Source organism: Argentina anserina, chromosome 6 (genome assembly GCF_933775445.1).
Source record: "Argentina anserina chromosome 6, drPotAnse1.1, whole genome shotgun sequence".
Classification (NCBI taxonomy): domain Eukaryota; kingdom Viridiplantae; phylum Streptophyta; class Magnoliopsida; order Rosales; family Rosaceae; genus Argentina; species Argentina anserina.
This window is the reverse complement of record NC_065877.1, coordinates 36927003-37345693: the sequence shown is the minus strand read 5'-3', so window position 1 is coordinate 37345693 and position 418691 is coordinate 36927003. Positions and strand designations below refer to the sequence as shown.

General features: G+C 38.2%; 71 protein-coding genes, 1 long non-coding RNA gene, 2 other non-coding genes and 1 pseudogene across 104 annotated transcripts in view; 31 read left to right on the top strand and 44 right to left on the bottom strand.

The window, feature by feature from the left end:
* LOC126797840 (transportin MOS14) overlaps nucleotides 1–11684 on the bottom strand; it is an 11830-nt gene extending 146 nt beyond the window's left edge. Inside the window, exons 1-25 of one of the 4 annotated variants that reach the window (XM_050524570.1) lie at nucleotides 11347–11684; nucleotides 10831–10929; nucleotides 10388–10612; nucleotides 10149–10268; nucleotides 9887–9970; nucleotides 9744–9803; nucleotides 9238–9366; nucleotides 9012–9073; nucleotides 8455–8511; nucleotides 7227–7350; nucleotides 6578–6712; nucleotides 6239–6319; nucleotides 5700–5813; nucleotides 5492–5571; nucleotides 5252–5387; nucleotides 4733–4882; nucleotides 3414–3499; nucleotides 3071–3258; nucleotides 2890–2982; nucleotides 1962–2149; nucleotides 1730–1841; nucleotides 1165–1322; nucleotides 753–869; nucleotides 158–399; nucleotides 1–83 (exon numbers count right to left, since the gene is read on the bottom strand). The exon at nucleotides 1–83 is cut by the window's left edge and continues 146 nt beyond it. In XM_050524570.1, coding sequence (XP_050380527.1) covers nucleotides 175–399; nucleotides 753–869; nucleotides 1165–1322; nucleotides 1730–1841; nucleotides 1962–2149; nucleotides 2890–2982; nucleotides 3071–3258; nucleotides 3414–3499; nucleotides 4733–4882; nucleotides 5252–5387; nucleotides 5492–5571; nucleotides 5700–5813; nucleotides 6239–6319; nucleotides 6578–6712; nucleotides 7227–7350; nucleotides 8455–8511; nucleotides 9012–9073; nucleotides 9238–9366; nucleotides 9744–9803; nucleotides 9887–9970; nucleotides 10149–10268; nucleotides 10388–10612; nucleotides 10831–10929; nucleotides 11347–11562 — 3039 coding nt within the window. In that variant the 5' untranslated portion in view covers nucleotides 11563–11684 and the 3' untranslated portion in view covers nucleotides 1–83; nucleotides 158–174. Of the gene's footprint in view, nucleotides 400–752; nucleotides 870–1164; nucleotides 1323–1729; nucleotides 1842–1961; nucleotides 2150–2889; nucleotides 2983–3070; nucleotides 3259–3413; nucleotides 3500–4732; nucleotides 4883–5251; nucleotides 5388–5491; nucleotides 5572–5699; nucleotides 5814–6238; nucleotides 6320–6577; nucleotides 6713–7226; nucleotides 7351–8454; nucleotides 8512–9011; nucleotides 9074–9237; nucleotides 9367–9743; nucleotides 9804–9886; nucleotides 9971–10148; nucleotides 10269–10387; nucleotides 10613–10830; nucleotides 10930–11346 lie in introns of those variants that run through there. The other 3 variants (XM_050524569.1, XM_050524568.1, XR_007672474.1) reach the window with 3 other exon arrangements.
* A 16173-nt stretch (nucleotides 11685–27857) lies between these two features.
* Nucleotides 27858–38963, bottom strand: LOC126797494 (acetyl-coenzyme A synthetase, chloroplastic/glyoxysomal; the record flags this gene model as incomplete). The annotated part of the gene is made up of 19 exons (XM_050524114.1): nucleotides 27858–28085; nucleotides 31903–32096; nucleotides 32966–33064; nucleotides 33462–33552; nucleotides 33881–33937; nucleotides 34045–34220; nucleotides 34319–34387; nucleotides 34593–34671; nucleotides 34750–34826; nucleotides 35429–35542; nucleotides 36287–36377; nucleotides 36495–36583; nucleotides 36673–36774; nucleotides 36916–36998; nucleotides 37589–37757; nucleotides 37841–37963; nucleotides 38089–38244; nucleotides 38321–38464; nucleotides 38544–38963. Coding segments are annotated over 18 exons (2325 nt in total), but the record flags the coding sequence as incomplete, so codon positions are not given.
* Nucleotides 38964–41834: 2871 nt separating this feature from the next.
* LOC126801242 (glyceraldehyde-3-phosphate dehydrogenase A, chloroplastic) lies at nucleotides 41835–46748 on the top strand. 2 transcript variants are annotated; one of them, XM_050528732.1, is made up of 4 exons: nucleotides 41835–43005; nucleotides 44783–44902; nucleotides 45351–45655; nucleotides 45783–46727. In XM_050528732.1, exons 1-4 carry the CDS (start codon nucleotides 41965–41967, stop codon nucleotides 46528–46530), a joined length of 2214 nt encoding a protein of 737 aa, XP_050384689.1. In that variant the 5' UTR covers nucleotides 41835–41964; the 3' UTR covers nucleotides 46531–46727. The 2 variants fall into 2 exon arrangements, with proteins under 2 accessions (XP_050384689.1, XP_050384690.1); XM_050528733.1 differs by lacking the exon at nucleotides 41835–43005 and adding an exon at nucleotides 44255–44497 and having other exon boundaries at nucleotides 45783–46748.
* Nucleotides 46749–47181: 433 nt separating this feature from the next.
* Nucleotides 47182–52216, bottom strand: LOC126801243 (OVARIAN TUMOR DOMAIN-containing deubiquitinating enzyme 12). Of its 3 annotated transcripts, none has more exons than XM_050528735.1 (11): nucleotides 52044–52216; nucleotides 51674–51869; nucleotides 51364–51437; nucleotides 51138–51192; nucleotides 50964–51038; nucleotides 50446–50519; nucleotides 50252–50300; nucleotides 48884–48968; nucleotides 48013–48069; nucleotides 47829–47906; nucleotides 47182–47299 (listed from the first exon to the last, which is right to left on the bottom strand). In XM_050528735.1, the coding sequence occupies exons 2-10, from the start codon at nucleotides 51836–51838 to the stop codon at nucleotides 47860–47862; spliced, it is 681 nt and encodes a 226-aa protein (XP_050384692.1). In that variant the 5' UTR covers nucleotides 51839–51869; nucleotides 52044–52216; the 3' UTR covers nucleotides 47182–47299; nucleotides 47829–47859. The 3 variants fall into 3 exon arrangements, with proteins under 3 accessions (XP_050384692.1, XP_050384693.1, XP_050384691.1); XM_050528736.1 differs by having other exon boundaries at nucleotides 47253–47334; XM_050528734.1 differs by lacking the exon at nucleotides 47182–47299 and having other exon boundaries at nucleotides 47587–47906.
* Nucleotides 52217–53040: 824 nt separating this feature from the next.
* On the bottom strand, nucleotides 53041–57397 carry LOC126797672 (probable magnesium transporter NIPA8). Of its 2 annotated transcripts, none has more exons than XM_050524353.1 (14): nucleotides 57155–57397; nucleotides 56772–56885; nucleotides 56017–56104; nucleotides 55851–55912; nucleotides 55517–55602; nucleotides 55316–55389; nucleotides 54845–54947; nucleotides 54644–54772; nucleotides 54438–54537; nucleotides 54147–54266; nucleotides 53966–54056; nucleotides 53827–53887; nucleotides 53644–53740; nucleotides 53041–53555 (listed from the first exon to the last, which is right to left on the bottom strand). In XM_050524353.1, exons 2-14 carry the CDS (start codon nucleotides 56862–56864, stop codon nucleotides 53334–53336), a joined length of 1326 nt encoding a protein of 441 aa, XP_050380310.1. In that variant the 5' UTR covers nucleotides 56865–56885; nucleotides 57155–57397; the 3' UTR covers nucleotides 53041–53333. The 2 variants fall into 2 exon arrangements, with proteins under 2 accessions (XP_050380310.1, XP_050380309.1); XM_050524352.1 differs by having other exon boundaries at nucleotides 56772–56905; nucleotides 57155–57396.
* A 5687-nt stretch (nucleotides 57398–63084) lies between these two features.
* LOC126798867 (syntaxin-22-like) lies at nucleotides 63085–65623 on the bottom strand. The gene is made up of 7 exons (XM_050525943.1): nucleotides 65315–65623; nucleotides 65127–65220; nucleotides 64927–65045; nucleotides 64771–64857; nucleotides 64351–64508; nucleotides 64134–64234; nucleotides 63085–63419 (listed from the first exon to the last, which is right to left on the bottom strand). The coding sequence occupies exons 1-7, from the start codon at nucleotides 65488–65490 to the stop codon at nucleotides 63354–63356; spliced, it is 801 nt and encodes a 266-aa protein (XP_050381900.1). The 5' UTR covers nucleotides 65491–65623; the 3' UTR covers nucleotides 63085–63353.
* Nucleotides 65624–74696: 9073 nt separating this feature from the next.
* LOC126797842 (potassium transporter 4) lies at nucleotides 74697–79413 on the top strand. The gene is made up of 9 exons (XM_050524573.1): nucleotides 74697–74993; nucleotides 75731–75971; nucleotides 76070–76312; nucleotides 76573–76623; nucleotides 76727–76987; nucleotides 77093–77145; nucleotides 77519–77633; nucleotides 77740–77994; nucleotides 78087–79413. Exons 1-9 carry the CDS (start codon nucleotides 74940–74942, stop codon nucleotides 79172–79174), a joined length of 2361 nt encoding a protein of 786 aa, XP_050380530.1. The 5' UTR covers nucleotides 74697–74939; the 3' UTR covers nucleotides 79175–79413.
* Nucleotides 79414–81685: 2272 nt separating this feature from the next.
* LOC126799932 (non-specific lipid transfer protein GPI-anchored 30) lies at nucleotides 81686–82515 on the top strand. The gene is made up of 2 exons (XM_050527196.1): nucleotides 81686–82184; nucleotides 82294–82515. The coding sequence occupies exons 1-2, from the start codon at nucleotides 81830–81832 to the stop codon at nucleotides 82425–82427; spliced, it is 489 nt and encodes a 162-aa protein (XP_050383153.1). The 5' UTR covers nucleotides 81686–81829; the 3' UTR covers nucleotides 82428–82515.
* Nucleotides 82516–82853: 338 nt separating this feature from the next.
* LOC126798756 (ATP-dependent DNA helicase At3g02060, chloroplastic) lies at nucleotides 82854–88791 on the top strand. The gene is made up of 14 exons (XM_050525804.1): nucleotides 82854–83486; nucleotides 83574–83799; nucleotides 83874–84119; nucleotides 84354–84488; nucleotides 84572–84696; nucleotides 85355–85494; nucleotides 85839–85909; nucleotides 86189–86350; nucleotides 86558–86644; nucleotides 86914–87087; nucleotides 87366–87410; nucleotides 87570–87926; nucleotides 88129–88507; nucleotides 88574–88791. The coding sequence occupies exons 1-13, from the start codon at nucleotides 82963–82965 to the stop codon at nucleotides 88228–88230; spliced, it is 2394 nt and encodes a 797-aa protein (XP_050381761.1). The 5' UTR covers nucleotides 82854–82962; the 3' UTR covers nucleotides 88231–88507; nucleotides 88574–88791.
* A 1078-nt stretch (nucleotides 88792–89869) lies between these two features.
* LOC126799765 (nudix hydrolase 13, mitochondrial) lies at nucleotides 89870–92107 on the bottom strand. Of its 2 annotated transcripts, none has more exons than XM_050527029.1 (6): nucleotides 91912–92107; nucleotides 91511–91627; nucleotides 91041–91167; nucleotides 90785–90868; nucleotides 90295–90444; nucleotides 89870–90215 (listed from the first exon to the last, which is right to left on the bottom strand). In XM_050527029.1, exons 2-6 carry the CDS (start codon nucleotides 91579–91581, stop codon nucleotides 89949–89951), a joined length of 699 nt encoding a protein of 232 aa, XP_050382986.1. In that variant the 5' UTR covers nucleotides 91582–91627; nucleotides 91912–92107; the 3' UTR covers nucleotides 89870–89948. The 2 variants fall into 2 exon arrangements, with proteins under 2 accessions (XP_050382986.1, XP_050382988.1); XM_050527031.1 differs by having other exon boundaries at nucleotides 91511–91835; nucleotides 91912–91975.
* Nucleotides 92108–92910: 803 nt separating this feature from the next.
* LOC126799562 (calcium-dependent mitochondrial ATP-magnesium/phosphate carrier protein 2-like) lies at nucleotides 92911–95305 on the bottom strand. 2 transcript variants are annotated; one of them, XM_050526789.1, is made up of 4 exons: nucleotides 94764–95305; nucleotides 93632–94420; nucleotides 93419–93509; nucleotides 92911–93317 (listed from the first exon to the last, which is right to left on the bottom strand). In XM_050526789.1, the coding sequence occupies exons 1-4, from the start codon at nucleotides 95137–95139 to the stop codon at nucleotides 93125–93127; spliced, it is 1449 nt and encodes a 482-aa protein (XP_050382746.1). In that variant the 5' UTR covers nucleotides 95140–95305; the 3' UTR covers nucleotides 92911–93124. The 2 variants fall into 2 exon arrangements, with proteins under 2 accessions (XP_050382746.1, XP_050382747.1); XM_050526790.1 differs by having other exon boundaries at nucleotides 93149–93317; nucleotides 93433–93509.
* Nucleotides 95306–98019: 2714 nt separating this feature from the next.
* On the top strand, nucleotides 98020–102275 carry LOC126797541 (proline-rich receptor-like protein kinase PERK1). The gene is made up of 8 exons (XM_050524181.1): nucleotides 98020–98723; nucleotides 99089–99347; nucleotides 99431–99639; nucleotides 100261–100387; nucleotides 100614–100688; nucleotides 100904–101087; nucleotides 101229–101361; nucleotides 101766–102275. The coding sequence occupies exons 2-8, from the start codon at nucleotides 99200–99202 to the stop codon at nucleotides 102027–102029; spliced, it is 1140 nt and encodes a 379-aa protein (XP_050380138.1). The 5' UTR covers nucleotides 98020–98723; nucleotides 99089–99199; the 3' UTR covers nucleotides 102030–102275.
* Nucleotides 102276–102347: 72 nt separating this feature from the next.
* On the top strand, nucleotides 102348–103331 carry LOC126797492 (UPF0496 protein At3g19330-like). Its single transcript, XM_050524112.1, has one exon. It carries the CDS (start codon nucleotides 102348–102350, stop codon nucleotides 103329–103331), a length of 984 nt encoding a protein of 327 aa, XP_050380069.1.
* A 154-nt stretch (nucleotides 103332–103485) lies between these two features.
* Nucleotides 103486–107769, bottom strand: LOC126797491 (uncharacterized; annotated as a pseudogene).
* Nucleotides 107770–108147: 378 nt separating this feature from the next.
* Nucleotides 108148–112921, bottom strand: LOC126797539 (uncharacterized). Of its 2 annotated transcripts, XM_050524179.1 has the most exons (15): nucleotides 112558–112921; nucleotides 112365–112465; nucleotides 112166–112285; nucleotides 111868–111972; nucleotides 111627–111698; nucleotides 111390–111502; nucleotides 111078–111188; nucleotides 110401–110469; nucleotides 110019–110106; nucleotides 109850–109921; nucleotides 109659–109759; nucleotides 109218–109335; nucleotides 109067–109126; nucleotides 108836–108946; nucleotides 108149–108605 (listed from the first exon to the last, which is right to left on the bottom strand). In XM_050524179.1, exons 1-15 carry the CDS (start codon nucleotides 112646–112648, stop codon nucleotides 108423–108425), a joined length of 1515 nt encoding a protein of 504 aa, XP_050380136.1. In that variant the 5' UTR covers nucleotides 112649–112921; the 3' UTR covers nucleotides 108149–108422. The 2 variants fall into 2 exon arrangements, with proteins under 2 accessions (XP_050380137.1, XP_050380136.1); XM_050524180.1 differs by lacking the exon at nucleotides 112166–112285 and having other exon boundaries at nucleotides 108148–108605.
* A 1185-nt stretch (nucleotides 112922–114106) lies between these two features.
* LOC126797884 (uncharacterized) lies at nucleotides 114107–119709 on the bottom strand. Of its 4 annotated transcripts, none has more exons than XM_050524635.1 (10): nucleotides 119405–119709; nucleotides 118698–118953; nucleotides 118465–118610; nucleotides 117918–118031; nucleotides 117708–117791; nucleotides 117130–117306; nucleotides 116840–116999; nucleotides 116406–116560; nucleotides 116166–116292; nucleotides 114107–116029 (listed from the first exon to the last, which is right to left on the bottom strand). In XM_050524635.1, exons 1-10 carry the CDS (start codon nucleotides 119584–119586, stop codon nucleotides 114704–114706), a joined length of 2727 nt encoding a protein of 908 aa, XP_050380592.1. In that variant the 5' UTR covers nucleotides 119587–119709; the 3' UTR covers nucleotides 114107–114703. The 4 variants fall into 4 exon arrangements, with proteins under 4 accessions (XP_050380592.1, XP_050380593.1, XP_050380594.1 ...); XM_050524636.1 differs by having other exon boundaries at nucleotides 114107–116026; XM_050524637.1 differs by having other exon boundaries at nucleotides 118698–119079; nucleotides 119405–119548.
* A 3858-nt stretch (nucleotides 119710–123567) lies between these two features.
* LOC126797535 (N-alpha-acetyltransferase MAK3) lies at nucleotides 123568–124446 on the bottom strand. Its single transcript, XM_050524175.1, has 2 exons — nucleotides 123987–124446; nucleotides 123568–123903 (listed from the first exon to the last, which is right to left on the bottom strand). Exons 1-2 carry the CDS (start codon nucleotides 124317–124319, stop codon nucleotides 123742–123744), a joined length of 495 nt encoding a protein of 164 aa, XP_050380132.1. The 5' UTR covers nucleotides 124320–124446; the 3' UTR covers nucleotides 123568–123741.
* A 45-nt stretch (nucleotides 124447–124491) lies between these two features.
* LOC126797534 (cytochrome b-c1 complex subunit Rieske-4, mitochondrial-like) lies at nucleotides 124492–126000 on the top strand. Its single transcript, XM_050524174.1, has 2 exons — nucleotides 124492–124735; nucleotides 125161–126000. Exons 1-2 carry the CDS (start codon nucleotides 124561–124563, stop codon nucleotides 125802–125804), a joined length of 819 nt encoding a protein of 272 aa, XP_050380131.1. The 5' UTR covers nucleotides 124492–124560; the 3' UTR covers nucleotides 125805–126000.
* Nucleotides 126001–126211: 211 nt separating this feature from the next.
* Nucleotides 126212–127518, bottom strand: LOC126799893 (protein COFACTOR ASSEMBLY OF COMPLEX C SUBUNIT B CCB1, chloroplastic). Its single transcript, XM_050527155.1, has 4 exons — nucleotides 127181–127518; nucleotides 126982–127100; nucleotides 126604–126756; nucleotides 126212–126527 (listed from the first exon to the last, which is right to left on the bottom strand). The coding sequence occupies exons 1-4, from the start codon at nucleotides 127502–127504 to the stop codon at nucleotides 126335–126337; spliced, it is 789 nt and encodes a 262-aa protein (XP_050383112.1). The 5' UTR covers nucleotides 127505–127518; the 3' UTR covers nucleotides 126212–126334.
* A 4072-nt stretch (nucleotides 127519–131590) lies between these two features.
* On the top strand, nucleotides 131591–136386 carry LOC126797983 (histone-lysine N-methyltransferase, H3 lysine-9 specific SUVH4). Its single transcript, XM_050524783.1, has 15 exons — nucleotides 131591–132024; nucleotides 132101–132169; nucleotides 132241–132294; nucleotides 132563–132617; nucleotides 132764–132873; nucleotides 133110–133286; nucleotides 133835–133933; nucleotides 134086–134184; nucleotides 134549–134598; nucleotides 134678–134766; nucleotides 134937–135096; nucleotides 135211–135316; nucleotides 135441–135623; nucleotides 135733–135969; nucleotides 136069–136386. Exons 1-15 carry the CDS (start codon nucleotides 131731–131733, stop codon nucleotides 136180–136182), a joined length of 1896 nt encoding a protein of 631 aa, XP_050380740.1. The 5' UTR covers nucleotides 131591–131730; the 3' UTR covers nucleotides 136183–136386.
* A 399-nt stretch (nucleotides 136387–136785) lies between these two features.
* On the bottom strand, nucleotides 136786–138214 carry LOC126800626 (uncharacterized). Its single transcript, XM_050528016.1, has 2 exons — nucleotides 137814–138214; nucleotides 136786–137683 (listed from the first exon to the last, which is right to left on the bottom strand). Exons 1-2 carry the CDS (start codon nucleotides 138012–138014, stop codon nucleotides 136871–136873), a joined length of 1014 nt encoding a protein of 337 aa, XP_050383973.1. The 5' UTR covers nucleotides 138015–138214; the 3' UTR covers nucleotides 136786–136870.
* Nucleotides 138215–138353: 139 nt separating this feature from the next.
* Nucleotides 138354–145138, top strand: LOC126800625 (alpha-mannosidase At3g26720-like). Its single transcript, XM_050528015.1, has 25 exons — nucleotides 138354–138833; nucleotides 138923–139097; nucleotides 139188–139307; nucleotides 139396–139479; nucleotides 139569–139640; nucleotides 139804–139917; nucleotides 140005–140105; nucleotides 140202–140295; nucleotides 140385–140552; nucleotides 140651–140740; nucleotides 141288–141353; nucleotides 141486–141542; nucleotides 141913–142132; nucleotides 142238–142383; nucleotides 142555–142623; nucleotides 142732–142791; nucleotides 142921–143160; nucleotides 143360–143425; nucleotides 143594–143706; nucleotides 143795–143879; nucleotides 144138–144248; nucleotides 144331–144426; nucleotides 144513–144560; nucleotides 144672–144740; nucleotides 144826–145138. Exons 1-25 carry the CDS (start codon nucleotides 138466–138468, stop codon nucleotides 145048–145050), a joined length of 3057 nt encoding a protein of 1018 aa, XP_050383972.1. The 5' UTR covers nucleotides 138354–138465; the 3' UTR covers nucleotides 145051–145138.
* Nucleotides 145139–147322: 2184 nt separating this feature from the next.
* On the top strand, nucleotides 147323–153104 carry LOC126797490 (probable alpha-mannosidase At5g13980). Its single transcript, XM_050524111.1, is given in 22 exon segments — nucleotides 147323–147618; nucleotides 147699–147782; nucleotides 147870–147958; nucleotides 148069–148243; nucleotides 148369–148488; nucleotides 148654–148731; nucleotides 148975–148981; nucleotides 149175–149411; nucleotides 149527–149666; nucleotides 149773–149853; nucleotides 150006–150059; nucleotides 150154–150225; nucleotides 150576–150623; nucleotides 150729–150848; nucleotides 151061–151126; nucleotides 151419–151531; nucleotides 151675–151759; nucleotides 151850–151960; nucleotides 152059–152154; nucleotides 152335–152382; nucleotides 152560–152628; nucleotides 152726–153104. Coding segments are annotated over 22 exon segments (2337 nt in total). The 5' UTR covers nucleotides 147323–147414; the 3' UTR covers nucleotides 152966–153104.
* Nucleotides 153105–153380: 276 nt separating this feature from the next.
* Nucleotides 153381–157374, top strand: LOC126800991 (uncharacterized). Of its 2 annotated transcripts, none has more exons than XM_050528423.1 (9): nucleotides 153381–153634; nucleotides 153830–153867; nucleotides 153957–155195; nucleotides 155547–155635; nucleotides 155856–155958; nucleotides 156054–156158; nucleotides 156255–156372; nucleotides 156659–156832; nucleotides 156989–157374. In XM_050528423.1, the coding sequence occupies exons 1-9, from the start codon at nucleotides 153445–153447 to the stop codon at nucleotides 157141–157143; spliced, it is 2211 nt and encodes a 736-aa protein (XP_050384380.1). In that variant the 5' UTR covers nucleotides 153381–153444; the 3' UTR covers nucleotides 157144–157374. The 2 variants fall into 2 exon arrangements, with proteins under 2 accessions (XP_050384380.1, XP_050384379.1); XM_050528422.1 differs by having other exon boundaries at nucleotides 156983–157374.
* Nucleotides 157375–157588: 214 nt separating this feature from the next.
* Nucleotides 157589–160836, top strand: LOC126800993 (sialyltransferase-like protein 1). The gene is made up of 11 exons (XM_050528427.1): nucleotides 157589–157760; nucleotides 157862–157935; nucleotides 158017–158103; nucleotides 158188–158265; nucleotides 158350–158441; nucleotides 158532–158733; nucleotides 158834–158924; nucleotides 159327–159385; nucleotides 159505–159653; nucleotides 159884–159965; nucleotides 160071–160836. Exons 1-11 carry the CDS (start codon nucleotides 157640–157642, stop codon nucleotides 160452–160454), a joined length of 1419 nt encoding a protein of 472 aa, XP_050384384.1. The 5' UTR covers nucleotides 157589–157639; the 3' UTR covers nucleotides 160455–160836.
* Nucleotides 160837–161094: 258 nt separating this feature from the next.
* On the bottom strand, nucleotides 161095–165247 carry LOC126800992 (aspartokinase 2, chloroplastic-like). Of its 2 annotated transcripts, none has more exons than XM_050528425.1 (14): nucleotides 165103–165247; nucleotides 164502–164963; nucleotides 164333–164415; nucleotides 164203–164243; nucleotides 163931–164085; nucleotides 163400–163549; nucleotides 163217–163312; nucleotides 163024–163140; nucleotides 162624–162743; nucleotides 162442–162534; nucleotides 162239–162361; nucleotides 161934–162050; nucleotides 161705–161767; nucleotides 161095–161509 (listed from the first exon to the last, which is right to left on the bottom strand). In XM_050528425.1, the coding sequence occupies exons 2-14, from the start codon at nucleotides 164919–164921 to the stop codon at nucleotides 161387–161389; spliced, it is 1701 nt and encodes a 566-aa protein (XP_050384382.1). In that variant the 5' UTR covers nucleotides 164922–164963; nucleotides 165103–165247; the 3' UTR covers nucleotides 161095–161386. The 2 variants fall into 2 exon arrangements, with proteins under 2 accessions (XP_050384382.1, XP_050384383.1); XM_050528426.1 differs by having other exon boundaries at nucleotides 162245–162361.
* A 7564-nt stretch (nucleotides 165248–172811) lies between these two features.
* On the top strand, nucleotides 172812–175481 carry LOC126798842 (uncharacterized). Its single transcript, XM_050525905.1, has 2 exons — nucleotides 172812–173620; nucleotides 174457–175481. Exons 1-2 carry the CDS (start codon nucleotides 173060–173062, stop codon nucleotides 175165–175167), a joined length of 1272 nt encoding a protein of 423 aa, XP_050381862.1. The 5' UTR covers nucleotides 172812–173059; the 3' UTR covers nucleotides 175168–175481.
* An 862-nt stretch (nucleotides 175482–176343) lies between these two features.
* LOC126800060 (pentatricopeptide repeat-containing protein At3g26782, mitochondrial) lies at nucleotides 176344–178990 on the top strand. Its single transcript, XM_050527343.1, has 2 exons — nucleotides 176344–177376; nucleotides 177586–178990. The coding sequence occupies exons 1-2, from the start codon at nucleotides 176438–176440 to the stop codon at nucleotides 178627–178629; spliced, it is 1983 nt and encodes a 660-aa protein (XP_050383300.1). The 5' UTR covers nucleotides 176344–176437; the 3' UTR covers nucleotides 178630–178990.
* A 1548-nt stretch (nucleotides 178991–180538) lies between these two features.
* Nucleotides 180539–183192, top strand: LOC126800062 (protein AUXIN SIGNALING F-BOX 2-like). The gene is made up of 3 exons (XM_050527345.1): nucleotides 180539–181356; nucleotides 181657–182152; nucleotides 182235–183192. The coding sequence occupies exons 1-3, from the start codon at nucleotides 180905–180907 to the stop codon at nucleotides 183003–183005; spliced, it is 1719 nt and encodes a 572-aa protein (XP_050383302.1). The 5' UTR covers nucleotides 180539–180904; the 3' UTR covers nucleotides 183006–183192.
* Nucleotides 183193–184817: 1625 nt separating this feature from the next.
* Nucleotides 184818–187508, top strand: LOC126800066 (mitochondrial phosphate carrier protein 3, mitochondrial). The gene is made up of 6 exons (XM_050527348.1): nucleotides 184818–185207; nucleotides 185437–185798; nucleotides 185897–185940; nucleotides 186543–186757; nucleotides 186848–186972; nucleotides 187065–187508. Exons 1-6 carry the CDS (start codon nucleotides 184920–184922, stop codon nucleotides 187135–187137), a joined length of 1107 nt encoding a protein of 368 aa, XP_050383305.1. The 5' UTR covers nucleotides 184818–184919; the 3' UTR covers nucleotides 187138–187508.
* A 432-nt stretch (nucleotides 187509–187940) lies between these two features.
* LOC126800064 (V-type proton ATPase subunit C) lies at nucleotides 187941–191270 on the bottom strand. Its single transcript, XM_050527347.1, has 11 exons — nucleotides 191129–191270; nucleotides 190975–191043; nucleotides 190772–190899; nucleotides 190590–190689; nucleotides 190148–190215; nucleotides 189908–190049; nucleotides 189639–189755; nucleotides 189335–189460; nucleotides 188811–188894; nucleotides 188626–188705; nucleotides 187941–188372 (listed from the first exon to the last, which is right to left on the bottom strand). Exons 1-11 carry the CDS (start codon nucleotides 191240–191242, stop codon nucleotides 188273–188275), a joined length of 1128 nt encoding a protein of 375 aa, XP_050383304.1. The 5' UTR covers nucleotides 191243–191270; the 3' UTR covers nucleotides 187941–188272.
* An 82-nt stretch (nucleotides 191271–191352) lies between these two features.
* TRNAK-CUU (transfer RNA lysine (anticodon CUU)) lies at nucleotides 191353–191425 on the bottom strand. The gene has a single exon. It is a non-coding gene; the product is annotated as a tRNA-Lys (tRNA).
* Nucleotides 191426–191740: 315 nt separating this feature from the next.
* LOC126800067 (B3 domain-containing transcription factor FUS3) lies at nucleotides 191741–194665 on the bottom strand. The gene is made up of 6 exons (XM_050527349.1): nucleotides 194333–194665; nucleotides 193022–193111; nucleotides 192677–192777; nucleotides 192425–192471; nucleotides 192235–192311; nucleotides 191741–192094 (listed from the first exon to the last, which is right to left on the bottom strand). Exons 1-6 carry the CDS (start codon nucleotides 194663–194665, stop codon nucleotides 191741–191743), a joined length of 1002 nt encoding a protein of 333 aa, XP_050383306.1.
* Nucleotides 194666–196608: 1943 nt separating this feature from the next.
* LOC126800063 (long chain base biosynthesis protein 2a) lies at nucleotides 196609–200129 on the bottom strand. Its single transcript, XM_050527346.1, has 12 exons — nucleotides 199855–200129; nucleotides 199711–199776; nucleotides 199549–199637; nucleotides 199303–199448; nucleotides 199096–199220; nucleotides 198918–199011; nucleotides 198484–198647; nucleotides 198100–198261; nucleotides 197611–197737; nucleotides 197268–197434; nucleotides 197086–197193; nucleotides 196609–196954 (listed from the first exon to the last, which is right to left on the bottom strand). Exons 1-12 carry the CDS (start codon nucleotides 199978–199980, stop codon nucleotides 196859–196861), a joined length of 1470 nt encoding a protein of 489 aa, XP_050383303.1. The 5' UTR covers nucleotides 199981–200129; the 3' UTR covers nucleotides 196609–196858.
* Nucleotides 200130–201130: 1001 nt separating this feature from the next.
* Nucleotides 201131–201901, top strand: LOC126800068 (uncharacterized). The gene has a single exon (XM_050527350.1). The coding sequence runs from the start codon at nucleotides 201216–201218 to the stop codon at nucleotides 201774–201776; it is 561 nt and encodes a 186-aa protein (XP_050383307.1). The 5' UTR covers nucleotides 201131–201215; the 3' UTR covers nucleotides 201777–201901.
* A 3451-nt stretch (nucleotides 201902–205352) lies between these two features.
* Nucleotides 205353–208630, top strand: LOC126800061 (protein AUXIN SIGNALING F-BOX 2-like). The gene is made up of 3 exons (XM_050527344.1): nucleotides 205353–206309; nucleotides 207058–207553; nucleotides 207640–208630. The coding sequence occupies exons 1-3, from the start codon at nucleotides 205840–205842 to the stop codon at nucleotides 208408–208410; spliced, it is 1737 nt and encodes a 578-aa protein (XP_050383301.1). The 5' UTR covers nucleotides 205353–205839; the 3' UTR covers nucleotides 208411–208630.
* A 246-nt stretch (nucleotides 208631–208876) lies between these two features.
* On the bottom strand, nucleotides 208877–210179 carry LOC126799708 (cysteine-rich and transmembrane domain-containing protein WIH2). Of its 2 annotated transcripts, XM_050526959.1 has the most exons (4): nucleotides 210027–210179; nucleotides 209680–209932; nucleotides 209115–209163; nucleotides 208877–209084 (listed from the first exon to the last, which is right to left on the bottom strand). In XM_050526959.1, the coding sequence occupies exons 1-4, from the start codon at nucleotides 210061–210063 to the stop codon at nucleotides 209082–209084; spliced, it is 342 nt and encodes a 113-aa protein (XP_050382916.1). In that variant the 5' UTR covers nucleotides 210064–210179; the 3' UTR covers nucleotides 208877–209081. The 2 variants fall into 2 exon arrangements, with proteins under 2 accessions (XP_050382916.1, XP_050382915.1); XM_050526958.1 differs by having other exon boundaries at nucleotides 208877–209163.
* Nucleotides 210180–211590: 1411 nt separating this feature from the next.
* On the top strand, nucleotides 211591–213197 carry LOC126799132 (GEM-like protein 5). The gene is made up of 2 exons (XM_050526254.1): nucleotides 211591–212333; nucleotides 212438–213197. The coding sequence occupies exons 1-2, from the start codon at nucleotides 211733–211735 to the stop codon at nucleotides 213004–213006; spliced, it is 1170 nt and encodes a 389-aa protein (XP_050382211.1). The 5' UTR covers nucleotides 211591–211732; the 3' UTR covers nucleotides 213007–213197.
* A 211-nt stretch (nucleotides 213198–213408) lies between these two features.
* On the bottom strand, nucleotides 213409–215909 carry LOC126799133 (uncharacterized). 2 transcript variants are annotated; one of them, XR_007672597.1, is made up of 5 exons: nucleotides 215649–215906; nucleotides 214404–214502; nucleotides 214206–214314; nucleotides 213892–214117; nucleotides 213409–213791 (listed from the first exon to the last, which is right to left on the bottom strand). XR_007672597.1 is itself a non-coding variant. In XM_050526256.1 (5 exons), exons 1-5 carry the CDS (start codon nucleotides 215816–215818, stop codon nucleotides 213672–213674), a joined length of 582 nt encoding a protein of 193 aa, XP_050382213.1. In that variant the 5' UTR covers nucleotides 215819–215909; the 3' UTR covers nucleotides 213409–213671. The 2 variants fall into 2 exon arrangements, 1 of the variants encoding a protein (XP_050382213.1); XM_050526256.1 differs by having other exon boundaries at nucleotides 214034–214117; nucleotides 215649–215909.
* Nucleotides 215910–217222: 1313 nt separating this feature from the next.
* On the top strand, nucleotides 217223–220370 carry LOC126799715 (uncharacterized). 2 transcript variants are annotated; one of them, XM_050526966.1, is made up of 11 exons: nucleotides 217223–217806; nucleotides 217908–217982; nucleotides 218077–218135; nucleotides 218238–218382; nucleotides 218537–218633; nucleotides 218731–218797; nucleotides 219072–219170; nucleotides 219339–219431; nucleotides 219568–219722; nucleotides 219822–219923; nucleotides 220043–220370. In XM_050526966.1, exons 1-11 carry the CDS (start codon nucleotides 217605–217607, stop codon nucleotides 220221–220223), a joined length of 1275 nt encoding a protein of 424 aa, XP_050382923.1. In that variant the 5' UTR covers nucleotides 217223–217604; the 3' UTR covers nucleotides 220224–220370. The 2 variants fall into 2 exon arrangements, with proteins under 2 accessions (XP_050382923.1, XP_050382922.1); XM_050526965.1 differs by having other exon boundaries at nucleotides 218235–218382.
* A 782-nt stretch (nucleotides 220371–221152) lies between these two features.
* Nucleotides 221153–222462, bottom strand: LOC126799846 (CASP-like protein 1F2). Its single transcript, XM_050527108.1, has 3 exons — nucleotides 221926–222462; nucleotides 221691–221820; nucleotides 221153–221552 (listed from the first exon to the last, which is right to left on the bottom strand). The coding sequence occupies exons 1-3, from the start codon at nucleotides 222156–222158 to the stop codon at nucleotides 221322–221324; spliced, it is 594 nt and encodes a 197-aa protein (XP_050383065.1). The 5' UTR covers nucleotides 222159–222462; the 3' UTR covers nucleotides 221153–221321.
* Nucleotides 222463–224580: 2118 nt separating this feature from the next.
* Nucleotides 224581–229771, top strand: LOC126801082 (phytyl ester synthase 1, chloroplastic-like). Its single transcript, XM_050528534.1, has 14 exons — nucleotides 224581–225141; nucleotides 225250–225301; nucleotides 225480–225535; nucleotides 225658–225816; nucleotides 226118–226222; nucleotides 226637–226743; nucleotides 226921–227042; nucleotides 227208–227316; nucleotides 227520–227650; nucleotides 227761–228127; nucleotides 228243–228356; nucleotides 228778–228863; nucleotides 228982–229091; nucleotides 229213–229771. The coding sequence occupies exons 1-14, from the start codon at nucleotides 224727–224729 to the stop codon at nucleotides 229404–229406; spliced, it is 2127 nt and encodes a 708-aa protein (XP_050384491.1). The 5' UTR covers nucleotides 224581–224726; the 3' UTR covers nucleotides 229407–229771.
* Nucleotides 229772–234149: 4378 nt separating this feature from the next.
* LOC126797589 (uncharacterized) lies at nucleotides 234150–238575 on the bottom strand. 2 transcript variants are annotated; one of them, XM_050524242.1, is made up of 6 exons: nucleotides 238456–238575; nucleotides 236517–238056; nucleotides 236171–236422; nucleotides 235455–235535; nucleotides 234542–235075; nucleotides 234150–234400 (listed from the first exon to the last, which is right to left on the bottom strand). In XM_050524242.1, the coding sequence occupies exons 2-6, from the start codon at nucleotides 237723–237725 to the stop codon at nucleotides 234347–234349; spliced, it is 2130 nt and encodes a 709-aa protein (XP_050380199.1). In that variant the 5' UTR covers nucleotides 237726–238056; nucleotides 238456–238575; the 3' UTR covers nucleotides 234150–234346. The 2 variants fall into 2 exon arrangements, with proteins under 2 accessions (XP_050380199.1, XP_050380200.1); XM_050524243.1 differs by having other exon boundaries at nucleotides 236517–238050; nucleotides 238456–238573.
* Nucleotides 238576–239245: 670 nt separating this feature from the next.
* LOC126799428 (probable inactive shikimate kinase like 1, chloroplastic) lies at nucleotides 239246–242011 on the bottom strand. The gene is made up of 10 exons (XM_050526630.1): nucleotides 241638–242011; nucleotides 241502–241542; nucleotides 241262–241316; nucleotides 241101–241173; nucleotides 240931–241018; nucleotides 240688–240770; nucleotides 240459–240585; nucleotides 240211–240289; nucleotides 240056–240120; nucleotides 239246–239948 (listed from the first exon to the last, which is right to left on the bottom strand). The coding sequence occupies exons 1-10, from the start codon at nucleotides 241831–241833 to the stop codon at nucleotides 239880–239882; spliced, it is 876 nt and encodes a 291-aa protein (XP_050382587.1). The 5' UTR covers nucleotides 241834–242011; the 3' UTR covers nucleotides 239246–239879.
* Nucleotides 242012–242228: 217 nt separating this feature from the next.
* LOC126798456 (uncharacterized protein At2g33490-like) lies at nucleotides 242229–247103 on the bottom strand. 2 transcript variants are annotated; one of them, XM_050525431.1, is made up of 11 exons: nucleotides 246793–247103; nucleotides 246368–246440; nucleotides 245809–245883; nucleotides 245646–245707; nucleotides 245480–245548; nucleotides 244553–244581; nucleotides 244265–244472; nucleotides 243926–244162; nucleotides 243712–243765; nucleotides 242653–243602; nucleotides 242229–242483 (listed from the first exon to the last, which is right to left on the bottom strand). In XM_050525431.1, the coding sequence occupies exons 1-10, from the start codon at nucleotides 246904–246906 to the stop codon at nucleotides 242703–242705; spliced, it is 1821 nt and encodes a 606-aa protein (XP_050381388.1). In that variant the 5' UTR covers nucleotides 246907–247103; the 3' UTR covers nucleotides 242229–242483; nucleotides 242653–242702. The 2 variants fall into 2 exon arrangements, with proteins under 2 accessions (XP_050381388.1, XP_050381389.1); XM_050525432.1 differs by having other exon boundaries at nucleotides 245809–245842.
* A 1796-nt stretch (nucleotides 247104–248899) lies between these two features.
* On the bottom strand, nucleotides 248900–250533 carry LOC126799840 (uncharacterized). Of its 2 annotated transcripts, none has more exons than XM_050527102.1 (3): nucleotides 249825–250533; nucleotides 249561–249637; nucleotides 248900–249454 (listed from the first exon to the last, which is right to left on the bottom strand). In XM_050527102.1, the coding sequence occupies exons 1-3, from the start codon at nucleotides 250189–250191 to the stop codon at nucleotides 249230–249232; spliced, it is 669 nt and encodes a 222-aa protein (XP_050383059.1). In that variant the 5' UTR covers nucleotides 250192–250533; the 3' UTR covers nucleotides 248900–249229. The 2 variants fall into 2 exon arrangements, with proteins under 2 accessions (XP_050383059.1, XP_050383060.1); XM_050527103.1 differs by having other exon boundaries at nucleotides 248900–249451; nucleotides 249825–250528.
* A 6895-nt stretch (nucleotides 250534–257428) lies between these two features.
* Nucleotides 257429–260289, bottom strand: LOC126797620 (glycerophosphodiester phosphodiesterase GDPD1, chloroplastic-like). The gene is made up of 7 exons (XM_050524287.1): nucleotides 259940–260289; nucleotides 259678–259859; nucleotides 259137–259196; nucleotides 258753–259034; nucleotides 258569–258664; nucleotides 258282–258478; nucleotides 257429–258184 (listed from the first exon to the last, which is right to left on the bottom strand). The coding sequence occupies exons 1-7, from the start codon at nucleotides 260034–260036 to the stop codon at nucleotides 257944–257946; spliced, it is 1155 nt and encodes a 384-aa protein (XP_050380244.1). The 5' UTR covers nucleotides 260037–260289; the 3' UTR covers nucleotides 257429–257943.
* Nucleotides 260290–266579: 6290 nt separating this feature from the next.
* LOC126797489 (double-stranded RNA-binding protein 5) lies at nucleotides 266580–268285 on the bottom strand. The gene is made up of 3 exons (XM_050524110.1): nucleotides 268040–268285; nucleotides 267738–267957; nucleotides 266580–267631 (listed from the first exon to the last, which is right to left on the bottom strand). The coding sequence occupies exons 1-3, from the start codon at nucleotides 268283–268285 to the stop codon at nucleotides 266580–266582; spliced, it is 1518 nt and encodes a 505-aa protein (XP_050380067.1).
* A 1237-nt stretch (nucleotides 268286–269522) lies between these two features.
* On the bottom strand, nucleotides 269523–272974 carry LOC126800588 (probable protein S-acyltransferase 7). Its single transcript, XM_050527973.1, has 5 exons — nucleotides 272516–272974; nucleotides 271908–272090; nucleotides 271172–271468; nucleotides 270480–270713; nucleotides 269523–270366 (listed from the first exon to the last, which is right to left on the bottom strand). Exons 1-5 carry the CDS (start codon nucleotides 272606–272608, stop codon nucleotides 269842–269844), a joined length of 1332 nt encoding a protein of 443 aa, XP_050383930.1. The 5' UTR covers nucleotides 272609–272974; the 3' UTR covers nucleotides 269523–269841.
* Nucleotides 272975–274605: 1631 nt separating this feature from the next.
* Nucleotides 274606–274677, top strand: TRNAQ-UUG (transfer RNA glutamine (anticodon UUG)). The gene has a single exon. It is a non-coding gene; the product is annotated as a tRNA-Gln (tRNA).
* Nucleotides 274678–275490: 813 nt separating this feature from the next.
* Nucleotides 275491–277385, bottom strand: LOC126800602 (serine/threonine-protein kinase PBS1). Of its 2 annotated transcripts, none has more exons than XM_050527992.1 (3): nucleotides 277199–277385; nucleotides 276193–276581; nucleotides 275491–276083 (listed from the first exon to the last, which is right to left on the bottom strand). In XM_050527992.1, the coding sequence occupies exons 1-3, from the start codon at nucleotides 277317–277319 to the stop codon at nucleotides 275670–275672; spliced, it is 924 nt and encodes a 307-aa protein (XP_050383949.1). In that variant the 5' UTR covers nucleotides 277320–277385; the 3' UTR covers nucleotides 275491–275669. The 2 variants fall into 2 exon arrangements, with proteins under 2 accessions (XP_050383949.1, XP_050383948.1); XM_050527991.1 differs by having other exon boundaries at nucleotides 276193–276614; nucleotides 277199–277214.
* Nucleotides 277386–280050: 2665 nt separating this feature from the next.
* LOC126800593 (GDSL esterase/lipase At1g71250-like) lies at nucleotides 280051–281460 on the bottom strand. The gene is made up of 3 exons (XM_050527979.1): nucleotides 281175–281460; nucleotides 280435–281091; nucleotides 280051–280352 (listed from the first exon to the last, which is right to left on the bottom strand). Exons 1-3 carry the CDS (start codon nucleotides 281455–281457, stop codon nucleotides 280123–280125), a joined length of 1170 nt encoding a protein of 389 aa, XP_050383936.1. The 5' UTR covers nucleotides 281458–281460; the 3' UTR covers nucleotides 280051–280122.
* A 485-nt stretch (nucleotides 281461–281945) lies between these two features.
* LOC126800585 (uncharacterized) lies at nucleotides 281946–284533 on the bottom strand. The gene is made up of 7 exons (XM_050527970.1): nucleotides 284131–284533; nucleotides 283883–284045; nucleotides 283406–283606; nucleotides 283083–283325; nucleotides 282846–282993; nucleotides 282441–282672; nucleotides 281946–282340 (listed from the first exon to the last, which is right to left on the bottom strand). The coding sequence occupies exons 1-7, from the start codon at nucleotides 284489–284491 to the stop codon at nucleotides 282003–282005; spliced, it is 1686 nt and encodes a 561-aa protein (XP_050383927.1). The 5' UTR covers nucleotides 284492–284533; the 3' UTR covers nucleotides 281946–282002.
* A 456-nt stretch (nucleotides 284534–284989) lies between these two features.
* Nucleotides 284990–287359, top strand: LOC126797488 (exocyst complex component EXO70B1-like). The gene has a single exon (XM_050524109.1). It carries the CDS (start codon nucleotides 284990–284992, stop codon nucleotides 287357–287359), a length of 2370 nt encoding a protein of 789 aa, XP_050380066.1.
* An 828-nt stretch (nucleotides 287360–288187) lies between these two features.
* On the bottom strand, nucleotides 288188–289170 carry LOC126800605 (uncharacterized). Its single transcript, XM_050527996.1, has 2 exons — nucleotides 288872–289170; nucleotides 288188–288790 (listed from the first exon to the last, which is right to left on the bottom strand). Exons 1-2 carry the CDS (start codon nucleotides 289047–289049, stop codon nucleotides 288444–288446), a joined length of 525 nt encoding a protein of 174 aa, XP_050383953.1. The 5' UTR covers nucleotides 289050–289170; the 3' UTR covers nucleotides 288188–288443.
* A 2680-nt stretch (nucleotides 289171–291850) lies between these two features.
* LOC126800580 (GRAS family protein RAM1-like) lies at nucleotides 291851–294296 on the top strand. The gene is made up of 2 exons (XM_050527963.1): nucleotides 291851–292846; nucleotides 292963–294296. Exons 1-2 carry the CDS (start codon nucleotides 291851–291853, stop codon nucleotides 294082–294084), a joined length of 2118 nt encoding a protein of 705 aa, XP_050383920.1. The 3' UTR covers nucleotides 294085–294296.
* A 600-nt stretch (nucleotides 294297–294896) lies between these two features.
* On the bottom strand, nucleotides 294897–297725 carry LOC126800611 (membrane-anchored ubiquitin-fold protein 4). The gene is made up of 4 exons (XM_050528005.1): nucleotides 297559–297725; nucleotides 297135–297388; nucleotides 295691–295861; nucleotides 294897–295224 (listed from the first exon to the last, which is right to left on the bottom strand). Exons 2-4 carry the CDS (start codon nucleotides 297262–297264, stop codon nucleotides 295169–295171), a joined length of 357 nt encoding a protein of 118 aa, XP_050383962.1. The 5' UTR covers nucleotides 297265–297388; nucleotides 297559–297725; the 3' UTR covers nucleotides 294897–295168.
* A 1462-nt stretch (nucleotides 297726–299187) lies between these two features.
* On the bottom strand, nucleotides 299188–299565 carry LOC126800610 (glutaredoxin-C5-like). Its single transcript, XM_050528004.1, has one exon. The coding sequence runs from the start codon at nucleotides 299563–299565 to the stop codon at nucleotides 299188–299190; it is 378 nt and encodes a 125-aa protein (XP_050383961.1).
* A 9854-nt stretch (nucleotides 299566–309419) lies between these two features.
* On the bottom strand, nucleotides 309420–314014 carry LOC126800586 (UPF0400 protein C337.03). Its single transcript, XM_050527971.1, has 8 exons — nucleotides 313877–314014; nucleotides 312970–313102; nucleotides 312354–312601; nucleotides 312078–312194; nucleotides 311849–311996; nucleotides 310845–310984; nucleotides 310731–310766; nucleotides 309420–310561 (listed from the first exon to the last, which is right to left on the bottom strand). The coding sequence occupies exons 2-8, from the start codon at nucleotides 313043–313045 to the stop codon at nucleotides 309779–309781; spliced, it is 1548 nt and encodes a 515-aa protein (XP_050383928.1). The 5' UTR covers nucleotides 313046–313102; nucleotides 313877–314014; the 3' UTR covers nucleotides 309420–309778.
* Nucleotides 314015–316083: 2069 nt separating this feature from the next.
* LOC126800589 (omega-hydroxypalmitate O-feruloyl transferase-like) lies at nucleotides 316084–318917 on the bottom strand. Of its 2 annotated transcripts, none has more exons than XM_050527975.1 (3): nucleotides 318822–318917; nucleotides 317040–317504; nucleotides 316084–316951 (listed from the first exon to the last, which is right to left on the bottom strand). In XM_050527975.1, exons 2-3 carry the CDS (start codon nucleotides 317475–317477, stop codon nucleotides 316097–316099), a joined length of 1293 nt encoding a protein of 430 aa, XP_050383932.1. In that variant the 5' UTR covers nucleotides 317478–317504; nucleotides 318822–318917; the 3' UTR covers nucleotides 316084–316096. The 2 variants fall into 2 exon arrangements, with proteins under 2 accessions (XP_050383932.1, XP_050383931.1); XM_050527974.1 differs by lacking the exon at nucleotides 318822–318917 and adding an exon at nucleotides 317648–317819.
* LOC126797486 (actin-related protein 2) lies at nucleotides 318575–322984 on the bottom strand. Its single transcript, XM_050524108.1, has 16 exons — nucleotides 322977–322984; nucleotides 322339–322447; nucleotides 322135–322245; nucleotides 321899–322033; nucleotides 321723–321794; nucleotides 321531–321609; nucleotides 321248–321297; nucleotides 320982–321085; nucleotides 320819–320887; nucleotides 320677–320740; nucleotides 320382–320450; nucleotides 320104–320187; nucleotides 319868–319926; nucleotides 319379–319445; nucleotides 319003–319086; nucleotides 318575–318911 (listed from the first exon to the last, which is right to left on the bottom strand). The coding sequence occupies exons 1-16, from the start codon at nucleotides 322982–322984 to the stop codon at nucleotides 318831–318833; spliced, it is 1245 nt and encodes a 414-aa protein (XP_050380065.1). The 3' UTR covers nucleotides 318575–318830.
* A 663-nt stretch (nucleotides 322985–323647) lies between these two features.
* On the top strand, nucleotides 323648–325537 carry LOC126800601 (60S ribosomal protein L7a-2). Its single transcript, XM_050527990.1, has 7 exons — nucleotides 323648–323717; nucleotides 323804–323854; nucleotides 323931–324132; nucleotides 324523–324692; nucleotides 324776–324904; nucleotides 324984–325076; nucleotides 325191–325537. The coding sequence occupies exons 1-7, from the start codon at nucleotides 323715–323717 to the stop codon at nucleotides 325320–325322; spliced, it is 780 nt and encodes a 259-aa protein (XP_050383947.1). The 5' UTR covers nucleotides 323648–323714; the 3' UTR covers nucleotides 325323–325537.
* A 386-nt stretch (nucleotides 325538–325923) lies between these two features.
* On the top strand, nucleotides 325924–333321 carry LOC126800579 (protein ESSENTIAL FOR POTEXVIRUS ACCUMULATION 1-like). 2 transcript variants are annotated; one of them, XM_050527962.1, is made up of 10 exons: nucleotides 325924–326261; nucleotides 326883–326945; nucleotides 327069–327163; nucleotides 327669–328550; nucleotides 328749–328833; nucleotides 328923–329084; nucleotides 329223–329987; nucleotides 330073–332256; nucleotides 332341–332413; nucleotides 332647–333321. In XM_050527962.1, the coding sequence occupies exons 1-10, from the start codon at nucleotides 326183–326185 to the stop codon at nucleotides 333089–333091; spliced, it is 4833 nt and encodes a 1610-aa protein (XP_050383919.1). In that variant the 5' UTR covers nucleotides 325924–326182; the 3' UTR covers nucleotides 333092–333321. The 2 variants fall into 2 exon arrangements, with proteins under 2 accessions (XP_050383919.1, XP_050383918.1); XM_050527961.1 differs by having other exon boundaries at nucleotides 328749–328839.
* A 197-nt stretch (nucleotides 333322–333518) lies between these two features.
* LOC126800583 (pentatricopeptide repeat-containing protein At5g14080) lies at nucleotides 333519–335740 on the bottom strand. 2 transcript variants are annotated; one of them, XM_050527967.1, is made up of 3 exons: nucleotides 334698–335740; nucleotides 334054–334595; nucleotides 333519–333946 (listed from the first exon to the last, which is right to left on the bottom strand). In XM_050527967.1, the coding sequence occupies exons 1-3, from the start codon at nucleotides 335705–335707 to the stop codon at nucleotides 333705–333707; spliced, it is 1794 nt and encodes a 597-aa protein (XP_050383924.1). In that variant the 5' UTR covers nucleotides 335708–335740; the 3' UTR covers nucleotides 333519–333704. The 2 variants fall into 2 exon arrangements, with proteins under 2 accessions (XP_050383924.1, XP_050383923.1); XM_050527966.1 differs by having other exon boundaries at nucleotides 334054–335740.
* Nucleotides 335741–336084: 344 nt separating this feature from the next.
* On the bottom strand, nucleotides 336085–339171 carry LOC126800587 (ACT domain-containing protein ACR6). Its single transcript, XM_050527972.1, has 7 exons — nucleotides 338943–339171; nucleotides 338505–338550; nucleotides 338243–338357; nucleotides 338064–338131; nucleotides 337107–337715; nucleotides 336785–336889; nucleotides 336085–336676 (listed from the first exon to the last, which is right to left on the bottom strand). Exons 1-7 carry the CDS (start codon nucleotides 338987–338989, stop codon nucleotides 336332–336334), a joined length of 1335 nt encoding a protein of 444 aa, XP_050383929.1. The 5' UTR covers nucleotides 338990–339171; the 3' UTR covers nucleotides 336085–336331.
* Nucleotides 339172–344290: 5119 nt separating this feature from the next.
* LOC126800595 (transcription factor TCP20) lies at nucleotides 344291–346710 on the bottom strand. The gene is made up of 2 exons (XM_050527982.1): nucleotides 344739–346710; nucleotides 344291–344642 (listed from the first exon to the last, which is right to left on the bottom strand). Exon 1 carries the CDS (start codon nucleotides 345937–345939, stop codon nucleotides 344941–344943), a length of 999 nt encoding a protein of 332 aa, XP_050383939.1. The 5' UTR covers nucleotides 345940–346710; the 3' UTR covers nucleotides 344291–344642; nucleotides 344739–344940.
* A 7322-nt stretch (nucleotides 346711–354032) lies between these two features.
* Nucleotides 354033–357677, bottom strand: LOC126800582 (probable metal-nicotianamine transporter YSL6). Of its 2 annotated transcripts, none has more exons than XM_050527964.1 (7): nucleotides 357198–357677; nucleotides 356839–357011; nucleotides 356469–356566; nucleotides 356183–356320; nucleotides 355836–356025; nucleotides 355598–355730; nucleotides 354033–355122 (listed from the first exon to the last, which is right to left on the bottom strand). In XM_050527964.1, the coding sequence occupies exons 1-7, from the start codon at nucleotides 357568–357570 to the stop codon at nucleotides 354185–354187; spliced, it is 2043 nt and encodes a 680-aa protein (XP_050383921.1). In that variant the 5' UTR covers nucleotides 357571–357677; the 3' UTR covers nucleotides 354033–354184. The 2 variants fall into 2 exon arrangements, with proteins under 2 accessions (XP_050383921.1, XP_050383922.1); XM_050527965.1 differs by having other exon boundaries at nucleotides 354033–355119.
* Nucleotides 357678–358801: 1124 nt separating this feature from the next.
* LOC126800598 (ABC transporter I family member 11, chloroplastic) lies at nucleotides 358802–366152 on the bottom strand. Of its 3 annotated transcripts, XR_007672724.1 has the most exons (12): nucleotides 366064–366152; nucleotides 365915–365972; nucleotides 365667–365746; nucleotides 365441–365492; nucleotides 365198–365331; nucleotides 364973–365087; nucleotides 364763–364849; nucleotides 364606–364654; nucleotides 364159–364243; nucleotides 363629–363745; nucleotides 359160–359501; nucleotides 358802–358989 (listed from the first exon to the last, which is right to left on the bottom strand). XR_007672724.1 is itself a non-coding variant. In XM_050527985.1 (11 exons), the coding sequence occupies exons 1-10, from the start codon at nucleotides 366150–366152 to the stop codon at nucleotides 363667–363669; spliced, it is 828 nt and encodes a 275-aa protein (XP_050383942.1). In that variant the 3' UTR covers nucleotides 358802–359501; nucleotides 363629–363666. The 3 variants fall into 3 exon arrangements, 2 of the variants coding, with proteins under 2 accessions (XP_050383942.1, XP_050383943.1); XM_050527985.1 differs by having other exon boundaries at nucleotides 358802–359501; XM_050527986.1 differs by having other exon boundaries at nucleotides 358802–359412.
* Nucleotides 360167–363143, top strand: LOC126800594 (protein LAZY 1). Of its 2 annotated transcripts, XM_050527981.1 has the most exons (5): nucleotides 360167–360378; nucleotides 360458–360524; nucleotides 360912–361690; nucleotides 362208–362490; nucleotides 362849–363143. In XM_050527981.1, the coding sequence occupies exons 1-5, from the start codon at nucleotides 360373–360375 to the stop codon at nucleotides 362866–362868; spliced, it is 1155 nt and encodes a 384-aa protein (XP_050383938.1). In that variant the 5' UTR covers nucleotides 360167–360372; the 3' UTR covers nucleotides 362869–363143. The 2 variants fall into 2 exon arrangements, with proteins under 2 accessions (XP_050383938.1, XP_050383937.1); XM_050527980.1 differs by having other exon boundaries at nucleotides 360167–360524.
* A 3430-nt stretch (nucleotides 366153–369582) lies between the features above and the next one.
* Nucleotides 369583–371659, bottom strand: LOC126800615 (uncharacterized). The gene is made up of 4 exons (XR_007672725.1): nucleotides 370870–371659; nucleotides 370623–370739; nucleotides 370062–370510; nucleotides 369583–369957 (listed from the first exon to the last, which is right to left on the bottom strand). It is a non-coding gene; the product is annotated as an uncharacterized LOC126800615 (long non-coding RNA).
* A 2584-nt stretch (nucleotides 371660–374243) lies between these two features.
* LOC126797485 (uncharacterized) lies at nucleotides 374244–379473 on the bottom strand. Its single transcript, XM_050524107.1, has 11 exons — nucleotides 379158–379473; nucleotides 378065–378564; nucleotides 377732–377775; nucleotides 377103–377192; nucleotides 376723–376869; nucleotides 376541–376618; nucleotides 376296–376382; nucleotides 375979–376107; nucleotides 375623–375685; nucleotides 374395–375539; nucleotides 374244–374303 (listed from the first exon to the last, which is right to left on the bottom strand). The coding sequence occupies exons 4-11, from the start codon at nucleotides 377116–377118 to the stop codon at nucleotides 374244–374246; spliced, it is 1725 nt and encodes a 574-aa protein (XP_050380064.1). The 5' UTR covers nucleotides 377119–377192; nucleotides 377732–377775; nucleotides 378065–378564; nucleotides 379158–379473.
* A 746-nt stretch (nucleotides 379474–380219) lies between these two features.
* On the top strand, nucleotides 380220–383181 carry LOC126800600 (uncharacterized). Of its 2 annotated transcripts, none has more exons than XM_050527988.1 (5): nucleotides 380220–380235; nucleotides 380702–380866; nucleotides 381013–381212; nucleotides 381783–382012; nucleotides 382672–383181. In XM_050527988.1, exons 2-5 carry the CDS (start codon nucleotides 380772–380774, stop codon nucleotides 382948–382950), a joined length of 804 nt encoding a protein of 267 aa, XP_050383945.1. In that variant the 5' UTR covers nucleotides 380220–380235; nucleotides 380702–380771; the 3' UTR covers nucleotides 382951–383181. The 2 variants fall into 2 exon arrangements, with proteins under 2 accessions (XP_050383945.1, XP_050383944.1); XM_050527987.1 differs by lacking the exon at nucleotides 380220–380235 and adding an exon at nucleotides 380374–380465.
* Nucleotides 383182–385142: 1961 nt separating this feature from the next.
* LOC126800614 (probable WRKY transcription factor 24) lies at nucleotides 385143–386948 on the top strand. Its single transcript, XM_050528008.1, has 2 exons — nucleotides 385143–385659; nucleotides 386508–386948. The coding sequence occupies exons 1-2, from the start codon at nucleotides 385223–385225 to the stop codon at nucleotides 386692–386694; spliced, it is 624 nt and encodes a 207-aa protein (XP_050383965.1). The 5' UTR covers nucleotides 385143–385222; the 3' UTR covers nucleotides 386695–386948.
* Nucleotides 386949–394192: 7244 nt separating this feature from the next.
* Nucleotides 394193–396589, top strand: LOC126800592 (squamosa promoter-binding-like protein 13A). The gene is made up of 3 exons (XM_050527978.1): nucleotides 394193–394782; nucleotides 395232–395368; nucleotides 395860–396589. The coding sequence occupies exons 1-3, from the start codon at nucleotides 394349–394351 to the stop codon at nucleotides 396459–396461; spliced, it is 1173 nt and encodes a 390-aa protein (XP_050383935.1). The 5' UTR covers nucleotides 394193–394348; the 3' UTR covers nucleotides 396462–396589.
* A 5930-nt stretch (nucleotides 396590–402519) lies between these two features.
* On the top strand, nucleotides 402520–403319 carry LOC126800606 (uncharacterized). The gene has a single exon (XM_050527997.1). The coding sequence runs from the start codon at nucleotides 402587–402589 to the stop codon at nucleotides 402992–402994; it is 408 nt and encodes a 135-aa protein (XP_050383954.1). The 5' UTR covers nucleotides 402520–402586; the 3' UTR covers nucleotides 402995–403319.
* The last annotated feature ends 15372 nt before the right edge of the window (nucleotides 403320–418691 follow it).

The following is a 418691-nucleotide window of genomic DNA, read 5'->3' as shown; positions in this document are numbered from 1 at the left end:
TCAAAATTGGGCAAGGGATCGCTGTACAGAAGATTCGTGACGCATGGGAAGCCTCAATACACGTCAGCACTTTACAACTGCAACTTTTGGTAACAGCTATCAACAACGAATCATAAGGCCCCAACAGCAAATAACCTGCGGCTAAAAATTCATGTACCTAAAGTAGTGCAGTCATCAAGTCAAGTTCGGAATATTCCGGTGGCTATCAGCAAATTCACGGACTAAACGCTTCAAAACTCTTCCACCTTTCCCTTGCATGTGCCCATAATTGTTATTCCCTCCATCGCCACTTCTGCTCTGGATATAATCTGAGGCTGCACCGGCAAGGGCCTTTGACCAAACTGGCACTAAAGTTTCAAGTTCCCCTTGCTTCAGGTAATCAGCAGGAAGAGCCTGGACCTGGTATAGCTAAAAGATTAGACAATCTATCTGCATCTGAACAATTATATTAAAATAAACAGGCATGGATGCAAAACTATCTGCAATAAAATTGCTGGGCAGGGATTAATGATGTGCCATCATTGTCATTAGTTTAGAGACTTTAGACTGCCAGATATAAAGATGGATAAAATTCTGATACATATAGATGAGTTTTATGCTAGAGATGTTTGTGAAATTCGTTTGTATGCGTGCGCACACTGTAAGTTGTATTAGAAACAGATCTAGTCATCCAACTAATGATCAAATAAACACACAGTTGAAGGGGCCCTAAGATGCAGAAAGTTTAACCATCCATGGAGAGAGAGAGAGACCGCTGACTGTAACCATCCATGCAAAGATTCCCAACAAAGAATAGCCTTGCCTGTTGTGCGCTCACTTAAACTGCATATTGCTGCCAATTGTTGCAAAATAGTGGCACATTTGTGAACCTACCAAGACATAATGTAAAATAATATCTTTAGGATGTAAAGTTTGATAATGGATGTAAAGCCATGGCATAGTAGTAGCTAAAAGAAGAAATTAAAAATCAAAATGTGACCATATATTTTTTTAGGATCATTGATTGAAATCACCGATTTAGTTTCTACACATATTTGAGGCATATCTAAGTGGAAGGGCACATTTATATATATAAACAAATGTGTGTGTATATAATATATATAATTATATATAGATACACACTCTAAACTTCTACATATTGGATTGAAGATGTTGTTTATTTACCCTTGACATTGCTGAAACACCAAGTAAAGCATAAACCAGATTGGATACGAGTCCCTCGCCACTATGGGATATCACTTGAATGACCATTGCACTGAATGACCGTTCAGGAATACAAGACATGGAATCCAACAAAGACACCAGGCTCACCTCCAAGAAACCTGAAAAAAAAATTAAAGAACAAGAAACCCATACAAGATCTTCAACAAACCTTATCCTACTTCAAACTTGCATGCGCACAGATTTTTGAGGAGCAACAAGAGAAATGGAACGAGTAGCACATTATTACTTGTGTCAAAACTAATATGCATATCCGACTTTAATAAGAATCACATGCATATGTAAAGCAATCAGAAGCTTAAAATATACAAATGCACCCGTACATAAAACCAGTATAACCACAGCCATTAGGGTCCGACATTTTGATGAGACAAAGTTCTTTGGCTTAGAACATAATTTGATACAAATTTATATTTATGATTTATGCCCACAAAGCATCTCTGTGAACACAAATCACAAAATAATTTCTGTTGCATGTCAGTACAGGTAAAACAAAGTAGCAACTTACAAGATAAGTATGACATGGACGCGAGTGCTGCTCCACGGTGCATAGCTGTGCAGCATATAGCTGCCTTCTGAAAAGAAATTTCAAGAAGGGTACCAGATGCAGCCACAACTTCCTGATATGTCACAAAATGAAAATCATTATTTAGAATTCTTGAATTGAATAGATAAATATCTGTTATGATCACTTACATTACAGATGACAAGAAATATAACAAAAGGAAAGGCTATAAAACCTTACGAGTTCCGCGAACATATGTGGATGCAAAGTTTGTATACGCCTCTACTAGATCAGGCTCTTGGTCACATATATATGAAGAATTAAGAGCCATTACCGATGCGGCATGTGTAAATCTCTCCAAAGTAGTAACAAATAAAGATCCATACTCTTCTTTGTGACCAAATTCTTCAATCACAACAGATGCTGAAAGGCAATATTCCAATATATAGATGAAACAGTATTCGAATGCTTGCTGCAAGGCAGCAAAAAGTAAAATAAAAGAAGATAAGACCAATTACCATATACTAAGTCACCAACCCAGTCCCTCAAACATACAAAGTAAAACGATGTTACAAATCAATCAGGAGCAATCTGGTGACACCCCACATTTTTGCTTCTATGACGAGCAATGTAAATCATTCAGAATGGTTGTCTACCAGACAAGTCACAGTATCTAAGATCAAACAACAGAGAATCCCTGCATGGCTTTTGATCATAGCCTATGTAGCTTGGCAGGCAATGCATGCCATATTTAAGAAAATGAGGGATCCCAGGAGTCCATGTCAGTGGATAACAGCTGGAATGACGAACTTTGGTAACAAGGTTCTAGTGATGCAACTGAAGCCAAACATTCTTATGCAAATGAAATCCAAGTTGAAATGTGACATAGTGAATAATGTGGCTTAGGCTTCTGTATAGATTTTTACTTTTTGGGATTGAACGGTGTAATCTTCAAGGTGTGAAGAGATTTCTTTTTTAAGCACCAAACAAAAATAAGCTTCACTAAAAAATATGTAATGATTAAGCCAACATCGGGCCTACAAATAAGAAGTCATCATGCTGAATCCTCCACTATTTGATTCGTCTTTTAGTAAAGTTATTCTATATCAGACGGAAGTATGGAAAACTAATAACATGTAATCCTGCATTATATGAGAACCTACCAGTTCTTATGTAGCATTCATGACTTTGAAAGGACACGTAATTTGTTGATAGGTAATCTAGTACTTTAGGCAGTAGTCTTGAGAAGTGTTCGCCTGTGGAGTAGAGCACATTAAGTTATTCAGAAAAATAAAATCCACAGGCTTGTACATGACACACCTCAGAGATATTGTACACCAATACCTGATGACTGAATTGCTTGGGTAAGTGCTCGGCAAGCTGCGGTTGACAGAGTACCATTCTCCATGTGCTCAGACCTAAAAAGTTTCTCTAGCAGTGGCCAAAACGCTTGCAATAGCGCAAGCATACAACCATCTCCAGAAGATACACTCTGCACCGATGTTGCAAGATGGCTGAATACAGTTCCCATCCTTGTATTAAATAGAACATAAAAATGAGTTAAAAGCTGATGTAGAACGTAATATGTAGATCTGGAAAAAGATATCACTAAGTCCCCAGCCAACATCACAAATTTCAGCAACTGAAATGAAAATTGAAAATAACCATAGATTTGTTCTGGAAATACCTGTAAAGCCCTCTTGCACCAGAGTTCAAAATTTGTGTATAGGTAGCAGGATTTTGTCTTAGGCAATGGCTACTTTCTTTATCAGCCTAGAGTAACAAATACCCAATATTGTGCATCAGAAACTTAATTTTAGTTCCTTTAATTCTAATATTCATTTATGTTTCTTTTAGGAGAAACAAGAGTTTATTATAATAAAACAAAAAGTACAAATAGTATATAAACAATCCACAAGCGTAGCAATAAGAGACGACTCATATAACATAGGCAAACATTATTAGCAGCGAGCACGTCCAATATACCAGAAAACAGAGTCACTCAACTAACAGGGAAAAAACGCACTCAACCTGATAGTCCAACCTTATAATCCTCATATGATCCATCCATATATTCTTTAGACCCCCTGTCAACAACCAGCAACCACAAAACAATCTTATCTTTCTTCCCTTCCCCCAAAGGTTTAAAGTGAATAAGTGGAAGCTCAAAACACCTTTGGAACAACACAACAAAGGAAACTCTTGAAGTAATCAAGCGAGCCCCATCCAACTTCTCTAACGTAACAACCGGCTCAGCAATATAAATAAAAATCCCAGTTATGGACCAAAAAGCATCCCTAAAGCATCAGACAACAAGTACAGTCAAGGATACATCACATTAAATGGATGGGTTCTCTAACAAGCAGGATCTTAAGCTCTTCCCATTGCCCACTACAACATCACAGGGCTAAAGTAAAGATTAAGAACTAATAGCCATTATTCCATGGAGTACGGCTTCAATATCTCAAAGAAAAATTTGCATCCCATCAATTTGCAACTTAGCTACATTTGCTACTAACCACAGCATGTCACACATGACTGGTTTCGTCAGAAATGTTGTTGATCAGCCAATATGTGATGTCCAAAACCCAAATGAGCACAGCACACCAAGAGAAGAAACCAGTGAGATACGAACGCAAGAAGAAAAAACAACTTTAAGCTACTTCAGCAAAACATTTGGTTACGTCCACCGGGAAGAAACAAAAAATCTTCCACTATACTTATAACATGGGTACACAATCATTTCTAGCCTCTAATAGGGTTGTTGACCAACCAGAAATAACTTTTGAAAAAAAAATATTAATAGAAAAAAAAAACAAGACTCTTCTCTTCCTATCTCTCTCTTCTTTTCCCTAGCACTCTAACTCTGAGAATAGAATAGACTTAATTCTCGGTCTCTTTGATGCAAAACCAAGAAGATATCCTATCCACATCAAAACTTCAAGGTCATGCGCAGATGACAGACAAAAAGACTAGCAAAAAAAATTACTTATGAAAAGTACTTACAAGTTTCCCAATAGCTTCGAAGCTAGAAGAAAGCAATCTAGCCAATAAGTTGCTCTTTAATTCTTTGTTATTAATAGAACCAAGGATCAGACAAACTGCACTAACAACTTCTTCCTCATCTTCCAAAGGTAAATGACTCTTCTCCAGACCCTACAAGATTTAAAAAAAAAAAACACTACTTATAAGGCAACGGCCATGAAAATTAATTCAAATAAACAGGTATACATGGGCGTACAGAACTTGTCAAAACTTGCAAGCCTAAAACAGGAATTGTAAAACATTTTGATAACACATGGAAATTGAGCAATGAAATGGTTAACCATCATTGTTTGTTAGAAGTAGGAGGAAAATCAATTACTGGGTGGTTTTCATATTGTGACTTTAATAGTAATACAACTGTTGGCATAACTAAAATGAGTATCCATATCATTTATGTTAATCAAAGAATTACTGTCAGTCACCATGTAAGGTAAGTAATCCACGCAAATGATAAAGTGAACTATAGTCAGAAAAGTTCACCTCTCCTATCCACATCAAAATCTCCAGATTTGAAGGTTCATACATCACTGCAGAAGCATCTTCACAAACTTTACGCAATGCAGATGCACAAGCACTCGAGGACAGTGGTTCTGATATTCCAGCAGCAAGAAATAACCTAAGAAATAAATGTTCCAATGATTATCAAGAAAAGAATAGAAAAAAATTTGTCCTAGAGTCGGTGCATTAATATAAAAGCTCGGATGTACAAGAAGACAGTACAGTAATGATCTAGCATTTGTTTGAAAAGCAGAGATACACTTAGAATAGGAGCCAACAACGTCTGCAAGAGATCTATGCACCTGAGACAAAGAAAAGGTACCTTGGATATATGATCAAAATAAGCAAACAATCTTCTGTGAGCTAAACTACAGAAAGTAGAAAACCAAATGTACTCTGCAATTGAGGTGACAGGAAATGTTTAACATACAATGCACATGATGCCCCTCAGTTCATCCAAAGGCCTGGTAGACAAAACTGTCACCAACTGCATGATGACCGAGAAATCAAAGATTTGGCCTTCTTGTAGGACTACCTCAGCGACCTGGAATGTGATACTTGTACATTAGAAAGATCACATTTATCATAATAAAGTGATTCCTTTCTATGTGCCTGCCAAAGTCTACTACGCCTAAACAGTCCACAAAAAAAAACTAAAATTCTCTACCTAAGCAATGTAAAAGAACTTAAAGAATGAATTGCAAGCAAGAAGACTACCACTTAATAATCATTCACAATTCCTAGCTGTTAAATTAGTCCAGTAGTTACGAGTACGATGCAAGTTTTAAAACTTGCAATAATCATTTGACAGATATTCTTACACACAAAATAAATTTATGAATGAACACGGAGGACAATGACTGAAATCTAAATTAATCATCCTTTTAAACATTACAACAAAATTTAAAGGCAACATGAGATTCCACACATGACAAACAGTGAAGTGCAGGAACAGTAGGTTGTACTTACCACATTAAGAGCAAACAACTTGGTTTCCACAACCGTCCACGCTATAGGTGCATTTGCAGGGGACCAACCACCAAAGAAAAGCTAGAGTAGACAAGTTCAAAAGTTAGAATAAATAAACATTAAAGCAAACAAACCCCAAAGAGTGAGACACCAAGAACGAAATGCATTAAAATGAGAGAAATTGCCGCGTCTTGTTGATGTCCACATTTTATCTGATGTCAATAACAACAATAGTTTGCACCAATGACCAAAGCACAAGAAGTGCATGCATTGCGAGAGAATACAGCTATTTAGAAACCCGAGTTTTTTTTTTTAGAGATTTCAAATTCAAGCAAGCACCTTCTGTACAAATATGGTAGATCTTAAAAGCTGGCATATATCCACCAACAGTTCAACAAGATTCATTCTAAAATAGGCAAGGCCATCAGGCAGCTCCGGTGTTCCTTGGTCATCATTGAACATAGAATCATCTATCTGCCAAAGACAAAATTTCTCTTTGTACATCAAGTCATCAACTATCATTATAAATTGACGAAAAAGGATCACATTGGTTAACAGATAAACACATGGCGATAAAACACAAGTACCACTTGTCTGTTTCAATTGCCCTTTTTAGTGTGTCACAAAGTTGGGAACTACTATATGTGTTGATTACTTTAAGCTACAACTTGATTAAGCACATAAAGCTGTGGTAGAAATTGTGATTTCTATATAAAAAGCAGCCTCAAAAGATAGAATTATATAAACTAGATATCAAAGGCCCACTATTACAGTACCTGTGTAACCCTTTTTATTTTGTCACAGACTGACAACTACGATCCGTGTTAAGTACTTTGAGACAGAACTTGATTAGGCAAATAAAGGGGTGGAAAACATATTGCATTATACACAGAAAGTTGCCTCAAAAAATATAAATACTGCAATCAGCTACATGAGAATCTTCATGTCAATTAAAGTGAATAGCAATACAGACAAGCAGAGAAGAAACCTGGGCACGTAACAAAAGTGCATCAAGTAGTGCTGAAAACACAGGGAAAAACATTTCTTCCACTTGCTTTCTCTGATTTGCATTGTTCTCATCAAAGCCAAGAATATAGCTTGCCAACCCACACCTGGATATATGAAAACCCTTCCGTTTATCATCATTGGAAATTGATAAACTTATAAACCAACAAGATTTTTCATCTAACAAGAAGGTCAATGCAAGCCCAGAAAAGTATTTTGGCCATTCTCACATAGGCACATGGGGAATCAAAATCAATTAGGGTAAAGACTAAAGAGCAAATGAAAAAAAATGCAGCAACATTGTCCACTGGATAAAATTGCACCAAATATGACTTTCTGGACATCAAAGTATACATGCATAATTGGGGATTTTAGCCTAAAGATGGAATGTTAACAAAATCAAGAAAGTCAGCAATTCCCTGATATTGTGGGTCATTTTCCAGTCATTCTAACCACTTACACGCTGAAATGCTGAATCATGTATATATGAGATAGGTAATGTTTTTTCTCAGTAGATATAACACTTAATGGAAAATTTGCAGGAAGATACTATCGTTAAAAAACAGTAATTAAATCAAAAGTTCTTTTTTAAGAAACAAACTCGAACAATTTACAAAAATACAAAAACAAAGTGGACAAAAATTCCACAAAGGGGAGAGCTACCACACAAGAACCCAATCAACCAACACCAACAACAGAAGAAGGCAAAACACGGGGACCCCAAGAGTTTGCAACTGATTTACTGGAAGTGAATAATGCTGGTCACGAAGATTTCCAAAGCTATTCAATTATCTTCGAGCACAGATGCATCAAAATCAATCACTATTTACACCGTCAACTTTCTTTTAACCATCTCTTTTTTTTTTCTTTTTTCTTTTCTTGGTATTATGCGAACACACGGCCCAAACTAACCATTCAAGCTCTGCCTATAAAAGAGTACATGCAAACTTGAAACTAGATGGAATCTACTTTCAAGTTGGGAGTTTCAGGAAAGGCACATAAATATTTACTGACCATACTAATAAATGCTCCTAAAATACCAGAATGCAGTAGTGTCAGGATCACTTCACTGAAGTCCACATTCACTTTTGAACAAAAAAAGAGTCAGAAGTATGCTTGTTAGTGGAAATAACTGCTATTAGTTCTGCGGTACCAAATTGAATTTAGACAAACAACAATATATATCTTGATCAATAAAGTTAATTAAGTACCAAAATTGCAAAGTTGAGTCTGCTATCTCCCAGTCCTCACTTGGAAATGTCACACAGCTGCAAGTATATAAAGAGGTTAAAATAAATCTGTCACATAATTTACCCAAACATCAAACAGAAAAATCTCAGGCCAAATACGTGAATCTCCAAGTATGGCTAAGATGAACATTGTATATTAAAGATGACCTATGACAACCAGACTCATAAATTTCCAGAATCTGAAGTACTCAGTGTTTACTTTAAGTTCAGAGTTTAGTCCCAGCAGATTCAAATTTGGCAATTTAAACCCTGTAATTTCATTATATTAAAGATCAGAAATACGATAAAAGTGCAGATTGGGGCAGCGGTCATAAGAAAAGCATGGTTACTAGCGACTAGTCGACTACAGATCACACATTTTGTATCCTTGGCCTAAACAACAAGACAAATACACTAATGAAGGAAGAAGAGAAATGAAAAAAGGAGGGGATTGGACAAAGTAAGCTTCTCAACTAAATCTCTAGCGAAACATGACAAACAGTTCCTCATGTCAGGAATTTAAAAAGTTTAGACATAACCTTAAAAGTGCATCCGTCAGTGCAAGGGCTTCAACACTTGCTTCTACTATCAAAGATGGGGCCTAGAGTACATTAAACAGATGAAAATTATTTTATGAGCACAAAATGGTTAAAGATCATCAGCATCTGGTGAAACACATAAGAATGTATCGCATTGGCAATATCCTATCATCCAAAATTTGTTTGAGTGCATGAGCTAACTTGCACTGTCAAAATTAACACTTACAGCCTGCCCAATCTCTGACAATAAGCATGCAAGACCACCTACTATTTTCTCGTCCCCATTATTGAGAGCCGGTAGAAGAAGAATTTCTTTGATGAAATGCACCCTACATAACAAAACCTGGGGTAGCCCCTAAAAGAGAAAGCATAACTGTTGATACAATCTTCAGTAAGCCATTAATAATACAAAAAATTCAATATACAGTATATTTGAATATTGACAGAGTACTTGGTCTTGGTTTTAGTGCCACCAAGATAAGTCTGCTTCGCAACCTTATTTTTTATTTTTATCAAAAAGTTGATGGCTCAGCTTAATGTTAAAAGAGGTACTGTATTCGTTACATTTTTTTTTACAGTATTAGGGTACTCAAAGGCTTCCTAGGCCCAGAAGTTAATCCCTTGCCGCTTGTGAAATGCTCCAACTAGGCATTGCAGCACAGTGCCACACCACTTTGCTGTATCTGCTAGATATAGATCTCAAGGATATGAAGAGATGTAGAAATGGCATACCTCATGTCGACTGACGAGCTCAACAAGAACTTCAATTGCTAGATCAAATGAAGATGCCACCTATCACCACCAACACATTAATAGATTAGTCCACAACTCGAAAATATTAGTTTGTAAAAGTTATTAAAGTTAATGGATATTACCTGCAAAGAACTAAACACAAAGTTAAGAAGTGGATGTGCTGGTAGTGATCCCTGGGGAATCTCCGAGAAGCACCCAGCTCGGACCTATACAGAAGTTCTACATTGTAATAATAACCAGAAAAGTTTAACTTTACCATAATGTGGAACTACAAGAGACCAATTTGGTGAGAATTGAGTGACATTTTTGTTATGTGATAATAGTATCAAACATACATAAATTATCTACAAAACTATTCATGAAATTAATCAGATATTGACATACCCAACTCAGTAAGCAACGCAGAATTTTTCTGTTGCTTTCATGTTGTTGTATACTACTATCAAACCTTTTCTCAGATTGTTGCAATAGGAACTCAAGAACCGTACTGGTATGCGAGAGAAGCTGTATACGAGAGAAGTGAGACAATATAAACAGACATACAATGAGAGGGAGAGTAAAGGTGAGAAGGTGTAAGTTATGAAAAATGGAGTTGCATTTAAGAAGCAAGAAAGTTTCTAGACCTCTTGACCATAGTGGCTTCTGTCAGCTGAACTTATTTTAGAGTCAGTATTTTGCGAATCTAAGACTTCTTCCGGTAGAACAGTAAGCATCTCCATAACAGCAACATTTCCATCAACCTGGGTCTGCAGATTTTGGAGGCTATAAAAGAGTTGCTCGACAGGTTTTCCATGCTCCACAGTGCGCAGTAAGAGTGCAGAGAGTGCGAGGCAGATTTGGGTTAAAAGCTATCACAGGAACAGAATAATAATCAGAAGAAAGTATGTTACATGTCTGTGTACAATATTAATTGTACTTCTGTTCCAGTTATCAAAAACAAAGCCTGCTAAAGGGACAATTTAAGGTCATAAGTTTGTCAATGGTACCAGACATACTCAATTGGCCGTAATATATCTTTATATAGTAATATACAGATGGTATCAAATAATTGATTAAGTTGAAGTACCTGGTGAGGGCCTGTACTAAATCTTTTGGCAGCTAGAAGAAGGGCGTTCAGCAAAGCATCTTTAGCTCCTGACGGCAGGAAAGTGCCCTCATTTTGGATCTGTAAACATGACACATTTCATGAATCATGAGCAATATGGTCTTGTGTGGCAGAACATATTGGAAAAGTAACAACACTTATCCAAAGAATACAAAATTCTCAAACAAGGCACATAGCACAAGTTTCAGGTACACTACATTGATTTGACCCTGATTTCCTAAGCTGGATGAGAAAGAGGCTGATAGAGCCTAAATTTTGACAAGTTTAGTAGCAGACAGTGATTATTAATTTTTCATTTGGTACTGCTCACTCTATTTAAACATGAAAAACCATAGTATCTGACTTCCAGCAAACTGATGCTAAATTATCTTTCACTGGACCAATAAGTAAGCTTAATTGTAACTTAAATCAATTTTGACAAGTAAAATTACACAGTAAAAAGAAGAACCCCAATAATTAACAAGGAAGTAAGAATACCTTTCGTTTAAGAATCTGGGCAGCGAAGAACTCGACCTCGTAATTGGAGCAGAAAGAATGGTGAAAATCGGAGGTGAGGATGGAGGTGGCGACGGCCCAAGCGGCGTCAGTGTGCTGAAACTGAACTAGCCACTGATTAGCTGCCACGCGGTTGCACGACTCTGTATCGTGATTCAGGACCTGAACTGCCTGCGCCACCTTCATTTGCAAATCCATTTTCCCTCCTCTTTTAATCTTAACCTAAATTACTTACTAATAATTCTACGCAACCGACGCATGTAACAGAATCATCAAAAAGCTGCGAATCACCAGAGACCGACGCCTGTAACTCATTCTGGGAAGCATTCTCTGCTTTTTTTTTTATCTGACGGCTGTTAGCATTCGCCCCAACCTTAAGAGCCCATCCTCCCGCCCCGAACCATTGGCCCAGGTGGCCAAGTCCAGAACATTTTTTATTTTCTTAAGAAAATTATATTTTCACACATATCTCTTTGTTGTTGTGGCTTAAACCTAGAAATTCTTAATTTGCGACTATTGTTATTCCACTATCTATTTTATTCACCTCATTTACTCATTTCACCTCATATTTTAAATTCAATATTAAATCTACTTATTTCACCCACATTTGTTTTCTAAAACTGTCCTTAGATAATATATGAAATTGAAAAAGATTATTTTTAGAGACAATTTTTCAATTAATTTACACCAATAAATAATGAATGATACAATTTTTTAAAAGATGTTCATTAATAAAAGTTCAAGATGACCAATACATACACATCTGCTATCACTTATTTCATAATAGACAAGCATTCAGAATGCCCATATAGAGCAAACGACGGTACATAAGAGAAACCATCTACTTGTGATTTTCCCCCATTCACAAACAGGCATGAGCCTGCATCATTAAGATGCTGAAATCCTATTACAGGATATAAGAACGAAAAAGTAAAAAAAAACATATAGGGTTAGACGGCCCTGACATTCAATCATGACAAGCCCCATGACAAGCCAAGAAAAACGACAAGGCCCAATGCAAGAGAGAGCCCACAATTAAAACCGGCCAAACCAAACCAGTAGCCCCAAGGAGTAGCAACACGCCGCCCTGCAAAAACACCACCAACCGCCATCCCATCACCCCCACGCCCGCCTCAAAGAGGAGTCCTTTACCAAAATAGGGGACCAAAGGTTGACCCACGTACTCGCCAAGGAACACCAAGATCTTATTCATATGTTTCTTCCTTAATTATATATATTTTATTTTTTTATATAAAAAATTAAGTGTTTATCTAATATAAATGCCAAAAAATTCGTAGATTAACAACTTTGAGCAATGAAGAAAATATTAATTTTGGTGTTAAAATTTTTATTTGTGATATTCACCAAGTATTATAAAAGATGTTATTAAGTGAACATTAATGATTTCTTATTTGAATAACAAATTACATATGAATATCGAATATAAAAAAATAAAAACTTTCAATCAATAAGAGATAATTTTTTTAGATCAGGTGGAAAATATTACTATTTCATGATGAATTAAGTATTTTTTGTATACATATAATTAATTGATTATGTATTTTAAAAAATTGGTGCTTACTAGTCATTTTACACTTGGGTAATATAGTCTTTCAATAATTGAAATCTTATAGGGTGAACAAAAGAGTTGGTGGGGTGGCAATAGTCACACACAATTCTTATATGCACGGCGACTTATCGGGACTCTTAAAGCTTCCTTTGTTTTGCAAGTAAAGTATAAGGGAAAAAAAAAGTTATTTTCTTCTCAGAAAAAAATATTCTTTCTTGCATTTAGGGATAAATTTTATATAAACTCTTTCAATCTCTAAATACACACCCCTTATATTTTTTGGTCAACAAGGTTTCATCTATACCCCACTTCACACTAAATAATTAATTAATTAATTCACAAATATATTATTATAAAATGTTTATAAATCAAAACTTTAAAATATTTTCTTATAGGTTAAATTATATTCTTGTCGTCTTCGTGCAATCGATGATTCTTCAAAATCAACTTGGTTCGTATGAAAAACTAGCAAACAACTAAATACCAAGACACACATGGAAAGAGACTATAAAATAATTTTACCTTGTACACATGACTATCATCAAGATATTGGCATTTTGTTAAAATATTAGATTCAGGAACTTATTCCAATTAACAAAGGTAAGAAAACTTTGTTATTCAATGTGTTAGTGATATGTCACACCTCATTGATGTGAAAAGGAAGGAAAATATTAGTACCTACCTTAGTACATGTCTCTAAATTGATTAGAAGTTAATTGTACAATCAAATTTTAATTGACAATAAAGGTATGTATTGATTAGAAATTTAAAGGGTTTTAAAAAAAAAATTCTTTCATTTACTTATTTATTGATAAAGGGTAAAAATGGAAGTTTGATGAAAAAATCAAACAAAAAATGAAAAGGGTGTGTATCAAGTAATTGAAGAAGTGTATTTAAAATTTATCGCATTTGGGCGCAGTCAATATGAAATAATTTTGTAATAATAAGAAGCAATATGAAATAGTTTTAGGGAAAATGTCCAAATCATACTAATTTGAGGCATTTTTTGCCCAAATCAAGTACCTCTAGAGATTATTTCCCTAGTCAACACACGGTTGTTATAGTATTTCCCGTTTCAACAACTATTCCCCTTTTTTAGCTGTTTTATTCTGTTTTTACCCTTCGCTACTTTTTAATTGTATTTTGAATTAGTTGCGAGGAGAGAGAAATATAAAGCAACGACACTTTTTAAATCGCAGAGAGAGAGCTTTGTCGTGATCTACATCAGAGTTCAAATCAGAAGTTTCAAATGCAGCTTCGCCGTGATTTGAAATAAGTTTTCTACAATTCTTTGCTTTGATTAGAGATTTATGATCGTCTTCAGGTTTGATTTTCCGATATCTTTGCTTTGATCGCCGTGATTTCTGTTCGTTTTCAGATTTTCAGTTTTCATAGTTCATCTTTGTGTTTTTGAAATTCGATTCATTTTGAAGTAGTTAACATTTTATCATAATTTGTTTCTTAATCTTTTAGTTTTGGTTGTATATGTGTATTTTGTATATAAATCATGAAGATGTTTTGCTTTAAATCACTTAAATCAACTGTTTTATGTTTTACTAGTGTTAGTAATGTTTTTATGTTTGACTATGTTGTATGTTGGATCATAATTCTCATATATTTTAATGCCCTAAAACATGAAATTTACTTATTCTATGTGCTTAATTTAATTCAGACTAATTAATTACCATGTTTTGTAGAATATCTTGACAATAAGAGAAAAATGTGAAATTTCGGCAATTTTCCAGCACCATCACTTTTAGCGGCACTATTATGGTGGAGCACCACCACTTTGGTGGTGCCATGCACTGCCTTCAGTTGTTATTGGACATTTGTTTGTAGGATTTGTACAACCTTCTTGTTATAATTTGTATATTACTTATGTTTCTTTGATGTTTCAGTAGTTGTGTTGTGTTTTACATGGTGTCAGAAATTATAATTTTGTGTTTTTTAGATGTGTTACTAAGTGTTAGTAATTATGATTTTTGTGTTGTTTTTGTGTGCAAGATCATGGTTGATTCCCTACTTGCTCAGTTTATCTTTTATGGACAAGGTTTTAATACTCCACTAGATGATTACACAACTTATTTTTATTTGTGTGGAGTTATTCGTTGTCGATTCAAGATGTCTTCTCATGATGTTTTCAAGCTCCAGCCCAGTACTCATTTTCTTCTTGTCCTGTGGTCTATTTGGACAGTGAGGAGGATTTGAAGATGTTGTTGTATTGTGCTAAAGTTATATAAGATAGATCATGTTGACATAGTTGTGGTAAGTGATGTTGGATGTGGTAGCCGAACAATTAGTGATTGTTAATGTTTTTGGAATTAGTGATGTTTTTGATGAGAATGATTATTTGGGTGATGCCTTTAGAGACAGGCCTCACAAGTCATACCTTTTGGATGAGTGGAGTTCATTCATCAAAGGTGTTGGGTAAAAGGTTCCTAGTATTGCTGATTTTTGCGACAAGTTAAGGAAATATACTGTTCAAACCGATTTTTGCTATTTTTGGCGAGGAATGATTCGCTCTATGTGCATGCGGTTCGTGAAAATTACCAGATTAAGGGGTGTGAGTGATTTGTGAAAGGTTCAGTGGCTGCTCTTAATTAGTGCTTTTATGTGACTGAATTACATGATGTACACAAATGTAAAAGAGTTCTTAGAACTCAGAAACACAAGAAGTTGGGGTTTAAAATCGTTAGCACTTGTATTGGGAACCGACATTAGCTACAACCTTGGTATGAAGCTGTCTGAAATAATGAACAAGTTCAAGTTAGCATATGGTTTTGACATCACGTACAAGGTTGCATTAACTGTGAAGATGAAGGCTATAGAGAAGCTTTATGGTTCATATGCCGATTCTTTCAGCAAGTTGAGTTGGTACAAAGATGTTATTTTGGGGACTAATCCAGAGTCTTCTTTCCTTCTAGAAGTTGATGAGTCCACTAATAAGTTCTAGAGGGTTTTTGTAGCTTATGCGAGATAGATTAAGAGATTTAAGTCATGCCTCACTATTTTGTATGTTGATGGTGCATTTGTAAAAAGCACATACAAGGGCCATATTCTATCAACCACCGGAAGAAATGGGAATAAAGGTACGACTATTGTTATCATTTACTGCCTACCAGTAAATTCCTTAATAAGTCCCAGCAATTGCCTTATTGACTTAAAGTAAATGATATGTTTGTTCTTTTCATTTTAGGTTTCTTCCCGCTGACCTTATGTATCTGTGACTCAGAGACATAATCCAACTGCTTGTTCTTCCTCAATCAACTGAAGAGTTTGCTTGATGCTTAGGTAAGAGTTATCACTTTCATTAGTGATCAAGCTAATGGTCAATTGAGTGCTTTTGATATTGTTTTTCCTAGAAACCCTCATCTCTATTGTTATCATCATCTAACTCATAGTCTGAAGAAGCGATATACTGGCAAAGGTCACACTGTTATTCTTGATGAAGTTTTGAGAAAGTTCAAGAAAGTAGCTTACTCATCTACTAAAAGGCAATACTTTCACAATTTGCCGGAGTTGCATGAAGAGGGTGGTGCAAACATTATTGATGATTTTATCAAAGAAATCCCTTTAGAACATTGGTGTCGAGTTTTTTTTTGAAGGACTGTTGTTATAGAATAATGGCTAATGAGATTGCTAGATCCTTCAGCAATTTGATTAATGTTGAGTGCGCAATGCCACCTTATTCTATGTTGGATCAGACTTGTTTGAGAGAGACTACCAACAAAACACCCTCAGTCCCTCGCAGCTTCCTAATTGCTAGTAAACATCTTAATGTAACGGTGGTGCCTATATTCTCCACCTCAATACTTATTTCCCAACTCTTTCTCTTTTTATCTCATGTAAAACTCCAACAATTGTAATAACTAGTCACTACTTGTCTGCAGTAGCATATATAGGCACCAAATTATAGTTCATATTCTCCACGTATTATTTTATATACAGTTATCTTTCAACTGGCCCATCTTTTTGCTTTTTACTATTTACTGCCGCGGTTTGATTATGCCACCTAGACAACCACCCAAGCTCGGTTTTGTCCCTCCGATATTTTCCATTTTGGTCAAAACGACGAGCTGGATGGTTAGCTGAGCATGCAGTAAACAATAATGGTGTACGGTCGCATATATAGTTATATATATAAGATTTTTTTTTTGTCTGTATATATATACGGACAGAGACAGACGCAAACATTAAAGGCGAGAGTTTCCTCTTTCTCTTTTACCATGGATTTACGATCATCTTCTTCAAAACTAGTTGATAATCACTTTGATTCATCAAATTTTCGATCTCATATTTAGATCTCTATCATTTAGTTTGTAGATATATATATGAGTATATTATCTCTGCAAAATTTCATTAAAATTAATAATTATTAAGATATTCATAAAAATAATTTACTTATTATGAACTTAAACGGTTTATGTCTGACAGTTTTAGTTCGTTAATTAATTTAACATACTTTGATACCTTAATAATCACTAAATTTGCTGAAAATTTAAACATCTAATCTATTTGATCGAAAAATAGGTCTAATTAATAATTAATTACAAAATTTTCAACTAACCCTAAAAAAGATGGTTATAATTGGAAAATCTCCCTGATTTATATTACCTGGCAACAACATCAACAAAAATGGAAAGATATTAGTGGTTAACAGTAAGGCAAAGTATATGTGTGCTTAATAGTACTCCGCATTGTCTAAGCAGATTACTTTGATTCAATTCGTGGATGGCAACATCCCATATATGGAAGCATATAATACGTATTATATATTTATATACCTGATTGGGATATGACTGATCGGAGTTAATTGGTTGCTTTCAGACGCCGAGAGTGAGGGCAGCTCTAACGTCGAGCCGCCATGCAAATCCACCGGCGTCCATCCTCCACAAATCACAAGGCACCAACTGCGAGTAGTAGTTTTTGTCCTTCTTCTGACTCTCCACCACCGTGTATTTCAGCTTCACTTGGCAAGTGAACGCCGAGTTCGTCGTGAGCGGCAGCTCCTCAGTCATTAATAACCACACCGTTACCTCTGGCAGCGGTTGCTGCTGCCTCGTCATCATCACCATCCTTTTAAAAGCTCCGTTCAGCCACTGCACTCTGTTCCAGCCGTCTGATATAAAGCCCGGACAGGGGTCGCTCTCCAATCTCCTCATTTTCTCCTCATCGGCACTTACCCTGGACAAACCAAACTCAAACCCTTGTGACGAAGTCGGAGTCGTCATGCATGATCCTTTCACGCACTCCACTGTCACCCACGACTCCACTCCTCCCATCAGATCCATTACAGTCGACAGATCTGACACGCTCTCAACCTGTTTCCTCCCCATCGCTGCCATCAAATCTCCTGCTCCGCTCAGGCTCAACCAGTGGTTGTTATCTTCAACAACCCTAGCATCAACCTCAAAGCTAGATCCGCCGCCGCGCATGGAGCATTCGTTACCGCTGCTACCACTCTCCATCAGTTGCAGCGTCTCCACGCGCTGTTCACTCATCACTTCGTATTTCCTGCTATGCTCTTCCCTATTCTTCCTGACGTACTTCCTCTTGGTTCTCTCGGGAAGCTTATTCGTAAGTGAGCCTCCGGTGAAGGGTTTCGGCGCAATCGGGCGGTACTTGGACATTATCCGATTCAAAACAGAAGAACCCTCGGCACTACTACTGCCACCACTGTTGCTCTCTCCTCCTTCCATCTCTCCCCTACTCTGTTTCACTCGTGGAATCTCACCACATCTGCAAAAAGCAAGAACAAGACAACAACAACATGTTGGTTTAAACTCTAAACTCTGTGTTCCTTTCCTTCTTCTCTCTTCCCTTCTTCTTTCTAAGTAGAGCCGAGTGCGATTGTGAGCCCTTGTAATTGAGTTCATGGTCCCACCATGCATCCAATGAATTTTCGCTAGCTACGTGTCAGTGGCTCTGGCGAATCAAAAGCTTAACGTGGTACTGCTTGGGCTTTGTTGGTTTGATACGACGTCGTCCGGAAATCGCTATACCCTCTCCAACGTACACGTTACGGTGATCGCGTGGTGGACACTGCCTTCAGGAAATAGGTCGACGGAGGCGCGTTCTTGAGGTGTGCGAGTGGGAGGTGTTGTTGTTGTGGCCTTGTGGGTCGTTGGTCCAAAAGAAGATGCAAAGATATTTGACGCCATTCGAGGAGATTTTTACTATTTTTAGGTCTTAATAAATTTCTTGTTTTGGCTATAAATGTTGATATATTTTTCCCATAATGGTAAATTTTCCAATATAGGGGATCTGACTTTATTGGTTGCCTCGCCTGCCGCCATATGTTACTTCTTATAGCCACAAGTCACGAATATAATCCCTTGTCTCTGTGTCACTTGGCCCACTCTTACAATGACCAGCCTGTACACGTTTATCTTGTACTGGTTTATCAATTTAAAATAAATTTAAGGTAGTAGTTTATTATCTCTATATAATTTTATTTTATTTATTATATTTTTATCATATTAATTATTTTTAATTTATCATTAACTAAATTAGAAATTTATTTTCTATGGACTTTATTAGAATTTTAATTTATTAATGAAATTGTTGACACTACATGAGAACCTCTAGTTATAAGTTATAATAGTGGAGATTATGATTTTAATTATCACCTAATTGTGCATTGTTTTTGTCTAATACATTATTAGTCAACTTACATTAATACCCCGATGTCTATACTTTATTATCGTATACCGGTATGGCCGTATGTAGGGTTAGTAGGGAGCTGATATATTGTTGATTGATATGTATTATGATACACCTCTGCTTTCTCTTTACTTCTATCCCTCCAGCCTCTTGATGGGAATGATGGGGCTCAAACATGTATTAAACATTGATGTGTAAGAGGTTTCTTCAACATAATAATGATTTAAAGAGATATGCTCTTATAGATTGATTTGAAAGTAGATGAAAGTAGTAAATTACTAAAATTAGGGAACATTCTATTTTAACTAGGTTTCTTCAACATAATAACGATTTGAGGAAATATGCTCTTAGATCATACAACTGTGAACTGTCATTGCACCTGAGTGTGACTAGAGAATTAAATCAATATATCAACATCTGCACTTCAAGTTGCATAACATGCAATTAATGGTGCACCATTAACAAACCCGAAAACTAGAGTTTACGGTCAGTTACTCAAAACTTGTAAGTTGTATGGCATATCTGTACGAACAATACTTACACACAAATCCATTACGGTAGTATATGTGACACGTTTTTGCTCATGATCAGGCTAACCTACTTCGACGCAAGTGGAGTAAGATAAGAGTTTTATTTTTCTCGATGGCGGAATAGTAAGGCTTTCATGGAACATTTTCAATTACTTTTCAGGACTTGTTGATTGGTTTTTCTCTCGAATGTAGTTTTGTATGTTTTGGATGAGGTAAGGCGTCAACAAATAATCCGAACCACAGATCCCCATTGAGTAAAACAGGACAAAGAGAATTTGGGAATTTCTAAATTGCATTCAACTTCTCCAAGAATGGAGTATATATATATACAGTACATTCTATCTAACTTAGAAACTAATTATAAAATAATATTCCTAATAAAACACAATATATACAATATAAAATATTATACAAATAGACACAAACATTCTCTCTTAAGTTGAAGCATCCATATCACAAATGCTCAATTTATCAAGTGAGTCACAAAAAACCTTATTAGAAATTGTTTTCGTAAGAATGTTTGCCAATTGCTTTTCAGTTGGTACAAACGGGAACACAATAATTCGCCAATCCAACTTCTCCTTGAAATGTCTATCAACTTCCAAATGTTTTGTTATGTCATGTTGAACCGGATTATGAGCAATCAACATCAACTTTATTATCACAAAAAAAGGCATTGCCTTCTTATGTTTGAACCCCAAATCTCTCAATAAGTTTCTTAACCATAACATCTCACAAACTCCATGAGTCATTCCACGATACTCGGCTTAAGCACTAGAGCGGGCTACCACATTTTGCTTCTTACTTTTCCAAGTAACCAAATTACCACCCACAAATGCAAAATAGCCTGAAGTAGACCTACAGTCTGTAACATTACATGCCCAGTCTGCATCTGTATATCTAGAAACATCCAAATGGCAGTTTTTTGAAAAAATCAATCCATTCCCCGGAGCAGACTTTAAATACTTCAAGATACAATATACAACATTCATATGAGCATAACTACGATTATGCATGAACTAACTCATCACACTAACTGCATAGACTAAATCAGGTCTAGTATGAGATAAGTAAATCAATCGGCCAACTAACGTGTGATATCTTCCTTTGTTTGTGGGTACTCGATCTTAATACTTTGCTAACCAATGATTCTGCTCAATAAGAGTATTAATAGGTTTACAGTCAAACATACATGTTTTCTGCCAATAAGTCTAAACCTACTTCCTTTGGCTCAACACAATACAATCTTTCGCACGAGCGACTTCAATTCCCAAGAAGTACTTCAAACTACCTAAGCCCTTTATCTCAAATTCTGAAGACAGTTGTCCTTGTACGCGTAAACTCTCAAATTTTGAAGATACTAGTCACCACCATATCATCAACATAAATAATCAAGGCTGTCACTTTACCACACCGATGTTTGAGAAACAAGGTGTGGTTCGAATTGCTCTGCCGATACCCTATCTTCTTCATGAACTTGGTGAACTGGTCAAACCAAGCTTTGGGAGATTGTTTCAAACCATAGAGTGACTTCTTCAACTTGCACGCCACTTGCTCTCCGGTGGAAGTACCATATTCAGGAGAAAAATCCATATAAACTTCTTCATACAGATCACCATGTATGAATGTATTTTTAACATCAAACTGCTGCAAAGGCCAATCAAGATTAGCAGCTAATGAAAGTAGTACCCGAATCGTGTTAATTTTGGCCACTGGTGCAAATATCTCATCATAATCCACCCCATACTTTTGAGTGTAGCCTTTAGCCACTAACATTGCCTTGTATCTGTCCACCGACCCATCTGAGTTATGTTTTATAGTATACACCCATCTACAACCAACTGTCTTATTTCATTGTGGTAATAATACTAACTCCCACATACAATTTTTCTCAAGAGCATCCATTTCGGCTTTCATTGCTTGCATCCTGCACTTTACTAGGAAGAGGCACAATAGATAATTGATTCACAAATATAATGTATGGTTTTAGATAGCCTATGGGTTGACACATAATTCGCAACATGGTACGTAGCTTTAGCACTTAGAGTAGGTTCATAGTGGTTTGGAGGTTGACCACGAGTTGCACAATTAGGTAACTGTTTGGAAGACACATTACTAGACACAGAAGGACTAGAACATACCTTAGGTGATGCATGAGCCAGAGAGACATGTCAAAAAAAGGGAGAACCATGAGTACTGTTCACATTTGGATTTTCATCAAAAACTCTCTTTTCTGAGCCAAATAACTTGTTGTTCAAAACATTACTGGTGTTGCCCAAAATTTCTTCAACATTCGACGTCGATGCTTCACCCTAAAACTTTCCTCCAGTTGTTTGAATTTTCTCTCCAACCAACCTATCTAGAATAAAATCAAATGAGCGATTGAGAGTCGCATTACCTCAAATCGATGCTCCACTCGACTGACCACGCTGTTGGAAATCAATCTCTGAATCGGACCTGCGTCCATTCGACTAACCGCGCTGCCGGAAATCAATCCGAATCGGACTTGCGCTCTACTCTGTCTTTTGCGTCACCGGTTTGTGTGTGACCGGCTGGTGGGAGAATGGGTTCAGGTGCGGCAGTGTAACTAGAGTTAAGGCCAGCAATGTGGCCAACATCATAGATTATTGACCCCTAGTAACATCTAATAGTATAATGATGTTCAATAAACATGTTAATAGTCCAACTATAATGTATAATTGAGAGGGAAAATTAGAAAATAGTATAATCTCACATCATAAATTAGAAAAATGTCACCCTTTATTTCCGTATTAGAAAAATGTAATCTTATTTTAATTGAAATTAGAAAATAGTCAACAAGGTTTAAACAAAATTAGAAAATAATCATTTCTTTTATATTTTCCGGATTGTTTTGCCCTCTCTTACACTTTTTTCTTTTTCATTTTCCTTTTTCTTTTAATTATGGCCATAACTTTGTCGTCCAACAATTAATTTGAGCGTAGTCGGTACCGTTGGAAAGATGTATTTCCTCTCTTTTATTTGATACCATACTCATTTCGAATCGACCACCGTATAAGGCGCAATAACCCTCGTATGGGGATGTTACCGTCTAAGGTGGTGCTCCAAGCTATTCCGGTGAAATCATAGCTCAAGACTTTCTAATTCTAGTTATTCTCTTCATTCGGAGCATACTCATATCAATCTCCTTTCAATTTTAACATCATTTCACATATTTAAACATTTCCTCTCGATTTGTCACACCCGTTGTCACACCTTATATCACACTACATGTCACACTATCTATCACACTAACTGTCACCCTAACTGTTACACCCTCTGTCACATCTCATGTCACAATCCCTGTCACACTACATATCACACTCGTTGTCACACGTCCTGTCACACTACTTGTCATACATGTTGTCACACTCTATGTCACACTACCTATCACACTGTTTTTATGTGACTGTTGTGACAAGAAGAAGAAGAAGAAGAATAAGTAGAGTGACTAGAAATAATAAACCTTTATTTATTGTGATGTGATTTTGAACTTCTCAAATCAACTAATATGATCCACATATCGATATTTATGTTGTCGTACAGAACACCACCAGTCACACTACATGTCACACTGTCTGTCATATCGCTTAGTATGGTTGGTAGAGTGATGGGTAGGTGATAAGTAATGTGACAAATAGTGTGACAGGTAAACTGTTTGTCACACTACCAACCACACTACCCGTCACACTCTAAACCACACTAACATTGTTCTGTGACGGGTATTGTGACCGGTGGTGTGATTCTTGACGACTAAAAGATAGGAATTCTAAGCAGTCTCGAAAAGCTTCGGTGGCGGGGAGAGATTTTAGACCGGCGGCTAATTTGGATTTGGATTTAGAGATGGAACTCTACTCTTGCTACATTGAATCCAGCTTACAAAGAAAAACAACACATTAAAAAAAGTGACATGGGCACCCATAAAATTGCTCTGGGCACCCATGTCAACATCTTTTCGGGCAAGTTGCATCAGCAGGAGCAATTGCGTCGTCTTCTCCTCTCCACAGTGTCGTCACTGCCTCCATATCGTAGTCGTCGTCCACCAGCCGTTGTTACCGCCACCTCCAGATCGTTATCGCCTTGATATCGTGGTCGTCATCCACCAATCTTCGTCGCCACTTCGCAACTACATCACCTTCCACTACTCTAAGCACAAATCCAAATCTTCAACGATGACCTCCAAACTCTAAAGTAGCTCCCATTGGATAAAGCTATCAAACGGTGGATCCGAGTGTTCATTCGAACAATGAAGAAATAACATAGATTTTGAGATCGAGCCCATATGATGTCGAAGTAGCAATCTAAACCTGAGTCAGGCTCCAATTCTCATTTCGGAGCTCTAGGCCTAGTGCAGCGACGCCGTTTGCGGTCCTCCTTCCAAGCTTTGTGCGACGCATGGATGTAGCTTAGCTCTGCCGAAAAAGAATGGGACAACTGCGTGAAATCAATTTTGGGAACGAAGGTGAGTGGGTGACAACTTGTGTAATTTTTATGAAAAATAAGGGCAACAGTTTAAGAAATTTTATTAGGTGACTAAATTCTAATTTTCATATTTTAGATGACTTTGTTATAAATACATATATCAAAAGTCACTTTTTTTTAAAGAAGTCCTAATTGAAAATTCATAAACTCTAAATAATGAAATATTGATTCACAGTAGGGTCCAACAATAAATTACTAATTCCCAGTATACATCTTAATGATTTCAAAATATCATATATAGTAGAGCCTCTTTAAATTAATACCCGATTAAATCATAATCTCGCTAAAATAATACTCGGTGATCGGACATTTTAATACGTCTCACAATTAACTCTGTAAAATGTCATCGTTAGTATAAAATAAAACATGAATCGTCCAGTCTGGGGAATTGAAGGAAACTCTAAACTTTTAGTGTTAACAAATAATGGGGGGTTTGAGATTGATTATTAATTACTAAAATAAAACCTAAATTACTATTTACATGATTGACTTTTCTTTACCAAATTCACCAATGCACCACATAATTATAAGTTTGGTTTTATCATGCATTCTAATTCATCTGAATACATACTTTTAGACACCAATACAATTAGAGCATTAGGGGAACATCTAATTATGCAAGATTTCTATTGACATTTAGGTTGACTTAGGGCCTCACCTAAATTGCATGCAATCAAGTTTAACAACACTTAGGGTAGAAATCAAACAAGATTACATTTAAGCACCAAATCTTTGTTGGAGACATGCTTCACGGTGGTGTCACTCACTATGGGGTACATGTAAATTTCCAGAATTTCTCACATTAATTAACACAAACCGAACTTAGGACATGATTCGATTTGTGTCAATATGGATGATGAAGATAACACTCAAATACATTCTTAGGCACTGCATTTAAGCACTAAATTCGTATGCACATATCTGAAAATTATCTAAGAGCAAGTAAAAGAAGAGTAGAACACAACAATAGAAATACAAACTTCAATAATTATAAGAACATAGATTCGACATAGTCTCAAAAACATATCAAATCCGATCTGAAAATTCTGAAACAATTACAAAACCAATACTTCCACATAAACAACAACTTACAATCTTCATAGACAAAAAATTCTAGATTAGCAAAAATAAACGAAGCCATAAAGATGAGTTGCGAGAATCACACGTTGTAGGAACCTTAGAGGTACGGCTGTAATAGGTGAAACTCGGTGGAGATGATGATGGTTTTGGGATTGACGCCTTTGCTGATTTGTGAGGGAAGTTTATGGTGGTGTTTTGGTAGAGTTTCAACTCTTGAATGCCAATTATAAGTGATGATTTTTTTGTGTGAATGATGTGCTATTTATAGAAGAGTTTTGGCTCCTTTAATACTATAGCTTTGACTTTTTCTCCTCAATTTCTTTCATTTACTTTTGTCATTGGTGGGTGCAATCTCATTTGATATTCTTTCTTTTTCTCCTTTTTATGTGTCTTATTATTTCTCTCTTGCATTATCTCTTTTTATTCTCTTCATTTTTTTTTCTCATTTTCTTTCACTTATTTTTGTCATTGGTGATGCAATCTCTTTTGATAAATTCATTCTTTTTCTCATTTTTAGGTATCTCTTTCTTTTTCTCTTGCATTATCTCTTTTTATTCTCTTCATTTTTCTTTCTCATTTTTTTTCACTTATTTTTGTCATTGGTGGCGCAATCTCTTTTGATAAATTCATTCTTTTTCTCATTTTTAGGTATCTCTTTCTTTTTCTCTTGCATTATCTTTTTTTTCTTTCACTTATTTTTATCATTGGTGGGTGCAATCTACTTTGATCAATTCATTCTTCTCCCCTTTTTAGGTGTCTCATTCTTTCTTTATTTTCCTCATTTGCTTCTTTTCCTCTATTTTTTCTTCATTCTAGCTACACATTCTCATCTTTAAAATCTGGAAATAATAAAAGACAAGAATAAAGACAAGTAAGTTACGGAGTAGGAAAGTACGATTACGAAAGTTATGGAATAAGAGTTTCAGTTCAAGTATGATTTTCCTAAATAGTACGTTTTCTAGTCCAAAAATGATTCCTAATGCAAGTAAGATTCTCAATATATCATGAATGTGATAGAAATGCCAATTAATAAAGACTTCTAATTTAACTAGGTTTCCTAGTTACACAAGGAATCTTATTGTAAATAGGACTCTCAACAATTTCTATGTTTTCAACATGTTTTAACACCAAAATACAACGAACGCCACCATAGACTCCTAACTCGACTAAATGACTCAATACTACAACAATAAGAGCTAAGCAAAGTACAACGAGAGGTAAAAACATGTTAAGAACGTCGCACAAAGTGCTCATATCACTCGGGACTACCGTGTTAAATTAATATTTCACTAAATTTATAAGATCATATAAATTTTAGAATACATATAGACCTCATCAAATATAAAAATTAATAATGATATAATTTATATACCTTTATAAGGATGTCATTGAAGAATTTTGTTGATTCAATTATCATCAAATAAAATTATACAATAAATCGAACAACAAAAATATTTTAAACAACGGTATCCGTGATAAATTTAACAATATGTTGCATGCACAAAAAATAAAACTCTTTTTTCTTCGAAAAAGAGAAAGAAAATATTTGTTATACCTTAATTAATTAATTGATAAATTAATTAATAATTTATTAATATATTAATATCTCGCCAAAATAATAAATTTCCTCAGTCCCGAATCTATTAATTTATAGAGATTTTACTGTAATCAAAATCAAAATTATCCTCAACTTCTACCAAAAGAAAAAATGTATTTTATAAAAGAATAGTGAAACATCAACTTTGTTGTAGGAAAAATAAAATTGGTTACTCATTTCATTGATACTCCCTTTTATATAAGAATTATAATTACAATAGAAATAAATAATAATTACAATGATAATTAAGACTACATAATGATGATTGATATGTTACGTCCGTTAATCATAAACGTTATTAACTTATTCAGTTATTTACTTCAATGAATGCACACTAATGATATTTTTCCTTAAAAAATTTTCAATTTTTTATATTCTCTCTTTCGTAGTAACTCTCATATTTTTATAATTATTTTTTAAAAGTTACCGAATAGGCCAGTGACTAAAATCAAGTTCTGAATCTGAAAGTACAGGTACAGTTCTAGAATGAGTTACTTCCTCTCTCCGGTTTTGACTGTTGTCTTAGGGAATCCACAGCAACCAAGCACCCACCTTACGAAACCATTTATTAGAAAAATATATATTTGATCAATGACTAGGACGACAACCACAAACAGAATATAAACAGTATATAACATCATCAAGAAATTTACAGTCATATGTTCGACCATAGTGGAGCTTCTAAAGAACTCAATCTATATCACAAAATAATTGCAATTATTGCTGCCTCAAGCCCCCAATCAACCAAATTTATTGCTCATATAGTCCGCAGTACTCTCACCTACAAGAATGAGAATCCATTAGTATAAATTAAAGAAATAAAACTAGAATCAGTGAGTCTCTCAAACTACCGTAATTATCCTCAACTAGAAATGAATAAATCTAGATATATATAAGTAATTAAGAGACTTAAAGTCAATGTTTAATGAAAAGGAAAAAATGTCTCTGAAACTCTCTCCGCCCCCGCCCCCTAGGGTTTTGTGGTGGCGAGCATATCTTTTCTACCAACTTCATAGGGGTTTTCACTCCTTTCTCTTGGCCAAATCATGGCGTCAACGACTTGGCTCACATGTGCTTACATCTGGGAGGCTTTGGTCTTATGTGTTGGTTTGATTCGACAATTGCTCGCCATTTGGAAGCAATTTTGCTCGATATGAGTCGGCTTTGCGGGCAGAGGCTCCAAGGATTGGTGGTGGCATTGCTTCTTTTGACAGGAAGGGCAGCGTCAATACAACGGCGGTGGTAGGGGGCTGATCTTGGGATTTGACAGTTGGTAGTGTTGGTTGTTGGTTTGGCGGAGGCACTTGTTAGGGAATTCACATTATTGCCTAACAATGCTAGGGGAGTTGGCTGTTGAGTGATCACGTGATCTGTGCGCGACTTCTATTAGTTTATATCGGTTTAATTAGCCGGTAATTATCGTTAGGATATGATAAATCTTCTACATGTGTCTTTACGACACATGTCTAAGGCTGTGTGCCTTTATGTAGATCCAAACAGCTCATTCGAGCCATCTATGAAATTATCTAGTCTTTTGTTTTCTTTGTTCTTTTTTTCCTTTCAATCCTGGGTTTTACCCTATTGTCGCATTTGAAGATCTTAAAATGGCACTAATGACGACTCCAGTCTTAGCCTTGCTGGATTTTTCTAAACAATTTGTGGTTGAATGTGAGGCATCAGGAATTGGAAATGGAGCAATATTGTCGCAAGAGGGCCACCCCATAGCTTTTCTTAGCAAAGCCCTTTCTCCTAGGCACTTAGCCTTGTCTGTGTATGACAAGGAAATGTTAGCTGTGGTATATGCCGTGCAACAATGGAGACCCTATCTAGTTGGCAATCATTTTAAAATCTTCATTGATCACAAAACTATTCAATACTTCCTAGATCAAAAGATAACTACTCCTACCCAACAAAAGTGGTTGTTGAAATTGGCTGATTATGATTATTCTATTCATTTCAAGACTGGGAAGAACAATGCAGGACCTGATGCCTTATCACGAAAAGAAGAGTTGGGTGACATTTCAGAAAGTCAGGAGATGGCCATGCCTCAGTTGTGCACCATCTCTAGTCCAACTTACAATTTTTTGCAGGAGGTGCAGGCAGCTTGTAGAGTGGATACTGAGGCTAAATTAATTATTACAGAGCTTGAGGTTGATCCGAACAGCCACCCTCACTACAAGCTGGCTGGTCAGCAACTTATGTTCAGAGATCGAATTTTTGTGCCAAAAGTGGATAAGTGGAGACAGAAAATCATTGCTGAGTTTCATGATGGGTATAGTCAGTGTCGACCCAGCAGAGTGCTTTCGCCGTTGGTGTTCTTTCCGATCTCTGGGGGCCATGCTGGCAGACATAGAACCTACAAGCGGCTAGCTAAATCTTTCAAGTGGGTGGGAATGCACAATGATGTGAAAGTGTTTGTATATGAATGTCATGTTTGTCAACAGAATCACTATGAAGCTACACTGCCTCCAGGTTTGCTTCAGCCGAATACTATCCCAGTGCAGGCTTGGAAACATATTTCCATGGATTTTATAGAGGGTTTACCAGTTTTTGCAGGGAAAAATGTGATCATGGTAGTTGTAGACAGATTCACTAAGTATGCTCATTTTCTCACTCTTGCCCATCCTTATACAGCTTCACAAGTGGCTCAGCAATTTGTCAATGGAGTGTTTAGGTTGCATGGCATGCCAAAAGAAATCATCTCAGACATGGATCCTATATTTCTGAGTGCTTTTTGGAATGTTTTCCTTGAAATGCAAGATACTGTATTACATAAGAGCTCGGCTTACCACCCTCAGTCAGATGGCCAAACTGAAAATCTTAATAGAACCCTAGAGCATTACCTGAGATGTGCAGTGGGTGAAAAAACCAAGCTCTTGGAGTGAGGCCTTGTCGTGGGCAGAATAATGGTACAACACATCCCACCACTCAGCAATTGGTATGACCCCTTTTCAGGCTCTTTATGGCTATGAACCGCCCACCATTAAAGCTTACGTGCCAGGTTCAACCAGTGTAGAAGCAGTGGTTGAGCAGTTATCTACCAGAGATGCATTAATTGCAGTACTTAAGAGAAATTTGGAGGTTGCTCAAGCTAGGATGAAACAACAATATGATAAAAGGCATGTGGAACGTCATTTTCAGGTTGGGGATTGGGTTTATCTGAAGCTTCAACCTTACAAACAACACAGTGTGGTGAAAAGGAAAGTCCACGAGCTATCTCCAAGATTCTATGGACCTTTCCAAGTACTTGAGAAGATTGGCACTGTGGCATACAAGTTGTAGCTACCAGCAAGTGCAAAAATTCATCATGTGTTTCACGTTTCTTTGCTGAAGAAGAAAGTGGGAGATGATGTAGTCACTGCAGCTCACTTACCTCCTTATGTTGATCCACACAATCCGAGATGGTATCCAGGAAAGGTACTGGACAGAAAAATGTTCAAGGAAGGCAACAAGGCAGTGGTCAAATGGCTCATTCAATGGCTTGGATCTGCAGAAGAAGAGGCCACTTGGGAACCAGCTAGAGATCATTGAACGCTTCCCAGATTTTAAAGCTTGAGGTCAGGCTTGATTGCTGGGGGCAGCATTGTTAGGGAATTCACATTATTGCCTAACAATGCTAGGGGAGTTGGCTGTTGAGTGATCACGTGATCTGTGCGTGACTTCTATTAGTTTATATCTGTTTAATTAGCCGGTAATTATCGTTAGGATCTGATAAAGCTTATACCTGTGTCTTTACGACACATGTCTCAGGCTGTGTGCCTTTATGTAGATCCAAACAGCTCATTCGAGCCATCTATGAAATTATCCAATCTTTTGTTTTCTTTATTCTTTTTTTTCCTTTCAATTCTGGGTTTTACCCTATTAGCACTCGGTGAGTAGTCGATGAGGGTGCTGCTGTTTGCCTATTGTCTTAGGCCTTTTTGGATCTGGGTATGGGATTCTGATGGGAAAGTGTTGAAGAGGCAACAAGTGGAGATTCAACCTGTAGAATCAACATCGGAGATGGGGAAACCTATCTCTGCTGAGTTTGATTAGTTTTTTTTAATCTGAGGGCAAGTCTAAGTTAGTGTGATTGATACCTTTAACTTTTTCTTCTACATTGGTTTAGACTTGTTATTTACAGTGCTATAAACGATTGTAGGCGAGTCGTGGCCAGATTGGCTAGTTTTGTCTAGTCTTTAGGGTCAAAAGATTGTTCTTTCTGTTGGCCCTTAGGGGTGTGTAATCTTAATTTTGCTTACTCAATAGTATTTCCTGACCTTTCGATTAAAAAAAAAAGAAGTCAATGTAGCTGCCACAGTGCCACTAAACTATGCACTAGACTGACTAGAGGTGTCAAATGCTGCGTCGTAGATTAAGCCAACAGAACTAAGTCACGATTACTCCAATAGCATTACCTACCACAGTATTGTATAAGTTTTCATTCAATGAAGCATAATTTTTCTTTTTTGAGAAAGTAATTTTGTTTCTTAACCCAACCAGTGTTGGAAAAGGAAAAATTAATTGGTTCATATGACGAAATATTTAGTGGTTTTTTTGCTTATACTGGTGTTGATTACGTTGAAGAACACATCCAAATGAAGAGTTTAAGGACACACCTTCCGCATCACATATCTGCGAGAGCAATTAGTTGCTCGACCACATTTGGATCTGCAAGCGTGCTAGTGTCACCAAGCTCGTCTAGCTGTTTAGAAGCAATTTTTCTCAGAATTCTCCTCATTATCTTCCCACTCCTTGTCTTCGGAAGGCCAGGTGCCCAGTGAATTTTGTCCGGTGCTGCAAATGCCCCTATCTGAAACATGGTCATAGTGTATGCACACACGTATAAAAGTTATTTACATATTTACGGGTATCAACGAAACCTTAAGAAAATTGCATTTAGACAAGAAGACTAGTTGTTCTCTTCATTTTAAGGGGCTGCAACCTGAACTACAACACCCTATTTAGACAGTCACAGAAATTAGCATACTGTAGTTTAATTCGATATTACATTTATAAACATAAAAGACTCCCTCCACAAATAACTTGTATACCATCAGTCTTGCCTTTTTTTTTCATGTCTATATTCAATCTTGCTCTTACTGTCTCCTTTGTGTATCATAGAAAAATTACTTTCTTTAAATAAACCTATGGACCTCTCTAATTAACAACAGTTTGTCTTTGGTTTTATTTCTCATCAAGGGGGAAGGGAGGGAGGGATACAGGAGAGAGGGAACCAATTTCCTTTTTTAAGATTTTCTATTTCGTGTGCCATCCCATAAACATTCCCTTCCTCCGTCTCCCACATATGTACCTTCCAGAAACAAGATGATAACTGAAAATATAAAGACCAAAAACCGCACGGTGTCTAGTGAACAAGGAACAGTCCGATTGTCCGAAGCAACACCAAATTTGGCCAAGAAAAGTACAAACAATCTGCTATGTGCGGTTGGGGAAAAAGAAACTAGTGTGGTGCGAAATACTGTGTTGGTTCATATTGCATATAATCAAGATAAGAAATGACCTAAATATATTTACAAATATTCCAGGGATCCCCAACACCATTCAGAATTTCTAGAGAAATTTAAATGCCCTAACACAACCCTGAGGGCCATTGCACACTGCACACCAATGATGAATTTGAAGAGTTAGATGTGCAGTGGGACTGAATTAATTACGTACCTGCTTTCTAACAATCAGAATAAGGCTTTTCCGGAGATCTTCACTGTAAGGTATACCATCGACAAGAGTAACAAAGGCATATATACCTTGTCCTTTAACCTACAAAGATAGAATCATTTGTTCAGACACGCTAGCCATGAGAATCTGTTCCCACCTTCTCTTTCCTGTTTATTATTTTTGAAAATCCCTCCTTCTCTCTTACAACATAGATGTATGCAACTATGCAAGTGTACAAGTAATTAGACAATACATATTATATCAAAACACTTTATATAGAAGTTTGTGATGCACATTATATGAAGACATAACGACTAAATTGTCTAAATTTGGGATTTGATAAAACTTTATTTTCATGTTGGGTCTCTATTTATTTTTTATCACAATTGTGGTCTCTTGAACTGACAGACAATAAATTTTCTAGCACTCTGTCCTAGTTTAAGCGTATTTAATTTAGTTTTTTTTTTCATCTTCTATTCCTAAATTCTACATCACATACCTCATGTTCTACACCAACCACAGCAGCTTCTGCACACTGAGGATGTGATACAAGAGCAGATTCAACTTCTGCAGTACCGATACGATGTCCACTGCATAAACATTATAATGAGCTAGTCATTAAACACAAAAATCAAAAGTGTAGATTCTCATGTAGAAGGTTCTATTCTTTAGTTCACTCAGATTTTTTATTTTTTAACTTTTTCAGAAGAAAACATGAACTTAATTAAAAAGGAAAGCTGTACACAACAGTAGACAAGCTATCAAACGAATAGATATAATACAAGAACCTACTAGCCAACATCAGAACAAGATAGGGAGATTGGACATTAATCAAGATACTGCAGCTTCGGAGTCCAATATGTCATTCTCAATCTTTGATAGACATCAATTATTATGGAAAAGCTTATGTAAAGTTACCTAACATTGATGACATCATCAACTCTTCCTGTGAGCCAGTGGTATCCATCTTTGTCCCTGAACATTAATGTTGAGAGAGAGAGAGGTCCTAATGATATATTGTAAACACCAAAACCAAAAAATAATTCACACTGATGAAATTTAAGTGTGATGTTATCAATTACCTGCTGCATCCATCACCACTAAAATAATACCCAGGGAAAGGTTTAAAGTAAGTTGTTTCGTATCTTTCATGATCACCATAAAGAGTTCGGAATGCTCCGGGCCATGAGCTTTTTATGCACAGATAACCATTGCACTCCCCTTCAATTTCAACACCCTTCTCATCCACAATGACAGCCTGCAGTTACAGAAATAGAGTTCATATGCTATACAGAAGTTACAGATTTAAAACTGTAAAATTAAGATAGTTTGTTGATGATGAGATCTTTAATATACCTGAACTCCAAAAAAAGGGAAAGTGGCAGAACCAGGCTTCTGTGGCCAAGCACCGGGTAATGGAGTCATCTGCCAGTAAAAGATGGTGAGACATTAAGAGATATGACAGATGAAATTTATCCGAAAATTACACACATATTGACATTAGTGAGATAGCTGAAGTATTTAACCTAGTGAAATCTCCAAAAAGTGTCTCATGTCAACTAAAATTTCTGCTCGAGCACCAGTCGGTGCCCAAGAGATAGGAACTATTAAAATATAAAATCAGGAATACCATAAAGCCACCAGTTTCAGTTTGCCACCAAGTGTCAGAAATGGGACATCTGGAGTCTCCAACCACATTGAAAAACCACCTGCGCCAAACAGATCCATGTCAATATGTATTCGAGCTATGAAATGAATGTTTGGATAAAACAACTGGAGATGAGAACCTCCATGCACTTGGATTAATAGGCTCGCCTACGCTTCCAAGGACCCGTAATGATTTTCGCGAGTATCGCTTGACATACTGCACTAAAGTAAATTCCAATAACACATAATAAGGCCCATAATTAATGAATAGAGTTCTAGAATCTTAACATAGAAATATAAATTACTAATTAAAGTAAACTAAAAGTATGTCAATAGGTCATACATGTAAGGCAGATAGGAAATCATGAAGGGCTTGACAAGAGAACTATTTATTTGATAATTGGTTCACTGAAATATATGAAGGCCTGGCCATCAACTAACATACAGGACCAGAAACATAAAAATAGAGATATGTGGAGCTTATAGACAACAAAAGATTGACAGACATTATACTTCAGAAAAATAGATGGGCAAAGCAATAAACTGCTCCAATTATGACCAAGTTCAATTTCATTCGTCTTCAATGACAAGCTAATAGGCACAAAACAATGGGAATGCAAAAAAAAACGTTTGAGATATAAGTAGCCTAAAACACACAAGAGGAATGAGCTTTCAGACCCAATAAAAGGAACGAGTTCCATTTGTATTCTATGTGCTGGGAATATGCATCACAAGGAAATTGAAGTGACCAATAAGAAAACACTAAAATAATCCACATCCACATATATGTTAAAAAAGGCTGGGATATATGTTTCTTGCCTCATCACCATCACGCATTAGAGACCGCACCAATGTGGGGGCAGTATAAAAGATGGACACTTTGTATTTATCAACAATATCCCAACAGCGTCCAGCATCAGGATAATTTGGTGCCTGCAAGGTAGACATGGATGTTTTGCAACTAAATTAAAAGGATGGTTGGAATCAAATTCAGTACAGTTCAGAGTGAAAATGGGTGTATTATGCACACTCAAGGGCACTGCTTATTATTGACAGCAATTATCTTTATACTTGTATGTTAATAGACTTTCACTTTAAATATCTACAAACTCTGAAGAAGATAGTGGAAACAGATCATAAAACTCTACTCTTTCTCTGGATTAGTTATTAAACAGTTGGATGCCAAATTGCCAATAAGCCCAATATGACTTCATCCTTACCCTGTCCTTAAAAGGTTTGTGAAGAAACATATAGCGTAAAGGCATTCATATTTTAGGCCAAGCATAGTGCGTAATCAGACTGCACTCTTTACTCATGAGGTCTCAAGGCATTATCTAAATCTAGGCCTTTTTATCTTCACTTATAGTTTATCATTTTAAAACAAGAGTAGAATGCAAATAAACATTAACAACGTACATGAATCAGGAGAAGGATGTTCACACAAATTCAAAATGTGATAATCAGACATATTAACTGCTTGTTATACTCTTGAGCCACAACTACTGTTCTTATTTTGTTTGAGGGAAAAAAAGGCCTAGCTTTAAGGCTTATTTTAGTATCCTTTTTCTCCATTGGCTAGTGGCTACCCATGTAAACATGCAACGTTTCTCTTTTGACATCTTAATGACGTTTCAGTATTAAATGTAAATGATAATATATACTCTGTCAATTGGTTACCCCTTCATAGATGACAACAGTTGCTCCGTTTAATAGAGGTCCATAAGTGACATAGCTGTGCCCAGTGATCCAACCACAGTCAGCTGTACACCTAAAGTATAGATAAAAAGTTATGTCAAGTAACAAAATTATTTGCAGAAGATAGAGGTTCTTTCACATGAAAAGGTCGGAAAGAAATTAATAATAAGCCTCCGATTGTGAAGGGTACCAGTAGATATCAGATGGTTTGTAATCAAATGCATATTTAAATGTTGTAGCAGTGTGCACCATATATCCTCCGGTTGTGTGCAAAACTCCCTAATAAGATTAACATTAGAAAATCCAAAAAGACGAAGAAAATGAAAAAAAAAAATTGAAAATGAAGTAGGGAACATATATATATATACCTTAGGCTTCCCAGTGCTCCCACTGGTATAGAGCAGAAAAAGTGGATCCTCTGCATCGACCCACTCCACTGCACAAGTAGTTGGATATTTAGGTATGACGTCCTGGAATATAATCAAGAGTCATCAACCAACACCAATCAGTAAAACAAACGTTCAAGTCACTTTTAAGCATTTGATAATACACTAATAAAGAAAGAATACATAATGCAGTATGAATGTGAAAGAGGTGTTTGTATTACTAACCTGCCACCATTTATCTCTTCCTTCTTCCCATTTAGTACTTTCCCTCTTCAAAGCAGATTCATTTTCATAAGTCAAGCACACATCTGCTCAAACAGGAAATCATATCAATCAGATTCCTATCATAAAATATATCTTTTGTTAGCCATGATCAGAAAGTTATCTAATTAATCCTTGGTTTTAGGGGATAAAGTATAGAAGAGAAGTCTGGTATTCTATTATGGTTGCTTGCCTCTAGCCACACAACTTTGGCAAATAAGGTAGGATTGAAGCAGTCTGGAATTAAAACCTAGAGGGTCGTCCTGCCTAGAGATGATGAAGTAGTAGCCCAAACTTCATTAGTGCATGATTTGGTGATGCTCTCATTATTCTGCATTCCTAGCAGGAGACCATCTGTTTGGTTTGATTGAGGGTTGGGTCCACATGTAGTCATATAATTTCTTAAGAAAATTAGATGGCCCTATTCAATAATCATTCTTGCAAAAGAAAAACCAAAACAGAAAATCAATGAAATTTAAAGCCCTTTAGTTGTCTAACAATGATCACAGTATTTGAGAAACAACCATGTTTCAAACATGCATCATCAACATGATAACTAAACTATTCCTACCAGTGTTTTTGCAGAATTGATTCTTCAACATAAAAGCTAAATAAAATGCAAAGAATTCAGTCCCACCTACACAAACCCCACATTTGGACGATTCCATGAGGGCAGCATCAACTATATCTTTGAGGTGGATGACCTTAGAACCCCTTTTAACAGCATTGCAAGTAATCACAACTTTGGGCTTGCAATCTACAATTCTCTGAGCAACAGATTCGGCAGAAAATCCAGCAAATACAACCTGAAAGATTGAAAAAGAAAAAGAAAACTAGAGTTATAAAAGGCAATGGATGTTGGAGAGCAAAACGTAGGACCATGTAATACCGAGTGAACAGCACCAATGCGAGCACAAGCAAGCATTGTGATGGGGAGTTCCATTAACATGGGTAAGTAAACCACAACAGCATCACCCTTTTTCACTCCAAGCTCTTTCAAATAGTTTGCAAGCTGCGAAGAGTAGAGGCAAGAGAGTGTGAATATGGGTAAGCCACTCCAAGAATGAAATCCCAATGGGTTGTTGTCATTATTTATGATTAGATATCCATATGTGGGGTATGTAATTTATAATAGACCTGGCAAACGTTTTGCAGAAGCTGAAAGTAAGTTAAAGAGCCATCAAGAGAGGGCTCATTGCCTTCCCAGAATAAGGCAATTCGATCACCAAGTCCGGCTTCAACATTTCTATCAAGGCAATTGTAGCAGATGTTGGTGAGACCGCCCTTGAACCACTGATCCAAACAGAAGATGAAATTGAAGATGAGAGGGTGATAAATAAAGAAAAAAGAGCAAGAGTAAAGGCAGTACCTCAATCCTGATGTCGCCTTTGCTAACATCGAGATTCTCCGAGTAGACTTGTTGGCCCCATTTCTGTTTCCAAAAGAAGTCGGAAGCGAAATCCGACCAAAATCCGGCGGGGTCCTCGATGGATCTTTTATACATCTCGAGATACTGACAAATATTGGACGAGAATTAATGAGTTGAACTGGGGTCAGAATTCAAAAATGGTAGAGCAGGGGAGGAGGTCTACCTTCTGGGGAGAGGGAACATGAGCCTGGCGGGAGAAGTCGTCGCTGGGAAAGACGAGATCATTCTCTTCAGAAGCAAGTGCTTCCCCAAGAATGATGGCGTAGTGTGGAATTTTTCCGGCGCCAGAAGGCAGTGTGGCCATCGACTCCACATGCCGCAGGTGATTAGTTGTGATCAGATTATTCGCCATTGATTCCCTATTCCAGATCACCTTCTTATCACGACTCTGCCCGGCTATACAGGACTCGAATCTAATTGACTTTTTTGAGTGAAGCAAAATTTTTGGACTACAGCAATTGCCATTAGTGTTGACTGTTAAAACCGGGGTGACTGAGCTTGGTTGCAATATCAATGGAAAAAATTCAGCATTGAGGTAGTGGTAAGGACTCTTCTCAAAAATATATGTAGTGGTAATGACAAGTTAATAGCCATACTTTCAAAACTACTTACGTGACCTAAACTTCTATTTCTCTACCGGCTTCATATCTACGTTTGATTTTCATCAACTTTGCTGAGGTAGCTGTCGAGGTTTAAATGATCATTTTAACCTTGTTTAGGTAAGAGGCAAACTAATGCTTAGTATCTCAACTTTAGGCAATACTAAATTAATTCTCATATTTACAAAACTACCAATATAATACCCAAACTTCAATTGCCATAGTGGTGTGATTCAGATGTGGGCTTCTCATATTTAGTTTTGTTGACATAGAAGTAACGTGAAGGAGGAAATGTTGTGGATAGGAGTTGGGATTGTAAGCAAGGTCAAATTGGAGGTGGGAGAGAAAGGAATTTACCCCCATATGATCGGCTGAGGCTAGTGGCAGATCTAAGATTTAAAAATTACCCGAGTGAAAAAAAAAATTCGTAATGTAAACTCTTAATAAGGTAAAAAATAATTTTACAAACTACTCATCAATAAGAACGTATATCACTAAAACTCAAATAAGATTAATTTGAAGAACAACTGAAAGTCTTCTTAATATACGTTCAGTTTTATTTTATCTCAATCAATTTTTTTAATTCATTTTTCTTGTTAGAACTTCAGCCGTGCAAAGAAATAAACATACATTTTTGGAAGAGGAGCCATGTAAATTGAGAAGAAGAAACAATAGAAAGTCCAAACACGTGTGTAGTCCAAATCAATGTTTTCAAATGCGAAAGTGAAGACGAAGGCGTAGTGATCAAGCCTCGAGAGGTGAAAGCATCGGGGCACTAAAGCAATCGCCTTTCTAACAATGATGATTTCAATAAAAATATATAAATGTGTTTAATCCATATAGTAATTGATGGATTCGTAAAAATATAAAATAAAAAACAACATTATACAAAATAAAGAAAGATAAAAATAGCCCAAACAAGAGCCCATAATGGATATCCATGTGAATAAGCCCAAGAATGTGATAAAAAAAAGTGGGGCACGTGGTTGGTAACCAGGTTCAATGTATAATTGTTCAAACGACATTGTTCAAAAGGAAGATTCATGAAAACCCATAACTGGGACAGTGTAATATGCTTGACATTTGTTACAATTTGTCAAGCAGATATAGCATATTAAGCCCATCCTCTAAAATTTTCTCACAACAACCATGGGGAGCGCCATAGCATAAATCTGCCTCTGGTTGAGTTAAGTGGAAGGACACCATCAATATGGATGGGTATAGCCTTATTTGATTTTGATGGCGGATTAGCGAGCCAACCCCGATTAATGGTGACATCCTTTGTTTAACCCCATCACATTTCGGTGGTCTACTGCTAGCCACCTAAACCTCGTACGCATGTCATGAACTCGCAGCCAAGATCTCAACTGGTGACTCTCTAACCGTTCTGACCTAATCACCGTCTCCTTCATCTTTATGACCTCACAGCATGCCAACCGTCAATTTTCCAATGGCTCAACAACAACAACAACAACAACGTCAGCTAATCGATGACAACAACAGAGTGGGACGTGTAGAAGAGCAAAAAGATACAAATATGCACATAATATTTTTTTCTAAACTACCTATTGAGGTACGTATAGAAATTTTTGAGATGCAAGTAGAGGCAGCAATTGGAATCTGGTTAATTATTATCAAGGACGAGATGAGACATGATGAAGCTTATCTTACGTTTCGTCCCACTCATTAAGTTCGGGATGAGATTTTTGTTTTTAAATGTTCGTCCCACTCGGAATTAATCCCGTCGGGATCGGGACGAGATTGGGATGGAACCGGGTTTATCCCACATTCTCGGACTTTAAATAATAAATACTTAATTTACTATTATTAAAATTTTAGTACCAATTATTGTAATAGAAAAAACATATAGATTGTTCCTAATAGGGGTGGGCACAGGATGAGATGGGACAAAATGAGGCTAATCCCACGTCCCGTCTCACTCATTAAGTTCGGGACGAGATCATGACGAGATTTGTGTTTTTAAAAGTTTGTCCCACCCGGGATTAATCCCGTCGGGATCGGGATGGAACCGGGCATATCTCACATTCTCAGACTTTAAATAATAAATACTTAATTTACTATTATTAATATTTTAGTACAAATTATTGTAATAGAAAAAACATATAGATTGTTCCTAATATCCTTCATCATCTACTTTGATACCATGAGTTTAGTTATTAAAAAAATTAAATTAATCATTCAAATTATAACGTTATAGATATTGTACATAAAAATTCTAGTGTTATCATATAAGAGAAACATATATAATTATATATTGTATATAAGATTATATAGGTCAATTGGTAAGTTCATAGAAATTTGCAATATACAAATCGTCTTTATTTATATCATATAACTCAAACCATATATTAATGAGAAAATTAACCGGGATTTATTTATCTTTAGGAAATGAACCAAGGTCCAAGATTCATTCTTTGAAGTTAATAATTTCCTTATCAAATGCATCTAAGATGTTCTCATAAATTATAAATGTATGATGATGATGAAATATTTGATGGTTAAAATTCAAATGAAATTTAAAACGGGACGGGACATGACGTAGCGGGATAAAAATTATTCGTCTCACGTCCCGTCCCACTATTATAAAACAGATCGGGATGTGACATACATTTTTAGACTTCCGTCTCGTTCCATCCCTATGAATTTCGGGACGGAATCAAGATAAGATTGAGATTTTGACTTTTTATGCCCACCCCTAGATCTTCCATTTATCTGCACGGAAAAGTGTCGCGACATGTGAGACGATGCCGTTCATAGGGACAAGTACATCGTTGGGGACTTGGGGCTACTTAGTACTTATCTTTTTTTTCTTTTTTTGGAGAAGAAGGACTTATTTATCTTCAAGTCGTCTTTTACCCAGAGCAGAAATTCATCCTGGAAATGATAAATTCGGCTGGAGAAGAAAGTGTGGATTTGGTGTAGAGTGGAGAGATACTAGATAGAGTCGCAGAAAAGGGTGGGGGGATGGGGGCCAGTAGAAGTAGTGATCCAAATCAGGACGGGTCGGACGAGCAGCAGAAAAGATCGGAGATCTACACATACGAGGCGCCGTGGCACATCTACGCCATGAACTGGAGCGTCCGTCGGGACAAGAAGTACCGGCTGGCCATCGCGAGCCTGCTGGAGCAGTACCCGAACCGAGTGGAGATTGTGCAGCTGGACGACTCCAACGGAGAGATCCGGTCCGACCCTAATCTGTCGTTCGAGCACCCTTACCCGCCGACCAAGACCATATTCATCCCCGACAAGGAGTGCCAGAAGCCAGACCTGCTGGCCACATCGAGCGATTTCCTCCGCGTGTGGAGCATCTCCGAAGACTCCTCCGTCGTGGAGCTCAAGTCGGTCCTCAACGGCAACAAGAACTCCGAGTTCTGCGGGCCCCTCACCTCCTTCGATTGGAACGAGGCGGAGCCCAAACGCATCGGCACCTCCTCCATCGACACCACCTGCACCATCTGGGACATCGAGCGTGAGGCCGTTGACACCCAGCTCATCGCCCACGATAGGGAGGTCTACGACATCGCCTGGGGCGGTGTCGGTGTCTTCGCCTCCGTCTCCGCCGACGGCTCCGTCAGAGTGTTCGACCTCCGTGACAAGGAGCACTCCACCATCATCTACGAGAGCTCCGAGCCCGACACCCCCTTGGTCCGTCTGGGATGGAACAAGCAGGACCCCAGGTACATGGCCACCATCATCATGGATACCGCCAAGGTCGTCGTCCTCGACATCCGCTTCCCTACGCTTCCCGTCGTCGAGTTGCAGAGGCACCAGGCCAGCGTCAACGCCGTTGCTTGGGCCCCACACAGCTCTTGCCACATCTGCACTGCCGGCGATGACTCCCAGGCCCTCATCTGGGACCTCTCCTCCATGGGCCAGCCCGTCGAGGGTGGCCTCGATCCCATTCTGGCCTACACTGCTGGGGCCGAGATTGAGCAGCTGCAGTGGTCTTCTTCTCAGCCCGATTGGGTTGCCATTGCTTTCTCCACCAAGCTTCAGATACTCAGGGTATGAACTGAGAGTCTTAATTGATCATTGGCACAAGCTGCGATTCTGCATTCTCTTTGCCTTCTAATGATAATGCTACCATAACTGACCATTTGATTCCTTACTCCTGGTATTATGCTTCTTAGCTTTTATAAACTATATTGGTAGCAACCTTGAGTTTGAACAAGCACTGCCTTGCAACTACTTAAGCCTTTTTCTGATTCGACCAACGATATGGTTTACACAAGCTTGACAAACTCTAAATGTGTAAGTTACTTGCTCCGGTCCCATTTCTGACATTATCTCGTCTGAGGGAAACAAACCAAGTATGATTTGGGTTTGGGAACAAGAGAGGTTTTTGCAGTGACCGATCTATTTTCTCTGCATTGGATTAGAGGGGCCTGTGCCCTGGCAGCTCATCGTCTGACCACTCTATCTGCCATTAAATTTTAGTTCTTTGCTTCTTTGCATCAGTCAGCTGTAGGCTTGTTTCATTTATGCATCTTCATATCCTTTGGTTAATGGGAGCTGTTTTGGTTGTGGATTGCCGATTTTGATTGCTACTAAGGCAACTAAGCTATCTGTCGAAGTGTCAATGGAACTCTGCATGTCATACTCTACAAACTTCTGCATATCACCTTCAATGGGAACCAACATATCTCCTGGGGCTTTAATCAAACCAAACGATTTAGCAGATACTGAGAAGAGAATGCAGGGTGCTTCACCTTCTTTGCTAGCGCATCTCTCTGTGTTGGCCTCTCTGGATATGGGGGTGCCACCTCTTCCACGCTTAGCCACCAACACTGCCTCGTTCTTTCATTCACCGGCCATAAATCAGACGTGTACCCTCAAATGGTACCATGACAAGGTTGTTCTTATCGGTGGGTTGCGTAAATCGCGTGAATGCTTTTGTTGATGCTAATAGGGCGTTGAGGCAGGCTGCTGCCTCCTCCATCACTCCATCAGTATGCTTGTTACTACCTTACCTTCACCATTGGTAAATAGAGAAGCATAACAGAAGTTACTTTTGGTAGAAACAAATTGCCAATTTCTCTCAAGTCGATAAATCTTTAAAAAAGATCCGATACTTCGATAGAGCTAAATGAGAATGGAACGTATCTAGAAATGATAAATTAAAGTTTCTAACATGACCCACTAAGATAATCGGGCTGATAAAAGCCCAAATGTCGAACCATATAATTGAAGTGAAAATGAGTAATGAAGGGAGAGGGCGATATGATGCAAAATGAAAGACGAGCATAAGAGTGGAAGGGAGAGGGGGACACAAAAACCTCAGCCATTCGTTGAATGATAGGCTATCCATAATCTGATCCTCTCTACGTTTTATTTCAGTCACTCCCACTCTTTGCTCTGCTGTACTAGCTGCTTATTAAAACCAATATATAACGACCTTGATAATTTTCTGATTGTCTTGCTACAATTGCTTCCATTCCTCAAGCTAGCTCCGAGCATGGCTTCGGCTATTCTTTCTGTGGCCAAACCATCTTCTCAGGTTCATGTAGTTCTAATCACTTATATGTATATATCTCCTAATGCCTCTTTATTATACTTAATTTTTTGGGAGATTATATGCTAGCTAGTTCTTTCACTCTTCAATTCCTATATAGTTTCATATTTCGATAACACACGTGTATAGGACACGACACGAACACAATTGCAGGAGATCGATGCAATATTGGTTACTACATCCGTGCAATGCAGTATCGCATTATTCAATAAAATCTATAACTAGATGATGACTCAGAATATGTTGACGATAAAAGTGTTTGATTCCCAGGCAAATGGAAAGGGCTTTGCAGAATTCTCAGGTCTCCGCAACTCATCTGCAGCTTCGCTTTCTTTTGGGAGGAGGACCTCAGACGACTTCTTTTCAGTCATTGCGTTCCAAACCTCTCCTGTGAGTGATAATTCTAAGTTCCAACTACGTTTTTTTTTTTTGGAAATGATGTTCCAACTACATTAGTACTGATGACGTGTCCATGTGGTCATCATAAATACCTGAGAAAACACTGCTTAATTAGTTTTTTTTTATCAAATGCTTAATTAGTTAATGATGCGTTCGTAATTTGATCTTAAAAATGACGAGCGAGACTGTTTAGAGAGCTAAGTATGCCCTTTTGAATGACTTTGACATTCCTTCTTAATATGTATGTTAAGTGATTGTTGGAGGCCATTGTTTGATACCCGGTTCCTATCAATTTAATAACATAGCTATAGAAATTTAGTTGGACTTACAACTTTATTTCAAAAGGCATACGTCCTGCATTTTTGTTGGATAATTAAGTATATAGATCGACATGCAATTAGTTAATTGTAACTTGAAAATATTTAATTTATCAAATTAGGCCGGAGCTAATGGCGGATACAAAAGAGGAATAACGGAGGCGAAGCTGAAGGTGGCTATAAATGGGTTTGGAAGAATTGGAAGGAACTTCTTGAGGTGCTGGCATGGGCGCAAGGACTCACCTCTTGATGTGATTGCCATCAACGACACTGGAGGCGTGAAGCAGGCGTCTCACCTCCTCAAGTACGACTCTACACTTGGAATCTTCGACGCTGAGGTGAAGCCAGTTGGTGATGATGGCATCTCTGTTGACGGCAAGGTCATCAAGGTTGTGTCCAGCCGCAATCCCCTCAACCTACCATGGAAGTAAGTTACCACCTGCATTCAGAGAATGCACAATTACTGCGTGCTTTAAGTTTGATAGACCTTTCAAATTTAAAATAAAATACATGAATGATTGATTCATAACTTAAGCGAATGCTAACGCGCACAGGGACTTGGGAATCGACCTGGTGATTGAAGGCACCGGTGTGTTTGTTGATAGGGAGGGTGCCGGGAAACATATAGAGGCGGGGGCCAAGAAGGTGCTCATCACTGCCCCCGGAAAGGGTGACATCCCTACCTATGTGGTCGGGGTGAATGCTGAACTCTACAGTCATGATGATACCATCATCAGCAATGCTTCTTGCACCACCAACTGCCTTGCCCCCTTCGTCAAGGTTCTTGACCAGAAGTTTGGCATCATCAAGGGCACCATGACTACCACACACTCCTATACTGGTGACCAGAGGCTGCTTGATGCCAGCCACCGTGACCTCAGGCGTGCACGAGCTGCTGCTCTCAACATAGTTCCCACTTCGACCGGTGCAGCAAAGGCCGTTGCTCTCGTCCTTCCATCTCTCAAAGGAAAGCTAAATGGCATTGCCTTGCGTGTGCCCACCCCCAATGTCTCCGTCGTCGACCTTGTTGTGCAAGTCAGTAAGAAGACCTTTGCAGAGGAGGTCAATGCTGCATTCAGAGAGAGTGCTGATAAGGAGCTGGCAGGTATCCTTTCTGTTTGTGATGAGCCCCTCGTCTCTGTGGACTTCAGGTGCTCAGATGTATCGTCAACAGTGGACTCCTCATTGACTATGGTTATGGGAGATGACATGGTTAAGGTCATTGCTTGGTACGATAACGAATGGGGTTACTCACAGAGGGTTGTTGACTTGGCTGATATTGTCGCCAACAACTGGAAGTGATCATCTTCCCCTATCTATGAAGTAGCTAGCGCCTCGCAATCAAGTTGTCATCTCTTGTTCCTAAGTGATCCATCCATGCATGTTTTTAGTTTTCCCCTAATTCTACGTTTCTTCCTGCCCTGCGCCCCTTTTCATTATTAATTCCTCTCTTCTTTTTGTTTATTTTCAAATTCATAATGAGAAATAATGTTGCAACAATTTTGTCTTGCCTGTCATTGATTGAGCAAGAACAGAGTCTTGAATACATGAAGGTGCTAATTAAGCAGTATTTGAATTTTGTATCCGTTGATATTTGTCTATCTTCAGCTAAAATCAAGGTTTGCAGTGCCTTCAACCCAAAGGAAAGTGACTTCCAAGTCTAAGACACTAAATATTGAAAACAGTTACACTTCTTTCTCCTTGCAACAACTTCACCATCCAAACTCCCAAGTCCAAACCCCTCCAACAACCCACCCACCAAAGATCAATCTGACTTCAGAACGCTATGACTCTCCTTTCCAAATGGCCAAGTACCCGGACAAAGCCAATCTGAACAACACAGACAACGGATCAGGCAACACAACCTCCAAACCATTTTAAAAACACCCATCTCAGTCTGGAGTCTGGACCGCCCCTTCCGACTGTAGATGAGTATGCAACTCCTGCCCTCCTTCCTAAACCAACAGTAACCCACGAAAGCAAACAGGCAGTAGAAGCAAAAAAGGCATGCACTCCACTAAACTAACCTCTCTCGGAGCTGTGGTGAGGTTTATGTGTTCGTTGCACAAAACTGTACCATGTGGAACAAAAAATCAAAATCCACGGCTGAATAAACAACACAAACTTGTCAGATACGCGGAACAAATCTCAAATTTCTGTTCTGCCCACAGTGACGTAAAACATGGATATATCCACAAACCAACCTGGATATATCCACAAACCGCAACCTGGATATATCTTACAGTTACATTTCTCCCAAATCGTTTGGAGTTTTGCTTAACTCAACTAGGATAGGAAAGTTTGTCAATGAGAAATTTAATCATGAAAGTTCACGATGATTAAAAAAACGTGTTTAAATTCTTGCAAAAATCAAGAATTATTATTTTTTATATAAAAATATATATCAAGAACTATTAAAATACATCTAACAACACCACTATCCATTTACAGCAGTAGGGGCCAAGTAAGAGTGTATATATAATTTATGTTTTTTTTTCTTAGGTACATTGTGAACTCCGAATGTCGTATCAGTATCAAACATCTAGGGAGCCATATGTACAGCACTAAAACCATCGAATATTCCTGAATGAGTGGCATACCAACTTCAGGGAGTCAGATCTCACTACCAGTCTAGAACAACCAGTGTTTCCTCCTCGGCTTTTGTTGCGTTGGAGCGCCTGCAAAGAAGACAAACAACTGAGAAATAGGCAAATTGCATTTTCCTACTCAAACCTGCTCAATGAGAGTTCTGATGTACGATTTAAAAAAGAGAAGAAAAAAAACCTTGGATTTCATATAATGAATTGTAATGAACCTCAGACCAGAAACTCAACCACAACTCTGCATAATTGAAAGAAAAGGTGAGAAATTGGATATTGAAAAAGAATGTGTTGTATCCCGAACAAACATTTCTATAGCTTTATTCCTCTGAACTTGTGTGCTGAAACTTACCTAATCACCCATGATTAATGTGTTAAGGGAATTTGAAAATCAACTCGAGTTACTTGAGAGGCAAATATCCTAATTCTATAAGTGCATGGCTCTTTCTTGTGTGGTATATGCCTTTTCCTCCATATTAGATTAATATTGAACCCTAGTGCAATTAATCTTTGTTAAGTTTGGTGCCCATCTCTCCATGGTGGAGATAATTTGCACGAGATGAATGCATGATATCAATAATTTGTGCATTAATGGTAAAAAAAATGCATTAGGCATAAATGCATGGACATGTTGGATGCTCTGGGAATAAAATGTATGTTAAATTCATCATGAACCTTTTAGTCTCCCTATGGAATTAATGTGGGAGATGAAAGGTTGGTTCTAGAGACTTCTATCAATAGTATAAATAGAGCTTCTGTAGAGTCAAGCAGGAGATAGTTCAAGGGCAACTCAAGGGTCTTTAAGATGTAGAACAATTCAGCCAGGTTCCGAAAATCTCATATATTAATCTCAAGCCACCCAAGGGTAGTTCTTAAGATGCATATTCAACTTTTTCACTGTCTGGGATTAAAATGCAAATATACAACAAACATGAAGAAGAAACAAAATTAAATTTCAATAACCCACTCTTTCACCACACTTATTGGGCGTGTCACTGATTCTAGTTAGAAAATTATAGAGTTGAACAGAAAGAAGAAAGATGCTTTAAACTTACCACGTTTTGGTGGCTGGATTTGAGGCCTAATTTCGATGAAGCAAGTATCTCTGAATGATGTCAAAAGACAAATCTTTGCTTCAAACTGCATTGGAAGTTTGGAATAACCAGCATCACTAATATGTTAAAGTAGAAGACCATGACAAGAAGTTTAAAAGACGTTTATAAGCATATTGTTTATGTTAAACCCTCTAAAACAAGCCAATAGGACATTTGGTGTAGAGGCCCAAAATATCACATATATTTCATGCAAGGCATACAATTCCCAATGTGGGATATAATATTCTCAACATGCCATATTCACTTGTAAAGCACAAAGACATCAGCATAATCTGCAGCCATTCATGCCACACAGGGTCACAGGGTCTCAGCTCTTTGTTCCCTCGTTGGATCTTTCACACGATATCAAAATTTAGTTCTGGTGATGTAGGCTATAAAACAAAAAGGAGTATGAAACAATAGCTAGCAGCATCTATCTCGCTTCTATGCTGTACGTTCAAACTTAATCTTCTCATATTGCAGTACTGGATTTGATTTAGAAAGTCCCACTGGGTGAAGAAATCCAGAGCTTGCTGTTGGTCATCCCTATGACTAGTATAAAACTCAAGGATCCTTATTCATCTCTAATGGCCGCCCAAGAGCTTACTCTGCATCATGAAGATGACAATTGCAAGACTTAAGGGCTCTAATCACCATGGATCTCTGGTATCAGTAGTACTGGGTGTGGTTTACAAAGCCCTGACAAGTACGGAATTTAAAGCTTTTAGAAACAATGGCTGTCTAACTTCAAATCCAAGTTTTTGTTCTGAAAATTCTTGGGTCACATTCCCTCATTCTTCTGTTGTTTGTTTAAGTCCTTGTAATTCTTAATGGGTCTGTACATGGGTGGTGTCTATCCAATAAAGTTTGTTTGCAATTATTTTAGCAGTCTATACACTTGGGAGACAAAATTGAAAGTTTGAAACAGCCAACATAGTAGACCACAGACAGGAGGAACAAACTGAATCTGGAAATATAATGAGGCCAATGAATCTAATGATTCTAATCAATGCTATTTTTCTACTTGTACCTTGGCATATTTTTTTTGAAGTCTCTATTTGCATTCATAGGATTTCACAAGAACCTTCGATCAGCTATTAGAAACATAACTATTCAGACTCTACTTGACACACACACAAAAATGAAATATATATATATATATATATATATATGAAAAAAAAAAAAAATATATATATATATATATATACTGTGATGGATTAATCCATCACAATTCAAAATAGAATTATAATAACAGTACATCAACTTCATTGCGGCAAATAATAATCTATGTGATGATGCATATAATTGGCAGCTACGTGTATAGCAGACCTTATCAGCTGCTGCTTGTAAGGTAACATGATCACCCCATTCTCCGGATCTGCATTATGAGGTAAATTTACGGTAAACACATATGTACTTTACTACAAACTTGGATGAAACTAAACCACGGATAATATTAACCATATGTGCAAAATCTTACAAATCAAGTAACACAACTCATGAACCAAAACAAGTTAACATACTTCGCCATTTTCTTGTAATAATGTTTGTACTTCATAGGGACATAGCCTTCGTATTGAGAACGGTAGTCTTTGAGCTGAACAGAGGAAAAAGTAGTGCAGCATAAGTAAAATCTGACTATTATTTATTTATTCTCCAGCAATGAGTCAGTCAAACAATGTTAAAGTTGTCACTGCAAGGTCACAAAGAGTCGGTCAAAAAATGTTAAAGTTAGTGCCGCAAAGTCGCTTAGACCAGATTCTGGCCATGACAAGTATTTTTGTAGATAGACAGGAGAATGGAGTGGTGAATTGACAGTAACGTTGGCATTATTCCAGGGATTTACAGAAGCATAAACTACAGAGACAGAACGATGGTGGATTAAGCTTACAGTGTATATCTGACAATATTTTTAAATTTCCAAACTGTTCCTCAATTTCTTCCAATTATTCTGATAAATTGATCTCTTCTCATAAATCATCTACAAATAGGTCTGTAACCCAATTTTTAGGTTGACATTGCCCTTTTAAGTACACACTACCTGTTTAACAATCTCTTTCCGGACATGCTTGTGATAATCTGGAGACTTGTACATCTGGTCTGAAAGTGCACGAAACTGAAAAACAAAGAAAGAAAAAGATAAAACAGAAAAGAAATTAATATAACACCAGAGATAACATTATTAAATTAACTACTAGTAAATAATTACAGATACCTGACAATTGCCATCACCAGAAACCTTAACTTCATATAAACGATAGACATGCAACCTGTGTACGGAAATCAAAAGTAGATACTTAAAACCATGTCTGCTAGTGTGAATTTCCTGAATATTTTCCTCTTCTTAACCAAAATGAGAAAGGAATCAATTTTGGTTCCTTTAAAAAAAAGTTTAACAATGAGATAGCTAGCGCATAGTATAATATCAAAGCACAATATACCTCTGGAGAAGCCGTTGATGATCCAAACTAGCATCACTTATGTTGGGGATGTAGGAATTTATACGTGGGATATGCTGAAATTTGATAACGATAATACTTATCAGATAGTAAGAAGAGCACCTAGAAGATAGAAAAATGAAAAGGACACAGAAAAAGTTGCTCCAGAGGTGTCATTCCATTCTGATGCAAAAGTATTATTTTTTGTGATAAAAGACACAGTGGTAATTGAATGGTTATTCCATGAGTTAGATGCATTAGAAAATAAGATTCTTATGCGCATAAGAATGAGGAAAGAGAAGAGCTTGAATACCGGAATAGGTGCGAGGTTGGAAAGGCGTCTAGCAACTGCACCATCCAACTGAGCATACTCTTCCGAAAGTACAACGGCGATCATGCAGTCATCCTCAACATCCTGCTGACTGCTCAGGGAAGTTGAGCTAGAACACTCGCCCATGCTATGACTCCCGTTCATCATCACAATCTAGTCTTGTTCAGAGTTGCCAAAGCTGAAATGAAACATAACACCAAAACTAATCAAAAGAATTGTTCGTGTTTGATTTGTTTGATTTTTCCCGTCTTCTTTTTCATGAAACTCAGAAGATCCAAGAGAAATGGAAGGGCAATGGTTTGTGATTCAAACTGAAACTAACGGAAATATCAAAACGAGTAAAGATACATACCAAGAAAACAAGTGGACTGATCCCCGATTTCTGATTGCGAGATCCGAGCAATGTTGAATGCAGGATCGTCAATCTTGAAATCGGAGACCGCCGACGGCCGCTTCTTTCTTTCTTATTTCTTGTATTTGACTCCCAACCAGAATTGCTCTTTTTCGTGAGGGGTGGTTGGGTAGCTGATTAGCTGATTCATGGGTAGCCAAAGTTTCACTATTTACTGATTAATTATTCTTGTTGTCATCAATCTCAAATAAATAAAAAATTTGTTCTTATTGCCAAAGGGCCATTAAATTAGTAAGTATTGCCAACAATGACCGGTGACTCAAAACTTGTCATTGATGCGGTCAATAGAGTTCAGTGTTTCATGAAGACTTCTCTTGCATAGTGGAAGATATTCGCTCACTCACTTAAAGTTTTTACTTAGATTTTTTCAAGCTCTTATTAAGGAAGCAAACTTTATAGCTAATGTTGCAGGTAATCTTGCCTATAAGTTTAGGCAAGGGACTAATTGGTTTGATTATGTGCCGAGTTCATCCACTCAAAGGTGGATAAAACCTCTCTAGGCTACTTAGAAGTCTTTTTTTTTTCACAATTTTTTTGATACATATGCGACAATGGGAAAGGAGATAACACATCAATGTAAGGTAGCTTAACCAAAAGAAGAAAGGTTGGTCCAAAAAAATAAAACAAAGAAGAACTCAAGAAATGAAGGACAAACTATGTGGTTACGGATCTACCTATTTTCCAAATGATCTATCCTATTTGAGACAGGTTTCGAACTTATAACAAGGAGGAAAACTAAATGAGCAAGTAGCCACTGGACCAAAACTGCTCAACTAAATGGTGGATACATGTATAACCCACCAAACTAGGAGCCTCATCTCCGCGCCCGGAAAATGGAGCATTTATAACCCTCAGTAGGTTATCAACTCTACATCCACCCATCGTTTGAAGCCCACCACCAGGGGGCACCTTGGGAATAAATTATAGCCAATAGAACTTAACATTGCAAAGCAATCACGACTGTCTCAGTGTCTCCCAGTACGTAATTCATTAGTCACTACGTACATCAGTTAATGTTTGATAAAATTTCCAGTCAAACGATGGATATAATGTCATTTCTATCAGCTACATGAGCAAGAATATACAATGGCGTGGCATATTACACCTTGCTAAGGATACAGTGATGTTGAATAAATAGACAAAAAAAATTAATGAATGCTAATGACTCGTATCTCTACAAAGACAACATGGATATACCTCCTCCCTAAGGCAATGTTAACACTCCTCCTATCAAGGGCTTTCAGGGAGCATAGGGCTTGTCTCTAGCATTTTTGTAGCATCTTCATCCATTGAGATCTTAGTCCAACCAGAATTTCTCATTGAAAAAATCTTGGTACGGTCAAATCCATTTCCTCTAAAGCCTGTTATCTTCGATGACACCATAGGCATCACAAGCACTGCAGATGCATTGATTGAATCCTCTCCGAATCCTAAAGATAATGCACAAGCAGTCTGCAAAGAGATACAATTTGTATAAAATTAATCTTCATATCATATTTGTTATCTCTGATCAGAATGTTTAATGAGCAGTTTAGAGCACCTTTGCCTTCACTAGTGCCTCCGAAATCTTCATCAGGATTCCATGCACAAATGATCTTGTGTCTCTGATTTGTATATCCTCAGATGACACAAGTATCCTGTAACCAACAGACATGACAAACAGCGTTGAGAAAAAAAAAACTCCTACAGCGAAAATTTTATACAGTCATAAAATGTGTTGTACCTGTCCACTTCTTTTGGAATGCTTACAGAAACTAATGATGAATTATCTTTGACATCGCCACCTGAGAATTTAGAAAGTATATAACCATTCAAAATTCTGCATACTTTAAAGATCTAAAAAAAAAAAACCATTAAAGTACCTTTGGATTCATCAGGTGCCAGCAAAGATATGCCTGTGAACACAGACATCATTCCAAGTATGAACATTGTCGTCCTTAGTGCATTTAATACCTGCTTTGAGAATATACATACTTATGATCAAATACCATATGCCAAATGTGCAGAAATGCAGGGGTAATACGGAGAGAGAGAGAGAGAGACCTGGTATTCTTGAAAATATACAAATCCTGTACAAATGGAAAAAAATGTCCAAGCAATCTGGAACATAGGAACAATAAGAATTGCATCGAACAGTGACAATCCTTCATTCAACCTAGCCATCTGCAGAAGTAGAACTTGAAAGTCTAAATGTATTGAAAGCTGATAAAGCACCATCTCATGCAAATGCAAATTTCTAACTTGCAACCTTTTGCAATCCTCTAATAAAATAAAGTAAAATAGCTCCTTTTTTTTTTGAGAATTGAAGTAACATAATTCTGCAATAACTGATACCCAAAATCCAGCTGTACTTAGAAATAGAAGGAGCATGGAATATGTGAACCAGCTATGTAACTGATAACTGCTAGACATCACCAAACGTAGCAGATTAGAGCTGCAAAAGAGAAAAATGGAAAAAAGAATGAGAATATGAATAATAATGCATGATTTCACCACTTGTGTGACACAAAGAGGACTATATCACGAACAAGCTAACTTACAGAGATTTTGCAAACAACACAGAGAATGACCCTACAGCACCTGAAACTATGGCATAGGAAAAAGGAAGCAGCATGTGCCAATAGGACCTAAGATCGTGTCCGCAAACTGCATGGAGAAGCACTCCTCTCCTGTATATCCAACAATTGATTGAGAACGATGTGATGGAAGCTTACTAGTGAAAATATAGTCTCAGTTCTTACCTGTAAATGGAGTGATGTACGGCAACAATCAACATCAATATCAGACAGTAAAGAAGGAACGTAATATTGCTAAATTTCTCGGCTAGCTGCTCTGGTGTGAACACTGTAAGGAAAACAAGTGAACCATACATCAAGTTCTTTACTTGTGGCGTCAGTAAAACAAATGTGTATATGTTGTCTATTATGCTGCTTCCTCACATGAGTTATCCCTTTCTCTATACATTTTGTTCTTATGTTTTGAAAAAGTTCTTTGGTGAAACTGTTATATTCATGACCTTTCTCATTTAATTTGATTTCTGAAATCAGGCCCTCTGTGACAGCTATTGTCAATGACACTAATGCTTGTTGGAATATCTCTTTGGTCGTGTGACTCGTGTCTTTTTTTTCTTTACAAAGCAATTGAGGACTTGGGGAATAGCAATATAGTAATGAAAGTGCCAAATATTTATAAGTAGAAAGCAGATCATTTACCAGGAGACTGGTGGTTGCCGAAAGCAACAAGAAATATGTTTCCAAGAACAATAAAGGCAGTGGCAACCATTACCCTGCAAAGAGAGGTGTCTTGATTCATTGCCATATCTTAGATAGTAAAGTGATAAAAAGAGGCAAACTGCGTATATAAATGGTATTGCAGTTGTGGTATATTTTTTCTCACTATAGATTTTATCGTACTTGACAGTCACCATTTTGTTCAACACAAAGTAAGCAAATGCAATGTTGGATATAAACTGAATAGATCCCAGTGCCGCTAGAAGTGACTGCACGCAAGTATATGATAAAAGATAAGGAAATTAGAATTAACAGAAATAACAGTCATCCAAAAAACATAGTAATTTTTATTTGTTGACATTCTATTCAAAAGTAATTGCAATTCTAACTATTACAAGCAATTTGGATACTAACATTTGATGTAGATGAACTCCAGAACCAGAACTGGTTCCAAACGACAATTCTAGTCTAATTTTGATCCAAAGACATGGTTTAACAAAATCTAGTCTGTACTGACCTGAGCAGCATATCCGAAGGATATAAAATTTAGACAATTTCCAAGAACAAAAAATAAAAAACCTGCATATTAGACGAATAGCCATTAAGGTGATCCGATTATCACCAGATGAGATAAAACATAGAAAACATTTAGGAAAATGAATCATTGAGAGACTGGACTATACCAACTCTCCATGTGTGGAAGTATATAATAGGTTTCAACGGAAGCTTTCCATTTGTTTCATCACCTTCTAGCACTGAATGCCTCTCTCTCTGCCAAGATAGATGATAAACCACTCAGATACTTGCATCATAGTAAGTATATAAAGCTGTTGATACATATAATTGATTCTCTCAGAGCTCTGTCTGAGCAATAATTTTTCATGTCAACTCTATACCTCAGTTGAAAGAACAACTCATATAAACTATTTTAAATGTTATGATTAAGACAGCAGTTATAAAACAAAAGGAGGTTGGTAGGAATTGTCCGGCCCATGGTTTGCAGGATAGACATCTAACGCGGTGCATAAGGCAGAGTATGTACAAAGAGTTAGTACGAGCATTGGTCAAATTAGACATGCATACATGCATTTAAAGCGAAATGCTTGGAATTTGTCATGTCATGAGAACCGTTATGATGGCATAATTCAAAAATTCACAGGTCATTACTCATTAAAGTTGCAGTAGATGATGTTGGTAGTGGGAGGGAAATGCAAAGATCACAGACATTGTGTGTTTCCTCAAGACCTCAAGTTATGAAGGTCTATTCCTCAAGTTGTGCTACATGATGTTAAATCTATAAACTTTGGTTGCTCAATGACGTTGCGGAATGGCATAAACATGTTTAATAAAGGTTAAGAACTCGCACAATTTATTCAGTGTATGAGTGTATGGTATGGTTCAACAATAAAGACGACAGGAAAAAGAGTATTGAGTGTACCTCATTATGCCCCAATTTGAGAAGGTTAGTCCCAAAGTTGATGGCAATGCTGCCAAAAAGGTTGATGAAAGCCCCAACGACCCACTCCCCCATGGATTAGAGAGAGATGTGAAGCTGTGGCATGCAAATGGAATCTGAAGGTGTTAAACATTAGCTAACTGAACCAGAGTGGTTGAATAGATGAATTCCAGAATCTCAAGCATGAATGGAATCTGATCCTATAATCTGTTTTTTACGATTCTCAATTGATAATATGATTCGTAAAGGCAGTTACTGGATCGAAGATGAAGGATCAAGAATCGATCGAGACAAATACAAATGGTAATTAAGCATCAATCGCAATAGATCGGGTGAAGAAAACCAGAAAAAGAAAGGGGGCTTACCCGTGTCGCACAACCCGAGCGGGATCCAAGGAAGAAATGCAGAGAAAGATAATATGGTTGTTGCTGTTGTTGTTGTTTGCAAGAGAGGAGAGGAGAGGAGAAGAGAAGAGAAGAGAAGAGACGGAGAAGAAAGAAAGAGTTGCCCGGTCAATCGCCAAAGGGAATGAGATACTTGAACGCACGCTAATACGACCGAACTTGTCAACTGTCGGCCGAAGCCCCATATGACTTCAAACTTTGGAATAAAGGAAAGCCGCTGTCGGATGCACCGCTCTTGCTATTTTACATTTTACATTTTTTGCGCGCTCTACACTCCATTTATTTTATATAATTTTTCACCTTTTTACATTCTTTATCTCAATTTCTATTAGATACAAAAGCTTGGGTCGGGTATAAATTTGAGCCCTTGTATTTCCCTTATAGTGAATGTGAAACTCACCAAGGACGTAGGCAAAGAGGTTCATTAAATCTGATTGTCTTCTTGGTTTGTTTATTTCTTATTTGCATATCCGCTTCTAGTATTTGCTTGAGTGGTATCAAAAGCTTCGTTCGTGGGTTGTTTGTTATGGAAAGTTCTAGCGTTTCACATTTCAGGTGAAGCAGTAATCCAGTATGATCAGAAGTGAAATTTCACACTATGGCTAAGGAGGGTCAAGGACATCCTAGTTCAACACGGCCTCACAAAAGCGTTGGGAAAAGGATACTACATGCATATTGGGACGAGTTGCGGACTAGCACTATTAGCCTCCATATTGCTAGCAATTTTATAAATAATGTTATCGACGTAGATTCGGCACCTGAGCTTTGGGAAAATTTGGAGAAACTTTATCTTGGGAAAGTTGAATTTCCCATGCCCATCTCGCTTTAAATTCAACTTTTGATATCACGGGAATTTTAGCTGGAACTTCTTATTGATTATTGGCTTTAATTGAATTGGTCATATTGTTGCAGCCCAATTTGATCACGTGGACTGCATGCTTAGGTTAATTAGGTTGATATATATATATGTATGTAACCTAAGGGTTCTAGGGGTGATATACACACATGCTGCCGCAAGACATAAGAGAAAAGTGAGTTGAATATTTGTAATTAACCTACAGCTGAGTCTTCTTCATTCAGAGAGAAGAGCAGCTATTTGGGGTTTTGGGATTAGAGAGTTTTAGTACAAAGCTCTATTGTATTCTCTCCAATTGATCATAGTGGAATTTCTCGCCGGCTCCAAAAGTGGACGTAGCTCAATCACATTGATTGAGTGAACCACTATAAATCTTGTGTCCTTGTGTTTTCTTTTCTTTATTGTTCCATATCAATATTGCTGTTTGTTTATGCTTCCGCACAACAAAGTGGTACCATAGCTGGTTCCGAATTGGGATTGATATTGATATTGTTTGGAAGTCATGGTTGACGATAATGTTGACGGTGAGAAGAAAAAGAAAGGGACTTCAGGTTCTTCGCGGGCTAGACCATCAATTGGCAATGCCAAATTTGAAGTTGAAAAGTTCGATGGAACAAATAATTTTGGCATGTGGCAGTGTGAGATGATGGATGTCTTGTGTCAACAAGAATTAGATATTGCTCTTGAAGACAAACCAGATGACATGACTGATTCGGAGTGGAAACATATTAATAAGTGGGCTTGTGGTTCTATTCGATTGTGTCTTGCAAAGGATCAAAAGTTCTCTATTATGAGGGAAACTTCGGCAAAGGAGTTATGGAAGAAACTAGAAGATCAATACATGGTCAAGAGTGCAAAAACTCAGTTTCACCTGAAGAGGAGGCTTTTCCGGTTCAACTACAAACAAGGTATTTCTATGACTGAACACATCAGTGATTTCAATAAGATACTTGCAGATTTGGTTAATTTAGAAGTTCAAATTGATGATGAGGATAAAGCTTTGTGTTTGCTGAATTCTCTTCCTGACGAGTATGAGCATTTGATTACAACATTGTTGCATGGAAAAAATGAGGTGAAATTTGATGATGTGTGCAATTCATTGATTAATAATGAGTGTAGAAAGAAGGAGAAGCAATTAGATAAAGTGTCGGGTGAAGCACTTGTAGCAAGAGGTAGATCAGATGATAGAAAGTTTAGTGGAAAGAGAGGTAAATCTCGTTCCAAGTCAAGAAGTAAATTTCCTGCAAAAGATGAGTGTGCCTTCTGTCGTCAAAAGGGGCATTGGAAGAAAGATTGTCCAAAATTGAAGACTAGAGACAAGAAAGGCCCATAAGTGAATGTGGCGAAAAGCGAAGATGATGATAACTTCGATTTTGCTTTGAGTGCAGATTACTTCGAAGACATTGAGATTGATTTGGCTTTGGCAAGCTTATTGACACTTGATTATTCTGACAGATGGATAATGGATTCGGGTTGTACCCACCACATGTGTCCTAACAAGGAATGGTTCTCTACTTTGAGAGAATTGGATGGTGGATTAGTTCTTATGGGTAATGATAGTCCTTGCATAACTAGAAGGCTTGGTACAGTTCGTCTCAAGATGCATGATGGGAGTGTTAGAGAATTGACAAACGTTCGGTATGTTCCGAGCTTGAAGAAAAATCTGATTTCTTTGGGAACTTTGGAGTCAAAGGGGCACACAATTATATTGAGGAATGGTGTTGCTAAAGTTGTTTCTGGTTCACTTGTGATAATGAAGGGTACTAGAGAAAGAAACTTATATTTTCTACAGGGTAGTACAGTGACAAGTGAAACAGTAGTTTCTGAGATTACAGATGATACTGACACTACCAGATTATGGCATATGCGTCTTGGACATGCTGGTCAGAAAGCTATGCAGGGATTGGTGAAGCAAGGCTTGTTGAAAGGTGCAAAGACTTGCAAATTGGAATTATGTGAACATTGTGTTTTGGGAAAGCAGACTAGAGTGAAATTTGGTACAGCAATTCATCAGACTAAAGGAGCTTTGGACTATGTTCACACAGATGTATGGGGACCTACAAAGACTACATCTTTGGGAGGTAAGCAGTATTATGTTACTTTTGTTGATGACTTCTCTAGAAGAGTATGGGTGTACACCATGAAGCATAAAGATGAAGTCTTAGATATATTTGTGAAGTGGAAGAGGCACTTCACAGTTAGAGGAACACTGCAGCAAAATGAAGTAGCAGAACGCATGAATCGGACTTTGTTAGAAAAAGTTCGGTGTATGTTGTCTAATGCTGGATTAGGCAAAGAGTTTTGGGCAGATGCAGTTACATATGCAGGCCACCTTATTAACAGGTTGCCTACAGCTGCAAATGAGGGCAAAACTCCTATGGAGGTATGGTCTGGAAAACCTGCTACTGATTATCATTACTTACATATTTTTGGATGTCCTGCTTATTATCATGTCAGGGAAAGCAAGCTTGATCCTAGAGCAAAGAAAGCTATTTTCTTTGGCTTTAGTGATGGTGTGAAAGGATTCAGGCTATGGTGTCCAGATACGAGAAAGATTATTGTGAGCAGAGATGTTACATTTGATGAGACTGCTATGATTAATCAGAGTGAGCTAAATAATTTTGAAAATCAGAAGATGATCATAGAGAACTTGAAGCAGGTGGAGCTTGAGAAAAATATTAATGAAGCTCTAGGTGATTCGGAAAAACATACAGTTGATTATTCAACTAATAGAGATACAGGTACTGAAGTAGAGGCTCAAACCCAACAGTCTATGCAGCAAGATTAACCTATTGCATTGAGAAAAGGAAAGAGAAATGCTCCAAAGCCAGCTTGGCTTAATGATATGGTGACTTATGCACTTCCGATGACCGAAGAAGAAATTCTTACTAACTATGAAGAAGCTGTAATACATGCAGATAAGGTGGAGTGGGAAAAAGGCTATGGATGAGGAGATGAAGTCTCTTCATAAGAACAAGACTTGGGAGTTGGCTCAGTTACCACATGGGAAGAGAGCAGTTGGTTGCAAGTGGGTTTTTTCTAAAAAGGAAGAATCTCGATACAAGGCTAGATTGGTAGCTAAGGGCTATGCACAAAAGGAAGGAATAGACTACAATGAGGTATTTTCTCCAGTTGTGAAACATTCTTCTATTCGTATTCTTTTAGCCTTAGTTGCACAGTTTGATCTTGAGTTAGTACAACTTGATGTTAAAACTGCATTTTTACATGGTGAATTGAATGAGGAGATCTATATGAGTCAGCCAGATGGTTTCAAAGTTGCTGGTAAGGAAAATGGGTTTGTAAACTGCAGAAATCATTGTACGGCCTAAAACAGTCTCCTAGGCAGTGGTACAAGAGATTTGATAAGTTTATGTTTGGTCAGAAGTACACTAGGAGTCTTTATGATCCATGTGTTTATTTTCGCAAGCTACATGATTGGACTTTTATTTATTTGCTCTTATATGTTGATGATATGTTGAGTGCATCTAAGAGCAAGGTGGAGATAGATAAATTGAAATCACAGTTGAGTGGTGAATTTGAGATGAAGGATTTAGGAGAAGCAAAGAAGATTTTGGGCATGGAAATTGAACGAGACAGATCAAAAGGCAAGGTATGTTTGTCACAGAAACAGTATTTGAAGAAGGTACTACATCGGTTTAGCATGGTTGATAAAACTAAACCTGTAAGTACACCTCTTGCTTCTCATTTCAAGCTTAATTCTTCTATGTCTCCTAGCACTGATGATGATAAGAAATATATGGCTAAAGTTCCGTATGCTAGTGTTGTTGGTAGCTTGATGTATTCTATGGTGTGTACTAGACCAGATATTTCACAGGCCTTAAGTGTGGTGTGTAGATATATGCATAATCCAGATAAAGGCCATTGGGAAGCAGTAAAATGGATTCTACGGTATATTCTTGGTACTGTAGATGTTGGAATAGTGTTTCAGCATGATATGATGAATCAGTGTGTTGTTGGATATGTAGACTCTGATTACGCAGGTGATTTGGATAAGTGCAGATCAACTACAGTTTATGTATTTACTCTTGCTAGTGGAGCAGTGAGTTGGAAGTCGAATTTGCAACATACTATTGCTTGGTCGACTACAGAAGCTGAGTATATGGCTGTAACAGAGGGTGCAAAAGAAGCTCTTTGGCTTCGTGGTTTTCTTGAGGACTTGGGTGTAGTTCAAGACTATGTGGATGTTTATTGTGATAGTCAGAGTGTTATTCATTTAGCAGAGAATCAGGTTACACATAATCGTACTAAGCATATTCATGTCAGATTTCACAAGATTCGTCAATTGGTGGAGGATGGTGACATAGAACTCCAAAAAGTTGGAACTGAAGACAACCCTGCTGATATGTTGACAAAGTCGGTTCCATTGAGCAAGCACAATGCTTGAACTTGATTGGTGTTTGTAGCATTTGATCCCTACGGGGATGTCGGAGCGGCGATTGTATTGAAGTTCTATTATGAAGAATTAGCATCAAGTAAAGCCAAGGTGGAGATTATTGATTATTGGCTTTAATTGAATTGGTCTTTGACCCATATTGTTGCAGCCCAATTTGATCACGTGGACTGCATGCTTAGGTTAATTAGGTTGATATATATATATATATATATATATGTATGTAACCTAAGGGTTCTAGGGGTGATATACACACATGTTGCCGCAAGACATAAGAGAAAAGTGAGTTGAATATTTATAATTAACCTACAGCTTAGTCTTCTTCATTCAGAGAGAAGAGCAGCTATTTGGGGTTTTGGGATTAGAGAGTTTTAGTACAAAGCTCTATTGTATTCTCTCCAATTGATCATAGTGGAATTTCTCGCCGGCTCCGAAAGTGGACGTAGCTCAATCACATTGATTGAGTGAACCACTATAAATCTTGTGTCCTTGTGTTTTCTTTTCTTTATTGTTCCATATCAATATTGTTGTTTGTTTACGCTTCCGCACAACACTTCTTTCCATCAACTCCATACAAGATTAAAGGAGCTCTAATAATCAGAAACTGAAACATAATATTCAGAAGCAAAGGCTAGTGATCCACATTCAAGACCAACAAATTACAAATGAGAAGCCGAAGAAACAACAAACATTATAGAGGTTACACGATTGCTAATTTACCAATAAAAACAACCAAAACCTGCCCAAAGTAAAAGACACATGAACGAAAAGGGATTTCTAACTCTTGTACCAAAAATATATCAACCAGAAAGTCTTTTAGAACAAATAATCTACCACACCCGTTGTCATTTTGTCACGCAGAGGCACAATGAGACTGTATATGTACTTGCAAATTATATGATAAGGATAATGAGAACGACTACAACCACCACTACGACAAGTGCCAGCACCCACCAACACTGCAACACACAATGAACCTTCGATGAAGATGAGGTATAATTTTTTAACATAACATATAAAAGATTATCAGCATCCAATTTCTAAAAGGATAAGTAAGACACTAAACTTTCTTTTTTTCATCGGCTTGGGTCAAATCCTTACCTATCAAGGCTATCATGATCTTAACCTCCAGGGCTTGATAAGCACTGACATAGAAACCATATTCACTGACTTAACTGTAACATGTTGCCTGAGAATCTCTGTAACACCAGAAACTGATTCAAGAAAATTTTGTTTCTGGTTTTGCCCAAGGTTTCACTCCAAATGCATTGTTGTTGTATCTTTTAATTTTTAACTACTAGACTTACCCACATATTCGAGGATCTTATCATAGGTAATCCCACTAATCCATTAGTCTAGAACTTTATACATTCTACAGTCAAGACGGTATGATGACAGTATAGAAAAGGAAAATTTTTCTTTTTGGACACATGATCTCTAAGTCATCCTATTTTTTTTATGTTAAATTTTTTTTTAAGGGCTAGATCATCTGTAGTCATGAGTAAATGCATGTGGATTTGAGTTTGTACCCAAAATAGACTATCTGACTATCCTAGAACAAACTGCTAGACGCTGATATCCGAAATTCGCCAGTGATGTAATAACCATAATTCAGAAGCCTACTTCAACTTAGGCTCAACTGAACTTGATAGGACGTGGAAGTGTTTACTTACCCACGAAGATCTTGTTTTAACACCTTTGGAAGCCTTTGCTAGCTGAACTCTAGCTTGGATTGTTGCAGCAGAAGAGTTGTCAATGTTTGAATGAATGTCATCTATAATAATAGGCAAATATGTCAGAAAAATCAAATAAAAAACAAAAGCTCCATGAACGCAAAGTTGCATAGTGAAACTGAATAAATAATCATCAGCCTGGAAATGTGGATCTTACCAATGACAACACCTTGCTCATGAACAAGAACTGCGAGGTCCCGGAATATTTCACTAGCTTCTCCAATTTGTTCTTCAATATCTTTAATACCCTGTTCCCTTTCCTCAATTATTGCCTCATTGAAGCCAATCTCATTATCCAGCAGCACTACTTCCTGTCTGCAGGGTGTTGGTTTAATTAACTGAGAGTGAAGGTTCTGAAGTGCATAGTGACACCAAGATATATCCAATCAATCCATCTGTATGCAAGGATGCTTAAAGTATACTAGTGTTGATTACCCGAGAGTCTGGACTCTCAATCTACAAAGGTCATAAAACTGATAGAAGCAACTTTCGAAAGCGAATCCGATTGGGAATGACAATTGACAAAGAAAACAGGAGCAGACATGGATAAATACAATCATGACAGATAATAGACTACCTCTTTTGCTCCTGAAGGAAAGGCTGACGGTAATCATCCCTGGTTGGTTCCAAATACTCGCCAGAGGCAGAGGCAGATGCAGCAGAGCTGTAAAAAAAGCAAGTCATGAGACAGCGATTACAGAGTGATGAGTTCATTCTAGAGAGAAAATCATACGTTGCGGTTGTCATGTAAGTAGACTCGCGCTCAGAGGCAAGCTGTTGAACTTTCTGGAATTCTTGGAGTGTGGTTTGAAAATCTTTTGCAAGCTTGGCATCTTCAATCTGCTTACGGGGCTGAAATGATGGATCGTTTGATTTAAGATTAATCAAGAATAAAACAAACAAAGAAAGAGAATGTTGGATGGAGAGAGGTACATTGACATTGGTGTGGCGATCCGATTCGCTCAGGGATTTGAGTTTAGCAGAAGTGTCTTTGACAAGCTGGAGTATCCGTTGCCTCGTACTGTGGCTGTCAAAATAACAAGAGTGAATTGAGTACAAGTTTGAGAGAGAGAGAGAGAGAGAGGTAGAGAAGAGTGAGTGAGCTTCAGAGAGTTACGGACAGCTTTTGGCGGTGATCGGGCGTATCCTTGACAGTTCCGATGGCATCAACGAGTCGACGGAAAGTGGCAACGGCAGTGTTGATCTGGAATATGCCGGCAGCCACCGCCTGAGACGGAGATGCGGATGCCTTCTTTCCCTTTCCTCCTCCGCCATTCTGCACATCCTGAAAGCTCATCTCTCTTCCAATTACAAAGCTGCTGCTGCTCTGTAAAGTCTCACTTATTGGACCTCAGCAGCTCAGCTTCATGGTGGGCCCGGTACAGTTATTGGATCTGTACTTTTTCCTTCTCTGCAATTCTGTGTTTGCTGGCTTAATCACCTGTATTGACTTTTTAGAAAAATAAAAAATCTTATAAAGTATATGCGTATTTGAACGAAAAAAAAAAAAGGTTCTCGTTGTAGATACTCGTAGAATCAAGTTACCCTTTCCATTGAGTACCTCTCTTTGTCGAGGACTTTTAATTTGCACCATTAGATTCAAAGAATAGTTGTTATTGTAAAGACCAAAATAGAGTTGTGCACACTGAATCATCTCACACTCCTCATCTCCATCTCTCCCGTTCGAACCTCCATGGGAAACACCTTCGCCACCATCACCACCACTCTGGTTATTTTCTTCAATCTCCTTCACCAATTCCCATAATCTCCCCTTTCTGTACCAATTACCCATCTCATCAACCCTCTTATCTTTATCCAATTTTTCTCTCTTTTCCTTTTTCTCAAAAAAAAATTGTGAATTTTAATCTCAGTTCTTTCGTCAGTTTTGGGTTTTTTTTATCAGTTTACAGATAAATTTGCCATCGTTTATTGGTGTTGCTATTTCAGATCTTACATACTTACATGAAAAAAAAATTGATTCAATTTGAAGGAGTAGATGAAACCAATCATCATTATAAACTAAAATTGCATCAGATTATAAATTCCTCTGCCGTTTTGATACCGCTGGGATTCTTGCCATTATGGTTGCTTTTGTTATGTTGAGTCAATTGATTGGTTGGTTAGTTAACTTATTTGTGAATTTGAGATGCAACCGCAAGCGAGCGACTGGTAGGAAGAGGAGAGAGATGGAGATGAGGAGGAGTGTGAGATGATTTAAGGTGTTGTATTCAATCTAGATTTTAATTGATTCTAATTGATTTCTTATATTAGGTAGATTTTTGTAGTTTTAGTAAATTTCACGGATTATTATAATTTTATATAGATTTTAACAGATTCTTTCGCATTATATTGATTATATTTGTTTGGATTTCAACTGATTTTCTCATGTACATTTGAAATGTAAGTGTCCTCAAAATTCTTGGGAACCATATTCTCGACCTGGCCTATAGTGGTGAAACTAGAGAGCAACTATGTATGCAGATTAAAGAAGATGGTGAATTTCTCCGTCTCTCTTATTTTGAGATACCGTAACATAATTTAAGACATTTTCTTATTTGAAACAGAATATGGGGCGTTATCCAACTTCTCTTATTTAACTGGAAGCTAATATGAGTATATGACTATGGCATATATCAATTGGCAAAATAGAAAACGCTCAATACTAAATCATCATAGTTATAAACCAATAGCTAAATTATAATATATAACAAATTCAAAATTGATCTTTCCATAAGACCTAGAAAGTAAAATCAATTCCAATTGAATCAATTTCACAAACTAAACAAGACCCAATTGGTAAATCAATAGTAAATAACCCTATAGAAAGATAGTTAAAAGAAAATTGATATGTGTATCATAAGTTGAACTAATAACCAAGACAAATAAATAGCAAGTTTTTGACCATAAATTTTGTCTTTGAGAGGATAGTGGTCGAAGGAAGCAAATTTGGGTACCTATGATTGATGAAGCTTGAAGATGATAGAGTTATTATGGTGAAACAAAGTGACCCAAAAGGAGAGAGAAAAAGAATACATCAAAATCTCACCTATGGAGGTTAGATTTCAGAAGAGGTTTGGTATGTATTCAAATCACCCTAGAATCCTACAAAATCAATCATATCTTAAAATCCTTCAAATTCATTGTCCATTTCAATATCATCAGATTTGTAAGGAGTTTTTCAAAATCGTGATTGAATACCATTAGATTTGTAAAGATTTTTTAAAATCTTGATTGAATACCATCATATTTCAAAAAAAATTTGAAATACAATAAAATCCAACATAATCCTGAATGAATACACCCCTCTTAGTGTGCTTAACTCTATTTTGGTTTTTACAATAACAACCATTATTTTAATCTGATGGTGCAAATTAAAAGTCCTCATTAGGTCCTCAACAGAGAGGTCATCAATGGTAGGGGCTCCATTGTGGAAAGGGCTTCATTGATCATAAAGGGTATACTATAGTCATTATGGGACGGCAAGAAGCCGGTAACCATTACATTAGCCAAAAATAAAATTTGATTGCATTAATGTAGGGGGCATCATTTTGACACATGAGCCCTAGCCCACCCTACAGCATGCCCCACCTGATAGGGCGGAGGTCCGGTCCATCCCTCTTTTAAGGTGGTCATGTCCGACTTGTGAGCCTTTAAAAAATTTATTTATCTTTCTGTCATAGTTGTTACGTTAATCAACACTTTTGAAATGTCAAAATATAGTTTAGTATTTTTGTGTTTAACTACACATCGTCACGAGCGCGGGAATACTTACGAAATATTTTTCCGATGCTCTTATTTTTCTATGCATTTACGAAGTTAACGGATTTTAAATTATATTTTCAGAAATTACATTTCTTACATTTTTAAATCTTGACCCTGAATCTCCTTCGTGCAATCTAGGTCGTTGATTTCCTTAAAGGGAGAGATTCCACCTTAGGTTCTCCCACACGCAATTCTCTCTCTCCCTCTTTTTTTTTTCGTTTTCCTCTCGGGAACTTCTATTCATACCTCTTAAAATAACACTTAGACCTCTATCTTTTTTCTATATAGTTTTGACTTAGTCAGTACGTATGAAATTACCAAAAAAACATATAACAATTAAAATACAAGAAGGAAAATAATTCTTTACTTATCTATTATAAAATACAAATTTAGATAATTATCATTTATATTTATTGCTAGACAATTCAAAATGAGATATCAAATTTCATTAAATGATTTAATTGATTATCTTCTTTTTTGATAAACCTCATTTCTCAAAAATTAATGTAGATGATAAACATCAAATTGAATTTGAACGATTTAATGTATAAACTATATAACTATCTAGAATTTCTCATAAACTTCGATTTGAGCAAAACAAAAAACTCGTTCATTAGAGGTTAGAATATTTTCATATACGTTGATGAACAAAACTCGTTAATTAGAGGTTAAAATATTTCATATACGTTGATGTTACTATCAATTAATGAAAAATATAGTTTACCAATTTATTATGAATTTAGAAAACGAGTGGAAGAGTGATCGAATTAATTCGAGAAGATAGTTTGTGTGATTATTATGCATTTTTCGACTTGTATATAATAAATGAATTTGAAATATAGTAGGAAATAAATTCATAGATAGTAATATGATTTCATATATCAAATTAGATAATGGACATTTTAGGAAAATTTTGGAGTTCTAAATAATATTTTAGGTATCTAAAAAAGCAAAATGAAAGTCTATTTAATAAGGATGTCTAAATACCGTTTTTAGAGATATAAATAGAAACTTCATTTCCTCTCTTCTCTCCATTCTTTCTTCTTCCTCCCCGCACCCTCTCTTTGTTCATCTCTCTCCAAAACCCAGAAAAAGGCCTTGCCTTTGACCAGTCACATCGCCGTCGTCCGGCCAAACTGGGTCGGCGGACCACCACCAAAATGTCCCCCACATTATCCTCTTCATGTCCATACCCGTAGACCTCGCTCGCATGCAAACAAGTTTCCAGTGAGGTCTATTTTGAAGCCAATCGAGATATCGAGGCACACCGGCGCAACTATCAAACTCCGGCAAGTTTCCTACCCACTATTTGGTAAGCTCAGTCCTTCAATTAATATGTTTTGTTCCATTTCATTGTCGAACCGTCACACCCAAGCTTCTAAACTCCATCATTTTCTTTTATTTTTGCCGCCGTGGAGCTTCAAGTTCCGGTGACCGTTTTTCATCGAGCTAGCGGCCTAGGTGAGTCTAGAAGCATCAAAGCAACCATAAAAGTTAGGTGGAAAGCCACAGAGGAGCAGTTGCAGCTTGGATCGGGAGCGGATGAGTGCAACATCGACCGGTTTCGTTCTGGTGCTTCGTAGAGGTATCAAACAAGCTCCAATCTCCTTCATTTTAGTATTGTTGCGATCGTAATGTTATTTTGATTCGTCTGGTATGTTTGCATGCCCGAAGGCGAACCTTAGAGCCGGTTGGGTTGGATATACCCCATATACGCTTTTGATATTTCAAGCCGAATCGCATATTTTTACATCTGCATGATTTTACGTCACTTGTCCTAACCTTATGAGACTTTTTATAGTCTCGGTTAGACTTTCGTTACGTATTTTTATGCTAACTTATATATATATATATGTATATATAAATGGTTTTCAAACCTAACTACGGTTTGGTCGTCTCACCCGCATTGGGTTAGCGAGGACGAGTGCTCGCCCCTACTTTTTAGGTACCTGGCAGCCGGTTCACAAGGACTTGGATTAGGTGCTAGTGGTGTTGCATCGCTTGTGGTTCACTTTCAATACCGAGGAGCCAGTTTCTGGTATGACTTTGTCAAACCTGAGTCGTTCATGTTTATAAGTTTAAATATTATTTTTGAATGCCTTAAAAACTTTCAATTTTCTGAAAATTTATAGAGGTGATTTACACATTATACTCTAAAAATTGAACAGTTGAGATATTGAAATGTAATCGAGAAGTTGGTATATAACATATTCCTTTTTAAACAAAAAAAAGGGGATCTCTCACTAGAAGGGCCTTGTATATATATGTACATATATACATGCCTTCTTAGTTACGGAGGTTCGCATCAATGGTTTTGGTGCGGATTTCTATTTTTACACTAATTTTTAATCGAATTTCCTCATCTCCACCGTCTAGTATCTAGATAATATTGTGTAGATCATCTCTACAAATTTTCAGCCAATTTGATGATCGTTAAGACCCTACAAATTGTGTTTCTATTAAAAACATGAATGGTTCATGTTTGATAGAATTCAGTCCGTCAATTTATTTTTCGATTTTGAGGGTCTTAACAATTACTAAATTAGTTGAAATTTTATATATATGATTTACACAATATTAGACAGTGGAGAATAAAAAATTAGATGTAAAAGTAATGCAAAAATGAAGATTCGCACTAATGGTGCGGGCCTCCACACCTGAAAATATATATATATATATATATATATATATATATATATATATATATATTTGACAGTACTATCTAGGTACTATGGATGCAATCAGATGGTAGAACAACATCAGACCATTTGATGGTATGTGCATGTGGTACTCGGATATTAGCATTTTCTTGACTACTTTGAATTAATAATGTTTGATCTTTTGGACTTTTTGAAATTGTTTGGAAATTCAAATTTGTTCCAGTGATTTTGTAAAGAACCCTAGAAATTAAGGCCGAAGGTTGAGTTCCTTCCAGAATCCTCGTCCGGCAATGATCTCCGCCATTGTTGTTTAACGCCGTTGTCGTCGTCGCCCAGCAACGTCAGATCGTGATCGATCATGTCGATGTCGTGGCTGAATGTCAAATAGTACGTACTCATGGAAGAGTGTAATTGAATTACCCCAATGTAAGCAATGAACGAGTTTATCTTGGCTCTTCGAAAAACATTGTTGCTTTCCTTCGCCAATAATTCTCTCGTCTTGTACGAGACTTCATTCAAGTACTAATTGGATGTGAGTGATGGTTCTTACATTTAGGCCAAGGTTCCAGTCTACACGTAAGAGAGCAACTCCAATCATATTGTATATTTTAAGCCAAGTTTTGAAAAAAAAAATATTAAGGCAGTTGAGCTTGCTTGGGTTTGTAATTGGAAACAAATTTAGCTTGAACCTGACACGTCTTTAATCCTCAATTTCTCCACTCTCCCCAAATGGTGTACGTCTTGGCAATTCCGAGTTATATGGAAAAATTGTGTGCATCGAATTTCAATGGTGCTGCTCTCATATTTTCGAGAAGGAACTAGATGGTTGATGAATTGACCAAATTTAGTTTCGAGTATATGTTTTACATGGTTGATCCATCTCCATACTTCATTACAAGTATTTGGGGCTTATCACATCTTACTAATTTTCATTTTAAATGATTTATTTTGGTTTGAATGAAAGAATGGTGTCGAAGGTGTTTAATCCTCATTTTGTTCATTTATATGTAAGTCAATATTGTTGTAAATTTGTAATTTACCTACTTAAATTCAGTCTGCTTTGGCCAGTATGTTATATAATTTGAATAGATGCGATAAGGTGCGTTGCCACATCTTCGGTAGAAAAAAGAAGTATCAGGCTCGGTAATAGTGTGATTGGAATCCACGTCTGTTTCCGGTACCGGCTGCTGCCTCCGCGTCCAAAACGTGTGTCACGTCACGAACAACTAACTTATAGCTACCAACGTCGTCATCCGGCTGGAAAAGAATCCATCCTTCATCGTTAGTCACCGGAGGTCCGGATCCTAGTCACCGGTGCTGTGGGCATCTTATAGTTACAAATAAGAAATTGAAGTTCGAAAACAACAACATCATGCTTCAATGATCAAATCAATAATCAATATGCGGCGTTTTCAGTATAAGATGCGTGATTGTTTAGTTTGAATAAATCAACACATGCCTCATTATTTACGGATCCGAAAAACATGCGGAGGCCCGCAAGCCCGACGGGTTTTTACTCGGCTCGGCCCGTGACCGTCAAAAGATGACAATGCATGGCCCGTAAAAGTCAGCCAAATAATAAAATAATATATATATATATATATATTTTATTATATTTAAAATAAAACTATTGCATTATAAAGTAACTATATGAAGGAAACTTCTTGGGATCGATCGATATGATTAATATATATATTTAGTGACCATGTAAAAATTTCATCTAATTCGGACCTCGTTTGACCATCGGAATTTCCGGTAAACTGAAAACAACACTAATATGTCATAAAGGAAGACACATTACCAAAATACGAACACCGAAATTCGTTTGCATATCTGAAATCACATAATTTTTGTCACTGATTGTGTGCAGTTGCACCAAGGAAACCCATTTGGGAAAGCCCCGGTCAATTAAGATTTTAATATGTCAAAACGCATTTTTTTGTTGACCGTAGGTACGGATGGTCAAACAATATCCAAAACAGACGAAAATTTTACGGGTTCCCTAAATATATACACTTTAGCAGATGGAGTGGAGTTATTGATCGACCATATTTCGAAATGGAGTTATTGATTGCCAAAGTGTCCATTAATGTATTATAACATTTATATTAGATTTATAATAAAACTATCGCATTATGAAGCAACTATATGAAGGAAATTTCTCGGGATCGATCGACACCAGCCAATGTGATCGGTATATATATTTAGTGACCCTGTAACTATTTCATCAAATTCAGACTTCGTTTATCCGTCGGAATTTTCGGTAAATCGAAAACCACTAATATGCCCTAAAGGAGGACCTATTACAAATATGTGAATACCGAAAGCCGTTTGCATATCTGAAATCACTTAATTTTTGTTACCTATCATGCGCGGTCGAACTGAATAAATCTATTTGGCAAAGCCCCGGTCAATGGGGTTTCAACATGTCAAAATGCCTCTTTTTTAGTTGACCGTTGGTACGAACGGTCAAACCATGTCCAAAACAGACGAAATTTTTACGAGTTCCCTAAATATATATACCGATCACATCTACTGGTGTCGATCGACCATATTTCGAACTGGAGTTGTCGATCGTCGAAGTGTCCACTAATGTATTATAACCTTTTATATTAGGTTTTTATAATAAAACGATCACATTATGAAGCGACTATATGAATGAAAATTCTCGGAATCGATCAACACCATCCGATGTGATCAGTATATATATTTAGTGATAATTTTAAAATTTCATCAAATTCGAATCTCGTTTGACCGTCAGAATTTTCGGTAAATCGAAAACATCACTAATATGCCATAAGGGAGGACCTATTACAAATATGCGAACGCCGAAAGCTGTTTGCATATCTGAAATCATCTAATTTTTGTTACCTATCGTGCGCAGTTGCACTGAATAAATCTATTTGGCAAAGTCCCGGTCAACGGGGTTTCAATATGTCAAAATGCCTCTTTTTTAGTTGACCGTTGGTACGAACGGTCAAACCATGTCCAAAACAGACGAAATTTTTATGGGTTCCCTAAATATATATACCGATCACATCTACTGGTGTCGATCGACCATATTTCGAACTGGAGTTGTCGATCGTCTAAGTGTCCACTAATGTATTATAACCTTTTATATTAGGTTTTATAATAAAACTATCACATTATGAAGCGACTATATGAATAAAAATTCTCGGAATCGATCAACACCATCCGATGTGATCAGTATATATATTTAGTGATAATTTTAAAATTTCATCAAATTCGAACCTCGTTTGACCGTCAGAATTTTCAGTAAATCGAAAACATCACTAATATGCCATAAGGGAGGACCTATTACAAATATGCGAACGCCGAAAACCGTTTGCATATCTAAAATCACCTAATTTTTGTTACCTATTGTGCGCAGTTGCACTGAATAAATCTATTTGGCAAAGTTCCGGTCAACGGGGTTTCAATATGTCAAAATGTCTATTTTTTAGTTGACCGTTGGTACAAACAGTCAAACCATGTTCAAAACGGATGGAATTTTTACAGAGTCCCAAATATATATATCTATCACATCTATTGGTGTTGATCGACAATATTTCGAAATTAGAATTTATTTGTGACTTTTTTTGGGATGTTTTCTAATAATTATTTTATTGTTTCAAACCCTTAAATTAGAGTATTATATATATTTTTCCTAATACAAACCCACAAGTCCCGGCTCGTAAAAGTCTATAAGACCCGTCCCGCAAAAACCCACAAGGTCCGCCTTAAGTAGACAGTCTTAAATCTTTAAATTTGTGAAAATATCCGACCCGGCCCGAGCCCTAAATCAACCGGCCCCAGCTCGTGGTGACAAATTTGACTAATAAATCCATCCGATGATAATCGCTTCATTTGGTTGGGTTGGATGCGCCAATACACAAGAATAACAAACAGGTGGCGCAGAGCGGTTGGGTGGGGGAGGGAAATGTCAAATGACATTTAGGCACCCAATCCTCATCCTCCTCCTCACGAGTCAGGAGGAAAGAAAGCTTCATAGTTCATAGTATTAAAAAAATTCACAGCCATCGCAGATTCACAGGATTTGGGACTCGACGACTATATATATATATATATATATATATATATATATTTCCTTCTCTTTTAATATTTTGCTAGAATACAAAAATTGCCAATAAACGCTAGGAGGCCATGGGGGGTGTGGTGCCTATGTATATATAGTAAGAGCAGCTAATGCTTCGACATAGGTAAATGAACCAAGTGCGCTGTAAGTTTCACTCGCAGACTCACTCTCAGACTCGCTCACAGGCCTGCATAAATAGATATCAGATTTCGAAGAAGAAGATAGCCAATGGAGCCAGAAGCCGCAACTCCGACGCCTTCCCGTCCCAGAAGCCCTCCCCAGGTTCATTCTTCTATCTCTGAGATCCATTCCTTTCTTCTCTTACCAATTTTACTCTTTTTCATTTAATGCCCTTTCATCTTGTTTTTCTTCCGCTGCTCCATCCATCCCTATCATTTTCCCGACATCTTATCGATTTCAGATTTCCAATTTATCCTAACTTTTCACCATCATCAAGTTTCATTTCATGACTTCTGTCCTTTTCGTTACAGTTTCTTTTGATTTTGTGGCCTCATGTTGATTTTATGATGTCAACTTCTTAGAATTATACTAAATCTAATCTTATCTCGATTGTCCCGGCGTGCTTCACTTTGAGTTTAGTAGTCTTTTCAATTAGTGAATAGTGAAGGTTGATGATCATACTCTATCCCTTCCATCGTTTACTTTGGTTCTCTGTGTTTGGAATATATACTTGTCATCCTTAGTCTTATTTTTTGTTGCAAGTTTCTAGTTCCTACTTGCACCTAAGCGGTTGCTTTACGACATGGACTGGCTTTTAACCTTGCATAGTATAAGTAACATGTAGGCTGAGTCATAAACCAGCAATAGCCTTGGTCATATGTATGCGTTTCACCAGTTAGAGAAATGATGAAATGATATCTCAGTCACCAGTTTGATATCAAGGATTAGTCGCATGAGTGCGTTTTTATTTTTATTTGGATTTTTTCTCCTGGACCGGGATGGGATGTAATTCATGTAATACCAACAGTGTAACTCTTTTATATCTTGTTGCTTTCCAGGTTTCATGGGTTAATCTCTCCAGAAATTTATTACTTGCATATCAGAGCCTTGGTGTGGTTTATGGGGATCTCAGTACTTCTCCTCTCTATGTTTATAGTAGCACATTTTTAGGCAAGTTGCAGAACCATAACAATGAGGAGGTGATATTTGGTGCATTTTCCTTGATTTTCTGGACCCTTACACTCATACCCTTGCTCAAGTATGTCTTTATCCTGTTGAGTGCAGACGATAATGGTGAAGGTGTGGTGAGACTTGAAGTTTAAAAATACCTATGTCTGGACTCTTGGGCTTTTTTTATTGAGTCTCATTTTGGTCATGTGTTTTTTAATTGCTGTCAGGAGGAACATTTGCTCTATACTCATTGCTTTGCCGCCATGCAAAGTTTAGTTTACTTCCCAACCAACAAGCAGCTGATGAGGAACTCTCATCTTACAAATATGGTCCGTCACAGGTTGTGGCTTCTTCCCCTTTGAAGAGATTTTTGGAAAAGCATAAAAGGTTACGAACAGCCCTACTGGTTGTGGTATTGTTAGGTGCTTCCATGGTCATAGGAGATGGCGTGCTCACTCCAGCAATTTCAGGTACAGTACTTGTTTGCTGCTGTTAGTATCATTTCCACTACTTTTTGTTTTTGTTTTTTTGTTTGTTTAGTAATCTGGATTAATTTGATAGCATAAAAATTACCTCCTTGTTGCTAACTTGTTCTAAATCCAAGTAATGTTAATCCTTGGAACCTCGGGATGATAAATTACTAGCATCAGAGAATTTGTTTTCATCATTTCATAATCATATATTGAAGGAGTTAAATCAGTGGACTCTTCTTTTTCTTTGCCACTTGCAGTTTTGTCATCCGTATCAGGGTTACAAGTTACAGAGGAGAAATTAACAGATGGTAAGCATTTCCTTATATTAGCTGTTTGCTGTTATGTCGGTTTTTTTCCTTCTTTTTTTATTTTTTCAATATGAAGTGTCTAACATATTGTTACTGTTTGCAGCTGAACTCCTCTTGCTTGCCTGTGTGATTTTGGTTGGACTGTTTGCTCTGCAGCATTGCGGTACCCACAGGGTTGCATTTCTGTTTGCACCAATTGTAATAATCTGGTTGATATCGATATTTTCCATTGGGTTGTACAACACAATATATTGGAACCCAGCTATTGTTCGTGCATTATCGCCCTATTACATAATCAAGTTTTTCAACGAGACTGGTAAAGATGGTTGGATGTCTCTTGGTGGGATTCTTCTCTCCATAACGGGTATGATATTAATTGCACCTTAACTAATTTGAAAACTATAAGTGGTCGAAACCGTAGATTCACACACTTTCATGTTCCTATTTTAAGAATCTCATCTTTTTATAGGTACTGAAGCTATGTTTGCAGATCTTGGTCATTTCACTGCCTTATCGATAAGAGTATGTTAAAATCTTGACTTGGTTACAAAGCTAAATGAACACTTAAGTTCTGCATGGGGTGTTCAATAGAATTCAGTGTTGGACCAATTGTGACAAAGATCTAAAATTGTAGTTATAAACTTAAAATGAACCTATATTTGGAGTAGCAGGTGTGATAGAACTTGAGATCTGTATTGGATATTGCATTTCCAAAATTAGAAAACCATCTATAGGATAAATTTCTATAACAGCAAAGAACTTTGTTCTCATTCTTTAGTTTGTTAACGATTTTACCGTAAACCACTCTTTCTTTTGTTAAGTTGTTCAGGATCAGGTATACATGATGTATCTAATTTCAGAAGTGAATATACTATTGTTTTCCTTGCCAATGCAGATGGCATTTGCAGTCTTTGTCTATCCCTGTTTGGTAGTACAATACATGGGTCAAGCTGCTTTTCTGTCTAAACATCCCAACTCCGTTCGTTACAGTTTCTACAATTCAATACCTGGTTAGTGCATTTTCACATATATCAAAATTACCTCTGAAAAAATCTGTTTTCAAATTCAAGTTAAAGCAATTACTGAATATCTTTGGTGTCCTTCCTTATCGCATAGATCCAGTATTTTGGCCCATCTTTGTTGTTGCCACACTTGCATCCATTGTTGGGAGCCAGGCTGTTATAACTGCAACTTTCTCCATCATCAAGCAATGTCATGCCCTTGGTTGCTTCCCTCGTGTCAAAGTTGTCCACACCTCAAAACACATATGTGGGCAGATCTATATACCAGAAATCAATTGGATACTCATGATTCTTACGCTAGCCATAACTATTGGATTTCAAGACACTACTTTAATCGGAAATGCTTATGGTATGCTATTTCTTCAGGAGCACCCCTATCTGTCTTTTTCTATCTCTTCTCTTTCCAACAACTAAGCAAGGAGTTTCTTTTTTGTTTCTTAGGGCTGGCTTGCATGATGGTTATGTTTGTCACGACATTTCTTATGGCACTAGTAATAATGTTCGTTTGGCAGAAAAGTGTGGTTGTGGCTGCAGTTTTCCTGGTCTTCTTCTGGTTCATTGAGGGGGTCTACTTATCAGCAGCACTCATTAAAGTTCCTCAGGGAGGATGGGTTCCTTTTGTTTTGTCATTCATCTTCATGATTGTCATGTATATCTGGCATTATGGTACGCGGAAGAAGTATAGCTATGATCTGCACAACAAAGTTTCATTAAAATGGTTAATTGGTCTTGGCCCCAGCCTGGGTATAGTCCGCGTGCCTGGCATAGGCCTCATATACTCAGAGTTGGCAACGGGAGTCCCGGCAATATTTTCTCACTTTGTTACAAATCTTCCCGCCTTCCACAATGTGTTGGTTTTTGTTTGTGTAAAGTCAGTTCCAGTTCCGAGTGTTTCACCTGAAGAGCGGTTCCTCATTGGCCGGATTTGTCCAAGACCATATCGTATGTATAGGTGCATTGTGAGGTATGGGTACAAGGACATTCAGCGGGATGATGGGGACTTTGAGAACCAGCTCATACAAAGTATAGCAGAGTTCATTCAGATGGAAGCCGTGGAACCACAATTTTCAAGCTCTGAGAGCTCATCATTGGATGGAAGGATGGCTGTTATAAGCACCAGAACTGTGCACTCAAGTTCGAGTTTGATAGCTACTGAGCAAGAGGATTTTGGTGTGAGCGACTCCATCCAAAGCAGTAAATCTTTAACCCTCCGGAGTCTGGGGTCAGTGTATGACGATGAAAACCCACAAATTAGGAGACGCCGAGTCAGATTTCAGCTACCCGCAAACCCTGGTATGGATCATGCAGTAAGGGAAGAGCTAATGGATTTAATCCAGGCCAAGGAAGCAGGGGTTGCTTATATAATGGGGCATTCATATGTGAAGGCGAGGAAATCATCATCGTTTTTGAAGAAGCTTGTGATCGATATGGGGTATTCTTTTCTTAGGAAGAACTGCAGAGGTCCTTCTGTGGCACTGAACATTCCCCATATCAGTCTAATTGAAGTTGGCATGATATACTATGTCTAATGGAATGTATTTCTTAGTTATGGACTTATAGTTTTATAGATAGTTCCTCTTTCCTAGGGAGCTGTCTCGTAGAGTAAGCTCTTGGTGAAGGCAGAGGGGTAGGAGTATGGTTGCACCTGATTTCATTTGGAAGGTTCTTTGCCCTTGCTTTTTGTTCGTACTTGTATAGATAAATAAGATCAAAACCTACAGTATTACGATTATTAGTCCTTAAACCATTTGGGCCTACATCACTCACAAGTCACTAGTTCTATTTGGATTGCGTTTGGTGGAGCTTTTTAGCTCTGCGCTTCTAAGCAAAGCACCATATTAGTGTTTGGTAAAATAAAACCACGGAGCTTTTCTAAAAAGCCATGGCCTTTTCAAGCCAAAAGCAAAAGGAGCTCCTACCCTCCTTCTGGAAGTCTATTTCTGCTTCTCGCTACACTGTAGCTCTGAATAAATGAATGTTTTAAAATACCATTGGGTACCCTTGCGAATATCCAATAATTACAACACAATACCAACTGTGAAAAAGCCTTCCATTCGTGTTTCTCTCTCAGCAATGCTGTTGTCCTCCATAGCTGCCGACCAAAAATCAGGGCTGAAAAAGAAGGACCGTGCGGTGGACGGACTTCGTCGTGATTTTTTGGTGAGTTTTCTTCTTCTTCTTCGTTCAGTGCCGGAGCCATTGATGATAATTTGGGTTCAATTGCTAAATTTTAGCAATATCACCAATATGAATTTGTCTTGAAATTGACGGTATAGTTATTGCAATTGATCTCACTTGTGTCCTAAATCCTAAATCCTTTGTTTCGGTTAGGTGGTGAGGAAGATTTGTGGAGTTTCAATCATGAATTAGTTAAGAGTTTAGCCTATTGTTTGTTTGGAATGAGATGAACTCACCCCATTTCAAAAAGATAAGAGAGACGAAATATACCAAAAAAATATAGTCTCAGAATCTAGATACGCTTTTGGAAATTGCATCGGGGAGGCTACAAACATTCAATTACGTTCAATCTATATTTGATTACCATTACATGTTAAAGCTGTGTTCTCATTGATTGTCTAATAATTGATGCAAGTTCAAAAAATTTAGATCAACTGGTTGTTTTTCTGATGTCTTGTAGAGGTCTTTTTTGTTGGGTTGCTAGTTATTAATGATTGGAGCAGATGTTGTTTGATTTGTGGCATAGGATGCCAACAAAGGTTTGTTGTCTTGATTAATGGAAGGTTTTCTTTTGCTCTATATTTGAGTTTGTGATCAGTGAAATGTGGGTTCATTACTAAATTTAGTACAACATTAGCTTATGTAATGTCATTATCCAGAACATCCTTCCAATAAAGTTTGTTAATCAGCATATATAGGACCTCAGTTTGGTGCTGGAGCACTCTTTCCTATCTCTGACCTTGTTTAATTTAATGAAAGGGTATGTCCGTGTTTATTAATTATGTTATGGATTTGTGGTATATGCAATCTCAGAGGCAGGTTTGAGCCATGCCTTGTGTTTAGCATTACTGATGGCTGAAGACAAACGTATGAAGGAGGAGTTGTTCAACATGAGTATTCAACTACAAATATATATTTGAAGCGGCGAAAAGGATAATGAAGTGGAGAGGGTGCAGACTGTTACTGAAACATGAGACGGCATGTGGTTAGAGAGATAGCTGATCGAAGTTAAACTGGTAAAAATTCTTATGCAGCAAAAAAGGATTTGTTGCAATAAGTGGAAGTTGCAGATTGCTGGTACTAATAGCAAATAGACAGATAGACAGATTACTAGATGTAAAGGTACATTTGATTCCCAGAGTCCCAGTGACTCAATTTAGCTCAAGCATTAATAATATGGAGCCATATTAGTTAGAATGATGAACATCATTTATTCCATCAATTGTATTAGCATGTATTAATGCATCAGTTGTCTTTAATAGAAGTTTCGAATATATGTGGTCATGGAAAATAGTTCTTTCTTTTATGGAAAAGTGTGAGATGAGTCCTCTTAATTTGGTTGCTTGAAATAGCATACAACTTCATGTTAGAAATGGTTATGTCTTCCATTTTCACATACATACATGTTTGAATATAAATTGTTACATGTTTCAATTTGCACCCAGAAGTTCAAATCAATAGTTATAAAAATATAGACATAACAATGATTCAATTAAAGCATAATCCATTTCATGTCCAAGCGTTTGTACAAATTAAAAGCATAAGTTGGTTTTGGTTTACCAAACACTACGCCCCAGCTTTTGTTACTGGCAGCACTTAAAAAAAGTCAGTTTACCAAACACTAGGCTATTTTACTTTTCAGCCACTTATTTTCAAAAATAAGCAAAAGCCAACTTTTCTTAAAAGCCCAGCTGCACCAAACACACCCTTAATAGCTTTCTGTGCAGTCGTCTGCGCATAACGGGATGGAAATGAAGGTAACGGGATGGAAATGAAGGTGTTGTTTGCTTATTGATATTTCTTTGGACTGGGAAAAGTAGCTTCACCTACATATGTAATGGCCGGTTACCAATTCCACCAGCTTCCGTTTGCCTAGATCCAAACCCTATCAATGCATTGACTAAAATCACTCAGCTAGTCAGTTACAACTGTACTAGTTGGATTACCCACTTCCCTTGCACACATTCATACCATTGTTATATAGCTAAGCTAAATGAGAATCAACAATGGCAATTCGTACAGCACGAAAGAAACAAATGGAAATGAAGTCTTGGGCATGCTTTGGTGTTTCTCTAGTAGTGCTACTGTTTGTCGATAATATTAGTAATGTGGTAGCGCAGGACACATCATGCCTAGCTGAGCTTGCTCCTTGCCTAAACTACCTTAATGGAACCCGAAATCCACCAGACAATTGTTGCGATCCTCTGAAGTCGGTGATCAAGTCGAACCCAAGGTGCCTGTGTAGTATGATAACCAACCGGGGCACCACTAAAGCTGAGCAAGCCGGCATCAATATCTTGGAGGCTCAGCAATTGCCCGGAAGATGCGGCCAACATGTCAACCCTATCTCATGCCTTTCAAGTAAGACACCCTTTCCCTCCAGTCCTCCATCCGTTTAATCCATTTGATCAATTGTTAATGTATTCTTGAATCAAGACAGCATGTTCTTAACTACTTGCCCTTCCTTCAGGTAATTCTCCTAAGAATTCCGGCAACTCCGTCCCGAATTCTGCAAATACCTATTCGTTGCCTTCCCTTGCAAGTATGGTGGCCGCAGCTTTGTCAACCATGTTTCTTCAGATTGGATTGATTAGCACCAAGTAGAACACAAGAACGTGCAATACTACAGTTCATGGATGCCGTTAGCCTTCTTGTTATGAATTATGATATCAACATAAATTAATATCACAGAGTTTTCTTTTTAGAACTCATTTTACACGTATAAATATTGTATGCGTAATTAACTAGATGTGATTGATGATGCTGATGAAACAATAAATAAAAATAAAAATCAATTCGAAATCTGTCTCTTCACACAAGGTGTTGTTCATTGGAAATTAGTATTTAAGTTCAATAGAGAAGCCAAGGAAAAGAGGAGGTCTAAAAATTGTTGTCCAACTCCAACACTAAACATGGTGTGAAAAGTAAATACAAATGAATACTACACAGGCCTGTGACATAGTGCATTTGAAAAAATCTAATAAGCCCAACAGGTATAGGCCAGCCCAAACCCGAAGATCAAATATGGGTGGGTAGATATCTTCCACATGGCAGTGGGGTGAGCCAGAGCTTGGGAGTGAAAATATGAAGAAAGTAAAACCCCTCTAAAACCCCCCAAGTTATCCACTCGGGCCGGACCATGGCTCTGCTCCTCCCAAACCCCCAAGTTATCCCTTCTTCTTCTTCTTCTTCTTCTTCTTCTTGTTATTATAGGAGGCCCTCAAATCGGCCGTGCAGACGGTTGAGCGTCCAGAACAGCCTGGGCCTTTCGAATTCAGTTTCCACGAAAACGAAATCGAGCAAAAAGCGTGTCCAAATCGAGGCAGACTCGGACGCCATATCCATTCTCAATGAGAGAATCCGGCGGGAGCAGAGAAAGGAATCGGCTGCGCCGATGGAGGCGGAGGAGGCAGACAAGTACTTGGAGTTGGTGAAGCAGCAGCAGCAGAGGGGCCTCCAGAAGCTCAAGGGCGATCTCAGTTACAAGGTCGATCCCTATACTCTTCGTTCCGGTGACTATGTCGTCCATAAGAAGGTCGGCATTGGTCGGTTCGTTGGAATCAAATTCGACAATGCAATTGAATACGTGTTCATCGAGTATGCTGATGGCATGGCCAAGCTTCCTGTCAAGCAGGCCTCTCGCTTGCTCTATCGTTACAATCTGTACGTCTTTTCTCCTGGACTAACCATACATATATAACTAACTGCGGTGTGCATTATCATTAAGCGTGCGTTTGTCATGTTTTCCAGCCCCAACGAAAACAAGAAACCTCACACATTGAGCAAACTGAACGACACCAGCGTGTGGGAGAGACGAAAGACCAAAGGAAAGATTGCCATTCAGAAAATGGTTGTTGATTTGATGGAGCTCTATTTACATAGGCTCAAACAAAGACGCCCTCCCTACCCTTTTACCCCTGCCATGGCTCATTTTGTTTCTCAGTTCCCGTACGAGCCCACTCCTGATCAAAAGCAGGTCTCCTTTTCTCTCTCACTTTCCATACTATCCCTTAAATCTCTCTTACATATTACTCACCCCTTATTCAACAGGCTTTCGTTGATGTTGACAAAGATTTAACAGGCAGAGAAACTCCAATGGACCGCCTAATTTGCGGTGATGTTGGCTTTGGCAAAACTGAAGTTGCACTCCGTGCCATCTTTTGTGTTGTTTCTGCTGGCAAGCAAGCTATGGTTCTTGCACCCACAATTGTTTTAGCCAAGCAACATTTTGAAGTTATCTCTCAGCGATTTTCTATCTACCCCAATATCAAGGTTGGCCTTCTTAGCAGGTTTCAGGTACTACCTCAACTTCCACATATACTCGGCATACGGTCTATACATTTATTTGGGAATTTGCAAATTTGCAAATTGCAAAGTAAATAAAGGCGAATCATACTCGGTTGAACTTCAATATTGTTTTCTATTAGTTTGACTTGAAGTCATATGATTGTCTCTTATTGCTCCGATTCTGAAAAACTTAAGTGTTGCAACCTTTAATTTGAAACTGATCACAATTGTTACTTCTTGTAGACAAAATCAGAGAAAGATGAGCATCTAGACATGATAAAGAACGGTCATTTGGACATAATTGTCGGGACACACTCACTTCTTGGAAGTCGTGTTGTGTATAATAATCTAGGCCTGCTTGTTGTTGATGAAGAACAGGTTTGTGTGCAAAGTTATCTACTAATGACCGACATAATTCGCTTTCTTGCTCTCATTGCATGCAATTTTCTTCTGCTCCATAGAGGTTCGGCGTCAAACAGAAAGAGAAGATTGCTTCATTCAAAACATCAGTTGATGTTCTTACTCTATCTGCAACACCCATACCGAGAACTCTTTATTTAGCATTGACTGGTTTTCGTGATGCGAGGTAACATACCTGTCATTGAACTGATATCTATTTCTAATTCCTTTCTATTTGTTTCTCTTTAAATTTCAGGATGAGGTTATTTGCAGAGTTTATGGAACTATATTCTTGACCTTTGATGTCTTTAAATATACCGAAACTAAAAGAAGTCGGTGGTTACTTGCTTTTTTTTTTTTGTTAGTCTGCATACACGTCATTTGCTGTGTGTCTATCAGTATTATTCTCTTAAATCTCTTCATGCGGCATTTTACAAGAACAAGTGTAAGAATATGATATAACATATTTCTGCATTATGTTATGAGTTGTTCCTTGATGTTATGACTTCTGATCGCCCTATTGGACATGACTGCATGTTACTGACGGGAAGAATTCCACTGAAATGGCTAGGATAAGCCCCTTTATATTTAATAGATGAGTTGTATGTATAAGAAATGGTCGGTCATCTATAAGATCTTAAAAGTATTGTATCCAACTCAACTATAGAGTTCTTACAGCAAAAGTAAAAAACGTAGCTGTTAATTCGCTATGGTTTGTCTTAAACAATACTCTGACCTAAACCTTTCTACTTATGTTTGTAATTGGCTGATGAGACCTATGATGTACTGGTGAGCTGGTTCCTTAATTTGGTACATTCTTGACAGTGTCCTCCTTTTCTTTTCAGCTTGATTTCAACTCCACCTCCAGAAAGAGTCCCTATAAGAACCCATCTCTCTGCATACAGTAAAGAAAAAGTACTATCAGCAATTAAGTATGAGCTAGACCGAGGTGGCCAAGTATTTTATGTTTTGCCTCGTATCAAAGGTAAATTTGTTGAGTACTGCTGGATAAATACTATTTATGTCGTTTATACAAAAGTTAAGCACATAATCCTTTTGTCATGTTGTTTCCTTGGCAGCATAACGTTTGTACTTAGATACATGTTGAGTCTAATCAAATGTATGTGACACATTTGTGAGGCTTAAAGACAGATGGAGATTGTCTCCATGGTTTAGATTTACCTTTCATATTGTATGTCAAAGGGACAACAAAATGTCCATTACTGTATCATAGCTTGCTGGAGGAAGTGGTTTCTTTTAGCAAATTTGTGTTATTTCTTAGTGTTCTATTTGTTTGATTTTTCCCAACATATCTTTTCTATGTTGCAGGACTTGAAGAAGTCATGGAATTTCTTGAACAATCGTTTCCTGATATTGAAATAGCTATTGCCCATGGGAAGGTACTTACTTTCTTTTCTTTAGCAATTTGGTAGCTCTTAAAAGGGCTACTACGAGATCAGAGCACACACCCCTGACGAGAAACTTTTATCATTAGGTAGCCTGGTGCCATGATTACAAAGTACTTTGTAAAATTTTTATGAATTTGTGGGGACATTGAGATTTGTTTAGGAAAGCTATATGTAATTTGGTATTCATCATAAACTAGAGCTTAGGGAGGATCCATCAGTTGGCCTTTCTTTCTCTCCACATCTGTATTGATGGAACTGCCCTTTTTTCAGCAATATTCAAAGCAGCTAGAGGAAACCATGGAGAAATTTTCACAAGGCACAATCAAGATTCTTACATGCACTAATATAGTAGAGAGTGGGCTTGACATTCAGAATGCAAACACCATTATAATTCAGGACGTTCAACAATTTGGCCTTGCACAGTTGTATCAGGTTCTGTTCTTTTTTTCTTTCTTTACTTAGTTCTCAGAGGTTGCAGGATATGTGAAAAATTATCATTCAAATTTGATACCTTGGTTGTTTCATGTTCTTTCATAAATTAAAGAAAGTGAATTCTGTGGTTCCAGAGATTATCAAATTCATCATCCATGTTACTTATTATGTTAGTTTTGCTCATTGTTTTTCTTTAAATGGTAGTAGCTTCGGGGAAGGGTGGGGAGGGCAGATAAGGAAGCTCATGCACACTTATTTTACCCAGAGAAGTCACTTTTAACTGATCAAGCGTTGGTATGTTTTTTTTTTCCTTCTATTCTTTTTCATCTTCCTATCTTTCACTGATTATGGCAGCAGTCCTGTTAGATGCACCTGAGAACTTTCCTCTCTCTTTTTGCCCTTTATCTACTTGTGTTGCCATCCATGATATATATACTTGCTTTCATATTGTGTATCATTCTATATTATATACTACTTGCTTGTTCTATAATTCTATATAAAGTTATCACCACATATTCTGGACTACTCAAGTGTATTCAAATATCATTGTGGTCATGCTGTAGGAGAGACTTGCAGCACTTGAGGAATGCTGTCAACTTGGGCAAGGTTTCCAACTTGCAGAGAAGGACATGGGAATAAGAGGCTTTGGTACCATCTTTGGGGAGCAGCAGACTGGGGATGTCGGAAATGTTGGCATTGATCTCTTCTTTGAAATGCTGTTTGAGAGCTTGTCTAAGGTATCATCTTTGTTCATGTCATTTCCGCACTATTTGTAGTTTCTTTTAACCATCAAAATATTGATATATTGTATCAGTATGATACAGTATGTAACAATTTACAATCTTAACGATCCGGTGGGGGCCAAGCTAGTATAGTTTGTACACCTTGATTTTTAATGGAAACACACACGTATAGACAGTTTTGTTGGCTGCGTCTTCTGGATGTCCAGTATGTCTGTGTTTGTTTGTTCCGAGATCTTATTTTGAATTTCCTCTCATTCTCCTTTCTATGCCAGGTTGATGAGCATAGAGTGGTTTCAGTTCCTTACTGCTCTGTTGAGGTATTTCTTTCCTCATATATAATTTTATGTCAAGATACATATTTGTTGAATTCCTTTATAATATAATTCCTAGGATGGAAATGAGAACATTGTTCAAGGCCTATTGAACTAAAATTGGCAAATAAACTGATATGATGGATCCCTTGGTTCACTGTTCAGATTGACATGAATATAAATCCGCATCTCCCTTCTGAGTACATAAATAACCTCGAGAATCCCATGGAGATAATTCATGAAGCTGAGAAAGCTGCCGAGAAGGACATCTGGAGTTTGATGCAATATACTGAGAATTTACGCCGCCAATATGGAAAGGAGCCACACTCTATGGAAATTCTATTGAAAAAGCTTTATGTGAGGAGAATGGCAGCAGATATTGGAATTACAAAGATTTATGCTTCCGGAAAGATGGTGTTTATGAAAACAGTTATGAATAAACAGGTTTTCAACCTGATTACAGATTCAGTGGTTTCTGATGTTCATCGAAATTCTTTGGTTTTTGAGGGTGACCAGATCAAGGTAATCTCATATGCATATTATCACCTTCTGTTCTGTTTTTTTATTCCTGCCTTACTTTCTTTTTGACATCACTCCGTTTTGGAAAAGGCTGGTTTGTTTTTCTTTTCAATTCCTTTCTACTTCCTTTCTAATATATTTGTTTTGCCACACTTTTTCCATGTCATCAGAATTTCTTCTGTTTCTTGACTTTCTTCTCTTGCAGGCAGAACTTCTTCTAGAACTGCCGAGAGAACAACTCCTAAACTGGATATTTCAATGTTTGGCTGAGCTACATGCTTCCTTACCTTCCCTCATAAAGTATTAGTAACTTATGGAGATTGCATTGTTTATGACGCGGTACACAATAACTCGCACAATTGCTATACTTCAACATGGCATATGGGGTAGTAGAATGAGAAAAATCTGTCCCAGTTTTGACTGATTCTAGGTTTCAACTGATAATCCATCTGATGTTGCTAACCTGAGATGGCCTTGCATGAATCAGCAGATGTTCAAATTCATCACACATTGATTGCTACACCAATGTTTCCAAACAAGCGCTTCATCCTTTGCTGGGTTCTCATGGTAGCAAATAATTTGAGGTACTTGATTCCTACACCACAATTATTCTAAAGTGTTGGTGCATCCGACTGAGTTTTCCTCTGCAGGTAACTAATGGAAAATAGGCTATGGATTCCGCAGTGACATCGGTATCATCGTGCATATGCTATCTGCCTATCTGTATAAAGTATGTCGTCGTCCGCTGTTAGATTTCGCGTAGCCTAGTTGAACAGGCCCACACTTGTAATCAAATGTCTTGAGGAGGTGATCTAGTTTCAAATATTCATTATAGCACAGAATGATAATTCGAATTTTCGGAGCGACATTTTTGTTTTGTTTTGGGGACGGGAGGGGTTGGTCACTTTGCGGGTTGGTGCTGCATGAGTGAGAGACCATGAGGCCTGCCACTATATCACATTAATCAGGGGTCATCATGGCCTGGGCCGAGGCTGGCCTAACCCTAATTTTAGGTCTTAAAGTAGGGTCCGGCCGGGCTTGATTTTAAACAATATATTTGAAGGACGTGTAGGGTAGGACTGAGGTTTTAATATGCAAACACTTAGTCCGTCCTAAAAACCCATTCTTTTATGGCTAAAAGTGTGGATTATGCCGACATTACAAATATGGCTAAATAGGACCGAGAATGGCCAAATGTAATATTTTTTATTAAAAAAATAATAATATATTTATTGAAGTTTTTTTCATCAAAATGTTGTTAATCAGTGCATACATGTTATACAAGATCTCTTTTTTAATTATACAATTATATTTTATGATATATGTACATTAATCTCAACTTTGTACATTTATAAATATAATTTAAGTGGTTATATCACTTATATGTATATATAATCTATCTAAATCATCTAAAATCAATTATTGTTTCTCACAACAAATAGAAATAAAACTTACAAATTTGATTACAAAGGATGGTAAGTTATATTGTATATAAAATATGAAAAATTATTTAAAAAATTAATTATTAAGAGGGCCTAGACGGGCCGTATAGGGTGGGCTTTTAGAGACGGGGCGGGCTTGGCCCTAAAAGGCTCAATAGGCTGGGCTGGCGGGTAGGGCCAAGTTTTATTTTCTAAACTATATCCCTACCATGTTTGGGAAAGAGTCGTGTCACACTCCGGGACCATTTCCGGTCCTGAAATGCACTAGTAATCGTCGTAGTCCTAAGTTAGTACAAATCGATACGGGATCATACACATCGACAACGTTAACTTACGACTAAAAGGCTATGAGAATAAGTAAATAATAGTAAATTTAGGATAAAAATAAATGAAGCTCAATTTACTGAATAAATACGAATAAGCAAAATGTAGCAAATAAAATGAAAGTTCAAGTATGACGAGAGAAAAACATATCATCACAATAAATACGGGTCAAATGGAACAACCACACGACTGAAATGCAAAATAATAGAGTACGCGTCACGCGAGTGTTGAAGTAGAAACGAAGATCGGGTAAATAAGACTACAAGCCAGGATCGGGCTCAATCGAGTCTCCTAATTTGCATGTACTTTCATGGGACGACGACGGCGGCGACTCTCCTAATAATTCTGTCATCAAATTCTTGATCTGATCATCAGCCACTACTACATCAACTGGTACTACAGCTGCTTTTCCCACAGTACCAATAACATCATCCTTCTTATCTGAGGCCATTACTCTCAGCAACTGCTCCAGTGCCCTACGCATCCATTCATACCGGCAGACTTTAAATGCCTCCTTTACGTTGAACTACAAAACATACAAATACATGTAACTAAATCCAAGATCAATGATTAAAAGTTGTAAGTGATGCTATTTATATACGAACCCATTGTCTATCACGGTGTTGCTGCTCTGGCCAGGTGTCGAGCTCTTCGGTTACCTCTAATGCAAACATGTAGCCTCTGCAGCCTCCTTCCAGGCTGCACATGTTCTGCCTACTTTTGCTTCTAAACTCCCAAACTCCCAGAGGCGTTTCCTGCGCGCTATATATATCATTTATCTATGTATTATTTCATAAGCTAGCTAGCGTAATCAATTATGTATGACAGTACATATGCATGCATAAAAGAATTTCAGATATACGTACGATACAATGATATATAGCACATTTGTACACAAGTGCTGGGTACAGCTTAACAAAATAAATCTAATGCACCTACTTAGGTAACAACTAATCCTGTATGCATATATAGAGAGATTCAAGAGAAAAAAAAATAACCCCATTTAATAAATAACAACCAGATATTGAGCAAAGAAAAAGATTCAGCAGCAGATATTGATGAAGACAATAAGGAATAGGGAATGCGAGAACATACTCTCAGTGTTCCTTTCACCCCTGCTTCCTCGAAGGCTTCACGACAAGCAGCTTCTAAAACAGTTTCATCATCCTCCCATCCACCCTACACGTGAATATATTGAGTATGTACATTTTATTAAACTGAAAGCAAAACAAACAAAACAAAAAATTAAATAAAACAACCAACCGGCATGACCGGCTGAAATCGATTTAACTGATTCATGCTAAAAAGATTTGAGTTAATTTACTGGAAACAAATTCACTCAGATATGTACTTTTGGAAACACTTGGTCGTCGCGGTCAGGTGAAGAAACCATGAGAACCTGTATCTTGTTTTCAATATGGGTATTGCTTCTCATGCTATGATCTTCATCATCTTCAGTAACCCGGTAAGGGATACATCTGTTGTAGAGCCATTACATATATTATATATATCACACTCATGATCAACAAGTAATTAATGATCTAACAGTTAATAGCATATAGAATGAGTATGTACAACACCTTATATAATACACATATTAGCTAGCTAGCACTCCCAATTAATTAAGCACTTTGATGCATGTTATTATTTCCACGATCCGTCTTATGCATCAGTACGTAGGTTTAACCCAAAAGAAAGAAATTAGCGATTAAGAGAGAAAGCTCGAAAGAAATTAGCAGGAGTACGTATCAGGGCGATCGCGAACATGTAAAACATTGTAATTAATTGACAAAATTTACAAGTGCATATAAGTATACGTACCCAGAAACAAGGCGAAAGTTGTTTTCATAACGTTGGCGATGTCTTCCTGTTCGTGCTAGCGCAGATGACATGATCAGATTGATGATCGTCCTTCTTTCTAGACTAGAAAATAGCAGTCTTTCACGAAACAAGAAAGAATAATATTTAGATACCAATATTGTTATTATTTTTCGATCAAATAAATTTATAATTTACTAAATCAGCAACTTTCAGAAATTGAAGAATGGATATGAAACTGGAGACCAAATAAGAAGTCGATCTTATAGCTAGCTCTCTCAAGTCTCAAGTAGTACGCCCACCAATAAGGAGGCCGGCCGGAAGCAACCTAGGGGTATATTGAGAAGAAATGAATTGTCACTCTAAATCACTAACTGAAAAGCTGGGGTTAGAGCAATTCGTACCTCAGGTTAATTTTGCATATATGGAGAACAGAGCATCTAATGCTATTTTGATACAAATTATTCTCGATCGATCTCTCTCTTTTCTATACCATCCCGCCCTAGCTAGTTGCCAACCGAACCAACTGACGTAAATAAGATTAGATTCATATATAATTCTATATACACACTATAGTGACACAAATGGCATGTGGGACAGGCTGACAAGCAGTGCTTGGCACAATCGCGATTAAGTTGAACATATCGATACTATGTTGTCAAGTATATATAGTAGTTACTCACTTACTCGAGTTCATCTTTTTCTTCTTGACCAAGACTTTGTATGTTAATCTTTTGTGGAAAAATTGAAAAGTAAAGGCACTGATCAGTAGGATTGATCATGCCTCATGACAACGCATGCATGCACGTTCTATTTAAAAGTTCAAACTTAATTTGTAATGGTGCCTGATATCTGCAACTTTACCATAAACCGTTGGAATCAGACAGCAGAAAAAGAAGAAAGACGAACCTTCACTCGCAGTAGCTATTGATGATTCTAACTGTGAGTTAGTCAAAAGCGTCGATTATATATCTAAAGATCCCCTCACCAGTTAGATATATATTTTAATCCTATATTCCTCCTTTTTTAGTGTCCGCAATTTCCTTGCAGGGTGTGAAAAGATGCACAGACGCCAAACCACCAATCAACTTAATCACCAAGCTAAGGTTAATTTAACAAAGGAATGCTTGTTGATCTCATATACCTGAGATTCAATGAGTGAAAACCCTGAAATTTCCAGGCTACTGCTACTCAAATTAAGCCTGAAATATATTCAACTTCTTGAGTTTTACAGCTAGTGTATGGTGAACACGAATTTAAATTTAAGAATTGGGTTCAAGTACTCGCTCAAAATATTCACATATCATTTATGACCCTTTTTCTTGGGTTGAAATCATTTCTGAACAAATGGTTCGCCAAGTTACAGACAGTGGGGAGTTGCAGTACAATGGTATCCCATTGAATATAAACCTAATACAGGTTTTTGGGACAACCCAAATAAATATAGGACGTACAAGCTAGCTAATAACGCCCTTTCAAGCTATCTAAGGCACGCTATGCCTGCCACTGTGATTTTTATCAGGTATTAAAATTTGTTAGATCAGTGGGAATTACCTTCATTCCTCTCATCAACATCTTCATCAGATAAGTGAGATAACATTGCAAAGTGTGTTAATTCTATCCTAGGTCCAAACTCTTCTTCATAGACTCATAAACCATGTAAGTTATACTCGCAGATGGAACTACTTTAAGGAGATTGGGAAATATTCCCTTGTATAATCCCCTAAACCCTTCATGTTGAAAGGTTCTCCTGAATACATCAGCCATTCCTTCATAAGCAGAATCTTTGTTTATGCGCTGCGCTTGCATCCTAAAATCATGTAGCAGAACCAGTCAGTTGAAAGAAATTATCATGCATGAACAGAAGACGAGATATATGCTGCACGCAAGATACTGTATTTCACAATGCACCTTGTCCTGACAACCTGCAATGGGTAAACACATGAAGCACCGAGAGCACCTGATACCGTCCCACATCCCAATTGCACAAGAGGACCAGGTTCTACAAAAATGACATTATAGCATGCACATATTAATTATTATTGCAGAATTGATCCAAATTAAAGCATCACAAACGAAGCACAGATAAAACCATTGATTCAAATATACAAACAGAATCCTCACCGATGTCATGCAGTATATATGTCTTGGACATGTCTTTCAAGGTATCATAAGCAGCAAGATCAATGCCAGCATAAGGGACAATCCCAAGTAGAGATGGGACAAGGCCTCTATAAAATGCACGGGGTCCCTCTTGTTTCCATATTTCTTTAGATAGAGAACAAAGACTAGGGGTTCGTCCACCTTCACCAGCATACGTTTGTATTCTTGTTTTAACAAGATCCATGGGATATATAGCAGCTTGTGCCACAGCTCCTGCTAAACCACCGGAAACAAGGCGAGTTGCCGTCCCAATATTAGCCTCATCTTCTTCACCATTGACATGGTGAATATAACTTTTCAGTATTTCATAAGTATAGAACCTGATGGCACTTTCAGGAGCCACCTTGACGACATTTAAGCCATTGCCACGAAAAAACCCCAGCATGCCCCCTTGACCCCATATATCCCTTACGGCAGGCATAATACGAGCTTGTTGTGTCTGTACTTGCAGAACAACCTTCAAGCGATCAAGAGGAGCAGTAGCTGTACGCGATGTTGCTCCTGCTACTGCACCGGCAATCAAATATCTACTTGCATGGATATGTTTATTCATGACTTCTGGAGTAACAGTCTGCTCCCCAATATCAACAAGGCATACCCTTTCCAAATAATGATAAATATTCTCGATGGTTGCCTCCTGAGGGTAAAGCAGAAGAAAATCTCTCCATTCTTCAAATGTTATAACACCGTTATTATCCTTATCAACACGCTCAACAAAGAGAGCGAGTTCTTCATCATCAATTTCAATCCCTGCAAAAGAGGGACTGGTGTGGCTTATAGAACGAAGTAGCAATTAAAGGGGAAAAATGAAAATCCTTTTTGCTGTAATTCAGACGTACGACAGAACACATAAATAAGAATAACAAACAAAGTATCTTCTTTGACTATCCAAACACGAACGATATAGAGTATAAACCTTGTACTAAAGAAATACAATACATGAGAAAGAATGAAAGAAAAGAATGAAGAAGAAGTATATACGTAGCTAGAAAATGATAACCCTTAATTAACCTTGTACTAAAGAAATACATGAGAAAGAATGAAAGAAAAGAAATTGTACGCTAGGAGGGAGAGCAGAGTAGAGAATATATACCTGCTCTTACAAGTGCGTCCCACAGCTCCTCAGGCAGGATGCAACCATGGTGTTTGACGTCTATGGCCTGAAAGATGGCATAGAGCTCGAGTTCTTTATCGTCCATGTAATGCTTAAAATCATTGAAATCCACGCGACCATCTCGATTGGCATCGCAGACATTCAAGAGATCATTGGCGAACTTGTACTGCGGGGGTATCTGGAGGGCAGAGAGGCCTGCCTCAATCAGGGCATAGTCCAAATACCCAGCATTCGCAGTGTCAAACATGTTGAACAGATTACGAATTCTGAGCTCCCTCTGTTCCTTGGTCTCTCCCAGCGCCAAAAGCACATGATCCAGCGTCACCGCCTTTGCATTGCTTGCCCTTGCCTCCATTACCCTAGCTCCTTCCTTTTTCAAACAATCTATCTATCTCACTATCGCCCTGTATGGAGACCCAATTACTTACCGGGAATGTATATGCTTCCCAGAAGCTGTGGATGCAATATTCGCTAAAATGAACAGGCAGTCTAGGAAGGCGACTGAGAATAATAAACAAGCAAGCAAGACCATACATACCTCATTGAGGATTATCACACTCTGTCTTGAGATTTTTGGCCAGTGAGCTCTGAAACTCTAATTAAAAATATGTGAAGGAAGCTGCAGAGATGAAAAGATTCTTAAATTTGGTTGGTGTCCATTGTAGCGTGAGTTTGCGTTCATTATTAAAGATTCCAGGAATCGAGCTGACTTGGTATCTCCAATTCTCACACTGGACTGTACCACAGAAGGCCCACGATTAACAATCGGTGCAGGCCCAAGTTCACCCTTTGACCAATTTAGGACTCGTCAACGAGCCGATCTTAATACATTTAGATTAGTGACGGGTCATGTATTTTCACAAATATGAATATTCAATTCCGTGGGAATAGCCTTCAAAGAGATACAATGTATTGGCACACATTCCCACATCGAGGGAATGGCCAAACACATTCCCAAGTGTACCTATAAATAGGCTGTCGAAACCACCTAAAAGAGATAACAAATTTATAAGTCCTTAATTCTCGAACTTATTCCGCACCGGATATTAACTTAAGCTTCGGAGGGTCGAAGGCCGGCGCACCACTAGCAGTTTGACTTTGACTTGTTGTGTGCAGGTCTCACTGAGCTGACACACCTGAATACAAGGCTACGAGAAGCTCGAACCTCGGATTTAGCTCCCGTAACATATAGTCGCTTCATAATGTGATAGTTTATTATAAACATAATATAAACGTTATGATACATTAGTAGACACTTCGGCGATCGATAACTCTAGTTTGAAATATGGTCGATCGACACCAACAGATGTGATCGGTATATGTATTTAGGGATCCAGTAAAAAAATTGTCTGTTTTGGACATGGTTTGACCGTCTGTACAAACAATCAACAAAAAAATAGGCATTTTGACATATTAAAACCCCCATTAACCAGGGCTTTTCCAAATAGGTTTCATCGGTGCGACGACGCACGATTGGTGACAAAAATTAGGTGATTTCAGATATGCAAACAGCTTTCGGTGTTCGCATCTTGGTAATAAGTTCTCCCTTTAGACATATTAGTTATGTTTTTGGTTTACCGGAAATTCCGACGGTCAAACGAGCTCCGAATTCGATGAAATTTTTATAGGGTCACTAAATATATATACCGACCACATTAGCTGGTGTTTATCGATCCCGAGAAGTTTTCTTCATATGGTTGCTTCATAATGCGACGGTTTTATTCTAAACCTAAGATAAAAGGTTATGATACATTAGTGGACACATCGGCGATCGACAACTCCAGTTTGAAATATGGTCGATCAACACCAGCAGATGTGATCGGTATATATAATTAGAGATCCCGTAAAAAATTTCGTCCGTCTTGGACATTGTTTGCCCGTTCGTATTTACGGTCAACAAAAAAAGAGTCTTTTTGATATATTAAAACCTCGTTGACCGTTTGCCAAATGAGTTTCCTTGGTATGACCGCGCACGATTGGTGACAAAAATTAGGTGGTTTTAGATATGAAAACGGTTTTCGGCGTTCGCATCTTGGTAATGGGTCATCCCTTAAAGCATATTAATGGTGTTTTCGGTTTACTATAAATTTTTACAGGGTCACTATATATATATATATTGATCATATCGAATGGTGTCGATTGATCCCGAGAAGTTTCATTCATATAGTCGTTTCATAATGCGATAATTTTATTATAAACCTAATAGAATATGTATGTATAATATTTGATTACTTGACGATTTTTTACGGGCCGGTCCTTGTGGGCTTTTAGCGGGTCGGGCCGGGTTTCACCCCTCTAAATTAACCCACGGCCCTCTATCCACGGAAGTTGACTTTCTCGCGGGCCGGATCGGGTAAAAACTTATCAGGCTTGCAGTCATTTGTGGGCTTATCGGATCCGCATACTAATTAATGAGACCTAGAACAATTATTTTGTGCATTCCGTTTAGTTTTAATTGATAATAAACTAGACATTGGAATGAGAATGAGGTTACTTTTCTTTTGGGTTGGAAATAAAATAGTGAATCAGGTGTACAATATTATTATTCATTAACTAGCCTGTAACCGTGTAAATTTTTACGGATTACACAATCACTTTAATTTTGTTTTGGTTTATCTATTTCTACTGTCCATAATCTTCTCTTGATTTTAAATCATCTCTTACTTTCTTTACGTTTCCACTTTTTTTTCTTAAATTTATTTTACTTTAATTTTTATAATTTATCATATTATCTCTCCCACATAGTATTTTTTTTTATCTCTAAAATGATTATTTTAGAGACTTTAAAACTTTAATAAAACTGTTGACACAAAAACTACGCTTTCAATTATAGCCGTGGAAATAATAAAACGGTAAATGTCAACATAGCTCATAGCTGGATTAACCCCACAGGCCCAACCCACCCCCTCTCTCTGTTCTGTTCACTGCTCTGCTTTCCATAAAAGGAAACCGTACACCCTGCATTCCTTGTATATTTTCGTATATCATATACATACTGTATGTGCCCTTTGCTTTTTCCTTTTTCTTTTTCTCCCCGTCACATATCTCATCACAGGAATGTAAAAAATGAAGAAGAAGAAAAAGAATAAGTAAAATTCTTTTAACAAAACAAAAGGAAAGAATGTAGATAGAATCCCATGTAGATATCATTTGCAGGATGATGAAAAAGCACAGGTTGCTGTCCAGTTCGGCTGGGTTTTTTTCCCCTGGTATTTAGGAAATTTGCAAGAGCAGACTAGTCAAGTAATACTGTAATACTGTATGTGCAGCAACTGTGTTAGAGCCAAGATGCCTCACTGTCACTGTACTGCTTGGTGTACACAACACACACAAGCCTCCATCTCAAATTCTCAACTTGCAGTACCAGACAGACAGACAGGCAACTATTTTTCTGCTTTACAGCCCACACATATATAATTCCTAAATTAATCTTCTTCTTTTCTTTAACAAACACTCTTCCTCTCCTTGTGTTCATATAAATATACTCTTTTCTTTTCATTACATGAGATTGTTTTCTAGTTTGATTTTTATTTGGTTATGGGTCTACTATCATATATGCTTACATTGATGCAGTTGAATTGGGTGGTTTGGTAGAGGGAGTGTTGTCGACGCAAGGTCACCTTCTGTCGGCACTGTCTGTATCCAACCATGATATATACTCTGCATTCCCCTTAATCTAATCACAGATTGATGCTTCTACGCCTGTATTTTGCTTATAATTATAGCTACTGCAACTCTCGACTCTGATCATACCTGGGTTTCTCTGCAACTTTTACCTCTTAAGTTTGCTTGGCCGTCTTTTTACCAGAAGCAAGTATTCAATACACCTTTCAAATTTGGTAATGCGGGTGACTTTTTCAGAAGCTCATTCTTGTTGTTATTGGGAAATGAAGGTCCAGTTCAAGGACATCTTCCTGGGTTTCTTCTCTGGCAGTACAGGTTTGCTATTCTGCTCCTCTACTATGCTTAATTAGACAATAATCACAACCGTATTGGCAATGTTGTGCATTCTATCTCATACATGCTGCCTCAGTTTCCATAGTGTATTCCAATTCTATTAACGATCGGGGTTACCCTTTATCTGCGGATTCAATATCACTGCATGCCTTACTGAACTCCACTCGCTGTTCAGCTAGTTTTCAAGCCTTATTAGTTAATTACCATTCTGAAACATTGAATTTTCCTGGTCTCATTCCACTGCTGGAAATATTTTCAAAGGCATTTGGCTGATAGTACACACACTAAAGAAAAGACTAGAAGATGTCTGATAGATAAAAAAAGATTGTGACTTGTTTTCTGTGCAGACCTTCCCCTAGCTAAATTATGATCTTCCACTTTTGGCGTTCCGGTTCAATGTCTGATAATTCCTTTAACAAAAATACTACCCCCCATAGTTGAAGCCATTCCCATACCAAATGTCAGCGTCTCTTGCAGCCATACTTGGAGGTGCTGCAGGAGCCGTGGCATTGGTGGGGATAATTATTATACTTATCGGGTTATGTCTTCACAATTTGAGTGTTTCGAGAACGTCTGAGACAGGTTCTTCTGATCCATCTGTTCAAGGTAATGCTTGCTCATATATGTTTCTCATTTAAACAATTTGTGTGAAAACCAATAGCTTATTTATCTGTTGTAATTACTTGCAGTTGGAACACATGGTGCGGTTGAGTTGTCAATACGAGAAACAAGGCGTTTTCAGATGGAAGAATTGTCTCTGGCAACAAAAAATTTTAGTGATAAAAATTTGATTGGGGAAGGAAAATTTGGGGAGGTGTATATGGGTTTTCTTCATGATGGGATGCTTGTAGCCATCAAAAAGCGACCTGGATTCCCTAGTCAGGATTTTAACAATGAGGTAATTGGCACTTTTCCTTAGAGTTTTCATTCTTAAAGAAAACAAGTAAATAATCAACTCAAAAGAAAGTTGTTAGGGAAGCGTTTGAGGATTTGTGTGGTGTTCTTGTGAGCAATAGTATTCTTTAGAGCTCGTTAATTCTCTGCAGCATTATGAATATATTTTGAAGTCTGATAGGGAGTGTGTTATTGGCTTTTACATCTTTGAAGATTGACTGTGTATACTGTATACTTCTCATAATCAATTCTTGCAATTGGTGTGGAATTTGCTTCCTATGTACTATGGTACTTGGATGCCTGGGATGCTGACTAACCATTTCCTGAAGAGAACCTAGGTCCTGTACGTTTTTTTCCTTGTTATGAATTAGAAGCCATTGACAACAGTATTAGCTATGCTTCAAAAAAATAATAAAAAATAATAATCTTTCTCCAACTATCCCAGAAACTTTCGGGTTGACCAACATAAAATAAATCAAGAATCTTTTGAAACAAGTTTATTTGGGAGCTTGTTTCCTCACAAAAATTTCCTAACTCACGGGTTTGATGGATTGGTTAATAAATCTTTCTTTCACCTTTCTCCCTTGAGTTCGTGTTTGTGCTTTTGAACTAATTGTCATATCAGGTAAACTATCTCTCAGCTATTCAGCATCGGAATATTGTTACTCTCTTGGGCTATTGTCAGGAAAATAATCTGCAGTTTCTTGTGTATGAGTATATTCATAGTGGAAGTGTTTCCAGTCACTTATATGGTAACTCTCTATCCTTCCATCACTTTTTATTTTAGGAACTCAAGAATATGCTGTTGATCTTTTTGTACTTTAACTAAGATGGCCTAGGCAGTCTTTGCTGATACTGTATGCATGCAGTGCTGCAGAGCCTGTAATTGGTTAAAATATTGCTTCATAATTTATGCAATTGCTCCATCAATAATACTTCAATTGGAGTATATAATAATTTGCTATATTTTCTATGCAGGCACTGGTGATCAGCATGTTCGTGAAAAGCTAGAATTCAAGAATCGTCTATCAATAGCTCTAGGGGCAGCTAAAGGTGATCCTCTGCAAAATCAGTGAGCATTTGTGGCTTTCCTGGTATCAGGTTTTCTTCTCTTTAGATATATTAAGAACATCAGTATTGATCCCCCAAAGTTCTTTTGTAATACACCTAAGTCTTTCCATTGTTCTAAACTTCCTTCTTATTATCACTGTAAGTCTTGAAGCAAAGTTCTAGTTTTATGGGGACTCATTCATCTTTTTTGTTTGCAGGCTTGGCTTACCTTCACTCTATAAGTCCTCGTCTGGTGCATAAGGACTTTAAAACGTCCAATGTTCTTGTAGATGAAAATTTCATTGCTAAGGTTGCAGATGCAGGAATTCGCAATTTCTTGGGAAAAGATATGGCAAGCCCATCTTCTCAAGTGATTGCTGATGAGATATTCCTTTCTCCAGAGTAGTACTCTCCCTCTTCTCCTTCTGCTTTTTGAGGGGCAGGGGTACTAGTGTCTCTTGCTATTTGATATGTTCTATGTAATTATTCAAATGATTGCCATGGATAGTTAGATTTAAGCCAGATTATGATTCACTTTTGCAGGGTAAGAGAATTTAGAAGATTTTCCGAAAAAAGTGACGTATATAGCTTTGGAATATTCCTTTTGGAGTTGGTAAGTGGCAGAGAAGCCGCAAAATTGATATCTTCTGACACAAATCCGAACATTGTTGAATGGGTACGTTTGCGCTTGTCTAATGATATGGAAGTATAGATATGCCTGTATGCCTCTCTTCTTTATATGGTTGGTGTCTTGGGTCTAAATTAGTAGCTGCTATTTATCTTTTGTGTCTACTTAAAGTTTATATGCTGCAACTTTAGAAGATGAGACGCATGCTATTTTTTGTAACTGCTATATATGCTGGGTTAGTAGCTGCTATATATGGTTGCTGTTAATGTTTCTATTTCATTGTGTCTGCTTCGAATTTATATGCAGCAACTTCAGAACATGACAGTTACTGTGATGTTTTGAAATGGAGATAGTATCTTGCTTACAATTTCATAGAACAGATTTGGGTTCATGACATGTAAAGCGGGTAAAAAAATTTGAACTATGTTTCTCTTGTGCTTCCTTTGATGCAGGTGGAAAATATCCAAGATAATGGCAATATATCCAGCATCATCGATGAGAAATTGGGGAATAGCTTCACAGCTGAAGCAATGGAAAAGTTGATACAGTTGATAATAAGATGCATAGAAGGTTCAAGTGAGAGGCGACCAGCGATGAGCTATGTGGTAACGGAACTGGAGGGGATACTTGAGAAAGAGATGAGCTTGACAACAATCATGGGGGAAGGAACCTCGACTGTGATCACAGGAAGTCAGTTATTCAGAGTAGCAAAATAAAGGGCATCCTGTGCATCCGTCAAAACCAGTCAAGAGTGATATTTGTGCCATACTATTTTCTTTCCTTTTGTTTCAGACAATTTTTTTTTATAGTTGAATATTTTCATTTTTCTGTAACACGTGGGAAGATTTGATTCAGCTGCTTGATAAGTGTATAAAGAAGAGCTGCAATATACTTTAGTTTCTGCTACACAAAGGAGAGGACCTTGATTGTAAAACTTGTTTTGATATGAAATTCAAGGCAGATATATATATGGTTTGAGTTACGTTGGCTTATTGCCTGATGCCAATAGGAGCAGGAAATGCTATAATAAAGGCATGCATTCCTATATATTTGTATTGTTTGAGCTGCTGCAGTGCAAATGTGCAATGGCCGATTCCGAATCCCGAACGAGCCCGTCGGCGACACTGAGCCACGAGTACAGCCTCGCCGTCCAAACCCCTTCGTACAATGAGATTTGGTCTAAGATTCACCAGCGAGATGGGGATGGAAATGAGGAGCTGGTGCTTGAGCACGTCCTCCACCCCAGCCGAGAGTGTGTCCAAGAGGCCCTCCGCCACGCCGAGGAGTCCAACAACAACGCCCTCACTCGCCTCGTCTCCGACTACTTCCGCCACACCGAGGACGCCACCCGCCTCTGCCTTCTCCTCCACCGCAGCGTCTATCGAGCGCGTGCCCTCTACGCCCCTCTCCACCAACTCCTCCAAGTGTTGGAGGACCTGAGCGTCAACCAATCCCAGTGCTCTCACGCCTTTCAAATCTTCCTCCGATTCGACCGCCACGACAACCCCTTCCTTCCCCCCGACTCCCACAGTTTGGACGACACCTGCCGCCTCTTCACCGACCTCAAGCGCCAGCTCGATCGCCGCATTCGCCGTGGGAGTGGTGGCTGCTGCGGCGGCAAGGATATGAAGCAGTTGGATGCTTCGGCCAAGGGGACATGCGTGCTGAACGTATATCTGGCCAACATTGACAGGCTGGGACGGCGGCTGCACACGGCGGTGGAGGGAGACAAGGATTGCATTCGGGTGGGATTGGAGAGAGGAGCTCAAGACAGGCATCCGATTCAGGAGGTGTTTAAACAGCTGCGCAAGGGCCACCCCAATTTCCTTCAACTTGTCAACAAACTTGATCAACAGATATGTCTCTGCTTTATTAACACTGTTAACCGTGACAGGTCGCTGCTTCTCCAACACCTCTATACCCTCTACAATCTCCAAACACCCCACATAATTCTCTGCATTTTCTTTTTGTTTAATACATGTACGTGTGATAGTGTTCATTGTTTCCAGTTCATCTGATTCATGTGTGATCTCTGATTCGCCCATCAAAGATGAAAGCCTGGCCTTTCGCCAGACGATTGAAATATCTATTTCATTATTAACAAGCAAGCATCAAAGATGATGCTGATCATGGCATGTATAGCCTCTATGGTTGGGTTTAGGAGTACCAAATTTATCTATAGTCAGCGCCTGCAGGTGCATTAGCAGCATCTTGTTTTGCCTTGAGGACAACCTCCTCCGTCGTCATGCCAATGATCTCGTTAGCTCGTTTCAGCCCAACAGTGCTATATCGTCCAAGGGTGTCCTATATTCATTCATACATATAATTATCACGTTTACAGATTAGTTAATTTGGGATCTGATGCAATACATTATGCAATTGAACGTCATTATGAACCATCCTGCAAGTGTTCCTTATCTATGCACATCATTGTAATGTTTAGCACAAAAAAAGAAAATCAAAGAACCCAATTAAGCTACAATCGAAGCCGAATGTGTACGTACGTATGATTCACTCTTCTCTTATTGAAAACTCAGATTGTTCATATTGACTAACACGTAGGGGATCCTTACCCGTGTGACAATTCCCAATTTTCCCAACTCATTAACTGCATCATCCACATCAAAATTGACATTGTCGTTAAATTGTTCTTTGATCAGGTCCTCACACCACCTGTCCAGATCCTGTAGTAAAATAATAGATGGCCCGTATATATAATGCACATACATCTCTTGCTATATCTGATTTTTAGGAAACTGATAATGGGCAATAAGAAAGAGCTAGACATATATAACTGATACATACTGGTAAAGTAGCTTTCCCTTGTTCCATTAACATGTAGAAGGAAACTATTACTTCCTTGACCTACACATTCCAAGATTTGCAGTGACAGTGAGTACATATACAACTAAGTCTATCAAACTCTTAAATATCATACAGTCAAGCTCGCAGCTTACTTCCTGTTGAATCACGTCATCACACAAGTGAAGAAGAGTTCCCCTTCCGCTATCTAACTTATTTCGTACATGGACCGTGTTATCAAGTTCTGGTATTGAGCTAGAATCTGCTGAAAACTACAGAAAAATCATTATCGATCACAATCGCTGGTAATTCAGACCAAATAAGTAACTATGAAAATGGAATGGATATGGCCAGTAGACATTCTTATAAGGTAAAAATAAATGCTAATCACGTCTATCCATGGACGTGAAGTTTTACATCGGATATGTGCGACTGGAATATGAACTATGAAACAGAGTAACCTGAAATATGTCTTAGCACAGTAACCAATCACCGTTGAAACAATTGCAAAAACAACCCAAAGATCGACTTTAGACGTTTCAATAGAAGTAAAAAAACAGCAACCTGTAGACAGGGGAATAGTAAAATTAAAGCTACATATTTTTAGAAATACATTTATATATCAAACTGAACAAGCAAAATGAATCGAGACAAAAATTATTTGCATTTCATAAACTGACAAGACCAACTACAGCAGAGCCTATGAACGAGAGCCAGTCCGTTGGTGTTAAACCTGGGTTCTTCTTTTCAGGCTGCCAATTACGGCAAAAAATTAGCTAGGGTCGTCATGATCATTGTTTCATCCCTACTTCAAGGAAAAAGTAAATAAGTAACTGCCGCATAAGAATCAGTGACTCACACGAACTATCTCCAAATCAGCCATTGGGATATTCTCAAATTTTTAATATGTATTCCCCGTTCCGGACGATCCTCGTTGGTAGTAGCTTGCCTAAATAATCAGTACATATATGGTCTTGTTATCAATACAATTGTTTTTAGCAAATGGTTTCGTACAGCACCAATATCAATTATCAAACCTTTTTCCCCATGCGGCCATGCATGCATGATATTGAGCTTTCTACAATGTAAGATTTTGCATCAATAGTAATATCGTATTGCTCTTTCAAGAAAACTCAATAGCAAAAGATTTCAGAAAGGATGTATTTGAATGCAACAAGCAAATGATCTTCAGGCTAACATTATAAATTACTTTTTCATTGAATAGCTAGAGTACCTGTATACAACGATAATCCTATCAAAAGTTGGCTCCTGGATTGTGTTCATAAGAAGCAAATTTTGAAGGCTGACAGGCATGACATAATAATAACCATAAATGTGACACCCAAATTCAGCATAAAAGAAGAAAAAAATCAGGAGTGAGATTAGATCGATCCAACTGCGGCCATTAGAATGCAGCTAGGCAGTAAACTACTATAGTAGTAGATGTGAAACACATACGTTAGTTCCATGTTTTCAAGATGGATTCGTTCGACAAAGAAATCATCCTCATCTGTATCAGATCTGGAATCCCTCTTCTTAGAGGTTGGTTTCATGAAAAATCTGTCTATCCTGCGAGAAAATAACATGATCGAGCAAATTAATTTACACACAGCTAGACTACAAGGAATGCAAAGGGGGATGTTCCAAATTTAGAATTAAGTTTAGATGACTTAATAGTTAACCACGTTAATAATTAGAAAACAAATTATCATAATTGCTAAAACAATGTGAAATCTAGTAAAGTATTACCAAAAATGTGGAAACTTACTCACATAGTTATTCGTAAAAGATATTTCCAAAAACGTGAAATGATGATGTTCACCTTCTCCATGAAAAACCAGTTGGTAGTCTTATCAAGTCCAATGCCACGATCGAAGATAACATACTGGAGTGAGAATTGAAAAATGAGAGAGGGAGAGAGAGAGAGTTACTCTGTGAACATGGTCGGCAAATCGAAAATTTTAGAAGGCTTCCTGTTAGGAAACCATGGATTATTGAATCTAGAGCAGAAAATGTAAAGAAAACGCAGAATCGGCTGAAGACTACATCGTATATTACTTTCTTGAATTGTGTACAATACATTAGGTCATATATATGGGATAGGAATAGGTATCAAATGACATAACTGACCTTACATTCTTAACACCCTCCCTCAACCATATGTTTGGCTACAAGCATAATGGTTGGACCTAAGTACAGAACAATAGAAATTACATGATGTAGACAATTAGCAAGCTAAAACTTCTAATGTTTGCAGCCTCTATTTCCTTGTTTAAATTACCTTATCATAAAAATCTGAAATTTTTTCGGTAGGATGATCTTTAAAATATTTCTTCAAAAGTTTCTTGTCAAGCTACATTTAACAGAATATATATCAGAATCAGCAAAAGTGAAAAGCAAGTAAAAATGCATAAAATAGGTTTACAATCTAAAATTACATAAATCTAGATATATTTAGCTATATCAAGTGCAAACCTTAGACTTATCAACCACGATGGGAAGATGTAAAAGATATTGCCCTGAATTCGCAACATCAATTTCTTAATTATTTGCAATTTTAAAATTACCTCTTTTCCATCACTTGTACCGTAATTATAACTTTTAAAAAATCCATATTATCTGTGAATAGAAAAATTTATTTGTATCGTATGGAAATACTTGCAGTCATTATACGTTCAAAATTATAATATTACACAAAGATATAATCATTTCAGGCTTTTGACAGTGAGTAACTAAGTATTAATCTGTTAAAGAAAAGTACTAATAGAATCCAGATCAAATTGAATAAATAGAAGGTTAAAGTTCTTCAACTCATACATGCGTACTAAGATGTAGGATGTAATGATGTGATGACTCTTGCCATTAACATTCTTACGTTATATCTGGTTCAGAAAGGCTTAAGAAGTCATTCTCAAAAAAAGAAAGGCTTATTATCAATTACTAAACCTGCCTGATGGTAAGTTGATCGTGGTAATGAAGTGTGTGTGTGTGTGTGTGTGTGTGTGTAGACTAGCACTCACTATCTAGCTAGCATTGAATAGAACTAAATCACTTATGGGTCTAAAATAATAAAACTGAATCTTAGAACTTCCTACAAAGTTGGGTCATATATTGAACCTGAAACAAGTAGGTGAGGAAATTTTGCTCAAGCACATCAATTTCTTTATCATCAAGTTTCTGTTGCTCCAACTTCTGGGCTCCATGTACAGGATCAAATAGGGAGTACAGTTGCTGCATGCATTGTGTCAGTTAAAACATTGAGTACTGGCAAAGGTAACATAAACATGCCTGATCCTAAAAATTAAAGAAAGGGTATATATACCATCAAATCTTCAAATTGTAGAAGATACCAAGCCCGAATGGTGTACTCAACCCTCTTGCAAAGTTTCAAAAACTCAGTCCGATCAGAACTTTGCTCTGCATTAATTAATTGATGCATCAGCTTCATTTACTGTTGTAGATCGATCGATAAACTAACTGAAATAAGTAAACTGGCCGCATTTTGTTTGTTCATCGTAATCTTCAAGTGAAGGAAGTAATAATAAGAGCTAGGAGCAAACCGATGAGATTGACCTAGGTCATGATGAGTCTGGGCTTGATAACTCCAATGACGGACTCACGTTCTAATCGAATAATCTCTTTCTTGTGTCCCATTACGTCTCCCTTCCTTGGCCAGCTTCAAGCTCTGCCATATAGTTACCTTAAATCAGATCGAGGTATTTTTTAACTCGTAACTGCTACCTCCTCTTTTCTCTCTCTCGCTCCGGCTGACTCTGCAACAGTTGCCTACATTAATGGCGCTTTCATCGTCTTCATTTCTGATTCTAGCTAGTAACTTTAGTTTCGACTCATGAGGGATTATTATGTGGATTAACTTTATATGATCGAGTCGATTGTGTCATTAGTACGTACGTTGTTAATACATGTTGCGCTAGCTTGGTGTCACTTTGCAGTCTCATGGTCAGAATGTATAGGTGATGCTGTGGGATGTGGCTACAACCGATACATGATATACCTCCCTTCTAAATTTTACGCTGCACTCCATTTTTATTATTATTTGGGGCAATCACAGTGCTGATTCATGTACATTAGGAGGCGATCGGGAGAAAGAAACAAGACTAAAAAAGGGAAAATGTCCCCCAATATTTCATATCTTGTTTCGAATAGTACTACTAAACACGGGCAATATTTAGGAGAACAAAGTTTATGAGAGCGGATGCGTGACATCGTCAGCAGCATTGTTGCAGCGGCCACCGCCGTGAGCCACCAGGAATAGGACCAGGATCATGACCCGCAGCAATGGTTGCCTATTTGGCTGCCTCCTGTTCAGGGGGTTTCCATTTACCTATATCTGCAAACATTTGTTCCCGCTCTGCAGGAGTCGTAACAAATTCCTTTGCCTCGAGTTTGACGACAGCCTCCTCAGTGGTGGGGCCAATGATCTCGTTAGCACCTTTAATCCCAACACTGCTGTACAGTCCCTCGCTATCCTATATTCATTCATGAATCAAAATCACGTTTACAGACAGTAATTATTGTGAAATATCACAGATATTCCTTAGTATGCAGATCATTATTCAGTTAGAAAGAACAAGGAAGCAAAGCTAGCCAATATAGCAGATCAGCATATCATCCACTGCATGTTATGTCGTTGAAATTAATAGAACACGGTTATCCACAATTCCACATAAACTACTGAACATGTAGGAGGGAGCCTTACCTTTGTAACAATTCCCAATTTCTCTAGCTTCTGAATTGCATCGTCCACATCAAAATTGATTTCTTCATTAAACATTTCTTTTATCAGCTTCTCACACTGGTCGTCCAGATCCTACAAGTAAATAATAGGGGGGATGGCCCAATTATATAATGCAGATAAATGTTCACAAATTGTTCCGGATACTGATACATGGACTGGAGCGAGGTAGAGCTAGATATAACAAATGCATACCGGTAACGTAGATTTCCCTATTTTAGTTAGCACAAAGAACGCAATTATTACTTCCTTGACCTGCACATTCAAGAGATACAATGATCAAATATGAGTACACAACTAAACCTTCAAGTTCATAAACTTTGACATGGTCAAACTCGCAGCTTACTTCCTGTTGAATCACGTCATCACACAAGTGAAGAAGAGTTCCCCTTCCGCTATCTAGTTGTTGTTCGTACATGGACTGAGTTATCAAATTTTGATATTCAGCTAAGTTCTGCTGAAAACTACAGACAATAATTATATTCGTGAGAGTTCATAATATAAGACCATATAAGTACCTAAATAACCAAACCGCTAGATACTCAAAGTATTCATCCAGGGATGTGAAGTTTTACATCAGACATGTTCCTCTAATCTGGTGTTACTCTAGCCTCAATGGAGATACGGACAACCATTTAATCATGGGCACATACATATGTATCCACACCCAAAACAATATTTTGAAAAGGTCAGCCTGAAACTCCTCTAGTATCTAATAGTGGAAGAATATCCCAGAAACCAAGCTACTAATGTGAAGATAAACATGAATTGTAAGAAGAAGAGTAACCTGAAATATGTCTTAGCACAGTAACCGATCAAAGTGGAAAGAATTGCAAAAACAACCCATAAATCGACTTTAGATGTTTCAATAGAAGTAAAAACAGCAACCTGTAGACAAGGGAATAGTAAAATGAAAGCTGCCTATTTTCACAAAATTATATACCAAACTAAACAAGCAGAATGCATCTAACAACTGACCAGACCAACTACAGCAGAGCCTATGAACGAGAGCCAGTCCATTGGTGTTAAACCTGGCATCTTCTTTTCAGGCTGTAAATTAAGGCAAAAGGTTAGGGTCATCAATTATACATACATGCTCCAAGGGAAAAGTACATAAATGCCAGATTAGAGTACGTCAGTGACTCACAAGAACTATCTCCAAATCAGCCATTGGGATATTTTTGAAATGTTTAATGTGTATTCCCCATTCTGGACTATCCCCGGTAGTAGCTTGCCTAAAGAGTCCATATATGTTCTTCTTATCAATAAATAAATCACTTTCCAACAAACACTGTCCTTGAACACCAATATCTAACAGGGCAATCAAACCCTTCCGCACATGCATGCAATTAGAGCTTTCCCCAATGCAAGATATTCTCTGTGTATCAATTGTATTGCTCTTGGAAGGAAACTTATGAGCAAAAGGTTTCAGACAAGATGAATATACATGCATATTTGAATGCAACAAGCAAATGGTGCTCAGGCTCACATTATGCAAAACATTATTAATTATCTATTACATAAAGTACCTGTAAAGAACGATAATCCTCTCAAAAGTTGGTTCCTGGATTGTGTTCTTAAGGAACAAATTTTGAAAGCTGAAAGGCAAGGCATATAGATTGTTAATTAGTGGCAATGATATCCTCCATAAGAAGGACACCTAAATTCAACTCATATCAAAAGTCATATATGGTTCCAAACTTCCAATTATTAATGTCTTCCTTGTCAAATACATATGAATTCAACGCTAAATTCAACTCATAATCAATTGATCAGCGTTTGGATATATATATATATATATATATATATATTCACTATCCAGAGTGAATGTTCGCTTTGAAGTTACAGAGTGAAGTTCCTTATTAAATAATTTTGTAGCCTTTCCATATCTCCACCATATACATTTTAGAACTTAATGTATAGATCATTCCTATAATCCTAAAAAATTTCATCTAATTTGATGATCGCTAAGGTGTTGAAACATTACTAGGTTACTTAATTAACCGAATCTGTTCAACATGAACGATTCGTGTAAATCATGACTACGAAAGGTCAAACAATCATCAGGACTTGAGCATTATATAGATAGAGAATTTCAGGACCTATCCAAGTAATCAAGAGTGAGGTAAGGTGATCCGACTGCAAATAATGGAAAGCATGCAACTTATAAACAGAAAAGTACAATTAAAGTTATGTAAAAAAACACCTTAGTTCCATGTTTTCTAAACGAATTCGTTCAACAAAGAAGTCATCTTCATCTGTATCAGACTCTGAATCCCTCTTCTGATGTGGTGGTTTAAAGAAAAATATGTCTAACCTGCAAGAAACTAACATGAGCCAAGAATGCAATTTTACAGTAGTATTGCCATAACATGGCTTGTACTACCAGTAACTACAAATACAGACAGCAGTTTCAGATTCAGAATTTGAGTTTAGATGACTTAAATTTATCACCACTAGCTAAAACTATGTGAATTCTAGTAAAGTAATACCATACAACTTTTCAAGAAGTACTCACTTAGTCATTTGTAATAGATATTTCCAAAAACGTGCGATGATCATATCCACCTTCTCCATAAAAAACCAATCAGTTTTCTTATCAAGTCCAATTCCACGTCGGAAGATGACATACTGAAGTAAGAAACAATGAAGATATGAGAGAGAGAGAGAGAGAGAGAGAGAATTTCTAACATCAAGCAAATATGTGAAGATAGTTGGCAACTTGAAGATATAGAATGGTTCCAACTTAATGTACCTTATCAGAGAACTCTGGAATGTTTTCAGTAGGATGATCTTCAAAATATTTCTTCAAAAGTTTATTGTCAAGCTACATTCAGCAGCATATATATCAGTATCAGCAAATGTGGTAAGCAAGCATAAAGGTAAACTAACATTAATAAATGTAGATATAAAATTGCATAAACAAATTGATCGAAAATAGTTTGCAATTAAAAATTGCATAGTTCTATATATATTTAGCAATAAAAAGTAGAAACCTTAGACTCATCGACCACGATGGGAAGACGTAGAAGATACTGCCCTGAATTCGCAAGCTCAATTTCTTCATTATCTGCAATCCTAAAATTACTCTTTTCCATCACCTGTACCATAACTAGAAGTTTAAAAATCCCATACTATCTATCAGTGGATAGTTTCCTTATATAGCTAGTAATCAAAAATTTCTTTTGATAGTACGTGCAGATACTCTAGGATTAATTTACATTGAAATTGATATAAAAAAATTGTGTGGTGTCGGTATGAGGAAAATAAGTTGACGCGAAGTGGTCGCAGAACCTGAAATAAGTACTTGAGGAACCTTTGTTCAAACACATAAACGGCACTTCCGATCTCTTTTATTGAATCTTGATGCGACTTTTGGGTTAGTTTGACAGGATCAAAATAGGAGTACAGAAACTGCGCGCATTCATAAAAATGATGATAAGAATGCATGCAGGATCTCTCCTGAAAATTAAGCGTGCATACATGGGCATACCATCATCATATCAAATCTTAAATGATGCCAAGCCCGAACAGTGTACTCAATCCTGTCGCAAAGCAAATCGAAGGCCTCCCTGCGCTCCTTTGATTTCATTGCTGTAAGTCAACTGGAAGTGATCAGGGCATGCAGTTGTTCCGTAGCAAACAGGAAACTAGGCGGAGAGGAAAGAGGAACAAATCCAACTTACTCATTCCGAGTTCGCTGACGAGTCTCTTCCTGGGAATTGCAATCACAGATTCTTTCTCTAAACGAATGATATCTTTCTTGGGCTTCCCCATCTTGTTCTTGTTCTTGTTCTTGCCTTCCTTAATTGCATTGAATCGTCTGCCATCGTTCCGCGCTACTTAAGAAAATCACAGCAGAAACATAACTGCCGCTCCTCTTTTCTCTCCCACGCTCCGTCTGACTCTGTAATAGTTGCCTACAATGCCGCTCCGGTCACTCTCGCCTCCGCCCTTGCCGCTCTCGATCTGTCACCCCTTTTTCTTTTTCTTTTTCTTTTTTTCTCAGAATTGCTCTCTGTCCTACGTATTTTTCATTTCTGTTTCTTACTTCTTCTTTTTTGGATCAAACTCTGTTTCTTACTCAAGACACGAGTTATGGTGTGTGTCGTTATAAATAGGGCCATGGCGTCACTTGTCCGCATTTTCGTTCATATACTCAATTTTACTACAATCCATTTTATCATTCAACTAGTAATTTAACCACTCCAAAAAACCTAAAAGGCTCTCTCCCAGACGAAAGAGCCCCACAGCACAATTGCTAAAGTCTTCCCGTCCGTTTCGTTGCTTCTTCGAGTTGTACATCGTGGGTTCGGTTCCAGACGTGGCACGAGAGGATGCTAGGTTTCTTGACGGTGACAGAGGCGTTGTTTCTTCATCAGGGTGGTGGTGATACTATTGGGGCGCAAGACTTCTCTCTTTGGAGTCTCTTCTTCTCTTTCGGGTGGGGAGGCATGCGACTTGGTATCCTGAATGGGCGGCTTCTTCTCGACGGTGGAGGTCATGGACCGGTGCGGCAGTGGGATTGTGCTCGGAGAAGTGGAATTGGAACATGGCTGGGTCAATTGTTGGGCTTAGGGTTTTGCTTTTCTTTAAGCCTTGTGAACTTCAGACATTATGCTAGTCCCGAGTTTTTATTTTTATTTTTGATAATGCTCCTCACTTCGAGTGGGTGTAGACGTGTAGTGTAACGGGTCTCGACCCTGTATTTCGTTTTTTTTTTTCGATTTATGCCTAGATAGTTAGTACCTACGTGGGGTGGCTTGTCACCCTTATGTATGACCCTTGTGATCGAAAATGAGCCTTGAGTTTACATTGACTGAAGCCGCCAAATGAATTCATTTCATTGTTTTCAGAAAAATAAAAAAACTACAATCCATTTATCTTAATCTCTTGTTCCAACTGCAAAGACAAGGATCAATCGATTTTGTGACCAAAAAACAAAGAAATCTATAGACAAGCTGTGTCATGTTACACACAAAAAGGGGGATTATCGCCAAACATTACAGATCTTGTTACTAGTTTTCTAAACACCATCATCTTAATTTTCAAGCTCTAGCGCCAAATTCCAAAGATTTACCAAACATGAGATCCGACATTCCGACCAAACGTTGCTGTGTAATCAGTGTGATCGCACAAATATCTCATTTATGGTCTAACCAGGAGGAAAACAAGAACCCCACCCAAATCCACGACAAGAAGCCCAGTGCACTTTGCAACAGACAAATAGCTTGAAGCGAATCATTCAACATCATACCATCGAATTTAAGGCGAATTTAGTGTAATATAGTATTTTGGAAGTGCTTCCAGCTTAAGAACAAATCATGATGAAAACACTTGCACTTTGGCAATACCAACAAACATAAAAATGATACTAAACTTAAAAGACCTTCATTATGTAACCAGCATTTGCCTCCACAAAAATTTAAGCCTCCAAAATTTATTGAAAAAAAATCTCAACAGAGAAAAGAAAATATAAAAAAAATCCCAGGAAAATTAAACTCTAGAATGTAACTCAGCTAATGAATTAGAGTACCTGGATTTGTCCAAAAAATCCCACAACCCCCCAGCTGCTACCTGCCTGCTCATCTAACATATGTACATGGTTGCTATAGCCCTTGTATAGGTATGTACAGAACCTATCTCCAGCTTTACTTTTTCATCTTCTGTGACCTCCAGTAACCTCAAATGCGTCATCACCATTCCCCTCCTCTGCATCACCTATATCAAGTCAAAAAAATTGTTTTACAAGCCTCTTGTATTTGCATTTGTTGTCCTGTCCGGCCTCTGAACCAACCGTATACGCAGTCCCAATATGGAAAAAAATAGATGTCATCGGTTCCACGACCTCAAGAATGATTTTCCCATTGGATCACATAAACCAGAGTTCTGATGGGGTAAGTTCATCCATTGCATATCATCATGCATCACGGAAGTAGCTGCTTCGCGGCCACCCAAATAATCAAGTGCATGAGCTGCTTGTGGTAGAACATTGCCTATCCGTGGGGTAACCCCACTCATCATTCCATGGCTCCTAGGAGAAATGAACTGGTCAGTGGAGCCAGCTAAATGATAAGGGTTACCTGAACGTAATTGGTTACAATGAGATAGGACACTAAATAAGCTCTCATTCGCAGCACTTCCACTCCCAATGTTGTGACTTGTGATGTTAGCAGCGTCTAACCCGGACCATCCACCATGAACTGGATGCTCACTAGACAACCAATACTGACTCAACGTGTCTCCACAACTTGAGTGAGATTGGAGAGGTCCTGGCATCCGAACACTCCTGACATTCCAATCCTGCAAATTGACTGGAGTAAGATGCTGCTGCCTCGGAGTTAGGTATTTACCTCCATCAGAATACATGCTCTCAGTTAAGTTTTGAGGCATGTAGACACCATTGTCTCTCTTCTGCCCCAGCTCCAGAGGCAGTGACTGGTGCTGCTGCTCCTCAAAATGCATGGGATACTGACCGTTACTCATAAACACACTGTTTGGTGGCCGGAAATCAAACCCAGCCTGTTTCTGCAAAGGGTAGGATAACATGCCCTGGCCCTTAAAGAGCGACTGAAGCAATTCATTTCGATCTTGGTTTAGGTAAGAATTGAAGGAGCCATTATCTGATTGTTTGTGCGATAGATCCTTCCCCATGTTTCCCGCAGGCAAATCAGATTCCAGATCTAGTATGCATGTCTGATGCAGGTCATTAACTTGTGGAAGCATAGCCGAAAATTCACAGACAGATGCATATTCATGGTTTGCAGAAGAATCATGGTAAGAAAGTGGCATGCTGACTGCCTTCCAGGCATCTCCACCAGAACACAAACGAGCTTCCTGACTTACAGTGGCATGTGCAATGTTCAGATTCCCCGAGTACTCTGACAAGTTTGGAGGAGAATGATCAGATACTGTAATGACGTTTTTCTCAGAATCCTTATCTGATTGTATGCACATATGTTTTTCAGAATCTATATCTGTGAGGTTGCACTCAAACCCATCAGTAAACTGCTGAGACTTCTCATCTCCTTCCATGCGGAAGTCCTCCCCTTGTGGCATATCAGGTACAGGCTTTTCTTCATCATGCACGGTAGATTCATGATTCCCCACTTCAAGCTCATCCTGAAGCATACTATGGTTATCATTGCCTTCATCCTGCTGACCCGATCACAAAACAACAAATTGAATGTCATACAACAACTAGAAAAACAGGTTTAATAAGAATCCGCTGGATGTCCCTTAATAACAGACAAAAAAATGAGTATGAAATTGGACAGAGGCAATAATCACAAACCTCCATTACAGACTCTAGCCTTTCCTTCATGTTTGTCTCCAAAGAAACTGCCATTTTCCGTCTCTGCAAACGCATCTCCATCCAAATTTCATAAGCTACTGGGAGATCTTTTCTTGCCAATTGCAGCCTAAATAAACAAGACTTTTAGAAGATAAAGAAATTTAAAAAAAAATTATCTTTGTCAAAAACCTCGAAATTCTTAATATATATATATATATATATATATATATCCACACTAACCAGTGCTTCCGCAAATTCTTCTGCTCTTCTTCCACAAAGACTTGATAAGGTAGTATGTTACAGTCATTACCTAAAATCCTGTTAAGAGACCTGAAATGAATGCTTCTGCCAGACTGCTTCATGCTCTTAACAATTTCATACTGCTTCTTGCTAACCTGAAGTAATTAAAAATGCACAATCAGCAAGGGGATAAAAAAAATCAGAGTGTTCACTAAAAATATTGGTGAGTTAGAATTTTAAAGAAAGAGCAGTTTGAGTGAAAAAGAGTAGCATCCATTCCCAGAGAATAATCTCCAGAAATTCTACAGTTTCCCCATATATTTTAAAAATACAAAATGACTAAAAGGAGGACGGACCACACTAGCCATAGAGGAGACCTCTCAATTACCCCAGAATGATACAATTAATTACAAAAATAATGAAGGAACACCAACCTTAACATACGACATGTATTTAGCACCATCATTATTGTAAATATTATTACGCTTGAGTAGCTTGTCTCCTTTCTTTGGGGTTGCTCTTACATTAAGTGCATCATCTTCTGTAAGCAATATTTGTCTATTTTGGTCCATTGGGAAGCCTTTGTCACAGAACCTGACACCAAAAATGATCAGCGGATACCAAACATATCTGCAACTACAAGCTAAATATTTAAGAAAGTAGCCAGACTGACATAATTTGAGAGAAGTGAAAGAAAGTGAAGCACATGAGAAAGATGAAGTACCTGTTCTGAAGTTTCCTGCCCTTGATCAAAGACGAAATCTGGTTATCACTACAGCATGCTTTCTCTTCTGCAACCCAAGAACCAGACTCAGACGTAGGTGTGGCATTTTCATCAAGATCACAGAATCTGGATTCAATTGCATGAGAAGAACTGTATTTCTCCATATCTTTTCTTGACCTACATAAAAGATACACCAGATTGAAATTATATAATCAATTGGTAAAGTAAGATCATGAACCAAGAACCAAAAAGAAAAGAGACATGGAGAACACACATAATTACTGGCAGTAGCATCTAATAAAGCCAAAGCACACAAGTTTCTAGTTACAGAAAAGCATTAAATATGGAATGACAAAAACAGCAAGTCAAGGAATGACAACCAAAACAACATAATACTAATCTAACCCCATACATTTATATCAAATTGTTAAATAAAATAAAAATATAAAACATGACCTGAGCAGGTTTTAACACTCAAACCCTTTATTTTTCAAAGAATTTAGCATTACACATGCAACTTTGGTTTATATGTGCAGATAATGTATGACAGAAGCTAGCCAAGCTACAGTCCTACTGACCTCCATATTTTCTGCAAAAAATCCTTTTCAGGATCCTCACATCTGGTGTATGTCTCCTTCAAGTTCAGTAAATATGCAATCAAACTGCACAAAAAGCACAAAACAATGTGACCACATATACTAGAGAAAATCAACCTTTTATTTTGGTTCCAAGCAACGTCATGTTTAAGCAATAGTATTATTGTACAGACATAGCAAATCTTCACGTACCCATTATGATACTTCTGCAACTCCTTATAGTACACCTTCTTCTCAGCCATAAGACACTGTTCCCGACGAAGAATGACATCAGGATGGAAATGACCTGAGCAAAGTGAGGTACCCCTGAAAGAACGCATTTCAAGCGCATCATCATCAAACATTCGAATAATAATAATAATAATAATAATAATAATAATAAAATAATAATAAAATAATAATAATAATAAAAGGAGCTCTACTTTTCAATAACTTGATAACCACATAAAATTTTTTTCCCTGGTTTTATGATAAACAACTCGGAAGAATCACATAGATAACGAGCAATATTGATTAATGCATTGTCAATCACTAGCGAGAGATTCTCTAACAAAGCTAAAGCATTTAACAACTGATGAAACGTATCAACAAAAATTGTATGTTTAGCATTTGAGCATTTCCTTACCTTGAGAAGAATAAGAAGTTAAACAAATCACAGCATATATGGGTTGAAAATGTAAATGGATCCAGAAAGTAGTCAACTTATCCACACAAGAAAGTAAGTACTACAAATACTTGCCATTTAAGAAAAGGGTTTCCAAAGTTAAAGTAATCCCCAGCAAGCAATGCTTTCACAATTTGCTGTGCATCTGATGAGTCTGATCCCCTAGGAAGAAACTGCATAAGATCACTTCTCTCATTCTCTGAAAGATCTGTCTGCCAAACCTGCACCATTTTTCAAAGAAAAACAATTATCCTCCATGAACATAAATTAGATCCGATAACTGCGGACAACCATAAATCAAAAGCTACCTCGTAGGTAAGCACATCTTCCAGATTATTCAGTTCATAAATGCCATGCGGAACAACAAAAACATCTGCCGGAATATTGTAGCTGGTGAAAGTAGAATCAATATATGGCCGCACATCATTCCAACTAATGCCAATTTGATCCCTTATAGCAACCACCATTCTCTGAGTTCCATCCCACTCAAGAGAAATATGAGGGTTAATGTTTGACTCCTCTGCTTTTACTCCCCTATTCTTCTTTTTTGATATATGTTGCTCCCTAGAATTGGAACCAACAATGGTAGCACCATTTAATCTTTTTCTCCGTTGATCGGCCGCCATTTTGTACCAGATGTCAAAAAATCTCCCTAATTAAACACGCAGTGTCGTCCCTTTTAACGCAAATCTAAGAGCAAACATCCAAAGACGACAGTGCGGAAATAAATCAATTAACTTGTACTTAAATAGTGTTGTTTTAAGAAGAGTCATATAGTAAGTAGATGATGATTTCAAATTACAAAGAGGATTTCAAATTGACAAGTGCATTATAATCCAAACGACAAGGCCACTATATCAATGCAGAATTCGTCTATGACATGTAACTATAGAACAACAATATAAAGTGTTGACCAAAAATCAAGAATCCCGTAGGAACTCAAAGACCCACACACACAATGAAAGAATAGCCACAGGAAAGGAATGAATTCAAATAGCGAAACCCTAAGCAATACCTGAAATAGAGGACGGCGGACGACGACGACGACGATAAGGTGAAGGTAGAGAGAGAGAGAGAGAGAGAGAGAGAGAGAATTAGGGATTGAATTGAACGAGGGAAGGGAGAGAGACAGAAACCATAGAAAGAGAGAGGGTGTAGAGATATGTCGAGTGTGGGTGGTATCGCGGAACCGTTCATTTGTTCTTCACATTGAATGGTTCATTCGCGCGTTCGAGCGCGGCTTGGCTCGAGCCATGGCTCCTTTCCTGATCCTGATTGTAGGCGTCGCGCGCAGCACGAGTGGATTGATTCCTCTCTCTGACCGCAATGCTTTTCGTTTTTATTTTTATTTTTTGTTACAATTTTCATAACTTTTCATTTTGAATTTTGTTTTATTTCTACAATTATAATCAAAGCTCTTGTAATACCACCAAATTATATTGCCAAAACTACCTTTTATTTTATTGTAAAAATAAATTACTTAAAAATTGAATAACTTATATGAACTATCTTATTTACTCACATTAGAGCATTTTTATCAAACTCTTTATTATAACTTTTTAGGTAATTTAAATAGCATGTTTAGCTTTTTAAGAAAAAAATGATTGTACTAGACTTTATTATAACTTTATTTTAACTTTAAAATATTTAACTCGATAAATTTATCAAGCGAGATAGTTCAAAATTAAAACATTTGAATTTAAAATATTTCTTACAAAGAACTATATATAATTTATAAATACATTTTAAATAAATTTTAGACATATAATGAATACTTTGAATTCAAATAAAACTATGATAAAGAGAACTGATGTAGACATATTTCTAAATTGACTAGCCAAAAATGACTTTTAAGCTAATTTTACTAAAATTTAATCAAAATATGACAACATTGGTGAAGATGCTCTTACAGTAGCAGTCGTTTACTTTTTCTCTCTTTTCCATCCTTTTTTTCACCATTAATTGTCCATTCTAAACTCTAAGGGGGTGTATTCAATTAAGAATTTGTTCATTTTTTTGTATTTGAAAAGTCTATGGGTATTCAATTCATATTTTAAAAAATTCTTGAAAATTTTGTTGGTATTCCATTAGAACTTTAAATAATCTGTTCCATTCTGATGGTATTCAAAACATAATCAACTCTTAAGCATTCTATTATCTAATAAATTTTGTAGGATTCTTTAGTGTTTGATATAAATACCTAAGCCCTAGAGAAATATGGCCACAACGCAATAGATTTTCACGAATTCTCTGACTCTCTCATTTTAAAGATGAAACGTCAACATCGGAAGGAATGAGAAGACGAATTGACGTTCATCAACCTCAATGTTTCTTCGTTCTCCTATAACAAAGGTACTTTTCTCTTCTGATTTTGATGTCCTCTTTGTTATTGTACTAGGCTTGTTTTGAATTTATTTGATTAGTTTCTTTCTTATGTGGGAATATATAATTTTTCTTTGTAATAGGTTGAAATCTAGTCATTTGATTGAGTGTTTTGTTAGATCGATGATTTAAAATACATGTTAGGTTTTCTATTTTAGATTTAGGTTTCTCTATCTCTAGTCTTGTTTACCTATGTTTTTTGTTCCGTCTGATACTGGTTTTTATACGACCATAATCTTTCACAATTCGTCGCGATTATAGTTTTATCTTTTTCTCTGAACGAGAGTCGTACAAAGTGTAATGACTCTAAAAGTTGATTTTTCGATGCGTAAGTTTTTTCGAGGAAACTTTCTTCACGAAAGTTGTAGGGCTCGTCGATACGAATTCGTGGACACGCAATACGCATAAATCGAAGTTTGTATGAAAAAGTAACGAATTAAAATAGCATTTCGGCATTTTTGAAATTTAGTATAAATAGGGGGTTAAATTGAAGAAAATCAGAAAATTGGAAAAATTCAAATTCGAGCGGGCACTGTTCACCCAACCTCGTTTTTGTCTCCGGCACCGATCCCCGTCGTCCAGCCATCGATCGACGCGCCACCGGTCCCATTCAAACCGTCTCGTCGTTTCCAATCGATCCATACCAGTCTCACACTGCGCCGACCGCCTTACACAGCGCAATCACCGCCGCATTTTCTGGCGACTCCGGAGCTCGGGTTTGATGATAATCGACGTAATCTTTCATTATGGGCATGATTTGATTGGAGTTGGGCGACGAATCGAGCTAGATCGTGATCTTGCAATCGGTGCATTGTTCTTATCTTCCTATGCGTTTTCCGGCCACTTCCCAGCCGATATGGGCTTCGACGCCGTCGTGAAAAAAGTTTATTTTCTGGTGATCTATAATTTTCATGTTGGGGTCGAATTGATTTGGATAGGGGTGGCGCGTGGGGCCCACGCGCAACCACTGCGGCGGCACGTGTTGCCATTCTTTGGTGCAGTAAGTCACTCCATCATGTAATATATGTTGAGATGAACTTATCAATGTCTTAAACTGTTGAATTTGGTTATCATATGAAGTCGTTAATCTAGATTATCGCTAGTAGGGATAATGTGTTATTGACGTACGCTTTGTGTTCATTTGATGTTTGCGGCTATGTGATTGTGTTGATTGATAATAATTATGGTGTTGTGTGTTTGATGGATGATAGTTATGATGATGATTATGTATGTCGGATGTGATGATGTGTGTGATATACGAATCGAATTGGTTATGAGGTTTGCGTGTTGTGGTGAATAGTTGAACTATGAGTGACTTGATCCCTTTTAAAAGGTACGTAGGCAACCCGAACAAGGTTTGGGTGCAGCCACAAATATTCTAGATTAGATTCTCATTGATGCTTTAAGAATTGGGGTTATTTAATGATGGTTGCTACATGACCATATTGTTAGATGAGGGTATGATGTTAATTACTTATATCAAAATTAGTGTTAGAATCGTGAGATTTATTGTAGGTAAAGGTATGTGGATAAACGTCGAGTGTTGGGTATTCGTTCGGGTTGTGGTTTCAGTTATTCCAATTAGTTGGATTGATTGGCTTCAACGTTACGAGTGAGATTTGGGGTACAATGACATTGTTATGCGTTTGCGAGTGAGACTCGGGGGTAGTGACATATGATATTGACTAGTTGGGCTAGTCCGTTTATGAGCGACCAAGAAGAGAGAGGATGAACCGGTAGAACCGAGGAGAGGGGATGAACCGAAAGTGGTGCTGATGTTACCGAGTCGCTAGAAGAGAGATGATGTACTAGTAGACTCCTGATAGAGAGTTTGAAATGAGATGACTGACGACTAGCTGAGTGTCGTGTGGTCCTGTGTTTGTTTCCCGAGGGAGCGTTGTGTTAAATATAAATTTACATGGTTCAGTGTTTATAGAACGTTATAGATTGTTGTTGACCCCGTTGTCTTAGTGGTTGGGTGGTTGCAGTATAAGACGTGTTTCGAGCTCTAGGGGTCTAATGAGATTAGATAGCGAACATTGCATACTCAGTCAAGCATTTTGAATTATAATTATGAATTGTGTTTGTGGAGGTTTTGAAATTGTAAGGAGCACGAATGCTCCAGGTGTTGAGGTTGCATCGAAGATATTGGGAGTGTCTTTTGTGCATGTTGGGTTTGCTACTTTTAGAGGAGACTATGCCGAAATTTTGTTATATCTCATTTGACAGTGGTCCCCGCACGATCTGTCTCGATAATAAAGTATATAATCTAGGGCGGGTCGTGTCATGTTTAATGTCAATGCCAATGGTAAAGAGCTAAAAAGGGTTCAATACTAGCTATTCTTGTATATGAGCTTGGAGATGAGGGCTTAGAAGGTTCTCATGATTTGTTTGGAACTTCGGATCATAATTGAAGGCTTGGTATGTCCAGATTAATTTTCTACTGTAGAATGATGTTTTGCTATTCCTCGTACTACGTTAATGAAAAAATTAACCCCACTGTGGAAGGGTCATGTATAGAGTTTTGCAATCCAAAAACATGTCTACTTATAGATGAGGTTTTTACAACTTTCTTTGTTATTTCGCCATGTAACATGAAACGCATGACGAATGAATGAGGCAAATGTGTACCGGAAGTACCAAAGAAGTCGGTGAACTTGGAAAAAGAGTCGCATTCCGGTCGTGCAAGCTCATCTCATCGGAATGTTTACTTTAACAAGGAGCATGCGGCAATAAGTGTGATACAAAACTCTTATCAAATAAAGCGCGGGTGATTCCTTCCATAAGGCCAACAGGCTAGCTATGAATGAAAGCAACGTTTATAATGGCAACATCCTGCACTCACGAGTGTACATGTTCATGATGATCTGTTTTCATTGGCCCTCAGGCTTCAACAGAAAAAGATAGACAGTGTGCAAGTATTGACGATATGCTGATCAGTAATAAAAGATGGAAATGTGAGAGCATGAATCAATCGATACAATGCAAATCTGGGCGGGGAAACAGGAGCTTGAGACGGAAAGCATCAACCCCGTTGAGGTAGTAACGGAAGAGCCTTTTGGCCCTAATGAACCCAAGACGCCCGTACAGTGCCAGTGCTCCTTTATTAGTCACTTCTGCTTCAAGAGTGACCTTGAATCCATCCAAAACAAAGTAATTTAATTACAGCCGCCGATTAACAACAGAAAGAAAGAAGAAGCAGAAATTAGAACTACCTCTTGACAGCCGGATTCCATCATGACTTGAATAGATCTAGTAACGAGTTGGGTAGCGATCCCTTTCCCTCTGTAGGAATCGACGACGACGAGCATGGCGATGTAGCCTCTGTAGGTGCTGCGGTGCTCCCCCATCTTACAGACGACGGTCCCAACACACTTGCCTTTGTGGAATGCCAGAAAACACAGTTGAGGCCACAGATACACGAAGTACCTGTACGTGAAGATCGAGTACGGCTCGCTCAGCTCTTTGTCCACCAGCCCCATTATCAGCGGCAGATGATCCTCCCCCTCGTAGCTCACGTACTCTATCTCACTTGTTTCCGATTCCATTCTTCTCCGATATCTGTGGCGGCTCAATTCGAAGACTACAGAGATGACTAGAGAGACGCTTGAGAGATATGACTTATCACGGGCCCAACTTATGGCCCAGATGGGGACGGTGACGTGTCCGAATCAGAGTCCCTTGCATTTTTTCTGTTTTGCCACTTCTATCCCTCTCTCTCTCTCTCTCAACTCAATTGTGTCTCTCTCCTCTCCTTGGTTCCATTTCGACAAAAAGCCGAATCACAACATGTTGAGGGTTGCGGCGAGGAGGCTCTCTTCTCTCACTGCTTCGCCGTGGCGGCCCAGCCAGGCCACTTCCGCGTCCTCCGTCCTGTCTCGGAATCTCATCGATGGTCGTGACTCCTCCTCCGATGACCTCAGATCCGCCTACTTCAGGCCCGACTTGTATCTTCCTTCTAGAGGTTAGGCTTTCCCACCTTCTTCCCTTATTCCACCGCTTCTTAGGGTTTCCCCCAAATTTCAATTAGAGCTTTTTTTTTGTTCATATTCTCACAGCTCTTAATCGTTTTATCTGAATTGAGCTTGTTGGTGTGTTTCTATTACCATTATGTGTGTTTTAATCATTCGAAGCTGAATAAGGAACGGATGTTGACTAATTTTATGCCCCTTGCCATGTTTTTTTGGTTAGATTAGAGTTTAGAAGAGAATGGCATTAGTTTTATTTCGAGTTTCTGGTTAAGAAGAGTATGGTTATTGAATTAATTGAGGGTATGTTTTGCACGATTCAGAGGATTCAGGAATGGCCAAGTGTATAATAAGAACTGGCCTTTTATTGGCTTGATATAGGCCTTCCTATACTCTTTTTGTGATTAGCCATTTGCTTCAGGTTTCGCTTCCAATTCAGTGACCCCGTCAGGGGAAAACAGCTTAGTATCAGATGTTCCTCCAACTGTAGCAGCTGTCAAAAATCCTTCTTCGAAGATAGTTTATGATGATTACAACCACGAGCGTTACCCTCCTGGCGATCCCAGCAAGCGGGCATTTGCCTACTTTGTCCTCACAGGCGGTAGGTTTGTCTATGCTTCTCTGATTCGTTTACTGATCCTCAAGTTTGTACTGAGCATGTCAGCCAGCAAGGATGTTCTAGCAATGGCCTCTCTCGAGGTTGATCTTTCTAGCATTGAACCAGGCTCAACTGTGACTGTTAAGTGGCGTGGAAAACCAGTGTTTATCAGGCGCCGAACTGATGATGATATCAAGCTGGCAAATAGTGTAGATGTTAATTCTCTTCGTGATCCACAACAAGATGCTGAAAGGGTTAAAGACCCAGAATGGCTTATTGTTGTTGGGGTCTGCACACATCTGGGATGCATTCCCTTGCCAAATGCTGGTGATTTTGGGGGATGGTTTTGCCCTTGCCATGGATCCCACTATGACATTTCAGGCAGGATCCGCAAGGGACCGGCACCATACAATTTGGAGGTACCCACATATTCATTCTTGGAGGCGAACAAATTATTGATTGGTTGATAACATCAGGTTCTCCAGGGACTCGATTGCGACCCAATGCTTATTTAATCTGATAATGTCGAAGATATGTTACAGACAATTTTGTGCCGTCTTCCCTCCGGGTTGTTTAAAAATATTATGTAACTTGGATACTTGATCCCCTCTGGGTGTGTTAGCTTTGGATTCTCAATAAGTTCACCTCGGCTTTTGCTGTGCATGGTATTTAAACTTTGCTAGGTAGATAAGTTTATTTGGTATTCATTTCTGGAAGAAACTATCATCCATCTGAAGGTTATATTTGTTACAAAATTGCATGTTTGTGTTTTCCCAATTTTTTGTCGTTGTGGGTTGAGGCTAATTTTCAGCAATATTCTAGAAGCTATAGCTAAATGCATTCGAAAAGTGCTAGAGAGAGAAAGACTGTTAAATTCAACTGAATCAATTTGGTGCTATAGCTATATAGATGGCCAGTGCGCATATCAAAATCTTTCAGATGAGCCTCATTTCCTAGTCTCCTCTTTAAGCAACACATTGATACAGAGATCGATGTTTTATTCATCTCTCTCGAACAGACCCTTAACATACACCATTCCTTTCTCACTCAGTTTAAGCTCCTTCCTCATTTGCTCTACTTGCTGGTCATCTCCTTGAACGACAACCTCAGACTGTGTACCTTCATCTAAGACTATCATTTTCACCTTGATCTGTTCCTTCCTTGAAGCTCGTTTCCAGTAATATGCTCCCCTGTGTTACATTAGTGAATCAGTTAGTCATTGCAATTTAGCATTTAATTTGGAACTGAAGCATGAACCTGACTTACGCCAATGGACTTAAGGCGGTGATCCAAAACCAATTGTTGCCGAAATCTGGAACAGTAATTGTAAGAACAAGCGCTACACTTGCGAGGCTGATGCAGGTGCAGAAGGTAAGCAGCGCTGCTTGGCCTCGACTTGGAACCATCATGCCTTCAAACCTTCATTCCGGAATTAGGACTCAGCACAGAAATTAAGGGAAAATTTAATTGACAAGCAGTTGTGAACCATTATTCGGGTGGATGTAATATTATGGACGAGTGGGGAAATAGTTCACACTTCACAGGACTTGTGTGTTTTGTGTGCTTAATTGTTCGAAGTCTAACTCGATAGCATAGAAAACACGAAGTAAATAGATAAGAGAGGGATGAGGTGGGATGGATTACGTGATCGTCTCTCCTCTATCAGTGACCACAAAATTGTTGCGGGTGAAGAAGGAGAGAATTTCACCAGCGACTTGATTTGGTGGCTTCTTCTCTTCACCAATGAAGGTCTTCTGCACAATCTGATATCGGGTAGAACAATGCATAAGAATAAGAAGAAAAATGATTGATCTAAGTGAGTTTTGTTAGGTAGGTATGTTACCTTGGATTTAACAGAACGTTTGATGAGGGACCAAAGGCCTGGAACAGAGATGACGAAGAGACCCAACGAAGTGTAGTAACTGGCCAAGGAGTAACCGGCGGTGTCTGCAGCCAGCAGAAACAGCGAGGTTGATGGTGTCTGATGGTGGAGTTGTTCCAGAAGCACAAGAGGAGACTCGGCAAGAGAGGCACGAACCACCAGTGGTGCCCATCTCTTCTTCTTGGCGCGTAAGCGCCGACTCATCCATTGCTGCGGCTGAGATAAGTCTTTGGAACGATTGAGTGATGGGGTAGTCGGAGTCCATGATAACACTTTGGCTGCCATTGGTAAGCGAATGGTGCTAACAGAGATGGCCTAACGAATCGGATAACGTACGTCATATATGGTTAGAGCGCGCAGAACTTAGTTCATGGCACTCCTGACTCCATATAGGCATGTATTATGTTTTTTTTTATCTGAATATAGGCACGTATTGTGTAATGGACCAAATTAATCAGCCAAATTCATACCAGTAAGGCAGCAGTAGTAAACTATACGTGGCAGCACGTTGATATTGACTTTAACGGTCTAACTTAGGTCACCTCCGACCATCTAGTTAAAAGCCATGGGGAGGGGGCAGAGGGCTCAACAGCTATTTTTGACTAGTTTTGTGAAGTCCAACCATTATGTCAACTCCAATGTGTCAACAACTTTTTTCTACACATCGTAGAAGAGAAATGTCATTTAAATCTTTATATTTTTCTCTCTCTTCTATCTTTCTCTACTCTCTCCTTTCTTCCGTCTCTTCTTTAAGGAAAAATATATTACAATAATATTTGAATTAGATATTTTTGTTAAAGCAGTGGTTGTCAAACTTGATAATTCCAAGTCAGATGTCAAATTCAAAATTTGACAAATTTTTTTAACTCATTCATTTGAGTTGCTCTTAGAGCATCTTCAACGGTGGTGTCAAAATCTACTTGGAAGAAAAACATAACAATTGACTCATAAAACCACTCTAACTAAATTGTCAAATCATACGGGGATTTGACTACTCCCTAAACATTGTCAAATTTGACACCATCAGAGCCAATTGTCTTTTATTTATTTATCATTGTTCTCTTTTTCCTCGTGTTTTATCTATTTCATTCGTTCTAGATTTCAAAACATCTGCATCTGAAATCTAATTTCTATCTCTACACAAACTCTATAGCGCCATCATTACCTCATATCAAGTCTATGATGAACTCAAGTAGAAAGAAGAGTGGATCTTTCTAACTTCAAGTCTTCTACGGTTCTTGATTCACTAGTACCTCCATTCAGGAAGAACACGACCACAATGGGGAGGAAGAATTACGACCTCGGCGAAAGCACAAAACACATAATCACTAGAACATGTGACTAGGCATCTTCAGTACGTGGTGGTGCCTAAAACACGACTAAAACCACTATATAAAATTTCCGGCATGATCTACCATGCACCTTTTGCTTAAACCCAAACAAAATACAATCAGATCCATTATATAGAACAACCATATCAGAAACCCAAATTCATCTATCTCATCCTAGGATTCCTAGAAACAATCAATCTCAATGAGATAAAAGGTTATATCATAATTGCAAAAAATCAAGAGACGAAGAACATATTGATATGAACACTTTGTGCGACGTTCTTAACATTATTTTACCTCAACTTGTACTTTGTTTATCCTTTATTGTTGTACTATTGAGTCATTGAGTCGTAAAAGAGTCTTGAGCGGTATGGATGCATTTTTGTGCTTACATGAGTTAAAAACGCATAATTGGTCTAGAGTCCTAGTTTGACTAGGAATCCTTGTTAAGTTTTGAAACTAATTATCTCTTACTTATGATTTTATTTTCTTATTTTCAAATTAGATTGAAAAGATAATTAAACAAAAATAGATGTAGCCAAGTCATGCAACAATTAAATAGAAGATGATCATTAAAGGCATAAAACATGACATGATTTAGGGAATAAAACATGATATGATTTATGGAATAAAACATGGCATGATTTTTAATGGATTAAAGCATGACATTATAATATGAGGAAAGATGCAACTACCCTCATTCTTTTCTCTATATATACATGGCTTCACCTCTCAAATAACATCACTTCTCCTTTGCATTCAAGAGCCATAACTCTACCAAAATACTACCTCAAACATCCTTCACCAAAATAGCAAGCCGTTCTCCCCCATATACCAATTCCATCTCCACCGAAATCACCATTGAAGACACACCTCCAAGGTTCCTACAACGTGTGATTCTCACAACTCTTCTTCATGGGTTTGTTCGTTTTTGATTTTCTACAATATTTTGTCTATGAAGATTGTAGTATGATGTTTGTGTGAGATTATTGTTTTTATTAAGAATCAAAATTTTCAGATTGTTTGATTGGATTTTTGGTTCTTTGCCGAATTGATGGTTTCATATAATTAATGAGTGTGTATTTCTATTGTTGTGTTCTAATCATCTTTCTCATACTTTTAGATAATTTTCAGATATGTGCATATGAATTTAGTGCTTGGATGCAGTCCCTAAGATTGTGTTTGAGTGTTAGATTCATCAACCATATTGACACAAATCGAATCATGCCCTAAATAGGTTTGGTTTGTGTCGATTAAAAGTGGTAAAAATTATGGAAATTTGCATGTGAAACCATGGTGGGTGACGCCATACATGAAACATGTCTCAAACAAAGATTTGGTGCTTAACTGTAATCTTGTTTGATTTCTACTCTAAGTGTTATTGAATTCGATTGCATGCAAAATTAGATTAGGCCCTAAGTCAATCTAAATGTTAATTGAAATATTGCATTGTTAGATGATCCCCTAAGACTCTAATTGTATTGGTGTCTAAAAAGTATGTAATTGGTCGAATTAAAATGCATGATAGGTTCGAACTTGTAATTATGTGATGTAATGATAAATTTGGTTTAAGTTTGTTAAAGAGAAGTCGATCATGTAAATAGTAATTTAGGTTTTATTTAGTAGTTAAATCAATCTCAAATCCCCCATTATTTGTTAACAATAAAAGTTTAGAGTTCCATTTAATTCTCTGAAAAGAACGATCTCTGCTTATTCTATACTAACGATGACATTTTATAGGGTTTATTATAGACGTTTTAATTAACGTTCTATCACATATCAATGAGAATTGAAGGAGGGAAGAGGAAGGGATAAATTAGAGTTGAAATAGTAGAGGATATGGCCAATATGGGGATGAGGATAAAGAAAGAGAAAATGAGAATGCCTTGTCAAATTTGACGTTTTGGTTGGAGAGGAGTTTTGTCAAAAATGAGAATGCTTGTGAACTGTCAAATTTCAAATTTGACAATTTTTTTTGACCATCTTACTAGACTAGAGATGCTCTTGATTGGTTCTCCCTGTTGGTCAATTTGTCAATGCCAAGGTTTATGTGTTTATCTTTGAAAAAAGAAACACATCGCTTCATATAGCAGATATATGGTGCGTTTGGTATCTAGTAAAAGATAATTTCGTTGCGTTTAAAAATTACACACCAATCATGTGATATGTTTGACCCATCTAACAATAGTCACACATGAAGAGTATTAGATTCAAAAAGGACCGTTGAAATACGAAAGAGAGAAAATTAGTAAGGAGTGACACTATTGATCATAAGATACTTATTGGAAAGGATGCTCTCATCAATCATATATATATATATATATACATAATCAGTCTCTATCCAGAGTGAAGTTCCAATTTTGACACATTTTTCGGTCAAATTTTTTCACCATAAGTGATTCAATATTTAGGTATGCTATTCAAGATCATCTCTACAAAATTTCATCTAATTCGGACATCGTTAAAGTATGAAAATTAGATTAAATCAATGAATGAATTAAAACTGTTCAACGTAAACCGTTCGTGTAAATATCAATTTTGAAAGTTCAAACCATTGTCAAATTGGATGAAACTTTGTAAAGATGATCTTGAATAACATACCTAAATATTGAATCGCTTATGGTGAAAAAAATTGACCGAAAAGTGTGCCAAAATTGGAACTTCACTCTGAAATTTCAGAGTGAAGCTTCACTCTAGATAGAGATTGTATATATAATAGAACAATATTGTCCGTGAAGCATTTCTTTAATCTTACTAATTACACATTTACACCCCGATAAAAAGGAAAAGGTTTCTTACAAAATTATTTGAATTTAATGCGTTTGATATATTCCGTCTTTAGTCCGCAGTTAGAAAATTTGAATGAAGACCGAATAAGAAAGCATAAGAGTTTCTTAAAAAATATGGTTTAAGCAAATCTGAGGGAGGGGAGGTTCAAAGTGGAGAGGGAAGGAGGGAGATGAAGAGGCGAGGAGGCGGGAATAGCACAAAAGTAAGGGCCCCCTTCACTTCCATGAGGCCTAGTGTGAACGCACAATTGCCTCTCTCTCTCTCTCTCTCTCCCTCCCTCCCCACTATTCATTTTGTTTACTATAAAACCTCTCTGCTGCTCCTTCTCTTTTGCTCCTCGTAAACTGTAAACCCTAAAATCCCAGTCTCTCTCGCTTCTGGCGGTGGCAAATGGTTGTCCAATCGCCGGAGGAGATGGTTTCCGTTGACGTCGCGTCTGCAAACCCACATTCCGATGAGAAGAAAAGAAGAGTCAGCTCTCGCCTCCAGGTGAAGCAGAAACCCCAAAAGGAACTTCTCGTCCGCCAGAGAGTGGAACTACTCGACGAAATCGAGCAAGGCCCCCGGAAGAAACCAAATGTCGCCGACTCTGGGTCTGAGGACCTCCCCAAGGACAAGAGTGACCGTGTTAAGGTCAAAGAGACCCTCAGATTGTTCAACAAGCACTATCTCCATTTCGTCCAGGTTTGTTCCTATTTTTATTTTCTTTAGCCCAATTTTGGTCATTTTCAAATGTATAATCAGCTGTGTTTCATTTCAGGAAGAAGAGAAGAGGGCCCTGAAATTTGAAGCTCTGAAGAAAGCAAAGAGAGGTGCTAAAAAGTCTAAGGTAAGACGCATTCTCTCTCTCTCTCTCTCTCTCTCTCTCTCTCTCTCTAATGCACTCATTTTCCGCACTAGGGGCCTCCGGAGACAAAGGTGGCAAAACGACCTGATTTGAAGGCATTAACCAAGGCAAGTACCCATTTTACCACCGTCTCCTCTATAGGCAATTTTCAGCAACAAGTGTCAATGGTTGCGATAGACCTCTTGTTTGATGTTTTGCTATCTTCTGTATTTCTCATTGTTCATTGTATGGAGAGCTAATCATACTGCTCAGTTGGTAAGGAATACGGACTAGTTGCAGACTTGCAGTTGCTCTGGGATAAATCTAGTTTATATATGATTTTTAGTATTCATGTTTACAATCGTCTGATGTACTCTGCTCTAATGATTTTGGCAGATGCAAGATGGAAAAGAAATTTTATTTCCTTCTAAAAGATTTGGAAGCATTCCGGGTCTGTGGCTCTCACTTTGTTACATTCCCATAGTCTGGTGCCATTTTGAAATGTTTATGAGATTGTAGAATTTCAAATTTATGCACACTTTGTATTCTTTTCTGAAGCTTTTTATCTATGGGTGCTGAAGTTTCTTTGGATTACAGGTATTGATGTTGGGCATCAGTTCTATTCTCGTGCTGAAATGGTTGCTGTTGGTTTCCACAGCCACTGGCTGAGCGGGATTGATTATATGGGCCAGTCCTATAGTAAAGGGGTAATTCAAATATCCTCCTCTTTCAACCAGAATGCTCAAGCACAAACAGTTATCTTATTCTTAATTAATATCCATTTGTTTTAAAGAGTATGTATCTATTATATTGTTTGATGTTTATCTAGTTTGGTAATCACAAACAGGTGTTATTTCTTATTTTCTGGACCCTTTGATGGTCTTGATTAATTTCAATTATTACACAACGCAACTTCAGATTTCCTTCTGTGTTGAACTTGCAGAAGTACAGCAGCTATACAATGCCACTTGCAGTTGCTATTGTTATATCAGGCATGTATGAAGATGATTTGGACAACGCTGAGGAAGTTGTGTATACTGGTCAAGGCGGACATAATTTGACAGGTGATAAGCGTCAATGCCGAGATCAAAAACTAGAACGTGGTAATCTGGCACTCAAGGTGTGTAACTCTTCTAGTTTGTGTTCTATGCTTTTGTCCTCTCATCTCAGTGCATTGGTCGTTTTTGATTCATTGACTTGTTTTAGTTCATTTTGCTGTGCCCACAACAAAGTTTGCCACATCAGACACTGATAGTTATAACTCTCTAAAGATATATCCTCTATTTTTTGGTGAGCAGTAGTCTGGTTGGTTAAGTAGCTTCACTAACAACATTGAGGTCATGAGTTCAAACCTCTTTGACATATGAAAGTGTGCGTGAGTTAGAATAAAATAAAAGTTTTTTCTTTTAAATGTATGTATGAGGACCTTAAATAAATTGTTTTAAATTATCATCATCTTTTTATTGAACCTTATCACTTTATGCTGGTTTTACCTTAAGTATTGTTTCTCTTATCTCTTCTATCAATGATTTAATATCATAAACCTATTGGCGAACTGTGGATTTGGAACATTTTGACCGCGGGTCATAATGAGATGCGTTATACATGTGTATAGGTGTGTTTGGAAGGGTTATCTAAGAAGTTTACATGTTCTTCACCTTATTGCAGAATTCTGTGGAACAAAATGTACCTGTTAGAGTAGTTCGTGGCCATGACTGTAAAAGTAGTTACTGTGGAAAAATTTACACTTATGATGGTCTCTACGAGGTATATAGCTAGCATTTCTCTGCGATTTCTTTTGTCTATCACATACACAGTTTATATTTCAAAACTGATTGTTTCTTTTTCTCTGTTGAATTTGCAGGATATCAAAGATTTCTTTTTCCTTTTTCTGATACAGTTTAAGTTTTGTTTTACAGGTTGTAAAGTATTGGGCAGAGAAGGGTATTTCTGGATTTACTGTTTTCAAGTATCGTCTTAAGCGGCTTGAGGGGCAGCCGCTGCTGACCACCACTCAGGTACTTAAACTTTTTATAGTACTTTACGTGTGCTCTTCATCTAAAGCTTGTTTTAGATCCATGATGCTATATGTCATTCTATGGTAGTCATTTTAATTTTTGTATATATATTTCACCAAAATGTTTTAATTCCACTTGTCTTTTTTTTTTAAATGTCCACTTGTCTATATTTCCTTGGTTAGTTTTTAATTCGTTTTGCTATTGATCCAAAATTATATGCTATCTATATGGGTGTTCTAATTTATAAATTCATGATGTCGCTTCTCATTTTCATATTGTTCAGTCTGGTATGGTGAACCAGTGAGCATTTCGTTTTGGTGAGATTTTCTTCTCTCTCTGATATGAGACTTAACTCCTTTGACAGGTTCAATTTATTAATGGACGTGTACCACAATCTATCTCAGAAATACGCGGGTAATTAGAGAATAATTTGTTTTTAAAAAATATGACTTGCAGTTTAACTTTTACTCACCATCTTGTTTTATTGTCCAAGGTTGGTGTGCGAGGACATAACTGGTGGTCTAGAGGATATTCCCATTCCAGCTACCAATTTGGTCGATGATCCACCCGTTGCTCCTACAGGCAAGTTGAACATGTTTATGGAGTAATGCTGTTTATTTAGATTAGGGGTATTTAAAAGCAAGTTGGAATATCAAAATTCAACTAGTCCTCTTCCTTATAAAATTATTTTACTCTCTTCAGTTGTAATTGTGGAACTTTTTCACATATCTATTTATTTCCCTCAATTTCAGGTTACACATATTGCAAGTCTGTTCAAGTTGCAAAAGATGTGAAGCTTCCCACAGGTGTGACTGGATGTACTTGCAAGGGAAGCTGTGTAGATTCCAATACTTGTGAATGTGCTAAATTTAATGGCTCTGACTTTCCATATGTGCACCGTGATGGTGGCAGGTAAAAATTGCATCAAACATGCTATCATAGAAATGCCACATTGACGTCTGATATTTAGTGCTTCATAGTATTTCATTTTCTGATACTGTACTTGTTTCTGTTTTACTATAACAGATTAATCGAAGCCAAGGATGTAGTGTTTGAATGTGGGCCAAAGTGTGGTTGTGGACCTTCTTGTGTCAACCGTACTTCTCAGAGGGGTCTCAAGTACCGGTTTGAGGTTGTGTTTCATTTCAATTATTTTTCAGTCACATGGAGCCACACACAAATGCCTGAACTCTCACACTTGTGTTAGAGTGGCATATGCACAGAATATGAATGTTGTTACTGTTTGGTCTTAGCAGGTTTTTCGAACTCCTATGAAGGGGTGGGCAGTTAGATCTTGGGATTTTATACCTGCTGGGGCACCAGTTTGTGAGTACGTAGGCATTCTTCACAGGACAGAAGATGTGGATAGCGCCTCGGAGAATTATTACATCTTTGACATTGATTGCTTGCAAACAATGAAGGGGCTTGATGGGAGGGAGGTATTGTTGCTGCAACTGTAGTATATTATGCATACATGTGTTGTCATTTCCATTTTGAAGTCTGTCTGTAGTTGCTTGCTTTAAAATACATTACCATTATTTTTGACAGAGGCGTTCACAGGCTGTTTGCATACCGACAGTTGATTCCCTAGAGAGGCCCGATGATCAGAGATCTGATAACGTGCCAGAGTACTGCATTGATGCAGGTTCTAATGGAAACATTGCCAGATTCATAAACCATAGCTGTGAGCCTAATTTGTTCGTTCAGTGTGTCCTGAGTTCTCACCATGACATCAAACTAGCTCGAGTAATGCTGTTTGCAGCAGACAACATACCTCCTCTGCAGGTATCTCAATTCAGTTTTAGTGCAAGCAACATATTAGCATCTTGATTTCAGAGCTAAAGTTCAAAGTAATTGACTCTTTCTTTTTCTCATCTCTGATAGGAACTGACATATGACTATGGTTATGCCCTTGATAGCGTTTTGGGGCCTGATGGGAAGGTAAAGAAGATGTATTGCCATTGTGGTGCAGTAGGTTGCAAGAAACGCTTGCTCTAGGAGATGAACAAATTCCGCAAAACTAGACTTTTGTTTTTGGAACTACATGCTATGTGTTTATTGCGTTTCTAGTTGTAGTTCCATCAAACTCGATGTAATTTGATATCCTTCCGAGGGAGGCTTTTGTAACTGAATTCTGCTGTAAATCAATGTGAGGAGGAAATCAAACAATCTCAATGAAAAGAGAAGTAAATCTTACTATCTGTGGTGGATGGATTGATCAATTTGCTACATGCTTTTGCTTTCATGCCCCCAAAGTGTGGGTCGGTTAGTAGAGCCGCAGAAGTCTGCAATACCAGTCGTGATTGACTCGGAATCCCTACCACATTTACAAAGGGATTAGGGATCTTAAGATCTTCAATATTTAATGCTTTCAGGGCCAATTGCAGTGCTATATGGTCACATTAAGCTTTGTTCTTAATTCCATCATATAATAGTTGTAACCTAATACAGAAATGCGTGGCAATTTTGGGGTAACATAGTTTATTTCAAGGCACGTAAAACTCAAGGAACGAAAGAAGGTCGCATACTAACATATACCCAAAACTAAAAGGTAAACAACGTCTATTCAATCATTGAAACCTGTGAAATCAAGAAGTTAGCTAGAGGCAAATACATCAATACAACACTAAGGAAGGCATCATCATATCCCTTTGAAATTTCACATGCCAATCATTAATGTAACAAATTACTCATCCAACTCTAAACTGGTTCTTGTACGAAACTGGCGGCCAATCCTCTGGAAACTTGTTCTTCCTCTGCTTTCTGTCTCCGGTTCATCTTCGTCCATTGCACACACATCACCGGCTCCGTGATCCTCGGCTGCAATAGCAATTGGCATGACTTTGTAAGGCGAAGATTTTTTACTGGCACCTACTGGTCTCTCCAACTCCACGTCACTTTCTAGCATTGTGGCATCAGTTGATTTCTTTTTTGGTGTGAATACGACTGGTTTTGAAAAATCCCAGGGTGCTTCTGCTTCCATAGTATGTGACTTGCGCAAAAGATTGTGGAAATCCATATAGGCTTGGATATTAGCTTCCTCGTCCATGGCAGTTGAAGAATCAAATGTATAATGTGTATATCTTGATGGATTGCGTACGTAATCTGGAACTGCAGAGACATGATCAGGCTCTTGATCGCAATCATCTTTACAGTCAGGGTCGAACCGAACTCTCTTTTGTGACTTAGAATCGCCTAGCTGGTCATCGTCCTTTCTTTTCAAAATTGATTTTAGGTTGATAGCATCTTCAGACGTGATGTGTTCGTCATCCATAGTACCAGAAACATGGCTGAGAGCAGCTGCTTGTGCATCCTGTTTGATTCTAAGCTCAGCTGCTTGGTGATTGGCGCGTGGGTCTCTGGTGAAATCCTTCAAGGAACTGGGAACCTCGTATTGAGAATCAATGTCTATGGGATAGTCATTGACATCCTTCATATAAAAGCGATCTCCATCATTTCCGTTCTCAATAGCCAGTTGGTCGAATTCATCTTGCTCTTCCTGCACCCAGATACACATAAAGGTTACAACTCCTCACAAAAACCCGAGAAAGTGGCCATAAAGTAAGCATAACTTTGATCAGTTTACATCTAGAAAATGCAAAAGAGTTAGAGAGAGCAGAGTTAGTTACCTCGTGGTCGAGAGTAGAGTCCAAGCCAATGCAAATTTTAATTTCCCACTGCTCCTCGTTATAACCTTGGGGCATAGGCTTCAGCTTAGCAGGTTCCACGTCGTCGTCGTCGTCAAGGTCCAGAAGGTCCTTCTCCAGCTCGCTACCGTAAAAATCATTGTTCGATTTCCGGGTTCGGAGCTTCCCTTGTCCCTGTTCCATTCTCTCTTTTCGATTTCCTCACCTGTTAGGGACCACAGCGAGCCCAGAGAAGACGAACAAGGAACCCTCGCCGCCGATGATGCTCCGCCCAGAATATCGAAGGTTTTGCCTACTCGAACGCTGAAACTTTCTTCCATGCCGGAATACTTTTCTTTTTTAGGGTTTTCGATTTTGACTCCAAATGCTTCCGCTATGGGGTCCAAAAAAGATATTGGGCTAATATCGGGCCGGGTTGACACATGGAATGGAGCTTCGTATTTGCCCATCTGGATAAGCTGCTGGTAATGTAGTCATCTGTTTAATAATAATTAGATTAATCAAAGACCATCGTTTTTCAATAATGGCAAAAAGTACACGCCTCTGAAACGAGGCTTTGCGCTGAAGCGATGATCACACTGACATTAAGAGGCCTCTAGTTCACTGATTCTGTAATGCTCTCTCAGTTCCGGTGATGGCGCTGCTGTTTCTGTTGCTGTTGCTGGCGGTGTTGCTGCTGGGCGCACAATCGGAGTACATAGCTTACAATACGACGGCGGGTATCGTCCCGGGGAAGCTCAACGTCCATTTGGTTCCTCACTCTCACGACGACGTCGGGTGGCTTAAGACGGTGGACCAGTACTACGTCGGCGCCAACAATTCGATTCGCGGTGCTTGCGTACAGAACGTCATCGACTCCGTCATCTCCTCCTTATTCGAGGATAAGAACCGCAAGTTCATCTATGTTGAGATCGCCTTCTTCCAGAGATGGTGGCGCCAGCAGAGCCCTTCTATGAAGATCAAAGTCAAGCACCTGGTCACCTCTGGTCAACTCGAGTTCATGTAATCCGATCCTTCCATTTTCATGAATTTTCCATCTACATTTTCTGACAATTAAGTGATTATTTCAAGTTCAAATTTGGCATGTCAAGCAATGGGGGCATGTGTATGCACGACGAGGCCACCGCGCACTACATTGATTTGATTGATCAGACGACCCTGGGCCATCAGTTTATACTGAAAGAGTTTGGTCAGACTCCTCGTGTTGGCTGGCAGATTGATCCTTTTGGCCATTCTGCTGTTCAAGCTTACTTGCTTGGTGCTGAGGTACTTCCCCATTTTCCCCTCTTAACCACTTCCTTTCATCAGTTCAATTGTCCATGTATTGTTACAATTGCCACTTTCTATTCGCTGCAGTTAGGTTTCGATTCCCTCTTTTTTGCTCGAATTGATTACCAAGATAGAGCAGTTCGACTCAGGGATAAGACTCTTGAGGTTATATGGCAGGCTTCTAAGTCCCTTGCTTCGTCTTCACAGGTCAGCGCCTTTGCATTTCATTCTTCTTCACATCTGTGTTTTTTATTTATCTCATATTCAGCTGTCTTCCAATTTATTCCCCTTGCAGATTTTCACTGGCGTATTCCCAAGGCACTATGATCCTCCTGATGGTTTCGTTTATGAAATAAATGATGTGTCACCCCCTATTCAGGTAACTCTGGCCAATCGAATTCACAGTTATGCAATGGTTTCATTATGATACTCTTGAACACCATTTTCACATGGGAAATTTGGTTCAAGGATGACATTCTGCTGTTTGACTACAACGTCCAAGAGCGAGTCAATGACTTTGTTTCAGCTGCTTTAGCCCAGGTAGCATCCAAACTATATTCTTACTTACAACTTTGATTTTTCCTTTTAGTTTACATCTCCTTTCCTCGTTGGTTTATATATTAGAATGAAATTGCATGTTTATTTCTTTCTGGATTTCTATAGCTGATTGTTAGTTGCATTCTGTAACAATCTTTTCTCTTAGGCTAAAGTGACAAGAACAAATCATATTATGTGGCTCATGGGGACAGACTTTCGCTACCAATATGCAAATTCATGGTTCAGGCAAATGGACAAATTCATTCATTATGTCAACCAGGTAATTGCCGTTGGATTTTGTAGACGATGGCTTTACCACACATTACACTTTGGGTGTGTAATTAATTGGTTACATTTGGAAAAATAGGATGGGCGTGTCAATGCATTTTATTCAACTCCATCAATCTACACTGACGCAAAATATGCGGCAGATGAACAATGGCCTCTCAAAACTGATGATTTCTTTCCGTGAGTTTGAAAAAATTATATTCTTATTGTTTTTTCACCTTGCATGTTACCTAAGTTTCTAAATCTAGATTTCTAAAAGAATTGCACCAATTTCAGATATGCCGACCATCCAAATGCATATTGGACTGGTTATTTTACAAGTCGTCCAGCTTTTAAAGGTTATGTCCGATTTTTGAGTGGTTACTATCTGGTAAGATGTTGCTCAGTTTCTGTGATATGAATTTGTATATTCCAATAAGTATATTTTGTCACCCATTGCTTTCTTTGTTTTGTTGATAGGCAGCAAGGCAGTTGGAATTCTTCAAAGGCAGGAGTGGTTCTGGAGCAAATACTGATGCATTAGCTAATGCCTTGGCTATTGTTCAACATCATGATGCAGTTAGTGGTACACAAAGACAGCATGTGGCTGCTGATTATGCATTGCGGTTGTCAGTAGGTTATTTGGAGGTGCAAATCATTCTACCATGCAATAGTACTGTCTGTATTGTTGTCGGTATTTAAATTTTATCTGAAAGTCTTCTCTCTCTTTTCTCATTTTTCTGCAGGCTGAAAAGTTGGTTTCCTCTTCTCTTGCTTACCTTTCAGAGTCAGAACCAAGTTCTGGGCAGAAGTGCACATCCACAAAATTTGAACAAGTAATATATCATTAGTCACATACTTTCTTTTTCTTTATGTCTTTGTTTTCCTTCGTTGATGGGTACTTGGGTAGGTTCCATATATGCATGGTAAGTTGGTAACAGATAATAAGTTAATCCTTTTAAAGTTAAGTAACACCAGACACAATGCAGTTATACTTTGTTACCAACACACTGGTTAGTATTTGTTTTACAAGGGAGAGAATCATGGTATTCAGCATAGCATTTAACTGATTCATGTGATACTAGTCAGACATCAATGAAGATAACATAATGATGGAAAGTATTTTGTGCAAGAGTTAGCAAACTATACCTAAGTTGGATTAGCCCAGTTGATTGGGGGAGAGGGAAAACTTGGCACCTCCTCATCCAATAAGAGGTCAAAGTCATAACTATTCAAACAATAAAGATTGCCAAATATTAGCTGACAAAGTTTTATTTTTTGCCATTCTTTCATTGACTGTTATTAATTTTACCGTAAAGATAATTAGTTTGAAGAGTTTCAGTTGAGCATCTCTTGATTTCTATTTTGTGGAATTTTTGTCAGTGCCCTCTTCTAAACGTCAGTTATTGTCCACCATCAGAAGCTGTCTTATCTGATGGGAAAAGCTTGGTAAGCATATTGTTCACTTTTTATTGGAAGATTTTGGGAAGCATACACACATCAATTTGATATTTCAGAAAAGGAGTTTTCTTACTGTTTATTGTAATGTATGATAAGAGAGGTGCACACACCATTTTGTAGGTTGTTGTAATCTACAATCCTCTTGGTTGGAAGAGAGAGGAAGTAATACGGATCCCTGTGAGTACTAAGTAACCTTATTCATTTTCATTTTGAGCATGATGATATTTTTTTTTTTTGAAAATTTATTTTCTTTCTTCGTGTCCCTAATCGATACAAATTCAGAATCTTTCATTGTCACATCATCCATAATTTTCTTCTAATCTTGTCGTTCTATGACAGTCATGATTTGCATTCTTCGGTTTCATATAAAAACGTTAGTCATCATTTAGCATTATGTTCAACAGACCATGAAGACTACATGTCGTACCATATAAAAAATCTTGTTCTTTTATGTATTTATTTACAATATACTTTATAGAAGTACTTGGAAACCTGTAATTTGGTGTTTACTGATATATGTTTAACTGGGAGACAAACTTTATTGCAGGTTTCCAATGAAAGGGTCACTGTTCAAGATTCTAGCCGAAGAATAATTGAGGCTCAGCTTCTACCACTCTCAAATGCCAGGTTGAAATTAAGAAGTTACTATGTCAGAGCACATTTGGGAAATACCCCTAGGGAACTACCCAAGTATTGGCTAGCTTTTTCAGTAACGGTACCACCACTTGGTTTCAGCTCTTACACTGTCTTGAGTGCAAAACAGACAGGTTAGGGGATATTGCTAATTGAAACCTAAAGTATTATACACATGAATTGATATTTCTAGGTGAGTGGTTAAACAATTTTTGAAATTATATTATTCTACAAATCAGATATAGATCGAAGGTCAACTGTCTCCACAGTATACACATCAAAAGGAAATACAAATAAGACCATAGAAGTTGGACAAGGGAATCTAAAGCTACTTTATTCTGCAAATGAAGGAAAACTTGCTCGTTATTTGAACAGCAGAAACATGGTACCTATTCTTCCAGTATCCAGTTTCATTGTATATTTTTTATTTAATTATGTGGGTTCCATTTATTTATTACTGTGGTTACTATGATACACTGATCTAATGCCTGTTTTCCCTTTTATTTTATATTTCATTTTTTTCTTTTTTTGACTTCTCGCTTATTTTCAATTGAAGGTTACGGCTGTTGCAGAACAATCATATAGTTATTATACAGGAAATGATGGAACTGACAAAGATCCTCAGGTAGTCAAGACAATATAAATTTTGTAAACTTCCGTCGATTGAAATTCAAACATTTTTTTGGTTGATTATGATGTTGTGATGTTGATATTTTCAATCGTTTATCTAAAGGCCTCTGGGGCGTATGTATTTCGACCGAATGACACAGTTGTTATCAAATCTGAAGAAAAGGTAATCAGATTTTGGACTCCAGCAGATTGTTCTTTTCTGTGAAGAAAGTTGTTTTCATACTAATTAATCACATGCAAGTTTTGGATTTCTGAGATATGAGAATAAGCAAAAGCTTATCTATCTTATCAGGTCTCTCTCACTGTGATGCGAGGCCCGATATTAGATGAAGTGCATCAGCAGATCAATCAATGGGTGTCTCAGGTTACGAGGTTATACAAAGGAAAGGAGCATGCTGAAGTAGAGTTCACTATTGGGCCTATACCCGTGGATGATGGTACTGGAAAAGAAATCACAACTCAACTTACAACAGCCATGAAGACCAATAAGACATTCTACACGGATTCTAATGGTCGAGACTTCATTAAGCGGGTATGCTGATGTTATTATGTGTTATTGTGTGAAATGTTGTGGTCTTGTGACTTTTTATTGAGTCTTACCGTTGAGGCAATGAAATATATGAATTTCCTAATCCGTCTGCCTGACTAAATATAGTGGATGGAATTGCAACAGAGAAGTGTGGATAAGATAACAAGGTTAATTGAATTTGTTACTATTGAATGATTGACAGGTTCGAGATTTCAGGACAGATTGGCACCTACAAGTGAACCAACCAATAGCCGGAAATTATTACCCAGTATGTCAAGTAACAAGATTTTATTTCTGGCTTTGGGTTGGGTTATAGTGTTCACTTGCAAGCAATCTCTTCCATCCTCAGCCTTATTCTGAAATGTGTCAAGCTCCTCTAGCTCATTCAGTTTTTTTTTTCACCTTAAATATTTCCCCTTATTTGGTCATCTTTCAGATTAATCTTGGAATCTATGTGCAAGATAGCAGTACAGAACTTTCAGTCTTGGTTGATCGTGCAGTGGGGGGAACTAGCTTAGTAGATGGTCAAGTAGAGCTGATGCTTCACAGGTTTTTGTCCCTGATTGCTTCATGTTTGAGTTAAACTTAGGATTCCTTTTGTTGGCATTAGCTCTTAAATGATTCTGTCATTTTATAGGAGGCTAATTCATGACGATATTAGAGGTGTTGGTGAGACGCTAAATGAAACAGTTTGTGTTTCAGACATGTGTGAAGGTTTAACTGTAAGCATACTTTCATGTCACAAAAAAAAAACTGCTAAGCATACTTCATTAAGCTAATATATCCCTCAAGTCTATTGATCGTGGTGATCAATACATGATGAATGATGTTACTGCCCAGGAATTGTTATTCTTTTAAGTTGAATTTGGATTAAAGAAAGACCTCTCTCTCCATTCCCCATTCCCCTTTGAGCGATTTTATTCTCCCAGCCAACTGTGATGTTTTATATATCAAATTATGGGTTAAATACCGTTTTGCAGGTCCAAGGGAAGTTTTATCTCAGAATTGATCCTCTTGGGGAAGGTTCTAAGTGGCGTCGCACAGCTGGTCAAGAGATAAGTGCTCCACTTATATTGGCCTTTGCTGAAGAGGTGAGACACAGAGACAATGATTGAAATTGATTAGATGATTTATCTGCATAAGTGCAGAAGTAGTGATACTATATTTTTGCAGGAAGGAAATGATTGGATGAATTCTCATGTACCCACATTTTCGGGAATTGACCCTTCCTATGCCTTACCAGACAATGTTGCCGTGATAACCCTCCAGGTTAGTGGGGGCTGCCTCATAAGTTCATGACCAAATTTTAGCTATACGTATGCTATGTTATAGATTGGTATGTTTCTATATTGCAGGAACTTGAAAATGGGAAAGTACTCCTTCGGTTGGCTCACCTATACGAGGTATTTACTCTCTCCTACTTCTCTCAGTTATACTTGTTCATGCCCTGTTATCCATAGGATGCTCTAGATGTTTCAAAATCATGATCTTGTGGCTGTATGATATGTTTGAAGAGCGGTGAGGACAAGGACCATTCTGTACTGTCAAATGTGGAACTAAGAAAGTTGTTTCCAAGGAAAAAGGTGAGTAAATGAAGGATTCTGAATGCTGAAGGTTGTTGTTTTTGGTGTAAGACATAATTAACTCTGTTCCTCTTGTTTGTTATAGATCATCAAAGTGACAGAGACGAGTTTATCTGCCAATCAAGAAAGAGGTGAAATGGAGAAGAGGAAATTAGATTGGAAAGTGGAAGGATTTGGCGGAGCCGGCATAGAGTCTAAGGTGGTGAGGGGAGGCGCTGTTGACCCTGCAAAACTGGTGGTGGAACTTGCACCGATGGAAATACGCACTTTCCTTATTGACTTGGATTACCTTCACATGTATGGTTCCTGAATCCTGAAGAAACAAGATTTGGGCGTCGACCACGTACTTGTTGCTGTAGATTGTATCTTGTAAACTAATCGAGACCGAAATTGGAAAAAGTTGTAATAAATTTGTTTTGCATTAACAAATTACTAATAAGTGTCCGACAACGTTTTAGTTCACAAAAAACTCACTTTTTAATTTGGTAGGGTAAATTAAGACAAAAATTTACAAATAAAGATCACATAATAACAAATTACCACATATTATATGATATTTTATTTTGTGTCCATTTTTATATCACATTTAATAGAATTCAAAATTCATTCTCATTACCGCATGTTACATCTACACGTGAACCTGCTACTATTGACTAAGAAGCTACATGCTACTGTCGACTAAGAAATTGGCTGCTATCGCCAATTAGAAATGTGTCGACTGAGAAACTAGCTGCTATTGCTGACTAGAAATGTGTTGCTGTTGATTGGGGGGATATCTACTACTGTCGACTATGAAAGTAGATGCTACTATCGAATTGGAAGCTACATGCTATTGTTGAGTATGAAACTAGATGTCACTACCAACTTAAAATGTGTTATTGTTGGCTGGGAATGTACATGCTACTGTCGATTATGAATTTAGCTTCTACTGTCGATTGAGAGACTAACTGCTATTGTGGTTTTTCGCGACTAAAATTCAAATTTTAAAGTTTCTAAAAAAGTATATGCAATATGGTACTTAAATGAATGTCCATGACGTTGTGAACAACTTTATATCTTGACTCACCTCCAAATTGCCAGAAAAAAAAAACTAAAAAATGAGTAGATAAAAACTTGTTAGATATGAGAATGACATGTTGGTAAATTTCACGAAAATAATGGTAGTTTTGACATTTCAACATTAATTAATTAATCAGGTTTGAATCCACTCATTTTTAGGTTCGGGCTTATGTCCTAATTTGTATAACAAATATGGAAAATGAGTTTTTTATTGATTCAAATATTGTCTAGTACTACTAAATAATTTTCTATTTTTGTATAGCGATTTTAAATAAAAGAATGATAATAAGAAGGAAAATACTGATATTGACAAAATGTCACACTTGAAAGTATGGTTGAGACCGGGTATGGTTCGGTTCGGGATTTGGCCGATACTGATACTGATACCAATAATGTATTTGGTTTTGGTTTTAGTTCAGAATCATAAATTTGAAACTTGATACCGAACCGTACATATCAATTCGAGATGGGCTCGGTTCAGTAAAATGTGCACTTTTGCATGTATTTCTATCCATTTATAACTATTAGTTAATGTAAATTAATATTCTAAGTCTTTAAAAATATAATGTAGACCTAAAAACTAAAGCAACATAAAAAATGCATAGATTTAATGTTTGGTACGAATTATACATATATCAAACCGATTATAAAATTTCGATATTAAATTGGTACGGGATAAAGAAATTTTATTGATTCGTCCCTGACCTGTCGCTATTCGGTACGGGACGGTCGGCTTGAAATCAACAAACTTTTGCTCTTTTTCGACCTCATCCTAATAAAAGAAAAGGCATGGCGCCAAGACTAGAGGATTATTGTGGGTTTTGTAGAAGAAGAAGAATCACTTGCCTAAGAGTTGAAAATTAGTAAGGTACAAGAAATGGGAACATCCAGGGATCGCAATAAGTGAAGGATAAGTACTGAAAATTTATCGGTAGGTGGATACTGATAGAGAAAGCATACGAAGAAGAATGATAACATAATACCAAAAAAAAAAACTTCTCATACAAAAATCACTTTCTAGTGTCTTAATTATAAAAAAATCACAAACTGTTTGAAAATTATAAAAATATCATTTTTAAAAAACTCTTATAGTTACCCTTAAATATCATGAAATTTACGAAATGAGCATATTTCTTTCTATCATCTTTTTTTTTTAAAACTAGATCACCAACGCAGCTTTTTGTTTCCACCAAAAAGCATTTTGTGTTGCCGCCGTCGGAGGCGCGTGACGGGCCATGGTCGAAGATGCGGGGACATGCCAAGGTCGGAGGCGCAGGGTCAGGCCAAGGTCAAAGGCGTGGGGACAGCGTCGGCGGGAGATGCTAAGGTCGGAGGCGCGGGATGAACCATAGTCTGAGGTGCGGGGACGGACCAAGGTCGGAGGCACGGGGACATGCCAAAATCAGAGGGTTTTTAATATAATTTAAGATTAAATTTAGTACTAAATAATAATTGGCTGAAAACAAAATGATAACAAGTCGACAGCAATTGAGTGCCTGGTTGTAACTTGTTAACTAAGTGAGTGAGCGAGTGAGTGAGTGAGAGACTGAGAGTATATCAGAGGCAATAAGGTAGCAACTAGCAAGGTGTATGAGTTGAACTTGAACTTGCTCGAATGGCGACCAAGACTTTACTCTTCTTCTGTCTACTTATCTTGGTCGGAATCCAAGTCGCCGACTCCAAATTTATGGTATATGACACCTCCCAAGGGATAGTCCCCGGCAAACTGAACGTGCACTTGGTGCCTCACACCCACGACGACGTCGGATGGTTGAAGACCGTTGATCAGTATTATGTTGGCTCCAACAACTCCATCCAGGTCTTCTTCTGCCTATTCTATTCTGATCGCTGTTAGTTTAGTTTGATTTGATTGCTTCATTCATTTTCAATTGGTTTCAGGGCGCTTGTGTTCAGAATGTGCTGGACTCTATGGTTCCTGCTCTTTTGGCTGACAAGAATCGCAAGTTTATCTATGTCGAAATTGTAATTCCCACCTCCACTACTCAGTCTTCTTATTTTTCAATTTCGGCAGATAGAGATGACTCTCAGTTGCTGAATCCATGTATGCAGGCCTTTTTCCAGCGCTGGTGGAGAGATCAGAGTGGCGCCGTCCAGCGTATAGTCAAAGACCTTGTCAGCACCGGTCAACTTGAGTTCATGTAATCTATTATCCTCAACAGCTAACCAGCTCTGTTCCTTTTTATTATTATTATTATTATTATTTTTTATGGGTCTTAATCATGCTTCCTTTTGTTTTCTGATGCTGCAGAAATGGGGGCATGTGTATGCATGATGAAGCAGCTACACATTATGTGGACATGATTGATCAGACCACTCTCGGGCATCAGTTTCTTAGAAAGGAATTCAATGTCACTCCAAGAATTGGATGGCAAATTGATCCTTTTGGGCATTCTTCTGTCCAGGCCTACTTGTTGGGCGCTGAAGTAAGCATATCTTACTTCGGCCGTATTACCTCAAAACACTAGACGCGCTTGATGAACTCCATGGTGGAGGTCTTTTCATAAACACTTATTCATATACTCTTGATGACATTTGGGTGTCGCTGCAGGTTGGATTCGACTCACTTTTCTTTGGTCGAATAGATTACCAGGACAGGGAAAAACGCAAGAATGAGAAGAGTCTTGAGTTCCTTTGGCGGGGTTCTAAGAGTCTTGGTTCATCTGCTGAGGTGAATTTTATGATGTATTTCTATGTCTTTGGACTATGTTTATATCATGACCGGATTCAATTTCATTTAGTAATGGTTCATAGTAGCACTTTTGTTTTCCGTTGTTGGCACCAGAGGAAGATTTGTTTGTTAGAGTAATTATGCTTTTCTTCTTTATTACTGCAGATATTTTCTGGTGCTTTCCCTATGAATTATGAACCTCCTCCTGGATTCTATTTTGAAGTTAATGCTGAGTCTCCAATAGTCCAGGTAACATCATGAACTAGTTGTTAAATTCCTTCTATTTCTTAAATATTTATTTGAATTCCTGTGAGTACTTCCTTTCTGATTCAAGCGTTAAATGATGTATATAAAGTGGTAGTGCTTGTATCCATTCATAAATAGAAAGTCATGTCTTGGAATTAGTTTCCGTGTTAACAAGGGTGGGGTAAGATAAAACACAAATTTGACAATGATGCATCTCGTGTACTCCTTTTTTATATTCAGATCACTGGTTGGCAATATAAATACACAACTGTATTATGTATTATATGTTCTATTTTCACTCTGAGGGTGGGGGGTGGAATGAGTTTTCTTTATGTACTGGAGTAAATCAAGTGACGTATATGACAATGTAAGATGAATTACCTTTCATATTGATAAATTAAGTTTTTCTATATATCCTGTTGGATGTTGTTTGAATTTAGATCCAAATTGGCTATAGGTTATCAGTGAAGCTATCATTGTTCATGATTCTGAGGGACAAGAAATCAAGTCACAGCTACTTCCTCTAGATGATGTCCATCTGGGCTTAAGGCAAAACTATGTTAAGGCATACTTGGGCGAATTTCCAACAAAGACACCAAAGTATCTGCTTGTGTTTACTGTATCTGTGCCTCCACTTGGATTTAGCACATACACTATCTCTGGTGCTGAAGGGGCAGGTCCAGTCTTATAATTGCTTGTGATTGAACTTTGTTAAGGAGGCGCATAACTGGCTTCTAATTTTGAGGCTAGCATTATGAGCTTGGTGTGTTGATTGTTCTCTTTTGGTTACAGGTGCTAGCTCGACCAGATCATCTGTATACACCTTTCAAAGTAGGGAAAAGTCAACTATTGTAGTTGGTCAAGGAAATGTTAAACTCTCTTTTTCCACAGATCAAGGAAAAATGATTAATTATGTCAATAGCAGAAGCTTGGTATGAAGTACACCTCAAAGCTTCTTGGTTATGATCTTATCTGATGCTTAAATTGTGCTCTCCACCACTAAGATCTTCTGATTTTTCTGTTTCATTACTTTTAAAGGTGGAAGAATTGGTTCAGCAGTCTTACAGCTTTTATAACGGGTATAATGGCAGTTATGATGAAGCTCCTCTGATTCCTCAGGTATATGAATACAGGATAAAAATTTGTATTCTATTGCCTTTTCTTATCTTCTCTCTGCTTTCTATTTTTGATTCGACTACTTAAGAAACTGGTGATTAAAGTTGCTATACTGCTTACTTATCTTCATTGACGGATTTTTTTTTCTTTGGTAGAATTCTGGGGCATATATCTTCCGTCCTAATGGTACATTTTCCATAGCACCTGAAGTAAGGCACCTACTAATACCTTCACCTTCTGAAGTATAGTTTGGTATAGAAGTGAGTGTCACCATTTTTAATCATCTGTTGCTTTAAATTTCAGGGTTCTTTCACTGTTATACGTGGACCCGTTATAGATGAAGTACATCAGCAGATTAATTCGTGGATACATCAGGTGCCTTGCTTGTCAAGTATTTGCTATTGATTTGTTTTCTCTATCTTCTGTTACAGTATGTTCCAGTGACAATCTGTGAGAATTTGAAAATAAATAAATTGTTACACTTAATTAAAAGGATGCAATTGCTGCATGCTTGAACATTGTGTTATACTTAATCATTGCTGATTTACTGATTAGATCGCTTTTGCAGTAATTTGGACAGAACAATAAACCTTATTCATTTTGGATCGGATCATCCATTTAATCTGTCTTATATTCTTGTTCAAAAGAAAATTACCAAACCTGAAGCTCTTCTGTACTTAATTCGGACTTCTGACTACATTACGGGTGTCTCATTGGATATGCAGATCACCAGACTTCACAAGGAGAAGGAGCATGTTGAAATTGAATATATTGTAAGCATTACTGGATAGATATATAGAAAATAGAGACGATTTCAAACTTCAAATCAATATCAAATTACATTCTTGGCTGTTGATTAATGATATCCTCAATATCAGGTTGGACCAATACCTATTAACGACGGAACCGGAAAAGAAGTTGTTACTCAACTAAACACAACCATGGCTACAAGCAAAACATTCTACACTGATTCTAATGGGCGTGATTTCATCAAAAGGGTACAATAATAATCTGATCTTGCAATATATTAATTGCAGTTGATTTCAAATTTTAAGGTGCATTTCTTTTCTAGACTTCCTACTAAAGTACTAAGTGATATATCTTCCTGCTCTTAGGTATATGTTTCAGAGTAAATGGAAATTGTTAGTCATTTGCAGTAACTGTTGAATTATTTTTGCCATGAAATGATCCACTCATCCATCTCTTGCAGATTCGTGACTATAGAACAGATTGGGACTTCAAAGTGAACCAACCTGTTGCTGGAAATTATTACCCTGTATGTTTTCTTTTCGTCTTCCTCATATTATTGAAGTAGATTTATTTATTTATTCACTGTTGTTTCTGTTCTGTTTTAGTTGTAATATCTCTGTGTACTCTTGTCTATGAGTTCCTACTAAGTATGTGTACTTTCCTGGTTGATATTTGAGCTGTCATTGTTAACTATTGGTCTATTGGTTTTGCAAGCAAACATAGGTTTCTACATTTTCCTGTTCGCAATCTTTGTATCTCCCCCTTATGAATATTTTCTTTCCATTTAGCTTCTCATTTTGACTATGCTCTTCTTTCAGATTAATCTTGGTATTTACATGCAAGATGATAAGAAAGAATTTTCAGTTTTGGTGGATCGATCACTGGGAGGATCCAGTACAGTGGATGGTCAGATAGAGCTGATGCTTCACAGGTATGTTCTTATCTTTCTAAAATTCTAAATTTATCTGACATATCGTATGTCTGTAAGTCTGTGTTTTATTTTCCCTTTGGTAGAAGATGTTTACTGTTATATAAGTGATTAGAAGGATTTCTAAGGTGTCTTATGCAATATAGGAGACTACTACTTGATGACTCGAGAGGTGTTGCCGAGGCTCTAAATGAAACAGTTTGTGTTTCTGATGAATGCACAGGACTAAGAGTAAGTTCATGCAGCATACTTTATAAATAGTTTGAACTGTTGGCATAGTTGAGATTTAGCACCCACCTATTGCTTCTGAAAACTTTTCAGGTCTTAGGGAAACTATACTTCAGAATTGACCGCTTGGGAGATGGAGCTAAGTGGCGTCGTTCTTTTGGCCAGGAGATATATTCACCTCTTCTACTAGCCTTTGCTGAACAGGTGAAATTGGAAAATACATCAAAAGAATGAGAGATACATAAGTGCATCTGTTTTAGTCTTGTGAACTACTTATTTAGCAGGTGATTCCCTCTGTGCAGGAGGGAGATGACTGGAAGAATTCTCATGCAACCACATTTTCTGGAATTGATTCCTCGTATAGTTTACCTGATAATGTTGCTCTTATAACTCTTCAGGTGTTTAGTTTATTCGCAGTTTTGATGTAATGATCTCTTCTGTTAATGCAGTGTAGGTGTACTGGTTTTAGAATAAGAATGTACCTATTCTTTCTAAATATTGGAATCATCACCTCAATTGTAATGGTGGTGCTGGTAGCTAATACAGACTTCTGATATCTTTTTCTTTCATTTGCATAGGAGCTTGATGATGGAAAAGTTCTCATTCGCTTAGCACATTTGTACGAGGTTATAATTTCTCACTTGTTCTCCTAAGTCACCTCATTTACATAAGAAATACTGCCAAACCTGGATTAGAGTTGGCATCTTTGCTTTCACGAGTTTGTAACTCTGATTTCCTCAGATCTCCACTTAAATTTGTTTACTTCTGATATACACTTCTTTCTCTCAATAAATGTTGTTTAGGTTGGAGAGGACAAGGATTTGTCTGTAATGGCAAATGTAGAGCTGAAGAAGCTCTTCCCCAGGAAGGAGGTAGAATGAGCTCATCTCATATAAACACAGACCAGAGTTCTCCATTGTTGATCCCCACACACTATTTTCTCACTGTACTTGTACATTTTGGATTCAGATTGGCAGTGTGACAGAAATGAACTTATCGGCTAACCAAGAGAGGAGAGATATGGAGAGAAAGAGACTGGTATGGAAAGCAGAAGAGGGGTCTTCAGGAACAGCAAAGGGTGTGAGGGGTGGGCCTGTTGATCCTGCAAAACTAGGTGTGGAACTTGCCCCAATGGAAATCCGCACCTTTCTGATCGACTTGGAGCAAAAGTTGCAGCGCCACCGTTATCAGGATGTAGTTGATGCATAATAGCATGAAAATGGTGTAGCAGTAGTTGAGACTGGAGAGGGGATTGTGGTATCGAGCTTCCAATCTGGTGTTGCCATACATTGTAGTACATATTTCTTGGCTCGCCACCTAAATAATATGGAGCCATGTTGTTGTGATTTGTGAATGTCTTTCTAATGTGCTAATGGAAGCAGATGAAAGTCTCTGTGAGAGTGTGAGTTGCCTCTAATTTTTATGCAGCAGTAATATGAATGTTTCAACTTTCAACTCAAAAAAAGAAAGAAAAAAAAAACAAAGTGGGTAGAATGTGATGGATTAAAACAAATAAAAGAAAAGTGGAGGGGCTAAATTGAAAAGAGTAGACCGGACCGACAAGTCGATATTCGTTGAAGATGCGGATGCGGAGGTGTTGGTTGGGAGTGAAAAATAAACAAGCAGGGGAGTGGACGGACGAGAGAGAGAGCGCTGAGAGAAAAAGTCGGGTTTCTTTGAACAATTTCATGTCCATCTTGCCCAACCAAAGCCAAGGATCCAATTCTTCTTCTCAGTTTCCCTCTCCGAACCCTAATTCCCAACAGCATGGACTCTTCCAATCTCAATCTCAATCCCTCTCCCGCCAAATTCTTACATTTGGATCACCCGACATCTCCGACTCCCAGTCTCCCCTCTCCGGCTCTCCCACTCCTCCAGGTATCTCATCGATTCTTTACTCCTCTCTTTTTCGCACTTTGTATTTGTCTTATCTTTTTCAATTAAGAAATGAAGAAACCCTAGAGTTTATCATTCGTTGTGCTTGTTATTGTTGATAGCAATTTCATTGAGAAATCAAACTGAGCTGCTTTTTTTTATGTTTACTGTTGCCAATTGTTTTACCTCATTTTACAGGCCCATCAGCACAAGATTCCCGTGGATCTTCCCAACAGGTACATATTATTGTTTCAATGTCTGTGTTTCTTGCTTACTTGATCTCAACATAATTGATATTGTTGTTCTTCCTGTATTTACTTATTAGGTGACAGGGCCAGGACTTCCTGCTAACAATGCCATGCCTAGCCAGGAGACACATTCTCAGTCTGGCTCTGCTGGAGCTTACCGGTCTAGAGGGAAAAGGTCTGGGAGCCAACCTAATAATATGTGTAATGTTGCTTCTCATGCGCAACCAGCTGGAAGAAAATCACAGATGATGAATGCCAACCACTTGTTGAACTTTCATTATGACCCCATTTCGCGTCCTCAGACTAGAGGTCCTCCTCCGCCTCCTGCAAGAAGGCAGCATAAGAGAAAGCCCTACAACAAAGATTTGTTTCTTCAGGCAAACTACAAATTTGTTGTCTTGGATTCTGGAAACTACTCTGCTGATTCAATGGATCCTGATAAGATGTTACGGTGGGAGGACATCATATGTGTCAGGTATTCCACCCCTACTTTGGTTCAGTGTCCAATTTGTCTCGAGTATCCTCTTTGTCCTCAGATAACTTCATGCGGGCATGTATTTTGTTTCCCATGCATTCTGCAATACCTGCTGATGGGGAAGGAGGATCATAAAGGCGACTGCTGGAAAAGATGCCCTTTGTGTTTTGTGATGATATCACCAAAGGATTTATATACCCTCTTTGTGGAGAATGTTAAGCATTATAGCGTTGGTGATACTGTGGAGTTTATGCTTCTTAGTCGACAAAAGGATTCGTTCACTATTTCCCATAAAAGTAAACAAGAGAAAGATGTCATTTCAGGTTGTGTTGATGACGGCTATGATCCCTTTTCAAAATTCACATTTACATCAGACGTAGATCTATCAGTCAGAAAGGCGATATCAGAGCTAGATGCTTGGTTAGTTAGGGCAGATTCGGGGCTTGTCGATGACCTAGAGAAGCTGCCCTACGTATGTGCTGCAATGGAACAATTAGAACAGAGGAAGAAGTATTGGAATGAGCACCGGGCTATTGACAACAATAAAACTGTTTCCTCTGTTGTCTTTTCTACTGCAAATCCTACTAATGGTAACAGTGAAGCATCAATAATCGGGGACGGAACTTTGTCTAACAGTTTCAATGACTTCAACAAGTGTTCAGAGAATTTCTTAGTGGACAAGTCAGATGATGTGACTTCTTCTGACCTATCTGTGGATACGGCTGAATCTTTGGAAGGTCATGAAAATCTTTTGTCTTCATATGATGAAAACAAGACTGTCCAAGGGAACTCACGTGTCTCTGAAAGTGTAAAAGACAGGGACGCGTACAATTTCTACCAGGTGACTGATATTGAGACTTTGTTACATTATCTTTTTTCTCACCATGATATTATATATTGTGTTTGAAAATGTGAAGTTTCATACCGAGCCATATAATTGGACAGAGATGGGTTGTGTATATGATAACCATCAAATTTTGCAAACATTCTTTTTGTATCCTTGATAGTGGCTCTTATATTTGTCTTGCAAGCTGCTTGATGTTCTTTTCCTTATTTCTGAAACTGGCCTCCATATGAGTTCCAACTAATTTATATTTTGGGCGTGTTATGTGGTTGTTGGTCATTTAAATTTTCCATTTGTGGTGGAAACTGCAGGGTTTGTTTCTTATATTTTGTCATCTCTCTATATCAGGCTGCTGACGGTCAGCACATGATTCTTCATCCGTTAAACATGAAATGTCTTCTCCACCATTATGGGAGCCATGATATGCTGCCACAGAGGTTGGGTGAAACTTATTACAATTTTTTGCTGTATACAATGTCCCCATCACCACCTCCCTCAAAGCAAATTTGAAGAGTGCATGTTTATAGCATTATTTGAAGTGCGGTAGTTTTAGCCCTGCAGTTTTAAAGAACCCCAAGGGCAGGGTTAGTGTCCTTTTATGATTATCTAGAAAGGATCATATAATTAATCGTAGTGGAGATTATAAATTGGTTGCAGAATAAGCGGAAGGGTTTTGCAATTGGAGACAATAACTCAGTCAGAAGCCATGAGAAGGCGCTATCGGTATTTAAGTCATTTCTCGTTAACAACAGTACTGCAGGTATCTTGATTTCGCATGATCCAAGTACTTTAAATAGATCATAACTGCAGTTTGAGTACGTAATATCTAATAAGTTACTCTTCATTCAAATATAGTTCTGTGAGATTGATCTGAGTGAGCTATTGTCTCCTTACGCTCTGTCTCCCTTTATGGAAGAGATAAAGAAGCGTGAAAGGCAGAGGAAGCAACTTGCTAGGAAGGTATCACTGCTTAGCTTTTTCATCATATGGGTATAGACTGTGGACGATAACACTATCTTGCCCAGGTTTTAACCGTATATGTTGGTGCTGTTACAGGAGCGGAAGGAGCAGATAAAGGCTGAATCTGCCATGGCATATCCCATCCCCATAGTAGCAGGCTTTGCACAGTCCTTTCATGATGAATCCCCAACATTCTCCATGGATGACTTTGAAGGTAAGATTATGTTCCTTAAATGGTTCCTTCTTGATGTTGTATATCTAAAGAAATGAACTGTTATAGATGAAAATATTGTTTATCTAAAGGAGTAATGGTGGTGTGATGGATTTTTGATGGCTAAGGCATCAAATGCAATTGTGAATTTGGATAAAAGTTGGAACTTTGTTTTATATGAACTTAATATTATTCTTCTTCTTCTTTTTTTACGTTTGAAAGTGCATTAATGGTCTACCATGCTGTATTCAATTTAAATCATATGCTACTCAATGGATTTATTCCTCAGCTTTGGGAAGTCCTTCAGTGACTTCATCTAGCCCTCCAATTGTTGGAGAAAGGAGACTGTTCTCAAGTGTTACGAGGCTTGGTTTTGCTGCTGGACATGATTCGCCAACCTTGAAACTAGATGGAAATAATTCCCGGAATGGCAATGATGCAGGATCCTCTCTTGAGAGCACTGGTATTTTTCAAAATCTTATTCAAGCATAATAAGCCTGTAGGCGGGTAACAGATGGATAATTTGATGGTGTAGTGAATGAAGCATACATCAAATCATCCATCTTGATGTTACCCTGTTTTTTCAGGTCACTAAACCTGTGATTTTCTGCAGCTGCAGGCAGTCAAAATGCAGGTGTAACGTCATTTGCTAATATAATATCCAGAGCTAAACCTGAGGAAAATTTGGATGCACCAAAGATTAATGGTTCAGGGAAAAAGGGGAAGAAGCCAGGTCGAGTCCTCTTGTCAACAACTGGTGGTCGGCGCTATTGATATCATATAGGAACTTATTGTGCTTGTTGACAAGAGGGATTGCCATGTTATTGTGTATATTGTGGTAGATGGAAAAACAAAATCATTTATCTACCCTTGAAGAAATTCATGCCTTGATAAAAACAGAGGCATTGTGTGCCAAGCCCCCAAGCTGTGAATGACAAGAATGTATTATGCACAACTCTTTGATATCTAGCTGATAGTTCATGTGCTCTTTATCAGATAAGCAAACATGTTGCAAGTTTGAACGTACAAACTTGCAATTGCAAGCATTCACCTACAAACGTCACTGGCAAACGAAACAGGAAATAAAATTTTACAGTGACAAACTTGGAGGTGCAACTAAAATCACCACGGACAGAAAAGTGTAAAATTTGTTGGGGAAGGCTGTACAATTTACAATTTATAATAAAAATAATGTTGCTTGGCTGGTAAATATTAATTCAAGTGAGCAGAGCGGAGTTGAGACGGAGACGGAGAGCGAGAGTGAGAGGAAATGAGAAGCAACCGGCAACCCACCACGGTTCTGTACCTGGTCTGCGCTGCCGCTTTCTTCTGCCTCGTCGTCTTCGCCATCCAATCCTCTTTCTTCTCTCAATCTCTATCCCCTTCTTCTCGTATGTCTCTCTCTTTCTCCTCCCTCCCTTCCTTCATTCGATCAATCAATCAATCAAAGTGAATTTTGGATCATATCGCTCTCTCTTTTTTGTGGTTGCAGTTAAATTGGATCTCAACACTGCCTACGATATTCGCACTTTATCCCAATTCCAGTCCACTGTCCAGCAATGCGTGGTTTGTTTCCCCTATTATTTCCAGATCTCTTACATCTCCCTCTCTCTCTCTCTCTCTCTCTCTCATCCATAATTACTGCAGGCCAACAGAGGGCTCGGTCTCACTGCACATATTGTTGACCATTGCAATCTGATTCTCAAGTACCCGCCAGGAACTAACAGCACCTGGGTCCGTCTCTCTTACTCTCTCACCCTTATTTTACTCCTCTTCTTTTTTATCTTACACATTGCTAACTGGTGACCTCCATTGCAGTACAATGCGCAGTTTAAAGTTTTCGAACCATTACAGTACCCGTTTAATGTCTGTGAGGCTCTCTTACTGTGGGAACAGGTCTGTGTTTTCTCTCTCTCTCTCTCTCTATACTCTTGTAGTTGGCCAACTAGTTGTGCTTATGGTTTCGGTTGATGTATGCAGTACCGTAACATGACTACAGTATTGACACGGGAGTATCTGGATGTTCGCCCTAAGGGATGGGAAGAGTATGCACCCCTTAGGATTGCACAATTGTATGTCCTCACCTCTATTCATTCTCTGTTCTTTCTGTCTTTACATTATCGAACCACACAATCATTCTCAATTCCATTTTTTGGTTGTAGGGGAACCAAAAACTGCTACAATAAGACAATTTGTGAGGAACACCTTAATTTGTTACTGCCTGCCAAGCCACCTTTTCATCCTCGCCAATTCCGTACGTGTGCAGTTGTTGGAAATTCAGGAGATCTTTTGAAGACAGAGTTCGGACAGGAGATTGATGCCCATGATGCTGTGATAAGAGACAATGAGGCTCCTGTTAATGAGGTATCCTACCACTGATAGTCGCATGGCCCTTCTCATGTATAGATGAATTTGAGAAAGGCGTGTAGCTGATTAAATCACTCACTTAGTCTTTCATTTGTAGAAATATGCCAAGTATGTTGGTCTCAAGAGGGATTTTCGCCTTGTTGTGAGGGGTGCTGCTCGTAACATGGTTTCCATTTTAAATGGGTCCGGTATGTTTCTATTATGCGTTTGCATATCTTCTGAATAATAATTTTTCATCTAACCTTTATTTCTCAATGGTTTTCACAACATGAGGGTGCATCTGTCATTCAATTTTCTATGAGCAGTCACAAGGCCCTAGACTTAAAAGTTGACTATCCAGTTTGGCAAGGGAAAACAAAAACCTTTTACATGGAAAAACTCGGCTATGATAGCCTGCAGTTCACTGATTTTGGGTTGAAATTGTTTTCAAACACTAAGATTTTGATGATTTACTGAGAAGATGTATGCTGAAAGTCAGGTTGACTGTAGACAAAATTGCAGAGTTGTATAAGATAAACCATAAAATGATTTCACTCTTCTAAAGGTTATTTCAGTTTGTTGCTCACATTTGCGAGGTTCTTCTCCTGCAGATAACGAGGTACTTATAATCAAGAGTGTTACGCATAAAGACTTTAATGCAATGATCAAGGTGAAGATCATATCTAAGAGGCCGAATATTTTATCCTCTCCATGGATAGTTCAGTTAATAGTTTAATACAGTCCTACTTGGAAGCTCTTAACTAACTATTTCTATCCTTTTTACTGTAGAGTATTCCAAATCCAGTGTATCTCTTTCAAGGTATTGTGCTCCGCAGAGGTGCCAAAGGAACTGGAATGAAATCCATAGAACTAGCACTATCTATGTGTGATATTGTTGACATGTATGGTTTCACTGTTGATCCTGGATATACTGAATGGTATGTTGATTCGTATCTGATATAAAGTTATCTTCTGATTTATCACTAGCAGTGAGCCTCTTGATAAGATGTTTTTGTCTTCTTTAGTCATAATAAAAGAAGTTCTAATTGTTGTGCTTTTGATTGCCATCCAGGCATCCATTCAGGCTAAACTAATATCCTTTTTTTTAGATATAATCAGCACCAGCTCAGGTTTTGTAAGCTAACAAAGCTATATAAGTTGTTTGCAGGACACGTTACTTCTCTACACCTAGGAAGGGGCATAATCCACTTCAAGGAAGGGCGTACTACCAGCTCCTAGAGTGCCTTGGTGTAAGTGTACATGAAATTCTCTTTTGGAGATATGGAAAAACAGAGGTACTTACCTGAGATTTAATCCAGCCATGATTCAAACTTTAGCTGTTGTATATATGTCAGGTCATCAGAATTCATTCTCCGATGAGATCTAAGAGGAAGCAAGGCTGGTCAGATATACCTACTCGAGATATGATAGGCAGAGCTCATGCAGCAGCCTTGCGTTTAAAGAGGGGTCAAGATGGTGATTTGGGACAGTTTGGTAGTTGTAAGGTGTCAGGTAATGTGGACCCTGACAAAATTGGGCCTGTCTCAGGATCTGCAGATATGAGTGATGTAAGAAAGTCTTCAAATTACAGTAAATGGGAAGTAATGCCCTTTGAAAGTCTGAGGAAGGAAGCACAGGACCATTATAATCAAATGGAAGGCGTCTCTCTATACAAAATGGATGGCAATAAGTTAGATGATCTAGTATGTGTGAGGCATTCTTCAAAATCAGACACCTAGCGAGCACTGTATTTGTTAATTCTTTTTGGTCTCATCAGACTTATTTGTCGATAGCTAGCCAACTTGACCTTATATCCCCGGTTTCCCAGTTTTGGACTTCTCGGCAAGGTGGTGTCCCTTTGCAGATTCTCATTTATCATTCTACTGAATGTGGTCACTGTGCTATAATCAGGGCTGCGGCACTGGAGGATACTTGATTACTATACTCAAGACTAATTGCACTGGTTGGGTTACACAGGAGTTTTTTTTTTTTGATATATACAGTTATGCTTGTACTGTTTGTTGGAAAATGAATGTTTGTAGTGGATATTCTTTCAGCACATACCTGGAACATAATTGTAGATGAAACTCTGCAGTTAGATTTCGCAGTTGATGCTGGTGGTATTAGTTTGTTGACAACGAGTGGCCTCATTTTACCACACAATGGTCCCTTGGAGGCTTGTGATAACGAAAATTTATCCGCAACTTTTCACTAACAAAATATTGCTGGTAAAACCAGGGAGGAGCGAGTTGAACGGTGAGAACCACATTTTACCACTGAATGTTGACCTTATGTATGTATCGTACGGAACTGGGTATCATCAGGTGTTGGTCGAACATTTGGTGGTTTTTTGCAAGAGAACTCACCATACAGTATACACATTTATATGTAGACGAAATGGATTCAATTAGATACCTTTATAATCTGACATCCTGGAGGAACAGAAATGTCCCCAAAAATGGTACAACGGATCAAATTGAAATCTTTATGTTATGTAAGCTATAAATAAGCCACTACAAACAATCAATATGTAATTGAATCTCCATAGGTGTTTGAGACGGCCGCTCTTGGATTCACATTCTACCTTAGTGAAATTACCCTCAAGAATTCCTGGTAAAGGTCAACCAATAACTGGCTCGCAATGACTGTCCGTCTGTCCCTCTGATAATGTTTACAGAGAGCCAATTTCGGATCCACATTCTACCTCCGTGAAACTACCCTCAAAGAATGCCTGGTGGAGAGCTCTAACACACTGTTCTGCTTCATTGTCGTTTACAACCAAAGAGATATTTACCTGCTCAGTTTTAAAACAGATGCAAATGAGCACAAAATGATCAAATTTATAAATATGCTATAAGTAAGCACCCTAAGCATTCATGAATCGTGCCTGAGGAAAACGAATTGCTAGCAGGATTATAAGAAATTTGGAAGGCAATAAATTTACTGCAAATGAAAAGACAATGAATATAGTAGTGTAGTTGGGGGAGACCTTGGATGCACCCTGAGAGATCATCTGAACGTTGACTCCAATAGTTCGAAGAACACGAAATGCCTGCCGCATAACATGCACCAGAACATGAATTCCAAAATGGATATAGAGATATAACTGATCAAGTTACCGAAATTTTGACCACTTGACCAACATTTGAAATCAACCACAGAACAAGAGAAAAAATAGGGAACAAATTCCAAGTATTTGGCAAAACACAGTACAGCACCTTCTCTAATATTAGTGATGATTTCTGCACATTTCCGATCAGAGATATTATTGAACGGCGTTGAAGAAGATTGACAACAGCAATTTTCTCCAGTTCTTCCACAACATGGTCAAGTTCCTGTCAAGGAAGGTGAAATATTTCATTTCAGAATTTCAATAACCAGCATATACAAGATTGACTACGTTTCCCTTGCATGTACTGAACAAGTACCGATAATTATTTAATTAGAATATATTAAATGCACATAGGCAAAGGGAACTTCAAGAAAGCATAACAAGCAGAAAACATAGAGCATGGTATCATACGCTTGCCTGCTGAATAAGCTCCCTGCTCCAAAGTTTTGATGGGTCCAATGTCAAGGAAATACTGACTTCACTGGTAGCAACGACATCCACCGATATCCCCAATTCTTCAAAAGTTGTAAATACCTGCATGGGAACAGCATAGATATAAGCTGCTAAACTACTGAGAGGAAAAATGAACAGACACAGATACTTTGCTTGCTCACCTTAGCAAGAAAGCCATATTGACCAAGCATGCGAGTGCTAACAATATCCAACATGGTCACATTCCTTTTCAATACAATGCTGGTTAGTACAGCCTGCAGTTAAGATAAAAGGATAAATTCAGTCTGGACCCTGGAGCAAATATTTAACAATGGTTTTCAGTTTACCATGCACAGTTACAAACCTTGCTCATATCTCTTGCATGGGTGATGACGGTGCCTGGAGCTTTAGGGTTGTAGGAATTTTTAACCCTCACAGGAATATCACCTTCTCTAGCTGGTCGCATAGACTGTGGATGCAACACCTGCAAGAAGAATAGAACATTATTCAAATCATGTTTTTGTTTCATGAGGAATATATTTCTTGAATGAACCACAAATAATAGGAGCTTGTTGACTACTATGAAGTGTCTTCAGTCACCAGAACTGAAAATTACAAAAATTAAGAGTTCAATGGCATGGAACATATAATTTATATTGCTTACAGTTTATGGACTAACCATGAACCCTCAAGCAGGCTGCAGATGATAAAAATATTAAACGAAACACGAAAAAGGAAGTATCAGAAGTCATTGGTATTGATACCTGGGCACCAAAATAAGCAAGTTCAGCAGCCTCGTCAAATGTCAAATAAGGTACAGGTTCTGCACGTGGGTATATGTTAGGATCACATGTCAAAACACCATCAACATCCTTCCACACCTGCAAGGAATTGACAAATATATTACATTTGGTTACTTGAAACAAAATGAATTTAGGTATCAGAACTTCCAGAAACCTGAATTTCTCGCAACCCAAGTGCTTTACCAATGGTTGTAGCTGTCAAATCACTACCACCTCTACCCAGCGTGGTCACTGCGCATGACCTCCACCCCTGCAGCCAAAAAAAAATGAAGAATCACGGTAACATCTAGACCCTTTATAGGAAGGAAATGCATGTAAAGTTAGACCGAAGAAATACCTTCCCCAAGAAGCCAGTGACAATCGGAATAGCAGGATCACATGTCCAATCACCGTGTAACCTCTTAGCAACAGCCGGATAAGTAGCCTCCAAAATGTCAGCATTTGTGAAGTCATCTGTTGTTATGATACCCATTTCAAAGGCATCATACTGCCAAACAATAAAGAAAACAGAACATGAGTCAAAACTGTCGTGCTATCATTGAGAATGGTCAAACAAGCAAAATTAGGAGTTCCTCTAAAGTTACATTAGGAGCAAACCACCACTAGGCAAATTGTGTTCATTAAATAGCTAAGTATATGGTTTTGGCACCATTATGAGACGTTGGAGTATGTACAACAAGCTAAAGATATAGAAGAATAGTAAGAACACCGAAAATAATTAGTCCATCTATCAAAGAACACCATATGTTTATGCATATAGTAGGATTGCAATTCAATATGGGGACTTATCCAAGCTCATTATTAGATACAAGGGAATGTAAGATGGCAATCACATTGATACATACACAGTAAACAAGCAGTAATGTACCTGGCGGGCTTTCACACCAATCTTATTCAAATAAGAAGCAAAAAGCCTAGTGGACATGCACTCCCCAAATGAAACCAAATAATCTTTTGTCCGTAGAGTCATCTCTTTCATCATAGCAATTCCCTTAAGAAGTTGTTCCAGCTCATCCAGGTGTGCTGCAAAACATGTTTCAAACAAGGTAGCCATAGAAATCAGAACGATTAACAATTCATTACTGATACCAACTTTCATCCTTCAAAAAAATGAACACCAAATAGGGTGAAGAGACTCACGTGAGATGATGGAGCCATCCACTCCAAGCTCTTCCACAGTCCTGTATAGAGTAGGAAATCGCAGTGTTAGAACATTAAAAAAAAACTCTATTTTTTACAATAAAGTGTAAAACTTTCACGGGTATATGACCTGAAATGCAATTCTTTGATGAAGCTCAACTCGTCGATGGCAGACACATTGGTGACACCGCAGCTGACAGCCTTTTCTCCTGCCTACTCGAAAGAGAAACTGAATTGATTGAGCAACATATAAGTTGGTTGTTACTGGTATTTAAATAAGAAGCTGTAAATATGCCGACCAGTAAGAGCTTGTTGGTAGTCTTTCCCATTGCAGATAGAACAATGACAGGCCTCTCTTGCGGGAAGCTGAGTATAAGATCAGCAACCTCCCTCATTCTCTCGGCAGAGGCCACTGAAGATCCACCAAACTTCATGACACACGTCAATTGCTTGTCATTATAGGCGACACCTTGTTTGGCTTTCTGTTTCTTATCAAGAACATCTACGACCCCTCCGTCGCAACTCACTCTCAACTCTCTACTCCTAAAACAACAAGCGTTTCTCCCAGCTGCACAATAAAACCCACAGCTGGAAGCCACGGAATTAGCAAAACTGAGCCGCTGAGGCTGAGACCACAATGGCAAAGCTCTCTCTAATGATGACGATGATGATGATGATGCAGTTTTAAGCCCACAAAAATGCAAAGCGGCGGCGGCCATCTAAGACTATTGGAGTATTCGACGAATGGATGGTAATGGGATCTGCAAATGGATCCACAGCAGCTAGATTGAATCATCCCATTTCATAAATAAACAAACTAAAAGAAAGCAAGAAACTGTTATTTCAAGGCAGGTTAGTTGCAGCATTCAAAAGAAGAGGAACGAGAAACAAACAGGGCACCTAAGAGATTGATGGAATCAGCAAATGCCTTGAGCTTTTTGGTAGTCCACTTCGATCTCCTCTGCGTGCGTGTGTGAAAGAGAGAGAAACTCTGAATGAAGAGGCAGGTGTTATGTACTCGACCAAACAGCTACTTTTAAAATTTTCAATTATAGAGGAAGAAAACACGAAGTTTCTGAAAAAAAATACCTTAATTCTAACGGTTCTTCTATTAAATTAAATATAAATATATATAATTTGATGAAAATCAAATTAAATAATATTATAATTTATATCAAAATAAATCAGAAAATGAATAATAAATCATTTTTTGTTATTTTTTAGGATAGATAGTGAAATTTTTTTGTAAAAAATAAAGTTAAGTGACTGTTTTAAAAATTATAAAAATTATAAAAATTATACAGATCAGAAATTTTGTTTCTCTATATGCCTATTTTTTTTATTATAGAAAATAGTTTAAAACAACTGTTGAAGTTAAAAATTCATATTTTTTCTCTATATTAAAAATTATTTGAATTAAAAAAAAACTGTGGGAGATGGTCCGACATTAAGCCAAACTCTGAATGAAGAAGGTGAGGGAGAAATTTTGTGGGTTGGCAGCGCGTCTCTACGGTACGTGATCTTTGTATTAGAGACCAGGGAATCTCTTTGAAATGCTCAACGTGTTCCTTATTTTTCTTCTAGTTTTTTTATTATTATTCTTTTAGTCTCCTTGGTCGTGTTCCCTTTGTACTTTTATCAGAAAAGGCAAAACCGACAGCTGAATCAAACGGTAAATGAGAAAAGACAGCTGAATCAAAAGGCTCAGGATTTCCGCGCCCAGAAAATCCAGTGATAAGGTGGGTATTTGGTCAAAAACCGAAAATTCTAAAACAAGTGGCGTTGAATCAAACTCGGACCGCCGTGTCACTTCTATTTTAATTATTCTAGTTTTTTTTAATTATAAAAATAACTTACTGTCATTGCACGTAGAAGACAAATAACAACACGTGATTAACCTAAATAATTAGGAGTGAGCAAAATTGACAATACACTCACTTTGATGATGTGAAATTGTGAATACAAGGGGGAGAAATACATATATTGGATTTTAGATTTTCAGATGAAGTGCTCCAAGCACAAAACACCAACTTATTGCCAATGTGTACAATTGCAAATTCAATCTAGAATATCACTTCTCTTTTAGTTTTTGGGCCTTTTACACTGAATAAGAATCAATAAGATACTCTTCACTTGCCATGAACACATATGATCCCAGATTATCGAGTAGAAAGTAAAAGAATAAAGCATCGCAAATGGTGTCCAGTCTGATTTCACATCACTTAAGCAACAAGCTGATAGCAACTGGAAAAAAAGAAAAAAATATATTCAAGGTCAAGTTGTTGGGTGCAACTTAATATTTTGCCTATTCATGGTAAAATATCCATTTCAACTACACTGAGAAAGAAAGAGCCACCGGTAGTGCCTCCATGCATGGCTCCAATTAAAAATGCCAAGTAGATGAAAAGTTTGAGGCCAACAGTCCTTTACGTAGCTACTTAAAAATTGTAACTTTCAATTAAACTAAGGTTTCTATGGATGAGATGAGCTAGGTAGCATTCCTAAACAACCTCATCTAGATATTATGTACATGTAGGTTTGAGGATAGCTAGGGGTGGACAAACTGACCCGAAAACCGTAAAAAACCGGACCCGAACTCAAACCGAATCCAAAAAAACCGAAATCCGAATCAAACCGAACTGAAAATAAAAAAACCGAACCGAACCGATTTTATTTGGGTTGGGTTTTGGGTTCAGTCCCTTAGAAACCGAACCGATCCGAACAACCCGAAGTCAATGGTCAACGTTACAAAACGACATCATTTTGTCATATTTATAATTTTACATTATTATTATTATTATTTTAATAAAAAAATAGTGTAGTCGGCCTCACAGCCGCACCTAATTTCTAACCTAATTAACCAACTGTATAAGAGGCGCATTATTTAGCCGTCTTGCTTCCTTCATAATGCGATAGTTTTATTTTAAACCTAATATAAAGGTTATGATACATTAGTTGACACTTAGGCAATCACCAACTCTAATTCGAAATATAGTCGATCGACACCAGCAGAGGTGATCGGTATATATATTGAGGGACTCCGTAAAAATTTTGTCCGTTTTGGACATGGTTTGACCGGTCGTACCTACGGTTAACTAAAAAATAGGCGTTTTGACATATTGAAACCTCATTGACCGGGGCTTTGCCAAATAGATTTCTTTAGTGTGACCGCGCATGATAGGTAACAAAAATTAGGTGATTTCAGATATGCAAACGGCTTTCGGCGTTCGCATATTTGTAATGGATCCTCCGTTATAGCATAATAGTGGTGTTTTCGATGTACCAAAAATTCCGACGGTCAAATGAGGTCTGAATTGGATGAAATTTTTATAAGGTTACTAAATATATATACCGATCACATCGGCTGGTGTCGATCAATCCCTAGAAGTTTCCTTCGTATAGTCGCTTCATAATGCGATAGTTTTATTTTAAACCTAATATAAAGGTTATGATACATTAGTTGACACTTAGGTGATCGTCAACTCTAATGCGAAATATGGTCGATCGACACCAGCAGATGTGATTGGTATATATATTTAGGGACCCCGTAACAATTTCGTCCATTTTGGACATGGTTTGACCGTTCGTACCTACGGTCAACCAAAAAAGAGGCGTTTTCACATAATAAAACCTCATTGACCGGGGTTTTACCAAATAGATTTCGTTAGTGCGACCGCACACGATAGGTAACAAAAATTAGTTGACTTCAAATATGCAAACGTCTTTCGGCGTTCGCATTTTTGTAATGGATCCTCCCTTAGGGCATAATAGTGGTGTTTTCAATTTACCGAAAACTCTGACGGTTGAATGAGGTCTGAATTGGATGAAATTTGTATAGGGTCACTAAATATATATATCGATCACATCGGCTGGTATCGATCGATCCCTAGAAGTTTTCTTCATATAGTCGCTTCATAATGCGATAGTTTTATTTTAAACCTAATATGAAAGTTATGATACATTAGTTGACACTTAGGTGATCGTCAACTCTAATTCGAAATATGGTCGATCGACACCAGCATATGTGATCGGTATATATATTTAGGGACCCCGTAAAAATTTCTTCCGTTTTGGACATGGTTTGTCCGTTCGTACCTACGGTTAACCAAAAAAGAGGCGTTTTCACATAATAAAACATCATTGACCGGGGTTTTTCCAAATAGATTTCTTCAGTGCGACCACGCACGATATGTAACAAAATTTAGTTGACTTCAAATATGCAAACGGCTTTTGGCGTTCGCATCTTTGTAATAGATCCTCCCTTAGGGCATAATAGTGGTGTTTTCAATTTACCGAAAATTCCGACGATCAAATGAGATCTGAATTGGATGAAATTTTTATAGGGTCACTAAATATATATACCGATGACATCGGCTGGTGTCGATCGATCCCTAGAACTTTTCTTCATTCAGTCGCTTCATAATGCGATAGTTTTATTTTAAACCTAATATAAAAGGTTATGATACATTAGTTGACACTTAAGTGATCGTCAACTCTAATTCGAAATATGGTCGATCGACACCAGCAGATGTGATTGATATATATATTTAGGGACCCCGTAAAAATTTCTTCCGTTTTGGACATGGTTTGTCCGTTCGTACCTACGGTTAACCAAAAAAGAGGCGTTTTCACATAATAAAACATCATTGACCGGGGTTTTTCCAAATAGATTTCTTCAGTGCGACCACGCACGATATGTAACAAAATTTAGTTGACTTCAAATATGCAAACGGCTTTTGGCGTTCGCATCTTTGTAATAGATCCTCCCTTAGGGCATAATAGTGGTGTTTTCAATTTACCGAAAATTCCGACGATCAAATGAGATCTGAATTGGATGAAATTTTTATAGGGTCACTAAATATATATACCGATGACATCGGCTGGTGTCGATCGATCCCTAGAACTTTTCTTCATTCAGTCGCTTCATAATGCGATAGTTTTATTTTAAACCTAATATAAAAGGTTATGATACATTAGTTGACACTTAAGTGATCGTCAACTCTAATTCGAAATATGGTCGATCGACACCAGCAGATGTGATTGATATATATATTTAGGGACCCCGTAAAAATTTCGTTCGTTTTGGACATTGTTTGACCGTTTGTACATACGGTCAACCAAAAAAGAGGCGTTTTGACATATAAAATCTCATTGACTGGGGTTTTTCCAAATAGATTTTTTCAGTGCGACCACGCATGATAGGTAACAAAAATTAGGTGGCTTCAGATATGCAAACGGATTTCGGCGTTCGCATCTTTGTAATAGGTCCTCCCTTAGGGCATAATAGTGGTGTTTTCGATTTACCGAAAATTTCAACGGTTAAATGAGCTCTGAATTGGATGAAATTTTTATAGGGTCACTAAATATATATACCGATGATATCAGATAATATCGATTGATTCCGAGAAGTTTCAATCATATAGTCGCTTCATAATGCGATAGTTTTATTATAAATCTAATATAAATGTATGATACATTAGTGGACACTTCGGCGTTCGATAACTACAGTTCGAAATATGGTCGATTGACACCAGCAGATGTGATTAGTATATATATTTAGGGAACCCGTAAAAATTTCGTCTGTTTTGGATATTGATGACAGTCCGTACCTTTGGTCAATAAAAAAAAGACGTTTTGATATATTAAAATCCTCATTGACCGGGACTTTCCCAAATGGTTTTTTTTTGTGCGACTGCTCACAATCGGTGACAAAAATTATGTGATTTCATATATGCAAACGGCTTTTAGTGTTCGCATTTTGGTAATGTTGTTTTTGGATAAAAGCCCATCGGGCTTGCGGGACTCGGCGAGCTTTTCGGATCCACGGGCTAAATGATGAGACATAAGTCAATTAGGTATGGAATAATCATTAGACCATTAGTTTTTCATCTTTATGTTAAATTTTGTACTTTTAAAATTAATATATAATATTACGTATTTTACTTACGGATAAAACCGAAAAAAAACCGAACCGAACCGAATCGTACGGGTTGGGTTGGGTTGTGGGTCACAGTCTCTAAAATAGAAAAACCGAACCGAAGCGAACCGAATTTAAAATTTGGGTTGAGTTATAGGTTTTGTCTAAAACCAAACCGAATGGACCCGTGTTCACACCTAAGGATAGCCACACCAAAAAAAATGTACATGAAGAAGACCGTAATCCTCATTCTAAAAACGAAAAAAACACAATGATCTACACCAAGGATAAGATTATGATCGGAATGTTATATTATATATACGATTAATTGAGTATGCATGGCACTCGATGTATAATGGCAAAGATCCCAAGTCCGATCAATCTTATTGTACGTTCGGTTTGCACTCGTCATTGTCATCTGTACGTCCTTTTACCAACATTGACCTATTGCTTGACTGGAACATTCGATCACTTCGAATTCCTTTCCGTCCAGTGATACTATTCTCACGATGACGAAAAACACAGTCCACGCATATGCACTAAACACCGGTCGACCCACGAACGCCTTTGGCTCTTCTTCTTGGAACTCCTGGACGATGACATACTCTCGCCTTCACTGTTGGTCCGCAGGAAAATATCTCTTAACTTCCAGTTGCAGGCAGATGATGACCTCCTAGTCTTAGAGGTCGATGGTGGGATAGAAAAACTGCTCCCATCCACTTCTTGAAATAACTCGTTTAGCGTCAACCTCGCAGAGGGAGCCATTCCAGTAGTGGACTTAATCCTCTCCTCCATAGCCTCGAGATCTCGCTGACAACTGTCATGAGTGTCATCTAACAGAAGGTCGCGGTTGAAGACGGGAAAAACCGGACCGAAGTGGAACTTGTGAGCCCACTTTGGAAGCGAGACAAATGTGAAGTCATCGTCTTCAGCATTATCCTCGGTCTTTTTCTCCAATGACGTGAGGTTGTCGAATTCTCCGAAGACTTTGACGGCAATGTCTGCTAGTTTGTCTGAGCAGCAGTAGCTGTTGAAACTAGGGCAAGGTATTACTCCTGGTTCAGATCCTTCTTTCTGCATTTCTGAGGCATGATGATCATTCATTTCTTGCGCAGCCGTCGACCTTGATTCCACCAGTTCCTCGAGGTTATCAAATTCGCGGAAGACTTTTGCTGCCAAGTCTCCTAGTTGGTCTGAGCATCTGTTATAGCTAGGGCATTCTGAAGGGTTTATATCTAGAGTATAGATCAACACTTTTTATATCTAGAGTGTATAGATCAACACTTCCTTGATCACTCAATTAACTATCAGAGAGAATGATTATTGTTATTCTCTCAAAGCGTGTACGTTGCTTATATATATGAACATATGAATCAATGAAAATTTATTAATTTTGGAAATAAATTTTACGATACAGGCAATCTTGTATACGTACGTGTAATCATAATTTATTGATTTAGATTTTTAAAGATGGTTCCGGTTCACGCCAACCTGTTCTTGTAACTAAGTCGGTCCGTCCCTTCTATATTGAGAACGTAAATTGGCAATTAGTAATTACAATCTTTAATTTGTTCACAGAAAAAAATGCAATCTCTTTAATTACGAAATTTGAAGAATGGAAGTGAGGAAGATTGACTCGATTGATTGATTATATTCACTGTATAATTGATAGATCGATAATAAGATCTGTTCATTCATTATAGATTCTAATCATACTATACATATATTGGCTCCAAATTATTCTGGGTTCATACTATATATATAATCTATAATTACTATAGATTGATCATATATATGTATATTAGATCTAATACATCAGATCTCGCGTTGTCTACGCAATAAATCACTGGTTAATTAAACAATCACAATTTAATCCTTTAACTGACTAACTAATTAGTACTGAATCGAGAATAAATTGATCGCCAGAATGAATCAGATCTACTCGCGTAAAAATTGATCATGATGGATGATATGGTTCAATTAGGAAATACATTAAATTGGAAGTAAACGTTACAACTATACTATAATTAACGATAAAACTCAGGCTTTTTCATGCAAACTACGTAAAGAGGTGTATCAGGTGTAGATATGAGGACTGGAGCTAGGAATTGAATGAGCTAGCCAATGCAAGTGATTAAGTGAACATGGTTTATAGTTTATGGTTTTGTTTTTAGCTTTTCTGATGTAAGTGGAATGATGACGAACTCACTTTGATGACGAACTCAACATTATGTAAGTGGAATGATGAAGCTCTCACTTTGAGTCTCGATGATTAAAGACATTTAAAATTATACATTATAATAGTAAAATGTTATTCTTGAGTTATAAGTAATGATACAGTAAAACTGAGATCAAAGCCTATAACTGATGCGGGTGGTTGAAGTGAAGAGAGTATCGGCGTTATTAGACTCGTGTGTGAAATTATTGGCCGTTTCCGCGCACACCCGAAAAAAGTTGGGCCGTTCAAATGAAAGGACCCTTTTTAAGTGAGCCCAAATCCATCAGTAAACAGGCCGACCGCCGATGGGGATCCATTACGGAAATTAAGGAGGAGAGACAGACGACGTCGTAGCTAGGTTTGTCTGATGATTTATAAGTGGGGTGGGGACCTTTCCATGAAGGCGATGGGTTTGATCAGATTAGGATAGCTTGCCTTTCCAATCGAATTATCTTAGGATTGGATTTACAACTAGTCAAACGTACCGTACAAACAAAAATTACAACAACAACAAAGAAGCAGCAGACGCAGATCTACTCTACTGCTCCTGTCGATTTAATCTCAGACTTGGTGTTTGCCTCACCTATCCATTCATCCAGTTCCAGTTGCTACTTTGCTCGCCAACTTCAATCATCTCATTTGCAACACGACAGATCTCTGAGATTCTTATGTGCGTCTTTGCTGTGATTTGAGGAGGCTTTTAATTATAGGGGATATCTCCAATGGGTTCGACACAGTCCATGCAAGTGGTGGAAGAGAGTGAAGAAGAAGAAGACGAAGACGAAGAAGAAGAGGAAGGAGTAGGCAACGGCATTGGGGCGCCCATCCCAAGTGTACTGGTGGACAAGGATGATGGTGATTTGCTCAACAAGGTTCTGGAACAAGAACCCGAGATGCTCTGCCACGCATCCGCATCGCCGCTCTCTCCTCAGCTCTCCTCCCTCGGCACTCCACGACTGGGACCCTCCATCAAGGTGTGGGACCCTTACAACGTCCTGGCTCCCCCCACTCATCACTCCTCCGTCTTCTCCCGCAGCTTCTCCATCGACGACGACCGCTTCCTCACCACCACCGAGGTCTTTCTGGTTTGTCACGGCGAGTGTGAATTGAATTTGAGGCCCGATTTGGTGGGTGGGAGGTGCCCCCAGGCTGCCTTGACTCCCAATGGCAAGAGGCAAGCCAGGGCCTTGGCCGTCTTCTTGAATTCCCAGAGGGTCACCTTCAATGCCGTCTACACCTCCCCTCTCGATCGTGCGCGCTCTATGGCGGTTTCTGTCTGTCAGGTATTCTCGATACACTCTGTTGCTCTCGTTGATCCTGCCTCACCATGAATGCATTCTATTGTTAAATGTTTGATTCAAATGACTAATAGCATGTTTTCTACTTTTGATCTATCATTTCAATGTGTTAATTAAGCTATAAAACAAATTACTTGAGGAACAGTTCTCGTTATGATTGATGAACACCCATTCAATCAATCCTTTATAAAACAAATTATATGAACATGTACGAAGCTGTAAGAGAGTAATGCTGTCGTATAATTTGGCAGATCCTGTGTTCTAAATGGTCAATGTAAGATTTTGTGTAGCTAACAACATATGGTTAGGAATAAAGAGGAAGAAAGCTTCATCTAGTCAACTCGATTGCCTTCACTGGAGGCTGTAATTGCTATACATATCAGTACTCTCGCTATCATTTCATGTACTGTACTGAAGTTGTCACTGATGTTGCTCCCAGGACATGTTTCAATACTTAGCTGCTACTTTGCTTTCACCACTTCAATATAATATCTAGGATCTTATGTCTTTGAGATCCAAGCAGGAGGAGGATGTTGATTAGATAATTGTAACCAAAATTGGTTTGGCTGAATTTTTGTTGTCTTGTAGTGTTTAGCACACTCGAAAATTTAGGAAGTCGAGTCTGAATTTTATAGTGTTGGATCCCAATCACTTTGGTCCTCCTTCAAAGGATTTATATTAAACGTATGGCATCTAAATGTTGGTGTTTACTGATATCAGCAGCTTACACAATGGGATGTAATTTTACGTTTCGGGGGTATGATATAATTTGATGCAACTTGGATAGCTTTGTCTGACTGTAAATGGATGCGGCAATGCAGGAAATGAATTTTCCAGTAGCACAGATTCAAACCTCCGATGCACTTGCAGAGATGAGCCATGGGCAGTGGGAGGGCTGCTCGTGGTCTGAAATATACACAGCTGAAGTTTTGAGCTTAATTGATAGACTTCAGCCTGATTTCTCTGCACCATCTGGAGAGTCACTTAGGCAAGTAGAGTTTCAAATGGTCCATTTTTTAAATGGGACAGTGCTGGGGTTTCCTGAGAAATTGAGAGCATACTTCCCGTCGCACAATCAGAATGAGAGCCAAGGGTTCTCACACCCTAGTTCTCATGCTTCAACCAACTCAATACATGACCGAGATGGACCTTCCCTCCCACCACCTCAATGGGATCTGCTTAATAGGCAACGGCAGGGGATCTTGAGGAAAAAGTCTGGAAAGAGTAGGCTGCAAGTTGTGACTACTACTGGAGATCATGAGGTTGAGGATGAGGTTTCCCCAAGTGAAATCAGCCACCAAAGTTCGCCACATGATTTAGTTGGCCGTATGTCCTCATCTGTTCCTTGTATTGGTATTTTCAGTCACGCAGTACCAATCAAGTGTCTCCTCACAGGCATCCTTGGTTGTAGCCCAGTAATGTCGCACAAGATTTGCATAGAAGACTCTTCAGTGACAGTTTTGCAGCATTCGTGGAGAACAGGTTGGCAGATTAAAAGGTTGAATGATACCGCACACCTCAGGCTAATGTAGATGGAAATTCTATCACGCATTATGTTGACTTATGGGGAAGTGATGTTTAAGTTCTTGGCCATTATTACAAGGAAGAATGCAGCGTATGAAACAACACAACAGAACAGAACACACGATTTTGCTTAGATTTGCAATACCCTGCCATTAATTTGTTGTACCCTTTGATATATTTATTTTGAGATTGACAACTCCAAAGAAGAATACATTGTTGTTGGAGTTGCATCTTGTATTGGATGATTCATTCGATTTATAATTTTACGGAAGGATATGTGAAATTCATGTATTTTCTATAATTAAAAAAAATTACGGAGATTCCATAATCAGAAGGTTTGATGAGCTTATATGTTACATCCTCTACACAAGCTACGATTCAGTCTTGGATTTCAAATGTGCACAAGTGCAGGTCCTGCAACTAGAGTGTGAGGGAATGCTGCAACTCCCTCATACAGTGATACCTGATATGCCCCTGCAACTAGTAAGTTGGTTCTTCCATCATTTTATATCAGTGATTTAATGGTAGGTAGAATTGAAATGCTGGCCGGTACTTAGCAAGTTAGATGATCAAGTGCTGCTGAATGTTCAGTGCAGTGGTTGTAGTTACTTGCTCTCTTTTATGTTTTTACCTTTGAAATTTAACCAGTTTTGTAGTCCATGTTTTTTCTCTACTGTTCTTCTTTGGAAATATGTAGGATGCATGAAGGCATAGTGCCAATTGCCAAAGCCATGCCAGGGAGGAGACACAACATCACATGGGAAGGGACATCGCGTCCCTTTCTACATCATCGACATGTTATGGTGAATACGTATATAACTCCTCTTGTTATTCTCATGTGATAGTGATTAAATAAGCTGGTGTTTTATAATGAACTATGTATGAGAATGATGAGATGAACTTGCATTTGAATAACAACAAAGTTTGGTTCTTTGCGACTAGTGTCATATCAAATGCAATCCTGCTAAATGTATTTGATTCTGGCATCAGTTAAAAAAAAGCTTCATGTTAATATAACCACATTGTTAATTTTTGGCCCGGGTATGACCTGTTCATATAGCTTGAATCGGAACTATGATTGGTTACGTTATTGGAAGAAACTTTGTTACACTCGGTTTGCACTTGCTCACGTTTTGTTCTTCTTCTCTGTCGCTCCCTGCTATTTGTGTAGTATATAACTGTCGTAATCGTCAAACCACTTAGTATTAGCGGGAATGAAAGCTCAAAATCTCCAGAGGCAGAGCAAACGGAAGGATTTATAAATGAATGAAGGCGTGAATGAGGATCTCTAAGTTGAGGTTGTTTCTGATCATCAAACGCCAGCATTCAAGTTGGAGCAAACCCAACCCGAACCCGAACCCGAACTCCAACCTCACAGCGTGGTTCAACAAATACGTGGACAAATCCGATGTCTCTTCCTGGAACTCAGTTATTGCAGACCTGGCTCGGAGCGGTAACTCCGTCGAAGCCCTCCGAGCCTTCTGCTCAATGCGGAAGCTCTCTCTCAGACCCAACCGCTCCTCCTTTCCCTGCGCCATCAAATCCTGCTCGGCATTGTTGGATGTTCACTCCGGCAGGCAAGCTCACCAGCAGGCATTGGTCTTCGGCTTCGAGTCCGATCTTTTCGTCTCCTCTGCTCTCATTGACATGTACTGCAGGTGTGGTGTATTCAGTGATGCATGGAAAGTGTTCGACGAAATTCCTCACAGAAATGTGGTCTCTTGGACGTCCATGATCACTGGCTGCTTGCTGAACGGTCACAACCGCCAAGCCTTGTTACTTTTTAAAGACTTGTTGGTTGATGAATTTGACAATGACGATGTTGAAATCGACCCGGTTTTGCTTGTTTCAGTTTTATCGGCTTGTTCGCGTGCATCCAGCAAGGGGCTCACCCAATGCGTTCATGGTTTGGTGATGAAGAGGGGGTTTGACGAGGATTTAGGTGTTGGGAATACCTTGATGGATGCATATGCCAAGTGCGGAGAGCTCGGTCTGTCCAGGAAGGTGTTTAGTGGGATGGCCCAAAGGGATTTGGTTTCTTGGAATTCCATGATTGCAATATGTGCACAAAGTGGATTGTCCAACGAGGCATTGCAAATGTTTTATAGAATGGTCAAGGAAGGTGACTTCCTCTACAATGCAGTGACATTGTCAGCTGTGTTGTTAGCTTGTGCACACGCTGGAGCTCTGCTGGTGGGGCAATGCATACATGATCAGGTACTCCAACTCTTCTTTCAGTATCACTAATTTGCTTTCTGTAAAATATGTCTCAAGTGGCATGTATGTGCTTGGTGTGCTAGTCCATCATTTCTGGGTTATGATTAGCAATCCACAGATTACTACAAGCATTGATCTTCTTAACGTGTACTGTATTGCCAATCAGTAGATAAATAAATAAAACATATATCTCCCATCTTTTTCTACAGGTTGTAAAAAAGGGCTTGGAAGAGAATGTGATTGTATCCACCTCTGTTATTGACATGTATTGCAAGTGTGGGAGAGTTGACATGGCAATGAAGGCATTTGATTGCATGAAGGAGAAGAATGTCAAGACTTGGACTGCCATGGTTGCAGGTTATGGAATGCATGGTCGTGCCAAGGAGGCTTTGGAAGTCTTCTACAAGATGATAAGTCATGGCATTAAGCCAAATTACATAACGTTTGTGTCGCTTCTAAATGCTTGCAGTCATGCCGGTCTATTAGAAGAAGGATGGTATTGGTTTAATACCATGAACCATGAGTTTGGTGTGAAACCTGGGATTGAGCATTTTGGGTGCATGGTGGACCTTCTTGGGCGTGCTGGTGATCTCTCTAAGGCTTATGATTTAATAAAAGGAATGGCAATGAAGCCAGATTCTGTGGTCTGGGGTTCCTTTCTTGGGGCTTGTAGGATACACAAAAACGTGAAGCTTGCAGAGATTTCTGCTAGAAAACTTTTTGAGTTGGATCCAGATAATTGTGGGTACTATATTTTGCTTTCAAATATATATGCTGATGCTGGGAGATGGGAAGATGTTGAGAAGATGAGAGTACTAATGAAGAATCGTGGATTGGCTAAACCTCCTGGATTCAGTGTGGTTGAACTGAAAGGTACGGTTCATTTATTTTTAGTTGGAGACAGAGAGCATCCTCAGCATAAAAAGATTTATGAGTATCTGGAAAAACTAACAATCAAGCTGCAAGAAGTTGGATATGCACCTGATATGGCTTCAGTTCTCCACGATGTTGATGAGGAAGAGAAAGAAATGACCCTGAGAGTTCATAGTGAGAAGCTAGCTGTTGCCTTCGGAATAATGAATTCTGTACCTGGTACAACAATTCAAATCATCAAAAATCTTCGAGTATGTGCAGACTGTCACACTGTGATCAAGTTGATCTCCAAGGTTGTAAATCGGGAGATTGTAGTAAGAGATTCAAAACGGTTTCATCACTTCAGGGATGGGTTGTGCTCTTGTGGAGATTTTTGGTAATTGCTTAGTAGGAACTAGGATTGGATCGGTAGGCAAATTTGCCTTGGAAAACGAGGTTACTGATATAGAGATGATATGGTTCATTGTATGATTTGTATCTAATGGACTATAGAGATATATACACTAATGACACCAGGCATTGTCGAAATTTACCTCCATCTCCCTCTCAAAATTTAGCGCTTCTAGTCTCTAATTTTGCATCTTCAGAAGTGCTCATGGTTTAGATTCGCGAGCTGAGAACTTAAAACTCAGCAAGAAAGTAGAGACAGACGAAACAGAAAAACCGCCATTTCTTCTTCTGTTGCTATTATCTTTTTCCCAGGCCTGCGGGTCCTAGGCTGCCCCTCTGCTATCTGTTCTCTTAAAATTCATCCAAATGGGAAGGAGCTGCAGTATTCATCAGAAGCAGCAAAGCCAAGGTAGTTATAGGATCCCAAGTTAAGGCATCGACTCGTGTTTGAGGTGAAGTCTGCATTACGATCGAGCAGATTATGACACCAGATAACTAATAGAACATTACAAAAATGCTTACGTATTGAATGTGTAATCATAAAATTATACTCGAGTGTCTTGTTGTAGTCATTGGAGTAACGTTCAACCACATCAAACCAAGCATTAGGAGCACTTGCAATTGGCCTATTAAAACAGTCCTGGTACTCTGGTAGTCTTTCAAACATTATCAATCAATCTGTAGAATCGCACGAGAGAGAAAAGACGTGACTAGCAAGGACCACGCGATCCATGCGCGCATCCATCTCAATTCTCCTAGTCCCGATCAAGGCCGCCCTCCACTCTCAACATGCATACACATAATTAAGGGAGTATAAAGACCGGGATTAATCCTTTTTATACGTACGGATGGTACATCTCCAACTAGAAAATAATTTAAACAAGCTAGTGATCTCCCAACTTGGGATAAGCTGGTGATGAGGCTGCAATTCTTGGTGAATGATCCAAGTTAGCGATTTGCTAGACATCATCACGTTTGGTCAGGAAAATTTGAATGTTGCAATCCTTGAAATAACTGGAAGTGCTTTTTAGTTAGCTGATCTCGTTGTCTTTTACTTTAACTGATTATAAGGAAAAAAAAAGTGAGGACTTTTTTTACCAAAAAAAAAGTGAGGACTTTTGTAGCTAACTAGTGTGTAATTCTAAAACGAAGAAGTAAAAGTACGTATCCATATAGTTATCATATCGCGTATCTGTGTAGCCATCTTTACATTTTGGCCTAACCCACCACTCTTTATTTGAGTGATGATTTGGATTAACCTACGTCACAATTAATCAAACACGTTATGTATATCGTATATGAGAACATTTTCAATGAGGACCATTTTGTTGATGACCAACTAATGACAAAAAAAATTCACATACTTTTCGATCTTATATTTAGATTTCAACTGTTTAATTTGTAAATATATATAAGTAGATCATATTTGTAAATTTTTATTTAAATTGAAAATTATTAAGACATTAATATATGTGATTTACTCATACCTATTCATCATTATGAACTTAAACAGTTCATGTTTGATAATTTTTTAGTCCATTTACTACATTGATCTATTTTGATATCTTAACCATTACTAAATTGGCTAAAAATTTGTACATATAATCTACTTATATAGATCTAACATTTAAACGGCTATGATGAAAAAATATAATCGAAAAATATGTCTAATTAATATTTAAGTCTTTAGTCCTCAATTAATCATGAACAAGATATTCGTATACGTAGGTATTGTTTTCATCTTGTATTTGGTATACGATCTCGAAACCAGCATGTCAATCACAGAGAGAAAAGAAACCCCACCATCACATGGCAAGAGCCCATAGTCCAATCATATCGCTTTTTTTTTTTTGCAAACACAGTTACTTGTTCTGTTAGCTGCTCTTGTAGATAGGATTTGCAAGATAAGCATTAAAACCACCACATCATTTCTGATTTTATTTCTCTCATCATCTTTCACTGCAGATCTGAGCTCAACTGATTATAATCATGTCAAACAACTAAAGTGATATCATTTCACTTGAGGTTTGTTAGCTAGTTTATTAGCTTTTCAATCTTCTTAGATCTGCTCCGTTTCATTCATGTAGATTTCTCAGATTCTCCCAAAAGGTCCTGCCCTTCTGGGTCCGAGTCTTGTTACTTGTTAGATTGAAATCCAGGGCTTAGATCTTCCCTTTTCGTTTGTTAATACTGGCAAGTGGGCAAGTCCATATCTTTGTTTCGATTTTCTGAAGAATATGGTGATTGAATGGTAAAGAGGGAAAGATGAATTACTTCCCAGACGAGGTGATAGAGCACATCTTCGGCTTCGTGACGAAGCAGAGGGACCGGAACGCGGTGTCGTTGATGTGCAAATCATGGTATAAGATAGAGAGATTCAGCAGGGAGAGAGTGGTCATTGGCAATTGCTATGCCATCAGCCCTGAGAGAGTCATTTCACGCTTTCCGAGACTCAAGTCCCTTACTTTGAAGGGAAAGCCTCACTTTGCTGACTTCAATTTGGTCCCTCATGACTGGGGAGGCTCCGTTGACCCTTGGATTGAAGCTCTAGCTGATAACCGTGTGGGCTTGGAGGAGCTCAAGCTCAAGAGAATGGTGGTCTCTGATGAAAGCCTTGATTTGCTTTCCAGGTCCTTTCCCAATTTCAAGTCTTTGGTTCTTGTTAACTGCGAGGGCTTTACCACTGATGGCCTGGCTGCTGTAGCTGCCAATTGCAGGTTAGTTCACTGTTTCGTTCCAATGCTTTGTTGCTAATTTCGATAGTTTGTGGAATGTGATTTGTAGTTGTTATGCTTTTCGTAATCTCTGCCCACTTGAGTTAATACTATTCATTCAGAGTTTAGGGGGTTTGGGTTTCACTTTTAAGCTATCTTAACCTGTATATCATGCCAATTGATGAGCTTTAACCCATCAACTTCTTTAGATTTTATATTCTATCCAAACTTTTAATCGAATAGAATTGAGTTTTACTGGACATTGTTGTATGCTTAACTTCATCCAATGTGTGTTCTATATAGGTTTATTAAGGAGCTGGATCTGCAGGAAAATGACATTGATGATCATAGAGGCCATTGGCTTAGCTGTTTTCCCGAAAGCTGTACCTCTCTAGTATCCCTGAATTTTGCATGCCTGAAAGGAGAAATCAATTTAGCTGCTCTTGAGAGACTTGTGGCTAGATCTCCAAACCTCAAAGTCCTGAGGGTTAATTGTGCTGTCCCTCCCGACGCTCTCCTAAAGTTATTGATGCAGTCACCTCAACTCGTTGATTTGGGCATTGGCTCTTATGTTCTAGATCCTGATTCTGAGTCCTACAGCAAACTGAAGGCTGCCATACTTAAATGTAAATCAATTAAGAGCTTGTCAGGGTTTTTAGAGGTTACTTCTCGTTCTCTCCCAGCTTTCTATCCTATATGCTTGACTTTGACATCATTGAACCTTAGCTACGCTCCTGGAGTTCATGGTAGTGATCTCATTAAATTAATTCGCAAGTGTGGGAGGCTTCAAAATTTATGGGTATGGTCTTTCATATATTTTTACTGCTTTTTATTGTTCCTTGCTTGAAAAATCGTTGACAATGTTTTCTGTATGCATACAGATACTTGATTGTATCGGAGATAAAGGACTAGCCGTTGTAGCTTCAACCTGTAAAGAATTGCAAGAATTGAGAGTGTTTCCCTCTGATCCATTTGGAGTTGGGCATGCTGCTGTGACAGAAGAAGGCCTTGTTGCCATATCTGCTGGCTGCCCAAAGCTTCATTCTTTGCTTTACTTCTGCCAGCAGATGACCAATGCTGCTCTGATTACTGTTGCCAAGAACTGCCCTAATTTCATACGGTTCAGGTTGGCACTCCTTGATCCCATGAAACCTGACCCTGTCACTCTGCAGCCACTAGATGAAGGTTTTGGGGCAATTGTTCAGGGATGCAAAAAGCTTAGGCGGTTGTCACTCTCTGGCCTTTTGACCGACCAAGTTTTCCTTTACATTGGGATGTATGCGGAGCAGCTTGAGATGCTTTCTATTGGATTTGCTGGAAATAGCGACAAAGGTATGCTTTATGTATTGAATGGATGCAAGAAGCTAAGGAAGCTCGAGATTAGGGACAGCCCTTTCGGTGATGGGGCACTTCTGAAGGACGTGGGGAAGTATGAAACAATGCGATCCCTTTGGATGTCCTCATGTGAAGTAACTCTTGGGGGCTGCAAGACTCTTGCAATGAACATGCCGGGCCTTAATGTGGAGATCATACATGAAAATGATCAGATGGAATTTGTTCTTGATGATGAGCAAAAGGTAGAGAAGATGTATGTCTACCGCACATTAGTAGGGCCAAGGGAAGATAAGCCAGCGTTTGTCTGGACTTTGTAGCTGCTTCTCTTGTTTATTTAGACTGTTGATTTCTTCTTGTTATAAAGCACTTTGGTTACTGAGTTACTGATTAGCAGATCATAATCCAACATTTGAATTAGTGATAAAATGTTTGAATTTGGATATTGTAACCTTTGGTGTTAAGAATAGATTCAAATCAGCATTCCAATAGATGGTTGGTTGATGATGGATGAGTTTGTAGCACATTATTCAGAAAGGGAATTCAAGGAAACTACCTTTTACCAATGACACCTTAAAGGCCCTGAAGGTAAATCCCATCATATGTTACCCCTATTCACGATTGTGTTCTTAACCAGGTTTTGGAGAAATCTATTTTTTTGAACGGGGATGTAAAATCATAATATCATAATTACAAGTTCTCGGATATAAGTTTGTTCTTCTGGATCCTATAACATTATGTCCAACGAGGCATTGCAAGTGTTTTATAGAATGGTGAAGGAAGGATAATGCAGTGACATTGTCTGCTGTGCTGTTAGCTTGTGCACACGCTGGGGCTCTGCTGGTAGGGCAATGCATACATGATCAGGCATTCCAACTCGTCTTGCAGTATCAGGAATTTGCTTTCTGTAAAATATGTCGGGAGTGGCATGCATGTCCATCATTTCTGGGTTATGATTAGCAATCCCACAGATTACTACAAGAATTGATCTTCTCAATCAGTAGATAAATAAATAAGACATATATCTTCGATCTTTTTCTACAGGTTGTAAAAAAGGGGCTTGGAAGAGAATGTTAAACAGCAAAATCGCCATTTCTTCTTCTGTTGCTATTTTCTTTCGAGATAGAATTTTTGCTCACAGTTTCAAGCATAGACAAACAGTTTTGTGAGCTTATCATATCATGCAGGGCCGGACCTGAGATTTTGAGACATGAAGTGAGTTTTCGAAATAGTGCATTCTAAAACCAACTTTATTTTATACTGAATAACATATATATATATATATATTGAATATCATATGTAGATAACATATTCCAAATATTTAATCTTTTCTTATAAAAGATATCTTTTGTATTTAGATATACAATACAATACACGCAAATTGTACACGCTAGTACGTACCTAAGACTTGTAGCGTTCTTATAATACACAATTGAATCAGCTTTATTAGAGTTTATTAAAAATTAGAATGGTATAATCACATACTTCAAACCATGACACGAAGGTTAAAACAAAAGTAGTCATGCTTGTGATAATTAAGTCACACTACCCAGTAATATTGTGTTGTCATGGTGCCCCTAAGGTGCTTGAGGCGGTTGTCTCTTAGGCCTCTCCTAAGGACCGGACCTTATATGGATGTAAATTATGCATATAATGTTGAGTTGATTATACAGAAAGGTAAGCAAGAATTGTGTTGTCATGGTGCCCCTAAGGTGTTGGCTAATTCCGAGTCCACGATGAAGCAATTGGACGATCACGTTTATTTTCCCGAGATATGATGCATGTCCTGCGAATATGCGAATCCAGCTTGTGGTCAATGGTTGAGTTCAACGCATGCTATTTTCCTTACTAAAATAACACATAATTTTCTTTGCTTGAACCCTACAAAGAAACAAACAAACGTTATAGGTCTAATCTCCCTCCTTCCCTCCCTCATGTTTATTAATGACCATAGAAAAGTCAAAGTTAGAAGAATCAAAAGGGCAGACGAAGAAACCCTAAGAGGGACGGATGGGCCGCCGGGCCCAATAAGGTGAGTGGCAAAGTAGTAATAAGATGGGATCGTTAGGGTGGAAGGACGCGAGGGGGAGAGTGGCGATTGGCTTATAGCAAAACCCGGAATAGCGTACAATATTCCCAACAACAAAGGCAGAGGCAGAAGCGAGAGTCTGGGAGAGCACTCGCTTCTTCCATTCCATTTTCAAATCTCAGATTTCTCTCTCGACCAGAAAACAATGGATCTCTCTGAAAAATCGTCCCGTCAGTCTCTGATTCCTAGCTTCCTCTACGGCTCCTCCTCCGCCAAAACTTTTGGCCTCGAGAGGATGCTTCACGCCGCCCCTCTCCCCGCCGCCAAGGTCCAGCCCAAGGCCTTCGTCATTCCCGCTCCCGCCGAGCCTGCCGGGAAGATCGAGATGTACTCGCCGGCCTTCTATGCTGCCTGTACTGCCGGTGGTATTCTCAGCTGTGGTCTCACTCACATGGCCGTCACTCCACTCGACCTCGTCAAGTGCAATATGCAGGTCCCGATCTCTCTCTCTCTCTCTCTCTCTCTAGATCTGCTTCTCATCTTCTGAATTTGGACCTTGACCTGAATCGGATCTAGCCTTTTGAATTATTGTCATTTGCTTGTTTTTTGATTTCTTTGATGGATTTCAGTTTCTCTTTTGTTTGCTTGCTGTGCATATATTAGTTAGGTGGTGATTTTAGATATGGTAATATTAACATTGGGCTAGGCTACGTTGATTGCAGATTGACCCTGCAAAGTACAAGAGCATATCTTCTGGTTTTGGAATTCTGTTAAAGGAGCAGGGTGTTAGAGGATTCTTCAAGGGGTGGGTGCCTACCCTCCTTGGTTACAGTGGTCAAGGTGCCTGCAAGTTCGGCTTCTACGAGTTCTTCAAGAAGTACTACTCTGACCTCGCCGGTCCTGAGTTTACTGCCAAGTACAAGACTCTGATCTACCTTGCTGGTTCTGCTTCTGCTGAGGTCATTGCTGATATTGCACTCTGCCCCTTTGAGGCTGTCAAGGTCAGGGTACAAACTCAGCCTGGATTTGCCAGGGGTTTGTCTGATGGGCTTCCCAAGTTTGTCAAATCTGAAGGCGCTCTTGGGTACTTTATTTCTTTCCCTGTCTATACACTGCAGTTCCCACGAGCATACAAAGAGCTCCTTTGTGTTTGATTAACTTATGAATGATTTTTCCTTGCAGGCTGTACAAGGGAATTGTTCCACTATGGGGTCGCCAAATTCCATGTAAGTTGGCAATATCTAACTCCCGTTTTGTAAACACAATTTGCATTTTATTTTCTGATTTGCTTTCCGACAAAGACGAATCCTGGTAACAGATTTGCATGGTGATAAAGTTGTAATTTCCATTGGTCATTTGAGTGAAAAAAATTGCGTCTACTTTTTCCTGTTCACTGGTCTGAAGTTTGTATCCTGTGCTTTCATTTTTTTTGGGGTGGGTTGCTTATTTCTTCTCAATGTCAGCTTACTAGCAAGATCCATGGATCTGTGAGGTTATTAATTCAAATTGGACGGTTGGTGATAACTTGAGCTGCCATTCTGATTACAGTAATCAGAGTTATCATCTGGTTCAATTCAGTTTGTCCTATCAATTTATTCTCAACCTATTGCCAGTTTACTACATTCTTTTACTTTTTTTGAAAGTACATTCTTTTACCTTGTAAAAGCCCATTTAATTGTTGGACTTTCTTGTACTGCAGCTAGCTTGGTAAATGAAAAAAAATTAAAATAGCCTGTTACAACATAGTACTGTTGTTCTTGCTTCACTTTGCTTGTACTTGAACAAAAGTTTTGCTGTTATAAAATTGAATTACTCGGTGTTACTGCAGACACAATGATGAAATTTGCATCCTTTGAGGCCATTGTGGAGAATATCTATAAATATGCCATCCCCAGACCCAAGGATGAGTGCTCCAAAGGTTTGCAGCTGGGTGTGAGCTTTGCTGGTGGATATGTGGCTGGTGTTTTCTGTGCTATTGTGTCTCACCCTGCTGACAATCTTGTCTCTTTTCTGAACAATGCCAAAGGGGCAACTGTTGGTGATGTGAGTGCTTATGATTTTAAAATCATTGTTGTTGCAGTACATAACCTTGCTTTACTTTGTTTTGACTTCTTTGTGTCTTCCGGTGTGCAGGCTGTGAAGAAGATTGGGGTGGTTGGTCTGTTTACCCGTGGTCTTCCCCTCCGGATTGTCATGATTGGAACTCTTACTGGAGCTCAGTGGGGTATCTATGATGCCTTCAAGGTCTTTGTTGGACTGTAAGTCATCACTTCTGAATCTGTAACTACAACTTTCTGTATCAGTTGTTTAATGAGCTTTTAACTCATACACAAGTCTGGTATAATTTCAGGCCAACCACTGGTGGTGTCACTCCTCCTCCAGCTGCGGCTGCTGGTGCCGCCTCAGAGCTTGCTAAGGTCTGAACTGCTGGATGAACTGCCATATCAGCTCTTTTGTCAAAACTAAAAAGATTGTCATAGGAATTAAATAAGCATAGGTTTGCTTGAATTGCCTCCAAGCAAGTGGGGAGTATTGTTTATTTTGCATCCGGATCCTGTATCCAATTTTTCCATGTTGACTAGACTGGCTCTATGAGGATGGTTTTGCTCTCATCCTCAAAACGATGTCTTTGTAGTTAGATCAGGTAAATTTGAAAATTCATACTAGGTTTGAGGGTTCTCCCTTTTTGAGAATAGGCAACGAAAATAATGTTAGATTCGGCCTTTTGTTTACCATCTGAATCATGGGAACTATGCCTTAATGCAATTTTTTTTGTCGTTTGATATTGTTTCAACTTGCATGTGAATTCCTTCAATTAGATAACACTCGTCTCTATTTCTCTAGTGTTCTAGTCCCCACGCATAGGCCTTTGGGATTGCCGTGCTATATAACACGGTTTTTGCAGCTTATTCATAAACTAAAAAGATTTTATTTGTTCGTTTTTTTAGTTATGCAATAGAACAGGATAAACATCGTTCTCGTTTTGAAAATACTGAATTTAACAATCCGATAGCAAGTAAACTCGTACATTATTCTCCTTTGTGTGACAGATTTTCTAGTCTGTACATACAGAGAACCTTTAACATTATAAAAACATTCGTTAACAAAGATATGAACAGCTTGTTGTTACATTGAACAGCTTAAGTGAACCTCAAAGGAGACATCATACCTTTTTCTTTTTTTTTGGGAAATGCCTGCATATATATTGTATCATTGGGTTTACTCATCAACTAAACGGATCCGCCAAGTAATATTTGGTTCGTGTCACGCATATAAAAACGGTACAATAAATGTATTTCAAGATTTGTAAATACTGGCAAATAGAAACCAGAAATCGTACTAAAACTACAAATTTCGAGATAGTTTAACCTCCCATAAATTGTACTCTCATAAAAATAGATAAAACTCCCAAAGCGGCACTTAGAAATAGTTAACAACGGATACCGTTATTGATCCAATGTACAATGTATTCTCGAACCCGTCTCAACAATTATTGCTGTCCAAAGAAATCCTCAGATTCAGAATTTGAAACTGAGACACTTTATTGTGCTGCACGGGTCAAACAAGATTGATAGTAAATGAAACATACGGATGCGCATCCGCTTCACCTGCTAGACCAGCCATTGCTCCCCCAACTTCATCTTCAGTTTTCCAAAAACTGCATTTAAACATCAGATTGTAAGCATACTGAACAAGTTTAATGGGAAGAGCATATCACGTATAAAAGTGTCCCCTTAAGTTATTGACAGGGTGCCTGATGTCATCTACACAAACACCAAGTACATGACTCCAAGATCACAATTCATTCGTGCAGATATACTAGTGTTCTTTAAAAAGAATTGAAGTTCCTCTTTCGTAAGATCCCATGTATTCATTCCTTTGGCACAGACAAACATAGCTTGCACACTTGCCTGTTAGAACTGTCGCACAGCCCTTCAAGGATTGATCGTACTTTCTTCTCACTCTTTGTAACTGGAGCTAGAACACATGCCTGAAATATCGGTTTAGTATTAATTGATTAATAGAAAACGAGTGCTTGGTTGTAGAACAATTATACGGAAATGAACTATGAACTAAGACTACAAAAGTTCATTACCAAGAAAGATGGAGGTAAACCATATCTCAGAATACTCTCAGCAAACACTCGCACAGCACAAAAATGCATCCAGGAGCTAAACACCTGCAGGCATATGAAATCATGAAATTTCCAATCTGTCATACTAGAAGAGGATGTAACTAAAACCTTTCTGAAAAAAAAAGAAGAAGAAGAAGAAGAAGAAGATGTAACTAAAACAAATAAGAGTTCCTGAAAACTGAGATACACAAACTCAGTAGCTACTGATATCAGGCAACATTTTAGTTTAAGCTTAATCACGAGATATCTTTATTAAATAAAAAATTTCAATTCATTATAATCCCTACTGACATGTTCTTGCTACTTTTTCAGTAACAGATCACATTAAGTGACCATTACCATTGCAGAAACCAACAAGATGACAAACACCTTTAACATTGTATCCCACAACTATGTCAACACACCAAGATAGTTTTTCCAGTGAGAAATTCTAATTACAGGGTTCACAAGTTTTAAATATCAAAGTTTAATAACTTAACACTTACCTCCCCATAACTGGTATAGCACCAATGCAAAAGCGAGCTTCTTAAATTTTCTTGGTCTTGTACCAACTTTTCCAACTCCTGCTTTCGACTTTCTTGTGCTTCAGAACTATATTCAAAATCACGAATCTGAAATTACAAGATAAAGTTCCTCCAGTCAATCATAAGATTTCATGCAACTAAATTCTGGACGGATGTTTTCTGGCAACGATAGGCTGCCAGAAAATAAATCACACGCGCAGCAGAAGACAATATCAACTTTCTATCTTTCATATAAAAAGCAGACAAGGCTGCACAAATCACTCACTTGGAAACCCTTTTCACGAGCACTTGTTCTAAAATTATCAGCAACTCGACCAAACAGTGTTACACTGTAAAGAGCATATTCATTATCTTCAAATAACTTCTTAGAGGACCTTGGGACCTGAAGATTGATGATAAAGATCAATGACTGAACCACGCAGCTCACAACAACAAAGTGACATTCTTTCAAACTTTGAAAGGTGCTGGATTATCCAATCAACCAATTTCAACCTTGAGTAGGTGATGAAGTACATGATATGATGAGAAGATTACCACATAACTAGTCAAGGTCTCATAGCTTGACAGCCAATCCTTCTGAGAGTACTTGGGGACAATTGCAAGGAGGGTCACCAGATGTTCTGAGACAACGATGTCCTCTGATTTCACTAAATTGGAAAGATCACGGACTGCTAAGCTAAAACATGAGCGAAATTGGTCAACAAAAAATCATAAAATATAACCCAAATGATTGCAGTATAGTACGATTTGAACAATGAAGTTGAACATTAATACCTTCCACTCTGCTTTCGGTTGATAGCATTAAGTTGACTGCGGACATTGTTATACTCGGCTACCCGAACCTAACATAAAAGTCATAGGATAATATAGTGATTATTTTCTCTGGGCAAGATTCAAAGACTAAATAAATAAAGATATCAATCAGAATTAAGCAGACTTAATTTGACAACAAAATAAGAAAAAGAGAGGCTTTCGGAAACGATGCTGTGGGCGGCAGCAGGGCCATGGACAGTGGGTGTAAACTTTCTCACAAACATAAGTAACGGCTTCGCAATCAATTTTAAGGTAGAAAATGACTACTAGATAAATTTTCTGCTTTCATCTGGCAAATGGCACCCTCTTTGTTACCTCCAATTGAAACAGATATAAACCAGTCGACTACATTTCATTTCATTTCATTGACAAGTTAGGGAACATGAGGAAGTAGACGGAATACCTTGAGATCATCCTCAATCTTTGCGACTTGAGCATGAATGCTGTCAATGACCTCCTTCAAAGGAGACATGGTTGGGTACTTGGCCTCATCCCAAACGAATCTAGTAATGAAAAACTCAAAATTCAGTAGCCAGCCAGAGACACGATTCGAAAGCTGATAAAAAATAATGATGTGAATGAAACCTGGTGAGGTACGAATCAACAGGGACTCCATCGACGGTGAGAGAGCTGCTCTCGACACCTGAAATCCTCTCAAGCTCCTCGATCTGGCGCCTGATCTTGTGAGAAACACCCTCCACGAAGTTGTTGGACTGCCAAATTTTCCAAATTGGCATGTAAAACACATGGAGATTCATGAGTAAGGAACCACAAGATGATGATTCTACCTTTAATAGATCGTCGCTGAGGGAGAGGAGAGAATCGAGGGTTCCAACGCGGAGATTGGGAATATTGAACTGTCCCAGAAATAAACAGAAGAGCAGATTAGAGAGATGAATGAAACGGAGTCAGATCTTGGAGAAACAGAAGCAAAGACTCTACTCTGTAGAGCGGAGTGTCGAAGGAATGCTTGGAGATTTGATCTTGGAGGCGGTTCCATAAAGACGATGCCGAGTTTTGGACAGGCAGAGACACCACCCAGTACCTGCTCGCCATTCCTCTCTTCTCTTTTCAGATTTCAGCCTGACATTCCTATTAATATCATCAACCAATCACCCTCGTGCCACCTCATTTTAGTCCCAAAAAAAACTGCAAAAAGATAAACTCGCCCACCGTGGGGCTCGAACCCACGACCACAAGGTTAAGAGCCTTGCGCTCTACCAACTGAGCTAGACGGGCAACTTGTTACCATTCTACGCTCCTTCCTACTATGTCTCGTTCTAATTTTGTGCAAACATGTAAGAAATGAACTGTAGATATGGGATTGCCAATTGATTTGCCACAGCTAGCGTTTATTGCTGCTTATATGTTTCCCGGTCTCAGATGGATTCCAGTTTATGCTAAAATACAAAGCATGGCAGCATATCTCAAAACAAAAGGTTATTGTCCCAACATTGTGGTGTTAGCTAGCCATTTAGGCACCCTAACATTACATGTTTATATTAAACCGGCCAGATAGACTGTTGATCCACTGCCCCTATCTGTCCAACTACTTTAATAGAACTCATCAAGAGACAGGTTCTCAACAGACCCAAAATTCTCCTGCAGACGCCCATTTGATCTTGATAAGTTGGTCATGGATCCTCCCAGAAAATCAAGGAGAGAGTCGTTTGAGAAGGCAGTGGTGTCATACACAAAAGACATGCCTGCATTAACATCTGGCTTATCATCATGTTCCATTGTTGGCATGTAAAACGAGCTACACTTGTTAGCCTGCTCAGGGAGTGATTCATAAAGCATGAGCTCATTCACAGCATTGTTCATAGTTTCTTCCACTCCATATACAGTATCATCGTAGTTGTCGTCATCATCTTCTTGGTCGGAGTTTGCCTTTTTAGCTTGAATAACCTGCCAAAGACACATGAATTAACCAATGTCTCTTTATTTAGTTCCGTCAGTACTCCATTAAATTAAGCTGTGCACTCTATAAAACCTACACTCGTAAAACAATATAGCGTTAATACAGCAACTATATCAAGTCACCGTACATATTTCTGGTTTGCACTATCCTCATAGACCATGATGAAATCTCCAAGACGTAAGCCATGAGTGCTGACAAATTCTCCTGTAAAAATCCAGCATATACTTTACGTACAAGATTTATAGTGGAACATTTTGAAGTCAGCATATAATAACTGACAAAAGCAGAAAAGTTATAGGCAAGTAAAGGATGTGTACCAGTGTTCTCCAGCACATACATGCGGCTGTTATTGTTAGGCCAAAATCTGCTAGAAAATTAACATAACAGATATTGGTTGACCATATATAATTGTCTAAACTCTAAAGAAAATGAACTTATGATTCAACTTATATGTTTGATCCTCAAAGCTTGGAAGATAGTCGTACTAGTTCAAATTTGGAATGGAATATGTTTACTCGGAAACAAAATGAAGTTATATTCATATAGATATGTTTAGGAAGTAGTAGAACCTGTACTTAAAGCTCCAAACATGCACACCATCCATGTCATCCATGCTGATAGGAATCCCTTCCTTAAACTCCAGGGCTGGGAGATGAGCCTCAGCGGCTTTCTGGAACACAATACCAACATCGATATTAAATAAATCAGTGTCATTCAATCCATAAGTAGATGAACTCTATACGTAATTTTTTGCAGTTGTCTTCAAAATAGTGCTACCATCTAGCCATCATCATATACGCTACAGTATTCATATTGACACCATTCTTAAGCATGATGCCTTATCTGGAAAGATCAGAGAATATTCGAGTAATTAACAATAATAAAAGTTGGCAATCCAGTAAAAATTATCAAACCTTAGGGAGTACCACCCTTCTGAGACTGCTCACATCACTGTTCCTAAGTTCCTTTTGGAAAAGAAATCTCAACCTTGCAGGATCAGTTACCTGGTAAAGCATCAAGAATCATTTTTAAAAATAATACACATGCAATGAAGAACACTTTCTTGATCAAGCATAGATAATTATAATAAAGGAAAATTGTGTAACAGTCATTTTGAAAAGTACCAAATGTGTTTGAACTATTGATAACAACAACATATTTATATAGTTATATTCACACGCCTAATACAATAAGAAATTTTAGGAATATTCTTCAAAAATCAACAGAAACACCTAATCATTTCTTTCGATAATCGACAAGGCTCCTAATCATTATCTTCAATTATCGACAAAACACATAATAACTTTAATTGATGATCGACAACAGAGACTAGTCATTTTGTCAATAATCCACAACCCACCTTGACTATCTTGTCCTATCGTTCAAAACGTGCCATATATGTTCTAGGGAAGATGAAAGGATAAATGGAGAACATCACCAATGTCATGTTAGTCTTCGAAGAAAAAAGAAAAACAATATATTACGTACATCATTGGACAACATGAGGGAACCAAATCGTGATTTGCAATAGGGTGCTTAACTAAAATCTGCATGATTATTGTTCAGTAAATGAATTCCTATTTATCTTAGAGCTTACAACATATATCTTCTACCACTCAGTAGTATGTCATATATAACAGGACAAACCAATCCATGAATACTCCTTGAAGAGAAAGAATGAGCTCATCCATCCCAAGGATAGCTAAAAAAATATGTGACCATACTTTATATTAGAGACTGAATCTATCATCACTATTTACATAGCGGCACAAAACGTTTACGTGGAATTTAGTATAAAGCTATAAACATTAAAACCAAACAGAGTAATAAAATGTCGATCTAGAGTTTTGAATGAGGTTTAATTAAAGCTCGGTCAAATTCTAAGATCTGAAAAAGATAAAGAGCTCTTTTTCCATTAAAACTAAAATTATGTCGTAGCTAGCTAGAGTGCCTCAAACTCGTTCTTGTAAAATTGACACATATTGAAATCGATCGAATTCATCACACGGGTTAATCGATCAAATCCTGCCCCTGAAGACAAGATATCGGGCCGGATCTACAACATCCGAGTCCAAAGTCACTGGTTGCTTGTTAAACAGTCACAGATCCAACAAAAGCTAAAGAAAACAAACAATAATTCAGGACAATTAACAGAGAGCAAGTCAAAACTTGAAGGTTAATTAGGAAGGGAAGAGGGAAAGGGGGAAGGGGAAGATAAATCTCACACGTGCAGGTAGGGAAGCGGAAGGGAGCACGTGGGAGCTGGGGATGGCAAAAGAGAGCTGAAAGTTGAAGGTGGTGGCTCGCCTCTGCCTCACCATCCGTTTCTTCCTCTGCACACCAAAAGTTGAGACGGCATGAACAAGGTCACGCATCGACCCGGGATGACCCGACCCGTGAAAGGAGGAGTTGACATTGTTGAGGGTGTTGCGGTTGCTGTCAACCTCCTGATCACGAGTAGTAGTGGTAGTGAGAAAGCCGAGCTCGTTAACACCTGCCCTTAAGGTAAAGGCCTCGGTTTTGCTGTGGAGTGCGGCGTGGGTTTGGTCCATCATCATTAGCTGGCTGCAGCTATATGATCGAGGGCTTTTCTTTTTCTCGGTTAGAGCTAGCTGCTTCCTCTCTTCTTCTGCTGGTCTGGGTTTGTGTGAAAATGTAAGTAACGACTACTGTAGCTCAGTGCAGATCCAAATTGAGCTACCTTTGGACGCTCGGCAATCACGAACTGGGTGCTCTTTGTACTAGTAGAGGTGACTCCTCCCCTCCTTCTCTCTCTCTCTCTCTCTCTCTCTCTCTCTCTCTTTGGTGCTATTTTTGGCAAGATAGAGGAGGCCGGGTTTTAGTGCCTGGTTTTGGATCTTCAGTCATGACATTTGTGCAAGCTGCATTCCCCTCTATCTCCTTTTTTACACCTCTTTTGTTTTCATTGTGTGGTTACTATTGTTTATGTAAATGCGGGATAGTGGGTATTCATCCACAGGCAAATTAGGGTTTGAGGTGATTACCGTGGCGCAGAGCAACCTGGGTTGCATGACAAATGTACAATATGCATTCATGGGCGCTCTGAGATTAAGTGGAAGCGTTTTGGTAAAATCAGTGACTGTGGTAAAGTATAACTGTGGTTAGGGAGGAAGAGGATCGGATAGGGGTTAGCGTTGAGAAGTGTGGAGTAGTGCAGTGGAGGTAGTTGAGGAATGGCCAAGAGAGAGGGGACGGATGGACGGTGAAGGAAGCAATGTCACCGTACAGGTGTTGCAAAAGTTCTGAGGTTTTTCATGCACCAGAAAACAATGGCGGGTTTGGGCTTAATGAGCTTGAGCTGGTGTATTGAGCTTGGCCTTATCTCTCCCTTTCTTTCTCTCCTTCATGTGATCGAAACGGAAAACCAAACACAAACACAAAACCATGTGATGTACACTACTCTCTCTCTCTCTCTCTCTCTGCAATTTGCAGTTCCATATATTCATTCCAGGAAAAAGAGAGGGAGAAGAAGGAACCGCTCTACGTAATGATAAATATTAGCAGGGGAATCTTTGCGTATGCTACACTCGTACCATATATAAGCTTATCTGCTTATGTCCTTATTGTTTCCTGTATATTTTCTATATAGATCGAACGAATCATGAGACATTATTGAGACCTAGCTCCGAGCTTTCCTTCTTCCAGATAGGGAGGGTACCGGTACTGCTATTTAGCAAATTGATCATGGAAGATTGATATAATTTATCTAGTCTCTACGGAAGAGATAAATTAATTAATCGACTGGAATATTGTCAGCTAATTAATTCATGAATTCAGCTAATTATTATTGGAGAGAAGTAATAATTGTGTACTGAAAGTTGTTCTCATCTGTCCAAAGCAAAACTCCCATATTTTCCTCTTTACCGTCAACAAGTCGATCAGTGTCGCTGCCACTTGGACGGCATGCACAGGAAATTAAACCAAGTCACTAGCTACCTATTTACCTCCCAACTCACCACTTGCTTCGTTTTGAATGTCACCGATCGAGTCATTCCCATTGCATTAACCATGTTAACTTTGTTGTCTAATTATTGAAAACCAAGCTAGCTTGCTTTCATAATCCAATTTCAAATTTTCAGTTCTTTCTAGGTTATAGCATCCATCAACAAACACAATTTTTTCTATACTAATTTGTTCGGAGATAGAGAAGCCAGTGCAGGATTAGAGTCAGTGGAGCATACACATTCATTACTGGCCAAAGTCGCCAAACATTGGATTCTTCTTGTCACTTATTAGAAGCAGTAGCAGTTGTAGATAGTTTTTGATCAGTACATCATGATGAGAAACCAAATTCTTAACACTCATCTGGGCACAAAACTAAGATACCCAGCAAAAGTTATCTAACAATGAGACGGGAGACATCTAAACTGAAGTAAAAAGATGGATCCCAAAGCAACACCACGGACGCCTACAGCGAAGCCGTTGCATAAAACGGAAAACCCCAACAAAATGCAAATTCCCGACCAACAAGATGAGGGTGTATGAACAACTGAACAGGGACGCCTTATAATATTGAAACAAGCATGGTGGTACAGACGTTGATGTCGAAAATTATGACACATTACAAGCAGACAGCATATACCACATGTTAAATCACAGGGCTAGTACAAGTGAGATCACTTATCGTAGCTAGACTACTAATCCAGATACTCCAGCTTCTTCCCTCCCCCCTCTCCTGACCTCATTTAGTAGTCCACAATGAGAATGGCAGGATAAACAGCGCCTCTTAATCAGTCTAGCTTCAGCACCCTCTCTTCTTCTTCCAGCTTCTTTGGCTCAGCAGGGAAGTATTTTATACCTACCAGATCACCTACTCTGCCAATAACCTGAAAGAACCAGACCCAACTGTCAAGGCACAAAATCACATGCAAAGGCCTATTCCCAAATTTTAATATAAACTGCATAAACTTGGAACACAGACAGAAGGTGGAAGGCCTAAAGTTATGTATCAACTTACGTCTAAGGCTTTCTGCAGGTCTTCCCTTGTATGAGAGGCAGATATACAGATGCGTGCCCTTGCCAACAGTAGTGGGGTTGCAGGAAATGCTACTGTCACGACAGCCACCTGTAACGACACCATGCAATTTAGTTCAAATGTCATCAAAGGAGAGCCTATGGAGCATTGCACAATGGACTCACATTCTGTTTCAGGCACTCCCGTGAGAATGCTGGAATTTTGGCCGGGTTGTAAAGCATAATTGGCATTACTGGGGAGTCATTATCCCCCAAAACTTCAAAACCCATTTTCTGCAGTTCTGACCTGAAAAAGTTGCTATTCTCTCTTATTCGTGCAAGTTTCTGGGCACCTGCGGAAAAAGAAACTCTCATTCAGTTATTCAAAGCATACGAGTACATGCACAAAGGAATGCACGCGCGCGCACACACACACACACACACACATATATATGCGGCTATGCGTGCTAAATGAGATGAGATATTACAAACAGAAGCACGTAAAAAGGAGAGGAAAGTCGATCAAGACCTCTGTTGGAACCATCTTCACCGAGTAAGACCTTTATGGATGAAATAATTTGTTCTGCAGCAGGTGGTGATATGGAAGTTGCATAAAGATGAGCAGGGCAAGTGTACTTCAGGTACTGGATGAGGTCCTAGCATGACAACATCAGTAGACCCACATTAAAATCAACATAGAGCTCATTATTATTTTTCCAAATGACAAATTCCAAATGAAAACAAAGTGGCAGAACAAAGACACAACTTGATTCTCATCAAGACAATCATCTAAATGCATCCAGAAAGCCAATATCAACAATGCAAACAGTAACATTAATATGCAAGGTATTTCAACTGACAAATTTTTAACTGAGTTCAACACACTGATGGCATAGCATAAGAGAATTCATTCTTTCTAATTATACAAATGGCAATTTGCAATTTAGCCAAATGTGGCTAGATTACACAGTTTTCTACATATAGAAAGGACAAGGGCAGTATGCCGAACAGGGCAAACCTTTGATCCTGCAATATAGCCGCCACATGATCCGAAGGATTTGGTAAATGTTCCCATCATGATATCTACATCAGCTGTATCTACTCCCAAGAGCTCACAAACACCTCGTCCTGATTTCCCTACAGCTCCAATACTGTGAGCCTCATCCAAATATGTATAGACCTGAGACAAAAAGGAAGATAATAAGAACAAGAAGATAATAATGTATCAACTACTAAGAATACAATAATTTAGCAACGTATTTCCCAAATCAAATGAGATAAATAAGATCCTTAAAACCATTCCTCATTCTCAGAAATAACCAACAATATACTGGAAACTGGACTGCACAGGACTAATAAGAGAAGATAACATAGTTTGAAAAACAAGATCTACCAAACGAACCTTATATTTCTTGCAGATTGCAATAATCTCAGGAAGTTTGCAAAGCTCCCCCTCCATGCTATATATGCCCTCCACAATGACAATAATCTTTTTCCAAGGCCTGCGGGTCCTAGGCTGCCCCTCTGCTATCTGTTCTCTCAAAACTTCATCCAAATGGGAGGGAGCTGCAAATAAAGCAAGAAGTAGGGATATAAGTAGACAGCCACCAGCCTGAGACTATTAAGTTTGACAAGTAAAACTCCATTCACGATATCAGCAGCATCTCAGAGAAATAAATGCTCCCGGTAACCAAATTTCTCCATAAAAGTCAATTCAGTAACCAGTAATCTAGGCAATCAAATGCTATCTGATAATTAGCAGCACCAACTTAGCATAAATAATACACACCATCATCTAAACCCTAGCATACAAGATTAGAGAACTTGTGGACTTACTATTGTGTTGGAAGACACAAATGGATGCCCCGGATCCTCGCGCGCCGTTAACAATGGAGTTATGATTCAAAGAATCACTAACAATCAAACCTCCCTGTAAATTAAAATGGTAGGAAGTCAGACAAATAAAAAAAATCAAAGACATTAATCTCTTGAAAAGAAGAAAGAAAGCACAGACCTTTCCCATGAGAACAGGAAGGATTGCGGAGTTGGTGACATAACCCATGCCGAAAACTATAGCAGCAGGTTTGCCAACAAAACTTGCAACACATTCCTCCAGTTGATTGTGCAAAAGCGTAGTGCCTGTTGGAAGAAGCAGGGGATCATGCAAATGAAAAATCAAAATTAGTATAAGCAGAGGAAAGGTGCAAAGTAGAATGCCCACCGCCATCAACTCGGCTACTACAGGTACTGGGAGAATACTTTCTCAAAGTCTGGATGGCGCGGGGAGTGCAGTATTCATCCGAAGCAGCAAAGCCAAGGTAGTTATAGGATCCCAAGTTGAGGCATCGACTGGTGTTTGAGGTGAGTCTGCAAAATGATCGAGCAGATAATGGCACCAGGGAACTAATGGAACATTACAACCGAAAACATGGTAAACTATTGACTGTGTGTAATCATGAAATTATACTTGAGTGTCTTGTTATAGTCATTGGAGTAACGTTCGACAACATCAAACCAAGCATCAGGAGCACTTGCAATCGGCCTATTAAAACAGTCCTGGCAGCCCAAACTCTGAAACGTTATCAATCTGTAGGTAGAATCGCAAGAGAAGACGCGAAGAAATATGTACCTGAATTCGAAGATAGAGTCGGCGGATGTAGAAATCTTCAAGTCCTAAGCAGATTGGAGCATAGCCCTGAAGCAATAACAACCAAGGAATGAAAACAACAATGAAAAGAGCGTAAAGAGGAATCGGGGTAGGATGAATAAGAACCTGGACGTTAGTGGAGCTCCACCAGTCGATGAATTTTCTGAAGAAATCACGGATTTGGCCAAAGGCGAAGAGGAGGCCATAGCTGAAGTAGGTCGTTAACGCGGTCAAATACGGAATTGCAATCATTTCGAGAGGCTAGACTGGATCTGGGAAATTCGGGGATCTCTCGAAGAGATTAGAAGAGGAGGAGGAGGAGCCAATCTGGTCTTGTTATTTTTGGCTGGCGCTGGCGGATTCTTCCGGGACATATTGATATCAAATTGCGACTATTATTATTTTACACAGACACCGCCACCACTTTTCTTTGTTTCACTCATTTTTTATTTGAATTTTCCTCTCCACATTTTTCCTACGACTATTTTCTTGACATGTCATAATATATATCTACGGTTTAAAGTTTCAAACAAAAAAAAGAAAAAGAAAAAGAGAAAGAGACTCCCTCTATGTAAGGTCTCTCTATTGCATCCCAGTAAGGTTACAAGTTCTGTTTTGCCTTGCACATTATGGTTTCAACATAGAAATTATTTGATTTTTCTAGGTAATTTTTCATGATCGATGACTAACAGAGCGTTTCACGTTCGTTGTTGTTTCTTACCTTTGATCTTAATATGAAACTCATTATAGCTTGAGATGAATGAAATTGGTTATTTTTATTATAATAGAGAATTGTGTCAATTCAACCAGTTTCATTTCGTTATACATCAAATTGAGTCACACAAAAACATACGTACACATTATTTGACATTACATACGCTCATATCAAAATGAAGTTGCTCATCATGACTAAATCCAGTATAGAAGCATGAAGTTTACACTTAAAACTTATAACCATAAAAATATGTTTTCCTTCAATACCTTGAAACTCACACACTCTACTACCCTTATTGATATTAGCTCATACTAACATGTTAGACGAACAAAACCTTGTCGCATATTTTGTCACAAAAGCTGGTATGCTCAGCTCATGTTGTTTTGAGAATTGGTTTGAGGCTTTTGTTTCTAACATTTTATATTTTTATTGATGATTGAAATAGAGATGTGATCATTAATCCATTTACGGATTTATGGTGGTGTTTGACAACACAAAGAGAATGAATTTTACCTTGTGGAAAATAATTAATAAAAAAAAAAAAAGCAAAACAAAGATCTTGTATAGTGTCCAAAAGACCAAAAGCACGTTCGTGTTATGGGCCTGTGGCCCGAGTTGTATAGCAGGGAAAAACGTAGGGCTACTTAAACGTGGCTTAGCTTGAATTGGAGATCTTGTCAACCCGTCTCTCCTCTTGTGGAGTTGATGCTGCCTCTTCACAGAAACCCCCAAAACCCTAATTCATCCCTCCCAAGCACTAGAGAGCAGCTTCATGGCCGAAACTAAGGACCACGAAGAAACCACATTGCCCGCCAAGCGAAAACCCGATCCCTCCTCCGAAGACCAAGCCGACTACCCCACCAAATCCCAGAAGCTTCATCTCTCCGGCAGCAGCTCTGAAGCAACAACCCAACAATCCTCACTCACTGAAGTTGAACTACAAGCCAATGCAGATCCCCAAGTTGAAGACGAGGAGGACGAAGAGGATTACAAAGAAGAAGAAGAAGAGGAAGATGGTGAAGACTCAAATGGGAATTCCGAGGTGGATCCTAAGGGGAAGGGGACTATGAGAGCTGATAAGGGCAAAGGTATACTCATTGAAGAAGACGAAGATGAAGACGGCGAGGACAGCAGCGACTCCTCCTCCTCCAGCAGCAGCGACGGTGGAAGCGAATTCGAAGATGGGGACAGCGATTTATCGGACGATCCTCTCGCTGAAGTCGATTTGGACAACATTCTTCCTTCAAGGACTCGAAGACGGCAGGTTCAGCCTGGGGTTTACATTCGAAGTGATAACAACCAAGACGATGACAGTGATGATAGCGATGATTAGACAAGTTTGAGCAGAGAGGTCAGTGCGCTACCAAAATTAGCCACATTATGTTTTCGGAAATAGTCTGTTAGTATTAGTGCTTTGTTCATGAGGTTATGCTACTTAACTGCCCCTTTCCCAGTACAATCGGCTCTGGATACCCTGATGTAAACTGGAGCGTCTAACTATATTTTCTTTCCTGTTGGATTTATATATGGTATTTTCTTCTTTTATGCGTGCATTCATATGGCTTTGTCTTAGCATTTTGCTAGATATATGTGAATAATTGCTTAAGTACAAATGCACCATACCATAATCACACTCCAAACTAGGTGAAGTTTATATAAAATCGATGCCCCGTGCATTTGAGAGCTTTAGGTAGGAAGCTAAAAGCTCAAGAGCTTCTTGATTTGACTAGGCTAAGACTAAATCTGGTCCCTCTATGTAGACCTGTTCAGGGTTCTTAAGAGGGGAAACCAGCCAGGTTTCTATGAGGAGAAAAAGGAGAACATTGATCTACCAAGACGTATTGGGAAAGGACATGATTTGCTGTGGCCATTTGGCACCATGGTAGTTGCTTATATGAAGATTTCCTTATTGAAGCATCGCACGCTAGTTCTGTTGACATTGGTTTGATTGAGCAACTTTTTGATTGCTCTGTTTGAAAGGATAATTTTTTTTACTATGTCACAATCCCTCAAATGTGCAGTGGATGATAATGGATCATTGAATACTTTGCATACTCTGTATTGTTTGTCTTTTCATTTTTTTTGCATGCCTCAATTGGTGGGTGGTTAACTATTATGCAATGTATCATTTCATTACATGGTTAGATAACAAGATGGTTCCTTAAAGGCTAAAGCTGTCTGTTCATAATTTTTTCATGTCACTCTGCCTTGATGGTGGTAGTGACCAACACTTAACTTGTATGAGGGCTTGAAAACTGTCTGTGTTTGATTAGCCTATACTTTGATAACAATGAGAGCTCTATTTCCTCTGATATAGCGCAGTAGTTGCTACTTCCTGGTAATATATCTCTCCATTCTTATGTTGGCTGATCAGAGCAGCTTTTTGAATCTCTTAATCCTTTGGCAATTGGCATATATCGTATCAGGGTAGCTTGAGATTATCTTATGTAAGATGGGAGTCTAGACTAGTACGCTGCAAATTTCTGAAATGCAAATTGCAGCTTTTTCCTTCCTCATTGCTTACTGGAGCCACAAGACCCTCCCTACAATATGTGTCATGAATTCCTCCGGCCCTAGGATGCTAGAATATCGAACATGAGGTTGTTTGGATTGAGTAACTTATCTTGCAAGAGATATGAAGCTAATTAGTCCTGGTGTAGACTAGCTTGTGGTTAAGAAGTCGAGTGTGGGTTGAGATGTTTTCAGATGATACCTGAAAGAAGAGTGTAGAGAAAAGCCTGGCGGATGGTTGATGCCCTTTTGTTTAGTTCATGCCTCATCAATCAAGCTAACAACTTAAGCTACTGGTACTGTTTGCTGATGCTACAGCCAGTTTTGGCTGGCTGTTGTTTCACATACTGTAGTCTAGATCCAGATTCAGCTGCCCTTCTGACTTGGATAATTAGAGATGCAATATTGTATGTCAGCAAGACTGCAAGAGATCGCTAATTCGATTTGGTTAGGACTTTGGGACTTTGTGATTTTAATGTAAATGTAGTGACTGTAAATGGTTCCAGAGAGGCCTAATCGCCATGTCCATATGTAGGTAGTGGCCGATTGCATAACTTAAAAACACACGCACGCATGCACACCAATACAAATGAGAGGATCGATCATCTGATCGAGGACAGACCAGATCTGTAATATGATAAAGGCGACGATCCATCTTAAGTAGTACGTTTTCTTGCACACGCAGTCGCAGGTTGGTTCGATCTGTAGTCATTGTAGGCAGGCTAGTTGTGTTGTTGCTTTAAAAGAGAGAAGGAGATGGACCACGTAGGTACGACGATCCATTAATTGTCAGTCTGTCGATCTTGTCTTGTGCTTGAGATTACTAGTGATCGATCAAGTAAGCACCAATACGATCGACGGCGACAAGGGAGGTATTGGCAGGCCGGCCTAGCCAAGCCAGGAAACTAATTAGTATACCAGTGTGGACCAGTTTCAAGAGGCAAGCTAAGGTGCGAGCAGGTAGCAAGGACCACGCGATGCATGCGCACATCCGTCTCAGTTCTCTAGTCTCGATCAAGGCCGCCCTCCACTCTCAACATATAGCGCACACATAAATAATCAAGGGAGTATTAAGGAATGTGATTGTGATTTCGCCTCTTCTTCCCTCGATATATCCACATATATATATTTACATAATGCATTGCATATAATTTCCCTGATAACCACAATTATATGGCACGCAATATAAAGCCACCGCCCAACAATACATATCCATCCGTCTTCTACTGTATATATAATGTAGCATTAGCGCGCTAGGCATCGCAGCTACGGAATTCTCCACCGGCCACCTCCATCATGGTCACTAATTGAGGCCTCTTTTCAAAGTGATTGATAGATAAATATCTGTATGGATCATGTGGTAATTAAGCCAGCCGGTTAATTGATCCATGAAAAGTTAATGCCAGAGAGAGGACTCAGAGTATGTACGCAATGCAATTATTAAACATCTAGATATGACAGTAGTGGCATATATAATAGAGTCTGGTCTTCTCACTCTTCTAAATTCTAATCTGCCGCATACGCACACTACAGGTAGCTCCAAAAAACTTATTAGGAAAGTTGTACGTAGGTTAAGCAACCAATGACGTCCACGTACGGTACGGTATACAGTACACCTAGACCCTAGTTACAGCACTCTTACGAATCTATTGATCCTCATCATCACGAATTCATTCAACATCCGTATTTACCTTTTTTACTGTTTACTATTCCTTCTACTACGTAACTACTGCTGCCGAGTTTTCAAGGTCAATCACTCAAGCTACAGTCATTATCCGATGAAGATCATTGAAGCAAAGTTTAATAAAGTGAAAGAAAAATCCCCCACCCCGTCATCATTACTCACTCACTTTTTATCCACACAGTAACTGTATCGCACTCGTCCAGTAAAAACAACAGCAGCAGCACTGGCCACTAGGCAGTACTGTAGTAGCAAACCAAAGTCCACGTAGAAAATGAACGATACCAAACAAAGAGGAAAAAAAAAAGAAGAGTTATTTTCTGACGCATAAAGAAAAAGACGGATTCTTTCTCCCCGAAGAAGTTGCAGCGCGAGAGAGTATAGAAATGGCACCACTCGCTGCGAGGTGTGGACACGCGTCGAAGGCTCGGCCAACCTTATCTCAAAGGGGATTGCTGGGGGGGGTGTTTTGGTAATTGGGGAGCAAGCGAATATGATTTGATATGGGATATGGGATGTCAGTCCATCGCTGATATCTTTAGTAATGACTTTGGCAGAGACAGAGGCCCTTCCTTGTTCGGAAGCAGTGATAAAGACACATGCATGCCCACTCATTCCACGGTCTAGATTCGCTTCCTGTTTTCCCTTCTCTACCGTCCGATGCCCAACCCTAAACCAACAACCCTGCTTAATTTAATTGGCCACTAGAGCGCTGAGCTTGCTTGAGCTTCCACAGCTCTCTCTCTCTCTCTCTCGCAGGATAATATATATTCTGAGAGATCTATGCTAAACATTTCCTCTCTGTTTTGTTTCTACATGTAATCATCACTTATTCATTTCTAGATCATCACTACACTGATCAAATCCAATTCAACACTGTTTTCTTCCCTCAATTTCAGCTACTCTTTTTCTTTCTTTCTTGCTCTCATCATCTTTCACTGCAGATCTGAGCTCATGTCAAACAAATAAAGTGATATCATTTCAGTTGTGAGGATTGCTAGCTAGTTTATTAGCTTTTCAATCTTCTTCGATCTGCTCGGTTTCTTTCATTCATTCATGTAGACATCTCGGATTCTTCCAAAAGTTGTTGCCTTTGTGGTTCGAAGTGTTGTTCGATTGAGTCTTTTGTGCTTTTTTGTCTGTTAATACTGGCAAGCGGGCAAGTTCATTTCTTTGTTTCGATTATTTGGTGAACGGTGATTGAATGGTAAAAGAGGCAAGGATGAATTACTTCCCAGACCAAGTGATAGAGTACATCTTCGGCTTCGTCACGAATCAGAGGGACCGAAACGCCGTGTCGTTGGTGTGCAAATCGTGGTATAAGATAGAGAGATTCAGCCGGGAGAGAGTGGCCATTGGGAATTGCTACGCCATCAGCCCTGAGAGAGTCATTTCACGCTTTCCGGGACTCAAGTCTCTTACTTTGAAGGGGAAGCCTCACTTTGCCGACTTCGACTTGGTCCCTCATGACTGGGGAGGCTCCGTTGACCCTTGGATTGAAGCCCTCGCTGATAACCGTGTGGGCTTGGAGGAGCTCAAGCTCAAGAGAATGGTGGTCTCTGATGAAACCCTTGATTTGCTTTCCAGGTCTTTTCTCAATTTCAAGTCTTTGGTTCTTGTTAGCTGCGAGGGCTTTACCACTGATGGCCTGGCTGCTGTAGCTGCCAATTGTAGGTTAGTTCACTATTTCCTTCCATGTTTGTTGCTAATTTTGATAGTTTTTGGAATGTGATTTGCAGTTGTTATACTTATCTTAATCTCAGCCTACTTGAGTTAATGCTATTTAGAGTTTAGGGGGCTTGTTGCGCTTTTTTTAACACAGGGGATGCTTCACTTACTTTTGACTCCTGGCCATTTATGTACAGTCCTACTTTGTTAGATTCATTGTTTATGGAGTTTGGAAGTCAAACTCTGGTGTGGTGAGCAACAGTTTGTACAATGAGGAAGCTCTTTACTTGGATTTACATTAATGACCTCTTTGTGTTGCGAACTTGTAGCTTTCTTGTTGTCTTTAATGTACAGTTCTGTTGCTACTGGTTTCTGGTGGTAAACATGTTTGCAGCTTACTAATCCTTGTGTCTCCATACCTTTTTTCGTGTTGACCGTTTGAGTTTATATCAGTTATACTTCCAACTGTATCGATTTCAAAAGTTCACATGTTATTTATTTCGATTTCTATCCTTTTTTGCTGAATTTGTACGGTAAAATTGTGGACGGAGTAGTTTGGGTTTCACTTTTAAGCTATCTTAACCTGTATATCATGCCAATTGATGATCTTTAACCCATCGACTTGTTTAGATTTGATATTTCTCTCCAAACTTTTAATCGAATAGGAAGGGTATAAAGTTATATTACACAACTGAGTTGAGTTTTACCGGACATTGTTGTATGCCTAACTTCGTCCAATCTTTATTCTATATAGGTTTATTAAGGAGCTGGATCTGCAGGAAAATGACATTGATGATCATAGAGGCCATTGGCTTAGCTGCTTTCCCGAAAGCTGTACCTCTCTAGTATCCCTGAATTTTGCATGCTTGAAAGGAGAAATCAATTTAGCTGCTCTCGAGAGACTTGTGGCTAGATCTCCAAACCTCAAAGTCCTGAGGGTTAATCGTGCTGTCCCTCCCGACACTCTCCTAAAGTTATTGATGCAGTCACCTCAACTCGTTGATTTGGGCATTGGCTCTTATGTTCTAGATCCTGATTCTGAGTCCTACAGCAAACTGAAGGCTGCCATACTTAAATGTAAATCAGTTAAGAGCTTGTCAGGGTTGTTAGAGGTTACTTCTTCTTCTCTCCCAGCTTTCTATCCTATATGCTTGAGTTTGACATCTTTGAACCTTAGCTATGCTCCTGGAGTTCACGGTAGCGATCTCATAAAATTAATTCGCAACTGTGGGAGACTTCAACGTTTATGGGTATGGTCTTTCGTTTATTTTCACTGTTTTTGTTTGTTTGTTCCATACAAGAAAAATCGTTGACAATGTTTTCTTTATGCATACAGATACTTGATTGTATCGGAGATAAAGGACTAGCTGTAGTAGCTTCAACTTGTAAAGAATTGCAAGAATTGAGAGTGTTTCCCTCTGATCCATTTGGAGTTGGGCATGCCGCTGTAACAGAAGAAGGCCTTGTTGCCATATCTGCTGGCTGTCCAAAGCTTCATTCTTTGCTTTACTTCTGCCAGCAGATGACCAATGCTGCTCTCTTAACTGTTGCTAAGAACTGCCCTAATTTCATACGGTTCAGGTTGGCACTCCTTGATCCCATGAAACCTGACCCTGTCACTCTGCAGCCACTAGATGAAGGTTTTGGGGCAATTGTTCAGGCATGCAAAAAGCTTAGGCGGTTGTCACTCTCTGGCCTTTTGACTGACCATGTTTTCCTTTACATTGGGATGTATGCGGAGCAGCTTGAGATGCTTTCTATTGGATTTGCTGGAAATAGCGACAAAGGTATGCTTTATGTATTGAATGGATGCAAGAAGCTAAGGAAGCTTGAGATTAGGGACAGCCCGTTCGGTGATGGGGCACTTCTGAAGGACGTGAGGAAGTATGAAACAATGCGATCCCTTTGGATGTCGTCCTGTGAAGTAACTCTTGGGGGCTGCAAGACTCTTGCAATGAACATGCCGGGCCTTAATGTGGAGATCATAAATGAAAATGATCAGAAGGAATTGGTTCTCGATGATGAGCAAAAAGTTGAGAAGATGTATGTCTACCGCACATTAGAAGGGCCGAGGGAGGATAAGCCATGGTTTGTCTGGACTTTGTAGCTGCCTGCTTCTCTTGTTTATTTAGACTGTCAATTTTTTTTTCTTGTTATAAAGCACTTTGGTTACTTATTAGCAGATCATAATCCAACATTTGTATTAGTGATAAAAAGTTTGAATTCGGATATTGTAACTTTTGGTGATAAGAATAGATTCAAATCAGTTGGTTGATGATGGATGAGCGTTCAGTGTCATTATCTTATTTTTTAGGAAGATTGAACAATGCGCAAGGGAATTCAAGGAAACTACCGCTCTCAATTGATGATTTGGTATAAGCTCGACTTGTGTGAAATAACGGCAGAACGCTCTGAAGGTAATATCAAATATATTACCCTATTGGCTGGCCTATTCCCGATTGTGTTCATATTTCCTAACCAGGTCTTGGAGATCTCTATATTTCGAACTGGATGTAACAACATAATGTCATATTTTATTAAGATTTACAAGCTATCGGATATATAAGGTCATAAACCACTTGTTCTTCTTGATCTTATAACATTATACACATCAACAATGTGCCATAAACGTTTCACTTAATAATCACATAGGAGGCAAAACAATCATTACCAGAGCCATATACTCTGATGCAAATTCTATGAATGTAAAGATGCAGCAGATTGTTCATCGGTTCGTCCAGGATATAACATCAAACATAGACAAACTTGAGAAATAAATCATGTCTTCGGCCTTCCATCACTTCATGATCAAAAGAAGCAGCACTGCTCCAGCAAACAACAGCAGAATAGCGCACCAAAGCTGGACAGGTAAAAGAAAGAAGTCATTAGTTCCGTTGTATAACCGAAACATTATAGTCGATACGAAACCGAAGCCTCAAAACAGGTATTATAAGTTGGATCTAGCAACCCAAAAGTTAGAAAGCTACCGGAAAGTTACAAACCCCTCCCTCCAATTTATCGTACTGGAAGAACAGATATAGTAAAGGTAATCAACAGAGGAGCCAAAGATCAAATTCTAGAAGAATACGCTATGAATGCCAAATCATTAGAACAGCATGTTATTATTCATTTTGTATTCTCTGCCGTGCTAGACAAATGAGGGCTAAGATCACAGCCAGTTTGAAGGATCTATTCTACTTTCCCTAGTTCCGATAAAAATGTCGCAGTTACATCGTAGATTTAGCAGAAAAATCAAATGAGTATTTCACAGAGCAAACCAAGCTATTTGAATATGACATTGAAAGATAAAACCCATTTGATTAATGACTTCATGTAAAACAAGAACAAAGCAGAAAAGAAAGTAAACGAAACAAACCAGCCTCTGAAGAAAGAGATGCAGCCATCATCCTGACCCTGGTAATGGTGATGATCGTGGTGGCAGTGCTGCTGGTATTGCGGCGGAGGCGGAGGAGGGTAGCCCCCGTTGAAATACCCTTGGTACCCCTCGTACGGCGGCGGCGGCGGCGGTGGAGGGCCGTATCCGTGAGGAGAATACCCCGGAGGAGGTGGCGGCGGGTAGCCTTCGTACGGCGGCGCTGATGGGTAACCCGGTGGGGGATACGGGTAGCCTTCATTACATAGACACAAGAAGGTATTAAATGATTGGTTAAAACTAAATAGATGAGATCGGAATACAAAGAGAAAGACGAAGAAGATTGATGCCTGGTGGCGGCGGAGGAGGTGCTTGGTGGTAGCTCATCTCTTCTTCCTAAATGCTTCTCGGGTCGCCTGAATTTGGTACCCAATGAAAACGCACTTACATACCCTGTTTGTGGGTCCCTATATTCTTGGTGGTGTCCAGGCTGTTGTGGACCACATCATAAAGCCCAGTGGGCTTCCTACAAACCCAACATTGTTCTCGGATTCGAGATCGAGGAGAATTCAGTTTTGCAACGAGGGGCTGTGAGGGACAGTTTAAGTTGCTAACCGTGGTCAAGTTTGTGCTAATTGCTAAATATATGGTTGTCGTGAGTCGTAACACTAAAGTTTGTAGCTTAAGTAGACTCTGAAAGCAGACTTTGTAAGACTATTGCCCAACATCCGGGAAAACTTAATACCTAAGTGGTGCTTGTGGTGTGTTGATGCCAGCTTTGCATACCTTTGGTGAAACAGCTAGCAGGCAAGAATAGGTATTGGCGTATTGCTTTCGCAGATCGTATACCTGTGTGTCATTATTTAGATTATGCTCTCTATGCGAACAACACTATTCCAAATTGATATAGAATAATGAGTCATACACAAATGTGACAAAGCACTAATTTTGTCTTATTCCATACAAGTTGTGTGTTTTGATAGAACTTCTCTTATTATCAATAGAAAACTGGCTCGGATAATTCCAGTCGCACTCAATCTTTTTGTCTATCTTAGAAGATAATCCCTTTGAAAATCGAGACTGATTGGTGGTACAGTATTAGAGCATTTCAACTGGCAGTTGAATTCCTAGCTCTTTCTGAATTCCAATAATGGATCAAGTACATCGACAATGCTCATCAGAGTCCCCATCACGTTTAACTTGAAATTGGAGGTTGCAGCCAAATGCGAGTGGAACCTAGGAAACACGGAAACGCGCCGGAAATGTCCGGAAACGTGCCGGAAATGCCCGGAAACGTTCGAAAACGTGTTTCCAGAAAAATGAGTTTTGGAAACGCAGTGGAAACGCGAGTTTCTGAATTGGAAACGCGGTGGAAACGCGAGTTTCCAAAAAATAAAGGTTTTTTTTATGTTTTTTTATTTGAGATTTTGAGTTATTTAAATTAAAAATTTGTTATTATATTTATTTTTTGTATAATTTATATATATATATTTTTTTTTTATTTTGACGTTTCCAAAACGTACCCGCTTCCTAAATTTTTTGAAAAACACGCTTTCGCGTTTCCAAACGTTTCGCTTCCACGTACCCGTATCCGATTCCGTGCAACCTAGAGTGGAACAAATACGTGGTTCCTTAATTGAAATAATCGAATGACAATAGGTTATCTAGAAGCTGAAGGTAGCTTAGTCATGTTGTTTGATCTGTTGCAAGGAAGAAGAAGAAGAAGCTACAAAAATATATAACACGGCTAAGCAAAGCCGGATGTTCATTATTAAACCGTGTTTTTGGATTCACAAGTCAACCTTTTCGGTTTCACATGACCCGATTACATCGATGTAGCCCTTTCCATCCTTATATATGATCCAAACAAATCAACAATATTTATAAAACTGATTTGTTTCTAGAAAGTCATCAAAGGAGCACCGGTCTCTTTTTTATATATATGGTCGCTCATAATTCACAACACCATTCAAACCAACCTCATCCAACTGTTTACTCTTCTTTGTTGTTTTCCGATTTCCTCCTTAATCTCTGAAGATTTTCAGGCGAGAATAAGATGAACAACAGCAACCAGGAACCTCAACCACCTATGTACCCTTCCATTCCTCCACCTCTCACACAACAAGAAGCAAACCCTTTTCATCAATCTCATCCCACTCCCGCGCCTGAAGATATCAATCCATTTTATCAAACCCCTTCTCCACCAGAAGCCCCTAAACCTCAAACTCCCGCCATCACTGCTGACCACTTGGAAAAATGGCAACCTGCTCCTCCTCATGATCATCACCATCAGAAAGATATTCCATCCTCATCTTCATCTGAGCAAGTACCCGCAGCAGCACCACCCACCTTTGACGGCCAAGATCTCAAAGCCAAGGCCGCGGCGGAGGACGAGCCAGAGAAATGGGGGACTCACGTCATGGGACACCCTGCTGTCCCAACTTGTCACCCCGACAACAAGAAGGCAGCTCTCTGGGGAGTTGCTGCCGATGGTACGGAAAAAGCACAGAGCTTCCATTATCCCTACCTCCAGTACCAACCCGTCGATCACAACAACAAGGCCAGCAGCTCCAGCAATCCCACCCAATCAATGCTCAATGTCTTCAATTCATGGAGCCACAAGGCCGAGTCCATGGCCAACAACATCTGGCACAACCGTACGTACTCCCACCTTGCTTAGATCACCTTAATTATTATCTATATTTCAACCATGGATGACTAATTAGCTCAGTTGATTAATTTGGTGTTTGGTATTGTTCAGTGAAAACAGGGACATCTGTGTCGGGAGCAGCGTGGGCGAAGATGAACCTGCAAGCCAAAGCATTGACAGGAGGTGGATTTGAGGCTCTGTACAAGCAGACATTTGCGACATACCCCAATGAGAAGCTCCACAAATCATTCGCCTGTTATCTCTCCACATCCACCGGACCAGTCGCCGGAACTCTTTACCTGTCCAATATCCACACCGCTTTTTGCAGCGACCGGCCCTTGTCATTCACGGCGCCTTCCGGTCAGGTGACATGGAGCTACTACAAGGTCATGGTGCCATTGGCAAATGTTGCGACTATCAATCCAGTGATGATGAGGGAGAATGCGACGGAGAGGTACCTCCAGATTGTGACCATTGACGGCCATGATTTCTGGTTCATGGGGTTTGTCAATTATGAAAAAGCATCCAAGCATCTTACGGAGAGTATATCTACTTTCGTAGCGTCTGGATTTGCAGTCCAACCTCCCCAATATGAGAAGCCTGCTGCTACTTCTGAACATAACCAGGATCATAAGAAGGGGGGTGACCATGACCATGATCAAAAGAAGGGAGGTGACTAGACTAGTCTAGCTAGTCCCTTGGCTGTGTTTTATTGACTGCTTGATTTTGAGTTCCCTTCTTTCCGCGAAATTACATAATAGAATAAGAGCATGCATATGGATTCTTTCATTGTACTATTACTATTTCATGTTTTATTTTTGTGCTATTCTATTTCTTTTCAGCTAATAGATGTTGCAACTTCCCTACGCTACTGCAGCTGTTCTGATTTCTAAATAGGCAAACGAGAAGAGTAACACACAAAAACTGATTAGTTTACTGTAACGCAGACTGCTTTCTGCAGTCGCCATTTGCCAGAAATTACTATTTCCAGTACAACAAAAATTCATGATGAAGAAACCCAGACTGAATCCATTAGTATTCATGGCCAACCATACATTTTAACAAAAACGAAACACTAAATATAACCTTGAATCCAAAACTGATGGAGCAATTACTGATTATAAGACATGGCAAAGATCCGCTTTTGGGTTCAAGCCCACTGTATGACTCAGCTAGTTCATCTTACACTAACTTGTTAATAAACTATTCGTTTGCAAGTTTCAGACAACTAACATGTGCCACTAACTCTGAGAGGAAATCAACTCGGCAATGCAGAAACCTGTGTTAGCATGAAGCTATAACAAGTTGCTCATATGCTATCCCACTGAAGTTGCATCTCCACTGCCTAGCGCTTCTTCTTGCTTCCCTTTGCACCACCAGACTTACCTGGAGTAGCTACCAGGTATACAAACAGAACCACAATGGATAACACAGAGATCAGAGACCCATACTTTGCCAGCAGCCTCTGAAATACACATGGACAATATGAGAAAGGGACATTAGCTATTGAGAATCGCTTAAGACCCAATAAAGTATACCAAATGCATAGAAAAGACATATCATACCTTAGTCTGATAATATTCGCCCCCACAGCCGAGATTATTATATGAAAATACAAAGCAAAACCTCAGTTAGCACCAGAAAAGTTACCTACAACCAGAATACCAAATATAACTGCTATCTGCAATACCACTTAAACGCAGCAGCCTTTCTACTTACCCACTCCAATTTCTTCTCAGGAGCCCTGTCAGCAAGAACATCTAAAGGCAGGATGGGGGTTGAATATGCCTCCTAAAGAAACAAGAAAAGCCCACGTGATAAGTAGTTAAAAAAACAAAAGAGAATCAGATATACAAGGGCCATGGACATTCTATTCAACCTGAAGAGCAGCCGTTGTGGGAATGCGAAATGTAACAACAGCTGGTGCACCACTAAACATTCCCTTCACCTTGGCCTCCAATTCAAAAGAGTGGGATATAATGCCACCTCTGCGAAAATTATGAAATGATAAACAAAAGAAGTCGAAAGTCGAAAGCATACACAGAAGCAAGATTCATATTGGACAGCTGGCACTTACGCATCAAGCCTTTCCCATGACTTGGAAGCATTACCACTGACAATATCAAAGAGATCCCGAGGCCAGCTCTCATCACTCAAACTCACATCATATGCAGTTCTGCAAATGAAACATTGCAGGTTATCACCAATTTAGTTACAAAAAATGTATATTTATGAAGAATCAACATAAAATTAATCAATGTAATAAGATATAAACTTGCACAGTGGAATTGTGGGAGATTACAAAAATGAAAGATTGGTTCACATGACAAAATGAAACTTTTCAAAATGTGTTATCACATTTGTGCCTCTCCTGTGATGGATTTAACCACCAATTCGAATGCATGTGAAGGCGTTATATAATACCAATATACTTGAACACATAAAGACATCCGTGTATATTATACAGAAATAACATGAAACGTACACAAAAATGACTTCCAAAAATTAGAGAAACGTGTAAAGCAACTAACATGATGCAAACAAACCCTGTTAACCATTGAGTTGTTCTGTAGATGCACATGGTAATGACCTTAATCCCATAACCAACCCCTGTAATATAACAAAGTTTGCGGAGGTTGGCTGATCAAAGCTCAGTTCAGAGGAGATCTCAGGAAGGGACAGCAACGTAGCTCAGTTATTTTACCACTTGATGCACTTATATACCTAAGAACACACTATCTATGAAATTCCCATCCTCCCTACACAAGGTCAAATGGCTCGCTGGTTCTTATTCTCATCACTCCCCTACAATTCCTACCGTGCGTCGACTGGTTCCAAATTCAATCATTTCACATTCAATGTATAAATAAACACACAACTTAGAATACAAATTATGACACGAATGAACTCCCTGACCTTTTGCAACCAGACAAATTCAAAAAGATAATGCGAAAAACAAGACTGAAATTGTTAGGCCTATAGCTGTAACTATCTCGAAAGAAGATGATTGAAATCAATCTTGCTTACTGAGACAAGCACAGCATCAGGTTTACTGACTCTACAGGACTACTCATAAAAAAAACACTACTCGAATCACTAAGTTACGATTAAAACCAGTAATCAATAAAGATGTGAATAATTCATTACGATCAAAAGCTCAGCAAGCAAAAAACCTAATTGTGAATACATAACAAAGCATGCAAGCAAGCAAAAGGTCGAATGGATCTAACAGCAAAAGGATAACAAATATTCAACGCTAAGCTGGATCTGTAAATCAGAGAGCAAATGCAACAATAATTGAGATCGGAAGTCGCCAACTTACGAAGATCCTTGGTTGTAGATATCAATAGAGACGGCAACGCGCTCGGCGCCCGACTTGAGCCTGTTGAGGGTGGCCTTCTTGTGCGCGACGATGAACGGCGAGTCTGAGCTGGCAAGCGCCGTCGTGAGGAGGAGGAGAGAGAGCAGAGTCAAGAACAGTGGCCTGGCCATTTCCGATTTGATTTGTGAGAGTCGTGGCGGAGTCGCTGAGGGTTTTGGTTTGGGGAGTTGGATGCTCTTTCGCGATTCCAGAAAATGTTTTATTCACACTTGCCTACCCTCCCACAGTGGGCATTTCCGTAACTTACACAGCCTACTCTAGTCATAGTAGACATTTTGGACCAATAGCATTTCAGTCTGTTTATTCTGTTACGTCGAAATTCAGAATTTCTGAAAAAATTGCGTAAAATTAATCGCCAATAAAAGTTAAGAGTATGGTCTGGAAAAATAATATGGTTCAAGTACACATATGAGGCTTTGTCAGTTTTTTTAAAGAAGAAAATAAAAGACGAACAACACGAAATACGATCACCGGGAAAAGACTTGTCCAACTTGCAACAGGAATTCGATGACCAACGTGTATATATACAATTTTGAGGTCTGTTGATCCCTTCACATTTCATTTTAGGGATTTGGGTCAAGAGACACACAATGGTACCTTTTTCTTTTTCTTTTTTCTTATGAGAAGTACAACTGTACAATACACAATTACATGTACACATAAATTTTATACGTACTCTTTGTAATCTCTTATTTTCTGGAGACACTCAATTAACTATGAGAATGAGATGGCATTAAGTACAGTAATTGGGTTGTAGATCTACTTTATATGAATTAAGAATGCACCTGGGTGATTTAGATGGATATACTTTACTAAGACAATGCACGTAATCGGGATGTCATACTCTGCAAACCAGGCAATGAGCAGGCTGTGTTGTATCCATGCTTGGTAACATGCATGATTAATCTGGGGTGCTGCAACTTGTTGATAATTATATTTCTCTTAAAATAAGGGGAATCCGGCATTTGATTTATTGGTAACGTACGCGTTAACCCAACTGTACCTAAATCCCATGGGAAGATCGATGTATGTGGGAGATCTATCATGTGATGCGTGGGGTTTATAATTGATTCAATTTGATCGATCATTGAATGGAGAAGAGAATAATTAGTAGGTATAAGGACTCCTTAATCACCGGTAATTAGTACAATGAATGATGGATCGATCCTTTAATTAACCTGAAGTGTGAAATCGGAACGCGGAGATCAGCTGCTAGCTAGAGGGTTTAAGATCGATTACGAGTGTGTTTGTAAAAACTAAAGGGAAGATGGCTGGTATGTCGGCCCAGATCAGAAGAGAGAGCGATCGATGGAGCCAGTTGTAAATTCATTAAATCATCAAGATGAAGATGAAGATGAAGACGAAGACGAAGACGAATCGAAGAAGAAGGTGCATATATATGGACCCCACAATCTCTTCTTCCTTGGTTGGGAAGCCACATGCTCGCTCACGTTCTTCTTCTTCCTCCATCTGCGGAGGGTTTATGTATTTCAACGCCTCCTTTATCAAATTAAGGCGCAGAAATGAGATTTCTACGTCTACGCCATGTGAGACGTGTCTTGATCACTGAGCTTCCATACCTAACTCTCATCTATATTTTATTCCACCATGCCTGCTGGTTTTTTCAATCTGCCTCACTGGTTACTCATTCACGCCTCCGCTATAATTGAGTGCTTTTCACCTTCACTAATACACACCACTGGGACTGAGGCCTCTATTCCTTAATCTCCTCGCTAGCTAGCTCCTACACCTATCTCATCGTGCATGTTTAGTTGGCAAATCATAAAGCTGCATGCATTTGCCATTGTATATATGACTCTGGTTTATATTCTGTAGGATGTTGTTATTCTTAGCTTGAAACCACTATCATTGATAGACACCAACTTATAAACCGAAATGGGGTGTGCTACTTCTGTATATGCTGCTGTTGGAACTAAGAAGAAGTTGACTGTTCCTGAAGTTGTCGTCTTTGTCCCGTCCACTCGCATTCCGGCACAATCTGATCTTCAAAAGCGGCTCAGAGGCCTAGTTCCAAAAGATGTTGTAGACAGATTGTCTTCACTTCGGAATCAGATTGTCTTTGTGGCAGAGGACACCGGTTAGTTTTGCATCATAACTACTTACCTGTTAATTATTTTCTCTTCTTTTTGTTTGGATCTTGAATTTGATCATTTACTGGAGTTGTTGTTTGAATTTCAGATGGATCTGCTATACCTGAACTTTACCGAGGGCTGGAGGAATACTTATCTCTTTTAATTGGCCTCACGAAGAAAGGTCCTTGCTTTCAATTTGAAATGGTGTTTCTCGTTTTATTTCCCTCTCACATTGACATACTACTAAAATGCTGAGTGCTTTTCTGATGCATTAGAATATGGTCTTGAGGGATTGGTTGAATTCAAGTGGAGAAGTTTAGAGGACGGGAAACAAGTATGAATGACTACTTATACATAACAAAAGAACTTACTTTTTAAAGTTAATTTCATTAGAAGATTCAACTTAACTGTAGTGTAACATACTATGATAAAGCAGCAGGAAGCCTCCTCATGCGTAGCAAACTCTTGGTTTGAGGTACTCTGTGTTGTTCATATGATGGCTATGCTTGCGTTGTCGGAGGCCGACACATTGATGATTCCAAAGGACCATTCTGGCTCTAGTATAAGGACTGTATCTTCAGGTCAATACTCAGATTGTAACTTTGTATGAACTTTTTCCTTACAAATGATATTTAGAATAGGCTTTGTGTATAGGCAGTATTACCAGTATAGCTCAATTGCTCAATGCCTTTGAGAATACTAATTAACGATTATCTCTATAATCTCTTTGTCCAGATTGCAAGAGAGAAGCTGTGGACTTATTGCTCAAGGCAACAGGGTATTTGGAATTCTGTGTCCGGGATGTACTGGTTCACATACCACCTGATATCAAGTGAGTTAGTTCACATAGACGCATACATAGCAGAAATTTGGGAGTGATATATAGATTGGACTATAAGTCTATAACATTATATCTGTTGTGAACCCAGGAAAAGTTTTCCGAAAGACTTGCAGGATGGTGTGTTGGAGGCCATTTCGTTTCAGACTCTTGGCCAGGTATGACATATTTCATATTTACTTCTCATTTAACTTCATTTTACTCAGTTTGCTGCTGTTAATGATTTCAGTGTACAAACATCCCTATAGTAAAAAAAAAAAAAAGGCCAAATAACTTGCAGTCTTGCAATACTTCTGAAAGGAAAGATAGGAATCTGGAGTTCTGGACTGCATTTCTTTGTTACAGAATATATCGATCATACTTAAGTGAGTTGGAGAATGGTGATACTTGTATTCATTCTTAAAGATACTGATACTGATGAATTTATCTCAGGGAACTGAAATTCAGCTTGGTTTAGCTGTCGACTGCCAGAAGGCCACATTATCAGTTAAAAGGAGACTAGCCTGTGAACAACTTAGCTATTTTAGCCAGGTGTGTGGTTATTATATATTAAGAACAAGCAGTTATATGAGTCTAGCTCGCCATTTTACAGCTAATCTTAATTAGAACCGTGTAGAATTTGTTTCAAGGTATATGACTATATGTCCTGCAGGATGCCATATTTATAAGCTGAGTGTTTCTTCATTGCTTTGCAATCAGGCTTATCACTGCTTGTCAGGATGCGATCACATCAATGGCGGGTATGGAAAGAAGCATATGTGGTTCATCAAGTGGAAATTTCTTGAATCCAAGGTCTGAATGCAACCTATCACGTATTCAAACTCAACTCTATAAATTATTTGGCAAACCAGCAAAACTTTCTGTTGGATCTCCTTAGTTCCGGTTTGTACGATTCTAATTAACTATTACCTATCATATAATTTACCAGGCTGCAGCTTACTACTTTCATGGTCTGATGGTTGACAAGGGTACTGAGCCATCATGCCATGTCAGCGCTGTATGTTGTTTTCTTGCCGCAGAAGAAATTTTATCAGAGAGTAAGAAAGCTTGCTTTACCTTTTGCCTTGCAGCTCCAGTTACCAGGTATACATGTGTATATATGCATAAATAGCTAGAGCATGAAACTCTTCTATATACACTTGTCTTGATGTCAACTTTCTATTCTTCTTAATCAATTTAAAGGGCTGCACCACTGTGGGGAGCTATGAAGCATTTGCATCAGAAAATCCCTGAAGTTGCAGCAAGGAAATCCCAGATGTATGGCTACCTCTTAGAACAAGAGAAGTAAGGAACAAAGTTCATATGATAAATCCATGTCATCACCTGAAAAGTACATAACAGATGTATACAAGCGCGATAAGCTAAACTAATATGTCACTACACACTACTAATTAATGATGCAGGGTTCTTCAAGCCTTGCCTGACCTACCAGAATTTCAACTGTCATTAAGGCCTGATGACTATCAACTACCTGACATCGACTCAGCTTGGGAGTCAGAAAAATGGGAAACTCATAGCCAGAGCTTGAAAGAGCACCTAAATGATAGCAGCAACGATGACGATGAGACTGAAAGTGAGTTGTGATGCATATACATATAGATAATTTTGGTGAACAAGACTTGTTTGTTGTATTTTTCCCCCTTACACATGAGCTGATGTATGAATCACTACTACAGCTAGCTGAACCATATCCGCGTCTGTATATGTATATCTTTAACAACTTGTATTGTCTTGTCTGGTTTTAAATGATTCATCGATCACTTTTATATAAGACGATATAGCTATATAGTAGCACTGGTGTATATATCCATACAATTAGAAGCTGACTTGTTCAAACAGCTCGAAGTCAAGCTGCTTGAGATTTGAATGCTGACCTGCAACAAGAGTCAGAATGTGCTCCAAGTTTTTGGTTGTGTAATTAAAAGACATCCTGTATATTGTGTTTCATTTGGGTCTTGGATGCTGATGGCTATGAATGGTCTTAGTTATAATCCAATAAATAAACGATGCAGGGTTAGATATGCTCATTTATATCGTTTCAGCTACGCAACTGCATTTTGCAGTGATACAATAGATGATCTATGATGGTACACCCGAACAGTGCAGTCGTTAAGATAAGCAATTCATGATATAATTCGTGCGTTGAATTTAATCAAACACGCATTGCATCAGCCTCTTCCTCTTCCCTGATCCGGCTGCATAAGTAATTCATGACTTGCAACTGTTGGCTATATACAAATGTACGTATATGACATTACGTACCATAACTAACCAGGCTAGCAAGGCCACATTGTTCTCCTCTTAGTTGCGTGCGTGTTAGGAAAACCTAGCTACATGTCCTGGCATGGATTAAATATCTGCAAGGGTCTCACTATAGGCCTAGAGCTAGAAAGCCCCCAATTAAGACAATAGTTAAGAACTAATGCAACAAACATTTCCTCCAAAGAAGCCAATTTCAGCAGCATATACATATACAAGCCTAAGTCGAATTGATGGATATTACACACAAATGATGACACAATAAATTATATAATCATAAGCAAAATACAACTGATTATAGCAACAATATAATATGTTTCTTAATTTCTACATAAGAATTGAGATAGATGAAAATATCTAGCTAGAATCTAAATGATGATCGAGCTAGTACAAAGTATAGAGTTGACGAAGATGATGATTATATTAGGTGTTGAAAATAGGGCGATAGATGAGAGCATGAGCAGACATGAAATTGAGAAGCAAGAAAGCGGTGAAGGCCAAGTATGAAAATGCAAGAGAAATGGACATTCTGTTGCAGAACTTAGACACATAACCACAAGTCGCTTGCCAGGTCATGTGTTCTTCCCCATACTTCCCCACGTACCCTATTGCAGTCGCCGCTGCACATCCAGCTATTATCAACACCATCATCACCTGCACCCATTATTCAGGCCGGGAGTACGTCTCTTAATCATATATTAAAAGAACCATAACCTTTATCTTAAATTTCTTACGAATGAGTATGCAGATCGATCTAATTGAAGTAATTAATTAAGGTGATTAATTGATTACCATATCAAGCATGAAGAGGAAGAAGTACTTCTTGAGAGGTGGAGTTGTCCCAGAACGGCATAAAGAGTAGAGAAAGACCAACGACAGAGCTGAGAAGGAACACAACACGGCATTCGCAGCAACCAAGAACCTGTAACAAAAAGTAATCAACCAAAAAATATTCACTTAGCAGATAGATAAATATACACAATATGAATGTGAATTTGATGGTGTGTGATCGAGGAGTGGAACTTACTTGAAGGCAGACGAGTAGGTGTAGTGAGCTTGGAACGTAAATCCAAAGACCTTGACGGACTGGCGATTGGTGACCATTACAGAGATTGCGACCAATGTGAAGGCAATAACTGAGATTCTGATGCCAACTTGGGCCATCAGGAAACTCGTTTTCCGCCGTTGACTAGCCGAAGCAAGAGAAGAGGAAAAGTTCATGTCGCCTTTAGCCACCGTCGTCGATGACTCTGAAGCCATTTCTTCTTCTTCTTCTTGTTCTAGCTGTTTTCGAATGGGGAAAGTAAAGTTAAGCTGGAGGGGATCCTAAATAGTAAATATACAGAGAGAAGCTAGCAAAGACCGAGGAGAAGAAGTAAATGAAAATCTGAGAAAGCAAAGTGAAATGGGCACTTGTCGAGAAAAGAAGGATTGGAGAACAAAATCCAGACTAGATAGGATGGCCTGGAATTTTAAGGGAGGGAGGGTTTCGGTGTTAATGTTGATGATGGGGTAATAAGTAAGCGAAACCTAACTTGAGGACGTGAAAGGAAATGCGTTCATAATTGAAAGGGTTACCCAACTCGATCAGATTCCAATCCTCACTAATGAATATTGGACACTGTACGTACGTTCCAACCAGCCCAACAAATCACAAAGGCTTGTCTTCAACCTTTTTTTTTTTTTGGTGAGGCTTGTCTTCAACTAAGTTCAAGGGGTTCGGGACCTGACCCGATGAACTAATTGGATTCTGGTTACTATTGTAACCTCTTAGGTTGGTACTTGCTAGCTCGGCTGGTTTACAATGAATAATTACTGTTAAACAATGACAAATGTGTTTCGTGGCTCGCGATTTTTTTTTTTACTTTCAATAATGTCTCAACAATTACAAGTATAAGGTTACCATGGATAAACTGCATTGCTTGTTCAATTCGTATGGCATCTCCATCGTTGTAGTGTCAGGATGGTAAGAATAGCATGATTACATAAAGCCTCCATAAATATCCAAGCAGCTGATTAGCCCCCTAATTAATCCTTATTTAGTATTACTATTTCATGGTGTCCTTTGCTTTGGGGTGAAGCAGACAAGCAGTATTCCTTGACTACTGGCACAGCCGCACAGATGATGAACGAGTGAGATGGACCCAAACAATCACTCTCTTCAATAGGCCATATTACTATCTTCAATGACCCGCTAAGAACGCAAGCTGCCCAGATATATATATATATATAGCTTAGAACCAATGAACCATGCTTAAGAAAGTTATAATATACCGTATTAATATCTTATAATTGAGGCATTGCGACAAGATGCATTATGTATTTATTGTATATATGTATGATTTTTAAAGTCATTCTTATGAACAATGATGTGTGCGTCTGATCTAGTCAACCCAATGGTGGAAGACTCCAACCTCTATTTCTAAAACAATGACTAGCTAGTCTCTACAAAATGTAGTGTGTATGCTCTGTTGTTATAAGTGAAAATGAATATAATCATATTATTCATATACATATATATACTGTAAACAGAAAATTGTCATAAAGAATTGCTGATAGAAACAATAGAAGGAGACAGAGATACAGTGATTCCAAACTCAAAAAATACAAGGACGAATGTGTCATCGAGATGGATTTTATATGAACGTGAAACACAAACGTGTTTAAACTCCAATGAATGCTAATTAAATAATTAAGCTAGGATTGTTTACTAAGCAGGCATCATAAAAAAATATGTGTGGGATTACTATATAATCAGCCCAAAAGTGCGAGCTCATCATAGCTTGTATGTATTGGAGTGGAGAACATACATTCCTTACTTGCTAACTTGACACCCGGCGTTGATCAATTCATAATTCAATCATGTTTTGCACACACACATAATTCACTTGTATGATTTCCAAGTCTTACAGCATCATTTGCCGCCCTAAGCTCTACTTTGCATATAAAACTTGGGGAAGACTCTCTAAGTTCTTGTGTTTTGTTTCTAGCTTCCGCAAGTCCCCCTCCCATAACAATAACCGTTACTTCGATCCCAGCCACTGAAAACAAATAAGAATGATCTCAAGACATTCAAATAATAGAGGTATCTAACAATGTAGAAATCTTCTGCATCTAAAAGCAGCCTGTAGAGTCGAGTAGTCCACGTCCAATTACCCCACCCCCATGACTTGTTCTCTGGCTTTGCATTTCTAAAACCAAACGAGGCCAAACCTCCTTTCTCACTTTCTTCTTTCGTTGATCATTTGGGGCAAGCATTCAACCAACAAACCAACCCGACATCACTCTCCTCCATGATTTCATCATCATCATCAGTTCATCACCCATCTTCTACATATCCCTTCTCTTTTTCACTCGGCTGCCTAATTATTGTACAAAATGATTTAGAAAGATTAATCTTTTACGTCTTAAAGTTATTTCAACTTAAAAATTGTTCATATTAATGTAAAACACAGAGGAAATCGCGGGGATGAAATTTAACCAGAAGAAAACATGCAGTGATCCTTGATAATGTAATTTATTTCGCTTTGGATCGGAGGAATATGTGTTGAATCTTCTACTAAATGAATCTGTGAGCTAGCAACATATGAATTGAAACGAGAGGAATCACCGTCTAGAGTGGTCAAGTGTCGTTGTCGAAGTCGTCTAATAGATTTTCCCGACTTGGGAGTTGAAATCATTTAGCCTTGTCTAGTTTACTCCCATAACCAAAAACAGCCAAAACAGCCGAACACAAATGATGAACACTCCTCTTTTTTAAACACCCCTCTCCCTCTATTTATTTCATTTCCAATCCCATCCTCTTTCCATATCAGATTCTGGCCGGCCATGGCCTCCAACGCCCTGTCTCTCTTTTCCTCCGGCTGTGGCTGGCTGTGGCATGAACCCACGTCTCCACCACCATCATTATTCACAAGCTCCAAGCTACCTTCTTTGGCCACCACCAGGAGATTAGCTCCAGTCTTCACCACGTCCACGGCGACTAGTGTTCTCTCAGACAACGCCTACACCAAAGCCAAGAAGGAAGAAGTGGAAGCAAAGGAGCAACCGATTAACGGGGCTTTGGAGGACGGTGATGATCAAGTGAGCTTCAACCAGTTCTTCCAGCAATCCAAGGATCTTCTCAGATCGGACGACCAGTTTAGTTCCGGAACTGCAAGTGGACCACCTCGGTGGTTCTCCCCTGTAGACTGCGGGGCCCCCACCACCAGCCATGATTCCCCTCTCCTTTTCTTTCTGCCTGGTCAGTCAATCACTCTACCTGCTTGCTTTCATCACCAGAATCACTCTATAACTAAAAGCAACGCCTTTATCGATCGATTTGGATTCCATTCAACTCTGGTTTGTGCAGGAATTGACGGCACCGGACTTGGGCTTGTACGACATCACCAGAAACTTGCAAAGTACGTTTACACTCGACCCTGCCTTCACTGCTTCCAAACTCCTATATTTACTTCTCTCACCTACATATTTGGAGTCAAGTTTACTTCTTCGTTCTAGTACGAGTACTAGGTGCTGATCCATATTTTACTTCCTTTTTAATTTTTCTTTTCTTTTCTTTTTAACTTATTCTGTATAAAGGCATTTCCAAGTCTCGTGCTTGCATATCCCTCCTAAGGATCGAACACCCTTTACAGGTTCTTCCTACTTGGCCTTTTTTATATGTAAAATTTTGCACATTGGTGCTGTATTTCTCTGTCAAAGATTGCCTCAAGGGTGAAACAGATGAATTCTTATGTCATTTGTTTGTGTGTGTCAGACTTGGTGAAGCTGGTTGAGAGAACAATTCGATCAGAGCATCATGCCTCACCGGGTCGTCCCATATATCTTGTTGGAGAGTCTCTTGGAGCATGCCTCGCACTATCTGTGGCCGCCCTTAACCCGGATATCGACCTTGTTCTTATACTGGCAAATCCAGGTAGCATTTTCCTTCATCGTAGGCCCTTTTAATGTAAGAACTAAGATATTCAGATGTTTCGTTGTTCTGGTGATTGCTTTACAGTTCCTAAGAACCAAGAATTTATTTTCAACCACTTAATGTGGAAGTGATTAGGCTTTTTTGTTATCATTTGGTTGTGTACTAAAATAAATGAGAATGAAAACTAAACTTCTGAAGGACTGAGCATGCTTATTATTGCCTTAGAACCCAAATTTGCTTTATTACAGAAAATGAGGCAATTTCTTTCTCTATTTAACACCTGCCTGATGTTTATTTGCAGCAACGTCCTTCAGCAGGTCACCACTTCAAGCTGTATTACCTCTGCTGCGGTTCCTGCCAGACACTCCCATTCTTAGCCTTCCTCATATTCTAAGTGCAGTTACAGGTATGCTTTTGTGTTGCATTTACTAGTAGCTTGATCTACCTATTTGTTTCCAGATAGATTATGATAAACATTTCAGCATAACCACTCAAGCTCATGTTACCGTGAGACTCGGAGCAAGCTGGTATTGCTTTGTGATTATCATTTTGGGTTGAGAACCCTTTAAGGTGACGACTGACGAGCAGCTTTACATTATCTTTTATTCTATAAGTATAAATTCTTTCTTTTCTGTTTGGAGACTATTATCTCCTGATTTGAGTCAGCTTTAGAAATGTCCTCTGCAATGATTCGAAGTTTAATTATTGGATTTTCTATGTGATATGAGTAATACAATCAAGTGAATTATTGGATCGAAGTTCCTATGCATATAACAAAAGTATGTTATTCGATGATCTGCAACTCTTTCCATCCGTTCAGGTGCAATGGTGGCTGGTCTGGAGAAGGGAGTTGGAGCACTTCAACTGCCACAGACAGTTGAAAAGCTATCAAGGGAAACTGTTGCACAATCAATATCTAACCTCTCTGTAAGACACAACTTTGAAATATTACTTTCATCGATCAAGAAGACGTTTAATATCTGCATCAAACTGTACATTTTTTTTTCATCAACTGGACTTTTTCCTTCTCAAATGATTCTTTTATGATGTATTTTTACTTTGAGAGGTAAGTTTGAATCTTGGGATTGATAGCTTAAGTTCCAGGTTCTTGCTGATATCTTACCCAGAGAAACACTTCTCTGGAAGCTACAAATGATTAGTTCAGCTTCTTCATATGTCAATTCACGTCTCCATGCTGTAAAAGCTCAAACCGTGATACTTGCCAGGTATTCTTCAAAATTCCAGAGCCAATTCTAGAATTATTTTCATGTAAAGACTTGTGCAGTCATGCAGCATTTCACAATTATTATGTTGGCAAGACCACTTTGCTGCATTACTCCCCTATCATATTTAGAACGATGGTGCTAATTTCACTATCATCTGTCTATTAGTGGAAGAGATCCATTGCTACCTAGTCGAGAAGAAGGTCACAGACTCTGTGGCCTGCTTGCGACTTGTCAAATCCGTACTTTTGATGACTGCGGCCATTTCCTCTTCTTGGTAGGATTATGCTAGTAGAATTACTTTTTACATATATGAATTTTCTGAAATATACATTAGGTACTCCTCTATAATGGTTAAAGTGTCAATATTAAGCTTTGAAATTTACAACGAGATGTATATAATCTGTAAAATACAAGTGTTAACTTAAATAGTTTGTTATTCACTTTGATACATTAATTTGTTCATCAAAATTTTGGCAGGAAGATGCTTTTGATTTGTTAACTGCCATCAAGAATGTTGGTTTCTATCGGCGTTCGAAAGAACGTGATTTTGTTTCAGATTACATACCACCATCCCCTTCCGAAGTTAAAGGCATAATGGATAAAAACAGGTGGCTGATACTTTCATAGTAGTAATATTTGCAATTTTTGTTTATGCTATCAGTGGCCTAAGCTTGTCAGTTGATAGTCTGAGTGTTGATTATTAAATATTAATGTGCAGATGGGTTAACCTGGTCATGAACCCAGTGATGCTCTCAACTTTAGCAGATGGGAAGATAGTGAGGGGCTTTGCTGGGATCCCTAAAGAGGGTCCTGTATTGTATGTTGGTTATCACATGTTACTGGGATTTGAAATAGTTCCCTTGGTAACCCAATTGTTGGAACAAAATAACATTCATTTGCGAGGGATAGCGCATCCAATGATGTTTCTCAAATGGAAAGATGAGAGTTTACCTGACTCATTCTACGATGATTTCAGACTTATGGGAGCTGTTCCCGTATCAGGAAAAAACTTTTTCAAACTTCTCTCTACAAAGTCTCATGTCCTCCTCTATCCAGGTGGAGTGCGTGAGGCTCTTCACCGCAAGGTACTAATTCATTTCATGTTTAGTCTGATTTTCACTTCTGAATATGTAATTTAATTAGATGTCAATGCACTAGAAAATTTAAGTCATTATGCAAAACTGAACTTGCACTTTCCAGGGGGAAGCATATAAGTTGTTCTGGCCTGAACGGTCAGAATTTGTGAGAATGGCAGCTAGATTTGGAGCCAAAATTGTACCTTTTGGTGCTGTTGGAGAAGATGATATTGGTGACGTAAGGCTACAAACCTCATTTTATCTTTTGTATCATCTTAGTAATATGCATTCCCATTAAATGTTTGATAAATCTTGAAGTAGGTGTTACTGTACTAAATTACTCGTGTACCAGATTGGGGTTGTTTAAGTAGTATGACCTGCTTCCAAAAGGTGCATGGCTTGTAAATTCAGATCCATTATATATGTATGCACACAATTAGGTGAATCATGCATGTGCACACTTGCACAGCTACACAGTATGTTGGTTCATGTGTGAAGAGAACCATTAGAAAAATTGGATTCTATTGATATGGATTTATTTCCACTCAATTTTTTAAAAAAAAAAAAGCATTAGAAAAGGCGTTCTTTCTAGGGTTTTTTAAGCAAAATTCATTGATATTCACTTTGGTAAGAATAGCTAATTTCAGTATTTTCTTCAGCTATTTCTTGATTATGAAGACCAGATGAAAATTCCTTTCCTCAAAAAATTCATTGAGGACCTGACAGCTGAAACTGCAAAAGTGAGGTATGAGATCTGTGAAGACATTGCCTTATCGGTGAATTACGCAGACCTCCAATTTTGGTTTGCCTATCCTCTATATTAATGTTTAAACTTGAATGTTGATGTTGTCTTGTGAACATAGGTCCACTGTTGATGGGGAGACTGGGAACCAAGCTGTGCACTTGCCAGGAATTGTACCGAAATTTCCTGGCCGGTTTTATTATAAATTTGGGAAACCAATTGAAACAGCAGGTCCGTGTTTCGACTGTAATTAAACAGCTAATTTGAGTGAAAGAAATTGTTTGACACGAATGAATTGTATTCATGAAGTTGGTTTGTTATTTATGCTGTAATGTGAATGTTTACAACGCAGGGAGGAAGCAGGCATTACGAGACAGAGAGAAAGCTCATGACCTGTATCTAGAAGTTCAATCAGAGGTTGAGAAGTGCCTTGCTTATTTGCTGAAGAAAAGAGAGAGTGATCCTTACAGAAACCTGGCGGCTCGGTTACAATACCAGGCCATACACGGGTTTACATCTGAAGTTCCCTCATTTGACCTGGATTAATGAAGCGAAAGCAGGCAATGGTTCTTCTGTTGGATCATACAGCTGTGAATCAGTTACTTAGTAATACAAATTAAATCACAGAACAGGCCTAGCTAGTCCTAGTCTTAGTCACAGAAGAAAAGAAAAAGAAAAAAGCAGAAAACTAGAGGGCCTGAATTTGAAGTCATTTCAAAGTTGGAATATCACATGTAGTTACTGCCTTCAATATAGAACTGGCTCCTGTGAGTTTGATGAAAGTTCCTCCTGAGAGTAGGAAACAAGTTACGAAGTAGAAGCCTCCTGATGGGAACGAGAAACTCCTACATATCTGAAAGGTTAGGTTAGAGGCACTCATCTATGACTAAAACACATTCTCTCTAGCTCTATTTTGTGTACGATTTCTCTACGACATTGGGAAACAAGTCACGAAGTAGAGTTGTATCGAAAAACAAGTTACGAAGTAGAGACCTCCTAGCACTCACTCTATACAACATTACATTGATACTGGAATAATTACCGTGCCAACGGATGGATTGCGTTAGGCCACAAAGCTACCGACCAATTTATTGCCACAGACGGTGGGGGAATGACAATTGTAATCGAAGGATGAGACAATCTGAATCTACCACTTCATAATGAATTGCCACTATAAGAGCACGCGCCTTCCGGCAGGGATCCATATCATTATCCCACTTTTCCGGTGATAACCTGTTCCCACACAAAATAAAGCCAACCTTTTGATCTCCAAGATCAACAAAGGTGTATGACTGTTCACCAAAGTAACCCATTAAGTCCTGTAACATGAACCAACCATCCAGACAATTGTCCTCAGAGATGCATATATTACCTTCATCAAGTGAATGTAGCAGAGACACATATATCTCACACTCACGAAAGGAAAACATGACGTGTATTATCATTCACGTCGAATACTAAAGCCCTCCCATCAAAGGGAAAACCCTTGCCACCAAACAAGGAAGTCATCTCTCTCCATTTCTTTTCCTTGTCATTCACGTCAAGGCACATAATGGGACTGTTAGATGATCCTAACCTGCTCGAGATCAAGATTTTGGTACCAACAATAGTGTAAGACAACTTTGGACGAGGCCCATGGAACAAAGAGTATTCCCGCTCCAGTTCGTAAAATGGAGGATCTGGCAGAGCCTCACATTCACCAGAACGGCTATTGTATAGCCCGAAAGTGGGATGTTTAACAAGACCACCAATGGGTTGACGTGCAAGACAGTATAAATTTCCGTTCACCTCAAAAAGCAGGGGATTTGGCTTCTCCTTCTTGAAACTCCAATCATGCCTTTGCCAACTAGTACGCTCTGGAGTAAAATTATAGACATCTCCACTAGGCACAGAACCCCCTATTGTTTCCGGATCTGGTGGTGGAAGTGGAACCATGCCACCGGCGAAGAAGATACGGGAGCCGGAGGAACAGCAACCCATATACGTTGGGAGTTTTGCGTCCTCATCACCGCCGCAGCTGGCAGCTTTCTCCCAGGGGAAGATCCAAGCCCGCTGGCGCAACTGATGTTCCGGTTTGTCTATGGCGCTGCAACAATTGCACTTGGTTAATGTTCTAGTTTCAAAGCTTAACTCACAGAAGCATTCCGATAAATCGGACAACTTGATGGTGCGGAAGACGTAACAACTTTTATTGAGCAGGTTGATTTCATTGAAGCATAGATACAGCTCCTTCTCCTTTGGCTTAGGAGCTCCGTCATACAGGCCACCATGATTGAAACTTTTATTAACTCCATACGTGGTTTGGCCGGAAAAATTTAAAACTGTCAGAGAAAAAAACAAAAAAATGAAAAGAGAGAAATTTGTTTGATCTTGGAGTTACAGCTTGGTAATTTTTGAGAAAATAGTGAGAAATATGAAAATTGAGTTTTTAGTTAATTCAAATATTATTTAATACTACTAAGTAATTTTATATTAATTATTTCTTAATTGTTCCATCATAGTAACAGGAGGAAAGCTAGTTGGAACATACTTTAAGACTGTCAAATCTGGCATTTGATCTTGGATGAAGCTTAAAGCTTATTTCCATCATATAGTAATAGTCAGTTAATTTAACTTGTGTTATACGTCAATGGTAATTGAGGCTAAAGAGTATTGTACAACTAGCTTGCTAGGCGCTTAAAAGGGGTTTAGGCTCTGGGACTCATCCATCAGAGTCATTGGGGCGCCATAATTCAATCAAATATCACATCAAAACGCTTGCTTGTTTATTATAGAAGGACATGTACTTAATATGTACTTTGTTATATGGAATTAGTTACGTGCAATTTCTAATTAGACATTGCGCTCAGTTCAGTTTGTGGGGGAGAGATAGATAACCAAGCGTTTTCAATCTTGCATTTGTCTGAAGCAGATATAATCAACCGCCCTATTCAATTGCTTCAAGCCATGAAACAAAGCCATTTCTTGAGATACTTTTTATTACTCCAATTTTCATTTTTGGTCAGAAATAAGTATGTAGGTCTGATTTTCTCAACAACAAAAAAAAGTATGTAGGTCTGACTAAAATCAAGTGGTAGGACTTGCTAAAAGTTAATGTGTGTGTGTGTCCTGCAAGCTGTGACAAGTTGAGAGAGGGGAATATTCGTACGGACGCTCCCTCCTGGCCTCTACTAATTCGACCTCCTTGGCCATGGCCGCCGTTTAGCTCATCAGTCACAGGCAACTGTGAACGGAAGGATATATTCGGAATTAACAAACCCTACATCATGTATCATTCCATCACATTCCATCCATGCATCATCGGTACTTAGAGCCATACGTAACTCATGAACATGAGCTAGCATACATGATCAACAATGAAACATGAAACTGGCAACAAATTGAAACCCCATTAATTGATCGATGTCAATGCTCAAAACACGTTTGAATGGGACTAATTAAGCCTAAGCTAGCTAGCTATATCCTCGCAACTTGATTAACTAACTTGATGGAGCGAGCATCAATGTGTAACGCGTACAGAGAGAAGATGGAGCTGGCCCGAAATCAAAGATCGGTCTACATACATGTTCATTCAAGTGAATCCATCCATCTTGAAACTCAGTACGTTCTTCCCAACAGCTTTGACAAGAGTACTAGCTCTGCCCATCTACCCACTGGGTTTTAATCATCAACTCACTACTACTGGAATTACACATGAAGATAGGATCGGACAACATGACTCAACTGGTACTAGTACCAAGTACTCTAAACTGGAAAAATGCAAAAACTAACTCACGTACAGACTCGGTGGTGACAGAAATGAGTTAACGAGTGAGCACAGAAATGGGTACGTCGCTCACAAGCGAAGGGTGAGGTCCACAGTTGGGTGGCCGCCATGACAAGAATAGTAAGAATCGTGAGTAGTACCACCGGTACTGGCACTAGAAGTCGGAGTTGGGGTTGAGATGAAAGCAGCTGGAAGAGGAGAGGAATGAAAGGAGGAGGCAGCAGGTGGTGGTGGAAGAGGATGAGAGGCACTCGAGTAGTAGTGATTGTCACCGAGGATGATCAAATCATGGCTGCTCATGCTGCTATTGTTGGAGTTGGAGCGAGAGTTATCGAACCAGTAGTAGCCTTGCATCTCTTGGTGGCCGACGACGTCCATCATGGCATTGGTGGTTGCTGCTGGTGTGACCATGAGTCCTCCACTTGTCGGAAATTGAACCAGCTGCTGGTATTGGTTCTGAAACGACGGTGGAGAGGGAGAGGGGTAAGGTGCAGGTGGTGGTGGTGCTCTGTTGCGGGAAGCGGCTCGCTCGCGCTTGTGGGCGTTTTGGTGGCCGCCGAGAGCTTGGGAAGTGTAGAACTTGCGAGGGCAGAAGAGGCATGGGAATATGCGACCGGGTTTAGAAGAGGAACGAGGTTTAGTGGGTTGGCTTGGTGGTGGAGGTGGTGTGGGTTGGTTTGGTGGTGGTGATGAAGGAAGGAGGAGGTGTTTGTTGTGGAGGAGGAAGTCATGGTACTCGTACATGGCCGCTGCAGCTGGGTCTGCCATGCCTGAGAATTGAATCAGAGAGAGAGAGAGAGAGAGTGAGTTGAGTGAATGGGAGAGACGTTTGCATGAAATGGTTTATAATGGGACTTGGGGATCGAGTAGAGACAAAACTACCTCCTCTCTCTCTCTCCCTCTAATCAGATGCTGACACGTAGGAGGCTGGAGCACAATATTCCTCTCTCTCTCTGGTGGTAACAGTAACAGAAATATTCCTCTCTCTCTCTGGCTGGCCGTGTTTCATGGAATGGACGGGAAGGGAGGGGGAATATTTGCTACCGAGGACGAGGAAGGGCCACACTCGATAAGACGGTTACTTTGGAATTTCAAATTCTAAGAGAGAGAGAGAGAGAGAGAGAGAGACTACTGAATCTGAATGAAGCTGTACGTACATGCACATAGACACGGTACTACTACTACTACACTCGGAGATAGTCACACATACAGAGATGTATATTACATAATTTACTATTGTTTTGCGTGGGAGGATCGGAGCTTCACCACCTCATCTCATTCACTCACTCATCAAAGTAAATAAGTAATGTAATCTCCAGTTGTTACTTGTAATGCTTCTGCATTCTACTGCACAACCTTCCCAATGTCCTTTTTTTTACAGCTCTGTGCAGCCCCAAACAAAAGAAACAGACGCAACAGGCAAGCAGGCTGAGCTGCCTGAGCAGAGTAAAGTACAGTTTCACTTTTTACCTTCAACTCATCCACATTCAGTACCAGGTCACATGCACGAAACAAGCCCCAAATACAATTTAACTTCACTCCAATTATTATTACTATTACTGTACACGAGTACAAGGTGGCCACAGGGATTCAACTATTACACAGCCATTCGGGTTAAAATAATGACAAACTAGGCCATATGTACACCCAGTGACCCAGAGAAGCAGATTTTCAAGGATACAAACAACAGAGAGATATTGTCAGCCCGTCAATCAGACTTTCACTCGATGTCGAAGTATTTGGGATCCTCTGGGAAATGGTACTCCACGTTTAACTGCCATTCAACAACCAAAAACAAAATAATCAGGCCTCTAGTCAGCTAATCACATTACATATATAACAAACAACCATGACCACCCAGAACACAAATTTCTGCTGTGTGTACGCATGCCTCATACACTATATATACACATACCTTGCCCTCATCAGCATCTGACTGGCGCTGCGGAAATACAACCCTCAGGTCATTGTAGAGGTAGAATCTCCGCTCCTCTTCCTTATCTAAGCTTCTTCTTTGTATTCCAGACAAGGGATCTGATTTGCATCTCTGAACTGACTTGGAGCCTTTTTTAGGAAGAGGGCAAATGAAACGAAGATGGAGAGCATAACGAAGGGCACTATTCTTGTTTTGATTAACTCTTGAACATCCAAGCACTTGTTTTCTGTCAGTTTCATGGCGTTCATCAACCCAGATGTTGTCGTTATCATCATTGCAAGGGCAGGCCTTACCATTGACACTCCTCTCAATCCCCTTGAAGGAAGGAATTCCTACCCTTCCTGTTTGAGGGGATAGCTTGGACAAATCACCCTTAACTATTGAATCCACCGAGTTCAAGCCTTCACTTCTAATCTCATTGTCTATGACTTTTGAATCAATATCGGTCTCCTCATGTCTCAGTTGAGTAGATGTTGGAGTAGATGCTAAGGTCACCTTCTGGCGCAAGAATGTCTACTTCGATTTGAATAGATTAGAACAATATTGAACAGAAACATAATATGATATTAGTCAACAGATACAGTACATGCATATACAAATGCATAACCACATGGTTGAAGTTCTTTGCGAAGTTAGTGCCAATGTTTCATGCCATTTATTAATCTGAAATCTTTCGAAATCCAATCAAAAAAATGGAAAGTTGAAAGTAAAGTTTAAATTTGCAAGCCACGATCATGTTTGCAGAGTAGGCAGTTCGCAGTTCATGAAATATTTCTTCTCCATTTAATCATTTATAAATTAATGCGTTAAACAGAAAGGCTAGGCAGTGGTCAATGTGAGACAATCAGTAATACACTATTATTTGCAGGTAAAAAGCAAAGATTCGTCTTACTTTGCTACCAGCTGGCATGTCACTTAAATCATAGTTGCAAAGGAAAGTATGAATCGGTGTCTTTTCAGGATTACTTAGAACCTGTGTAGAAGAAAAGCATAGAGGTGAACTTCATATCAATATGAACATATGAACATATGAACATATGAACAATAGAAAAGCACCTGTGAAAACCATGTTTTGACTGACCAAATTTTATTGTAGGTGAGTCCATAACATGATAACTTTGCATGGTTTTCCTTTGGCAACCGACTTTCCAACAGAAAAAAGCATAGACCAACCAAAGCATATAAATTGAACAAAATATCGTTTTTTTTAAGTAAGCTGACAACAGTCCCCTCTATTAGATAACCGAATAAGTAACTAAAAGATCCTTCTTGCTTCTTAAGCACATGGTATACAACCATAGAGAAGTTGAGTGGAACAGTATTAGCGATTTGTGGTCATCGAAGATCATTGTCTTGTGTGACATGAAATCCATATTTCCAAATGCAACAGAAAGCTTTAAATGGAGAAAAGTATTCAAGTCTCGGCATGAGCATCTTAGATTAAATGAAAGCAGAACTGACAACTATCTAAGGCCTATTAACTACTTAATTCAAATGCTCACAAAAACATACAAGTGACTCTACAGTGCAACAAAAGTTAGAGATAACTATCTTCCAAAAAAAAATCAGACCAGCAAAAAGTGGTTTTGAGAGAGATGAAACATATACCAGCTGTATACGGCCCTTGACAGGAATGCGCAGGCGGCTCTTGACAATCTGTGAATCATCATTACAAAGTTCCCGTTTCATCTTTTGTCCTCCACCCCTATGCAACGCTGAATTTCCCACAAGACATATGGATGCATAATATAATAAGTAGCAATCTCCTTCTACACTAGTTACTGAAAAGGGAAGCTTCTGTGATCGCGGTGAGAAGTTTCCCCCAGTAATGCTTAGCACACCAAGAAAACCATCAATTTTCTACATAATACCAAGACGCGACCAGTTATAAAGTTACAATAAGGGATAGTAAGCAGGAGTATACAAAGCACAATTACCAAGTACCAACACCAACCTGACTGGGTTTCCCTGATAAGAACCGACCAGACAGTAGAGATTCTTCAAATGAACCAACCAAAGATCTCCTAACCGATAGCCCACTTAGGTTTCTAACGAACCTCATGCATTGGGAGGTGGGAGCTGACCCATGGGACACAGAAAAACTCATAGGAGTACCAGTTTCCAGAGAAGATGGACAAAATTCTTTGTGGAATATATCAACCTCTTCAAAAGATTTACTTGTAATCTGGAACCTATCTTGTTCAGGAGAATACAGACCTTTGCTTCCTTCTTTCACATTCTTCAACGCCAAATGACAATCAAACTCTTCATTGGTACTATTGCTGCACCTCCCTGCAGATTCCCCTCTTTCAGACACCTTACGGCCAAGAGGTGATAAAGACAGCTGAGGTGAAATCACTTCTTTCAGAGATATTGATATTGGCCTTTGAATTTTTATGTTACTTAGATATCTCAATTCAGGTCTAGGAGATGATACATGTAAAAGATTAGGTAGGGGATGATTTATGTCCACTAAAGGACCGTCAGTGAAAGTTAATTCCATACTACCTTTATCACAGGGCATTTGCTTGGACCAAGCTGGCCTGATAAAATGGTTTTCACTTCCAACATTTGGTTTCTTATGATCATGTGATGTACTAGTACTATCACCGACAGCAGGACTATTTGTTCGATCAGTTCTGCAGGCAAGGTCCAGATACTCACCATTAAATTGGTCTGCCGATAGGGACTTGAAGGGGGAGAACATTCTCTTCTTCACTAATGACCCACTGTTCGTACATTCATTGGCGGTGACAATAACTGCAGATGAAGAGTGAGTATGATCAGATGAAACACTGCTGGCACCATCATTTAGAATTGTTCTACTTGATTCAAAACCCACAATCCTAGAAGCAGGGGTCTGAACATTTCGTCCACTTCTGGGAGTGATCTGACCAGCTTTACTGAGAGAACCAATCATTCTAAACCCATTTGAATCATTACCAGGAAACTTTGACAGTTCTACCGGGCTTCTTGCTTGGTCGTCTCCTAAAGAGGAGCATAATGAATTTCCACTCATTCTGCTTGCAGTTCGACCATTCATTCCATCCAAACAACAACTGCTCATCCCAGAAGATCGAGGGGGGCTTTCTAAAAATGGGCCGAAAGATGCTGGGTGTACCTCCTCAGAGGTTTCACTTGTCGGAAGTTGAGGCAATCCCATGGCTAACTCTAAAAGGAAGCAAGGAAATAGTGACTAACACTTTTTGCAGGCGGGGCAAGGGAATCAGATTAGATCAGTTTGATCCAGTCCAATGTACTATTACTCTAAGATTATAACGACTAGGCTCCTAAATTTTATGCTTCATTTAAGAACATACTCCTATGTACCTACCAAGGGCATCCCCAATTCAAACAGTTGAGTTACCAGTCTCTCCAAAGAGATATTGAAGCACATAGTCGTAATGTGAAGATCAAGAGTAATCTGAAGAACTCCATAGCAGGAAGCCATGAAACACATGTGATTCATGATCTCCTAGACAAGCAACCTGTGCCTGACACAATATTAACATGAATCAATGATCATCAACATTACGCATTCAATGTGACATTGATCAGAGTTGAGCAAATGGCAGTACAATTTCCAGTGATCAAACCACAATAATCAAATTGATCATCAGTCCAGCTTAACTTTTGAGTTAGAAAACAAAGCCACCCAGAAATCATAGAACAGTTGAATCATAATCGTTATCTGAAGCAAATAACAAGAACAATCTAAGTGGATACGCGAGCAAACAAGTAGTACAAAGTTGAGTTCAATTGATCACACATTGAACTGATCCATAACAGCTAGCAGAAAGATACAGAATCAAAGCACAAATATGGAAACAGGTTCATTGATATTAAGAATAATATGATATCATAAGTTGAACAATGAGTACTAGTAAACACACCGAGGAAAGCTCCGATCAAACAATTCCGGCAGAGAAATCATGAGGAGGAATCTGCCATCCAAATTGAAACAGCGAAGCGATCGATGTGAAAGCAAAGAGGAATTGGGGATTGTAGAGAGAGAGAGAGAGAGAGAGAGAGAGAGAGAGAGAGAGAGGCTGGGAGAGAATCGAGAAGGTGTTTATAATTCCAAAAAAACTGCGTCGTCATCACCATTCCCGTTTGCGTTTCCATTACCAATTCGATTTCTTTTTTTCTTTTTCTTTTGGCTGCAAATCTCGAAGCCTATTAATTAATATTAAAACGCAAATCCACACCATAACCACGCCATAGACGCAAATGCTGCACGTAATCTCATTCAAAACTCTCTTTACAATTCAATTTCTTTTACCTTCCCTCTCGTAACACGTAAAAAGCTAATGATTAATAGGATTATTAATATGGGTTTTTTACCATTTTGAGGCATTTTCTTCACCTACAAGACCTTGTAACCATAATAGTAATAATAATGCAATTCCGGGTAAAAAAAACTAAGAAAGTAGATCATGATATTTTTCGAATAACATCCCAAGTCCATGGAGGGATCAACTTATGAATTAGGTTGTAGCTTGATGTATCCATTGTTCTCTCTCGTTTTTGTAGATTGTACATAATAGCAAAATGGCAATAGTATCGATTAGCTGGATCCAATGGATACACCTGACCAGCCGAGTCGATTACATATCCTTCTTCAATCGTTTTTCTTTGGCCAAGCAAATGTGTGTTTTCTATTCATCTAAAATCTAGTTTCTAGATTTTAGAAGCAGAAACGAAATGAGAGAAAATCATCATCTGGTATGGCCAACTAGTACAGATAGGTATGGAACGTGGCAACAGGAGACTGGGAACCAATCAACGTGGCAACAAAGCAGAGGGACACTGAAGCACCGGAACATAATTTACATGACGACGATATAAGGTTCTGTCTCACTTGTGAGACGTCGTCGATGATGGTCACTGATCACTCTTATCTTATGTGTCTCCTTATGTTTGCTATATTTGAATGTATCGATTTATCAGTCGCAATCTTAGCGTCTGTCTTGCGTGCCGGAGTTGAAAAAGCTAATCTCTTTTGCGTGCCGGAGTTGAATTCCTTTTGCTCCTTTCTATGCACCACCCACCGTCCATAAAAGCCCTCCTTATTCTCATACGGGCCAAGCCCCATCCTTAATGTTTAGGGCCTACACTTGTTAAGCCTGCTATTGTCTCGGTAACTAACGCAACAGGTGACATGAACAAAGATTACAGGCTACATCATCGTGTATTCTATTTCAACAACTTGACAAGTGATAACCTTAAACGTCATCCCTCATTCCCTCGTAGACCACAATCTCAATTTAGTTACTCATGGTGAAAATGCTTGCCACCTTATGCCTCATAAGGACTGTTAAAAGGGTCTTGCTGCTGCTTCCATCATCTTCTTCACTCTAGTCAATTTCTCTACCTCCTTCAGAACCTACAGTTAACACAAGGGGAAACAATACAAGGGTTTGTCTCCTTAATTAGTTTGCCACTCAGTTTTCATTTGATTTTCAAACATGTCTGCAATCTTGCATTTCTTACCTCCAATGCCATGTCTTCGGTTGTTACATCATCGATCTCATCATATCCCAACTTACCAGCTACTTCTGCTAGGATAAGAAGAAGATATGTTAGAACCAATGGGGATGTTTAATCTATTACATAGTTGCTACCTAGACAAAGTCACGGGGATATACGCTGAACAGATACGGTTGCATCAGCTATCGCATATCCGACCCTCAACTCTTCATATGAAGTACTTAGGCGAGTCAAAACCTGGTTATTAGACATCAGAGATTCAAGAGAGGTGTCAATTTTCAAGAAGGCAGCTGCCCAAGAGCATTTACTTGTTTGTTCTTTTCCAAGTCGAATGATATTTATCTACTTTCAATCTGAGAAAGAAACTCGCTCTGTACAATAATAAGTTCTAGGAGAAAGAGATGACCTCTGGATAAGATGCCGAAGTAGATAGATTGTATGCAAAGAGCTGACTTTGATCTCCGACCATACCCCTGGCCACAATGTCTAAAGGTACATCAATCCATATCGTGATCCCATGTCTTAAAAGAGCCCTGCGTATGTACTGAAACAAATCAGAACACTATATCACTAATATAAACAACGATTTAATCGAATCCTAGATTAAAAAATGAGATTGAGTTCCTAGTTCCTACAGATTTGTTGAACTCTGAGTTGCACCATCTCCAGCACAGACCACTAACCGACCCATGGATGATAATTGTTTCAACACTTCAGTCTGCAGCATTTGAACAAGTGAATAATGCAATTTGAAAGATGTGTCATGTGTGTTATAGTGTAGGCCTTAGGCAGCTTTTTCAGTCCTTGAAATGCTCATAATTGAGCTTGCATCCCATATATGATGAAGAAAACACACGAAAGGAACTGAAAACTAATACCTCAGACTCCTGGAAACCACTCTTGTCAGTCTCCCTTAAAGATTTGGTGGCAGATAGAGTGCCAGCAGCTTCCTCAACCAAATGATCACTGGATATAGAAGAGCACAAATCAAAGGTTCAGCTAATACGACCTGAGAAAGAATAATCAAGGAATGAAAAGATACAGGTACCTGTCAAAGTAATAGTAACGTAACACATTGGCAAGGAAATTTCCCAAACTGGTCTTTATGGAGCTCTTCATTCCTATTAACCAAAGATAAGATGACCAATCAATGTAAAAACACACAATGGCGAGTTGCGACTGCATTACGGAGCACTAAGTAATGCGTACCGACAAGGAATATGGTAGTTCCTTTGAGTTCAGGTGATACATCCATTGCCTTCTTCTGAATTTAAAACTGAACAGTTACAATCAGCACTCTAAACTATAACTCCTCAATTCAGTTACTCTACTCAGCAGTCTAAACTATCTGTCTAACCCATTAAATCAAACAACTAACAAATCCTGGAGCTCAATTACAGGCATGAATTAAAGTAAATGCAGGCAGGCGGCGCGGGAATGAGATCTCACCTTCACTTCAAGAGAGGCATCATCCGCAGCAACCTTAGTTGCTGAAATAACACACCAGAACCCAAAAGTATGAAAAGTAGAAAACAGATGAGTCCATAATCGAATGTACAAGAGAAATAAGAGACATTGAACTCACCGGAAGTGCTACCATCGGAAGCGGAGAGAGGTTTACGGAAGTGAGAGCGAGAGGCAATGGGCAGTGAGCTCTGAGACTGAAGGACATCTGGGGTCAACGAACTGGACGGCGAGACGTGAAAATGGAATAACGGAGGAGGGCGGAGGAGGAGTTTAGAACGAGGGGAGGAAGGGAGGAGAGTCCTTGTAATCTCCATGGCCACGACAGCACAACTCAAGTCTCTAATTTTTATCACTTTGGCTACTTGCCAGTCATCTAACCGTCAAAAATGTCGTTACCTTATCCGGCAAGAATATCAAACCCACTTCTAAACGACACCACTTCTTTGAGATCTTTCTTATACGTATTCATGTCCTCGGCTACAAGACGGGAATTTTTTTAAACCATGTTAATGACATTATATGTAACATGACTTCACTTGTGTGTACGATGGTAGCAGGATCCTTCCCCTAAGTATTGTCCTGCCATTGGAAATAAACAAGATTCCTCATTTGAAGATATATATAACGATACACTGTAACTTGTAAAGTTTAGACCTCATCACAATTTCAAGCATCAAACAAAGCCTGAGATGAGAAACTAAACAATACATTCGAACAACCACGGCCAAAACTAAAGTGAAATTTCCATTACATAAAATATATTTACAGACCCATCTGTACCCAACATGAAGACACTGCAACCCAACACAATCTAAGGGGGAAAAAACTGAAATTGCACTGCTTCACTATATTGATTTCAGCTCCCAACTGCATCCGTTGTATGCGCAAAATCCAAAACTTGAGTTTAGGGAAGCATTTATATGCCCTAGCTTCCCCTTTTCCCATCTTGTGCTTGAAGCAGAAACTATAATTAAAAAATTCTCATGTATTAGGCTTTTCCCATGTGGTCCTAAATCTAATTGAACAATGGAACAAAATAAATGATATGGAAGTGTGAAGCACAAAGAAGTGTAGTACTGAGGAAAAGAATGGAACACCAACCGGTGAGGAACTATTGAAAGTGGACTGCTCACCTTTGATAGGACTGGAGTGAAAAGGCCACTTCAGACTCGGTTGATATTGTTTACACATTTGTTAGAGAAATTGGCGTCAAAGGTGGTGAAGCAACTTCTTCCGGTTTGCTTGAACCCAGAGGAGACTCCAAATGCCTCGATACATGCAAAGACATAGTTCTTTGGCTACTCGAAGGTATGGAGAAGCTTCTAGGAATAATCAATGGTGGAATTGGAAGTGGAGATGCCAAATTTGTTGGCACTGAAGGTTTTTTACTCTGACTGTGAGGTTCTTGATTCCTTAAGACCAGTGGAGCAGAGTGGCCTACCAATCCAAAAGATTTTGTTGGCTTGACAACTGAACTACCTGGGGGTCTAGGAAGCTCATGGAGCTCACTTATCTTTGGTGAAGAAGCAAGGGGTGGTGAAGCACTTGGTGAAATTTTCGGAGATGAAGAAGGCTGAGGATTTGGTAAACGAGGAAACATTCCAGAAACTAGTTGAGGTGCTTCACTTGATACAATGGGACCACTAGCTTGTCTTCTATGCTGATGTAGTGCCAGTCCGTCTGCCAGAGGAGGAGGAGGAGGCGGCGGCAATTGCATAGATGTATTAGCACTATGGCTCTCTTTGACTACCGACTGAGCTTTTGAGAAATTAGCTCCTGTCAGATTATCATCACCAAAATACTTATCATGCTTTGCGTCCAATGGAGAGGAGTGTGATAAGTTGTGGTTGCGTCCACCTGACCTCACATCTGGGACCGTACTAGTCTTTGAATAAATTAGACCCTTTGAATCAGGTGTAGGCAACACGTACGTATGAGGCTTCCGTGTAGCTGACAGTTGCAATTGTCTAGCTCTCTCGGCAGGATCAAACTTTGGCTCTGCAGAAACTATTGGGGCTGAGTAGCTCCCACCTCTTCTTGGCTCCCTACTCGAAAACTTAAAATCACCTTGATCAAGACTTATCTGCAAAGAGAACGAATTATGAATGCACCAGTTAACTTATATACTTAAAAAATGTATATCTTCAAAGTATAGCTGCAATTCTCTCAATCAGAAGGCAATATAATCATACATCTGAATAATCCGCTCTTGGAGGTTGAGGAGACAAATGACCCATTTCATCAATCTGAAATAAGCCGCCCCATCATCAGGACAAGGTAAAGCAATATCGAATAACAAAAAATGTAAAATGTACTGTTGAAAACAAGTCTCGCAATCTGTAGTCAACAAACCACAGAGAGAGCTTATCATTGGCGAGACAGTTTCCTAATCACTTAAGAGCTCACCTCCATTGAACTCCTTGCTGCAGAAACTTCCATTCCCTGCTTACTTGATCTTAAGTCAAAACTCAGTTCTCCATCTTCAATAGAATCATAGCTATTCTCGCCATGATCTGCGCCATTATCCTCACCATCGTCTTCAAGTCCACTAAATTGGTATTCAATATGTTGCTCCTCAGTAACCAGCCTAACATGCGGCTCAACAGCCTCAAGTGACTTGAGGCCTTTCCGGAAGAAGTTCAGCTAAATACAAAACAGAAGAGGATCCGGAGTGTTAGTTTTGCCTCAAACAATAGAAGAACCCGAGATGATACCTTTTAAACTAATTGGATATAGAAAGAAAACCTGAGCAGCATGGTGGCGAGCTGCTTGTGTTAGAAGACTTCGGGCTTGCCCTTGCTTCAGGGACTTCAACCGAAAAACACAGAGTGTAGCATCCTCATCATATTGATCACGAGCGACTTGCAGTTGCTGCATAGTAAAGCTTTCACCTTTCCCACGTTTTGATCTCCCTTTTTCTTTTTGTTGTGCTAACATGTATTCATAAACCTCTCTGAAGATAATGTGCCAAACCATATTCAGAAAAACTCTAATTCAAATACGTAAAAAGGGTTGACAAAGAGAGAAATATACCTTTTCTCATCACATTGTCGCTTCATTTCCTGCATTATAGAACATGAAAGGGATATCTAGTTGTTTACAAGCCAATGAGCAGAAGGCAACAAACAATTGATAATTGCATAAAATCTTTCTAGTTGAATAGAATAATAGGACTTCCAGGAAGGCAACTATTCTAAGGTTCAAAAAGGTACTTAACGCATTATGCTAACTGCTTATTTGGGATGCATATCTCATCCATATGCTAATCAATTAGTGAAGGGCCTCAAATATCCCACCAAGTTAAATGGCGACTTAAGCAAGTGATACAAGGCTTTGGTGCAGCTGTTGTGGATCTAGCATGCACCAGGAATTTGATTAGTAACACATTTGGTGATTTGGGGAAACATCTAACATAAGCACATAGCGGCGGCCTATATAGCATGGATACGGCAAAAAAAGGGTATGCCCGTATCGTACCCGTGTCGGATACGGGTACCACCCGAATACGCTGCATATACGTATCCTTGACAAAAAAACGTATCTTGATTCTTGACCATGTAGTGCAAAGTTGACCCACCGGATACGCCTTGGGTACGGTTTTGGATACGTTTTTGGGTAAAATAGTCATTTTAACATTAAAATTATCATGTTTAGAAAGCATTAACTTGTACTTTGCTTGAACTTATTAAGAGTTTTAATTCATTGACTTAGTTTATTGTAATATTGATGGGATTTTATGTGTTCTAATTGCTATTTTTTTAATTAAATTCTGAATTTATCAGATATATATTTTTTATAAAACGTATCCAAACGTACCCGTGTAGCATTTTATTGAGAAAAATCGTGTCATGCCGTACCCGTACTAGTGCATCATAGGCGGCGGCTAGTCGGCTACAGGCCACCTAAGGGATTATTATAAAAGCATCAACGGATGAACTAAAAGAATACACATGAACCAACCTCAACTGTTCGAAGTTCATTGAGAAGAGACTCTGATGGGTTTGTGACTGTTGAAACTATATGAGAGCGCTGGAGTAAAGAAAGCAAACAGTTAAAACCAGGTTAAAGTGCACCTATGCAAAATTTGTTAAAAAAAATAAGAATAGCGAAAGCAATTAGAACTCACATAAGAATCAACAAGCTTTTGAAGCTCAAACTGCACTTTCCCCAACATTAGAAAAACTCTACCTGCAATATAGTACAAATGCAAATGTATGGTTTATCCTCAATATCCCTAAAACAATCAAATCCTCAAATTAAAAATTCAGAGGGGAAGTAGAATAACGTACCACCATGCTCATCATCATGTAATGCAGTTTTCTCCTGCAGACAAGAACCCATTTCCCGCAATGATTCAGAGAATTCTGAAAGTCAGATCAGGTCAAATGTGTGCAACTGTAGGGACTCCAAAATTATACATGCCATTACATTTTTTATCTCATACGAATTTGGAGTACTGACAGATTCACATTATTTGCAACCAATTCAGTCATTTCAGCAAGCAGCTTATGCTGTAAAAAATATTCAACCCTTTCAAACTAGGCACTGAGAACTCATGTGTCTCATGCTGAAATCTAATTGTGCTATAGTCTTTACATATCCGTATTAGCTGAAAAAAAAACTGTGAAAAGTGACATTCCTTGCAAGAGTAAGCATGAGTTTTCTGATTAGTAAACTTTAACAAGAAACTGAGCATGGTATTTTAAATCAGTTTTCATAGATACAAATGCCAGTTGATACATTTGAAATGGTTGACAAACTAGGGAATACAAAATTTCATTTACAAGAAAGATGCCATATGACAACAAATTTGGAACTAATGCAGAGATTACAGACGCAGATAGTTACCGTAGGCGCTGTTGGCAGTAGCAGCTGCTGCGGAAAGTAAGCTATCATAGCAATTTCTCATTTCTTGCATGTCCTGCAGAAATGTACCACATCAATACTGCAAAACCTAGCCAAGCCTAATGTCTAATGCCTAAAACACAACGACATAAACAGCTGAGTTTTCCAATGAAAACGTGAAACTCATACTATCCTCCCTATCCAAAATTCCTGTTATCATACGCCTAGAGGCGAACCAGTTCAATTCACTGTAAAAATAACCACCTATTATTTACTGAGGCCAAGATCCAATAGTGTTGATTACTGCTTACAGAGTCTCTAAGCACTCAAGCTACAATTCGGATTAACTACTTAAACATTTTTACAACTGATAAACAAACAAGTTCATAAGACAAGTAAGAATTAATGGGGAAAATAATTAAGAGTACCTGAGAAGCCTGAGCGAGCTCATCGACATGAGGCGAGGGTTGAAAGATCCTCTTCTCTTTAGAACCACTCTTGTAGAGTTCAAATCTCCGAAGCCTATCCAACGACGACTTCATTTCCTCAAAACCCTAAAGCCCAATCACCCAAACCGACGAATCCGATTAGGAAGACTAGAAATTCAAACAGGACTCCAAATCTAGGCCGCCGCGAGTTTCAATTCGATGCGCCGGACGACATTGACGACGAGAGAGAGGCGCCGAGCTCGGTGATCATTCAAAACGACTCGTTGCAGATCAACCAAGAAAGAAAGAGAGAGAGGGGAAAATGGAAAAAGGAGAAAACAAGAAGAAAATAGGAGCATTTTTACCAGGGAGAGTGAAAAAAAGCGCGCACAGAGAAGCCGACACGTATTATGGAGGGCAGTTTGGTAATCTGGCTGCTTCTGCGAGTAGCGTCAGGCACCGGGAGAAGGGGATAGTGTGCAGGGGAGGATCTGTTGGGATAGTGACGTGGCGCTGTATGAGTGGTTGTTGGGGGACGCAGTCAAAGTCAGATATTGATGACGAAGGTAGAGGCGGTTGTAGAACGAAAACTTTCTTAGTTTGACCGTGGCGGTGGGTGGGACAGATTCACAGATCCCAAATGGAGTCGAATTACCCGTTCTGCCCGCCACTTTGGTCCAAATCCCTTTCGTGTAGTACTAGCTCGTCTCACTTGTACATATGAACTATTAAAAGATGGTTCAACCTCCTCTTTCTTTGGTCAAACTCAGATGATCCACACTTGCTATAATTCCGAATTGTTGATCACCTATTCACCTATATCTTTTAGTAAAATCACATATTATAAGATTATATTGTCGAGCCCAACACCATTTAGTCTCTCTTTTACAAATTGCGTGTTGTAAATTCAACTTACAATACATCGATTGTCATATATAAGTTATTTGTATGATAATACGAAAAGAAATATAAAAAAATAACATTGTCATTATGTAATTATAGGAGGAATCAGGATCCTCCTAATCTAGCCTTAAATTGAGCTATATAAGCTTTCTGTACGACGATTTTTACGGGCTTGGATTTAGTTCCTTTTTTTTTCTTCTAATTTTCTCTAGTTCTCTTAGATCATGTTCTTCTATCATGTCTTATTTTAGATTTCGCACAAGGCTGGCGCTCAACATATAACAATGCATTGCATTTATATATAGGATTGTCATCGTGGTACCAAAAAACTTTATTCAATCCGAGAAAGAAGAAACTTCAAATAAGTGATCTTGGTGTACCTTTCCTATGTGCGTCAAATTTTCTAGATGTGATCTAGAATTCGGGAGCTTATTCAAAGCACCAAGGTGCACTTGTACCAGCTTAAATGAACGGTAAGATTTTATTATCTATATATTTTTATTTGTTATTTTAAAAATATTTTATAAATATTAATGGTTGAAATTACATAATAAATGCTGGTCCACTTAAATTCTACTTGAATACATAATACTATTAATGAATGTTCTTCTAAAAAAGAATACTATTAGTGGATGTGAAATTTAATTGAATAATAGGTGGGAAATTAGAGAAAATTAGAGCAGCCGAAGTGGAAAACAAGGACATGCATAATTGTTGCTTGAAGGGAACTGTTAGTCAAGTCAAGGTTCAAACAATACATAAAGGCGTACTTTTATTATAGTATAATGAGGTTAGCAGGCTGATTAATACAAGAAAGCTGAGAACATAAAGCCTTAACGTAACCATAGAGGCATAGACGACGCAATAACACTCCACAACGGAATATATGTGTTAATCGAATTGCTTAGGAAATAATCCTAATTAAACAAGAGTCATCGAGGACGTACATATATGACGACCAGAAATTAGAGACGACAAGGATGGAGTAGCAGCAGCCATTTCCCAATCAAACAGCTAGCCACCTTCCACCTTTCTCAATCAGACATATATAATTATATATGTATAAATCTTAGGTGAAACGCAGTGTTTAATTAGTACTTGATCGAGCAGGGGGGTTATATACTAACCATGGATATCAGTACGTAAACTAGTTAGCTAGTGAGACGAGCTGCATGTACGTACGGTAATTAAAGTGGGAGATCGATCGATCAAAGGCTTATTTTATCGGGAAAGCCTGGACTTTTAATAAGAGGCTAGGCAATCCTCAAGAAGAGAAGCATAACCGGTTCAAAGAGGGACAGGCAAGTCGGCAACTACGTACAACCGCTTACACAGAAATGGGAAGAAAACACCTATTTAATCCAATACAAAAGCAAGGACAGGGCAGAGGGGAACTGAATGACAGAATGTGCAAAAAGGAAACCAATTAGCTAGAACGTCGTACTCACCGCTGAGATTAGCTGGTTCTTGCGACATGCACGAGGGTCTGCATGCAGGCATTTCTTGCCACTTAATTAGAATGCATCTCGATCGATCATTCGGCTTTTGCAACTGATGATTTAGTAAAATAACTGGGTCTGTGCCAAGTGGAGACTTGAAAGTAGGATCTTAATGATCTTCCTTGCGTGGTGCTCCGCCCCCATTTGTTCCCCAACACATTTCTTATTTTTAGTCCCGTTGATGAAAACGCTGACGGTCTTCCTTTGCCGTCATCTTTCGCCTCCGTTTCACCATTTAATCCTGACTGTGGCACCAGCTGCTAGTTTATCAAGTATAAGTGATTAATTAGGGCATGCAACTAATTACATTCTACAATAATTACTGTAAATGTGTTATGTGTACTTGTATATAAGTCAATCAATTACCTTGTCTTGTGCATTCGGAGATGACACTGTTGATTTGCTTACCTTCCTACTTGTTCGATGACTATCCATATCATCATCTGCAGATTAAAATGTATGATCACCTTAAGTAATTCATTCCAATTATAAACCGTGAGAATAATTTTCTCATGACAACGTACTATAAATATAAAGGGACGTCGATCCTTAATGCAATTCCGCGATATACATGCATTTTTCATTTGATCAATTATGTTCATAAGCTGGCTCTCTATTTCGTAGACTCACCATCGCTGTCCGGGCTGCTGTCAACCCCAAATCGAATTTCAGGGTCGGTGCAATATTCCCTAAAACTTGGGGAACGAGGATATCTAAAGATGCTATCATCCGCCTCTTCATGACCATGTTTGTTGTTGTCCTCGTCTGCATCCTCCTTACTGTCGGGTTGGTTTACTTTGATCCTCTCAATCTCTTCTCTTTCTAATACTGCTGCCGGTGCCGGTTCCGGTGAAGGTGGCGTTGATTCTTCTTGCTCCTGCACCCCATCTGCGGAATTCACCCCTTCCGGCTGTGGCTGAGGCATACTTTGAGAAGAGGAACTAAGGTTATCACTCTCAGGACTATTCCGTCCAAACCTGGAAATGCCACAACCCATTCTGGCAGTGATAACCTGCGGGGTGTTCCAACTTGTAGTTTCTAAAGATGGAGGAGGTGAGACATAAACAAACAGAACAGATCAGACCAGATCAGATCAATCGATCAAAATGATGATAGATGGAGCAGGCCTACGTAGTACTGGAATCTGGGACAGCGATCATTAGTCCGATCGACTGCCCAGAACCAGAAGCAATGACACTGGCAGATCGATTAGGGTCTTAATCACGATCCTAACTGAAATTGTAAATTTTCGAACAAGATAAGCAGAAAGAAAGCTATAGCTAACCTAGGAAGAAAAATGAAATGAAGGAACCAACGAGGTTTTCGGTTGATATAATTAGCATTGCGTATTGGCAACCCAAATTTGAGCTAACTACAGCCGCACGCGTTGCTAATAATAACCCTCCTGTTTTGGTACCCTAATTATTGTCTTAAATAGTGTTTTAGATTCGATCCGCTACTGAAATCTAGTTGTGTTGACTGGTTAATTCAAGTATGTGAGCTCTCAAGCATGTGAAGTGCAGATGTTGCTGACCTGTCATGAGCTGGATTTTCTCTAAGTTTCTATTTGCTGATTTGTCTTTAATTCTGTGTTGTAATATTTAGCAAGTCTCTCTTGCTATAAATACTGCTCTGTGTGTGTGTGTTTGGTAACATTGAATTCTTTTCTGCATTTGCTAAAGTGAAAGGTTTCAGGTTCTCTCTTATTTTCTACTTTTGCTTCCGCCATAGCCATAGCTTAATTCTTCAGTGATAACTATGAGTGCCATGTTAGCATGGTATCAGAGCTTCGGCTCTTGATCCTGATGCTTTAAATTGTTCCTATGGTTGTTCGCTTCCGCATCTTTGCTATGTTAAGCTCAGTGTGGTGGTCTCATAAACCCTAAATGTTCATATTTGTGATTCTTAAGCTGATATTACTTTCGAAGCTATGGATTTGCTTATAGAATTGTGCGATATGATTAGTTACTCTGATTTCTAAAACGATTGATCTAGATCTGAATTCTGTGTAGTTTTATGCAAAGATATACTTATACGTTGAGAATAGAAGGTGTTTGAGCAAGTCTATACTGTATTTGAGTAAAGTATTAGCTTGATTGTGGTGGATCTTCAATTTGTGACTACTTCCTGGATCTTGCTTAGTATTAATTTTTTGTTGATTTTGTGTTGACTGCGAAGAAGGTTGAGTAGATAAAGTGAGGTAGTCTAGATTGCTTTGTTGCCTATTTCTTGATTGAAAGGAAGAAATGATGGTTATGAGATTCTTAAGGTCTTGCATCCAGATATAGTGAGATATAGTGCTCAGTATTTCAGTGCGTGATTAGTGCAGTTCTCAGGTGATTAGAAAGTGCAGTGTTGTTGTTCATGTGCTCAGTCTTTCAGTGCGTGATTAGTGCAGTGCTATGTGATTAGAAAGTGCAGTGTCGTTGTTCAAGTGCTCAGTGTTTTAGTGCGTGATTAGTGCAGTGCTCAGTGATTAGAAAGTGCAGTGTTATTGTTCATGTGCTCAGTGCTCAGTACTTTCTTAAGTGCTTGATTGTTAAAGTATTAGTTAATCAGTGTGTTTAGTACTCAGAATTCAATGCAATCATGGCTCCTGTTGAACAGAATGTGCCTCAGAATAATGATGCTAGCTATTCAAAGTTTTTTACACAGTCTGAGATTACTTCTTTGTTGAGTTTTATCACCGTAAGACTTGCTGCATCCAACTTTATCAAGTGGAGTTTCCAATTTCAGTCTGTGCTTGAAGGAAATGACATGTTTGGCTTCTTTGATGTCATTGATGTGTGGTCTCCTAAGTTTGTTCTTTCTGATGATGGTTGTATCACTAATGAGATCTCTTAGGCTTATAAACAGTGGAAGATTCTTGACAAAGCCCTACTGAGTCTTCTTATGGCCACTCTTAGTGATGACACTATGGATATCATTGTTGGATGTAAGTCTGCAAGGGAGGCATGGATTAATTTGCAAGAAAGGTTCTCCTCTGTGTCTCGTGCAACCATCATACAGCTGAAGACAGACTTACAGACCATTAAGAAGGGAGCTGATTCCATAATTAAGTACCTTCAGCACATCAAAACTGTGATTAGAGCTAGAGATACTCCTATTTCTCTCAAGGACTTTCATGCTCAACTTATTGCTACAGAAAGAGATAATGATGCTCAGTTCTCTGTTCAAAGGGGCACTTTGTCTGCAATGGCAACCAAAGGCAATGACAACTACAAGAACAACTTTTCTAATGACAAGGGAAATGACACTTGGTTTGAGAGTGACAAGCAGGAGGGTGTATGGAATGGTAAGAGGCAGAAATTTAATAATCAAAATCGAAGTGGTGGTAATGATAAGTGTCAGATTTGTGATAAGAGAGGTCATGTTGTTAGTGAGTGCTATTCTGATTTTGTGTGCAGTTATCGTGACAGAAAGTGTCACATTGCCAGTGTTGGTTTCAATAATTTTGAGTCCAACAAATCTATTACTATTGGTAATGGGGATGGTTTGAGTATTAAGAATATTGGCTCCACTCATCTTGCCTCTGATAATCATGTTTTTTATTTGAAAAATGTGCTTCATGTCTTGTCTTGTTCTCAGCCTGTCAGTGCTTCTCCTCTTCCGGCTGCTAGGGGAGATAACAGTGGCAGTGGGATTGATGCTGAAAATTGTGGTGGTGGAATGAGTACTAATGTTGTTAATGAAGAAGGTAGTAATGGTGATAATGTTGTTATCAACAGTGCAGTAGTGATTGAAAATGCAGAAAATGATGGAAATGCTGAAAATGTTGTTGTCAACAGTGCAGTAGTGACTCAAAGTGTAGGAAATGCTGAAAATATAGAAAATGCAGAAAATGTTGAAAATGCAGAAAATAAAGGGAATTTTGCTGATATGAATGAGTTGCCTCAGGAATTAATGTTTGTTGAACCAAAATTCTTTAAAAAGGTTGTTGGAATACTTGAGTGGGATACTACTATGAATGAGGAAATAAAAACCTTACAGAAAGAAGGAACTTGGGTTCTTGTTCTTTGTCCTGAAGGCAAGAACATTGTGGGCAGTAAATGGATCTATAAAATCAAGAAAAATTATGATGGCTCAGTTTCTAGATTCAAAGCAAGACTTGTGGATCAAGGTTATAGTCAAGAGAAGGGCCTTGATTATGAAGAGAGTTTCAGTCATGTTGTGAGACATAGCACTGTTAGAATTATTCTTGCTCTTGCAGCCATTAACAGATGGGAACTGAGACAATTGGATGTGTTCTTGCTCTCTTTGGAATTGGTCTGGATTCATTGTCTATTTGGGATGTTGTCCTATGTCTTGGCAGTCCAAGAAGCAAGGTTCTGTTTTCAAGAAGATCAGCAGACTGCAACAATCTCAGTTTGGTTACCCATACTGGGATTGAGGGGAGGTGTTGACTGGTTAATTCAAGTATGTGAGCTCTCAAGCATGTGAAGTGCAGATGTTGCTGACCTGTCATGAGCTGGATTTTCTCTAAGTTTCTATTTGCTGATTTGTCTTTAATTCTGTGTTGTAATATTTAGCAAGTCTCTCTTGCTATAAATACTGCTCTGTGTGTGTGTGTTTGGTAACATTGAATTCTTTTCTGCATTTGCTAAAGTGAAAGGTTTCAGGTTCTCTCTTTCTTTCTACTTTTGCTTCCGCCATAGCCATAGCTTAATTCTTCAGTGATAACTATGAGTGCCATGTTAGCAAGTTGGTGATCATATATGTCGGCAGTATAGATTGTTATTGAAGATCATTCACTTTAATTTCCATCAACTTTTTTGAAATGAACTTCAAAAACAATTCTGTTAGAAACCCGTTTCGGGGTACAAAGCCCGTCACTGTCTCTAGATCAAGCTACGATCACCATTCCAGCCATTCTCCCACTCATCAATCTTTTCGGGCCTCTGATCTTAAACTAACTTAACAACTGGTAGACCTTTTTATGGGGCGGGGAAGCAACAAAGGTGGCAAATGTTCGAGCTAGTAGTACAGGCTCGCGTATATATATACTATGAAATTATTTGTGGGAAACTGATGATAGAAGGGTAAAGGTTTTGTAATCTAAGGCCTAAATGAAGTCTGCGATCGAGACCTGAGAGGATGCTAGTCAAAATAAAGATAAGATCTCAAAGCTCAATACTTGAGAGGATGCTAATACTAAACTCCTAATGCAGCAGGACTTGCATGTTAGAATAGGCCAACATTCAAAGTTCAAGTAATCTTGCTTTTGATACTGAGAAAATTCTAATATGCATTGATGCATGATATATATTTCAAATTCAAAGGTCGATATTGTTATGTGAGTGAGGTCAGAAAAATAATATTCGTTGTCAACCGTCAGTTCATATTTTGGTGGTACTCTTCTGCTCGCTTTATAGTAGTAAAGATAAGATCTTAAAGTTCTTAATTTACTCCATATTAAAAGTTTAACACACTAATTGATTTCCTTTAAAGAATTTGAATGAAAGCCCAACGCAACATCGATCTTGATAGTAAATTACATGCTGGGGGCATTGGTAGGTGGGAGGGATGATCAAGGTAGTAGTTGCGGTTATAGTCGGCAATGATGGAAGCCGGAAGTGGGAGGCCATGGACCTTTCTCTTCAAGTAGTGAACCACAAGCTCTTCATCCGTCGGATCAAACCGGTACCCAACTGGCAGCATCTTCACTTCTTCGTTCACTACAAACTTGACTACTACTCAGCGAGCTAGCTAGCTTCACCGAAGGGCATAAGCTTCACAGAAGATAGGAGAAGGAACAGATTAAATGAACCCATTTAGGTTGCTCAGTATCACAATATAAAGAGCTGAGCTAGCTAGGTACGTGGGAAGAACAAAGCATATATATATAGAAGCAATTCAGTTCCTCTGATCCTATTCTTTTTCTGAATGAGAAATTGGAACTCACTCTTGCCTTTGGAAATGCAAATGCAAATAGCATTTGCTTTAATTTTACTTAGTTTGATGGACTTTGCATATTTTGGCGACCGTGCATGTAGAACCGCTAATACTAAACTACTAATGCAGCAGGACTTGCATGTTAAAATAGGCCAAAATTTAAAGTTCAAGTAATTTTGCTTTTGGTACTCGATCTGAGAAAATTCGAATATACATTGATGCATGATATATATCCCAAATTCAAATGTCAATATTGTTTTATGAGTGATGTCAGAAAAATAATATTAGTTGTCAACCATTAGATGTATGATGTATATCATGCATCAGATGTATAGTAGATTAACTTCTCGATCTAGTATGTGATGCACTTATGCACGCTATACGGACTAGAGGGCTCTTTTCTGATAAAGTGATTTAGAGTTCACATCTAAAATCAATTGGCAATGGATTGAGTGACCTAAACTCCGATAAACTCACATGATATGTCTCATTTTTCAATGTGAGATGTATACTCTCAACACGCCCCCGCACGTGTGGACGAATTTTCAAACCATACATGTGGATAACATTTTAGGTGACGTGGAGCCCGTGTGGCCATTTGGGCTTTTACATGTAGATGTGGATATTCCGCTCTGATACTATGATAAAGTAATCTGAGTTTCACATCTAAAACTAGTTGACAATGGATGAAGTGACACAAATTCTTATAAACTCACATGCTATGTCATATTTTCTCATGTGGGATGTATACTCTCAACACTTTCAATGTGTATGCTTCATTTGGTGATTCTTTCAAATCAATATTCAAATTCCAATTACAGTAGCATGGGGTTGAGATTGATACAGATCGAGTTCAGAATACAGACTCTCTGTCTCTCTGGTTCGAGTTGAAACTTGATTGCAATTAAGATTAGGATAATAGGATTACAAATTTACAATAAACAACGACATTGATGAACACCATACCATACATCAATTTCGTCCATTATTTCAGAATTCAATTTGGTCGTTGAAAGAAACAGCACGAAATATATAAAAATACGTTCTTCCATAAATCACAGTCTGGTCTCTGTCTTGATCATGAAGTTGGCATTATACGTGCTTTGAGATTCGCAACCATATATTGTGGATGCCCATAATTTTGTGCTTGCAAATTATCACTTGACAAAAGACTAAACTAAATTATCATCGATTCATTAAACTGGTTCTTCTAATATCTGAAAAACATGCATGCATGAATCAATTAGGAAATTTCTACCATACAACTGCGCATACTATACTATGCAGCTCCCCTGCTTCCCGGGGTAATTTCTTCAAATGTCAGTGACTCAATATGTCACGCCGCACCTATGGACATGCGATCACTCATCTTGTTTACATGTATACAGCGGTGCACCACAACAAACCCAATTAGTTAAATTAAATAAAATAATTTAGTTAATTAGTGGTGTTAACACTATAAAAAAACTTAACAAAGGACACATTTAAATGTGATTTAAATGTGCTAATAGTGTGACCAACCCTCTTAAAATTTCATAAATCCCTCCAAATGTGGCTTATTAATTATAAAGTCTTTTGCTTAAGTTTTTTTTTTAGTGTTAACTCAATTGGTTATGTATTTAGCAGTTTTCCAAGCTCGAATATTATTTACGTACTGGCCCGAACAACCTATCCGTGGTTGCTCTTGCGTTGCTAAACTGTAATAAACAAAATACGCATTTTTGCCTCCAACTTGAGAGTTGTTGTGCAAAGAGTATCCGAAATCTTGATCAAACACTAGAATAATATCACCACCATTTCTTGTTTTAGTACAGTGCTGTCATCATGCATCTCTTTCTTGCATTGTACTTACGTAGCATCAACTAGAACGTCATTTTAAGCCTCATTACTGAATTAATCCAAATGTTCTAGTATCACTAATCTGATCAAACACTTCACAAATGGAGCTATTAAATTAGAATGCAAGATCACTCAACCACCAAAAAAAAACGGAAATGTGGTTAGGAGGAGGAGGAGACTATAGATAATTTAGAAAAAGAAAGTGGAGCAGGCGAATCACGAGAGAGGTCATAGACTCATAGGCAAACCCGTGATCACACAATTAAAGTGCGTATTAGCTAGATGCTCATCCTAATCTCCTCTAGCTAATTTTATTTCTTGAACCGCATTCCATCCCTTTTCATATTTCTTCTACGTCCCTAGTTCTATGTACTATCGAGCAATATCCCCCGGGTTTTGGTCTACAACGTGCCTCATAATTTGAGCAATGCTCCAACGCATTTTCTATGTTCTCACGGAGACTCAACAAATTTTGTGGGAATTAATCATGTTCCTCATGCATGTAACGAAAATTGGTACTCCAAATTAATCGGGATGTTGGAGCGGAGGTGCCAACTGCCAAGTACATGATATTAAACAAAAGACTAATAATAGACATCATCTAAGAGAGGTGCCAAGTACACTTACGTCCCGATCAACCAAACAAGAACAATAAACTACAAATCGATACAAGTATGGGAGAATTCTGCTAGCATGGAATGCATCAGCACTTTCATCCACACACAAACATCTCACACCCACCGTACATTTTATCAAACTCATCATTCACCATTCAACACACACAAGTGTGTGTAGGATACAGACAAACCCACAAGTATGCTCCTCCCGTAAACAAATTACAAGCTGGCAGGTAATTACTCTTTTCCTCCATGACCAATTTCCTTTTCGTCTGTGACCAATTTCTATGTACAACAATGCATATACGATGATGCTGATTAGCAAATTGGACCGGCTGCACATCTTGGTTGATGCCCACTTAAACAGTAGAAAAATCTCAAACCCAAAATGGCATCAACGTTCAGAGTCGTATCAACTCTGGAATGAGCTTCAACAGAAAGGAAAGCTCCCTCTGGGAGAACTGCGGCTTTGATTTCAATTGCATCTTCCCGTCCCCTTCTAACAAATTGTCCCCGTCTTCTTCTGTCGCCGCAAATGGCTTTATCATATCACACACTGCCTCTGTGATCGCTTCCACAAAATCCACAATCACTCCCTCAATTCCCATTAGGTGTTGCATGTATACAGCTTCCGGAACATTACTACAATGGAAATATACAACATTAGCATCAAATATTCTAAATCAGACCGAGCAGGCAATGCAAACAACTATCACAGAAATAGGGTTACTTTACATACTTTAGTTTGCCATAGGTTAGAAGTGAAAGCTTGGACTCCTTGATCTTGGTCACCACCTCAGGATTTCTGAAGACACCTCTCACCTCCGACACTATACCATCCAAACTACCCTCCAAGCACACCTTCATTGCTTCATCCAAAGAATTCCTCCTCAAATCATAGTAAATCTCATTCCCACCATTTGTCAAGAAAAAGACCTGCCATTATAATGATCAATTCATTATCCTAAGACAGACAAAGAGTTTCTTGTAGCTTGTATCAAAAGTCATTGCTGCAGAAATGCTTACAGGGTAGGTGTTCTGCAACTTCTTAATCAGGATCGATGCATCAGGCTGGAATGTGGAGAATACAATGGGCCTATCTTTGGCGTACTCAAACACAACCTATACACAAACATCCGATTCGATTAGTACTCACATCAAAAGGGTTCAGTTTCGTACTATAATTAAAGCTTGGAAATTGAAAACCTACTTTCATGATGGATTGGAGGACGCGTATGAGATATTCCTCCTGGTAAACAATGTGGTCGTCGAATTTGATCTCAATGTTGAAGCCAAGAGAAGGTTGAACCTTCTCAAAGACTTCTTGGAGGGTACAGAGGGAGTCATCATTTTCAACATCCCATCTAACAATTTGGCCGTCTTTGTTTTTCCTCAACAATGGCTTTCCTTCCTTCCCTGCCTCTCTTTGTGGACCATAATTTAGGAACTCCGTCAGACACAGTTCAGTAATTCTCTTCTCAAACACAGTTCCCTGAAATCCAACCAAACTTTTAAGCTCCAAATTCTAACCAAACAGGAGAGGGCCAACATACAAATGATGCAATACAAGAATTCATAGAGCAATCGAGCGTACCTGATCTTCGGTGAGGATGAAGTCGTCGTGAAATATGACGGGGCAGCCATCTCTGGTTACCTACAAAAAGCCACCATATTCACTTTCCTGTTTCATTTTTTTTCTTTCCTTCTTTTTCTTTCTGTCTTCATTCATCTCCATACTCGAAATTTTTAACCCAAATTTCATAACTTTACCAAAGACCCCCAAGAATCAAAAGAAAAGGAGACATAATCAGTAGCCATTCGAACACAAAACAGAATCATGAAACAGAGGACTTTGGAATTTGGATAATCTTAACTTCCTAAACCATGTTCTAGTCTCCCACCCCAAAAATAGAAAGAGCAACTCAATTTACTGAAATACCCTAAAAACTGACGAGCCCAGGTTCAACGCTGATGCGCGCATGTCGACAAACACAAAGCCGTACGCGGCAGACGGACGGAGTTTCGACTTTCGACCCAGTTTTTCTTTGTTAACAAGAAGCAAATACCGAAAAAAACCCCTACCTCCTAATGATAAAGAAAAATTCAAAAAAACAAGAAAAAGAACTGCGTCTCACCTGGACATCGAATTCGACGAAATCAAGAGGGTATTTGGCAGCAGTGTTGAACGACATAATGGAGTTTTCCTTGATGGCTCTCATTCTCCGATCAGATGACTGTAAAGCGTTCATTCCATTTCCTCGGTGTCCGATCACCAGAAACTTTGGTATTCTCGATGCCACCAGGCCAAATTCCACACCTTAACACAAATACATCAAATCAATATCCACACAGTTATGTTGATACATGAAGATTTCAGCATTACTAATAAACACGAACCTTTGGAGATGCGGGTGGAGCAACGCTGCAAGGAGGCATTTGCCGGCACCTGATCGAGGTTAGGGACGTCGGAAACATGGACAGCCTTCAAAGCCATAATATTTTTATTTCAATTAATTTTCAAAGATGGGGAAATAAAAAGGACGGTGGGGGGACGCAAAGAGCTTGTTGTTGTTGTTGAAATCCAAGAATGAGAGGGAGGGCTATTTATATTTCTCAAGGTCATGCGCGAGTCCCGCCAAACTTGACGGGATCTGTCCTCAGTATATTCGCTCTCCCTTTACACCATTATGCCCGGAATATTCCATTATTTCTCGACGTTAAATCTTGACGGAGGAGGAGGAGAAGCTGCCACGGTTTCTAATTCTGAAACTTGAAAACTCACAACGAACGTTTCTAAATTTTCTTCCTTTCTTTCTTTCGGTCAACTATTGTCGTGTAATTTTCTGGCACGACCATAACTATTCCACGTGTTCCGAAATTCAAAACGGAGTTAAATATCTCCGAGGCATCTGGTAGGTTTCTTTTTTTCTCTTGCACCACCTTCTCGAAGTTGAGGATGAATGGAATATCCAATATCCAGTGGAATATTTAGTTTTGTTTCTTTTTAGCGTCGGACAAATAATAAAAGCGGTGTTATATTAGACTTCTGCGTCAGCGCCAACTCGCTAAGTATGATTAGATAAGAAGGCCACGTGCTTGTTGCAAAACTGTCGGGTTTCGGATCTGACGGTGCCAATTACAGACAGAAACAAAATCTCTTAATTTGTAAAATTTTTAAATGTATAATTTTGAAAATAATTTCTAAATTTTATTTCTTACAAAATAATTTCATTCTCAGTCTAAAAAAATAACAATAAAATAAAATATTTATCACTCATTCTCTATTCTTAATATAAATTATGACATTATGAAATTTAATTTAATTTTTATTTAATTATATACAATATAATAGAGGAGTTGTTGGAGTTGAGGTTTTTTTTAAGAGTTAGAAAACATTATTTTTTAACTCCAACAATTTATCTAAACCGTAAAGGAGAAACAAAATATCTAGATTTATAGAATTTTTAAAATCTGTATAATTTTGAAAAAAAAATCTTTAAACTTTATTTCTTACAAAAAATATTCACTCTCCATCCAGAAAAATAATCCAAAAAAATGAATGATTTATCACTTATTCTCTGATCTTTGTATAAATTATGACATTATGAGATTCAATTTAATTTTCAATTTAATTTTCAATTTAATTATACACATTTATATTTAATTTTATATAATATAATAGAAAAACTGTTAGAATTGAGGATTTTTTTTATAGAAATTTAGTGTTTTCATCTCTTTAATAGAAAATTTTAAGATGAAATGTTTAAGATGCTGTTAACTTGTATGTTTGTAAATGATACCAGAATACAATATTCCGGTAATAACTCATGTTCATTAGTGTATCTTTGTTTTTTTTTTTTTGTATCAAGGGAATTTACACCACGTACGATCTCACTTCTCTCATTTCATAACAAAATGGTAAGGGAGATTGGGACCAATTTGGTACAGGAGACAGTGAAAGAGAAAGAATATACAAGGACGGGAAATCGGTCCCGGAGTCATAACTGGTGTAGGACTGTAGGCTAAATTGGTTGGACCTGGTACGTAATGTTGAGTACGTGCACAGTTGGAGTGCGGAATGCAGATCATCCACTCATTTTAAAATTCAAATGATGTAATAGCTAAGCCAGCTGAGGGGGGAAGCAAGAAAATATACTATATACGAGGATAATGCCGGTGAAGATGATGTGTGACCACGGCAGGCTTATCTGTCTCTATATCACTAATAATCCACCGCGTATTGTAGTTATGTGTTTTCTATGTAGTTCAATCATTATTTTCTCGGCAATGGAGACTAGGCGTTCAATGATTTGGATAGTGTTTATGTGCCCTAAGTTACGACAACTACAATACGGGATCGAACAACTGATGCATGCTACCCATCAAACAAGAAAAATTCGGAAAGAGTGTCTATTTTTGCTAACTGGACCAGCTCGTTAGCTCCCGCCTTTTGTAGCTCGAATTCGATAATGGTACAGTGTTTTCTTACATCAGTGTTGAAGATACAAGGCAGTTAAGTACAATCCTGATCGTGATCGACTAGAATGAAAGACATTAGTTTACCTATTCAACATCATAAGAACTACGTACTTTGCTACGTCAACTGTTGTAAAGCAACACCGAAACTTGTATGCATCCTGAAATCTTATGACTATCCTTCTACGCTAACGGGGTCCATAAATGTATGATTAATTGTCAATAACAAAATTTCATATGCATAACATGTTTCGGAAAACTATAAAAAAAATTAAGCAACGCAACAAATGATTAAAAAGATAGAACCCTCATATTCTTTACGGCGGCTTTAAGGAACCAGCTTAAGCGCAATTGCATTGATGCAGCAGTGGATGGTGACTACTTTAGCAAAGTGGTAATGTATATAAACGCGCGGTAGCCATTGGTTACCATGCATATAGACATTAAGCTAGTTGCAAATGCATTTGTACATATATAATGTAGCTTGTCACAGAGCAACTAATTAACCAAAAGAGCATGTTTATTGTGGTATTATCTGGACAAATAATCCTCCTATCTTGCATGAAATTGTAGACATATGAAATTTAATGAACTAAATTATTTTCATTAAATGATTAAATTGACCAAGAACTCGATAAAATTGCACACGTTGCCCAAAAGTCAACAAAGTTGGTGCGGATCCGAATAAAACTCGTGTCAACACATAAATGGATGATCGTAATCAAAACTACGTGATTCCGACTTAAATCGAAAATTGAATGTCATTGAAGATTCGAAATGATAATCGGACATTTGATTAAATTAATAAATTCCTTAACGGTTATAATTAAATCAATTATTTTCTGTTTAATTTAGTTACGAGAATAACTAATTTTAAATTAATCGGAAAATACATATTGATTTAATTATACAATTAAAGAAATTTATTATTTTAGTGTCATTAAAATATTCTACAAAATAGAAACCTTGACACTATAAATACCTCATTCAACATGAAGAGAATGGACTTGAGAAGAAGAGAGAAAATCACTTAAGCAAGATCACTCTCGACGAAATTCCGAAGTCTCTCAAGTCCACGAAAAATCATCAAGCCACCAAATCGCTTGTTCTTCATCAAATCTAAATCCGAACTCAAGTCCACAAAGAATCGTTAAGCTACCAAATCGCTCGTTCTTCATCAAATCTAAATCCAAACTTAAGTGCACGAAGAATCATTAAGCTACCAAATCGATCGTTCTTCATCAAATTCAAATCCAAATCAAACTCAAATGCTCAAGATCAAGTGCACGTCACCCTTGATCCAAGTCACATACGGAGATAGAATCAGAGGAGTTCACAAAGATTGTAACCCCGAGCTTGATATTCAATAAATCACACTTTATTTGTACACGTGTCTGCATTATTGTTTTTTTTTCAGATTCGCGTTCTATAGAAATCATGTTACAAATTTAGTTACATGTCCGTCTAGCTAAGTGTCTATATATATTCAAAAGAAAAGGTGTCTATATATCATCATGCATGAATCACTCTCCACTAACTTCGATTTTGATTAACTTGTCTCCATAAGATTCTATATATCTGTCATATTCATAGTATGTATGGTATGACGTAGCTATATGTCGGCAAACTTTTCTGAACGAGAATGATCGAAGAGCATGCATCGACCATCTTCGATCACAAGATGTTTCTTCCATGTTCTTGATACTACGCTAGCTTCCTTAATTAATGTACTAGATTATTCCTTATTCTGTTCTTTGCTTGTCCTTCGGGTATCGATGCTTGCTGCTAGCTTCGACTGGTTGGGCCTTTTATACGTCGAGAACCATCATACCGACCTTGATCGATGGCTAAGAAAGGCGAATGATTGATAACGTTGAGGATTCGGGTGCTGCGTTAAGGCCACTTCAACACATCATTGTTAAGGGCTAAAATGCTATGATTTAGCCTTTTTCATTTCCAACCCACATAATTAAGCGCTAAAAGACCATAATGTAAGGGCTAAAAGTATTTGTTTAGCTCTTAACAATGTAGTTTATCCTATTTGAGTGGAAAACAAATATTATTTGTTTATTTAATGGGTTCAGACATTTTATCAACTATATCTAATTTTAATTAAAATTAGCCTCATGACACATTTCGTGTGTGTTGTATTTAGTTCTTTTTCTTTTAACATAAATTATAAAAAAATAAAAACAAAAACAAAACTGATACAATAGTGAGTAGTTATGTTTCTATTTTTTTTTCAAATTACAATCATATATTTCAAACCATAGTCAGATAGATTTTATAGTTTAATAAACACTAGGAAATTTGAGTAGTTTAAAAATTTAACCAATCAACTCTTCTTCTTGCTTTATTAATATAAGATTTTTTATTAATAAAAAAAATTGATGATTAATACAATTAACTTTAATTTTGATGATTAGTACAATTTAATTTAATTTTGTTGATTAGTATAATTAATTTTATTTTCTATGATTAATACAATAAATTTTAATTTTGAGGATTAAAATTAAGAATGATCTCTACTTAAATGGATTAAAGAAAATACTAATCTATATGTATATAACTATATATATATATATATACAGTCCCTATCCAGAGTGAAGTTCCAATTTTGACACACTTTTCGGTCAAATGTTTTCAGTATAAGCAATTCAATATTTAGGTATGCTATTCAAGATCATCTCTACAAAATTTCATCTAATTCGGACATCGTTAAGGTATTAAAATTAGATTAAATCAATGAATGAATTAAGACTGTTCAACGTGAACCGTTCGTGTAAATCTCAATTTTGAAAGCTCAAATCATTGTCAAATTGGATGAAACTTTATAGAGATGATCTTGAATAGCGTATCTAAATATTGAATCGCTTATGGTGAAAAAATTTGACCGAAAAGTGTGCCAAAATTGGAACTTCACTCTGAAATTTCAGAATGAACCTTTACTCTGGATAGAGACTGTATATATATATATATATATATATATATATATATATATAATAACCTCACTATATCCCTTTTTTCTATTTGAAGAAAATGGTCTACACAACCTCACTATATATATACTAGAAAGTATGTTAAATACATACTATCACGTTAAATATAATTGATTGAGAGGAGTGAGAGCCAATATATAATTTTAACTAAAGTAAGCCCATTTTCTTAATTATGAAAACAACTTATTTATTTGAAATAAGAATCTAGTATAAAATTATAATACTTAAACATATAATAACAATTTCAAATCTTAAAATATAATTTAGGCTAAAAATTTAGTCATATGGATTGGAGACGGTTGATGTCACGTCACTAAATAATTTAACTAATTTTAACCCTGCATCTATTTTAGCGTTTCCAGTTGGAGATGACTTACGTTAACAAGAGCCCATGCTTGTTACTTTTTTTTTTTTTCTGGGAGAGGCATTTATCAACGAAATATATAAATATGTTGCAAGAATTTGTACTTGTCGACTGGTATATGTTCTCTAGTTTACTTTTGACCATGGCATAGCTACGATTCTTAAGCCCTTATTTTTTGCTTATATATATGCACTTATTACTCTTGTTGCATCAGCACCAAAGGGTCGATACAATTTACTTGCTGCATGTGAATTTGAATTATGTCATCCGGAAGGCTGCTTCATGCGGCACCTTCTTCTTAGATAGCAACATTTCTTCAGAAGACTGTCGAAAAAAAAAACATTTCTTTTCAGGAGATTTGTTAATTGGCTGATTCATATGGTCGAGCCCAAAGTTAATAATTGGGTCCGATATCAAATAATTTTGGTGGAGGCCCATAAAGAAGTTGTCCAGAAAGCATATATAGTTCCCCACTGAAAGACTCACTAGTAGTGAGTAGCGAGTGATCGACTGTGTGTGTCTTGGGTAGGATTATGCAGTATAGAAAGAACTGAAGAAAAAAGAAGATCCAAGATGAAGAAAATGCAAAAGAATAGAGAAGCAAGAGCCAAGAAGAAGAGAAGGAGGGAGGAGAGCACTAGCTAGTAGTACTGGGGAGGAGCATTAATGGTTAATGGAGGAAGACAGAAGCATTAAATGGTTTTCTGAAAATGATTTAATTGCTTGCGTTAATCGCTACAATTGTCTGTTGGTCCTCACCTCACCTCACCTCACTCGATCTACTTGAATCTCTCTCTCTCTCTCTCTCTCTCTCTCTCTCTCTCTCTCTGATTGCAGTCTCTGCCTTCCTTCAATTCAATTCAATTCAATTCATTCATTGCTTCCATCTGCCCTCTGACTCTCCTCACTCACTTTTCTCTCTTTAGTTTCTCTTATCTTCTGCAACCTACTCTCTTCCACATCTCATAAATGCCTCCCTCCCTCTCCTTCTCCACAGTAATATTCTTTCAATACCACATCAATTACCACAGTACGTAACATCGAGCTACCAAGGTGAAAATTATAGACCAATACAATTATACAAGCTTTGGGTACCTGGATTCCATATGTATGTATGGAATCACACAGCCACCCTCTTACAAAATTCCACCACTCTGCCATGCATGACATCAAACACAAACTGGAACTCTACTACGTACTAATGTCTCTCGATTTGTGTAACTTGTTCAGCTCCAACATCACAACTCGCTTGCAACATTCCATCACTTTGAGCTGCTCCTGGTTGTTGATGATGCTGCAGGTTGCCTCCAAATTTTTTCAACACCGCTACTGCTTGTGAACTAGTACTGGCACTAGTACAGTCACTGCTATCTTTCGTTCTAGCTAATGTTGGCAATGCTGGCGGGTTTGTTGGAGTTACTGATGAGGGCCTCACTGCTACAGGTGGTGCTGCACATACAGGAATCACTGATCTTATTTGAACTGCTGGGGCAACCCTATGACTGTAAGGATTAAACCCTTGAGGGTACACGGTTCTTCTGCCCAGGAGGGAACTCGAACTCGAACTTGCAACAGTTGGTGCTTTTATTGGATTTGCAGACATTGCAAATTGCCTGCTGTACGCACAACTGGAACCAAAAACAGGACTGATTGGATTTGAAAAATAGTTACTGCGGTTGGGACTATGGCCTTCCTTTTCACTATTCAACTTCTTACTGATCAAGATATCTGACTTCATACCAAGCCATTCTTCTTCATCCTTTTGGTGCTCTTCCAACGGAGGTGGAACAACCTCCGATCTACTAGGACCTCTCATTTGGACAGGAATAGGCCTATTATAATTGGAATTGTAGCACGAGGACCAAGTGTCATATTTGTTGAGCGTGGTTGTTGGTGGCAGAATCTTGGACTCCGTTCGCGGCGGCGGTGGAGGAAGGAGAGAAGCAAAGCTAGTTTGTTTCTGTGAAGTACTAGAAACTTGAGGAACCAAATCCGTTAACAGATCTTGTATTACCTTCCAATGTTGTTGATTCTGTACAACAGAGTTGGAAGAAGCCGAGGCATTGTTGTCCCTAGGACTATGACTATGAATATGAGCACCCCTAACAGTTCTTCTCCTTGCTTGAGTTTGATGATCCGGTCTTCTTAAATGTCTGCTGTGTTCTTTGTTTGAGAGTCTAATTTTCGCGAGCAGCTTTGCCACGACTTCCTGCTCCTGCTGTTCATGATCATCACTACTCTCTCCTCCTCCTTTGCATGTTACTAGTGAGACTGACCCCAAATCTGCAGCCAATAACATTTTAGTAATCTAGTTAGGTTTCTAAGAGTATTAGAGATAACAATACTGTATACGTACTTCTTTTCAAGGCAGACCAAGCAGCAATTGCAGCATTCTTCTCAGCTTGTTTCTTGGTTTTTGCTGCCTCTCCATTAAAATTCATGCCAGCAAGCTCTACACTACAAGTGAAAGTTGGAACATGTCCAGGCCCTGATCTCACAGTAGTGTATACAGGCAATTTTAGCCCAGCTCTGTGAGCTGTTTCTTGAAGCAAGTTCTTATAAATTCCAGTTTCATCCTTCATGATATAAACATAACGAAAATTCAGTCGTGTACTCAGAAACACATAACCAGAATGGTAGTAGAGAGATGATACTTACAAGAACTCTTGCAGTTAAAGACCTTGAAGGGCCCCTAGTAGAAAGAACATTCAGGGCTACTTCCGCAGCAGAGTGCTCTGCTTGTCTCAATGTCGTGCAGTAGTTTGGACTTTCGAAGATCTCACCATTGAAGTTTACAGAAGCTTTGAATCGTGGTGCATGGTCTGGTCCTTCTCTGATGCAAGAATATGAAGGAAGGTTGAAACAGCTTCTCTGTGCAAGCTCCTGCAGCTGGTTCTTATACATATCGGCTTTGCAGCAACCCAATTCTATCACATATCTACGTGATCAGCAAGCAAGATCGGAATGAATCCATTTCCATCATTACTAAACCCAACATTCAGCTGTTGAAATGATGAACTCTCTCTCTCTCTCTCTCTCTCTCTCTCTAGACTCAACCACTCAAAACGAAGAAACAGAAGCAAGAATATGCCAAGGAAGCTCACACCTTAATAAGCATCACCAGATTTCTGACTGCTAGCAAATGACATTGGCCAAGAAACTTAGAATAGATTCTTGGGAGGGAGACTTGTCTCTCTGGAAGAAAGCACAAGCATCTAATAGTAATTATGAGTGAGTTAATACTTGTGTCTCAGTGGAGCTGGAGAAGAAACAAAGAAAGAAAAAGGAGAGAACTGAAGGTAATAACTAGCCAGGCCAACTATAACTAGCTGCGCGCAACTGAGAATGCCAAGACTCAAGATGAAAGCTTTAATTACTCTTGTAGGCTTTCTCCTCTCATTTGGTTATTTTACTAATATTGTGCTTGGTTTCTTACACTTTGTTATCTCTTTCGTTTGGATTTTAATCCAGTTGGGAAATAGGATTTTATACTGTTTTTAACCAGAATCAAATCTTTCCCATTACACCTCTCAGAGCTCTCTGCACCTTGAGCCAAAGACCAGCTTTATTATTATTATTATTATTTCTAAAAAAAATTAAGGTTTTGGAAGAAGAATTGAAAATACAAGGGGGGACATGTACTCTTGGTCATACGCTCAGACTGATAGGAGAGAAGAAGAAGAGGGTAGAGCTTTGTTTGGGAGACACTGACACTCCATGTAGTAGATATGGTCACATGCTTGTAATAAAGTGCTCAACACCACTCTTGTCCATGTACTTGCCTCTCCTCTCTTCCGTTAATCTGTTCTAGCCTTTCTAGTTAAAGAAGGTCCATTGTCAATTTGTCCTGGTGCCCATATTTGACACTGTTAAATCAAGATACACTTGCTTGGTGTTCTGCTGGTGGTGCTGGTTATGAGTACCAAGTATGGATGCAGTGGCAAAGCATGATCGAAGCCTCATTAAATAAATATAAGCATCAAGCACGCCTATAGTTAAATGTCTAATATTTCGGAGAATTCTATAACTGGCCTTCTTGTAAGCACTAACAGGACATCAAGTTCTCCAGTTGATCCTTTCATTGCTTTTTGGATCAACGTGTGCTGCCAGTTTGGAGGGTCTGGACATGACTCGTTCAAACTGCCAAATCCGGCAATCTGTCCACCGGTTTTTAATTCATATCGAAGTATTGAAGAAAAATTAACAGTAACTCCACAACTCCAATACAATTAGGAACTAGCTAATCCCACAAATGTGATACAAAAACAAGAAAGCTCACTCATGCCCAAGCCAACACCCCCTTACAAAGACCCTGCTCCTCTATATTGCACATAATATTAACGTGGGAATCAAATGACCGCGCACCAACCTTAAACCAACGCTATGCTATGCTGTCGCAAAGATCCATCACTCCATTTCACAAGTCTGCTGCTGGTTTGTCAAATTTTGAACACTTAGTATTATGTCTGTCGGTTTTCATTTGCCAATCCACTGCTGCTACTCCCACCCATGTGGTTTGGTTCCCCAACTCTCGCTGCCAAAGCAAGAACTTCTGGCGACATCTCCCAACTTCCACTTTTCCTTCCCCAACTGGATCGTCTGGGATGTACTCCAGCACGATCCACAGTCTCATCTACTGTAGTCCTTATGTCTGGGGAAAATTCACCAAGCTCCCCCTCCTTAACATTCTGGCGTTCATTGCTGTTAAGTTGGCCTTCAAAATGATCACCCCCGGCACCCATGTCTCCCCACACCGTTTTTCTTCCCATTTCTATGTCATCTACAGCTTTTCCCATATTTGGGCTCATGAAACCACCACCACCTGGTCGAGGAGGTAAAACAGGTTCCCTTGGCACCTTTTCCCTGAAGTCATTCTTAGACTCAGGAATGCTGGTGCAAAATATCTCCTTGAAATTGTCAGCAAATCCTTTGTTATATGGATTGGCTCGCCTATCATATCGGTATCGAAAATTTTCATACGTAGTCTGTCACAGCAATACACACATAGATGTAAGGTTTCTTTCATATCAATAGATGAATCAGAAAGAAAAATTATGAACAAAAAAGTTGCAACGTGCTTAAGATGGGAATATCTTACTTGATTTGTACTGATGAGATATAAATGGAAGGCAGTAAGGCCGCCAACAAACCACATTGATATGAAAGTGTAAACGATTAGAACAATAGAGGCTGGAGTTTTTATCATTGCTTTCCAAATTGTTGTGTCCTCGCTTCCCATGATCTTCCGAACATATACCCAGCAGAATGCAAACACGTATATACAAAGAAGGGTCGTGGAGAAGACAAACATGAAGAAGAATCGATAATTTCTCTGCAAGCAGATAAGTGAGAGTTCAGATTCTTTTTTCCATTTATAAGACTTTCACTCTCACTCAGCAAAGAGAATTCATATTAATACATCACACTAGAAGGAAACTCAATAACCATTGTATCAACCAGAATATGTGATGACTGAAAATTATCATGAAACATCATTTATATATTCATCATATTATGTCTTTTTCACCAGACAGGCCCAGGCACGTCATTCGACTTACCTTGGTATGCCAGTGACTGAACCTCCTAAAATCCAATCTCTCTGTGATGCCAGGTGGATTGATACATACTCTTAGAATCATCAATTTTTCACATGCATGAATTGTATGATAAATGAATTTATTACTGTATATATCTACTAAAATATGACAATATGCACACCCAGCAGACTCAGAATTCCTGATTCTAGACTGAAGAAAGAATGTGATTTTAAACTATGGGATGCATACTTACCAGCCCAATGCACTGGCCAACCCAGGGACAATGGTGGTCGAATCGTTCAACACAGTTGTTGCATATTGAACAGTGTGAGCAGCGAGGGGGTCTATACAGCATACAAGTATCACAGTATTTGATCTTAACGGGGATACCATTCACCTCTACTTCTTTGATGCGAGGCAAGCGCAACTGTGGAGTTTGTCCAGCCCCACTTTCTGTACTCCCATCCAAGCCTTCTGGCTCTGGGGGGTGTAAGTTGCGGGGAATTATACCAGGATCTCTCCCAGACGTTAGCAGGAGAAGCATTAAATCCTGAAAATGGAACAATGGGCCATCATCTCAAGCATGTTACAAATACATAAACTTTCCTATGTTTATTTGTTCGAACAAATGTTGTTTCGCCCCACTTTTCTTCCTATCACTAGAGATGTAGTCACCTAAAAGTATAGATGATGAGGGTGTTTTTGTAGGCAGAACCTGTTACAACTCTACAGGCCTAACTGATTATCATTTACCCTAATAAATTCAATAACTTGAGTCAATTGTCTAATTACAATTTCAGTCATCCAGATTCTAAAATGCCCCTCTACAATCTCCGTAGTAGATGTTGTTATGCATACAAGTCCTACACTCTTCTTTAAAATGTTCATAAAAGCATGAACAGTTACATTCCTATAACGATAGTTGTCCCACAGTCCAGACTGCATGAATACCTATGATACAACGAGTTAGCCAGAGACAGGAAACATACATAAACTGTGAATACAACAGCAACGGCCATTATTAATTCTCCCAAGTAATGAGAATAGTGATCCATCAACCTTCTGGCAACAAAGACACAGAAAATAGTGACAGGAGCAACAATCAGAAGTATGGTTAGGCCCAACGATCTTACATCCGGACCGAAGATAAATCTCCCCTGGAGAAGAAATATCTGCAATAAAACACGATAAACGTAAGGTGCAGCTGCATAAACACTATCCGAATGCAAAATGCTTGATCTTCAAAACCAAGTAACGCGTAAGCTTTATAACTGAAACTCCAAAATTCCTTGTCTTTCTTATCAACTCCCCCTGTCTTCTGTTCTTTACAAATACTGGCAATGTCTTAAAGATTTGCTAAACGTTATCATGAAACTGGTAGAGTTGTGAGAGGGGCAAAACAAGAAGGTTTCACGGTCAGACTGCAACATCTCCCCAAACATAAATGAATCACATCAACAACAACAATAATATCACAATCAGCAAAACCATAAAAATAGCAAGTAAGTCATGTTCTATATATAGCAGCTGAAATCAAACCAAGACGGTAAAAAAAAGTAATCTTTGGTGTTGGCCAGGACGAAAGAGAAGCTCTTACATTGCTGCCTTTCCAAACCTGGTAGACCCGGGAATCAGCGGAGGCGGATCCGGCGCCCGGATCCGATCGCTGAGGTGGAGGCACCACGTACATGTCTCTCCCTCTCAGTTCCCCAATAAGATCGAAACAAAAGACTCCAACTTTATATCGGCAAAGCTAAAGATGAAAGCTTTAATGGGCTCTCGGTATTGGGTCCGGCGCCGGCGAGCTATGGGTGGGAAAAGGAGAAGGGTTTCTTCATAGCTGTGAGGGGAGAGAGAAGCGGGGTCTAGGGCTCTATCGCAGCTGCTGGCTGTCTGTGCCTTTACAGTGAGGATTTGATGATGTGGCGGGGTGTGATTGGAGGAGAGGGCTTCGGATGGACCGGCCGCTCTGGTGGGTGAACCCGAAACCAGTTTGCCTTTTTAGGCTCTCTCCTTCCCTTTTTAATTTTTGCTTCCTTCAGAGATTGAGATTGAGATTGAGATTGAGATGAGCTGCTGCTCTTCTTTCCTTGCTCCTGTAATCAAAGACAATAGGGTTTGATTTGATTGCGTTTCTACTTAAATTACTTTTGACTTTTTCAAATTCGGTAATTACTTTCCTTTGACTCTAGGAATCTATGACTCACTAGCATGCATAATATGCCATAAATTTGGTTCCAAATTTTAACATGGAGTGGGAACAAATGGAGGTGGCCTGGTGAATGTCAGTTGGATTTGGCAAATTCGTATTCGAATAATGAACTGTGTTGAGACATTTCAATGTGAATAATTTATAAAATTTAAAAGTGGATACACACTTATTATAAATTTTGAATATAAAATACTTATTCAAAAGAGAATATAAAACAACACTCAAATACTTATTAGATTTTTTATGGTTCTCATGCAACTGGTTTAAAAGGCGATAATGTATATACAGTATGTGACTTGCATTTGTTTAGCCGAATTGGTCGATTGAATGGCAGCTGGTTTTGGTATATATTGAAATCAGATGTAAGAAATATACGAGGTGCTCCTACCCTTGTTCAACAATCTTACCATACCCGGGAGGAGAACTTGTAGCATATCTTTTTGATAAAATTTGCAGGCGGAGTTCTATAGACAACGTAATCGTCGTTGTTGATATAAACACAGAAATGACAACTACATATACTTAATACTTCATATGAATTGCATACACAAACAAAATTAATTGCAAATTAATGGAATAATCTCGTTATTAATTTATGAAGATCATGGCAGGAAGTTTTAACTGAAGTTAAGTTGGTGAAAGAAGAAGGGTAAATACAAAACCTGCTGTCACAAGTCAGTGTAAATTGCCAATAATTACTGTAGTAAATAAGTGGGAACAAAACGAGCTCGCATTATAACGCACAGTGGTGAGTGACATATTATGAGTAGTGTAACAGAGTCACCCCCATGATCAAAATGATGGTTGTTGCAGATTTTACCAGCAAAATTGACGCATTTCGAACATTGGAATTTGGACAACCCATGTGTTCTGGCTCTCTCAAACTATATTTGATACAATAATCTGCTGAATCAAATAGATAGAAGCTGGGCCTGCACGCACATCCCTCACTAGCACGTACTAATTATTATACATTGCGAGGGACATAATAATTTAGTTTATGAGGCACAGCAGAATCTAGTAACCTAGCCATGGCAACATAACTTAAAAGTCTTACATTTAATTAAGCAAATGTTTCTTTGGTTTTGCAGCATTTGTCTGATCATCACATTTCAGAAACTTGCAGGTCAAGGTAAATGACAATCAAAACCGAAAAATCCCTAAAACAGCACTAAACCATGATAATCAAAATTGAAAGCAACAAGCAGCGGAAATGGGGAACTTCATTATTGGAATTAGCAATCACAATTGGGCGTAACGGTATCTGCAATCGCAAGTTCGCAACGGCTAAAAGATAGCATCCGGACAAACATGAGTGATTGCAATGGAGTGAAATCGCTGAGAAAGCTTTCTGATACCTTTTTCATCTTATACACTAGTGAAGCCATCAATACTAGCCGCAAATAGGCATGCTCTCAATCCCATAACTTCAAGTTATATCCAATAATTTTACTTCTCTACCGAGTGCACAATGGGGTTCTATGGTGTAGTGGTTAGCACTCTGGACTTTGAATCCAGCGACCTGGGTTCGACTCCCGGTAGGACCTCTTGTTTTATTTATTTATTTTGTGGTGTGCATCTCTCAACAGTGAGGCTAGAGAATTAAATGATCTAAGGATCTCAACAAATGATAAGGTGCAATTTGGATAGTTACTTACTAACTTTGATATGCTCAAGACCAATAACCTAGTTGTGCAGTTTCTTTCTTTACACCCTCTTCTTTCTGGAACACTTTAATTATAGAGAGAGTTAAACAACAGAGAAACACAAGTCAGAGCCTTGTTTGCACACAGATAAAAATTGGACTGCAGCCGCAGATGGAACACGCAAGACACAGTCCACTAAATCTATCAATGTCAAGATTTCACAGCTTACCATTGATCACTAACCAAAGTATGAATCTGGTTAGTTCAACCCTTTACCTGCTAAACACACCAGACCATCCCAAGCAACGACGAGCTAGTTTATACATACACCCAATGTATCTTAAAACCTTTAGCAGGAAGTCAGCAAGGAGTGATCATTTTGAATTAGATGAGTTGTGAGACCAAACACAGTTTTGATACAGCATTGGCTTTCATTACTCATCTTCATTTTTTCATTCTCTATTTCCTCATGGACATTGGCTTATTTAGTCTTTGTGAACAAGAACAATCAGCTCACTGTTAAGATTATTATTATTATTATTATTATTATTTTCTTTTGAGAAGAACTCGATCACTGTTAAGATTGAATTGATACACAGTTAATGTGATAAGAGAGATTTTTGCCGATCCTCCACTATCATCTTCCCACAAAGTTTTGCAGCTCTATATGGATTCTTATTTTAACTGAATGAAGACATTTTCAAGGGATATGATTTCATCAGCTACTGAAGGAAGACAATTCCAAAGCTAAATTAATGTAAAACAGTCTCTTCCAACTGAAGCCAACATTCCAGGTTCTTTCTGCAAGTAAAGAAAAATCTGGACTTTGAAGGATACCACATAGTGGGAGGAAGAAGCAGGCATTGGATCGGACGCAAGATAAAGAAAGTGATCTAAAGACTAAAGGCATCATGATGACCATTTTGTGCACCTGGTCTTCGTTTGTCTCTCCAAGTCTCTCCCCACATCTTGGCTTCTGCAACAGCTCTTTCTCTCTCCACGTTCTTGTGTAACATACATGTTGTTTCATTTGGAGAGCTATTCCCTGAAGCATTCGAACTCTTTATTTCTTCAACCCTTTCCGTTCTGATGCTCAACACCTTTGGCTCATTATATGGATGGGTTGTCAAGTAATTCAAGGCAAGTACCACATCCCTCATCGTCGGTCGGGCAGAAGCATCTTCCCTAAGACACATGGAAGCCACTGCTAATGCTTTTCTCAAGATATGTATAGGAAACTGCCCTCTAAGATATGGATCTGCAAATTGCATGGTAAGGTTGTTGGGATCTTTCATATAAGGACGTGCCTACAAAATGATACACATGGAAATTAATAGGATAAACTATCCCTCAAGTAAGATCAAAAGCATCAAAAATGTTTTGGTTAACTACACAGTAGATAACATGAAGAATTACCCACTCCACAAGCTGTTTCTCTCGACCTAGAGAAGTATCAACCGCCTTATGTCCAGTAAGCAGTTCCAGCAAGACTACTCCGAAACTGTAGATATCGGACTTTGCTGTCAACCTTCCACTTTTAGCATACTCAGGAGCACAGTAACCATGAGTTCCCATGACCCTGGTGGAGACATGCGATCTATCTCCAGTAGGACCAAACTTGGCAAGCCCAAAGTCAGAAAGCTTAGGGTAAAAATCCTCTCCCAACAAAATGTTGGTTGATTTTACATCCCTATATATGACAGGTGGTTCAGCATCATGGTGAAGATATTCCAACCCTTTGGCTGCACCAACCGCTATCATCATCCTTGTGTTCCAATCAAGTGGTTCTTTATCAGGTCTAAGATCTGAGAACAATCACAGGTGGGATTTGTCATCACCTTCAAAATTTGATAAATGATAACAAGGTATAAGATGACTTGTCCATGACATGCATAATTACATAGTATTAGTGATGATGAAAATACTTTGATTTCTTATTTTCTTGCAGTACAAGACAAACATACTACATATATAAGCACGGGAAGGTGAAATATAACAGAGAATGTCCATCACTCGGAATGGAGCAGAATTCTTCAGTCATTAGAGCAAGAAAATATCAGCTGTAAAAATCTCATCAGAAACGATATCAAGCATAAGTGGGGTAGGAACAGTCATAGAATTCCACAATTCACTTTTTAGGATAGGAAGGAGATCAATTGCACATTTGCAAATCAAGTTCCCCCTGAACAGCTACTGATGGAAACAGAATTGATTTTTTGCTTGTATAATGGAGTAGACTTATTAGAAACTACTCTCTTTTGAATAATGAATAATTTTGGTTTTGCACAGTTTTAAAAAGTCCTTTGAGTTTCCATCTTTGTTTTTCCAAAAAATTTCGACATGAATCTAAGGTGTACTACGTATTGGGATGTAAGCTCATATGGTGTTTAAGTTAAAAATTGAATGACATCAAAACATGTACCCTGGAGATGATCTGCCAAGGACCCTAAGGGCATGTATTCATAGACAAGCAGGCGCTGCTCCCCTTCAGCACAGTAGCCAATTAAACTTACAAGGTTTGGGTGACGCAGAAGAGAAAGCATTAGAACCTCCACCAGAAACTCCTTATCTCCTTGAACACCAGTCTGATCAAGTTTTTTTACGGCAACAACCTGCTTAAAATATCACATCATCTGATCCTCATATAAAAATACAATCTTGAAAATCAGATAACTTGTGTGATAAGTAGTAAAGAAGAAGTTAGTCAATTGTTGAACAACTTACTCTACCAGAGCTCAATTTTCCTTTGTATACAGGGCCGAATCCACCTTCCCCAATAAAGCATTCCGCCCTAAAATTTTTGGTTGCAGTTGCGAGTTCACGAAAGGTGAATGTCTGAGCCTTGGTAGGGGCATTACTTCCATCTTCTTGAGCTTAATATCAAACAAAATATCATTAACTATCTGAAAAGGTATAGGGTAGAAATGAGAAGTAAATCATTCCAACTAAATTCTATGTCTACAGTTTTTCACATCTTAAACTCAAAATTAGGAACCTGCAAATCTCCAAGAACTAGAATATACAAGATCGAGTAGCAAAATGTAATACTTGTAGTTTTTTATGGTTATCCTTCTGTTTCAGTTCTGAAAACTACTAATCATAGCTTCAAGTGTGGTGCACTATTATAGCTGAAAAAAAAACCTCATTACTCAAAGGTGCCAAATAAGCAAAAGCAGACCAAAATCCCAAACTGAGAAAACAAGAATAAAATTTACAAAAAACAAACAGGACCAACAAGACATTCTATATGAACAAGATCCAAACTTGGTTCAAATCGATCAATAACATCAGAACGGAATGATAAATATTTAAGAGCTGAAGACTGAAGACAGTCAAGACACATAATGTAAGTACTTTCATTACAGGAAACTGGAACATTATCAAAACAAGCAACAAATGACAAAACCCCTCAAAAGCACAAAAGGGCAATCACATGATCGATCAAGAAGAAGAAGACGAAGAACTGACCAGAAGACAATTGAGGGTTGGCATTATGGGAAGAAGGGTTTTTGTTGTCGTTGATGGTGGTTATGTGGAGGTGATCGTCTTTGCCGCGCTTGAGCTTCTTGCCCCTTCTGGAACCGAAACAGGGGCAATAGCCCATTGCAGCAGCAGCAGCGGCAATGGAACAGATACGAAATATAATGTCCTCTGGTTTCAGATCAACACCATCTCCCGAATTTTGTTCATCTTATTAGTTTTTAAAAACACACACAGAAATAACCCTACGAGGGAACGAAATGCAATGCCAGAAGAAGAAGAAGAAGACGATGATGACTGCAATCCCAATCACGCGCTTCCCTTTTGCAACGTATATACAACAACAAAATAACTACGTCAACTTACGACGACGACGACTACAAAATCAAAGGATCAACCTTTTGTTTCATTCGTTTAAAGTTTTTTTGCATATTAGCATATGTAATATTTTATGTTTCTATAGAAAATCCATTCCGTCTCTTTCTAAATATTCTTTATCGTCCTTTAAAAAAAAATTATCGTCTCATCGGTGCTAACGATGTCACACTCACACAATATTTATTTTATACTTATCAATTCTATTTGATATTAATAACAAATCAAATTAGTGATATAATACCATGTAGGTGCCACCAACCCGATTTTAGGAAGAATTTTTTAGTGTTATCGTAACACCATATGATAATGCATAGTAGTCAATTTTTTTCAATTACAATTTGACATGCAAGATTTAATTAGAAAAATTATATTTAAGCTATTTTGAGTTTTTTTTTTCTAAAACCCTACACCCTAAACTCTAAACCCTAAATTCTAAACTTGAAATCCTAATTCAAAATCATCAATACCCATGAATGTCATTTCACAAATAATAGAAATATGTTAAATTATAATTTTAGTGTAATAAATTCACGTGTCGAAATATAACAAGTAAAGAGGATCACTAGACATTATCACGTGGTACTACGGTAACATATAAAAATGTATCCGCTTTTAGAGGATTAAGTTCTCTTATCTAATTCAATATAAAGGGAGGAGTTGGTGCTTTTGTTATTAATACTACCTGCTCCATAGTATTAATAGCAAGTAAATCACATAGTTGATTTGAAATTTACAGTGAATATTGGATAATGAGTTCACCCACAACATGTGACAACTTGTAATGAGCATACAAAACTCGGATACTTCAAACTAACTAACTAACTAACATGTCACTCATTTCATTTCATTCTCCATTTCATCTCACCATGGGATTACTAGAACTTAATACCTTAGCATTTATATTAAAAATCTCATAAAGTAATTATCTATACTGTAGTCTTATCTAAACAATCCCTTAAGCATTTATTCAATAAATCTCCCAAAGTAATTATCTATTTTATCCTTCATAAAAAAAAATCTATTTTATCCTAGTCTCATCTAAACTAGCAAGCTGCTAATTTGTGGGCTACGTTGTTTGTTAGACGTCACACTGTACATATATGAGTTAATACGTCCATAGTATACAAAACTAATCTCTGCAACACAATGTATAAGTATTGGTCCAAAATTTATGACATTTCACCAGCACCAGGAAACCGCTGTGCATTGTTGATTTTGGTCACTCTTTTGTAATAAGCAACAAACTCTGCCAAGAAAAGTAACTCCAACTCGTCACATTTTATGAACAGTAAACAATCTAACAAGAGTTGCAAGATGCAGTGTGCATGAATCATTGGTACCTCAATAAACTGTGTATTACAATATGCATGAACAGATGAACTATCTTTAAACTAATGCATGCATGTTTTGAACCGCTGCTATAGTGAGAAACAATGAAGGTGGTAACTTCGATTTGTGTCATTCGGGTGAGATTTGACACTGAAAATGTCAAACCGTAGCAGTAAAAAAGTCCTGGATGCTTATAGGGCGACAAATCGGAATAGGGTAACCCAACCAGGCTGAATCAGCCAGTAACGAGTTCACTGCCTTTGTAGGATTGTATAAATCCCACCACACATGACTGGCTTCTTTGTCACACGCCATATCCTTAGAAAGGCATCCAATTTCCGCTCCATACATACCAAGTCCACAACAAGCACTTTTTGCATCCTCAAATCCTGCATTTCAATTTGCATCTTATATCTATAAATTGAAACTAAAATCGTCGAAAATAGAAGGGAAGTGTTTGTGTTTTGGTACCATATTGTTGTGGGTTGTTTATGATCTTAGTAAGTCCTTGGTAAACATCACAAAACACAAGCTGTGCATCAGGCAACTCTGCATGAAGCTCGGAGATCTGCTCACGAAGCTCTCTGTTGTACGCCAAGACCTGCGCATTGATCTCCTCTACACATCCCCTTGGAACATCATCATCATCATCTTCTTCATTAGAATGGGCCTCTGAATTGGTTTGGTTCAGTAACACCCGCGGAGTGCATCCCAAAGGCAATATCCCCATGCATATGATCCTCCTCACGTTCATGTCATAAAGGTTCCGTATAACATGTATCATCTGATCCGCTAAAATGTGCGCAAATTCTTGACCAGTACTATTCTGGTTTGCAGGACTCGAGGCATTGAGTAGGAAGAGCTCTATGAAGTCATCTTTTCCAAAGGAGAGGTAGAAGATGGAAGATTTGATGAAACTGAGAGCTTTGCCCTCACTAAGCTGGAGTTGTAATAGTTGCATGGAATCAAAAACTTGGCGGAGCTGCTGGTTCACTGACTGATAACTCTGGCTGCCTCGGTTCATGATTGTTGCGTGTGCTGAACCGAAGTTAAGGCCTCTTTGTATTCCACTAATGGATCCATTTTGGCTGTAGAATGGTAAGATGTTTTGCATGCCCATCTTCTCAGCTGTGGATATATAATTATATATAGCATGTCATTGTGAAATGATAAAAGACATCAGAGCAAGGAGATGAGGAAGTGATTGTTACCAAGAAGATGGGGAATAAGAGTTGAGCCGTCGGAACCATTACACGAATACAAGGACAGGTAACTGTGAATGAGAGGGTAAAACAGTGTGTTGTCTCCGCAATCAACAGAAGAATCCCCCAGTATGAAGAATGCAGAGTTATTTCTACAAGTTTGAAAACTCGAAACCTCTTTCAGTTCTGCATAAGCTAAAACCATAAATCCTGTGATCAATAAAAGTAGATGATGAACAAGAAAAAACCCTTTAGTTTTGGGAAACAGGGGTTCTTTCATTTTTGTCATCATCTTACTCTGATGTCGTGTGCGTTCCACTGCTTGATACCAAGTTGCTGCTCTGTTACATTTGGGCATTTGAGTTTCAAACTTTCAATGCATAGTTTGTGTGGGTGTCTGTTACTATGGGTTAGACGATAGGCATAATAAGTATGATTACTAATTCAACCAAACTAGTAGCATTAATAGCATGAGTCGATACGTCCATAGTATATAAAACTAGTCTCTGCAACACAATGTATCAGTATTGGTCCAAATTTATGACATTTTCACCAGCACCAGGAAACAGCGTGGCATTGTTGATTTTGGACAGTAAAGTAAGGTTTCAGTTTCACTCTTCTGTAGTAAACAACAGTAAACAATCTACAAGTTCTTGTACTTTTTTTTTGTTCTTTAAAACTACAAGTGCGTTCTAAAGACAAAGTAAGGAAGAATCTCAACTCCAACAAGTGAAAGCGCTCATGACCGTGAAGTGTATGATATAGAAAGTGGAAGACTAATGAAGAGTGCAAGGTGCAGTGTAGTCATGAATCATTGGTACCTAAATAAACGGTGTATTACAATATGTATGGAATAGTTTTCACAACAACTTTCTTCGTGCTACAAAAAGACTGAAGATGTGTTTCATTAATGGTGCCAAGACCTGTTAACTGAATGCCGTAGTCTGCCAACCTACTGATATCCCTTCTTAGTGGAGATTGCCAAAGACCATCCCACCATGCAGGAGGGAGAAGTGGTGTGAAAGCACATTGGTTATGCTGTTTATGACAACTGAGGGGACCTGCGAATCTGTTCCACACATGTCCCCAACCAGTCTGGAATCTTAACCCGTCTCTCAACAGATCACTTTGAAAGCTGCTGAAGAACGAAAAATTTGAACCAGTTGGACTGTCCCCTGAAAATTTATGAAATAGTTCACATATATCAGAACAGTTCTGGCAGAAGTAGTTATTCATGATGATTCAAATACAGTATGGATGCATGTACTGATGTACCTAGATTGTTTGCTGCAGCCAATGCTGCGATTAACTGAGCATATGTAGTCCCAACACGCCTGTGAGCACCAGAAACAACAGCATGTTTTGCCCGTGATGCAAGAAAGAAGTCCACAAAGGCCACCCATCTGGGTGCTGGGCCCCAATCTTTTGCTCTAAATTCTAAACTTTGCAATCCCTTACCGCCATCAGATATATGTCCTTTGAAAAGTTCGTAATCAAAATGGATCACCTATGAAAACCGAAATTGCATCAGACTAGAGCTGCAATCTACTGCCAAACATTGTGTACGAAAGGAGATATTCAGACTCTTTTACTCTTTTACATTGCATCATGACTACAAATATAAAAGAGAATAAAGTTGCAGAGAAAGTTAAAATGCTGATGACGCACTAAGTAAATTACCTCTGCAATCTTGCTTATATTCGGTGTAATATTTTTTATAAGAGAGGGAGTATCCGACACTATGACCACCTTGGGTCTTGGAGATTCACCAAGATTGAGCATTGCTTTCCTGATGCAGTTCAATGCCGCCTGTGCAGCTCTCACCGACCTGAAACAGAGGAAGCAGAAACTGCCTTGAATTTTAGAATGTCCAACCTTACTCATTGAAGGAACAAGGTAAATGGTTGGTTGCAATACCTATTCATAAGCATTCGCATGTGCAGAGAAATATCAGGATCCACTCCACCAAGAACCCAATTGACTGCTTCCTCAACATCTTCAGAAGGAGATATAAGCACTCTCATCAGCTCTCCAAATACATTAGGCCGTGAATGAAGAACCTCGGGCTTTCCAAATAAATTAGATGCTGCATTGCTCATCTCAGGGTGTATATTTTTCAAGAAAAACTGGGTTGCCACAGCGTCATTTGTACCTTGGAACCTGCAATACTAAGGTTATGAGCCTGTGATGATACCAGAGGAGGAGTTTAGGGATAAATCTCTAAACTAACTGGATTTTACCAAATAATAGGTTGCTTCCATTTCCTCCAATTGCTACACAGGACATTTGTCTTCATTGGTTTCTCAAAGTCATCAGTCCTCATAATCAGTTGTCTTTTATACTTCTTTTCACATTTATTAAGTCTCCACAAATGCTTGATTTCATTCATAGTAAACGAAAGATTGGAGTAAGCAATGTAATCCCCAAAAGGGTATTTTCCCCTGAAAAAAAACAATACTAATGTCAGAACAAGAAACAGCATACATTGCTGCAACTTAATTAGTTTGATTCCAACTGTATCTCGAGCCCCAAACTGCAGTTGTGCTAACGCGAACCATGTATGAATTGGATGTGCAGTTTTTAGCTTAAAAAAAATGAATTAGCAAATATGTTTTGAAATGTTACTGAGCATTCTAAAAATATGTTCCTTTTAGCTGACTTAGGGATGAAACAATGAGTACGAAAAAGAAAGGCTTGAGAAAGAACCAATAATATGCCTGGTTTGGCCAATGATCAGCGACCGGTTTAGCATCACACTGAGCGCCGCGCCACTCAAAATCTTGTACATTTCATTCCCAAAGCCTGCCTCTGCTGATTTACCAAGCACAAAACCATGCTGGCAAAACTGTTCCGGAGAAAGATTCCGCACCCTCGGAGCACCTGCAATTCAACAAATGAAATGAATAAATTGCAATGCAAGGCTTCACTAGACTGCTGCAACTCTATCTCTATCTCCATCGCCTACCATTCAATTCAAAGTGATGCTGAATAAGTTTCCTCACTCTGAAACTCTCGTTCCAAAACCCTCCTTCCAACTCTTTGCCCATCTCTTCCACCGTAGCACACGTGCTCGATTCTCTCTTACTCTCGCCCCCCAAAGTCTCCGACTCAACCCTAACTCCACCACCGCTTTCAGACTCTAAATCCGAATCTGAATCCAAAACCGAGTCGTGGATTTCAGCATGGAATTCGTGGCTCGTTGCAGGATCATCATCGACGGCCCGCAAGTTGAGAATCAGCAACCCGATTCCGGCAACCATCGCAACGACCATCAGAACTGAAGCTGCAGAAACTCGTCTCCTTCTCCAAACACCATGCCTCCTCATCTCTAGGGTTTAGGGGGATCTGAGGCGCACACAGATCACCGACTCCGAAGCTGAAGAAGGAGCTGGAGAGTGAGTGAGAGTGAGACCTGAGCTAGTTAAGAGCCGGGTGGAATTGGGTTGGGCCTAACAGTGAGCGGCCCACTACAATTTGTAAAACAAAAAAGACGTGGCGACCACAAAAGTTGGTCAATGGTCAAATCATTCAAAAGAATGCAGACCAAGCAATTCTAAGGTGCATTCCCTCTCACTCGCGTCCATTCCAACGACCATTTCAACCTCCTTTTACAAAACAAAACAAAAAAAAACCACAATCGAAAAAGAAAAACAGGAAAATTGCTTCAGAGATGAGGAAGCGCAAATAGAGTTTTGTTGGAACAGTAAAGAAAAAAAGAAAAACGAACGAAGAGGTAACGGATAGCTATCCGTTCTTATTGCATGTGTTTTTCTCATACGCTTTCTTCTTCCCCATTGTGATCATCTTCTTTGATTTCCTAAACAATGGAGAAGGATGAGGCTACCAATACCCCGAAAACATCAGGGAGTACTCCAAAGTCTTTAGAGACACCGAAGGCAGCAGCACCGGAGTCACCTGCAAAGAATAGCAATGATCAAAAGGAAGACTCCGACAATGTTAATGCTGATCTGGTTGAGAAAGATAAGGACACTGCCGATGGTGATGACAGTTGTCCACTTGAGCCGGTTGAGATACCGGATCCCCACCCCACCCTCGAGAAGCTTTATGAAGACATTGAGCGATGCATCTCTTCACTGCCTAGACCAACGGAGAAAGATGCAACGGATGGAAGCCAACAAGAGGCCAATATGGATAATGCAAGTAATGAGGCCAAAGATACAGAAAGTGAAGACGTAAAAGATGACAAGGTTGAGAAGGAAGAGGAGAAGGGTGAAACAGATGCAAAGGAGGAGGAGGAAGAGAAAAGGGATGTGAAAGATGAGAATAAGGAGGAGGATGAGAAAGAATTAGGTGACAAAAATGTAAAGGATGAGAAAGAGGCTGAAAAAGTTGACGACGGCATTGTTGAAAAAGAGAAGGATCCGGTTCCAGAAGAGCTCCTTTTGCTTATTAACAAGTTCCTGACTTGGATAGATGATATCTGTTGCGAAGGCAGATCCAGGTGGGGAAAGGTGCCGGATGATGACGATTCGTTTTTAGACGCTGTGGATCAGATGGCCAAGATGAGGGAGTCTCTCTTATCTCTTTGTTCGATGGGACTCAAATTCGAAGAAAGGCACGGTGGTTTGATCAACCACCTTAGCGGCATTCAGCACCGAGCCATGGCTTATCTGGAAGAGGAATTCAGAGTCCTTCTAGAAGAATATAAAACCGAGCCTGATCATTGCACTCTAGGAGGAGCTGATCACAATCAAAACAGTAACAAAGATAACGCCGCTGGTAATAAAGGAAAGAGCGATCAAGACCCATCGCCGGAATCCGAGTCGACGGAAAATTTGAGTGGCGTGGTTGAATTCCCTGGCTATTCTCCGGAGGCAGTGTCCAATCTGAACAAAATAGCCAAGAAAATGATCTCAACTGGCTATGAATACGAGTGCTGCGAGGTGTACATCATTTCGAGAAGGCATGCATTCGACGACAACCTCCACAAGATTGGCTTACAAAAGCACAGCATCGACGACATACAGAGGATGCAATGGGAGGCTCTGGAGAGAGAGATCGGGTCGTGGGTCAAGGCATTAAAGCAATGCACCGCATTCTACTTTTCCGGCGAGCGAAAGCTGGCCGAGTCGGTGTTCTCCGAGCACCCATTGGTTTCGTCGTACCTTTTCAGCAATTTAAGCAGAGGAGTGATGATACAGCTCTTAAATTTTGCCGAAGGAATCGGAATGGCGAAAAGAGCGGCGGAAAAACTATTCAAGACGCTCGACATGTACGAGGCCGTGAAGGAAGTGATCCCTAAAATGGAGGAGCTTTTTCCGGAGGCGTGCGTCAAGGATGTCAAGACGGAGACCACGACGGTTCTGGCCCGGCTGGGAGAGGCAGCCATTTGTATATTCTGTGATTTGGAGAATTCTATTAAAGCTGAAACCGGTCGGAACCCAGTTCCCGGCGGCGCGGTCCACCCGTTGACCCGGTACACGATGAACTACCTGCGATATGCTTGTGAGTATAAAGATACGCTGGAGCTGGTGTTCAAGGAGCACGCCAAGATCGAGAGGACTGACTCGACGAGCAGGCCTGGGAGTCGCGACGACTACGACGCGGCCGAGACGTCGTTGGTGATAAGCAACGACGAGTCGCCGTTCTCGGTGCAGCTCGCGCGGGTGATGGCTCTGTTGGACTCGAACCTGGAGGCCAAGTCGAAGCTGTACAAGGACGTGGCATTGAGCTCGATTTTCATGATGAACAATGGTCGCTACATCTTGCAGAAGATCAGGGGCTCTCCCGAGATCAACGCATGCATGGGCGACACGTGGTGCCGGAAGAGGTCGTCGGAGCTGAGGCAGTACCACAAGAACTACCAGAGAGAGACGTGGAGTCGGCTGTTGAGTTTTTTAAGTCACGAGGGGCTGAGCAACCACGGCAAAGTGCAGAAGCCTGTGCTTAAGGAGAGGTTCAAGAGCTTCAACGCCATGTTTGATGAGATTCACAGGATGCAGAGCACGTGGGTCGTCAGTGACGAGCAGCTCCAGTCGGAGCTTAGGGTTTCAATATCGGCGGTGGTCATTCCGGCTTATCGGTCCTTCTTGGGGAGATTTGCGCAGGTGTTGGACCCGGGAAGGCAAACAGAGAAGTACATTAAGTTTCAGCCTGAAGATATAGAGACGTACATTGATGAGCTATTCGATGGCAACCCCAATTCCTCCATATTTAATAGGAAAAGACCTTGAGAATATATCTTCAGTACATAACTTTGTCTGTTCATTTCAACGCTCAAAGACTCGAGGGTGGATTATTCTTGGACGCTCAAGGATGATGATACTGAAGGAAAACAGAGGAGCTAGCTAGCAAGGTGTGGCAATTCATGTGTAATGAAGATCGATCATGTGATTCTGGCGAGTGGCATGGATTGAGGATAGAGCGCCCGTAGCTTTCATTTTATTGGTTGGTCTAGCTTTTAAAAATTCTTCGTTCATCTACTTTTGTTTGTTCTTGCTTCAGTTTAATCTGTGAAACATGCTCCAGTTAGTACTGATCCAATTAATTCATGATATTCATTTTGTATGTGTTACTGTATTATGGACAGTTGCAGGCTTAATCCTAGTTATAACTTATAACTAACCCCCTTCTGGTTTCTAGTTTGGTTCAACTGATTTTTGCTTTCATCGCTAGCGTTGCTTGCTCAAACTATTATATTACAGATTAGTTGTACTTGAAGATGATCTTGCTAGTTGTTATCACTTATCATTACTGAAATCAGGTAAAGTAGTGACCACATATAGGCATATAGCTAATTTCTTCTGTATCAATCTTTTGCTATGGCTTGCTTGCTCAATACTTCCAGGTGACTGAGACCCCCTTAAGAGAAAAGAAAAAGAAACTTTCATGTACTTCTTTTGACAGTGATTTGTGAGAAAGCAGTGAAAATAGTGTGAAGATTTTCCATATTTTTTCTTCACTCTGCACTTTGCTCCCCCATGGTTATTATCGAAGTGCAAACTACTAGCCTGGGATTTTTGGTTGTACAGTACCTACCCCATTTGTTTTTAATGCAAAAGTAGAAACAACACACGCATTGTATATACAATTCCATAACATTGTGACTTGGAGCTACAAACAATACATTATAAAACCAATCAGAGCATGCATGAATATTTATGGCAGCATAGCCCAAACAACCATACAATTAAGTAATGCCGAGAGGTGAAGATAAAGATATATTATCTTCCGCATTGGTGGCCTAAAAATCAAGGGAAAAACATGGGATTTACCACGTACTGGTTCCCTTGGAAGTACAAAGAAATTGAGATCTTGTTAAACTTTGTTCTTGCCACATAAGCCAATGTCTCTCCTAGATGGTCTGAAATTCAAAGCATTGAGGCTGTAGATGCAGAGATTAGCTTGCTTTGACTTGACTGCTATTTCATCTGATGTGGATTTGAAACCAGGAACATTACAAGCTGGAGATCCACTCCACATTAAGCTTGCCTGGCAGGAAGAAACTACTGCAGAATCTTCAGCACATTTGATTCCCTCCACAGATGGGATTTCCAACTTGTACACCCCATACCTATTTGTGGTTCTATTTGCTGAGAATGATATGTGTTCTGCAATTCTTGGTGACACTGCTTTGAACATGCAATCTATTCTAACCTCAGCACCTGGTAACAAGTAAACATAAATTATTACATGCTTGATAATTACAACAAACTTAGTAGAGAATGGTAGTCTACATTGAGTACCTGGTATGAAGTAGCTATGAGTGGAGAAGGTGTTGTTGGAGCAGATATCACAGTAAACAAGGCCCATTACAATAATCTGAGAGTTACCTTTCACTGCCTTAGGTCTTGCTGATTCACCTCCCAGAAAAATTGACTGGAAAAATATGGAGGAAATAACAAAGAGAATTACTGGATTCATGGCAACAATGAATGGAGATGAGACTGCCTGGCTAGGCTTCTGGTATGGTTTTCAGCTGTGAGAGCATTATCACATTGTTGAAGATGAGAAGAGTACTCTTTCTTTTTGTGTGGATAATGAGGAAGTATAGATGATGGAGATACGACTGTAAGCATAAAGTTGGGGAAATATTATCCTTTTCACTACAAACATAGACATGTGAATGTTATTTGGCTACATGTAGAATTGATGTGTAGGAAAGAGAGAAAGAGTGAGAAAAGTGTACAGATTTTATGCCAGGAAAAAAAAAAGGTCCTGCTGCTTAAATGTGCTGATTTAGGGGAGAGTTGCTCACTAGCTTGCTTGATTCAAAGATCCAAAAAAAAAAATATTTGAAAGGACAAAGATCCAATTTAAAGAGCCAATAGCTGTAGCCCATCATCTTATAAACAAGAGAAAGCTCTAAGGCTCTAACTGCATAGAAAAACTAACATAAATCTCTGTACATTTGTTGGTTATTCTTGTCTGTTCAGTTGAAGCCATATATTGTAGCTGGTAATCCTAATCCATTAATGCAAAGGGCTTTAGGTAATCTCAAGCCAGGTCCTTGTACTTCTATGGGCTTAATATAAAGTTCCTCAGCTCATCTGCTCATGCATCTCCTGAAAAGTGCCAAGTTTTCAAGCCAATATGAATCACAACTTCATGGTCCTGGCCTTCAATCCAAATTCTGCCCAATATATGGCCCATTTAAAGGAGTACAGCAAAAAGAAATAAGCAGAAGAGTCAGCAGCAGAATATAGCGTGACTGACTGCACTAGAAACTGGTAGCATGACAAAACAAGAACGAATCGAAGCTGGAAGCATATATAAACGCTAGCCAGCATATATATCGAGGATATTTAGCTGGAGATTAGGCAATATAGTTGACATTTTTTATTTTGATTGATTGGGAGTGCCATGGAGTTTGACCTGGGCACCTGGCCATATGTTTGGTCAGAATACAGGCCAAGCGAGTAGACCTCACTTACTCACTACAGGTCATGATCGATCATCTTATTTGTATGTCTATTTGTTAGTATATTACAGTTCCATACCTACAATGCAAACCAGATCCGGCAAGTAATGAGAATTCACTGCAAAACAATATTATTTTCACGTTGAATCCTTGATTGCGAAATATTTAAAGTTTTTCCGATCCGTAATTCGGTTTTGTAAGTCGCATCCTTTTTTATCGATCTAAATGCTTAATTAGTTGGTATGCATGCTAGCTTTACGAGATCGAGACGAGGGAGGATTTCTGATCATATACGAACTGATGAAGCAGCATGTATAAACCCAAATTGCTAAGCTACCTAGGTCGGACTTGTAAAGAACTAAAGAGCAAGACTGCAGGACTGATAGGATATTTGGATTCGAGAAAGGACATGCAAATCGTGCGTGTGGTGTTGTTGATATGATTAATCAAAGTGATTGATTGATTAAGATGGATGAATAGAAAAGGCTATAAATTTAGAGATCAGATGCCGCCTACGAGCAAGAGACGGGGAAGTTATGGACAAGCGCTTCATTCCTTTGGCAAATCCAAAGCTCAGGGCGGCGCCACCGACGCCATAACCGACGATTGTGCCTATGTCCCTTTCTTGGCTTCTTTCTTCACTCCACTACCCACTTCTCCTTATTCTCCTTTGTCTACTTCTTTTTTATCACATTTTGCCCATCACTTCTCCTAATTTAACTTCCATCGTCAAAAATGAAGCAAATGATCCCTTCTTTTTACGATTTTTTTAGCAAGTGTGAGAAATATCTGTTCTAATTTCTTTGCTACAAACACTAAACGTACTTCGGCAATCGGCAAAGTAAAACTATACTTTGGCACCTATGACTCTATTTTCCTCGCACTTATAATTGATATTTCAAGTTTCCCTGATTATCTCTTAGCAGGCTTGAGACCACTTTCGGGGTACTAGTCTGACTAAGCTAACCAACTACAAGCAAATACAAAGGAGAGTGAGTATTTGAATGTATGCCCCTTAAACAGTATGAGTTCACAGTTTAGTCATAATTAGCACTAAACTTTTTATTAAAGCTACTTAAAGGTTGGATCATGATAGCATGCCTCTACTAATATCTTTCTTGTACGTTCCTCAAGACTCTAGCTACCCAAATTTTATACTAATTTAGCTCAAAAGTCTAACGAGAGAGAGTTGTTTCATTACCCTTTTCTTCAAGTCTCTTTCCCTCTAGTCCTTTTCATCGTCTTTCACTTTCCACAGATCTTTCTCCAATTTAGGATTATCGATCGCTTGATTATCAATGACCAATTCCACGTTACTATTGAAGGCTATTGCACAAAACTACCTTGTTCTTAGCTGGGCCGGCCCAAAAAAGGTGGGGCCGACTCTTTCCAGTTTGTCTCTTTCGCCTTCCTAAGCCCTAAGCTCAGTAACATACAGTTAAAACTTAAAACAGGTGACAAAAGATGACAAAATTAATCCCCTAGTAAACAGCTCAAGCTTAGTGTGGAGGAGATGAAATATAGGCAAATGATCCATCACATACCTACAAACACTAGCAACTTAATTCTATTTGGGCCTATCCCTAAGATCTCTTTTCCTTTGTTTCGACAATCCTCTCACCAAAAAAATAAATATGACTATGTGACAAGCTACCCCTTCATAAGAAGAGAACTTCTAAGTAGTGTTTCTTCTCTTTTCATACCAACTTGCCACCAGAATAGCAATAGCTTCGATATTCTATAGCATGAGAGCAAAGCTGAAAAATTATCACCTTTTAATTTGCAGTGTACTGTTTTCAAAATGATGATGAACTCTCATTGTGGGAGCATGGGTTCGATCAAGAGTGAGAACTCGTGCAGCGATTTCAAACCAACTTCTCCCAACGAATCAACAATAATGTCCGAAGCGCCAAAGAAAGCTACGAGTACTACCACAACTGCTCTATCTTCCTCCGACATGATGGAGCAGAGTACTACTAGCTTAACCCCACCCAGCCTCAACTTTCCAGCTCTCAAGTTCGAGCTAGACGGAGACGTCGAAGTTGAATCACCGGACCATTCTATATGGGACTCATTGTTTTCCGAACAATTTGATACGGATTTCATGGTGCTGTCCCCGGTGGCAAACACGAACAATAATCTTCCCAACTCTCCACGTGCTTTCGGTTATAATGGTCAGGCGATGCAGGGTCAGTCTAGTTTTTCGAGCAGCTCTCCTCCTCGCTTCGGTTCATCTCCGGTCGGAGCTTTCAGCAGAGACAACAGCAAAGGAAAGGGACTGAGTCCACTGCGTAGGGTTTTCAACTCTCCGGTCAATTACATACAGCAAGAGCCAGAGAACTTGCAGTCATTACCACCAGCCTCCATCGAAGACTTCTTGGATGACTATCAAAGAGACGGCTTCGTTGCAGCGTATGGTAACCCGCCTAACCTAAACCCAACAACCACTAACACATCAAAGATGTCAGGAGGAGGAGCAAACAATTCATCCTCGCAATCTTACCACAATCAAATGGACTGCACCATGTCAACAACCCTACAAAACCCTTCCCGGTTTTCACGATCGGTGAGCGATACATCGTTGGTTACGGCATGTAACTCTCAGACGACCCAAGAGTCGAGAGGTGGTGGACCATATCATCAGATGGGATCCAATTGTGGTGCACCGTTATCGCAACAGTTGATGCACGAACGCCAGCAAGAGAAGCAACACATGCAGATACACCAACAGAAGCCACACCACAACAACCACAATTATAATATGATGGCGCCTTCTCTTCCTCCTGTTGCCCCTGAGCCGGTAAATCTTCATCTTATATAACATTTCTTTGTAAATCTTCATCTTATAATGAATTCCAGAAACCAGTGCTTAGTGACATCATATTGGCTAATTGATATATCCATATATACGTGAAGGAACAAGACAGTGGTCTCCAACTGGTCCATCTCCTTCTTGCTTGTGCTGAAGCTGTTGCAAAAGAAGATTACATGTTAGCAAGAAGGTATATCCAACACCTCAATCAAGTTGTGTCGGCTCTCGGCGACTCCATGCAACGTGTTGCCGCCTGCTTCACAGAAGCCCTAAGCGCACGCCTTGCAGCAACTCTAACCACCAATCCAAGTGCTTTGGCACCCAAGCCCTTCTCTCCTTTTCCTCCTAATTCATTAGAAATACTCAAGATTTACCAAATCGTCTACCAAGCCTGCCCCTACATCAAATTCGCTCATTTCACTGCTAACCAAGCCATTTTCGAGGCGTTTGAAACCGAAGAACGTGTACATGTTATTGACCTCGATATCCTTCAAGGTTATCAATGGCCAGCTTTCATGCAAGCCCTAGCTGCCCGATCGGGTGGTGCTCCATTTCTCCGAATTACCGGAGTTGGTCCGTGCATAGAGGCTGTGAAAGAGACGGGCCGGTGTTTGACCGAATTAGCCATCTCTCTTCACGTCCCCTTTGAGTTTCATGCAGTTGGAGAACAACTAGAAGACCTCAAACCACACATGTTCAACCGAAGAATAGGTGAAGCCCTAGCAGTGAACACCGTCAACCGTCTCCACCGCGTTCCGGGGAACTGTCTCGGCAACTTACTAGCCATGATCCGTGACCAAGCACCCAACATTGTAACTCTAGTGGAACAAGAGGCCAGCCACAACGGACCCTACTTTTTGGGCAGGTTCCTCGAAGCTCTGCACTATTACTCTGCCATTTTCGACTCGTTGGACGCGACGTTCCCGCCGGACTCGGCTCAAAGGGCCAAGGTGGAGCAGTACATATTTGCGCCGGAGATAAGGAACATTGTGGCCTGCGAAGGAGCGGAGAGGACGGAGCGGCATGAGAGACTTGAGAAATGGAGGAAAATAATGGAAGGGAAGGGTTTCAAAAGCGTACCACTGAGTGCGAACGCGGTCACTCAGTCGAAGATATTGCTGGGATTGTACTCTTGCGACGGCTATAGGATGACGGAGGACAAAGGTTGCTTGCTACTGGGGTGGCAAGACCGCTCTATTATGGCGGCATCTGCATGGAGATGCTAGAGTTAGATACCACCTATTCGTCACCATTATTGTACGTTCCAATTTCTTTTGTTTTAATTCTATTATTTTTGTCTAAAATGATCCGTACTAAAATCCAAAGAAATGACGAGAGAAAAGAGAATCGTTGATTCTGTTTGCTTTGGTCGATAGAGACCCTAGGGGTTTAGGTCAACATTAATCATTTTTTTGTATAATATTTCAGTTGAATAAGTTTTTTTTTTTAGAGGGTCAGTCGAATAAGTTAAAGTAATGCAAATTTTGTTTCTGAATACAGGCTCGAGTATCCATCTGATTTTCGTCTAGCATTCTGTCGTTACCACTGGACTCTCGTAGGATCTGAAAATAAACAATTGGTGGTAAGGCAGAAGGGAATTTCATTATGATTTTAGTTCCTCTTTGTTTTAAAAATGAGTGCTGAAACATCTAATTCCTGCTACAGAGATATTATAGGGTATGACATGAAACACAGAATGGTTAGAAAGCAATGTACATTATTAAAAATGTCACTGATAATTTTTTGTCCTGCATCAAAACGATATGTAATTCAAAGGTAAAAGGCCGAGAATGGATGCAACACTGGCCTAGAACATTTTCATCACATGGTCGAATGCTTTAGTCCGAAACTCAACAGTTTCTTTAACTCGATCACCATTACACTAAAAAATTAAACATCGGAAAAGGATAAGGACGAAACAACATTGATAGTTTGATACTGATGACAGTATACATTAACTTGATTCAAAACAATGCCACTGAAGCGGACGTAGATAATTATATTACCAGAAACTTTGGTAGAAACAGAGACAACATCGACCAGTTCAATACCTCAACACCATAAGCTTTGTATAAATTATATATTTTTTTTCTGATACATACAAAGCTACCAAAATACATGAAGCACCAATTTTATATAACGCAAAGACTTCACTAAAATGCACTGTAAAACGAAGAACACCCTCCAAATGGGGGTTTTGGACTGTTGTACAGATTATTTTCTCTCCAGCTATTCATTTCCATGTTCCAGCAGAAGACCTCAGCCAAACTTAGCAGTCTTCACCATTGTCACAAGGATTGACTGAATTTCTTACAATATTGAACATGAACATATGTTTTTCCTCGGGACCTCGTCAATCTTCTTTTCTGTTCAAGCCAGCAAATTGATATTCACCGCACGGCGTAGATGCCAACAATATGGAGTATCTCATAATTTCTCATTTATTTGCTATTAAGCAAAAACAGTTTTAACATAGAAATAATGTTGGTAGAAATAGCAGCTTTTTAATTTTTCTTTCACAAGAGGATATTCCCCTACAACAAGGAAGCCTTTAATGAACAGAGATTAAATACTCACTAGGAGGTAACTATGGCTTAATGCTCAGAGCTTTTGTGGTGATAAGGAAACAACAAGGTTCCACTTAAGTTAATGAATTTGAATGTGAGGAATAAATAGGCAGTGACTCTCGCAGATAATAGAGCAGCTATTAAAAGGAAGAAAGTGAATTTCTGCTAGTCATTATATTTAAAAATCAAACTGACTAGAGTTGAATGAAAACAAAGAAAGTGCAAGAGCCATTACATCAAACAATTAATTGAGGATGAAAAATACCTGTTTTTGCTTTGGCTACAGAAGGCTGAACAACAACATGCATGGTGATAATGCCTCTTGGAAGCTCTCCAAATGGTGCTCTACACTGACCAACAGTCTTGCTGTTTTCCAAGATCTTCCCAGCATTTATCAATTTTATGTCGTTTGCTCCTTTTGGTGAATTTTTTTTATCTAATAGAATAAGAATGATAAAATTTACAAGGACAGACGCAAAATGCTAATGAAGTCGAGAAGCAGAAAACAAGTTTAACCAATAACTCCCTGGTTCCACTTGGTCTACATGACCAATAGCTATCCTTAAATTGAAACATTATAAATGTAGAGAGAAAGAGAGAGCAGCAGATAGGGAAGAAGTAAACTCAATTCCTTTATTTTCTCCTTTAATTTTTTTAGATGGAAAACTCAATTCAAAACATGTGCAGATTAAAGCATCAGAAAAATTTGTCTACACTGCTGTGACATGTTAAAAACCACACTTTAGTTCCCATGCCACAGACAACCTACACCTTTGAAAACAACAGTTGACATCAAATTTTAGTCATAAAGCATTCAAGCTCAAACAGCTATAACCTCTCACTGCCTTATTGGTAAGTACCAGAATGTAGCAAAAAGGGGATCCCAAACCAACACTAACTAACAGTTTGAGCACACACTAAATACTAAGGCAAAGCATTCCGGGGAATGTCATCTAGTTAGATACATCTCAAGCATACTAAACGGACGCAACTAAAATACCTATGACATGATCAGGAAACAGAGAGTCAACTACTTTTATATAAATGATTTTCCAGGGCTACAATGATCCTGGTCCATGAGGTAGTAATTGGGTTCTATAGCTCAATTATGTTTCTTATCTGACAATAATAGTCGCAGAGCTCTCTATCTAACCAGATAGCATACCAAGATGACACCTTCGGCTAGCAGTAAGCTATTAAATACAATTGTATAGCAAAAAGAAACAGAAATCTCTTTGGTTTTAAGTAATTATACCTCATTTTCCACTAACAATAATCCTTTTCATCTACAGTTTCTAGTACTGAGAATTAACTTGTTCTCTAGTATATTTGTGGTCATTGAATTTCTCAACAATAGAAAAGCATTTTACTTGCCGCATTCCAAAAACAAGGAACAATGAATCTGCTAGCAATGTGGAACAATCGGTGGTGATGCTCGTCTAAGAACATGGTATTTTACGATAGAACGTCAGTACTTATATTTAGGTACATCAACACAGAAACATTCCACTCGCGTAAACCGCCAGAAACAAAGTACACTTGGCTAAAACAAAAGAAAACATAAACTTCAACCTCAACTAGTTGGCTTATTGGAATCAGGAAGCGCTCTAAACATTCTATTGTCCACCAAACTGAACTCATGACAGCAACATCCACGCACACAAGTAAATATTCATATCATGAAAACACAATGTGGGGAAGTGTCTGACCTTTAGGCCACTCGGTGACAATTCTCTCCTTAAGCATTGCTACTGTAGAGGCCGGCGAGTAGCGGAAAGGACCAATATCGGATCCATCATATAGTCGGAACTTGAGCTCAACCAGGTCCTCCTCCGGCATTTGGAACTTCAAACCCTTCCCACCAATTCAATTACTCACTCACTCACTCACTCAACAAACTCAAATTTCCACAAATCCTCAAGAGCAAGCTATACTCCCCAATTATCAATACTCTGTTTGATTCCTGAGCAGAAAAATTAGAGAGAACGAATCACAATTAATTATCTCTAATCAGGAGCATCATCAAGTTCACTAATTTAGCTCGGAAACTTAAGCAAGATCAAAAATTTATCATGAAAAACAAAAAGAAACTAAAATCAAGAAGAAATCAAATGCAATTAGTGATATACGCACCTGAAAGAAGGCATGGATTGAGTAAAGACTAGAGCTTTGAGGGGTTTTCCTTCTCCTGGCCAAAACCCTAGGCTCGATCTTGCCTGTTTTGGTAATATAAAGTATTTGAGTAGAGATAGAGGGGATGGAGATGGGTTCTTTCTTTATTGGGGGATGAAAGAAGAAGAAGAAGAAGAAGAGTGAGATTTCATTTTGGTATCTGTCAGTAATAGTTATAAAGACTGAATTTTAATCATGTGAGGACAAGAAGATTTGATTCAGTGTGGGCGAGGCTCAGTACAGTATAGAACTGGGCTAATAAGAGAATGAGGGTCGGATTTTATGTGGCAGGAACCTAGTGGATCTCTGTTTCTATGTCGTTAAATATGACCAAACTTGAGAGGGGGAGATTCCTAACGCGTTGGTGAGTTAACTAGAGCATTTCTTCACTTAGCTACCGTACTCGCACCGTAGGCGTACGTACACATGGATCTTATGGGCCAGCTCAATTGGATTTTGGAGTCTGAGAGTGTCTTCAGGCCAATATGCTCATTCTTCTAGCCTTCTAGGGCAAATTCTCACTTGTTCATCCTGTTTGTAATTGTAACTTGCAAAGTTTCATCAACTGTTCAAGTCGGAACTATTTATCTTTACTTCATTCTCCAAATTCTTCAGCTATTCATATCTTCATATGCACTAAATGAATAAAACCATACATTTGTCTCGCACAAAACAACGTTGGTGCATAGTTTCATATGCAGTACGATTGTAGCTGAAGAGACTCGAGCCTACCATCACCGTTGGATATTAAACGTTGTCTGCTTCAAAGGTGGGGTGCAAGTCTATATGATTTCAGCTACACTCAAGTTTATTAGGGGGCGCACCAAACTAAATTGCCACATTTTCCGGCGCAATAACGATTCGCCTTGCGCTTTTAGTTTACCACTCTAACCAAATCGGGACTGGGAAAAAGATAGTGACTAGTGACGCATCACATGTTTTATGTTTTGTTCAGAAACAACGCCGAAGTTCCTTTTTCTGTCCCATCACTTGGCAGCAAATTGTCTTGCAATATCTTATAATATACGCTCAAAGCCTCAAAGATTTAAAATCAAAGACAAAGTGGAAGTTACAGAAAGCAATCCAAAATCAACTTGAAAAATTAAGTGTTGAGGAACTGTGAGAGTAAATAAATTCAGAGATAGAGAGTTAGAGACAACACTGAAGATTAATTAAATGTAAGAAACACTAACCCTTTTTTTTTGGGAACTTTTCTTGTATACATAGGAGGGAGAAGTTACATTTCACTCAACTAACGCCGACGGTAAACCATTTAAAAAAACAGAGTACTCAAATAGCAGCCCAACACTCCATTTCTATAATCTAAACTCTAGAGAGAGATCCCGGAAAAGCTAGAAAACTGAAAATGAATTTCAGATATAGAAACTTATTCTTACGATCGAGTACGTACTACTGTACTAGCTAACTAATGAGACATTGATTAATTAGTGATTAGTGCCTCGGAAGATAAGGAGTGGTAGCTAGTGAAAGCCCCTTCCTCTGCACTCCCTGCTTACTCTGCTATGTTATAAGTGGTCATGATCGTTTCGTTTTTTGTTGATGAAAAGGGCCGGTAGCTAGCCCTCTCAATCAGAGCCAGAGAGCCCCAGCCTCTTTGAGAAGAGGTACGAGCGTGCCATTAATGTGCGAGGCCATGACTCTGTCCATGGTTCCGATAAGCTTCCCACCGATAAAAACCACCGGCACGGCGTTGGAGGTCCCCATGAGCCTCATCAGAGCCCCCTCCAAGTCCTTGCCTCCTCTGGGATCCTCGTCGAGCTCGTACACCGTTGGATTGACGCCCATGCCGCAGAAGAGCCTCTTGATGGCGTGACACATGCAACAGCTGCTTATGCTGAATATCACCACCGCGTTCTCCGACGCCATCCTCTCAATGCGATCCAGTGGATCACCGTAACTGCTCCTTGTAGCCATATAAGAACCCCACGACTCAGTTTGGTAATGCATTGTGATAATCAACAAGCTGGGAAAGAAGAAGAAGAAGAAGAAGATGAAGAAGTTGATGATGAAGAGAGGTAGTTTTCTTTAAAATAGCTAGTAACTAGTAAGCAAGAAACAGAGTCTGATGGTAATGAGATTGGTGAGGAATGGAGGAAGGGAAGGGTTGGTATTTATAGAAGCGAGTTTGGACATGGACGTTAAAGGGCATTGCTGGGATAAAATAAAAACAATGAAACTAGTAATGTAGTCGTAAGTCGTAACTCGTAAGCGCATGCAAGAGGAGAGAGAGAGAGAGAGAGAGAGAGAGAGAGAGAGAGAGGTTTAGTGCAAATCTTCATCTCATGCTAGTACTAAATGTCATAATATGTTATAATTGGAGGTGTTTAATAAAGAGGGAAGCTTTATGGGATAGAGATGAGACAATGAGGTCAGGCTTTTACAGAGGAGACTTTGGTTAATAGACGGCTGAGCCCTCCCCCTTGTCGGTCCCTATTGCTAACCCTAATTTAATAATTAAGAGAATAAGCTCGGGCTTTATACGATTCGTATAAATTTTTGGATTAAGAACGTGCCAGTCACAAACCCTTTTGTTTCTTCTCTCGAGTCTTGATTTAACCTTTCATGCGCATTTTACAATCTCTAGCTACCTAGCTAGAATTAGTACTTCTCCTTAGTCCAGATCAACTTTTTATGATTTTGGATGAGCAGAATTTGGACACCCACATACAGTTGCTAATTTACTAATTGCTTTGCTTAAGGCATGATTGATGGTATTACAAGTTTGATTGTATGCCCGGTATTTATATTTGACATCTTCTTTCTTCTCATTGATCTAAACAACTTAGAAGCTAGAGAAGTTAGAACTTACGTTGCTCGCATGTAAGTTTTTTTCTTACTAAACTTGGAACAAATGCATGAGAAAAGCTCTATCAAAAAAAAAATGCATGAGAAAAGCTTATTCGTAGTCGAGAAGTTCCGCCGTTGCAATGCAAGACTTCCTATCGAAATGAATGAACACATAAGTAAGGAGCAAGTGGGGGCACATGTTAAGGGTTCATGGGTTACAGCACGCATGCTTCGACATGTATGCAGCATGTCCACTGTGAGGCAGTAACCTTTTCACTATTCTGGTATCACATGAAACACAGTAGTATGAATTTCCGGGTACTAGTATTAAAGCTAAAGGCATAAAAACCCCAGATACCCAAAAATATGTTAAAGAAAATCGAAACAGAGATAGATCGAATGCAATGCAGAGACAGATACAGAGAGCTTCAAAAGGGTCCGTACATGATCGAAGTTCCTTTTAGAAGAAAAATAAAAATGAATTTCTGGGCCTTTGGGTCGCTGGCATGGCCACGACTTTAACTTAATACGCGCTGCGGGGTTCATACTCCTATAACACAGTAAAATATGAAGATAGAACCGGAAAAAGAATTAGTGCAACCAAGATTTCTCTCCGTATTGCACCTACATGACAAAGAAACTAAAAAAGCAATCATGAAAAAAAATTTGTTCAACCACATGTCCATATACAGAAGTAAAACGAAAGTGTACCATTTTTCATGTGATTATAACGACATTGTCTACTGGCTCTCCAAGTTCAAGTGCATTGTCTACTGTCTCTCTACGTTCCAGTGCATCAGCATATTCATTCGCAAAAATATGTTCTTGGAAAAAAATCATTTTTACAGACTGCCATTTTTCAGGAGCCATAACTGTGACCCGAATATATGATATGATAAAGACTAAGATCTCATTAAGATATAAGGAAACTTAGAAAAAAAAAACCAAAAATGAAAATAAAAATAAAAATTAAATATTAGTATAGACTATAAATTAAGTATTTGTATTGACCAACAGTGCAATGAAAAAAAATCTTTTTGTACAAATAAGATTACGATCATTATTTTTTTACATTATTAAAAGTGCATCAAGTTCATTTACTTGATATTTGTATTAAGACCAATACTAATAAGAGAATAAACAGGTGCGAGAGTGTGCTTAGCCGACCCAAGAGGTGCATAAAACCTGTAAACAAATAATGAAATAAGAATCATAAGAAATTATTTGAGGAGATGCCGGAACAAAACATTTCTTAATAGCACTTAAGACAAACAACATACAATATTGGTCAATAATGAAAACTCTATAAGTAAATACATCCACAAAAGTACCTTTAACAATCCCAAGTCCCTTTGAATTACTCCAAGTATCAATAGATACAGTATGAACAACTTCTAACTCTCCAAAGTTATACTCCAAATATTTGCAAAGCCAAATGGCCCAAATATCACAAGATCATTAATCATAACAAAAATGATTAACACTGTAAAGCATTGATCAACCACATAAGTTAGTTTATGATTGTGAATTTGTAGGTAAAACGGTCCCACTATTTATCTGCTCAATGTCAGTGCATTCCCTTAGAATCAAAGGAATGACAAAGGTTGAATAAGAATCATAAGATATTGCCCAGGAGAGAAAGTTTATGTTTATATGAACATCATAAATCAATATCAGAGATCGTATCAACATTAGAAATCAACACCAAATTTTTTCTTACATCTTCGATTGCTCATTTGTGTTACTTAATTACCAATCATTACGGACACTGTTAAATTTGGCCGTGGAGCTGTAGATGGTAAGTGGGAGAATGGAGCATATCCATTTAGTGCCAAATAGTAGCAAACTGCTTCATTAGCCATATATAAAATGAGAAAGCTGCCTCATTTCTAGTTCAACATTTTTTTTAATCTAATAACAAACCCTCAGCCCTTTCACCTATATTACTAATCAGATTTTCTAATAGGATGACAAAATTTGCAGTGGTGCATGAAAAGTATTCATCAAAAGAAAATGAATTTTGAATATGTCAGCGTTGGCTTCTGTTGCCGATCTATTATGTTGTGTTTGGATGGAGGAAAACATAAATTTGATATTCTTTATTCTGTTTGGGTTGAAATTATAAAGAAAGTGCAAATTCTATTGGAAAAGATAAGGGAAATTTGAAGCATGTTTTCTTTGTTTATTTCCATGAAAAAATGTATTATTCTTCAATTCTCAATCATTTCTATGCAATTCTAACCATATTTTAAAATCAAGGGAATAATATCCAATCAAAAGAATTCTCAATTCTTAGAATTTTGTATCAAAACAGTCTGCTAGACGAAACCAAATCAAAAGTAGGAGAGAGAGAGAGAGAGAGAGAGAGAGAGAGAGAGAGAGAGAGAGAGAGAGAGAGAGAGAGAGAGAGAGAGAGAGAGAGAGTAGAAGAAAATAAAAGAAAAGAGGACAAAATCGGTAATGCACTGTAGGTATTAAGAACAATACTGTGAATAATATTTGTCAAATTAATAGATAGTAAATATGCTCGCAGGGGAAGTAAATACACACATTATGATGAGGTGCAGTGCAGCTGCGCAACTGGGAAAAACCAGCTGGGACTAATGGAACTCTGCAAGAGTAATAGAGATAAAGACCTGATCGAGGTCGATGTCGCAGCTGGCGGATCGATGGAAGAAAAAGAAAAATGATATATATTATTCGATTGCGCTAGCTTTGGATCACAATTGTCAGAATTCTCGACACCTCAAATTTCTACGTAGGTACGCCTGCCCTGTTATTTATTAGGCTTTATTTTCACCCAATTGCAACAGCAAAGAATGTTCCTCCTTATTAACACAGCTAGTACCATGTATATAAAGATATACATATCAGTATATATGGCCTAATTAACATATAAGGCCGTGAACGTAGACATGACATCTCTATATACGGTATGAGTGGACGTCGCTGGTTAAATAAACATCAGGTATAAGTGGGATTGCTCTAAGATAACAAGTGTGGGAGATATATGGCTGCTCCTTCTGAGGGGTTCAGGCAGGCCGACCCGGTTAAGTTTGGGGAGCTTGTCGCTAGTCAGGGACTTAACGTCGAAGAAAGAAGTTGGCCGCCCTACACACAGGTTGGGGTCTGAAGCTGATCCCCTAATGAGCCCAAGGCAGGGTAAAACCAGTGCATTCTCCCATTGCATAAGGCTGGCTCCATGGGGATGGAGCGCCGCATGGACCAAGTGTGGCAGCCGAATGGCTAGGTCTGTGGCAAGTGGTATCAGAGCCGCCTCAACGTCGTTGTCGTTGTGTCGCCAAGCGCTTACACATGTCGCCATGTCCCTAGGATCCAGGGGCTCTGCGGGGGAGTCGAGTAGACAGGGTTGCCTCCAGGGGGACGACTGGACAAGAGAATCTGTGGCAAAGTCCAGGATGAGAGATCCGGCGCGAAGCATAGTTGGGCGATTTTTGGGAACGCCTTTTCATCGCTCAGGCATCGCAGGCGTACAAGGGATACGTGGGCCGCAAGTGGGGATGCCGTGTACGAGGACGTACACCAAGTTTGGGAGAGAGAGAGAGAGAGAGTAGAAGAAAATAAAAGAAAAGAGGACAAAATCGGTAATGCACTGTAGGTATTAAGAACAATACTGTGAATAATATTTGTCAAATTAATAGATAGTAAATATGCTCGCAGGGGAAGTAAATACACACATTATGATGAGGTGCAGTGCAGCTGCGCAACTGGGAAAAACCAGCTGGGACTAATGGAACTCTGCAAGAGTAATAGAGATAAAGACCTGATCGAGGTCGATGTCGCAGCTGGCGGATCGATGGAAGAAAAAGAAAAATGATATATATTATTCGATTGCGCTAGCTTTGGATCACAATTGTCAGAATTCTCGACACCTCAAATTTCTACGTAGGTACGCCTGCCCTGTTATTTATTAGGCTTTATTTTCACCCAATTGCAACAGCAAAGAATGTTCCTCCTTATTAACACAGCTAGTACCATGTATATAAAGATATACATATCAGTATATATGGCCTAATTAACATATAAGGCCGTGAACGTAGACATGACATCTCTATATACGTATGCGTACAACTAGCCTGGTTTCAGCAATGCATGCAGTCACGTACAGAGACGTACTCTGAGCCTGGATTAATGTAACCCACGCTGGAGTTACGTAGCTAGGTAGTTGATCGATCGATCTGTATGTATGTAGGTAGCTAGCTAAGGGTCTGGCAAGGCCTAAACATGCATGCATGCTTGCTTTCTTCTCGGCTCTTCTGGTTCGATCAGATCAATACCCTGAAGCCTGATCGAGGCCCTGAACCAGTGTCTGTCCAGCTCTCTTTCTCTCCCACGCACCTTTGCTTCTGTAGAAAAATTATCTGGTCAATACTACTGTGTCCACCGACCATCGGTCAATCCGTTCTTTTGAACTGAAGCAATTAATCGACCTGAACCGTTTGACAGTTTGATGACTTTGATCAAACGGCGGGGGATGATCGATCGGTCGAGTAGCTGGTAGTTGGAATATTAATTGGGAACCTAAAATAAAGACCTGCCTGCATATTTTCCAGTCGTACGTAAAAGGTTGTATTGACTATACAGTAAAAATAACAACATGATCGAGCGTGATCAAATCCTCAGGCTTTAATTTTTGTCCCAATGCATATCTTATTCTGTATTGACGCTCAGTTTAATTACCATTTCTGGTTGAACCAACAGAGATAATTAAAATTATGGGGGAGTGAGTTGGGATATGCTAATCGAGGAGGAGCAAGCATTTACATATAAAGCTAGAGCCTGAAGTTCTGAATCACTGTGCAAGATCATAACATCAACCAAAATTAATCTCCTTTTTTATGTAAAAACCTTTACTTTAGCGTTTAGCTTTTAGGACTTGTACCATTTGTCCCTTTCCACCATTGGTGTGTTTATATTTTATCATCCCGCCTGTTTTTAACTTACCGTTAATTAAACATCCTTAATCTGCTTAACCCAAGAAGAAAGACATTCTTAATGTAATAATAAGTACTCTCTTCTAACTAGCTATTAGCTAATGTTCTAGGAAGCCTGATTAACTAGTTGAGATAGAATGTTCATGCATGCAATGGATGTCAGCATGCATGCATGTCGAGGCGATTGATAAGCTAGCTAGTGACTCTAAGGACTAAAATTTTGGCGATAACGAAAATATCGAGGATCCGAAAATTGAAAATTTCGATTTAAAAAAATAATTAAGTAAATTAATAGAAAATTATATAAAACTATGAAAATTTTGATTGAAATTTTGAGAAATATTTATTTGATCAATTATCTACTATATGTCATAAGAAATTATTATATAACTATTAGTTTATAGTGAGTTATAGTAATTTGAGCTGAAGTAATCGTCGAACATTATTAAAAATCTACTTCAAATATATATATACCCAAATGGAGGCTAGGTAATTACGTCTTATTTACATATGATACATTAAACATGAAATTACACGAGTGATTTGGAACCACATAAAAAATTTATGAGGTATAAAAATTTCACTATTTTCACCATGTTTTTAGTAAAACCCTAAGTATATTGTGAAGAATAATCATTAAATGATATTGTCCCTTTATAATTTTACACATACTGACTTATATGCCAATCATAAGGGTCGTGAGTGATTGATTGTGAGTTGTGGTACTAGTAGTTCTCGTTCGGATCAAACATTTCTCGACTTTGACCATGACCATAGCTTTGTGAAGATTGTGCATCAGATTGTGTCCATATGTTTTCACTTGATTGCATCTCATTAGAGAATAAATATGGTAGATAAAGCATGTTAAATTTCCCCTATAAGAATAAAGTCCATTATTGCTTCCTCCTAGACCAAAAGGGTTCGATCCCCCTCAACAACTAGTTCGGTTTTATTTTAATTTTAAGTGAATGTTGAGACATGGAATGCAATATATAATAAAAAGAGTGTCATATATAACAATGAGTTGGTGTAGTAGAGTTGACTATAACTTTGTGTTTACAAAAGGATAGATCAGAAGTTTGATTCTCCTAACCAGTGATCTTTTATTTTATTAAAAGTTGGTATGACATGTGGCGATATTATGAAAATATCATGAAATTTTGAAAGTTTATGGATATATCAGGAAATTTCGAAAATTTCTATCGAAAAATAATTGGTATGTAACAAATATATCCATATGCCAAAAAATAAAAACTTTCACGAAAATATTGAAGAAGTTATGGATATTTTAGTCATTGAGTGACTCTCGTAATGGGTTTGTTCACTATATCCACTAGCTACTTTAACCAGACCATAATCATATATAGGTTGATGCGATGCATGTCGGTAATTAGTTAATTATTTGGTTTCAAATAATAATTTATGATCACATTTCTTGTATGGTCTTGCATTCGGTATAGTCCATACATACGATAAACAAAGAAATCTAATCGTATGCTCGGAATCTTGGATATGGTATCGGTATATATATATATATATATATATATATATATATATATATATATCAATTGTATTACTACTACTCGTACGTATCACTTAACAAATTTCAGAGGAGATTGATAAGTTAAATGTTTATGTTTATGTTTATAAACAATTTCAGCGGCTGGATTAAATTTTATTTCTAGAAACAGTATATATGAAGTAGACTGAAGAGGTAATGCAACACATACCTACAAGTACATATATGCTTCTTGTACATTAATTAGATTCTAAAATAAAGAAGAAGATTCCGGCCGCCGAACAAACGAGACCGCAATTGTTCGGGGAAGGGAGACACGTCAATAAGTTCAACAGTTCAACTAGTGTAAGATATGTACGAAATGATTGGGAATTATAAGCGGCGAATTAATATAAGTACAACTGGAGCTAGGAAGTGTACGTTGAGATCGAAGAAGAACATTATTAGCTAGTGGCCAGTAATAATGAATATATGTTAGGCAGTAATAAGTTTTAAAGGGGTCCCCGGCCGGAGCGACGGCAAGTATGAGGACAGAAATTAAGCGCGGCAGAATTAGGACAGCAAGGAATTGATTCATTGAAGCCGCAACACATCTCTGTCAACAAATGCAGATACAGAGAGAGTGCTTAATAAATACATACATACACACATACAATGATATCTACGTGTAGAGGAGTGTAGAGGAGGAGGAGGAGGAGGAGGAGGAGGAGGATGATGACGACGATGATCACTGGCCAGAACTATGAAGAGGCCGGAGAGGCCTCCGCGACCAGTTAAAAAATTTATTTTAATTATGATATAAATATGTGTAATTATGGTTAAATTATTATAATTATTGTATAATTAAGTCATAATGGTGGGTAATAATGATAAAATTATATTTTACATATAATATAAATGTACATTAATCAATATTTAATTTAAAATTTAATATATATTAGTCATTTGGAAATTTTAGCATCTCTGAATACTTATTTCAAAATCCAACCCTGACGATGATGTATGCATGTCTTCGACCAAAATCTGACGCAATATTTAATTAGCATATGGCCCAATTGGCTTGGTCTGTTACGCTGTTTATAAAAATTGAAGGAGAAAACGTAATATATAAATACATTTGTGACTTAAAGAGGTAAGCTTAATCCTTGAGCCGTTAAAGGAAACGACATGACGGCTTTTCTCAGCCTTTGTTGCTAGCCATGACGTTAGCCCAACGTTGACTGCTTTTTCTTCCTCGCCTACTGTTTGTCGTTTTCGTGCACTTTGAACATCATCCATGCTTTTCCCCCCTGCACATTATCACCGTTAATTAATTTAGTTCAGATTAAACAGTTTCTGGTATTAGGGGGCTTCAAATATCAATGGCCCTGTTTCTGTTTAAAAATCCGAGCAACCTGTTAGTTTGTCTTTGTTGCTCTCAGCTCTGTGAATTTGTATATAGTTTTCTACTTGCTTAATGTTTGGTTTGGAAGAAAAGTCTCCTGATATTGTAATGTGGTATCTTGGTATTGGGATCTGTCGGTTGTTTTGTCTCACCTTGTTCATGGCACAGGGCATGTCTGTCTTCTACAACTCTTTTTGTCTCGCTTCTTCATTGGCCACCAAGCTTTCTTGAATAACTTGGTTCCTCCCTAGTTTATTCTTCAGTTGCCTTGATTAGTTAGATTAGCTACCTTCAATCTATATATGGATTTTGCTTAATCTGTTATCAACGACCTTGAAACTGAAAACTAAGATCATAATCATATATATACATTAATCTGCTCGATCATACAGTTTAGCATATCAACCTTCTACATATAATTAATGTGTTATATATACATCAGTTTCGAGTTTAACGTGCTGTTTTTCTTTCCATGCGTCTTTGGAGAGAATGCCAGTGTTCCATGTTAGGCTAATGTCATCTTCTCATGTCTTACAGCACCTTATCCATTTCTTTGGAACATTGCATTCCGCCAATTCATATCTATAAAGTATAAACTACATATATATATATATATATATATATATATATATGTTTCTTATTAAGAATCAAAGGGGAGCTCCACTGTTAGTTTATATAGCTTCATCATCCTTTTGGGTTGAGAGTTGAGACGTTGAGTTATAGAAGTTGAATTTTTCTGGTGCTTGATTTAACAATGGTGATGCTTAAGTGAGCTACGAACTACGCATTTCCAAGCCAGCATGTGAAGTCCTTATTAGGACAATTGACTGAATTGAGATACAAAGCAAGGAGCTCTCATCGGGTTTACCCAATACACGTGGATATAGTCCTTTTATAGAATGATGAGGTTTAATAATATATACCAGATATGGCAAAGAAGTGATAGAGAGGCCGATCAGTTTTGACCGGACGGTGCAGGTTTGGCATGATATACTTTAGAATATATCTAGGTTTCCATTTCCACACGGTAAAGCAAGGATGATTGAGACAGTCGAGTAAACAAAGGGTGGCTCTCTTTCCATTTCCACCGTCTAGTTTCCATTTCGAGCACCACCGTCCCCTATTCTTAAATTTTACTATAACAACAAATAATCACTTCTATATAATGAACTGAATCACAGATGGGAATATAGGTCCACAAGAAACTACAGCAACTGTCTAGTTAGGTCTTCTGTCTAAACTCATCTCTATCTCAGGCAACAACTGCATCATTATCCTATTCTCCGTTCAACAGGCAACGGATAGCTTCTAAATCCACAAATTAATGACTTGAAAATACAAATTACAGACATTTACTATGTGCAGATCTAATTAGCTAGCTAGGTAATCAGAAGCACACAAGCAATCAACTTCCCACTCCTGGAAGAAAAAGGAAAGCTTCCAAACTTTTGTAACACCGAGGTGTTTAATTATCTACTTCAGCGTGAGCCCTCCTCCCTTCTCAAACTGAGAATCTCATTGCCTAGACATTGGCGCCAATTGCATGGATGATTGTTGGCTGTAAAATTTACCATCTGGTCCCTGGAAATTCTGATATGGATTTGCTGGTGGCATCAAAGGTTGAAGCCCATTAAGTTGAGCTCCTACTGGTGTATAACCAGGTACTGCGGATGTCTGTGGCTGGGCCACGCTATAAGTAAAAGATACAGAAGTTGTTGGCCCAGGAGCCTGCATATACTGGGATACTGGGTACTGTGACACTGGTGGTAACGGTGGCAAAGGTGGAGGAGAAGATGGAGGAGGTGGCAGCTCGGTATGGATATACTGTTGGCCGGTGGTAGACACATTAAGCTGGAGAGATTCAGAATGTGGGAAGGGAGAAGATGCAGATGGGTTAGGACTCTGGGACACATATGGCAATTGGTCATCATTATTGAGTTTAAGTTTCTTTTCAGATGGATAATCACCAGAAGACCCTTGAATAACACCCTCTGAAGCAAGAGAGGAGAGGACATAAGAGAGCATCTGGGCTGAGTCTGTTGATGCGGTTAGCTTTGCTGCCACTGCAGCAGCAGCAGACTTTCGAGGATCTTCCTCATGAACAGATTTTCCTGCAAAAGGAACTTGCTGTGTGTACATCACTGGAGCTAACTGCTCTCTACCCACTGCCATAAAGCTGTGAGGTGCAGCAGAGGTATGATGTTCTTTAGAGCTCTGGTCTGTCTGCTGCAAATTATTGCTGCTACTCATTAGCTGACGGCAGAAAGTACTGGCCTTTTCCGACTGTGAATGTGCCGCCTGGATAACAATAGTGCAATGTTAACATATACGGATAACTTACCTAAGGTATTTTCTTATGAAATAATATGTTGCTTTACTGAATGATTTAATCTGATGTGCACATAAGTAAAAGGCATCCACATAGTTAAGTAACTTGCATGTAAGTAGATTGATATGCACTACGCACCTGAAGTTGATTTCGAAGTTGATTCAACTTAAATTCCTGGTATTAAAACCATGTCAGCTCAGAAAACAATGGCAATTATAATGTCTCGAACATGACAAGAGCCAGTAGACTAACCTGCTCCTGAAGAGCCTCTTTCAGATGAGAGACAAGAGTAGCTCTCGAAGATTCAACTGCAGTTAGTTGATCAATACAGTCCCTCAGTATAGCATGATGCCCATGCACTTCCTCTGCAAAAGCAGCTCCTTGAAATTGCCCTAGTCAAATCAGGAAATTTAGAACAACCAACTTCAAGTAGAAGATGCCAATTCAAGTACAATGGTATTAACTATCATCAGTATCATGTAAGATGGATTTTTTTTTTCGTTTTTAAAAGATAAGGAAAATGAAATAAAACAAACAAGGGACAACAGATCCAAAGGAAAATAAAAATCACACCATAAATTGAGTAATTGACAATATAGTGAACTTGACTTGTTTGTATTTATCATTTGAACATACAAACCCCCTCGTTTAGTGGCAAAATGGAAGCACACATTTAGACTCTTGATACATCTCTAATTGCATACAACTAAGTTCAAAGTAGCATACAAGTAATACAAACATTTCTAATTGCAGGATCACGCGGATATTATTGAACCCTCTTAACTATTATTCACATTGAGACATCACATCCGTGTTGCTCCATCTATACATTCTGTATGATATGATATCCTTGAGTTTATACCCACAAAACATACTACGACATAAAAACGTATGAAAATAACAACATAGTTTCATCTAGGAATCTATGAGACACAGCAAACTATACACTACATTGAGAGTGGGAAAATGCATGTCATCATAACCAGGATGTTACGTTTTTTCATTGGTTGCAAACAGGTGTTACAAACAGGTGTTACAAACTCTTTGAATAACTTTACAAAATATATGTTTGCTATCCCATTGTTTCATACAAGTTAATGCTGTATAACCCAGTTGACAGTCCAAGTCCAAATAATACTAAACCAATTACAGTTTACTTTACATTTCATCAGTGATAATTCTGCAAATATACAGATGCACAAACATAAATAGTACAATTCTGAAAGTTTCCCAGAAGAAACAGGCGCAGGATATACCTGAATTGAAATCACCACCAACTTCCTTGTCTGCCTTCTCAAGACAGTTGATAGCATTCTTACATTTTCTCAAGATAGTGTCTTCATCCGTCTGGCCATAAATAGCTTGATAATCTGAAACTATCTTGTCCAATGAAGTTCCAGCAGGCTGTTTATACACAGAATTAGAGAACAAAAAGAAATGCAACAAAATGCTTGACCAAAGAAACATGTGTGTAATCTGAATTACCGGTCTAACCACCAAATGCTTCCCATTTCTATTACTTTCCAACTGCCTTCCCACAAACTCTTCCTTTAGAATTTGGCCACGAGAACCAAACACTTTTCTTTCTTCCCATATATTAATCTACAATAGAATAAATTGAAACCAGAACATCAGCAAGAACTTCATACTAATTGGGGTAAGACGAAACTACAGAAAAAAAAATTATACATCATTAAATTACTATTTTTGCTCATAGCTTCCAGTAGGTGGTTTAAGATAAAAAGTTACACAGTGATATACCAGTCGTTGTGCTGCATTACGTCCAAATTCATCTCCGCTCTCAATCACATCACGAAGAGCATCTGGAAGAACCTTCCAGAACTCACCAACAAATTCTGCACCTTTTCGCCTACTGTTCTGTAAAATATCATTTGCAAGATACAGAAAAGCCAATCTTTGTTCCCGTGGAGAAGAATGAAATTGCCTGGCCCAAGTTTCAACAACTTGCCTCGCTTTATTCATATGGAAAATGCACCAATGTGACAAAGCTTAATTTGAATTAAGGATATCAATCAGTTGAGGGCACCAAGTAACTGACACCAAAACTAACAACAAGCATTACCAACATATGTGAAAGAGTAAGAAGTGCAAAAGGTCTAGTTGTAGAATTGCTAGTTTTGACTAGCATTTGGTACTATATGCCTCTGTGTGTGTTGCCGTGAGAGAAACCACGGAGCAATTAAGTACAGTACAGAGTAACAGGTAAACAAACAGAATTCTAGATTTGGAAAATTGGAGAAGCCAGAAAACATAAGGATGAAAATTTGTTCACAAGACTCGAGCACATTGAAGACAACAAAGCCAGAAAAAGGTATAATTTAAACATTGCTTTGCATATGATTCATCAGAAGGATACTCTCTATGCTCGCTTGCGAGCTATTGAGCTTGGCTAGCTTCTCTACTAAAATCTGAGGATTGAATGCACTTCCCATGATTCCAGAGAGTTGGCCTAGCTAAATATTGCAGTCCAGATCTTTACGCTTAGAAACCTTCATAAAACAGATAAACAATTAATTTCCACCTCTGTACAGTTCTGTGAAAACTAAACTTTCAACAAGCATTACTCAAGCCAATAGACTACAAATCGGTATAAAGATCTCGCAGACATTTAAAAAGCCTAGAAGATATGACAACTAAGAACATTATGCAGAGACGAGAAAAAAAACTACTTGCATTCTAAGTGGAAATATTTCAGTACCAATGTTTCAAACTTAGGAACACAGGTCTCCACAGTCCACTCTTGAAAACTGGGAGGGAGAATACAAAATCGAAACTTGATCTCTAATAAATCAACAAAAAATCTACTATACATAATTAGAAATTTGCACAAGGTGATAACTCATTCCACATGCCGAGAACAATGTCTCCGAAACGACTACAAGTCTGCGCAGTTGGCAACAACTTACAGAAAGAAAACATAAACACCAAACTCAACGCCAATTCACAGACTTGCAAATTTTTCATTACCAATGTAAAACCTACAAACCTCAGTAGTATATAGCAGTTTCCGTCTCCTGTGATTATTGAGATGCTAAACACTAGAATACTGAAGGACTAAAATAGTAATAAAACAATTAATCAATCCCAGACTATCTGGACCTAACCATGTAATAACAGTAAATTCTGAAATAACAAACAATGGTGGAGTTTGCATAAGACTAGAACAACATAACAAATTGCGAAACAGAGAGTAAAAATTAAGCGAATAGAAAACAGAGGGCAGCAGGAATTAGAAGCCCTAAAGCAGAGAGTGGCGACCTCACCAGTTGTGGCGCGCAGGAGGAGTTGTACCATGGAATCTCAACGTTTAGGGTTTGGTTGGAATGAAGGCGAGGCCGACCAAATTGAGTTCCAACTCCGACGAAGGCTTTCCAAGTTTAACAGGTTTCTTTTGTTTTTAAGAGTTGGGGCCCGGGGGCTTCTCGGCTAATCGACTTGGATATTACACAGCGGTGCTTGTTTAAATTCCTATATTACCCTTCTCCAAGTTCTTCGTCGTTCCGTTGAAGGAAAATAGCTAGTCCCTCTCAACGATGAAGTTTTCTTTTACTAAATTACGATTGTAGTTGAACCAGTTGATCAACTTAGAGACTATCATCGTGACATTCGAGAATCACCATTTACTAGCTAGCTTGAGATTGATTGTACTAGTTACCAAGTCTACCTCGTTTGAGTAAGATGGATTGGTGTGTGAGTTCAAACTTGAATTGTCTTGGGTTGACAGTGCATGTAAGAGCATTTTTGAAGTATGTATATCACCCATGTGTGTGTACGTGAAACATAGAAATTTACATCACATGAGTACATGACATTGTTACAAGTATAAGATAGATTCGACCAAGTATTATACGCTTTCCCATATCGTCTAAGAACATTTGTATTACTCTTGGGCCATGTTTGTTTCACAGTTTTGAGGAAGCAGGAAAGGAAGTTTGTTCATTTCCTTTGTTTGGTAACCACAACTTTGGAAGTGATTTCCTAATATAAGGGAAAATAAGGAGAAAATTTTATATACCACCGTAGTACCACGTGACAATGTATATTGGTACTTATTACCTATTATATTTTAACACGTGAATTTATTACATCAAAATTATAATATAACATATTTTTATTATTTTTGAAATGACCTTTATGGGTATTGATAATTTTGGATTAGGATTTCGGGTTAGAGTTTAGAGTATAGGGTTTTATAAAGAAACCTAAAATAGTATTTGACAAAATAGCTTAAATATAATTTTTCTGATTAAAGTCAAATTGTAATTAGAAGGTATACCACTAGACATTGACACATGGTGCTATAGTAGCACTGAAAAATTTCTTAAAAATGAGGTGGAAGTTGGTTCCACTCATAATCCCAAGGAACTAACTTCCTTCATAAATTCCTTACATTTATTACTCACAACATATTTTATTCCATGAATTACAAGTTTTTTTCACATTATTTCTACTAACTTCCCTTTTGTCACCAAACACTAGAAAGGAAAGTTCAATTCCTACTCAAGTAGAGATGGCAAATGGGCCGAAAATCCCGAGCTCGACACATGCCCAACCCGTAAAAGTCGGCCCGACACGGACTGAGCCCGTTAGCGGCCCGATCCATCACGAGCTCGTTATTGTTATGGGCCGGGCCAGGCCAAGATATTTTAACCATGGGCCCGGTCTGAGTCCGTTTTGAACTCGGCATGGCCCAGACACAATAAATTCATGGGCCGGCCCGTTAAACACATAATTTTATATTACTTATATAAATATTTAAACAATTATCATTATTAGACTTGATTATTAAAACTTTTAAATTAAAATGTCTTTATTATTTCATTATTTTAACTACAATATTTCACAAATATTATCAAAAGAGTGAAAAAACGTCATTGTTTTGACATACATAACATTTTAAAAATAAAATTATATAAAATGTTGTAGTATTATATTTATTTTACTATTCTAAATAGCTATATAAAATAAATATTTTAATTATATAATATATTTTTATTGTAATTGTGTCTTATAATGTTAATAGGCGGGGCCGTTCTGCTTGTTGGTCTGGCACGGGCCCGACATAGGCATAAGTCATGGACCAGGGCGGGCTTGATGTTTAAACAAATTGACCGGCTCGAACACGGTTGTAGCCCGCATAAAATGGACCGGACCGGCCCAGTCAGGCCGTTTGTCACCTCTAACTCAAGTGTTCCCTTCCCATGAGAATTCCAAAGGAACTACTTTCTTTTCCTGATACCAAACAAACGAGGCCAACATAGATTGAATTTATTTCTCTTTTTGAAATGGACAAAACATAAGTACGTAGAAGAAAGAAGTTCCAGCTCTATTAATTTAAGCACCCACGAAGAAAAAAAAAATATCATGGATCGTTTATCAGAACATAATCATAGTCCATGAGAAGCAATCAGATAACAAAGAAGTAGTAGTGAATCACCAAACATAAAAGCTTATATATAGGGAAAACACTTCTTGCTGTTGATCTAGATATTCATCAGTTCTTGGAAGACATTCATGGCAGAAGCTGGTAGACCCAAAAGCACGTTTATGGTTTTCTTCTCTGTCCCATGAGACAGGAATAGGATTACCTCCTTCTCTGGCAAAGCCACCGGACCTGAGAGTATAGGCTCTCCCCAACCAAAGTCAGTTGTGTAAAACGAGAGCCGAGACCAAGTTGTGATCAAAAGAGTGGATGTCAAAGAAGGCCTAGCTCTTGTAGCTTCGAAATAGTCTATGGCTGATCTCATGTAATCGTCTGTGACCATCTTGATGGCATCTTTAACAAGCCCAACTGCATGTGACAATGGCTTGTCCATCAGTTCTCCTGCTTCACAGATTGAATTTGTTAACACAATGCCATTTCCAAAGTATCCTTTTGGGAGTGGTGGGTTGAACTTAGGTCTCCCATCAACAGCAAACAAGAGCTTGATCTGCTGTTCAGGCAAGAGTCTTAGAGCTCTAGTCCGAGCTTTCCACACAAATGCCGAGAGGGCCTCAAATGTAGAGCACTTGTCAAGAGCGCCATCTTCCCTGGCTTTAGCTTTCAGCTTTTCGAGCTTCTCAGTGTCAAAACAGAAGGACCTGTACAGCATCTTGTCTTCATCAACTTCAGAAGAATTACCATTGATAATCTCATAGAATTCTTGGTGCAGGTGATTTATCATAGGTGGGTTGCGTGCTTTGAGTATGCACCTGTCTATAAACGGTGCAACTTCTAATGGCAAACCTCTCGCAGTTTGCCCCCATGAGTTCACAAACTCCATAGCCCCAATGCCATCAAACATACAGTGGTTCATGCACAGGCCAAGTGAAAACCCTCCACATTTGAATTTTGTCACCTAAAATATCATCATAAAAATAAGTTGCTGAGTTTTAAATTTAGGTGAACTATAATGATTAAGTGTGTTGAGCTTGAGGTCTACATACCTGTGCCACAAGAGGAGGCACTTCTAGTATGTTTTTGGCACCAGGAATGTCATAGACCAGCTTTCCAAGAGTCTCTGGATCAGGCTTTGTTATGTCTCCAATATCTTCTATTGTGCAATCTGCTTCTGCCTCGACAAAAACAGCTCCTTCTCCAGTGCAATCTACAATGAGCTTGCCTTCCGAGCTGATTGTTAGGCGCCCAGCAAGGGGGTAGTAATGGACAAGAACGTTTTTGAGAGCATCCTTGATCACTTCCCCTGCGTTGCTATTATCTTTCTCATCTGACTTGAAGCAATAAATAGTCCGAACAGTGACCGCAATGTTTTGATCGAGGTTGGAGAGGAAGTACAAACTCTTGTCTGTTTCTTCTGCTGGGGAAACAAGAGTTGGCTCTCCTTGCTTCACTCTGAGTTGAAACACATTTCCATTGGAGTTCATTGCAGCAGACTCACCAGCTTCCACAACCTGAACCACAATGTCAACAGAAGTAGAGAACAAAAGGTAAGATTGGTAAGAATCTGATCGAAGAAAAGTGGAATGAAAACAAATGTACTATGTATGACTTATTATCTTAATAATATGCATCTTTTCCTTTTGAGAAAACACACCATGCTTGCAACTTGCAGGCTCAAGAAGACAGTTGAAGAAATGACTGTAGTGAATGCTAAAAACTTAACCAGTGGGTTGTAATATAGAAAGTGAAGGGCTGCAGGACCCTGCTTATAGTGAAGCTCTGTGACTTATCTCCAAGATAATAATATAATGTGAAAGGGATAGGTAGTTGTGTCTAAAATTTCACGTCATCTATGATAAATTTTTTGGGGTGATCCTGTATTGAAGTGGTGTGTTTATAGCCTTTATAGGGCACAGTATACCATTACACATATTAGTAAATTGATAAAAGAATGGGTGAGAGTAGGTTACTGGTATTGTTACCTAACCTACCAGACTAAGAATCCAGTATGGGTGAGGTTGGCCTCCAAAACTTGCTTACTTGGTCCAACATGATAAAACATGATTCAATGATCCATATACTGATGAATACGAAAACGCCAACTTCTGGTAATCATACAGGTCCAGAAAGTGCTAAAGAAACAAGTAAAAAGAGTGTAGGTTGCTCTCCTTAACGGATGCATGTCACTGTTTGAAGGAGACGTATTTGGCCTCTATATAAGAAAATTAGTTTACACATTTTCTTTTTTAATGATTCATTACCTTACTTCTAATGACAGATGAGCTGCTTATTTACTCCATTTTCCAATTTCTGCAGTTTCTCTGTACCAAATTTATCTATATAAAGGAAGATGTTTCCACCGTTAATGTAGTAGGTGAACTGCTGTAATTATTGCAAGTACTAAAACGCTACCTAAAAATCTTTAATTTGATGTGTACATTTGAAGAAGACTAGAAACTCTTATCTGAATGCAAGTATATGGACGGACAGAATATCAAATACATGGAAAATTCATGTTTAAATCACTTGTTTATAACTCTGTAAATGTGCAAGCAAGCTGTTGCACAGAAAAAGTTTGAAATAGAGTGCCAAACAAGAAATGATATTTATAAAATACACAACAATTTCTACATTTTTCTTATATGTTTTGTTCTATATTCCAGCCATCAGGAAACAAATCCTGATGCTTTTGCTGATTTTTATCACAGAAACACCAGCCATGTGGTACTACTGAAAGCACCATTTGACATGGTAATGTCTTCCTTTCTCATGGTTTTGCTTCTGAATTGTCCAACTACTGAAAACAGCTAAGTGGGTGGCAAACTGACCTCGAAAAGTCATGCCTGACCACACTTACGGAGACAAGCAACTCCTTCCTCTAGATAATCCTCCCTAGTAATCCAAAATTCTGGAGCATCCTGCATGTGGAAACCACCCGATTGAAAGTTTCTTAGATGACATTGTATACAAACCTAATTTGTGCTAAAGATAACAAGCAATGACATGTACCTTCATAATTCCAGCAAGGACCGCACCACCTAGATACACCATGTGCTTTCTCCGTGAAGGATCTTCGATTCGTAATCGCAACTTCTGTGGATCACAGGATTAGAGCATGAGGAGTACAATATTTGAACTTAATATATAATGTCAAATTCAACTTCTTGATATTCTCTCTATTTTTGACTTTTTTTCTTGTTTTAAGTAATTATGACTCGTGTCCCAAGCTTAACCACTGACAACCTCACTACAGTTTTTTAAAGGAGGCTAAGCACAGTTGTCTCAGTACTCCTTCAATACCCATAGTATGTTCCAACTGTTCATATTTCTTCAACTCTCTGGTTGTTCCTTTTCAAGTCTATTAGACACATAATTCATATTTTACCTTCAATCCATCTTTGTTACCCTTCAAGACAACGTCAAGATAGCGATCCAAAATTTCTTTCTCCAAACTGAAGAAACACCAAAAGTTAGTATCAGAGATCTACAAACTTCTAATTCTACATTTTTGTTTTAATTTAGGAAAAAAGAAAGTGTGCAAGGATGAAAAAGAGGTCACTTGGTTTAATCTTATAAAATTGATAAAAAACTGCCATACTTGATATTCTGAGAATCTAGATACAAATACTATCCTCTCATGTGCATCTGATGTGAAGGCGAGAAGCCAGATGGTTAATATTACTGAGGAACTGATGTTGCATCTACTTGATACATTTGTAAAGAAAATAATAATAAATGAACAGCGTTAGGACTAAGAACACAGTTGAAATCTCATTCAACTTCATCAAACATACAGAAATTTGATACACACATGAATACTGGTTGTCAAAAAGGTACATATAAGAAGTCAAGCAAAGAAGACTGAGAATCTCACCGACTGGGTAGTCCAGGATACATTGTGCTCCCTCCACTTAAAACTATATGCTGGTAAAGCTGCACACGACGAATTGCATGTACACTTTAAGAGTCAATCAAATCTTGAGTTTAAGATACACAAAGTTATCGTACTCGATACATTTATTTATAGCTGAATCAACTGATAGACAAATTGCAAATTTCATCAAACAAATACAGAACTCATCGATGCTGTTAAAAAACTCATATTAGTACCATCATCCTATTGTCAATATCCATTTCCTGAATGCAACGGAATACCATGTCAGCCATCCCATCACCTTCAACATCTATAAGCTCCTGAAAATGAGAATATTTATAGATTTCAGAACCTCCAAACTCGTCAAATTCCCAAAATCAGCATTGCAGCTACTAATACCAATCTGAAGCGATTATAAATGTTTCTAGTAGTTACTAGCAGCCATATATTTGACTAGAGAAGAATTTATATCAAATAAAATCCAGATAAGAGGACATGAAGGCTGGAAAATTACCGGAGTGAAGAGAGCCTCAGGAGCTTGGAACCTTTCAGTTCCGACTTTGATCACCCTTCCATCTGGCAGCTGATTATAATGATATCAATAAATTCATCAATATATTGGCCAAAGCTATACAATGCAAAACCAAACAGAAAAGTATCCAACTAAAACATAAATTGGCCAATGTCTCTGCAGTTGGGACCTATTTTGAAGAATTTCCACTATAGTTGAGTCATGTTTCAAAAAGGTCCCACTTTTTTAGTAATGACTGTATAGACACTAATGAGATGTCAAAGGGAACTCAACTTACAGTGTAATTCTTTACAAGTATGGTTGTCTCCAGTCCCAATTGATACTCCCTTTTGTAATCATAACTGCAGCCACATGGGACATGATGATTTATGTAATCAATAAGTTCCATAAGATTGGAATAGGGCATTGAAATTGTCTACCTCGTATAGCAGAGCTTCTCTTTGATTTCCCTAACACTCTCAAAGTCAGCCGTCCTATTCATTGCGTACCTAGAAGAAGGTACGAGTTTTCACATCAATACAGTTTCATTAAAGTAGATATTGAATTATTGATGTTACCAAGCTACAAGCAACTGGTCCTCACCCCCTCCGTGAGAGTAGATCAACAAGATAGGATGTTATATGCCGGCCAGCTACATTCATACGCTTTGTAAGATGAGGAAATGAGTAGCCATCAACAACTGGAACCTATTGAACTAAAAAAGTTTAGATTTTGAGGCCAATGCTTATCGAAATGATCTATTTGCTTGCAGTTATTGGGAAGGAATGTGTATTTTAAAAGTGATACACTGAACAAACAGATCCAGACTCCTAATTCATTATTTTCAAAGTTGGTACTCAGGTACTTACCACATGAGTAACGCCATCACCAGAGTCAATAACTAAACCTGTCAGCAGTCCTGCAGAAAAAAAATAAGCAAAAGTTTTATACACATCATCCTGTTAGCAAGTAATACCAAAGACTTTCACTCCTGTTAGCAAGTAATACCAAAGACTTTCACTTTTCTTGTGTATCCCCAGAGTTAAAAATACCAGCTTTTTGAACTAATAAAAATAGGGGGAACCGGGAACAAATGAGTTGGGCTAAGAGCAGCAATATAAACATATAACCTTTAATCATCTCTATCAGCACCTTGAGCATACAGAGTTAAAACAGCTTGAATTTGAATGAAGACGCCCGCAAAATTGTACTTCTCGAACATGGTCTCAATCTGAAACATTGAATCAAACCGAATCATGAGAGGCCAACACTTGCAAAAATTAAAGTAGGCACATAAACGAACCAAACTAGGCTACTGCCTGATAAAGAAATCGCAAAACAGACCATCTTTTCGCGGTTCTTTGATGGATTGAGGGGAGGGTCTGTGAGTAATATATGGCATTCAGTAGGATCTATCTGTTGACAAACAACATGTTAGAAGATTGATCAAGCATTGGTATGAAATTAGAAGATTTCAGATTGCAAAAAACAAGAACAACCAAAGGCAACAAGAATTGTACTTTGAGCTCACTGTAGAAGGCATGGTCCCAGACATGACCCATGTCATCCCAGTTCTGCACAATGCCATTGTTAACAGGATAGTTTATCTCCAACTGGTGTCGAAATTCTGCGCAAGCTTCACCAACAATTGTATCCTGTACGAATTCATGTAAAAAAACTAATCAAAGCAAACCCTTTACAGAACAATTACGCTAAATCCTCAACCTTTGAAGTCAAAAGCAATGTAAGTTTAGACCTTGATTTCTTGTTCCATGAGTGATTCCTCGTATCGAAGCAATGGCCTTCCAACCACGCAAGGGAACACCGATGTGGGGAAGTTCTCTCCGGCAAACCCACATTTGACATACTGCAAATTAACCCACAACACAGATTGAATCAGATCTCTAAAGCACAATTCGAAAATTATGAGGATCAAGTTAGGGAGGGCAGTAAGTAGTACTCCGGTGCGTTGTCGCAGACGACGACTTTGCGGTTGTTCATGTTGAGCTGATGTTGGCTTGCTGCTGCTGCTGTTGGTCTCGTTGGTTTGTCTACGGTCTACCACATTCCTTCAAGTAGACGCAGAGAGATAACAAGAGTGACGAGCTTCGCTATTCTTCGACAATTCGACCACATAAAACGACATGGAATTGTGTATTTTCTAGTTTCATAACACTCGTCGTTATCTTCAAATTTTTGATGGCGAATTTGATGAATTTGATCATACTCGGGGATATGTATCATTTTGCATGAAATTCAGTTTCATCAGATGAAGATATAGATGAAGTACTTAGTAATATTCGCAATATTATCACATGACTGTTTACGATAGTAAAAATTATAAACTCACGAAGTTTTTAGAATAACTCTTGATAACTATGTCTACATGTTATTTTTAAATCTAAATCTTGAGTAACCTTCTTACATCTGCAAGGACCGCTCTCTTGCGTGATATTTAGTTTGAGCATATATATGCTGATAAATATCGATTATGATTTTAAATATGGTGTTCTCTATAACAAAACGTATTTGCACATCATCATAATCTTTCGACAATGTTAATGGCAAATTTGCAATCATAATTTTTCAACAACATACATTAACATCTTTTACAAGACACGAAGAATTAAAGTGAGGACTAATGCTAGATTATCAATAACTACATACAAACAAAAAAAGAAAATCGAATACAACAAAATCGGATCAATTCACAAGACTATAAACAAATTCGAAGTAGTAAATTAATCACCTACCTAACATGTATAATATACCTTTGAACATTTTGATGATCAACACACGTATCACATTTTTTATTTTAGATCAGCATAGAAGTGAGAAGTATCATATTGTTTGGTTACAAAAAAAAAGTTTGATACTGTTCACTTTTATGCTGATCTAATGGTGGGGTTTGGTCTAGTGGTAAAAAGCATAATATACATGTTTATTGGGCGAACACTCTTGAGATACTCTTGATAGCAATGAGGTCTCAAGTTCGATCATCGTAAGTGAAAAATACCTGATGAGAAATGATCATTTCACCTTAATATGCTCGAGGACCCGGAGACTATAAGTCCACCATTTTAAGAGCAGTATCAAACTTTTGATGACAACAAAATACATATTCCTTAAAAAAAAAACATATTACCCCAAAATACGGCTTTACTACAAAATACACACTAAACCCATCGTTTGTTACCCGGCTCGGGCACTGAAGACCCGGCCCGCATACAAAGACCCAACTTTATAGTATAAAATCAAAACATAAGCGAGCGAGTTTGCATTTAGGGTTGCGTCCGCTGTCTTGTAAGCTAATTGAAGTGTGCAGCTGCCGCCGAGATGGTGAGCACCACCCGGTTCTTCTCTTCTCCTCCGCCATCTCTACTTCCCCGTTTGTCTTTCTAACTCCGTTAGCCTAATCGTTTCAGGGTCCAAAGAAAGGTGCAAAGCTCCCAGTCGCAGCTTCCAAGAAGAAGCCGGTAATTCTTTACTCCAAAATTGTAAGAATTAACTATTGAGATTGATTGATTGCTGATTGCGGTCCTGGATTGTTAGGAGAAGGTGGTGAATCCACTATTCGAGAAGCGTCCGAAGCAGTTTGGGATCGGAGGAGCATTGCCCCCAAAGAGGGATCTAACCCGATTCGTCAAATGGCCCAAGGCTGTTCAGATTCAGAGGAAGAAGAGGATCCTCAAGCAGAGGCTCAAGGTCCCACCAGCTCTCAACCAGTTCACCAAGACCCTTGACAAAAACCTCGGTATGTTTTCCACCCTTTTTTTCTTATATTTCGCACTCACTATTTTTACGCATTTTTCTCGCTTTGGATTCAGTGGGTTTGTATTTATGTTTGATCCTCGCTTTGATGTTAGCATACACTATATGCAAATCCTTAGTAGCACTTTTCCAAGCTGTAGTTATTGTTGTGTTTTGAGTAATGTGAAATGGTTAGTTGTTTTGCTAGGATTACTAGTGTTGGTAACAAAGTTGATGTAAAACTATTGAAGCATGTTCCTTTGGGTTGGTGCTAGTGTTTGTAAACTTAAATGGATGTTATATTTCATCTGGTCTATGTGGAGAGCTAAAGTGATGTTGATTTGACTTATCTGACTGTTCAGTTTGATATATTCTCTTTTATTCTTGCCTGTAGCCACAAGCCTGTTCAAGATGCTTCTCAAGTACAGGCCTGAAGACAAGGCGGAGAAGAAAGAGCGCCTTTTGAATAGGGCACATGCTGAGACTGAAGGGAAAACTGTCGAAGCCAAGAAGCCTATTGTTGTGAAGTATGGTCTCAACCATGTGACCTACCTCATTGAGCAGGTATGACTATAATTTCTATGAATGTTGTATTTCCGTATGCTTGATGTGTTTGAGTGACATTCTGTGTAATCTTATGTCTGCAGAACAAGGCTCAGCTTGTTGTTATCGCTCATGATGTGGATCCAATTGAGCTGGTTGTATGGCTCCCTGCTTTATGCAGGAAGATGGAGATCCCCTACTGCATTGTCAAGGGCAAAGCCCGTCTTGGAGCGGTAATTTTCTTGGCATTTATGTAATGTTTCTTGCCACGGTTACTTGAAAATAATAATTTTATATCTTCTCTTTTGCCAGATTGTTCACAAGAAAACTGCTTCAGTTTTGTGCCTCACTACGGTCAAGAATGAAGATAAGATGGAGTTCAGCAAAGTCTTGGAGGCTATCAAGGTGGGTTAGAACGACGGTGTCTTTTAAAGTTGCTTTACTGCGTTTATTATTACAATGAGATACAGTTTTTGTTGATTGATGTTTAATCTGTTTGATTTTTCTCTTGAATTGCAGGCCAACTTCAATGACAAGTACGAGGAATACAGGAAGAAGTGGGGAGGTGGCATCATGGGTTCCAAGTCGCAGGCCAAGACCAAGGCAAAGGAGAGGCTCCTTGCAAAGGAAGCAGCCCAAAGAATGAATTAAGTTTTATCTCGGTGTATTAAGAATTCCTTAGATTATGTGCTTCCGGAGTATCTACCGGGCTTGTTATAGTGGCAGAGGTTTTGTTTCCTTTTATCAAATGCAGCTTCACTAAAAGAGATTTGGTATTAAGACCCACGTTCAAATAGCTGCAACGTTTGTGTTAGACTTAATGGACAAGTTTTTGCATTTTCTATATCATGTTGGGTTTTCTGTTTGCATGAACCCATTTTCTATGTTTTTGATGGTTTAAGTTTATGTTCCAGAATTGTGATGGTTCCGTCGTCCCACCATCACTGCCTTGTTAGTATTGTTGATTAGAGCAGAACCCAGCCATATCTATGCTTTCAGCAATATCTATGCTTTCAGCAATATCTAATAATAGAGCTTATTGAAGCTTGTTCGAAATCCCAACCTCCTTCAACCTTCAAATATGGTGTAAAGAAAGTTTTACAGTTGAGGATAGAAGAAGAATTTTCTTCTTGTAAATTCTTTTTACAGTTGAGGATAAAAGTGAAAATAACAGAATTTTTCGTTGGCAAAATTGCATAAATAGAAGGAGAAGAGATATGTATCAAGCTCCCCTAAAAAACAAACCCACAGACACACTCGCTCTGCCTGCCTCTTTTGTTGTTCTGATCATTCACAGAATACACACATAAAGATTCACCCACCCAAACCCTCAGGTCTCTCTCATTCTTCAAAGGGACCCTGCAATTCCTGAAACCCTAGAAATCTCTCTCCGCCTTGCTCTCTCCGCTTCACGCCATTCTCGTAATCTGCAAGTGTTGGCTTGCAGATAGCTTATTACGTTTTCTCTGAATTCAATCTCAAATTTATTCCTGCAACTATTCGATTCGTTGATGATGGCCCACGGAAAAGTCAGTCTCCCTCAAGATCTCCTCCCATCTCCGGCGATCTTCTCCTCCTCCGCCAAACCAGGTCTCCCGCATTGTATTCGATTTCTTTCTTTTTCATTCTAGATCTTTCTCCGTACTTTAATCTCTCTCTCTCTCTCTCTCTCTCTCTCTTGTTCTCGTTGTTTCTATGCATTTCAATTTTCTGTTATTCCTTGCCGATTTTGAATTAGGTCTAAAATCTACTTCTAAAGCTTATCGACGCGGATTATGATTTGTTGGATTAAGAGTTTTTTTTGTGTGTGGATGTTGTTATTGGTTTTCGACACGGTGTCGATTTGGACAAGGAATTTAGTATAATTCCGGTGGATATAATTAGCTTAGTGCAAGAGTGATGTTCGTCAACGAGCCCTGCTCGATTTTAGTTGCAATGTTCTTCTTGTGATTTAAACTCTTAAGGTAGATATCTATTTTCTGTTCTATCAAAGTAGAAGATCCAACTGTTTGGCCCACCGAGTCGTTGCTATGTGGTCTGCACTATGATTAGTTTCTGATTTCTTTTATTTGAGTCGACGCTTCTTCAAGTCATGACTCTGTTTTTCAAGTGATTTTTGCTCGTGTTTTTACTCGATGCTGGTGAGGGCATTGACTGTTTGGTTTCCCAATTATTGTAGTTTTTGAACCATTGACTTTTCTGCTATGTTAGATGAAGCCTTGGAGGGAAATGCTGGGGATAAGCCTCTAACAGGGTCGCTTGATGAGTCAAAAGGTGCCGCTTTTCTATGCTTGTTTTATGCAAGAATGCTCACTTACTAGCGAGTTATATTACTAACTTATAATCAATTTCTTGGGTGCCGTGGGGTTTATGGATTTGTTACGTTTTTATTTGCAGATCACTTGGCATCTGAGAACAGCATACCTTTGTCTCCTCAATGGCTGCATTCCAAATCAGTTGAGGCTAAGCCACTCTCAAGTGGACATTCGGGGGTATGTGCATTTTGATTTGAGCTTCCAATTATGCTTTTATTTGTAGATTAATAAGCTATACCCGACAAGTACTTATATGCTGATTTTGTGTAGTAGACCTTTGTTATAGTCTAAAGCATTCGTCAGGTGTTAATCATGTTCTAAGCTTGTTAAACTATTAACAAAATAAAGTTTCTATTTAGGCATTAGCTGGAATTGTTTTTGCCAGATGTTGTATCTGTCTGTTTTAAGCGCTGCGAAGGGATATACAGACCCTATTTATTAAACTAGTGCTTGCAGATATAGCTTCTAAACGTCATAGATTATTATAAGAATGCCATGGTTTCAGTTTCCTGATTTTCTGGCATGTTTGAAATCATCTGTATTGCCCAATGAAGAGCAAAGAGAATATTGGAATATGATGTTTTGTTTTCTGTTTGAAGGATTGGTTATATAGATGATCTGAACTATTATAGATCATTTCTGTGTCTTATGTTCTTTCTTGACCATTGATACAAATCGGCAGGAAGTCCATGCACCAGGGTCCTTAGCTCTTGGTAACTCTTCCGATTCCAATACGAGAGATGTTTGGCGTTCCGATGGTTCTCGGGACAGAAAGGATTGGAGGAGGAATGCACCTGATTTAGATGGTAACCGTCGTTGGCGTGAGGAGGAGAGAGAAACTGGCTTACTTGGTAGGAGGGATCGCAAAAAAGAAGATCGCCGTGTAGGAGTCAGTAGTAGGGATATTACTGAAAATAGAGCAGAAGATCACCGAGTAGGTGGCCCTTCTACTAGGGATGTTCCTGAGAATAAAATTATGTCTTCTGACCGCTGGCATGAATCACGGAGAGACAACAAATGGTCATCAAGGTGGGGCCCTGAAGATAAAGACAAGGATTCTCGAATAGAGAAAACAGATCTTGAGAGAGAAGATGCTCATGTTGACAAGCAGTCTCTTGTCAGTAGCAATCGTGCAAATCCTGAACGTGATGGTGATTCTCGTGATAAGTGGAGACCACGCCATCGCATGGAGGTTCAGTCTGGGGGGCCAGTGCCATACCGTGCTGCACCAGGATTTGGGATGGCCAGAGGACAGGTGGAGAAAGTAGGATTTGCTTCTGGACGAGGGAGGTCCCAAACTAGTGGTAGCGCACAGATTGGGAGACCTTCCTACATATCCACTATTGGGTCTGTTCCGGATCAAAATCAAAATGTGTTGGGAAAAGCTGGCCCCCTTACTGAGAAGTTCCGTTACCCCAGGGGAAAGCTCCTTGATATTTATCGTAAGCAAAAGACGGAATCAGCTTTTGATATCGTGCCTGAAGGCATGGAGCATGTCTCTCCAATAACCCAAGTAGGCTATATTGAGCCATTGGCTTTTGTTGCACCTCATGCAGAGGAAGAGGTATATCAATTCTATTCTTAGTATATACTTGAGTCTATATATGTATCTTCTGAAAAAATTGTTTTATACAAGTAAATGTTTGCGCTGTCTTAATCTTTGTTTCTCTTCCGATGGCATTAGATGAAGCCAGAATTTGTTTATAGACGTAATCACTAACTCATTTCTTCATCACTGGAATCTGTCTGGTGTGTGTTTCAGGCTGGTATTGAAGATATATGGATGGGAAGAATCACCAGCAGTGAAGTATTACCATCCAGAGAAAATAATGTGTTAAATGATGATGGTAAAGGTTGTTATTTTGGCATTTTCTGTGGATTTTTCCTAGGAAACTTATAAAACGCTTTTGACATGGGTTTTCAATTACTGACTCAGGAAATACTAATGCCTCCTTAAGAAAGGAGGTAGATAGAAAGATCTTACTGCAGTCTGAAGAAAATGCTCTATCTACTGGAGAGGCCATTTTGAACAGTTCCTTTTCAGTTATCAATGTTGAGGGCTCAACTATTTGTGGCTTGGGCACACTATCTTTAAATGGTAAGGGAAGTTGGCTGAACCTTGATATTCTGATTTTTTTTTCTTGAAAGTTGACAATATGGGTACTTTTTGAATGTTCATTTATTCGCTTCCACACTTCTTTCCGTGTTTATTAACTACTGCCACACTGTTTTCCAGAACGGGTTGAAGGTGCGCAGAGATATCCTATTGGCACAGCAGGCACTGATAGATCTAATAAGAATTATGATCGCAGAAGTGCTGGGGAGATTGACAGCCTTAGTGATAGTGCTGCTGAAGTAAGAATTCCTGGATGCCAGGATGTGAAAGATTTTGGCCTCCCAAAGCATTCTATGTCAGAAAATGAACCAGCTACTATTGTGATTGATAGCCAGCTTCCTGATTCCAGTTCACCTTTTCATATTCCATCTCTACAGCAAGCCCCGAGTACTGATCTATATGTCAGGAGCAATGAGAAGGCAGATTCAGAAATAGTTGTCTCATTTGAAGATTTAAGTTTATGCTATCTTGATCCTCAAGGAAACGTCCAGGGACCTTTCCTGGGGATTGACATACTTCAATGGTTTGAGCAAGGCTTTTTTGGATCTGACTTATTACTGCGCTTGACTGATGCCCCTGATGGTTCTCCATTTCAAGAACTTGGTGAATTAATGCCAAATTTGAAAACTCAATCTGGATTGATCTCTAACTCCAATTTGCATACCAGAGAATCGTTTGATGGTGTTGGAAGCATCGTGGAAGAGAGAAAAATGGCTCCTCACTTTGAGGATTCTACCAATATAAATATTCAACATTGGACTTCATCTGGACTTGAACCTACCTCTAGTGATGATTTGCACTTCAGAGTATCCAATTATGGTTACAACTCTGAACTCCAGTACCTTGATAATCAAAGATTTCAAAATTATGTTGAAGAAGATGAGGGTATGCTTTGTCTATTGAGTCTTCTCTTTCCATATTATCATCATCTGTAAAAACTGTTGACGGATGAATTTTTTTTTTCTTACAGAAATAGTTTTTCCTGGGAGGCCTAAAAGTAGCAGTGGCTTTCCTCTGAGGAGACCTTCAGCTGATATTCAGGGCTCTTTTTCAAATTCCCATAGCCTCCCTTCCCTCACGGATGAAGTTTCTGAAAGCATCCTGCCTAATCGCCAGGATGATAAGTTACACCCTTTTGGCCTGTTGATGTCTGAGCTCAGAGGCAGCTCTCATCTAAGACCTGCTCAAGCTTCCAATGTGTCTTTAGGCATGGATGATCAGGCGCAGTTTAGAGATACCTTGTTTGAGGGAAATATCCCCAAACTTAATTGGTTGAATGATCCTAATATCCCGATGCATCAAGTAGTGCCTGATATGGAACATTTAATAGAACTACAGCGTCAAGAGCAGGAACATCGACTGTTGGAACTTCAACAACAACGCCAGCTGGAATTTCAGCGTCAGCAGCAGCACGAGTTGGAATTTCAACAGCAGCGGCAATTGGAACTCCAGCAACAGCGTCAGTTAGAGCTACAGCAGCAGCGTCAGTTGGAGCTGCAGCTGCAGCGCCAGTTGGAAATACAGCAACATCGCCAGTTTGAGTTGCAGCAACAACGCCAGTTGGAGCTACAGCAACAACGACAATTGGAGCTTCAGCAACAGCAACACCATTTGGAGCTTCAAGAACAACAGCAGCGGAAGATGGAGCTTCAGCGTCTTCAACAACAGCGGCAGTTGGAGTTTCAGCAGCAGCAGCAGCGTCAATTGGAGCTTCAGCAACAGCATCATCACTTAGAGCTTCAGCAACAGAAACAGCAACATCAGTTGGAGCTTCAGCCTCAGCACCATTTGGAGCAGCACCTTCGTCAACAACAGCTGCAAAAGTTGCAGCAGCAACAGCAGTCCCAAGCTGAACAATTGCTCCTTGAACAGTTATTGAGTCGGCAGATGTCTGATAGTTATGGGCAGTGGAAGATGGATGCGACACTAGCCAACCTTCACGATCAGTTACATTCTAGTAACCACCTCTCAAATGATCTGCATCATGTAAGTCGTTCACCAAGGCAAGATCCCTCACTTGATCAGATCATCCAAGCATCTATGCGTGAGGGTGCGCTCCCTGGACAGACTGATTTTCTTGACCTCATATCTCAGGCCAAGCAAGGGAATAGGAACACTTTGGAGCTGCCACTCCGTCTTAATGAACAAGAGTTGCAGGCACAAAAAATATCAATGGCATTGAGAGAGCAGCAGCAGATAGAAGGGGAAAGGCGTATTGGTGGGCCTTGGTTTGCAGATGAAGCAGGTCCTTTTATGAGGGATCCTGCTGGGCATCACCAGGCTCACATGTTGGGACATAATTCTTCAGAAAATTACCAGCTACAGCAGAGATTTCCATCCAATGAGCAGGAACTAAGCCATCGCAATTGGAATCGTGCCTCTCAGGAGAGACCTGAGGGAGGTTTCTATGAACTCAACCCTACGGAATTTGATAGGTTCACTGTTCCTGCTGGTTCTCACGGGATGAACTTGGATATTGCAAACACACGTGGACAAGATCGAGATGTGAGGGAACAATATCGTTTTAATTCCTCTATTGATGAGCGCGGATCTTTATCTTCTGGGGTATCCTCTCACCATCAATTGGTTTCTGATGAGTTCTATGCTTCTCATCAAAGCTTGCCATCTGGGAACAATGGACCGCTAGAAAGTAGCTGCACTGAAGCTGTGATGCCTTATTTGCGTCGTGATGCTGAGCAAAACCGACGAGACACGGAAGCCACTGATGTTTTTTCTACTTCAAATAGATGGGCTTCAAATAGCAGTGATAAGGAACAGTCCAAGCAAATTTTGATCGACATGCATCAAAAACTTGGTCATCAGCCTACGCAGTCATCAGAATTTGATTATCAGCATCACCTATCCTCTTCCAGAAGTCAGGGCTCTGTACATCTTCCTTATAATGTTCTTCCAGATCAGTCAGTTGGTTTGAACAACTCCTTCACAGAACAGTTGGGTAGTTATGGTATGAACGAGCAACCAACTAATCTAGCAAGACGATCTGATCCTAGGGCATACATGGACGCTCAGTTCTTTTCAGGAAACATGGATACTCCTTATGAAGGCAACATGGCAGAGCAACAAGACACGGCCGTTGGTAGTGGGGAACTACCTAGTAATACCCATAGCAGGCATAGCTCACTGAGCAGTGCTGGTAAGTTTTCAAATATTCTTATGTCTTTGCTCATCCCATATTTTTAGAAAGAATTGAGTATGGGAAGCTTTTTTGATGATTCAGGTGGATGTGGGGGTTTTCACATCTCTGAGATGGGAGTGGATAAATCTCTTGGAGAAGATGCTTCTGATGGGAGGTAGAATCTTTTACTTTTTACTTTCTATGTGTAATATCACATGTTTTTGAGAATGAATTTTCTTGTTGTAAACAGCATTGGCCATTAATAGTATATATTATTTCTCTTGGTAATATCTGATTCCACTGTTGCTGTTTCAATCAGCAATGAAAGGACTAATATAAGTTCGCACTTAGAACCCCTTAGACAGCATTCAGATGTTAATCATTGTATTCTTGATTCTCCGTTGACAGGCTGCCTTCTACTACAACCAAAGGGTTTGATAGTGCTACACCAAGACGACGCATCTCATCATCCCAGGATGTTTTGTCTGATACTGCAGTCTCTCTACCTGTTAAGCCAAGAAGCTCAATAAGCCTCAGAACTTCTGAAGGAAATGCTGCCACAATGGTCTCTGAATCTCCGGCATCTAGGCCAAATCAGGCACAGTTCAGGAGGGCTTCATCTTATACTGATGCTGGTGTCTCTGAGACATCATTTATGGATGTCCTTAAGAAACCAGTTATTCCAGAGGCTGATAACAGGGGTGCGATGGAGTCATCTGATGGAGGTGGTCAATTGGGGCGAACTAGCAAGAAGAAAGGCAAGAAAGGAAGGCAGATCGATCCTGCTCTACTTGGTTTTAAGGTATCCAGCAACCGGATCATGAAGGGTGAGATTTATCGCCTGGATGATTGATGTAACGGAGCCCTGCGTGGTGGGAGACAAGCCAGATTGGCACATGTATAAACACTATAAATCTTTTCAGGTGTAAAGAATGCACAGCTAACTTGAGATGTGGATAACTACTTTTTCATTTAGTTTTCCAGCTTTCTCCATCAAAGGTAGATATGCAGGTTTAAGCTGGTATATATATGGGTATAAACAAGGAGGGTGTCAAATTTTGTAAGAGAAGCATAGCAATAGAATTATAGAACTGTTGGATTGTGTTCGGTTTTACTTTGTTTTATTTTGACAAGTGCACAAGTATTTTTCTGGTTGCAAAATTGATCACATTTGTCTCCTTGACACCAACCCTAAGCCCCAAACAGATCTAAATCTATTCATTCGACTCTTGAAATTTCACCAAGAAACTGCATGGATGAGTGTCAGAGCGATTCTATATCATCGCAACAAACCAAAAATAAAAAAGCATTCTGATCTTCAACTTATCAGAATCTAAATCAATTTTATCAAGCTATGATGCAATACAGCACGTGTGCTTAAAATTTATGCACAGATTGCAAGCTGTGCATACTGATATGAACTGAAAATCCTTCCAAGCATATTATTGCTCCAGCCCTGAAAATTTCTACATTGTTTTAAGCAACTGTAAAATTGGTTCTGGTGTTGGCAAAGAAGAAATTGATGCTAGTTCGTTCGATATGGTTTGCAACATGGAGGGTGAAGCTTTCCGGACCCATTTAATGTGTTCAATCGCCACTGGAATCTCTTTAGCGTCGGCTAAAGATTTCAGCAAAACTACATGAGAATCTGACAGCGTTACATTAAAACTGAGGCGGCAGAGTAAGCTAGACGCGGCAGAGTAAAGACCTGCAGAGAGCACAAACATATAAGCAACAAGCCAAATCAAATAGGGTCATAAAGTTAAATGCTACTGAAACTACAGCATCCAAAAATATTATGTGTATAGAACCAACCTGCTTTGCATAAATAGAGGATGAATGTACTCAACACAGTTTGGGCAAGCATCAAATCTTGTTCAACACACTTGTCGAAAACTTCCAAAGCAGCTTGAAGTTTTGCTTCTTGACAAAGCCCTTCAAGCAGAGTTGTGTAAGTCATCGCATCAGGTGTAACTTCTCTTCCCAACATGTGGTAAAAGAGCCGTAGAGCCTCATCAGCTGGGCCTACTTCCGAAATTTTTTGAATTAAGATGTTGTAAGTCTTCAAATTTCCTCTGCACCCATTTGCAAACATCTCATCCCACAGCCTTTTAGCAGGCCTCAGTAGATCTTCTCTACAACATGCTTCAATAAGAGAATTGTAAGTTGAAAGATCTGGGCTCAACCCTTTCTTCTTCATCTCCGGAAGCACTCCATAGGCTTCCTTCACCATTCCTGCTTTGCACAGGAATGCCACCATCACATTGTAAGTGTCCAAATCTTTAAAATAACCACCTGAAGACAAAACTCGAAAAACTTCCCCTAATTCATCGTTCTTGCCATGCTTGCATAGATTCCTACACAAATTGCTCAATGTCAAAAGAGTAGGGAATCTCGCTTTTCCAACCATGAACTTGAAAAACATCATTGCAGAGCCAGGGTCAACGTTTGACACTGACCCTATCAACACATTGAGAACATCATCTTCGATTGGAAAGTTCCCACTAACAATCACTTGTCCCAATTCCTTTGCTTCAGATATCCGTCTCTCAGAAATCAACCCGAGTATGAATTCTCTATAATCACCACTCCTCGGAGCTACCCCTAGCTTTCTCTTCATCTTCAAAACCTTCTCTCTATCAACCACACTGCCCTCACATCGAAAGGCTTCAGCAACAATCCTATACGCCATGAAATCCGGTTTACAATCTCTCCTCCTCAGCTCATCCAGTACCCAGAAAGCCTCTGAAACTCTTGAAGCCCGACAGAGCCCGTGGACAATCAAAAGCGCCACGACAGACCCATTAATCTCCGAACCACCCCTCCTAACCTCATCCAACACACTCAAAATCTTACTCAACTCACCATTCCCACACAACCTCCATGCAAACAAACCAAACCCAGTTGTGCTCACAGGAACACCTCTTCCAGTCATTTGATCGAACACCTTGTGGGCATGATCAAAGTAGCCATCAGAAGCCAAACCAGCCAAAAGTGAGTTGCAAATCTCGCTCCCAATGTCTTCAACCTCAACATTACCGAACACCAAGAACGCATGGAGGGTCCTCTTCCCTATGATCAGCGAGGCAATCACGGAGCGATACGCGGAACCGTCGAGGGGGATCTTGTGGGTTCTGACCTGCTTGAGCAGAGCATCGATGGCGGAGAATTGGCGGGAAAAAGAGAGAGACTTGAGGACTGATTGGTAGGTGAGGGAGGTGTGGGAGAAGGAGGGCTGCTGAGAAGCCCAGTTGAAGAAGCCGAGAGCCAGAGAGTGGTGGTTGAGGAGGAAAGGATCGATGACTCGGGCCACGAGTTGGGGACTCAGTGAGTCGCGGCAACCGAGGCGGTAGAGGAGATTCTCGAGTGAAGGATTCCATGACCGAGTTGGCTTCGTGTTGTTGGAAGCCGAGATCAGAGCTCGGCTTATACGGGTCGCTAACTCTGTTGCCGCCGCCGACGCTTTCATTTCATTTCAGTTCACTTCACTTGGGCAACTCTCTGTTTTGGCGCCATTCCCATTTTATCATCTGTAGTTCTGTAAAACAAACAAGGCAATTTTATTATCTGTACACCAAATAAAACGATCAACGTATCGATATTCTATATTCTATCGTAATATAATGATATCGACATTCTAATGTATTGGTAATAGGATGATTACTGGTTGACGATCAAAGCTAAAATCTAATGGTTTAATTGATGTCAACATGACCGAGTGTCAAAACTCCGAGCATGGAGGAATTTATAAACAAATAAGAGCAAAAATGCAACTTTATCTAAAATCTGTACATCACATTTCATTGAGCTAAATTATCTGTACAATTTACTATCTTTGTACACCTCTGTACATGACTATGTACGATATAATATACAATCATTTACATAGGTACTCTATATACAAATCCAATCACTAGCTTCACAGTGTAGATTGGTGTTTGGGTTTCTTCTACTCTTCTAGACACTAGTAACCACCAGTCAGCTGCGCAGGGTTTAGGATGGCGGCATGCCTAGTTTCTTAATCCCTATATACTTCAATATACAGACTTGAAGCATGGGTAACCTTTTTACAGTTTCTAGTTCTAAGGAGAAACTAAGAGTAGGATCTGATCAATTTAAGATTCTGTAAATTTCGAGCTTTGAACAAGTTTCCAAAGAGATACCCCATTGTTGTCCCTTGCGGGGACTTTGGTGGTTGAGGGGTAGAACTGCATATCACCTGCAGTATGGTCTGGCCAATCTCCCTGCGAACTGAATCAATCATCTTGGGATCAACTGGGTTTCCTGTCACGTCTGTGACATAAAAAGTGTCCAAAGCTTTTCTGCCTTTGGTTGAAATTTCTGCTCGTTTGATAGACAAACTGTTCTCCCTGAATATCCGAGTAATATCTGAGAGAAGTCCAACCCGGTCATCGGTGCACAGTTGTAGTTCAAGCCCCTGCATGGCAGTTGGGAAAGCAACATGTATTAGTACAGATGTATAGTTACAAAGGTGAAAACTGAATGAGAAGTTTTTCATTTGTCAAGAGTTCATAGAGGCACGTACCTCACATACCCGCCTTTCAATGGCTGCTTCAAGACACTGTACAACACGTTCTCGCTCAGCTTCTGAGCTTATAGGAACTCCATCAACGTGTCGAATATAAAACTCCTACGAAAGCATACATACCAGGGCTATTAAATGGAAGGCCATAAATAGCTCTCAGCAAACATTTCCCCAACCCAAAGTCCCAAACCACAAAATCTGCACTATATTTCTGCTTTACCGACTCATCAAAACATTTGACCCCATAACCAAAAGATTTGCAGTTATTTTTAGTATGTTAAATTACACCTTATGAGAAAGAACTACAGGATGTTAACGATACCTGATAAGCTTCCGTCGTCCCTGTATCAACCATTCCATGGAATACCACATACTGCATGTCCGTTAAAGTGCAGATGATGTCAAACAGCAATTTTGGTCGATCTTTTGCCCTCATAGTAATGACAGTATAATCTTTCTGACTGCAATAAAAGGCAGTTACTTGAGGTCTTAAGCCCTTATCCTCAACTCTGCCCAATTCAGCTCTTCCAACCCTCTCATAATCTCTGTCAGCGAACATAATCTGATGCAGTCTCCTATCTCTATTTGTAACTCCAGAGGTTGCGAGTGTCATTTTAGCAGCCTTCGACTCGTAGTTTCCTCTAAGGACATAGCAAAGCAGCTCCTTTATTGATGCGAGGCGGTTTGGGTCTTTAATTGCACAACCAGTGGTATCATCTGTGACATGAACTACAGCTGCAGCTCTGGCATTGTGTGTCCATATCTCAGCATTTACCACATTACAGTGAAGGTCTGCAAGAACGGCACACACTTCAGACAATAGACCCGTTCTATCAGTACCACTGAGCTCAATTAAGGTATGCTCTTCTGAGGGCGTTAGGCCAACAGAATCTGTCATAGACGGCACAAAGCTGGCATTGCTTTCAAGTCTCTGCAACATTGTCAAGTTGAATGAATATAAGAAAAATTGATTTACATATCTCACAAGTTTTTAAAGACCAAGTTTCATAGGTGGTTAAGAGGAGTCATAAGCAGAATTTTATTTTCACAAGGCCAACTGTAATGCATATGTATGACCAACATTAGGACTAAATGATGAAAAAAAATTGTGGCTTAATGTCTTTAAATTTATTCAAGCTTCAAGCAGCAATACTCAATTGAGCTTTAAAAACATTTGGCCTAGCAGACAGTATGATCATCATCTTCAAAACCAGATACTACAACCTTCTGCCTACTTGTCAGTAAACATTAGCACAATCCGGCTTGTACATGTACTTACGATTTGTATATAGTTGATAATGTCCTTGTCTCTGATTTTTTTGCCATCACGGTCTATCACGTTGAACACTGAAGATAGAAAATTAAACCAATATCAGCAAAAAGGGAACATAGTGGGGGTGGAGATGATGATAAATTGGAAATAAATATAGTGAAAGACAAGGAACGTTTAAAACTTACCATCCATAAACCATAACCCATCAGATGAGATATAAGCTTTTGTTATTACAAGGTTCACATCTGCAAGCACTTGGACAACATCTAGTAAAATTCCATGTTTGTTGACACTGTCAACCTGGATAGAAATTTAACAAATCTTAACCCAAAAAAATCAAACAACTTATCCAACTGAATACTTTACAAGATTGACTCTCTGTATTCAACAGATGAATATAACAAGCATTAAGCAATCATACAAAATCACATGGTACAAAAGCCTCACCTGGATAATAGTAGCATCCTCACAAGAATCATTGTCAATCACAACTCTGCAAGAACAAGAGACTAATCAGATAAAGCTTCTGGGCTTCTCATACAAAGTTGAACTAGAAGAAAAGGAGAATCAAATAAGCCAAACCCAGAAGTTTCTTGACCTCACTTATAACATGTTATACAGACTCCAAAAACAAACCTTGTCCTAATTAGCTAGGATGAAAGATAAGAAACTGAACCCGGCCAGTAGAAATTTAGAAAACAAACTTGCACACAAACCAAAACCATAACAGCAATCTCAACAAGATTGGTCAATTGCACAATAGGAACGTACAAATTTCAGATTCAAAACAGGAATTAAAAAATTAAAGAGACAAACTGAAACCAGATCAAAACAAACAAGAAATCAAAACCCAGAAAAAAGGAGGATACTTGATATAAGTTTCACCTTGGTGGGTTCATCCGCCTCACAAACTTGGCATACTCATCATCCATTTCTCCTTCGTTTTCCTTTTCCAAATCTATCAGAAATCTGTCTTCCCAGAACCCTAAAATAGAAGGCTTTTAAGAACAAACCCAAAAACAAACGTATGCTCCACAAAAATACATGAGCTTTAACAAAGACAAGACACACTAGTATGATCCTATACACGACGATGATGCCTTCCTCCAACATTGAAGGAGAAATACGAAAAATCAAGAGAGAGAGAAAGAGTGTGTCGAGAATAAAAATCAGTGGGAGCGCTTTACGGGGGGCGTCGGGCCGAAAAAGCCGTTTGTAGAAACAACGGCGTAGGCTGTGCACGTGTCGTGTTTTTTTGACTGGCTTGGCGGTCGGTTAACCGCATCACGCCGTGGTCAATGGCCCCTTTTCCCTTTTCCCTTTTAGCGGGAAATATGATGTCACGTGATGTTCGGTAGTGAAGTGGTGAGGCACGTGCCTTTATGGCGGCGGCAATAGCATCGGCAACTGATACTCTCCCGACGTTTGGTTTCTGATAAGTATTACGTTAGGGTTCTTCTTTATGGTTATGTTTATCTTAGAGAAGGCACTGTAATGATGAATATCAAAGATTGCTAGCTAATAGAATTGCAATTATCTTCGATCTTAATTGTTAAAAATATATATACTCAAACTAGCTTCGACGTGAGAAAAATAGTACTATGAAACGGGAAATTATATGGTGCAACGCTGCATACCATATATACTTTTAATCCATCATTCATACACCATACAGACTCCACGTACATTTTAACACTCTCTATCTACCATCCGATTCGATATGTATGGTATGCAGCGCTGCATTGCTAATGATGAGAGAAAGGGGATCAGTGATGTAGAAATCAGGAACGTGGAGTATCCCAAGCAACAAAAACAAGGCTACCGTTGGACCAGGAATTGCCAGAAACAAACAAATAAATAGATTATCATATATAGATGAATAATCAATCAAAGTATGAACTATTATCCAGAAAAATCAACATATGCAGACAAGTTGTATTATATATTTATGTTAATTATGTATTCTAGCTAGGTCCGCTCTAATTACATTTTCAATTGAATTGTCTAAGAATATTATATATACAGTATGTAGGAATTACAGGCCAGCTGATCGAGGCTGACTACATGTAGTTTAGAGTTGCTAAAGTTAGGATCCTGTGAACGTAGAATCATATGAATCACGCGCAGAACATTTTTAGGCGTACGCATGCTTGAATATTATATCATTTCCAGGTTAGTATATTAGGAATTTTGCTTTTAGGTTAGATATGTATGTAGTAGTCATATCGATCTTCAGAGATCGATCAAAGAGCTGAAATCCTTCTCGGCCTAGCTTTTGGTTGAATTTATGTTATGCTCGATCTCATTCTTAAATTATCCCTGAACTACGTGGGGAGCGTACTCTTTACTACTGCTACTGTTCTTGATAAATGTTCAAGAAGGAGAATAAAATCCCAGCAGGTAGCTTATTAGCTAGATCAGCTGCAACTAGATGTTCTTTGATACGTGTCCATTAGATGAAATTATATGCGGGCTATAAAGGAGATAAGGTGACCTATGTAGCTAAGATATTCGATGATGCATATATGCAAGTGTCACTGCCAGGCCAGCTTACTTAGGCTGATCATCAGTTGGCCTTACTTGGGGGTACAATCGGAGCCACTGATCGATCAGTAGATAGCGATAGAGATAGTATACTTGGAAAGATGCATTAGCAATAAGATCATGGCAAGGAATCAATCAAAGCCGCCCGCAATTAGTTAGGGATATTGCAGTTCCGTTCACACGGTCATTAGCTGATCATGAAATTCATGTTCAACCACTATTGGATGTAAATCTAAGGGTTGAAAACAAAATAACATAATTTTAAAAAGATTCTACTTACTATTGGATTTACATCAAATGGTAGTTGAGCATGAATTCTATGATCAGCTACTAACCGTGTGAATAAGACTGGGAGATATTGATCGGTACACAATTAACCGCACACTTGTTGTGGTGGCGGGCTGACTAAGCAACGAGTTGGAACAAATCAAACGTATGTCCTAGAACCAGGAGGAATTTTTTAGTCATCCCGAGAACCACGTGGTAATGTACAATGGTTCTACATTCTAATTACAATCTGATACGTAAGATTCAAAAAGAATAATCATATTTAAGTTTTTTTATCAAAGACTATTTTGAGTTTCTTTTAAAACCTTACACCATACCCTCTATTAGCCTAAGCTCTAATACCCTATACCCCAAACCCTAAACTCTAAATTTGAAATCCTAGTTCAAAATCACCAATACACATGATGGTCATTTCATAAATAATAATATTTGTAGGTCATTTCACAAATAATAATATATGTATAATTATAATTTTATTGTAATTAATGTACGTGTCAAATTATAATTGGAAATGAAGATAACTGGACATTGCCACGTGGTTCTCCGGGAGAATTAAAAGGTAGTATAAATGTGAAATAAATTTGCCGACCACTCTTTATTTGCCCACCTTGTGTCAATCCTTCTAAACTCATGTCATGTGTCCAATTGCTCAATTATTATCTAACTTTGAGTTGAGAAAAAACATATGACATGAGTTTAGAAGGATGAACACAAAGTAGACAAATAAAATGTGATCGGAAAATTTGCTTCCGTATGAATGTAATTGTTTCTAAAGTACTTCCCTTAAATTTAAATTGATATACCGAGCTATCAGCGTTGTTCTTCACCCCATCCCAGTGGCAGTGTGGCACTAGTAGGATCTCTGATACGCATCAGTATATGCAACCATTAAACCTATCAATATGTTATATGTGTGTATGTTGATATCCGTCGAACAATACACGTATACATTCAGGACAATAAACTCGATCCTTTCCTAAACGCATGCATGCTGATTTGATCCATCTAGAATCATACATATAAACAAGAATTTCTAACACTCACGAATGAGTAACACATCTGTTGGCAGTTGACACGCCTTGCAAGCTATATTGTGAGAGAACCGCTCTCACCTATTTTCCTTATAAGACATTCTTGCCATATTTAGTTAATGTCATTTTAAAGATGTAGAAACTGATAGTATGAACTTGAGGAAATAGATAAGTAGGTGAACTGGTGTGGAATGATAATAGTCAAATCACGAGTTTTGAATCATTTGAGAACCAAAGTTACTTGTACAGTTGATGAATACTCATATTCGGGGTTAACCAAACTGATACGTCTAATTTCACTCATGTAGGCTTGACAAATACATAGCCCAAACTCCTCCAAGTTGCCCGAGCATGAAGTTTTCAAGACTTCCGAAAAATTATTTCAATACATGTCATGATGTCCCTAGAACTGACATATTGAAGTTGAATGAACCTTTGAAGCAGAGGAAAGGGAAACAAATCAAACAATGGAGGTGGAGCAGGAACTGAAGGGGCACACAGAGAGAGGCCAAGCACCACTACTATCCAATTATTTATCGATGATCAAGTCCAGGTCGCAGTGCCCAGAACTATGTCATGTATGGATGCTTAAAACAACAATTGACAGGCACTAGTTAATGAGTCAATGACCGGATAGTTAATTAGTTAATCATCAGAAGTTCAGAACTCTGAAACTGAAAACATGCATCAGAGATTTCGCGACAGTTGGATGGATTGTCTATGCGGGTGGCACGACATCTTGGTTTAGCTAAAGTGAGCTGAGTTTTTCCACTTACTATTAGAAGTAAAATTAGCAGCCAAAAAAGAAGAAGAACAGAGACTGAAGCAGATAATACATCAGAAAGAATGAATGAGAGAGCAGAAGCAGAAAGAATATCCATCAGAAAGCACACAGACAAAATAAGACTATTATGCTTGCTTGGCTATAAGAATAAACGAGGGAGCAGAGTTGACATTGCCTAATTAATATACAGCCTTGAGTGTGATTTTCACCATAATACAGATAATACCCTAAGCTAGTCAGCTACTCAACACAGTAGCACACAATACACACTCCCTCGTTTATTGTAGACTGGAGGTCCTAGCTTGTATGACACTATGAACAGCATGCTTTGCTCCCAGAAACAATTCAGGTGCCCTCATTATACAATATCCAAGGCCAAAGATACAACAGTCATCAGAGCCACACTGATTCACTTACGTAACCCTCAACTCAGCAGTGACCTATTGAAACTAGAAAAGGGATTTCCTTACCTTCTAAACAAAGAAGAATCTGAGACTATAAGAAGGCAGGAGAAATTTACAGATCGAGTCTCCTAATTAATCACCTGTCCATGTTAATATTTGATTTAGATGTTCTGTTACTCAATAGATATGTTCCAAAATTTATCCTTTCAATGAAACTCCTATAATGAGAGAATTAAATTCTCAGAAAGACCTTGTCTAACAGCATGATACTTTATGAAAATGCTGCATTTAAGGTCTCAAAACTTTATGAACCTACTTGTTGAGTTACAACTGGCATATTTCTAGTGCTAGTGCGTGTGCGTGTGCGTGTGCGCGTGCGCGTGTGCGTGCGCGTGTGCGTGTGCGTGTGCGTGTGCGTGTGTGTCGCAAAAACAGATGTACTGATACAATCTTTCTACTTTCCTTTGGATGCAGATACTCTGAAGAACAAAATAGAAGTTCTCATACTAAAGTTCTATGGCAGAATCTAGTTGACTCTGAATAGGTTAGTGAATTAACATACTGAAATAGTCTTCTACTTATGTTGTGAGGTGTTAGCTCCTATCCATCCAGTGATGGCAATTAAGTTGTGTAAATCAAATTGATTACCAAGCTACATTGAACACATAAAAATGAGGAGTTACCATTTTAAAGTTCTGGCCGAGGAAATTAGCTATTTTTCTCCAAGAATTGAAATCTATTTGGTTACTGAAGGTGGTAAAAGGGCAAGCTAGAAGAGAAGGACTGAGACAATAGTCACAATACTCTGGTAAGACCAATGCCTTCACTTTTACTTCTTTAGTTTAAAAAAAGGTAATAAAGAATTTTCGAGAAAGGTAAGGTGACACTCCCAAATTACTGTCCTAAGGCTGTCATTGTTAAGGCAATAATCATTCATCTGGGATTTGCCATTGAAATTGTAGGAAATATTTACTCTTGAACAAAATTCACTAAAATTACAATATTGTACAAGATATCATAAGAACAAGACCAATTTTAATAACCTGAACATAGACCTGCGGATGGTGATTGTTAGCTATAAAGAGAAAAATCCTTCTAGATATAACTTATAAGTTAGAATTAGCACTCCAGCAGAGCATTAATATAGGAAAGAAGAAAATTGTTTACAAGGAAGACAAAAGATAAGCACAAAGAACTAAAGATGCATTTTTTTTGGAAGTAACAAGAAAGCAAGCAGAGTACAAGTAGTAGATAAATGATTGGCATAGTCGTAAATTGCTCATTTCTGCAAAACAAAATGAAGATCTTAGATGATTAAGAACAACCGATCTAGGGAAAAAAATTTGGATAAGTATAACTGTAGAACTCTATGGTTTAAGTTTTTACAAACAAACTCGGAGAACCACTTCCATTCAAACGTAGTGAAGAACTAAATAACTAAAGATGGCTTACACTATAATCAACACACCTCTGAATTAAAGCAGCAGTTAAGCCCAACACTCAAACCATCAATCTGGCTGTGCACAATTCCCACCTGCACAAGCAACAACACACTCACCAATCAATTCCCCTATATGCAACACAAAAACGAGTGAAAAACAAAGAACTAACCAGAAGCAAAAGTTAGTACCTTTATATGGAGACTTGAGTCATGCAATGGAGAACAAAACAAGGAGCAAAAGAAACATCCATTTTCAGGGCCCCTATTGAATTCTCTCCAAGTATACAATAAAACTACCATTACCAAAACAAACTCAGTCCCCAACCAAATGCTACTACTGCTTGATTTCACAAAGATCTAAACTTTGACCACCAATTTCTCGTGTTGGTTCCTACTGTCCTCCTGAGCCTTGAGAATCATCCTTAGAAGAAGGAGCTTGGTGCTGTTGCTGGTGGTGGTGGTGGTGCTGCTGCTGTTGCTGCTGGTGGTGCACTCTAGCATGACCCATCTGCTGGTAAATTTGGTAAGCCTGAGGATTCATAACCCCAAGATGGCCATCTTGAGACAACCCAAGTTCCAAACCAGGCAGCTGTTGAGTTGCCCCACCCAGAATAGAAGTGAAGCTCATAGGACCCATGTTGGTGACTGGCAAGTCAAACCCAGGAAGGCCAATCTTTTGAAGATAGTTAGAGCTGCTCTCAGTCCCTCCCAGATTTGTAGTAGAGGGACCAGATGAAGATGACTGTGGAGAAAAACCAAACCCAGCAGGGGGCCATAGCCCAGTTGCTGCAGCCATATGGGGCCTCCCTAAATTCCCTCCCACCATAGCCCAACTGGTCCTACCTACTCCTCCACTGGACCCTAAATCATCTAGCTTTTGATGCAAGCCAGCTGATAGAGAAGTCCCCTGCTGCGAGACAGACCCTCCAGCCGCCGCTAGAGCCGACGCCGGGATCGTCCCCGTTCCGGTGGCTGCGATGATCGACGGCTCGGCCTGCTGCAGCAGCCATTGGATTGTTTCTCCGTCCGATTTGTGGCCCAATTCCCGAGTCAATTGGAAGATTCTGGCGGCGCAAAGAGCCGGCATCCTTATCCTTCTCCCTCTGCCTTCCACCTTTGTGTGTCTGTCTTTGTTTGAGCTGCGTTTGGGCGCCAACTGCTTCTTGGTTTCGTCTTTGTCCGCAATCACAATCTGGAAGTCTTTGATCTCTGCCGGTTTGACAACGTTGTTGTTGTTGTTGTTGTTGCTGCTGCTGTTGTTGTGGTTCTCACTCATGGTGTTGGGAAGTTGATGATGATGATGTTGTTGTTGTTGCTGCTGCTGCTGAGGTTGTGGGAGGCTCAAGAAGCTGGGTATCTCCTGAAGCTGCTTTGAGGTCTTGGGATCCATGAGAAATTTAGGGGAGAAAAACTGAAAAAGGAAAAGGAGTGGTCTTTGTCTTTGATTGAAGAAGGTGACCTGAAAAGGCCTAGACTTTCATCAGTTTTCACTGATTTGGCCAAAACAATACAGAGACAAAAAATTCCATATTAAAATTCCAACTTGAGTCACATTAACTTTTTACTCCTTACACAATTGGGGTAGACTTGTTCTTTTTACTCCTTCCTTCCTTCCTTAACTGCCAATTTTTTACCCCTCTCACCACCTCATCTGCTCCACAGGATGAAACCATTCCATCACCCTTCTTATTTCCCCACATTGCCACAATCCATGGAGTCAGTCATGGCCCCCAAATGGTCCAGGGTTGGATTGGCTGCCCCTTCTGTTCTTCAATCTCCAATCTTTAATCTTCACATCTTCTTCAACCTTTCAATATTAATGATTTCTCTACTGCATGCTATAATTGAATGAGCAACCAACATATTATGCCATCTCTTGTAAGGAACTCAACTGGAAGGTGGGAACTCATAAATATGACATTTGGCAACCTGTGAATGGCTAGAGGGGCTTGCTTCAAACCCACTCTTCTTAGTCTTCTAGGCCCATCCTTGTGATATCTTTTAAAATTCATAAAACTAGAGATGAGGAAAAAGGAAATCAATGAACGATACTGGATCAGCAGTTCAGCACCCTTCTTAACTCCAGAGAATCAAATTAAAGACTAGAGTGACTAGTTCGGACAGACCAAAACACAATGGTGATTGTTGTTGCAGTTCACTGAGTTAAGAAATGAGATACTGAGGTCTGGTTTCTTTCTGATACTGAGGATGTAGGCTTTGGGACCTCCATGCCTGAAATTTCTGACCCAATACAAGTGAGATTTCATATGCTTATAAGACACTCGAGTTCTTCTAAAAACAAAACAAGAAACAAAAAAAAGGCACTCACTAATAATACTCAGAAGTCAGAACATTACGGTGCTCTAAATGATCCTAATCCTATTTTCATTAGTCTCCTTGAGAATGATAACATATAAGCTATCAAATGAGAAAGTCTAAAGACTCAAATATAGTAAATCAAGAAGGTGGTAAGACCCTTGCAGAGTTCCCCAACAATGTTAATTTGCAAGAGATATTACACTGGTCAATGATAATGGGGATGAGTGGATAACAATAAACAAGCAAGGGAAGGAAAATGACAAGGAGTCCCTTAATTTTCTCGTATGACAAAGATGCCTCATATCATATCATATATTAACCAAATTTTCATTGTTTAATTGTACTTTGAAAGCGATTTTCTATATTGGTGTCCACTATCTTATATATACCATATCACATAAAAATATGCTAAAACCCCAACAAAGAGCATTATTATTTCTGTCCAGCTAGGAGCATGTGTGTTTTTTTCTTTTTTTCTACCGTCCATACATTAAGGAATTGAAATAGAACACTTGTGAAAAGTTTAACCCAAAATTCCTAGATTTTCATTCGATTCGCATCTGCCAAGCGAATGATCTTTTTAGTTGAGTGCAAATGAAGAGAAGTAGTCAATTAAGGAATTAGATCTGGAAACTCCACACAGAAAAGCTTAGGCAAAGGTTAATTTGCAGTAAAGTAACTAGCTTGCACCTCAGTAGAGTATGCTAATGAACATAAGTATATTAGGAGGTTCTGCATAGTCTGCTAGACATGATACATAAAATGACTTTCGTGATCTACAAGTCCACAATATGGTTAATTTAGTAGGTTTAGTTGGTCCAAACATGCTTTTTCTTTCAAAATTCAAAAGGTGTGCTAGTTGGTATGATTATTGTGTCCCCTTTTACTGTTTGATTAAGAGAATGTTTAGTGAAACGAATTCAAAGGGAGGGAGCTCGAGCTAGAGCTAGAGACGTATATCCAACCCGATCACCAATTATTAATTATTAAACAACTCCAATTGTTTTGTGGAACGAGCTTGACAATTGACAATATATGAAGAAGGACAGTTGATCAGATTTCCATATCATTTTTCACTAGCTATACAGTACTAATTATTAGAAGAAATTACCTATCCAGCTAACGCATTAATCCATTGACTTTCAGTAGTTTACTGCATGCATATATGATTCTGTACAACCAGTACCAAATGCATGGATGAAGTTGATAATTGGTCACCATAGTGGGGATCGATCATTTAAAGAGCTTATTTCGGGAAGTTTCATTCGCTAATGATGATTTATAGGCTATAGCTAAACGGAATACAAGAATGCTCATTCATTCAGAGTATTACGTACGAAGCAAGCAACTATAATTAAGAACTTAAGAAGTGATCGAGAGCATGCTAGCTAGCGCGCTCCTGTTCCTGCTTCCACTTCTTTAAACCTTCACTAAAGCGAAAGAAGTGTCAATATATGAGGGAGGAATACGTAGCAGCAGCTAGCTTTAGTATTTGAACGTTCGATGTGGAGAAGACCAATTGATCGATGAATAATAATGGCGGGAATGGGAATGGTATGATTATGAATGAATGGTACGTGACTACGTGTATGTTGGTGCGTGAATTGGTAGTGACAAGTGCTTCCCATCATGGAGACACTGCAGGCCCTCTTCAAAGTTAGCGGTTGAAATACCATTTTTGCTAATTGCTATGGCTAAAGCTTTTATAAATAATAATTCAAAGCTTCAATGGGAAAAAGATCATTGCTTTCATATTACGTACATCTGCTTTTCTAATGATCGATAAGCTTAATTGGATCTCTCATCTTTGCACAGTGGTTTAATTTGTGCTTTTACTTTGCTGCATTATTCAAGCCCCTCTTACTTTCTTCTGTTCAAAAGAAGAAAGGGATTAAATTGAGGTGTTAAAACCTAGAATCCAATGGAGCTAATATGATGAGGATTAGTGGATTTAAGCCTAAAGCCTAGCTCCACCACAGATGGATTTTCTTCGATATTTCTTTGACATGCATGCACATCGATCTGCAGCTTTCATATTCCCCTTATTAAAAGTTGGAAAATTAGGGTTGATCCTATAGGGGGCATGCTGATATACGGATCCCGGAAGAAAGTATTGAGCTTATATAAAACTCTATTAAGGTTTTGAAATTTAAGGGGCCACCACAACAGGCGTTAAGGTAATCAACAATTCAACATTGTCATTTCGAACAATGATAAGCACTAAAACGTACTTAATCTGTACAAAAGAAAAAAAATGAAAAAATTAAATAAAAATAGAAGCTAGAATATATATATATATATATATATATATATATCTGTGTGTGTGTGTGTCGATCTAGCTGAACAAAAGCTGCCTAAATTTTTTTTAAGATTCACCAACAATAAAGTTGAAACATGCGTATGAACTTGGCACTTGGCAGCACGTCTGCAGTGAACAAAAGCATTGAGAGGAGAAAGCTCTAGGAAATTCCCTGCAGGCTATCATTGAACAGCTAGCTAGCTAGCTAGATAGGTATTGCTTATAGCTTATACGAAACAGAGACAGATTCGATTCGATCATTTTGTATCATTTTGGGTTGTTGCTAATATTTAACCCTTCTGTATCTGTATCTGGAAGTCCCTGTATCTGTATCTGTTTGTTAAAATGATTCAAATTGTGCAGACTTTAACCAAAAAAGAATTGCCAGAATTGGACAACCAACAGACTATTCTATTGTTTTGTACAGCAATGGAGAATCAGTAAGTGGTTGAAAGAAGAGAAGAAACCTGCACATATAGTTTGGTACTTCGATCTGATCTTTCAAGTAATAATTTTGAGTACTAGTGTATATGTGTGATGCAGCTGTATGCAAGAGCTATATCTATGTGCCATATAGCATAAGCAAAGGAGCTATAGTGCTCAAAATTGAAAATGAAAAACGGGACTGAGGCACATCACATGGCAACAGCCAACAGATTGTGACCTTTTGAACGTATTATTTTCTTAGCTCCACTGTTTTCACATTTGCTATGGATTCTTTTCTTTGTTTTGTCCCCATTTTGATAGATTGGCGTACCGCAACCACCCATTTGATTGGACAACGAAATGGGATACATCTACATATCTTGAATTAATGCCGTCAATTCCTCAAGTAACATCATATTGAAATGCAGTACCAATAAGATTAAAGTGCAGGCAGCAGGCTGCTTCATCATGCATGTATCTCTAGTTTCCACTATATATTGTCAAATTTGTTTTTCCTATTTTAAGAAAAGAGTTGAACATAGGCTTTAAAGATGCTTTCAATCACTACTAATTGAAGACATTTTTCTCCAGTGTATCACGGAAATTTTAATCTAGTATTTGTTTGTATTCTTATTCAACTGCTTTCTCAATGACAATAAGGTCACATAAAGAGCGAAAAATTGAAGAGTACAATAGAAGGCCCTGAAAAACAAAATTACAATTGAAAAGCAGAAGAAAACGATGGCACGCATAGATAGAGATCGATGAGATAAGGATCATGGTGACTGAGGTCCATCCCATTCCGTTAGGGATTCTGGCTTTTACTGGAGCTCAGCAATTGGAGTGGAGAATATATTGGATGGTGCATATAGGAGGAGGTCTCTCTTTATTATACTGTGGTGGTGGAACCTCTTCTTTAAATTTTCAATTCTGATTCTTCCTGTTAATTACTGTAAACATATCATTGTTCATGGGCGAGCGAGATGCTAAAGAATTAGGCTTGCTGGAAATTATCTACTTAATTTACAAGTGAAAATCGCTTCAAAAATATAATCATAAGCTATGTGTTTATAATTAATTTTGGGAATGATTGATATTTCTTTTCTTTCTCACATGAAGTGAAAGGCTATGAGGTAGCAAGACTGCAATACGCAGGCATTTATACCATTCAGCTACCTGCAGAAAGATATTGTACTAAAAATAGGAGATGATTCAAAAAAAACTAACACTAATGCATGTGTTGGCCTATAGGGAACCATCCCATCAAACATTTAGGCAAATATGAATTACGTGTACGAAATTTCATCTCAGTTATTATGATGAACTAGACGGCTCAACTAGAAAGCGCTTAGTATCTCAATCAGCATCGAAGATTTTTTCCGCATAAAAATGCTGAATCTCTCGTCATTAACCTACAACAACATTTAAGAATGATTCATCAAAGATCTATAAACTTGCAGAACACCAAAATGTTGTACCTTTTTATAGAAATGAATTTTTTGTTTTTGTATTCGATTTTGGAAAATGTAGAACAACAAGATTACGATTTCAGTGTAGAGAAAACATAGCGAAAAACTGTGTGCTAGCCCACAGACTTGGTGAAAAATAGATTTTTGAGGTAGGAAAAAGTCTCTGAGAAAATTCCTGGTTTAGCTCTCAACAGGTTAGGACATTCACACTTTCAAAATGAGCTTCTATTTATAACTCTTAAAACAGTACTTAGACCTCCATCTTTTCCAAATTCATTTTGATTTTTTCAACACATGTAAAATTACTAAAAATACATAAAAGAGTGAAAAAAGAAAAAACAAGAGAATTATCAACTTGTATATTTTAAAATTGCGAATATAAATGATTTTTTTATTCTTTTTCGTCAATTTATTATTTATGTATGTATTTAAGGAAAACCCCAATTCGAAATAATAAATTGAATAAGATGATTTAATTACTTTTATTTTTTATTGCTAAAAATATAATAAATAATATTATTAATATTCATGTATCAATTGAAAACTGCATAGAATTTGTTTATAAATGTCGGTTAGGACCTGAGAGAAAAAAATTGTTCAATAAATGTTAGAATTTTTCGTCTTAATTTTACTATTTGGTGAGTTTCAAATCAATAAATAAAAAAATAATATTATTAATTATGAATTTAGGAGTGAAAGAGAAAATTAATTTGAAAAGATGGATTATATAATTATTAAGAATTTTTTAAGTTGTTTATAATATTTGTATAAAAGTAGAATTAGAAATATATTAATGGATAGCATATTGATCAGATATTTAATAATAATATATTGATTATGGGTATTTTCGGAAAAATATGGAGGTTTAAATAGCATTTTATGTATTTATAAAAGTAAAAAAAAGGTCTTTTAAATGAGGAGGTTAAAATACCGTTTTTAAAAGTATGAATAAAAACTCCCTATAAAAAACTTTTTTCCGGCTCCTCTAAAAAAGATACCACTTTTCCGGACGTCACTCTGACTAGTAGGCCTCATCATTTAGCCCGCAGATCCGAAAAGCCTGCGGAGGCTCGTGAGCCTGATAGGCTTTTACCCGACCCGGCCGGCAAGAAAACCCATTACCAAAATGCGAACACCGAAAGTCGTTTGCATATCTGAAATCACCTAATTTTTGTCACTGATTGTGTGCGGTCGAATCAAGGAAACCCATTTGGCAAAATCTTGGTCAATGAGGATTTTAATATGTCAAAAAGCCTCTTTTTTGGTTGAATGTATGTACGGACGGTCAAACAATATCAAAAATGAACGAAATTTTTACGGTTTCCCTAAATATATATACTGATCACATATGCGGGTGTCGATCGACCATATTTCGAACTGGAGTTATCGATCGCCGAAGTGTCTACTAATGTATCATAACCTTTATATTAGGTTTATAATAAAACTATCGCATTATGAAGCGACTATATTAAGGAAACTTCTCGGGATCGATTGACACCAGCTGATGTGATCGGTATATATATTTAGTGACCATGTAAAAATTTCATCCAATTCGGACCTCGTTTGACCGTCGGAATTTCCGGTAAACCGAAAACACCACTAATATGTCTTAAGGGAGGACCCATTACAAAGATGCGAACGCCGAAAGCCATTTGCATATCTGAAATCATCATATTTTGTTACATATCGTGCACGGTCACACTGAGTAAACCTATTTAACAAAACCTCGGTCAATGGGGTTTCAATATATCATACCACCCGATGTGATCGATATATATATATTTAGTGACAATTTTAAAATTTCATCCAATTCGGACCTCGTTTGACCGTCGGAATTTTCGGTAAATCGAAAACACCACTAATATGCCCTAAGGGATGACCTATAACAAATATGCGAACGCCAAAAGTCGTTTGCATATATGAAATCACCTAATTTTTGTTACCTATCGTGCACGGTCGTACTGAAAAAATCCATTTGGAAAAGTCCCGGTTAATGAGGTTTTAATATGTCAAACCACCTAATTTTTAGTTGATCGTTGGTACGAATGGTCAAACCTTGTCCAAAACTGATGAAATTTTTACGGGTTCCCTAAATATATATATCGATCACATCTACTCATGTCGATCGACCATATTTCGAACTGGAGTTGTCGATCGCCGAAGTGTCCACTAATGTATCATAATCTTTTATATTAGGTTTATAATAAAACTATCGCATTATGAAGCGACTATATGAAAGAAACTTCTCGGAATCGGTCGATACCATCCGATGTGATCGGTATATATATTTGGTGACTATTTTAAAATTTCATTTAATTCGGACCTCGTTTGACCGTCAGAATTTCCGGTAAACCAAAAACAACACTAATATGCCCTAAGGAGGGACCAATTACTAAGATGCGAATGCGGAAAGCTGTTTACATATTTGAAATCACATAATTTTTGTCACCGATCGTGCGTGGTCGCAACGAGGAAACTCATTTGGCAAAATCTCGGTCAAACTATGTTCAAAAACAGATGAAATTTTTACAGAATCCCTAAATATATATATCAATCACATCTATTGGTGTCGATCGACAATATTTCGAAACTAAAATTTATTTGTGACTTTTTTTAAGAATATTTTTAATAATTCTTTTATTGTTTCAAACCCTTAGCCCGGCCCACAAAAACCCGCAAGACCCGTTTTAGGTGGGCGGGCTTGAATCTTCGTATTTGTGAAAATACCCGGCCCAGCCTGTCACTTAATTAAATGTAATAAGACATAGCCCGGCCCGGCCCGTCCCGTTGACGAGCCCTAACCCTGAGTAAAGTTTGTGTTAATTGTGTCAACCTTAACAACAATCTGCAATCAGTAAAAATAACAGTATGATAATAAGTAACTTGAGCAAAAGTTATGCCTGTGAGAGTATTTGAGTTATGTAGAGGAAAGGGAGAATACCTTCCAAGTGATCAACTGTAAGGTGTAAGAAGAAGCAAGAACACCCCAATGAATCATACATATTTATGTTATTTACAAAGTACCCAACCAGCCAATCCAGACAGCCAGGTGAGCTCCCAGTTGAAATTTGAAACAATACAACTTCCCAGTTACAAGTTGCAAGTTGCAATCACAACACCAGCTAACTGCTCAAAGAAGGCCCAAAGTACATGCATATGGGTGGATTGACCTTGAAGATAGAGAGGATCGCGGATGGAATTGTCCAAATCCCATCACCGCATATTAGACCAGATGCGACTGCCCCAGCAAAATCCTCTGAATTCTTCCTATTCACTCGCTCCCATATATACAGTATTACTGTCCCCACAAACATATCAATAGCAAAGTAGGCTCCGATGTAGAATGGAACTGCCATGGCCATTGGAATAGGAATATATTGGGATACCTTCTTAGGAGTCACGTCCCTCAAGAGATTTATCACCAAAGCAGCCACAAAGAAACCACAACACATAGCCAAGCAGTGCTTTGGCAGCTCAGAGAAGCCCTCGATACCTAGAATTGCCATTTCCCTGAATATTACAGCATATGGTGCTTTGTACGGACCATCAGGTGAGCCGATATCAAATGCAGTCCAAAACAACCAAAATGTTAATGGAGCAATCACACAACCCATGGCTGTTCCCACTAACTGGCTAATAAACATAGACTTGGCCGAGGACATAGTGAGGTAGCCTGTCTTAAAGTCTTGCATGAGATCAGCTGCTGTAGAGACAATGGACATCATAACTCCACAACCAGCTAAACCAGCTATAACCCCTCCATCACTTCCCACTAATGAAGCAATGATGAAAAGACCTATTTTCCCATAAGTTGAAGTTAAATTCCAGTCAGTGAGACCAGTGCCGTAGGAGTTGCAAAACGCAAGAGCAGGAGCAAGGATGTATGAGCACAGCACCAAATACCATTTGAGTGGCGGAAACATAATTGGCATTGTTGCTGTTGATATTGCCACCAAGGCCACATATCCAGAAGCGGCAACCCAGTTTGGTATTCTGTCCTTGAGAAATACCACATCCCTCTTTTTCTGTCCCAGGATTACTTCAGAACTCTCACCATCTGCTAAGCACATATCAAGTATTAATCTTCAGCAGAAAACATATTCATTCTCACAAACAATAACTAGGCAATAAATACTCATCAGATCATTTAACCAGTGAAAGCTGCCTTGAACAATTAACTCATTAGTTTGGCTCATACTATGAAGATTCATTTTAAATTCTCTTTATCTATGTCTGATACAATAAACCACACAATATGCCTGTGCAGTAAATACATAAAAAGTGCTACTCTGAGTCAAAAAAATTACTCTAGCATTCCTAGTTATACTGATAGTAAATGAGAATGATAATTTATCCAGTTACACACTCTCTTATATCACAACTCAATTAAGATTACTAGATACACACTACTACAAGCCAGGCAGAAGAGAAAAAAACTGACACTAAACTGATTTCTTCGGTATATGACCTCAGTGTAGAGAACACAAGGGTGTCAAATGTCAAATAGATTATCTAGACTTCATATGAACACTCACCCAACTTTTCGTTGACCAAAGGAAGGTTGCTCTGTTTACTACTTTTATTGCATATTTCCTTGATAGTAATGGCTATAATCTTGATCAAATTGTACAGACCATCCCCCAAAATAAGGGCAATAGCTATAAACACCTGTAAAAAAACATAACAGATTAAGTATAATCTTTATTGAGCCAAATCTAAAATATTGCTAAAATAACAGCAGTGTTGCCTCCAGAAAAAATGATTCCACAATACCTTATAACCATAAAGACCTTTGAAATCATTGGTACCGAGGTCAGCTGGATACCAGTGCCCAGCATGTTGGGAGATGAGAGGCCAAAGGAAACCCCATGATATGATAGCCCCAAGAAGAACCGAGCAGTTTACAATGTGAGGGCAAATAAGACCACATCCGACATAAGTAGGACTGAAGTCGAAATAAAACCTGCACATAGTGAATCATGTCAATATGGATAGTTTTACTTCTAAAATTTCTCAACACCTGCTATGGTTTCAACTTTCAACAAAGTAGTGATAGCTAGTTGCGTGTGTTGGAGACTCAAATCAAACAGAAAACAAGACCAAAGATAAATTAGACTCACGTATTCTTAAAAAGCGTCAATCCAAGGCTAGGAAAGTTGTCAAAGCCACATGAATCTCCAATGCCACTAAAGAACCACTTAAAGCAGCTCCAGATTAAACTCATGCTCAAATACTTTCCAAGACAATGCACTTGCTTCCTGCAATCAAAAGAGTAGATACAGAGTTTAGGATACTGCAAACTTAAGCCGCTATTTAAATAAAAGAGAAAAGGGCTTATGATATTATCCAATTTTTTAAGGAGAAAGAAAGACCAGTTTCAGCAGATAGCACAGACAGAGTCTTTACCCGGCAAGCTCTGCACCACTTTTGGTGTGAAAACTATTTATCAACATTGCTGTGGCAGTTCCACTGGGGTATGTAAGTTTGTAATCCAAAACCATAACCTAATTTCAGAAGCATATGCATGTCAGGATGCTTTCAACATTTCACAAAATAAGAGAGAACAGTTTCTCTGAAACGTAAAAATTATTACTAGATACATAAACTGAACAGCTTCGTCTACAGCAAATAAAAAGGACATTGTAAAAAGCAGAATCACGGAAGCTAACAAGCACCTGATAGGAACAAATCAACTACATAATTTAAGAGCAACACACCCAACAGGCCAACATTGCTTGCAACAAGATCGAACTCTAACCAAAGTAGAAGTAATCACCTTGCGAAGCGGAACAAGACTAAAAAGTCCAAGGAAGCTAACAACAACCAGGAAACCAGTCATCCACCACAAGCCTGGGTTAATAACATCTTGTGCTCTATTACCAGGGTAATCCTCCCCGATAAGTTTATATGTTCTCTCATCCATTGCAACCAAATACGAACCAAATCCCCCTGTCAATCAATATCACATTTCTTAATCTCACCAATCAAACCTAAAAATAAAATCTTCAAATAAAAATGCAACCTTTACATATCTATGTCCAAATGGAGAGAAACAAAAACTGCCCAGAAATTCAATTACATCTAAACACAGTGATTAAGAACTAATTAGAGATTAATAAAGAGAGGGGGTTATACCGCTAAAGGCGAGGCCATAGCAAGCGACGACGCAAGTTTGGATGACAGTGTTCTCTTGGCGGGTGAAGGGCTTGACCTCAAACCCTAATTGGGCCAAGAACCCGGTCCAGGACTTGACGAAGAAGAACCCGAGCAGACCGGCGGCGACATTCAAGGACGGGATGATCCCCACCGTCAGATTAAGCTTGTGCGTGATGATGCAGAAGAGCGTCCCCAGCACGGCGCTGACCACAAGGCCTCTGATCGTGATCTGCTCCTTCCATTCCGGGACTCGGTCGTCGTCGACGGTCTCAACGGCCTTGATTTTGTCCGAATCGTCGTGGTGGTGCAGCAACGGCTCAGATATCTCCACGGAGGTCGCCTTGGTAGCCATGACTTGAGCACTTTGAGAATCTCTCAAAAGGGATTCAAAGGAATTCAAAGTCAAATTGGATTCTTGCGAATTCCAGCGGATAGAGAGTTTCAGAAGAGAGAGAGAGGGAGAGTAGTAGTTGTGGATCAGAAGAGAGAGCGAGGTATCTGGTAGCGTTTTGAATGTTTGTTGGTGTTTGCTGCGTCCACTCATAACTTGCCGCGTGTTTCCGTAAAAAGGGGGCTAATCCATCATTTTTATTTATTGGGAATGTCACCCATTTAATGTTTCGAGCCCATTGGGCTGCGTATTTTCAGAACGTTCTCTCTATATTGCGGGCCACCGACCTTATCGGCTGCTCTAATTCAGGTACTCAAACTTTGGTCGATAGCAAATACGAGTAATATCCGATGAATCTTTATGGCAATCTGACGTAATTGTTCATTGATGATCGATCTAAGTCTTCACCAATAACTTGTCAGCAGGGGTAAATATTTGAACTGGCTTTTGTTTTCTTCTTTGTTGAGCGAGGGAAGATGACACGTTACTTGGATGTGCGTCTTCACATACACTTGTGGATCTTGTATATAAATTATTTTCAATTTTCGCCGTTGAGCAGGTACTTGCATGCCCGATCATATAAGAATTTCCGATGTTAGTGCATCAAATTGTTATTTTTGACCCGAACTTGGCACGGACAATACAAAAGCATTTTACTCGCACGGCTGAGCCAAAATGGTCACTCGAGCCTGGTCGATAACAAATATCCCATAATCAGATGAGCCTCTTTGGTTATCGTATGTACCTGTTTATAACTCGCGGCAGAGGCAATAAAGAGCTAGTCCGTGTTGTCATGCTTCAATCTGAACGTGATACTTTCTCTAACCAATACTGTAATACATACACTACCTAACCATATTTTTTTAAGGATATATGCACGAATGAATCATTCAATAATGCCACACGGGTTTTCATTCAATCTCGAATGGAATTGATGAACTGCGGACAAGGGATTAAGACGAAAAGGAATTCCGAGTGTCGTGATATATGACACAAGTTGCAAACAAAAACAAGAAAGAAAGTGTAGGGAAGTTCATAGTGAGTGCAAAACCTCATCAACAAACCAAAGTTATATATATATATATATATCAATATGTTATCAACAAAAAGAGACTGATTATGAGCTAAATTATTGAATTCACGTGCTAAAGCAGCAATAGAGGAAATTAGGGTTATGGGCTAACCCTACGCATTGTCTGAACAAAATGTAATAATTCCATACATATAAGAGCCGTAAGAACAATCATAACATGTTATTCTATTACATGGTCACCAACTTGAAGTATGTCCTATCTGCAATCAAGGTCAGTGATTCTGATAATCTGAAACCTGCGTATTGTAGCTCTTCGTTGGGTAGCTAAAAATGAGGATGCTCAACACCTGATTGAGCATTATTGGTTACAAGGTTGACAGATTTGAGCAAGCTTGTCTTAATCAATTCAAGTGGGAAACACATACATCGTTTCATGCAAAGAGGGAAAAAGATAAACAAAAACGAAGATGGCATACCAATTCCAGCCCAAATTATTGTAATTTTAGCACAAACTTACCTCCAGAAAGATATACACCAAAGCTCAGGAAAAGTGAACAGAGTTGCTCAATTACTCCTCATAGGCTCATATATATATCTTTTAGTAGTTCAGTTCTCTTTGTGTAGCCCCACTTTTAGAAGATCCAGACAAAGAAGGATGCATGAATGCATTGCTCTTGTCCTAAAGCCTATAACAGCTTTCGTCTTCCTTCTCTACATCCAGAGATGCTTGTGGGCTATGCACATATTTCTGGGCCAACAACTTTGTCTGGCTGCCTCTTGGTCGAAAAGATACTTTAGCATGTTAAACTAGGCAGTCGGCCAATGCAAGCCTCTAAGTTAATAAATGTCGCAATCATACCTGCACGAAAGGTTTTGATTAAGTACAGAACAACAGGCTAAAGCAGGTAGATAGCGGCACTATATGGGAAAACCAGAAACTTAATGCATATGCTACAAAAGAAGCTGCATCGGTGTAATTAGATAAAAAAAATGGCCCTACTCTTATCCTGTGATCTGCATGACATTATGATAAGTTAACTTTAGAACTGCTTTCTAGACTAATACTGGATTTTTATTAACTTTTTACATGTTTAATAATAAGGTGGAAAATGAAATCACGAATAAGTGATGAATTACTGTCACTATGATCTCCCAAAAACCTGTGTGGCATTGTCTCTTGTAATATAGCCTACGGATGCTGCAGAAGCTCATTTAGATCCAATTATCAGATTACAAGAACATGTAGCATTTCACCAGCAAAACAAGCACACTTCCCACTCTCATCGTTTTTGTACACTATCAGGTCTATGGCCAACATGTTATTGTGCATTTTATCAAGGAGTACATGTGGAAATATTATTGTACCTGTGAGACTAACTTCAAGAAAACACAGATATGAACGAAGACAGAAGAACAATTTTATGGCATTCCAATCAACCCCCAATTTATTTAGATGATTTGGTCTTTGATAAGAGCGGCCCACCAGAATCTTGTATCTTTTCTGAATGGTTCTCTCCACTAAACCTTATCAGACCCTTGTATCAATCAGAAACTTCCACTTCATTCAGAAGTCAAATAGAAAGATCTTTATAAGATCATTTTGTGACTCTTTAGCATTCCCACCATCTCTTTTTATATCCCATCTTCCTTGCAAACTACATCTACTTCTATTTTTTGTCTTCAATGGTTACTGAATTAATATAACATCAAGCCCTCAGAGACAGGTGAAAATGAAGGTAAGTCTAACTCATAACCAAAACAATGACATGTTAGTTTCAATCTATTTAACTTCATCTTTGTAAACCATGGATGCAGCTATTACAATGGGTGCGCCAAAAAATTCAGCAAAGTAGCATCGAATCTCTCAAGGATCTCAGTATTGGTATGCCTACTAAGTTTCTTTCTTTTTCTTCACAATTTACATGAAAACAAAATGTAGAGATTTTGTTCCTCCAAAAGAAATTGGAACCTTAAGCAAAACCCTGTCAAGCTATTAGGTTTATGATACCCCAAAAGTTCTATTGTCCAATGTAGCCAATGTTGTAGTAGATAGCACACATACATAACCACTATCTCTCCTGGGCAAAATCATTACGAGCACCTATACTAGAAATCATAAAACTGCTAGAGTGCTACCTTATGGACACACAAAGCCACCAGCCTACATGTCCAGAAATGGAGCCACCAATTTGATTACTATGTACAAATTATGTCGTTCATCTCTAATTATTTTCATGAATATCTTAATTCTTTCTGTAACAAATTTCAGATAATCCTTGTATATGCATTTTGCCTCGGCCATTAGATGATGATGAATATGCCTATACAAAGCCAACCATCCGCTACGGATATGGATCTACATTCCAACAGCCAAGGAAGGACCAGACGAAATTTGTTTCTGAATCTGAAGACAGGAGAGAAGGAGAAGAAGCAGAAACATCTGAGATTGTTTCAGAGCTATTTCATGGCTTTCTCACCATTGGAACTCTTGGCTCAGAAACAACTATTAGTTCACCAGCAACACCAACTTTTGCAACACCTTTAGAGAACTTAACAGAGCAAAAATCAGAGGTCACAGAAAATGACTTGAAGCTCATCAGCTATGAGCTAGAGAGGTTTAGTGAGGCTGAGACAAAGGATGAAGGAGTATGTCCATCGTCAGCAAGGGAGAGTCATGATAGCACTATTACACTAGGTGGCTGGCAAATGGATGACTCTGAAGAAGAAGAAGAGTACTGTGCAACAGTGGTATGTCCCCTCCAAGGATATCTTCTTGGGTCCTCGGTTGAATTACCAGATTTGAGAACAGAAGCAAAGAAAGAAAAGGTATCACTACAAGAGCTGTTTGATAGGACAAAAGTGACTGAAAATTTTGAAAAAGGTGAGATAGACCCTAAGAAGAAACGCAAATCTACCATGGGTTCTATGAAGAAGATAATAAAAAAACTGTATGCCTCTTCCAAGAGCTCCACTTCTTCTACTAGAGGTCATTCAACTGGTCCTGGTCAGGAATCTGACTCTGTTTCAACCAAGAAGAAACCCCATAAGGTTCGGTTCCCAAAGCTGAACATATGTATGAACATATCTGATGGCTCTTGATTTTACACATAGACACATACCAAATACTCATGGATGAACATATGCACATTCACGCATACATCATTGCATCCACGATCTGTTCTAAGCATCTACACATAAAGGCACCTCATTGGTGAAAGATCTAATCATGGTTTACAGTTTCAACACACACAAATGATGCAACACTGGCATCATAAAAGAATTAATTGTGTGAGACAATCTTAGGATGAAAGTAATCTGAGATAAGAGTCGTTTATATTGTTAACACTCAAAAGCAGGTGATGTTTCCAGGTTAATGTTCTCTAGAATACCAAAGAATCCAGCCAAGGAACCTTATTTATGGCAAATTATAAATATAGGTTCCATGAGATAATTGTCTCATCAGAACAAACATTTCTTTTTCCCTCAACTTGTATCATAGATTCATAATAGACATTGACAACAGTTTCCCATTCAATTTTTACATTTCTTTCTGTGTTGAATGCAGGTATTACGTATGTTTCAAAGAAAGATTCATCCTGAAGGCTCTATAGCTGAAAAAGAATCTATCAAGTCCAATAAATACAAGGACAAGAGCAACTACTGTGACGTTGGTGGTTGTAATAGGAATCTGATGCTTATGGATTCAGAGAATAGAATGTTACCCCAAGAGCCGGTGTTAAAGGAGAGGACCAGACAATGTAAGAGGTATATTGAGTTACCCCAGTACAAACTGAATGGTAATGATTTGATAAGAAATGAAGAGCACTGGATCAAAACTGATGCAGACTGTAAGTATCTTTTTTATTCCATACCAGGGTGACATACTCGGTTTAGTTACTACCAGTACAAAACACCTAAAGAAAGAAACCTAACATTCAGGAGAATGAAAATACCTAATTCAATAATGAGAAACTTTACAATCTAACAATTCAGGAAACGAACCAGATATACTATCACTTCCAGAAAATGATAACACATAATAACTTATAGACCATTGATGAGCATACTGTCTTCACAACATAGAAGGCAAAAATTATTTATCCGCATATCAAGTTTTCCACACTATGATCATGGAGCTCATGATCTGCAAAGTTGAGTCTATTATTATTATACTAACCAGTTAACAATACTGTACTTGCATTTCAGACTTGGTGTTGGAGCTGTAGTTCCCAAAGTTGTAACAAGTCACACCGGCCACCTTCATGAGGAAGAACGTGAGGGTTTGTTTGAATATTTCTATAAGGTCATGTACTTTTTTGTGAGTGTTTTAAGTGGTAAAAAGCAGGGGAGTACTACCGGACCTATCTGGTATAGAAGTGGTAAGTTGCATTCAAAAATAGCAAGGGAGTACTAGACATGCCTATCGTGTATCAGAGTGATGATGAAGTTTGAGTGTGTTTATGACATTACTTGAATAAATCTACAAGTCTTTCAATGGTTGAAACTTGTGAACCATTCGATTTTATTAGATAAGTATTACAAATATATATTCTGTGATCACCGTAAATTTCATGGGGTGTAACCACCTATAGCCTATTATTTTGTTTCAAATACCAAGTCTTCCCAACAGATATTTAGTAAACTTGGTCTAGTCGAATAGTCAGATATGGGCATACATATATATGATACATCTCAACATCATACCCACAATCAGATCTAACATTTATACGCATCTACTCCTAGCTATCCACTATTTAAGTATGCATAAAAGCTGTATATGTGCTTATATTTTGACACAGTTCAAAATATTCAATTCATTATGGATAGCAGTAAAAGTCTCGACTTTTTTAAAGTAAAAAATAGTGGCACTTAACTGTTATCAAGCTTCTGGCTATTTCTTAGATTCCATTTTTATTCTGTTAAACGATTTTTGCTACCTTGTCAAGCAATAATATGTCCGAAGTCAAAATAAGAAAAGAATCAAACCTCGTAGCGTCATCAGGAAGCACCAGCATATTTCGAGATTAGATTGGCAAAGGCTCCTCCTTAAGAATTCCACCCATATCCATCCTCCACGATTGATCAACAAGAGCTGCTAACTCTCTGAAAAACACATTATTGGTACCGTAAGCAGACACATAATGCATTGAACAATATACCAGACACAGTGTATTTTCTCTTGACTTGGTATGCACTTTAAGCCACTGTGGCAAATTAATTTTATATTTTTCAAAAGATGCTGATTGAAAGAGCATCTCATATATGTGACTTCAAATTGCTCCATTGATTCAGTGGCAATTAAATGCGCTCTGCTCAACAACTCTAATAGGAACTGTATATCAGGCTCATTCTCTACTTTGCACTGGTGCTAAAGAAGAGGTCTACACGATCTGCAACTAAGGCTAATGCAGAAATCAAGCTTAATGCAAGACACTTGCATCCATAACATATTGGAAATGGCATACCCTAATATGTGAAGAATAAAAGAATCTGAAATTAACGGCCAAGGGACATACTTGAGATCATGGCTGACAACAAGAATGGTTAATTCTTTCTTTAGATGCTTTAGCAGCTTCACAACATCTGCACGTGCCTTCCAATCTGAAAAACAAAGTATATTATAATTTCAAATGAATGATCAGAAGCATAAACCCAAAAAAAAAGGTAAGAAGTATAAGGTATGAGAATTAATGAAAGTATTTATAGAAAAAGGAATTTTCAGACCACAAAAAAAAAAGTATGGACCGGAACTGATTAGGTCAACTTTAAGTTCACCAAATCATAATGGTGAATAAAATCCCGTTTGAATAGTGACTCAGAAAGACTATGGTTCTCAATGAAGATTGTTCTATGAACAAGGCACAACGGGCATTTTATGCCTCATTGTTCAACTTGCAAGGAAACAGCAAAGGGTTATACGCATTATGATGTAGAATGAAATATATATAAATTCATCTTCATACCAAGACCAGCAAGGGGTTCATCCAATATCAATAAATCTGGGATATGTACCTGAAGATCCAAGTATTAGTGACTTTGTACCAAAGCTATGACCAGCTATGTGACACTGCATTCTTATGACATATGTTATCCTTGTTTCATTTATAACTAGAATCTTACTAGTTGAATTGCCAAGGCAAGACGACGCTTGTAACCACCACTAAGAGAGTGAGGGTCTCTATCCAGTGAGATCCCACTTAAACCAACCTGCAGTCATCAATAAACCAACAATTTAATTTTGGTTTTGATATAGCAGACCAATAAATATTAAATGCCAATGAGAATAACAAAATTGAAGAAGAAAATTCATGCTGAGAAGAGCGCAAGTACCCAATTAATTGCTCTATGGAGGTTTCGAGCAAGATTCTTCTTCATTTGAAGATCGCCCTTTTGCCTTGGCCACCCAAAAGTAACTTCATCAAGCACATTATCTGCCACGAAATACCTGTCTTGTAAAAATTGGGAAAAAATAATTAAAGGTTGGTAATTTACGAACAGTAGTAAAATAATAGATTTCGTGAACCAATTCTCACTTCCCTAGTTAACATTGATTACCTCTCCGGAAACTGAAATACAATGCCAACTCTTCCTGTAGATAAGGATTCAGGAGACTGAATTGGTGTGCCATCGTTTCCATATTTTTGAATCCGAATTGAACCTGAAGTTGGTTTGTTTAACCCCGCAAGCAGCTGAAGACGGAGAAGAAATCATAAAAACAAGATACTACTTGTTCCTTTAAGAGTGAGATGAACAGCATAACAGATTAACAGTTCCTTTAACGACAAAAAACCACACAACCTGCACAAGAGTAGTCTTTCCGCTTCCACTCCGCCCAAAAATTAAGCCAAAGCTGCCAGGTAAACATAAACAAATTTATCCTATGAATACAAAACGTTCCTCAGCCATCACAGATGCCAAAGTTACATAAATATCAGGTAAGTTCATCGCATTGGACGCACCCTATTATCTTAGTTCATTCCATCTATGCAATAATAAAATGACATTACACCTCACAAAAATGTACCTCTTCTCCGGAAGCGAAAAATTAACGGCATTTAAAAGGCTGAGCTCAGTCCCTGGAGGTTGGTAGCTGACATCTCTGACCTTAAAGTTACAGATTGATTACCTTCAGTATTCAGAACTGATTGAATTTTAAGTTGAAATTAATTCCAAACTCTAATGCAAAAGCCACAATGCTCATCTCATCATCAACAAAACAACAACTTAATCGGAAATTACTGTAAACTGGTGGTAAAAAAGAGGGAAACTTACTTCAAAGCAGGAGTAATCACATTTGAATTTCACAGGTCGAGAATTTCGGAACTTCAAACTGCATGAGAAAACAATAGAAAATTCAATTGAATTATAAATACCAATAGAGAGAGAGAGAGAGAGAGAGAGAGAGAGAGTTGATTGCGTGCCTTGAAGTCGATTTGGGTGCGATTGAGGTGGCAGGTTCGAGGGTTCTCCAGCCTGAAATTGGCAGATGAGCTAAAACTGAGCTCGCCATTTTCGCGGTTTGCAGACATGGCTTTCTGCCTTTTCTCATATTAATACGTCACGGCGTCTCGGGTGTTGGGCCCAACTGGGCTAATGCCTAATTGGCACAATGTGGCTACCCTTTTGGCCCATTAGTTTAAAAATTTTAGATAAAACTAGGGGTGGGCATAAAAAAACAGAAATCTCGATCCCGTCCCGATCCCGTCCCGAAATTCATAGGGACGGGACGGGACGGATGTCTAAAAATATCTGTTCCGTCCCGATCCCGTCCCGTTTCATAATAATGGGACGGGACGTGCGACGAATAATTTTTATCTCACTTCGTCCCGTCCCGTCCCACCTTTAATAAAAACTTAAAAATTCTTATATATTTGTATTAAAATTAAACTAATTTATGTTATTAATAAATCCAAAATTATATCAACTCAAATAGTAATGGTAAATTATAATATTTTGAACATAATATGTATTTTTTTGTTAAAATTTCATTATTGAATTTTACTTTGTTAATGAAAAAGTAAAAATATAGGTTTTTATTTAATTTCATAGGAAGGTGGGATTTGTCCAGTCCCGTCCCGATCCCGTCCCGTCCCAACCGGAATTAATACCGAGTGGGATGCATTCTTAAAAACCCTCGTCCCGTCCCGATTCAAAATAGTGGGATGGGAAGTGAGATGAGCCTCGTCCCGTGCCCACCCCTAGATAAAACCATATCTAATTACTTTTTTATAATTTTAAAAAATGTGACGACTTTTTTTTATAATTAAGATAATAGAAAATAACTCTCTCTTTTTTTATAAGAAACCCTTTCTAATTCCTTGATGCTTTTGTATATTCTACTAAATTATTAATCATTGTTAATTGATGGACTGCATAATTGTGTTAATGGATTTCATATAGTTTATGGATACAACACTTTGCAAGTTGTAACATGGTTATCTCCGCTACTATAATTGGAGGCCCTCATTTAGTGTTAGTAACTTCACAAATCTTTCAAAATTCTGAAAAACCTCATTTGCCATAAATAAATTGATTCTTTTTCTACAATAAACAAATACGTTTTATATCATAATTTTTTTTTGGCCTGAATAGTCAATACATATCACTCCACTGTGACAAAACAACAAACAAGAGGTCATGAGTCGAGAAACTCAAAACTAGTATGCGGTAAAAATTAATTCTTTGGTAATAAGCTCAAAATAAAATAAAATATTCGCATATTCTACGACTAATGCAAGCATAGCAATATGCAACATATTAAACTAAACGAAAATAAAATTGGGTTTAAACCCAGGCTCTAAAGCCCAAGTCCAAAGCCTATCTTGTGAAACTATAGTTTAAGATTGTAGCTTGTATGCCGTCAACCCCAACCGCAAACATGCAAGACCCATCGCCAGCCGTTGAAGCAAACTTGCAGCAATTATGGATCCTCTTCTTCGCATAATTCGATCTTCATCCTGCCTGAGAAGATTAGAATATTGTTTAAAACAAATATTGTTTGTTAAGACGTGTGGTAGTGTTGATCAATCTAATCACACAACCACCACCACCATCAAGCAAACCAGGATCCCAATCATCACACCGTTTCGAAGCACAACAACTCAAAATAGCATTACTTGCAAACCCACAACCTTGGAGGTGAAGGATATGTTGATGGTAAATAGATGGAGAGAGGGGACAAAATCCTTATGATAAACAAGAATGATGGTCATAAGACAACCATACTAGGGTTAGCACGAAGAGTGCTAATATTGAGGAGGTGAAGGCTCGCATAGTTAAGGTTTTCTCTAACTCAAAGAAAAAATGGGTTCCCACAGTGTAATTCGGGTTTTATGTTTTTATAAATAAATTGATTCATTGAACAAATATGTTGGAAGGGTACTATGGTAAAACAAATATAAAATTAAAATAAAATGAGAAATATATGAGATTGTAGTTTTTTTTTAATCAAAAGACTAACTCATTTGTATTTCAGCAGTTAAAACCAAAATAACATACGTGACAAACTAACAAAAAGAGTTACCTATTTTGACTCAAATAAACTAGTTATCCCTAAGAAAAAACTAGCCAACAACTACTCAACTAGCAATACTAGGTAAAACTAGCCAATAAAGCCAAGATTCACCCACTTTTTCATGGTCATGAAGCACAAAAACTAACAACATACATATGATGTAGTAGACATTAAATTTAACAACTACACCATTGTAAAACTACGATGCGATTCAAATTATTTAAGCTCAGTAGAGGGAGCATACTTCTTCTATGCTGAGTTTGCAGCCTGCAACCCAATTTCTCCAACCCAAAATTTAGGATCTCAGACCCAAAACAAAAAACCAAGCCCAATCTTGAGGGCAAGGCCCAACCATTGGAGCAAGCATCCTCCAACTCCACCGACATCGCTGGAGACATGGTGCAACGTAGCCTCCCAGATCAAGCCAAGGCTCCACTACATTGAACCCTTAAAACCAAATCCAACAACACCGCCACGCATCACAGCAGCAAGAAGCTAGGCTATTGACCCACCGCCAGTCCAAAAGCCAGGCTATTGAGAAAAAATAAGAAAGGTGATGATAATGGGTAATAAGAAGTTAATATTGAGTCCATCTTCTATTAATAAAACCAGAAAGAAAGTGGGATGGTTAAAATTTTAAAATATCTATAATGTCTTTGATTTATTAAATTTCATATTTAACTAAATAAGATTTTGAGGGATATGGTTGTAATTTTTTTTAAATAGAAGTCAAAATAAAATAAATAAGAAGAGGTAATAATTATTAACTGATATGAATATACGAATAAAAACAAGCGCACACGCGTGAGTGCGGTCATTCCTCACGGGCAACGCACAGTCATGAAAGCTAGTGCATTAGAAAACAGTCTCTGTTGTTAATGATGCCTTATTGCCTTAAAAAAAGATGTTTTTATTAAAACGGTCATCGTAGCATCGTGATCAATGCGCCATGCCATGATATTATATAATCTCGTGTTTTATTATAGTTCATTGAATAAATTTAGCCTATGAAACTGCTCAAATTAGTTATAGGACTTATAGCTTAGTCGTCCAAGTAGTCGATCCGGTAGAGAATAGGAAAGGAAATGGTACCAACCTTTTTTGACTCTCACCTAATTTAAGCTTCACAATATTGGTCATAACACATGCACACAACGAGTCCTCGTATCATAAACAAAGACCACAAGCACCAATATGAACAAGCACATTTGTGTAATGTCAATTAAAAATCCCCAACTCGCATGTGAGTGATGTGACAAAGCAAGTTCCCTCAACAACCTAAGTTTAGGTCTCATTACCTCCTAAGTTTATCCTACAATAGTGATTTAACTAATCTAATATCCGTATGATGGTACATGCATATATGAATACTAGTGAAGGTGGCCGCGCTTTGCTGCGGCATTGTAGTCGAACTAAACATTTTTTGTATTAAGTTGTAAAATGTCAAAACAATAACAGAAATATTTGCATATATTTACAAACATATTTACATTTGATAGTCAGATGAAGTTTACTGACCTTGATACAAAACTAAAGCATATATAAAGTAAAGCATAGGATGTACATATTAAGAATGCAAAAATTGGCTGTCTATTTTTGGATGTAAAAATTAGCAACAGCTAAAAAAAGAAAGAGGAATACACAGCAGATGAAAACCAATCCTAACTGTGCAAGCTACCAAAATAACTGACCATTCAATGGTGATTCATTTATGCTATTTCAATTTATTTCCTCTGTGTTTGTTTCCTTTTGACGTTAAATTGTGGTGGCCCTCCCATTTGAACTTGGACAAATTTGAACTCTGCACATTTGAGTTAAGCAAACATTAAAAAGTAAAAGATAGCCTTAGTATGAGACAAATTCATTATCAGATGAAGATGTTTTCTGAAGGGGAAAAAAACTCACAACTTGAATAGTTGACTGGAGAGTGTCATGTATGGCATTAGAGGATGTCAAGCTTAAGCTTAAGCTCTGTCATGCCTTGTGTTCTCACATGTGACCTTTTTATTTTCACCAAGTAGATAATAAAAGGGCAGCAATATCAATATGTCAATCCCGTGAAGACAACACATGAATTTGTATTTTAATATGATTGAGTGGAAAATGATAAACCAAAATACATGAATAATTGTATCCAATTATGCATATATTCATGAGCTGTTAAAGAGGTTCTTGTAGTTTAGTTTCCTTTTGATACACAGTTGAAAAAGTAAGACAGCAAAATAAATTTGACACCTTAGAATTTCGCATCCTGTTAAAAATATAATAAGATCCTAATTTTAAACTGAGAATCACCTTTCATTTTAGCAGTACTTTTTGACGCAAAAAATAACCGCAGATGATTGAAATGTAGCCTACAAAAACAGGAAGGCAATCATTAAATTGTTACTGTGAAGGATTCTTAAAACCAAAAACAAAAAAGTAAGAGAAGGTAATTCAAAACCCCAGATGATTACTGATCAATACCTGAGTAACAAAACAGTTGGTGTTATCAAATAGTTCTCAGTTAAGCATTTGATCAAACAGTTGGTGTGCACTCATCCAAAGTATGGGAAATAATTAACTTGACATAGTCTTAGTAATCTGAATACATAAGGCAAAAACATACGATAAAAATAGGGAAGAATAAAACAAATCAAATAGAGATCCCTATCCAATAGGTTTTTTTTTTTGTGAATGAGCATAGCCAATAGCTCAGCATAATTAAACATACCTGGAGATGGCTGATGAAATCTCAAAACCAGAATCACATCCTTTTGTGGCTTCTCTATGTCTGTTGATTGTCCACGAAGCCCATACATAGTGTATTCATCTTCTCTCAATTTCGGGAATTGAAAAAATAGGGGAGTGGATGGGAAAGATGCAGAAAGTGACATGCAGAAGCATGTAGTTGCATGCGTGTTCATCATTAGGGGAAATAGGTGTAGTGAGTAAAGGTAGCTATTTGATTTGTGAAGATAGTTCAGGACTTAAGGATTCATAAATATTGTGACTCCTACACCATGGCTCCTTGTAAGTTTTTTTTTGACAACCATGTCTTCTTGTAAGTTGTAAAACCTCTTGTTTTTTATACTTTCATTTTTTATTTTGTACGTCTTAATACTTCACTTTATTTATATCATGTGTAAATTGAATTTGGCAATCATAATAATGCATCATTGAACACTATATTTTTAGTGTATTTATTTGGTATTTCTTCATTATTATGTATTAAAAATTTTAAACTACTTTTTGATGTAACACGTGATACAGCAACGTATAGTTGTCCATGAGTAAAAACGTTATCAGTAAGATATACGCCAACTTGGTTAAGTGATTGGCCCTGACTTTTATTAATTGTCATTGCATAACATGGTCTAACTGGAAATTGTCGGCGTTTAAATTTAAATGGCCATCTATGTTCATTTTTATATGATATAATTCTAGGTATGAAAACTTTATGACCGATATTACTTCCTGTCAAAATTTCAGCTTCAATTAATCTATCAAATAATTTAGTTATTATCAATCTAGTACCATTGCATAATCCACAAACCTGATTTAAATTCCTCAACAGCATAATTGGCATGCCAACTTTTAAAGCTAATTCATGAGTTGGTAATCCACTGAACTCTAGTTGATTTAAAAATTCCATTGGATATAGAAGATTGATATTTTCATTACTACCAGTGTCATGAAAAATTGAATCACAACTTAAATAAATTTTTTTATCGCCTGGTAATAATTCAACTACATAATTATTTATTTCATTTACGGTTGCATTTCGTGGGGTGACAATAGCGCGTTCTTTCAAATAATTTGGATTGTTATAATTTACACTGAAATTGGGATATGTTATTGAAAATAATGCCTCTATTGTATTTGAATCACATTGAACTAATAACTCTTTGGGAATTTCTATCCATGATGTATCATCATCGCACGTGTCAAAATTTGATTCAATTCGACCGTCGCCTATTTGTAATATCCAATTTGCAAATGTACTAATTTCATGTTTTTCCTTTTCAGACAAACCTTGCTTCATCAATCTCATATTTTCAATTAAATTAAATACTTTAAATGATTTCCATAAATATGAATGATTTATCGATGCTTGAACAATATCTTCTTTACCTTTTCCAGAAACAATAGGCAATATTTGTCTAAAATCACCTCCTAATAAGATTGTTTTCCCACCAAATGGCATATCAGTATTTGATGTAATAGAATCTTTTAAAATATCACGCAAACATTTATCTAATGATTCGAAACAACATTTATCACACATTGGTGCTTCATCCCAAATAATTAAATCTGTTTTTTTAATGAGGTCAGCAAGATGAGTTCTTTTGGTTATAAAACAATTTGTCAATTGTTCTATTTCAATTGGAATCTTGAATCTTGAATGTGCAGTTCGGCCATTTGGAAGCAATAATGAAGCAATTCCAGAAGAGGCAACAGCTAATACAATTTTTCCTTCTGATCTTAATTTACAAATTATTGTGTGCCACAAAAATGTCTTTCCAGTTCCACCACTACCATGAACGAAAACAGTAGCCGGTTGTTTTTGTTCAACTGCTGTTACTATATAATCATAAACCTCTTTTTGTCTATCATTCAATTGAGTGACATAAGTCAAATGTTGGTTTTTTAGCAATTCTAAGTCGTAGCTCAGTTCTTCTCTTAGTAATTTATTTTCAAAATTGAAAACGTCATTTATATTTGGCATTGGCAACTGAAATTTTGCTAATGAAGATGAGATTAGGTTGAATGCTGTTTCCAATTCAAATAACATTTTATTTTTCAATTCTGATTCTGGTATAATTAAAGTAGGGTTTCTCATTTGTAATCGAGCTTTATGTAAAATATCTTCACACATATTAGGCCAAAATATGTCGAGTAATCTCTGAGGATTTGCAACTTCACAAAATGAAATGATTGTAACGAATAATTGTCGCATTTGTGGTCCATTTGCTACATGAGAAGAAGTTTCTAATGCATCGATCCATTCTTTATCATCACCTAGTAGACCCAAAGCCTGACATGCCTCTCGATATGATGAATATGTGATATTGTTTACGGTTCTAATATCTTTATAATTACAACAACCTTTTTGGACATTTAGTAACATTCTTAAAAAATACCTTTCTCCTATTGTAGGATTTACATAAGCCATTTTACCAATGGTTTCATATTGTTGCCTTGGTTCCCACATTTGATCTTTTGATTTCCAAACAAATTTTGTAGGAAATTCAGGATAAGTTAATTCCCTTGCATGTTTGTATTGCTCATTCGCTACGAACCAAGCAGTTAGTGTTGTCCGTAAAATTGATCTATAATTTACCAATGATTCTATTGTTTCTGTTTCTTTGAAAGTAATATTTTGTTCTGATGGTAAGTGGACTTGTAAAGATTGAACTGCAGGATATCTCGAATGAATTGAGAATTCAAATAATCTCCAAATAGATTCATGCGGAGTTAGATATCGACAATTTAAGTAATTTTTTATTTCGTCATGTTTTTCTCCATATATCATAATTCGGGCTCTATCAGGACCTTTACTTATATATTTGAATAAATATTTAATTAACATAGACTGTGAACATAGTTCAACATTAATGTGAGCATTGTATCTCAATAGAAGTTCAATGTTGTATGGAACAACAAATTCATTTCTAATTTCAATACCATTTTTTTCTATAAATTTTGTAGGGTCGTTACGTCGTTTATAAACAGGAGCATTGATCCCTTCGAATATAGTATAATTAGTGTATGGTTTAGGAAAAGACTTTGAACAGTGTTTGTCACGCATGCAAGGAGCTTTCAAATTTATAGGTCCACATGGTCCATGAATCATAAATTGGCTAACAATATTAAAAAGAGTTGGGTTTGATTTTTTATCTGGTAACTCAGCTGAAATTATCGAATCAATGTCATCTGGAGTGTGACACTTATAATTCTTTGTTAACCAAAATAAGATATGAGCATGTGGTAATCCTCTCTTTTGAAATTCAATTGTATATACATGACCTCTAGTTTGACCAAAAGGTTTTCCTGATTTGATATATTCAATCATATCTTTTAATTTTATTTGAAAATTTCTTGAAACTATATCAGGTCTATCTTCTTGTTTATATCCCGAATGCTTATTAAAATATCTAACAATTTCTGGCCATTTAGGATTGCAAGTAAAAGTAATGAATAAATCAGGATTTCCATATTGACGGCAAATCGCCATTGCATCGTGATAATTATTTACCATATCTCTTGGACAACCCGTATGAGAACTTGGAAGAATAACTCGTCCAATATCACTACTATTTTCTACTCCAAATGAGATATTAGTATAAATCTCATCACATTTTGCAATACGAAATTTATCTTGATTTTGTCTTATATAATCCAAACGATTTTCATCAACAGTAGCATAAGCATCAACTAAAAATTGTTGAAACAGTCTTCCCCCTTTCAATACAGTGTTCATACTATTATTTCTATCATGAAGATAATATGTGATGAAACTTCGCATTGACATCTTGTCTGGTTCTTTATCTTCTTTACCTACTACTGGCTCCAATAATAGATTTATATCAAAGCCATCTTCACCGTATGGATACAATATTGGATATTGTAACGACATATATTTTGGATGTATTTTAGAAATACGACGCAAATTACCATCTGTAGATTGAACAATTATATCCTTGTTTGAATCAAATTCACCAATATCACCAACAACTAAACCCCCTATCTCATCATTAGTTGGACGCTCATATTGCTTATTATCACGTGATTGAGGAGCAAGTATAGTCATATTTAACGAAGGTAAAGAATCAGATTGAAATCTATCCCTAATAGCACGATATGTTTTAGTCAATTCACTTAAGCGATCAAACATTTCAATAAGCGCAACAACAATATTTAGTTCTATTTTAGAAGTATGAGAAGGATCAATAGCATTCATACGATTTGAAACTTCATTACACGTATCATAAATATATAATTGTGCATATTTTGGAGCCTCACCACATTGTGGCAGCATTGATCCTATCAAATGATGAACTTGTCCACAAATTTTAAACACATAAGGTGCACATCCATTGTTTATACCATAATCAATTTTTGCACCCATCGATGTATACGCAAACATGGAATTGTACAAACGTATATTTTGTCGAAAACGTACACTATCTCGACCATTGTCAGGATTTAAATATTGCTCAAGTAAATCAGGAGTTGGTTTTGATTTTTCAAGTTTGACTCGTCCTTTCTGACAACATTCTGTATAAACAATGGGTGCTCTTCTAGATTTCCGTTTATTTGCCTCTCCCAACCAAAAGTTTGCATCACAGTGAACACATTTATATCCATCATCACCACTATCGTTATAGTCGGTAAGCACATCTGAAAATAAAAACATATTGAAATCAGTCACCATAGATGACATACTCTGTAAAAGAACTGTAGTAATAGATCAAAGACATAACCTCCTCGTTTTTTTTTGTAAAATGCCTGTCCGCTTGAATTCATATGACTGCTTCCATCATTAACTGCAAAACAAACTGGTTACATCAATCATATTTATTTGCCACGAATAAACAACAATCATGAACTGACTATAATTATTAACTACTCCAATCAATGAATAGCTCAACTGAAAACAAAAATATTAATGCATGCTCCATATTATTCTAAAGTAAGCCAGAACATTTAACTGACAATAATTAACATCTTGATGGTAACAATGGTCTTAAAAAACCCGCATATAATTTAACATTCCATATAACATATCAACATTCTAAAACGATATTTATAATAAGACAAACGATAAAACTAATAGTACCTGCATTGTCCTCAATAATCACAGCCATAACTTCATCATTTGGTTCTTGTCCAAGAACATTTCTTTGATTAGCACAGCTCGCTTCTCCTCTTTCAAATTTTCTCTTTTGACTGCGTGTTCTTGTACATACTACATGTAAATCAAATAAAACAATAATGAAAAACGTCATAGCTGATACCCAAAAAATTAAAAAATACGTGCAAATACAAAAGGAAATAACGAAATGAGTGACAACTAAAGAACACAATACCATATGTTATAACTAAAGATGAACATAAAGAAGTTAAATTAAAAATCTAATTAGCATAAAAGCATACCTTCCCCAGGAAAAGTCGTAGCATGATCACCTTCTTGGAAAAGATGTTCTTGAAAATACTTCATTCTTTCAGATCCACGTGATGTATCTACACTACAAAAATTTGTTAAAATATACCATTTCTCTCAATTCATTAATGAATAGATTGTAAAATACAAACAACACTTATTTGTACATCTAATGAATCATCTCATATCTATTCACCAAATTCAATCCTGAAAAATTAATGAAGGGCATGAATCATACCATAATTGAAACCATTCTCATTAACTATTGTCCCTTCAGATAGCTCTATGTTCCCAGATGCATGTTGGGATGTTGCATCTGCAAACAAATTTAAATCTCCGATTAACAAAATAGAGATTAATACATCATATTAGCAATCTACAATCACACTAACACACATTGACTGAAACACTAAAACATGCCTGTCATATCTACGGCATCATTAAGAAGATTTGGAGCAACTGTTGAGGCCTCAATTGGCACTACACCATTACTTCCATCAAAAAGATGTTGTTCAAAAAACCGCATTCTTCCGGATGGCCTTTGTCGGCGGGGTTGCTGCGACACAACTATTATATACATAGAAAAAAAATCACTAATTAAACAACACCAAGAAAATTAAAACCAATACATTACATTAACAATTTACAATCACACTAATATACAATAACTTTAAAACATGCGCGCCACATTTACATTATCATTAAGAGCATTTAGATTGTAATAGCTCCATTTAGAATTTATGAAAATGTACCTATACTGTAAACAAAACAAAAATGAATTCGCACTCACAATTACATACCTGATTTATTGTCCATTAGGAATGCCACAAAATCCACAGAATTTAGAACTTCCCTTCCAGAAACAACAGAACACAAATTCGCCTGGACACCTATGTGAACAACAATGATGACCAAAATATTTGGGGTTTGAAAATATAATATATTTTGATAACCATAACCATAATAGTAAAGAAAAACAAAATTGAAACCTGAAGAATATGGAAATTCCAACTTTATGTTTCCAAATTTTTCATCGTTCTTTTGTTAATCACACAAATCTAAGAAATTAATCAAAATACTCAGACCTTAACTTAGAAAGACGAAATGTTAAAAGATAAAGTTTCCTTAGAAGGCTTGTTGGTGGGATGTTAATTTTAGATACCATGATCTGTCCATGCAAAACCCTAAGTAGTACTTTCTCATTTGTTTAGAATAGTACTTGGTTTCATTTTTTCTGAAAAATGTTAATACTGGGTTCATTGTCCCATTTAATCTATATATACATGATTTCCTATCTACTCATTCTAGTGAAAATCGTTAAAAATAGTTAAGAGGAATATATAGAATTTTAATTTGTTGTCCAAAAACATAATGGTGAAACAACATAATAATAGCCCTCAAGCCTCAAGATTAAACAACATAAGCATACCTACTGAAAAATGCAGCTTCCAATTACGATCCAAGAGCAGCAAGCTGAAAATACACAAAAAGTTATCACCCATTAATTAGGGAAATTAATAGTAAACTGATTACCAATAGCAAAGAAGAAAGAGGAAAACAAAACAATAGACAGAAACCATTCCAACTTTTCAACTCACAACAATAACAACAGTAATAGTGATTGACATATCTCATCTAAATTTGTTTTGTTCGTGTTGCTTCCATTCCATCATAAATTGTGTTGATTCATTTACAATCTCAGTCTGAAATGAATAAATTAATCAGAATCAACATCTGCCCAACAGACAGAGAGAGAACACACCTTTCATAGGCTCAATGATGATGAAGAACAATCAGTCGGAGCCTGATTATTTCTGCCAAAAATAAATATGCAAACTCACTACATAAACGAATTCGCAGAAGCTATCGTGATGAACTTAAAAAAAATGATTCCCAACCCGATCAGAAATCATAATTCATTATTGCTTAGAATTAAAACACACTGTAGAATCTCAAACCTATTGCAGAGGAGGGTTGTTTTCATAGTGAACACAGGGTGACTGTCGTTTTCATGTTCATCCTTAAGAGAGGATAGATAAACATGGAGAGGAAGTTCCATCATTCTTAAAAAAAATAGAGAGAGAGCAAGAAAAGAGCGATGTGTGTGGCACCTCAAAAATTCAACATGCAGCAAGGCTACAGACATGGAAGTATATGAACACAACAAATGGTAAGCACAAAAACAAAACCTGATATTTGAAACTCAAAATCACCTTCTGCATCCTTACAGATGACAAACCAAGTTCCTAAATCCTTGCATCACTGAAATTCCAAATCAGTATCCATGTTAGAGTGTCTATTAATAACAGAATGCTGAAAAGTGAACAAATTGTGAGATATAAGCTGATGCAATCCGCTTGACTTCAATCTAATCAGCAAAATTCTAATATATAACTAAGAGTTAACAAATTTCAAAAATACATATAAGAGGATGTCAGATTGAAGCCAAGAATGATACTAAAATTTGTGAGCACTTCATTAGGTCTCTTATAGGTAGAGAAACCAATACAGTCCAATAATATATATATATATATACCACCTTCAGATTATTATCTCTGACATGAGCTCTGCAAATGAATCACGCAGAAAATGAATCACTATTGTGGATCTTACCATAAACGAAGTCATTAGTGAGCATCTATGAATCTAACCTCGAAAACCACCAATTTGGATATCGCGTAAATAACAAACGAAACCCAGAATCATCACAGCGAGGAGAAAACTCAAATTGAAAAATATACCAACATAACACACCCCATAATAAAAATTCAAAGTTCAAACCAATCATCAAACAAATAGGCAAAAGAATATCCAAAATCAAAATTCGAGCAAATTAAATGAAGATTAACACCCACCAATCAATAAAGGAAGACGGCTTGTGGAAACTCGGACTCAGGAGTGGGAGCAGGCCACCTCATCAGCCTTTAAGAAGATTACTGTGTTAGGAAGTAAGAAGAAGATTGCTCCATCATTTTTCTCGGTTGAACTCTCTTCTCTGTATATAAAAAGTTATATACAGAGAAGAGAGTTATAAAAAGAAAACGCAAAAAAACGAAAGACCAAATCATCAAACAATATCAGATACCCACAGAAAAATAACAGACCTATAGAAATAAAAGGAACAGAACAGAAGGCAATCAACTGAAACAATTAACGGGAAACACCAACCCAAAACGAACCAAAAAAAAAACCAAAGCCGGAGAAAACAACCTTTCAATGATCAAACAACCTAAATCCCCATCCAGATCGCAAAAAGATAGCAGCAAACTCTTACCTTTTTGGTCTTGAGCGCAGAGGGGAACCCGACCAACCGAATCACACTATTGATGAAGATATATCACGGTCGATGACCAAATTTAGTCAAGTTTCTTAGATTCCCTTTTCAAGTAATCAGACCAATGAACACGGCAGAAAAAGACGAAATGGAGCAATTTCCTTCAGCTGAAACAACAACCATCGACCCAAATAAACCTTCCCCAGATAGGACCAAATAACAACTACACGTGTCAAAAGGCAAAACAGCTGTCCCAGTGGCAGAATTGTAAATATCCCCTATTTTCGTACTGTTCCTACTGTTCCTACTGTTCCTAACCTAACCCGCCTATAATATATAGTAAATGACATCTTTGATTCCCAAGTCAAGTCACTTGTCGAATATTACCTCTTTTCTTCTGTTTTCTTATCTTGAAGATTACGTTGTAATTTACTAGTTTGACGTTGACTAAAACTTTAGATCACAAGGCCATCTTCATTCTTCAAGACTTTCAACAGCCTTCACCAAAAGTTTGATTGCAACTTCCACTCTCTTGTTCTTGCTTTGATACTCAGTTTGTTCTCAGCCACCACACATCATCAAACACCACGAAATTTACTTGACCATTACACTCCATGCTTCTCGAACTTTTTCATTTAAACTGCGGAAAAATCAAGCTTGTAAGCTTCACTTCAATCTTTCTTCAGTGTAATTAATACGGTTAAATACAGATTAAATACACATAATTTCTTACCATATATACGTGTTACCATTAATTGCCATGGTTATGTTGAATCAATCGATAATTGAAACACTTGGCTGATGAGCAAGTGGCTACTAATGTATCCACTTGTGAAGTTTGTTCTATCGACACACCTTGAATGATTTCAGCCTAACACCACATGCAAAGGTAGGCTTCTGTCAGCTGCATTCTCCTCATTACAATTCCAATGGATCCTCTGGATGTCCACATATAATAAACACAAGTCATATACTTGTTCACAATTCTGAATCTAGCTGCATCGCCTTTGATGTGGTCAATCGACAAAAGAGACCGTCTTGTATTCACCAGGAAGCAGAACAACAACTACGGAGGTGGACCTCCATTTCTTTTTTATTAACTCTCACTGTTTCATTGTGTCACAGGGCTTCGAGTCTTCGGCCTTATTATATAAAGAGCCTGGACAACTTCTTGGGTGTTTGATTACGCTAAAGAATGGGGAGTCCTGCTGCAAAGAGAGTCCTTCTCACCTCCAATGGGGATGAAATTTCATCCAACATAGCCTTACAACTGGCCCAGCGCGGTTGCAGGTAATTTCCCAAGCTCCTTGCTTTTTCACCCTTCTCCGTTGTGAATTTCTGAATCTGGGATTCTGGGTTTTGGTTGCTCCGGAGGCATTTTGTGATCAAGCACACTACCGGGTTGTTGAAATATGTTGTCTTTTTTTGGTAATTAGATTGGTTTTGATGGGAAAAGAGAGTTCTTTGAAGAGTGTTGCAGAGAAAGTGAGGGGATCGCTGGAAGGTGTGGTGTCTGTAGAGGTGATTGGTGTTGACATGGAGGAGGAAAGAGAAGGAGTTTTTCATGAGGCTGTGGATAAGGCTTGTGAAATATTGGGAAATTTGGATGCCTTTGTGCATTGCTGTGCCTATGAAGGTACACCATCCTCTCTCAGTTTTGGTCATCTTGGTAGTTCTATGCTGAAATTGTTCTAGAAATGTTGCACCTAGATTATGGGCGGTTGAAAGATATGAACTTTAACTTTGAACACAATACACGTTTATGAACTGCATAGTATTACTTCTATTTGTTATTCAGTAAAGATAATTAGATGGTGGTTGTCAGCGCTGAACGTGCTTCCATTTATTTAGTGTATTTAGTTTTTGTTGTATGTATTGTTATGACACCATCAGGATTGTCAAATGAGTAGTTTGAAGGCTTGTTTACATAAAAGACAAAACTTGAAGAAACTACAGTTTTTGCAGGGCAAATTTAAAGCCTGAGCAGGAATGAATTGTTTAAATTGACAACTAGGTCAATCAGTTTCCCCTCTTGCATGTTTTAAAATTCAGTACTAAAACTGATACCTTCTTCTATGGTTCTTGTGTCATTCTTTACTTTGCCTTCAGTTTTGACTTTTGAGCATTTCCATGTGCTGAGATTTAAGGGTTAATGTAGTTTAGTTGGAAGAAAGAAGTTGTATCATTTATGATTTATTTGAAACAGGAGAGATGCAAGAACATCTGCAATTATCGGAAGATGAGTTTAAAAAGATAATGAAGATAAATTTCATGTCTGCATGGTTTCTGGTAAAGGCTGTTGGCAGAAGAATGCGAGATCATAAGTCAGGAGGTTCCATCATACTGCTGACCTCAATTGTTGGAGCTGAAAGAGGGCTTCATACTGGAGCTGTAGCCTATGGTGCTTGTTCAGCAGCACTGCAGCAGTTAGCAAGGGTATGTTGATCACACTAGACTCACACAACATAACTATTGCCTATAAATTTTGAGTATGCAAGATTGAAAAATGATGTACTTTGCGCGCGCGCGCACATAAGCAATGCACCAATTTGCACCCTTCATGTCTTTGAAACAGTACTTCGACTTTCTCTCTGTTTGCTAGTTAGATGATTGAGTTTACATGTGTTTCTTGATCATCAGAAACACCCCTAAACCATGGGTTTCTTGTCTCCTGTTGGTCACAGTAAGTTAAACATGAAGCATAAATGTATAAGGTCATGAATTGATCATCTTGCACTTGATTAATAATTAAGAGAACAATAACTTCATTCCTCATATCAGTCGGACACTTAGGAATTGCTTTGTTGTGATGATCATCAAAAGCTTTGCTTTTGGTATTTTATGAGTTACCCTTTAGGCACCAACTATAAGCATTGCATGTTTTGTTAGTATTGACTGTGCTGTGATGTTTTCTTTAACGTGATATTAATGAACCCTTGTTGCATAGCTGTACAACTTCTAGTATATTTTGAGAATCTTGTTGCTTATGTCTACAATTTTTATTACATCACATCTAATTATATGTCCAATATTGTTTCTTCTCTTATTTTGATCTTTTATCAATAACAACCTCCTTCCCCTTGCTATTCCATCAGTTGTCGGCTTTGGAGATTGGAAAATACCAGATCAGGGTTAATGCAATTGCACGTGGTTTGCATTTGGAAGATGAATTTCCCATGTCTGTGGGAATGGAGAGGGCAAAGAATCTGGTGAAGGATGCAGTTCCACTGGAGAGATGGCTCGATGTTAAAAATGATGTGGCTTCAACTGTCATATATTTGGTCAGTGATGGTTCAAGGTACATGACGGGCACAACTATATTTGTCGACGGGGCACAGTCTCTTGTGAGGCCTCGGATGCGTTCTTATATGTGATTCTTGTCTCCATTACATCGTCCTAGCTATTATCAGTTAATTAGATTTGTTCGTAGGTTAACTGATTGGCCATTTTTATATTTGTTTCTTATGAATCACAGTCAAGATTCAATTGCCTTTCTAAACACGATGGGACTGGAATGATAGCTATCCTATACTGAGGTGCAGAATTTTCAAAGAATGGAACACAGTCGGTGCCAATTTCCAATTTCTGTAGCATAACTTCAGCATGAAACAACACTATCATGGTCATTGATTTGTCATCACATCTGTTTCCAGTGAAACATCCATTGATTTAACCGGCGCATCTTTCATCCCTCACTTTGTCAATGTTCAACATGATCAAATGGTTTATCTATCACTGATTTGTTGAATTCCCTTGCCAAAACCAAATAACATATAACATGTATGGAAAAAAATCCAGTAGTTTGCTCAACAAGACGTATCTAGGTATGTATCATGGGTAAGATCACCACTAGGAAGTTAATGTATCAATATATTAAACACCAAATCTGCCGATAGTCCAATAATAGAAGGCACCATTGATTGAATCTGCAGTTAACTCACTCAACTGGAGGGTGATTTAAGAGAGAATATGGATATAATTAAAAAAAGAATAGCTCATTAATCAACTTTTCGGTTATATTTCTACATCTCCACCGTTCAACTTTTAGGATCTAATGTGTAGATCATCTTTGTAAAATGTCAGCTAAAAAATTGTGATCGTTAAGGTATCAAACTTGGTGAAAGCAATGGACGCGTTAAATCTGTCAAACCTGAATCGTTGCTTCCGGTTTTGAATGCCTTAAAAACCTCTAATTTTGCTAAAATTTTACAAATGTGATATACACATTAGACCCTAAAAGTTGAATGGTGTAGATGTTAAAACGTAATCGAAAAGTTGGTCAAATGACTTATTTCTTTAAAAATAATTCCTCACTAGAATTGACTTAATAATTACCAAATTGGTTGAAATTTTGCAGAGATGATACACAATATTATCTAGATATTAAACGATGAAGATGAGGAAATTCAATTAAAAAGTTGTGAAAAAATAGAAATCCACATAAAAACAATTAGCTGGTCCGCACTTAGAAAATCTATACTCTTCAGTGTTTACTAAACAATTCGCTTCTGGTCCGGGTGTTGGAAAATCTAAAATCTAAGCTACTTGTCTCCGAAAGATTCAACAGACGTATAGAAACTACTGGCTGGGAAGTTTCCCCAGTTTCAACTTTCAACAGATCATTCAAAATTTGGCGGATGTAGCAAAGTCATGGTTCAACAATGGCAGGCTAATTCAGAAATATGAACTCCTAATTATTTACTTTTTTATGGAAACAAGAATCATGCAATGTAGAAATCAATTTTACAGAAAGTAGGTATCGAGTCATTTTGTTTTTGAAAAGGATCGGTTAAGTTATCTGAACAATAATCGATGATAATGTTGATACAACACATCTCGTACTCGAGAACCACATACATGTATTAAGGCTCGAGTTGCATTTCAATGCAACTGTGCAAGCAGATATCATGTTGAAGAGTAAATTGATTTGAAACCAAGATAGGAAAAATAAGTTTAACTGAACTTGACACAACTCGTAGTTTAAAATAAATAACACTTTAAATAATATAACTAAGTTGTAACTTATGTAATGGTTAATTGGTTATTCAAGTTTTTTCCACATTAATTTAAAAATCTAGTGGTTTGCTTTCAACATGTCTCACATTAATTTCCATCGTCTCAAGCACGTGTATAATATGGTCTGCATGAACAACATCTATTGTATAATTTGTATACTTCTACGTACACAGTACACAGTGCATCGATCACTAGTTAAACTTAACTAGTTAAGCTGGTTACTATTTCCAGTCCTCAATCTGTATTCTGTACAGCAGAAACTCTCTTAATGAAGCCGCCTCCATATTCCAACACATCGATTCTAGCAATGTTGCTACTTCTTCTTTTTCTTTCTAATCACACATGATCCACAAAATTTAAAATTTAATAAAGCTTACGTATCTACTTTTCACCTTTGAACAGCCTTCGTGCCGTTTACGACACCTATCGATCTCTCTCTCAGTATATATCCCCATATATCATGTGTCTCAAATTGTCTCGCTCTGGTGAAACCCTACATATACTGAAGTCGGGGCCATCGCTGGCTCATTACCTTTGCCGCCTCTCTTCTTCTTCTTCTTCTTCTTCTTCTTCTTTTGTTTTTTGAGTTTAGTGACACCAGACATACGGCTATAGCTTAATAATTGGAACATGGACAATTACCAAATGTTCTTCCCAGGAGCACCATCAGCTTCCTCATCATCAATGGCGGCTTTATCATCACCGAATATGGACAGCCCTCAAACACTACTTTACAGTAGAAGCGGTATTACCAGCTATGGCGGTGACCATAGCAGTTCAAGTAATCACAGGCTTTTGGAGTCGACAGGTATAGAAAACCATGCAGCTAATGGGAGACAAGTCAAACAACTTGTTGTTAAACACGATGACGACCATTATTCTGATGATCGTGCTGCGAATCATGATCATAGTCCGCCGGCGGCGGCCGATAACCCAGGTAAGATGAAGAAGAAAGCGAAAAAGCCCAAGTATGCTTTTCAGACAAGGAGCCAGGTTGACATACTTGACGATGGTTATCGCTGGAGAAAATATGGCCAAAAAGCAGTCAAAGCCAACAAATTTCCCAGGTACGTATCTGTACGTAAGCTTCAATATATATTTTGTTCCATTTTGTTTTCTCCAATTCATCAGATATGTTCAATCATCATCGATCCTTCATTACTATGATGAGAATATTTTGATCCATGCATGAATTAATGTCACTCGAATGACCCGATCACCAGATTTGATTTGTTTAAGTGGTAGTCTGGTATATACGTACATAAAATATTGATCCATATCATCCAATAAAAATTTACTTGAGCGAGGCTCCTCATCATCTTATATAATTAAGCACGTGTTAATTTACTTGAGCAAGATCCTACTTGATTTTCCACTAGGAAAAGTTGGTATATTAGCAATATCAAATGAGGTATATACAATGGAAGCTGCATGGTTAATCGAAGGAAAAAAAATGAGTATAGGTGGTTGAAAATGATTGTTGCCGGCCGGAACTAATTTTTAGAAATATATGATGATAAATCCATTCATATTTCATGCGTTTGATATTTCGCGTTTACTCATTCCCACTATATATCCCATCTTAAGCACTGATTTTATGTTCATCAATCATCAGTATTTTATAGATAGGGATATCTTACTACTTAATCAATTTCATCTAATTAACCTCATTAATAATATCACAATCAGTAGTTTACACACATATATGTCCTTTACGTTCTCTAGCTTATATATACTTACCTAACACTAGCTACCTAGTTTTCAGATAAAATGATAAATGACTCCAACCATGAACCGTCTATATACATTTGTGTACGTCTATATATGCACATACTGTATACAACTACAACTATTACAAGTAGGCCAACTGTAACACTGTATCAAGCTATGTTAATGGAGAAATTTTTTGCAAAAGCTACTATCGATGTACGTATGAAGGATGCAATGTTAAGAAGCAAGTGCAACGGTTAAGCAAGGACGAAGGCGTTGTGGTAACCACTTACGAAGGAATGCACTCTCATCCAATTGACAAGCCTAATTCCGACAATTTCGAACACATCTTGACTCAGATGCAGCTTACAAATTACACGCGTGATAGCTAGGGTAGAAACTGATTTCTAGTCACCCAGCTGGCCAGCTTCACCTGAAGACACCGATCGAGCTAGGTTTTGTGCTGGCCTCTGCTACTTGAAATGGAATGGATCGGAAAATGTAGCAGATCAGTAATATTTAATTTTGGTTTTTCTTTCTTTTAGCAGATGTTTGATATCAATGATGTCGTCTACGTATAAAAAGTACGTAGTTAACTATGAAGTGGGCAGGTCTCAAAATTCAATTTATTGTTTAATTAGCTAGAGCATGCATGTCTTGATTAAGTCAGTCTTAACGCTCTTGGCATCAACATATTCTATATATCATAGTTTTATTGAAGGAAAGCAAAGTACTAGAGGCACGAGTTTCTCAAGTTCTTTTTGCTTGAATTCTAAATCCCTGGTATGTACGATCTCGCTCTAGGGCCAGTCCTGAGAGATTGAATGCCCGGTGTGAAGAAAAATTTTGTGTCATCTTTCTTACATAATTTTTCTTGTATTTAAAAACTACCAATTCAAAAATTTAGAATCCATGAAAGACAAGATGTGAAATAGAGAGAGACTGAACAATTTAGAAAATTGTGAGCACTAATAGACAGAGCAATCTGAATTTTGTTTCTTTTATGTAAAATCTGGCCTTGTTATTAATTTTGTGGTCTTAATTATATAATGAATGCCTAATTAACCTTCATAATCATCCGAGTCCCACCAATAAATAAGTTCTATCTTTTTGTCATCCCCATTTCCTACTGTAATTCCTTTCATTTCTTTTATTTTCTATGTAAAATTTCCATCGGTAGTTAATTAAAATGCCTTAATTAAATCTAATTATATTAAATTAGTAAAACTCTCATGCCCTTGGACCTGGTGCGGTCGCACGGGCCGGGGCTCGGGCCGGGCCTGTCTCGCTCCTTGGTTCTTCTCCCATGCTGTGCAAATTAGCTAAGTTCTTAATTAATTAATTGTAATCGAGAAACAATAAAATTGGCTTCGTTATGCGATGTAAGACATATTGATCATGCATGTGAATGACGTTTGTTCATGCATGTATTGTCCCACATATGCTTTTTTTGCTGATTATTATGATATAGTACATTAATTTACTGTCGAGCATGGCCTGGGAACCAATAGAGAAATGTTGAACTCTCGCAGTGTGACACTAAGGTGTTTGTGTTATAATGTGCATGCATGCCTGATTACTAGCAGTGGCGGATGCTTGAAGAGGCCTCTCCGGGGCTGTGGTCCCCACGGAAGTAATTTTTTCCCTCTACAAAATAGTATAATTATAACATAATTGTGTATAATTATGATATTATTACTTTTAATAAGCTGTAATTCATATAGTTTTGGTACAATTACATATATTTATGGTATAATTGTGTATATATCAATATTTAATTATATACTTTGATATATATTGGCCTCTAAAAATTTTGGTCTCTCCGAATTTTTTTTTCAAAATCCGCTACTATTGATTAGCGCACTAATTTGTTAAGACTGAGTATTTCATAATTCATATAACGTTGTATGAACTATGAAGTACTCAGACAACACAAAAACAGTACGTCAGTTCACTTAGTTGAAACTTGAAAGTAACTCATTAGGCTAGGCATTACCAACTCCCGGAAAAATCTTATGAGAAATTAATATGCGACTATTAAAGTAAATTAAGAGTTGACTCGAAGTGAGTGTGAACATCCATTCATGCATGATTCTGCATTCATAGTAAGCGTTTAAAGATGAAAAATACTGGGCCTTATTTCATGGGATGGTCTAAATCAGATGTATTGGGTTTGTTTAGGAGATTGAAGCCTTGAAGGGGCGGACAAAAACTCATAAACTGATAAACATATACGGATATACCTACCCAAATCTATGGATCATCCTAACCCAACCCATAAAACTAATTTCCCTCGTTTGTTGAACACGATGAAGCCTTTGTTGTCTTCTTCCACCAAATCACCTATAAATCTTTATGTGATTGCGTGCATGCTTGTTCTCTGTGCTCATATATCTCTTCCTTTCACTATTTGTTCGCTTTCGAAACCCATCTTATACTTATTTCAACAAGAGTTTTTTTCATCATCAGTCTCTCAACTCTGGTGTACCTACCAATGTGATACCTCAACTCTTAATCGTATCAATGTGATACCCAGACTTTAGTATTGCTACCATTGAAGTACTTCCGTCAGTTTTTTTCAACTTCTCCGTCATCTTGGTGACGTGGCAAGTACGTGAGGCCCACAAATAGGGTTAAAAGAAAAAATTAACCCAATCTGAGAAGAGCAATATTTTTCCCGCCATTTACCTTGAGAAAGACACCCAACAATTCCAATTTTGGCGCCAATTTTCCCTCCCTACTCATTAATTTGTGTCTCTTATCTAAACTAAAGAACTACCGCCAACCAGTCGACCACAATCTGATAAAACCTAGATCAATCTCATTTTCTATTTTTACCCTATCACTTGTTAAACTAACAGAATAAATATAGAAATTTATATGGAACATCTCATTTCCACAATCTCATAAGAATATAGAAACACATAACTTAACGAAATTCAAATACATGTTTAAGTACCATTAGTTGCCACCTTTTATGTTGATCTGCCATGATTTTTGCTTGTAATAACTAATGGTACTTAAACATGTATTTGAATTTCGTTAAGTAATGCGTTTCTATATTCTTATGAGATTGTGGAAATGAGATGTTCCATATAAATTTCTATATTTATTCTGTTAGTTTAACAAGTGCTAGGGTAAAAATAGAAAATGAGATTGATCTAAGTTTTATCAGATTGTGGTCGACTGGTTGGCGGTAGTTATTTAGTTTAGATAAGAGACACAAATTAAGGAGTATGGAGGGAAAATTGGCGCTAAAATTGGAATTGTTGGGTGTCTTTCTCAAGGTAAAGGGCGGGAAAAACATTGCTCCTTTCAGATGGGGCTAATTTTTGTCTTTTAACCCTCTTTGTGGGCCTCACGTACTTGCCACATCACCAAGATGACGGAGAAGTTGAAAAAAACTGACGGAAGTACTTCAATGATAACAATACTAGAGTCTGGGTATCACATTGGTACGATTAAGAGTTGAGGTATCACATTGGTAGGTACACCAGAGTTGAGGGACTGTTGGTGAAAAAAACTCTTTCAACAACTATATCCTGATTATCCTCCCTTCTCCTTTTTTAACTACATAATTTGGGTAGTGGTCCTGTCGTCGTCTAATCTACATGCACTAATTAAAGCATGAATCGCAATAACGAAAGAGAGCATGCACAAAACTAGTTCCCCCTCAAGGCTGTGTTTGTTTCACTAAATGAAACTCATGGGAAATGAAATTTTTTACTTTATTGTATATGAAATTTCAAGTAAAAGAGTAGGAAAGGAAAGTAATTCCCAATTGGAAGGAGATTTTGGCAGAAAATGTTTCCCTAAACCCACTCAAAAGATTCATTTTCGCGGCAAACTCTACCATTTATTGCTAAAATCCCTACTGGAAATCATTAATTGTCCTATTTATCCATTACCTTTTAGATTTATGTGTCAATTCTACATGTATCTCCTGTCCAATTCCAGAATTTTCCAAACAGAGGAAAGAAAATATGATGGGAATTGCAATTTCCCATGCCTTGGATTTTCCAAAGGATCCTTCCATTCCTTGAAACAAAATAGCTTCAATCCCATTTAAAAACCAGTGGCCTAGGCAGTTATGAATTCCAGCACCATTGGTTTAGTCATCACCAAGGTTCAAAATCTTCCCGATATTCCGATCAATCTTAGGGGTAAATATCTTATTTTTTTCGTATTTGCGATATTTCTCCGATAACATAAAATATCTCCGATATTTTTCTGATATTTACGAAATATCTTATATATCTTCAATATTTTGGAGAAATATCTGAAATTTTTTATTTTCATTTTTTTTTATCTTAACTTGATGATGTCTCAGACTCTTAGAGATGAGTTTTTGATTAATTAATCACATCGAGCCTCGAGAGATATAAAAAAGAATACTAGAAGAGTAGTCTCTCAATCGGCTATTTTTTATTTTTTTGTAAAAGAATTATGGATGAGAAGTGAAAGTTCAAGTCTTAACTCTTAAGAGTCAAGCCATATCAGTGACAAATGCTCTATTTGACCTCGATGAAGAAAATAGCAACTCGCATCCACATGTCGTAGAAAATACAATTGATTTTGGAATTGATGTAAATAAGGTATTATCTGATGAAGTTGAAAACTCAGGAAATAATTATGATAATGCTAGTGTGTGGGGCGGCGTATCAACTCTAGATAGTTCAAATGATGGTGGTGGTGGACAAGGTGGTGGAGATACAAGGTTTGAACATGGACAATCTGTGAAAGATTTGAGCAGTTTTTTTGTTAAAGTAATTTTGATCATGCTACCCAAGATGAGGATCATGGATCTATAGATCATGGATCTATAGCAAATGATCACATAAAGTCAAACTATCAATTTGATTATTTTATTTACGATTATGGTCAGTTTGAAGAAATATATGATTAATCATCGAGTTTAATTTATCCTTACTATCGATTTCTCGAAGAAACTGTCGGCAACTCGAAAGAGATATATGACTATCATATTAACTATTGCAATTCGTATTATATGACTTGTATGTCTTGGGTAGAGTATTGTAGTTTGATTGACCAACATGCGTCTTTTCAAGCACCTAGAGTTTTTTTCTGGTACTAGATAAAGTTAATAACTGTATATTTTATATGTAATTTAATAATAAAAAATAAAAAATTTCAGAACATGAATGATATATATTTTTTCAATATCTCTGATATATATACGATATCTAAATTAAAAAAACAATATATTTTTTCTAATATCCCCGATATATATATCCGATATATCCATTTTTAAAAAATGATATTTTAAACCTTGGTCATCACCATTTGTTTATTGCTAATTAAATACTGATCGATCATATATGCTAATGATAACTATATTCATTCCAGCTCCATCTAGGTCTGATCAAGGTTTTGGTATGCCATATTAAGGTTCAATCATCTCTCATTTATAGAAATTGATCAAATTGAGCTATCTACAGTCCTCCCATACTCGTGGATGGATCAGAATTTAGATGTTGAAACATTGAGTTTTCATTATTGTGTATTATATATAAGGTAACAGTCAAATAAAAAACAAAAGGAAGTTTATTCTACATACACTAAGGCATGAATCACAGATAAGTGAAATAACGAATGAGATCATCCAAAGAACTTGTTCCCCCACAATTCCATTAAAAAACCAGTGGCGTAGGCAGTGATAATTAAATATATACTGATCGATCATGCTTATCATCATTAATTAATTAACTAATACAGACCAGCACCAGCTAGGTTGATCAAGATATTTGTATGCCATATTAAGGTTCAATCATCTCCATTTATAGAAATTGACCAAATTGAGCTATCTACAGTCCTCTCATACTCGTGGATGGATCAGAATTTTGATGTTGAAACATTCATTTCATTATTGTGTATTATATATAAGGCAACAGTCCAATAAAAAAGAAAAAGTAGTGTATTCTACATACACCAAGGCATAAATCACAAATGAGTGATATAATGAATGAGAGCATCCAAAGAACTTGTTCCCCCTCAATTCCATTAAAGAACCAGTGGTGTAGGGCAGTGATACTTAAATATATACTGATCGATCATGCTTATCATCAATTAATTAATTAACTATATACAGACTAGCACCAGTTAGGTTGATCAAGATATTTGTATGCCATATTAAGGTTCAATCATCTCCATTTGTAGAAATTGACCAAATTGAGCTATCTACAGTCCTCTCATACTCGTGGATGGATCAGAATTTAGATGTTGAAACATTCATTTCATTATCGTGTATTATATATAAGGCAACAGTCCAATAAAAAAGAAAAAGAAGTGTATTCTACATACACTAAGGCATGAATCACAAATAAGTGATATAATGAATGAGAGCATCCAAAGAACTTGTTCCCCCTCAATTCCATTAAAGAACCAGTGGTGTAGGGCAGTGATAAATTCCATCACCATTGGTTTAGACATCATGACCATTGGGATTTAGTGCTAATTAAATACTGATCGATCATGCTTATCATCAATTAATTAATTAACTATATACAGACCAGCATCAGCTAGGTTGATCAAGATATTTGTATGCCATATTAAGGTTCAATCATCTCTCATTTATGGAAATCAATCAAATGGGGCTATCTACAGTCCTCTCATACTCGTGGAAGGATCAGATGAACCATTCATTTCATTATTGTGTATAATAGATAAAATATCATTCCAACAAAAAAGAAAAAGAAGTGTGTAATAAGATAATATGAAATTATGGCATGGATACCGACTATACTATCTTATGGGACCTCTTCTTTTCTTTAATGCTAATGGTGACGTAGTTGATCATTAACAAAGTAATTAAACTATTTAATGAGATATTATTAAGAATTAATGTATATTATAGATTCGATCTCTGTATATTTATGTATTGAATTCTGCACTCCCATCACCTAAATAATAAGAGGTTGGGCCCTATAAATTATGGACAAACAGCGGAGGTTCTTTCCTTCATTCTGTGAACATTCACTTTTTCTTTTTCTTTTTAACGGAGCGTGTAGTACACACGCTAACAGAGTTGAACTAAAAACCAAGGATTTTGCAGTGCCATCGCCACTGAAGAGTTCAAGGTTTAAAAATAAAATTGAAACAAAGCCACCAATGCGTCGGCAGAGCCAGACCCATCATTGGTACCTTCTCCTTCTCCTCCTTAGATTTTCTAATCATTGTCGTAAGATTCTGGGTTTTGATGATTGGCTTATGGGGTTTTAGAAAACTCAGAAAAGAAAAATCGAAGTATAATTTTAATAGCATTAGAATCAGAGAAAGAAGAAAAAGAAAATTGATACTCTCTGTTTCTTCTCTATTCAACTTCTGGGAAGTTTTCCTTAGATGATATGAATGTGCAATCAGTAAGTTTTCCTTCAAATTTCCCTCATGTCTCTCTCATCTGGGTCTCCTTTCTCTCTCTCTCCTAATTTCAGTTTGGCAATCAACCCTATTTCAAACTTGACGTTAACGGAGATTTTCGAGTGTTAGTCAAAACCAACACTTGACTCAAACTTCTGTAGTGCTGCCACGCCAGAATGTTGGCCGAAAATGAACCTTCACCTAGTGAGGGGAAGAATTTTCGGGACAAACAGAACAACAGAAGCAGAAGCTGGACAAAGCTCTCAGCCTCAACCTCCCGGTGGTCCACTGGTTCTATTCCTAACCTTGCTGGATTTTTCTGCTCTTTATATAGTGCCCTACAGTGTGGTTCATTTCCTTTTTCTGATAATTAGCTTTTTTTTTAATTAATTAACTAATTTTGTTGCAGTAGTGGGTCATTAGATTAATTTAAATTAGTTGATCTGCTACTCATTGATAATCCAACTTGGGTTTGCACTTTGGACAATTAAGCTTTTGACCTTCCTTCTTTTGGAGGGAACAGTCGTGCTAAACTGCTAGTTATCCCCACCCAATTTTTTGGAGCCTCCTAGCTAGCTCCTGTGTTTTTGCCTTAATATACCTACAGCCTTATGTTGCTAATTGCAGCTGCTACTAGCCTAGCTACAAGGACTTGTGGAGTTAAGAGCCATGGAATGGGACTACAAGGACTTTGCTTGGGATTCAAATGATGATGATCAGTTGGATCATCAGCAAAAGGGAAATGATCTTGCTGCTTTGGTTGGTTCAAGTAGTGCTAGAAGCAGAGGATGTGAATCACCATCATTCAGCTTAGTGGATTTGAAGCTTGGCAGTACTAGTGCTGAAGTGGTTGCTCCAATTGCAATAAAGCCCTCAATTTTAATTTCTTCTTCACCTTTGTCCAGGACCAGAAAGGTTGATCATCATCAGAAAATCAAAGTAGCATCATCGCCTACGCCGACATGCTTGGTCGATGGTTGCAAGGCAGACCTGAGTCGCTGCAGGGAGTATCATCGCCGGCATAGGGTCTGCGAGCTCCACTCCAAGACGCCAATTGTGGTCATCAGATGTCAACAGAAGCGATTCTGCCAGCAGTGCAGCAGGTACATTTTTCATATATGAATCATTCATTTGGTTAATTTAGCCGAGTATGCTATATTGCTATACTTTGATCAGTTTTGATGGACAATTAGTTTTACATGCTTCAATTGCGATTTCAGTTCGATAGACATATTTGCACTTGCTTTTATGATTGAAGTACTACTGTATTAGTTATGGATTCCAGTAATACTTTGGTTTATTGGATTTAAGTTTAGTTGATCCATTAGATATTAGTACGTACTTTTAGTTTTAGGCAGTTGTTCTTATAGTTCAGTCTATCAGTACCTAAGCTCATTAGTGCTATTAGTAAGATCCTTCAGTACCTATTTTTCGAGTCATCAGAAGTTTTTAACAATATGAAAATTATCAATCCTAGTCTGACGTAGATACTACGTGTTCTTTTTTAGCGCGGAACAGCAGATCTTGATCTCATCGAGTGCTAATTGTACAGGTTCCATTCTCTGGTGGAGTTTGATGAGGTGAAGAGAAGCTGCAGAAAACGTCTCAATGGACACAACCAGCGGCGGAGGAAACCTAAACCAGAATCTTTCTACTTTACTTCCAATAATTTCCTCTCCAATTACAAAGGTATGTTCTACATCCTAGCAGACGTACTAAACTTAAAGGACTACTAATACATATATACATGCTTCTGTTACCCACTTCCATTCATCAAATTAATTGGTGAATGTTAGAGATCGAGCTTGCCTAGTTTTGATAGAGCACATTTTCTACTGTTTGCGCTTGTCCATCAGTACTACATGATTCTGTAATTCTTTTCCCTCGCGTTTGCTTTGGGGGCATCTGACCAGTCAAGTTTCAAAATATCATCCAATATTTCATATTAGCTCTCAGAAAAACCAATGGAAATAAAACTTCTCTCAAATTTTAATAGAACGCAGTTTTCAAGTTGAAGCTGGTGAAGATGCAAATTTTGGTGCATTGGTAGCAATCCGTTGCATGCTAATATAGATCATCATTCTAACATATGTTAATTCTCCTTTTCTTGAATTATTTAGTTTGTCGTATTGAAATTGGCCTGAGATTATGGGACTGACATGTTTTTTCACTAAATATAGGCCCCAGAATCTTGCACTTTGGTAGTCCACAGCTATGTGCAACCACCAATGTTAGAAGTTTGTGGCCTTTTGAGGCCAAAAATTCAGCAGATCATCAACCGATGCTGTACAATCGTCACCAGCGGATGCAAGCAGTTGATCACCTACGAATTCCTCCCAATTGCAGCACTGACGATGGAGGAGCCGATAAACAGTTATTTTTCTTGCAGACCAATGACCCTAGAGTTTCATCTTTCAACCAAGCAGCAACCCCTCAAGCTTTTATGCGAGAGTCGTTTCCAACACCAGCTGCAGCTGCAGCCTTACCACAAAGCACAAGGGATGCTGCAGGTCCTGCAATTTCTTTTGATGGTACAACTCGAGGCATTGACTCGAGTTGTGCTCTCTATCTTCTGTCATCGTCAAATCCAACACAAAGTTTGGTGAACAGAAATCTAACTCACTCGGTCCAGTCCAATGTGGTCACTAGTACTGATTCAGGTCATCAGCAACTCCAAATGAAGAGTTTCTCTGAATTCCCATCATACTGTTCACATAATCATGTGGAGGACAAGTATTTTCTGAGGCCTGATCCTGATGGCCTGTTGGACACTGGGACTTAAATGCTTCCAATTCTAATGGAGTGATATTCTCTTCATATTTCGACCAAAAAAAAGAAGAAAGATATTCTCTTCATATGGATAGCGTTTTTATGTATTGAATAAAGTTACTGCTGGGAGATACTCAACTACATATTATTCAGAACTCCCCAATGTCTTTGTTGTTTGCCAAGTCTGCCAAATGCAGATCTTATAAAATTCTTTTCTCCCAGCTGATAGGCAGAGACAAGCTGGTTATTCTGACTTTTTTTTTTCGCTAAAGGAAAAATTATTAAAGAAAAAAAAAACTAGGGGGACATAAACCCAAAACCTCTTAGAACAAAAAAGGCCACTAAAACATAAGCAAGCTAGAAAAAACATAGCCAATTGTATCAAAGATCAAGAGGCACAACATGAGCGCGATTACGGGCAGGGTAAGGATCTCTTGAATCCTTTTTGACCTTCTGTTTTTTCTTTTGAGACTTATGGAAAGATTTGAGAAGATTCTCAACTTCTGGAGATTCACCTTCATCAAACTAGGAACTCAAGGGACTCGTCCCTTCAGATCATATGGATGATGACCTAGGGGTTTTTCATTTTCTAAATCACCCCAATTGAATTTGGTTTGAGGTACACTAGATTCTACCATAGCAGAATCTTTATTAATAGTACCAATCAAAGTGTCCATGTGTTCGACGAACGGTTCTTGTTCATGTGCAACAATGTTCACCTTTTGTTGCATGTGAGCAAGAACCACAAAGCTATTACCCATGGAAATATTAACATTATCATTACTTGAACAATTTGTTGGATTGATGTCTCGATCACTGCTGATTGCAAGCGTAGTGTCAACATTAACAATCGTCCCTTGCAACACATTTTCTTCGATGACATCTGAACTTAGAACAATGTTATCCACAATAGCATCATCGACCACACCATTTTGAGGGGAGTTCTCCATGGCGTTGGGTAATTAATCAACAATTGCATCCTTCCCGTCTGAACACTCTTCATTGTTTGTGTTTGTGTTATGATAAAATAAGAAGTAATTACTATTACTGATTACTGATAAACCATTTTTGCTTATGTAAGAAAGGAACATGTATGTTTGCCAAAATAAAGAGGAATATGTATATTTTTTTTGTTTCTGATTGGACAGAGAAAGGTAACATGTATTAGGGCTGTTAATCGGTTTCGGTTCCTGAAGGAACCGTTGGAACCGAACCGTTTAACAGCAGTTCGGTTCGGTTCCTAGAAAAAAAATGAAGTTAAACAGTAGAACCGAACCGTTTTTAAAACAATTCGGTTCGGTTCGGTTCCTAGAAAAAAATGTATAGGAACCGTTTGGAACCGTTTTGGGACCGAAATCGTTTGCAAAAGAGAGAAATTGCTTTAAACTAAAGTACTAGTCATATTCCATTTGGTGGAGGACATAGACTATCCCCTGATTTGGAATTATCTTGTCTCGAATTATCAATCTTCCATCATTTCTTGTCACCAAATATAAGTATGATATGCTCAAACTAACATCATTCTTGAATTTAAGACAATTTTTTTTGGAACCGTTTTGGAACCGGAACCGCCATGGAACCGTTAGGAACCGAACCGTTCGGTTCCTATTCTGAAAAATACAAGAACCGAACCGTTTAAATAACACGGTTCGGTTTACGGTTCCACCTATTTTTGGCTATTTTGGAACCGTTTACAGCCCTAACATGTATCATGTATGTGATAAGATGACCTTGTCAATTATAAATTGATATTAATCTCAGAAACTAAAGACCTACAAATTTTTCTCGAAACTTAGGATAGCCTGCTAGTTCCATAAAAGTATTTGGTCAGCTCAGCATCACCATATGACCATATCAGACTAATACAAGCTGTATGACTCATGTCATGTCTGTATGACTTTTCCTCAGTTTACTGCTTGATTCATCAATGTGGTTGCTGTTGTTCTTGAATTAGAAGTGGTACATATGATGATGTTGGATAGAGAACTATCAAATCAAAGTTCTCGATACTCATTTTGAGTACCTCTTATAATCTGACCGAGCCTTGCCGATATCTGCCTCTCTATCTACTTAGATTCGAGTTTCAAAAGTTCCCTTCAGATTTCTGAAGTACATGGAACTGGTCACGTACATTTTTGATATGATAGTGCGCGTTTGGTATGGTCTTAGCGTTTAGCGTTTGGTATGGTCTTGGTTCATCAAAAAGTACTAATAATGCCAATTATTATGACCTTTGTATCACGGCTGATTGGAGTTTGGACCTAACTTAGGATTTCATACCTCTGAACTCTCAAGAATCAGTAGAACTTAATTTGTGTTTTGTTTCATGTTTTGCAGGACTAATTTACAGTAGAAGTAGTAGTCGTACATATTGCCTGGAACTATGATTACAAGTATCAGCTACTTCAAAAAGGCATTTTTAAATGTATCACTGCTGTTGATTGAATACCTTGCTCCTTCACCCCCTTGCATGGTCTCCGCCAGTTTCGAGTGATAATAACATCGGTGTTAGCAGGAGGGTAGTACTCGGACCAAATAATAATAATTGGTGAGTTTGAGACCCTCAAACAAAAACAAAATGAGATCTCTACGCGCGTGCACGTCATGATAAGATACTGATGAACGAATTAATGTGGCAAATACTATTTTTCGTGAAAAAAATATGAGTGATCGATCAAGAAATTTCTTTGGAAAATTTAGCAAGATATATACAAAAATTTGTGGACACAAAGCAATCGACATGCAACACTTTTGGATGATGCAAATTTATCCTATGACTTTATGCATCATAGAAGAACAAATTAACTTTAAGAGTCAAAGAATCGAAGAGGAACTTTAGCAAGCTTGCAAATTAAGGGACATTTTATATATATATATATATATATATATATATATATATATATATATATATATATATAGAGAGAGAGAGAGAGAGAGAGAGAGACTCTTGTAGAGACCCTGGCTCCATGTAGTTGTCTATCTAGGGCAAGTACATCACCCAATTCAAATTGCACATTTCAGAAAGAGACTTGATAAGTTGCGCGAAGTCCTTGCATGCAGATCATATCTATATATATTGCCATGGGATCAATATTTAGCTCTTGCACTATGATCTTAATCACGCGCGCGTTAGAGTGAGGCATATACAATTCTCCTTGAACTGGAAACTGGAAGAGAAGAAGTACTACAGGAAGCTGGTCCTCTGATCGAATTGGTAACTGGCCAGGCCAGGCCGCTTGTGTCGACTATTGTTGTATAAATCAGCTTCAGCAGGTAGAATATCTTATCCGTGAAAACGACAAGGAATTTGGCATGCAACTTTATTTCGCTTTCATAGCACCTAAGGTAGTGATTCCGATCAGTGTATAGAACTAGTGTCTAGCACATGCATTATGTCTGTCTCAGTATAACTAAAGCAAACTTATCCACCTGCAACTTGAAGGTATCCTTAACCGCAGCTTCATCCATCACTCGAAAGTAATAGTAAATATCAGATGCTTCTTTGAATTCGATCTGCCTTAATCTCTATCTACTTCCAAATTACTGTATAACGTACGTACTGGTAAATATATATACCAATGTTGCTTCTATAAGCTGTACGTAAGATAACATCAGCCAAAGATTATACAATACGTACTTACACATGGAAAGACCTGGTCGGGTAGCTATCTAGGGTTCAGTACGTACGTAGTGGCGGCGAGGAAGCTCTGCTTCTAACTAAGTCATATGCATTAGGCATGTATCTAGATCATCGATCATGATTCCTGTTAATTTGTGTTGATCTCCATCTCTGCGTTTTCTGCTACATATTTGATTAACAAAGTGCGCTCCAATGGGATCAAAGACCGAGTCGTATGCTAGTGTACTCTGAAAAAGACACTATTCTTATCTATCAGCTGCGATCTTCGGGATTTTGCTTTCCTACTTTTAAATATGCTTTGCCGTAGCTAGTATCTAGCACCCTTAAATCCAACATCACTTAATTAAAACACCATGATTTGTGATTAGCTAGTCAAGACTGAAGAGCTGGCTATAGCGATGAGAATACGCTTATATGCCTCACACATATTTGCAACCATGCATGCAAGTGCACATAATTAAAGTACATATTAGCTAGTTAATTAAGAAGCATGAGGAACTTGCCTACATAGTATATACATCCTCAGATTGATCCTCAGATTGATCCTCTCTACACTCTGTCTTTATTGATCACCCTAACGATGAGCAGTACTTGCTTGATGTTTCTATACTTTAAAACGAAACTCCAAACTTATCATTTTAAAGATGTATTTTCCGCTCGAGTTAATTATGCTTTCTTAGAATTCAAAAAAAAATTCGAGCAGCGGAAAGAAAGAAGATATATACGACTATACGAGTCCAGCCATATATTGAGATGGGGAATCACGAACACGCGATAAGAGATTACTTGTCACCATCTGCCTAATTATGGGTGAAACGACTATATATTATGGAAATTATGTTCTCTTTAATTACGTTTATGATCCCTTAGGATAATATGGGACTATGGGTAGTGCATGTGGTATGGAAGTGGGGAAAGCATAATTTGTGATTACATTTTGCTTAGTTCTCTTTCATTAGCATCTCATCCTTTTGCAACTACCAGATATTCTAGGCTTAAATTCATATTCACTGCCAGAATGTAGTTATCAGTTGACAATACCGTGGTTAATATTAATTAAGACAAATCGTACTACTCTCTGTTTGGTTAGTGCGTTAGGCAATAAGGTTCACTTTTTGACTAGAAATAGTCTATGAAGTACTAAAGAATTAGTCGCAGGATAATTAATTAGTATATTATATGTAAGTGATATATCGTAATATACTAACTGGAAAACGTGTTTCATCAAGTACCTAATTTTGGATGTCTGTAAAGTAGCAACTTAATTATATGTAGTGTGTTAATTAAACCATGCGTATCCATATCCAATGACAAAATGATTCAGGTTTGGCTGAATGATGGACATAATAGAATAAATACGTACACAAGGACTCGAAAGACTCGAGATATTAAGCTTCGAGATATTGAGGCCTTGGGGACCACGACCTGAAAGAAAATGATCTCGAAGAGGTCGATCTATCTACAGTGAAATGAGCTTAAAGTAATAGGATAATTAAAGATATATATGCAAAAGTTAGGAAGGTTTTTGAGGATTTTTTAATTAATTATTACTTAAACATAATTTTTGATCACATTTTTTAATCTCAACCGTTTATATTTTAGGTCTATATAAGTAGAATAAGTAGATTACTTATACAAATTTTCAACCAATTTAGTTATTGTTAAGGTATCAAAGTAGATCACATTAGAACTACGGGGTGTGGTGTAGTGGTTTCTGACCGCGACAACTCTTTAACCATGACTTAAATGTGACATTGGTAAGCGGTTCGATCGTTGACAGAAACATTACACACTCCAGTGTATCTTATGGGCCTATTGTAGCGAAAAGCTCGGCCGTGTTGGGCCACTTGAGGCATTACTGTGGCCAGGGGACCCATGCTGTAATGGTCTGGGCCGGAACCATTTCACACTGACCCCATCAGGGATTAGTCCCATGCCGGAAGAAATACCTTCGGTTGTGGGGATACCCTGATGTTCCGGTTGTGGACTGTCTCTGCTCGCGCTCGTAAGAGCCACATGAGACTAGGGCCCCCCATGTCAGTGGGGTATGGTTCTTTGCCGTGAAAAAAAAGTAGATCAAATTAGTTAACAGATCAAAATTGTCAAATATGAACATTTCAAATTCATAATGAGTAAATCACATTTATAAATATCTTAATAATTTTCAAATTAGATGAAAATTTACAAGAATGATATACTCATATATATCTACAAATTAAACGGTCGAAATTTAAATTTATAATGGATAAGTAGATTAATTAAAGAAGTCATCAACTAGTTCTTAATCATATAATCTTCATTGAAAAAACTTCCACAAAAGTTATAGGAGTCCTCCAATTATTCCACGACTCATGTGCCAAACTGTAGGCTATATATAGACCCCTCAGTTGCACTAAAACATACGAACTTGCCCATTTCCTGTCTACTTTGATCATATATACAAGGAGTGATATCAGTTAGTACTAGAAACCCAGGTGAAGAGTAATCAGGTCGATCCGATGGAGTCGAATCGTAAGCGCAGAGGGTTCATGAAGGGGAAGTTGGTGCCATTCTATCGTGCTTCCAAACCTTCGTCAATCTCAACTACTACAACCAATACAACTAGCAAGCAGTCTAGCATGCAATACATGATGAGCAGCAAGGTTAAGCCGAGCCAGGCCTATCCCTTACCGTCTTCAGTAGGGTTTCTGGTTCACAACCATAAGGACTATCATGTCATCGCAACTCAGGCTCAGGCTCAACCTAAACAGAAGATTACCTTCATAGTTCCACCTTCTCATGATCGCAAGCAGCAGCAGCAGCAACAGGTCGATCATAACCTTGTTGGTGATGACATGGTTGATATGAAGGCGGCAACCTATATTTCATCAGTTCAAGAACGTTTCAAGCTTGAACGTAACAATTAACTCGATCATGATCGACCCATATTTTAAGTCCCATATATACCTAGAAACTAGAAATTAAAGGTTCTAGCCAGCTACCTATTAGTATATCTAGACATCTAGCTACAATCTAGCTAAGTCATCAAACAGTTTGGTCGATCTCGTGATAAGTCATCCCCGAATATAAATATGTCCTGGAAGAAAGATTTGTTTTACGTGTATGTAGAGATCGGATTAGGAGACGTGCTTGGTTTTCATTATTTGTTGATTAAAAATTGCTGGTATGATTGATATTTCTGGCATGTTAATCTATCTAGGTGCTTATTGCGTAGATTGAGTTCTGGCAGATATATAATGCAGAATTACAATTAAGCATGATTTATTGTATTACTACTGCAGTCTACATTCAGCAGGCATCCATGTTCAAGTCACAGTTGCCTTGTTAATCTACCATTAGCCATGATACGCCCCGAATCTTTTTTCCCGTATAGCGTCGTTAAGTGTAACGACTCTAAAAGTTGACTTTTTGATGTGTATATTTTTTTGGGGAAAACTTCATTTACGAAAGTTGTAGGGCTCGTCAATACGAATTTGTGGACATGCGACACGCTTAAATCGGAGTTCGTATGTAGAAGTTATGAATCAAAAGAGCAATTGGGCATTTTTAGAATTTAGTATAAATAGGAGTATAAAATGAAAAAAAATTCAAAATTTGTTTCTTGCCACTATTCATCGTCGGAACCCCGATTTCTTCTATATTGGCGATCTCCGCCGTCCGGCCACCAATCAACGTGCCACCGGTTCCGTCCGAACCACCTCACCATTCTTCATCGTTTGGTACTAGCCATGACGCCCACCAACCGCCTTGTGCGACGCCGTGATGATCGAAAAATTCGGTAGAAGTACACGCTGCCGTACGGCCTCTTTCCGGTGACACCGGAGCTCGGGCTGTTGCAGATCAGAAAATCCTTCCCCTCTGGACTAGAATCGACCGGTTTAGAGCTTCAAATTGAGCTAGATCAAGAATTGGATTTCGGTGCACTGTTCCGACATTCCCTTGCGTTTTTCGGCCACTTATCGGCCGATCTGGGCTTCGACACCGTCATGAAAAATGTTTGTTTTTGGGTGATCTATGACTTTCATGTTGGGGTCGAGTTGATTTTCGAGAGGTTGGAGAGTGGTGGCGCAGGGAGCCCACGCGCACCACTGTGGCGGCGTGTGCTGCCATTGTTAGAGCAGTAAGTCACTCCATCGTGTAATATATGTCGATACGAACTTATCGATGTCTTAACTGTTGAATTTGGTTATCGTATAAGATTTTTAATTTAGATTATCATTATAAATAATAATGTATTATTGCCGTAGGCTTTGGGTTTATTTATTGTTGGTTGTGATGTGATTGTCGTGATTGATAATGGATGTGGTGTTGTGTGTTTGATGGGTGATGGTTATGATATTAATTGTGTGTGTGTCAGTTGTGATGTTGTGTTTGTGATACAAATCGGATTTGGGTGCAGCCACCTTTATTATAAAATGTTTATCGTTCTTTAATGATCTAACTTGGGTTTCAGAGCGTAAACTCAAGTTGGGTTATCATAGTGGTATCAACAATATACTAGTGGAATGGTGTGTTTAAACGTTTAGTTAATTGATTATGAATATGTTGATGCTTTTGTGATGGGTTAATGCTATGTTTGAGATGGTGACTGTATATTGTTTACGAATGAGACTCAGGGTTATATTTTGGGGCTTGTGTCAGATATTTTTAAGAGAGTGAGGGGAACCGGAAGAGAGGGGATGAACAAAAAGCAGTATTGATATTACTGAGTCGCTAGAAGAGAGAGGATGTACTAGCAGACTGATAGAGATTAGAAAGGAAAGGACTAGTAACTCGCCGAGTGTCGTATGGCCTCGAGTTTACTTCCCAGTGGACATCGTTATAAGTATAAATTTATACGGTTAGGTGTTTATAGAATGTTGTATGATTGTTTTAACCCCGTCGTCTTAGTGGGTTGGATGGTTACGGTATAAGACGAGCTATGAGCCCCAGGGGTCCAATGAGATTAGGTAACGAACATTGCATACTCCGTAAGGCATTTTGAATTATATTTATGATTTGTGTTTGTGGAGGTGGTGGAATTGTGAGGAGCACGGAGGCTCCAGGTGTTGAGGTTGGATTTGAAATATTGGAAGTGTCTTTTTGTGCAGGTATGGTTGGCTACTTTCAGGGGAGACTATGCCGAAATTTTTAGTATATCTCATTTGATAGTAGCCCTCGCACGATTTGCCTTGATATTAGGGTTTATTTTTGGGCGGGTCGTGTCAAGCCAATGTTCTAAAAAACGCTAGGCGCTAGTCGGACGGATTATTGGGGACTAGCGCCTAAAAGACTAGTCGGGGACTAGGCGGTTTATATATTTAATTAATTTTTTTATTTGTAATAACATATACAAATTAAAATAACGTTATGAGAATGTATTTTAATAGTTCAGAATAAGAAAAATACTAAAAATAATAGATGAATCAAATGTTCAACATGCAACAATGTTCTTAAAAAATATATAAAAGAGAAATGTAAATAAGCAAATTAAAATCTTCCAAGCCTATGACTCACGTTCTTCTTCTCTAACTCCCTCCACTACTCCCTCCATATCAGTCTCAAACTCAAATTGCATTTTGCTTTGTCCTCATCGGTAGACTTCTTACAAGATGGTACATTCCTCTTGATGCTAGCAATATGTTGTTTGATTCGATATATTTCATCACTCACTACTTTTCCACACAATTTAGATTGAATTCGATCCAAATTTGTACCTTTCACCAACTCCCCATAATCTCATCCAACATCTCCCGAACCACGTTTTAATGCTTTTATCAATTGCTTACATACCGGTAGATGCCAACAAAGAATTAGTGCCACTTACCATTACCTTGCCAATCCTATATAAGATTAATTAAGGAACTTTAACTTCAAATAAAATTCAACCAACACTAAATCGAAACTCTATCATCTAAATGATCTAATGATTCATCTACACACTAGACATATACACAGCAAGTCAGCAATACAGGTTATATAGTTAGTGCAACAATAGACAAAACGCAAGACACAGCAAGTCATATACAAAAGATATATACACAGCAAGTCACTAACACCAAGTAAGCAATAGGCAAGATCAGGTCAGTCAATTCAATTAGTAAAGTCTCTTGTTCATGTGTTTCAACACTTGCTGCAATTTTCAGCATCCAGTACTATAGGCAACCGTCGTACTTACTTCATAGACCTACATGTAGTAGCGGATCTAGGATTGAAATGCTACGAGGGCTAATTTGATGTGAAGCGTAAAATTGCTTTTATTTGCGCGGAGTGCAAAAATTTTCTCTCTCCTTATATTAGGTATGTCGATATTTGTTATCAGAATGTAGCATTTTCAAATTAATCTCTACACACCTCTGTTTTATCTTTCATTATGTATTTATCTCGCCTGATGTTAATTAATAAACTTCACTACTTTGATTATAATTTCCAAATAGGCAAATAAAATACTCAATCTCTGATCACAGTCACTAGCCATTCTGTAACAGATAGTACATACTAACACCTAATTTCGATTCCAAATTTCCAATCATTCTATATCAATACTTTAACCAACAAACCCATATACCAAAAATCTCAAATCATTCCAAATCAAATCAATCATTCTATAAGCTAAAATTTGATTCAATTTTGAAAGAGATTAGAGGAAAAGTGCTAAACTTATGGACTGGTTAAGAGCTTCAGCGGCGTGCACGGGGAAGTGGAGAACGGCGACAAGCAATGGCAAGTGGTGAGTGGTAACATGCAGGCTTAAACGAGAACTCGAGAAGATGATTAGAAGAAGAGGCTGAAGAGCAGATCAGCAAAAGCAGACGAGAAAATCTTCAGAGATTGAAAGAAGAAGACGCGAAAGTGTGAGAGACAGAGAGAGACTCGTGCTGATGTTTTAAATTTTTTTTAATAGAGGGTTGAGTTTTTTTATGGGTTATATTCACCTGGGATCCGCCCCTGCCTACATGCTTTGAATGCAATATAATCACTTTCTTTGTATATGCCATACCAATCATTAGTGAAAAAAGTCAAGAAACTATAACCTGGAAAAAAGAAGAGAAGATGGAACTTCTAAAACTATATGATCCTGATACATGATATCATGTAATAAAAGTAAAATATCATCAAAAACGAATTTCAGACACATCTTGATTTTGAACTCACATGTAATATATATATATATACATACGGGGCTTTTCAGGTAAGGAGGTCTTTATCTTAGTTTAAGGTACGGATTTTCATTTTTGACCAACTTTTCGATCGAGTTTTCACATCTCGACCGTCCAATATCTAGGTTATAACGTATAGATCATCTCCACAAAATTACAGCCGATTCCATCACCGTTAATGTACTCATAACTTCGATTTTCTACTCAAAATATGAACGGTTTAGGTTCGGCAAATTCAATATGTCCATTGGTTTTGATTAGTTCGATACCTTAACGATCATGAAATCGGCTGAAATTTTGTGGAGATGATCTATACGTTATAACCTAGATATTGGACGGTCGAGATGTGAAAAATCGATCGAAAAGTTGGTCAAAAATGAAAATCCGTACCTTAAACTAAGATAAAGACCTCCTTACCTAAAAAGCCCCGTATATATATATATATATATATATATATATATATATATATAGTTCTTATCCAGAATGAAGTTTCACTCTGAAATTACAGAGTGAAGTTCCAATTTTGACACACTTTTCGGTCAAATTTTTTCACTATAAGTTATTCAATATTTAGGTATGCTATTCAAGATCATCTCTACAAAATTTCATCCAATTTGACAATATTTGAGCTTTTAAAATTGGGATTTACACGAACGGTTCACGTTGAACAGTTTTAATTCATTCATTGATTTAATCTAATTTCAATACCTTAACGATATCCGAATTAGATGAAATTTTGTATAGATGATCTTGAATATCATACCTAAATATTGAATCGCTTATGGTGAAAAATTTTGACCGAAAAGTGTGCCAAAATTGGAACTTCACTCTGTAATTTCAGAGTGAAGCTTCACTCTGGATAGGGACTATATATATATATATATATATATGATACCTTCGTACCATTACATCATGGGCTGTAATACAGTTAAACCAAACACACCAATACATAAAAAAATGTTGAATTTGAAATCAAGAACAAGATTTCAAATTTTCAATCACACCCAATATAATAAGAACATAAACAGATCCAAACAACAATAGACAAAAACACAATAAAGATCATAACCATAAATATGCAACAAGAAAATGAGAAGAAATTTATAGGGGGTCGTGAACCGGAGTAGCAATGAAAGCTTCAACATCAAAATCAAACCAAGAGCGAATAGCCTTGGTCACAATTGACGAACTTGGAATGAAAGCTTCAACTCAGAGAGAGTGTGACTACTGTGGCGCCGCGTCTTTTAACAGTCGGAGAGAGAGAGGCAGAGAGCGCACTAGTGCACGACTAGGGATTTAAAGAAGCAGAGCTGCAGAGGCTGGGTTCTAAATTTATAGGTTTTGCTTTGCCGATCGGGATTGAGGGAGGTGAGAGGAGGCACTACTTGGAGGCGTAGATTTTTAGTTAAAGTGAATTAAAGTGAGAGACGAAGGGATATGTGAGTATCCGAGCACGCATAAAGGGTAGATGAGGGGGGGGGGGGGGGTGGGGGAATTAGAGTAGCGCCTACAAACCGCCTAAACCACCCAAGAACTGCCTAAATCGTTTCACCCAAGATCCGCCTAAACCACCCAGAACCTGCCTAGGCAGCCGTTTTTGACCCTAATGCCCAGACAACCCGCCTATGTTAAAATCGGAACGGCAGGCTAGCGTCTACGCGGCCGCCTAGCCCGTTTTTAGAACATTGCTATTAGCTAGTTAATATCTTCTAGCATAGTTCCCATCTTTTAGTTTTAGATTAATGTTGTCAGTGCTGTGTAGTTTGGTGATCGACTTCTCTTTAACTTCGGACCTCGGTAGATCTTGATACCCATACTCTTTAAGGAAAGCCATTGGCTTCATATATATATATATATATGACCATAAGGAGGTCTTTATTTATTCTTATTTTTATGGCACGAATTTTCATATTTGACCAACTTTTCGATCGAGTTTTTTCATCCACACCGTCCAATATCTAGGTAATAATAAATAGATTATCTCCACAAAATTTTAGCTGATTTGATGATTGTTAATGTATCAAACTAATCAAAAACAATGGACGAATTGAATTCTACCGAACCTAAACCGTTCATATTTTGAGTAAAAAATCGAAGTTATAAGTATTTTAATGATTTTCAAAATGACTTAAATTTTGTAGAGATGATCTATACGTTATTACTTAGATATTAGATGGTGAAAATATTAAAAATCGATCAAAAAGTTGATCAAAATGAAAATATGTACTGTAAGAATAAATAAGAACATCCTTAGGGAAAAAACCTTTTATATATATATATATATATATTTGTTTATTTATATATACTGATATTATTCTTGCAACAGTTAAGAGTAATCAACAACTAGTATGGGTGCGTCATCGTGGGCGGGCTCGTGGCTAGGTATATTCCTAATTGTTAATAGTTTAATACTTTTGCAGGATGTTGTGTGTTCTATTGCTTTCTTACTAAAGTGAACAGAATCCTATAAATTTCTATTCTCCTCCTCTTCAAGTCGTAAAATTCTATATCAATATCTCCGACGATATGTCGATATGCATGTATATAATTACAAATTCACGTACACATAGGCCTCTAAAATTGCAACTATATAATATTTGACGTACAAAATCGTATGCAAGCATATACTAGCTCCGTATGACAGTGAAAGACACTTGCCTCGATCAAAATTCTGAATAACATAAAACCAAGAGGAAACGAGCTTGAAGACAGATATAATATTTTGTATCGATGATTAGGTCTATGGAGAACCAATAGTGCATCACTGTATCAGTTACATTATCATGGCGCCTTTTGCGGAAGAAAATTATAAAATCCAGTAAGCTTACAAGAATACAGGGAACATATATATAGTTGCTCAATGAAACTTAGATTGCAAGCTTTTTCCAGCTATGCTATAGTACTGATGCTCACAGTTGATGTTAACTGTAATTATTAAATTAGAGCAATCTCCAACAACTATCCTATAAGTTTTACATTAGGAAAGTTACATGCTTCAAAACCTATAGTTTTCTCTATTTTAGAGTGTTCTCTAAAAGGGAGCTTCTATTAATACTTCTAAAAACAGTATTTAGACATTCTTACTCAGTAGACATTCATTTTGCTTTTATAGATACCTAGAATAATACTATTTAAACCTTCAAAGATTTTCTAAAATGTCAATTATCTATTTTGATATATCAAATCATACTACTATCTATTAATTTTTTTCGACTCTATTTCAAATTCATTTATTCTATACAACTCGAAAAATGCATAATAATCACACAAACTATATTCTTGAATTAATTCGATCATTCTCCACTCGTTTTCTAAATTCATAATAAATTGATAAACTATATTTTTCATTCATTGATAGTAACATCAACGTATATGAAATATTTTAACCTCTAACTAACGAGTTTTGTTCATCAACATATATCAAATAATCTAACCTCTAATGAATAAGTTTTATTTTTTTGGCTCAAATTGAAGTTTATGAGAAATTATAGATAGTTATATAGTTTATACATTAAATCATCCACATTCAATTTGATGTTTATCAACTACATTAAATTTTTGACTAATAATGTTGATAAAAAAGGAAGGTAATCAATTAAATCATTTAATGTAATTTGATATCTCATTTTGGATTGTTTAGAAATAAATATAAAAGATAATTATCTACATTTGTATTTTATAATAGATAAGTAAACAATTATTTCCCTTCTTGTATTTTTATTTTTATATGTTGTTTTTTGGTAATTTCATATGCATTGACTAAGTCAAAACTATCTAGGAAAAATATGGAGGTCAAAATGTCATTTTAGGAGGTATGAATAGAAACCCCATCTCCAAAATCTTTAGGGAATGCTGTAAATTTAGGGAATTCGCTATCGTCGTTCAATGCATTCATTTTATTGGAGATAACTATAGGAAATTTGTTGGAGTGAAATAGGCTTATTTTTTCGTAAAGTAAAGAAAAATAAAAAAGGGAATTTAATTTACACCCAATTTTCAAGACATCTTTTAAATAAAACTCATTAAATATACATTTTCAATAGACACCTAAAATGTGCTGATTGTGATACATTTTATGTCTTATTTTATGTAATATTTATAAATTACCATCATTTAATTATAACATCAACATAATTAAAAACCTTAATTAATGATTTTTATATTAAATATCTTAATTATGGGTTTCTTCTTTAATGCTAATTTTTTTGTTGTTTCAATCAATTTAATTATTATTGTGAGAATCATGGACTATTTTCACAATTTTCTGAAAAATTTAGGTGAAAGAAAATTCATTATTTATACATAACATATAATCATAAATAATATAAATATAAATACATCTTTTTTATTTAATAATTTTTTCCTAGAAAAAAAAATTACACATGTAATCCTAGCACTAGTAAACAAGACCTATGACTATTATAGTATTTGTTCAAGTTAATTTGAGTCTCACAAACTCTGATTTATAGAAAATTTATTTATATTTTTTATGTATGACACATAAATATTAAACACCTATATATTAGATTCTTATTTTTATTATCCCTATTAGTTAGGTTTCCTAATAAATTATACCTATGATTGTGGAATACATACATATATATAACTTATTGTGATCAATGTTAAGTTACTCAAACTTTACTTAGTTAATATGTAGATGAAAATTGTAAATGGTTGAGAGCAAAAGGTTCTCTCGATCAAGTTTAAACATGAAATAATAATATACTTAAAACAAGAGAAAAGATTGCTAAAGAAAAATAATAATGTACCTTGCAATTAGACATTTTTTTAGTATGAACATCAAGGCATTAGTGTGAAGCTTAGGATTGAAATGCAATATTCCAATCTGTTGTTCAAACTCTTTTCTCCTTTCTTCCCTCTTCTTCAATTCTTTCAAAATATTTCTTCAATCAGCTCACTAAGACATATGCAAAAAGTAATATGGACACTTACATTCTTCCCTTACTTTGAAACAAGAATACAAATCTTTCTGAAGATTCTAATCAAAGTCTTTAGGAAAGAAATGGAATACTTCTATGAAGAGAATATATATAATCAAGTGAGTAAAGAAAATATAAAATAAGGTAAGAAATTAAGAATGTAAAATTTATGAGAAAGTTGAATTCAACTAAATTTTTGCTTACTATTTGAAATTCAAATTGATACTAAGATTGAATAACATACCAAATATAGCATTCTACAATCTGAATGGCAAATTAGTAACATGAAAAATGGAAAACACCATTAGTCATCGACATAAGCTTTTATATAGTAGGTTTGCTTACGTCGAGTGGGCGTAAAATGAAGGAAAAATATGCATGAGTTTATTTTAAAGGAGATTTAGCAATAATTAGTTTAAAACATGAAGAACATGTTGGAGTTGCTCTTATAAATTTATAAAAGAGAGGTAAAAGTATGAGGGAGGGAGTGATGATGATAAACTATTTGCATGACCTTGTGAAATTTTAGAACATTTAAGACAAGAATAATGAATTGGTTCATAAATCACAACATTTTGTAGTAGATTAGGTGTACCAAAAATTGAAAAAAAAATGTGAAGCGGGAATTAGAAGGCACATTCATACGCAAAATTCTCTACTCAATGTGTTTATTTTGTCCTCTCTTCTATGTTAATTACATTTGCATCACATACGAGAAAAATGCTCGATCTCCATCAAAGTATCTAATAGATCGGAGTTGCTCTAATGAAAATCCTAAACTACTAGTGGGATAGGGTCTCACATGCTAACTCAAACATATTTTTTATTTTTAGAAAAAAGATATATCACCAAAATAAGATTACAATAATGGAACACTCGGTGGTGGAACTAGATTTTCCACACTTAGTTTGACCAACACTGCTAGTCATAGGACTATCACAAGAATCAATAAACATGAGCTAAGAAGGCCTAATCCTGAACCAATCAAATATGATTATAGAAATAACAGATAACCTACTAACCGCTAATTTCAAGAAGGAAACCACTCTAATAGCATCACATACCAAAACCTTCGGTATATTTGCAAAGACAACCTCTCCATTACATTGACACCCATAAAGAACTGAATTTTAAATAATCCTGAAAATAACATGCACCATAAACATGTGTACTCAACGACACGACCATACCCTACCTATCGACAAACCTAAACCCTCACTCAAGGAGGAGGGACAAACAAAAGAAAAAAAAACACAAAAACAGACTTGGAGAAAAAGACCTAAGCCCACCTACACAACCTAACTGGTTGACCCAACCTAGGCCTAAAAGAGCCTAGGCCCACCACCATGAACCTCCAAAGGCCACCGACCATAATTCTGCCATCCTACCATCGCCGCCTTCCGGTCACAGTAACCGTCGTCAAACATTAATGCCTACCGCCGCTAGCAAGCCACCACTCTAAATCACGCCAGATACCGCTCACCGTGCATAAAAATCACACAAGCAAAAGATCGATGAGACCCAACCTCGGTTAGTAAAGCAAACCAGAGAGTTTGCGACGCCTCCGCTCCCCATCTCATCTCGTGCCGGCGGCAACACCACCCCCTGCGAGCCCAAATTGGCAACTCAGAAGCGACATCAAGACATCGCCATCAGGCATGACCCCTGTGAAGCAAAAACCGAAAGCAACAAGCGGACCAAATCCAGGGCCGCCACCCTCCATCGGTCAACCACTATCAACCTCCTTGCTCGGCCACCAACTGACCCAAACACATCTCTAGTCTAGCGGCAGCGTTAATAAACACGCCACCGAACGGAGATGAAATCGTTTTAGTTTATCCTAAGAGACTTGATTTCCACATACCCCTCAAAGACTCCCAACTTTTTTTTCCCACAAGAGTCGAGTACTTGGTTGCCAATAGCTCAAACAGATTGAGACAGCCCAATAGGCTGAGAAACTTGGGACGAATTGGGTTTTGGCCATCGAACTATATATTTATTTTCATAACCTATCAATGCCTAAAACTATAATGCTTTGGTATGATATCGACTTCTTTGGTTTTGTGGTATGATATTTTCAGTTGCAACATGTCACCACGTACTGAGACTGACCAGGGAAAGGTTCCAGTAGAACTGTACGTAGGAAACTGGGCCTAAAGCCAGGTGTGGGTTGTGCCAAAAACTACAATGATGATCAATGCTTTAAACTATAATGCTTGTCGGAAGCAAACCTGAGAATTGGTTTTGTGATTCATCTTGGTCAAGCTTCCTTTTCTGTAACGGACATGTAACACGTACTGAGCAGAGGTCAGGGAAACTGGGAAAGGTGTGAAGGTGGCCGTTTATAACTGGGCCTAAAGGTGACCTGGTTAGGGTTTAGCCGACTCGATTCGTATTCGGATCGATATGGGCGGGACCCGACGGACGCGTAAAAAAGCAGAAAAAGATATTTTGGCCAAGGATCGTATCAATATCTCCACAGAGAGGACCGAGGGTGAAAGAGTCATTTCGTATTCTCTGAGGCTCTAAGAGTCTGAGAGATCCACCACCACCACTTGTTTTGCAGAGTATTTACCATTAAGGGAAAGATTAGATGTGTAACATTTCTGGAATGACGATGGGGCACTTGTAACCTCGAGAGCATGGTGAAACCAGCTTCACTAGTCCCACCACGTGGACCCCTTCAGGCAGCTCCCCCTGTCCTCTTAGTCTCTTGAAATAAAAAATAAAAAAAATATTTGATCACTTTGTGCCATAATTCTAAACAAATATCATGTGTGTAATTACTAAATTATTATTAAAATAAAAAACACACGTTATAAATTTAGAAGAATAAACAAATAAAAAATGATCACTGAATTTCCTTAAAAATATCCTCTTACTCTCTTATATTACGGCAAAGCACAGCTGCCAAACAGATATTTATAGTTCAATAAAAAAATAGATATTTATAGGAAAATTAGAATTATGGGTTAACGGGCGAACAAAATTGAAACCAGTGTAGGTTCCATTTTTTCCCAATATATCCCTTACGAGATACCAAAACCTCTTTTTGGGGTTTCCTCTCACATCCACTAACCAACTCACACCTGCCCGTAGTACTATTGCCGACGTGGCAGCCCTTAAATATCTCTGAGCCCATCCCAATCCTAGCAAGCATCATCATCATCATCATCAAGGTAAATTTCTTTGATTATATTTATTTACCTCCAAATACTTTCCTTTTTTTGCTCCCTCCGTCTCTCTTTGTTCTTGTCTTCATGGGGGAGGGGATTGGAGTTTACATGATGGGTAAGCGTGGGGGCGAGGTAGATGCATCGTATATTCCAGACATGAGATTGGGGAAGGGTTAAACTAGTATAGACTATAGAGAGGGAGAGAAGTGTCCATCAAAATCAAAAGCCCAGAGTCACCGACTGACCGCTTATAAAACCTCATCTTTGACCTCACTTTCCTCTGATTATCGACTCCTACTAAGCTAAGCTCACTGTGTAGTAGGGCTAGGGTTTTCAACGAATTACGATTTGCCCAGCACAGCGGAAATGGGGAGAGGGAAGGTGCAACTGAAGCGAATCGAGGACAAGATCAGGCGCCAAGTGACCTTCTCGAAGAGAAGGACTGGGCTGATGAAGAAGGCTCGCGAGCTCTCTGTCCTGTGCGGCGCCGAGGTTGGGCTCATCATCTTCTCCGCCAAAGGGAGGCTGCACGAGTTCTGTAGCGGCGATAGGTACGCTGTCCGATCTCGTTTGTTAATTTTCGCTTAGCCAAATTTTTACTTTCAACCACTTGATTAATACTTTTTCTATTTTCTATATATACAAATATACATATCTAGCCACTAAGATCGTGCTGGCTCGGCTGCCTTGCTTTGCTTTGCTTTTGCTTTGCTTTGCTGCCTGCTATTGTATGTAGATATGTACCGTACGTTGGTCAACCGTTGATTTACAACGTATACATGAAATCTTGTTCTGAGTTTAGTGTTTTACCAATTCAAAACTCGCACTATCTATATATCTAATTAGCTAAGCAGCTTAATTTCGGCCATGTAATGCTGAACTGCTGGCTAGGATTTCTTCATATTCTTCCGCTGGCCAGAATTTCATCATGTTCTGCTACTATGCTTGTAGAGTACTATATGTCAGATGTTGGAGCTAGCTCTCTCGGCAAGTACCGTTGATAAGCATGAACCATTTTAGCTAGAGCTATCGAGGCTTTTGTGGTGTTCATGCCCAAGATGATCATCGTGTTCATGGTCATTTCGTACATGTATTCGGATTTCGGAGAATGGTGTTTTTTATTATATATGCATGTACTTGACCTTTCTTCGGTGAAATATAAGATGTATCTTCTTTCTGTCGTGTTTTTGTTTTAATTTTTTTGGTTACTTAATTTCGATATACAGCTAGAACATAAAATATCAATCTCGAGCGGTAGCCTTTGGGTTGTGGAATGAAGTTCGTCGTATATACCTGGGTTAGGAATTCTACGAGATAGTGAAGGTGGCCAATCGAGTGAGGCCATATATTCTTTTATTGAGTTGATTTCTTCTGCTGCAATATTCCCTAAGCTGGTTAAGTCCGACAGCTTTACCGGAGCTTAGGACAGAAGGCATCCATGCATGCCTGGTCGAACACGATAGACATCAACATGACTTTCATTTCAATAAACCATTAGCACCGTAAATTTGTGGTGCTCCAGCGATCATATATAATACGAGTTAACTACTCAAACTTAGGGATTGTAACATATAAATGGAAGTTATAAGTTCACAATCATGTACAACTAGTGGTAGGAATTATAAGATATGTATGATCAAAATTACAAACCGGTATCTTTATTTTTGACGAATGCTTGGAGAAGACGATTAACCGAGTTCATTGTGTTTTCTGATTGTAGGAAAAATATATTATTCTTTGGTGAAAAGAGGAAAAATATAACAAATCACATGCATGTGTGATTTTTTAATCAAAGATTAATTAATTAATTTAAAAAGAATTACAACGAGTTCGAGATCATATTCCAAACAAAGATTAGTCCACTAGAAAACGGAAAGGATACAATGAGTTTTTGACTCTAAAACTAAACAAGACATGACAGGGACAAGAAAACTAAAACTAGAATCAGTGACTTGATTTTGAATTCTAGGTTGTTTATGGGTTAAAAAAAATATTTCTCATCGAGAAAATTTTACAGAATTTATATTATAGATGAGAAACGATTTGACTTAACTAGTTGGTTTAGGCGTCTCTCGTGCAAATGCTAAAGCAATGTGTAATTTAAAGAAATAATAATACTTAATTCCATGTATTGACCCTTGAGTGGTAGCAATATTACCAATCGGTTAGTGTAATCACGGGTATTCAACACTAATGAGGCTGTAAAATGAGTAAAGACGGGGAATGGGTATGAGGATCTCATATATTCAAAATATGAAATTAGGTAACGGGCGGTGATGATATTTTAATTCTCATACTCATCCCTACCCAATAAGAATAAAATATATATTATATATGTTTTAATATTAATTAATAAAATAGATATTTATGTAAATAAACTCTTTTTTATCATTATGTTCTATTTTGAATTAGATTTGTACTTGTTTAAGTTAGATTCATGTAAAACAATTAATTTTTATCATGATATTTGATTTTCATTTTAGATTTTTACGTTTTTTTATAATTCATATAATATAACAAAATATCATTAACGGTTATTGAGCCCGTGAGAACCGATTCCCAATGGGAATGGGGACAGGTAAATACTCATTTTTTTATAACGAAATTAAGGCGGGTACGAGAATATAATTGAAATTAATTATGTCTATGGTATTTCGATCTCTTGACCATACCTTAACTATGGTCATGCTTAGTCAAGCTCCTTAAATGATGTTGAAAAAGAGGGAACATTTCCTTGTGATTCAACACGATAGGGATGCTTACCCTTGTTAGAGTGTTCCATCAAAGTCTAGGCATCCATCTGCGCAGATACAACAATGGTGTTTTTGTCTTCTCCACCTTGATGTTAGACCACTATACGCGTGCAATGACGGTGGTGCAAGGATCATGTCGTCACCTGTGACCCTCGGTGAAAGTAGGTCCGTATCTGATATATTTAGACATAAGTCGAATTTTAAGTTAGGCCATCAATTCATAATATAAATTCAGTTTTATTTTGTTTTTACAAAAATAAATTTGCAAATCTAATCGCAGTGCGTAATTTGTTGGGGACATATAAGTTCATACACACGAGATATGTAACTACTATTCTTGATTCAAACTATTACACTCGTAAATAGTACGTGCACTTGAAGATAATAATGGTCATAAAGAACAAAATTGCGGGTTCGAGACGTTGCAAGCTTCCTTGACAAGCTAATGGTAAGGCCTTAGGCTCTGTAGGGATAGGATTTTTTTTTTAACTATCCCCTTTTCAATTGTCTAGTTGGAAGACAAAAAAATAGTCTAGGTGGGGGCCGAGTACACTACACACCAAATGTATTTTTTAGAGACGAAGCCTAGAGATGA

What these genes read in the sequence shown, in the direction of transcription:
- LOC126800060 (XM_050527343.1), top strand. Translation starts at nt 176,438, where the DNA reads ATGAGGATCTCTAAGTTGAGGTTGTTTCTGATCATCAAACGCCAGCAT. An exon ending in GGCAATGCATACATGATCAG is followed by an intron (nt 177,377 to 177,585) that starts GTACTCCAACTC and finishes CTTTTTCTACAG; the next exon opens with GTTGTAAAAAAGGGCTTGGA.
- LOC126800625 (XM_050528015.1), top strand. Translation starts at nt 138,466, where the DNA reads ATGGCGCTGCTGTTTCTGTTGCTGTTGCTGGCGGTGTTGCTGCTGGGC. An exon ending in AGGAAGTAATACGGATCCCT is followed by an intron (nt 141,543 to 141,912) that starts GTGAGTACTAAG and finishes ACTTTATTGCAG; the next exon opens with GTTTCCAATGAAAGGGTCAC. An exon ending in GGTTGGCTCACCTATACGAG is followed by an intron (nt 144,561 to 144,671) that starts GTATTTACTCTC and finishes ATATGTTTGAAG; the next exon opens with AGCGGTGAGGACAAGGACCA.
- LOC126800593 (XM_050527979.1), bottom strand. Translation starts at nt 281,457, where the DNA reads ATGATGACAAAAATGAAAGAACCCCTGTTTCCCAAAACTAAAGGGTTT. An exon ending in TCTTATTCCCCATCTTCTTG is followed by an intron (nt 281,092 to 281,174) that starts GTAACAATCACT and finishes ATATATCCACAG; the next exon opens with CTGAGAAGATGGGCATGCAA. An exon ending in AAACAACCCACAACAATATG is followed by an intron (nt 280,353 to 280,434) that starts GTACCAAAACAC and finishes ATTGAAATGCAG; the next exon opens with GATTTGAGGATGCAAAAAGT.
- LOC126800064 (XM_050527347.1), bottom strand. Translation starts at nt 191,242, where the DNA reads ATGGCGAGCAGGTACTGGGTGGTGTCTCTGCCTGTCCAAAACTCGGCA. An exon ending in GTTGATTCGTACCTCACCAG is followed by an intron (nt 190,690 to 190,771) that starts GTTTCATTCACA and finishes TTTCATTACTAG; the next exon opens with ATTCGTTTGGGATGAGGCCA. An exon ending in GTTTACCTCCATCTTTCTTG is followed by an intron (nt 188,706 to 188,810) that starts GTAATGAACTTT and finishes CCGATATTTCAG; the next exon opens with GCATGTGTTCTAGCTCCAGT.
- LOC126800586 (XM_050527971.1), bottom strand. Translation starts at nt 313,045, where the DNA reads ATGGGAAGTGCATTCAATCCTCAGATTTTAGTAGAGAAGCTAGCCAAG. An exon ending in CTCGCAAGCGAGCATAGAGA is followed by an intron (nt 312,602 to 312,969) that starts GTATCCTTCTGA and finishes ATTCAAATTAAG; the next exon opens with CTTTGTCACATTGGTGCATT. An exon ending in AAGAGGCTCTTCAGGAGCAG is followed by an intron (nt 310,767 to 310,844) that starts GTTAGTCTACTG and finishes TTTTAATACCAG; the next exon opens with GAATTTAAGTTGAATCAACT.
- LOC126799932 (XM_050527196.1), top strand. Translation starts at nt 81,830, where the DNA reads ATGGCAATTCGTACAGCACGAAAGAAACAAATGGAAATGAAGTCTTGG. An exon ending in CCCTATCTCATGCCTTTCAA is followed by an intron (nt 82,185 to 82,293) that starts GTAAGACACCCT and finishes CCCTTCCTTCAG; the next exon opens with GTAATTCTCCTAAGAATTCC.
- LOC126800606 (XM_050527997.1), top strand. Translation starts at nt 402,587, where the DNA reads ATGGAGTCGAATCGTAAGCGCAGAGGGTTCATGAAGGGGAAGTTGGTG.
- LOC126800610 (XM_050528004.1), bottom strand. Translation starts at nt 299,565, where the DNA reads ATGCATTACCAAACTGAGTCGTGGGGTTCTTATATGGCTACAAGGAGC.
- LOC126800583 (XM_050527966.1), bottom strand. Translation starts at nt 335,707, where the DNA reads ATGAAAGCGTCGGCGGCGGCAACAGAGTTAGCGACCCGTATAAGCCGA. An exon ending in CCTCTATTTATGCAAAGCAG is followed by an intron (nt 333,947 to 334,053) that starts GTTGGTTCTATA and finishes TGCTCTCTGCAG; the next exon opens with GTCTTTACTCTGCCGCGTCT.
- LOC126800061 (XM_050527344.1), top strand. Translation starts at nt 205,840, where the DNA reads ATGGTAAAAGAGGCAAGGATGAATTACTTCCCAGACCAAGTGATAGAG. An exon ending in GCTGTAGCTGCCAATTGTAG is followed by an intron (nt 206,310 to 207,057) that starts GTTAGTTCACTA and finishes TATTCTATATAG; the next exon opens with GTTTATTAAGGAGCTGGATC. An exon ending in GGAGACTTCAACGTTTATGG is followed by an intron (nt 207,554 to 207,639) that starts GTATGGTCTTTC and finishes TTATGCATACAG; the next exon opens with ATACTTGATTGTATCGGAGA.
- LOC126798842 (XM_050525905.1), top strand. Translation starts at nt 173,060, where the DNA reads ATGGGTTCGACACAGTCCATGCAAGTGGTGGAAGAGAGTGAAGAAGAA. An exon ending in TGGCGGTTTCTGTCTGTCAG is followed by an intron (nt 173,621 to 174,456) that starts GTATTCTCGATA and finishes GCGGCAATGCAG; the next exon opens with GAAATGAATTTTCCAGTAGC.
- LOC126800580 (XM_050527963.1), top strand. Translation starts at nt 291,851, where the DNA reads ATGATGAACTCTCATTGTGGGAGCATGGGTTCGATCAAGAGTGAGAAC. An exon ending in CTCCTGTTGCCCCTGAGCCG is followed by an intron (nt 292,847 to 292,962) that starts GTAAATCTTCAT and finishes ATATACGTGAAG; the next exon opens with GAACAAGACAGTGGTCTCCA.
- LOC126798756 (XM_050525804.1), top strand. Translation starts at nt 82,963, where the DNA reads ATGGCTCTGCTCCTCCCAAACCCCCAAGTTATCCCTTCTTCTTCTTCT. An exon ending in TTGCTCTATCGTTACAATCT is followed by an intron (nt 83,487 to 83,573) that starts GTACGTCTTTTC and finishes CATGTTTTCCAG; the next exon opens with CCCCAACGAAAACAAGAAAC. An exon ending in TTGAGGGTGACCAGATCAAG is followed by an intron (nt 87,927 to 88,128) that starts GTAATCTCATAT and finishes CTTCTCTTGCAG; the next exon opens with GCAGAACTTCTTCTAGAACT.
- LOC126800067 (XM_050527349.1), bottom strand. Translation starts at nt 194,665, where the DNA reads ATGATGATGGACCAAACCCACGCCGCACTCCACAGCAAAACCGAGGCC. An exon ending in CCGCTTCCCTACCTGCACGT is followed by an intron (nt 193,112 to 194,332) that starts GTGAGATTTATC and finishes ATGCTTTACCAG; the next exon opens with GTAACTGATCCTGCAAGGTT. An exon ending in GAAGGGTGGTACTCCCTAAG is followed by an intron (nt 192,778 to 193,021) that starts GTTTGATAATTT and finishes ATTGTGTTCCAG; the next exon opens with AAAGCCGCTGAGGCTCATCT.
- LOC126800589 (XM_050527974.1), bottom strand. An exon ending in TGCCTCCTCTTGTGGCACAG is followed by an intron (nt 316,952 to 317,039) that starts GTATGTAGACCT and finishes ATGATATTTTAG; the next exon opens with GTGACAAAATTCAAATGTGG.
- LOC126800601 (XM_050527990.1), top strand. An exon ending in TGACCTACCTCATTGAGCAG is followed by an intron (nt 324,693 to 324,775) that starts GTATGACTATAA and finishes TTATGTCTGCAG; the next exon opens with AACAAGGCTCAGCTTGTTGT. An exon ending in GCAAAGCCCGTCTTGGAGCG is followed by an intron (nt 324,905 to 324,983) that starts GTAATTTTCTTG and finishes CTCTTTTGCCAG; the next exon opens with ATTGTTCACAAGAAAACTGC.
- LOC126799840 (XM_050527102.1), bottom strand. Translation starts at nt 250,191, where the DNA reads ATGGGTTGTGGCATTTCCAGGTTTGGACGGAATAGTCCTGAGAGTGAT. An exon ending in CAGCAGCCCGGACAGCGATG is followed by an intron (nt 249,638 to 249,824) that starts GTGAGTCTACGA and finishes TTTAATCTGCAG; the next exon opens with ATGATGATATGGATAGTCAT. An exon ending in CTCCGAATGCACAAGACAAG is followed by an intron (nt 249,455 to 249,560) that starts GTAATTGATTGA and finishes TTGATAAACTAG; the next exon opens with CAGCTGGTGCCACAGTCAGG.
- LOC126800582 (XM_050527964.1), bottom strand. Translation starts at nt 357,570, where the DNA reads ATGGCTACCAAGGCGACCTCCGTGGAGATATCTGAGCCGTTGCTGCAC. An exon ending in AGTGGTGCAGAGCTTGCCGG is followed by an intron (nt 356,321 to 356,468) that starts GTAAAGACTCTG and finishes TTTTGATTGCAG; the next exon opens with GAAGCAAGTGCATTGTCTTG. An exon ending in TTGACGCTTTTTAAGAATAC is followed by an intron (nt 356,026 to 356,182) that starts GTGAGTCTAATT and finishes CACTATGTGCAG; the next exon opens with GTTTTATTTCGACTTCAGTC.
- LOC126800594 (XM_050527981.1), top strand. An exon ending in TCTCAAGGATCTCAGTATTG is followed by an intron (nt 360,525 to 360,911) that starts GTATGCCTACTA and finishes AACAAATTTCAG; the next exon opens with ATAATCCTTGTATATGCATT. An exon ending in CCAAGAAGAAACCCCATAAG is followed by an intron (nt 361,691 to 362,207) that starts GTTCGGTTCCCA and finishes TGTTGAATGCAG; the next exon opens with GTATTACGTATGTTTCAAAG.
- LOC126799893 (XM_050527155.1), bottom strand. Translation starts at nt 127,504, where the DNA reads ATGGCAGCCAAAGTGTTATCATGGACTCCGACTACCCCATCACTCAAT. An exon ending in AACGTTCTGTTAAATCCAAG is followed by an intron (nt 127,101 to 127,180) that starts GTAACATACCTA and finishes ACCCGATATCAG; the next exon opens with ATTGTGCAGAAGACCTTCAT. An exon ending in GATAGAGGAGAGACGATCAC is followed by an intron (nt 126,757 to 126,981) that starts GTAATCCATCCC and finishes TCCGGAATGAAG; the next exon opens with GTTTGAAGGCATGATGGTTC.
- LOC126801243 (XM_050528735.1), bottom strand. Translation starts at nt 51,838, where the DNA reads ATGATGAACGGGAGTCATAGCATGGGCGAGTGTTCTAGCTCAACTTCC. An exon ending in CATCAACGGCTTCTCCAGAG is followed by an intron (nt 51,193 to 51,363) that starts GTATATTGTGCT and finishes TTCCGTACACAG; the next exon opens with GTTGCATGTCTATCGTTTAT. An exon ending in AATCCAGCCACCAAAACGTG is followed by an intron (nt 48,070 to 48,883) that starts GTAAGTTTAAAG and finishes TCAATTATGCAG; the next exon opens with AGTTGTGGTTGAGTTTCTGG.
- LOC126797620 (XM_050524287.1), bottom strand. Translation starts at nt 260,036, where the DNA reads ATGGCTTTGAAGGCTGTCCATGTTTCCGACGTCCCTAACCTCGATCAG. An exon ending in TCGTCGAATTCGATGTCCAG is followed by an intron (nt 259,197 to 259,677) that starts GTGAGACGCAGT and finishes GGCTTTTTGTAG; the next exon opens with GTAACCAGAGATGGCTGCCC. An exon ending in AGTTGCAGAACACCTACCCT is followed by an intron (nt 258,479 to 258,568) that starts GTAAGCATTTCT and finishes TTATAATGGCAG; the next exon opens with GTCTTTTTCTTGACAAATGG.
- LOC126799132 (XM_050526254.1), top strand. Translation starts at nt 211,733, where the DNA reads ATGAACAACAGCAACCAGGAACCTCAACCACCTATGTACCCTTCCATT. An exon ending in CAACAACATCTGGCACAACC is followed by an intron (nt 212,334 to 212,437) that starts GTACGTACTCCC and finishes GGTATTGTTCAG; the next exon opens with TGAAAACAGGGACATCTGTG.
- LOC126800062 (XM_050527345.1), top strand. Translation starts at nt 180,905, where the DNA reads ATGAATTACTTCCCAGACGAGGTGATAGAGCACATCTTCGGCTTCGTG. An exon ending in GCTGTAGCTGCCAATTGCAG is followed by an intron (nt 181,357 to 181,656) that starts GTTAGTTCACTG and finishes TGTTCTATATAG; the next exon opens with GTTTATTAAGGAGCTGGATC. An exon ending in GGAGGCTTCAAAATTTATGG is followed by an intron (nt 182,153 to 182,234) that starts GTATGGTCTTTC and finishes GTATGCATACAG; the next exon opens with ATACTTGATTGTATCGGAGA.
- LOC126797589 (XM_050524242.1), bottom strand. Translation starts at nt 237,725, where the DNA reads ATGGGATTGCCTCAACTTCCGACAAGTGAAACCTCTGAGGAGGTACAC. An exon ending in TCAAGGGCCGTATACAGCTG is followed by an intron (nt 235,536 to 236,170) that starts GTATATGTTTCA and finishes TCTTCTACACAG; the next exon opens with GTTCTAAGTAATCCTGAAAA. An exon ending in CAGATGCTGATGAGGGCAAG is followed by an intron (nt 234,401 to 234,541) that starts GTATGTGTATAT and finishes GTTGAATGGCAG; the next exon opens with TTAAACGTGGAGTACCATTT.
- LOC126797541 (XM_050524181.1), top strand. Translation starts at nt 99,200, where the DNA reads ATGTCAGCGTCTCTTGCAGCCATACTTGGAGGTGCTGCAGGAGCCGTG. An exon ending in TGTTTCCAGTCACTTATATG is followed by an intron (nt 100,388 to 100,613) that starts GTAACTCTCTAT and finishes TTTTCTATGCAG; the next exon opens with GCACTGGTGATCAGCATGTT. An exon ending in AGCTCTAGGGGCAGCTAAAG is followed by an intron (nt 100,689 to 100,903) that starts GTGATCCTCTGC and finishes TTTTGTTTGCAG; the next exon opens with GCTTGGCTTACCTTCACTCT.
- LOC126797486 (XM_050524108.1), bottom strand. An exon ending in CAAAGAACCGCGAAAAGATG is followed by an intron (nt 321,610 to 321,722) that starts GTCTGTTTTGCG and finishes TCAATGTTTCAG; the next exon opens with ATTGAGACCATGTTCGAGAA. An exon ending in GATCTACTCTCACGGAGGGG is followed by an intron (nt 320,888 to 320,981) that starts GTGAGGACCAGT and finishes ACCTTCTTCTAG; the next exon opens with GTACGCAATGAATAGGACGG.
- LOC126800602 (XM_050527992.1), bottom strand. Translation starts at nt 277,319, where the DNA reads ATGCTTTCTCTTCTGCGTCACCCAAACCTTGTAAGTTTAATTGGCTAC. An exon ending in CTTGGCAGATCATCTCCAGG is followed by an intron (nt 276,582 to 277,198) that starts GTACATGTTTTG and finishes GATTGTTCTCAG; the next exon opens with ATCTTAGACCTGATAAAGAA. An exon ending in AGAAACAGCTTGTGGAGTGG is followed by an intron (nt 276,084 to 276,192) that starts GTAATTCTTCAT and finishes ATCATTTTGTAG; the next exon opens with GCACGTCCTTATATGAAAGA.
- LOC126800626 (XM_050528016.1), bottom strand. Translation starts at nt 138,014, where the DNA reads ATGGAACAGGGACAAGGGAAGCTCCGAACCCGGAAATCGAACAATGAT. An exon ending in ACTCTACTCTCGACCACGAG is followed by an intron (nt 137,684 to 137,813) that starts GTAACTAACTCT and finishes ATCTGGGTGCAG; the next exon opens with GAAGAGCAAGATGAATTCGA.
- LOC126797983 (XM_050524783.1), top strand. Translation starts at nt 131,731, where the DNA reads ATGGTTGTCCAATCGCCGGAGGAGATGGTTTCCGTTGACGTCGCGTCT. An exon ending in CGCTGCTGACCACCACTCAG is followed by an intron (nt 134,185 to 134,548) that starts GTACTTAAACTT and finishes CTCCTTTGACAG; the next exon opens with GTTCAATTTATTAATGGACG. An exon ending in TCCACCCGTTGCTCCTACAG is followed by an intron (nt 134,767 to 134,936) that starts GCAAGTTGAACA and finishes CCTCAATTTCAG; the next exon opens with GTTACACATATTGCAAGTCT.
- LOC126800991 (XM_050528422.1), top strand. Translation starts at nt 153,445, where the DNA reads ATGTCCATCTTGCCCAACCAAAGCCAAGGATCCAATTCTTCTTCTCAG. An exon ending in CGTTAACAACAGTACTGCAG is followed by an intron (nt 155,959 to 156,053) that starts GTATCTTGATTT and finishes ATTCAAATATAG; the next exon opens with TTCTGTGAGATTGATCTGAG. An exon ending in GGAAGCAACTTGCTAGGAAG is followed by an intron (nt 156,159 to 156,254) that starts GTATCACTGCTT and finishes GTGCTGTTACAG; the next exon opens with GAGCGGAAGGAGCAGATAAA.
- LOC126801242 (XM_050528732.1), top strand. Translation starts at nt 41,965, where the DNA reads ATGGGGGCCAGTAGAAGTAGTGATCCAAATCAGGACGGGTCGGACGAG. An exon ending in CCAAGCTTCAGATACTCAGG is followed by an intron (nt 43,006 to 44,782) that starts GTATGAACTGAG and finishes TTTGATTCCCAG; the next exon opens with GCAAATGGAAAGGGCTTTGC. An exon ending in CCCCTCAACCTACCATGGAA is followed by an intron (nt 45,656 to 45,782) that starts GTAAGTTACCAC and finishes TAACGCGCACAG; the next exon opens with GGACTTGGGAATCGACCTGG.
- LOC126797489 (XM_050524110.1), bottom strand. Translation starts at nt 268,285, where the DNA reads ATGTATAAGAACCAGCTGCAGGAGCTTGCACAGAGAAGCTGTTTCAAC. An exon ending in CTTTAACTGCAAGAGTTCTT is followed by an intron (nt 267,958 to 268,039) that starts GTAAGTATCATC and finishes TATATCATGAAG; the next exon opens with GATGAAACTGGAATTTATAA. An exon ending in TTGGTCTGCCTTGAAAAGAA is followed by an intron (nt 267,632 to 267,737) that starts GTACGTATACAG and finishes TAACATGCAAAG; the next exon opens with GAGGAGGAGAGAGTAGTGAT.
- LOC126797534 (XM_050524174.1), top strand. Translation starts at nt 124,561, where the DNA reads ATGTTGAGGGTTGCGGCGAGGAGGCTCTCTTCTCTCACTGCTTCGCCG. An exon ending in CTTGTATCTTCCTTCTAGAG is followed by an intron (nt 124,736 to 125,160) that starts GTTAGGCTTTCC and finishes CATTTGCTTCAG; the next exon opens with GTTTCGCTTCCAATTCAGTG.
- LOC126799765 (XM_050527029.1), bottom strand. Translation starts at nt 91,581, where the DNA reads ATGTCATCTGCGCTAGCACGAACAGGAAGACATCGCCAACGTTATGAA. An exon ending in AACTTTCGCCTTGTTTCTGG is followed by an intron (nt 91,168 to 91,510) that starts GTACGTATACTT and finishes GCTCTACAACAG; the next exon opens with ATGTATCCCTTACCGGGTTA. An exon ending in ACGACCAAGTGTTTCCAAAA is followed by an intron (nt 90,869 to 91,040) that starts GTACATATCTGA and finishes ATTCACGTGTAG; the next exon opens with GGTGGATGGGAGGATGATGA.
- LOC126798867 (XM_050525943.1), bottom strand. Translation starts at nt 65,490, where the DNA reads ATGAGCTTTCAGGATGTGCAGAATGGCGGAGGAGGAAAGGGAAAGAAG. An exon ending in TTCCTTCAGGAGCAAAAGAG is followed by an intron (nt 64,509 to 64,770) that starts GTAGTCTATTAT and finishes AACACCCTGCAG; the next exon opens with ACAGGAAGTAGTGCTGCTGG. An exon ending in TTAAAACAAGATCTTCGTGG is followed by an intron (nt 63,420 to 64,133) that starts GTAAGTAAACAC and finishes TGTGTGTTGCAG; the next exon opens with TGTTGGTGGGTGCTGGCACT.
- LOC126800595 (XM_050527982.1), bottom strand. Translation starts at nt 345,939, where the DNA reads ATGGATCCCAAGACCTCAAAGCAGCTTCAGGAGATACCCAGCTTCTTG.
- LOC126799562 (XM_050526789.1), bottom strand. Translation starts at nt 95,139, where the DNA reads ATGGAGGCAAGGGCAAGCAATGCAAAGGCGGTGACGCTGGATCATGTG. An exon ending in GGACGCACTTGTAAGAGCAG is followed by an intron (nt 94,421 to 94,763) that starts GTATATATTCTC and finishes CCTCTTTTGCAG; the next exon opens with GGATTGAAATTGATGATGAA. An exon ending in ATATATACTGCATGACATCG is followed by an intron (nt 93,510 to 93,631) that starts GTGAGGATTCTG and finishes TCATTTTTGTAG; the next exon opens with AACCTGGTCCTCTTGTGCAA.
- LOC126800993 (XM_050528427.1), top strand. Translation starts at nt 157,640, where the DNA reads ATGAGAAGCAACCGGCAACCCACCACGGTTCTGTACCTGGTCTGCGCT. An exon ending in CCACTGTCCAGCAATGCGTG is followed by an intron (nt 157,936 to 158,016) that starts GTTTGTTTCCCC and finishes TAATTACTGCAG; the next exon opens with GCCAACAGAGGGCTCGGTCT. An exon ending in CAGGAACTAACAGCACCTGG is followed by an intron (nt 158,104 to 158,187) that starts GTCCGTCTCTCT and finishes CCTCCATTGCAG; the next exon opens with TACAATGCGCAGTTTAAAGT.
- LOC126798456 (XM_050525431.1), bottom strand. Translation starts at nt 246,906, where the DNA reads ATGAAGTCGTCGTTGGATAGGCTTCGGAGATTTGAACTCTACAAGAGT. An exon ending in CGACAATGTGATGAGAAAAG is followed by an intron (nt 244,473 to 244,552) that starts GTATATTTCTCT and finishes CATTATCTTCAG; the next exon opens with AGAGGTTTATGAATACATGT. An exon ending in CTCGCCACCATGCTGCTCAG is followed by an intron (nt 244,163 to 244,264) that starts GTTTTCTTTCTA and finishes TTTTGTATTTAG; the next exon opens with CTGAACTTCTTCCGGAAAGG.
- LOC126801082 (XM_050528534.1), top strand. Translation starts at nt 224,727, where the DNA reads ATGGCCTCCAACGCCCTGTCTCTCTTTTCCTCCGGCTGTGGCTGGCTG. An exon ending in GCGGCCATTTCCTCTTCTTG is followed by an intron (nt 227,317 to 227,519) that starts GTAGGATTATGC and finishes AAATTTTGGCAG; the next exon opens with GAAGATGCTTTTGATTTGTT. An exon ending in GAAACCAATTGAAACAGCAG is followed by an intron (nt 229,092 to 229,212) that starts GTCCGTGTTTCG and finishes TTTACAACGCAG; the next exon opens with GGAGGAAGCAGGCATTACGA.
- LOC126799133 (XM_050526256.1), bottom strand. Translation starts at nt 215,818, where the DNA reads ATGGCCAGGCCACTGTTCTTGACTCTGCTCTCTCTCCTCCTCCTCACG. An exon ending in ATCTACAACCAAGGATCTTC is followed by an intron (nt 214,503 to 215,648) that starts GTAAGTTGGCGA and finishes TTTCATTTGCAG; the next exon opens with AACTGCATATGATGTGAGTT. An exon ending in TGGAGTGGGTAAGTAGAAAG is followed by an intron (nt 213,792 to 214,033) that starts GCTGCTGCGTTT and finishes TGTGTATTTCAG; the next exon opens with AGGCTGCTGGCAAAGTATGG.
- LOC126797535 (XM_050524175.1), bottom strand. Translation starts at nt 124,319, where the DNA reads ATGGAATCGGAAACAAGTGAGATAGAGTACGTGAGCTACGAGGGGGAG. An exon ending in TGGAATCCGGCTGTCAAGAG is followed by an intron (nt 123,904 to 123,986) that starts GTAGTTCTAATT and finishes GATGGATTCAAG; the next exon opens with GTCACTCTTGAAGCAGAAGT.
- LOC126800585 (XM_050527970.1), bottom strand. Translation starts at nt 284,491, where the DNA reads ATGAGGAGGCATGGTGTTTGGAGAAGGAGACGAGTTTCTGCAGCTTCA. An exon ending in CTGATCATTGGCCAAACCAG is followed by an intron (nt 283,607 to 283,882) that starts GCATATTATTGG and finishes GTTTTTTTTCAG; the next exon opens with GGGAAAATACCCTTTTGGGG. An exon ending in TGGAAGCAACCTATTATTTG is followed by an intron (nt 283,326 to 283,405) that starts GTAAAATCCAGT and finishes TTAGTATTGCAG; the next exon opens with GTTCCAAGGTACAAATGACG.
- LOC126800579 (XM_050527961.1), top strand. Translation starts at nt 326,183, where the DNA reads ATGATGGCCCACGGAAAAGTCAGTCTCCCTCAAGATCTCCTCCCATCT. An exon ending in CTCCTCCTCCGCCAAACCAG is followed by an intron (nt 326,262 to 326,882) that starts GTCTCCCGCATT and finishes CTGCTATGTTAG; the next exon opens with ATGAAGCCTTGGAGGGAAAT. An exon ending in TTATGTTGAAGAAGATGAGG is followed by an intron (nt 329,988 to 330,072) that starts GTATGCTTTGTC and finishes TTTTTCTTACAG; the next exon opens with AAATAGTTTTTCCTGGGAGG.
- LOC126800068 (XM_050527350.1), top strand. Translation starts at nt 201,216, where the DNA reads ATGGCCGAAACTAAGGACCACGAAGAAACCACATTGCCCGCCAAGCGA.
- LOC126799846 (XM_050527108.1), bottom strand. Translation starts at nt 222,158, where the DNA reads ATGGCTTCAGAGTCATCGACGACGGTGGCTAAAGGCGACATGAACTTT. An exon ending in ACCTACTCGTCTGCCTTCAA is followed by an intron (nt 221,821 to 221,925) that starts GTAAGTTCCACT and finishes TTTTTGTTACAG; the next exon opens with GTTCTTGGTTGCTGCGAATG. An exon ending in TCCTCTTCATGCTTGATATG is followed by an intron (nt 221,553 to 221,690) that starts GTAATCAATTAA and finishes TAATGGGTGCAG; the next exon opens with GTGATGATGGTGTTGATAAT.
- LOC126797539 (XM_050524179.1), bottom strand. Translation starts at nt 112,648, where the DNA reads ATGGGGAAGCCCAAGAAAGATATCATTCGTTTAGAGAAAGAATCTGTG. An exon ending in TCGTGGTCGATGAGTCTAAG is followed by an intron (nt 111,699 to 111,867) that starts GTTTCTACTTTT and finishes TGCTGAATGTAG; the next exon opens with CTTGACAATAAACTTTTGAA. An exon ending in AATTGGGAATTGTTACAAAG is followed by an intron (nt 108,606 to 108,835) that starts GTAAGGCTCCCT and finishes GAATGAATATAG; the next exon opens with GATAGCGAGGGACTGTACAG.
- LOC126800598 (XM_050527985.1), bottom strand. Translation starts at nt 366,152, where the DNA reads ATGGCGAGCTCAGTTTTAGCTCATCTGCCAATTTCAGGCTGGAGAACC. An exon ending in GTATTTCAGTTTCCGGAGAG is followed by an intron (nt 365,088 to 365,197) that starts GTAATCAATGTT and finishes TTTACAAGACAG; the next exon opens with GTATTTCGTGGCAGATAATG. An exon ending in TTGCCTTGGCAATTCAACTA is followed by an intron (nt 364,655 to 364,762) that starts GTAAGATTCTAG and finishes TTGGATCTTCAG; the next exon opens with GTACATATCCCAGATTTATT.
- LOC126799715 (XM_050526965.1), top strand. Translation starts at nt 217,605, where the DNA reads ATGGGGTGTGCTACTTCTGTATATGCTGCTGTTGGAACTAAGAAGAAG. An exon ending in AATTGGCCTCACGAAGAAAG is followed by an intron (nt 217,983 to 218,076) that starts GTCCTTGCTTTC and finishes CTGATGCATTAG; the next exon opens with AATATGGTCTTGAGGGATTG. An exon ending in CACATACCACCTGATATCAA is followed by an intron (nt 218,634 to 218,730) that starts GTGAGTTAGTTC and finishes TTGTGAACCCAG; the next exon opens with GAAAAGTTTTCCGAAAGACT.
- LOC126799708 (XM_050526958.1), bottom strand. Translation starts at nt 210,063, where the DNA reads ATGAGCTACCACCAAGCACCTCCTCCGCCGCCACCAG. An exon ending in ACCTCCTCCGCCGCCACCAG is followed by an intron (nt 209,933 to 210,026) that starts GCATCAATCTTC and finishes TATGTAATGAAG; the next exon opens with GCTACCCGTATCCCCCACCG. An exon ending in ATCTCTTTCTTCAGAGGCTG is followed by an intron (nt 209,164 to 209,679) that starts GTTTGTTTCGTT and finishes TTACCTGTCCAG; the next exon opens with CTTTGGTGCGCTATTCTGCT.
- LOC126800588 (XM_050527973.1), bottom strand. Translation starts at nt 272,608, where the DNA reads ATGTACGTGGTGCCTCCACCTCAGCGATCGGATCCGGGCGCCGGATCC. An exon ending in AGGTTTGGAAAGGCAGCAAT is followed by an intron (nt 272,091 to 272,515) that starts GTAAGAGCTTCT and finishes GTTTTATTGCAG; the next exon opens with ATATTTCTTCTCCAGGGGAG. An exon ending in ATCTCATCAGTACAAATCAA is followed by an intron (nt 270,367 to 270,479) that starts GTAAGATATTCC and finishes TTGCTGTGACAG; the next exon opens with ACTACGTATGAAAATTTTCG.
- LOC126800605 (XM_050527996.1), bottom strand. Translation starts at nt 289,049, where the DNA reads ATGAATCCAGTAATTCTCTTTGTTATTTCCTCCATATTTTTCCAGTCA. An exon ending in TCATAGCTACTTCATACCAG is followed by an intron (nt 288,791 to 288,871) that starts GTACTCAATGTA and finishes ACTTGTTACCAG; the next exon opens with GTGCTGAGGTTAGAATAGAT.
- LOC126800063 (XM_050527346.1), bottom strand. Translation starts at nt 199,980, where the DNA reads ATGATTGCAATTCCGTATTTGACCGCGTTAACGACCTACTTCAGCTAT. An exon ending in GCTATATTGCAGGATCAAAG is followed by an intron (nt 197,738 to 198,099) that starts GTTTGCCCTGTT and finishes TTGTCATGCTAG; the next exon opens with GACCTCATCCAGTACCTGAA. An exon ending in TGAAGATGGTTCCAACAGAG is followed by an intron (nt 197,435 to 197,610) that starts GTCTTGATCGAC and finishes CTTTTTCCGCAG; the next exon opens with GTGCCCAGAAACTTGCACGA.
- LOC126800992 (XM_050528425.1), bottom strand. Translation starts at nt 164,921, where the DNA reads ATGGCCGCCGCCGCTTTGCATTTTTGTGGGCTTAAAACTGCATCATCA. An exon ending in ATGCAAGAGATATGAGCAAG is followed by an intron (nt 162,535 to 162,623) that starts GTTTGTAACTGT and finishes TCTTAACTGCAG; the next exon opens with GCTGTACTAACCAGCATTGT. An exon ending in AATATGGCTTTCTTGCTAAG is followed by an intron (nt 162,362 to 162,441) that starts GTGAGCAAGCAA and finishes GTTCCCATGCAG; the next exon opens with GTATTTACAACTTTTGAAGA.
- LOC126797488 (XM_050524109.1), top strand. Translation starts at nt 284,990, where the DNA reads ATGGAGAAGGATGAGGCTACCAATACCCCGAAAACATCAGGGAGTACT.
- LOC126797672 (XM_050524353.1), bottom strand. Translation starts at nt 56,864, where the DNA reads ATGGGGGAGTGGGTCGTTGGGGCTTTCATCAACCTTTTTGGCAGCATT. An exon ending in ATTCCAAAAGAAGTGGACAG is followed by an intron (nt 53,741 to 53,826) that starts GTACAACACATT and finishes TGTTGGTTACAG; the next exon opens with GATACTTGTGTCATCTGAGG. An exon ending in AGGCACTAGTGAAGGCAAAG is followed by an intron (nt 53,556 to 53,643) that starts GTGCTCTAAACT and finishes ATCTCTTTGCAG; the next exon opens with ACTGCTTGTGCATTATCTTT.
- LOC126797485 (XM_050524107.1), bottom strand. An exon ending in GATTATTGAGGACAATGCAG is followed by an intron (nt 375,686 to 375,978) that starts GTACTATTAGTT and finishes TTTGTTTTGCAG; the next exon opens with TTAATGATGGAAGCAGTCAT. An exon ending in CGGGTTGTCCAAGAGATATG is followed by an intron (nt 374,304 to 374,394) that starts GTAAATAATTAT and finishes CTAAATGGCCAG; the next exon opens with AAATTGTTAGATATTTTAAT.
- LOC126800592 (XM_050527978.1), top strand. Translation starts at nt 394,349, where the DNA reads ATGGAATGGGACTACAAGGACTTTGCTTGGGATTCAAATGATGATGAT. An exon ending in TTCTGCCAGCAGTGCAGCAG is followed by an intron (nt 394,783 to 395,231) that starts GTACATTTTTCA and finishes CTAATTGTACAG; the next exon opens with GTTCCATTCTCTGGTGGAGT. An exon ending in TTTCCTCTCCAATTACAAAG is followed by an intron (nt 395,369 to 395,859) that starts GTATGTTCTACA and finishes CACTAAATATAG; the next exon opens with GCCCCAGAATCTTGCACTTT.
- LOC126797492 (XM_050524112.1), top strand. Translation starts at nt 102,348, where the DNA reads ATGCATTCCTATATATTTGTATTGTTTGAGCTGCTGCAGTGCAAATGT.
- LOC126800066 (XM_050527348.1), top strand. Translation starts at nt 184,920, where the DNA reads ATGGATCTCTCTGAAAAATCGTCCCGTCAGTCTCTGATTCCTAGCTTC. An exon ending in TCGTCAAGTGCAATATGCAG is followed by an intron (nt 185,208 to 185,436) that starts GTCCCGATCTCT and finishes CGTTGATTGCAG; the next exon opens with ATTGACCCTGCAAAGTACAA. An exon ending in AAATCTGAAGGCGCTCTTGG is followed by an intron (nt 185,799 to 185,896) that starts GTACTTTATTTC and finishes TTTTCCTTGCAG; the next exon opens with GCTGTACAAGGGAATTGTTC.
- LOC126800587 (XM_050527972.1), bottom strand. Translation starts at nt 338,989, where the DNA reads ATGGATGATGAGTATGCCAAGTTTGTGAGGCGGATGAACCCACCAAG. An exon ending in AGGCGGATGAACCCACCAAG is followed by an intron (nt 338,551 to 338,942) that starts GTGAAACTTATA and finishes TTGTTCTTGCAG; the next exon opens with AGTTGTGATTGACAATGATT. An exon ending in TGGGTTATGGTTTATGGATG is followed by an intron (nt 338,132 to 338,242) that starts GTAAGTTTTAAA and finishes TTCTATCTTCAG; the next exon opens with TGTTCAACGTGATAGACCGT.
- LOC126800614 (XM_050528008.1), top strand. Translation starts at nt 385,223, where the DNA reads ATGGACAATTACCAAATGTTCTTCCCAGGAGCACCATCAGCTTCCTCA. An exon ending in AAAGCCAACAAATTTCCCAG is followed by an intron (nt 385,660 to 386,507) that starts GTACGTATCTGT and finishes TTTTTGCAAAAG; the next exon opens with CTACTATCGATGTACGTATG.
- LOC126799428 (XM_050526630.1), bottom strand. Translation starts at nt 241,833, where the DNA reads ATGGAGATTACAAGGACTCTCCTCCCTTCCTCCCCTCGTTCTAAACTC. An exon ending in AACTACCATATTCCTTGTCG is followed by an intron (nt 241,174 to 241,261) that starts GTACGCATTACT and finishes TTTGGTTAATAG; the next exon opens with GAATGAAGAGCTCCATAAAG. An exon ending in ACTCAGAGTTCAACAAATCT is followed by an intron (nt 240,586 to 240,687) that starts GTAGGAACTAGG and finishes GTACATACGCAG; the next exon opens with GGCTCTTTTAAGACATGGGA.
- LOC126797884 (XM_050524635.1), bottom strand. Translation starts at nt 119,586, where the DNA reads ATGAACGGTTCCGCGATACCACCCACACTCGACATATCTCTACACCCT. An exon ending in GGCAGGAAACTTCAGAACAG is followed by an intron (nt 117,000 to 117,129) that starts GTACTTCATCTT and finishes TTTTGGTGTCAG; the next exon opens with GTTCTGTGACAAAGGCTTCC. An exon ending in GGCTAGAGTCTGTAATGGAG is followed by an intron (nt 116,030 to 116,165) that starts GTTTGTGATTAT and finishes TGATCGGGTCAG; the next exon opens with CAGGATGAAGGCAATGATAA.
- LOC126800600 (XM_050527988.1), top strand. Translation starts at nt 380,772, where the DNA reads ATGGGGAGTCCTGCTGCAAAGAGAGTCCTTCTCACCTCCAATGGGGAT. An exon ending in GCATTGCTGTGCCTATGAAG is followed by an intron (nt 381,213 to 381,782) that starts GTACACCATCCT and finishes TATTTGAAACAG; the next exon opens with GAGAGATGCAAGAACATCTG. An exon ending in CACTGCAGCAGTTAGCAAGG is followed by an intron (nt 382,013 to 382,671) that starts GTATGTTGATCA and finishes CTATTCCATCAG; the next exon opens with TTGTCGGCTTTGGAGATTGG.
- LOC126800611 (XM_050528005.1), bottom strand. Translation starts at nt 297,264, where the DNA reads ATGCCGGAGGAGGACCTGGTTGAGCTCAAGTTCCGACTATATGATGGA. An exon ending in TGTCACCGAGTGGCCTAAAG is followed by an intron (nt 295,862 to 297,134) that starts GTCAGACACTTC and finishes TTATTCTATTAG; the next exon opens with ATAAAAAAAATTCACCAAAA. An exon ending in TGTAGCCAAAGCAAAAACAG is followed by an intron (nt 295,225 to 295,690) that starts GTATTTTTCATC and finishes TGGCTTGAACAG; the next exon opens with AAAAGAAGATTGACGAGGTC.
- LOC126797842 (XM_050524573.1), top strand. Translation starts at nt 74,940, where the DNA reads ATGGAGCCAGAAGCCGCAACTCCGACGCCTTCCCGTCCCAGAAGCCCT. An exon ending in AGAGGAGAAATTAACAGATG is followed by an intron (nt 76,624 to 76,726) that starts GTAAGCATTTCC and finishes TACTGTTTGCAG; the next exon opens with CTGAACTCCTCTTGCTTGCC. An exon ending in TTTCTACAATTCAATACCTG is followed by an intron (nt 77,634 to 77,739) that starts GTTAGTGCATTT and finishes CTTATCGCATAG; the next exon opens with ATCCAGTATTTTGGCCCATC.